Source organism: Haliotis asinina, chromosome 5 (assembly GCF_037392515.1).
Source record: "Haliotis asinina isolate JCU_RB_2024 chromosome 5, JCU_Hal_asi_v2, whole genome shotgun sequence".
NCBI lineage: Eukaryota > Metazoa > Mollusca > Gastropoda > Lepetellida > Haliotidae > Haliotis > Haliotis asinina.
In genome coordinates this window covers 36,314,432-36,885,322 of record NC_090284.1, presented here as the reverse complement: position 1 = coordinate 36,885,322, position 570,891 = coordinate 36,314,432, and the positions used below count along the sequence as shown (strand labels likewise).

Below are 570,891 nucleotides of genomic sequence, written 5' to 3'. Positions count from 1 at the left end.
ATCATATGCGTCGTCTCTATTGCCTCTCACCATCTTCATCCTCCATCATCGTCCTCCAGCTTCTTTGTACCACCGACTGTCCAAGTTAGTACGTGACCCACAAAGATGGTTTACTTTGTTCAGTCTGCAGTATCATGACATTCTGAGTGGCTAGAGCGCCGCTCTAACACTAAGTTATTACGTCATCAAAAATGACGTCACGAGTTACAGTTTTGATTGGTTATCGTCCGGTCATAAAGGCAACGTGTGGTGAGGTTAACATGTGGAAATAGGAGATTTCATTAGTTATTCTGTTATCCGAATGGGAACAAAACTCAACTGCCAACAACGCGTCCATGAAAAACCGCTATGGGAAAACAGCACCTGATACATGACACATATTGCCTGCATCGTGTCTGCAGGTCTGGGAAGTGGGCATTAAGTTTCATCTGTCGCAGCGGCTGTAGTGGTCAGTCTCGTCTAACGAAGATTGAACAGCTGGATGAATAACACGACCCTATTTCACAAAGCGAACCCAGCACAATATTCTGTTGATGTGATTTGCCGTATGTTGTATTGTTGTGTGCAACTGGGCCGTTTCGACATCATCAGCACACTGTCGGTTCGTTCTTTGATGGATAATCTACGATCTACTGGCTGTGTCTTCTATTCTCCCAGGCCCTCCTGATTTGTGATAATTTTGCTGTATGTCTGCTGAAACGGATTTTCAAATGTGTGTATTAACGACCCTGTATGATGTCATTGGATATGTTGCAATCATGTTATCATCATTCGTTGTTTACCTACCACGATCCCGGTAGATATGAATCCCTTGAAGTTTATTTGTAATGACGTTGTTCCACTGATTACTTTTACCACTTTTACTCGATGGCTACGTTTTGACAACTACACACTGTAATCAGCTATATGTAAGAACGACGTCCAGCTTCTAATTATTACAGTAGTCTGTATTCAGTGGTATATATTGACCATGTTTTAAGTCTATTATGGATCCGCCTATGTATGATGAAAGGATGCGCCTGTGTGCACAATGTAACACCATCAATGTAACCCGAGACACTGTAGTCAGGTATCTGTATAAAAGAGGTTTCACCATAATCCAGTGCCCACTTGGGCACAATTATTGTCAATCTTTAAAATCGCAATTTCAGGCTTCGGCTACAATCGCCATGCATTTTCACAAAGCGATTGTAGGCTAAGATCATCGTGACGGCAGATGTCCAGGCCCCGATGTCTCGAAACAAACTTAAGTCTCAGTTTTGACTTAGGTTTGATATTTTACTCAAGTTTGAGTAAACACAGGAAATTTCATTTCCCAGAACGAACTGAAATCGATATTAAACTCAAACACAGTAGACAGTTTGACTTTGGTGGATAGATTAATTGAGTTTGTATGGGTTTTCTTATTTTAAAAATACAGTTGAGTTAAAATTCAGCTGTTTCATTTTGACAAACTCAGTTTTAAATTTGAGTAAAAACTGAAGTTTGTTTCGAGAAATCGGGGCCTGGTTTTAAGCCTGATTGCTGAGCCAGGTTTGTGGACACATTCCTCTGTATATGTTATCTGCAACCGTAAAATCATTGACTTTGATATATGAATATTACCAATAATTATCTGATGTGCATCATGTAGAGGTTGAGCTGTGTGGCCCCTTTAGTCTTCTGCGATGAAAGTATTGCATGCACGCCATTCCGTAGTTGCTTCAGTGCATCCTTCAGTGTGTATTATCAAATAAGATGGGAACGGATTTTTATCTATTTGAATAAATCCCCCATGTCTTGCTTTCAGTCACATTGCATCGTTCTGCTGCTTTCGTTATTTCCCGCGAGACATACAACCAGAATTGTCTGATACGATCTCGCGTGTTTATGTAACCTCATTGAGAATCTTTCGACCTCTCAGCCTCAGCAGCGTATGTTATATTTTTTAAGGATTCCCACATCTTTTTCTCACGATCAATACTGTATAAAACTCGTCCATTCTAAAACGTGAAAGCGGTCGATTTTTTTAATGAACGCTTTGTGTGTGCACGGATTCTAACGGATTGACAGGAAAAGCGCGCCGAATATTGAAATGACGTATACGAGCAAAGTTTAAAGCTTCTGTTGGCAATGTTTCAGTCTACTGATTGAACCCATATGGTAATTGAACCCGGAGATTCAAGCCAACACATTAACAACTAGACTATCACAAGGTGACTCCCTTGACGTCCTTCCGTCTTGCAAAGACTTGTGTGTGCTTGGCGTGAATTTTTATGTGCAGAAGCGAAAAGCTAAATTCACCTGGATAGTAAATGTCACATATAGACGTTTTATTTCGAATGTGCAAAAGAAAGATTAACAAATTTTGACTTGATACGTTATCTTAAAAGTAACTTTAGAATTGTTGGAATGTGTTTATGATACTTAATATTAAAACATTTAAACTTCGCATGTTTTGAAACAGGCAATCCGCTTTCGAATTACAGCTTTTGGCCGAACCTTGATCCGCTGGTCTTAGGTTCGAATCTGTCTTATATTGATACTCGTGTTATTCAACACAGTGCGGATTGTCTGTTCCATTGTAGTTGTTCCAGCCTGCACGGCACGGCACGGCACGAAATTAAGGATAAACTGTCAAAGCGGCTTTAAACCCCCAAATCACAATTCAACAACTAATTGCCATTCGTTATTATTCCTATATTGACGCTCAGTGTGACTACTAAGGCTTACAAAATCAATTACCAGCATTGATTTCCCTTTGACCAGTCTGAATGTGTCCATCATGGCCAGCTGATAACACCTATATTTGACAGCCATCAGGAAGGATCCGGATTCAACAGTAATAATGACGCGGGGTCCTGTATTTCCTGTCCTTCCCCCTTGGTTTCCGGCGGTGCTCCGTGGCAAAATACTGGACCAGGTAGCTTGTAATTCAGTGCTGCATCAAGGGTAGCCATTTCATATTAGGTACATTAATTGCTACTTTACTGACTATTATTACCAGGGTTCTGATCCACATAGCTTACGTAACGTTACGACCTGTCGTAACTCAATGGTTTACCATAGGCCTACGAATGTCGTCGTGCTACGAATACTATGTGGATCGAGACCCAGGGCCTAGTTTTTCGAAGCTCTCTTAGCGCCAAGATAGTTGTATGTGACATACATTAACTTACAACTATCTTAGCCCTTAGGGAGCTTCGAAAATCTAAGCCCAGGGCAAAGATTTTCGAAGCTCACTTAGCTCTAAGATTACATTAACACTGACTTACGACTGTCTTAACGCTAAGAACGCAACGAAAATCTAGGCCCAGGACTGTTGAGTCGCTATCCATGCGCAAGGCCCGCGTTCTATTCCGCGCATGTGCAGCCAGTTTCTGGTGCCCGCTGTCCCGATTATGCTTGAATACCTTTCGTTTAATGAATAAAATACCGAAATATCTTTAAAATATACAATTTCTTTATATCTATTTTCTGTGTAGTATTTCCATTGCTGTCTCTGTATATGATTATTTTTTACTTAACATCAGAGGAATAATGAGCGTTCTAATACTGCTTGACAACTATTAGATGAGCCAGCCAGTCCCTCCTGGGTTCCGCGACAAATTTTTTAGAATTCCGCGGCAAATGTAAGCACATTCTGCACCCCAGTTTTCAATATTCTGCAAAACATTCTGCGGTTAAAACAATTAGAACAACAAAAACATTATACAGACCTTCATCGTTTAAATCTTAAACACAGATATAACGTTAAGTCGACAGTACCCATCACATCTTGAGTACGTTTGATGGCAAATCATTCACACCTATTCTGTGTTTCAGAATTAAACACTCGCTGAAAGTTATGTCTCTCCTCTTATCCGTAATTTTGATGCAGACGAACAACTCCCGGTTTCATGCAAACAACAACTGTATACCAAAAAAAACCTCAAGTAATTTCAGTTTTCAAGATACTCTCACTCATAAGCCCGGTCTCGTGTTACAGGTCTGGAGGGGTCACACTTCATTCTAATAAAGAGGTAAAATACAATAAAATAATTCATCCTGTGGCATACCTTAAGTGCGTTAGTGGCTAATTAGTTTGCTATTATTTCAACTCCTGTAGAGCACACCAGGATTCCAGGTTCTAATCCGGTTTGCCTAACTACGTATCTAGGTTTGTCAGCACCTTCTCTGTGCTCGTGGATTTGGCCAGCCTGGTAAACGTCTGAGGCCTACATCGATGAATCGAATGCCGGCGTTGGTTTGTTACGATGGGCTGTTGGTTTGTTACCATTTAGCATTGCTGTCTGAGTCTCTCGCCAATGTTAGTATTTGTCTCACCGCTCCGTGCCCGAGTTGTGCATACGCCGCGTCTTCCATTCAATTTAAAACACGTGGCTATTAGAAAAGCAACTGACAGCTTTTAAGAAACCGAGTTTTTGTGGTATATATATTGAAAACCTACTCATTTCCATATTTGCTCGCTCTAAAGGCATGTGAGGTTACTTTTTGAAGACTGCCTTGATTTGCCAGTAGACAGTGTACGGTAAGAAAAAAGAAGTTAAAAGATGCAGAAGATGGCCTTTCTATAAGCCCTGAAAGATTCCTTGTACCGGCCTTTTTTTTTAAAAAAATTTTAAAAAACTTCTCTCAGCTTTGGACAAGATCTAAGGAACACACTTCTACAAAGGATCAACGGACAAAGAATAAATGTCATTTATACCGACACCGCATTAATCGTAGACGAGTTAATTTAGCTAAGGCAATTGCCAAGTTCTCCAAATATTCGCCTTGGGTTAGGAAATGACCAGAATTTGAATTTGGTAGTTATCGACTTGCGTTCCATTGAGCGCAGGTTATTGCCTCTGTGTGTGACATTTGGGGTAAGTAGCCCTTGTCAAAGGATGAAGTGATTTCTCTGGACACTTTACACTGATACCGCCTGTTTCCGCTCTCACCACACGGAAAGATTACTTTCCCCATGGGAGGTTGCGATTCGCGGTCCCATCGGCATCCTTGACTGTCTCACGGACGTCGGCAAAAACTGGGCCACTGATTCTCCCATCGGCATGTCGTCATACTGGCATCCTTCACGGTTACACCGACACGACTATAACAGTCGCGTGGGCATCATGGGCCACTGATAATCACATCGGCAACTTTGACTGTCACCTTCGCATCCTTTACGGTTACATCGCCTCCAACGACAGTCGAATAGGCAGCATGGACGGTGCAATGAACGCCACTGTCCTTCGCGTCAGTCTGTTCGTTGGTTAAACTGAAGTCGTCGACGGTCACGTCATTAGCGCTGATCGTTTTATGGCCTCCGCTGACCGTCACGTCACCCTTACGTCGTCATCAGGACGTTGCACCAAGACGTCCGTGCCCAGGTCGGCGTCTGGGATAGAGGGGCTCTTAGTAGATACATCGATGTCTTAATGGAAATCTGCACAATAATACCAGGACCATCAGATGGAGAGAAACGCAAGTTTAGCTCTTGATCGGTATACAGTTATGGCTATCTTACACAATGTGTATGTTAAGTCAGATTTATGCTTGTATAAATTTGCTGGGTGGAAATAATGGCCAAAACGTAGAGGGGTTGCACAAACAGCCAACGTCGTTTCGTTGTTTGGATGATCAATTTATATGTAAAGAACACACGTTCAATAACAGCTGCTTCTTTCAGTTTTAAGAGGAAGCTGTCACATGAATATTTGCCTAAACTATCGGCATACCATGACCATATGCGTCTCGTGCATCACACTTCACGAGTTCTGAACTATATTTTCGAGTAATTGTTGACGTATATTTGACAGTGTATTCAGTACTTTTAATCAAACATGTACGTCACTGAATGTAACCTGTACGACAACGCCTACATGCAAGACATTGAAATCATTGACACAGTAATATGGAGCTGTATGATTTGCTTGGATATACAATTTTCCGAGCAGTGTGGGAGTGGAGATTGTCTAATTGGGTAAGGAACGTCAGCAACGAACCGGCCAAATAGCATAATTGGTCTATAACAGTTGCTATTTGAGACGGAGGATAAAGTGGCGAGAGCTGCCCCGATTACCCAGCGTATTGCACGTCAGTGATAATGACAAACAGTGGACCCGTTTATAACCATAGATTCGTTCGGAGTCACGGTTTTGCAATCAAGACAATAACATACAATCAAAATTATTCTGTTTGTGAGAAACAGTCATTGAGAAAATAGGAGAGTTAGGTTTGCACCGCTTTTAGCGATATGGGAGGAAACCCCATGTGTTGCAGTCATTTTAAGAGAAAGGTCTCTGCTATGGACGCAGGGTACTTATAGTGCAGTAAATAGAAGTACAATGCATGGGATAACCGAGGGTGCTGGTGGTGGGCCACTGTAGTGTTTAACTGTATCGACTTTTGGAGCGAGTGAGTTACGTTTTAGCAGTATTCCAGCAATATCAGGGCAGGGGACACCAGAAATGTGCTTCATACATTGTACCCATGTGATGAATAGAACCCGTGTCCTCGCGAGGCAAGCGATCCCTCCTCCCAACAATTTAATGTAGGAGAAAAGTGTGGAAGTCATTTCCATAAATTGTATGAATGTGTCTTATGGCACAGATATCCCAGTCCCACACATTACACAGGGGCCCAGGTGACCAGTACCTTTTTCACCCCATCAATGTTTAGACCACGTATAAAACCTATCCTACAGTAACCTGGACCAACCCTGCACACCCCAAAAGAATAAAAACTTTATACATCAGAACACACATGCGTCACACTGAGAAGCAACATTGGTGAAATGGAATCATCTATGCTACTAAACATTCTATAAAGCATTATTTTCCAGGTTTATTTTCTTTTCATCCACACTTCAGTCCAGGGTGCAAAATGACTGTTCAATATTTACAGCAGAAAAGATAACTTTAACATCTCTTAAAAACATTAAATTAACTTCGTAAATCCACGTGAAGGTGAGCTTCAAGATCACATATACTCTAGGGGGTGCAAATGCATTAATCACTCATTGACATCGTTATAAATGAAACCAGCCATTAAAACTGCTCATTTCGGTCTTTAATTACCTTAAATCGACCTTTTTGACAAGATCAGAGCGGCGCGCCTCCGTGACGTAATAGTAGGTATAGATATGAGGTTCTATGCAGAATTCATCTACATTTCAGGGGGTAAACTATTTCGTTCACAGGTTTGTACAAACCTGAAATCGCGACAGCTGTTGTGTAAAGTGAAAGCTATATGTTGTCACCATCTACTATCATTTAGTTTTTCTCCTGCTGTGCCTAGTTACCGCGTTACATCCCGTGTTTTCATAGACGGTTCTGTCAAAATCACTTGGTGTCGCTAGGTTGTAATCCGTGTTAGGTAGTATAAACCTACACGTTATTTGTCATCATTCACTTGATGCTCAGTTAATGAATTTATAACAGGTATAATTAGTGGTAACGCCACTTAGATTACCCGACAAAGGCATTTCTTGTGTCTTGATCGATCAAAGGATTAACCGCTGATTGATTAATTACTTTTATGCGGATTTAAATGGGGATTTGTCAAAATGTAGTGTTTATGTATGTACATTTACTAATTTATGCTGAATACACTCTGTCGTGTCTGTGTCTATCTAAAAACAACACCCCTTCTTTCAAAGGATTAACAGCCAACACATTGATTGATTGCTCATCATTGGCTAACAAAATTACTTTTTGGAAAGAATGACGCACATTATGCAATTAGTTGCCAGGTGTGCTATCTTGGGTAACCAATGAAACTATACAGCAATGTGAAAAACCTGAAACGATACATCACGTTTTCGTATATTAGACTGTTAAAAGACACATCATTTGAGAAATCTGCAGATGAATTATAAATCAGTCGTTTTGTGGATATTGATGGAACAAGGTAATAGCCTGACATTGCTCCTATAACTTTCATTTGTTTTAATTTTAATATTTGCATTTTGTTTTCATTAAGGTGTCGTAGCTTTCAATAGAATCATTGTTCTCGTCGTATAGACAAACTATAAAATGTCTAGATATTACATTCTTGTTATGCATTCGCAGATCGCTTCTTTATATTACGTTTAAAAATGCATACAAGTATGATTATAAAGTAATTAGGATTATGAAACCAAATATAAAGACGTACATTGACAAGTGCCTACATACCGGTGAGTGAACGTTACAAACCAAGTAAATTTAGCAAGTGAAGAAATTTATCGCACAGTATTTTCACTTCGACCCCGACCTCGCTTAGGTTATGTTCCAGGTTGTGTCATGCAGACTCCTTATGGTCATGATTCAAATACATATTTAACTACTAGTAGAAAGTAGTTTTGATTTTCTAACTTGATGAGAACAAACCATAATCTCGATAATTTTAACAGCCCGTGACTTCACGATTTTCAAAATTGGCTGCTTCCCGTCTGAGGATAAATTCTATTTAAGTTTGTTTTCACCGACTTACAAAATCAAAATTTCTTTTCACTGGTAGTGAAATATGCATTTTATTGATGGACATTAGGATTTACATGACATTGCTTATAACATAACAATTTCACTCTTGGAAGCGAGATTGGGGTCAATATAAAATTACTTACGATAATAATGTCACTTCGACCACAACCTCGCTTCCGAGGAAGAAAGCGTTATATTCATGCAAAATCCTTTTGGTCAGCAATGTGTAGTAAGTACGGAAGGGACCTCGTGAAATAAAATTTATCTTGAGCGCGCGAGTTAAATATGTCGAGAGCACAAGTAAGTATCTTGTGCGCACGAGTTAATATATGGAGCGCACAAGCTAGTTATGTTGAGCGCACAAGTTAAAAATATTATGTTGAACGCTAAACCTGATATACACTGCTCAGTAAGCAGTTCGTGGTGAAGCAATGGAGGAGTTGATTCATGCTTATTTCAGTGTTGGGTTACAATACAAAGATATAAAACATATTCTTGCCAGAAACCGTGGTATAGTATTGTCTGTGCGCCGCTTGAAGCGTATTCTGCGGTGTATGTCCCCCTTTCGCCGAACTAATTACACCAGAATCGCTGGTGTTATAGACTTTTTTGCGGACTAACTTCAACGATCTGGACAAAGTCACGGTTATCGTTGGATGCATCAGAAATGCATTCAGTGCGGTTTAATCGTGAAACAGGACAGGTCGTTGCGAGTGTTGGATCCAGAAAGTGTTGATTTTCACTAAAGACACCGTCTTCATCGACGTGTTTATTCTTCAAAGGGGCCAAACTTCCTCTGGCATATGGACTCAAATGACAAACTGTCCCTTTGTGGAATTGTGTATCAGTGGAGATATTGACGGATTTTCGCGCAAACGGCTAGAAGCTGCGAAGACCAACAGTGACCCACGTATCATAGCCGGATATTATGTCAGAGCATGTTGCAAATTACAAGGAAGGCCCATGTGTATACGTACCGACATGGGTCCCTAAAATACCAAAGTAGTGAATATGCAAGAGTTCATAAGCGAAACTCATCCCCAGAGATTTCCGTGTAACCTACGGGGAACTAGTCAACACAACCAGAGAATAGAGTGCTGGTAGGGGATGCTTGGACGTCAATCCGTTCAGTTTCGGATGTCATTATTTCATGACATGAAAGCAGATGGTTACTTTTCAGATTTGTTGGACAAGAGTCTGATACAATTTTGCTTCCTGCATCTTATTAAGGTAATACATCAGGAATCCGCGGATATGTTTCAAGAAATTGTTTACTTACGATTTTACGTTTAAAGCTATATCAAAGACCCCAGTACATATCATGGTTGTAGATCAGAACTTATAGAAATATACTTATATTTTACTTTGTTCTGTGAAGTGAGTGTGCCATTGCATGGATATTTAATGTATGCATTCATGCATGTATAATTGTGTTCATCATTTGTGTGAATGAAACTATCGTCCTTACAGATGTGGCGAAAATTATACAGAGAAGTCTCAATTCCAAAGCGATAAAGATATGTTGCCTTTCAGATTAATATATTTTCTGCCCATATGATAGTACGATCTACCTATTTACTGCTTTGTTAATTAAGTGTACTAGTATCATCACATATATGATATTTTCATCTTCATGGGTTCATCTACGCACATGATACAAATATGTTTCAACGTGTCTGTAATTTGTCATTGGGTATATTATACAGGAAGATCTAGTGGACACACAGAAGGTTTGGAATGCCCATCGCATACGACCAACAATGAATTCTGCCGGCGGTCGACCTTCACTGATGTTTTCTCTTCCAGATGATACAAGGGATTACCGATATCAGACAGACCCTGAGCGACTTGATGTCTGCGCCACCGAATGCACATTGATGTATGATGTACCACCTTGTGACGAAGATGTTAACATGCTTTGCAAAATGTACATGGAGGACAACGACCCGGAGCTCCCCCATGACGCATTCACTGGTTCCAACCTGTACTTGGAGCTGAGGGAACACATCCTTAGAGAACTGTGGTGTGATGAAACTCCCGCCGTCTGTGTCACTTCAGGACTCCAGACATTGAGTCACAGCATTAACTGTAATAATGTAGGCACTTCAAGAACATGTTCAATGAATAAGAAACAAAACGTGGATTGAGCATCCGTTCAGTTTTGAGCAATAGCGATTTGTGTCGGATCTGGACATGTGTTACATTTACATGCAGTATGCAGTACACGAAGCCCTTTCTTGTTAACTGTTTAATTATAAGCAATCTGCTATCACTATTAATGATTAAATCAAGCCACAAACTCTTTAAATCACCAGTAATCCTAATCATTGGTTCGTTTTTTGCCAAGAAAGAAAATTATTTTTAACAAAATAATCCTTTCACGGCAACAAAAGAACAGATAAACAATCTTTGAAAGCAGGTGAACATAGCACTTGAAAAAAAGGAAAATGGCTCAAGTAAGTTAAATATGAAACTGTTGAAACCGAGAAGTAGCAGATGAACATGCAGCCAAAAAAAAAACAAAAAACAAAACAAACAAATACACACACACCAATGTTCAAATGATATATTACTTAGTAAACAGAAAACATTTCAGCATTTTCTCGAACTCTTTTCAAGGTAGCTGGCATAGGTATAATGTGCTGGGGAATGCTGCTATCAGAAAACATGAGCAATCTATACAATGTCCATAATCCACACCCCACTTGACAGCAGATTGTTGAACATCTGATGGAAGTTTCAAACTAAGGCCGCGGGTGTGTGTCTTAGGAGATCTCTGAAGGCCAGAGGCCTTGAAGAAGATCACCTCGATTACTTTGGGTGCTTGCAACAACAGATCTGAACCTGTGGTGAACTTCAGAAAATGCTTCAGTGTAGTTGCACTAGTTTCACGTACAAACCGTCGCAAACAGTTCATGGTTACCCTTTCAGATTCCGACATGTTCTCAGGTGGTTTCAAGAAATTACACACCTTCCGATTTGTGGGCTCCAAATCGTCATACAACTTCTGCAAGTCTTCGGGGCTCAGAACCTTTGCAAGGTCTCTTAATACCTGTGACCAACTCTCTATAATGTAAGCAGGTGTCTGTACCAACTCCTTGTGGGCTACCTCATGTACGAGTTTTATAAGATTTTTGTGGGATACACTCTGCAGTTGTGATCATCAATATGTCAACAAGATCCTCCAAATCACCCAGAAAATTGTCCATGGCCTGCTGCAGAGTTGTTTTGCCATCTGTCAATAGTGTGTTAAGAAAGGAGTTGATAAGATCAGATGCATAATTGCCCAACATTGCTAATTCAACAACAATGGGTGCTAAGACAATTGGAAAGTAGCTTCCTTGGATCCATCCTTTGTAGATGATACGTCCAACGGACATCCGCTCTTCCTGTTGGAAGTCATTGCGAATAGTCGGGATCTTCTTTTCATTTTCTTTGCAGGAAGACACGTAAAATTCATTCCAGAACTGTATGAGACAATCCCTGAACACTCAATCGCCATGACCACGTTCCCCTGTTCCATTAGGAAGTACCATCGTGCAGGCAATTTCTGTTGAGACAAGTGTTGGATCCTTCATATTTCTTGTAGACAATGTCCTATGTGTATCGTAAGAGTAACATATGGCAGAGTGGCATCCAAGTCAATATCTGATTCTCCTGAAACTGGTTGAACTTGCGTCTCGGGATCAGTAACACTGTTAGAAAGAACATTTGCATCTACTGCAAGATCCAGAATTTCATAATCCAGTGATCATGCTATTCACACCGATACTGACCTCAGTATTAACGATCATCTTAGTAGCAGCAATATTCTGGTATTGTTCTGTAGATACATGCTGTTGTGAGGTAGCAATGTTTGAAATAACTGGAAACCCGTGAAGGTCCCGGGGTAGAATAGGCCTTCAGCAACCCATGCTTGCCATAAAAGGCGACTCAGCTTGTCGTAAGGGGTGACTAACGGGATCGGGTGGTCAGGCTCGCTGACTTGGTTGACACATGTCATCGGTTCCCAATTGCGCAGATCGATGCTCATGCTGTTGACCACTGGATTGTCTGGTCCAGACTCGATTATTTACAGACCGCCGCCATATAGCTGTAATATTGCTGAGTGCGGCGTAAAACTAAACTCACTCACTCACTGAAAGAACTGGAAGCTCTCCATCATCTTGGTCTGGTGCTGTATATGTCATGGGTTGGGAAATGGTTATCGCGGGTACATCTGACACCTTTTAGCCATCTTGAAGCTTTTCAGTGGGAGTAAATGGGTTTGGCGTTGACATAACAATGCTGGAAGCATCCTGTAACTCTACATCATCAAACATTTTATCAGGCGATTCCTTGACCTTAGTGCTCATGTAGCATCTAAGCATTCTCATTTTCGTTTGTTCGTACACAGTAGCCACTGTGGTGTTGGGATCAGTCAGTTCCTGTTTGAAATCTCTCATTTCATAGAAAACGTCGTCAATATGACCTCTACATGATCTACTGTCTGGGAAAAATACAGCTGTTTTCCTTGGGAAAGAATTTCTCCTATGGTAATAGTTTTGTCAACTTTCTGATGCCTGATGCCACCTCCTGTTTTGGCCAGTACCTGTTTGTATTGTTGTGTTGTTGCGTCAAAGTTTAACCATCCTAGTTCTACGTCGGCTACTTTTGCTTGCATTCTTATTTCCGGACAACTTTGTTGATGTCGACGGTCCATCTTCGTCACTGTGTGGCGGTGAAGGTCTGTGCATTTGGGCCCTAAGGTCCCTAGGGTGTTCTTTCCTTTTTGTTTTCTCCGATGATCGTTCTCCAAATCTACGAGAGAAGTTCCTCGCAGAATGTCTATCTCCCAAAAGTGGCCAATATTCAGATAATTCCTGGTCGTCAAGCAGAAGAAGCACATCGCAGTCAATCTGAAAACACACGCACAAACACACCTATCAAGACGAAAAAAACACTATTGTGTTTATCAACATGTGTGCTCTTGTGAGTGTTACGCCGCAACAATGGCGAAGTACGGTGGTCGGCAATTGATAATGCGATCGTATTTTGGGGAAAAGGGGAGATCACAATTCAGTTCAATTTCATCGGGAATTCGCAGGAGGAGGAGGTTGTAACATTGCAAAACTAATAAAAGCAGTACTAAATATACTTGGAACTACTTGAGCAAATGTGAAATAAAAAGCTATAAGCTAGAGCTACATGAATGCTACTGGACATCTACGGGGAATTGAATTCATCCCAATGTTTGTCATTTGCATATTTACTCAATATTCAACGAGAAATAACGCCTACTTGCAAAACGTCGTAGCGGTAAATGAGTGAGTTTTGTATTACGTCGCACTCAGCAATATCCCATAATCATTATTATGACATTACACATACCTGGGTCTGCTTTATGCAATGAAGCAAAACGTAGCAAAATCAGTTACAAAGAATAGTATTGAGGAGCACAAACACGATGAACAGTAACCTTCTCAATAATACAATGTAATTTCGCATACTTTCACATAGTATCATCATAACTACGTAGTCAACTCCGACTTTGCATCGTTTAAAATGTTAGGAACAAGTTTTACATACCTTATTGCTCTTTATTCGTTCGGTGTCTTCGTTTGGTATACCACGGTCCTCAAGAAAGGATATGAGTTTGTCCATTTTAACCAGCACTCAAGCAAATGCACGTTCCTGTAATGGCATCTGACGCTAAACAAGAATTTGAGCGCTCACGATAACTAACTTTTGAGCTCAAGATATGAACTCGTGCTCAAGATGCTAATTCATGCACTCATGATAATAACTTGTGCGCTCAATATACTAACTTGAGCGCTCGAGATAGTAACTTGTCTGCTCAAGATGCTAACTTGTGCGCTCAAGATACTAACTTAGTCGCTCAAGATAATAACTTGTGCTCTCAATATATTACCGCATGCGTTCAAGATACTAACTTGTGCTCTCAACACACTAACTTGTGTTCTCAACACATTAACACGTGCGCTCAATATATTAACTTGTGCTCGCAACATATTAACACGTGCGCTCAAGATAAATTTTATTCCATGAGGTCATTTCACCGCTTCCGTAAGTAAGCAGTCTTGATTTTATAAACTCGATGAAACTTGAACTCCATTTTCTATCCGTGGTAGGTTGCGAACCATCCGATTTAGTATATACCACACGCTTCCACAACGCTCGCTTCGCACACAAAAATAACCAATTTAAGCACAAACTACGGTGGTAAGTGGAAATCTGTGCATAGTGACACCATCACCCGACCCCATGGAGCAATTGACGGCAACAACATAATTCGGCATGTCTTTGGTGACGTCGAGAAATCAAAATGACGAGGGTCCTACACATTTTCTATACAACTAACTGAAAATCGTTCCTTCTATGACGTCACTGCAGGGCTCTGGCGACAGAGTTACGTAACTTGTCTGTGTTTCGTTGGGGAGAGAGAGCGAAGCAGGCAGTTTTTTAGCAACTTTTGAGCGCTTGGTATTAATTAACCACAAGTTTATTTTTTAAAAATGGTGTACCATTTATGACTAACCAGAAGTCTTTCAGATGCAGTGGGAAAAACGAGTACCAAAAAATTGAGTTTATTCGTTCTCTAAAGGAGTTGCCTAAATTTCACTCTGGTTTGGTTGTACATGAATCACAAGTACAACCAAACCTGACATCCAACAGTTCATAACACAATTACAGAACAGGAAATGAGTGATGATGTTTATTAACATGGATGGCTTTGCCCCTTGACAAAGGCATGATATACACACAAGAAAATAAATTATGCTTTTAATTAACAAATAAATGTACTTGGTTTAGCAAACCGAATTTACTGTTTAATAGAACATTTAGCCTAAACTTGGCACATCTGGCCCCAAAATACTTCCTGGTTTGACTTAAAAATACATTTGAAATCATCAAACAAGGAAATAAATGTACAAGAAATTGAACCTGCCAATGATTCTTCACTTTATCTCAACAACTGGTGTACAGTTTGTCAAACAATGACACATTTTGTTTACTTCCATGTGAACTGACTGTAAAAAGATGAAGTAATAAGAAATTTTCAAACTATGGACTGTAAAATATGGTGTTCACCGAAAGACAGAGGCATTTGATGATACCAGACACTGTTGTTACAATCACTTCCAATCAGTTTCTGTGAATGGCAAACAGTCAGCAAAAACTGCAGGCACTGTAGAATTTCCTAAATGAAAGTGCAGAAACAGAGGGCCAAATGTTACATAAGGTCCTCACAGGGCATGCAGTCTAGCGTGATGGATAAGACATCTACCTGACTCTCAGCAGCTCATAATAATGTCTTAAAACTAATTTGGCATTAAGCTTAAATGAACTTACTGATAGTATTTTGACAGAAAACACAAAGCTGAGACACCTCCAGCTGAAACGTTTATCCCTCAAAAGGTTATCGGTTATCTTTGTTTCATTTGAATATTTCAACAACAAAAAATTAAATGACTTTGAATGAATGAACTCAATGCTCATTGCACCAAAACACTGTTTACTCCTTAAGCCCTTTTTAGGACTAATGATCACAGCTACCAATATCCTTGTTGATTTCCACTATCAGTGTATAATGTACGGTATATAGTTTACAAACTCAATCCAACCATTCACCCAAATCATTTAATCTTAAGCTGACATGGGCCAGTGCTGAGGCCAAATATATGTCCATCTATGATCTTGTATGTGTAGATTACTACAATCCACCAATGTGGACATTCTTCACAAACTTTGATATATAACAAAGCGAATTTAGCACTACTGTAAGTCTATATGAAGTTTTCAGAGTACCAATGTAATCATTACTATGGCATTTTAATTGTTTTACAGAATGGATCGCCTGTCACAGATCCTAAGATACACAGATTCCTGTTTTAGATAATGAATACAGCTCTCCTAGTTCCTAAATTCTACTTCCATAGGAAGCAGCAAGGATATATATATATCAGCATCTGGTTCTCCCATTTGGAGTTTTCAGAATTCCAATAAATTAATAAGTACATTAGCCAGTCTTGATACATGTTTGTCTACTTACACCACATGAAACCAGTCTTACTGATTCTAAATACAAAGGTAAGCCTAATACCAGTAACCCAACTGTTAGACACATAATGTAATCAATCCAAGTCATTGTAGCAGTAAATGGAACTCCTATAGTTTCACCAGCATGAGGCAATACAGCTTAACCACTATTCTGAGTAAAAACATTTTCTTTTTGACATTATTTCTTTCTAATCAAGACTGACATCCATTCAAAGATCTTCTCCTTTAACAGTTGAAAACATTTTGAAGATGAATGTAAGACAGGGCATTTACAGATATGTTTGGAACACATCCAAACATTTTTTAACAAGATCACAGGGGTAATGCTGGGGCCAACATACCCCAACCAAGTGTGCCATAGCATATCCTTTTGTTTTAACATTCTATACATATAAACAGCACATCCAAACAGCCACAATGAGCCAGACCTATTTCTTTACATAAACTCACATAACTGATAGCACTTACAATGTCATCACAAATTCTTCAGTTACATCTTACATCTGTGACAGTATTCATCAATGGCTCATAAGCCCAAGTCAGAAACATTCCTTTCAAGTCTTGTCAGTTGGGGGCTTTGGGTCTTAGGAGGCCCTAGTCAGTCGTCAACCATGACCACAGCAAAGGACTCAGAAAATGGACTTCAAATGTTCCAACTCTAGAATCACACCCACGTCTTTGATGAGGAGGAAACACAGTACCACTGACCCATTCTGTTCTTGCTGAACTTGCTGTACTTGTTCACATGCTTAAATGTGATACACATGAACATGAGATTATACATGAACATTAGACATGTATTAACAAGGAGAACTGTATTCTCGTGTTATTCCCACAACCGTAAGACATGAGCAAAGTGTGTGTTGACTTGGGTTCATGATCTCAACAATCGTTCTTCCTGCATATAGACCAAGACAGAGCTAGCCAGGCGTTCATCGTGGTAGAGAGCAGATATCACAGGCTGTATGTTCAGGCTTGTTGATGTATGTACAGTGATCACAAGTCCATGAACTGGCAGTGCTGCCAATAGGTGGCAGAGGGGCTGCACCAGGACCAACATAGGATGCCTGGCGGGACATCGGTGGGGACGGTGCTGAAACAGACAATCAGTCACTGCATACAAAGTCAACAGAGTTAAATCTTAAAACAAAGTCTTATACAACTAAATGTTCATGATTTCAAGATCTGGTATGAGAAGAAAAGAATGAATGGATGGAGAAAGACAGACCAGGGCAAAAATGGATGGACATAGTGATTACCCCACACTGAATGTTGTTTTTGGCCACAGGTTAAAACATTCCAGCCATCAAGTATGGAAAAAGGAAACCATTGTTTGGTCAGCAATTGAAACCATCACTACACAGTACACTGAGACATACTGGTGTCAGGCCGGGAAAGCCACATTTTAAAAATTACTATTACCAGGAAAGCCACATTTCCAATTACATGTAGCCGGGGAAGCCAACAGGTTACTTTATCAATGGATTACCGTAACAGGTAAAAAAGTGTCCCTATGTATGAGAAACAAATAATCTTAACTACTTAAAAGCCCTGTGTTTAGCAATACCCTTGAGAAGACTGTCCCTATTTAGGATTCAAAGCCACATTATATAATATTGTGTTCATAGGAAACTAGTAATCTTTACTTCTCACAAGCACGGTGTATAGCAATAATTAGAGTAATCTAACCAATTTTTCTTCCCCCAAGTGTGAGATCAAAGGCGTACTTCTTTAAAACTTATTGACACTGAGTCAATCTTGTTTGTCCCTATCATATATAAATGACTTCTTGTTCACTCCATGTCAGAACCATGGCAAATGCACAAGTTCAAATACACTTCATTGAGAGTGTGAAGGGAAGCAGGCATTTGTACTATGATGGCTTTAAGTTTCGGTGTAAGAGCACTCGCTGTGAAAGGAAATACTGGTCTTGTGTTGTTTCTGAGTGCACTGCACGGATCACAACTCAGGGTGAAATGCTCCATGCCATTGAGATTATGGATCACTCTCACAATGCCTTTCCTTTTGAGTTTGAAGCTGACACCTTCAAAGCGAGACTGACGGAGAGAGCAAGGACTGAAACAACCCCCATACCCACCATCTATGGCGAGGAGATCTCCAGACCACGCCAGCATCATGACATCGTCCCAGATGACCTTCTGAAGCAGATACCAGCTCTGAAGTCCCTCACTACCATGCTCTACCACCAGAGAAACAAGACCTTGCCCCGCCTTCATTGCCAGCAGACCCCAGATCGAGTTGGAGGAGAAGTATTCAAGAACGGAAGGTGGCGACCAGTTCCTGCACCGTGTTAGTGATGATGTCCTTATTTTCACAATGGACAAAAACACTCAACACTTGAGTAATGCAGATGTTGTGTTTTGTAACAGTACATTTTATGCCTGCCCAAAATTGTTTGATCAGATTTATTGTATTCATGCAGAGGTATTGGACCATATGTTTCCATTGGTGTATTGCTGTCGAACAGAACAAAGGAGTGCTATGTTAGCACGTTTCAGTACTTGTGTGATGCTTCCCATAGGCAAATGTTACAGTTTGCTTCACGTACAATCCAGCTGGACTTTGAACAGGCAGCACACAATGCCGTGAGCGATGTGTTTCCTGAGACATCTGTTAGGGGGTGTTTTTTTCCATTTCACCCAGTGTATCTGGAGGAGGGTGCAGAGAGAAGGTCTCGTGATGGAGTATACGGAAGATGAGGTAGATAGTTAGGAGCATGCAACAACCAGCTGGGTTCAGGGCCAGGCTTTCATGTCAGATGTGTGGAATCACTTTGACAACCAGAACCATCGTACAAGCAATAATCTCAAAGGGTGGCACAACAAGGTAAAAAGACTTGCTCTGTAGAGCCATCCTAACATTTACGAGATAGTGGCGATATTTCTGCACGAGTAGTCTCTCACAGAGGTTGCTGTCCTGAGACTTTCTAACCAGTGGACAGCACCGCCACAAAGAAAGGAATATAGAACTGACGCTTGCATTGCATCACTGAAGACTGAACCTCTGAGCCAACAACTGAATGAGATGCAGTATGTGGACCATGTGGGCGATCTCCTTCACCTACAGTAGTGGGATAAACAAGAATGTTGTCTGAATGTAAACAAGAATGGGCTTCTCTGTCAATAAGGATTGTCACCAAGTGTAGTTCTTATTTCATTATCATTATTATTATTTATGTTTTACAAATGAATATTAATTATTATCTAGATATTATTGTGTGTTACTTATAGAAACACAACTTTGTTGTAATCTGAAGATAATTATGAGGAAACATGTCTTATTTTGTTAAATACTGTAACAGGTTTGAATCATTAAGCATGTTTTGATAGCATAGCCGGGAGAGCCACATTCCATGTTCGTGCAACCATAACTATTACCGGGAGAGCTATTTGTTTTGGAAATGTGGCTTTCCCAGCCTGTATCCAACATACTTATGCGGCCATTCAGGGTAACCATCGAACACTTTGCAATTAGTCGACACTTACAAATATCACGTTGGGGACCTTGACTCTGAAATTTCCACAAGGATGCATGATTGATATTTATTGAGCATGATAAGTATCAATGATAAATAAATCGGTAAATTCATTTTGATCCCTGACTTATGACTAATGATATACGTACCATGTGCTGACATCATTTCTTCCACAGTTGCCCATTCCTCACTTCTCTTGAACTCTAAAGCCTTATCTTTGCTCCTTGTCCTAACTGCTTCTAGCACCACACTCATCCTGTCCTGAGGCACATAAAGACACAAGTATGTTACTGATGAGGCATATCTTGACAGAGTGAAAGTTTTTAAACATATTAAATACTACACCAAATCATTCTTAAAGCCATAGTAAGATACATATAGCTTCTTTTTGGAAAATAAGGGTACAATGTCACATAATCTGAGTGAGTGAGTGAATGGGTGGGTCGGAGTGAGTGACTAATGTTTTGATTTGACATTGAACAGTATTCCAGTTTTGGTAAACACCACAATCAAAGTGGTGTTATTGGCAAACGTAGAAACCTACTCAGGACAAACAAGGTGTCTGACAACAGTGTTCACTTGTGGTATAGTGTTGAATCAACATTGTAACTACTCAGTACTCAGATGATGGGTTGTCCTCATGACAAAGTTGTCTAATATAAATTAGTGCAATGTTTCACAGCTGTTCACATAAATAATCAAGATAATGAAAATTTCTTCAGCACTTCTGAAAAGCCATAATATGGGGATACACAACAGACACTTTACATTGCCATCCGTAATGAATTTGGCTAGTTAATTCTTACAACATGACTAACTTAAGCATAACAGTGGATTTGTTAATTTGTTGACATACTATTTGTGATGACATGAACATATATAGTTGTTGGGGAGCTCCCTTAAATGGAGCAATTGAGTACGCCATAGTATTGATTTACTGCAAAAGATCACTGTATTATTGTACCACAACTAACATATCCGATATTTTGAATCATTTTATTACAATGATAATAAGCTAAATATTGGGTGATTTACCTCTGGGTCAGGGTAGAACACACCACTAGAAAGAGTAGTTCACCCTTACCTTGAGAGGCAGCAGATCTGATGTTGCCAAGAACAGCAGAAGGTGAAAGTCTGACATGGCATCCAGGAAACGGTTTGGTGGAAACTGTTCCATGTACTGCACTAAGCTTGTGAAGTCCTAAAGGTAATACTAGAAAGTCAGTACATATGTACCCTGAAGGTGATGATTCTGCAAACTAATGTGGGTAATCAATGGCTTTGGCTGTCAGATATCTGTTGACAAACTTTGCATGATGGTCACTGGACATCTTGGTTATATATATTGGTTTAATTAAGCTAGTAATTATAATAATTATAATTAAAATCAAAACTGTATTAAACACCTTAAGTATTAACTAAAATCATTATTATCAGCCAGAAAATCAATCTTGCCCAAAGCAAACACAATGACATTACTTTATTAAGTTATCACTTAAAATGGTGGTATGACAGGAGATCTTGTGAATATGCACAGTATGCATCATGGCTGACAGCTAACTTCCAAAGAGACCTATACCTGACATTCCCCAATGTTGGCACGGTTTTCTACAGGGAAGGGTTTGAGGCCATTGTTTGTCTGGAAAGTGTACTGTGGCTCGACCGGGAAGGCTGCTGGGAGATCTACCAGGAGATACTCTACAGGGAGGGGGCGAGCCAGCTGAGTCACTTCATTCCCATAGTTATCTTTGTTCTGTAAAACAATCATCAAAAATTCATAATAATCAACGAGTAACAACTTTCTGGTAAACAGAAATCACTGAAATAGACAGAACACATTGTATATTGAAATCCCTTTAGCTCAGAGAAAATCACATCAAAACATCAAAACATCAAAAATACTTTCTGCTACTTCTACAATGCAGGAGGCCATGTTGCACATAAGGCAAAGTTTGTTTTGAACACTAACTGCATCCAAAGGGAAAACAAGCTGATAATCACTGGTTCTTGCCCCAGTCATATGAAATATATCTTTCTCAGTGATGCAGGGGAAGTGACAGAAATTTAGTTCAAGATAATAGAAGTAAATGTTCTAATCATACTTTATAAAAGACATCTGGGACATATTGTTCATTCGTTGACTCTTTGACATAGCCCAACTCTGGAACATCTTTAGTGGGAATAAGGCAGTCATCTCTCACTAATGCCATGCACTGATTGGAAACCTGGTAGCCGTCAAAGTGAATCTGGTTGTTGTTGTCACCTGGAAAAAACAACATCTATAGCGTACACATACTTAATCTTGACAACATGCCAAATGTCATATCATAATAACAATCTAAAAAGTGTCATCACATCTCCATTTCTATCTAAAAAGTGTCAGAAAATCTTCATTTCTATCTCCAATGTGTCATGACATCTCCATGGCAATCTATAAAGCGTCATGACATCTCCATTTCTACCTATAAAGCGTCATGACATCTCCATTTCTACCTATAAAGCGTCATGACATCTCCATTTCTACCTATAAAGCGTCATGATATCTCCATTTCTTTCTACAATGTGTCATGACATCTCCATGTTAACCTACAAAGTGTCATGATATCTCCATTTCTTTCTACAATGTGTCATGACATCTCCATGTTAACCTACAAAGTGTCATGACATCTCCATGTTAACCTACAAAGTGTCATGACATCTCCATGTTAACCTACAAAGTGTCATGATATCTCCATTTCTTTCTACAATGTGTCATGACATCTCCATGTTAACCTACAAAGTGTCATGACATCTCCATGTTAACCTACAAAGTGTCATGATATCTCCATGTTAACCTACAAAGTGTCATGACATCTCCATGTTAACCTACAAAGTGTCATGATATCTCCATGGCTATCTGTGTCAAGACATCTCCATTTCTATCAACAAAGTGTCATAACATCTCCCTTTCTATTTACAAAGTGTCGTTACATCTCCATGGCTATCAGCAAAATGTCATGACAACACCAAGCAATCTACCAAGAGTTATGACATCTACCAAAGCAATATCAATCTCTGAGCCTCGCAGTACTGTGTTGTTTATGCACTGTGCGATGCTGTATGGAGTTCGCATTTGGATGTTGTGTTCTGCAACATTATCATGCCTCCAAAAAGGGATACTTATATTCTTAAAGACTACACATGAAAGTGCATTTGTCATATATTCCTTTTCTTGTGAACGATCATGAACAGTTAAATCTCATAAGATTTGAAAAAATCTCATTTTTCGGTCCCATGTGAGATTTTTTCTCGTATCATTCCTGACCCAGGTTAAGACATCTCCATGGCAATCTACGAAGTGTCATGTCATGTCCATGGCAATCTACAAAGCATCATGACATCACCATGACAATCTACAACGTGTCATGACATCACCATGGCAATCTACAAAGTGTGATGACATCACCATAGCAATCTACTAAGTGTCATGGCATCTGCCAATTTTGTTTTGCCTTGTATTCTCTCTGAACAAAATAATAACAGTATACTAGAAATGATGCCAAGGGAGAATTTCTGGTCACTCTTTACCACTGTCTACAAAGTAGCTTGATTCAGGCCTCTGTTGTTACAAGGCTGTACCTAACTAAAACATATGCTTTCAATATTGACACAATTAATTTGAGCTTGTAAATTGTATAGTTGGGTGAGTGAGTGAGCAATATCACGAAAGTGTACACCAGATATGGGTTTCATAAACTGGACCCATGTGGGGAATAGAACCTGGGCTTTTAACCATTACACTATCCCTTCGCCTATAAATTACATAGGATATTATATTAATGAATATTATGTGAGGTAGTACTGAAGTGACAACATGGCAAGCTGGTTCAGAAGGGTGATAGCATGGGCTTACCTGTGACTACTACGGTGACAAACTTTGACCCAAAGTGTCCATTAGAGGACAGTTTACATGGGTTTGGATACTTATTTTGGAAGTCTGCTGCCATAATACATTCCTCTGAACTCAGAAAGTGGGCATCCTTGGAAAGAACAACAAAAAAGTTGATCATTATATTTATGATTTTGTTGACTAGAAAATCAAAGGTTACGTTATTAAAATTAGCAGCAAACACGCATGACCAAGAAATATCAATTCAGTAATGAAATATGTCCATGTTCTGATAAGAAAAATGAATTTAATGAAAATATTGACACAACACAGTATTGTAAGAGCAACTACTTTGAATACTTTTGAACAAATACAATTGGTGCACAAACCATGTTTCCTCTGAAGTTCTTAACAGTGCCCTTGGTGAGATCTTCAGCTACAAGATCAGAGAATATCCATCCCACAGGCTTCACTCCAAGTTTTTCTGCTACCTCGTTTATAATCGCTTCATTTTCATCTGGCAGTAGCTCAATCTTGTTCTTGGAACTTTGCTGAAATGGTTGGTAACAGAAAAACTTATGAACATAAACAAGATAAAAGTAGGCAAAAATGTTCAAACATTTCCACACTTAACATTTCAGCAGCAACTAATATCAGCCACAATAATACCCGGCTCATTGACACTTTAGATTTCTGTATTATCCTTATGACCACTCACAGAGAAATAGCTGAATTACTGGAACACACCGCCTAAATATTCTGCTGACTAAAAAACATGGACAGGGAGTGTGACCTAGCTGATTTTCTGGCATATGAATATGGGACTTCAGTGAGAAGCAAGCTGAATGTGTGGGCCAACACACTGACAACACAGGTACTCCTCAAGGACCAAACTGAATATGTGAACCAATACACTGACAACACAGGAGCTCCTCAAGGATGAAGCTGAATGTGTGGCCCAATATATCACTATAGCCTTGTGAAGCGGTTAACGAGAAGACAAAGTCATCAATATACCCTGCAACGTCAAAATATCCTTCATGAATATGTCTACAAGTTATGATTATGCCACATATTTTGGTATGTCCATAGCAAAAGGAAGTGGAAGGAAGGCTATGAAAGGTTTTAAAAGTCCTGCTCCTAAAAGGAGCACAACCCGCAATTACTGTCAAACTTGTTGGTGTGAAAACACCAAACATATTTTATTCAGAATTCCAAAACAACCATAAGGCACCAGTATACCACTAGACCAATCTCTGTGTCAAGTTTGGTGAAGAAATACTGCACAGTTTTAGATTTCTGCTTGGTAAATTTCAATCAAAGTCAAACTTGTTGCCATGGAAATGCCAAAAATATTTTATTCAAAATTCCAAAACTACCAAAAGGCACCAGTACACCAGCAAAGATACCTATGTGCCATTATATACACTGCCAAGTTTGGTGAAGAAATAGTGAATGGTTTTAATGTTATGCTCCAGAAAAGATAAATGTGCACGGACGGATGGAGCGCATTTTAATACCCCGTGCAAAATGTGTTGCGGGGCATAAAAAAAAAGTCCTATAGTATGAATGGGCCATTGTGAACTTGTTCTCCATCAGAATGCAGACAAACTTCAAGTGGGATACACATAAATTTACCTGAGGAGGTTCATATATAGCCGCAACTGTTGCTTTGATGCCCAGTGGGACGTCTTTGTGAGGTTCATATCTGCCATACAGGATACCTAGTCTCTGGTTACCTGTGCTTCTCCAGTAGTTTAGGAAGCGGTCAGCAACAACAGGGTTCTCAAACATGATATTATCAACATGGCGATATTTCTGAAAGGCATGACAAAACAATACTGATGAGATTATTCAGGCATACTGTTTGTGAAATAACATGCACAATAGACTGGTGGAAGCAACCGGCATCCACGCACGCAATATAACTATTTATTAACAACTGGGCCATTTGTAACCAAGCAGATACTATGCAATTTATTGTCTGCCACATTTCACTACACAACACAGAGGCAAGAAAAGGAATGAAAATGCATGAATATATATGAAAATATTTACCTGTCTGTTCAGGGTAACAGCATTTGGCTGGCATTTTGTACATATACCTCCAGGCCACGGAGGATGCTCCTTGCACCCTGGTTTTATCTTACAACTTATGTTTTCCAAATTAACAAACTTCCCCCTGAAACAAAATATAAAGAATAACACTACTTCAAATACTACTAGGTTTACTGTCAGGACACTGAGGTCTCTGGAACTCACTACATGCTCTGTGCATTCAAAGACAACTTTTCCACACACTGAATCACTGAATTTCAGAGTGCAACTGCCCAACTGCCCAGAGTGCAACCGCCCACCACAAATTATGAAACAGTGTTAGTATAAATCTGTGATTACACCAACAATTTTTACATGCTGATGCACTTCCTTTAAAATTGATTGGGTAAGAGTAGTTTTACGCCACACTCAGCAATATTCCAGCTATATGGTGGCAGTCCATAAATAACTGAGGCTGGACCAAACAAATCAAGTGATCAATAGCATGAGCAATGATCTACACAAATGACAACATGTCAACCAAGCCAGCAAGCCGGACAACCCATTCCCTTTTGTTGCCCCATACAACCAGCATGGATTACTGAAGATTAATCTTAACCCAGATCTTCATGGGTATCTTTCTAAAAAACCTACATCCCATCATGGTCTTGTTGATATAGTAACCCAAATGACTGTACATCCAGAGTGTTATTTGATGACAATACGGGGAAAATCTCATTAATCTTTCAGAACCACTTGTGTGGGCTACTTGGTCCCAAGTAACCCCTGCCAGAGCTGAATACAGTAGCTCTCTGTTTTGCTATGTGGTGACATCAGTCACACGAATGCAGAACAAATCACATTCATTTGGTTAGACGCAATATGTGAATTAAGTCACTTTGTGCTTTGTTTAGTCTAATTCTTGGCTTCAACATTTCATATTCAAAGTTCTAAAAGTAATAAATATTCCAGCTTGAGGACTTGTGGACAACAGACATTCTGGCAAACAAATGGCCAACATTACCAAACCAAATATGACTGTACTATTTATAAGACTTACCGGTCAACGCCTCCTGTCAGCTTCCTGATGTAAGAATGGAAAGACAAAAACTTGATAGGTGGTTCACAGCTTTTTAGAAATTCCTCATCATAAGGCTGCAAGAGAAATGTAAGGGAAAGTCAAAACATGATGGGATAAATGAAACTGCTTCAAAATCCTTTTTCAAACATTCACTAGTATGCACCTGACCAATGCCTCAAATGTTAATATTACAAATAATATAATCATAATAAGTTAAGTTATACCTACACTACGGTTAATGGTACATCTTCAATCCTTCTGGTGTTTATCAACTCATCATCACTCATAAATACATATAACAGCTGTGTGATAACTATTTGTGAACATCATAGCAAAGGCCTGACTCCAGCCAGGGATTGGGAAAGGCAGGGACCATGTGCCATTTTGCACATTAAAATAAAAAATGGCCTAATACAATTTTGAAATTTGCTATTGATACAAGGGCAGTGACCGATTTTAAATTCAGAAACTAGCTAATAATCCTGAAAATGGCCCACTGTCAACGTTCTCTTTCCCAACCCCTGTCCAGCATGAGGGAAGCCTGTGAGCCATCAGCTTAAGTTCCACAAACAGCACATTTTTCGTGAATGTCATGATGCTCTGATATCATCTTTGGATGGCATGGACCAGACTCTAGTATTCAAAGTCTACAGTCATATGGATAAAATATTGTTAGAATTTTGTGTTAAACAAAAAACAAACATGGATAGGAATATGTTGACACAACAAAGGGAGATAACTCCATGCAGTGACTGAAAAAATCATGTTAGGGTAGCTTGGTATCGATATACACTTATGTTAATATTGAAATTAGTCACAACAATCCACATACTTCAAGAGGAACACAGTGAAGACACTTCCCTTTAGGACCATGATGACACCTGCAAGAAAAAATACCTTTTGATGTGCAATATACAATCACTCCACCATGCTACATGAAAGTAGAATGATGTAATGGTCTTTAACAAATTTGTTGCCAGCTGACAAGGACAGTATGAAATACTCAACACATGTCCAGTGATTTACACTTCTAATGAAACCATTCACTATCTGTCCTAAAATGAATAAATTAATACACACAGATGTTGTTCATTTCTGTAATTAATAATTCACAAACTTCCAGACCAAAAGATACTACAAGAAATCGGCTGCCAAACAGAAACATCCATCCATTTGGCACAACACCTAGATATTCTAACAGAAAATCACCCTGACCCTGACACTCAGGACAGATACAGAGCAAAGACTAATAGACTGAAATAAGCTGGATTTGATTCTTACAGTTGTTCATTTCTACTCCTGTATATTTTGCCATCTTCTTTGCTTAGGATGACATCAACCTCATCCTCACGGACAGAGTTGGAGGAGGATGGTTTCCCAGTTTCCATTGGCTCGGCCTGGTCTCCAGCCGATAATGACTTCTCATCAGATAGCAAGTACAGCATGTCACCATGTCTGAAATATAGACAGCTCTAACATAAACAGTTCAAATATCAGTAAACAAATGATGATAGTCTTTGTTCGTGTCATACGTTTTATGGATAGCAACATGTTTCTCTCCAAAGGTTTTGGTATGGTTCTTAACACAGTTGTTATACTGACCACTCAAAATCAGAAGAATTGATCTTTCATCAACCTATGCTTGCTGACTTGGTTGACACATCATCATGTCTGACATGGTTGACACATGTCATGTCCCAAATGTATAGACCGATGCTTATGATGTCCTACACTTTCTGAACAAATACGCTCATAAAAATAAGTCAACCATAATATGTAGTAAGCACTGACAGAGAAACAAACTCACTTTATCTTGTATGAATCAACTGTCTTTGCTCGTGAATTGCGAAGAATGCCAGTTTTGTTTCGATTCTGAAAAACATTCCATCCTGTATCCCCAAGACTAAATTCCTTTTGAATCTGAAAGAAAAGATTGAATAATTAGAGCATGGTCAATTAAACATTCATCACATTAGAAACAGTAAAACCATAACAATAACAATAACAGGTTTGCCAAAACAAATTTTAAAATGTCACCTATAAATTAGAACATATCTCAGAAAATGCAAACTTTAATAATGATGATAAATATCAAAGAAATCAATAAAACCCCTTTACCCAGTAAGATTCTATGTTTGGTTTGCTTTACTAATCAACAAATCACAAGGAAGTTGTTTAAGAAACTATGGTTCATAATAAGGAACTTGTCACTGTACATCATGTTCAAAGATGCTTCGGCTAAAATACGTCAACAGCACTTTATCAGGCAAAAAAATATACTGTTCATAATTACATCACAATGTATTGACGTCACTACACTATTATCATCTGCCCCCTCATAATTACATAGTAAATGTACTCTTGTACATGCCACAATGCATGTCAGTTGTCATCCCATCATAAAATCTATAATAAACTATTGTGTAGTACACTGTTTCCTTCTTTACAGTTTCTTTCCTCAGCTAACATCACTTGTGGAAGCATTACATTTAACTTTTCAACAGATAAATCTCTCAGCTCAATTTAACAGCAAATGTTTGTTGACTAAGCCTATGCCCACAATAACATGACTAGTCAATTTCATCTGGATTTACAGTTCAAACAAGTGATCTTGTTTGTGGGGGTCATCTCAAAACTTTGGACAGAATGAAATTCAACATCACCTCTCAATATCTAAATAAACAGATACTATGTCTTGCACCATTACGGCCATTGGAGACCGTCTCAAGAACATAAGGCTGCTTCTTACTCAAACCCTATAAAGTACCTCTTCTATCAGAATCCAAGCTAGCTGCATGTGCATGATGAAAAACTTGTTTCACTATTAATGAATACAAGCTCTAAACCTTCCTACAGTACAACTGTATGAGAGGCTAAAGAGATTAATAAAATGGGATGTTCTTCGATCTTTTCAGTTTATGTTTGCTTTCCATATATGTCTGTAAATTCTCAACAATATATTGTCTTATGATAATATAGATTTCCAGTTGTTTGCCTGACTTCTTCTTTTCACAAAGTAATTGTTTATACATTCTTTTATCTTTTGAGGAGAATCTCTTACCAGTTCAATACCTGACAAGTTTGATATCTGATTCAAACATCTTTCATCAAATTGCAACAGACTAGTTTTCACCAAAAATGCCAGACATTTCTCATATTTTCTTTGATGCATTTAATCAATGTCCTTAAAACTGGACCGAGTGATTTCAATGTGACCGCTAATAAAACATTGCTGATAATGGCTAAATCAAACTGAAATTTCAGCTGTTCATCATAAAGGCTTTGAAGAACATGGTTAGATTGGTCTTCAGTCACCCAAGCTTGTTAAGACTAAAAGAGGTGACTAACGTGATTGGGTGGTCAGGCTGGCTGACTTAGTTGACACATCATTGTATCACAATTGCATATGTTGATGCTCATGATGTTGATCACTGGAATGTCTGGTCCAGACTCGATTATCTACAAACACCATATAGCTAGAATATTGCAGAGTGTAGCATTAAACAACAAACCAAATCATGAATGTTTTACACAACATTTCAGACAAAATCAATACCTTGTCAAGCAGGACTGCAATAGATTCTGATGACTTTGTATCTACTCGTTTGGTGCCATGGAGGGCAGATTGCACACGCACAATCTGAAAACAGATAAACAGGAGAAATACTTGACATACAAAATGAATGAGATGTTGTCACTGAAAGTGAAAAATTAGTACTCAAAGTGACAGTCCAATCCGTGAAAATCATGCTGAGGTTTTTTTCATAGAGGTGCTACCAAAACAGACCCATGGAAAAAGAGGCCACACTTGGTCCTGAAAAATATAAGATATGACTATGATAGGAATTGAACTTACGTTAACCATGTCACAGTGAGTGATTAAATATTCTTCTGTAACATTTACATTGATCGAACTGTGTATTTTTCACAATCTTTGGAACATTTAAGCCACTTTGAAATGGTGACAAGTTAAGTCCCCAAAATATTTTCTTCCCCGTGTCAGGGTGTTTCATTTTCTTTTTTTAACCAAGAGCAGGTAACACTAACCTTCTTACCTTAAGACAAACATATAAACTGCACAAGGCATATGAGGCTACCTCACTGCCAGTCCTACTGGCCAGTTTGTGGAGATTCCAGATCAGAATAGATTATCAGTAACCAATAGTGCATGTAAGATGTGATCAAGTTCAGTCTATTGCATGTTATCAGATCTCAGGTTAAAGGATCAAAGCTTATAATGTCAGTCACTGGATAGTCAAAAGATGGAGTACTACTATTTGTAAGTAAACAATTATTAAAAAACATGACTAAGTGTGTGAGGTTACTTTTACATTGCTTTTTACATTTAGCAGTATTCAAGCAATATCACAGTGGTTATCTCCCAAAACTTCTACATGCCAAAACTTCTATAAGGCAGAATTATGCACGTACCTATAGGTATAATGGAACAGCTCAGGGGCAGGATTAGAGGGAGAAGTTGGGATAAGGATTAAAAGGATTAAAACAGGTTGAGTAAAAACTTATTTCTTACTGAGTAAGATGGAAGAACTTTATGTGTATACAGTAACAATATGATCCAAGCTCACCAAATCAGTGGAGACATGCAGCAGTTATTTTAAACATTTAATATGAATTAACTAGCCAATAAAAACTTCAGTCAAAAATATAGCTGATATTACAAAATGAGTCTTCTCACTTTATAAGATCTTGCAATATATAACCTATGTCAACTTGTGACAGACCACAGACATACTCCAGTAGACAGCACAAACTTAACATGCTTAGGAACTAGAGCCAGAGAGGAAACTGTCTAGATATCATCCCTATACAATGACGAGGTTGCCAAACAAGAAGACATATGATTCCTGCCATCTTTCCCCTCCATGAGCTCAGAATATTCATCTCTTGCCCAGCATTTTGGAGCCAAGTGTTTATCACTACTACACTGTCTGCATGTGGGTCGAGGATGATGTCATATTTCCCATTCTACTCTGGAATCATCAATTTGGTCTTAAGCCTCATTAAGCCTAACTTGTTGGACTGGTCCATCAAGTGCACTTGAGGTAACAGATAGGGGATTATCTGTGCATCTGTTGAGGTTTTGGCATGTAGACACAGCAGGGACACCAGAAAGTTTTTTCTAAAAACAAATATTTATTTTTCAAATACTTCGACCTGATAACTAAGGTGGAAACGACTTTATGTCTGGGGTACTCCAAGCGTGGTGTTAAATTCAAATGTGGTTTCAATGAAAGGAATCAACCATACATCGTGGAGTATATGTATTGCATATTCGTGATGATACTCGATAGATTACCGTGACATGTGGACTCGGAAATGTTACCATTAAATATACTTGCTTGAAGGTTTGAAAGAAATGAAACGTTGAAACATCAAGGGATTGTCTTGTCATTAAATGACTGTCAAATCACGTTTTCATCACCATGTATATAAAATTAGCAACTGACGGCTTGAAAAGAAACCCTGAAAATGACTAGTCATATCCAAATATTTAGCCAACTTTTGTGTATTCAGTGTCGACACTGTTTCTGCTACGAACAATCAACTCACAGATCGGTTGTAACACACTGACCAATTTCGTTTGTACTTACAATTGATTTCGACATGACGATACGTTTACTTTGCCAGCTGTGAAGCGTTAAAGTGTGATAGTGCAGCAATCACAAAGCAGCCATGACAGGTGCTCTCGTGCCTTTCGTTCACCCCGAGATTTGCTCTTTATCAGTTAAAATAAATATTTCAAATATAATATCAATTATTTTGAAAAATACATTGTATGTTAACCCACAGCTTACAAAATACATCAATTTAACAAAAATCTGAAGTCTGTTGACAGGCAGCAACATGTGTAAACAACATGGCGACCAAAATAGATCTTGGGCACGATATGCCGGAAGCTAAAGGTGGAGAACAGTGACAATTCTTTCTTATGACAGCTGCCTTTGTTGAATACTTGCTTCCAAAAGGTCTTGCAATATGAGCTGTCTGATAATTTGAGTTGTCTGATAAAACTAACGTGGAAATAATACATTTGTAAACATGCGCTGTCTTGTGAAGTATAGCCGATATACCTAGGGAATATTGGAAATGTTGTTTTGTTTTTAACACTGGGTCTCAAAGCTGCGACAGTGCCATCCAAAAATAAAGTTGTATGATCAAGCTTAGATATACATTTATCTAACTGTAAAACTTGCTAAAAATGTGTACCATATTCAGAGAAACTGAGGCATTTTTTACACATCGTGAGATACAGGGTGTCCAAACGTATTCTCTGATAAAGTGATTTTATTACAAACAAATGGAAACAATACGAAAATGTGAGCTTAAAGGTCACATGCAACGTAAAACACAACTTTGCAGATTTTGATACCTTTCAGTATGTACTGACAGAAACAAATCATTAAAAATGCCTATTCAACCTGAGTTAAAAAGATGCAATGAAAAAAAGCCTGGAAAATCAGAGTTCAAATGATTCACTAATTTTCACTCAGTGTTGGGGGGAAAAGTGGTTTCAATAGCCATGCGCTCATAACGCATGCTGTATTGACACCTATCTGCCTGCGTGTTTGTTAATGACGATATGCAATGCACAACTTCAATCACTGACCACATCCAATTTGATATTAACTCCTTTTCTGGCTTATACACCATAAATAAAGAGAGCAAACAAAACTCTTCCTCTGAGATTTTGTTGTCTGTGAGTGCAATGGAAATACATATGCTTATTGTGTCCAACTTTACATCTGCTTGGATCCTGATCTCATCATGTTTCAATGCCGTACGAAGCAATCTGCAGGATGCAAACTTAAACATCAACCCTGCCAACCCTGATACATAGGCTGTTATCTCAATACCCAACTGCTACGATGGTGGTCAACAACCCCACACCTACTGCTCCTAATGCCATACTGGTAGTCATAAGGGCAGTGTCAACCCCATCCACGAAGCTGAAAGCTCTATGGTACTTCTTATACAGTGACACTCGTATGTCGTGATCTTGTTCTAGTTTATGTTTTATGTCACAAAACTGTTTCAACCGGAATCCGTCTACGGTTTCCAGTGTCTTCGCTACGTCGTCTACAACTGGGTACAGCCCCATCTTGTGTGTAAAATATACTTTAAGAGATAAAATTTAATTGTGTTTTTGTTAAAATCTTTTCATGTATTTGATGTTTATAAGGTTTAAATTGTCATACAGGTAGGTTTGTGTGAAATCAGAAAAATCATAAAATGAAATAGTGCAAACGAAAAGTGGTCGGTGAAAGGGAGGTAAGGAGAAAGGGGGCTACAAGGGCTTCATTTGATAGATAGCAGCTTATATCAGACGTGGTTCAGTGCTCCTATTCTACATAAGCATATTGGCAAATGAACCAGTGGCCAATGAAAAGGCTTTGTTACACTTGAGTGCACACCCATCATCTCTGACTGGGTTCAGTATTGCAGCTGCTTCGTTTCCAGGGAGGTAAACCCATGTACAAAATATTGCACTTCTGATTTGTGATTATACGTAATATGATTGTAATTCTGTTTATTTGGTTTTTCTTAATCAGCAATGCATTTTATATATCATGAACAAGTGATAACTGTGTTTTAATTATGTTATATTCTGTGGAGGACAGTGTGTGAAGCCCTTTTCTTGTGTCCCCCTGCCAGGATATTGCTGGGATATTGCTAAAAGCTATGTAAAACCATACTCATGTTTTCAGACAGCTATATTTATAATGATTTGGTGTCACATAGACATTGTAAATACACGGAGGATGGAGGTTTCTAAAGATAAAGTTGAGTTTATAAGTGGGTGAGATGATTTGCAGTGGTTAATGTGATTTGTAAGAAGAATATGAATGTTTCTTAAACCTCAAAAACCTCACAAGACAAAGATATGCTTTGTTTCCTTGTAAACATGCCCACTTCAACTGCTTGATTCAGGTTCATTTTACAGGAGTCAGACTGATATGAATGCATAGTCACTGATCAGATTTTATATGCCTCAGCATTTTTATTTGTATATCATTATCTGAAAATGCAATTGTTTTTCCAGTTGATCATTTGCCACCATCAGGCCCAAAGTATAACAATGAATATCAAAAGGAGTTTCATTACCGAGGGAAGCTATTCTGTTCAACAGCCAATCGACTCAGAAATCTGTGTCAACAACCAAGAAGGGATGCATTTACTGAATCTTTTGTGAGAGATGAAGACATATTATCAGAAGAACTGTCCAGTAGATTGGTTTATGAACCACAAACCTATCACAAACCTAACAAGCCACGCAGAATACAGAGTGCCAAGGGTCGACTAGAGAAGCGTCAAGACTGTGATGAGACAGATTCACAATGTTTAGAAAAGTCTGGGAGTCAAGTATCAGTAGTTGACATGAACCTAAATGTACATATCCCGAAAAAGACTAAACCAAAACGGCCACAAAGTGCAACAGTTATAAATCCCTCCAAAAGTGACAGATCTGGGAGGTCTTCAACAGGTACAAGTAGACCATCATCAGCTAAATCAACCCTTGCCCAACACACATCAGTAGAGACATCTGACAATGACGGAGTGAAGCCGTCAGTATTTGGGCTGAAGCTGAAGAGACAGGTGTTTGGTAGTGAGCCAGGTATTTTCTCAAGCACTGAAGACCTGACAAGCAAAGGGTTTCCTTATGTGCTGTCCAGTGACGGGGGCAAGACAAACAAGGATCCCAACGAAAGTATCAGGTGTGTTTGAATGAATTTGTTCAGATTATCATAGTAAAGTAGTAGTATTTATTCATTCACAGTGAATAATTGTGCAGAGGATTATGGTGAGATTGTTTCTTGGGAAAAGTAAGATGCTGCAAACTGTTCTTGGTCTCCGGTTTAGGGGTCGTACATCATGATGGGAGGTGTAGGGGTTGTTTATTCTCAAATGTGAAAAAATTGGAAAAAGGATTTTGAGAACAGATTGATTTTCTTCTTTCTTATTTAGAAACTTTCAATGTTATAAAGGATTAGAATTTCACTGAAATTTGAGCCAATCAAGTTATACCATGTTTTTGCAGTTCTTTTGGTAGAACGTGAAAAATGTTAATTCCTGTGCCAGGTCGATGCCTGCCTGTTTAGAGCCACTGAGACCATGGCTGAGTACAGATATATCAAAGGATGTGATTGGTGCTGACCCATCAAACTGTCTAGTATTTCTTGCTGGATGTTATGACGACCTCCCAGAAGTACCACCACCTCAAGGTGCCGAGGATGCACTAGCTTGTCAGGGGGTACTTCCACCAGAAAAAACAGTAGTGAGTTCCTTCAGATTATTTTATTCCTCACTGTTACTCTAAGAAATGCAGGGAAGGGGATTGTGAGATTTTCAGCTGATGAGAGGGAGGAGGTGTTTGTTTTAGAATAGTCCATCACAATTGCTTAAATAACAAGATATAGTTTGGTTGTAATTCCTAGCCAGCTCAAAATGTGCAAACCAATATTCATTATCTGAGATTATTATCATGAATAATCATTTGTAGTTATATGTATCATTTTTCTGTGAATCCGTGGAAATTTGTGGATTTTAATGGAAATTAATTGATCCTGGATCAGCTGATTTTCAGCTGAAATCACTTTCACTTTCTGCCATCATTGACGAAATATTCAATATTCATGTTTCCACCGTGTGATGTATTCACTGTAAATAGTTTTGAAAAGCCTGTTATTTGCTACTTCTGTATTACCAATGTCAATGCTAGCTGAACATAAATAAAGAATGTGTTACACCAGATTAATTTCATACCATCTTACCTGTGAAAAATGTTGATTACAAACAAACGGTGCCAGTGACACAACTGGATCAAACTACATCAAAACATTCTATCCCACTCTTCATCGTTTTTCTAAATCATACAAGGTTAATAATGAGTTGTGTTTTTATGCAATATGGCCAAGAAAGTGTTAGAAAAACAGTTTGAAATTGAAAATATTTGGTTTTTGTGGTATGTTTAATAACAATTATGAAGTTTTCAGATGCAGTAGTATCTTAGCAGAACATATTTTCACTGAAACAACATTTTAAGATAATAGTTTCCACTTTAAATGCAATGTTTGGTATTGGCCTGGTGCAGCCAGATTAAACAGTCCTTTATTTGTCCTTGTGTATTTCAGCCCCATAAGAAATACAGCCATCCTTTTGTGAGTATATCATCCTTATCAGTGACTTGTCTTCTGCTGACCTGATTTATATGCTTAAGATTTGAACTATCTCAAATCTCAAATAAGTCATCGATGCCAATACAGCAGATCACTCTAAAACATGGACTATCTCAAATTTACTGCTTATTTGAAATATGTCTTCTTCACTTGTTTTTTGTTGTTGTTATGTTCATGATATGGAACATATCTAGCAAAGACAAAGCTAGATTAGTGTCACAAGGTCAATGTTTTGTTTCAGTACAACAGGAAACTGTCCTCAGGGTGGGAGTGTAACCACAGATCGCGTCTGCTCAACAAGATCTGTGCTGAAGATGGAACTGTTCTACATGTGTAAGATTTGTTTTTCGTTTTTAAAGAAAGTTTCAGTTCCCATTGCTAGTCTACAAATTGTTATTTGGGTAGTGTGTGGAATAAATGTCTCAGTGTTGTTGCTAAGTATGGTTATGTACACAGTTTTTGGAGAAAATGGTCAAGCAGTAATTGTGCTTATTTTTTTGTCAGACTGCTCATTCCTTTTCCTGAAATCAGAAGTAGGAAAAAACAAAAATAATTAGCTTCACCCTTATGTACTTATGACCCATAAGTATGTGAAACAGATGTTCTCTTCAGGCAAACATAAGGAGGTCTCAAAGAGAAAAGGAACAGAACTCAGTATTTTTGACAAAGATAAATGTCCTGTCATGGTAATATTAGTGATATTGATGGGTTTTTGTTCTCACAAAATTGGGTTCTGCTGAAAAATGGTACTACACTCTGATGTCAGTTACAGTTATATTTGATGAAAATAAGGTTGGTTAACTGTTCAGAAATCCAAGAAATAAGTAATATCATTACTAGTTGTTATTTTTTCATCAAACATGTGTGTTATAACTTGTTACTTCTACAGGAGGTATGAAGGCAGGAGAACAACTGATGTTGTCAGAAAGGAAATTCAAGAACTGGAAAATCTCCTGCTTGGTATGTTGTCCTTTATCTCTTGAGTAAGTCAGTGATTTTAGTTGTCACGCCACATTTAGCAGTATTCCAGCAGAATCACATGGAGGACACCAGAAATAGGCTTTATACATCTGAGGGGAAATGAACCCAGGCTCTAACTGATGAAGTGAACACTTTAACCACTAGGCAAACCCACTCACCAGAGACATGAGAGGGATGGAACATAGGTAAAGTAAGGAAAGTTACAGACATTGTTGATGTTTTGTTATTTGGCTACATTTGGAGATTATTTTGGTAGCTAATACAGGAATAACATAAAGCTGCAGGCCTTGGTAGTTTTGACAGGTGTTACATTTGTGGAATCTGTTGGTGTGTGTACAGCGTGTGTGTGTAACAATGTGTTTATATGTAACAATGTGTCTATTGTCTAACAGTGTCTGTGTGTTCAGGTATCGGCAGCTACGACAGTGAGTGCATGATGGTACAGTATCAGGCGGACATCACCCGACTGCGGGAAATGGTGGACACCACACTTGCCAAGGTCCCAGACAGGTAAGACATGATCTGTGCATGCTCACACTTGCCACATTACACAACTGTAATGTGTTCTTAGTGCACGTTTGAACTCAGATTGTTCATGAATATTGTCTGTTTGAGGAAGTATCCCTTATATGACCCACTAATGGAATATTCACTCAGTAGTATACATAGTCATGGTTCTTAAGCCTTAGAGAAGGGACATAATAGAACCATCACAGCGTAATATATTCACTCTCTTGTTTGACATTGGACAGTACCTATACCCATGGGTTTCATCTTTTCTCTGTGTGTTTTTTAATTCAATTTTTTTTTCTCTAATTTCCAAAAATACTATTTTCATGTCAAAATGTGCTCTCAAAATATAAAATATTTTAATGCGTTCCATTCCAGTTCATGCTGTGACACAACTAGTATAAGCCGATAATGAATGCAAATAAAGAGTGCAAAGGAAACACTAGTCTTTGTCATCATCACTACTCTAATTAGGAATAATCTGTTATTCAGTGGACCAGTGATAGTTTTCACTTTGCCTTTGACCTTGACATAATTATGATAATGGCATCACATTTCAACTATATGAGGTGCCTGTTGGGAACCTCAAAAACACCACTATCTATTCATGGTGAAGCCTGTGGGAATTTTTTATGAATCTAATTCAAGCAGTGATATTTGTTCCAGTGATAGAATGTGGTCTCTCCTGCGGCAAGTATTGCATTCCCAGAACAATTACTGCTTTAAGATTAGAGCAATCTACTGTTCTGTTACATGTGAATGGTTGATGGAACATGGTTGGTTGGTGATGTATTGATGGTTGATAGAATGTGGATGGTTGCTGATACGTGGATGGTTGCTGATACATGGATAGATGACGGAACATGGATGTTGCAGATACAAGGATAGTTGATGGAACATGGATGGTTGATGATACATGGATGGTTGATGATACATGGATGGTTGATGGAACATGGATGGTTGCTGATACATGGATGGTTGCTGATAAATGGATGGTTGCTGATACATGGATGGTTGATGGAACATGGATGGTTGCTGATACATGGATGGTTGATGATACATGGATTGTTGATGGAACATAGATGGTTGATGATACATGGATGGTTGATGGAACATGGATGGTTGCTGATACATGGATGGTTGATGATACATGGATTGTTGATGGAACATGGATGGTTGATGATACATGGATGGTTGATGGAACATGGATGGTTGCTGATACATGGATGGTTGCTGATACATGGATGGTTGATGGAACATGGATGGTTGCTGATACATGGATGGTTGATGATACATGGATGGTTGATGGAACATGGATGGTTGCTGATACATGGATGGTTGATGGAACATGGATGGTATACATGGATGGTTGATGATACATGGATGGTTGCTGATACATGGATGGTTGCTGATACATGGATGGTTGATGGAACATGGATGGTTGCTGATACATGGATGGTTGATGATACATGGATGGTCGATGGAACATGGATGGTTGCTGATACATGGATGGTTGATGGAACATGGATGGTTGATGATACATGGATGGTTGCTGATACATAGATGGTTGATGGAACATGGATGGTTGATGATACGTGGATGGTTGATGATACATGGATGGTTGCTGATACATGGATGGTTGCTGATACATGGATGGTTGATGGAACATGGATGGTTGCTGATACATGGATGGTTGCTGATACATGGGTGGTTGATGGAACATGGATGGTTGATGATACATGGATGGTTGATGATACATGGATGGTTGATGATACATGGATGGTTGATGGAACATGGATGGTTGCTGATACATGGATGGTTGATGGAACATGGATGGTTGCTGATACATGGATGGTTGATGGAACATGGATGGTTGCTGATACATGGATGGTTGATGGAACATGAATGGTTGCTGATACATGGATGGTTGATGATACATGGATGGTTGATGATACATGGATGGTTGATGGAACATGGATGTTGCTGATACATGGATGGTTGATGGAACATGGATGGTTGATGGAACATAGATGTTGCTGATACATTGATAGTTGGCTGAACATGGATGGTTGATGGTGCATCAATGTTTGGTGGTGCATGAATGGTTGAGCTAGATGTATGGTTGATGGTGCATGGATGGCTTGTAGCAGTTAAAGGTGATCTGATATACCTAGGATTGTTCCATGAGTTATATGTCAACACACAGTTGCAAAAAGAGTGTTTACTGATAGCTGCCCCAAGGTGCATTATCAAATTGGTTTTAGATTGATTGCATTTGTGTATAGGAAAACAGGTTTCCAAATCTTTTCCCATGATGTGTGAAGGTCTTGCACATCAATAATAGAAACAGAATACCCTAAAACACTAGCTTTACAAAACAAGCTGATATTGCACCTTGAATATAAAAAATACTTGATTTGCTTACTGACTCATTTGTCCAACATTAGAATTAGGCGCCAGTACTTATGAGGTCTCTGGTCTAGATCGTAGTTTTCTTGACAATATAAACCTTACCATTAGGATGTAGAAATATTAGTAATAGATATGTAGTTAGGCATACCCAGTTATAATAGATGTGATCTTTGTTTCAGTTATAGAGACTGAGTTATTGATGAGAAAGGTCGCTATTGGTTTGCCATCACCAGACCTGGTGTCAGGTTCTTTGGCAGAAGTTCTGTGTTTATTCTCAGTTGAAATCCGTTTTTATCTACATCCTACAACTGCTTGTTTGATGTACTGATTATTAGCACCTCACAGTCCAGCTCAGTGATTAAAGTGTTTGCCAAAGACCCTGGTTCTATTCCCCACATGGGTTCAATGTCTGAAGCCCATTGCTGGTGTCCCTTGCTGGTGTCCCTTGTTGTGATATTGCTGGAATATTGCTAAAAGCCATACTCGCTCACTCCATTATTTTTACAGTCGAAAAGGGGAAGCAATTCTGATTGTTGCTTCTGTCTGCTTTTTTGTCCATCTTGCCAAAGTGGTATTGCGTACAGACAAAAGTATATAATCTTGTCTCGTGATGTTTAATTTCAAACTTGATGTCTTCAGTGACAAAGTAGTTGTCTCTTGCTTGTTCATGCAAAACGATTTCTTGTTGGTCACCAGAAATACAGTTTTACAAAAGTGATACCCGTAAACAAGCTGACCCCATTCTACAGGCTTCTTTATTTGGTCGTCAAAATTCTGCTTATATATGGTAATATAGAGTACAGAGGAGGTATGTTTATCTATTTAAAGAATTCATTTTGTCTTGCAGGATCAAGAATCCACCCGAACCCCCTGACACAGTGAGTGTACACATGGTGATTCAAGCTACTGAACATGCAATGCTGTGCTTACTTCAGTTTAACTGATCATGTATGTGGGCAACAGTTGTAGGGTACACAAGATTCATCGCTGTAAGACAAACATGAAGCAACAGAACATTGACATTGTCATGTGCAAGTTTATTGTTGTCCTGCTATGGTTTGATATGCCCTCCTGAAGTTAGATTGGATATTTGATAGTCACCTCAACATCAAAAGGCAGAATGCACTATACCTAGTCAATATTCTAGAGGTCTGTGGTTGTGTTTTTCAATGAGCATCTTGGTGTGTTTCAGTTTGGGTTGCGGAAGTTCTGTAAGGAGCATGACAAGATTGTACAGCAGATACAAGACCAGCACAGACTGTGTATCCAGGAGTTAGCCATGCTTGAAAGCGGCATGGATCTAGATGAGACTAAGAAATATTTCTCCAACTATGGTCTCCATGTCGAAATTCCCTCCTGATCTTTAAGAGCATGCTGACCTTTTTCCTTCATCACTGTTGTAAAGTTGAGATATTTCATACCACAACACAAAATTCTGACCTCAGCATTCTACTTTGTGTACCAACATTCTGTCCATGCTGCAACTTAAATGAGTTTTCCACCATCCACAGAGGCTAGTCTGAGCACTGTACAAGTTGTTGCCTGTCAGCCTGGTTGTCAGAATGGAACTTGTGGAGTGGTATGTCACAGAGTGGAGTGGTATGTCATAGAGATGACTGATATGTCACAGTGTGGAGTGGTATGTCACAGAAATGAGTTGTATGTCACAGAGAGTCATGGTATACCACACAGAGGAGTGATGTGCCAGAGAGGTGTGTGGTATACCACAGAGGCATGGTATACCAGCCTGGTTGTCAGAATGGAACTTGTGGAGTGGCATGTCACAGAGTTGAGTAGTATGCCACAGAGTAGAGTGGTATGTCACAGAGCTGATGCGATATATGCCACAGAGCAGAGTGGTATGTCACTATACAGGTGCTGATTACATGATCTCACACATCTGATACTACATCAGTCCCTAGTAATGTAGAATTTGTCCATCTGATACTACATCAGTCCCTAGTAATGTAGAATTTGTCCATCTGATACTACATCAGTCCCTAGTAATGTAGAATTTGTCCATCTGATACTACATCAGTCCCTAGTAATGTAGAATTTGCCCTCTGCTGATAGTCATCATGCACACAGTATGTTACCTTAAGGACCGCACTTGTCCAGGGGACTTGCATCACAAGAATAAGGCATTCACTCGTCATGCTGAAGAGGCAGGTTCGAGTCACTACATGATCACAATGTGTGAAGCACATTTCTGGTGATATTGATGGAATATTGCTAAATCCAAAAACAAAATAATTGTTGAAGGGCAAAAGAGGCATGACTTATAGTGACTATAATGGCAGGATGAGATAGCTTTTGCATTTTGGTATAGTCCCATACTTTCTAGTTTCAGAGACCAAGTCTCTGGTAGTCGTTTAATAATGTTAACTTATTGATTTTATGGTGCTTGAATAGTAAGCAGTGCTAATTGCTTTTAACTCATGTTATATGTGATATTTTATACAATTTTTCTACATGATTTTTAGTATTTGAATACTCAGTGCAAATAGAAATATTTTGTAATTTGATTTTATTTGTGACCTATTTTGACATGAATATGTTAAACTGAATTATAGTTATAATCATAATGTACACCCATTCAAAATGGATTTAACATGCTGTGTATGTTTTCATATTTTTAATACATAAATGTGGATACTCTGCAAATTGGGGATTAAATTGGGTCACAATGACAACTGGATATATAACTGAATATAGTTCATTCACATGGTTGAGAAATCACCAGCTGTGTTTCCAAGGCAGAAAGTAATTATGCAGACAATAACAGTGTTTGTTCTTGTCCAGGCTTTGAGTTGATGTGATTCAGCTATAATGATAGAGGTGTAAAACCCAGTTTAAACACTGATTGAGGTTATATATATAGAGATACCAACCCATACAATTTTATTGCACTCATTATGGAAAAAAACCCAACACACTCACTAAATGTGTGACTATAACACCAATACAAATATACATTTTTAAAAAAAAAAAAATATACCTTAAATTAAATTTCCAAATAGCATATATGCCATACACATTACATTACATTTTATTCGGTATCTAGCTATATATGGATACTTACTACTGATTTAGGTACTGAGTACAATGTTAATGACAAGTTCTCTTTTTTTCTTGTTTGCATGACTCGGCATTTCAACATACAAATGTATGAAATACATGGGACTTAATTTAATTTTAGTTTTAATTGTATAGGTACTCCACCTACTAGACTATTTCATGTAGTTAGTAGAAATGTTACAAATTTGTTCAAGTGACAAATAGAAGATCTAAGTTAATGGTTTCAATCATTATTGCAAAGTCAAATCAAAGACGTGACAGTTTGACATGCGCAATCATTAATTAGTTGATTTTTTTATACTTTACAAATATTTCCAACTTTTTTTATATATATTTTTATGCTAATGTTAATAGGTTGTTGGCACAAAAATCAGTGTAAATAGTATACATAATGCAAAATAACAAATAGAAAATAAAATGGCAAAACAAAATGACTTCTCCCAGTAATTATGATGTGGTCAATGATTATTGCCATCAGAAGTGGAACATTCTAGGAAATGTCACGAAAATTCCTCATGTAATACAGGATCAGGAAATGTTGGAGCTGATGAGAATTTAGACTAACAAGTCACTGAAATTAACATTTCACAGAAAAAAAAAAGTTCATATTTGTTTCAGGGTCTGTATGACAGACGAATGATGGTTTTGATCCCATAGATGAGAGTAGAATGGATTGTTTATACTCATCATCAGCTTGTACAGTTCTTGCCACTGCCATAGGCGCAGATCCCCAATCTAGTCATGAGACACTTCGTAGTTGCATAACCGCCATACCAGGAATTGTTAGGTTGAATGTTATATACCACATATATGTTCTTGATGGCCCTATATATCAGATCATCAGAAATTAAAATTGTTAGATTTTGGTCCTCAACTCTCCTCACATATTTATGTTATCCCAAAGTACATGTAAACATATACCTCTAAACTAAAATGTGTATATAGATTAAATATTCAGTAAACAAAGTGTAGCTCTAGTAGACTAACAACTAGTCTCTGGAATCAACACATTTTAGGGTTAAAAATCAGTTCCTACATTATATACTACATTGGGTATTTTTGTTTTTGTGTTGGTGTAAGGGACTCGAAGCCATACCAAACCTTTCTGCTTAGTGTGAATCACAAGTGTTGGCAGTTCATAAATATGTGTAAACCTTGAGTAATGTGGTTTATTTTCCAAATATGGATGAAATCAAGTAAGAGATGGCTTTAGGGTTGGTTGCCTATCCTAGTTGGGCTGAAATTAAAGCCATATTTCAAACTTAACCTCCTCTGACTAGTAACAGCCAGTATTCCTGGAATTCATGTTATTTTTATCACTGTTGAAGTTTTACCAAATGAAAGGAAATAGAAATCAGTTTGTTGTTTAGTTTTTATCCATCCCCTTGAGAAATAAACTTTACGAAAAACATCTTTTGTTGTGTTTTTAGATATATGTATTGTGTATTGCGCTAAAGCCTTAGCAGATTGTGTCAGATACAAACAAATCTGGAGACATGGCTGAATGTTTGTGCACATGGTGTGTGCGATTAGTTTAATGCTGCATGCGAAAAAGAAATAATGTACTGGTTCCCCAGAACCAAAGAGTGTGGGTGGCCGTCAAGATCCATCTTTTCAAAGGTAGGGAAGTGGTTCCCCAGAACCGAAGAGTGTGGGTGACCGTCAAGATCCATCTTTTCAAAGGTACGCAAGTGGTTCCCCAGAACCTAAGAGTGTGGGTGACCGTCAAGATCCATCTTTTCAAAGGTACGCAAGTCCAGTTGCTAAGCTCCAGGGCCCTGTTTCACAAAACTCTCGTTAGCCTAAGACCTTGTAACTTTTCTCGTAGCATTTGCACCTCCCATGTTACAGTATACCAGGTACAATTGTTATGAGAAAAGTTACGAAATCTTTGGCTTACGAGAGTTTCCTGAAACGGGCCCCAGGTGACTCTCCCACCACTACTCCCTTGTCTTTTATTAACTGCTGTTACTTATTTCAGGGTGGGACAAAGTGGAAAATTGAATAATTATATTTCATAAGTAGGCAATGTCATGCACAAGTTGTATGACAAAATGATCACTGATTGGTACACATGGTTTCTTTAAAGATCTTGTGAGAATTTGTGGGAGATCAATAACACAAATAATGAACACAAAGTGATGTGACAATTATTTTAATGAATACCATTCAGTATCCTTGCATTATTCGACACTGAAATCTTAATGCTTTTAACAGTATGAAAGGTATGATGTATTATAAAAAGAGAATACCGTTGGATCTTGGAATTGTAAAATAAAGATTAGCCCCATATACAGCCTTATCGATTATGGTGTTTTCCCTTGTAGAATCTTTATGAGAACGTCAGTGTCAATGTTCCCCCCCGATATGATGCACACAATATTCCCCTCCCCAACCTTCCCTTTTAACGCAGCCGCCACTGCAGCGGCACCGGCCCCTTCTGCGATCACGTGATTCCTCTCAGCCAATAGCCTCACTGCGTTTGCGACGTCTTCAAGGGAGACAACTATTGAACCGTCAAGTACAGTACTGACCAACGGCCACATCTCATCCAGGACAGACTTGGATCCCATTCCGTCTACAAAACTAGCAGTGTATGAACATGGTACTGGTTTTCCTGCCGCAAGGGCAGCGGACAATGGCGCTGCTGTTTCGACTTCCACAGCATACACTTTAGTGTCAGGACGTAGCCCTTTCACGGCTAAGGCTATTCCACTTGACAACCCACCACCCCCATAGGGGACAATAATGGAATCAACCTCTTGAAGGTCTTCCAAAATCTCCAACCCAATGGTGCCATTACCTGAAACGGTAATTGTAAACATGACACTGGTACTCAAACTCAGATTTTGGGAAGGGTTTTACAGTGACATTCGCATCAAGTGTTGACTAGTTTCTCTCAGTTCTCAGTTTACACTCGTTTAGCATGCAAATATAGTTGATCATGTGTCTCTCTTGATACAGAACGGTTTCGAGCATAACCTTTTAGGTATAATGTGTCATATACGCATTCGAAAATAAAGAGAAGAAACTTTACGATTGCCTCAATATAACCTCACTCATACTAGTAATTAAAACACATTCTACACACCAGCGATGACGGCGCTGTCACACACGGGGTGTATGAAGGTACCACAGGCATCATCGTACTTGTGTTCCATGATCACTTTCCACCATGTATCGTACGGTACCCGTGTCACTTTGCCTCCAAGCCTTTCCGTTGGCTCCAGTTTGGCTTTAGGGGCGTGTTCAGGAACAACGACTTCACACGGAATGCCATGCCTTTGCGCGTTCCATGCCAGTCCTTGTGAGAAGTTCCCAGCACTGGCAGTGTAGACTCCTCTATTAAGCTTAGCCTTTGGTAACAATTCGACAGCATTGCAGGCGCCACGTAGCTTGAAGCTTCCTATCGGATGAAGATTCTCTAACTTCAGATAGATCTGTAAACAATATTGCCATGTCTCTTGTCTTCAATCCACACAACTACTTCACTAAAACCAAACATTTAGCAAAAGCATTTCAACAAGCATGGGAAGGATTGCACGATACTTTGCTTGCTGTTTAATAAACATTGCAATGTTAGCAACACCCAACTCTATGAGGGTACGATGCACCTCACTAAGTCATCAGTCCTGTCTGCCTACCCGTTTACACGCCTCTAACATCATGCTTAAGTCGCCAGAAACACATTTAAACAGCGGGATTCTATCAGGAATGAATTATATCTCATGTGCTTACAAAATGTGACCTTTTACATAATTACCATGTAATAATTATCACAAAATGAAACTCTCCTATGAACACAAGTCCACCTTGTTTAAAGTTCCCTAAATACTTGCATTGTTTATTTGTTTCGTAAGGAAACACTCGGCAACATTCCAGCCATATGACGGTGGCTGTAATTGTGTCTCTAACAGACAGTCACATGATTAACATTATGAGCACCGACCTACGTGACACGACGAAAGGGCAGCGACGCAACCTACTCGATCCCGTTTGTCGCCTCTTACCACAAGCATAGGGTACTAAATATCAACTCCAGCCCTTCGTGGATCCCAAATACGTGCGCTAGTGTTACCGTATAATTAATTACCAGTTTATATTTTTAATTAACCAGCGACTCACCTTTGTCTCTGAATCCGTTTTGTGAATGTTCAACGGAACCAGAGGAGTCCTTTTTATACTGTGTCGTATTCTGGATCTCGCCTTCTCCACGTCCTGCAGACACACCTTGTCGAACGACATCCTAGAAGCTAGGTGCGCACGCACATGTCACACGCAAACGTTACGGCGTCCCTGGGGACAATGAATTGAATAACTGATATATGCAAGGTTCCGCACTGCAGCCGGCCGTACCTCTTGAACTTTGGCCTTCAGCTGTATATAATAGATCCCATTCGTTTTTAGGATTGACGACATTACGTCATGTTCAAGGTCATGCTGAACCCTGGTTCTACTAGACGTACATGTTTGTACTCGTTGCATTTGAAACTAGGACGGTGCAAGTCCAGTAGTCCGAGGGATACAGATACAGACCGAGTCAATGTAATGTTGCCCGCCTGGCAAAGAGACAAACGGGACTATGTAGTGATTCGAATGAAATAACCCAAACCATAACAATTGACACTTCTATTAATGTTCAAAATCAGTTGTGCTTCGTGACAATAAACTCTATATAGCGTCCACACCAACGATAACCGCCTCGATTATCTATTGAAACATATACAGTTGGGTCTGAACGGCTAAGGGACCGTGCGTAATTTGTGGCTAGAGGGTTGATGATCTTTTTATGGAGTTGCATGTACAATGTGAATGCATGACACCCCCACCCCACCAAAAAATAATGTATAATGTAAGTGACTTCATAAATATGAAGTAAAATTGTACCAGACCGGGTAACAACAAATATTTAAGTTTTGTATTGAGGTTGGTTTTCATCGTAAATGGCAAAACAAACCCTGAGCAACAGGACACATATTTTCTCTTACGAAATGGATATATGTTATCTTTGACAAGGACAACTCAAGAAATGTGTTTGATGGCGAACTGTGTCTTAACACACATATTTTGTCATATCCAAAATGGTACGCGACATATTCATAATATCTTTAGGCATTTTAATTTACTGCCTGTATACAGTAAGTTTTGTTTGTTTTTTTAGTTAACGGTAGTTACTTTTGCACGTTCTGTATTTTATTTACCCTACGCAGAACATACGGCCTTGTCCGGTGAAAAAACTCGGTGAGTTTTATTGCATTAAAAACTCAACCAAGGCCCTATAACCTTCCATATGGGCACAATTTACTCAAACTGTGTCCAACTCAATTTTCAGAACTATGTCACGTCATTAACAGCGAGACAAGGGTGGTGGTTCGGCGAAACGTTCTGAGTGAGTTAGTGAGTTTAGTTTTACGCCGCACTCAGCAATATTACAGCTATATGGCGACGGTCTGTAAATAATCGAGTCTGGACCAGACAATCCAGTGATCAACAACATGAGCATCGATCTGCACAATTGGGAACCGATGACATGTGTCAACCAAGTCAGCGAGTCTGACCACCCGATCCCGTTAGTCGCCTCTTACGACAAGCTGAGTCGCCTTTTATGGCAAGTATGGGTTGCTGAAGGCCTTTTCTACCCCGGGACCTTCACGGGTCGAAACGTTCTGAAATAGACCTCAACGTTGGATTTTTGAAAACGTTACAATTTACTCGACAGTTACAGTGAAATCATCATTACGGATATGTCATGAAATATGTGAAATAATGCTTGTGAAATAGTCATGTGAAATAGTCCAGCAAATGCGTTCTGAGCCGTTCGCGATATCGAACAAGAACAAATGTTCTCGACGCAATACAAAAACAATCGCCCAACAACTACCAGTTCCGTATTGTTACCCGTGTGGATGTCAATTTTGTGGTTATACTGGACGTTTTCGGGGTGACAGAGATTCTTCTTAGCCCTTATATCATGTTCAACATACTATATATACTTGTTCCAGACCATGAAAACTGCGTTCATGAATCCGCCCGACACGTTGGACGATACGCTTGCGCATTCCAAGACATACACCAGTCAAGTTGTTATAAGCTCCCTGCACTGATATCTTGGTTACGGCATCGAATTAACCGTTGCACGCATTGAAGCAGAGCTTTTGCTGTTAAATTTTTTTCCTTTCGATTTGCAAGGATGATGGCCGAATAGAAGTTCTAACTGTCAATCTCCCATCACGGTATTCATTTTTCTACTCTCACATGTTCAGACATTCTATATTGACTTAAAAAGCACGATGAACACTGATCAAATCAAGGTGTTGCATCCATTAACTAGGAGCGTGTAGTCTCCTCTTCGAATGTCTGATTTTAGGATCGGCCCATCGATCACAGATGCCAGGCCCAAGGTTTTTACTGAGTCGGTATTAGAGTGCATAGTTAAACTTTTAAATGTCCAGTTATCATCTTTGGTTGATTAATGTATATGAAAGTTTTCAAACAGTCACATGTAACCCCTCACGAGGACACAGAAAATACTATTGTCTTGGTTATAACCCAGATGGCAATTCAGGGTTACACTTCCAAGGTTAAGTCCCTGATAAGCCAGTCTTTTGACTTGGGGTTTTACACCAATGAGGATAACATTCCAGACATATACTGGAAGCCGAAAATTATTGCCATATAAACGGTATTTACAAAATTCAACTGCTGTTTCTTAAAGTTAAAATAACTGGATTGTCAACTTAAGTGTGGGAGAAAAACTCAAAGTGTAGCTGATGGAAAACATGGGTAAGATGCTAGCAGACAAACCAGGATTGAAACCTAGGATTGCAGGCTCATGGAATGCCACTTGCCCTACTGGATCATTTGGTTTTGATCAGTGACTTGTGTCTGTTGACTGTAGTCAACATACCAACTCAAAAAGGATCGTTGCTTAGTTTATGAATCAATGCATGCATTTCTCAAACTGTCAGGCAGTTGAATAGCCAAGTGGTTAAAGCGTTCACTTATTACACCGAAGACCCAGGTTCTATTTCATACAATGTGTGACACCCATTTCTGGTGTCCCCGGTGACCATGATATTGCTGGAATTTTGCTAAAATTTTGCTAAAAGCTGCATAGAACTAAACTCACTCACTCACTGTCAGTCAGTGCATAGATTATCTGGTTGTTATTTCAATGCTGATGTCATGATGATGAAACTGAAATATTGCTGACTGATGCTGAACAATAAACACAACACTTTCAACAAAAAGTAAATGTTTGACAAATAGTCATCAAACTTTTAGATGATGATTGATGAAACAATTACTGACAAATTAAACATACCTGCATATCTAGGTAACAATTATATATGAAGAGATTTTTGTCCATGCCTGTACTGATACAGTGAAACTTTTCCATTTCAGCTAAACAGCTTACCACAAGTGACATGTATCTTGGTACTGTGAGATGTTTGTGTAGAGGTTCAAAACCATACCTCAGGATTATCCAGAAAATGTCCATAACAAGAAACAGTTGTTTCAATAAGACTTGGACACAAAATTTTTGTATACCGTTTACATACAGTGGTGTAAACAGGTCTACAAGAGCCATTTCAACTGAAACAAAACCTGTTGAAGGATATACAGGTGCTACCTGCTTCACTACAGTGTACAGGTTCAACTATATTGTCCATCTGAAAGTTCTAGCTCGGCTGAAGATATACCAGACATTGTTTACATTAGTGGCAGTACCACAGGCATTCAGTCTTCACAGCAGTGGAGATTTGTCGACACATACGTTGTATGCCAGTGTTGCCTTAGCAAGTCTAGCATGCACTATGTTGTATGTCATGAGTTTTAGTATTCGAAAAGTTGTTGGGATACTAGCTGTGAGTGATGACAATAAGAAGGTGAAGATATCTCACCTGAGCTTCTGGGGAAAGCGTAAGGATATTCTGTGTGATGTGGCTGATGTAGTTCCTTTAGCTGATATGTCAGAGAGTCCGACTCATATATATGTTAAATTCAAGAGATACTCCACCAACACGGAGCTGAATTTGTTCCTCCGCCATGGCCATATAACAGACATTAGCAAGTTACAAGGTATATTAGGATCCTTGAAATAAAGTTTGTTTTAGCCCTAAACAATGTTGTGTAGCTTCCTTGTGGTAAGGCTGAAAACTTGATGAAATGCACAGAGCACTTTTATATTGAGCTCAATTATATGCTTTGTCCTGTAGGGATATGTATGAGTCAGCATACTCTTGTCATCCAAACAGATGGTCAACAAACTGTTACTGATTGACACTTTCACTTTATCAGGAGTTGAAGTCGCAGGAAAATATTTGTTGTAAGAACTGATTTCGGAAAGAAAAGACTATTACTGTTTTCAATAGATGGATCAGAATTCACATAATTTTTCTGTTTAATGTTATTTTGAGATTTGTATTGCTCAGAGACATCCCACAACATAGATTCAGGTCAACATAGAGAGGGTTATCCCCCGCAACGCGTTTTGCATTTACTAATAAAATGCACTCTTATTGTCCATCCGTCCATGCACATTTATCTTTTCAGGAGCAGAACTTTTGAAACCGTTCAATATTTCTTCACCAAACGTGGCACATAGTAGATGTATCTGGTGGTGTACTGGTGCCCTATGGTTGTTTTACAATTCTGTATCAAATATTTTTTTTTGTATTTCTATGGCAACAATTTCGACTTTCAATATTTCTTCACCAAACTTAGCACATGGATAGTTCTAGTGGTGTGCTGATGCCTTGTGATAGTTTATGAATTCTGAATGAAATATTATTTTGTGTTTCAGTGGTAACAAGTTTGAATTCGATAGCATTCGGTGGTAGTACTCTTTTTCCGGTGGTGGTCCTTTCTGGAGCAGAACTTCAAAAACTGTTAATGATCTCCTTCCACTTTGCCATACACACACCAAAACATTTGACATAATTATAACTAGTGGACATATTCATGAAGAGTATTTTGCCATTGCGGGGGATATTGATGACTTTTGTCAAACTTGCCCTTAAGACCACTGATGACAGTTTGCTTAAGGCTGGGTTTTAGTGAATATACATGCATCAAAAATTATGGTGAAAAGGTTGTGTACAGACCCATTTTTTGTGGTCACCTTTTCACATGAAGTTTTTATGAGTGTTTCCTTTGACTTAATATTATTTCGGGGCGACATTAGTTATACAGTAGTATTTGATCCATCTATGAACTTTGACCTTTATGTACCAGCATTTCAAGTGTTGAAACTATGAGGCAAATGGTGAGACACTTTGTGCATACTCTGACTTATATATCTTACATCATCTTCATTTGAGTTAACTAAATACATGTTACCTTTACACTAGTTATGTCCTGACCAAGCCCCCACAAAAACCCAAGCAAGGCTTTTGAGCAGGATCTGGTTGAAAGCAATTAACATGTGCTGGCTCACTGAGGGGTACCCGTAGCTCAAAGTGTTACTGGGTATGACCATATAATCAGTCTCTTTGAATTTGATTGATGCCTTTCAAAAACTATGTCTAAATCTATATAAAAAATGACAATTATTCAGTGACATTAGATCCTTTCATTTTGAATCATTAAAATAGTCCAAATAGGTATCAGTTATTCTTGAGGAATACATTATATATAATTCATAGACATTATTTATGCATATCACTAATACTATAAACGTTCCACAAGTCCATCTAGTACAGAGAGAACAGTCTCTTGATGAAACTGAATACACTGGAGCAGCATGCTGTCTCAAATGACTGTGGCTGACTTGGTTCTTTCAGGTGACTCATGTCAATCACGAGAGAGGATTCTGTTTTTACAGGCTGAACTGTAAATGGTGATATGGTATCTCCCAAGTCTATCTCCGGGATGTCCTGCTTCAAGTTCATTGAGGAATGTACTGCACATGGTTTTGTTGGATCTCCCAAGTCTATCTCAAGGATGTTCTGCTCAAAATTCTTGGAGGAACCACATAGTGATGGGAGGGCAGGGTCAGGGAGAGGGTTATGGGTGATGGGTCGGGAATCAACTTCAGCAGTTGAAAGCTTAAAGAAAGAAGAGTTTAGATATTTCTTTCAGTGTGGGTAAAGCAGACAGAGGTAAAATACATTCAGGAATGAACTGGTTCCTACCATATGAAATGACTTCTTTAATCAGTAAATATCCAGAAAATCAGTAAATGTCCAGAAAAAAGGCTGGATATTAAAATTACCTACATCTGCAGCTCAGCCCGATAATTTTAATACATGTACCTCCGTTTGGTGGCTCTACACTCTCACATTAGTCAATCAGCTAAGCTGTCATTACAAATGAGCTTGCAAGTGTCAACAAAGGTTGTGGTTGCAACGCTTTGTTCGCAGTGCGTCATAGATGGGGGAAATCACACAGACAAATTGACATTTCCAAAACTTTAACAAAATATGCAAGAATTCCTCATACCTCTTTCAGAGTACTCTGCATCTTTTGTTTTGCCAAGTTTAATCAGTTAGATCACATAAAAAGTGAAAATGACTTATGACTGGCATGCCTCATCGGGTCGAGCTATGGATGCATCCAGGGTATAGTGGAGATTTATCAGAATATATAAACTGGAGATACCAAGGAGGGTCATGATAATGATTTTTAGATCTTTTGAATGAAATGTCCAAATGAAAATGGTTCCCTACCAAACTGCACAACAAATTCATTGGAAAGAAATACAGAATATATACATTTAAAAACCTGCCGGTGTTATAGAGTGTATAGGGTATAATCCAAGTGATTACACCAACAAACAAGGAAAGCTCCTTTCATGACCTACTGGGTGCGGGACAGGATGGTGGGAGACGGAGGCAGCAATGTTAGGTCGCTGAGACTTTGTCAGCTCTTCCCGAGCTGCCAAGGAAAAGAGTACATGGAGAAGTGGTAGTAAACATTATGGCTAGCTTATTAAATTATTATTGATATTTATTCCCGGGTTCTTCTCGTGCCAGACACAAAACAAACGGAAATACAGATCAAATAAATTATATAAGAATCAAACAGATTATTCCATGAAACTGGAAAACAACTGAAAACAGAGATTTATTTTCAAAGTATGAATGTAGTTTCTGACACGATTTGTAAGGGAAGATACCAAGAATTTGCCCATGTAAAATCACAATACCCACAGGTACGTCTGATTAACGGGCATAAGCCCGATAAATTTCAAAACATACCCCCCAAAAAACATAAGAACACTTAGATATGGTACCCTGGTGAAAAACGCTTGCCACACTTGTGAACATGGTCCTGCACTTGCGAGAAGTGTACAACAAATCGAAAAATCTACACTTGAAGTTTGCAACAGTGATGCTAAACAACAATGGCGTCGTTTACAGACGGATCACCATGGTGACGGTCTCGCGAGACCCCCAACGTTGTCTCGAACTGGTAGTCTGTGTTTGATTAACCGGTTCTTGTGCGTTGAACGTTGTCCAGTCTTCCTTACATCACACCAGATGCATTCTCTTCCCACAGAGGTCACTCCTGTCTTATCTTCCTATGTTACTTAGGAAGATATGACAGGAGATACCTCTGTGGGAAGAGAATGACTCCGCTGGTTCCCGGCACCTTTTGTCGAAGTTTTGAGCGTGCTTACATTTGGGGCCCCATCTTACACATCGCAGTAACTCGATCTCGGTCTTCTTGGGTCAGTATAGTCAAGTACGGAGTGTGGAGTGCTGATAACGATTGTCTTTGACATAACCAAGTGTCATAATTCTGGAATACAACCTTCAACAAATCACATTAGCCTGAAAAAAAACCTACAAACATTCGTGACTAACTTCCTTTATTAACTGAAGTTGAATGTGACGCTTGAGTATTGTGTTCCATGGGGCGTGATGCTGGAAGCTTTAGTTACAGTTTTTGGCCAACCAGAAATTCTGATCTGAAACAGATCATCAGGAAGAGCTCATGGTGATGCCTACTTCTTATCGAAATGTTTTACCGCCAAGTTTCACAAATACGTTATCAATGAGAAAGTCCAGCATTTTACATGTATTTTTTCTCGGTAAACTCCAAATGACCTTTGCTTTAGTTGGAGAAAAAGATATCTAGGTATGGCTTTCTTCACGTTTCTTTACAAAAGCTCAATGAATCAAGGAATGTTTTTTCCCCCGAGTTTGTTATGTGGGCTAGAGGAACACATTGTTAAAAAATCAAATGTGTTGGCAGAACAGAACTCGGTCCGTGTCTGAGGTTCTAAAATGTAAGCAAACCCTTTGAGGTTTTGAGAATCATGCACGTGGTACTATTAATTCCGCTTGTCTCGAAAATACTCTATGAATATCCAAAAAGCCCTTACTTGATGGTATCAATAATATAATGGTTAATCTGAGACAGGGATTTGGTGGTACATTGTCAGGAACAAGCAAACACTGTCTTTGTGTAGATTTTATGTAGTTTAGGAATGAAATGCATGGGTATCTCCGGATGCATTAGGACACCTGGACCGAGGTGCAACGAATGCACATCTCACGTGATTTTGTTTCATGACCAGCATGTCATTGTTATCAAATTAGTCATTTATATGGCGCATGTTTCCAGTCTTTGAAGGTCTGCTCTATATGGCGCTTACAGGAGCTCTGACAAAGTTTTCATTTCGAACAAGCGAGTCTTCAAATTGGGATTAAAGTTGCTGAATGTCTGAAAATCGCTGGGGTTGTTTGGGATTAAATTCCATAGGCCGGAACCAGTCGTGGAAAAGTTACTGTCCCACAAAGAGCTGGTGCGCGTTTTCTCATGGTCAAACGCCTTTCTGAACACTGCTTCACTGTTCCTGAACTTCAACATTCTATTTCATCAATGCAGCACACTCTGCACGAATGTATCACTGGTACATGTTTTTGATTTGTAAGTCTATTGTTGTTCAAAAACATTTTATTTCATTGTTAATCGTTTGTACATGTTTCACATTTCAATTGCATCATTCGATAATTTCAAATTTCAATAAATGTAATGAGACTACTAATTTGTTTTGTGAGAATACAATCGTATGCAAATTGTTACCAAGTTCCGAACGTTAACTGAGCATCAAAACAGAACCGGCTAACAAGGAAGACCGACAACAGTTTATTAATGGTTCACTTCTGTGCAGACATGGAAGTAACATCACATATATATTTAATATTCGCACAGTACCATTCTTAAGAATGACTGACAAGTTGTCAGAAAATACAACAGTAGAATACAAAACAATTACACATCCACTTAAAAACTACTTTCTACAATATATTAAATAGATTTCCAGTTTATAACAGTCATTCGTACACACATTTTATACAGTGTCTCGCACAAAGATTTATCAAGATTATTTGGAACTTTTAACAAATAACCTAAACCAATGTCAGGAAATCTCTTTCTTGTCCTTCCTTTCCAACTTCTGCCGATTCCTAAAATGGACAATCACAGATTTCTCTTTATCGATCTCTTATTTGAACACCATTAAAGAGACCCACTACACACTGCTGACTGAGCGAAGTCATCTGCGGGTATGGTCAGCTCCCTTAAATACTTTCACCAATGCTTTTAAGAATATATGACAAATCATTGCTAAGCAAGTTAAACAAGAAAGGGAATAACAAACATCCCCGTTTTAAACATCGGTTAACGTCGAAACAGGAAGCCAGAAAGCCATCCATCCGCACACTAGGTGTGAAAACTGCCCGGTGAGGGTGTGGTTTGAGGTTATGGAAATGGTGAGCATGATCAGTGTATGCATTTTGTAGACTGGTATACGTCTATTTCTCCGTGTTCCTTGTTAAACTGGTCACCATGCATTAATGTACTCGGCATTAAATATAGCAATATCTAGGTGCGGGATTGTGGCTCTGTCTATGTGTAAGCGTCTCTTACTGACTCTGACTGACCCGGTCTGACTAGCTCAATGTTCTGCCCGACTTCTGTCCAGATGGTTCTTCAGCATAACGACGTGCGTGCAAATATAAATTGACGGCCCCCGCGTCAGTTCTGGTTTAAGTATAACAGTGTCAAAATTAGTGAATTATACTTCTAGTTTTCAAATAAATTCGAAAATACTCTACAATGAATATTTGACTCTATATTACTTATGACTTTATATAACTATTAGCGCTGTGGCAGTTTGCATCATATCACTTATCGTCTCAGGATGTAAGCTGCAACAACTGGTCAAACAATGCCATAAGCAAATTTAAATGTTAGGTCACTTTGTTTCCTAATCAAAAGAAAGGTTTTTGTCAATGTAGATGGTTCTAATTGACCAAGTCAAATTTAATCTATCAAAGCAACCAGGAACCATCACAAACTGACATTCCAAAGGCATTCATAACGTTTGATTGTTAAACTTCCATTACTTTGGCATTCAGCGTTAGCATAAGATATCCAACACTTGCGTAACAAAACCAGCTTGTGATATATCCCATGATCGAAATTGCTAAGTGAACATGCGCGTAGGGATGTGAAAGAAAAAGGCCTTGCGACGACAGTGTCGACTCTCACGCGCGGTGGTCGGGATAATTGTGTAGCAATACGTTAATGCGATAATAGAGGCGATTTTTCACCTTCAACCAGATGGTATGGAGCGTACGACTGACTACGAGGTCACGCCCAATTAACCTTCGAGGTCGATGAGCAAATGAGAGCACGCACTTGACCACAACCAGACCTTTCTGTCTACAGCTCCCTGTGCAGTAAGACGTATTCATCACTAGTTTCTTGTCATGACAACCGTCTACTAGAGAACCATGGCTTCAAGCAAGATGTGCGATGCTGCTGCAGTTTTGTACTGCTGGAAATGTCCCCAGAAGTCGGACCAGGTATTCGAGAACTGCCCGAAGGCTGAGTGCGGGAATAGATGTGGGGAGACGGGACACTGGGGAAAATACTTTCCCATGCCCTGCCCCGTATGTAACAAGAGAGGACATTACAGGAGGACATGCCCTTCCCTGACATCTTCCATGTCGTCACCACCACCTCCCACTACGCCGACTGCTCCTACTTATGGGAGCTGTAAATGCGGGGATTCCAGTCACTGGTCCCAAAACTGTCCATCGGTACAAAAGTCTCAAAAACAGAATGCAGGAACAATGAAGCGAGCTAAATGTATGTACTGTGCAGACAGCCCACTCAAAAGTCTTTGAACATGACAGAAGGATCTAAAACGTGATAACGACCATCATGAACCATAAGGATGTAGGCAGCAAAAGGTTGATTGAACATTTTATGTAGTTTACGGGCGGTAAAGGAGATTCGCAGAGTGTGGGGAAGAGCGAGTGTGGTTTTTGTCAGAAGATTAGTGACTGTGAAGGCAGGCCAGTCAACAGTAAGAGTAGGAAAGAAGTACCCTGTGATGCGGAAATGTTCTACAGTGAAAGGAGGCTGAACATTCCAATATGAAGGGCAGAGGCTGAGAGACAGAATGGGAGCTGTAACACAATGCGGGCCAGTGGTGAGTTCGAGAACTAAGCCATTGTGATGCCGAGGACTGCGTTGATAGATGAGAAGGAGAAGAACGGATACAACAGCAAGTGTGATTATCCCAAGAAGAATTGAGACATGATAATCAGCAAGATCAGAAATCATAAAGCTAGGACTATTAGTTGTTGGTGAATTATGTTAGTGCTGGAGGCTGTATTGCTTTAGCAGGAGCAACACGAGTAACAAGTAATAGGGCAGCCGAAAGGGCAGGCACTTTGAAAAACATCCAAATAAATAAAATAATGGACAAAACTGAAGTAACTGAAGCAGTGATGGCGATAATAGCATTAATATCAGGCCAAGAGCTTGGTAAGGTGATTTGACCATCAAGCAAAGGTTCTGCAAGGGACTGAAATATAGTTTCCGTCTTTCGTGCACTTTCAGCAACACGCTTAAGGCTGAGGTGAGATTTTTCATCATTGGCCATAACATCAGAAATTTCACGGGAATAAATATTAAACTTTGGAATAGTGAAATAAACTGCCTTTTTGAAAGTCGTGTCACCTGCTATACTGGAGAGGGTAGAATCATCAAAGAAGTGCTGATGCAGAGCCAGATTGACAGGGTGAAGATGCGTGATTTGATTGTGTGAATCACGGCATGAACCAAAGGGTGCAGGATAAAATAGATCTTCTGTAGATAAAGAACAGTAACAGGGGGTGACAATGAGACAGAACGTACATCCCGCAATCACACGATAAGTAGAAGGACAGTGGAGGGTTAGGAAAGGTATTCTATACACAAGAGCCTTTGAGGTATCAACAGAGATAAGCTGAGGTGGCTGAGGTTTGGTGATATAACGAAAATTGCAAAGGGATTTGATCAAACTTTTACTATTTTGAAAGAGTGCCAGGCTACATGATGGTTTGGTAGATGACACCAAAGCAGTTCGAAATGGACAATGCATGACAAATTCGTCACCTGAACAAGACGCTACTATAGAACTGTCGAGGCTGAGGAAATGTCTCGAATCAGATGATATAGCGAAATAAGGTAGTATATCAAGGAGTTGAGTTGAGTGGGATGATGTCTTGTTCACAGGCACTGGGAGAGAAATGATGCTATACATTTGGAAAGGTTGAGTCAACGATGACAGAGGGAATTTAACAGAAATGTACACATGGGACCTAGTACGGGCAAAGATGAATTTAGCTAGGGAATAGTAATATGTAGGGTTGGTTTGGAGCAATCGAAAATTGGGATATTTATTCGATAAAATTGAGGACAGATGATGGATAGTCTGTTCCAAAATATGTGGGGAAATGAGAAGTGGAGACAGCTTATTTTTCACTATGTCTAAAATGCCTAATTTGAGCTCTTCAAGTTGATGCTCTACCGTATTGGCTTTTTGAATTTGGTCTATCAACAGAGAGGTAAGGGAAGTAAAGGTAGACTGAATATTTCTCGCATTATTCTGTGGCTGTGAACGTTAAGGCATCATATTTAGCCTTAACACCTTTCAGTGCATTTTTAAACCGAGAATCTACAAGTTTCATAAAAGAGGAGAGGTGGGCGGAGTGTTGTTGTAGTACATTTGAGAGGTTAATGTCATGTTTAGTAAGAGCATTGATATGTTTGGCCACCAGATTGACGTCATCAGTTGTGGCTGTGCCAAATAGTGTTTTTGAGAGTGATCCTACAAAACTAAGGACTGCCCGCTTGGAACGACTGGATGATGGAATTTTGGATTCTGTTATCAATTTAATAATTTGATACCTAGTATCATTCATTTTGGCAACACATTGAGTGTTGATAACATTACGATGCATTTGTATTTGATGTAGGAAAGCGCGTGTGCCATTGCCATGATGGCATCCGCTCATAGTAGGTATGCTGGGAATGTAGGGAAGCTTAACCTCATTGGTGTGTATCCAATATTCTGTTGAGAAGTGGGCTTGGACTGTGGGCTGAAAAACTACTCCATAGTACGATATATCTACTAGTATACCCAACGCTTCTTAGTCTTTTTCCTACGCTTTTTCCTGTTCAGGGTGGATCTGACAACCGAGCGAGCGAGCGAGCGAGTTTAGTTTTACTTCACACTTAGCAATATTCCAGCTATATGGCGGCGGTCTGTAAATAATCGAGTCTGGACCAGACAATCCAGTGATCAACAACATGAGCATCAATCTGCGCAATTGGGAACCGATGACATGTGTCAACCAAGTCAGCTAGTCCGACCACCCAATCCCGTTAGTCGCCTCTTACGACAAGCATAGTCACCTTTTATGGCAAGCATGGGTTGCTGAAGGCCTATTCTACCCCGTGACCTTCACGGGTGGCATTCTCTGCTTTAGCCGACGTCTTTGCTTACGCGTTGTGAGAATGAACCACTCAGACAACGCGTAAGCAAAGACGTCGGCTAAAGCAGAGAATGGGTTCATTCTCACTTATCCACCACCCTTTAGTTTTGACAAGGGATTAGATGGGATTAGTTGACACGGGTTAGTGATTACACTGCTCACTCTGAAATTTGGTCCTGGTGGGTGACACTAATTAGCTGATTTGCCCTGTTACAGTGAACAGTGTTCATGAACTTTAATTAAATTGTGTCGATTATGCTATTTGTGTTTTTTTAATTCAGTGAACACTTTTCACTATTACACGATTATAAAATGGTACATGAGGTTCTTTAAGGTCAGTCACGATGGCTAACCAACAGGTTAATGTCCAGTTTATTCCTAATGGTAGAGGTGGTCAGTACTTAGTGTTCCAAAATCACAAGTTTGTAGTTAAAAGAAGACGAGGAACATCTGTCCATTGGAACTGCGCCCAGAAGAACTGCCATGCCACGGTTAACACCAAAAGATAATATTCTCACGTCCTACAGAGACCAGCATAACCATGCATCTGTGGAGAATAGAATCGCTGTAGATTTTTTCTTGTCCAATCTTAAGGACCTTGTCCGAAAAGATTCCAAACCAATTCCATCTCTTTATCAGGAGGAGTTATCAGGTAAATATACTGAACATCATGGAAAACGCACCACCTGTAAATTTTGAAATAAGGCAATAGAATCTTTTGGAAATGGAAAATTAATGGTGGGAATTTTGATAATAACACACTAGATCGTATATAACGCTCTACAGTAAAAAACGGATCGTTCGAACACATCATCGAACACATCACATGAAAACAACAAAATTCATGCACATCACACACGAAGGGCACAAATTGCATGCAGAAAGCATGCTGTTCAGGGGTATAAATGACCTTCGGCACAAAACCGTTCTCATTTTCGCAGTACTTTCGTAAGTAAAGTTTTTTCGCCATGCCAAGATTGTCACCAGAGGAACGAGAACAGGCCTTGGGTATGTTGCAGGTCGGCGCTTCAAGCAGAAACATTGCACGACGATTTGGGTGTCATCATTCGACCATTCTGAGGCTTGCTAACAGATACCAACAAACAGGAACCAGCAGGGACCGGCAACGCCCAGGTCAGGCACGTGTTACCACCCCTCGTCAAGATCGAGACATTGTACGGCGCCATATTCGGGATCGAACCTTGCCCGCTGCCAGAACCGCCAACGCTGTCCAGGGTCGACGTGGTTTGATCAGCGCTTCCACCGTCCGACGCCGTCTCCGTGCGGCAGGGTTACGTTGTCGACGCCCTTACGTTGGACCCATCCTGACTGACAGGCATCGCCGTGAACGCCGACAATGGGCTGAACAGCATCGTGTGTGGTTGTTACGACGTTGGCATTCGCGACTGACGAGAACCTGCGACTTCTCTCCGAAGCAGATGTGTACTACTGTGACGGAACATTTGACAAGTGCCCTGGTGTGTTCACCCAGCTTTACACCATTCATGCATTTGTGCAAAATAAGATGTGCCCTTTGGTGTATGGTCTGCTCCCAGATAAAAAGCAGTCGACATTTGAACGTTTCTTTGAAAATGTGAAGAATGTAGCGGCCTCTAAGAACATTGTATTGGATCCAGTGAGTGTGTTCACTGATTTTGAGTCAGCTGCTCAAAACGCCATCAAGATGACTTTTCAAAATGCCATATTAAAGGGTTGCTACTTTCACTTTAGCCAGAGTGTTTGGAGAAAAGTTCAGAGGCTTGGAATGGTAACTGAATATAAGGACAACCCGGACATAGGTCGTCTTGCAAGACGAGCGATTGCTTTGCCCCAAGTACCAGTGGACTGTGTGAGTGTGTGGTGGCAGGCCCTGGAAGATGCACCTCCTGGGGTGAGATTTTTCATCATTGGCCATAACATCAGAAATTTCACGGGAATAAATATTTAACTTTGGAATAGTGAAATAAACTGCCTTTTTGAAAGTCGTGTCACCTGCTATACTGGAGAGGGTAGAATCATCAAAGAAGTGCTGATGCAGAGCCAGATTGACAGGGTGAAGATGCGTGATTTGATTGTGTGAATCACGGCATGAACCAAAGGGTGCAGGATAAAATAGATCTTCTGTAGATAAAGAACAGTAACAGGGGGTGACAATGAGACAGAACGTACATCCCGCAATCACACGATAAGTAGAAGGACAGTGGAGGGTTAGGAAAGGTATTCTATACACAAGAGCCTTTGAGGTATCAACAGAGATAAGCTGAGGTGGCTGAGGTTTGGTGATATAACGAAAATTGCAAAGGGATTTGATCAAACTTTTACTATTTTGAAAGAGTGCCAGGCTACATGATGGTTTGGTAGATGACACCAAAGCAGTTCGAAATGGACAATGCATGACAAATTCGTCACCTGAACAAGACGCTACTATAGAACTGTCGAGGCTGAGGAAATGTCTCGAATCAGATGATATAGCGAAATAAGGTAGTATATCAAGGAGTTGAGTTGAGTGGGATGATGTCTTGTTCACAGGCACTGGGAGAGAAATGATGCTATACATTTGGAAAGGTTGAGTCAACGATGACAGAGGGAATTTAACAGAAATGTACACATGGGACCTAGTACGGGCAAAGATGAATTTAGCTAGGGAATAGTAATATGTAGGGTTGGTTTGGAGCAATCGAAAATTGGGATATTTATTCGATAAAATTGAGGACAGATGATGGATAGTCTGTTCCAAAATATGTGGGGAAATGAGAAGTGGAGACAGCTTATTTTTCACTATGTCTAAAATGCCTAATTTGAGCTCTTCAAGTTGATGCTCTACCGTATTGGCTTTTTGAATTTGGTCTATCAACAGAGAGGTAAGGGAAGTAAAGGTAGACTGAATATTTCTCGCATTATTCTGTGGCTGTGAACGTTAAGGCATCATATTTAGCCTTAACACCTTTCAGTGCATTTTTAAACCGAGAATCTACAAGTTTCATAAAAGAGGAGAGGTGGGCGGAGTGTTGTTGTAGTACATTTGAGAGGTTAATGTCATGTTTAGTAAGAGCATTGATATGTTTGGCCACCAGATTGACGTCATCAGTTGTGGCTGTGCCAAATAGTGTTTTTGAGAGTGATCCTACAAAACTAAGGACTGCCCGCTTGGAACGACTGGATGATGGAATTTTGGATTCTGTTATCAATTTAATAATTTGATACCTAGTATCATTCATTTTGGCAACACATTGAGTGTTGATAACATTACGATGCATTTGTATTTGATGTAGGAAAGCGCGTGTGCCATTATTTTTCACTATGTCTAAAATGCCTAATTTGAGCTCTTCAAGTTGATGCTCTACCGTATTGGCTTTTTGAATTTGGTCTATCAACAGAGAGGTAAGGGAAGTAAAGGTAGACTGAATATTTCTCGCATTATTCTGTGGCTGTGAACGTTAGTTATTGATTACACTGCTCACTCTGAAATTTGGTCCTGATGGGTGACACTAATTAGCTGATTTGCCCTGTTACAGTGAACAGTGTTCATGAACTTTAATTAAATTGTGTCGATTATGCTATTTGTGTTTTTTTAATTCAGTGAACACTTTTCACTATTACACGATTATAAAATGGTACATGAGGTTCTTTAAGGTCAGTCACGATGGCTAACCAACAGGTTAATGTCCAGTTTATTCCTAATGGTAGAGGTGGTCAGTACTTAGTGTTCCAAAATCACAAGTTTGTAGTTAAAAGAAGACGAGGAACATCTGTCCATTGGAACTGCGCCCAGAAGAACTGCCATGCCACGGTTAACACCAAAAGATAATATTCTCACGTCCTACAGAGACCAGCATAACCATGCATCTGTGGAGAATAGAATCGCTGTAGATTTTTTCTTGTCCAATCTTAAGGACCTTGTCCGAAAAGATTCCAAACCAATTCCACCCGCAGCAGCTTTGGCTCCCTCACTCAGTAGTCGACAGAGGCATCGCTTTTCTACCTATAGCGCCTAAAACATTACCGAGACCAGCACCACCCTGACCATAATGTCTGCCCACGTACACTGGTATGTGACTGCTGCTATGGCTACCATACATTCCTTACAATCGTGGTTATCCCTCGCTTTTAAAATGGAGTATCACCACTGACCGACCGCTGGCAAATGACATGGGTCGCCCTAGATCGTCTCTTATAAGAATAGTCACAGAACGTATCTCGTCAAATTTTAAAGACAGGTAATGAATAGGATTCTTTTCACTCACGTATACTACGTCTTTCAACATTTTCCTCTTGACGGGTATCAATGTCAACAGAGGCGCCAAGGCGTGACCGACTATCTGGTCGTCTATAATGTCGGTATACACGTATATATTGTGGAAAAGCTGTTCTTGGGAGAAATTGGAACAAGTGTCGGCTACGGGAGTCGTTCTGGGGTCGAGTACGCATACACGTGTATCGTCTACTGTTTGGGGCACTACGGTCGTGAAACTCAACATTGAAGTCATGTAAGGTGACACGTCAAATCGGGGTCCGCATTTACCTATAACACGTCTCACCTCTTCATCGACACCCTCGAAATCGCCATCCACAAACCCCGAGGACTTGTACACAAAATCGTCTCGGGAGTTCATATATTCACAAGTCTCTTCAGGCGTTATCAATTCTACATCTATTTCTACACCACCCCCTGCATTACTATGTTCATGATATTCTTCGCGCCATGCGTGCAGCCGCGTGTTGATGGAACTATTTATGGTATCTAACAGTCTCAGCACCGTATAATTCCTTTGCGGTAGCAGTATCTATCTCAGGAATTTGGTTTCTAAGCCCAATCTCTCCTTTCTCACTACACCCTTCTTATACACTCTCTCACGCACGGGGACAGTCATAAACGCGCTGAAAGTATTGTGAGGAGCGGGTAAATTGTGCCATGTCACAGGTATCTGTACGGTGCTAACGCCCACCCTCCAGGTATTCTTGCTGTTTACTTTCAGGGGGTATGGTAAATCTACGGTATACATGTGCTGTACATTGTCGGGTAGACTTTCGGGACTGGCATCGCTAGGTAGGGTAAGGTGAAAATCTGTCGCTTTCGTTGTACCATTATTCATCATGCGCGGTGCTGTTCTTCCACACGCTGACGTTCAGTGACAGGAACAGCCGGGGGTAGTGGCGGCTTTTTAAAAGACTGGGAGGGGTGTGGACCGCTCGCGTAGACAAAGATATTTTCAGTAACTCAAACAATGGTTCTTCTACTTTTTTTATATCCTCGGCCAGATCGGTCGGTGTGGTACCTTTCAGCGACAGGTAGCATACGATCAACACGCATAGAAGGACGGTATGCACTGGTAGCTTCCTCACGCACGTCAACCCCTTTTCGAGGAATTCCCTACCACGTGACTTTCTGGTAGCCATTGATCGAATTCTTTGCTCGGGTATCCCTTCCATCGAACTAGTATTTCTCTTTTACCCGTAGCCTTATTGACCCTTCTCTTCAATACTTTATCTGCCTCATACGCCTCCGGCTCTGACACGACTTGTAACTTGTCCCGGTAAATTGTTCCTTTTATAGCATTTCTATTGCAGTCGTGTATTTTATAGGCTGCCCGAGTCCTATGCTTAATTTTGCTGACCACGTAAAATATTTCCCTGGTCCAGTTGGCCTCGTAACCTTTATCGAAATTCCCCTTACTCGTCGAAATTCTGACTGGTGTATCCGGTAATAAGTATTTCTTGCGTTTTAAGGAATTTAGCGTTTTGTAAGGGGGTTGCTTTGACAGTATTTGCTGCCTGCGTGTGGTTCCATACTGCTATCTCGTCAAAAATATTTATCACGTCGCTAGGCTTATGTCCAATGGAAGTGCGGTATGCGTTATTGTAGGCTTTCAATATTTTAGGCAATACCCCGACATACCGAGGTATTCTTTTCAAACCCTCGGTCACAGTTTTAGCTCTTTTATCCTTGAGCGGTTCGGTATAAGCGTATCTACTAAACGCATCTATGACGCATAATATAAATTTGTAACCATCGTTGACTTTACTAATACGCACGTCCGACAAATCAGCCTGCCACAACTGGTCCTTTCTACATATGGTAGCCGAATAGGGTGTTCTAGGAAATCGCTTGGTGGGGCGGGGTCTATGTAGACTGTAAGCGGATTGTCGCTTTAACCAGACATTTACCTGGGCAGGGGTAGGCTTGATTGAACCCTTTCGTTCCCTTGCCTCTGATAATTTTCTTAAGAGACCGACCCGTGAATCAAAGCCCCTCGACACGTCATAATACGTACGTTTTAACCATTTTAGCCAGTAAGGCTTAATAGCTTTTCCAACTTTTGTCGATAACTGCCGACCCTGAGTGTCGCCCTTTCTTTTCTTCTCTCCGACATTGTCCGAGCTCCAGCCTTCCTCATTACCTCGCTTCTTCTGTCGCGACCTCCTCGGAGTGTCACCCCCTCCATGTATAACCTGTTTTTTAATAGCGACGGTGTCCGCCCCAGAGTCCGCCATTCTCGACGACAGGAAAGCGGCTACTTCGTTGTATTTACTTCCACTACCCTTCTTCTTTCTCGTCAGCTCGTGTAATACGTCGCGCAAGCTCCCCGATCCCAGGGACAAACCCCTATAGCTCAAAGTTCCTTCGACCGACACCCCCAAGTCTGGATCGTTTTTAATAAAGTCGGCAATATCTTTAGCATCTCGCCTGTACGTTTTAGGTAAATCGGCCAAAACCTTAGAAAGCGTGACATCTAAACTTGGTGTTTTTAACTCTGACATAGCCACAGCTTTTGTCACACTAACACCGTTGTCGTCTACACTTCTGTTTAGCCCTTCCACACGTCGTGCCCTCGACTGTAAATCTAAAGCGTCCTCCAACAGAACATTATAGCGCAACATTTTCTCGTCGATTTTAACCGAAGACGTCCTATTCGGAACCACTCGTCGCCATTCGCAACACGTCTCATTTCGTCTAAATTGTCTCGCCTCTCTTTCGATAAAAGGGCGTTTCTTCTGAGAGGAGAGTATGTTGACCCCGACCATTCGTCGTCACAAGAATGTACGAGTCGGGAATAAGCTGCCTGAGGTAGTACGACCATCTTAGTAAAGGAAGACATCGTTTGGTTATTTGTAGCCAGTAATAGACCCTACCACGTTCGATATGGGGTTTGTAACGACTGAAGCTAAAAGGGGTAACAACAAGGGTAATATACCACCCCTTTGAGCCAATAGTTTCCTCTTACCAGTGTGCGATACTCTGTGTCTCTGGCATAAAGTATGAAGCGCCCTTATCTTACGATTTAACATGCGTCTTTGATCATCGGCCATGGGTAAATTGCCTGAATACACATTGACGGCTGTCTCGCTAAAAGCGTCTATGACCTCTTTTATGTAAGAATTAACGAGTCGGCATCGGGTCCCTACATACATATAATGTCTGCGTTGGCTTTAACCCTGTTGACCGGCTTGCCTTTGGCGGCACCTTTCCTCTTACAAGTCGGTGTTCTCTTCTGCACCAGAGCTGCCTAATTTACCATTAGAACGACGCATATTTCCCGATGAGTCTATACCTGTGTCAGAGAGGGAGTGTCGCTCTAACCGAGGGTATACATTAAAATGACGACTAAAACAAGCGATCTTCGTATTTATTACCTTTTATTTCCTTTTCAGAACAATCTTGGGTATTGGTATAGGAGGTATTATCTGACCTCTACAGTTGTTGTTGCGGTGCCGGGAGAGCTCCGCGGTACACATCGTTCTCGGCATCGTCGCTGTTACTACTGCTGGCGTCGTACATAGCGTCATCATCCATGCAACGCAGCGACGAGTCGCTGTCCCCAAACGAGGAACTCGTGGTGGTAGACGACGCTGTATCGTCTATGCTAGTACTAGAGCCGTCGCTGTAGTCATCGTGTGACATGGAAGAATAGTCGTCGTCATAACTGCTGCTACTACTATCCTGGTCCGAGTCGGTCGTGGTCCGAAACGCAGCTTCCCGCTGCCTGCTCAGCATTTCTTTCCCCGATACGCAACTCTGAGCGTTGTGGCAATCCATGGTACTCACTTTTGATTAGGACGGTACACGTCTATTTCACCGTATTCTCGGTGTGCTTCGGTGGGGGAGTAGGTGACGAGTAGAGTGTCGGGACTAATCAACACGACGTCTTTCAGTTCTACAGTCTTGTTGTGAAAGAGGTCGTAAAAATCTCGCTCGTTTGTGATGTACTGGCACTGGGTCTTGTCATTAGACTGACCAAACTTGCCCCAGTGACTGTTCATCATAAACTTGGCTATGGCGCGCATGCCCTTGTTTTTTTTAACATTAGCCGGGTTCGGGCGAACACCTTCCTTTTGGAAAACTCTCTCGACGAAACGCGCCTTTGTATCATCCGTTTTGCACTCCTCAGGATAACCGCTGGCTTCCTGTTTCAGCTTGTAGAAGTTGTCGACATATTCAGCAAACAACCCCGAGGTGCCGACTTCTCTGTCGTAAACCTCGAACCGAGAAAAGTTCCATGCGGAGTAAATACGTATGACCACATAGCCCAGTTCTCGAACCGCTTTCTGTACTTCAACGGTGGTGTACGTACCCACCCCCGATATCGTCGGTATGCTGACACTCGTTAATGGCATGCGTTTCGGCACATGTTCGACAGAGTGGGAAGTAAAGGAAAAACATGTCGTACAACCATGCCAGAAGCATCCCAGGAATTCGCACACTACCTTGCCAAGCGGATCGTACGCGTCTACCTTGAAGGTATGTCGCCTCTGCTCGATCGACGAAGTAGAATCGTTGACGATGCAGGTTAAGGAAAATTAGCGGTCTAGCCGTAAACCCGGTTTCGTTCAAGAGACGCTAGCCATTCGGCACATATTTTAGACTGTCGTGGCTGATTGTCCTCGTACCCCCCGGGGGGTATTATGGCTATTGTGTCAGGTATTTGCGTGTGAAGGTCAACATGCAGGCGTGAGGTAATGTGATGCATTCGTAAAAGGGGTTAACGTCGTTAAGTGAGTGATTGAGTTTAGTTTTACGCCGCACTCGGCAATATTACAGCTATATGGTGGTGGTCTGTAAATAATCGAGTCTGGACCAGACAATCCAGTGATCAGCAACATGAGCATCTATCTGCGCAATTGGGAACCGATGACATGTGCCAACCAAGTCAGCGAGCCTGACCACCCGATCCCATTAGTCGCCTCTTACGACAAGCTGAGTCGCCTCTTACGACAAGCTGAGTCGCCTTTTATGGCAAGCATGGGTTGCTGAAGGCCTATTCTATCCCGGGACCTTCACGGGGCTAACGTCGTTAAGGGACAAGAAGGCTTCTATGAATTTGGCGCAACCCCGTCTTAAGATGGACACATCTTGCTGACAATACTTTAAAAGCTCGACCTGCATGTTGAAAGGTGTCCTACGGTTTTCCTACTAATTTCGCGCGATCGTCCTTTGGCAGGCTACCCTGGACAGCTGTCTGATACGGGCCAGTCTTATTAAAAAGGTGTGGAAAATACCCCTTTTCACCGTCTTCCAAAGCGAAAGTATCAGAGAACTTCTTCAGAGTGGTAGGGATATAGTTGTGGGAGTCATGGAAAAGTTGGGAGTCTACCAATGGTCATATTCAAAATTTTACCTCCGGTCAAAGTAACTTGAGGTTTCTGAGTCAGATGTTGTAACAACGATTTCAAAATGAAATGGTTGTCGTAACCTTTATCATAGTGTGCCACGACCACTATGCTGTCGTTACAATCTTTCTCGTTCGTGGTAGAATCCTGACTGGTCGTGTCAACAGACTCACTCTCGGGCGGGGTGGGGGTATTCTCATCAGTATCTCGCATGTTTTTTTTTTCTGCGCGGGTTGAACGAGTCGCGAGAAAAACTGCCCTACGAGTGTTTCGGTATGGAGACCGTCTATGATTATTTCCCGCTTAAAATCATCAGGTAAGCATCAGGTACTGTGTAATTAGGTCCGGTTACATCAGCCCGCAATCCAAACATAGTATTCATATGCATACGAGACAATAGACAAGTGTTTGGGAAAGAAAAAGGCCTCGAGGCGACAGTGCCGACTCCCACGCGCGGTGGTGGGGATAATTGTGTAATTAGGTCCTATTACCAATACGTTAATGAGATAATAAAAGCGATTTTCACCTTCCACCTGACGGAATGGACCGCAGACGACGGTGACTACAATGAGGGCATGCCCAATTAACCTTCGAGGTCGATGAGTAAATAAGAGCAAACACTTGACCACAACCAGACCATTCTGTTTACAGCTCTCTGTGCAGTAAGATGTACTAGTTTCTTGCCACCACGACCACTTACCATAGAACCACCATGGCTTCAAGAAATATAAGTGATACAGTTTTGTACTGCTGGAAATGTCCCCAGAAGACTGACCAGTGTTTGAGAACTGCCTGCAAGCTGTGTGCGGGAACAGGTGTGGGGGGACGGGACACTGGGGCAAATACTGTCCCATGCCATGCACTGTGTGTAACAAAACAGGACATTGTAGGAGGACATGTCCTTCCCTGACATGTTCTATATCGACACCACCACCACCACCACCTCCCACTACCGTACGGGAGCTGTTATAAGTGCGGGGAGTCCAGTCACTGGTCCCCAAACTGCCCGTCGGTGGGCTGTTTCTAGTGTGGAGGGCCCGATCATTATGCCCGCGCCTGTACAATGACCACACCATCCACGAAGAAAAGGATGAAAACGGCGACTACTTCAGTAGATGTCTGGGAGGGTGAAGAAGATATAATACCCGTAGAGGTGTGTGCCACCTGCGTGGGTAGTAAGGAGAAGACCATCGACGCGAGCACACAGACACAACCTGCAGCGAAACAGATGACAGACGCCACCACCCAGACAGGATGTGGATCAAACTACGCGGACGCGGGCTGTCAGACCACGGGGCTAACAATGTGTAGCCTACGTTACAGGGATATAAGTGGACTGTCCCACGGCGGGCGTGGGCATCTGCAGCTCAGCTGCGAAGCTAGAAGGACCTCGGAGGAAAGCAGAAGGAAAGCACCAAGAAGGCAAGTCGCTGTGAGGTTCTCACAGGGACTGTTCCCGACCAGACATGGAAGGGAACACCTTCTTAGTGACCGCCCAGGTCCACAGCAGAAACCATGATGAAGCGAAGGAGAGGAAGGGAGTGGCCGTGTCCACTCCCAAAGAGAGGAAAAAGGGGATGGCCGTGTCCGTCCCCCATGGCGAGGCTAAGGGAGAGGCCGTGTCCGCTCCCTACGGGGTAACGAAGGGAGTGGCCGTGTCCACTCCCAAAGAGAGGAAGAGGGGGACGGCCGTGTCCGTCGCCCATGGTGAAGGATAGGTACCTTCTTTGCCAGCCATGGCATAAAACTCACCACCATTAAACCATTCGGGCGAGGATACCTAATTAAATTTCTAAACCAAACCGCCGCCACACTCGCCCGAACCAAATTTCCAAAAATCCACGGTGTCCAAATTTCATACCAAACCCCCCTCTGGGAAACTCAATCCCGTGGGACTATACTGTTCTCCCCTAAGGAGGACGATCTTCAATACTACCTTACCGAAGCAAACAAAATTTCTAACCAACCCAAAATCCTATCGGCATCACGCATCACGCGCACCGCTTCGCAGGGTAGTAAAATAAATACCAGGGTAGTTATTTTAACTTTCGGCACCCCAAACTTACCGTCCCACATTCACTTCGGCGCATACACCAGGTCAGTACAACAATGCGCAAAACGTTTAACACAATGCCTTAACTGCCTAAAATACAACCACACAACCTCTGAATGCACCGCTCCCAAACGCTGTACCACATGTGGAAGCGGACAGTGTAGTGGCGAGGACAGTCCCAACTGCACCTCCTACTGCATCTTCTGTCAATCCCATGGGCACACTTCAGCAAGCAGCCAGTGTCCATTCAAAATACATAAAAAAAAGGTCTTAAACCCTAAAATATACCCTAACTATAACCCCAAAACTAGGCAAAATAACCCTCCCCCACCCTCACCCTCTCCCTCCTCGCCACCCCAATCCCCCATTTCCCCCATCCCTTCCACACCCCCCTCCAGTCCCATCTACTCCTCCCCCCCACCCACCCCGCTCCAAGCTGGTCGTACCAACCCCCCTCCCAAGGTTCAACCAACTCACCGCCAAAAACCCAACCCTCTCACCACCACCCACCCCAAAACCCATCCCATCCCCAAGCCCAACCCCCCCTCCACCCTCCCCTCCACAACGTCTAAGCCTTCCTGCTCCCAACCCCCGGCTAAACGTTCCCTATCCTACCCCCAACAACCCCCCAACCAACCACCAAATAACCAACAACCAAAAACAACCAAATCTAAGCCAACCTTTAAAACTACCAAACTACTAAGCTCAAAAATTAACTACTCCCCCTTTGCCAAACACACCACCTCTAACAAATTAGTCATATTCATAGCTACAGTAGCTACAACCCCCAATTTATCAACTCGCAAAATATTTAAATTAGCAAAAAAACTTAACCTAACTACCCTGGTCCTCCACCAACTCACCACCCAAGTAAATAACCTTAAAGCCCAAATTCAATAAAACCATGGGTAGGGCCTACCTCTATCAAATAATCCTTGCAATAAACCTAATATTAACATTCATGCAAATAATACAATGGAACGCGGGTGGGCTCCCGTCCCACGGCAACGAATTAAAAGCCCTTACCAAGCTAAAACAAATAACCCCCCAAGTCATCCTAATTCAGGAAACCCACTTCGGGCCCAAAAGTAATTATAAGCTCCCAGGATACACAACAATCAGGAAAGATAGGCCTAAAATCCGCCCAGGCCGCAGCTCAGGTGGCTTAGCCTTCTTTATACAAAATGAGTTAAACCATAACACCTTCGAAGTAAATACTCCTAACCTAGAGGCTCAGGGTGTAACTATAACGTACGAAAACAAAAAACTAAACCTAATTAACATATACCATAAAGTAACACAAAAACTTCAAATAGAGGACCTAAACTACCTACAAAATCTAACCTCCGGCCCCACAATATTCCTAGGCGATTTTAACGCCCACCACCCCAACTGGGGAATAAACGATAAAACCGACCCCAGTGGTGAACTACTCGCCAACTGGATCACAAATAACGATTATGTACTTCATAATACAAATATCCCAACTAGGTTTGACGCACACCATAACACCTTCTCAGCAATAGACTTAACAATCACCACCCAGGAAATAGCAAGTGATACTGAGTGGTCAGTATTCGATGACTCCTGGGGTAGTGACCATTTCCCCATATCCATAAACATAAATAACTTTATACCATCCCCCCAACTTACTGAAAATCAACCCCCTAACCCAAAATTCTTCTTTAACAAGGCGGACTGGGATAAATTCACAAATAACTGTAAACAAATCAATCCAGAAAGCCTTGAAAATAAAGACCCCCAAATCTTCTCGGATAATCTAACCAACACAATAATTAAAATAGCTAAGGACTCTATTCCCTTCGCCATTCCCAAAATAAACAAACCCACAGTCCCGTGGTGGACCGAGGAAATCAAATTAGCCCGCAAAAAACGTAAATCAGCCCTAAACAAAGCCAAACGTAACAAAAACCTACTACCCCAAGCCAGGCAAATCAAAAACCAGGTCCATACATTAATTAAGGACACTAAACAAAAACACTGGGAAAACTTCTGTCAGGGCTTCAATAACAAAACAAACTCTAAACAATTATGGGATCAACTTAAACTAATCCGGGGGGGCAAGCGTCGTAGCAAAATACCCCCAATTAACAATAAAAAACACCCCAAACAAAAAGCCAATATGTTAGCCGCTCACTTCTCCCAAGCCAGTAGCAATAATAACAATAGTGACACCTTTAAAACAAACAAAAATAAAATCCCCCTAATTCCTAAACAAACAATAGACAATAAACCCATTAACCAACCCTTCACTATGGAGGAACTCCAATTTGTTCTAAACAACAAAAAAAAGGGCACCGCCCCAGGTCTGGATCTTACATCCTACCAAATCATTAATAGACTACCCACTAATCTAAAAAACACTCTCCTTAAACTCTACAACCTCATATGGCAGGCAGGTAAACTACCTCATAACTGGAAACAGGCTTTAGTTATACCGGTCCCAAAACCAAATAAACCACCAACCGACCCAAACTCCTATAGACCCATCTCCCTAACCTCCAACTTATGCAAAATAATGGAAGCTATGGTCAAAAACCGTTTGGAACACCACCTAAAACAAAATCCATTAAAACAAGACCAAAGTGGCTTCACTTCTGGTAAGTCAACCCTAAATAACCTAGCTCGGTTAGAACAGGAAATAAAAACAGGACAATTAAATAAACACTACACCATAGGTATATTCTTAGATTTCTCAAAAGCCTTCGATATGGTATGGCATAACGGGCTAATCTCAAAACTACTTAATAAAGGTCTCACAGGCAACATAATAAATTACATCCAAGATTTCCTAAAAGATAGACAAATAACTGTCGGGGTGGAAAACTTCCATTCGGATAACTTTAACCTCGAAAATGGCACCCCACAAGGCAGCATCCTAAGCCCCACCCTCTTCAATATAATGGTAGACGACCTATTCGAGGGCGTCTCCCCAAAAGTAAATACATCAAAATTCGCAGACGACAGCTCACTATGGGTCCGCTGCAATAACCTAACAACAGCATACAAATTACTCCAAAAAGCACTAAATAAAGTCGACCAATGGGCCGACAAATGGGGATTTAAACTTAATGCAGATAAAACTACAGGCGTAGTCTTTAAACATAAATCTATGGCACCAATCTACCCCAACCTATACCTCAAAAAACAAAAAATAAACTTCGAAAAACAAACAAAATTCCTAGGGCTAATCTTCGACCAACATCTAACGTGGGAACCCCACATAAATTATCTAACAAATAGGTGCTCCAAAGACCTTAATGTCATGCGAGCAATCTCCGGCACCAGCTGGGGAGCAAACAAACAAACTTTAATGCAAATATATACAGCCCTAATCAGATCCAAACTAGATTACGGCTCCCCTATCTATAACTCCCTCAAACCTTCCCTAAACGCAAAACTTAACCAAATTCAACTACAAGCCCTAAAAGTAGCCACCCGCACCCAAACAGGCACCTCAATAGAAGCCCTTCTGGCGCTAACGGGAGAAATCCCATTAAACCTAAGAAGGGACCAACTAACATTAAATTTCTGGGCCGCGTCCACGCAGGACCCATTAATACAACAAATACTCAAACAAAAATACCCCCCAAAAAAACTAGCATTAATAAAAAAACACCCTATAACGGCCCCCATTTCAATCCGCATAAACAACCTCATACAAAATACAAACCTACAAAACACTACTCTACCCAACAAACCCACAAACATCCCCTACATCCCACAACTCCCAACACCCCACATCAACACCCACCTCCACCTCATCACAACCAAACAAAATCCAAACCAAACAAAAACAACCGCACTACACTACATTCACCACAATTGGCCCGACTGGTGCCACATATACACAGACGGGTCCAAGGATCCATCTGCATGCACCACAGGAATAGGCATCCACCTCTCACAACCCACCCAAGCATCACAATCACATCGCCTTCCCAATAATCAATCGGTCTTTACGGCCGAACTAATGGCAATACTGGTAGCCCTTAAACAACCAATAGTAAACCAACAAAACAAAATATTAATATTATCTATTCCCTCAGCGCCCTTCAGGCACTAAAAAACAAAGCTACCAAAAACCGCAGTGACATTATCTCCCAAATACTTAACACTATCCAAAACCTAAACCAAAAAGGTAAAACAATCAAACTACTCTGGGTCCCCGCCCACGTAGGTATATTCGGTAACCAAAAGGCGGACTCAGCAGCTAAACAGGGACTAACATTAAACAACGTAACTCTTCCATTATTCCACTCAAAACAGGAAATTAAAAGCCTTATTAAAAGACACTTTAGACTACAATGGCAAAAACAATATGCTAATTCTACTACCGCCAAACACACCAAAAATATTTTACCCATTCCCTTATCCAAATACAAAAAATACCATAAAAACCAAAATATAGATAGGGCCATTACTAAATTACAATCAGGCCATACTAAGCTAAATTCCCTCCTTAACAAAATCAAAATTAAATCCAACCCAAACTGCCCACACTGCAAACACCCAGAAACAATCACCCACATACTCACACAATGCCCCCACTACAACCAACAACGCAGCATCCTACAAACAACACTCATCAATAACAAAATCAATCCAAATGAAATAAATCAAATACTAAACCCTCTAAACCAAACCCAAATATTCACAGCCTTAGGCACCTACCTAAAAGATTCAGGCCTCCTGGCCCGTATCTAAAATCATATACAAAAATTAAACATACCACAAATCCCCCCCCCCCCCCCCCCCACCAAAAAAAAAACACTACCAATAAATTAAGTACCAATCCTCCTTACCTCGCCCTCTCTCCCTACCATATTATTCCAAATTTCAAAATTTCAAAATTCTCAACTTTTAGGCTATAAATTCAAAAATCACCCTTTCTTATATTTTCGGCCCTTCAGTAAAACCCCAAGTGCGAAATCAGCTCCGCTGGAAGCGCTTGTAAAATCTCCTAAGCAACCAACCAACCAACCAGCGGGCGTGGGCATCTGCAGCTCAGCTGCGAAGCTAGAAGGACCTCGGAGGAAAGCAGAAGGAAAGCACCAAGAAGGCAAGTCGCTGTGAGGCTCTCACAGGGACTGTTCCCGACCAGACATGGAAGGGAACACCTTCTTAGTGACCGCCCAGGTCCACAGCAGAAACCATGATGAAGCGAAGGAGAGGAAGGGAGTGGCCGTGTCCACTCCCAAAGAGAGGAAAAAGGGGATGGCCGTGTCCGTCCCCCATGGCGAGGCTAAGGGAGCGGCCGTGTCCGCTCCCTACGGGGTAACGAAGGGAGTGGCCGTGTCCACTCCCAAAGAGAGGAAGAGGGGGACGGCCGTGTCCGTCGCCCATGGTGAAGGAAAGGAAGTGGCCGTGTCCGCTCCCTATGGTGACAAGGAGGGAGTGGCCGTGTCCACTCCCAGAGAGAGGAACAAGGGGACGGCCGTGTCCGTCGCCCATGGTGAGGGAAAGGGAGTGGCCGTGTCCACTTCCAATGGTGAGGGAGAAGGGGTTGCCGTGACCACCCGAAATCAGAGGCGGAAAGGTACGGCCGTGTCCGTGACCCATGCTAAGAAAACGGGAGTGGCCGTGACCACACCCGCTCTGGAGAGGAAGGGAATGGCCGTGACCATTCCCCAAGGCGAGGAAAAGGGAGTGGCCGTGTCCACTCCCTGCAAGGAGAGGAAGGGGATGGCCGTGTCCACCCCAAATATGAAGGGAGTGGCCGTGACCACCCCAAAAGGCAGGGGAGCGGCCGTGTCTGCTCCCCCAAAGAGAGAAAAGAAGGGAGGGGAAGCGAGGGGGAGCTCGCTGTTACAAAAAGGGAATAGCCGTGACTATTCCCAACAAAGCGGGGGAAGCAGCCGTGTCTGCTCCCGGAGAGGCAACTGGCCTAAATGGGGATATGCCGCCCCTAGCCAGGACTCGACTCCCACGGGGATCGAGCCCGAGAGCCCGCCCAGCTCTCGGGGCCAACATACACACATAGGGGTAGCCGTGACTACCCCACCAAATATAGAAATGGACTCCGAAACCGAGGGAATGCCCAACCCCATAAGAGACAGCTCTATTCTGAAAAACGGAGAACTTGCCCAGCTCCGTCCCGGGAAGACAAAGCTGCACTTCAGCCCAGAAGCTGAGAACCCTAAAAAGAGAAAGTTTGCCACGGCAAACTTCTCATACGCGCAAGCCGCGATGAAATTGCCTGAAGGGGGAATCAGCTTCAGCGGGCTCAGCTTGTCGGAAAGCGAGCAGATAAATGAGCTTTGGATCAGGAACTCTAAGAGATCCAAGGACACTACTAAACAAACCAAAGCTCCGGCTAAGGTTAACCCTCCAAAACAGCTGGCGTGGGAGAGGCTAGTCTACTGTAAAGACTACAACCTCACCCTCACCCTCACCAGCAGGGTCTCTGCCCAAGCCCTTAAGGAGGAGCTTAGTAAGTCCATCTCCATCCACAAAATAAACAAAGCAAACAGGGGATACGTTGTTAGCGGCAACAACGTAAATGAATCCTTACGCCTCCAAAACAAAATCCTTGGCAAAACTGTAATATGGAAAGTGCCAGGGTGGGTCTCTCACACCAGATGCGCGGTGCATCTAGATAAGATTAGCGACCAGCAGCTAATCGACCCAACCCAGCGCGATCCTATTATCAGCGACATGTATAGGATTAAAAGCCAAGGGAAAAACACCAGAGTAGTAATACTCACCATAATAGGCACACAGGTGCCAGACACGATTAGGGTGGCAGGTAAGGTAGTGGCAACACTACCCTACCTCAAGCGACCCAAGCAGTGCGTGAAGTGCTTCTGCTATGGACATGTGAAAGCAAATTGTCGCAGCGAGGCAAAATGCAGGACATGCTCCAAGCCAGAGAGTGTCTGCAAGGGCAACTGCTCACCCTATTGCAGGAACTGCAAAGTTCAAGGGCACTCAGCCCTCTCGAACTTCTGCAGGAGCAGGCAGACTAAAAGAAAAAGTCTAAACACGGAGACTTTACAAAAAAAGCACACACAAGCGGCTAAGGGAAGCGGTAAGGCGGGAAATGTGGATAAGTCAACCGCCAAGCCACAGAATCGTAACGACACTGCGGCAACCAGTGTCAAGGGTGAGGGTAAAACCAAACCCAAGCGGAGAAGGCCAAGAGGCAAAAGGGGCAGAAAAGGCCAAACAAAAGTGGCTCCCAACACCGTTGAGACCACACAAAACGGCGTTAAGCATGCTGTACCAGATACAGACAGCACCCAAGCAGCCCACAACCAGACAATCCCAGACACACTGGTTGAGTTCGTTTGTGCCGCCTTACTCAAACTAGGCACACGACAGGACAGCAATGCGGGGTCAAATCTCATTATTCTAGGGAGCTGGCTAATAAACTGCTGTCCTACGGGCAATCTGCAACCTATCTCAAACAGCAGATTAACAATCTCAATTAAAAAGCTTGGGCAAATACTGTCATGTACCTAAAAATACTGCAATGGAATGCCAACGGCCTGAGGTCAAACGGCCACGAACTCAAAGCCCTAGTCCAGCAAAAGGCACTGACACCCCACGTTATTCTAATTCAAGAAGTGAAACTGGGGAAGAGATCAAACTTTAACGTACCTGGCTTCATACAATACCGCAAAGATAGAACGGGGCGGACAGGTGGTGCACTGGTTACTTTTGTCGCCGACAATTGTACATCCAGTATGGTCGTATCAGAGGTGGGAAGCCTTGAAACCCAAGTCATCTCAGTCACGTTGGCAAATAGCAAAGAAATTAAAATCGCAAATGTCTATCACAGGACTGCCGAACCCACCAACATCCATGAGCTTAACAAACTCATGGACCTGGTCGGGCATTCAGGCCTAATCCTCGGCGACTTCAACGCCCACAGCCCGCTGTGGGACGAAGGAGCCAAACACTCAGACTGCTTCGGCAGGATGGTGGAGGACTGGGTGGACTCACGAGGACTCATAATTCTGAATGACGGCTCTCAAACTAGACATTGTCCCATCAGGGGCGGATGGACAGGCCTAGATCTTGCTATTGCCACAAACGACCTAGCCCACGATTGCCAATGGCAGGTCCATGATGACAGTATGGGAAGTGATCACTATCCGTGCATCACACCTCGGCACACCCCCTCTATGCGACCACCACATAAATCCTAGAGAGCGGTGGAACTTCTCCAAAGCAGATTGGTCCCTATTCAGTACGGAATGCAATAAAATCGACCCGTCTGAAATCATCTCTGATGATATCGAAACCTTCACCAGTAGCCGTGTCTACTCCCCTGCGGAAAAAAAACCAAAAAAAAAACCATTACACAGGCCACTGTGTACCCCACTCCCCCATCAATCACAAGGTGGACACCCCCAGCCCTTGGCAGTCACAACCACGTCCACAACCATGCGTCCCAAAGAGGGACACCCCACGCATCCCAAGGAGGGATAGGTCTGCCGACATGCCAACCGGCGAAGGCGACTTCAAAAGCACCAAACGAACGAACGAAGCGGGCGTGGGAACTTGGGGGTGGCTATCCCCATAAGCAGGACCATACCAGCAGGAGAAGAGGAGGAGGACGAGGGAGATAGTCCCCACGCACCAAGACTGCTGGATGGTTCTCATGAGGACAGCGACTCCCCGTTTAATGGACGAACGGAAAACTCGCCGCTGTACATAGATGAGGATGATGAAGAAGAAGAACATGGGCAGTGGGTGCCGTGGAATGACGGGGAGGATGTGTCCTTAACACATTTCCAGGCCTCGCCTGCCACCAACACCATATCCGTGACTGCCGAGGAGCATAGGGATGACGGGAGACTAACCCGACGTCCCCGGACTCGTGGTGGTAGGAGAGGTCGCCTAACATTTTGAAACGTAGATATTTCATGCTATATTGTGTTTTATGTTTTATAGAATGTTGTATTATTTTGTGTTATATGTTGTATATAATGTAACATATGCTGTGTTTTATGCTTGTATTAAAATGTTTTTGATATCGTCCACATATAGTTAGTGTTCATTCGCGAATTATTAGCGTGCGGAATAGGCGAAAAAGGATTGTTGTCAAGAGGACATTATTTGACATACACGCGCATGCACGCATTCACACAATACAACCATATCCCCATTGTGACATGCGATCACGTGACACTATGCTGTGACGTCAATGGTTGGGTAGGCGAGTCTTGTCGTTCTGACGTCATACCCGTATGACGTCATTGGTGGCAGCATATTTGAGGTTGCATCACGTTACGTCAACTCGGAAATATGCTGTCACCATACTACTGTGTTTTAGAATGTTAATATGTTGTATTTTAGTCTGTGCGATATATTACATATGTTGTATTGTATTCTATGCTGCGTATGCTTGTATTAAAATGGGCTTTTTTATATCGTACACATGATTAGTGTTCATTAGAATTAGCGTGCGGAATAGGCAAACGGGATTGTCAAGAGGACACGTTACATCACCTCGGAAATGTGCTGTCACCACACTACTATGTTGTATTATTTTGTATTTTATGTTGTGTAAAATCTTGCATATGTTGTATTATATTGTATTTTACGTTGCGTATACTTAATATTATTTTATTTTATTTTTTCATATCGTACACATATAGTTAGTGTTCATTCGCGAATTACTGGAGAGCGGAATAGGCAACGCGCACGCATTACAACCATATCCCCATAGACTACTTGTGACGTCATACGCTTATTTCTGTGCGAAGACCACCACGTCGCACCATCCTGTGACGTCAATCGTTGGGTAGGTGGTAGCGACGTTACACGTGTATAAAGTCATTGGTGCCTATCCGATATGGCTCCCACACACCCTGGCTGGAATGTATAATTGACAGAGCCCAATTCCCTATTAAAGGTACTGAACTTCATTCCATCGAAAAGATCACATTCCAATAGGACAGTTTAAATTGTACGCACATCATGGCGTACAAGAACCCACGGTACAGAAGTTGAAATGATCATCTAGCTAGTCAAATATTTCCAGGTCAGTGGGGGTTTATATGAGACGCTGCGCCACAACCTTATACCTATATACATTGTACTGATATATTTAACGCGGAGTATATCCCACGAGTTTGAGAGCGTGGTAACCAGTTCACAAACACGGAGAAACAGACGTATACCAGCCTTTAAAGTGATTCATGAGAATTGTCACTACAATACGGATTGTGAATAGAAAGAAATGCTTGGTGGTAGTAGCAGCTGCGACGACTATTCTACAACGTCTTCAAACCAACTCGACATCAGGTGACATCAGACAATGCGACAACGACTGCCAGCACTACTGTTTCCACATAGTCGTCATTTTCTAGGGCAGCGATCGCTAGACCTTATGGTATTACTGGAATGATGCAGCAGCTTCCAGGGACGACAGTAGCAGCAGCAGCCACGTTACTCGGGATGACGTACCCGTCACGAGACACCGAGGAGGAGTCCCTTGTCATGTACGTCTCTGAAGACGGTGGACGGACGACGATGTAGCAGTGGGGGTGGGTAAACCTTGACGTTGTAGCAGTGGGGGTGGGTAAACCTTGACGTTGTAGCAGTGGGGGTGGGTAAACCTTGACGTTGTAGCAGTGGGGGTGGGTTATCCTGTTACCCAAGAACATTCTGAAAATGAAATGCTTAAATATAACAGCCGAGTTTATTAGTTGTCATTTCATGGATAACCGCGGTGAAGTACAACATCCCAGAGGACTATTCAGTTCCCAAAAAGTATGTCTTGTTCAAACAAGAGTGAGTTTAGTTTTACGCTGCACTTGGCAATATTCCAGCTATATAGCGGCACTCTGTAAACAATCCAGTGAACAACAACATGAGCATCGATCTGCGCAATTGGAAACCGATGACGTGTCAACCAAGCCTGACCATCCCGTTAGTAGCCTCTTACGACAAGCAGTCGCCTTTTATGGCAAGCATTGTTCAAACAAGAGTCATCAGAAGATGACATATGCCCCTGGCCTCATACATTTAAAGGAAGAAATCCTCTGACAGTTACAGCCCCGCTTAATGATTTGTAGACTAAATGGCACTCGTTTCCATTGAACCCGTGAAAAATACAAATTTCCCAAATTTGTAAATAGCAAAAGGCACCATCTTGTTTGTTGTATCTACCAAATTTGTGTTCAAAGATGTTGAACGGTTTTTGAGTTATGCTCCGGAAACAAAATGGTTACGGACGGACATGGCGTCTACTATTGGCCCTCCTGTTAAGCCCTGTCCTTTCTCCCTGCTGCCATCACGTCGTGTGGTCCAGTCTAGTTACCCTACTGCATGACAGTTTACAATTTGGAAACTTGCAGTCAACAATGTCACTTGAAGACTGGGTGGTCAAGGATCGGACCACCAACAATATTATTTAGGAATTTAAACTTTCCTCAAACTTCAAAAGTTTCCATTTGTATAATATGAAAATAGATATATATCGGATTGACCATGTGACCTGAGTTTTACAATTGAGCAGTTAGATAAACTGATACATCCAACCACAACAGAGTTTCACACAATAAGTCTATACAAAAACTCAAAATACAATCCTGGTTTTACCTACAGTCAAACCCTTAACCACGTAAACAGTTGGGCTGCCATGTGTGGACCCAAGATCCAAACAATACGTCTTACAACTTTCAGAAGGACCCTTTCCCCAACATTTTGCTTGATTTGTCTCTTCAAGACCAGAAACGGTGCACAGCCTCCACTATAGCTTGTTTCACCTCGTGTGCTTGTAAAGAGATGACAGATGAAGACTGTGACAAGATTCCAGATCACTGGTGAGGATGCTGGTCCGTCCAGCCATGGGAGTTAGATATGCTTATTTTGTAGTGCGACCCCGCAAAGTGAGTTAGTATTCTTGCAGATGTTAACATTTAAGGCTTTCGCGCTGCCGAGGCTTGGCAGTAGGCAAAATAATGTAGTTCAGGGACTGCGATAGTCTGTAGTACAGACCCTGAAGCAAATATATCCAAGAAAGTCCATGCAAGTCTGCAGAATGTTACAAGTCTAGATTCCTTTAGCTTCAGAAAATTAAAGTCTCAGGGCTCCAGTTCAGAATATTATCATTTTTTAACTATTAACTTTTTTTCAGTAAAATGTTCCTTTCAGAGACTAGTTGTTAGTCTAGGACTGCAAGACAGACTAGAACATTACACACTATGGTTCCAGCTACTTTCAGATTCCGGTTAATCAAGTGTTTGCCCAATGATGTCATTAACGCTTTCAGCGATTCTGCCGTCAATTTGAATGTCATGTAGAGTTCCTCACGCCGACAAGAGGGAAATGTTGACGCAAAAGGTGGAAAATAATATATCTGCCATTACCTCTTCTAGCATTAGTCATAACAAACCTTGCATAGAGCGTGGTAGAGTCTTTTCCGGCTCTTAATAACCGACCGTGTCTTCAAACTTTACCAATATGGTCTTGTTATCTCGGGCAGCCCATTCCAGATTCTTAGATTCCTCTCGAGATGCATTGGTGGGTTCTTGGATAGGACACTCCTCTCCGAGAAAATGAGACTAACTAAAAGAAAGACAGGACAATATATTATATAGATGCAACAAGACAAAGTCATCAACATTCCCCGCAATGGCAAAACTTTCTCCGTGAATATGTCAACCAGATATGATTATGTAAAATGTTTTGGCGTGTACATGGCAAAGTGGAAGAGCAGTACTGAAAGCAGCACTACCAAATTCATTTGAAGCCACACTTGTCTTGGAAACGCAAAGAAATATATTTTATTCAGGCATCCAAAACCACTAAAAGGCACCAGTTCACCCCTATATCTATCTATGTGCCAAGACTTAATGAATCAGTGAACGGTTCTGCTCTGGAAAAGACGAATGTGCACGAACTGAGTCCTTAATACCTCCACAAACACATTGCGAATCATATATTGGGATGAGCACCATCTATGATCTGTAGGGTATACGTTCCGATTAATCTCCACAAGGCGTTGTAATTGATCAGCTGATTGTTAATCTCTATGTATTGTATTTGTTCTTACACTTTTCAGATAAGAAAACAGCCATGGAAAATCTGCATGAGTCTGGACGCTCCACTGGCCGACGATTGTATAAGCGACAACCCAGTACAAAAGTGCATGTACATAAATGACCGACTTATATATCATCAACTGAAAAAACAAGATTTTGAAAAATGGGTTATTTCTATCATACTAAAGTTGGTGTTATCTTGTGACAAATGCTCAGAAAATTCCGATTTCAATGTTTGGAGTCCACTAGGTTTAGGTGACATAGGAGAATACTCTTGTTTTCGGGGCGACAATACGTCTTGTTGCCTGATATAACTTTGGTAATGTTTACACCCTGATATCAAATAATACAACTTGGGAATTTGTTACGAGTATTTAACAAAATCAAATGAATAATGTACAGGCATTTTGGCCGTTTTGACTAGGACCCAGTCTAGATGCCCTAAAATTCAATCCATAGGTTAGGGTGGCGCGTCACCATGACAATGCAGGCAGAAAGAGCCATTGCACAGATACGATAATGACGAAATTTATCTATAACCTAAGTGACACACAGGATGTGATAACACTTTTTAAAGGAAACAATATTATTAAAGACTATACGAACACATTGTTGCTTCTAAACACCATAGGAAGGAAGGAAAAGCTTTATTCGGTATTTATGGCCACATGACCAAGAGTACAATTAAGTGAGCATAATATAGGACATGGACAGGTTAACAAGTTTATACAGGTAAACAGTTTCAGGTAAATTGCAATATTTTAAAGTAGTTTTACGTTCTTTCTTGCAAGCAACTGAGTAAACTTTGATCTGGTTGGGGATATAATATAAAAATCAGGAATGTACATAGAACGTTGTTGTGAGTAAAATGGACATACGAGCAAGAAATGATAGTCATCTTGTATTAAATTACAGTTACATTTATCACATTTAATGGAATCAGAGTTTATCCTATTATAGTGACGGTGTTGAATTTTAAGTTTATGACTCATGCATCTGAATTTAAATAAAACACGTAAAAGATTTTTTCGTAACAAAACTGATATATATTTTTCAGGTTCAAGTACAGATTTATATGATGAGTAATGATTTAAGAATGACGAAGAAGTGATTTTTGCATACCAATTCTGGAAATCTATATCTTTACATCTGTTTAAAAACATTTATAAAACTTGTTACCTCGCCACAGTCTTGCGATAACCACACAAAAGAAAATCCAGAATGAAATAAAAGTAAACGTACACGGGATACCCAATTGTGGCCATCACTGTCGTCATATCTTTTTAGCAGTTCATAGCATGCCTTTGGGATGCGATAACTTTCCATATTCAGGAGTCTACACCAGTATTTTATACAACGGGTGAAATACTGCACACAAAGGTGGCTTCTACCCGTTTCACCGAGTACAATATTTGACGATTCATTTTTGCTAACACGAAGGTATCTTTTGAAATAATAGCTGTGCATTTTTTCAATGTTTGCACGATAAGTAAAACCCCATATTTCTGTACTATAAAGTAAAATTGGTGCAATTGTGCTATCGAATATAGTGGATGCCACAGACAAAGATATACTTTGATATGTCTTGAATAGAGAAAAAATAGGAAATGAAGCCTTCCTAGCTTGTAAAGCTAATGTTTCACATGCTTTAGACCAGTACAATTTCGATGTAAAGACAATGCCAAGATATTTATGAGGTAAAACATTCATGCTTGTACCGTCATAAAACCATTTTTCGTTATTACGAAGGTAACCACCATTCCTGAAAACAATAATGCTGTATTTATCCAAGTTAACCTCTAGACCCCATTTGATACAGAATGAATTTAACGTATCCAGTTTTCTTTGTAGACCTATTACTGTGTCATCGATAAGAGTGACGTCGTCTGCAAATAACAGTAAAAGTATATCATTCATTCCATTTTTCACGAATATTCCTCGTACGCCACATGTATTCATTTCATCAACTAATTCATTAATAAAGAAAATGAATAGAACAGGACTTAGAATGCATCCTTGCCGTAGTCCCGATGATGTCGAAAATACGTCTGAGCGCACACTACCTATTTTCACACAAGCAGATATCTTATCATACATACCAGGGAAAATGCCGCAATCTAGAACAGCATTAAACAATATTTCTAGGTAGGGAAGTAAACATTGGGCATGTTTAAAGAATTCGGGTGGTGCACCATCAATACCTTGGGATTTACCAGATTTTAACGCTTTGATCGCGTTATCTATTTCTGCTCTTGTAATTGGTTCAGACAGAAAGTCAGTATTGTTACATTCAGTACAGTAATCATGCTGTGTCAAAAATTCTTCAACATTCTCATTGAACTCAACATTTGTTTCCCGACATGCCGGGTTTAACAGACTCTTAAAATATGTCACCCACTTGCCTGTTGTAATTGTGTTACTTTCATTACAAGTATTCAGTAGAGATTTTATCTTATGCCAGAACTTCTTAGTCACCACTTACAGCTGCACTCTGAATCTCATCAGCAATACCACTGTTAAACATTCTACTTTTATTTCTGCATAGGAGGCGAAAGTGTCTCTTTGCTTCAATGTATATGTTTAAATTTTCTTTTGATCTGTATTTGCGGAACATATTAAGCCAGTGAAAGTTACATTTTTTAGAACCTTCGCATTCTTCATCGAACCATTTTGGTTGCATATTCTTTGCTTTCGGGATTTGATCATCACGACATTTAAAGTGACTACCTACACAGTGTAGAAACTTAAGTTTCTCGGTGGCGCCATTGATATCAGAATGGACTAGATCAAGGAACTCATCTAATATAGAACGTGCTGTATTAGACACTACAGACTCATTGAAGGTGTAAACCACCATTATTCCACCTGAACTTTTTGAGTTTTACACACTCTACATGACGATCACTGACCACTTGCGGATTTTCGCTACAATACTCGACGCATACCTGTATAATGCACGATATAGGAAGGTGGTCAGAGTCTGACCGCGAGTGGACAAACATATCCTGAATTAAGTAGAAACAATTGGTGGACGCCAATATGAAATCAACAAGGCTTGAGAAATTGTGTGTAATACATGTAATAGACCCAGCTTCGTCGCCTTTTTTTCCTACCGTTAACTACATGTATACCCCATACCTTGCATACTTCTAGAAGAGCCAGACCATACATATTTACCGTAGAGTCTTGTGTTGCTCTAGTCTCCCTGAAGCTGTCGGCACGATACAAATCTGATAACGGTAAGAAGTTCAAATCACTATTATGTTCCAACAAATAATCATCGCTTGTGCCCACCCTCGAATTGAAATCGCCTAGAAGTATTGTAGGAATATCATCACCATAATCTGCTCTAATAGCAGCTAATTTCTTATCAAGCTCATCAATGCCATTAGAATCTGGGTCAACATAAAGCGGGGATCCTTCTGGATGTACATAAAGGAATCCTACAATGAAATTGGAAAAAGTGGAAAAAGACGCTATTTTCCCAGCTGGGATATATCCTTTGGAGAACCTTCGCAAACACCTTTCGAACATAAACAGCCACAAATCCAGAGTAACGACCATACTTCCGTAACCGTTTTGCCGGTGCTACATGACACACATTCTGTGAATAGACTATAAAGCGTAGTGGAATCGCTTTGCATCGTTTCTAAAAGACCAAATATATCAAACTGTGCACAAAAGTCCATAAATGAATTATATTGTATGTGCGACTGCAGACCACGGATGTTCCAAGCACTTATGTTCAAGTTGATTAAGGAATCAGTTCCCGAACCTTGGGGTGTAGATCTTGTGTCCAGCTCAGTATGTAGGTCACGGCCGAGTTAAGGTTAAGGTGGCGCGTCACCATGACAATGCAGGCAGAAAGACCCATTGTACAGATACGATAATGACGAAATGTAACTATAAACTAAGTGAGTGAGTGTGTGAGTTTAGTTTTACGTCGCACTTAGCAATATTCCAGCTATATGGCGACGGTCTGTAAATAATCGAGTCTGGACCAGACAATCCAGTGATCAACAACATGAGCATCGACCTGCGCAATGGGGAACCGATGACATGTGTCAACCAAGTCAGCAAGTCTGACCACCCGATCCCGTTAGTCGCCTCTTACGACAAGCATAGTCACGTTTTATGGCAAGCATGGGTTGCTGAAGGCCTATTCTACCCCGGGACCTTCACGGGTCCTATAAACTAAGTGACACACAAGATGTGATAACACTTTTTAAAGGAAACAATATTATTAAAGACCATACGAACACATAGTTGCTTCTAAACACCATAGGCGCATATGTAACAAGTGACAGATGGCGTTTCTTCCTGTTCGGTAAAGAAAGAATTATTAGACAGTTACCAAACACCAGGTTTGAATCTCAGTTTGCCTAATCATCCAATACAATTAAAGACGTACACAATTATATTTCATATAAACGAAATAACTAAGCATTGAACGTTTATTCCAAAGAATTAGTTGCAAACTTGACAAACTGGTGCCCTTACCTAAAACACGGTCCACAAATGGTAACGGCTTGTTGTCACCTTGACGGTTCAGGCAGAAAGAGGAAGATTACAGTTTTGGGTGGGGTGTGTGTCCCATGTTCCCACTTGCCCCCGTCATGTGACAACAGAGTCCCTTGGGATTGGTTGCCGTGCACAGCATCAAAGCTTTATTATATATAATTAGTCAACTGCAGACAAATTACCCAGCCCCTGGACATATGAGGTAATCTAGTGTCAAAACAACCGGTCGACAATGCAGCACCATGCTGTTACGCGCTGACCGGTATTCTGGTTAGGGATTACTGAATTTGAGAAGATCTGTTGTTTCACGAACAATAGAGTAAAATCAATTAGAGAAGCATTATATAATTAAGTGCTGGTCTATTGAACGAAACATCTGCCACTTTTGTTTTTAATGTTTCAAAATCTCGTCGCTATAAATGCCGCGAGAAAACAACCGAGATGAAGACAATGGTGTCAGCAACATATACCCACAAAAGACTCGGTACGCCGCTACACGGTGCCAAATACCAACACTAAACAAGCTCCAATCAGTCTACGAAATTGCTTCCAAATTTTGCTAACCAGTCGGGCTAGCTATTCCTGAATGTTACTTCACTTGCCCGAAATTTGAATTTAGAACTATACAAAAGATTACAAAAATAGATCATAAAATATTGTCGGCATGATACGGATTTCATCAATACGCTACTAATATGGCAAACATTTTGATCAGCCCATAATCGTGCATGATTTAAAGTGCGTTATAACGTAACAAGCCTGAGAGGCCGATGTATTTTCAGAACGACCCCATCCAAATTCACTGGCCAGTCGCCTGAGATTTACAGGCCCAACAGGAACTTTGAACACGGCATAGCGCACCAGTAACCACTTCTTACACTTTCTGACAGTCAAACGTATCTCACACCTCAAAGTATTTAAACAAATGTTGAATGTACAATTATCTCCCGAGTTATATTAAACATTTAAAGCACATATCTTTCATCATTTTATGCTTTTATTAAATTCATATTGTATTTCGTTATATATTCCGTGTATTCATGTCAAGCCTCTCATCAAAAACGAATTGCTTTTATGTTAAAAAAATTATTGTTCATGCCCCTTGTAGAAATATTGTAAACGACCATATAACAAATCGTGAACTTTGGGCCAAATTCGGGTGTAATCTATATGTATCGTACCAGTCCTGCAAGTGTAACGTATCAAGTGCATCTATACTGAACAGAAACCAACGACTGCAGACTCACTTTATGACCGACGGGCAAATGAACAGAGGATATTTCACCCCACTAAGCATCATACTGTATTCTATTTTACACACTTCTCCAGGAATATCCCTGCTATTGATACCTCCGTAGATTTTCTTTTCCCAGACCACTGCAAATCTCGTCCGTACAGTATTTTAGGAGAGGTAACGTTTCCATCATCTGCATCAGTGTATAATAGCATTTCTAAAGTGGTCAAGTACTATGTCCAGGGTCCCGTTTCACAAACCTATCGTAGCGATACGACTGTATCTGTCTGTTGGTGTAAGTCTGTTACAATATGTAGTCGTAGCGCTGTCACATGTCCCAGCTCTAGCGTCTGTGCTCGTGGCGTTGGCTGCAAAGCTTTCAGCTCTATGCAGACATTACCGGAGACATTACCGGAAAGAGGGGGTGGGTGAGAAGAGTTCAGCCGGTACCCCCATCTTCGTACTTGGTGAAAAGGAGTCATTTCCTGTAGTAATATTCCAACACTGAAATAAGTTCACTGATTGCTTTTTTTCACCTCTCCTGGTTTAATGAATGTGTATTTGAGGTGAAGAGTGCACTTTAGTTTGCTATTTTGGTTTTTGATAGGGTAAGGGAGTACGAGCGGAACTCTTACCAGGGGCTGAAGCTAGAACTCGTGTTCGCTTCCAGTACACAGCCATTATGCATAGTTTTATTTTCTCACACTCTTTGAAAAATAGGGATACCACAAGTTTTCATTTGGACAAGCAGTATAAATGTAGTCATTTCAACGCACAGCCATTTCTCTTGATGGCCATCCCAAGACAACGCATGGCGTGCACGTGCACAACGCAGTAGTCACATATACGTGCATGGGGTGTCTTTCATGATGTTGACGGTTTCAAGAAGGTCGATAAATCACTATTTCAGCAAGATTAACAATCATCTTGCATCACTATTTTTAGTGTTTGTCTCTAGACGTTTTACTTTCTTTTTGAATCTGAAAATGCTACACGTACATACACAGCTTTCTCTCTCTCAACGGACATTACTGTACAAACATCCATGTTCATAAGGAAGTGCAAGTGGTGCTGCACTCAAATATTGTAATATTATTGTATTGTATACGTTTGGGTTAGATATCAGTCCGTAATCCCCGCTTGAAATGTGTTATGTACGGTTAGGTTTCGGGGTAGGGGAGACAAACCATGCTCGAAAAAACCCCGATCTATTCTTAGCATAGAATGAGAAAACTACTGGATGTTACAGGCAGAATCTTTCCCCTCCTATGGCAAACGAATTTCATTGTTAATTTGGAATGGTCAGACTCACCTGCTTTCTGGGAGTTGAGTTCACAATTTGATGCTGCAGGCGGTGGTCCAAGATAGTTGACAAGATGCTCAGTACTGCATCCTCAATGAGGTTCCAAATTGTGACGGTGGTCTACTTAAAGTACACACAAATCTGAAATGATATATGTATATATATATATGTAGTGCACAATCAAAATATCTATTTCATTAAATGTAGTCATATGGCAAATTCGTGAGATAAATAACAATTGCACTATTGCCGCTAAACATGAAACACTCAGAATGAAAGGGCGGAAGTCTTACCGGACCTAATATATATATCTTAATTAACGTAGAAATACAAATTCCAACGAGTAAAGTTAATGTACAATATGTTCGGACTCAAATACCCATAGGTGAATCAAGTGTAATTGACACCAAGAACTTCTACAGTAGCTGTAAGTCAAAATATACTTCTACAAAATGCATAAATCACGAATACTGAATTACTTTCAACAACTGAAATATATTTTTATGATTTACTCCTATGATATACAACCACGTTTAACTAACCTGTAAATCACCAATTCAAAATCCTCTTGCCATGACCTTTTTAACCACCTTGCCAGGTTGGGAGAAAGACTTCAAGTGAACGATCTTCACATTTTCCCCGTGCATCTGTCACTCCAACATCCAATCAAAATGATGTACATTTTGAGTCAATGAATGCTGGGACGTGTTCAGAGCCGCATGCGCCTGCGCGACTGCCTCCCGCGAGCCCTCGCACGGGTCCTGAACGGAGGTGAGCGCTTGGTTACTATAAACCATTCGTGACCAACTCGTGTTATTCCGGGAAAAGCCGAATAGCTTTTCGTCTTCTTGTTGGAGGTTACGGAAAGGGACGAGTGGTGACGAATGACATTAAACATGTATAAGACAAAATGTTATGGTTGTCTACTTCTTCTTTATTCTTTACGCAACATTTCTTGGCTCTTCCTTGCCCCTTCGTCAGGTGGATGCTAACTAATGATGATGATTTGGATGGGTTTGTTTTCCATTAAACATGGGCGCCATCTTTGTTCGCATGGCGAGGTAGCTGTGAGGATGGTTCGCGGACGCTCGGGGGCGCTCGTCGGGGCACAGGCGTTCAGGATCGAGCGCGATTCTGAACACGGCCCTGACCTCATTAAGATTCGGCTACACAGGAACTGCTTTTGATGCATGATCCAATGTTGGCTATAAATAGATCATGGACTTGTGAAAATATAAAGCGTTTCACTGACAAATTGTATTAATGTGTTATGAATTAACATAACGTTCTTTTAACCACTGACAAAATTGAACGCATAACCATTAGAACGACAACACTACAGGCAACACTTTGATACCCAAAAAAACCCCACAAACTTTCGTGACATCACAGACCGATGTACATGTCACCAGACAATCCTAGAAATCAGGCGTCTTAACATCCTTACAATCCATTGTGGCCGCCATTAACCACTAGGCTACCCCACCGCCCCAATGTAACTCGAAAACGAATAAGCATAACATACTCAATAAAACGCTGGTCATAATCAAAACATCGTACCAACACTGTGAGATTTTTTTTTCTTACACACCTGAGACCAGTGAAGGTCCCGGGGTAGAATAGGCCTTCAGCAACCCATGCTTGCCATAAAAGGTGACTATACTTGTCGTAAGAGGCGACTAACGGGATCGGGTGGTCAGCCTCGCTGACTTGGTTGACACATGTCATCGGTTCCCAAGTGCGCAGATCGATGCTCATGTTGTTGGTCACTGGCTTGTCTGGTCCAGACTCGATTATTTACAGACCGCCGCCATTTTGCTGGAATATTGCTGAGTGCGGTGTAAAACTAAGCTCACTCACTCACTCTTACACACCTGACTGTCCCTTTCTCTGCTCTCCTCCCTCGTAGCAAATAATGAACTGCGTCAATATTTTAATGACAGTTAGTTAAACAACTTTGTTTATTTGAAAGAAAAACATTCTGCAAAAACCTCACAGAGTTGGTATGATGTTCTGATTATTATCAGCCTTCCATTGAGTATGTTATGTTTATTAGTTTTCAAGCTAGACTGCAATTCATCCGTCCGCTTTTGAGTCAAACGGACTATATTGTTCAGTGAGACGTATAATGTACTGATTGCTTTCATGACATAATTATCTGTACATAATGGAATGTGTATGTGGTAATAGTTCAAGCGTTTGAACATTTGTGATGTGCTTTCTAGGAACACAAAATGTCTGATGAATCATGATAGTTAAAATTTCAGGTGTAATGAGTTTAGTTCAGTTTCTGTACTTCTCATCCAAAGTTTAGATTGACTAATTTAAATACATCCACTTACTTCCGGCGACTGTTTAAAACCAACTTTTGCAAAATATTCCATACTGTTTAAAGGTACTGTTTACACATTAACTGATGTATTGTTTATAAAACAAATTAGTAACGTTCTTAAGATTATTGTCATGAGTCCAATAAATGCTTAAAAAAACAGTGAAAATTGGGATATTGTGAACAAACTCTGCACAAAAACGCAGTTGTTCACTATCACGACAATTACACACGTTTTACAGCAATTTGATTTATGATTCTCGTGGAATTCATCTGCATAAGGTTTGCAGTTGATTCCCCCAAAACAGTGGAGAAATGAATCTTCGATGGTAATATATATCTATTGTGTGCGTGCGTGCGTGCGTGCGTGCGTGCGTGTGCGTGTTTGTGAGTCTGTCCAAGAGCGGTGGTCGTGGTGGTTGCTCTCGGGTGGTAGTTTAGGATGGTGGACAAGAGTAATGGAAGACAAGAGTCGGTGAAGACAGCAGCAGCCATGGTTTGTTATTGTTAGGCTGAGTGATGGTCGAAATGGTATACACAGTGGTAAACATGTGACCGAGCGCACATCGGGACTGAGTGGCCAATGATCCCGATGTGGAGACCCGCTCTGTCACCTCCACACATTCAGAAGTCCGACGGCGATTCTTCATCGTCGATGTAGGTGGGGCGACGGTCTTGGTCGACACACCGACTAGCCGCACAATCCGTCCACTTCTTTCGATGATCTGGTTTCCCTGGTTGGTCTCACTGGATGGTCTCGCTGGATGGTCTCACGACTGACCATATCAGTCAGGTTTTTATACACAGGGCCATTACGCCACATTGTGCAAGGTCACTGGCCCATGCACATGTACGTATACGTAAGATTCGCCGACGTAGGGAGGTGTTAATTGACATGTAATGGTAGCGTTTGAGAATTAAGGGCCCTGCCCGGAGGGGGGTTTTGATAAGAGGACCGAATGTTTGCTGAATACATTACATAGACAAAGGGGATAGAATTTCGGTGCACTTTGGACTTATATTGAAACAAATAGAACGTTTGAATAAATGAAGTTTTAAGGAAACTTATTGAAATGATTTAGTCTATGACAAGTCTAAACTTTGGATGAGGATTATATTTGCATCAGTTAATATGACATTGCTACTTTCCGAGATGCACTCAGACAAAACAAGAAGGATACTTCCACCAAAATTTTAGTTTTTGATCCCTTTTAAGTGTGTTGCACTTATGGAATGTTCCACCCGTTGTCTCCCAGATAAAAAAGATAGACATGTAATTATGATTTGAAAATAACACTAAGTGGTGCTATCTCACACCAAACAAAGGTACCAGAATGGTTCTATTTGGCAACGCTTGAGGTTATAAACATGAAAGAAACCATGATATGGCTTCAGACTTTCTATAGTCGTGAACAATTTGTGCATGCAGAACAACAGTGAATTTGGATGTTAGGCAAACGTAGAATCCTTCTAATCACGTGATCTACAAAGTATGATGGTGGTATTTGTAGGTAATTCAGAAAATGAGCCTTCAGCTTCACTGATTCACTTTTCACGTTTTGAGAATAGTGATGACAACTGCTTGAGAGGCAAATGTGTGGACTTTACGTTTGTAAAAATAATTACAAGTTACAAGCAATTCTGTTTTGGACACCTTGTACCTGGACGTGGACACTTTTCATTGGAGTGAATTTAGTCTTACGCAGCACTCAGCAATATTCCAGCTACATGGCTTTTCGTTGGAACCGACCAGTATACACTTGTAAAGTGGAATATCAAACATCCTGTCCAATGGGGTAAACTCAAGTGTAAACACTTAGGTAGTTTGAAAAAACAAACAGACACTGCCCAGCGTTGTCCGAAATATTGTTATTCGTTTCAAAAAAGTAAATTTCTGAGATTTTTATCGTTCTTGCTGAAAGCACTTTAAGCTACGCTTTTTTGTTTTCATTTGCCATCTTTACGGAAAGTGTGAGCGAACAGTCGACTGTCTGATATATCTTAATTAGGCCTAGATCTATGTAAATTATCGGATAAAGAACATTTGCTATTTGAATGAAAGTGAATGGGAATTCCAGTGATATATTGATTAGTGCGATTTTAGAGTGATTTTGTAAACACCATCCATTATGGCGGAAACAACTCTTCAGCGTTCGTGTTTGTAGTATTTTCAAAAGCATCCCAACCGATTCTAGGTTATCGGCAACGTTTCATTGGTGATTTGATGATACCAGTGATCGCTAATTTTGAAAATCCAGTACGTAGAGTAGTTACGTTATTTTTTATTTTCAAAACAAACGCCAAATAACGCCGTTATTCCCGATTTCGTAATGTTGGAAAATGGCCACATTTGCGATATCTACAGCGTATTTTGATAGGTCATTTTCACTACTTTCAGCTCGTTTGTTTTTGTCACTGATGATAGTGGGTGGTTGTCTAGAATCAGTTTTCCGCAGAATTCAAAACTATAAAAGCTATTTGTGTGCGTGATGTATGTTGAATTTCATACGTAGAGGTTGTTAAGGACATATAAGAAGAAGAAGCAGACGGATAACGTCCCTAACGCAACACATCCTCGTTGCCAGTTCACCTGAGAACAACCTTTGTGGTCTCGCGAGAACATCTCCATGGTGACGGTACTCTTCAAACGACGCCATTGTTGTTTAGTATCAGTGTTGCCAAATCCAAGTCTTCGCTGTCATTATACGATTTGATTCATACTGGTGACCTACTTTGCACCATGTTCACGAGCGTTGCAAGTGTTTACCACCAAGGTACATTATTTATGTCTCTTAAGTCCAATTTGGTGTTGGTACTCGGCAACAGTAAACTTACTATCAGTAAGTTTGACCTAGGCCATATGGCGCTCGAACAACAATCCTCAGTAGTTTGCAAACAAGATATTTATGAAGCCCCCATAAATATTACATGTTTAAGGATAATGTGGGCTCATTTCCTAATAAGTCGAAAATATCGTTACGGTCAATTCATGTTGAACGTGTTTGTTCCAAGCAAAACCAAATTGCTCAAAATTCTTAATACTGCATCAAAAATAATTGGCCTACCCTTGGACAGTATCGGCTATTTTTATGAGCAGCAAATTATCAAAAAGACAGACCAAATTCTATGAGACCCGACTCATGTTCTAGTTTAGGAATATCCCATTTTCCCTTCGGGCCGTAGACTGCGTGTGCCGACATTACGAACAATCAGGGTCCGCCGTTCCTTTATACCTTCAAGTATACGTGAAATAAATATGGAAAAGGGATAGCATGTAATTTTGGAGATTGCTGTTGTTGCTGTTGTTGTGTATAGATGTTTTTATGTTTATTTTCATGTGACTGAGACCTGGAACTGTGCAATGAACTTCCACTATATGAACAATAAAGAATTATCTTATCTTATCTTATCTTATCTTATCTTATCTTATCTTATATTTCAAAGATCCCAATTCACCATCTGTCATCAATTTTGAATACGTTTTACATAGATTTTTTTCATCATTTCCCTCGGCAGCTTGGGAAGAGTTGAGAAAGTCTCAGCGTCCTACCGTTGCTGCCTCCCCCTCTAACCATCCTGTCCCTCTCCCAGTAGGTCATCCAGGGAGTTGACTAGACTTTTCCACATGATATAAAACGGAGAGTTGCGATTTAGAGTGGTTTTGTTACCATATTAGACTTTAAACTATTTACTAGATTTATATGCTTATGAAAATAAGCAAACATTAAGTCAATATGACTGAATGGAAGCAACAGAAAGCATGTACTTTTAGGATAAAATCAGACAATGTTTTTGTAATAGGGCAGAAAGAATCACACTGTGTTAACTATTTTCCCTACATCTTATGTCTTATGAAACTGCCTTTTCTTTCTCTCTAAGCTGCCAACTGTTGAAGTTGATTATACACCCATCACCCAGAACCCTCTCCCTAACCCTGCCCACCCACCACTATGTGGTTCCTCCAAGAACTTTGAGCAGAACATCCTTCAGATAGACTTGGGAGGTCCAACAAAACCATGTGCAGTACATTCCCCAATGAACTTGAAGCAGGACATCCTGGAGATAGACTTGGGAGATCCCACATCACCTTTTACAGTACAGCCTGTAAAAACAGAATCCTGCATCCTGATTGATGTCAGCCACCTGAAAGAACCAAGTCAGCCACAGTCGTTTGAGACAGAATGCTGCTCCAGTGTCTTCAGCTTCATCAAAAGACTGTTCACTCTGTACTAGATGGACATTTGGTGTGGCTAGGACAGTTTGAACTATTACATAATTGTGAAAATCTAAAGAAAACTTTGTGCCTATTTGGACTATTTGAAGGCTTGGTCTCCCTTGAAACATGCAAAATGAAATGATCTGTTGTCAGTAAATATTTCCATAAATCTGATTTTGTATTGAATGTTTTGTTATTACATTCATAAAAGTTAGTTTATTTTCAGTATGTGTTTCAGTTGTAATTTGCAAGTTTCTCAGGACATACGAATGGGACAGGGAAAACAGGTTATACAATTATCAGAGTACGGTGTTCTTAGTTTTGCTGCCATTAAAATGTAAATTTGCATAAGGTGGACTGATAGTGATGGAAGTAATGCATTTGACTCTTGTACTGATTGATGTCCTGATCTCCTAATTAATTTGAGACAGCATGCTGCTGTAGTGTATTCACTTTCTTGACTCATACATTCACGAATATATGTCTTTGGTGTCAATAAACCAGACATTGAGATTTCTCTGTGACAGAGTCTGCTTATCACAATCAACATGTTTTTTATGTAATGAGTAGATTATTTACTTGTTTAACTGTGTGTACACAACCAAGATTGGACGACTGCTCACATCGTACACTGGGCAAGCATACTGTTTCAAGCTTTGTGAACCTATTCACTGCACATGCGTTGTGAGTACAGAACAGCATAGCTGTTGAAATCCCTTTTTACCCCCAGCACTGGGGGAAAATTAGTGAATCATTTGAACTCCGATTTCACAGGCTTTTTCTTCATCAAATTTTTTCTCAACTTTATGGGTTGAACTGGCATTTGTGATGATTTGTTTTGTTAAATGTATGCCGAAAGGTATCAGAATCTGCAGAGTTGTGTTTTACTTTGTGACCTTTAAAATATGTAATAATTAGAAATATCCAATAATTACATCTGAAAATCCCATTGTTCAGATTAAGGTAGAAATTTGCACCCATTGACAGTGTTTAAAAGTCCTGCCTACCCGACCGTCCAGAATGGTCTATTTTCATCTTGGACAGTCTCATTTTAAAAGTTGCAAGTCCGGTAGTCTGGTAGATATTTTTATCCCTAAGTTGCCTAACTGGCTAAGAGTATACTTGTCATAGTATCAGCAGACAGGTTCAGATGGAATTAAAATCATCACAGAGGACCTGACTTCATACCCAGGTTCAAAAAAGCTTTGAAGAGTGTTGTGGTGTTTCAACAGCACTTTACTGCAGATGATGATGAGGTTCCTGCTGCTGAAAAAAACTGCACTGCCAGCCCAGACTATGTCTTAGATTTGTCCGATCTTGATTGTGACTGTGAGGCAGAAAATGAGACAGATTCATAAACCAGGCCATGTAGCTTACATGCAGTAAAGACAGTATTGAGAAACCTGATTATCTTTGTTTTTTTTATTGTTGAAAACCGAACAGGCAAGTTTGTATTCGGACTGGTAATATTTTCAAGTTACCAACCAGTCCGGCTGTCTGGCTTGAAATTTTGGGAGTTTAAACACTGCCATTGACAATTTGCTCCAGAGTGGTTCCTGAAATATTTCCATGAATCTGAAGTTGTGTTCAATGTGTCACAGAAGTGCCATCTTTCCATGTCTTTTGGTGAGACATGAAACTGGAGCATCAAACTGCTGACTGACCTACCACCACTGATGATCTATCCACTAGAACAAGGAGGTGGTTCACAACACAAAGGCGCAAAACAACCTTAAAATTACAAATGACCATTCCAATGCTCAACAGCTTGAAGAAAAGTTTGACATCAATACCTTACCTTTACCATGCACAAAACCTTAAGTTACAGACCTTCACTGCTGCCTTGACATATTACATAGATCATTTCCAACCTCTGCTTAATAGGCCCCTCTCTTAGGAGTGCACCAAATTTCATTAACCTACTGCAAATCCTTGATTTCAGTGGTAAGCGATTCTAAATAGGCAGGCTAAATAGGATGTCATGTCAGAAAACCTGCTACACAGGTAACATAAAAACAAAAGAAGTTTACTGCACATAAAAGTTTAATGTCCATATCATAGTTACAGATGTTGTCATGTTAAAATCTGGAGAATTTGCCTGGCTCTCTGGTACCTCAATGAAGACGTTACATCTGAAAATCACAACATTTAATTGTAATTTGAACAAATTCAAGAATAGATAATGTACAAGTATCTGTATTTCACTGAGAAGGTATGATGGCAAAAATCTGTCTGAATATATTTTAAGAGCTATAAACATCAACTGCTAAAGGCAAACTGGCTGGAAGATCTGGATTTTAGTCTGCTCTGATATATTAGTCACTTGCACTTATCCTCACCAAGAATCTCTACAAGGTATTAGGAACCAACTGAGCAATGTTAATGAAACTCTTAAGGATAACAGTACAATAAATGGATGGTGAGGAACAGCTTACAGGCAGTTTGAAAATTTACAGATAAGAAAATTTCCATCCCATGCAAACTGACTTTCAAGGTCATTTAAATTTCTTGTTTACAAATATCACTCTGAAAACAGCACTGAAGGAAGATAATATACAATTCCATAAATATATGGAGTAAAAGAAATAATCAAAGTTAATGAGTGAGACAGAAATGGACTTCACAAATTGTACCCATTTGGGGAATTGAACCCCATCCTTCACTGTGATGAGCAAGTGCTTTAACCAGTAGACTACCCCACTACCCCTAAATATTGGAAGTGATAATTGTAAAAAATCAGGTGTAGAGGAGACATCATCTCAAAATAACTTTGGAGATAAAATAAGCAATACTTCAAATGGAACAGAAATCTACTCCACTGCCAATCCAAATTCATACGGGTAATGAACAAATGGCTTAAAGCAAAAGTTGTAATTAAAGTTGAATGTTCATAATACTTTTCTTATCTAATGGATTGCACTCTCTCAGATAATCAACAGCTGAAGGCAAACGAACTGTAATAAAAGCTTTTGGCCTCTTGTACTGCTCACCCAACATGCCCCTATACTCTGGATCCATGACATCCTTAGCCTCAGTGAATCATGCAGCTTGACATCTTGACTTCAGTCTCATCGATTGTACTTATCCCACAGTCAGGTGCAGATTACCAAACATATCTCTTAATGTATACAGAGTGGTGATTGTGATGTGGTGATGGTTCTGATTGACTACATAACTCCTATACTTGTGATGGGTTGCTTACCCCAAAGCCATTCCTTCTGTACAACTTCATTCGCTAATTACAAGCTAACACAAACTTTGCGGTCGGAGGACAGCTCTTGACAATGACTACTGCAGCACCAGGACAAAAGGACCACACTGATGAGGTCACTGTACATCCATGACTGATACATCACAAAGATAGTGGAAGCCAAAGACTGTTTGGGACTGCCAAAAGCAATTTTCCATAATGAAAGTCAAGGAGCCATTGCTGTAGAGCATCACGTTCGATGCAGCAGAAGGTGGAAGAACGGCAAAAGTGTACGCCAGTAGCATGGGCGATGGGAGACTTCTGCTGATAAGGTTGGAGACAGTGAGATGAACAGTTGTTTATGCAGTCTATGTCAGTCGTGTGAAGTCGCAACATAGATTTTGACAGCTCTGACTGAGCAAAGCCAAAGTTCCTCGCTTTTCACCTCACCCCAGTATGATACAATAGTGAGATGGCGAGTAGGCAATCCGATTGACTAGGCAATTGATTCTTTGCTATGAAGACCTTGGAAATCTCACCTATATGCTCCCAGCGCATAAAACTCAGACATCTGAGTCGCCTTAGCCAATGCCTGGGGAGCCAAAGGTTTGTAATCATCAGAAACCAGATGTAAGACGACCGCTAAATCCAAAGCCAGAGGACAGAATTTCCTAGACTGATCTGCCAGTTTGGAGGAACGCAATACAGACTGTAGCTCAGAAACTTTAGAGATATTGGTACCAGTATTGTAGCTATTACTGAGTTAACAGCAGCTGCACCAGGACGAAAGGACAAAACTGATGAGGCCCATGTACGTCCATGACTCAGACATCACATAGATATTGGAAAGCGAAGACCGTTTTGGTCTGGCAAAAAAGCAGCTTTCCATGATTAAAGTCAAGGAGCCTACCATCACAAATCAACAGTGCAATATTTTGTACTTGGGTCTACTTCCCTCTAAACAAAGCAGTCTGGACACCAAACCAGTCAAAGCGAGTGGGTGTGTAACAAAGACTTCCATTGGCTGGTTCATCTGACGATAAGCTCCGGTGTGTGTATGGAATGTTGGGTTTTGTTGCTCAATCAACAAATACTGAGATGATAAGTACTGCATGTCTGGAAACTATTGTTTGTCTAAAAAAAGACTTACAATGACAATCTAAGTTTGCACTGGTTTCTGTTCGATCTATCATACAAAAAAAATGGATGCAGCTTGTTTGCAATCAACAGACATCATAAGTACAACATATGCCTGTCTGTAATTACAGACTGACCTCAAGTGCATGAACACATTTATTGTGTATAGCCTGGTATTTTAAGTTCAAGTTGTGGTCAATGATTGAAGTTGTGTATTGCATATTGTCATTAGGAGACAGGCATGGAGACACCTACGTGTCAATACAACAGACACTGGGTGTTGTCTGTGACAGTGGCTGCTTTTTTCTGTTTCCATAGACATTTCAGTTTTCATGCTGAGCATTTTTTAACAATGATACTACCATTTCTACTGCTACACCTTCCTGAAAACTTGGTTTACAAATCTGCCAACCCCTAAGAAGCCAGATGTGAAAAAAAGAGAACGTATGGAACCAGTGTATTTATTTACCGCAGACCCAAGCGGCTTGTAATCACAAGTAAAATCTTTTGTTCTCCAACTTCCACCACAGCGATGATCTTTGCATGCATCACTTGCGTTTTTTCTACGAATTCCCTTCTTGGGAATAAACCGTCCAGGCATCCTGGCACGGAATGATTACACAGCACAGCATAGCTGTTGAAACCACTTTTCATCCCAGGTGGGGTGAAACTAGTGACTTGTTTGAACTCGTTTGATTTCAAGGGTATTTTTTTTATCACATTGTTTTTCAACTTTTTAAGTTGAATTTGCCTATTTATAATTTGTTACTATAAGTCCATACCAAAAGGTATCAGAATCTGCAAGTAATAACACTTGGCCACTACAGATTTTTGAGTTGCTTTAGGCTTCCTAGACAGTCACAAGTGATGCAGGTACAGGCATCTAAAGACAGCATTGAAGCTTTAGTGGGAGACAGAATATCATGCACCTTGCAATAAGTTTAACATTTCTTCCACTTGTTATAAGAAGTATGATGGGCAGAAGTAATGGCTAAAGCAACCCTTCTGTAATAACACTTGGCCATTAGAGATTTCTGTACATGAGCCATACAAGAAGAATGAACGTTTGTAGACATTCATGAAACTGGTCTGAGTGTGGATGGATGAGTACATTGTTTTGAGTGGGTAAAGCTTTTGGCTGTGGCGTGGTGAGACGTAACAGGTTGACGAACCAACTGTGAGCCAGTAAGCAGAGCTCGATCAAAAGCAGTGTCATTTGCTTGGTGGCTATAACTTTTGTAGTACTCGAGGTAGAAGGGCCAGTAGTGGAAATGTGTAAGCATTTAGTTTTTCCCAGTATATGGCCAGATTGTCTGGTAGACAAGAAGTCAACTGGAGAATAACTGATTGGAAGACAAACCGACCAGAAAGTCCGACAGAGACAGAGCTTTTCTGAGATGACATTCTTTATTCCTGTAACGTGTTTGCCTCTTGCTGATGTTCCCATGGAGTCCATCAGCTGGAAGAAGAGCATGGCCCACCTTTGTTGACCGCAGATGGTTGATGTACAAAACAATGGTGGAGTTGTCGGATTGAATGAACAGACTGGTTGATCGCTGCTCCTGGTCCCAATGGCATATGGCTAAGATGACTGCTTTGAACACAGGTTTGCTATTGTGCTCATCAAGAGACAACAGCCTTGCCATGGAACTTGAAAAAGTGGGTTCCCCATCCTGGAGTGACATATCCACGAGGAGGTGATGAGTTGGACAGACTGGCACGAAATACACTCTTCCACTGACATTCCACACTTTGAGCCACCTGCACAGGAATGGGTGGAGTGACAGAGGTGGGTGGATCAACATATATTGGACTTGAGCGGATGTAAGCAGACCAAGAAGCTCTTGACTTTGATGCAAGATCCTCTATTGGGACAGTGCTAGAAAGACAAGGCATTGAATCTTTGCCCACCTGTACAGTGGAACAAACATCTTGCTGAGGCACTGAGTTGAGGTCAGCTCTGATTTGACGTTGATAACCCAGCCTAGCTGGTGGAGTAGGCTTGTAGTGCCCTGAAGATGTAGACACAAAATCTGCGGATCCATCTCAGCTTGAAGGCGTTCATTGATGTACAATCTTGAGGGCAGTTGCCCTGACAAGGGAGTCATAGGCTTTGCAATCTGGGTAAACACTCACAGTGCCAAAGAAATGCCAAATCCTCCACTGAACATGGATCCCTTGGGCCATGAAGCTTAGATTCTACCAGTGGTAGGGGAATATCAGGACATGCAGATAAGCATCTTGCAAGTCTTGGCTGATCAGGCCATTTGTGCCACCTATACTGTAACATAGGAAGTAGGAATGTTACAAGAAAAGTTACGAGACCTTAGACTTACGAGAGTTTGTGAAAAGGGCCCCAGGGTTCTTGGCTTAAGATCAAAGAGACTCAATGGCTAGCCTGTCCAGCAATGTACCCAGCGTAGTCTAAAGAGCTGTTATCTGTGCAGCAGGGAAGGTACAATGCACTGGGTCTAGAGTCAGTGGCGAGATGCCCACAAGTGGAAGCCGATAACCTTGACTGACAGTTGATATGACGAAGGAGTCTCACAACAATGTCCATCGATTTCAAGCTTTCTGCCCACAAACTAGCCCAATATCTGGGGTGGGGGGTCACTGCTTTCCTGCACCAGCCCTGTAACGCCTCTTATGGAAGGAGATTGGAACTGTTACTGCCCCTCCTGCAGGATCCACTGCCACAAAAAGAGTTCCATAGTTCTACGTTAGTGGGCACATACTGAGCTGGTCTTCTCCGCCTCAAAGGGTCCTTTTGTAATTTCAGGACTTCCACAGAGACTTGATATTGGCTATCACTCTTAACTTCAGACCGGTAATGGTTGATGGCCTCATTGAATAAACACTGCATAAACCCAAGCTGTCTAAAGAGCTCAGTTCTGCAGCAATTGTCCCAGAAGATTGATGCTGGGGAACGTGTTGTCAAATTGCCGTAAAATAGTCAAAGAAGTGGGTAACCTGATCAAGGACCGTGCAGAGGTCATTGTGGATTTTTTTACTGGCCTGTCCATTTTTCATTTCTTTGATCAGAAGGACCATGCTCCAGAGGCTCCAGAGAGTCTAGACAACTGGTCCTGTCCTTTCTGTAGAAGACAATGTCATCTTCATTCAAATTCTGACAATAATTACACCTTGCCAAGCACATAAACCAAGGCAGTCTATGCAGGATGGACAAGGGTCAGATTTCTAGAAAGCCTTCTTGTATTGAGAGCAGCTCTTCCTTTTTCTCGATGAGGAATGATTCTTTCAGTTCTAAAGTAATCTAGAATGTTTCACATCAAATTTATAGCATGTCTGTTCATGAGGCCAACAAAAAAAGAATATTCAGAGAGGGGTGTCATGTGGCCAGCCAAAAGTCATGCTGCAGGTATGAGTACAATCTGTGAGATAGGATAAGTTTAAAAATGTGTAATTTCAGTGTGTTACATTTCAGCTCACATGAGATAATGCTTTGGTTATCTAAAGCTGGTAAGAATGTACCATGCTTACCTTTGTTAACATCTTTCCCTTTGTTCTTTTTCTTAGCCTTTGTCTCACCAGCAGTACTATCTTCATCCTCACTCTCATTTTCAGGATCCTCCTCTACTTCTTGCCCAGATTCAGCACACTCCTCTTCTTCCTCCTCAACATCTTTCTCTTCATCATCCTTATCCTTTGCTTCTCCATCATTCTCATATTCCTTTTCAGCTTCTTCCAGTATTGTCTCTGCTTGTTTTGTGGTTTCAGCTCTGCTATGACCCTTTAAATCTTCCAGATACTTCAGCAAGCGCACAAAACCTTCATCGGACACCTACAGAATATTAACAATCATGACACAATGTCAATCATAAAGAAGGCAATAGATGACTGATGGTAAAACATCAAAGTTACAAATTAACCTTTTTAACTGTATTAAGTGTTCATCAACATTACATGTTGTACTAAATGATACAAAAATCATTCACCTCAACACTCAATGTTAAAACATTCCTTCAATAACTGTTAACTATGTGCACAAGAATATTACATTTCCAACCTCCCCACACTGACATCCTGTTCCTAAAAGATTTTTAGCAAAACCAAACCTGGGTCTGTGGCATAATGACGAAACACTTTAACCATTGGCAGAGTTCCCTTTGACGTGGAAACTTGTGTACGAGACCCAGTGTAAAGTGAAACTATGCATAAAAATAAACACTTCATTGCTCTTAACACAATAAAATCTTTAATGAAAATCGTGCAATTCAGTGCTGTCAGCAAAAAATTTAACTTGATTCATTAATGATTTAAATTGATTTGAAAGTACACACGTCACATAATCAAAGTTGACATCCATTTAAACAGATAAATTTTCATCACTTAGTTGGGTCATTCATTTACAAAAATTTACATAAAGCTCAGCCTTATTTGCATAGAACCAGGCTAAATTTAGATGATGCTTTTCTGGTATAATTTTTAAATAACGCAGACGAAAGTAGCATGAAATAACTGAATTTTAATTACTTGATGCTGAGTGGTGCAGATACAAGTTAGTTAACTCAAAGTCCATTTGAGTCCAAATATTCCCAATGAATTGTACTCTGACTCAAAAACAAATAATAATCGTAAATGACTCAAACTAACACCAATGTAAATTGGAAAAACACACCAACCCTGCAGAATTTCGTTTTAACTTCTGTCAACAAAACATAAAAGTTGTTTCACAAACCATCATTATTTTCATTTGATAAAATTATTGTCATTCCCTATCAATGGGAGATAATTCTTTAGAATTCACAGATTTAGAGACATATACCTGAAGAAAAGTAAATATTTGTAGAAAATGGATTATCTTTGTAAATTGTTTGACCTCCAAATTTTTGGCTTCCTAAAAAAACTTTGGAGAGTCACCCTGACCTCCAAATATAAATGTCTAGAGGATTAAGTAACATTTCTGGCAGTGAGACTATCACATCTTTTAATTGGTCCAGTGAGCTGTCCAATTCATGGTAATGTGATTTCCGTGAGTCATATTTCTGACAGTGTGTTGTTCACACCGCTTAACTGATAGGTAATAAATTTCTAAATGGACCTGAGTAGGCTAATTAAATAGATTAACTTAACCATTCAATGAAACCTTACCATGGGAGACACAAGCAAATGAAAGAAACATGGTTGGCAAGTCATATGATTTTATCATATACAAGCATAGCGAAAATCATGATATTTCACTGCTTAAATCACCATAGAGTTCAGATCAAAGGGTATGCCACTGATCACAGAGTTCAACCCAAGAATTTCACCTTTCTTGGCCATCATATTGCTTATGTGTGACCAATGTACAAAAGAAATGCAAATAGAATAAAAAAACAGAACATTTCCTGTCTCCATTTGTACAAGGCAAAGTGTGTTCACACCATTGCCTGTCTCCAAGTGCACAAAACAAACTATGTTCATAACCATATACACCCTATCCTGTCCAAAATTTTTAAAAAAATCCTAAAGACAATTGTGTTCTTTATCAGTTGATGAGCAAAATCAGGTTAGGATTAACCTGATCAAGCAGCAATGATCAGGTAGGTAGCAATGGATTAATTAAGGCTTAGCTAAACTTATTTCATTTTCGCAGAGTATTAATTAACACAATCTCATTTCCACACAGACCATATAGGCCCTATTAGTGATGGTAGTTGTCCTGATTCTGGCAGTGGGATTTTCATAGGTCCCATTTCTGGCTGTGGATTATAACACCTCCCTAAATACGTCATCTGTAGACTGTCAGTTTTGGGATCATACTGTCTAGGGGGAGGAAACCTGCATTGGGCTACCCCACCTCTCCCTTTGTATATGTGTCACTTTTATTATGTTTTCACTTTCAAAAAGTTACAGGGTCTCAACATTTATTTTCAATAATCTTGAAAAACCTATACAATTTGCCATACTTTGCGACATGACTACACACATGATTGGAAATGTTATGTGAGCATGTTATTGAATTTTTTCAGCATCCAAATTATCTTTTACAACACATGCTGTCCAGTATTAACAGGACATGAATACTGTATTCTATTTTCATAATTATTTAAACGATTTTCATAATTATTTAAATGAATGGGAAGTAGCAAAGTCTACAAACACTAACACACAAAAAAATTGTGGATGCTTACGAATTAATTCTGCTATTTCATAATTTAATACCACCTAAAATGTCTCCTCTCTCAGTAATCCTACTAAAACACAACACACAGTTGAATCTTTCTTGATCTAGCATTCAAACTATCAATACAAACTGAAAAGGACAGCTGATTTCAATTTGTTATAATTGTAGTTCAATGCATGCATTTTGATTAAAATATACAACACATGGCCTACACCAAAAACACAAGTTTGAAATATCCATCAGTTAGTCCATATCACCATGTAGGTTATAAATGTAGTCTCCTGAGTACCTACTTTTAAGGAACATTCATTGTAAATGTCCAGTCTTATGTCAGTTGTTGTTGAGTAATGGTATGTATTCAGTTTTTTACATTTCTCTAGGACCACCATTTTGCAGCATGACATCCCTACAGTTGAAGGATTCAAGTCCCTTTGACTCTCAAAATTATAACCTGAGAAGATCCAGATTAGAATTGTCTCCAGCAACCCATACTTGGAGTCAAACAACCAACCAACATATATAACCCACAAAAGCCTGACATGTTTAAGTTTCTTCATGTCACAATATGACATATATTTTTTTTCCAGTTTAGCCAATGAGTTGATATAACAAGGGTTTCAATTCATATTTTATGTTTCTGCAACTCACCATGTTGATATCATACATGTGTGATAGCAACCAGACCTGACGAACCTTCTGGAAGCGCCATACATCATGGTGATAGTACCACTGATTCAAGTATGCCAAGGCAGCATCTTTTGCGACAGTACTTTCTATTTTCTTCCCCTTGTTAGCTTTCTTTAGTTGCCTCTTCTTTTTCATTCTTTCCCTTTTCTCTTCTTTCATTTTCTCCAGTGCAATTTCTTCCGGTGTTTTGGGAACACTTTCTGGTAGCACTTCCTCTTTCAGATTTTTAGATTTCATAAGTTTGAGAAATTCAGGAACTTTGTCTTTAAATTTGTCCTTCCGTTCTCTTCTCTTTCTCTCCTTTTTAATACTACTCTGATCCTGGTGTTTCTTCACACACTGATCTCCATCTTGACCTTCAGACTGGGATTTTCTTTTCTTTGCTTTACTATATTTACCATCTGTAACCACAATATCTTCATTCCTCTCTTCAACAGGCAGTTTTTCAGAATGCCTTTTTCTGTTATGCTTCTTTGTTTTAGAATGACTCACACTAACAGCAACATTTTCATCATTCCCTGGTGAAAATTCCTCTTTACTTTTCTTTACTTTTCTTTCTTTTACAACATCATCAGATTCCTGGATTTTTTGCTTTTGCTTCTTTTTGGTCCTGTGTTGGCTTTCTTTCACAGTATTTTCTAGGGACATGTTTACTCAGCTGATGTCATGCAACTTTGTTGTGTCATATATTACAAATCTGAAACGAAATGTTTACATGAGTAACAATTAAACACAAAAGACCTGTGAATTTGTTGTGTTAAGCACAGTTACACTCAGCTGTCAGGAGCTGATCTTAAATATACTTACATACATTGATCCTAAACTGTCACAACAATATGACCAACGTACTTACATTCAACATTAAATGTGTGACGTGTATAATTTGTCTGGAAACAACTTACTCCTCTGTGATAACGTATCACTTTCAATGTTCAGGGGTAACCCAATCACCAGCGTGAACACGTGTTTTAAAGCGGAAGTAAACATTACTTGAACGATAAATCATAGAGTTGTCTCCCCTACGTAGACGTACAGTCTCGGACAAAAACAAGTTTTCAGCCACATTTTCTTGCAGCTGTTACCGACAAGTATACAATTATCATATGCAGCACTGTTACCAGACAGCAGAAGCAGGTCTAATAACGCAACGTGATAGTTCCTTTTGACGATGCTCAAGATGTCGTGATTGATGTCATGGAGACAAGTAATCTCTTATTTCCGGCAAGTTAGTGTTATACATAGTGTTGGGAACTGGTTTAAATCTCACAACTGATGAGTGATTCAGTAGCAACGAGCATAATTTGGTTAGCATCATTAATCGGAATGACATGGAGAAAGATAATTGTAACCCCAGTCTCAATTTGCCGTGAAGAAAGGGGTAGCTGCGACTTGAGTTGATTTTTGCTTTGACAGATACACATCCACAGAATATGTTGTTGGCCGAGTCGAAGGTGTTTGGTTGCATGAATATAGAATATCGATATGGCCAGGGTTACCAGCTGGGTGTACATCTTAACGTGTTTCGTAACCCTGGGGATTCCGATTTGTGGTGTACTCCAATGCATCGAAAACAGAAAGAAAATAAAGACACGCCCAAGCAGCATAGTCCATGACTATATACATGTCTACTGATGGGCTACGTAATATTTGCAAGTCGCCCAGTCGTGACGTGGCCATCTTTCACGTATTGCAATGCAATCACTCTTGTACTAAGAACATGACTTGCACTGACTGAACCAAGTCGCACCTCTCCCAACTAATTTATTTATTGATTGCTTAGTAGACGTACTGTGCGACCCTCAGTCTCATAACCGAGATCTGTATAGTGATCTGACACCCTCGCTTTTCCAGAGAGTTACACATTTACGTTCTATTCTCATAAAAAATCCCGTAACCATTCCCCACCAAAGCATAGGTTTAAGCCCGTATCTGACGAATGGCACGAAGCCGCATACGATCGTCTGCCTGACGTAATGGAACTAGTGTTATATATAACTTCCAGACAAAGCTGTCATGGGTCTGTTTTGTAGTGGAATATAAATACAAAATCTTGGGTAGCTGAGGATCCGGTACGGTGCTCAATTCCAGTATTGGAAAATATACGTGTATGTTTGAAACAAGTGCAGTATGTTTGTGTGAATATGGGATCCATTAAGTGATCTATATGCAGATGTTAGTCATAGCTACAAATAACATTTTGGGTCACTGAGTTGTGTAATTAATTGTGTTTATCTCAATGAGGCATCCTAGTTTACCTTTGAGTAACCAAATATACTGTGCCCTCCCCACTCAGGCTCAATTGGATATTGTGACACTTTCCAGTAATTGCAAAACATGTAATAAAGTTCAAATGTTGTTTAAGTGTTTGTTATTCGAATTTGATCTGTAGTGTGATGAGAAAGACTGTAAGTTGCCGAGTCCATGTATTGAAAATACAAATCTCTCTCATCACACAGCAGTTATATCTATCCACCATTATGAAGCTAAGATTTCACATTTTTGTGTGTACGCCTGTAAGATCAAATTTATTGAGCATTTACAAAAGTTCAAGCGTCCATGTACGCAATAGACTCGACCAGAAATCGGCCATCTCTGAACACATTCTCAAGAACCCTGGACACTCAGTTCGATGGGAGGACACTAGGATACTATCTACCAATAACAACTGGCGCCAAAGGAAACTACAAGAGGCCATCGAGATCCGGAGACAGAAACCAGCAATCAACCGTGACCAAGGAGTGTACCTACCAAGTGCCTGGGACTTATTGATAAATTAATCTCATCTATCTGTGTACATTCTATTTACGTAATTCATCCTTATCAACTTGTGTTTTGTACATCATCAACCCTCATGTAATCATGCTCATTAACCCTCATGTAAATCATGTACATCATCCTTAATCCCCAAGCATGTGTTATGTAAACATCATCCAATCATGCGTAATGTATCACCATTGGCTTCCATCCTTATCCCCAGTCATGTACATCGTCCTTATTCCCTATCTGTGTTATGTAAACATATCCTATCATCTGTAACGTATTACCATTGGCTTCCATCATTGTTATCATAACTGTCGGCTTCCTATCAGTGCTTGTTTATACTGGCTTCCAGCTTTCGTTAATTCATTCCACTTGTTACTTTGTTATTGTTTTACCTGTACATCATCACCTGATGAGGGAGTAAGCATTAACTCCGAAACGTTGTGTTCTCATATAAAGAAGTTGATATCCATAAAAATCTCCATTCCTAATAACATTCTCTGCTCCCGTATGTAAAGAAATTAAGTTGACCAGCCATTTGTGCCATTTGACCTCCCGGGTCATGCATATGTAGAGTAGCTCAGGTCAAGCTGAACAACCAGTATTTATCTAAAATACATAAAGACCCAGACTTGCGTCTTTGTTGGGTCGAGAATTATGCGGGGCGGTGGTGTAGCATAGTGGTTAAAGCGTCCGCTCGTCACGTTGAAGACCCGGGTTCGATTCCCCACGTGCACATTGGTACCATGTGAAGCCCATTTCTGGTGCCAGTCTTAATGTTGCGGAATATTGCTAAAAGCTGCGTAACTCTATACTCGCCGTCTCACTGTTTCATGTGGCATGAACCCTTCTCGCTCGACGAGACCGATAGCATTTTTAGCGCAGCACGACCCCAGTGCCAGTTCACTAAACCAGACGATGTGATCTCGCGAGACCATCTCCGTGGTGACGGTTCTCTTCAAACGACGCCATTGTTGTTTAGCATCAGATTTGCAAAGTCCACAACACTGCTATCCTTTTACGATTTCATCCACACTTGTGACCACCTTTGCACCATGTTCACGAGCGTTGCAAGTGTTTATCATCAAGGTATATCATTTAGGTCTTTCAAGTCGAATCTAGTTTTCATACTCATAAGAAAGAACGTAAAAATATTTGATTGCCAATGGCGTTCCTTGGTAGTTAGCGAACAAGAACTTCATAAGCTACGACTCTGGAGGCGAGCCTTATAACTTACGAAAGGGTCTTATATTGTCTTTTTCACAAAGACTATTTATCAACATAATTATGTGAGAGGTATAGATGATAGAGGGTCCAATGATTCCCGATATTCACCCAAGTTCATTTTGAAGTCCTTTCACAAAGATTCATGCACCATTTCCCTCGGCAGCTCTGGAAGAGTTGAAAAAGTCTCAGCGACCTACCATTGCTGCCTCCCCATCCGACCATCCAGTCCCTCTCCCAGTAGGTCATCTTGGGCGTTTTCCCCATGATATAACACAGACGGTTGTGATTTGGAGTTGATAGTCACCATTTACTGGATCTAATCTCATGAATAAATGCAAACAGTGGCTGATTAAAAGCACTAGACACTTTGACATGTTCACCTGGGATAAAAGTTTTTTTTTTGTAATGGGGCAGAAAGAATCACATCATATTAACCATTTTACACACATCATCTGTCTGATTACACTGCCTTTTCTTCCTCTCTAAGCTGCCAGCTGCTGAAGCTGATTCCCCACCCATCACCCATCACCCTGTCCCTCACCCTACGCTTCGGTCACTGTGTGGTACTTCCATAAACTTGCAACAGGACATCTTTGCGATAGACTTAGGAGATCCAATAAAGTCATGTGCAGTACATTCCTCAATGAACTTGAAGCAGGATATCCCGGAGATAGACTTGGGAGATCCCACACAGCCATTTATAGTACAGCCTGTAAAAACAGAATCCTATGTCCTGATTGATGTGAGCCACCTGGAAGAACCAAGTCAGCCACAGTTGTTTGAGACAGAATGCTGCTGCAGTGTCTTCAGCTTCATCAAGAGACTGTTCACTCTGTAATAGATGGATATTTGGTGTGGCTAGGACAGTTTGAACTTTTACATAATTATGAAAATCTAAAGAAAACTCTGTGCCTATTTGAAGACTTGTTCTTCCTTGAAACAAGCAAAATAATCTGAATCTGATTTTGTACTGAATGTATTGTTTTTACATTCATAAAAGTTTTTTTTACGTTAATGTGTTTCAGTTGTTATTTGTAAGTTCCTCGGGACATACAAATGGAATAGGGAAAATGGGTTAAACAGTTACACTGCCATAAAAATATATTGCATAAGGTCATCTGATAGTGATTAAAGTAATGCCATTGACTCTTTCACTGATTTTGTTCCTATATTTCAAAAACAGAACAGAATGCTTAATATAACGTTTATAATTCTATTAACTGGTTGTGACTTGCCATCAAATGATATTGGTGATACTGTTCCTTACCTGAAGGCATGTCCAAAATTGATAATATGAAGGGAGCTAATGAACAATGTTCCCACTCACTTATTGTACTCAAGAAGGACCAAGGACAGCTACAAAATATCATAAACAAGAAACCTAAAAGTGAATAAACCCTGCCAGTGCCATTTCAGTGCTAACAGTAAGGGGAGTTTTAAATGCGTGTTCCTGTGACTATTCAAAGTGTGTATATATTCTATCATTTAGCTGCTCTCTGCTGGCTTTCCTTGGTAGGTCTGTTCTGATTATACAAATATTTCCCCTCAAAGGCGATACTGACACAGCTGACCAATATGTCAAAAAGATTTCCCTTGGTAATACACAAATACGCAAACTACACATATGAAAACTTCCAAACGTACAAGCAGTGACCTGGTTTCAGAATCAGGTGGTCTCCACAGCTGTCTAATTACGAAAAAATTACCAGTAAGCATCAACACTTATGTTTGGACGTTTGGACTTATTATTACCTAAATATATTCAGGTAAAAATTAATGAAAATAATTATCAAGTGTTCTGGTTAGTTTCATACAACAGTATTGGAGTTGTATTTGACCCTTTCGTCGGTGAGCAAGATACCATGTTATTGAAATGTTTCAGGAGTGCACTTACCCATTTACCAAAACCCATTAGCAATGGTATATAAGAGTTCTGACAAACCCAGAAACTGAATCAGGCACACTTGATTTGAGCCCACAACGTGGCCTACCCTGGGGACAGAACTCTGCATTGTGAATTGTGGCACCCATGTCCACCTGTGCTCTCAAACAGTATGTGACCTGGCTTGGGAAATGGCTCACTTCCATTATCAGCCTCTTGTTCATGCTGTCCAGGATTGTCGTTATGACAGTTTGATTTAATAGAACCAACCTTCCTTCCGTTACTTAAGTCATTAAGAGTTCTTATAACATTCCAGTCAAACAATGTTCAAGAGGAAGACCCTCATGCATTTGTATGACTATCAAAAATATTGATCAGATTGGCTTCCATCTGCATCTAAATTGTTTCATCTGAAGAGATGATTCCCACAGATTTCAGAATCTTATGAGCTGACAAAGGTCATGTAAATGAGTTTGGTTTAATGCCACTTTGAACAATACATTAGTGTCCTATTGATGTATCTGCTCCATGTAGGGGGAAATCCTGAAGTAATCAGGTTGTCATGATGTGAACTGGCGGGTTCTGTCAGTGGACGTGGATTGGTTTGCTTGATCCATAATTGATTACTACATCCGGGCAAACCTTGCACAAGAGTCGAAAGAATTGTTTCTGATCTCCACTGTGTCAATCACAATGTCAAACTTGTCCAGAAAGAATAACCCACTCTGTCATAATTCAGCAATTTTATTTTATGGACAGCAAACAATATATCCTTTATTCAGTAGCCTGATCCAGAACCTGCAATGGTGGGCTTTAAATTTAAAAACTTACAAAATGTACAAGAAATGAATCTCTACAGTGGAAAAAATGGCAATAAAATGAATTATGGAGACGAGGACAAACTATTTATCGACAAAAAAGATCTAACCTTTCAAATCCCAATTACATATAATCCAAATTTAAGTTGTAAACAGATGTAACCAGTACAATCTTTCTGTTTTCAGTTGTTCCGCAATCCTGCAAAACTTTGTCCTCCGCAGGCACCTTGGAGCAAGCTGCAAAGACAACCAGACATAACAACAAAATGAAAAGCGGTTCAACACGATTTGTGGGTTTGCTACTGCCTAAATAACAGCTTGTGATATAGTACAATCAGTGTAGATACGACCCACCTCTCTGAACGTAATAAGACGAGAGATGAAAGCGCAGCTCCGATGTCCCATGGCTATTCTCATGGAGGATGAGCGCAGACTCTCCTCATTTCTCCCATCTCGGCTTGAGTGCAACAGAAACCTTATATTTAAACCAGTCACACATTACTTGGTATTTTAGGCTCCCTTATGTCGGCCTAGCCACATATTGCTGTAGAATTTTGAATTCCTAAATTTGAAATGGATCAAGGGTGTTATTGATAGATAATAATTTTAAGACAATTTCTCATGGGCCAAATACGTAATATTCTTACAACAGAGATCTGTGAATCTCATGTGAAGGAAAAACATGTTCAGAGTCCTAAAGTAAGAAATGTATGGCTAATGGGTGCCTTTAATTACTTCACTGCCAAAAGGTTGGTTAGGTTGTTAGTCGCACTCAGCAATATTCCAGCTATATGGCGATACTGCCAAAATGGAACAATACTGTAAAATAAAACACTGAATTTCCTTTTCATTGGAAACTATATTCTGTAGCTTAGCACGATTGTGCTTTATTACAAAAAATACAAACACTGCACTGCACAGAAACTGTTTGCTTGCTTTCTTAACCTATGAAATGACCCCTTCTCGGAGTGAAAAATTGATAGCAGTGACCACTGAATGTGGAATGCATTATCCGTTACTTCAACTCAAAACAGGAACATGCATTGACATAAGTTTGCCTATGATAACAACTTTGCATTTTTTTCAAATTTAGCTCTGAGAACCATCACAAAGTGTCACAAGTTGTTATCAAAGGCAAATTGCTCTAAATATTGATCTGTCACCACATGAAATACCTGGTGAGATATAACTTTGTTATTCCGTAATTGTGAAATGAACAGCGGTGATGTGGTTCCTTCATCTGACAGGCTCTCGCTACATCGTCTTATGCTAGTGGCATCACTTGGGGCGAGAGAGGCATTAACGCTACATAGTTGATGCTACAAGAGTAGCAGGTGCTCCATCTTAGGTGTTCCATTAAAGCAAACTTTGTCTACTTCATGCGCAATTACATTTCAAAATACTTCAACAACTGACATTATTAGAAACAAAATTTACTTGACAAAAAAGGCTTTCCAATTTAGAATATTTTAAAATAACTGAAGAGATCGGTAGTTATTGTCATAAAAAGAATATTTGATTTCTAAGAAATCAACATCAAATATTTTCTGGATGATAGGAATGGTTGGAAGATGATAAAAATGGTTGGAAGAAAAGCAGGATATGTATGTACACTTGTGTCCTACAAGCAAGGCCAAAATATGTTAAATAATAGAGATACCTGCTTTATGCCCTCCAACCACTCCCATTACTAGAAGGAAATATGAGATATTTTATACAAACCAGAAAATATTTTTGTGTTTTACTTTCACAAGCTCTCCGTCCTATTCTTGAGGTTATATCTTATATCAGCAGCCTCACACATTCAATATGCACATTTAAAGTAGATAGTGTAAGAATGAAATAATACAGTTTCTGAAGTGAAGGCATATGCACACAAGATATCACCCCAAATGAAACCTGCTAAAATAACATCTTCTGTATTTTCCCAAATGACAGAAAATGAAACAGTTTCATGCTAATGAATCAAAAGATCCACTCAGTACAAATCCACAGTACAAATTTCAGCAGGCTCCATAGACGAAGAGATTATGTTAAATGTTCACTCACCTGTTGAGCTGGAAAGTGAAAGTTGTTTACACTAACAGCAGCAAGGTGTGCCATCATTGTTTTCACTTACCTGTAATGTCTTCAAGGTACCTCAAGCATCTTATTTTGAGTCACCTTCTGATTCAGTGGCTGCTGGTGCTTTTGTCTCCTGCTCCATTGGCATCTCCTCTGTCTTGTCGTTATCACTCGGTGTTTTGGTTTCACTGATCTTGGTGTAAGTGTCTTTTTCGGCTACCTTCTCCCTTACTTCCTCCTTGTCTTTCTCTGTGGACTGCCTCCCGTTGTAATCCTTCTCTTCACTCTTCTTCCCTGTTTGAACGAGATGAGGGTAATCTGTCAGCCAACTCACGAGGATGGGATAAATGAGTAAATGTTCATTAACGCCATAGTCAAAAAATATCACTGCAGGGTGTAATGAAGACTGGTCCACACAAGGCAGTGACAAAACGTATGAACAACAATCAGGTGTACCATTTGGTTATGCTCACTGGGACTTAAAACTGGCACTGTGCCTTATCACTGTCGGCATTGAAAGCTTGTGGTTAGATCATTTAAAGTGATATTGATGTGTTAGAGCCATCAGTGGTGTAAAAATGCTTTCAAAACATATTGTTAAGCGTGTGGGTTTTCATTCCCACATTTTCTTTGAAACGGAAAATGTTGGAAAAGGTCAGAAATAACATTCATGTATGTGCAATCCGTTCCATCTGAAAGCACACACAATGATAAACCATACAGACAACTTGAGTCATAAGCGATCACACACTTTAAATTACTGAGTAACAGGCACTGTTAACATTAAGTGGACCGAAGGCACTGGCTTTCACAATCTTGCTGTAATGTTTTAAGGATTATAATTTGTGGAACAACAGTGTGGAATAATCTTACGCCTGCTGCAAATACATTATCACTTAGGTCACAACAACTTGATCCCTTGTGAATTTTACCTTGAATCTCCACAGGAAGATCAAAATGTGATATTTCAAATTCCAGTTGAAAGGAGATTTTGAGAAGGATGAAAATTTTGCAAAGGAGTCAACATATACAAATATTTTAACTAATTAAACATGTTAAATGAATCTGTTCTGAAGTTCAGTAGCATAGTACAGGAGGTAGTAATCGTACCTTTTTCTCTGCTCTTACGATTTTTGTCTCGGCTTCTTGAGCGTTTCCTTGAGCTCTTGTCTCTACTGCGAGAACGTCTATCTCTACTTCGTGACCGTCGACTTTTTCCTCTGCTGCGTGACCTTCGATCCCTGCTACGTGACCTGCGTCCTCTACTCCTTGATCTACGATCTCTGCTTCTTGACCTGCGACCTCTACTTCTTGATCTTGATCGGTGCCGGCTAGACTTATGACGGTCTCGACTTCGAGACCTGTGACGATGTCGGCTACGACTGCGAGATCTTCTTTTTCTGAAAGAGTAAAGAATATTTGATCTCTGAATTTAATGAGCATTGCGAATTATCAAGATTAAATACGCAATCAAAGAGAATTACAAATTCATCAACTTCCCATGTTATGTTTACCAACATTTAGCAGACCTTACCTGTCTCGACTTGAGCTTCTCCTTCGGTCACGGCTACGTGATCTTCTGTCTCTACTTCGTGATCGTCTACTGCGAGATCTGCTACGTTTCCTCCTTTTTTCACGCTCCTTTTCCCTCTCCCTCTTCTTTTCATCTTCTTTCTCTTTTTCTTTCCTACGTCTATCTTCTCTTTCTTTTTCCCTCTCTTTTTCTCTTTCTTCACGTTCCTGAGCCAGTTTGGCCTCTTTGGCTTCTCTTTCATCCATGTCTGCTTGTATTTTTTTCTGAAAGTGGAATATCTCCATATTGAATATCCAACATGCTACAAATGTACAAAGCTCAAAACTACAAAGGGCATTATTTATAATATGGGGATGCCAGGTACAGAAGCATTATATTAACATTACATTTATCCTGATTTCATTTACACCAGACAGAAAACTTCTCAGAACAAGTCTTTGAAATTTCGTGAGGAAAAAAAAAGAAGAAGAAAGAACCGAAAGACAATGTTTGCCAAAGCATACCTGTTTGTGTTCTTCTAAAAAGGCACGGATTCTGGCATACCCCATATGTTGTTTCCCCATTAAGTGTTCATCGATGCGCTGCTGGGCATCCCCAACAACTAACAAAGCAGAGCAACATCCACACACTTCCAGGGTCTTCTCAGGATCAGTGTAATACGCACCCGTCTCGTTCTACAAGATGAAAGGACACACAATTAGGCCCTGTCTGGTTCTTCCCTTACCTTAATCTTGTCAACCGTGGCTCGGACCTGTGCATATCCTGCGTGCTGCTTCCCAAGCAGATGTTCATCCAAACGCTGTGGCATGTCGCCCACAATGAGGAATGCCCCACATGTGTCACACACCTCCATCTGTTTGAGCTGAGGCAGCTCTGCATTAGGATTCTGTGAAAATACAACACCCTTGTCTCAAGAAGCTCTTTTGAAAGGATCGAACATTTGTTCTGTAGAGCCATCATCAGTGCTGTTTGGGTGAAAAACACCTCTTTTCTCTGAATTCAATTTCCTTCAAATTCTACCGTTTTGTTTTTAGAAATCATGCAACCTACTGTAGGGCAAAAAAGAAACAAAAACACAAAACTCTCTCATAACCAAGAATATCCACAAAGTCAAAGACGTTACACTGCATTACCACTGTCAAAGATCTTATCCTTTTCAATATATTTGTGCGAGTCCTACACTTGTGGGGAACTGCTTTAAGTATGGACCTACAGTCAAATGCACCATTCATACATTGTGGTTTTGTTTTCACAACATCATCTATCATGATATATATGCAAAATACCAAGGCAAAAGGAACGACTGTATTAGAGAGACCAATATTATCTACACTTATTTCTGAAGACTTTAGAAATGAAACAAAACATAATTACTACAACTGAAAGCAGTGTTTGCAATACTTTAATTTGCCAGTTGGCCACCTGGGCCTGTTTTGGCCTGAAGGCTTCAAACATCTACAGGTACAGACTTTTGTTACAGTCAAACCAACAAACACAAAATACAATACACTGTACACAGTTTCACCCTACATCTACAAAAATCAATCACCAAGGCTATGGCACAGAGGCTATGGCACGTCTGGCTGTTGATGAATCATGGATGGTTCTCTAATGCTCATGACAAAATATGGGAAAGATTCTGATTGACAGAAAAAAATGAGAGATTAATCACTGAAGGCCATAGGGGCCTGCAAATATTTGAAACTGCCAGCCTGATGCAATAATAACCAACACTGGGCCACTGGGACTGCAATCATTTCAAACACTGGCTACAAAGGATTCAACTGGTTGCTTTCCATGTCCTACAAGTAATGTGGGCAAGACCACATAAAACATTGGATGATGAGGAATAACAATCCTCTGACAGCAGCAAAGAATGAAACTATCATCTAAACAGGTGTATGCATTATTTTCAATATATGTTTAGAAATTCTTCTGACAAAAGTCACTGTCCTACTGTGCATACGAAACCACTAAATCCAAATCTTAATCAAGACTCTCAGTAAGCAAAGGATTTAGAGATCAACTTTCTATCAAAACAAGGTACAGATTTCACCGGTTGATACTGGATATATACACTGAAGTCAGTTTTGCATGTTAGTATCAAAGTCAATTCTCCAACAACCCAAGTGTTAAAAATTTTGCACATTATAACCTGAGGGAAATACTATATAATAAAAGAAGTCAAAGTCATCAATATCTCAAACAAAGGTAAAATACTCTTCATGAATACATTTTTTCCACGTCCATTAGGTACTTAAATATCTATAAAGTGGAAGAAGAGTATTAAAGTTCAGTAGGAGAATCGAGTACTATTAACAATTTCAGTCGAAGTCAAACATGTTGCCATGGAAATGCAAAAACTACTTTATTAAAACATGCTCAACAATAAAAAAAAACCCCCAAAAAACCCAGTTCATCACCAGACTTATCTAGGTGCCAAATTTGGGGAAGAAACACTGAACACCTATAAAGTTCTGCCCCTGGAAAGAGCACTACCACAGATTTCAGTCAAACTTTTTACCATGGACAAGCAAACATTATTATATTATATAGAGTACCGAAAGGCATCAGTTCACAACCACATACATCTAGGTGCTGATTTTGGTACATTATAAGTGGTTTCAACTTTAAATGTTCTGCTCTGGAAAAGAGCACCAAGACCCCCTTGTTTCCACTGAAACACACAAAATATTTTGTTCAGAAATCCTGACTTACCAAATAGCAACATTTCATCATGACCGATCTATTGCCTAGTTTGGTGAAGACAAAGTGATTCTATGTTCTGCCCCGGAAAAGGCAAATTTACATGGACAGATGTACAGATTAAAAATATGTTAGGGAACCTCATGGCTTGAAGGGGTGTCATTTTGATGAATCAAAAGCAAACTGACTCTATATGTTTGTCACAGAACATAAAGATATGTTACTGTTTGCTGTTTATTGCCATACTAAAAAATATTCCTTCAACATCAGTTGTCTTCAACTAAACAAGACTGGTTCAGACAATCCACTGATTAGCATGATAACTAATTATCAACATCATCAGGTCAAAATGACACAATCAACCAAGTGTCCAGACCTATTTAACTGATCCATTAAGTCATAACATCTGGCCAGTATTGTTTTAACCTTGAATTCTTACATATCAAGTATTCTCATCAAGTATGTCATTGAAAGAAATCCATTAAATTCATATACTCAATATTAAGTTAGGTCAAAGACATGTTGACTTTCCTGCTAAATTTCTCATGTTCAAAATAATCATAAAGGTACTAAATTGCTAAATATATGCGAACAAATTGAATCCCTAGAAAATGAACTAAGGTTTGGATTTTTTATCAAACATGCACAATGTGGATCTAAAAACCTGAAATTATATGAAAAGCATGTTGAGAAATTCAAATGAAAAATGAGACTTTTATACTGATATCAAAACCATGTTTCACTAGACTGATACGACTCACTAAACATGCTGGATTGACGACATATCCTGTTTGTGATATCACACATATTAAGATAATTATGTTACATAACATTCTACTTTTCATACAAAGGGAAAACGTACTTAGCTCTAAACATGCTGTAACATCTACTGCTAAGCATTTATTCTGTTAAAATTGACAATACATCAGAATCAATAGCACAGACAATAGAATATACACAAATTGCTGTCAACTACCAATCATAAGACTATCCTATGACTATACCATGTACATAACTAACATTTGTAAAATTAAATGAATCAATGCAGAATCTAATATTTGTGCATGTCTGAAGAATATTAGACTTCCATTGTGCATTATACTCAAAATATGTGTTGCATGTAACGCAGATAAAGGAAATAATTAATTGGCTAGTAGTAGGGCTAAAACAAAAAAACTCACATTTTCTAACTGTCTTCTTTCTTCTCTGAGCTGATCACAGAGTTTCATCACCCCTTGTGCCTCTTCCACCTTCCCCTCACAACCGAGTTGTTCAGCCTGGAATACCACACACTTTGTTACTTTCACACAACAAGTGAGTGATTGACTTGGGTTTCACACAGCTTCTATCAATATCACACCAATATCACTGTAGGGGGACACCAGAAATGGGCTTCACACATTGTTGTTGACAACTGAACTCAAGCCTTTGGCACAACAAGAGAACGGTCTAACCACAAGACTACCTCACCTCAAAAAGAAACTGACTTCATCTATTCATTTTCATCCAACAAATTGATCTTTCATTCCAATCTGGGATGTTGCTTCAACGGGAGATATTGGCTGATGAGGTGTTACAATCAAATGACAATCCCCCTGCCACTGATGTTGTAAGCGGTTCTTTTCTCTCTCTCTCACTCACTCTCTCACACAGAGAGAGAGAGCACTGCTTATTACTTTGGCAACAGTTTAAAAACTTACAATGTTGGAAATATGACTTTGACGACAAACAGAATATTACCCTTGAGTCTTTTAGAAACTTTTGATGACAGATATAATATCAATATGTTCTCAGTGGAGATTCTGAGCATCTCTTTTGTTTATTTTAGCACAGTCATGGGACCCAAGACAAGTATGTCATATGTCATATAAACTACAATAATGCAAGGGTACTTTACTATATAACATTACAGAATGGAGACACACATAAAACACACAGGGAAGGTAAAATATTTCACAGTACCTAGGTTAAATCTATCACATTAACCTCTTTTGTGATAGGGTAAATCTTCAGGCCTACCTAAGGAAACTTTCCCACAGGGCAGAAAAAAAAAAGCCCACATTAATCGTGGAAACAGCAATATAAATATAACACCTCATTACTGCAACAGTTAAATCAGCAACTTTAAAATTGCTAAAACGGCATCATAAAATGAAAAACCTGCAACTTTGATTTTGCTTGCATCTTTTGACTGCAAATTGCCATTTTCCAACAAAAATTACATTCCCTTTTCAAAGTATTTCTGTTGTTTTATTTGGCATTTATCATCATCATCATCTTAATACTTTTCTGCATACTCATTACATTTTCTTTCAATTCATATGCAATGATAGGCAGTAATTATTTCCTCATATTCAATACTTTTTCTACGAGAGGTGATTCATAGTTGCCAAGACATTTCAAAGACATGTGGATCGTAATGCACATGTGCAGTAGTTTGCTGATATGAAAATGTTGCTTCTTCATCGTCTTTCCTTGCTGTTTTTAGTTTCAATATGTTTATATTGTTACTTCCACAATTAATGTGGGCTTTTCTGCTTTTTTCTTTGGTAGGTCTGATCTTAGGACTTGATGAATTTGATCTCAGTATCTTGATGAAAAGATCACCATATCATTCAGTTTTATACAAAAGAGGTATGGCAAATGGCCATGATTTTCCTTCCTGGATTTCAATGGTTACTTCAGATCACACAGCTACCTAAAACACAGCATCTTAGAGTGTGTCAGTTGGACATATATAAATAACAAAGGTCACACGCAGAGTTGCACTGTTGATGGGGCATCATAAATAATTGGAGTTGTACATCACTTTCACCACAGAAATTACATACTTACCTGATTGACAAGTTCATTAATTTTCTCTGTAAGCATGGTTATTTTTTCTTCTTTCTGAGTTGGCAAATTACCATTAAGCTGAAAAATACAATATAAACATTAACTTCTTATTCTTAGAAATTACATCAAGACCAACATGTTTCCCCACCTCAAGCTGACAATACCAATAAAGGCCATGCAAACTTTATGTAAGTATATCTACTTAATAATCTTAACTGATCAAATATGAGACATGGATACAGAGCGAGTCAATATTGTTTAGTGACATGGGTTACTGATTTGATCACAATGGCTTTTCTGTCCGGCCTCAAACAAGTGGTTCAAAGTGTGATCAACATACATGCAATCATAAGTAACTCTTAGTCTTATCACACTAATCAATACTTACAGATCCCTGTGTGCTGTTCAATGCAAGCCGCATATGTCCTCTGCGTATTCGCTTCTCCACATCAGATATAAGACCTTGTAAGAACCGCATGAAATCATCCTCATAACCCATCCTCTCAAACCGTGAACTCTTCACGTATCTGGAAGAATTAATAACACATATGGTAAACCTAACATCACAACCTAATCATACATCTATTTAAAGTTAGTAAGTTTTTTTTTCACCTGATAATGAGTTTTAACTGGGCACTATACACGAAATTAGCAGTTCTGCTCTCTTTCTATTTCTATGTTTGTAAATTGTATGAACAACAGAGTGAAAAAATAAATAGAACAACAAAGGTAGACTCCTGAGAGGTTGTGACATTTTCCTGTATTCAGCATGGCCCGCATTTGTAAAATGATACTAAAGACAAGAAAAGTGTCTGCATGAGACTCTAAATGCATTTGTTTCATCAGCACTTATCCACCTTACACTGTATACTTGATACAGAACCCTGTGTTTGGAAAGATATTGATGTATCACATATAACCGTAGATAACTATATATAACAGAGAACGTTAAAAGTTCTATTTGTTATTGCAGGACAATCACATGTCAACAAACTGTTTACAAATTAGAAATAGTAAACCCATAGAAAACCACAGCAGTGACAGGTCATAAAAACATAAAAACTGTCCAACAATACAGCAAAGAGCTGCTGCTTAACCTTAGTTATGATTATCATTACCTGACTTTCATAGAGCAAAACCTAGAATTAAAATATAACAATGCTGGAAAATACTGTTTTTCTAAAACAAGTCTACTATTGTGACACCTTCACTGATTAAGGCATTTTCGTTTGTTTGCTCACATGAGAAATGATGGCACTTTTTCACCACAAGAAAAAAAGTTTGAAGAAGATTATGAAAGTGTAACCTTTAGAGAAGTCAAACACTTTCCACAGAATTACTTTTAGGTTATTCTGGCTTATCTGTGGTCATAATCAGTAACTTGAAGCTCTCAAGTACTGATCACTGTGTTTTACACATGCTAGTTTTCTGAACAAGTATGTATAATTATACACATTTAGCTTGGTTGCCTTTTACACAACTTACTCTTTGCGCAAAACGTCATCATGAATCTTATCACAGGGACCTGAAAAACAGATATCAAAAATTACAATAGACTCACACCCATACCCCAACTTTTTAAGAACTTCATCTCTTCATGACTTCTTTGAAAGGCATTTGGAAGTTAAAGCAGTAAGGAAGGATAACAATATATAGAGGAACATCTCCTTTATTGCTGTGAGAATGACGTTTCACTTTCAGTGTATGTTCTAATACACTAATATCAAGGAAATGACCAGAAATGTTACAAAAACAACATATTTTACATAATATACATACCCAAATCTGCTCGTGTGTTGACAAACAGCTCATGTGGGCAAAATCCACACAAAAAATACTTGCATACCTGTGAAAGAGAACATGTCATATGATGGAAAAGGTCAGGTTTTTATAACAACAATATTCAACTTATTGTGCATAATTCTTGAACACCCCAAAAAGCAAGAGTTCCAGTAACATGGTTCATTACAATACAATTATCTTCTGCATTTCCTTTTAGGTTGGTTCAGTATGACTCATCATGGGATAAGCAATGTCGCAAACAGAGGGACATCATTTTCTCTGGCCAGGATCTGTCATCCTATCCAATTTTGAAAAAAAAAAGGTAAAAGTGGTTAACATCACATATAGGTGAACAATGAAAAGTATGAGGTCACAAAACAAAGAATGTGGTTTATTCTCATTCAACATGTTCAAATAAAAACAGGCCACAAAACAACCCAATGACTCCCACATAACTACTTACTAGGTGTACTTAACATACAGACAAAACAAAAGGACATTACATACCATGATTTATGTCATCACAGTAACTTTTGTTACTGGTCACAAGTTCTTATCTGCTTTGAACTCAACACGGCTCAATTACAATCCATAATTGTCATATTTATGTCCATGATCCTACCTAGAGGTACTGTTTATTAATGTTACTTAAAATGATAACTTACTGCTACATTTGTTTTTATGTGGGTATTGGGAAGACGTGCAGAAATTGGGGGTACTGACAAAAGATATTCATTCAATGCTTGAGACAAACTATGACTCGTTTTTCTGTAAAATGAAAACATTGCACTATTTGATCGCCACACGTACACAAGCACGTGTTCTCTCGAGTTTCGATCACCAAAACTCGTTCGCCATGACGACCCTTCCAGTTGATCGCCGCTTGAAACATATAAACATTACTTCTTAGAAAACACGATACATATGTGACTTATTTATCATCACCATCATAATAACAAATGCACCTTATTTGACACATCCTTATTTCTGTTGCAGTAGTCAAGTCATGTGATTGCGGTTGTTACGACTCCGTCGCTTATTTTCGACGTGCAACAACGCACCAGACAGATTACGAAATGATTTCACACATATCTAAAAGTTTTATAATATACCTCAGGATCACTCCAATGTGTCTCACTTCTCTGCTCTGAAGGGGCGAGATTCCGATCTCGTCCCATCAATTCATCTAACAAGGCCGCAGCCGCGCCAGCCGCCATCGTTGAATATTTTCTACAGGATGAGGACAACCTGCAAAATACCCGAGCATATCAACACAGACACTCAGTTGCAAATACTTATCCAAGGGAAGTAACCGCTCAAATTGCTGAAAGTAACTAATAATATTAATTTATTTCAAACACTTTAAAAAATGTTAGTACTAATTAGAACTAAAAATAGATGTTTAAATGTTACAACTTAGTTTTTTTTATTAGAAATATGATTAAATAAGGTGTCGGGAAAGTGCGAGATTTCAACCAGCGCATGCGAACAGGGTGTGACGTCACGATTGGTGTTCCACGCGGTGGTGTAAGATAAGTAAAGAAAACAGATAATTTCGTCTCGTTAAATCCACATGGCCTCTCAAAACGGTCAGGACGGCATCCCAGACGCTTGGGATGAAAACGTGGCTTCTGGGGACTCCGGGAACGATGCCGTCAATGACTTAACGAAACCATTATCAAGTCTCAATGTTAACGCACCTGCATTCGTGCCAGGCCAAAATGTGTTTGCACAAACATTTGTACCAAGTGGGTCTGGTTCAGAGAGTCAAGGTATATAATATAAAAGTAGTTTCAAACCATTTTTTTCTCATGCGTGTTTTATTTCAGGTGAATATATCTAAAGTTCTCTTCAAGTTTTCGTCAAGGGAATATGAAATTTTGATTTCATATGGTTGGCCATTCAACGGCAAATAAGAAATTGTAAAAATGAAGAATTAATGAATCTATCGTTATTGAAAAAATCGTGTCAGTTGTTACTAACTCAAAAACTAAAAACGTTGACGGCACAATGAGATTATACGTTTTAGAGTGCAGCCAGTTTACATGTCTCTTCATTTCGGGAATCACATGACTGATTTGGCTCAATGCTAAAAATAACTAGTACTTGATATTTTTGGTCTTTTTATGTATAATTGGAAGATACTGGGTTAATTCAGATTAATTTCTGAACGTTATGTTTGTGGAAAAATGTCTTTTCACATATTTTGACATATGTTGGGTCATTTTAAAGAGTAAATTGTAATATTTTGTGGTAAAAAATGTCTAACCCATACCCCCCTCTTTTTACACATTGAAAGGGAGTCCTTCCCTGTAGTAATATTCTAACACTGAAATAAGTTCACTGGTTGGTTTTTATACCTGTTCTATTTTATTTAATGTACATTTAGTGTGGGGCATGAAATTTTGTTTTTGTGATAGGGTGGAACACTTAACATTTTGAGTATGTATAAACGTATTACGTACTGAATGTGCTTGCATTGAAATGGATCATTTCTGATTACACAGGCAGGTACCTGGGCTCTTCAGCAATAAGATTTTGTCTATTTTTAAAGAGTTCTTGAATATACTGAGAGAGATCACAGCAAACTGATGCAGATGTTGTTGACAGTCAGAGACCACAGGTTACGGTATCAGTATACTAAATGTGTATACTACATGTGGTCTTTATCACCTGTTATTCATGAGACCCGTGAAGGTCCCAGGGTAGAATAGGCCTTCAGCAACCCATGCTTTCCATAAAAGACTACTATGCTTGTCGTAAGAGGTGACAAATGGAATCGGATGGTCAGGCTCGCTGACTTGGTTGACACGTCATCAGTTCCCAGTTGCTCATGTTGTTGGTCATTGGATTGTCTGGTCCAGACTCAGTTATTTACAGACCGCCGCCATTTTGCTGGAATAGCTGAGTGCAGAGTAAAACTAAACTCACTCACTCACTGTTATTCATGAACTGGAGCAGCTATGGCCCAATTCATATGTTTAGGCCAATTAAAGAAAATGTAGTTCCAATTACACCTCTTTAAAGATTATGGTAGGTAGATAGGGTAGAAATAAAGACCAAACCAGGAACACATTTATCCAGTATGTAATTGTCTATTCAGTCAAGTTAGGTTTTATCCCCAGACGGATGCATTACAAAGGGATATATCCCTTTGTCAGGCGTGACTGACATATGGGCAAGACACTGTTTTACATTTTGTTTTTTTCAAATCAACAACCTTTCTGGTGTCACCTGCCGTGATATTGCAACACTGCAAAAAGCGGCATATGATGAAACTGAGTCAAATCAACATCAACTGGTACATGGACATATACACCATCTTTCAACCAAGTCATCCAGAAGTCTATTAAATATTTCATCTTTCCTTGAAATGCCAGCTTTCAATCCACAACTGAAATAAATCAATGTCAAAAGCTTAAAACTTCAACAGATAATGCGCGAAATAAGAGACCCTTATCAACTTGTCAACTGCTTTCATTGAGCGATTATGGATGCTGTGTTCATATGAAAAGTGCAATAAACTGGATTACAGAACATTTACTGGTCATGTTTTTGGGCCCATTTGATCGTAGGTCATCCGGGTACTGTATCATCTCAGCGTGAATATCCTTTTTTGAAAAGTAAGTCATTACATATAGCTTTTAGTCGGTGTAGCACTCAGCTATCGTAGTATTGTTTGAACTGTTTAGGCAAATTGTCTCCCCACTTGTTTGGTATTTTTTAAGAAACATATATATTTTGATGTTTATGAGTAATCACCCAGAGCTGCTTCTAACCATGTTGAAGCTGTCTGACAAGTAATTGATGTGAAGCAGCCAGGTTGATTCACACAAATGTCAAACTTGGAGCATAAGCTTGAGTGTACTGTGGTTGCAACAGATACTGTAGAGTAATGGAATGTCCCTTTGATGATCAATATTTGGTTTACTGTCTACATGACTTAATCAGAAAAATTGTTATGAGAAAAAACAACCTTAATTCATAGTTTTCACACATTCACTGACTGATCTTGTCATGCCACAGCTTCCATGGCTTTAACAAATTTGACCAATCTCGAATAAGGATACATCTTTTTTATTTGTAAACTGCATTCTTATTGGTTGTCATATGTAAACGTTCAACGTTCCATTATCGATTAATGTCATGTGCGAAGAGTGGTCAGTAGAGAACTCTTGATTATGTTTTTCAAGATTTGTACCAACCTTGATTTTTTTTTTCTTCACTGGCAGACCAACACCCATTGACATAAGAACCTCAAAAGCATTCACCGCTTTACTTGTGACTTTGATGATGATTTTTTCTGTCTGTTAACTTGGGATCCTTTTTGCATGTAAACTTAATAGACTTCACTCCAAGATTACACAAATCGTCAGCAGTGACAGTTCCAGTCACCGAAAACGCAGCACGAAACCAAACGTCCAGGGACGTATCAGCTGTAATTTCTAAGGAATATCCTTTCTGTAAAGAGCCATGGTGTTCCTCAAATACTTGCAGCATTGTATAACTGGACATAGTCGGTGATGGCAGTCGTTTTTCGGCTGTGATCACATTTGGTGAAGATAAGGGTAAGCACTTTTGCGTCCATCTTGTCAACTTTATCTATCAAAATGACTGATGTCCGTCGGTGCTGGGAAAAGACGATGGTATCTGACAGCTTTTCATACCGCCAGAAAAAAAAAAAAGTAGGATTGGCACCAGAATTCAAGGGTCGATCAGGTAATCGGAACCACATCATATATATTTTTTAGGATCGCTGTCACATACCCAGTCTAAGTAAACTTAGTCTCAGTATTATTCGTTACACTCCTCTACTGTGTCTAACAAACCCAAGTAGGTGTGTCAGGTAACCTTTGAGATTGACCAATCAGGACACAGCTTACCAAATCGCGAAAGTGTACATTCTTTGTACCTTTTGAACTTTTACCTCAAGTTTTGTACCCAAAGGATTCCTAAGGTCTTTTCTGCATGATTGCTCCTGATTGACGCACATGGAACACGCTTCAGCACTGTCAACAGTCGCTGAAAATAGCATTTTTGTCAGTGTTCAAGGATATTAGCTAAGTGAAACACTGGCTGATGGTAATCATGTCATCACAAAGCCCTAAGCGTGTATACTGCAGGTCAAGTATCTGGGTTATATGCAGATTTTCTTTTCTTGAGGGACCAGTGTCCATAACTGAGGAATTTCGTAAATCCCACCAAACCCTAAACAGTACCCATAGTCCGATTGGTTAAATGCGTTGGGCGGCTTGCGTTTGATTGGACAGTCGTAGGTTACTCAAAAGTTGCATGATGCAACCTCCTACTAGGGTTTGCTAGACTCAGAGTGAGTTAAAATCTAAGCCACACTCAGCAATATTCCAGCTATATGGTGGCAGTCTGTAAATAATCAAGTCTGGACCAGACAATACAGTGATCAACAGTGAGCCTTACAGTCCGACCCTGTTTAGTCGCCTCTTACGACAAGCATGGGTTGCTGAAGGCCTATTCTACCCCAGACCTTCATGGGCTGCTGGACTCAGTAGAGGAGTCTAATAAATAATGCTGAGACTAAGTTACTTAGACAGGTCACATACCTCAAGACGCTCATTCTGAAATTGTTATGGCACATTTATACAAAATTGACATATCATAGTATTTTGTTTCTGAGTTTGGCTGCAACAGTGAGTAGTCAAAAGTGGTTCGTTGAACATTTGTATCTTTTGTGGTTTTTAATTTTAAAGTGTCTTCCAGGTTTGGAATGCAAGCCAGATGCAATGTTGATTATCTGTATATTGTGGTTATTTGATTGCAAAATTGTATTTGCATCATTGAAAAAGAGTTCGGGTTTGCATGAGAAAGAGAAATTCACAATTGTATTCATTTACTCGGAAGTAAGGAACACCTGACTCTTTCATATTTATGAAGTTGATCAGTCATTGCAGGAGTATGAAACTAATACTATGCCTGACATTGCCTGACTGTTGGAACCATGAAAAAAAAACTTGAGGTGGAGGTGTTCCAAGTTGATCCATGGGGCACATTCCATGCGTTATTGTCATTTTGAAAAACATGTCGAGTATTGAAAGATAGAAACAGGAAGATTCCTGCCCTGAATTCCCATAGTGTTTTTTTTTTTTAATAATTCTGTGCCTAAAAGGAAATGTTGGTGTTTTTTTATGGATAAAGGGGGTGTTTATGTATACCCCTAAACTCACCTTTTAATTTTTGTTTTCACTACAACATCAGTATACATTTCAAGCAGGAATTACTGGCAGAAATGTTACCACATGCAGCATTGTTAAAGACTTCTTATGTCAGTGCCGTTATATAGCTGGAATATTGCTGAGTGCGGCGTAAAACTAAACTCACTCTTATGTCAGTATTTTGTAAAGTTCTCAGTGTGAGACTGCTCAGTGACAAGATATTAGGCAATAGGCACATACGTGCCTCCCCATTCGTGTGTATGGGTAATGGTGATCATGGTTTGCCTCTTCTGGCAGATATAAGGCTGTAACATAATATCAGGGATTTTCCCCGAATCAAGTATTTGAGGGTCCATGGGACTCTTAATTATCAGGGGTCCTGGACTACAAAATGTGTGTGCCAGACACTTTCAGTATTATTTTTAATACTATGTTGTAATGTTATTGCATTTCAATTACTGTTATCGTATTGTGTGTGATGGTCATCACAGCAAATGATATCAATAACCTGGCTAGTAGCAGACTCGGTGAAAACTCATTGTTACTTGATCAAAATTTTAAAAATGTATTCAGACTTTTTCTACATCCCAGTGGATGCGCTAATCTGTTTTGCTGCGTTCATTGTCATTTTTTTTGCGTATTGTACGCTGGAATTTGTGTCCTGTAAATCCCTGTAATATATGTCATAATGGCAGGGCATGTGCGTAATATATTCACAGTCAAGAGGGTCAAAGGGAGCCATAAAGTGCCATGGTTAATTAGTTAATGATGAAGAAACAAAGTCATTAATATGTCTTTCTGTTTTTAGATGTTTAAACCAGTTCGTCAAACACTGACAGCCCGATGTGTGACAGTTTTCAGTGTGTGAAGCAATCATTTACATTCTATATGTTTCCAATGTGCAAAATAGTCACTGGCCCGCTAGCCCATGTCTAGTAACAATCCACACAGGCCAGTAAACATCTGTAGTCGCTAGCCTAACTGGCTGGAGAATTTTTAATGACTCATTTTGTAAATATATAACTCTCTCTGACTTGTTTGTGATAACACATTTTTAAATTATTCAACATTATGACGTGATGTAAATGTTCATCATATTAGCAGCTTCATGATGAAACCAGTGTCTACATGTAAATTTTGGGCTACTTCATTATTTTATGGGCTGGTGACTTTAACTAGCTCGACTGGCAATCAAAATTTGGAAACAGATTCACACACTGCATATGACAAGTATTATCTGTTTGGAAGCCGTTCGTCTCAAAGTTTCAATAATCGAACCCAGGCAAGTCGTAAGGGATAACAAGTCTTATTCTGTCAATACAGGGGTTGGGAAAGAGAACTTTGACAATGGGCCAATTTCAGGATTATTAGCTATTTTCTGAATTTAAAATGGGCCACTGCCCTTATATCAATAGTAAATTTCAAAATGGCACATGGCCCCTACCTTTCCCAATCACTGTAACAGTACCAAGCTCTAGTCAGTACATATGCCCCAGTATACATTAAAAGACAAAAAATATTGTCGAAAAATAAAACTTGACATTGTCCCGTAAGTTCTGAAGTAAGTTTGACTCAGAGAATTTCATGCAAGGTAATCACCAATCAACCAGGTTTTTACAGTATGGTTCAAAATTATTGAGAATAGCTAAAGCATTTCATATTATTAAACGAGAACAAATCAGATAAAATTGAATGTATTGTGAAAGTGAACTGACCTTTTCATGTTGTGTAGGTAACAACTTAATATTTTATCAAGTCTCCTTGACCTTCACGGCACAGTCTAAGACGGGTAGGCATACTTCCTATCAGAGAGGTTAGTGTCTCGTGAGTTATGCTGTCCCAGTATCGGACCACTTCTCTCTTCATGTCTTCAATTTTTGTCAACCCCTTTTGATTCACACATTCCTTCATCATCCCCAAATGTTCTCAATGGGATTTAAGTCAGGACTATATGCAGGAAATGGTAATGCAGTCACATTTTTCTCCTGAAACCACTGCTTGGCATGTTTTGCCGTGTGTTTAGGATCATTATCTTGCTGCAAAATCCAGTCATTTCCATAAAACACATGTGCACTTGGAAGGAGAAAATTATGTAATATGTTAGTGTAGCGTTGACTTGTCAGATTTCCCTCAAACACACACAGCGGGGTCGTTCCTAATAAGGATATGCCTCCCCATACATGAAACTTTGGGCTGTATTTAGGTCGTCGATACAACGGTGCTGACGCAGACTTTGTCCATATTTTCACATTATTGGGATATACCCATATTGAGCTTTCATCAGTAAAAATCACATTTTCCCAGTCAAAGTTTTCATGTGCCAAACACCACTCAACACGCCTGTCTTTCTGTTCTTGTTTCATGAGAGGAGAAGGAATTCCAGTCTTTTTCTCCCATCCAAGATCAATCAAATTTCTTCTAACTGTAGATTTTGATACAACTGTTGATCCCCTTTCTATCATTTCATACCTGATGTTGGAGATGCTTGCCCTTTGCTTTTTAGACGCTAAAATTCCCAGCCGGACGCGATCTGAGAAGTCCAATTTTCTGGGTCTCCCTGCTCCTTTCTGGTGCTCCAAATCCTTTCCCTCTTTAAAATCCTTCCTAATCCTATACACAGTAGAAAGAGGAGTTTCTGTTCTCTCTGCCAATGTATTTACATCATCAATTCCTTGATTACACAACTCAAAAATCAACCTTCTTTTATCTTCAGCAGACATTGTTGACAGTGCTGAGGAAAATGACGTCTGCTACAAATTCAGGGGAGGTAACTCTAATTGTACTATACTTAGTAGGCCAAGATGAGTTACCTCCCTTATACCAATACTTAGTTTTAAGTATCAGTGAATCAGTTGAGGTGTTAGGATAGCTCAAAGTAAGAAGAAAAATTCTCAATAATTATGAACCAGACTATATTTACTAGGCTTAGGTTTGTGTAACTATGAGGATGTATATTCAACTGATCCTTGCAAAACATGGAAAAAATATGAATAGCTGCTGAAAAGAAGAGACCAGACTATAGATGGGTATTAGATCATTCAGCCAGAAGGTTGACTGGCTTGAAATGCATGCGCTGCCTACTGGCGCAAGGGGTCATCTCGTAGATATTATCGCTTTTTCATGTGTGCTTAATATGTGTCGTCTTTTGATTAACAGACCTGTGAAGATCCGATGTAGAATAGGTATTCAGTAATACTTGCTTGTCCCCCGAAAAGGGGACTATGCTTTTCCAAACAGGCAGCCTGTTGAATACATTGCCCCAAATAACCAGCAACAGGGTTAGAAGTAGTTCATGCTCAAAGTACTGTTCAGTTGTTTTGTAAACATGAGTTAAACAAGGCCTCAATATTTTGCTTATAAACAGTAGATATGCATTACTTTACCAACTTGTACTCACCATATGAAATGATGGTTGTGTGTTTTTCTCAGGCTTGTGCAATACCTGGCTCAAGATTAGTGCTTAGTTGTGGGAGAAACTTTGGTTTATTTCATATTATTGTGCAATTTCTGACATATAATGTACCCAGAAACGGAGCAGATTCAAAATACAGTCATCCTGAACTTGGACATGTATTTTACTGCTGGATATGACTTTGTTGATAGAGGTAGTTGTGTCATAAGCTTATATTTATGAATGTTACTTCTACAGAAGTTTGACCTAGTCCTTTGTGGATGTTATAGATCCAGCTCCATGGTTGTTTGGAATAAATGTAAATTGTAAGGTGATTTGTTTCCTTTAATTACATTATCACAATCTTTGATTTTCTTTTATAACAAATTTCTTCCAGATAATGTTGCGGACACCCAGGCCCCAGTTCTGAATGAGATGCAACCAGAAGGGGGTACAGAGAAGATGGAGACAGATGCACAAGGTAAGTGTCTGGTCACTCTTGTGGGCACAAGTAGCATCAGTGTAAACTGTCTTTATTGTTCATTTGTATTTAGGTTGTTAGTGTCTGAGCTGACTCTGTCTTTGGTGACATGGATCTGCTTAGCCTTGAATCATTATTAATTTATTTACATTCCACTGTAAAGTATCTGAAAATGGATGACTGGTGTAAATCAATTGTTACATCTCCATGTGGATCAGTGATATATTTCCAGTTATGCATTCATTCAAAGTCATTTGTATTATATACAACACATTAACAGTGATATTACTTATTCAGGTTACGAAATATTGTAAACCAAAAGTGACTGTGTCCTTTAATCTGATTGGTTGAAAAATGTGATCAAATGGTATTCAGTTCCTGGACATTTCAAGACTCAGAGTAAATGACTGCAGACAGTAAAACCAGTGGGGACCTTTCAGTTTACTTTTGTGTTGACACATCATGTGTTGGCCAATTTCTGGGTGTTACATTGTATTTGAAACATTATTTCATTTAAAACGTCCTGCTGATGCCATTGGTTCAAAATGAATTATTTTCGTGCTTGAAATACTCAGTATCACCTCGAAATTGGCCAACACAAGATGTTTGTTGAACATGTTGGTAGTAACTAGTATTCATCTGTAACTCCATGCAGAAACATGCATGTTCACATTCATATTTTTCAGACAAAGGAGCAGATGGTGATGGCAATATAGGTATGGTTTCATCGTTCTTTGAATTTGATAATCAGACATCCAATTCTCTCTTGTCATGGTTGATGTTTGCTGTAAGTGGCAAACCTGACAGCACAGAAATCAGGTAACCATCCTGTCTACCATTTCTCTTCAGAATGTCTTTTCGTGCATACACCTCGTTTGATGGAGAGCTTCACAGAAATTTATGTACAATATAAGCCTTATTTGAGTGGGTTGAGGTGGAAACACCCAATTTATTTTCAAATGTTTAGAGGATTCTCTTGGTGATGTTCTGGCAGTAAAGCTCAAGCGGCATAAAATCTAATGGAATGAGGATATTTGTTGTTTTCTGCAGTGAATGCCTTTGTGTTTAGCTGATGAGTGGGAGAATAGTGAAGAAGACTCTGAACAGACTACAGACAAAGACATGGAAACTGAAGTACCAGTTGCACCCAAACCAAAGAAGAAACCGCCTTCTGTATCCTCCCTGGAACCCAAGAAGGAGCATGTCAATGTTGTCTTCATAGGACATGTTGGTGAGTGGTGACATTTGATATGATGCATAATGTGTAATCCTGATAGATGTGTCTTCAGTTACATAGCTTGAGATTGTCACAAGTGATGGGTCTGTGGTGTGTGAGATTCAGTAATTAATATATATTTAATGCTGTGTTCTGACCAGTCTTTAAGTAACCTGATTGAACTTCCTTCATATGGACAGGGAATAACTTGATGGCCCAGATACATTCTAGCTGTATCCTACAAATTTATTCATAAAATAGTGTTGGTTTAACAGATGTTTGAACAAAGTTTATAATCTGTCACTCATTAGATTTAACAATCTCTCCCTTTGTACATTGTCTATATTCCCAGCATGCATATTGTGATGGAAGCATCAGGGGGATTTTATTCATGTCCGCGGTAACATTTAATAATCTAAATTTGGTGTATGTAGCTCAGAATGTTTGAGTGAGAGAGAGCAAATGCTTTGGTAAGTGTTTGTTTTTACCAAAATTGCCTCACCTTATCAGAGCCACAGCTAATGTTGTTTCATGCTATAGTCAATGTCTGTGTGTAATTTTAAACGTCTGTCTGTGTGTGATGTTCAATATCCATATTAAATCCATGTACTCTTCAGACGCTGGCAAGTCAACAATTGGAGGCCATCTGCTGTATCTCACAGGTATGGTGGACAAAAGAACACTAGAGAAGTATGAGAGAGAGGCCAAGGAGAAGAACAGAGAAACATGGTAGGAATTCATTGTGACTTATTTGACATTAAACCACAATTTACATACATCTTATTAGAATGCAACTTTTGCAACATCCGTGACTTGTATGGGATGTTTGACAAGCAAAGTTTCAATATTTGCAAGAACAGATTTAAATAACTACTGTAAACTGTCTTATTTCTGCGCCTTTCAATTTTCGCGAGTGATGGTCACTTAACCTTTTTGCACCCTCCTATTTTTGCGAGGTGATCTTGTTACAGGGCCGTCCCTGAATGTTTTTACACGACACGCAGGTGTGTGACCATTGAGCAGTTACAAAATAAACAGATTTGCGAAGTGATCTAGCAACAAATTAATGTAATTGATGCCAGAATTAATCCTTTTTAATTAGGTGTTAGAGAAATGAAAATAGAACGTGATTGACCCACGTTAATCCAGATTAGCCCAGCAGTGACACGTGATTGAGTAATGACACCTGTAGTGTTTTTGTGTTGTTGCCTTACCTGAGTAGAGTGTATGATATATCTATATTATCACGTGTTTTTATTCTCGCGTCATGAAGTCTGACACGAAGTTCGCGAAAATTTGGTTGTTTACAGTATTCTGCATTATTGATGACTACTGTTGTAATCTGTGCATATTTTGATCACCTTTCATTTAAACAAGAATTTCTTTGTATCGTTCTACAGGTATCTATCATGGGCATTAGACACTAACCTTGAGGAGAGGGAGAAAGGGAAAACAGTAGAAGTTGGACGTGCTTTCTTTGAAACAGAGAAGAAGCACTTCACTGTTCTGGATGCCCCAGGTCACAAGAGCTTTGTACCCAACATGATAGGAGGGGCATCGCAGGCAGACTTGGCAATATTGGTGAGTTCATACCATGCTGGGGATAAGTTTCATAGCCAGTCTTTATTCTTAGTCAGCATCACATCAGTACTCAATTCCTGTTCAATACTCTGCTGATTCAACTTACTTCATGCTGTTGTGGCAACTAGCTTTATTGCTGGTGCTCATCAAAACTCACCCTCACTGATTATGTCATGGACTTTTAAGTGTTTGCCCTGACGCACAAAACGCATAATTTGATGCACAAGTTAATTCGAGTACACAGTGCTACTGGGCCCTTAGTTCAGATACTCCATGCTTCTGAAACTAAATGTTTGCCAGTTAACTGCCCATTTCTGATTAAATACCTGACCTGAGTTACCTTCTTTTTGTCATTGTTAAACAATTATAGTTAATGTCTCAATGAAGGTTCCAGACTGAACTCAACAACCAAAAGCATGTCCATGACACCAGGGAGCCATGATGACTCCTACATCTTTATGTCTAGGCCAACACTGACTTTTTAATACAACTAAGCACACTTTCACCAAAGATTAAATTGGTTTAATGCTGACATTTAAATTAAAAGTGTGTCACTTGGAACACCCTCGTGATCATGCAAATATATGTATATTGATGAGCACAGCTCGAAATAAGGAGTCTCTTTGTACATTATATGGCAGATGTGAGTAGTGGAATTTTGTGTAATTCTCAGGTAATATCCGCCAGAAAGGGAGAGTTTGAAACTGGGTTTGAACGTGGAGGACAGACACGAGAACATGCTATGTTGGTGAAGACAGCTGGTGTGAAGCATTTAGTGGTTCTCATAAATAAAATGGATGACCCTACAGTGGAATGGTCAGAAACAAGGTAAGAACACTGTAGTGTTGTAGGTCATGTGGTTTCGGTAGTGTTTCCATTTATGTATGTACCATGAAGATCCGTATAAGATTGGTTTTCAAAAGCCCATGATTGTTGTGAGAGGCAACTGATTGGATTGAGTGTCCGGGCTTGCAGGCTTGGTCGACACGTCATCTCTCTGTTGTGTTGATTGATAATCTTGCTGTTGATAAATGGATTATCTGGTCTGGACTGGCTTGTTTTATAGACTACCACCATTTAGCTGGAATATCGATGAGTGCCGCATTAAGCATCACACTGAGAAAAAAAACAAAACAAATCAAATATTCATCAGCTGGTATTAAGTATTTACCTAATCTCTGTTCTTAGAGATAGGAATGTTTGTCTTAATTTGTGCTTTATCACCCAAATCAGGAATACGATCTGTTGTAATCACATGAGATGAATATTTATGTGGTTTAATGTTTTAAACACTGTCACCAGGTTTCTTTTGTGAAAATAAACTTTCCGTTTGTGTCAGTCTTGAATGTACTTCAACTGGTACTAAATACAAGCAATCTCAAATACTGCCATCATTGTGTCACAAAGATGAACTTGAGTTCATGACATCACATGATCTGTATTCTTTCTGATATTGTACTTTTATTTTTTTCAGATACAATGAATGTAAAGAAAAGTTACTGCCCTATTTAAAAAAGTGTGGCTTTAACCCAAAGACTGATATTTATTTTATGCCCTGTTCAGGCTTAACGGGGGCTTTTCTCAGACATGTTGTGGATGACAGTTTGTGTCCATGGTTCAGGTAAGCACTGAAAATAGCAGTCCTTATTTGATGAGTAATGTCAGCTAGCATATATGTAGGTGAAAATGAGGCTTTAATATTGGATGGTGGACACTTTTGCTTTGGAAGATGAGACCTTAATTGACACAAAATGTTCTACGATTTTCAGCATTGCCAATGAGGACTGTTATCCCTGTCAGACAACACAGTGTTGAAAACGCACGTCAGACTGAGGCAGATGCACTGCAGATTATGATATATTGTCACATTGAAATTCACTATAAAAATATTGTTAGGAATGGTACAGCTAGTAGTGTGAGGTATGAACAAGAAAAATATAAAAGACAGGCAGGGCTTCCAGACATTCTTGCAGTCTCCGTTTAGAAGTCCACATGCATGTATTGTAATATGTTTTATATTATTAGCTATTGAATTCAGAATTTAAGACATGTAATTGAATATGTTACAGGAATAATACCTGTATCAACCAGATTGAGTTTGAATCTTGGTATATATATATATATACATATGCTGTTTAAGGATTTTCTTCCATGGACATGAAGTATATGTTCATATGTGTATGATTTCAGTGGGCCATCATTATTGGACTATCTAGATGCTATGCCATCACTGGACAGGTCGAAGGATGCCCCATTGCGGCTTCCAGTAGTAGACAGATACAGGGACATGGGAACCATCGTCTTGGGCAAAATTGAATCTGGATCAATAACAAAGAATATGACATTAGCCATGATGCCAAATAAGGTATTGCAGTAGTACTTTAATTGTTTTTGTGCATGTCCTTTAGGTACAAGATCAGAAGTCTAAATAATCTCAACATTAAATCCAGTTTCACATTGGTGATAAAATACATAGCCATTCTTAGATATGTGATTATATTCCTAGTAATGGCATTGATGTTAGTGATATATTTTGTTGGGTCATCTCAAGCATGCCAATGAGGACTGTTATCCCTGTCAGACAACAGTGTTGAAAATGCATGTCAGACTGAGGCAGACGCACTGCAGATTATGATAAATTGTCACATTGAAATCACATGATAAACTGTTAAGTTAGTGGAAACAGCCACCGAGAGTAATGGCTTGAACTTACATTCACATGTTAGACACGTTTATTAACTGCAGTGGAAGCCGTCAAAACTGGCAGTGGTCTAGTATGGCAAGTTGTCAACACCAGCATAAAATCTCATTCATGTCTGTGACTTGTACTTTTATCATCATTTAAAAGCTCTGCAATCCCATAAATGGCGACTATGCTTGTCGTAAGAGGCGACTCATGGGATTGGGTGGTCAGATTCGCTGACTTGGTTGACACATGTCATTGGTTCCCAGTTCTGCAGATCAATACTCATGTTGTTGATCACTGGATTGTCACTCCAGACTTGATTATTTACAAACCGCCACATATAGCTGGAATATTGCTGAGTGCGGCATAAAACTAAACTCGCTCACTCTGCAATCCAGTAACTGTTATTACAGATAATTGCATGAAATGAGGCACCTGAATATGTGTTTTTAGAGTAATTAGCTCTGTCTAATCCGGCACATGGTGAGGGGTTGGCTGGATGGGTATTGTCTCCAATTAATCCTGTGTTCAATTTACATGGTTACCGACAAAATTAATGTTGGTTCAGAATGGGTATTCTTGTATGTGTAAGTAGTGAGTTGAGTCCAAGTCTGCAGTAATTGAGATATCGATGTGGTACAACGATGTATATGAGAGTGACAAAACTGGTTGAGTTCTTGTTGTAGATTACCATGTCAGCTCTACAATCCTGCATGCTGTCTAAACTGGATTATTTCTTCAGTCCTGACGAGTGCTTACACATCTACTGTATCAGTTTTCGAAGACTTCATGTTATTTTTTTTTAATTGTTAAATCAAAAACCAAAAATGTTTCATGCTTCTTTTTACAGTCGGTTACTAGCCTCTTACTTTGTCAGCAAGCCTTGTTGTTGGAAGAGTACAAAGTTAGCTACAAAGTCTACATTATGCTGTCAATATTCCATCCTTGAAAAAATACAGATTGATTTCGAAAAAAATACAGATTGATTTCTGAAATATGTGATTGTATTGCTTGTCCTATAAACATCGAAGACGTTGCGTATGGACCTGTAGTGATATATTTTGTGGGGTAGTTTTATCTCAAGCATTGCCAGTGAGGACTGTTATCCCTGTCAGATAACACAGTGTTGAAAACGCACGTCAGACTGAGGCAGATGCACTTCAGATTATGATAATTGTTACAGTGATTGAATTTCTGTTAACTGCTTAGTGAATTTCTGATGAATGCTAAGTCATAGTCGAAAGTGGACATGTAATTTTAACCCTTTTTTAATTTTCATAGTTACTATTAGATGTAATTTGTAAAAAGATGATGAAACTTCTTTGGAAAAAGTGTATGTTGCGGCTTCGGCTTGCATAACTTTGTTATGTTTCTTTAAATAAGTAACACTTTTTGAATGTTTTACATTTTCGAAATACGATGTATCTATCAACAGTTACTGGAATAGTATGATAAAGGAAAGTGTGTACTATAACTTACAGTTGAACGGCATTGTATTAACCCTTAAATAGTTACATTTGCTCCATTGGTGATAAGAAAGTAAAAATGCTTTGATAAATGTGATAAATAACCTAAAATATTTGTTTTTCAGCAAACTGTAAAGGTAATGCAGATCTGGTCAGATGAGTATGATGTTGACGATGCACTGCCTGGTGAAAATGTCAAACTGAAGTTGTCTGGTGTGGAAGAAGAGGTATGGTATTTTGCCAGAAGCAAGTTATTCTCTTATCCCATGACAGAAACAAGGTGTAGAGTGTCTTAGTACATGTAGTTTTGCACCATTTTTATGGTATTACCCTTGACCTGTGCAGAGCAACTTTACTAACAGTCAACATTCAGAATTTGCCTATGATGATGTAAGTTATCCCTGTCAGATTATAGACTGTTGATATTCTAAATCTGAGGCAAATGATAACATTGTCATGTCACTTGCCACTAGGCCTTACTTTGAACTTAACACTAGTCGATGTGATATTTTCATAATTATTCTTGAAAATATGTTGCAAGCAACAGAAATTGCTTTGAATTTTTGGAAATGTTTCCTGTTTGTGTCCTTTCAGAGTTAGGTGTACAAAATACAAGTCTTATTATTAGGAGTCGGGTGGAATGATTAACAGGAAATGCCCTTAGATAATCATAACCACATTGACCACAATCCACAGTGCAAAGTTCCATTCCTTGAACACTTAGACGCATAAGATGGTTCAAGTTTGTTATGATAATGTTTCTAACAGTCATATCCCTGCTTATCGTTTCACACTTAAGTCATGCAAAATGGTGACAATTATCAAGCAAAACCTTATCAACTTTTTAAAAGGAATAGATCAGTCAGTGAAGTTGAAACTATCTAGAAATATTGTGAAATTTGAAACTAGCTAGAAATATTGTGAAACTTAGATATTGAAACCTGAAGACACCGCTCATGTGTCATGAGCACTACTTGCTTGGATTTTGCTGTTTTAATTCATGAAACAATTTGGTTGTTTATAGTATGAAGGAGGTTAGTTCGTGATGCTGAGATTCTTGTTTGTGAATTTTGACTAAGCCCTGGTGGTGTACTATCCAGCGCCCTTCCCCCCTAGAACCATGTTTTCACAACATTCTACATTCATGAAACTTTAATCAATGCATGACAAACACACACACCACAACCCCCTAAAAAACAAACAAAAAAACCCAACTCGGTTGCACTTCTTTTGCAGAATAGCATATTGTTTCACCTGAAAAAAGGAACTTGTATTTTTTCACCACAGTGATTGAATGCAATGTTAGTGCTTAAATTTAATTTTTTGCAAATATCAAGCCAACTTTGCCAGCTTTTTGCTGTGGATTCATTTTGTCCAAGGTGTCACTTTGCCAATGATGATGAAAGTTATCCCTGTCAGATTAAGGCTGGTGACATATAGGTTTACTGAGGCAAAATGTTGACATCTAGTTTCATATCATACGCATGCTAAAACTGTTAAAGAATACTGTTTGTTTCTCAGACCATGTCTTACATTTTAAAAGGGAAAGTGGAATTTATCAGACCTGAGGTATTAACTGTTGCACACACTTTGCTGCTCTTGATAGCTTCAACTTCTTGATAACAGGTTTTGTTGACACAGTGAATTAATTGCAACAACATGAGTGTAAGTTCACTTCAGTCACATACCACTTAATTGATATATCAATGTAGCGTGTCTACAAGGGACATTTTCAAGCACTTCTTTAAATGTGTTGTTAATATTGCAGGATGTGTCACCTGGCTTTGTTTTATGCCCACCTGACAGTCCATGTCACACGGGACGGATATTTGATGCTCAGGTAACTTCACTTATCTCCCAGGTCTTGGTAGATTATATGAATGCAGTCATAGAATTAATCTTTTTTCAGACATAAAGACTTGCTGGCCCAAGCTGTTTTCCACTGATCCAGTTAAAAAATAATAATGCAGTAAAAACTCTTTTTATATTAACCAACTGTTGTGAAGCAGACACATTTAAATGATTATGGTGAAACTTTTTATGAGTTATCAGAAGAGGTGATACAGACAGAACTGTTTCCATCTTTGATGAGTGACCCATGAAGGTCTGGGGTAGAATAGGCCTTCAGCAACCCATGCTTGCCATAAATGGCAACTATGCATGTCGTAAGAGTCAACTAACGTTACAGGGTCATCAGACTTGCTGTCTTGGTTGACACATGTCATTGGTTTCCAATTACACAGATTGATGCTTATGTTCTCGATCACTGAATTGTCTGGTCCAGACTAAATTATTTACAGGCCGCCACAATATAGCTGGAATATTGCTGAGTGCAGCGTAAAACTAAACTCACTCATTCACTTAGTAATCAGGAATGACACATACCCTTGTCGCTCAGTAGGCGACCAGTAGCATGGTTCTAATTCGCCCAGAGAAACTTCTACTCACGGTGAGTGCTAGTTTCTATCACTGTGAATGTCACTACCTTTGCCAGTGAGGATTGTTATCCCTGTCAGACAACACTTGGTGTTGAAAACGCACGTCAGACTGAGGCAAAGGTTAATTGATGTACATGGTATTAAATGATTTTCACTTACATTTGGCCCAGACTTTGTTTTGTTTTGTTGTGGAAATGATTTTACAAGCTGCATTTGTGCTGGAGGCATATTTACTTATAATGTCATCTGATAGAGCTGTGACAATAACCATGATACTTTATCTGACAGTAAATAGGTCAACACTTTTTTTTATTGTTATATGTATCAGTCATCTTAAAATAGTTAATTTTCACTCAAAAGTAACTTATGTCAAAATCAACACTGTTACTTGCCATGAAACAATCCTGTTTTGAAGAAAATAACTGAAGATAGCAATTTTTAACTTACCTTACCATAGGTCTTATGCATATTACCTCAAGCTTCACTAGAAGAGATCAGACAGTCGTTGATTCGCCATTCCCTAGATGGCTACCTCATGTAATCTACGAATGTAGTCACGGAAGTGACGTGATCTCCCCACTCGCGCAAGCGCGAACAATCCAAAAATCACTTTTACTTCTAGCGTTCGTCTGTTCGGACGTTTTTGGTTCGCTTAGTTTACCTACTTTGTGGTTCAATAAATTTGTTTTCTCACGGGTAGGTATGGTTTGTATCCCTTAGGTGTGCGTGTTAAGGTAAGTAATCTTTTAACTGCACTTACTTTGCTACCTCGTGTTGTTTTTTCTCTCACTTTGGGGTGGGTTCGCCCGCGTCGTGTGTGAGTGCGGCATGGCGTCCGTGGGGGTATTATATCTTGCTGGTTTTCTCCCTCCATGTGGTTTTCCATGTCGATTAGTATTTTTGCCAGGTTTCACTGCATTTATATGTTTTTTCGTGCCACGTTGCGAGGTACGCAGGCAACCTTTTTGGTTGTTTGCCCTTCGCTGTCACGAGCTTACGGGCGTGCCTACTTTATAGTGGGGGTGCGTTGGTGCTGCATTTCTGGTATAGGGGTGTTTTTTCTACCGCCTAGCGTTGGTTTCAACGCATTGTTATGTTTTGTATGTTGCACTTAACTGTGTATGTCTCGCCAGTTTAGCACCATCTGCTAGGGGCAGGAATCGGCGAATTTCCCCACCCTTGGTGCCCGGATTGTGCGTCTCTGGCCTGCTCTTTTGAGCTGCCAGTACTGCGAGGCGTTGTTGGTTGCTGGTTTCAAGGCTTCTTTTGCGGCTAAGAGGAAGCATTTTTCACAGCGGAAGAGAAGGTTGTCGTCTCCAGCGTCGTCGTTGGGATCTCTGCCGGACGACCCTGACTTACAACCGCCTTCAGCGCCTGTGCCGACGCCTGGGATGGGGCGTTCGTCCATGACGCCTGTACGTTTGTCCCCTGGACCACCTCGCTCGGATTCCATCGTGGATCTGTTTTCGTCCGGAGGCTTGTCTCATCCGGAGGTCCAGAAGTTCCTGCGCTCCCTCCTCACACCCGGTGCTGCTGCGATGCCAGCGTCTGTCTCGACACCAGCGCCTATGCCGACACCAGCGCCTATGCCGACACCAGCGCCTGTGCTTACGCCAGCACCTATGTCTGCGCCAGCGCCTATGCCTACGCCAGCGCCTAAGCCTACGCCGGCGCATACGCCTGTGCCTGCGCCAGCGCTTACGCCAGTGCCTATGCCTGCGCCAGTACCTATGCCTACGCCAGCGCCTATGTCTACGTCAGCGCCTGTCCCGACACCAGAGCCGACACCGGACCCTGTGCCAGCGCCAGCACCTGCGTCTTACCGTATACCCAGGGTGTTGCATACGTTGTCCAGGGAAGAGGTTTTGTAAGACAGTTTGATGAAGGGCGCGCTCGGCGCTTGGAGGCAGAGAGCTCTCGGCGCAGATCGCGCTCCAGGTTCCCTGGGAGTCGGCGATCCTGTACCCTCCACAGTAGTCTTTGTCGGAGTTCTCGGTCCCCGCGACGCCCTTTGAATGTGGACTCTCGCTTTACTACCAGGTGAAGATGTTACTTGCTCTCCCAGTCCATATCACCTCGACGTTCCTCTAGAACTCGGCGTTTGCGGTCACCGGAACCACCTTGGATCCCGTCCCAGGAATCTGCTGCTCATGCATCGACTCCGTCTCTTACACTGCGGCGTGATTCGAATTCCATGTCCTGGGAGGACCTGGAGGTACAAGGTTTTTGCCCGGACTTCGACGAGGAAGTAGGAGGCGACGGCGATGGTGATGGCACTTGACTACCCTTATCAGTCGTCTTCGAGTGGATTGCTGACAGGTTACCGGACTGCCCTTCGCCTTCGGCTGATTCCAGCAACCCTGCAGCAATTCATTTATCACCGGAACTACTCATCCCGCCTCATCCTATGGTGGCGGACGCCATGGTTGTATTACATGCGGTCTATGCGAAATTGTCAACTAATCCGAATTTCTAAGCGTGTAAGTCGAGGAAGTCAGATTACAAGATAGACAGCCTGGTTTTCGCGGACAGCGTGGCTGTCTTGGTTGTATCTCTGTAGCGGTTATTGGGCTCCTCGCGGCTCTCTCATAGAGTGCAGGATTCTAAGCAGGTGGCCATTGAGACTGAACTCAAGCGGATGCTTAAGCCATTGTCTGCGCTGGCGTCAGCTACCTCGGCGGCGGCGATGGACTTGTCTAAAGACAACGCCTCGAGGATCGATCACCGTACCAGATATTCCTACCCCGGTAGGTGGGAGGGACTGGTCGCATCCCCGTAGATCCTTACGTTACAATTTGTCTACATATACTTCAAGCGGAGAAAGTTTTCTTTCACGTGCTTTACTCATTTCGTCACGAAGATTTTTCGAGACAACAACAAAGTGACACGCCTAACTACACCTCTTATTACAAGAGAGGACGGCATTTATCTTCGGGGGAAATTCCAACACATCTATCTGAAAAACAATTTGTCTACGTCAGTTTCAAGCGGCGGAAGGGTTTTCGCGCGCTTTACTCATTTGGACACATGCTCGCAAACAGCATGGTTACGGTCAAGCCTATAGGCTAGCAGGGTATCACCGTTTACAAGATTTCATGATGATCAGTTACCTGCTACACCGGTGACGTCATTATGGACCTGCAGGCGTGGGCGATCGACACGATCCTGCGACTGCTTTTGGTCGCACCTTGGTGGCCAGCCAGGTCATGGTTCCCCGACCTGCGTCATCTCGCCAGCGGAGAGTCGTACCAGCTCCCAGATTAGTTACGTCTGCTTCGACATCCGCACAGTCGGCAGCTGCATCCGGACCCACTGAGATTTCATCTTTACAGTTGGGTCATCTGCAGAAGGCAATAAGAGTTAAGGGCTACTCCTCGTGCGCGGCAAGCGTCCTAGCTTGTACGCATCGAATGTCCACTAGGTCCTTATATGACAAGTGGCGCTCATTTGAGAGTTTTTGCGCTCAAAGATCGCAAGACCCTATGACAGCTTCTCCACAATATTTAGCGAACTTCCTCCTGTTCCTGCATAACTGCAAGCATCTTAGAGGCAGTACCTTGGGGACTTATCTGTCGGCTTTGAACTCTATTCGATTAAAGCAGATAAACAGATTTCCAAGGTACCAGATCTTATTGCGCTACTCAAGGCCTGCAAATTGGAGGACCGGAAAGTTAAGCTTCGTCCTCCAGTTTGGGACCTCAACATCGTCCTACAACATCTTAGAGGACCTCCGTATAAGCCTTTAGAGGAAGCCTCCTTCGTGTATTTGTCTCAAAAAAAAAAAAAAAAAAAAAAAAAAAAAAAGGACGGTCTTCATTCTAGCGTTAGCTACCGCAGATAGAGCTAGTGAAATTCATGCCCTGGACGTCACGCAGGTTCGTTTGGATCAGTCGAGGCATGGACCAGGCCACTTGGGTCTCCTGTGAGGTTTTGTGGCCAAGAATCAGCTCCCTGGACAGCCAGACAGGCTGTTCTCCATTCCTCTGTCATCTGCAGTCTTGGGACAACATGACTTGGAGGAGGAGCTGCTGTGTCTCGTTAGAGCCCTCAGATGTTACATCCGGAACTTGGCTTCTAAGAGACGTTCCCCTAAAAGACTGTTCATCCCGCTTTCGACTACCTGCAAGGGGAGGTGAACAGGAACACAGTCGCCTTATGGCTTCGATCTACGACCTGGCGGCTTTTGATGCCAAGCGTCTACCTCATCCGGTGGCGGACAACCCACACGAGATCAGAGCGTTGGCATCTACCATGGCCCTCCATAGAAATTGCACAGTGCCACAAACTATGGAAGGCTGCTTTTGGAAGTCGTCGTCTACTGCCTTCGCTTCCCACTACCTGAGGGACTTGGCAGTTGAGGACATGGAGGGACTACAGTCTTTCAGTCCGTTGGTGGTTGCCCAGCAACTTACCCGGACGTCCGCCCATTAGGTAATAACACTGTTACTTACAGTTGGTCTTAAGATTAACCTCACCCTCAGGGTGCGTCGGTTTTTCTTTGGAGTTCCCTTGGGTTACTCTTTGTCCTGCTTCCAGGTTTGTCCTGTGACTGTTGGCATTGGTCTCCCAGGTTCTCCTAATGCATGTGCACTGGTTGCTGAGGGATGGTCCTCCGGAGTCCACACCACCATCCATCTGTCGAAGCCATATGCATAAGACCTATGGTAAGGTAAGTTAAAAATTTATTAAAATCTAAATATTTTAGATATTTAAATACTTACCTTACCATAGGGCGGTGACTCCCTCCCAACGCTGGATGCTCCTCCCCACTCTGGACTCTTCGGACCTTCCTGTTGCCAGTAAAAGTGATTTTTGGATTGTTCGCGCTTGCGCGAGTGGGGAGATCACGTCACTTCCGTGACTACATTCGTAGATTACATGAGGTAGCCATCTAGGGAATGGCGAATCAACGACTGTCTGATCTCTTCTAGCGAAGCTTGAGGTAATATGCATAAGACCTATGGTAAGGTAAGTATTTAAATATCTAAAATATTTAGATTTTAATAATATGGTTATATGCATTGAATGGAATCATATTGTTCCAAGATATTGCAATTCACATATTGTGAAATTACATTGTTGTCACACCTGTATCATCTACATTGGGAAATTGTCCTTCATTGTGATTACTTGCCACCATGCTACAGGTATACCATTCAAAACCCAGCTCACTCTCCAACCACTACAATTTGTCAATGTGCTGTTTCAGATTGTGATGCTGGAACTCAAGTCAATTGTGTGTGCAGGCTACAGCTGTGTTCTGCACATCCATTCAGCATCAGAGGAGGTCACCATTAAAGTAAGATTACATTTTGTTATTGTTTTTGTTGATTAAATTCCCTGTTGTGTGGGTTATGAACAACAAGCAAACCTTTAAGTGTCTGAAATAGTGAAGGTCAGCATACTCAGTTTCCTTGAGGTCTCAGTATTAAGCAGAAAACTGTTGTTACATAATGTGTCTTGGGAGTTACTCCCAGAATATTCTACTGTAGATCAACTGGCGTGTTTTCTTTTAAGGACATGTTTTAAATGTTTATGTTGATGTCATTTCAGTCACTGATCTGTCTTTTGGACAAGAAGTCTGGAGAAAAGACTCAAGTCAAACCACGCTACATCAAGCAAGATCAAGTTGGTATTGCTCGATTTGAGGTTAATGGTGGAATGATTTGCTTAGAGTCTTTCAAAGATTTTCCACAAATGGGAAGATTTACACTAAGGGATGAAGGTATGTGATGATTCTTGGCACATCTTTGTAAACCTTTAGTTATCAAAAATATGAATGGCTGAAGTTATGGCAAGCAGACACAGGTGTTCCTTGAAAAATAGCTGTATAAATACACATTCTGTTGATATCATACACCAACAGTGCTGCTCACAGTACCAGTTGGACAACTGTTTAGTACAGACAGGATTATTTGCTCACTGTGTGAGTTGGGTTAAGGGCAACAGACCTTCGTTAACATATTATATTTTCCTGAGACATGTTTATTCATCATTATAATCTTTACTTTGCTTTTGTTTCAGGGAAAACAATTGCTATTGGAAAGGTGCTCAAAATTAGAGAATAAGTTTCCATGGACACCAGACGTATTCCATGAGATTGGTGACCAAAACAAAGACTGACACTCCACTGCATTATGCAACATGTTTCATTGAAATGTCAAGCGTGTCTTTCTCTATCCGAGCCTGCTCCTAGGCCTGCCATTGTGACTTCTTGAGCTAATTTGTGCTATAATTGGATTGCTTCCTCATCACTTTGGTTCCCCGACTGGCTCAGCTTAGCATTTGCAGTATACTCCAAAGTTTATGTCACATGGATGATCAAGGTTATTTGTTGTCTGTGAAATACATGAGTTTTTACGTCTGCTGTACAGAGGCACGTCCATAAACTGCAGCTTGATAAAACAGTGACATCTTCAACATCTCGATGTTGATTAATTGACAGTTTCAACTTACATCTTTCTGAAGCAGATGAGCAAGCTTGGTCGACCATCTCTAAAGGAACCAGGGACAGTTTGATGCAGATGTGTTTTGAGATCTGTCTGTATGATGTTATACAGTTCTTCACTACAGCAAAAGACTGAATACTGAAGGATACACACAAAGTGTACAATCAAAATATATTTTTGCAATCTGTTTTAAGAAGTCCTACTTGTACATAATGATTCTGTTGATGCTGTTTTCTTTGTGCCCTGTAAAATATGTACACTAAAAGCATACTAGATTGTCTATGATAGTGCACAGTTGTTACAATTTTTGTTTATTATTCTAACTAGTAGATATGAGGATTTGGTGGTCACATGCCTCAGTTTGTTCAAGGACATTCCTGTGCTGGTTTTTTCTGTTGATTTGAACTAGGTGGAATGTAAGTTACCTGAAACAGATCTGGACAGCCAAAATGTGCCATAACAGAATGATAACTGTTGTGTTGAAATCAGTGATTGATCTTATATTTATGGTGATGGTTTGAGATATTTTACAGTAATCTGTGATTGCGTCAGCAGCAGACAAAATGACATGTTGACATTTGGTTTTCACATCCTGTCAGTCCTTTCGAACAGCAGAATTTACACTAGCATGGTGATACATGGCCATTTTAAGGTGTTTGAGTTTCACAGTGGGAAGCAAGTGTAGGATAAAATGTACATAACAGACGCAACACGCCCCATTTGAGTTTACAAGCTCCATGAGTTTTCTCGATTTACATTCATAGGGTTTGGTGTTAAACTTCTTCCTGAGACGAAAAAAAAAGAAATTCCATATTGCTTAAAAATGCAAGTGTAAATAGAAAACATTGCAAATTAAAAGAATTTCCATGAACAAACGTGGCTTTGAGTTTTTCTTAAACCATGTGCTGTAGATTTGCCGCCTCCAGATGTAGACCAGATATATATATATATATCTTCTAAAACAACTGTCCAGTTTTGAAGTGGCTAACTGTTTGTTAATCATTTATTCATGCTTATTCTGGTGCCATGTTGTAAAATCTTTGAGATTTTTTTTTTTTTTTTTACAAAACCTGGTACAAAGTGCCACCAGTATTACAATTTTTTTACTGCTTTGTTAAAATAGGTAATTCTTCATGTAAAAAGAATACATACAAAGCTGGAATTGGCCAGAATGTTAGTAAGATTTGTTGCATGAAACTTCATAAAAACCATATTCATTGTGCATAAAATATAAATGTTTGTCTGGTGGCTTTATGCCGTCCTGAATTTTTGTAATAACCTTTTATGGAGATTTATCTCTAGCACATAGTCAAAGTACGTTATGAAGTAAACTTCAGCATTATGTCTTGTAGTACTCCAAAATATTTCAAGTGCGCAGTTGCCTTCATAAAACCAAGAACTGGTTCAGACTAAATTCTCTGTTGATGCCTCAAGGTTCATTTCAGCTGCTTCAAGACCTAAAGACCAGCTGTCACACAGTTACCATCACTGAGATATATTTGTTGACCAAATTTGCTGTTACACAACATTAAATGTGATCATAAAGTGTTTACTGGTTTTGCTGAAGCGTGGTACATTCATGTGAAATGATATTGAATAGTTCCGTCATATAACAAGCATTCTACTAATGTTTATAAAAGTAAAGGCAAATGGTGGCACCTAACAAATAACATTCTAACAATAGATATCAATTAGCTCTCAGGGATGTTAGGAAGTGCTTATTATTCAATGATATTTGAAAATGGTTGTGCATGGAAGCAAAAATTGTAAGTTACATTTGGAGTTGAAAGACATGTTCACCATTCTTAGAGTTTTCATCTAACACAATGTTTAAACTTGCAATGCATTAATTTCCTCTAGTCAGCCCTTTTTTTTACTGGCACCAGTACCAGGCAGTGTTGGGTAATAAGACACAAATGCCAAAATTGAAGTGGCTATTACTTTATATGTACTCCTCCACCACTTAACTCTTTCTTTGCAAGAAAAACCCAAAAGGTTGCTTACTGAATGCCACGTTCAAACGGTGTTGGTTGTTTTGTTTTGAAGCTTTGTACATTCTGCATAGTAAATATGGCAATAGCTCACATTGAGTGAATTCCATCATTCAAGAAGGGAGAAAGTGTAAAAGTTGCATCATTCATTTTATAAGTATTACTATGTATATGAGGCTCTGAGCCCAGATTGTGAATTAATCGTCACTTTCTGCATGTTCACTTCAGTGTCCACCCAAGAATGGCTATCTGTAGTTCATGTTCACCTGAAACTTTATCTGTTTAAAGGAAAAAGAATAGGTTAACTTATTGTGGAACCACTGGACAGCTTACAAGAACAATATTTATTTCCTTGTTTGAAATTACTGGTATTACTGGTGTTCAGCTGTAGTATATTTGCAAAACTTGTTTCTGGAGTGGACACTGAGACGATCGTCAAATCTATTATTTTTTATTTAACATTGGGTGTATGATTCTGTGTGCGACATGTGAAACAAAACATTTACAAACTGTTGTCTTTCCATTATGCTGTAATAGACTAATTTTGGGCAAAATGTTGCTTACTGTTGCTGACTTTGACCTAATGGAGTTCCTGGTTAGCTGTTATTCCTTGGCCAGTACACTCCACTACTGGGAACTTGCTGATGTCCCCATTGTTTAACTACAGAGCGATATTACCGAAATGTGGCCCTTGGGACACAAGCTGGAATCAGTTTTCAATGGTCAGGTCATGGCTTTCCAATGGTGCCAACCAAGGCCATGTTTTGCCATGAAACATGGAGCCAGTTCGATTCTTTGACACTGGTGTTTATGTAATGGAATGCTTCTCAATCTACTGAAAGAGTGTTATAAGCATTTTTAATTAATCATGAATAAAGAATGTCCACACGCGTTTGTGTGTAGTTTTGTTTTTAAGATAGTTGTTGGAACACAATGATTATGTACAGCTGTCCTAGGTTGCGCAGAAACCTTGTCTTGGAATCACAGATTGAATGAGTGTGGAAGTTAGTTTTACGCTGATGTTCCAGCAATATCACGTCATGGGTGACACCAGTAATGAGCTTCGCATTGTACCCATGTGGGAATTCTAATTGAATCCTAGATTCCTTGCTTATTTTGAGGTGCTAGTACCACACCTGAGGTTGTGGGTTTGATTAAAATTCATCGTCCTTTGTCACTTGAGGCTTGAGCTGACACGATATAAATTCAGTCACTGCAATACATTGTGTCAAGAATCTTTGGAAGGCTGACTTCAACATTATTGCCTCTGCAGAGTTGGGTAAATTGTCCCAATAATCACACATGCTTCCAAACTGAACTAAGAACAATGTGAAAGCTCTGATTTTAAAGTAAGGTTTTGATCATTTTCTTTGGAAGACCTTTCCGAATGACAGAATTCTGATTTTAAATGCCCATATTTTATGTTTTGCTCCTAGCTCTGCATGTATCATGAAAATTGTATTTGAAAAATGGGTTTTAAATGAAAATATTGCCTATTAATCCTAAGTGTTTCTTCATTCTCAAGCCTTGCTACCTACGCAGATCCTTCCTCAAACCATGACCAGGCTTTTCTTGTGTCCACATGTAGCTAAACAATGGTCTGTCAGTCTTGGCATAGGGACTACAGGACATAACTCCTAACAACAGCTTCGTCATCTTGGAAATGAAAATGTGACTGCACCCATGACATTCATCATGATGATACTCCTTTAACACATAAGGGGTGGAAGAAGCATCTCTTTCAGGCTATTATTGGGAGTCGTTAAAGACATGAAAACAAGGTCTAGCATGAGCAAGTTGTATTTGTTTCACTCACCAGTATTTTCAAAGTGTTCTAGCTCCATAAAGAAGCATGTAGTGTACAATGCTAACAGTATTTCAGTTTAATCATCTTTCGGCCAAATTGGGAAATGAGTAAATGAGTATGGTTTTAAACTGCTTTGAGCCATATTGCAGCAATATCACAGCAGGGGACACCAGAAACAGGGCTTCTCACATTGAACCCATGATTGGAATTGAACCCGGGTCTTTGGTGTAACATGACAACACTTAACCACTAGGCTACTCCTCCGCTCTGGGACAGTCTGAAGTGGCACAGGAATAATGCTGACTATTCCAGAAACCAGAGTGGTTCTGGTGCATGCCAGCTGAATGTAGGGAGTTGTGAAACAAACCTTCTATGACATTCAACTTTCAAACAGGACACATAGAAAGACAATATGTACAGTTGTTATATGTTTATTCGGATCATTCGTCACACATCACCCTACAACTAAAATGATAGCAACATGAATTTCATACAGCACTAAACATTGAACATAAACCCTTGGCAGCCATCATTGCCCCACAATTACCAATGGAACAATTTCTTTGCATAAATACTCTAGGAAATATACAGCCGATACAAAATTAGGTATGAGCAAAAATGTTTGAAGAAGGAAGACTGACAAATGTATGATCTACGTAAAATGGTGTCTAAAACGGACACTTTGTTATTTTGAATCTTAAACAGATCAGCAACAAAGGCAAACCTCTTCTGCGTGAATTGAGTCTCCCAGTGAAATAAATGTTGCTTAATTTATTGCTGCAAATATGGCTTTAGAAGACCTGATGAAAATGTGATGGCACACATAACGCAACACTAGTGTCAGTCAAGGCCAGACCTAGACCTACATTTTGTAACATGATTATCTGACTCCATGTAATCCTATGATTGTATAAGTCACCACTGAAATTGTTTGTTTTTTTTGTTTATATTTTTACAAAGCCATGAGATTTTGACAGTGATCGATGATACTTGTCTCACACAAGGTATCAAATTGGTCTTGCCTCAACTGACAGTTAACTTCAGTCTTTTCCTCATCAGCAATACTTCAAGATACCATTTTACACTGAATATGAGAACTGATACTGAGAACTGCCATCAATATTTCAAAATTTGAAACCTTGAGACAAACCTGTTTCAGATTCAATAGAAAAATAAATATGGATTTCATCATCAAAGACATTTCCGACAAACCTAAAAAGCATGATTGCAGGAGTGAACTGTGGGCATGCGGCTTTATGCAGTCTAATGACAGACGGACATAACATGGGAAATCAGATGGTAAACACGATGAAGTCAAGGAACAACACACAGAACACCATGGTAACAGTGAATCTTGGGATTCATCGGACCATTGTTTGATAGCAGTTAAGGGACACAACTATGCAGTAAGTATTGTGGAGCAACGTCATGGTAAAGAAACTGGGACTTTGTGCCTAGGATGGCTCAGCACGTTGTATACAGTCCACACTTGCTCTTTCAGATACAGTACATGACCAATTAAACAGGAAAGAAATTAATCCATAAAAGTAGCATATTTAAAACATAAGGGTTGCACGATTGATACTATTTTTCTCCTCTTGTCATAATTTGTTTTTATCTCCGCTTGTCATAATTTGTTTATGTGTCATGACCTATTTAAAAGCACTTTATCACACCACACTTCCCTAAAAATAAATAATGCTTTCATCTCAAGAACACTATCAGCCCTCAGGAAAGTAATCACATAATCTACTAGTCTATTCCCAAAAGAAATGATGTACTCAGATTACAATATTAAATTAAAAGATCAAATGAAATAATGCAACGTTGCATAAAAACTCCCATGCCTCAACCTAGCGAACATTATTTCAAGCAAACTCATAGAATTATGTCCCTTGGTGTGCGTCTCATAAAAATCGTAGACACCAGTTTGGCAAACACTGACAACACCGCATGTGACAGTTGTTGATGTACAGAGCAATTGATTACATCCATTTATGTCAAGTCTTCTCTGATTGGCAGCTGTTCTCATCAAACTCTAAGTTTCAATTATCAAGTTCAGGCAAGTCATAAGGGATAGTAAGTCTTTTATTGCATCGATAGGAGTGCCTATGCCCCAATATATATCCGTGTAATACAGACCAAAATATTGTTGAAAATGTGTGACATTATGGCTTTAAAGAAGGTTCATTCTTGATGAGCATGACTGAATCATTTCACTTGAACAATTCCCATGGCATGCATACACATACCTTTTAAGTAAAGGACCCGTGATGACAATGTATTAGTGGACAATATGTATGAGACTTAAAACTTCATATGATGAATAAATCCAAGATAATATATAAAATGGTTTCCAAGGCTACAATTTTGTAACAATATACAGGAGATAAGTAAATATGATTTAAGCTTTTATAGATAAGCATCTCTTGTTCAAGGTCAGCCTTGTCAAACACGATGTGGACCATGTGGTTCTCACCGTCACACTATAAAGAGTTAACAGATCATTGACTGAAAACTATTAAAAAATCAGTTGTAAGCTTTAAACAGTAAACACTGGTTAAAACAAACTCAAAACTCATTTTGGTTTGTTCTAACTGTAGTTTCTTGAATGCATTTTAACCTAAATATACTGCAAGTGTCAGGAACTTAAAAACCAGGGCCAAGATTTTCAAAGCTCTCTTAGCCCTAAGATAATGTTAATTTATGACACTTACAACTATCTTGCCTCTAAGAGACCTTCAAAAATCTAGGTCCTGTTTATTATAAATGTGTAGTTCACTGTATAGAAAAATACATCATTCAAACATAAAAACTACCAACCTTTTGTCAACTGACACTTTGTGGCCCTCAACAGAGACTATGATCTTACAAACGCACAATGCTGACACAGTGATCAGTAAGACATCCCATGATTCACTGATGAATATATCCTGGTAATACTGGCTCTGCAAATGTCCCCAGTCCCAAAGCCTTCAACCCTTGGCCTTTACTCTCAAAGCATTCATAGCCCGAAGAATTCTTAACTTTGGTTGTACCCTAGGTGTTCAGAATGGGCTTAAAATGTTTGTATGGCTACAAACGTTTTGAGAATAGATTGCCTGGTTAGTAGTTAAGGTATTACACGTAAGAAGAGGTCATCCCATGCTCAAGTAACGCAAGTCAGTGGGATGGGTTTAACAGTGCATGCGTGTCCATTTTGGGGGGTTCAGTGTCCAGACATTCATTAACACAGGTGCTGAGGGTTTCAGTTTCCAGACATTCAGAAACACAGGTGCTGATAACAAAGGTCAGAATGAAGGGACATCTGGGGAACATCTACATGTTACACTTAGGAAATATATAGAGTTCATGGGAAAATGAACATGGAGTAACACACACCATAAACCTTGTCAAGTGATTCTTCTTTCAACTAAACAAAACTGTCGAACATTCATTTAACACCGGAAAACTGTGTATTTCAGTACTGAATGAAGATGATGCATAGCAATCTTAAAGGTCATCATGGTAAAACATAATTACTTGTTACTGGTGTAGGTCCGTGCGTCTGGTGACCCTGACCCTTGCACGTTATTTGTTATCTTTTGACTGTTTCATTTTAATTCAGACTATATATATTAATTCTTTTTTCAGAGTCACAAGGATTAGTTTTTCTGTACAAGGCTGAAAGAACGTAGCAACATTTGGAAACTAAGATTGAGGACTAAGATTTTCTATAAAACAATCATTTCTTACCATTACTGTACATTTCTAAGCTGAGATATGAAAACATCACATTAGAGTTTCATATTGCCTTTCTCATCCTGTTAAACACTGTTGTGACAAACGGATGTATGGAGGTTTTGGTTGTGTGTATGTCCCATATTATATTGGGATTACACTTTATCAGTACTGATTCTAGTGGACTACTGACGAGAATCTGGTTGAGTCCCCTCCTGCATTTGAACCCACACTCTCAAGAGTCAGGCACCTTTCCAACAGTACAGTGCCAACAGGAGTGCCTGACAACTGATAGTCTAAATCTCATACTTTGTGTACACCTCTGACAAGATTTGGAGTGTACATTGGCAGCACGTAACTGCGAAATTGTAACGCCAAATGTATCATATGTTATGACCACTTTGTGAATGGCTCATATGTGAATGTCCTTTATCAACAGATTTTTCAACTGCTCCCACACTGAAGAGTCAAACAATTTGTCACCTTCAACTAAAATATGAAGATGTTTCATACAAGCAACATTAGTTTCACAAATAGAAGCTGGCAAACATTTCCCTGACTTAACACTGAACTTATACCAACAAACTGTTACCAAACTTGCCATTTCTGAATAAACATTAACAGTTGTGATTTCTGGTTCTATGCGTACATACATGTTTCCAAATCTCTTTGATTAAAAATGAAACGTATAAACATTTTTTTAAAATATCGAAGCAAATAATTAAAGAGAAAAACATTAGGTTTGGTCTAGGGTTAACTTCCTGTACAGATTCTTGCTAACAAATAAAACTGGGATGAAAAGTTTCTGTATTATTACTTAAGGTATACATGTTAACATCATCCACGTTTAAACTGGATTTTCTTGTTAAGTGAAAATTTTAACAAAAAACAATACTGCAGCTGTTACCACACAATTAAAAAAAGACTGAGCAATTCACATAAATCTGCAAGCAAGGCTGTAAAGTTCAGGAGAGACAAGTGATATTTTGTGGACTACTAAATGAAACATGGCAACTCTAGCTGATCAACCTCTTGATAAACCTATGTACATTTGCCCAACTATAAAAGAAACTCTAATGTTTCTAATATCTAAGAACCCAACTGTGCATAATTATGAAAGACATTCACATTCACACTCACACACAGCATGAAGTAATCAATATGATTCAACAAAATACAAGCATGTTCATGAAGTCATGACAAAGAAACAAAAAACAAAGCGCAATATATACCTTGGACATGCACACCAGTCAAACTCATTATCTCAGGGAATTCCAGATCAAGGATCATGTAGACCTGGCTAAAACACTGATAACTGAAAACCATACTGTTGATGGGAACTGAGTCAGCGATAATACCTGAATATCTGACATAAACTATAGTGATGAAATGGTTTCAGTTTACTCAAACAATACACAAAATCACCTTTCCTATTTTTGGATCTCTTCTAAATTATTTTCACAATGCTGTTTGGGGAAGCAATCACTTCACAAATGAACCTCCATCCACAAGTGATGTGAAATAGGTTAATTCCTTTGAACATTTTCTTTTTGTCATTTTTGCTGAAATTTGCCATTCTGGTACATGTACTTCTCAGTATTTTGTTACTTCTTGATCTCCCATGACCCACATTGATAGCCAGGCCTCTCATCACATAAGCATGAATGCTTTTATCATCTGAGGTTTGACACAATAAACCCACCTTATGCATCAATACATTTCACAATTCTTACATCATAATACATTATGTACAGCTATACCTAATTTTGGTGGAAATTTCAACTCAATGTGAATGACATCCAGTCGACCATGTCATGTTCCACTTGCATGGCTGCTAAATCTTTGCCTGCCCGTATACTATGGTATTATGCCAGCAGATTTTGAATTTGATTGCAGTCAGTATGCAACTGAAAACAAACTGAGTACTTAGTACATGTGTTAACATTTTACAAATATGTTCTGAAGTATTATTACAAATTCATTCATCCTAGAACTCAAGTGTTTCTGTCAGTTGTTAAGAGGCTGAGTACTCTCCAACAGGCAACAAGGTTTGTTGTCTTACCTCACTCATGAATATCGCTTTCTGATTGGCTAAACACTATCATTTTCAATGTACCCCGCTTACAGGCGATGTATTATTTTCAATGTACACCGCTGGGAATTCCGAACTGTTCTGATGCTTCATGGTAGTACTTTTTGTACCTCGAATAACATTGAACCACTCGTCAAGCGCAGAAATTACCAATGTTTTGTGATTGAAATTTGATGTAAGGGAGATAACTCTAAATCTGTTTACCTTGTGTCGTCTGCAAAATGGTGATTCACCTTGCATTCAACAGAAGTGCTTCAAACAGTTCAAAATTAAAATTCAGGTGTTCGGTAAGATAAATATGTTGTTCACTGGTCCCTCGGGGTCCATGGGCTCCGAGCGGGCTAGGGGAACATAACCAAACCTCGAAGATACATGAGCCCATGGCCCCCTCGCGACCAGTGAACAACTCATAATGTCCCTTGCCTCGAACAGAAGGGCACTACAGTGTGATTGGAAAATTTCCACTTTAGTTAAAACATATTCTTAATAGTGTAATTCAAAACAGATTCTATCAGTATCATAATCAGTTTTTTGTCAAAGTTAATGTCACATACTGAACAACCTAGTGCCTCCTTTCACAAAGCACTAAGGTTACTATAGTCATTTAAGTTACCTTAGTGCAGTCTTAAAGGATGGGAGTTAAGGTTAACTTTAGTAAAGGTTATTTCATGAAAGGAGCCCCAAGATGGGTTTACAAACCCTCTTAGTCTGCCTGTGAAAGAGACACACTACTCTCCAACGACCCCATACAGCAGTGTGTGACTTTCAACAACTGATAAATTACTGATTTATTTTACTACAACTTGTAGGATCAAGTAGCACATATTGAAAAACATTTCATTCACAAATGTTAAATAACGAAGTCATGACAAAAACATCCTAACAAAAGATACTTCAATATTTCTCTGTCCAAGGGCTTGTTTGCTAGATACCTGATGTATAGTCTGGTTCATAATTATTGAGAATTTTTCTTCTTACTTTGAGCTATCCTAACACCTCAACTGATTCACTGATACTTAAAACTAGGTAATGGTATAAGGGAGGTAACTCATCTTGGCCTACTGAGTATAGTACAATTAGAGTTACCTCCCCTGAATTTGTACCAGACGTCATTTTCCTCAGCACTGTCAACAATGTCTGCTGAAGATAAAAGAAGGTTGATTTTTGAGTTGTGTAATCAAGGAATTGATGATGTAAATACATTGGCAGAGAGAACAGGAACCCCTCTTTCTACTGTGTATAGGATTAGGAAGAATTTTAAAGAGGGAAAGGATTTTGGGCACCAGAAAGGAGCAGGGAGACCCTGAAAACTGGACTTCTCAGATCGCGTCCGGCTGGGAATTTTAGCATCTAAAAAGCAAAGGGCAAGCATCTCCAACATCAGGTATGAATTGATAGAAAGGGGATCAACAGTTGTATCAAAATCTACAGTTAGAAGAAATTTGATTGATCTTGGATGGGAGAAAAAGACTGGAATTCCTTCTCCTCTCATGAAACAAGAACATAAAGACAGGCGTGTTGAGTGGTGTTTGGCACATGAAAACTTTGACTGGGAAAATGTGATTTTTACTGATGAAAGCTCAATATGGGTATATCCCAATAATGTGAAAATATGGACAAAGTCTGCGTCAGCACCGTTGTATCGACGACCTAAATACAGCCCAAAGTTTCATGTATGGGGAGGGATATCCTTATTAGGAACGACCCCGCTGGGTGTGTTTGAGGGAAATCTGACAAGTCAACGCTACACTAACATATTACATAATTTTCTCCTTCCAAGTGCACATGTGTTTTATGGAAATGACTGGATTTTGCAGCAAGATAATGATCCTAAACACACCGCAAAACATGCCAAGCAGTGGTTTCAGGAGAAAAATGTGACTGAAGTACCATTTCCTGCATATAGTCCTGACTTAAATCCCATTGAGAACATTTGGGGGATGATGAAGGAATGTGTGAATCAAAAGGGGTTGACAAAAATTGAAGACATGAAGAGAGAAGTGGTCCGATACTGGGACAGCATAACTCACGAGACACTAACCTCTCTGATAGGAAGTATGCCTACCCGTCTTAGACTGTGCCGTGAAGCTCAAGGAGACTTGATAAAATATTAAATTGTTACCTACACAACATGAAAAGGTCAGTTCACTTTCACAATACATTCAATTTTATCTGATTTGTTCTCGTTTAATAATATGAAATGCTTTAGCTATTCTCAATAATTTTGAACCATACTGTATTAATAACTATTAAACCGATGTCACTGTTATATAAACACAGGAATTTGTGTACAATTGATGGCAACCTTTATGTGTGTTGCAAGTAACCAGTGTGAGTGATCTCCCTTTATCTAGCTCCTACGGATGAGTAACTCCATCCACTACTACTTGTTCAGTGAGATCATCACAAAGTAATCATGTGTTGCCCTTTTCCTGGTGTTGAGAGGAAGCCATGCCCAGGTTTCTGTAAACAGCCTATGTTGGTGTAGAGAGGTGGAAATGGCCACCTTAACCAAAACAATGATCACATGACAAAGTAGAGAGTACAGTTACTGAAGGCCACAAAGACATTGATTCATTGCAAACATTACCAACATTGCACCTTATATATACATATGTATGCCAAAGACAACATAAATGAATCAAATGTTTGAAAGAATTATGGTGCCGGAACTAAATGACAAATAAAATTTCAGTACATAAATTACAGCCATTCACCTGTTCACCTGTTTCAACCTCTTCCATACACAACAACTGTACACTATAATACAAAGTCTATCACAGCTTGGCAACAATACAATATGTGGAATGTTTTAACATGATTAAATGAACTCGATGCCTTCATATTTTACATTACCAATAATCTGTTCTGGTAGTAAGATCTTACCATAGATATTAAATACTAAAATATATGATGCTACTTTTCCTCTATCTTCTTCAGATTTCAGAGCTACAATAACCAAGTCATCAGTACCAGGAACAAATTTGAAAGATGAAAAACCATGTGTTGGACTCTCTTGTCCAATCCGTGTCACTTTAATTTCCTGAAAGCTTTCATCAGCTGAGATCAGCATGTTAGTGGCTCGTCTCTCATCAGACACTTCATCATATTTTTCCTTACTCGCTCTGCGGGGCAGGAAAAACCAGCGGTTGTGGATGTCACTCCAAACTCCTGATTCATGGATCATGTACCCTAAAACAATAAATTATGACATTTGAAAGTACTTTGAATAGTACTTCACTCATACCATTTAAAGAAATATCAAACTTTTAACAATTTCATACCAGTACACAAATGCTTATCAAGGGAGTATCACACTAAGTAGGAGATGCTGCTGACATTACCTGGTTAACAAGTAAGAGAATAATGCCACACACAAATCATCACAATAATGATCAGCCTGAAATGAGTACCCTCACATCCCTCGTAATAGGCTCAGACCTCTAAATTATTAACTCTGAACTAATTATCCTCTAAACAGGCATTCATAGTAATATATCAGGTGATATTTCATAAATGAAAATTAGCAATAACATGAGCCCAATAGCCTAACTAATTCTGTCAATGTTACAGTTATACTATGACCTGGTAGTACATTTTGCAGAACAGTGCTGCACATTAAAACTATTGATTCTTTCTTAGTTAATACTGGAATCTCACTAGTTTACAGGAGGAATATACATTGTATAAGGGATACTCTTCATAACAACCATCGGCTGCACCAAGAAATAATAGCCTAGCTTGGCAAGGCTACACCCTCTGGTACTTCTGTTGGGTTGAATCCCATCTGGGATTCAAGCCCAATAAAGACTGTACATTAAGAAAGTGTAATCCCAAATAGATATTTGTTGCACATGATGACTTTCTAAACAGCATTGTGTTTTCATAGTCAGTTAACAGTGGTTAACTCCCTTGACTTGAGAAGATGAACTGTACATCCATTCATCAACATTTATCAAGATACCATAATGAACTTTTTCAATTTATATGGGTTCTTATATCATCTAGATGTTTGTTGCACATAAATGTGTTCTGGTGTTGCAATGTGTACCTGGTAAGAGCGTTCCAGTAGCAGCTCTGAGAGCATTGTATTTTTCATGCCAGTCATGATGCTGTACGTCTCCCAGAACACCAACAGACTTGACCCACTGTGGATCTAGGCTCTTGACTTCTCCAGTAGTGGTGGTCCATTCTTTTCCCAGGCCACCTACATACAGCCTCTTATTCTTTACAGCAGCCCATTCACACTTGAAGCCTGTTAAAATACCAAGCACATAATCAGCCAAATTCAGCCAACAGTTTGACAAATACTTTTAGTTCCACTTGCACAAAACATTTCATGCTCACTTATTCTACTTATTTTACACATACTCACTGTGTGAGCTCAATGTCTGGACTGAGGTCAAATATTCGACTTCACCAACAGAAATATTATCCACTGGCAAATAACAGCTTGCTCATTGTGTTTTAGTGATTCGTGACACAGCTTTGAATTACTATTTTGTATATCAGGAAGAAAGACATAGGATTCTCTTAGAAGACCAGATATGCTGTGTATATGGGTAAATTATGCATAAAAAATATTTAATTGTGCATAAAAAAATAATTGTCCATACCAATTAAGCATGTAAAATGTTAAGGTATGTAAAAGGTTTTTAAAATATGCATACGGAATATACTTATAAAAATTGCTTGCATGATTAAAAAAAAGACATCTGTTGGTATCAAGTTGTACTGTCAGTTCAGGATAAGTGATTTTTTATGAAATCATTTTCATTATATTTTAGTTGGTTTTGGTTTGTTATGACATGAGGCAATACATACTGGCTTAGTTAACTTACTCAATGACATACTTAAGTGAAATACAGTGGGTACAGTACCCACATGAGCTAAATCTTATCTGGAGCTCTGTCTCTAAATGAGGGTAGGATTTTGATTATAATCATGTGAGCATGGTGACACTGTCATGGTGACAATACATTTATCAAAAGAGAGTTCAAAATTAACTTACAGGCTAAACTGATGTAACATCCTAGTGCATATATCATGTAGTTGCCTTTTTGATGACTATTTAGGTTCACTTTCATCACCAGATATCTCTGCTACATCCTTATTTTGCTGTCTGATACACAAAGAGTAACACCTTAAATTGAGTTAAACTAAAACATGTCAAAACTGGCCAGATAATAAGGTGATAGTGTACCTTGGTACCCTGTATATAATCAAGTCTCTGACAGACAATCCAGTGAAAGATATTATATGACATGCTGTTGGGCTGACAAGGACATAATCAACCAAGCCTGATATCATGATCCCTGCTATTAGACTCTCATATACAATAGTGCTTGGAACTTGTTATAGAATTTGAAAGCCAAGTCTCAATGTTCTGGATAATGTGTAAGAGATAAAGTAAAACGTTCAGAGCACCTTTATTATGTTTTCCATTTCCATCTGAAAGTACAACCCAAGGCACAACTTCATGTCTGTCGGTCACATCATAGATGACTCCAGTTCTGTCATCAACAGAATACAACTTCTGATTGAATGTCACTAATTCTGATAACTCCATACCACGTCCGCCTTGAGACAATGTAGAAGTTATGACCACAGGTTGGTTTAGTTTCACACTGACATGTCGGTTATCATGGCTTATGGTAAAGTTGCCAGTTCTGAAATAACTGAACCATGTGTCTTTCTTATCTTTACTTTTGGAGTCTGTATCAAGATCTGTTATAAGACCAATAGAATATGTCATTCCATGTTCTGTCCTTGTTGCTGCTGTCAATGGATATTTTGAAAAATAAAATTTATCTGAATAAACCTCGTCACATTTCGCAGCCACAGGAGCAGGTCGGGGAATAAACACTATAAACAACACAAAAATAGCTGTTGAAAAAAGCGCAGCATATATGACAGTTCGTGTTTTCAGGTGCAATCGAGCATTGCCCACCCTGTAAGGTGTGGGTCTTCGAATAGCTTTCATCCACTCGTGCACAGTGGACGGGTAACCTGAAGAAATCATATCTTCTTCGTAGTCATCAACTGGCAGACTCATCGATACTGTTGATAACCATGACAGTATTACAACGTTGTATGCCGACGTGGCCGCACGTTTTCACACACAGTCGATGGCCAGTCCTCCATTTTAAAACGTCTCAGCTCCGCAGAAAACATTGTTTAGGATATGTTTATTCATTAAATCTATATTGATTGGTGAATAAAAGGCAGGGAGATAAGTTTCAAGAATACCTCATATAAAGTTTCATATCATATTTTATAAATAAGTCGGGCATTCGACCTTCACCTTAATACATTCAGTGCTGAGCTCCTGAATGCAGGACCCACGTGGGGGAAAATGGACTTAAAGAAAGCTAAGGTAGGGACTCTAACTTGGTAATATGTTTGATCGCCTGTTACAATCTGCATAGGGACAGTAGCTCGTGAGAAGTCTAGGGTATGTGGATAGAATATCTGGTCGAATCATATGGACCATATACGAATTTCGACCAGTTCAAAATCTGCTGAAATAATGGATGTCAATATATTGTCATTTGGAAAGAAAGGTTTCGAATGCACACCACTTTCAGCGAGTAACAGTTTGATCATACCTGCCCTAAAACTCCATAAATGTCATTTTAAACAGAGGGCTAGAGTGCAGTTTACCGGGCGCGCGACCCGGGACTGCTGAGCGCTCGCTAATGAGCGCGCTGTAGAGCTACTGAACTGTCTCACTTTACCGCGCTGATGTATCCTTAGGGTTAGGGACCCCCCTTCTAGATCCTTAGGGTTAGGGACCCCACTTCTAGATCCTTAGGGTTAGGGACCCCCGCTTCTAGATCCTTAGGGTTAGGGACCACCCCTTCTAGATCCTTAGGGTTAGGGACACCCCCCTTCTAGATCCTTAGGGTTAGGGATCCCCCCTTCTAGATCCTTAGGGTTAGGGACCCCCCTTCTAGATCTTTAGGGTTAGGGACCCCCCCTTCTAGATCCTTAGGGTTAGTGAGTAAAGGTTAGGGTTGGCAAACCTTAGATGCGATCATATCCATATATCCATCCACGAAACGAAAGTCAAACGATAAACGTCATCGTATATCATAGCTTCGCTGGATTGGCTGCACAACATCTTGAAAACAATGCCTAGGTGTGGCTTCTCGCTTTGATGAATGGGTAGGCGGGGCCTAGCTCTGCGCATGCGCAGAGCTAGTGGGGTAATGACCCGTTAAATGAGCACTAACTAACTGTGATCGCACCGGTGGTCCCGAGGTAGCGTGTCCGCTAATTAGTCTAATTAGAATCCCACGACCCCTGCTGAGAGCGTTCGAGCCCCGCCAGCCCACAGCGAAAAAAATCGGAAAAAGCGCGCCCGGTAAAGTGCACTACTCCCAAACAGAGAATCAACCCAAATGACAGCCACTTGCCAAAATTTAAAAAAGTTGTAGCCGAACGTTCACAAAATGAGTACCAGAAAGAAGTGAAAACTACCCAAGAAGTAGAAATTAGAATAATTTCTCATAAACACATAAGAACCTGGGTTCGATTCCCCCGATTCCCCACGTAGCTACTTAACTACAAGCTGATAGTAGCATTAGTTATCATGCACTCTAGTTATAGTTCCTCCAAAAGTACCATCCGAACTTAACCAGAGTTACACTGGACAACCTTGGAAGACATTGACATTTATTGAGAATCATATTATGGTGTAACAGCACTACTGTAATATGTATTGGTTTACCTGGCAACTGAGCTGTTTTATTGGTCTGCTCTCCTAACATAAGACTTGAACATGGCCTTCATTTTCACGTTAAATCTTAATGCACAGATAAGTAAACACGTACTTGCAATGCAGAGTTTTAGTTTCAACTACCTGAATATTTAGCATTGTTCATTACTTTCATTTATTATCATTATGTAATGTGTGTGTGCTTTGTTTTTCAGGTGCGGAAAGCAGTGGCTGCACTGTTTAGTTTACTCAAGAAGAATAAGAAGTCAATGTTTATTGATGAAGCAGAGAAAATACATTTGCAGTTTACTTTCAAGAAAGTCCCAAATGTCAAGAACAAAACACTACATTTGTAAGTGTAGGATCTCTTCTCGTGGGTTTAAATCCATACCTTAGAACATTAGTGTCTCACCCAATATAACTGTTTCTGAAGGATTTAACTACTGTGGCAAAGAATCTTCCTCAAATTTGTTGGAATATAGTGGTAACCATGGTAACAGGGATTCATGCGTAAATTAAGCAATATTTTATCAAATGATGCAAATATTTTAATTTGCATGTGTACCTGGATGCACAACAAGAAATTTGCTCAAGTAAAAACAGAAAATGACTTTGTCAGTGAAGATATAAAAATTGTAATTAGACAAGATTATTTACGTTTCAAGTTCAAAATTTACTTTAGCTAGGCATTGCATTATATGCAAGGATTAAAGGGGTACTGATGCAGAGCGATTAATGTTTCTCGCCAGCAGTCTAATCACAAAACCAAGCTGCAAGTTGGTCAGTACCCGCTCCCTAGACCGTAATGGACACAGGGACTGATCTACTATCCATGTTAGCAGAATTTCTTCACCCTATACAATGAGAAGGGTAGTTGTCCATCACAGGCCATTATTTGAAGGCATCCCAGGTATTCCTTGTCTGATTGTAGTAAAGTAGCCTAGCAGTGTAGTTTTTTCCTACTACCTGGATGGTAAAGTGATGGTATTGATCATATCCCTGTGTTTTTTACCACAATATTTAACCATGCCATGTACGAAATATGTCTTCAGGCACATAGCAACCCATTCGTTTCATATAAGTCCGGTAGATTGCCAAGCTTTATGGTTTGATAGTATTGAGAGCTGGTTCACCTTTCATAGCAAAAATTATCTGTAAGTTTAGGTAGCAATGCCCCTGGTCTATTATCTATGATAATAAAAACATACATTTGATATATTTGAATCTGTAAACTGATAACAACAACTTTAACCTTGGTAGAAACATCTGAAAAAACTGATAATACCTACTTACCTGAGTGCACAGTAAATGCTTATTGTTATATGTATTTCTTTATGCAACAACAAAGTTCCTTTGGTATTCTCAAAACAATTTCAGCTCATAAGTGTTTTCAGGATTACAGCGATTACTTGTCCCTTGCTGTAACATTGGTGGTATAAACCTACATGTTATGTGTCATTTTTCACTTGATGGTCCGTTAATGAATTTATAACAGGTATAATTAGTGATAACACCACTCTACAAAGGTTCCTTTTTTGGCATTTCTGCTGTCTGGAGTAAATACAGACCCCCTAAGTAACTGAAGGAGTTATGGCAAATTTGGAGGAATTGCATCTCAAATGTAAACAGACGCATCCCCTCGTGAAACAATTGCAGCGATATCGGTAGTTTAACAGTAATAACATAAACACAAAGACCCTGTTGGAAACAATGTCGGTAATACTTGAAACACGCTTGGGCATCTTTGGAGATTTCCTGGCTTCGTTCCATAATTTGTCGGTTGCGTCCTTAAACTCATACATCAAAACATGGCGTTACTGGAAGGAGCACCTGTCTCAGTGAGTTTTGTTTTTAATTTCTACTGTTTTCATTTTTATAATTATCCATCTTTGACCACCTGTGTTGAATGCGGTTAGGTATGAGGTGTTGTTGCAGCTATAGAATATTTTTTAAGGAAAGGATCGTCACTACAGAAGAGCGTCATAAGTCATGCCCCCGGAGGTTGTTTACGTCTGAACATTGGAAGTATCCGGGGGCATGACTTATGACGCTCTTTTGCAGTGTCGACCTTTTCCTAAAATAATAATCTATAGCTGCGACAACACCTCAAACCTAAACGCATTCAACACTGGTGGTCAAAGATGGATAATTATAAAAATGGAAACAGTAGAAACTAAAACAAAACTCACTGACACCACTGTGAGTAGACACAATATGATTGTGATTTCTGTGAATAATTCAGATAGAAGTTATGATTATCAATATCTGCCAGTTGTCTTATCGTCTGACTTGGGCATTCACTATTCATTACTGTTTATGGTTTTTGTAAGAATAATTACAGACAATTGATTATGAAATTTTGCAATTGATTGTTGCAGTGGGAAAGAGTAACGAATGAATTTTCAGTTATAATCTTGTGTTCAAACTACTGACTAGTTTATTTCACTGTATGAGTTAGCTCGAAATACATCTTCATGATACATGTAAAACTTCAAACTGTTTCGGGTTTTTTCCAAAAGTTCAAAGCAAACTCTAGTGACTCACTTTGATCAAACTGACTCAGTGTTTTAAGTTGTGACAAGTCATTTTGAGTCATGGTCATTGAGAGCAAAGTGAATCACTGTCAGGTAACTGTAAAACACCAATAGTAATGGTCTCACTCAGTTTACCTGTGAGTTTTACGTTATCACCCCACTTTTTAAAATATTTTACATAAGGCAGTCTAGATAATAATATGTGTTTGTGTTTACATTGTAGGAATTTGCCACACTCCTTAAAGAGAGATACTGTGGATGTATGTTTGTTTGTGAAAGACTTGAACAAGAAGAAGCGAGACTTTGATCCTTCTATCCACCATTACAAGGAACTGCTTGACAAACATGACATCAGCTTTGTTACAGAGGTATTTGACACGTTTTGGATTTCCAGGTTTCTGTAGTTACAAGGGCGATGGGAGGGATAGCTTGGAATCACACATTGCTTTATTACATTGCTTTTGTTAGTGTTTGTCTACCTTATTGTATGGAATCCTATTCACAAGTCCATTTTCACAATAGTTCTGTCACTCATATTTCGTACAATAGAACTAATCAGAGCTTGTGCCTGTTATGTATGGATAGCTTTAATGTTATTGTTTTTGCCCATGTTGGATGCATGATGTTGCTGCCTTGCTGGAACACTGCTATAAGCAGTGTAAACTATTCTCAGATCTCAGTATAGTTTATGTTGGCATAGTTACATGAATATTTGCCAATATTACTTATGTTGTGCAATGTTAAAATTAACATTAAATCTCACTGCAGATGGTACTCTATTCATGCAGTTGACTTCAACATATTTAACAGCATGTTCTTCTGTACAGGTTATTCCATTGAAGTGTTTGAAAACAGACTACAAACCATATGAAGCAAAGAGGATACTCTCTGACCGGTTTGATGTCTATTTAGCAGACAAATGCATCATTCGGCTATTACCAGACTATCTTGGCAAGGCCTTCTATGGGAGGAAGAGGTAAGAACTCGAAGCCCTCTGTAATGGGGACAAATGTAAGGGATGAGAGGTAGCTGACCCAAATGGGTCCACATGTCACAAATGAAGTGAGCAGTGCAACACTTAAGTGTCAGATCCTATGCTTTGGAGTTACTATGGCTGTATAGTGTATGCTTAACTCTACAACAAATATCTTTACTGGAGGATGACTGCTATCATTGATGGCCAGTGATATTGTTTTGTCATGCTCTGTATTCATGAATGTTTATAGTAATCACAAATAGCATAGTTTCTGATGCACATTAATTCATCTATCTTCAGCATTGGGGAGAGGTTTATTCCATGTGCAAGATAAACTGGGAGTTAATTAGCAGCTCAGTCAGAAAATGATTGCAGTTGTCAGTCACTCTCAGACAAAGGATAGACATAGTTAATCATCAATGTGTCGTGCCAAATTTGTTCTTCTCTAAGGTCTGTTCATCACCTTCATTAGAAATTAATTGCCATTAGTTATATACACTAGACAATGTTTCAAAGTGCATGCTGTGAGGATGTTTGTGCTTGTCTTGTATAGACTGATAACTGGATCATGTAACCACAGTGCAAACTAAATATTTATATCTCTTGGATAGGTAACCTGATTGTGTGGCAGTCGTTTGAAGGTTACACTGTTGAACACCATTTGAAGTATAGTTCCTGTGTGACATTTTTTTACATTACTATCCATTAGTGGTGTTCCAGTTAATTGAAATAATCAATTATTGGGTGCAGCGACGAAGCAATCAATCACACTTTCTTATAGGACACATGCGATTTTAAACTGTTGTTTTAGTGTTTGAAATGCTTGATAAAGGAGCATATCTTAGAAGTTGTCGGGGCCTGAAAACATGTTTCAGTTTTCTTGATGAAAAGGCGTGACTAACTATTTCTTGAAGACACCGGAACTTTATATTCTGAATTTCATATGACAGTCATCACTTGAAAGTAGCAAGATGTATCATTTTACACTGGATGTGATTTTTGCAAATGCAATTTGTACAGTTTCTAATTAAAACAAAAAACAATAACAGAGATTTTTTTTTTCTTACACTTGTCTTCAATAACAACCTGAATAGGAAAATCTGAAAAATGATGCTAAACCAATTTCTTTCGATGATGTTCGTTGGCAATGACCGAATAATCAATGTGAAATGTCAACCAATTCCCAACTTTACTATCCATGGTGATAAGTGTGCAATTGGATGAAAACCTTCTATTTTGGTCTTTTATACTGAAACATATGCAGTATCTTGTATGGGATGGAACTTACAATTCATTAAATGAATATTTTCATCATTGTTCAAAAGGAAGGTTTCTTTCAGTCAAATATTTACAAGTTCAGTATGCTGCAACTTCTCCAAGAATTCCTTTCGACAGAGTTACTGACATGGTATATTATAAATCCCTTTTTGGCTGTGTTGAGAGTGAGTGTTTTTCAGATGCACATTAATTCACCTTTTTCCAGCATTGGGGACAGGTTTATTCCATGTGCAAGACAAAATGGGAGTTAATTAGCAGCTCAGTCAGAAAATGGCTGCAGTTGTCAGTCACTCTCACACAAAACTTCATGCATCACGAGTGTCAGCCTGTGTTATCAGATTTAATCATGTGTTATAATGACTGTTGAACCATACTGCATCATATGATTATAATATCTGAGCCTTATTCCTACTATTGCAATGCAGGGTGTGATACAAGACAGTCTGCAAGTGAAGTTATTAGTCCCTCCTGGATTGTTTGCCTTTGTTAGTGGTATTTTCATATACTAACAGTTATGGGACAGAGAATTGCTTCTTACCTAGTCTTTATTCACATGTATAAACAGGGAAATTAAACGTAATTTAAGATTGTCTTGATACAGATTTGTTTCATTTGTCTTAAGTTCCTTTCAGATGTAGGTGTTCCTTTAGAATATTAATGTATTCAGTATTTAAAATGCACATTCATTCATCTCATTGTTTTATTGTAGGACTGAGATTTATTCTATGTGCAAGATTAATTGAGAGTTAGCAGCTCAGTTTTCAGTCACTCTTCAACAGGCTCTCCTCCAAACCAAATGCTTCTTTATGATAATGCCTCATTCTCGCGAGCACTTCTTATGTTCTGGGATACAGTCTTTGTGAAGTCAGTTAGCAGGCTCAGAGGTAACACTTTTGTGGTAACGTGCAAATGTGTCATGAATGAATATTTATCATTTCTTCTCTCTTTCTTTTGCAAGTTTTTTCTGTGTGCCAAATTAATTGAAGATTGTGGGTGGAAAATGGTTGCATTTGGCAGGACATCCTATTTTTCAGTTGGTTGTGTCTAAACCTTTTGAAAGCAGTTATAAATCAAATTGCACTGATTCGCTGTCACATTGATTCTTAGGTTTAGAGCTAAACACTAGCCCACTAGCCCACAAGCCCAGGGCTAGTGCACATTTCCCAAATTCCCCATAACAAGGCATTTTGTATGTGCTGTGGTTAGTAAACATTTGGAGTTAAACTCTGATGATCTTGTCCTGTTCCTGAATAGTGTCCTGTTTCTTAATGAGTAATCCAGTGTCTACCTATCCGACACATGCCCTTGTAAACATTGTCATGAAAGCACATTAATTCATCTCTCTTCTGGTATAGGACTGAGGTTTATTCCATGTGCAAGATAAACAGAGAGTTAATTAGCAGCTTGGCTAGAAAATGGCTCTGGTTGTCAGTCACTCTTTGACAGAATAGGCATAGTGGTATCTCTGGCAAAAGTCCAGCATACTTTGTACTAGTGAAGCCCCATCTGGATATGTTTGATTGGATGTGCAATGTAGTAAAACCGAGCTTACTCACTGACTGATACTTTTATCAACACAAATGTTTTACTAGGTTATTGAAAGCAATAGTTATGGAACTTTTCTGAAATGAAATGCCAGCCAAGCCATACTACACAGGGTCAGTGTTTCTGATCAGTTGGCCATCAGTGCCTGCTGCAGCGTGCAGGCTTTAACATCTACAGGCCCTGAATGAAATAAGCAAGTCCATTTTGTTAAAGGCAAACCAATAAAAACATAATAGACTGCATTGTACACAGTTTCACCCTGTTTCTACAAAATCAGTATGCGAACCCAATGGCATTTTCATTTGTTATGAGTGGTGTTTACAAACATATATGCAAAGCGCTGAAATACCAGGAAGTGAAACTCTAGTTATTGTAACATGAGGGATCATGCATGATTCCTGGGCCTTTATAAAGGGAAACCTCAAGGGGAAAGATACCAGTTGTGAATAACAACTTGATTATTTCAAACGCTTCACAGGGTGTTCTTTTCTCTGTTAGTATCCGACTGCTTGTTCCAAACATGGTGGCTGTCCAACATGTGAAGATAACATTGTTGACTGAAGCTGACTAGTTGTTTGACCCTCTATTCCAGGCTGCCGATTGGTGTGAACATGAGTGCCAGTGATCTGAAGAAGGAGCTGCTGCAAGCCCTGGACAATTCTCACTGCTACATCAGTGGACGAGGGCCGTGCAGGTGAGTGTAACAGTTTAAGGAACAGTGTGTCTCAACCTGATAGCCGGGCGGGTGGCCCATAAATGTTGCCTGCCCATCTTGAAAGTTGCCTGCCTGCCCACCTATAAGTAACCCTCTCTTTGATTGGTTCTTATTGAACCATGTTTCTACAGATGTCCAATCATAGCGTAGCTTACTAAGCCAGTCAGTTCTGCTATCTTCACTGGCTGAAGAGGTGTTCATGTGTAATTATGGAATATGCTCGTAGGTTTCATTCATCTTTCTTAAATCAAAATATGACATGACAATTAAAATGGAATGATCATCCTCAGAGCAAACTGAAAGTAGGTCAACCTTAAAAATTTCAGCCAGACAATCGGGCTGGTGGAGAAAATTTCCAGGCAGCCCGACTCAAAACTTACAGGCCACGGGCAGTCAGGCAGGCCATTATTTCGATCACTGCTTGTCAGTTTTAGAAGAGACAGAAACTACTTCAGCTTGTTTTTATTTCTTATTAACTATACATTCGTTAGGAAAATGACGTGAAATAAGACAATTCAAGGAGAAAAAAAACAATTGCAAAAGTATAGCAAGAGTTGGGGACAATAGGCTATCACTGTTGCAGTAGTATGTTGCATCACAGTAGTCTCCCCCTCAGTAGTTGCCCCTAATTGTAATGCACCAGTATTTATCAGGGTTTTTTCTGCTGTTCACTCATACATTTTCACAATGTGTGACATGTGATAAAAATATTTTTTGTCCTCTTCTTATAATTTGCCAGGACTTGTTGAGAATTGATGAGAACCTTGGCTGGAATTAGTCTGCTGTAGCTGGTTCTATAGTGAGATGAAACAACACACAATGATCAGCTGATGATGACAACCAAATTTGTTCAAGATATTACATTGCTTTTTATGCCCATTTCTCTTCAAACCATGTTCTTAATTTCTCTCAGAAGGCCTGTTTGGCTTTGTAAACATTTTCTCCCGCTAATACATTTGGCATGTATCATCATAGCGTGTTATTTTTTTTTTGTTATTTCTGTGTATTTAGTGTAAGTTTTTAATAAGAAGTATTTCTGCAGATGTTTTGATGTTTCTGTCAGTATTGTTGATTACATATATCACCATTATGAGCTATAGTGCAATGACAATCGTAACTTCCTAACCAAGGTCAAGCTCCCTTTTTACCCTCTCTGAAATTCATCGTGGAAATAAGGTCCCGGGGTAGAATAGGCCTTCAGCAACCTATGCTTGCTATAAAAGGTGACTGTGCTTGTCGTAAGAGGCGACTAACGGGATCGGGTGGTCAGGCTCACTGACTCGGTTGACAAATGTCAATGGTTCCCAATTGCGCAGATCAGTGCTCTTGTTTTTGATCACTGGATTGTCTGGTCCAGACTCCATTATTTACAGAGCGCCGCCATATAGCTGGAATATTGCTGAGTGCGGCATAAAACTAAACCCACTCACTCACACTAAATTCATAACATACAATATTAATTCCTGTTACGATTGTTTTTATCATCTACCAGTTTTGAAAAGTAATACCTACCCTGACAATCATTTTTAAGACTGTGATTTACAATTACTATCTTATCTTACAGCATGTGCACAGTTGCTCATTCTGAGATGAAGGCAGAACATGTAGTAGACAATGTTATTGCAGCAGCCAATCAGATTGCTACAGGTATTCCAGGAGGACCTGTCAACATTAAGAACATTTACATCAAGACTGAAGGTTCAATGTCAATTCCCCTGTTTTTCAGCACAGGTAATGTTTATTATTTTTACATGTTTGTTAAAGTCATCATTCATCAATATGCTCTAGTATGTGTGTTAAATGTTTCTGTGTCCGGTGATCAACTAGCAACCATGATTGTCCTTATCCTGTCTTTCATTCTTGTATCAGGTTTGTTATTTTTTTATCACACTGTACCATGTCACTAGCTTGATGTCTTAAAAAGTACAGATAAAATAACTTCTGTCATGAATACACAATATTTATGATTGGCATGCTTTGTATGCCCCTCTGACAAGTGTATATTGCCATGGCTCCAATGCCATGAATACACAATGCTTTTTAGAAACTGGTCAGATGCAACATGTTATATTTGGGATTACATTTTCTCTGTACTTTGCTGAGAAAATGTAATCCCAAATATACAAAAATGGAACTTTAACAGTCATCATCTTGCAAATGATAGAAAAAGGACAAGTGAGCAGGATACTTGACTGTTGTCTGACGAAAAGTAAATATATTCAATGTAGTGACGTATACACTGTAAATTGGCATTTTATTTTCAGATGATGGTGATGTTGTTTTGCCACGCCAGGAGAGAAAGGTGGAAGACAATGATTCAGAGGAAATTACAACTATTCTTGGGGCCAAGGTCAAGGTCTCTCGATTTGGGGATGTCAAGATCATTCAAGAGAAGCGAGTAGCAGAAGATGAAGATCTTGATCTTGACAGTCTTACTGCTAAGAAAAAGTTCAAATCAGCTCAAGCAAAAACTTCAAAAAAATCTAGTATGGCTCCATCAAAATCAAAGAGTGTAGCACTGAAGCAAAAGACTTTGAAATCTGGCATCAAGCAACCAAAGAAGTCGAAGAAACAGAAAACCAAATCTTGAACTGATTCTCTTAAAAAAAAAATGGGATTAAATTTCTGTACATAGCTTTTATCTTTGGAATTGTCTCTTAAATTGATCAATGGGGAAGTCAAGTGGTTAAGGCATTTGCTCATAATGCTGAAGACCCAGGATCGATTTCCCATACAGAGCTCCAGATAATCTATTTACCACTCTATCATACCCATACATTTGAAACTAAGTGGGTATTTCTACTTTCAAGTGGCTATCTATACTTTTAAATACCCACCATGTTTTTTAATCTGGGTATTCATTTCAAATAAGAATAACAGGTGCAACCTTTTTTATTCAATTATCAAATAAAACAAAATCCTCCCAACAATGCTAAATGATAGTTGATAGTCAATACAGCATTATCCACTTGTGCTGTGAGAAATAATATGTGCCTTAGTCTACATCTGTTTTGGTGTAAAGCAAGACCCCAAAGATGGATATTAAATGATGTAACAGTCATGTTTTCTCACTAACAGTTATTTGTTTTCTGGGGGTTGTTTTTAAAAAACTTCCCATTGTGTTGTTTCACTTTCAAACCCTGAATGGCTAATGTTACAAGTTCATTAAAAATATCACCGGCAATAGGATGGATTGTGAAACACAACACTTACCTGTTAATACATCTAGTAGTCCTCTAATGAAGTATTTTTCTGTTGCAAGCGTAAAAAATATATTTTACTTTGAGCATGTTGAAACTTTTTGCTATGCTTGCTCACCATTATCGATTAGTTTACTAAAGGAGAACAACTACTTGATTGGTCGCTTTTAATAGATAGGCCTCAACTGGGATGTTATATATGTTGCACATCAGGATTAATAAGCTTTTTAATCGTGAATATGTAGAGATGGAAAAATTTTACGTTCAGTAGGCTTGAACTGATACGATTCGCAATGTGATTTTGATGTCTTGGGTAAATATGCATTATTATTTTGACAAAGCATAAATGTAAATATTTAGTGTTTTTTCATACGCTGGCATTTATTTTTCTCACATGTTTCAACTTTTCTATTGCGTAATTTACTTAAATATGCAGCTTATCTGGAGCTCTGCCATATTTGTACACTGGGTGAGGCCGATGTGTCAGCCATCATACAGCTGACTATTGCTAAAAGCAGCAAAAAGTCTTGACTACCTCACTGTATCTTAAACACTGTACAGTACACTGCTGTGTACTGACATAATTGCAATAGTTTAGACACAGGGTTGGTTTAGGACTGACATAGAAGATGATATTGCTAGGTTATTACTTGCTGAAACTGGTAGGTAACTGGTCTAGGCATCTGGAGGGATTAAAAGACTTGCAGAAATAATGTTAGAGAATGGAGAAAAGGCAATCTTTGTTAATTCAAGCAACCTTTATGGATTGATTTGCATTTGAATCCGCAGATTTGCAGAAAATTGCCATCCTTGTATCTATGGCCAAAGTCAAACATTCTGATTGTTGTTTTGAATTCCTGAGCAGGTCATGTGCCTTTCCCTGGAGTGTTCAGATAAAGGGGCATAATCTTGTCAAAATCATAAAAGATGTTGGTCCATTTTATAACCTGTAACATGTTTCTAGGGGGTGCAAATTTGTCTTTTTGGGGCCAGATCATATAAAAAGTTCAGTGTCTCTTCAACAAACTTTGCACACAGGTCGATATGTTACCATTGCAGGATGATATTGATGACTGTGTCTTCTTGTTGAGATAGGTTCTGGAATTGGTGTGCAAAGTGGCCTAGGTTTGTGTAAAGCTTGAAATACTTGACCAGTGCCTCAACAGCCTTCATTTTCATACTTAAAAACTATATGGACTGAAATGCAAGCATCCAGTCTTTTCACTCTTGCAACAAAAATGGTGGTGTGATCTTGGCCACCCCCTTCAGGAAAATTAATGACAATATCATTGAGACTATGATGTTTTTGTCATGGCAATATAATGAGATATAAACAATCACATTTGTTTAGATCAGTGCTTCATGACTGCTTGAAGGAATTCACCTTGTTCCAACTTTGAGATTTTTTACTACAAGATGCGAGTGCTCAACATTCCTGTGGCTGATGGGTAGCGCAGTGGTTAAAGCATTCACTCATCATGCTGAAGGCCTGGGTTCAAGTCTCCATTGAGTACAATGTGTGAAGCCCATTTCTGGTTTACCGACCGTGTTTGTTTGATGTTGGGAAAGATGTTAGGTTTCAAGGCCTGTGCATGATCAGTGCAGTTATGAGTAGATGACAATTATTCACAAATTATGAACAACTGATGGCAAAGAGGACATCTGTATCACATCATTACACAAAGCAAGACCTTATTTAGGTGGAAAACCGAAGTAGTATCCCTTATTACATGTCATGGATCCTTTTCTGGAAAATAACAAACATGGACTTTTACAAATGTTTATTTGCAAAGTTGACATTTCAACAGCAAATTCATCTCCTGGAAAACCAACTTGTAAAGTCCTCTTTGTCTACAAAGTGCACCATGCATTGCAAAAATATGCAGAATTTATCACTTGTGATTAAAGAAAACTGAAACTGCACGACATACCAATTAACAGGAAGCAGTATCTTGTACCTGCCATATGTATATCATGCTAACAGATACAATGCTTTTATCAGCTGTCAGTTTCAAAGTTTTGATTGTGCAATCAACGTCATAAAATAAACTAAACTAACAATTTTTGTCTACAAATATGTCATACTTATTTACATCACATACAAAATGTGCACGTTAAATTTTTCTATCAGTTTCCATTACGGGAATTTATGAATATAAATAATGAACAGGAACACAGATTCACAGGGATGCATTTCAATAGACTTTATAGCCATATCTAACCTTATGATAACTGTACACTTTTAGACTTAGTGACAACACTGAATGTGACAACTTTTCACTGTTTGTGTTTTGTTTCTGCAGTCTTGGCACTATATGTATATATTCCTTATTTTGTGCCCTGACAGCTGGGTATATGGGTCACGCATCTTTATAACTCCAGATCCCAGATAGGATTAATGTACACAATGTACTTTACACAAACAAGTTCCACGATGATGTCATCAAGTGTCTGCACAACCATATATATGCTTGTTCCTGTCACACACTATGTTGTTTAAATTATTTGGGCAGATATCCAGTATTTCACAATTGTAGAACAATACAAAATCGTAAGAGGATCCATAAGCAAAATACTAAAAGAAAGAGTCTTAGAACAATCTTATTGACTTTTAATCCACACTATTAACATTACCACAGACACTGCAGTTCGAACTAATATCTTGAAAACCAAAACTGCACCATGTAATAACAGTGTATGAAATAAGCCAAACAAATAGCAGATATTCAACTATTTAACCAGACCAGACACCAAGAATTTATTCAGATGTTTGGAGCATCTAAAATTTGCACCAGACAGTTGGGCTTGCTGGTTGTAAATGTAGACTGTCAGAAATCTACCCCATCTCTGGTGGTCGGATGAGGCCTTATTTCATACACTGGTAATAAGTCCTTAGTTTTCTTCACATGCACACATAAAAATATATGCATTAGGAAAAATAAAAGCCAGACAATAACATGCAACATTTATGACATCTAACTACAGTACCATATTTACATAAACAGAATTTTAGCGTTACTGAAACCATGTTCTACACATTTGTGTGAAAAAAACATTTACATTTGATTTAAAATGGAATGAGTCTATCAGTTCCTCAATTTAAGATGATATTTGTATTATTTCTTGCACATATGACAAATAGAACAACTCATCCTTCATATAGACTGGGCTGACACATTTTGCTCAGGGTCCATCAGGTTCTACGAACAGGTTATCAGAACATCCCACAGTGAGGCTTCACATGACTGACTGGAATGAGATTGTTGGGTTTCAAAACAACTGTAGCTCACCCAACTCTCCTAAAGGAAAACAGTTAAATAAACTTTGATTTGTTTCTTTATATCAAAGTGGAAGCAATTGGGATTCCACACATCTTTCTATCATGATGATAAATACCTACAGATATATTCCTGATATGACAATGCAATATATTTTGCAAGGTAAAAAAAGTTAAAATTGCAAAATGTGAAAGAAATGGTGGGAAAATATCTGTCATACAGCCTGGGTGGTTTGGAGAGAGAAATGGCAAAGACTGGTACAACTGAGTCACAAGAATAATAACAATAGTATAGAAACATGACATTTTGCAAAAGCTGATAAATGAAATGGTATACTGTGCTCAGGATAATGACTAGTATGACATACTAAAACAAAGGCTTGGTAAAAACACAAAGCTGGTGGTGAAAAGAATGAAGTGTTATATTGCCACAGCAGTTTTCATCATTTCCTTTGCAGCACTGGAAGTGGGTAAATTTCTTCTTACACTGAGTAAGATATTGAAGAAACTGCTTGGGTGAGAACTGATGTCTCTACAAAAATAAAACATCAAGATCTGGAAACTTGAGCAATAGGCTCAATTGTTCATCAGACTCCTGAAGAGAAAAGCCAGAAAGGAAATCTCTGAACACATTCTAGAGGCCCCTTGCTATAATCATTCCAAACTTTCTGTACCATAAGCCATGTAGTATCAGAGATGTGAAGGTCAACCATGGATGGAAAATGTAAACAGACAACCAGATAAAGAAAGACACTCAAAGACATAAGCTTGGTTCGGGTTCAGCCATGTGAACAAAACAAAACATGTGGAAGGACTGCTACAGGTTAACAGGTTAGCATCTGACATGCAATAGTATCCTACTCTTGATTCACCAGTGATGCCAATTTGCAGTGTGTGTTATTTGTGCAGGCAAATCCATCACAATAGGCAATGACAGCTACGTGAGACTTGTCTTCTTGGTGTCCAGCCTACCCTAAACAGTATGTTTCCCTGGCATCATATACTTCCAACATGTAACAAATGTGGGACTTGGATACAATTCTCTTCCAGTATCACAACACTGGTCTTGAAACGGGATTACTGAAATATTCCTTTGTTCTATAGATGGCACTTTTAAAAAAAATATACATGTATCTATTGTGACATGTGACCAGTGGGAAAGTTGGGTTGAAAGCTGTTATGCAGTTGCATGTAGCTGAATGGAGACAGACATTACTGATTATGGGCATAAGAGATTTGGCTGTTATTTATTTATTTATTTATTTATTTACTTATTTTTTTACTTATTTATTTGTAATGTAATTCATCTGAACATTACTGAGGGAAGAAAGATGGTAAAAGAGTGGTGTATGACTACAAAATCTGTAACTTAAAATGACCATAGTGTCATGTCCTGGCTGGAAGATTTCATGTGATTTAGCAGATGGGTTATATGTAACAGACATTTTTTGTAATTACCATTTGTCCACACAATCAGTTTAGTTTGGCAGTACAAAAGATTACCTTGCCTCTGATATTTCAAACTACATTCTTCCTGGGGCTTTACTGTCATGACCAACACCAATTTCATGACTATCAATATAGATGACAATGAATGTTGTGATGGTCTGTTGACATGTCAGGTTTTTAATTATATTCTGAACCTTGACAGTGTCATAATGCTTACAGCACCATAATTTGTTCACAAATCCTGCAACAGATCACAGGCAAATGTGAAAACAGTAATATGAATAAAATATGTCGACAGTACAGTTTTGAGATCCAGTTTGTGGAAAATAGCAGCTATGTAAAACTTATCTGCCTACAACTGATGTTGCTCAGTACAGCTGCCTCTTTATGAGTGAGTAATAAGACACTCCGATTCAGCTGATCCTGTCATGACAAGGAGACAATAATTCTGCCTACATCCTCAAACAAAAAAGCCATCCCTATGAAAATGACAGGGTTCCAGTTATTCAAACACAAACAAGACAAAATTGTATCCTGGGACATGGGTGCCCCCGTTGCTGTAGGAAGTGTTCCCTACATTGAGTGTGCTCTGGTTATTAATTTCTAGTAAACAAGTTCAATAAACATTTATGCAACTGTGAGATGCACACCTTTCTAGTCCTAATGAAACACATGTATAACCTTAATCAATTCTGTTGAGCAGTTTTTGAGAAGTAGATAGACTTAATCCCCTACTTCATCAAAATTAGAAATTCCACAAAATTTATCTCGGTTCAAATCTCTAAACATATAAAAACTATAAAATACAAAAACAACATAGGAGGTGAGCTTTGTGCAGTTGTTTAGGAGAGGTGGATAAAGCACACCCCCTCTTGTATGGGATAAATAGATTCAAGTTTCACTCAGGTAAAACATCTGTAGAAGTGACAAAATTAAGAAATATGATGAACACGGGATGAGATGCACACGTTTAGAGTCCCATGAAAGCCCATGTAAAAGTTCACTGAATTCCACAGAGCGTTCTTTTTTGTGGAGAAGTGGATAGAGTACATTCCATGTTTTGTACGGATGGACGGACATACAGACACAGATGGTAATCCTGTATGGTTGAAACAAAAAATGTAGTGCTTTGATCCATACCATAAATTTTCAAGTTTTCTGAAGAGAAAAACAATCCAACCCAAACAAACAGTCTGCAGATTGTTGTTCAGATTAAGTGTAATCATACCCACAAAATTACTCATGATCAGACTCGATGACATCACTGAGTTTATCAAAGTTTGTGGTAGCATAAGATGTGGGAGGAAAGACCTGTACACACTCAGCACAAATATATAGTAGAGAACAAAAAAAAAAAGTTATTGCGCAAAACCTGTCACCAATACTGCAAAATATGTGGTGATATTTTACGTATGCATCTGTAAGTAGACGGAGTTATATTTCTTCACTGACTGTTTGGCCATGTGACCTGTTGCTTAGCAGACGACAACAAAGCAGGCTTGATGTCAAACTCAGCAGAGACATACAACAGAACACACAGAATGAAAAATACTTTGCATGACAAAATACGAGACATCTCACATGAACTTCAAATGTCGTAGGCACACAGCACATATGCCTGACGTAAAAACATAAAACACATCTCAGTTGACCATTATGGTGCATGCAATACTGTGTAACAAGTTTATAATAATGTTAGATATTTTTTGAAAAAAAAAAAAAAAATATGTACCAACTTCATCTGATACCACTATGTGACATGACACATGAACAAGATTCTAGACAACTATGCTAAAACTGTAAATTAAGTAGAAATTTGATTATTTTGATCATTGCAGACATCATATGACTAATGATAGTACGTAAGACAAACGAAACATTGAGAAATATGCACCATTAACTGAATTGTGTGGCAAAATTCCACAGATCACAAAGTGCAATTTGGAGTATTCCATAGGTCCAAGTACACAGTGGTGCCAGAATTGTAGCACTATTATCTAATTAACATGGAAACATTTTTATAACCATGCATTGTTTTAAGAGCAGAATATGGTCCAAACAGTTGGGAATGAGACCCACATACAAAATAATCGTGACTTTGAAGACTATACCCTACTTAAAACACATTGAAAATATGTTCTAAACTAATGTCCATCCAATATGCAAATACACACAATTGTATAAGAAATGAAGGAAAAGTAGTTTATGTTAAGATGATGTCTAATGAATGTTAGCTGATGAATGGTCACATCACAAATAATGAAACCCTCCAATAGTCTGAATTGAAGCTCTCCAATAGTTTACAACTAAATGTACCCTCTAATAGTTTGCAACTCAGTTCCCTCTCCAATAGTCCCACAACAGATGATCATGTTTGTCATTATTATGATTACTGGTAGCTGACAAGCATCTCTTTAGAAAAGAGCCAACGTGATGTAGACTTTCTATTTGAGGGAGGAATTTTCAATGCTCATGTCATATAAGAAAGCTTTGGTGACTTCTTTTAAGAAACTATATAAAAAATTATTGTTCGTATGTGATTGTTGATACAAAAATGAAACACAAATAGTGTCTTTCATATGTGATTCCACTTGTTTGTCTGGTTGACATGTACTTTTACAAACGAATCATGGCTTAAAAGGTAGGTACACACAAAGCCCTAAAAATAATAGTTTTAGATCTATATTCTGCAATCAGACAACATCAGAAATTAGGATGGAATTGATACTTCTGTTGTTGGAGAGAGGTGTATCAACCAGGAGTAAAACAACAGATCAGGTTTAACTTTGAACCTTGGGAAAATACAGATCAATCACAAACTTTCTGGTCACTTTTTACTACATCTATGCTGGTGAGCTGGTGATATAAATGTAAATGTAATACAAAACTGGCATAGACAGCAAAAGTGTCTTTTCAGGCTTCTTCTTGTATCACACTGTTCAAAAATGCTGAAACAAACATGAACTGAACACATTCAAAATCAGCAAGATACATAAAATACACTTCAACAGTTTTCATCGTGTAAAAAGGTATAAAATCAGCAACAGACCTCTTCGAGGTACTTTTGAAAGACATTTACAAACATTATTTCTAACATGATCTTTCCAAAATTAGTGACATACATTGATCTTTTGTGTAAAATCTCATACCAGAAATATTTTTGCATTTTGATTACAGTATCAATCAACATAATTTTAACATAAATCTGTGGAGGAGATTTCCTTTATCTCAATTATTTCAGCAATGTAAAAATAGGTGAGGTGTATGAACAAGACTGGGTAAAACTTCTATTTTCATGTAACAAAATGGGTGAATTATATAAACTCCAGACTCCAGGTATGTTCCATGTGAACAATCAAAGTTCCGATAAGGACAAAATTTTATGGATGAGCAACTTCTTTAATGAGGTGGAATGACGTTTCAATACAGTTTCTTGTATCGTTGTCAAGCAACAACACATGACAACGATACAAGAAGCTCCACCTAATTAAAGAAGTTGCTTATCCATAAAGTTTTATCCTTATCTGATTCACCAACATCTAAACATGCCTCTCAAAGAAGATAGTCAAAGTCCCTTTCTCTTAGTCTACATATGCATGTATTACTACATATCTACCATAGTTGGTCTTCAACTTTTCCTCGTAGTCCAAAGAGAGACTGAATGAAAAATTTCTTCCGTCCAGTAGGCTCAACACATGGTGGCCTATATGGAAACATTTAAAGCATCTACAAAGAATACCAAAAGATAGGTTCAGGCAGGTAGAATCTGTTTAGTTCCAACTACAAAAGAGGAACAATGGCTATACTTACTGCAAAAAACTAAAATGTGCATAACTGAAAAATCACTGATCCACATCTATGACAATGGTTGATAATGGAAAAACCCTTCACAGGCCCCCCTAAGTAATTGAAGGAATTACAGCAAATTTGAAGGAATTGCATCTCAAATGTAAACAAACGCAGCCCACTCGCGGAACAATTGCAGCGATATCGGTAGTTTAGCGGTAATAACAGAAACACATCGGCCCTATCGGAAGCAATGTCGGTAATACTGGAAACACGATCGGCCATCTTCGGAGATTTTTCGGTCGCGAGCGGAAACTCACGCAGCAAAACATGGCGTCGTTGGAAGAAGCACCCGTCTCGGTGAGATTTGTTTTTAGTTCCTACTATTACATTTTCATACTTATCCATCTTTGACCACCCGCGTTGAATGCGTTTAGGTATGAGGTGTTGTCGGGGCAATAGCTTATGTTTTTAGGAAAAGATTGTCACTGCAGAAGAGTGTCACAAGTCATGCCCCTGGAGATTGTTTACATCTGAACATCGAAGTCGTGCCGATGATTACGAACATCATGAATGTGCGCCATGAAGAAGTTTATGAGCCATAATTTTTCTTGCTACGAAGTGCAATTGACAAATTTAAACACATTTTACAAAAAAATGATGTTATATCTGGCGCACGTTCGTAATCATCGGCACGACTTCGATGTTCAGATGTAAACAAACTACAGGGGCATGACTTGTGACACTCTCCTAGAGTGACTATCTTTTCCTAAAAACATAAGCTTTTGCCCCGACAACACCTCATACCTAAACGCATTCAACACGGGTGGTCAAAGATGGATAAGTATGAAAATGTAATAGTAGAAACTAAAAACAAATCTCACCGAGACGGGCGCTTCTTCCAACGACGCCATGTTTTGCTGCGTGAGTTTCCGCTCGCGACCGAAAAATCTCCGAAGATGGCCGATCGTGTTTCCAGTATTACCGACATTGCTTCCGATATGGCCGATGTGTTTCTGTTATTACCGCTAAACTACCGATATCGCTGCAATTGTTTCGCGAGTGGGCTGCGTTTGTTTACATTTGAGATGCAATTCCTTCAAATTTGCTGTAATTCCTTCAATTACTTAGGGGGGCCTGCTTCAACACCTCTAAAGTGCTCTTAACAGAGCAAGTGCTCTTTTGTGATCAGTATTTCGGTACATCTTAAAAAATCTTTGTAGAGATCTAAATACAAATTAATACAAAATTTGTTCGGATCTGATGCCTGGACTCCCTGAATATCCATAGTTTCGGGATGATGCGCTTACAGCCTTGTTAGTGAGGACAAGTTCCAAGGCTTGGAAATCAACAAGACGACGGACATCTTTATCTTTTCGAACAACGGTGTCTGGCAACTTGCGAATCTTGTGTACAAGTCTCCTTTCCACACCAAGCTCAGCACACAACAAATTCAGTAGTGCCTCATATGTCAACATATTTTTGTCCAGCTCCACTTCTATAAAATCTCTGTCATCAGAATTTGCTAACCGAGCTTTCAGGACCAGCTCTGAAAAGACATACCAAGTTATTGCTAGGAGTTTTACTTGTTTAACCATGAATTTTTTGCTAGTCTGACTTCATGTATATTCCAGAAAAAAAAAGAAAACATGCAGAATTCTTGTACTTGGACAGGATTTTAGATGAAACTTCAGCAAGACAAGCAAAATAAACTAAACCTGGTAATAAATGGTCCGAATCTAGTAATGAAATGTAATAATGACATGTATGCCTGCATTTGGTAATTTAATCATGCAACCAGCTGGAAAAAGGTTGCATTAGGCAAAGTTAAGGCATTATGGTGTTAAGGCAACCATACCGTTGTCTCCCTGCTGTCCTGCATGGTTAGCAACAACTGGAGCGCTGGTCATCAGGGTATGGTTTGAATCCAAGCTCCTGCTCTTGCTGTGTGGAAAAAGTGGGTTTTGTAGATAGTTGGGTGTGATGGGCAGGTTAGGCTGACTCTGTGGGATATCCCCTGAAGCTGGAATTGAGCATCATTGCAAATAAAATGACATTTGTATGTCAACATCATTGATAAAGATTTTTCAATATCTGTATCAAATTCAATTATAGTACTCAAAACATAGGTGTCTTACTTTGTTGAGTTATTATCCTATGTTCTCAACCATTTAAATTCATGGATGAAAGATCAGGGGGTGTTCTATTTTGGCCTGTGGGTATTTTGTAAGGATAATGTCAGTGGCTCGTACTAATCCTATGAACACTGAGTAAAATAGGTGTTGAGTGAACTCCATTTACTCGAAGAGACCATGATTGTGCAAGAACTTGACAGTTAATTATAATCTACTTTTAGCCAATTAAAGTGCAGGCCAACAGAATACACCAAGAGAATACACCAACAGAAACAGCTGACATACATATTAGAATACAGATCAAAAGTAATTTTTCAGGTGCTTCTCTAAATGACAAAATTCTGATTTTTCTCACAGCTTTGTCTAATGACAATGTATAATTTATATCTAAACTATAATTTCCATTGTTACACTATGTTTACCTCCAAGTAACAATCTAATGTCCTGGTTGTTGGTAAGATTTTCTGCCATTTGTCCTTCATTTGTTCGAATTGTGTGGTCTGCACCATGATCCATCAGATATTTCACAACACTTATGTGATTCCTCTTGGCTCCCCAATGCAGGGCAGTCCTGCAGAGATAAAAAAACATGCTGTTAATGTCTGAACACTGTTTGGATATATCAACATGCTATCAACCACGTCTTGGAAGCCAACACTCCATCCAAGTTATTTGTCATTGAGACTGAGGTATGGACAATAATCTCCAGCATTCCAAACTTGGCCATGAGGTTTCCAAAGAATGCAAATGTGGAAAGCAATTTATTTCTGTGAATGTAATAAGCATTATTATAGCAATGCAGGGTCATCCTTTTATCTTCATAAGCCTCCTGAAAATTATGCATTTCATTTTCTTTGTTGTGACAATTCTTGCAAAGATGGGCTTGTATGAGTACATGTAGTTCAAAAAAAGTCAAAACACACTTCTCCTACATTTACTTTGCCAGGTACTTGCCAGTGACCAGTTATTGTCATTTCTTAGGTTTTTTTTAACGATTTACTCCATTGTTTCTTGACAAAATGAACACATTTATCTTGATGACAGATTAGCTAATCACCAATGTTTCCTGCTTGTTTACAGCTGCCAATCGTGTTTCTCAGGAAGCATGGTAGTGTATATTGTGTTTTCCCAACAACTAACAGGACCAGTTATCACAGTTTCTGAATTTTTCATGTTATTCACCAAATGTAACAAAAATTTGGTAACAAAACTTTTGTGTGTCAAACCTTGACATACTGAAGAAATTTCAAATTGGAATTTGTTTTTAAAAAAAAAGATATTTATAAGAACAAAACTCGCTTTCATTGTGAATGCTGGCAGATGCTGATATAAGCTGATAGGAATATGGAGATGTCTATGCACAGTTGAACTTAGCAAAGTTGACTTTCTGTGCACTTGTTTGCAAATTTGGTAATGTTTGTTTTCTCCGGGAAAGAAATAAAGAAAACAGGTGAAAACTAATTTGTGGCTTGCAAGACTGAAATTTAAAAGAACAAAACTCACCCTCCATAGCATACAGACGTTGGCCCAATGTCTGCCAATGTTGGCCCAATTCTGAATGCTTTCTGGGTATTTTGTGTATGTTGTCGTGATGCTGATATAAACTGATGGGAATATGGAGATGTCTGATAATATCAGACAAGATGTCAGCCAGCTGCTGGCAATAACTGGTCGCCAGCCAGTATACATTCACATTTTATGAACAACCACCAATTCTCTAAATTAGTCTTATACACATCATTCATTCAATATAAATATGAATATATATGAAGAGCTGGTTGTTGTTAAGATCTTTCTTACTGCAATAGCTGCAGTAAAAGTCAGAAAAGTACACAAATTCAGTATTTAAGCGGTATCCAAACAATTATTGTAGGCACTACACCAGAAATCATGCTTCAGCACTTACCAACCATTCATGCTATTAGCATTGTTGATATCAATTCTTTGAGATTCGATTAAATTTTGTATAGTTTCGATATCACCGATACATGCTGCCTCACGCAGTCTTTCTCCAAGTTCTTTAATTGGGTCCATATTAATAGCGAAAAAATTGTACACGTTTCAGCAAGTGCGCGTCTGCTAGCAATGCAGGAAACGGAAGCACTCTAGACACATACTCTTAATCCAGTGCAATATAAGGTAAATTCAAAACTTTCTTATGTAAAACAACAAAAATACCAAAGTCTGTTGTGCAGTCTATGTGAATTGTATTTCTATTAATCACAGTCACCCATATGGGATCACGGGCAATATTTGAAACAAGGATATGCTAACGCCTCTACATTTTTCACACGAGATTAGAAGCTTCGCACACGCCATTTTCTTTACCAGAACGAGTGGAAAGCGTAAAGTCCTTCATGTTCAAATTTTAGCCATGGCTGATCAAGAGTACTTTCAAGATGGACAGTTTCCCGGAGAACCTAGATCTGGTAGATAGAATAAGCTGTTGTACAATTGTCGAGACTATCTTCCAACGTCTTTTTAACTATTCGAGTATTGTGTCCTCAAACTGGCCGCATTGTTGCAGTGAATTCAGTATCTTTCTATCCATGCGAAAATTTAAAATGCTTGTTCACATAGCACTGCCACTACAATAAATACACTTATGGTTTTACGAGAGCGTTATTTCACCCTTTAATCTGAGACAGGTCTTGTAAACTTGTTTGATATTTTTGTCATTCCCTGCTGATTCACAGTTGATATTAAACAATGATGATGTGTTCCTGTGATTTCGCGGGTCAACAGGAGTAACAGATTGAATGAATGAAGAGCGGGGTTTTCATTCCTGACATATGCGAGTGATTGTTACAGTCCAAAAGCACTGCCAGAAATAGAACAAAAAAAATTCTCATTTGTCCTCAGTTACTGTAGTGAAAGATCACATGTATCCTCGTATACACCTTTTTCGGACAGGTAAGAATACAGTGGGTAAGGGTATTCCGGATCACGGCTATTCTGGATCACTGCCACGTACATTAACCCCTAGAAACTCGAAATCTCGATGGATTTCTTCACTCAATCTCTCATTTTAAAGCCGAGACATTGCTCTTTATGGTGATGTATTTTGTTTTACTTGATCTGAACCAGAAGTTTATGTGCGCGTCCTGTAACGAGGATACCTATCATCGCGTAAGTTGTCGTTGGCACATCAGGAAAAGGTAACTCATTCGGAATGGCCCGTCTCAAATAAGACTAGAATCAAGTTGCTTCATGTTAACACTCCATTGCATGCATATACTTTTCACCTGTAAAAAAGCAACAAAAATCTTCTCTACGTCTGCCATATTTTTGGAGAAATGAGCAATTTATCGAACCACATGTTTAGGTCAGTTCCGGATCACCAGAAAATAGGGATCGCCTCAAGACTGCCAACTGCCGAAAAATGGTAATTACTGTTGAAATAAAGTAATTAGTTTCACGATCTTACTTTGGTTGACTTTATCTAAAATATATACTCACTCAAGGGTCTGTCTTAGATGTTCTTTGCACAGAGTAGATACATAAAACGTTTTGGTCTTCATTTCGCCAAATTGTAATATGAGGTACAGAACTGTCTGTCAGGTAAAAGGTTATGGATATTGGAAATAACCAACTTGACAATGCTTTGGGGTTGAAATTGTTTTGTTTTCAAGTCATATCATTCTTTTTTTTCAATAACTTGATGTATTTTAGTAAGGTACGACTCACTACAAGTGCCAAGCAGTCTTGCAGGGTCATTCAGGCAAATTCTTTATGTAGGTGAAAGTGTGTTTGCTGAACCAGCTGGAGAACTTGTTCCACGTTTTCTCCATTGGTCTGCTGCACTGGCAGAGAAAGGGGTAGGCATGGTCATACTGTGTCATTACGTTATTAACCACAGAAACAGAAAGTGACCTTTTATGACAAACAAAAATACCCTGATACTTATGCCAGAGGCGGAGTCAATGAGGCTGGAGTAGACTCGAGCTATAGTTTGTTTCATTTTTAAACACAAGAAGATACACGAACACCCATAAAGAGTTCAAATAGGCTGGTATTAATAGATTATGCTCGTTTGCTTCACAATCAGTAACTGATGATGTGATGTTAAAAAGCTGACTGAATAGAGCGTTAAAGGTTCTGAAAAAAGGGTTATTTTGCCTCGATGCATTTCAAGTTAAAGTCACATGTAAAAGTCACAACCAAATATTGTATATCAATACTGAAGAGATCAGTACCATAAACCACTTATGTATTAACCCCAAGAAAATATTTTCAGCCCACACTGGTACCTGGAATCATGATTCTGGAGTATATTGTTATGAGCAGCAAGTGTTAAAACTATCAACCAAGTGGATGTTGTTATCAACTGCAATGTTTGTTAATTATTCGTTTATCAAACATTATGAATATTGTTAACGCATCTATTTAATAAATGCGTGTTACTGTTTGACACAGACCCCTGTTGCCCCAAACGAGCACCAATAACCGAACACTGCCTCGTTATGTCACGCAATCCGGAATACCCTGAAATGATCCGGAACTGCCGTAACAGTGGAGCGTTTCTTTTGCGATATTTCTTTAGTCAGTCAGGACCGAATTAATTTCATATTTTGGTGTAAGTAACATGAAACATTGCTCAGTCAGAAATTGCCATTAGGTGCTTCCGATATATTTTTGCGGAGGCGCATGCAGTTGGTTTTTCGTTAGTGATCCGGAACTGCCCTACGCACTGTACTATGCAGCATGCTATTTCGTGAATGAATAAATAAAAACAGAACTACAAACCAGTTTCTTACCCTTAGATCAAATCAACACAATTCCCAATCTCGATTAAGTCCTCGATAAACAGCCTGGCCGCCATTGTACAACTGGGAGACTCCCGATCGATGAGAGTGACGTCGCCTATTTTCGGACACTTGATTGGGATCCCCGGAATGTACAACTGCATATGGGACACTGTTCACGAAACAAATAGGCAAAGCCAACGTTAACAAACAAAACATGTCCATATTCTAAGTTCTGTTATGAACATCATAGCACTTTAGAAACAACAACGTATTCAAACTGGCTGACAATCTTTCTTTCACTCCTCTTTCTCATTGTGACATGGACACCAGAACTGAATTTTGACAAACTGTTTGACCCACTTTTTACAGCTAGGGTGTGTGCATTCTGCCCATTTCACCAAAATAAGTGAGACACAGTATTTCACCTCTAAGGGCTGAAATAAATTACACTGGCAGCAAACTTCGTCATCGTCATCACTGATCTCAGAGTCGCGTTTGTCAACTACCCGTGTTCGACGTCTGTTCTGCACGGCAATTCTTGAAGTGTTGGGTTCGGGATTACAGTTCTCACATGTTTTTGAGGATGATCTTGAATATTTGGATGAAGACACCTGAACTTTCTTGGCAGATGGCTGATTTTGTTGGTGATCTTTCATCTTCTGCGAAATGTTGTCATCAGTTATTGCCTGTCCTCCGACTATGGCACTCATAACTTTCCGCTTTTTGGTATGTTTTGGATTGTAGAAAATGGTTCCATCAATTCTTGCAAAGAAGTTGGAAACTGTTGATGTTGTAGGTGCTACTGTTGATGAACCTGTGATGTCAGTCACAACGGGTGATGAAGAATTTGTCTGACTGGTCCCTTTGTCTTTAAGTCGATGGTCAGAAGTAGTCAAGCCCTTGAATACCGTTGACGGTATAAAAGGAGACATGCTGACAGCGTTCTTATTGAAAGGCCAGATTCCACATTTTCTTAATGAGGCTTGTAAATGTGCTAGTGTAAGAGCCGCTGAATACGCCTTGCAATCCAAGTGACAAATGGCATGCTTCTCAACTCCTTTCATGGCATGTTCTCTCATGTATTTATGTTTGATATTACAATAAATCCTCTCGAATGGACTGAAGCAACCAACATCCATCGTTTGAAGTATGTGACAAGTATGTGCCGGGAGGACAAATAATAGCAAGTGCCGATCCTTTTCCCCACTCAACAAAACAGACAAGTGCGACTTGTGACTGTCATACAGGATCAAAAGTGGCTTTTCGGCAGTGGGTTGAATGCTGAATCGCAGGAAATGTTCAGAGAGATGTTGTCTGATGACTTTGCTGTTGGACCATCCAGAATTGCTGACAATTCCTGCTGTACCAGGAGAACAAACTTCTAAAAGTTCATCTCGCATTTGCTGACCTTTGAAGATGAAGTATGGAAGAATGACATTCCCAATTGCATTGCTGCACCCTATTACCGTAGTGGTACTGGACCTTGGCAGACACTAGAACATCCTGACTGGACGATACAACTTGAGGTGTATGGTTTTACATCAGTCCCTTTTCATCTAAGTTGCATATTCTCTCTGGATTATTCTTGAAATTATACTTGTCCATTATGGCTTCCTGTCGACTGTAGTAATTCTCAACAGTTTCTTCAGATGTTGCTTTGGCTCTTTGGAGTTCGAGTGATCTGGGCTTCTGCACTGTTGCTTTAGGTCACCTTTTCAAAAATCCATAAAACCAGTGAAGTGACAGTGGTTTGTTGTCATCTTTCTTACCCAAGCTGACCGCAAGATCTGATGGAATAGTTGCAACATCCTGTCTTGTATAGCCGTATCCAAAAGATGACATGCCCAGTACATGTTGTACCAACATCTCTTCCTCGTCTCTAGACAACAGAGGCTCTGGGCCCGATGAGTTGCAAGACATCTCAATCCTTCCTCTAACCCTGTCATGTAAGTGCTAGAAGGTATGTTAAGAGTTCTAGCAGCTTTTCTGATGCTCATACCACCCTCAGTCACAGCATTTTATGCCTTGGATATTGTATCATTGGAATAATTCCTGTAATTAGACGTGTCTGGCCGAGGACACACCTGAAAGTGGATTGGAAAATCATATTTTGTTGAATTCCAAATGTAAAACATCAGAATAGGGATAAGGTAAGTTTTCACAGCTTCCTCCCTTTAGTGTCACATGACTTTAAGTATAGCTTGTCAACGTAGCAGACGACGCACCTCTCAGATGTTCACACGTGTTGTTAATCAAATACAGATGTTTTAAATTGATCATGCCTTTACAGAGAGAATCTAGGGATCAAGTAAGGTACATTCTCAATAATTTTGATATTGTACTTATGTTAGGAAGTTTTACTTGAAACATTTTGCAGGAGTGACAGACGAAGTGATACCTCTGCTGTCGGCACCTTTGGTGGTGTCACATCTCTCGTAGCGCGAGAAATCGCGAGTAAAAATGGCTGTCCGAAAATAGCCAGCGTTGAATTTTGTTAATCACCAGTCACCGCATATCGCGCTATAGCAAGTCTGAGCTGCTGCATGATCCTTAGCCCTTGTGCACCCCCCTTTACGATCCTTAGGGTTAGGTTATAGGGCTAGGGTTAGTGCGCCCAGCAAAGTGCAAGACTCCCCAAACTAGTCATTTTGACATTTAATTACCTGACATCAACCGTTTTGACAGCTGTCCACAATTCTCTCTTGTGAAGAGAATCAGAGGGGTGGGCCTCCATGACTTACTATGAGGTATCTAGGGGTAGATTATGTTGAATAGGTTTGTCTAAACCTGCTATCGTGACATTTGTTGCGAAAAATGAAAGGTCTATGTTTTCACAATTTACTGCCATTTAATCTTGTCACCTACTTGGCTTACAACTTGATCAGAGGGTCGTGCCTCTGCAACTCAAGGTATAATGTGTGAGGTGTACCCATATGTGGGTTGCTGTAGTATTCATGTATATTACTGGGGGTAGATTATCTTGTTTATAGGTTTATCTAAACTTAGATATGAAGGCTCCCCGGCACTGCAACCTTCTGCATTACCCAGACTGTCAGAAGGGCTGTGCTCCCGGTGGAGAACTCGGGCACTCTCCTGATCTGCACCAAGAATTCAGGAGATACCAAACCAAGGGCACAGAGAACAATGGGGAGCCTGACGACATTGTACTTGGGATGCAATTGTGACATTTCAAAGGTGAGGTCCGCATATTTTCATGGTTTTCCTGAATCTTGCTGTCAAAAGGGACAGAAAGTTCAATGATATAAATAAATTCATTGGCTTTATGAAGAAGGATCAGGTTTGTTGGCAGGAATTTTTCTGAGGCTGTTAATAGGCCCTATTCCAGAGAAGTTATGAAGGCTTATGTTCAGAGTCATACCATGGATGGACCTCAGGGTCAAAGCCACAGGCATGGCAGAGACAATATTAAAAGCAGGGAGCCATGCCATCATGTCTTTTAAGATATGCTGTTTGTGCCAAGGAAGGGCATCCACTGACAAGGTGTTGGACACTATGAATTCATTGCATAATCGGCATATTATGTTTATATTTTCATTAAGAATCAAATTCTAATGATTGCGAGTGGGAAACCCTCAGTTTCACACTAGAGACCAGCTGACTTCATCCAGGTGAAAGAGTTGGTTGGATTGCTGTTCTGTTCCACATACTGTATGCACACATGATGCAATGGCTACTTAGACAGCATCTCCACAAAGGACCTACTCTGGGCAGACTTGGTGAAGGAAATGGAAAAACCTCCTTTACTCCCATCGCTGTACCATCCAGCCGTACATCGACATCAACAAAATCAACCTCAAATTTCAGATTGTGGGAATTCCTTGCTTTCATTTCAAGGCTTGACTTGCATCACCCGAAGGTCATCCGATAAGGAAATATGTGCTTAAGTACACAATAGAATTCTGTTATGAACAGCCTCCACATTAATGAAACCCTGACCTACTGAACTGATTGGCACATATAAATGATTAAGAGAGGATTGAGGGGGTGGGCTCTGTTATCAGACATGATCCTTCTGGTCAGGTGGTCAAGATTCAGGATGTCTTGTTTTGTCCAATCAACTACTCCAAAGGAATGCGAGAGGACTGGCACAGCAAAAGGATTGGTAGCTTTGACCTTGTTTTAAGTATTTAGCTCTTAGCTCCAGATTTTCTTTAAACGAGATATATACTTGGTCCGAAGTTTATCTTGAATCTGGGCATTTTGGAGCTTGTCTAATGTCTTGAACTTGCATTCCAAGATAGGTGTAGACTGATCTTCCACAAGATGCTCTATAGCTCCTCCCCGTTATAACTTGACCGATCAATCATTAGTTAGGTTGCCACGTTTCAGATGAACAGTATTTGTCGAGTCCAAATGTCATACCAATACATTAGAAAATGATTCAGCAAGGAGGATCTGTTCTTTCAAATAGGCATCTCCTTTCGGAAGGAGATCTATGTCATCCATGTAGAGGAGATGAGTAAGTGGTGTTGGGGATCTGTGTTGGGGTGGTCCCCTCCCTATTGAGCAGAAAGCTCAAAAGTCAAAGGATTCAAAGATAGACAAAGAAGCAAAGGACTGAAGTACTCCCTGAATATTCCCCTTCTGACTGGACTAGATTCCGAAGTCTACACGTGCCCTTGCGAGTACATCACAAGTTGAGTGAACTGGCAACTCATTAAAGACTTGAGTAAAGTAATCGCTACAGGAGGTCAGTACACTTGAGAGATTTCATTCGCGAGGAACAGAATCATATGCCTTTTTGTAGTCAGTCCTGCACATGGAGAGGTTGCAGTGATATGTTTTACCCTCTTCCAAAATCATTTTCTGTACAATAAGTTGATCCTTGCATCCCCAACAGCCCTTCTGCTCTCTGTAAATTACTTCATTAGAGAAACAGTAGGATGACACGAGGTTTGTCAAATACCCAGTGAATATTTTATATCGTGTATTTAAGCATGTGATAGGACAGAAGTTCTTGGGATCAGTCGTCTCCTTTTTTGGGAAACTTTGTGCGACCTTTGCAGAACCATAGAGGAACATCACCTTTGTCCACAAGAGAATTGAAACAGTGAAGTAATAATGTTTGGACACACAGGAACAGTTTCCAATACTGGTTTCGAATGCCATCTCTGGCCCTTGAGCTGTGTTAGATTTGGACTTGTTGATAACTTCCTTCAGGCAATCTGGTGAGATGTAGCAGACAAACGAACCTAGTTAATTTCACAATTGTTGCATGGTCATAATCACTGACTCTCAGTGCCTCCAGGTTAAATTTACTGGGTACAGACCACAACTGTTTCCAGACTATTTCCTTGGCATCTATGGGAGACCATTTATCATGCTCACCATCACCATTTGTTTTCAGTTGCCTGTAGAAGTGTTTTTCATTGTTTATAAAGAGTTTGTTTTGTTTGATGAATTTATTTTCCTTTTCCTTTTTTTTTCTTGCTTTCAGTCCAAACCTTTATCTTTACTTTAAGGGAATCGACTATTATTATAGGCTGATAATAATAGGCCAATTAGTAGGTTTCCCCAACCTTAATACGATGACTCACTCAAGCTTTTCTGTGGGTATTATGCTCTTTTACATACCTCAACATAAACTTTATGAAAAAAACCCGGCACAGTAGATATTAATCAATAGATAGGCACATTGAACACACATGATAAAGCATAAAATATCATGGAGACGACCCCTTGTGCCTGTAGGCAGCACATGCATTTCAGGCCAGGTGAGTCAACAATCCGTTTTCATACCTGACTGAGCAACTTCATTGCCATCTATAGCCTGATCTATTGTTTTCCGGAGCTATTGTTCCTGATTTTACGAGTGAACATGCTTTTGTGAATATCCTATTACGCATTTCACTGACACCCAATTAGGCCGATGTGGGCTATTTTGACATATGCTATTTGCAATTGTGTACATTTTTAGGGATACAGAATAACAGCCTGAAAACATTTTTTTTTTCTTCCTATTTCCGACAGTATGTTTGTACCATAGGTTGTATTTTGGGCAATCTTGTGGTCATTTATGATCAGTAAACAGTATTTTGCATGAGATCTCTGAAATGTTATCCTTTTGGAGGTGAATCATTACCTGTTTCAGTTTTGATTACTGATTTTCTTCTCTTATCTTCTTTGAAGCAAACCATGAAAAAGAAAGACCACGTGAGAAAGAGAGGAGGAGGTCTAGGTCACCGAGACGCAGACGCTCTGGAAGCAAAGAGAAAAAAGATCGAAAAGATAAAGATCGTCGTCGCAAATCTAGGAGGTTAGTGTTCAGTCGACATTGCTTTTTCAGGATGTCATGGAAACGGAGAATCAGAAAAAACTATTCAATATTATTTCTTTAAACTTGGGGCATATTTTTTTAGTCTTACAATTTACCCATTGCTGTTTAGTTGATGTTTAAGATGTTTAACATTTTTATGGCAATAATATGTTAAAATAGGAATTATTATGGCTCTGTTTGTTGTGTTTATTTTAGATTGAATTTATGAAGGATGTATGCGTCTGTATTTAGTTTTTATCTCTCCCCCCCCCTCCCCACTGCATGTAAACGTTTTGGACTTAGTCTTAAAATGGAGGGATGGGCTGCGTTTCTGGATCACAACTCGAAAACCATTTGATATCTTTCAACAGATCTTGGCAGATATTTGAGACAGATCTTGAAGTGGTGCCTTTTGCTGTTTACAGATATATGGCATTTATATTTTTCATGACTTCCATGGAAACGATTCAAACTTAATTCAGGAAAACGTCAACTGTCGGATGATTTGTCCTTTCAAATATGTAGGGGATTAAAATCATGGTGCTATATGCCTGAAGTAGTTACTTTAAAGGTCAAGGTTATATTTCATTATAATGTTTGAATGCGTCTTTGTAGTCGTTCCCCAAAGGATAAGAGTCGGAAGAGAAAGAAGCCCTACAAGTACTGGGATATTCCACCACCTGGGTTTGAGCACATCACACCAATGCAGTACAAAGCCATGCAAGGTAAAACGTGTGGATTTCATTTTATACAGTAATGTGAAATAGGTCATTGACAAGAACAAGTTTCCAAAATACGTGCATAATAATACTGAGGTTATGCAATCTACTGTTTAATCTGTCCAGTCCTTAAAGTTTTTATTCTCACCCAATTATACCTCATGTTTTACAACTTTCAAAGAAAGGGTTGGTACTCAGACTCTAGGGGTTATCAGTTTCTCAGTATGATTCTCTTTGGATAAGTTGGAGGACTTTTACACATTTTTTACACATTGTGCTAAATAATTTTTTTTTTCTTTACAGGAAATGTACCAGGAGTTCCAGGTATGTGAATTAATGTTGTCTCAGCAGATATGTATACAGGCTGATGTTTCAAGTATGAGTAATAACTATGGCTTCTTTTGGGGAACATAGTCAAATGAAAAATATTCTTAAAATGTCAGACCTGTCAGCAGTGTTTGCAATACTTTAGTTTTACCAGCTGGCCATGAGGGCCTGCTGCTGCCTGCAAGCATTAAAATCTACAGGCCCTGAATGAAATCTGCAGACCCATTTGGTTAATGTCAAATCAATGAAACAAAATAGACTACATTGTACACAGTTTCCCACTGTTTCTACAAAATTAACTGAAGCCTATGGCACACAGAGATAACCGGCACTACAATAACAACCGGCGCTTGGCCACTGGGCCGGCGGTTATTTCAAATACTCCCATCAGTGCTCTTTCAAACATTGCATTATCTCTTTAGTTATGACAAGGTTTATTGGCACACTAGTAGTGGCTCGAAAACAAAGTCAGGAATATAATGTATATGACTGACATGGAATCATGAGATTATTATTTGATAGTCATAGTCATGAATACTGTTTATGGTAGTTGAATCTTAGCATTCTCTGATTTATTTGCAGTTGCTGCTCTTCCCAAGCTGGAGCCCTCCCAGTTCCCAAATCCCATTGGAGATCCTTTCCAACCAGGTAACTCAACCAGAACACAAACCAGAACTTGATACAGTAAGCCTGTATAACTTATGTAAACTGACAATGAAAGATTGAAAGTACAGATCCTCTTTATCGACTAGATTACTGTTGGAATTCCAAAGACAAATAGGCTACAGTGTCAGAAGCTGTACATATGATTAGAGGACCCATGATGATCCAGAGAAGAATAGGTCTTCAGGGACTCATGCTTGTTGAAATAGGTGAGCAACGGGATCAGAAGGTCAGACTTGCTGACTTGGTTGACACGTCATCAGTAACCCAATTGCACAGACCAATGCACAGGCTGTTGATTGTCTGGTCCAGACTCAATTGTTTATAGACAGCAGCCATATGGCTGGAGTATTGCTGAATGTGGCATAAACTTGCTCGCTCGCTCATGTAATTAGAGGAATGGATCGCGATGGCTGTTAAAAGTACTAATTATTACCTAAGTAGTGAATTATGATGGAAAGAAAGGAATTTTGTACAACACATAAAAAATTTACCAGTGTTGTACTGTGAATAACCCTTGATCGAGTAGCCATGTTCACACCACAGCAATCACAAGTTTACATATTTATCATAATCAAAGCATGACATCATGACTTCTGTACCTGAACTTAACCTCGTGCACTAATTGTGTTCATCGCAAGACAGCGACAACCTTTATGATAAAAAGTAAGCTCAGAATGATCTGAATGGCTGTACGTTTGGCTTAGAATTGATCTTCAGAACCATTTTACAGTAACTTCTGCAACAGTCACGACACAATCCCTGAATCTTGATGGATAAACGTTTGAGCCCTTTCGCGTAAAAGTATTGTTCTTTGTCCTCACTTATATTCTATCCATTGTAGTGCCACAACTGCAGCTGAGTAGAACACTGTCTTGCTAAATGTTGGATTTGTCTTTCATCTAGCTGCAGTTCCTGTCATGCCTCCAGCTCCAATACCCGTGGCACCTGGAGGTACAACATTAACAAACACAACTGTACCCTTTGCTGGCAGTGCTATCAGTCGGCAGGCCAGACGTCTCTATGTGGGCAACATACCATTTGGTGTCACTGAGGTTTGTAGTGATTTCTCCATTTGGTTCATAGCTATTAAAACTTGATAAGAGAATACCATTAAGACACATTATTTTTATGGTATATTTTTAGGTTTGGTTGTATTTTTATTAGGAGCAAATTACATTTGATTTTACACATGGTGAATGATAGTTACACTGTTGTCCCTGTTAGAAGTTTTCCTACTATTTGCTCAAGGAGTAATAAAGAATAATGAAAACTCTCTGTTCATTTCAGGAAGCCATGATGGATTTCTTCAATCATCAGATGAAACTTACTGGTCTTGCACAGGCTGATGGAAATCCAGTTATTGCTGTACAGATTAACTTGGACAAAAACTTTGCATTTTTAGAGGTTAGATACTGCTTATTTTTCTTTATCCTGATTCATGCTTATTTGCTTATATCCTCCCTCTATGCGAAGATAGTGTAACGCTTGAAATCCCTTGAAGTTCCCGTCTTTTGAAACTGATGTATAATCACTCACCATAGGATACCTCTACATTTTCACCACATTATTCACATGATCAGCCCTGTTTGTCACTCTCTCCTCCATCACCTAGCGAGATGGTTGGTGTCAGCTTGAGTCCCTATACAGCATTTAATGTCCTTTTATATTTTGGTCTTTTACACAAAATTTTGTAGTGTATGGCTTTGTATTAATTATCATTATGATATGAAATTGAGGATATATTTACATATTTTTATGTTGGCTCTCTCAAGTCATGTGTGGCTGTTCAATTCTGATTGCATCTGGTAGCCATGTGCTAACTACTGGTGATAATCAGATTTATGGTAATCGCCAGACGTACCCCAGGGGTGCTGTTGGGATAGCGAAGGAGTCTAGGTCCTAGTCCCAGAAGAGGTTGTTGTGAGTATCGATGTCATCTCAGCCAAAGAAGTTGAAGCCATCTATGTCCTCCAAGACTAGTCCTCAACTACTACATCATGGCTGTAACAATGGACCAGCTCTTCAACGAAGTCCTTCAGCAATGATATCGTCCCTCCCAACGAACGAGACATCTACGTCAAATCTTGACTCCTACTACCTGAGGTACAGAGCTTCAGAAAGTCAGCACAACATGCAGCATCTACAACGATACAGCAACCTTCAGCAGGGATTAGAATTTTCCCTGAATCCACGGAATTCCATGTATTTGATGTCCCTGGTGTCATTCATGATATATGTTCTATTGTTTCAGTTAACATGACTCCAAAGAGGCCCAGCTCATTTTCCTCTTTTTTTCACTCACACTCATTCTGATACCTGCTTCAGAGAGTCTACTTTTAATGCAGACATTGACAAAGTCTACACTCAACACGTCGGATGCTTCTGTCAATCTGCTGCCACTGCAACATTTGGACATTGTCAGTCATCAACAACTGCTACATCAAAAGTTTCCAACTTCGAAGAATGATCAACAATTCATCTCTGAGCGTCTGACTCTAATTTCAGGTTGTCGTGTACCAGCAGCGAGGAACTCAACAAGATTATTTTGACGCTTCGTGGAACCTGATTACTCCAGTCGACCTGCACCAATGTGGGGAAGAATGGGCATTGCTTCGCGACATCAGTACATGATAATAACTGCATAATCTTCTGTTGAAGAACACTGACACAGCAACTAGGAGGACAGTCTACTTCCATCATCTGCACACATGCTCAATCGTGTATCTCCAAGACAAGCCCAAATGTAAGTGAGGGAATCTGATCGGTCTTCGAAGGACAGCGCTGACAACTTACAGCTTTGATGATCTGAAGAAGAAGCGTGTACCTGTTCGTACTATCTCACCGATTATCTTCATGTATATTCAGCTGATAAAAATGTTGCTGCAGCAACGACCATGGCGTACACAGAAGGGTATCGCATTACCGGAAGACTATTGATTAAGATTTCGAAGACTTGGATCTGACGAAAGGTCTACATTCAGAGGAAGAAGAATTGTCACAGCACGAGTGTTGAGACAAGATTTAAGCCATTATACCATAAGTTCTACTTTTCCGTTACCACTCCACTATTGAATCTAACAAAACTGTCTGAGGTCGCATCAGGTAACCTTTGAGATTGACCAGTCAGAACAAAGCTTACTAAATCACAAAAATGGACACTCGCACATACCCTATTGTCTTAAAAAGGTTCATACCCGAATGATTCCAAATGCTATTTATTGTACAATCTCTTTCATATGATGCACACAGCACACGCCACAACCATGACAAAGGTGAGTAAACAGTCGCTCAAAATAGTGCTTTGGGCAGTATTCAAGGATGTCATCTTGCATAAATATGAGCTAATGGTAACCATGTCAACAGAAACATCAAAGCATATATACTGCAGGTCAAATAACTGTGTTGTATGCGGATTTTTGTTTGTGGAAAGATCTGTGTCAGTGACCTGAATAATTTGGAAGTCCCTCCGATCCCTAAGTAGTAGCCGTTGTCTGATTGGTTAAATCTATTTCGCTGCTATTGATTGGACAGTCACAGGTCGCTCAAAGGTTACCTGACATGACCTTCTACTAGGGTTTGTTAGACTCGTTGGTGGAGTTTTAACGAATAACACTGAGACTAAGTTTACTTAGATGGTCTCGGTCTGCTCACCTCAGTGCAGTCTTTGACCTCAAGGGGGAGATGACAACTACGCCGACTTATTTGACAGAGCTGAACTGCAACAGTCATCTCTACATAGTTGCATCGCTACAAGGTTGGGGTCCACTCCTGGACAACATGGGCAGCAGGAAATAGGGTGAGCAACGAACACACTCTGCCTATCAACCATTGTAATCAACGCAGTGAGTCTATGACAAACTACTGATGGTCCAGACAGAATTGGCAGTAGTGTTCTACATAAACAAGCAAGGTTAAAAATGATCTCACATGCTGATAGAACTTGCTCTTCAACTCTTCTACATCATCAACACGTCTAATCTCTACATAAAGGCATGCCACATCCCAGGTGCAGATACCAACATTTAAATCTCCAGTACCAGATCCGTTGGCGTGGACAAAAGTTGTTCTCGGCATCTTGTGGGAAGGAATGAACACGTATGCATTCCCACCCCCAGTCTTACTACCAGAAGTCATCGAAAAGATGATGCAACTGACTTTGGTTGTGCCTACTGGCCAGTAAGATAATGGTTTCTAGTACTCATCAAGGAACTAGGACAACCATCACCGAGACTCCCGGAGTGGATGCCCCAACTTGGTCATCCGCACACCAACCAAGCGCCCGGCAATCAAATACCATTCCAACTTCACATATGGATCATATCCATGCCTGCTTCAGACATCAAGGATATTCCGCTAGATCGGCTAAGGCAGTCACCTTAGCAATTGTACATCTCCTTGCACCTTATATGACGATAAATGGATGTGATTTGAGACATACATCAAACGGAAGGGCTTTAATGCAATGAAAACCACACATCTTCAAGTGGCAGAATACTTATGTCAACTACGGCATACCAGGACTAACAGTTTCTACACTATCAATCTTCTTGGTGGCACTGAGCTTCTTCATCTCCATGAGATTAGGTATCAAACTGACAAAAGTGCCGAAATTACTCGCCCTACTACACCCTTTCCAGCTGGAAGACCAACAACTCAGAATTGGGAAGGCTCCAGCTTGGGAAGTGAATGTTGTACTCCATCATCTCGCCAGTGACACATAAGAGTCTCTAGATCAAACATCCTTTGAACTGTTGACACAGAAAATGCTATAACGGCAGCATGGATGTCAGAGTACTCTGTACTTCAGTTGTACATGATTTGACACCAATCATCGTGAGATTGCATACTGTGATGGGATTTTATCGCCAAATATGAACTGCCTGGACAACTGGTACAATTCCACATACCAGTATTATCGACAGTTCTTGGCATTTCATTATGCCCAGTCAGAGCAAAAATACATCCTCAGCGAACTAAGTCAAAAAGACAAAATTCAAGTGCCTATTCATCCTGCTATCTACTGATGCATCTACTGAGTATCCCGCAACACTGATCTCAGTATGGATGAGAGCTGTTATACCTGAGGGCCTACAAGGCAGCAGGACTTGAACCTCATGAGCCTCCAATCCACATGAAGCAAGAGCCTTGGTGTCGACACCAGCTCTACATGGAAATACAGGATGCCCCCTGCGTTATTAGACATCCGTGTTATAGTACTTATTACATAATGTGGAACAAAGGCCGAGTTAGATCATATATTTCAAGGACATAACATGGTCTCGGAGTCCATGGATTATGAGACTGTAATCTGTTGGTGACTGCTAAGAATAATGTGAAATTGGTGCTATCGGAGTAGGCGCGAAAAATGGACCCTCACGAATGAGGTGAGCGGAAGTTGTACACGTATGGAATGAGGTAATGCTCTCACGATGTTTCCGTTGTTTCTGTCAACAGTTTTTATAAATAATATTGGGATTGAATTTAATCAAATAAAATGTGGTTTCTGACACCATACATCCTGGGATGACTGTGTCTTACCGCGCTAAAGCGCGATGTGTTGCATCACAGCAAACATTGTAAGTACTCGTCGTAACTCGACTGATAGCATGTCTTTCATAAGTTACTGCTACGATGTTGGTACGATTATTACTGAGAAAACACTACATGTTTTAAGCATGTGAAACAATGGATAAGTGCGATAAACACTGTCAGTTGCCATCTGCACTGAATTTAACTAGTTTAGGTAAATTATAAGAGTGCAGCAGCGGATTTGTTGATGAGCTATTTTTGATTTCGTGAAGGGGTGTGATTGCAGTACAACCTTTTTATGGGAGCCACGGATTACCCCACGGTTTAACCGAGTCCGCGGTATCGCGAAGCGCGTTATTGCGAGGGATGACTGTAACTCACAGCTTTCTGTAAGGCTGCTTTCTGGAGATCCAGTGTTTGCCAACCACTACCCAAGAGACATCACTTCTGATGATAACACTGACATTCACCAATTTTCTGGCCGCTTGTCGCACAACTACTAATGCTTCCACAAAGTTAGTTTCACTCTCCCCTTATTATCAAGAGTGATGACGACATTGTACTTGTAAAGAACGGTTGCAACACTATGTGGAGGACATCATGAAGAAAGAGTTGCCATAGATAACTAGATGGAGGAAGAAACTAGTGTATCTAAATTCTCACGTGGCTTGTTGAGACCAGACACACTGTGGAGTAAAAGACTAGCATGAGTGATTATAATCGGCACTTGTAATGAAGATACCTGTGCATGTGAAGGGTTGCAGCTTATCTTGATAGGAATCAGGACATACAGTTGCATTAGCCACTAGCAGGATGCTAGCTGATCTATGTATCATCAGCTTCCAGGCAGTGATCGCTTCACAAGAAGAGAGGTTCGACTTTATGTGATCAAACCCACCCCCACCCCCGTTTCACGGATAATTATTTGAAGAACAGGACCGAAACACTGCCAGAATACTACCAGTTCCCGATGGGAGTGAGGAAGTGGAATACTGGATGTACTTACATGACAGCCAACAGAATTCATCATGGTCTGACCCACAGCCGATTCTGCCGGGTTCTATAAGCAAATGGAAAATATGTAATTTAATGAATAGAAGAGTTATGTTATACTTATCCTTGACTCATGACGTCAAGCCCTCCCTACTGCCCCGGACACATTGGATTCTCAGTTGTTCTTGTGTCAGGCTTATGGAATTACAAAGAGTGACAAACAGGGCTTGTCAAGTGACCGATGTGGCAGGAAATGGGGAGGCTTCCAGTGGGTGGGTGATGGTACATCCACTTCAAAAGAAGGAACATAAAGGGATTTCTTTGCATAGAGGGAGGAGATAAGCAAATAAGCATAAGTCAGGATAAGTGTGAAATATCAATTTTGTTCAAAATTACATTTTTGTGGCAACCAGAAAATGTGTAAATGCCATGATATGAATTCACATACTTAATCAATAGGACCAGTGGATCATATAGATTGGATTATTTCTAAGACAGTGAGTGACTGACATTCGATATGTTATGAACAGGTTTTCACTTTGGTGATGTAGAATCGAATGAATGGTGATAAAAAAATATCCTATTGCTATTGGGCAGTGGCAAAGTTCACTGTTTTGTAATGCTGTACTGATATTTACATGCTGTATTTTATCATGCAGAGTCTGTATTTTCACATGTGAAGGATGATATCTAGTGTTGCCTCTAAGGTTCAGAAATGGCAATGTAAGTTCATAAAAAATGGCACTTCAAAGGGTTATTGAAAAAATAACAAAATGTATGAATTCAAACTGTCTTAAAATTTCAATTTTTAAGTTCATCTTTTACTCTTCTCTCTTCTCATTTTGTAATTTAAGATTAGAATTTGAAAAAGCATTTCAAGACATTAATCTGTTATCACATTTTTTCACAATTTCACAAAACGCACAACTATTTACAGTTTTCTTTTCTTCCTTGTCAAGTATCTGTTCACTTCCATGTGAAGTGCAAAAGTCAAAGGGCAGGACACAGTGCCCTCCTAAATGTGCTTAAAAGAAAAACACTAACATCAGAATAACATATTTGACCTTTTTACTTATAAGCAACTATTAAACCTAAAATACTTATTCAAAAGATGTAAGAGGGTAATATTAAAGAAATACACACTCTGACTCATCTTTGATACCAGGCTAGGCTGTAGAATATATTGCCATTTCTTGCAGATTTGTTTGTAGAAATTAACTTCATGTTAAGGGTAGGGTAGGGTAATAGATGGTGGGTTACCCAGGTAGAAAATGTGGACCTATCCCAGCCTTAGATAATATTACAAGCGATTTTACCTTGGACATCTTACTTTGTGATGCATGCACTGAAAAACTAGTGTCTGTAAAGCATCTATCTTCCACTAAATCTGCACATGTAATATAACATTTTACAACAGTTCCGATCAGTGGATGAAACAACTCAGGCAATGGCTTTTGATGGCATCAACTTCCAAGGGCAGTCATTGAAGATTCGGCGTCCGAGAGACTACCAGCCCCTCCCAGGGATGGCTGAAACTCCGTCAGTGGCTGTGCCAGGTAAGTTTCTGGGTGTGTTTAAACTCTCCAGAGATCAGTTACTGCTTATTGATCAAACAGTTATTCCTAAACTATCTGCTGTCAGTTGTTTTTAAATCCTGTAATCTAGAGACACCTTGTTTTTACATGATGCATGGAAGATTCGGGTCCATCTTCTGGTCCATTTTGAATACTAAAAGTGATGTTTTGGTTTGATAACAAGTAGCTAATTGCTGTCTAAATTTCCCCAATTACAGGTGTTGTTTCAACTGTAGTCCAGGACTCGGCTCACAAAGTATTCATTGGTGGATTGCCAAATTACCTCAATGAGGACCAGGTATGTTTTGCTGGAGCTGAAACGAGAGGGGGCGTTGGTTGAGGTAAATGTAGACTGCTGATCAGTCTGTGTGCTGCCCCCTCTCCAGTGCCATGTTGGTGTTGGTTACAGGCGTCCACTGTTCTGCCCTTCTTCATCCACCATGCCGAGTGGGGGCAAGTGTTGATGATGTGTCTTGGTTGCTGCATAGGGAAGAAGCTCTCAGGGTCACATGGTCAAGTTTGTTTCAGGGCAGGTATCTTACACAAGTAAGATGGCTCCTGGTTTTTCTTTTCAGATCAACATGTCATGATTTTGATAAATAGACTAAATAGGAAATTGAGCAGGTTATGACCCCAAATAAATTTACATCTATAACCCTAAGTTTGAAATGTCATAGCAGTTAGATTCACAGGTCTGCCAACACAATGTGTTTGTAACAGTTCTTCTTTCAAGCTTCCCATAGGGTTGACAGGTTCTCTTGATGATATTATGGCAAGACAAATGATTGGTTTGGCTTGTGTCTAATTTTGGCTGGTAAAAACAGATTGTTCCAAATTTCAAAATTACGAGCACCTTAGCCTAGGCTCTTTGTTTCAGTGATTCTTTTTCAGCTGCAGCTGCAGTCTTCTTTTCAGGCTGTCTCTTTCAGCTCAAAATCTTTTGCAGGTTATTTTTATGTTTCGGTTATGTTCAAATTATTTGCAAATTTATGTAAGTAGATTGTTACAACATTGAAGTGCAATATTTCCTTGTTCATTGTAAGTCACTAGAATAATATCAGCGATTTTCATCAAGAACTGTTTTGCCTTGTATGAGAAAATAAGTAAATGACATGAGGTGCCATTTCCACTCTTGATCATGACTTGTTCCAGATCTGTAGTTTTTGTGATTGATATATGCAAATGACACAAGTACTGATCTGTTCTTCTGTTTTCTTCCCCCTTTCATTCCCTAGCTTAGGGGAAGAGCTTGAAAACCCCACCGTTTACAATTCTTCCTAACATGAGCAAACTGTTGTTATATGTGCCCAACCAAGACACAGGCAAGTTACATTTTTGTTTGAAAGTGCTTTCACTATGGGGGACCCTCAGTGCTTTTGCACTATCATGTGTAAGTTTGCATCCCATTTGTCGATCAATATTGACCGGTTCTCTTCATTAACTTCCATGGCTATGAAGTATATGAACATGTTGGTGTGAATGGTTAGGGTTTCTTGCGTGTATTACACACTTACATGGTGTAATGTCATGTCAGGCAGTTTTCTGTTAATTTCAAACTGATTGTTTTCTGGAACATGCAAGTTGCTGTAAAATTTAATGGAACTGAAAAACTTTTTGGAAAGGCTCTCCTCTTTTGTTTGTGTGTGAAATTAATGATTTAGAGTGTTCAAATTTTAAGATACAGATTTTGACCATTTGCATGTTGCTGGACACAAATCACATTTTGTTTGTTTAGTATAAAATGTGTTTGTGCGTTGTAGATAGTTCAACAAAATTGGTAATGCATGCATAATTGATTTATAAGTATATTGTAGTGTAGCTCTGATTTAGAAATGAGTAGGATGTATTTGGTATGAAGTTGAGCTATTGTGGGAAGCGATGAGAATATCAGATAACTGGTTACAGGGGTGGGTTTATTGAATGAAGGCATGCACATGTTGATTAGTTAAAATTTGACAGGTACAAACAGACCACTAGGTAAGCTAGTTACCAGGTTCAATGTAAGTATAGCCCACATGATCATTGGATATATGATCTATGTAGCTATGATCCCTTACAACATTGTTTATCATTTCTATTATAGAACCATGTTTTGAATAAATGTCATATGATTTGAGTTTGATTTGATAAGGGATATTGTGGAAGCATCTGAAATTTAAAAACTTTACAACCATGTAGGCAAATAGTTATCTTGTTTTGTTAACTAATGACTACTTTCCAAAGATTTTTTTGTTAGATATTGCTCAACACTGTGGTATATTATTGCTCTGTGCTTTGTAGGTAAAGGAATTGCTGACCTCCTTTGGACCTCTGAAGGCTTTCAACCTGGTGAAGGACAGTGCAACTGGCTTGTCAAAAGGATATGCATTCTGTGAATATGTGGATGTCAACATCACTGATCAGGTAGCAACTTCATTTGATTTACCTTGGCTTTTGAACTTGTGTATTTCATTTACATAGCTAAGGAAGAAGCTGAAGGGAGGTAGGAGCCACTGGGCATTTCATTGGGACTTTTCTCACTCATTTCTTTTCGTTTTTCTTTTCGGCAGGCATGTGCAGGACTGAACGGCATGCAGCTCGGAGACAAAAAACTCATTGTTCAGCGGGCAAGTGTTGGGGCCAAGAATGCACAGAATGTGAGTACATAGATTACAGGAACTGCCAAGTTCTGTTTGTTCTGTGCTGTTTTACGTTACATTGTCATGGCATTTGTTATTGAATTCCTGGGGTCATTCACGTGTTCAGCAAAAGTATTTCATCTTGTAAATGTGGAAGCCCAGTGTTTGCCTAGACTAGGACCTTCTAAGATGCAAGTGCTAATACTGTCTCCAAAAATAATTGAGTAAGATTAATGATGAATACACATATGTGAAGTTTCAATTTTCATTTGACATATTAGCCTTAGACTTCCGACATACATGTAGGGTTAACATATGGTTTTTAATGTTCCAGGCTCCAGTACAGTTGCAGGTACCGGGGTTGAACCTGAACCAAGGTGCCGGTCCTGCCACCGAGGTGCTTTGCCTCATGAACATGATTCTGGCAGAGGAGCTTGAGGATGAGGAGGAGTATGAAGGTGAGTACTCATATCTGGGATTATTAAGCAGAGAGTCTTTAGTACACAGTTTGTAGGAGATTTTGTTCATACTAGTTGGTATCCTGTCAGGTTTGAACATTGCATGCAATCTCATACTAAATTCTTAACCCTGACAGATGTAGCTGAAGAAAGGAAGTTCATTTTGTCTTTAGGCTGATCAAATTGTGGACAACATGTGGCTTCTTTGCTGTCTCATCATAGATTAGATCTGTTTGATTTTGTCTAAGATTCTAAATGTTGGTCATGTTTGATGATGCCAAGTTTAGAATAAATGCATACAGCATACCCAAGTCCATCTTCATCTGGGCCTCATACTGAGTACATTTTGTTGCGTTCAAGAAGTGCATGCACTTTCTTACTCTTCTTTGAATGTGTTGTATGTAGCCATTCATGTTTAATGTCATGTTTCCTATCTTGTTTGTGTCTTGTTTACAGATATTGTTGAGGATGTGAGAGAGGAGTGTGGCAAGTATGGTGTAGTCCGCAGTATCGAGATTCCACGACCAATTAAAGGGGTAGAAATCCCAGGACTTGGAAAGGTATGTTCACATATTCATTATTTACAGAGTTTTTGTCAACAGACAAACGTAAGCTATTATAGAACACATTTCAAATGAAGACCATCAATTCCAAAATTTTCTTTCATAATTTTCTGAATGTAAAATTGAGATATATGTACGTTATTAGTTGCGATGACAAATGTGTCGCTTTTGTTTCAGATATTTGTTGAGTTCAACTCTGTGATTGATTGTCAGAAGGCCCAACAAGCTCTGACAGGAAGAAAGTTCTCAAATCGTGTTGTTGTCACCTCCTACTATGACCCAGACAAGTACCATAGGAGAGAGTTCTAAAACACATTCTACCCATGTGCTGGTTTTCATCCACACCTCATCATCCGAATAAATTGTGTCCAGCAACTTACCGTTGAAGCCAAACAGTTACTGTGTCTGACCAATGAATAGTCAACTGATTGTGGTGTTGCCACGCGAGACATAATTACCATGCTGCTGTTCTTCAATATAAATTGTTGCACTCCCAGAATAATGTACTGAATATAGTTATGAAACATCAGATTTACAAGTTATGAAAGATCCATGATATTAAAAGTTCAGTATTTATATGATATGAAATTAAATATTACTAAATACAGAGCAGAAGAATTTGAACTTTGTTATATGTAAAAATAAATGTGTTGCAACTTTGGGACCTTTGATCATCAGTTTGTAAGTGTTGGTTTCATCTTGCTTCAGAAGGAGTATTGTTTGGTATTTGTTTCAATCAATTAATGATCATAATGAATAAATCCACATATTTTGTACAAGTACTTTTGATTGCATCATATTTGTTAGTTTTTCATGGCTTGAAAGTTGATCATTTTTATGCTTTTATGCAGTACCATATGACTTGGAGTTTACTCTAGTAAGCTTCTTACATAAGTTTCCTTTATCATTGATAGATGGTGCTTTTGTGGACTTTTGAAATTGTAAAAAGCAATGTAAAATCATCCAATTTGTTTTTAAGGTTCATATTTTGCCAAGTACATCATAATAAAAGCAGTCTTACCATTCGTGATGAGTGTCTTTTTTGTTTATGCATTGTAGTTGATGCTATTACAGTATTTTGCCAGTTAAAACATTCAGAGAGCATGCACAAAAACACATACTCCCACATTAAGCTGATATGAAGTGTTTTCGGTCTCAACATTCTCATAAGAGATTGTAGGTATGAATAGATCTGTTATATTATCGGGGTGTTTTTATGCCCAATAAGTGGATCAAGTAACCGCTTACTGACCATGTTTTTGCTATTATTAGAAACCCTATTATGAAAATCCTACTTCAGTTGCATGTGTCTACACATTCCTTGCTGTGATCTTGCTTGATATTCCTAGTTTGTAGCGCCCTTCAACAGCCTTTGGAAACATCTTCTGCTCCGGTGCCACTTTAGTGAGTTATGACATCGAAATGTTTACAAACTATGCAATTTAAAGCCTAAAGTCACACAAAGAAAGACCTTAAACCAGCCTCAGGATACTTCAGAAACATCAAACTGACATGGGCCAGTGCTACTTTTCAATTTAAAACAATTATTTGTTTCTATAAAATATATACATAAAAAGCGAACTTAAATAAGGATCCCTTTTTTTTTTTTGCAATGATGGTATTTCAACACATGCGTAAAACTTCAGATCATTGATGAGGGCTTCAGCAACCCATGCTTACCATAAAAGGCAACTATGCATGTTGTGAGAGGCGAACTAACTCGGTTGACGTGTGTCATTTGCGCAGAACGATGCTCATTCTGTTGATCACTGGGTTGTCTGGTCTAGATTCAATTATTTACAGACTGCTGCCATATAGCTGGAATATTGCGGAGTGTGGTGTAAAACTCCCATGAAACTATATGATCCTTTGACAGAATTCTTTGGAATCCTTGTTGGTTTTATGATATCTGCTCATTTTAAGAACCAGTATTCACGGAAAACATCTCTGTACAAGTATTGCCTTGGAGTGTTTAATGTGTAATTTATTGACGAATGTGAACATTCAAAATGTCAATTTGCATGTCTTATGCGATTTAAGGTCAATACTGAGCATGACCAAATGGTCACATAAATACGTGTAAACACCTACCTGCGGGTACAGAAGCGTGCAGCAAACTTGGTCAAAATGCTGTGGGTGCCCCAGTCCGCCCAGCTGTGAGGGATACCTCGTAAGGACCTGTCCTAGCTGGTGCGCCTAGTGGATGCAAGAGTTTATGTCCCCAGGGAGTTGAGATTGATAATACGATTGAGATTGACACCTAATAATCGAGAGTCGAAAATACCTGTGCCTTGATCATGCACTAGTTTGCTGGTTATATATATGTGCACCTGAATCCATGCAAGTGTGATTTATATTTCTTCGGGATGCGACTAAAGGAAGCAAAAGAGTGATCTCAAGTTCACTTTTGCCGTGATTGTCAGATTGGATGGAATATTCACTTTGGAGACCAAGTCTGTAGTATACCTTTCTCAAATGACTATCTCAATAAAGGGAAGCTTTTTATATCATGACTGAAAATAAATTCATTTTGTTCCGTGGATTCGGTTAGGCCCAAGATATTTCCTTAGTGTCGTGCTACCTACGTCAAGCCTTCTCATTAATAACCCAATGCCCTAACCCCACTGTCTGACTTTACGGTTCAGTTAGCTGTATGTCATCCTTGATATCTCCAGGGTATACGTTACGGTAACTCTCCACTATACCCTGGATGCATCTACGGCTCAGCCCGATAATTTTATTACATCGCTTTGCTCACTCCGCATTCTCACAGTAGCCAATCAGCTAAATAGTCGGTACAACCAAGCTTGCCAGTGTCAACAAAGATAGCGGTTGCAGCTGTGATGATTTGTTTGCAGTTCGACTTAGACTTAGGGGAAAACATGCAACAACTCCTTCTGCCCCTTTCATAGTACCTCTGCACCATATGTGTTGCAGACCCCAAAGTGGTGCCTTTTGGTTTTTAAAGGTTTTTGTGATGTATTATTTTCTTGGTTTCCATTGAAACATTTCGGACTCAGTCTCAAAATGGAGGGGTGGGCTTCGTTCCCAGAGCACAACTCGAAAACCATATCTTTCAACAGATCTTGGCAGATACATGAGACACATCTTGAAATTGTGATTTTGCTGGTTACAGATATATGGATTTATATTTATATTTATAATTTTCATGACTTCCATCGAAACAATTCAAACTTAGTCTAAAAAAAACAATGAGTAACTCTCAGATTATTTGTCCTTTCAAACATGTGGGGGCCGGGGGATATGTCATCTTCTGATGACTCTTGTTATTCCACGTTCGTGGTGATGAAAACTTAGTCAAAGAAAACAACATAGCATGGATATTTCTCAGTAACCACCGCCTTTAATACTTCAGTTGTGAAGGTTCGGGTTAGAATTGATCTTAAGTAACTCATGCTTGTAAGATGCGACTAAGGAGATCAGGTGGTCAGGTTAGCTGACGTGGTTGACTCATGTCATCGTATCCCAACAGATCTATACTCCTGCTGTTGATCACTGGATTTTCTGGTATAGAGCGACGCCATGTGGACCTTAGATACTGGGCAGAGCGTATTGCCGTAACTGCGTCCAGGCGTCAGCAGACCCTACAACAGTTACCTTCTCCTATTGCTGTTCCAAGTTGCCGTGGGGATATCAGCAGATCTCTACTCTCACATAGAGAGTCGAGGGTCGCTTGGTCAAGGAGTGAGGAGTTGGACGAACGTGACTTCTAGTTGTCCACATCGCATTCATACATTGGCGCACACCCATACAGTGATCAACGCAACACCAGGTTCTATGCTCACGTAGGTTTACTCATTTCCTCTCTTCATTACAAGCGTTGTTGAACAGGACAGGGCAAGCTCCTTGACAAATGTGACAACGCAACGACCATGATACGAACACCTTCTGACTCTGAAACCCGCACCACTTGGCTGGTGTTGACGGTATCGAGCCGAAGTCTTGTGTTTACGATGTTCGAGCCTGCCTCACCCTTGTCACGTGTCCCGATACAACATTTCTAATTAGTTCAAAGTTACAACATTCCATTTTTTTCATGTCATACCTCGTGATTGGAGAATTACTGTAACTACCCATCGGCGATTCGCTGTTATAACTACATGTAATATGTTTGTATTCTGTAACTTCCGGTTATAATGTTCTGCATGTTTTGATTTATTACAAAGCAGCCGTAGCCTCCATTATTCACGATATAGCCACAATCCTCGATAATGGATTTGTCATATTTTCTTCAGAAAGTGCATTTTTAATATTACCTTGTAACAGTAATCAATCAACTACTTCCTGAACTCTGAACCACAAAACGTTTGTAGAACTGTGCCATTGGTAACCCTATGATAATGTATTGAGGTACGATAAGCCGTAACATTAAGAATGCTTTGCGGATCGGGACCAATGAAAATAATCATGTACAGTTGGATTTCAGGATAATGATAGCCTAACCTTCGTTCTGCACAATGTAATAAGTACCAAACGTAATGTGGTATGCCAACGCCGTGTTTCCGACTTACGCATGCGCACAAAGGGTATTTAATTTTATCAGTTTCACCCTTCTGATCGTTCCAGCAACTACAAGTACATTCTGTTTTAAGTGTTTGATACATGGTAGGCCCAGTAACATCAGTTGGGTCCTACGATGCATTGTCAGGTGTATTCGGAACCTCTGATGCTTCAGGATTTGAATTAGATGTGGTGTAGGCCTACTGACCTGATTTCTTTTGTCATGATTCCCTGAACATCCACAATGACCTATCCCTTTGTTGTATACATCGATCCCGTCTGTAGCTACTTGACGGCGTTCTGTAAATAATCGAGCCTGGGCCTGACAATCTTGTGATGGACATCATGAGCACCAGGTGATATACAGTGGCATATTTTAACCAAGTCTGTGAGATGAATCTTTTGGCAAACATGGATTGTTGAAGATTTTCACAGGTGTGTACGTTTGCATGTACGCATTAGATGGATGCCCATCAGTGTCGTATTTAGGCTGAAATGCCAAGGAACTAGAAATTCAGTGCAGTCATTGTTGATTGCGATTCATTGTTGCTTTATGCCCTGTGGAATGAATGGAACACGGAGTAGGCATATTTCAAAAATAGGCGGGACTGTTCTGAGCGTATAAACTGTTTCCATCATAGTAGATTCCGGCCACTCCCTGCCGAACACTTTCAGACCCATAAGTCGGTTCCCACACCCCTTTCTTGGGTTCGCGTTTTCACTGGATTCAGCTTTCTCACCTTGAGTCACACATATGGCTCCTCTCATTAGAGGCGAAAGGGCGCTGCAGACTTATGCTTTCTAGACACCTTCTTCAGTGGAGACCAGTTACTTAAGGGACCGTTCATGATTTATGGGCGGGGAGTGATGATGATTTTTATGGAGTTGCATGAACAATATGAATGTGTACAAAACCGATGACCGCCCCACTAAAATCATCACCACCACCCCTAGCCTTAAATTATGAACGGTTCTTAAATCAAGATAAACTTATCTTCTCTGTTCAACTTTGAGACTTAACTGAAGTTATCTTCAACCACCCTGGCAGTATTGAGCAAAGTAAAATCATTAATCAGAACAGTACGACCTTTTGTGTGTGAGGTGGCAACATGTGCCCACTTCTGATACTACCATGAACCAAATGGTCATGTTATAGATTGTAACTTTATCTGTGGAGTATTGCTGATATGGGCTGCTTCAGATAACAGATGCCTCACTAACATGTTTGTCACTTTATCGATGTCTGTTAATGCAAATAAAATGCGAAAATGCCTTTTCTAGGACTAGGTTCTGCCTTGAAAACGTTAAAAATAAAACTACTTAAAGGTCAGCATCAGTTAGAAAATGAGTTTCTCAGGCATGTCAGCCCATAAACCGATGATTCAGATTAGAATGCTCGTCAGAGGCAACTAATGGGATCAGGTGGTCAGGCCCGATGACTTGGTTGATGCATATCATTATATCCAAACTTTGTAGATTAATGCTCTTGAAGTACATCAATGTCTTGTCTTGTTCAGACTTTATATTTACAGACCACTGCCATATAGCACTAGTATTGCTAACTGACATATAAGCATCAGTATTGCTGACTGCCATATAGCAGTAGCATTGCTGACTGCCATATAAACATCAGTATTGCTGACTGCCATATAACACTAGTATTGCTGACTGCCATATAACACTAGTATTGCTGACTGCCATATAACGCTAGTATTGCTGACTGCCATATAAGCATCAGTATTGCTGACATCCATATAGCACTAGTATTGCTGACTGCCATATAACACTAGCATTGCTGACTTCCATATAGCACTAGTATTGGTGACGGCCATATAAGCATCAGTATTGCAGACTTCCATATAGCACTAGTATTGGTGACTGCCATATAGCACTAGTATTGCTGACTGCCATATAGCATGAATATATAACTGAGGCACAGGTACCCTTACTTGTATGAAATGTGTATCATGCATTGGAGCGCCATTATACTGTAAGATCACATCAGAACATTCCTAGTGGGTCAGGATCCATGACCTTGAGGAAGGTCGTAGATAATACCAAATTCACATCTGATGAAGTCCTCTCACAGTGCAAGCTAATAACAAAGAGTTGTTACTGTAGATATATAGGTTTTTTTATTTTCAGAAATGTCTGTACATATTCATGGAAATGAATAATCAATTGAATCTGTACAGATAAAAGTTTAAAACAAAGTAACATTTTTGCTATTGCCTGAATACTAACATTTCTTCCAGCTGCGCTCTGCACCAGTGACCCATGGCCCATGACAACAGAAATAATTTCATGAACTTGACCCAATGTTAGATTCTTTAGATCATAGGATGTTCAATGTTCAATAACCTATAGATACAATAAAATCTTTGCTATGGAGCACTAAAACAGTTAAAATCTTTTGAGGTATATTTATTTACACTTGTTCTGTTTTCATAAATTATGGCATAGATAACAGTTAATGTGTGACCGTCCCTTTCTCTCATCCATGCATACTCCATCTCTCTCAGTCTGAATATATACCACAACTTTTGGCAGCAGCTAACATTTCTGAGTCTACACACACTTTATGTACAACCAACAGCATACAAGGACCAGCGTACACTGCTACAGACCATCTGTCATCACTTCAATAATATGTACATAGTTTCAAAATCGCAGTCAGCGTTTCAGTGTAATCTACACATCTTTGGCACATTTTGAAGGGAGACAACTCATACACAGTAACATCCTCAGAGTGTTTGCTGGGACCACTGATCCTCTTTTTGTTGAGATGGTTGTTAGCATCGAGTCTCCATCACCTGTCCAACTTCTATAACATGAGATTGGGATACCCTTATTGTTGGACATCCCTATATTTCTGAGTCAAATCAACCAGGCATCTGCAGCAATGTCAATGGGTGCCAAGAACGAAATGGCTGCTTTTCTCAGCACTTGGTACGCAGACTTTAGAAAAGCAAAAATTATAACTTATCACAAAGCAGTTTGCTGTAGGTAATTTTGCTCAAGCCTAATGCTCCCTTGGGTCTTGAATGTTCACAGTGAAAGATTATAATCATGATGCTGAATGGACACCAGGTCCTAAAATATGAATGAACAGGGTATGAGGCCCCTCTATTATATACCCTGGAAGTCCAGGACAATGAATTCAAGGTTGACAAATGCTTCATTGTGCTTCTAGGGCCTGCCCTGAAATGTCAGACCCCCTTAATAAAGTAGTTGAAATTCATTAGTCAATTCATGAAGACATTCCATCTAGTGCATTTGTACAACAAATACACAAAATTACATTGCCCATAACGTCACCACAACCCATCTGATATATACTAATACATGACCTAATATGAAGTGTTGTAAAGTAGATCGGTCCTGCCGATACCAGAGATAAACCTACAACACTTGGGGCCATGGCTAATACTGCCTGCTTAGAGACCAGACTCTCCTTATGCAGCTAAATTCAACTCAAGACCAGATATTGTATAGAAGGCCCAGACTGGAAATATCAGTGCTAACAACCACCCCAACTGCTCAACAAAGTCAACTATCCGGGAAAGACATGAATCTGTAAGTGTTTGTTACATATAGTTATATATTCCACCACCATATGAAGTAAGCCAGTGACATGTATATTTCATATCAACCAATCAACTGAGAGGTAATCAATTTATAACCTTGACAACTGAATGAAAAGGACTGCTACTAATGTACCTATTCTCTGATCCATGAAACACAGTACCTCTTCTGAAAATGTCAACTTTGTACAAACTGTGCCCCTTCTATCATGAGCAAAAGAAATCATCTAAAATACATGTCAGGAGATTTAAGTAATGCCATGCTTATGTTTCTTGGTTTACAGTTAAATCACTTGTAGCAGGAACAGAATCAGCTAAAAAAAACAAACAATAAAACTTAGATGCAATTCATTTCATGAGCTAACATTCCTGACATAATACAACAAAACAAGATACCTCGTCTCCTCCACTGATATAAATCATGTTCCTGTAAACCAAGATACACAAATACACAAATCTGTCTTAAAAAGTCAGTGTTTACACTTTGCATATGACCTAACACTATGGCTTCAATGTTCATTGTTTCCTACAACATAACTGAGCCTTTCAAAACAGTTTGCCTAACTTTTGATTTAGTAGAGATGTACATTATGAAAACTTTGTGAATGTGTTTTCATTTTAATTAAGTGCTTTCTATTACTTGGTTTAAAGCGATATCCTTTCAGTGTGCTCAGGAACCTGAAAGAATGTCAAAAATCCCAAATGTTAAAAAACCCCAAAACCACCAAGCACCTAATGGAATGTTTGAATGATAAAGAGATTAATCCCTATACTCAGGTAACCTGTCATATCATGTTTAATAATGAAATTTATAAAGAAAAACAAATTATTGTGAATTCCACAAATGTGAATTGTTTTTGTGGATATCCATAAACCAAGTAATACAAAATATATTACACCTATGTCAAAGAGGTTCCCACTGAATTGAATAGTCTACCTACAACAGCATGTAAGGTAACACTCCATACCACCATGAAAGACAGTTTAACATCACATACAATAATGCTGGATGCTGCATCTTACTGTAACCATAAATTCAAGAAACACCATTCAGGTATGTGGTACTGGCAAATGAAGTTAAGAACATTATGGCTCTTGGCTAATTCTGTCATCCAAACCAGAAAACCATCACTGAGTCACAAAGCTATGAAACTGTGAACCATGACCATTACAATGTATTTGGATAAAATAAATATCCATCTGACAAGTTCACAAGCACATGTGACAATAATAACTTGTAGTAAATTCTGGACATCCCAGTACCATGCAGCTGATTATCAAATAGCATTGTCATTCACAACTATCATGGTATATCATACTCTAGAACACTCACTAACTGAAGTCTTGTGTTCATCTACTGAATTTTTCCAAGCTTTCAAATTGATAGACATAAATTTTTCCTAACATATTTTTAATCGTTGAAAATGTCTCCCAAGTTTATTGCTGTGTTATATTCACGTGTAGAAGTCAACATCATTAAATAGGTTAAGAAAGGCTCTAAATTGTATCTCCCTTTAATTGTGTGCATGTATGTATATCGCAGTTTTGAGGCGCTGATGCAACAATTGAGTGTGACTTCTGTTATAATGAAACACATCCAAACCTCATTTCAACAATATCACACACGATAATGCAGGGAGTACAGAGAACACATATCTCCCATGACCCTACCTGATTATTTTGTCACATAACCCTCACCATAAAAGTTAAACTTAGGTATGCCCTATGGTCAAAAACATTAATTTCAGCCCTATTGTAATGAAAGAAATGTTTGTGTCTGTCCCTTAAACGTCAAGACAGCTAAATATTTTTGGGATACTGTCACTGCATAATATCACCATGTTGTGTGTACAGTTTTGTCTGCTATTTAAAAAACTTTCTCTTTCAATAAAATAATTTAATGGTTAGTGGAGTCTGGTCAAAACCCAGCATGCTACCCCGCTACCACTCTAACATGACAGAGAACATCTTACAACAATAATAGTTCAACCAGCTCCCTCAAATACTGGCCTAATTCAACTGTACAAATTTTGCATATGTGAAACTAAATCATTGCTGATGTTGAAACTATTAAGGTTAATCGTGATTCTCGTCTTCTCCCCGACTTCCATATAGGTCCTTGCTCCAATCATGTGACAAAGGTGACTGCACTTGACGCCATCACTGACTTTGTCAAAGGAAGGAGAGTATCTTACAAATAAATAGATATGTGGTCTTTTTACCACCACAATTGGCATGGAATGGCTCCGGATGTTGATAATGTGAGCTACAATTTATTTTACACTTTCATTTAAATCTCCAAAGCGTTCTATAACTGAGCCAACAAAGGCAGCCATGTCCACTTCATTCTTTTCAGCTTGGATGCAGAATGGGTGTTCCAAAAGCATCACATAGTTTGGCCGTTCCCTGTAGTCCTTTTTCAGGCTGGAAAGAAAGTCACCCGTCAAATCACATTTTACACGAAAATAGTTAATTCCTTTATGGCAGATAACTTCAGGTGGGATGGGATTTGAAGTGATGTAGATTGCTGACTAGAACAGTGACGATATATTGTAGTATCGATAATCATGATACTGTATCAGATGATAAATATATTGATACTTTTTTTTGTATCGTGATATATATAGTTGACTTTAAAATTGTTAATTTTCACTACAAACCGATGGTTATATGAAAATTTACACTGTTACTTGATATAAAAATGTACATGTTAAAAGAAAATAGTCAAAAATAGCATATTGTGAAGTGCATCGAATCAAATCATATCGTTCCAAGATATTGCTGTACATATCACACTGCAAATTTTCTGTCTCGTCACACCTCTATAGCTCACACACCACTTTCCTAAAAGTCATGAGTACAGTGCTGAGAGTCATAATTAGAGTGAATGTTGGATACATTTTACAAACCACGTTACATTGAAACTGCCTTATGTAAGGAAAGGAAAATTATACAAATTGTGTCTAAAAAAAACAAACCCAAAAAACCCAAAACCCATCACATGAAATATTAAAATATTCTTTCTAACAAATCACCTTATCATTGTTCAAAATTATGTAAAGAATCATAATGGTCCAGCCAAACTAATATCAAAATACCTTTTTCAAAAAGTAATTGTGTTGGCATAATCTTAAATGTTCATGGTCAGAGCTGCAGGATAAAACAATGAACCATGTTTGGACCCCTTGAAAGCCTGGCATTTCCCAGTATGTGTCTGTCAATTATTAGGTCGTGTATCCATCGTGGCATTGGTGAGTTGTATATCTTTGTATCTGAGGAGACTTACCACTTGACAACAAAGTCGTCAAAGTCAGGGGTGAACTGTCCAGGAGGGAGTTTGGGGGGATCCTCCATCACTACCTGTTTGATCTGCTCAAATGGAGTCTTCCACTTGCTATAGGGGAACACACCGGTTGCAATCTCAATCTAGAAGAGTTAAACACACCAGTCAGTAATATTTCAGCAATATCCCCTACAAAGCGACCATCCCATCCCTATTCAGCTCAACTATGCAGTCATTTATATTCAGCTATATCCCCCACAAAAGTGGCCACCCAATCCTATTCTGGTCAACTCTGCAGTCATTTATATTCAGCTATATCCCCTCTGAAAGTGACCATCCAATCCTTATTCAGCAACAACCCTGCATTCACTTATATTCATCTATATCACATCACAAAGTGACCACCCAATCCTTTACCATTACAAACTATGGGCTCAATTTCTGCAGCTGGGACTGTAAGATGTGAGTGGCCCATTCCCAAATCATTTCACAAATTTTCATATACAGTGAAGCCTCGTTAATCCAGACGGTTGTGTTTTTCAGCAAATTCGTCCGGAATGCGAATCATCCGGAATACAGAATCAAAACCCACGTCTCAGCAAGAGTTTCTTCCCTTTACCATTTCAAAAAAGACACGACTCTGAATTAAACAAATAATGTGAATGTACAGCATCTTCAGTCGGGAACTTTTAATGTCTAATTAAAACAACATCCTTTAACTGACATTTCTCAAAAGTTAACAAGAGTTCATCATGTCAGCTCAATGTTTATTGTTCCCAATGACTGAGGGCAGTTATGTAAACATCGCCCGAGAGGCAAGGGAGGCGCTGTTACGGTTCGTGAACATGATTTACAGTGTCCGGACAATGAAGCAATTTACTGTTTGTTTTACTGATTGGTTACAGCTATTCAGCGTCCGGTTCCGGAAACCGAATTTCCGGATTACCGAGACAAATTATATAGGCATTAATTGGTAACAGGCTAAAATCGTCCGGGAGACGAGACATTCGGATTATCGGCGTCCAGACTAACGAGGCTTCACTGTAAAGACTTTACACCAATGTGTCACAAGGCCTACCTTAGGAACAGACTATGCTTTTCATTACTATCTATATATTATCATGTCAACAAGACCCCACTTGTTTTCTCAGGTGAACAGTCCAACTCACCATTGTAATTCCAAGACTCCAAACATCGGACCTGATGCCATAGTCAGGACTTGTGGGTTCAGGGTTTATTCTTTCCGGCTGAAGAGAAGAGAGAATGATCAGAGACGGGCACAATGTTTTACACGAAGACAGAGTTGACCTAGGCTTGTACTGAAACTGAAGTGAAGTCTAAGATGACATCTTAGTCGACCTCATTTTGTGTTGTGGGACTATGCAAGCTAGCCTATGCCCATCAAAGGGCACCTAGCAATCATCTAAACATCTAAACCCGTCCCTCCAAAGTAATGTAGTTGCCTCTGACAACTAGCAGTTGGTACTGATCACTAATTGATCTTGTGTCACATAGTTTGAAGTTAATATAAAGTTGTGGCTAACCTTATCAAAATACTTTCACTTTCAGCTTATAAGGTATTGTTTTAGTCAGGCAAGTGCAGAATAAAATTGGGAAACATGACAATCAACCGCCAGGCACAGCAAAACATGCTTACCCCCATATAAGGTCGGCATCCAGCATCCTTAGTCCGTGCTATAGAATCCACCAAATAGCCACTGATGCCAAAGTCACATATTTTCACCATCCCTTTGATGTTTATGAGGATGTTTGATGGCTTGACATCCCGATGTATCACTTTCAGTTCTGTGTGTAGGTAGTGAAGCGCCTGCACAACCTGGTGTGATACACAACAGTTACACTCTCACTTCACCTCAAGCCATTTAGCACTTTAACACATCCCTTCACTGTTCTCAATATCAGCTCTATACGTAAATCTGATGCATACCGTATCACAAAGGATAAAAATATTCAACATAATAAATATCTGCTTCTTGTAAATGACACTTAAAGGTCACATGCAACAAAAAAATCAAACATAATTAAAACACAGTTATAGCTTATACATGACATATAATTTATGTTGCTGCTTGTGAAAAAACAAATAAACAAAATTATAAGCGTACAATCGTGGTTCAAAAGTGCAATATTTTATACTTGGGCTTACTTCCCTCGAAACGAAGCCCTCAGGAGACTGACCCCAGTTGTAGTGGGTGGGGGGGCACTTAAGTGTAACAATGGTTTCCGATTGGCTGGTTCATTTGCTGATACGCTGAGAGCTCATTGTGTGTACAGAAAGATCATCTATTTGATGGGCATTTTAGAAGTATGGCGAGTCACAAGAAAGTAAGATTCTTTATGGATAACACCTTCTTTGATTGTACTTGATGCGTCGTTTCAGAATGGATTCATTTACTGTTGTCAAACAAAATCAAATACACTAGAAGTTGTTATCCATAAAGAATACATATATAGAGAGAGAAGTTGGGTTTTGTAAATATATCTTTTCTGAATCTGCGTTTGATCCAATCAAAAATCATCTCAGTAGAGATGGCGAATTACTGCATGGCTGGAAACTGTCACTCGTCCAAGTACAAAGCAGGATTTGAAACTGACAAGAGTTTGCACCAGTTTCCGTCAGGCTGAATTGGCAATATCATGATTTGTTTCAGTAACTGCATACCAAAAGGTATCAGAATCTGCAAAGTTGTGTTTTATGTTGCATGTGACCTTTAAGGAATAATTATTCATTTATGACACACCCGCAAATTTACAAAAATCTATGAAACGAAAAAAATATATTGAGCATATGCATATCTTGAAAGCGAAGTGATCATCATTCTACTTACTGAGTAGGCTATCTTGCCTAATACTTCTTCTGGTATTCTGTCACCATTAGAATATATTTTCTTGTAGAATTTGTCCAGTGATGTCTCCATCACTTCCATGCAGATCCATACATCCCCCTGAAACAATGTACATACCCTACAATCCCCCTGAAACAATGTACATACCCTACAATCCCCCTGAAACAATGTACATACCCTACAATCCCCCTGAAACAATGTATCGAGATTATACAATCACCCTAAAACTAAGTACAAGTACCCTTAAACAATGTTCAGACACTACAATCACAAAAAACAACATACAGAGATACAATAACCCTGAAACCATAAACAGATACTACAATCACTGTGGAATGATGTACACAGACACTACAATCATTCTGAAGCAATGTACACAGCTACTACAATCACTTTGAAACAATGTTCAGCTACTACTTCACTCTAAAACAATGAGATTATTTTTACAATAGTACATACATCTCTGAACAATGCTCCGTAGAAGTGTACAGTGTATGGACAGGAGCCACTCCGCATGTTGACATCCAAGTCCATCAACAGTCTCTTTGTTTCTTGGTTATTTACAGTTGCCATGATACGCTGAAATATAACATCAATGCATTCAGTTAACTAACTGTATCAGTTCACCAATCAGCTTGGTAGCAGGACACAAATGTTATCCGTATATATTACAGGCATAATGAACTGAGTGAGTGATTGAGTTCAGTTTTTCGCCACAGTAAGAAATATTCCAACGATATGGCAGCGGTCTGTTAATAATCGAGTCTGGACCAGACAATCCAGTGATCTTTCAATCGATCTGCTCAGTTGAGAACTGATGACATGTGTCAACCAAGTCAGCAAGCCTGACCACCTGATCCTGTTAGTCACCTTGTGCGACAAGCATAGTTGCATTTTATGGCATGCATGGGTTGCTGAAGGCCTATTCTAACCTGGACCTTCACAGGTCACAGGCATTATGAAACTGAAAGACCAACATATTTTTTTTTTCACTTTTGCACAAAGGTTACACTAGCTGGGAGCTCAATGTGGAAACATAAGCTTTTAGTTTAAATTGTTTGCGTTTTTTCTCAGCAGTTAGTTAAGCTGTATCACTGTGGCCCAGTTGTGTCAGACAAATCGATTATTTACAGGTTGCCAACATGCAGATGGAATATTGCTAAGTGTGGCGTTAAACTAAAGAAACTTATCCAATACTCTGAAGACATATAATATGAGCACATTCTGAATCCCCCAGAGTCCTTATTAGTACCAATAATGTGGAGGTTCAGTGTCCCTTCACAAAGGTCAACGTGGCCAACAAATCCCCGCAACAGTAAACAATGACTACATATTTACGGCAGCCTCACCTTAACTGCTAGGATGGTATTGCTTGGTCTATGGCGCATCTCCTCCACCACGCCATATGCACCACGGCCCAACAATTTGATTGGTTCAAGATCTGTAGCATCGCACTCAACTGTTTTATCTCCAATTGTCAAAGTTGCTGTTGAATTCAAATCAGGACGTGGAGGCCTAGAGAGAAATAAACAACAAGGCAAGGGCTAAAACATGAATACACAAAGCTATTTACCGAGAATAAGGAATCCAAAACATAAGAAACGTTAGAAAAGACTAAGCTATTTCATGTTTCTAACACTAAGCCATGATAAAGTTTTAACATTTTTATTCTATTGTTCATATTACTTTCATTTAACATACATTATTATTGGCCATAACCTCAATAAGCCACAAAACAAGAATTCAGACTAAATTTGAACCATGAATTGTGGCAGAGGTATTCTAAAATGAACTTACACAGGTTAGAACTTCTGAAGGGTTGAATGAAAAGGGATTTTTTTGATACTCTACATGTCCCTTCCATCAAACAATGTACTTAAGTCAACTGTTATACACAGTCCCATACTGTCACATCAGAAATCATACCTCAGTCTGTTATAAACAGTCCCAAACTGTCAAATCATAAACACACAACTCAAAAGAGGTAAAAGCAGTCCAATTTCTGAGCTATTATGTTGGTAGTTTGGCAGAGTGTCGACAGTTTAAAAATAATGCAAGGAATAATTTATAATGTGGAAAGACATCATTTGTTTATGCTCAATTCAATTCTCAAACAACAGCGTTCTGCACAGGGTAACTGACAATGCAGGCCCTTTGAAGAGTAAACTAGTTTCAGTTCTTTTTAATAAGTGGCAAAATGAATATGTTTCTCTGACAAACTACAAACCACTACCAACTTGTTTAGGTTAGAAACCACTGTTTATCACAAACTCATTCGTCTGAAGCTGATGATCCTCCATTTCTGTGGAGGTGTATAAGTACGTCCACCTACATCATAGTATCTTTGTCAGTCTTTTACGTGTGTTTTAACTGTTTTATTTTTGCAGAGCCTACACATTCACATAAACTTGTGCTCATTGTGAAAATATATTATATTGTGAAAAACTACTTGTTTGCATATTTATTGCCCCCTTGCTCACTGAAGCCCTAGAGAGAGTTTGTGGAATGTCTATTTGATGTGATAATGTCATACACCTCACTATAGCACTTGTCCTAGCATATCTGTAAAATTATGCCAATCAATATGTCAAACACATGGAAAGGCTTGCATTGTCCAAAAGAGTCTACAAGCAAGGGTAAACTCTATTCACCAGATAAGCCTACAGGTTAGACTAGAAGAAGTTTCATTTGCACAATAGGGTAAGTACAGCCTTGGAGGTTGTTGTTCTTGTTTTCAAACACTGCTTCACAGCAGTTGAAACTACTGGACATATCATGCCATGACAAAAAAATTCTTGTGTAGTACACTTACTCTGTGTGTAGTATGTGGATTTGTGCTCATATTAGTTCATTTGTCAAATTCGGACATCTCATATTTGGTATTTCCAATAGCATAATGATACATATGTTTGAACTTGTTATGACATGGTGTTATGCAGTGATTTGTAATTTATTCATGTTATGAAAATACTGCAGAAAAACATTTCCTAGCCATCTGGAAGAGCAAGTTTCTCTACCATTTCTAGCCCAAAGACCCTGCAACAACTGTAGAGACCACGTACAGTGAAGTGAGATATACATCGTCTGTCACAATGACAGCCACAGAGGTAAGATTTGGTTTGATAATTCAGCAAATTTTCCTCCGATATTTTAGAATCATGTACATATAATCTTGTTATTTTTATTGTGAATGTATTAAGCAGAGATGATACATTTTAGGCACAGGCTACTATCTTTTTCTGATATCTGATATCACACATTATAACCAAAAACTACTATGCAAAATATTTTTGAAAATCCCTTAACAGCTTTCTGTGCATGAGATATTTGAGTGCTTGGCCATTCTTATACGAATAAGTTAAAGCCAGAAAGATATGAAGGTCATTACTAAAAGGTTGTCTGCAAAGTAAATAACTAGATAAGAATGGAAGCATTCTATATTAAAGTCCAACTGCAAATTTTCAAACTTCTGTGACATCCATGTATTCACTTACCCATGCTTCAAAAAAGAGAACTAATATGTTGTTGCACATTGCAGAGATTAAAAGCCAGTATAAGTTTCTTAAAGCAGGGATGGTAAATACGTATAAACACATGTGCTTTGATGGAATCGGCACACAAAATAACACCTTACTATGATCAAAAGATACCCATGCTGTTATTAGCTAGTAAATCTGTTCGGCATGAAGCCAACAGCTTTGCAAAGTTTCCAAATAACCTTTCTAGACTGACATAATTTTGAGGGTAACTAAGCAACCAAAAAGAATATATTGGCTATATGTCTTCCCCAAAAGATCTCTTTTCCTCATATTTGAAACTGGAATTGTTGATAATCATCTTCACGGATTGATTAACACATTTATGAATCGATTTCAGCTAATGCAATGTATTACAGAAAAATATCAGCTATCCTGGGTTTGCTGCAAATGGATCTGCATTCCAGGATTTGTACAAAGACACTTGTCATCCACCTCCACTGTTCCATGTAACACAAAGTATCATACAGTTTTGTCTTACTGATGATTATTTTGTCTGCACATTTTAACCCAAAAATTGAATCAAACATACACGATTAGCTAGTACGTCAGGCAAACCTCACAATACATGAATGACTTACTGTGGACTTGCAGGTGGGTTTTCGGGCAGGGTGATCTTAGGAAGCCGTGCCCTCCCTAGAACAAAAGAAACAGAATGAGACAAACATCTTCAAACAGTAAGTTTTAATAGTAGTTTAAACACTTCAAACAGCATTCAATTCACATGGTCTGTTTGCTAGTGGGAGGCTGAACTGGTCATGTACACTTGTCATATCTGTTAAACCTATAGCACAGCCATGCTGATGACAAACCAAGAACATACACACAGCAAATCTGGGATTTGAACCCAATCACTGGAACCTGACTGCGCATGGACAACTCTGAAAAGTACTGGGCTCAGTATGCACTTGCACAATGTGACATGAGTGATAGAACCAACTACCGAACTATAGTACAAAGATTGCTTTGTTTTGAACATGCAAAGCTCATGATAACTAGCAGTCATGACAGATACTGACAGTTGCTCTGAAATGCACTGTATCTACTGGATCCTATGAAACTAAGATTGAATTTGGCATTTGTCACCAGTTCTGCTACTTTGGAGGTATCTAATGGCTTGAGGAATTTGAAACATTCATGGTTAATATCCATCCTTGCAGAAATACCCATGTTTTAAAGGAAAATATGTACATGCGTTATCTGTATTTACTAATTTATTAAAAATAAAAAACAAGATTCATAATGGAGACTTATCAGTCTTCAAACAAGACTGGAAAAATATCTCTGCAATAAGCTCAATATTTTCACATTTACTTATGTAGTTTACATTGAGCAGTGGCAGGACCTAGAGCATGCACTAGCCTGAATATAAATACACACAGGAACATATAACAAAATGCCAGAAAGGCTACTATCCTTTAGGTTATACTTGACATTAGGAAGAAAATAGCTACTGGCAACTAAAATTGGTGGCTAGGCTCTATTTCACCTCAGGTAATATACCAGGTATTGTAAATCTAAAGTCTCCACCTCTAAACCATACTTTTAGCACCACCTCAGATCTTAGATATATGAACATGATCATATATTTTGGCTCTGATACTTCAGATTCACTTGGTAGCTTTTATTTACAAACTTTGAACATGATGACACGGTGTGAACTGACTTTATAGTTTTTCTGTTCTTTTTTTCAACTGTCCTACAGACTTGATGATGAACTTTCAAGGGTTACCAGGCCATATGGATAAAATACAAGGACTGACATGAAAATCACATCATAATGCTCACAACTGCTACAGAAAGATGGGAAGACAACCCATCACTGGTCATGTCAGAGGTACCTTTAAATGGACGAATTAAACAACAAACAAGGAGTCAACTTTAGTTGATTGGAAAGTAGACTTTATGGCACTAATCTTGAGAAGGACACTTCCATTCCTGGATCTGTCAGTACTTTTTAGTACTTCCCAGGGATTATGATAAGTGTCTTCCATTTCAAATGTTTATATATCCCACTGAGGTGGAACAAAGACAATGTTTGGTGTGTTGTGGTTATGTCAGAAGTAAGTTGTACAAACTGGAGTATGCCATGTTCACCTCGTGAAGGTTTATGGTTATATAACATATTCTGCTAGTTAGACTAGTGCTGAGCAATGCCTAGATGAAAGGTTTCATTGACATGACACATAGTGGGAGGTCTTTAGATATTTGTGTTAGCAACAACTAAATCAGATTTTAATAGGAATGAGCAGAAAGCAGACCGATCTGTGATCCCAACAATAACAAACAGATTGTCTAGGAACATGATAATAGTCAGAGGATGTCAATGTGACGTTGTAAATATTCCACCTTCATCACAGAAGCCTGTGTCTGATCCATTATGGCTCAGTCAAACCAAGGACTGAAACTGAAGGCAAGTATCAGTTTCATCAGTTTGATGGTCTGTGAAATAAGCTGTTAACACAAGAATCTGGGGACTATTCAACTAGCATGCCCATGTGTCAGGAGTTACGTAAATCTACAGTTGGAGGGAAATGTAACTGCATGCAGGAAATCTCGGGTAAGTCAGTCGTTCATGTTTTTGTACATGACTGAATCATTTCCTTATGAACACAAAAAGCCTAAATGCAAAATGAGGTGATATTTAAGACAAATGAGCAACCGGTACTTTCAATATCCGTAAAATATAAAACCACTTGAAATCAGGTCATTCTGAGGAATTCTGTGAATGGGATATTCACAACCACAGATCTACCAATGATTCACACCATAAAAGGTTTTACACAAAATATGTTTGCTAGATAAAACTGCCTGCTCAAAAGAGCTCTATTGACCATCTCGACCAATCAGTAATAGGTGATCTTTACAGACATGATGAAAAATTTACATAACATATGATGGCTAATGTTTTCTTATGTACAGACTTGACACAAAACCATCATGAGTGGCGAGAGATAATGTGTAACTGCCTTGCATTTATTAGTTGCAAAGATTCAGGATAGTCAGCTTCAGTGCAGATCTGTGGAAAATGAATGTATCTTTTGCATGGCTTTAAAACAAATGTTAAGACAGCCAGAGCACTTATTACAGCAGCGAACTACAGAAGAACAATCGTTTTAAAGTTCTGGCGTGGCTAGAAGAAATGCAATACCTTACAACCTCATCACAGCACTTGTGTTATAAAATACTCCTGTTTCTTGATCTAATTATGAAGAACAGATAATCAAATTGGACATCTAGTATGAAGCCAGACATTTCCAAAATCTCCCTAACAGATGTAATATTCATCACACAACCGTGAAATGGTATCTTGTAAGAGATTCTTGGTTCACATAAAATTTTCGAAAAATGGCAACATTCAATCATGAAAGAATTAATTAGCTACTCTATTTATGGTGCATGTCAGCATGGCTCCAGTAAGATAATGCGCATAGATTCAATTTCAAGAATGACTGGTATTTTAGGACAGATATAAGTGCAATTTCAAGGATGATGAGAAGCTAACAGATCAGGAAGTATGAAACAGACTGATATAGATTTTATAAACATAACCATTTATGTAATACAATCCAGGACAGATTTGAATTCCTTCAAGCACTAAGAACCATGATTTTTATGATCAATCCTTCCCCAATCAAATATCCCTCACCATCTTTGTCTAAATTCAACTTCCACAGATCCGTAGAAAAAGAACCAGGAGATTCTAAAGCAGCTGATCAGGTGCCAGATGAACATACATTTCTGTTAAGTCTGGTCACAATTTCTGCACAAAGTTATATCTGGGAAGATTGTTAACATAGCCACATGACAAACAGATTAAATTATCCATTCTTCACTTTGCAGTGCAGATATAATTGTGTTATCAGTCTGCTATTAATACGTTGCCCCCAGACCTAAGTCCCTGAGCTGCTATTTCTAACCATTACCCAGGTTGATAGTATTCTTGGCTATATTAGGCAGTGGAGTGTATGCAGGCCTTATATGAGCATATCTCAAGTCTCATGGCTTCCAACAAGTCAGCTTGCTGTTACACGCCCACATCAGAGTTATAAACTGAATGAATTGACAGATAACCAACCTACAGGCATATTCCATGTGTTGCTGCTTGGACAACTGATACTGTCATGAAATACTCATGAATAAGTTGCTACTTTTTTAGTGTTCTTTTTTATTTTTTTGAGTGAATAATGCCTCATGACTTATTTCTTATTTTACATTATGAAAAGAAAAGCTTGTAACTTCACGAACATGTTAGTATTGATATTCTTTTTCAGTTATCCAGACTAACAGCTGATAATAATATGCAAAAATTGACAGCATTTCCTAAATTCTGACTCAGCAATGCAGCTTACTCACTGAACAGTCCCGACTCACAAGCCTCACTTGTGAGATATGCAATTGTTAGCACAAACTCAAAAATTTCTGAGTGAGTGAGTGACTTTAGTTTTACGATGAATTCAGCAATATTCCAGCCATATGGCGGCGATCTGTAAATAACTGAGTCTGGACCAGACAATCCAGTGATCAACAGCATGAGCATTGATCATTACAATTGGGAACCGATGACATGTCAACCAAGTCAGCGAGTCTGACCACCTGATCCCGTTAGAGGCCTATTATGACAAGCATAGTCACCTTTTATGGCAACCATGGGTTGCTGAAGGCCTATTCTACCCCGGGACCTTCACGGGTCAAAATTTCTATTGTATTTCAGCATAATGAAATATTCGTGAAACATTAACTTTATCATCCACAAGCTTCTAGACACAAATTTGTTTCGCTAGTTACTGACAATACCAAAATATGGGCCCCACAATACTCCACAATCATAATCGGTTCATGAAAATCAATGCAAGTTGTGTCTGTTCAGCTGTGTGCGTGCGTGCATGCATGCGCTTAGAGTGGAAAGGAGATAATCAAACTTTTAAGTGTTCTCAACAGAACAAAATGGGCATCATAACAAAGACAAATATGCTTTTCTTCCTGAATATGAAGATAGTTCCATTCTGGTCAGTGTTTATGAATCACATGCTCAAATATTTTGAAAAGTATAACAACAAATAAAAAGTGCATGAATAAAGTTGAGAAATGTGCTAAATCCCCAGCTTGCCAAAAGTTCAGTTATCAACTGCTGTGAATACTGGTTCTTGTGTGGTGGCCTAGATTGACAAGTAGGTCAGTAGGCCACACTGACACACAATAAGCCAGGTCACTGCTGAGTGGTGATCTCCCCAGCTGTGATGGGCCTCTAGCCAGGTACATTTTCACCACATTGAACCACAGAACAGTCCTTGCAGGGCTAGATGCAGCCACTTTGTGTTTCCTGTGATGATTATGATGTACTCTGCTCAAGACACCCAAGGGACTGTCTGCCTAGTTGATAATCTGCATCCCCCTGGGTGAAGCAAGGATGTACAAAACAAGCCCACAACCACTCATACCAGAATCTAATAGAACAAACAGCAACCTCCCTATGACCCTTCAGTAACATGTGAATGTTTAACAAACAGCAACCTCCCTATGACCCTTCAGTAACATGTGAATGTTTAACAAACAGCAACTTCCCTATGACCCTTCAGTAACATGTGAATGTTTAACAAACTGCAACTTCCCTATGACCCTTCAGTAACATGTGAATGTTTAACAAACAGCAACCTCCCTATGGCCCTTCAGTAACATGTGAATGTTTAGCAAACTGCAACTTCCCTATGACCCTTCAGTAACATGTGAATGTTTTGCAAACAGCAACCTCCCTATGACCCTTCAGTAACATGTGAATGTTTAGCAAACTGCAACTTCCCTATGGCCCTTCAGTAACATGTGAATGTTTTGCAAACAGCAACCTCCCTATGACCCTTCAGTAACATGTGAATGTTTAGCAAACAGCAAATTCCCTATGACCCTTCAGTAACATGTGAATGTTTAACAAACAGCAACTTCCCTATGATCCTTCAGTAATATGTGAATGTTTAGCAAACTGCAAATTCCCTATGACCCTTCAGTAACATGTGAATGTTTAACAAACAGCAACCTCCCTATGACCCTTCAGTAACATGTGAATGTTTAACAAACAGCAACCTCCCTATGACCCTTCAGTAACATGTGAATGTTTAACAAACAGCAACCTCCCTATGACCCTTCAGTAACATGTGAATGTTTAACAAACAGCAACTTCCCTATGACCCTTCAGTAACATGTGAATGTTTAACAAACTGCAACTTCCCTATGACCCTTCAGTAGTGAGTGAGTGAGTGAGTGAGTTTAGTTTTACGTCGCACTTAGCAATATTCCAGCTATATGGCGACGGTCTGTAAATAATCGAGTCTGGACCAGACAATCCAGTGATTAACAACATGAGCATCGATCTGCGCAATTGGGAACCGATGACATGTGTCAACCAAGTCAGCTAGTCTGACCACCCGATCCCGTTAGTCGCCTCTTACGACAAGCATAGTCACCTTTTATGGCAAGCATGGGTTGCTGAAGGCCTATTCTACCCCGGGACCTTCACGGGTCGACCCTTCAGTAACATGTGAATGTTTAACAAACAGCAACCTCCCTATGACCCTTCAGTAACATGTGAATGTTTAACAAACAGCAACTTCCCTATGACCCTTCAGTAACATGTGAATGTTTAACAAACAGCAACCTCCCTATGACCCTTCAGTAACATGTGAATGTTTAACAAACAGCAAACTCCCTATGACCTTTCAGTAACATGTGAATGTTTAACAAACAGCAACCTCCCTATGACCCTTCAGTAACATGTGAATGTTTAACAAACAGCAACTTCCCTATGACCCTTCAGTAACATGTGAATGTTTAACAAACTGCAACTTTCCTATGACCCTTCAGTAACATGTGAATGTTTAACAAACAGCAACCTCCCTATGACCCTTCAGTAACATGTGAATGTTTAACAAACAGCAACCTCCCTATGACCCTTCAGTAACATGTGAATGTTTAACAAATAGCAACTCTGACCCTTGAGATGAAGAGGGACAATAAGTCATATGTGTAAAGTTAAATGAACCAGAATACACTACAGCAATAAGACATTTGGACCAGTTCATAGTAGAACCCAGAGTAATGTCTCCTTTTGGGTACTTTTGATTCTACAGTTTGAGTACAAAACAAAGTTGCTTAAACTGCTTAGATTGTTTTTGACTAGCGGACACTGAAAATTTAAAAAAGGGCTACCTGATAATTATCCAGTAAAACCTTTTCACAGACATAATATCATGTAATCTGACTTGAATTTTAAAGTGAACTAAAAACTTGACTGCACCTTGTTTGGAGCAGTGTGAGGAATCAGCTATCATGTGATATATGAAGACTGAACCACTTGGTGCAACTATGAAGGTAATGATGGGACCAGACCAATCACCATCTGTGACATGCTCTTGCACAAAACTCACAAGAGGGAAAATGCAGTTGAGGTGACTCCTTGCTTATACTACGTGCTGTAGTTATTTGTCAATCAATATGTCACTGCCACATGACTACTCCCATACACTTATGTACATCCCAGCTGAGCTGCCGACTTGCCCCAACAGTCAATGAGTACAACTGCACTGAAAACAAGTGCATGGTAACAAAAGTCCGAGAATCAAAGACTGCAGTAACCATGCATTGCCACAGGTGCTCGTGTCATTACGAGGATTAAAGATTTTTTAAAAAAATATGAACATTTGAGATGACCCTGATTTGAAAGGCTTCACAGTAAAATATATTTAGACAAGGCCGGACACTTTGGTGTACTTTGCCGATTGCTACTATCGCATGCAATCAATTAAAACTTCATCTAAACATAATCATGGGTGATTGGCCTATCAACCACCACTCATAACACCTACCAAATCTTTATTGTTATTTCTATAAGTTCACTGAAACCCGATTTTGACCCTCAACTGAACGATCTTGGCACAAATTATGGACAACAGCAAGCGCCAACCAATGAGAATGCTTGGTTTGACCACACCGCCTTTATGCAGCCATACGTCCTCCTAATATGGTGGGACATGCTTTTGGAAGGACCTGTGCCTAGACCTTACACAATATGGTAGGACCTGTATCTGGGCCTTAGACAATATGGTAGGAGCTATGTCAGGACCTAATACAATATGGTAGGACCTGTGTTTGGGCCTTAGACAACATGGAAGGACCTATGTCTGAGCCTTAGACAACATGGTAGGACCTGTGTCTGGACCTTAAAACAGTGGTCAATAGTATCAGTACCAACTACAGCTATGGGAAAGCAATATGGTACGGGATGTGTCTGGGCATCAATAACAGGCATTTGTCTGGATCTTAGCAGACCAGTTGTCAACATTATGACTACAACACTGGGCCTACACATTTAGTCCTGCAGGTGGCAACGGGTATTTTTCCATGAAGACCTTTATACAGTTGATAACACAAACTCATATCTGGTATTCACAACACATGGAGGTTACTAGACACTGTCTCTATCCAATAATCCCAATGGGTGCAGGTTTAAGTGAATGTGATGATGCTAGTCTGAATTATTGATGGCATAACACTGCACTTCACTGTGACACAATAGAGTTTCCAGCAGAAGCTATTTACTTGGGCAAGCAGATATCAATGGATGGAACATGTAAATCAGAGCAGTTGATTGATCTGTTATTTCAAGCAAATGGTATATGCATCAAGACAAATCTATACAGGATATACCATGAGATGTACAGATTCTGTGCAATACTAAAGCATGTATCATGTACGGAGTAGGTCTTCAGCAACACAGGTTTGCCACAAAAAGCGACTAACAGCATCGGGTGGTTTACACATGTCATCAGTTCCCAATTGTGCAGATCGATGCTCATGCTGTTGTTCACTGGATTGCCTTGTGGAGACTTGATTATTTAGACCGCTACAATAGCTGGAATATTGGTGAGTGATGCTTAAAACTAGACTCATTTGCTGCCAGGCTGAGTAATCACCGGGTAATTCATGCATGAAGCGGAGACATTGATTGGTTATGCATACTGCATACAGTAGGGGTTCACACGGTAACACTAAAGCAATGCATGTTTTGTAGGAGCTACATACTTTCATGTACAGTAAATAATCAGAGGTCTGTAGAAAATGCCATGACAAATATGTTTGGCTGAAATTTCAAGGAAAAGAAAGTGCTTTCCCAGAATCATAAAACTCTTTCTTTCTTTTAGTTTTCATCATGAACCTAACTGTCTAAAACTAGAGTAAATCAAACATGTTTCATTAAATGTCGTAAGAAAGTGAATTTGAAAATATATACAACAAAAGCAAACCTAATGAAGTTTAAAGCCAAATGTTGCTGATTTATAGATCGATGCAAATGCTGCTGATCACTGGATTGTCTGGGTTCAGACTTGATTATTTACAGACCACTGCCATAGAGCTGGAAGTTTGCTGATTGGGACTGAAAACTAAACTCATTCATTGATTACTGCCAAAATAATTAGTTTCAAACAATTTTTGATTTTTACATATCTTTCTTCAATAATTCATTTAAATAATAGCATATACTATACTTCAAGACACAAAACAAAATTTATTCGTAGGTCTGCATCCCATTTAATGTACTGAAAATCCCAAATAACCAAACATGTATGTGCTTAACATCTTCACCACACAGAGATCAGAGAAACAGACATGAAGAAAAAAACTTGTACCAGTAAGTCTGCTACATCCTGGTGCACTTGTCAAGGAACAAAGCTGTTGTTAGTCAATATCTTTAGTTCCTGTCAATGATAGGGATACAAACAACTACTAAGCGATGAAAAGACTCATCAAAACATGTTGTTGTCGAACAAAAAAGACCTCTCAATTCATAATTACATCTTTCTAATCCTGCATGTAAATCAAACCACGTATTATAAAGAATCCACCAACATTGGATGCAGAGTGACAAGTAATGACTCCCAAAATACTTCTGTGTGCGTCAGTCCGACACATCTAGATTCAGCTGGAAACATAAATTTGGCATCAATACATCTATAAATAGCTTCCAGTGGGTGTTTCTGTGTGATAATTGGCATGACCTGAAGATACATCATAGGTACATATCTTACCATGGGGAGTACCATGGTTATACAATGACTACAAAATCCAGATACTACAACTTGATTCAACAACTGGTCATAAAAACAACCATGATGAAAAGACAGGACCTGACCTATAAATATTTATGTTTTCAGTTTTACTTAAGCTAATCTGCAACATCTTCATGGTGTTGAAACATTTATTACAAGAGTATTAAAACATAAGTTTTCAGTTGCTCCCATATTGGGGAAGAGAATTCCCCATGAATCCGCCATACTGTTATATTTTAACTCCATAAAAAAAACGATTTTCTTTTCACAATGTTGCAATGTTCTTCAACTTCAATTTTCCCAGGAAATTACTTGTGCTTTAAAGGTCACATGCAACGTAAAACACAACTTTGCAGATTCTGGTACCTTTCGGTATGCACTTACCGAAACAAATCATAAAAAATGCCAATTCAACCTATAAAGTTGAAAAAAAAACGCGATGAAAAAAAAGCCCGCGAAATCGGAGTTCAAACGTTTCACTAAATTCCCCCCAGCGCTGGGGGGAAAACTGGTTTCAACAGCTGTGCTGCGCTGCGTCCATAACGCATGCGCAGTGAATAGGTTCGCGGAGCTTAAAACAGTATGCATGACCAGTGTCTGAGGTCGTGAGCAGTAGTCTAATCTTGGTTGTGTACACAAACATGTAAATAATCTACTCGTTACGTAAAACAACTTGTTGATTGTGGTAAGCAGTCTCTGTCACAGAGAAAGCTCAATGTCTGGTTTATTCACACCTATATGTCTGTCTGCCTGTCTGCTAAAGACAACATGCAATACACAGCTTCAATCATTGACCACATGCAATTTGAACTTAACACCTATCAGACTATTCGACATAAAGAAAATATGTCGATTTATGACTCGTGCACCCGAGTCCCGTGTCTGCCACATTATGTAATTAGGCACGTGTGATACACATCACATGTTTTTATGTCTGTGGGTTGCAAACAAACTACATTCATTTTTTTCGGATGACTGGATCTGACGGAAACTGGTGAAAACTCTTGTCATTTTCAAGTCCTGCTTTGTACTTGGGCGAATGACAGATTCCAGCCACGCAGTAGTTTACCATCTCTACTGACATGATTTTTTATTGGATCGAGCGCAAATTCAGAGAAAATGTATTTTCCAAACCCAACATCTCCATATACATTCTTCATGGATAACGACTTTTTTTCGTGTATATGATTTTGTTTGACAACAGTATATGAATCCATACTGCAACGACACATCAAGTACACAAAAAGAAGTTGTTATCCATAAAGAATCTTACTTTCTTGTGACTGGCTATACTTTTAAAATGCCCATCAAACAGATCATCTTTCTGTACACACAATGAACCCTCAGCATATCAGCAAATGAAACAGCCAATCGGAAGCCGTCGTTACACTTGAGTGCATATCCACCAGCTATGACTGGGTTCGGTTTCCCGAGGGCTTCGTTTCGGGGGACGTAAGCCCAAGTACAAAATATTGCACTTTTGAATCGCGATTGTACGCTTATAATTGTGTTTATTTGATTTTTTTAAAAGCAGCAATGTATATTATATGTCATGAATAAGTGATAAATGTGTTTTAATTATGTTTGATTTTTTGGTTGCATGTGACCTTTAACTCTTTTGTATTGGAGCAATAACACACTTGAGATACTATAAACATGAAACAAATTATTTGGGCCTAAACGTAACTCCAATGGGCACTACAGTTACAGTCATGACACGGCTAAAGTAATGCAGACGTGACTTCAAATTTAAACTCATTCACTTGAGATAACAACGAAACTGTGACCAATCAGACAGACTTCCATAACAAAATATGCAACACAACACCTGCAAGGTACTTTGCATTCCTTTCAAGGAGACAAACTGCAAGTCACATGACCCAGGTCAAGTGTCAATGAGTACCAACACTGGGGGTCCTGTTATATCCCTACACCAGATAGATATCTGTACTTGTTAACATACACAAACAGGTCATTGGGGAGTGGGCCTCTACAAAACAAGTGTTATTGGTTACTGCTCAGTAAATAGTTACACTTTGATGTGGAGACACCAACAAAACACATTATAATGTTAATGCATTGTACAAATTTGACTTTTCTTTTGTGGTTCAATCTTATCAGTACACATACTTGTACAGATATGATATGGTGTAATACACACAAAATGCAGTTTTCACAACCAACACCAATGCAATTTTTACCCCATTTGATTTCCAAAGAATGAAAATTTGTTGTAGCATTTATTTTTTGTCCATTCAAATGAGGGACAAGCATGTAGATCATGCAAAATGAGATTTAAATAGCTAGGCATTTCAGAACATATCTTTGCACTAGATTTTCACAGAAAAACTTATTCCAAGGAAGCGCGGTCAAAGTTTTCAAATTTCCCTGCCTTCCTGTACTAAGAATCAGGTTGATATTCTGACTTAATAACAAGCTACCATATACATTGGAATACAGTATTACACTGCAATCAAAGGTGACCCGATTTCTGATTTCATCAATGCTTCCAATGAGGGTTTTACCCTGTTGGTCAAGGCAAACGTGTATAATACTGACACATTAAAGAGAAAACAACTTCAGTGAGATCACAGAGTACAGGTCATTAACAGTTAGCAATACAAATCTTTACTGAAGGCAGCGCTCCAGATAATTTTCCAACATCATTAGTGTATACTCCCTATGTTTACAATACATGAGTACTGGAAAACCTCAAGAGTACATTTTGAGCACTGAATGGAATCTAACGGCATATCAATTATTTTATATATGCACAATATTGCTACTCTTGTGTAAACAGGCTAATAAACAATAAAACAATACTTTTTCAGAAAAATGCATCTGTAGATGATTCTAAGGCTGTACATTAGTGCCGTAGGACATTTACTACAGTCCCTATTTTTTTTCATATTGCCTCGTCCTTATTTTTAATCCGTATATATACCGATGCGGCCATTATCTGGAGCCCTGCTGAAGGGTCGCAACATTCATAAGAAACAATCATCATTTCAAGTTCCAGTAGTTCATTCTGTGTATTTACATTTTTGTTTCATGAATGAAAAGCATGTGTCTGAAAATTAAGATTGATCTGAGAAAGACCAACAGTTTGTAATCAGGTGCTTATCAGGTAGCAGATTCCTACTAACAATCTAGATTACCCCACCCTGCCTGGGTTATACAATGATTAAGTACTGAACATGACAACAACAAAAAATAGAGACAGTTTTAATGACAAATCCACTAGCCTCAACCAGTAATCATCTACTGAAATAATTGCCGAAAGGAAGAGTTCTGCAAATAGTCAATTCTCCTAGATGATATGTACTCAGCTGTGAAAACGTTCCCTACTTGAAGCATAGAGATTTCAACTTTCAAAGGTAAATTTTATCTGCTTCGTCAACCTCGAAGAAACCTTATGAACCTGCATTGTATATGGCCTGGCCCACATCTGCCTGTAAGGGGTCATTAGAATTAATCAGCTTCAACACAACCATCAACACAAGACAGATTTGGGAATAGCCCTCTCATCCCACAAAGTTGAGGAACCCCATGAGTGACTCAACACCTAACAGGAGCAATTGATAGTAGCCTCCATTATCACCTGCTTTGGCAATGTAAAAGTCTCCACCCTCTACTGTTCAGGAAGAATATCCACAGCCACAAACACCTTGTCAGCTGACTATCAGCAGAAGGATCTGATAGCAAAAACCCAGAAACATTGAAATCCGTTCAATGGCCCTGTGCTGTGATAGCCCTCATTGAGTAATAAGACATAACCACATATTCAGTATTGCAAAATGTAACACTTGCGGTTTCACTTGCGGTAAGAATTCATTGGAGCTGCATTTAGCAACAACAATAACGTTTTCATTGAGCCAAATAGCAAGCTTCTTCAGTTATCAATTTGTTTTATCATCACAGCTCACTGTAACCCTGTCACTGGCCTGTCACTTGGTGGTTAGAGGAGAGTACAGTGTATCACTAAACAAGGTGTTGAAATACAGAAAACAAACTGTCAACCAAATCTGGCAAACAAGATTTGGGCAATATTTGTTTGTATGAAACTACAAAGACCATGTCCTCAATATGTCAATGCTAAAAATAGCCGCTGAAGGCATCATGGCATGTACACACACATCTGAAAGGGAAAGATGGTGAGAATAAAAACAAAACTGCATAAATATCCACTGGGAACCCCAAACATTGTAATATTTTCTGTTCCAGGTGTATTTTCATGCTTTCTACCCTTGGCTGGTATGTGCAATAAACATGTACTATAATCATCTATATCCTTTCCACAACTATAATTTACAAAAAAGTTCACGGGTCGCTGATATCACCAAATATCAAATAATCAAAGACTTCGAGCCTCTACAATGTAACCTTTAGGATCCTACATCCCTGCAAATAATGAAAATAACATATTATTTATGCATATTTACCAAGTCCCATCACTGACCAAGGACAAAATGCAAATGATTATGTGTCATTTTCTCCCAATAAAATCAAGGTTATCAGAGCAGTTCTGCAGCAATGCCTCAGATATATTCTCATGAAGATAAGATCTCAGACTCCATGGAGAATGTTAAACAAACAAGTTGTCAAATACAAAAGTATATGCTCAGGTATGCTGATACTACCGGTCCCTCCATTGTCAGCAGAACAAATATGACCACCCCACTGTAATTACTATCACAAATCCTCACATCCCATGTTTCAATGCCTGATCAAAAACCAGAATCTTTTGTGCATGGTGAGTCAGGATTTGGCAGTGGTCACCTCTGGCTAGACATGGCTAATAACTGACCCCGGTCAGCTTCTCATGTACACTCAGGTCCTGCTTGACCGCACCACAGCAACCCTGTGACCCAGATACCTTGCCCTATTGCCATGTGGGCAAGATAACTTTCCCATCCACGTGTGTGGACCAGCCACATGCGTTTGGGAAGACAAGGAGTGCCCCACCTTAACCAGATAAACAGATCACTTACGACTTTTCATCCCGCCTCCTGCCTTCTTTGGATCAATCGTCAAACTCCCCAGCGAAGTTTCTAAATGCTGCATCTATATGGATCCAGCTAGAATGACCTCCAAAGTGACAGAGAGATGTACAACAATGCCTAGCTACAAAACAACCTGTCAGTTGTGTGTGAATTCCCAGTGCTATTTCCTAGAAGCATGCCTTGTTTACTCAGGACATAGCTACAACACATGACCACTGGTTCATATCCTATGAAAGCTGCCTTCTCATTGGCTGAGTAAGTCAGTCAACTCAAACCAGTCATTCAGGCCTGGGGATGACTAAGCAGCATATGGTTAACTTCTGCAATTTGATTGGCTGATACTTAGCAAGGGCATACTGCTGAGGGAATTCCCTTGAATAATATGACATATAGATTTATTCATATTTCCAAAGAACGAGAAAACAATCCTGGAAACAAATACCATCCATTCATTTCTAAAAGATTTATTCCCATACAAGCTATTAGAACACAACCTTTATTATGACTTAACAGCCATGTAGGAGTTCCTTAGGAATTTCATTCATGAGCTTTAACCAAGTGTATTGACCTACTGCTTATTTTTTCACATACATACAATGAACATGAAGTGATCTGGGACAGAGGGTATTGGAAATCTATTGGTTTTTGATGGTGTCAATAGCAACACAAAAAGACAAAAGATTCATCACTCACAACTCAGCATCATATGACTAGCAGCAGATGAAATCTACACCAGACAGCTGCAACTAATCTCATGATTAAGGTTTTATATTACTTTTACTCATACCAAAATGCAACAATTAAAATGAAAATAGCTCTCACTATGATGAGGCAGATCTAGTAAACAGAATTGATGGTTCCAAATATTTTCAAATTCAAGATCAGGAATGAATTTTGTGAACACTTTTTCAGAAACACCACGGCTGGGATCTTGCAAACAAGCTTTGCCAGCTCTACTGATCTCACATTTGCATGTTAATTGGAGTGAGTGAGTGAGTGAGTGAGTGAGTTGGGTACACTGCTCAAGGGACACAGCTCGTAAAACTCTGGATACATGTGCCAAAATTGAGTTTGATGTTGAATGGACCATTTCCCACACCCATCACAAATAATGAGCAAATTCAAGCTGAGATTATATGTATTGTATATACTGCATTAGCATAGGTAAGACGTTAGATGTGTAAAATTATATTATCACTTCACTCAGTTTAACAAGTTTATTGTCATCTTTCTGCACTCACAGTGGCTCTCTTACTGACTGGGGCATCGGGGTAGCCTAGTGATTAAAGTGTTTGCTTGTCATGCTGACTACTCAGGTTTGATTCCCCACATGTGTTCATCCATGAAGCCCATTTCTGGTGTCCCCCACTGTAACATTAATGGAATATTGCTAAAAGCAGTGTAAAGCACTTCTCTCTTTCTCTTGCTGACCTTTTTCACCAACATACCCATAACATAGTTACATTCCCCTAATGCACAGATTACTTAATCCCATCACATCTATTGTACTACAATTCTATGTTGAGTGAGGATATGTCCTAATAGTTAAAAAAAAAGCTGTGGGGAAATGGGAAAATGTTATGTGGGGAATTGTCCTAAAATAAAATATTTAACCTAAAATATTTGTTCATACATCATACATTTTCAGTACTCAGTGTGCAAAAAAGTTTCCAAATTTTGCTAGCCAGTTGAGCTGGCTGTGCCTGAGAATCATAACATAAATACACAGTACACTTTGACTTGGTCAGTCTGCTAAAAAATTATTCCCGAAGGGGATTTGGGGCAACTGGTCTTGAAATTAGTATTTCAATAGAGGCAAACTTATCTTTCATATTTTTGGCTGTAAGCGAATCCTTACTGCTGCTCAAAGGTGAAAAAGGAAGTGAGTCAATGTCTGAAGAAAGCTTGCTAAGATTTTTATCAGGGATGGTTGGCTTGATTTTTTTATAACCAAGTAGAATAAGGGATTTTTTTAAAAAACAAACAAAACAAACCCCAAAACAAATGCAAAATAACATGTTTAGTGCAGGAGGCATGGTGCAGCAAGTCTGCATTAATATGATTAATGGGCTGAGGTAAAAGTATATGGTAGTGACTTTGAATTACTCTACTGTCTGACGGAAATGTCCTCAACTCAATGGTTAATTACAGAAAATGGTAACAATTATAGAGATAACCTAACTTTGATCAATTTAGAGGTCAAATGAAAATATTGCAGGATGAGTACAACATACTACTTGTCCAAGTGACATATTGAAATAGCGGTAACTAGCTCAAGCAATGCAAATTATCAATAAGCTGAAAAAAAAGAGTCTTCATCATCTGTAGATAGGCTGTACTAAAGTAATGCCAGAAATACTTGGAAAGTGCTTTCTGGCAATTATTTGATAATGGTTGATGTTTCATATATAACAGGGTTCATACAGATTTTAAAAAAAATAAAATTTAAGGCTTTTCCAAGGCTTTTCTGGGAAAAATAAAGGCCAATAAGACAAGTAAACTTAATGAAAATAATAACAAACAAGGCTTCTGAGCACTGTTACATTGTTTGGTTTAAAAAGAAATTCTGATTTCAGGTAGCGTCGGCTTATCTTTGGTAGTACACAAAGATTTCTGAATGTAATACCAAGGTAAGTAACTCTATACTTGCATTACATCAGACATGCAAAGAGAATAAATAACTACTACAAGGGCAGCAAAATTCAAGGCTTTTCCCAGGCTTTTTTAAGGAGAAATAGATTTCCAGGCTTTTGAAGGCTGAATTCTCACATTCAACAGTTTTTCAAGATTGTACGAACCCTGTATAATCATTCACACCACCTGAACCTAATATGGCATATGAACAATCATGACATACCATTCCCTTATCATAACGATTACTAGTAAAATACTGAAAAACTTCCATGGTTAGAACTTAGAAACAAACTTTACTGCGACCCACCTGGCAGACAGACAGAATGACAGAGTTCACGTGATGCATAGGCAGTGCATTTCAGGTACTGTCTCATAATATCAAGTGTCAGTATGACTGCTAGTGGAGGACTGTAGTGAAACAGATGCAACTCAGATGATGTTAATACAGTCCCACAGAAGACATTTTTGAGAACACAGCCTTCAGCGGTCTACCAGACATGTGTACATGTAAGTCCCTTGCTACGTTCAGCAGCATACAAGATGATCAGGCATCTACCTTTGCCTTATGGTAAAACTGCAGTCTAAGTATATTCAGTCTTAGTGTATTTTGTTCTACTCCATCACTGAGTCTAACAAAACCTAGTAGAAGCCGAGTCAGGTAACCTTTGAGGGACCTATGACCGTCCAATGAAACATGAGACGGCTACTATTTAGGGATTGGAGGAACTTTCAAAATCACTGACACAGATCTCTATATAAACAAAAAATCTGCATATAACACAGTTATTTGACCTGCAGTATATACGCTTTGGGGTTTCTGTTGACATGGTTACCATTCGCTAATATTGCCACAAGATGACATCCTTGAATATTGTCAAAAACACTATTTTCAGCCACTGTTTACTCACCGTTGTCATGGTTGTATCGTACACCATGTGCATCACCCGGAAGTGAGCGTATGCTTAGTAGCATTCGGAATCGTTCTGGTACAAACCTTTTCAAGATAAAAAATTCAAAAGGTATGTGCAAATGTCCACTTTCGCGATTTGGTAAGCCGTGTTCTGATTGGTCAGTTTCAAAGGTTACCAAACGTGACCTCCCATAAGGTTTTGTTAGACTCAGTAGTGGAGTGTAACGAAAAGTACTGAGGATAAGTTTACTTACACTGGGTAAAACTGGTGCGATAGAACAATCTGGAGGAAGCGACATCCGATGGGTTGAGTGAGTTTTATCAAACCAGGTTTCATCAAGGAATTTTGCTTCAAACCCAAAATTACCATATTCTTAAACTGTTCTCAGATAAGCTGATGGCAAAGATAGGATTGAGTACTTTTCTTTAAACAAAGCTCTGTCATCTCCATGTTTGGTGTACTTGAACCCCATTTCAACCAGAGCTACAAGTGTTCATTTTGAGACATTTATTTTATCTTTGACTAAATCTTGTATTTTAGCATATGTCCATGGGATTTTGCATTCATATAGCTTATGAACTGCATGGCACCACTATCAAAGCTATCCAGTTTGTGTTTCCTTCCTGGTTTTGATTTTGACACAATCTCTAAGGTAACTGATTTGTTTACAACCTTGTAAACCTGACTACCTGTCAAATGAACTGCTTTACACATTCTGTTGTAAACCTTCTCATAGCTGACAAGAACAGGATTCGTACAGAATTTCAACCTTACCTTGGGTGTGTTGCAAGCCGAAAATCGCTTCGAGTAAGCGAATGAATCGCTTATTCTGGGCTTGCAACAACTTGAAGCATTTATCGCTTCTCAAGTGATTGCGGTTTGCTCATCTGGTGCTAATAAAGAACATGTTAGGAGAGTCTTGATGACGAGTGATGAATTTATGATTGTTGATGACTACACTGAACAAACCGAGGATTATGGGAAGAAAGCATTTTTTTTGCCAATTTGGCAGCAGAACAACTTTGTTCAGCTGTCAAATTCAAATTTTCCTTCGCTGCCATATTGGTTTGACAATGAAGTGACTTCATCCAGCGATTGATGCGATTGCAAGTGGCTGAAAGTTAGCACTCTGTTGTGAGGCGAATCGCTGAACATCGCTTGCAAGCGACTGGTAGTTTGTAACGCATCCCTAGACTGACATCAAGGATTAAGACCAGTACACCTCAACAAGTCTGTAGATGTTACATAGCAGACATAATCGCCACTTCATCAAGCTTTAACTTAAAATTCAAGGCTTTTATTAGTTTTAAGTCTTTTTCTAGGCTTTGTAAGGCAAAAATAGATTTTGCAGGCCTTTTAAGGTTAAATGCCCTAATTCTAGGCTTTCCAAGATTGTACGAACCCTGGAGAATTTCCGCTTTGTTTGTCCAATACGAAATACTGGTAAAAATTTGAATTTAATCGTTCTGCAGATATATCAAGTTTCATGTTGCTGGTTCAGTATTCATACACGAAGTGAAATGTCTATGGCTGTAGAAGATTATCTATGTGATTGAATATAACATCTGTAATATTTCACATACTGATGTTCAGAAAAACATAACATTTTACAATCATTTATGCTATTTCATTATTTGAGGTCTGTATGAATGATTATAGTCTGTATTTCAAAACTACAGTTTGTACTTGTACTGAATATTTACGAATGTTGTCAAAACATCAAAACGTCCTCCTGTGAAGTCACGCGTCAAGTGCATTTTTTTCATATGAGCTTTAATATTCAACTAGGTAGAGTTGTACATGTATCATGCGTGCCAAATTCATCATATTGCTATTGAAACCCAAAAAAAAACATTTTACAAGCATTTCCTGCATTATTTTATTACTGTATGCATTAATTACTGGACAGAAGGAATGCTCAACATCTATCAAACTGACCTGCAGTCAACGTTCAAAATCACCAAGTTGTGATTTTACTGGGAATCAAATCTGGGTCTTCAGCAAACACTTTAACCACTAGGCTACCTCACCATCACAGTCACAGTGGTACATTATATGGAAGGTAACTTCAAACATGTTCCCATTTGGTTTACTGGTATGTTTATTTCTGTCAGTGTATATGGTGATACCAATACTAAATATAAGTCTCTCAGAAATTTATTGTGCACTGTTTTAGTTTTTGAAAACAATTAGTGTTACATGCAATAGATTTTCACACACATGGTAATTCAAAGTTTGGCCTTGATGTCAAGGATGATGATATGTGCAATTTCACAGCTCATAATAACTTATTATTTTGATCCACATCCTTAACAGTTAAATTCACCTACAACAAAAATATATTTATTTTAACAGTTTAAAAGATTAAGTTTCTTGAAGCAATCAAAACCCCTAGCATAAGAATATATCCTTTTCACATGACTGACAAGGAAGTTATTTCCCCTATCAATAACTTGAGTAGCTGGCTGTACAATTTTTAAAAGTGTAAAAGGGGTAACAATGGATATGGTTGAAGATGATATAATCAAAACACTGGAGAGAAAACCTAACCGCCAGGAAGCCCAAAGAAATGTGCCAGAAAGTTCATAAAATTCTTGTAGTTAAAGAAAACATTGCAACATAATAAGGTCATATGCTCAGTGAAATACCTAAATGTTAACAATCTTAACTTTCTCTAATCTTCAGTATTGAAGTGTTTACCACAACTCTAACATAACAGTGTGGTAATTGTACTTGAGGCAATAATGTGTATGACAAGATGATATCATAAAATGCAACAGGGAAACAGCCATTTCAAAGGTGTACTTTGTTTCAAAAGTTTTCACTGATTCTCTGTGAACTAAAACTAATTGGAATTTGGGCTGTTGGTATGGAAGTCTCAAACAGAGAACTAACTGTAAGAGAGCGATTTTAGTTTTACAATACACTCAGCAATATTACAGCTGTATGGTAGTGATCTGTAAATAATTCAGCATGGACCAGACAATCATGTGATCAACAGCATGACCATTGATTTGCATGAGAAGTGTCAACCAAGTCAGCAAGTCTGACCACCCAATCCCATCGTTCACACGAAGCAAGGATTACTGAAGACTAATTCTTACGGACTGCCTTAGGAAGTTAACTGTGCCAATCACAACTCACTTTCACTTTTTAAATTATGTAACTGATTAAACGTGGCAACACAAATCATTCAGAGCTACTCTGAGTTAGCTTTAGCAGTGATGAACATACTAATTATCTCCATCACGTCAAGAAAATCTGGACTAAAAAATCCTTGCATTGAAGTGCTTGTTACTTACCCATGGCACGTAATTATCAATAAGCCATATGCATGGATATTTAATTCAAGACTCAAGTTAGTGAGTTAAAATTTAATGTCACATCAGCATTACTGCAGCCAGAAAGAGACCTGTGAAGGTCCCTGGGAGAATAGGCCTTTAGCAACCCATGCTTGCCATACAAGGCGACTATGCTTGTCCAAAGAGGTGACTAACAGGATTAGGATCGCTGATTTGGTTACAAAAGTCCTCAGTTCCCAACTGCGCAGATCGATGCTCATGCTGTTGCTCACTGGATTGTGTGGTCCAGACTCAATTATTTACAGACCATCGCAATATAGCTGGATTATTCCTGAGTGCAGCATAAAACTCACTCACTCAGTCAAATAGATACATCAAAGATATCAAACTGCAAAGACTTTACACATAAATTGGGAATACCTCTCAAAATATTTTTTATTTCAGAGGCACTCTTACTCTTTCCCATGTTTGTTGTAGTCTGCATTTCATACAATGTTGTTTAATTATAGTCACAACAACATGTTAGATATCACATTTAATCTTAATTATGTGAAACAATTGGGAATGTACTTTGCACAAAGACTGCACAAATACATGGAAAATAATGGCCGTGCACAACTTTATTAGTTTACTTTTTCCTGCAATAAAAGAAATAACTATCACACAAGATATTTAGTGGCACATCAAAAGAAGGAAGAAGAAAAACATACGTTTTGTAAACACAGCATGTTTTGGGTAATTTCAGGACCATGAGCTCATGTTAACCTTTGAAGACACTTCTGGCCATCATCGCCTTGAGAAATTGTACTCCAGGCCTTCTTTAATACGACATATCATCCAATATAAAAGCTGTATGTAACCCATGGATAAAATCTTTGTTTCCCCCCTCCCCCCCCCCACCCACCCATTTAAAGAAAATGGCAGATGAAAAACACTGGTTTTATTTTTTTTCCTTTGTAAAAATTGCAATGATACACTCTTTCCCAAATCTTGTAAACTACTCATGCCTTGTTGATTTTTAATGATTTATTTCACAGCACAATTTTACAGATATATGGTCAGAGTTCTCTCGTATTTATTCCTATCAGAGTGCTATGGTTTCATTATATGGAGCTCTTGAGAACTTTTTGCTTCACTCAAGAAAAGAGTGATAACAGATTTCACCAAGACAACAGGAATTCAAAAGAATATAAAACTCTCTCCAAATGAATACTCAATTTGATGCAGTCTAATGAACTTTCGCAGCATTTGTTTCTAACATTTTAACAGGTCTGCTGACATCAGACTGACATGAAAATATTGACAAAATTCTTTGATTAACTTATCAATATTGAGATCAACCTATTGATAAAGATCAACTAATTACTTCACATCAATTGATCACTCGAGTAGGGATATTCTGGCATGTGATCAAAGTTCAATTTAACATTTCATGAATTGATTTTCAGAGCAATGAATGGCAGCATGCAAAATAAAAGCAATTGGGTGGGGAAGGGGCGATATCGGGCCAGAATCAGCTGTATTTAAACGGAGCTCAATATTTTTAACTTTTACCTGCAGACAAACGTCAATGCACCGAGACAGTGAGATAGGTATTTGCTCTTTCGCGCTGTGGTCCGCCTGTCGGCGAGGCTGTGATGCAGCAAGTTTGTTGTACAAAGTAATAAACAGTCTATTATATTGTTTACATTATCGGGTCAGGGCGATGTAGGTCATCCCGTTTTGAGGGTTATGCATGCATACTCCGGCAAAATGCATGCATGATGATGCACGAGCGCTATGCACCCGATATGTTGGTTTGACCTCTTACCTGGTAGTGGCATATTTGTGCCTGGTTGCTGACGATTCGAGGACAGACACCTGTTTCAAAAAGGGAGTTTCACTCGCTCCAAAATGCAAAGGTTCTGGATCTAATGCAATAGATGAAGCTTGCAGTTTCTTCTTGGAACTATTCTGCACGTGCAAAACTTTGCAATTTTCGACGAGATTGGTTGCTAATCCTGCAGATATGCACCCCCAACCGAGACCCGTCACGGGAAGTCGCGCTCCGTACAGCGACCGATACTGTTGGCCTACAGCTTACGGCAGGGAAAGCCCGCGTGACGTCACACTCTGACTCAGGCTCCAGAGTGACGCCCACGTTACAATCGCTTCATTTATTCGGAATATATAAATTCAATAAATTTGATCTTAACTAACTATGTATTTGTAGAGTTCTTACACATGTTTAAAATCTGAAATCGTTGAAGCAATATTTAATGAGTAATAGTCAGCCATATTTAATGCGGAGCTCACGTGATGAATATGGCGGAGAGGGCACCTGACAGCATCTGTTTATATCATTTGTAATCAGCTCTTTGCAAGCATTGCAAGCTTCATTGTAACCACCAGGCCCCGTGTCATAACCACGGCTTAGAGGTTATTCAACATGTCAACAGTTCAGTATCATCAGACGTGGCTAGTGGACTTTTTTCACTCGTTCCCACACATAGATTTGACATTTCAATATACAAACTCGACTTTCGACCCTGAAAGACCAACATATAGAGAGGTAAGGACTGCGATCTTCGATTAAGTGTGGATTTTGTGTAGTTGTATAGTTACAGGAAGATACGTACAATTTGTTATTTTGTTTGAGAAACGCTAGCTGGTATTCCTGATCACCTGATTTGTGAACAAATAGAAAATGTCTTTCGGCTTCGTAAATATCTAAATGAATGACACCCGATCAGTATTAACATACCTGCCAGCGAAAACCAGCAGTGTAACCAAACTATAGAAAATGTACACATTTTCAGTAGAAGTACCTACACTGATTACAAACAACTCATGAAGATCTGGGTTAGAATTGGTTTTCAGTAAAACATGCTCGTTGTAAGAGGCGATCATCATGGGACTGAGACTGAGACATAGAAGAAACCAAACGAAAAGATCGGAAACAAAACACAATTCCCACAATCGATGCAGCATGAATGTTATGACCCAACACATTTTCAGTGGTAAATTATCCCAGAATCATAATCATAATCATCAGTTTACTAAACGGTTCTGTGTATGAACATGATAAATAGAACTATTTAGTCAAGCATAAATGCTCAACCTCTGTTTTTAGCCTGTGCTTATCTGGTGCAATTACAGTTACTTATCCAAAGCTCTTTAGTGTTCACTGGCACACTAGTTTAAAGTGCTTCCTAAGTCTTTGGTAATTGGGTGATGTTACTGAGCAGATTAAGTGTTACAAAGTGTCAGTTATTGTCTGTAGACATTACTGGTTGTCATAAAATGTATGCAGAAGTGAATGCTTTTTAGGTATATTATTCATGGATTATATAGTTAGGAAAAATGTTTCATATAATAATTTCATGAATAGTGGTAGCATAAGAGGTCATGGTGATATATGCTCATTTGACTGGACTAGCTTGAACTTTACTACAACCATAATTGTTTGTGGATTTAAATATTATTCAAAGACTAACACTAGTTTGGTTTGCTAAATGTTAGTCTTCAGAGAAGATTAGCTAATGTTCTCTAATTAGTTTATGTTCTTTAATTAGTTCTAAGTGCTTTAATTTTATTGTGACTTAGTTTCCAATTTATGATCAGTGTGTGTGTGAACTAAGCTTGTACATATTTATGCTTCATGTTTAGAGCTCATAACAACCAAATTATGATAGCATGAAAATATACTCTTATACAAAGGCTAAATGAAAAGGGTGAAATGTTTTTCAGGCATTTGCACGTCACTTGCATTTTGTGTGTAACAATATATTATTGCCGTTTAAGAAATGTTTTTTGATTGGCAGCGTCTTGATCATCCATTTGTCCACTATAAGAATGAGTGTCAGTAAGAATGAGTGTGACATAATCAACAACTCATTGAGTCATTACCATGTGCTAAATGTCACAAGCTGAATTTCTGAGAGAAAAAGAATTATTCCTCACTCGTCACATGTTTTTCTATCAAACAATTTTAAAAAGTCCTATCTCCCTTGTCACTTTTGAAAAATATATATGCCTGAGAAACATTTGATATGTGTTGTGCAGCCTTATCTATCAGTTTGAAGGATCCACGTGATAAGTGACACACCAATAAATATAGCATATAAATTAAACACGATTAAAGCAAGAGGACACATTTCTTGTACTCACCTTGACTGGTCTGCACACTGTCTTGGATAAAAGCACAAGGCACTCCCTCCCCATTTCTAAACACACTTTCAAGCTGTTGGTTGTTTAATAACATGATGAATTGTTTCAAGGATTCTGTCGTATCTGAAATTTTTAAATGTAGACATTGGTAAAGTTGCGTTTGGAAGATTTCTTCAGTTCTATGCTTGTGAATAATAAAACAAACAGTCATGGTCATTTACTATGATTTAGCTTCTGTAGCCATGGTGGTGAATGGATGTTTACTCTAATACATGTATAATGAAGATTTAATTCATTGGATAATCAAGGATTACATTGATCTAGATTTCACATTTTTTTCTGTTTCAGGCGCTGATATTTTTTGCAGCCCTACCAGTGTTGTGGTGTTTGATCTCCTTGCTCTTGTTCTCTTGTTACTATGTAGTCCAGTGCTGCAAAGACAAACCTAAGAAGCGACGTAAGACAGGCTGTCTGAAGGTCTTCATTGGTGTTATGGTCACCCTCGGATGGTATGTTGACATAACATCAGAATAAAGAAGAACTTCAGAGGCAAAGTTAGAAGAAAAGAAAATATGATAGAATTTTTATCAACTGAAGAAAATATTCACTTGTATATCAACATTTGAATTAATACTTTGAAACTGAACAAATTCTGTGAAACTGCTTACATGCAATTAGTCAATAGTGAATGTAATTTTTCTTTGGAACTGGAATTTTTTTGGTACCAGAGAAAATCTAAAAGTGTCCAAATGAAGATACTAAGCTAACATAGTGGAGTTATGTCATATGCTTTATGGACTTATGAATCCTTATAATCTGCTTACAGTGCTGCGCTAGCATTTGGTTTCTATGGTAACGAGGAGACACATGATGGTGTAGATGACCTTGCTGATTCACTGGCAGATACTAACCAGACGCTGCAGAATGCTAAACACACAGTGAGTCACAATCTCCTCAAGTATGTGTATGCCTTGTATACCAGAAGCCAGAAATACCAATCACACTTTTCTCTGCAATCTACGAGTGGTTTAGTTAACATATACCCAATGCTATAACAAGATGAACTCTTATACAGTGAGCATGGAAAATATAGAATCTAAAACTTACTTTACCAAAAGATATACATTCCGGCATTAGGTCATTTTAAATGCAGGTTCTATGAATGTACAATGTTTGGGTACTGATGGATAGATTTTATGCACGGAACAATTTGACACTTAACCTATGTGGGTCATGCAATCTTGCTATTTCCACAGCAAAAAAAGTTTGTTGACATGTCATCATCCAGCTGCAACAAACAATTTCAGCGAGACAAAATATTTTGTGTATCTATGTATCCATTTTCTGTCAGCTACACTAAATTTTTCCTTATCCTGACCCATGCTTGAGCGAATGAAGAGAATATAAAAGCTCATTTACCCACGAGTAACCTCAATTGAACCCTTTCCCACCCAAACAGTCGCGTCATGCCATACTTGTCACTCTCCTCTTCATTGTCCGAGACAGATGGAGGTAACTTGGGGTCCCGATATGTTGTTTATTTCTGTTTATATTATTTATGAAATCACGTCAGCAAACCCGCAGTGTTCAAGAAGGTTGTGGGAATCCTCTTTGATTCTCTTTCTCCTGGCTCAACATCAAAATCCTGCATCTCCCACAGACATTAGGAGAAGGAGGAACATTTGTGAAGGGAAGGTTTACGAAGGGAAGGTTCACAAGAGGAAGGTTTGCAGAGACACAGTTCGGTGGACATGGAACTGAGGGAATTTACACGGACTGTAGGCGACTATGCTTGTCGTAAGAGGTGACTAACGGGATTGGGTGTTCAGGCTTGCTGACTTGGTTGACACATGTCATCCGTTCCCAATTGCGCAGATCGATGCACATGTTGTTGACCACTGGATTGTCTGGTCCAGACTGGATTATTTACAGACCGCCACCATATAACTGGAATATTGCTGAGTGTGTCGTAAAACTAAACTCACTCACTACATGGATGTAGAGGGCGACTATGTCTTCTCAGAAGCAGAGGTCACATCTTGGATCACTAACTGCTTAGACTTGGCAAACCTCCGTTCAGTGTTCAAGAAAGTGACCCGGTAGCAGAATCAACGTGTATCATCGTTCAAAACTAAGAACTTCTCTCTCTGCATCACTTGGACCCCTTCATGAGAGTGCCTGACCTGGATGGTGATTTGAAGGTTATCAGCAATTCCTGTATCAAGTGTAAATAGTTTTATTTACATCGTTAAAGTCTACACAGTGCCTTTTACCTGGATGACAGGATAAAAGTTCTTCAAGAAGCCAGTCAATTCAGACAGCAGCTAGACTTCACCATCAAACTGCTCACACAACTGGGCATGGCTTGTAAACTTGATGGCATCAGAGTTGGAACCAAAGCAAGATCTTCAGTTTCTTGGAATAAGCTTCATCATGACACAGAATTGTATTGTGGTCCCAGAAGATCGTTGGGTCATGATTCAAGCCATGATTCCAGAAGCAGTGATCTCTCCGTTACTACTGCGAAGATGGCAATGTTTCCTTGGTCTACTCACCTCAGTGCAAGACTTGACTCACAGAGGAAGACTACAATTACGTCTGCTGCAGCGTTCCCTGGCAAGACACCTGGACAGCATGCATCCGATCTCTACCAGACAGTCTCAAGATGTACCTTTTATGGTGGACCACAGACAAGCCGTAGCGCAAATGGGTTGCGCAGCATAGAGAAAATGACAAGTCTTATTACATGAGAGCGAAGCGAGCAAAGGTTGGCAAACCTACTTTCCTCGCTTCGGTCAGAAAATATTTTTCATTTCAAAATAAGTTTTTTATATGTAGAATATGTGTTACATAGAATAAGTGTTACAACAATTCTAACAATAGCAACGACAGATAAGACAAATTAACTCCAACAGGTTCATGATAAAAATAGGAAATATGGTATTTCATTTTTATTTCTGCTTATTCTTGTTCTGTCACTCCATTCAGCCGGAAGCTGGCAGGGGTAATGGAGGCGAAGAACGATCGGAATACCTGGAGAGGCGCTTAGAAAGTTGAATAAAACATATTTCATATGAATAATTATTAAATATGGGGTTGGAATTCTGAAAAATATTTATTGACCCGAAGCGAGGAAAGTATGTTGCCAACCTTTGCTTTCTTCGCTCACACATATAAGAAGACTTGTGATATTCTCCATTTTGTGCAACCCCATTTGCGCTACAATTTGCCTGTGGGCTGACTCACAAGTTGAATGTCTGGGGATTGACCTATTCAGATGAGCTGGTTTTCGACATGCACCTCCATGTAGATGCATCACTACAAGGATGGGGAACACATCTCGACAATTAAGTGGTAGAAACAGAAGTAACATTTGCACATCAGCCAAATGGAAATAAATTCTGTGATCAATGCCATAAAACACTGGTCCAGCTCACTGATCAACCGAATACTAACAGTTCTCACAGACAACTCAACAGTGGAATTCTACATAAATCACCAAGTCTACTTCAGCTCACCCTCTAGTTTGTTCAACATTGTAGACTAGTTAAACTTCTGCTTAAAAGCTTTTCAAATCCTGTGAGCTTAGAACATGGAGTGGACGCTCTATCTCACCCACTAAATCCATCACCACGGAACGGATGCTCCATCCAGAGGCATTCCAGCTCATCATCATGAAAATAGGATCAACCTTCAAACACCTGTTTACCACAAGGTTCAACAAACTTCAACACACATTTGTCTCACCAATACCAGATCCTCAAGCCTGGGCAACTGACAGTGAAAGCAACTCAAGTTGCAGAATATTATATCACCTTAGATGTTGTCAGGTAACGTTTGAGGGACCAATGGCCGTCCAATCAAACACGAGACGGTTAAATAGATTTAACCAATCAGACAATGGCTACTATTTAGGGATCGGAGGGACTTTCAAAATATTCAGGTCACTGACACAGATCTCTCCACAAACAAATATCCTCACACAACACAGTTATTTGACCTGCAGTATATATGCTTTGGAGTTTCTGTTGACATGGTTACCATTCGCTAATATTTCTACAAGATGACATCCTTGAATATTGCCAAAAATACTATTTTCAGCGACTGTTTACTCACCGTTGTCATGGTTGTGCACATGCCGTGTGCATCACCGGGAAGCGATCGGACGTTAAATAGCATTCGGAATCATTCGGGTACGAACCGTTTCGAGATAAAAAGTTCAAAAGCTATGTGCGAATGTCGACTTTCGCGATTTGGTAAGCTGTGTTCTGATTGGTCAATCTCAAAGGTTACCTGACATAACCTCCCATAAGGTTTTGTTAGACTCAGTAGTGAAGTGTAACGAAAAGTACTGAGGATAAGTTTACTTAGACTGGGGTCAATTAAAAGGTTCTGAAACTATCTACATACCTGGCAGCTATCAGTTCAGTCATCACAATGAACACAGGCATCAAGCTTACGAAATGCTAGAACTACTTGCTCTACCATGCTGCTACAAGCTGAGGACTAGCAGAAGCAATTCAGAGCGCCAGCCTGGGACCTGAACATAGTTCTAAAGCATCTCACAAGTTATGCCTATGAACCAATAGAGCAGACAACCTTCGAAATACTCGCACTCTCCTCTCCCTGGCCCTAGCTACGGCGGCAAGGATGTCTGAGATATATGTGCAGGACTCTGGACGAACTAGGTTCAACATGGGAGATTGTGGTACTTCACTGCAAGGAATCAATTACTTGGAAACTGTACCAACAGTTCCACATCCCAGCGCTGTCTTTGACCCTTGGGCCAGAGGACACCCGAGACTTATCTTTGTGTCCTGTCAGAGCCCTGAAGATATGTCTTCAAAAGACTAAAACAAGGAGAAAAAAAATTGAAGCGTCTGTTCATCCCCTTGTCAACAGAGAGGACTGTAAAGGTCTCAAGAATGTCAATATCATTTTGGATGAGAGCCCAGACTAAGGGGAGTGAAGGGGAGATACAGGACGTATCAATTGACAGCTGATGATTTCTTGTGGCCTGACCCACCACTGTTTCCATCGAGTTCTGGAAGCATAATAGGCATCAGTTAGGACAAGGACAAATATCTAATTTTTTAAGTAACCCAGGTGCAAGGGCTTAATCAGGAGAGAGTGACAAGCATGGCAAGTCTTTGTTCAAGGGAGGCAATTCATGGGTGAGTGAACTTTACGTCCTCTTCAAGGGATTCAAGTGTTACTCTGTCATTCACAAAGAAGGACATATAGCCTGTTTGCAGTGAAAACGTACCAGTGAATTTTAACAAAAAAGTAAATCAAGTAGAGTGAAATTAAGATTACTAATCCTCATAATTTTACCATGTTAATTGATCTTATGAATCCCAGACTTTTGGGGACTAAGGATAAAAAGTTATATAACAAAAGATCATAGTTTCGAATCGATTTATTTGTTTGTATTATAAGGCGGTATGCACATTAAATAAAACACCGAGAACAAGTAGGGTTGGTCTAAGTTAACACTTCTCATATACCTCACGTGCATTTGTGTCACTGTTCCAACTACTGCGCTTAATCATCTAATCCACCGTTACAATCAAGGTTGCCACTGTCAACAAATATAATCCACAAAGGTGTGTTTGCAGTGCAGAAATCTACCACTCCTACCACTCCTACCACTTTCATAGTACCTCTGCATCATTTGTGTCGCCAAGTTTGATCGGTTAGATAAGAAGCAAAAGTGATTGGTATGCTCAACTTCCCAGCATAGACACCTGATTGGATAAAACGCCATCCAAGGGGGTAATAAAATCATTGAGCTCTAGAATCAAGGGAGATACAACAGCACAGTAATTGGAGATTTATCTTAATGTATCCCCAGGAGATCATCAAGTATGCTTAAACCAGGAAACAGTATGTAGTAAAGATACTTGAGAGTAGGGTTGCACACTATTACCGGTATACTGGTATATCACAATACACTTCTGAAACAATATATATTGTAATATTTTTTCTGAGAACCGGTATATTAGGTAAAGAACATATATGCATTTTTTGTGATTATCGTTACGGTTTAAGTAAAAATCTACTCATACTTTCATTCACATCAGATGTTTTCCTTCATTATTCAGTGACACAACTGCATATCGTAATGCTATAAAAAGAATCCATGACTGCAACCAAATTTTACCATTTCTGTTATCAGAACCATAACTTATATGCTTAGAGATTTATAATATAGAAAAAAGGATTGGCATGCACAATTAGTGTCACTCACTGTCAAACACGCAAGGTCCCTATGTATCGCAACACATATTGCAATATGGGAACTTGAATAGCAATATATTGCAATACAATAAGTATGCCAATACTCAGCCCTATGTGAGAGGCTATGGTGTGAGGCACTCTTGTACTCATCTGTTGACTTGTGTTTCAGCTGACTGTGCTGGACAGGCTGGCTGACCAGATCTCCAAGCGAGGTGTGCAGGCTTTAGAGAATGTCACTGACACTATCGGAAACCAGACAGTTTCACATTCCATTCACAACCTCATTCAAAGCATTATTGACAAATCAGCTGAATTCCGCACAGACATAAAGGTTTTACAAAATGACACAGGTGGCTTTGATCTTCATGTCATCAAACAGGAGATTGACCTCATAGAATTTTACAGGTGGGTAGTAAGTTTACTAGTGATTATGATATTTTCACATGGAAGAAACATTCTGAATTCAGAGGGGCTTCTTTCATTGAGTATCCTTTCTTGGGGATACAGAACAGATTTCTTATGGAAAGGAAAATCAGATCCTTCAAGGTCCCTTACCTATACATTCAAACTGGTTATTTATTTCTTTCTTCTTTTAAAATAACTCCACATGGTAATATGTGATCGAAAGATAGAAAAAAACCCAAGACACACATGGATATGATTGAGGGTAGGGACAGTGCGATGTTGTTGTAAGAACGATTGATACACCAAAAAACCGTGTGTGCAGGCCATTGCTAATATGGCTGGGATGTTCCCTAGACTTCTCGTAAAGTTCTGATACTGTTTGACTCTTGGGTTTGTGTAACCTGTTTTGTGTAAGGAATGTTGGTTGGGTTTGACACTTTTACTTGAAGGACCTTGGAAGGGAGGCTCTGTTACTCTAGGAGGGTTAGTTTGGATCTGAATTAATGAGTTTGAATAAAATCACTACCAAGATCAGATGAAAAGTGATAACAACTGTTCAGAATATTTGATTTGTTGACATTTTGTTGTTTTCAGTATTGCATTGTCACAGTACTCTATCTATATTTCAATTTCAGATGGCTTGCAACATTGATTCTCAATACAGTATTTGTATTCCTGAATCTGTTGTTCCTTATTGGCATTGCAAAGTCATCCAAGTGTGTTCTTGTGACGTATGTATGATTATGCTTTTCATTTTATTGTTTCATTACTTTGAAGATTGTCAGATTAAAATAATGCGAAATATTTCAGATGTGAGATTGAAATATGCAATAATATCTACAATAATTCCATGATGCATTATGTCATGATGCTGAACAGTTTTTTATAGCAATACCAATTATCAGTAGAGTTTTTAAATGGCTGTTGGAAGACTTGTAGAAGGGGAGAACTATTTATGGATCAGCTTTGTTATAACCATGGCAACATTTTGGTATAGATTCTTATGCTGTATGTACTTGAAAATGGTATAAGAATCTACAACCATTGTTCAAATAAAGAAATTGATCATCCATGTGGTTTTGTCATCTCAAGGGTGAGACTCATATTCTGTGGTCACAGGACCTCACGTTATTGGTGATTCTTTTACAGAGCAGCTGTAGGCAGTCTTTGTTGCCTTATTTTCATGTGGGGAGCTTCTGGATTCTACATAGGTGTTTCAATGGTAAGGAGGGTTTCATGGAACTTATAGCAACGCCTGTGTTTCACTGAGTTTTCTTTTGTTTATTATCCCTGTGGTAGTTTACGGGGTCAATGACTCATAACTTCAGAAACATTATCACAAAAGAAATTAAAAGGTCACTTTCTGTATACTTTGTACATATTTTCCTGTAGTTATTCTTGATCAAAACAAAGCTATTTTGCTGTATGTTTTGTGCTCAGTTTCATTAGATTTGTATGAACATGCTTAGTTCGTCCTGTTGATAATTCCAAGGCTAACAGTTGCTGGCAGTCTAAATATTAAGGTACTCACTCATTCACTCAGGGCTAACACTAACAGGAGGTTGTGCTAGCAAACACTTCCTTGACTGGTTAATTCAGCATTTTGTTAAATGACTGAAAGTAAGGTTGTGCTAGTCTGGGCTGTTACTGGGTTATGACACACCTGAGTATCTGTTGCATTTGAAAATCAGTGCATAGTAAAACATATCGGTATGATTTATGTTTGATGTGTCAATATATAGGTGAATCATAACATTTTTCTAGTACCCTGTAAGCTGTTATCTGTTTCAGGCCACTGGAGATCTATGCTCTGATCCTGACTTATTTGTGCGAAGGACAGTATCTGGTACTGTCAAGAAAGGTAAATACAAGCTGAGTGTGAAGAGGGTAATATGTAGAGAAGTTAATTTATTCTAGGCAAGGGATCTGGATCAGACCATTGCTGCATTTATATTCATGATTAAATCATTCTTGAGCTGTAAAACTCCTGTGGTCATAGCCCAAGTGACAATCTGTCTTTTCATAATTTCAAGTCTTTCAACTGTTGTTTCTGTAGTTCTTTATCCCTGCAAATGCTGAATCTGTTTGACATCCAAGGCATGGCATTTTGCTGTGCAGAGTTGGACCCCCTTATATGTGTACCGCAATTGATGTAAGGGGTTTGATGCCAGATTTGCTATGATAATAATCCAACATTCCTATGACAAAAAATAAACAATATACAGTTCATTCCAGCAGTTTGGTAATGCTTGTTTTATCTTCCATTTTAGATGTGCTTCAAGCATACTTGACTTGTACAGATAACACCAAGCCATTCACTGAGGTAAGGAATGGTTAAAGTCTGTGTTATTCAGCTAAAGAGTTCATAATAGTAGTGTTGATAGTTCATATACATCAATCTATAAATCTGTTTTGTCACTTTAGAGCATTGTCAAAGCCAATGAAGCTGTTGCCCAGGCCACATCAGCGCTCAACAAGACTGTTGCCCTTGCCAAGCCGTACAACATTTCGAATAAGGTAATGTCATAAGTAATTATTTTTTGTGTCAGTCTGGTTTATTATTTTCAAGTCTGTCTCAGTGCTCAGGAGCTCAGTGTGGCATGTTCAGCAAATTAGATGGGCTAGGATCTGCTGATCATAACGTTTAATTCAGTGACAATGTCCTTGTGATAATATTGTTTCTACAACCTCAGGTTCTTGAAACTTTTCATTATGTTGACCAGTTGACAAGGCGGAAGTACACTTCAATTGGTTGAAAGTGGCATTCATTCACACACTCACCTACCAAAATCACACCTACCACTCAGTCACTGACTTATTTCTCCCCTGTATATCTTTTGCTAGATTCGCAAGCCGGTTGCCTACCTGCGTCAGGAGCTGAAGTATGTTGTGAGTAACCTGACGGCACTGAATGACGTTGTTAACTGCGAGCATATCCACAACAACTACGTGAAATCTGTCAATGGCATCTGTGACAAAGCAATGTGAGTACAGACTGCCTCCAACTCTCTATCTTTCAACCACTGTACATCCTGGTGCAGACTGTTTCTCAGACAGTTTAAAGTCTTGAGTTGTCTTACTAGTGTGTCAAATAAAATGGTTTTCTAATTGATACACTATTAAGTGAATCTGATTGTTAGTTATTACTGTCAACAAATTGAGCATTATATCTTTATGCTCATGATGCTACTGTGTTTACATATATTTGTAAGATTTTTGTGGTATTGTTGCAGAATTTGGAGTTGGTGTGTTATTGATTGATTGATTGATGCATTCATTCATTGACTGTCTGATTGAATTTAGTTTTATGACACGCTCAGCAATATTCCAGCTATATGGTGGTGGTCTCGACATAATCATGTCAGGACCAGACTTTCCAGTGATCAACAGCATGATCATTCATCTTCGAATATGGGATATGATGACGTGCCAACCAACTCAGTGAGTCTGACCAGGCGATCCTATGAGTTGGCTCTTACTACAAGCATGGATTACTGAAGATCAGTCCCTATGAATTGCTTCTTACTACGAGCATGGGTTACTGAAGATCAGTCCCTATGAATTGCTTCTTACTACGAGCATGGGTTACTGAAGATCAGATCCTATGAGTTGCCTCTTACTACGAGCATGGGTTACTGAAGATCAGTTCCTATGAATTGCTTCTTACGACGAGCATGGGTTACTGAAGATCAGTTACTGTGAGTTGCCTCTTACAACGTGCATGGATTACTGAAGATCAGTTCCTATGAGTTGCCTTTTACTACGAGCATGGGTTTTCAGTATGAAGATCAGGTCCTATGCGTTGCCTCTTACTACAAGCATGGGTTAAGGAAGATCAGTTCCATCCCGGATCTTCACGGATTGTTGTGTTATTACATTTAGCTTTCAATGTAATTTTTGCCTGATGACATTCTTGTTTGCCATGGAAGGTCATAGAAGGAAATCTTTGTTCAAGATCTATTGACATAGGCATTGTGTTTAAATTTGATCTCTTTAAAGAAAGAGGCCACATGCCATCATGTCCCAATCATGCAGATTGATGCTCAACATATCTATCACTTTGTCATATAGCAAGAATATTGATGTGTTGCGTTAAACAGCGATGAAAGCAACCACATGTGTTTATGTGTGATGCACTGTAGTCTCATACTTGTGGTTTAAGTGTATGTTTTGTTTTCAGGATTGGTTTGGCATTCATGTGCTTGATGTCTCTGATTGTGGGGCTCACTGTCACGTTTGCCATAGCATTTGCATCGCGCACATGGCCACACTTTGGTAAAAGGTTAGTAGGTGGTTTCCTCCATATCATCTTGAGGATATACATTGCACTGATTTTCTGAGAATTAATGGAGCAACTTTTGATAGATGTGTCTCCAATACGTTTGATACATCTGTTGATCTGGGCCCACATTCTGCAATGCACTTTTACCGTCAATAATCTGAGACCCGAGTGTAAACAATCCTGTTTTATCTAAGAATTTCAAGGAGCAAAAGTGTAAATAATTCATAAATATGATGTATCTGATTTTCAGTCTAAGCAAACTTATCCTCAGCACTTTTCGTTAGACTCCACTGCTGAGTCTTAACGAAACCTTATGGAAGGTCACCTCAGGTAACCTTTGAGATTGACCAGTCAGAACAGAGCTTACCAAATCGTGTAAGTGCACATTCCTTTTGAACTTTTCATCTCGAAAAAGTTCGTAAACGAATGATTCCGAATGCTATTTAGTGTACACTCACTTCCGGGTGATACACACGGCGTACGTACAACCATGCCAACGGTGACTAAACAGTGGCTGAAAATAGTGTTTTTGGCAATATTCAAGGATGTTATCTTGTGGAAATATTAGCAAATGGTAACCATGTCAACAGAAAACTCAAAATGTATTTACTGCAGGTCAAATAACTGTGTTATGTGCAGATTTTTGTATGTAGAGAGATCTGTGTCAGTGACCTGAATATTTTGAAAGTCCTTCCGATCCCTAAACAGTAGCTGTTTTCTGATTGGTTAAACCTATTTAACTGTCTCGCGTTTGATTGGACTGTCATTGGTCACTCAAAGGTTACCTGACGCGACCTTCTACTAGGTTTATTTAGACTCTGTGGTGGAATGTAACGAAATACAATGAGACTTAAGTTTACTTAGACTGATCTGATTTGTACACTCAGATGTCTTGTCACAAGCCACAGTTAGTTGGGTGAGTGTAGTGTTAACAGAAGTTGCTCTGAACAGTAGTGGTTCTAAGATTGCTGTGTACAAGTGGACCAGGAATAAATCCAAAGTCATGGACATGAAGCATAATTACCTAAAATATTTGTACAGTTTTCTTGTGTTTGTAAATGCTGATTTTGTAGTGTAAATGTTCATTTCATAGTCAAAGTGTTCATCATTGAACCTTTAGTTAAAGTGATATAATTATGGGTTTAACATTTCTATCTTCGATTTCTTTAGTGTGATAACATGACATTCAAGTGATCAGGGCTATATTGTGTGTAGGCGTGGCTACTATCCGGTGGATGATACTGATCCATTCCTGCCACGCCCCCCACCATATGAGAGCTACGGCACGATGCGGAGTTATGAGAGGGAGGGAGGAAACAGTGTCCCCAGCCTCAGCCGGCGAAGCGTGTGAGTAGGAATAAACACTGTACATATTGGCTAGTATCATAATTCAGCAGCCGCTCTATACAGCTTGTTGAATCCATTGTATAGTTACATCAAATTTTCTAAAGGGCAACTGTTTGGTTACAGGGGTGGAAATAACCCATTGTCTGACGTCCAGTCCATTGTCTTCTTTATGGAAGGCAAGCAGATTTGTACATGATGCTGCACTGGTGTCCAGTTGACTTTCCGTTGTTAATCATGTTGCTTATTTAAAAATCAAGAAGAAAATCAGCCAGTATAGTAGACAGAAGCAATTCTAAAGTTATTTCCACTCCTGGATTAACTTGCCTGAAGATTTGGGTTATTTGTATCTTTTTCAGGACATGTGCTGTGAAAGCCCACATTATTTCTTACATTTACTGTCTAGCATGGTGCCCCTGACTGAGAAGCAGTTTCAAGCATATTAGTGGCATTTGAATGTACAAATTATTATTGGCAAGTTATGGGACTGTTTCTTTGACCTTGTAGTCTGCAGTTTCTGTTTTAGGCATTTGAGGTGACTTTGTGTTAAACAGTACAGCTGAGCATCAAGAGCTTATCCAGTGAGCCTTCTAGTAGTTAATCTGCTTGATTGATAGTCCGTAGCATTGTTTGCATTCTGCCAAACTGTTTATTTTAGGATTCTTTGGCATTATAACTGTGTCATACATCATGATATTTATAACAATCATTGTTGGAGCTTACACTGAGGATAAGAGCCCTTATTTTCGAAACATTGGCTTAAGAAGTTTGTAGGGCTACAAATGTTGTAAAAAAAGTTAGCTAGGTGGCTAAAATGACCTCAGAAAATTAGTAACAGTTGTTTTAGCTGTGGCTAAAGGTCTGAAAATGGCAGTAACATTTATTGAAAAGTTGCTGGAAGTGTAATGAGAAAAGTATTCTAAAAGAAAATTACACAAAAGAAATAATTATTTCTGTTAGTTCACAGCTTTGTTTACATTCCTGTTCCTTACTGTGAGCGAAAGTTTCAGGTTTGGGAGTGAACAAAGACAGTCTTGAAGAACTTGAATTATGAAGTTTGACTATAAACATAAGATAAAGCTAAGAAATCTGCATGAAGTCTGCTACCCTTGAATGTGCATGGTCGAAGCACTGAGTCCTTGGATTAAATGCATAATATGAGACAGGACTGCTTCTTTATTGGATAATTGAAGTTGAATGTTTTTCTTATTTGACCATTTCAGGATAAGTTTAGTTTAATTTCAAAATTTGACAGTCATGCAAATCTGTTAAACTTTGATTTAGAGGTAGCGAGCAAGGATCTCGACCATTTTGGATAGAGGATACCACTGCAAAGTGAGTGAAGATGTTTGCATGCCTTGTTTGGTTACAAAGGGTGAATCAACTGTTGCTTGATGTGTAGATGGACATCATTGGAAATATATTCTGTTGGCTGCAATCCTTCTGTCTTTTTTGTATGTTTTTGTTGAACACTTTCTCTTCTTTCCTTTTGTTTCAATATGCCCTATGTATGCTGTAACATTATACCATGATGTGACTAGCTTTTTATGGCTTACAAGCAGGGACAATTTTCTGTAGTTGTATAACATGCAGTTGTGTATGAATATGTGCCTCTTTCTATGCCATGTGCATCCCAGTGTGGTTGTAAAATTAAAAAGTTGACTGATACCTTGAAGATATTGTCAATCTCTCATACTCAACATTCATTAAGCATGACATATACTAGTCTTACTAACATAACACTTGAAATACCAAAAATTGTTATTGTCTCATGATATCAGTCTAAGTAGGTGATCTGCGTCTGTGTGTTCATCACAGACAACCCTTGTAATAATGGTACTGTCAAGTCTCTTCCATGTGTGCACTTGTCAGAAAAATGTCCTCTGTGTGTAACGTTGTTGTACAAATAGTACTACACATACCACTTGCATGTTCCAGTTGTATGTGTAGGGATGGGAGTATAGTGTGTTAGTGTGTAAATGTTGGGTCCAGTTGGGGGATTGGATGTAGATACTGGGTACAGTCATATGTATGTGGATCCAGTTTGGGTCCAGTTTGGGTGCTTTGAAACAGATATTGAGCCCTGTTGGGTGATATGATCTAGATATTATGTCTGGTTTAGAGTTTGGATCTGAATGTTGGATCCAGGAGTGTGATCTGATGTAGATAAGGGTCCAATTGTCAGATCTGATGTAAGATATTGGGTCCACAATCTTCAGTGAGTATGAAAACTCTGGCCATAGTGTGTGTTTGTGTGAAGCTAATATGTAAGAGGGAAACCTAAATTAAGAGTGTGGAGCTAACGATGTGTGTAGCGTGTGATGAATTCATATGTCTATGAGCCTTCATGTTTTCGACATGCAACTCAAGTGCACATGCTTTATAACCACATACTGCATAAGCACAACTGTGGTAATGGTTTGTTTACATTAAAATAAAAAGAATTTTTCTAATCTTGACACAGTACATTGCATTTTCTTCTGCTCCGATCTCTGGCACAGCACTGATCAGGATTACCTGTCAGAATTATATGCCCTTGATCTCTCACATTCATTTTTGGTGCACACACATATAGTTTGCTAATGCTGTGAGGGTTACATCAAAGGTATGGATAAACCTACTGAGAGATACTGTTATCTCCTGTCTGTGATGTTGATATTAGGAAGATCATTATGTCCTCCAAGATTTTCTTGTCCCTTAGATCCTGTACCCACCAAGTTCTTCGTGAAAATTCTTGACACCCTTCTACCCACAATCACCAGTATTATCAACAAAAGTCTGTAAACTGGCATCTTTCCATCCAGCTTCAAAACCGCTGTGATAAAGCCTCTTATCAAGAAGCCTTCATTAGATTCTGAACAGTATTCAAACTATAGACCAGTTTCAAACTTATCTCTTTTGTCTAAAGTGCTAGAGAAAGTTGTGAAACACCAGTTAATTCATCACCTGAACAAATTTCAGTTAATGGATAAGCACCAATCTGCGTACAGAGCATCACACAGTACAGAAACAGCTTTGAATTGCGTATTGGACAAAGTCATTACTGCTGTCGACTACAACAACATTGCCTTGCTTGTTATGCTGGACCTTTCGTCTGCTTTTGATACAATTGACCATGACAGGTTGATGAATCGACGACATACTGAGTTTGGTATCTCTGGAAAAGTTCAAAACTGGTGCCTATCCTACCTGTCCTACAGGTCTCAGTATGTGCAAATTGGTGATCTCCAATCATCTCCCTCAGTGCTAAAAAGCAGGGTACCCCAGGGTTCTGTGTTGGGGCCAGCCCTCTTCACGATGTATACCAAATCCTTGGGTCACCTTATTGCACAGCACCAGGTCATTAGCCATTTCTATGCTGATGATTCACAACTGGTTGACAAAATGGATTTGTCTGAGGATAATCAAGCCTCCACCATACACAACATGGAGTTGTGCCTCAGTAATGTCAAGTCATGGATGACATCAAATATGCTGAAAATGAATGACAGTAAAACAGAGGTTATACTGTTCGGTTGCTTTGATCATCTTCAGACTGGGAACATTTCCATCCCTTTTTCCACTGCTGTGAGAAATCTGGGAGTCTACTTAGACAACAGTTTCTCCATGGAAATTCACATAAATCAGCTGTGCAAAACTATTCATTATCATCTCCGTAATATATCCAGCATTCGCCACCAACTCACCCAAGATACCACGGCTCTGCTTGTTTGCTCCCTCATACTATCAAGATTGGACTATATATTGCAACAGTCTGCTCACACGTGCCTCCAAAACCCAGATAAAGTGCCTGCAATCTCTCCAAATAAAGCTGCCCATCTTGTTACCCGCTCTAAGCCCTCCTGTGACATACATTGTATTCTGGATTCCTTGCACTGGTTACGGATCCATGGAAGAATCGATATCAAGATACTTACTTTCACTTACCAGTATGTTAACTCCATGGCGCCCTCTTACCTCTTACACTCCTGCTCGTATCCTCAGATCCAGTAACAAACACCTGCTGGATCCTCCACCATTCAACCTCAAGACGTTTGGTGCTTGCTCTTTTGCTTCTGTTGCAACTGCACTATGGAACTCACTTCCACTTAAACTACGTGCAGCTCCATCTCTTCAAGCTTTTAAGCGTAACCTCAAAACACACCTTTTCAGCCGATACAAACCGTCACTTTCTCAAAGATTGTATTTACGACCCTTTTTCTCATGTGTCTTTTGATATGTTATTTTTAACTGTTTTGTGTGCGCTTTGAGCATGCCCCTAAGTGGCATGGAGCATTGCGCAGTATAAGTACCCTCATTATTATTATTATTATTATCTAGTCTTTTAGAAGAACTGTGAATTGACAGTAGGAAGTAGGAATGGTTGTACCTTCTACTTGAAAACCCAGACATTCAAACTTAGGGTGACAATCCATCTGACTTACTCACATGGGCAAGTATGTGTTGACAAATGTAATGGCTTACATTTCGTCAACACTGGTCAGTTTCATAGCCTTCATGTAGCATCATGAGAAGTTATCACTCTTTGTGTAATCCCTAGTGTCATTCTCAGGACGTTTGTCCCTAGGTCATATTTACTTCATCTGGAAGACCGGTTCTTGGCCTTGAAGCACTACGTCTTGTAATGTGATACAGTATTACTGAAGAATGTTTTTGCCGACCTAAGTTTAATCCACATGTAACCCAGCATTGATGTGTTTCTTGCCCACATATCCCCAGGTATAATATCAAGCTGTCTGGTCAAGATTATGAGAGATCAGGGACAGAAAACTGTGAAATCTTCATTGACACCAGATTTATCTTCGTCATGTCAAGAGAACAATGCATAATTTCAAAAATGAATCAGCTGAGGACAATTCCATCAAATATATTTTTTATGTCTTTTGCTTTAGCTTGTCATGAGGTATTTGTCTGCTTGTCTTGTTCTTAATGCTTATGTACAGCAGCCTAATTGTTGACCTCTGCTTGGTGGATATGATAACAGTCTCTACTCTGGAACACTCTACTGTTGTCATTATGACCACTGCAGTAGATGATATTCCAGGGTAGAGTTGGTTCCTTGTATCATGTGCTGGAGAGTGTTGACCAGTGAACAACAGGTGATCAGGCATTGTGACTTGCCTGAGAGACTGAGATGTTAGCATTTTCTTCATATACAGTCGAACCAGGTTTACTCGGACCCTGTATGTCTGGAAACCCTGCCTTCCAGACGATTTTTGTGTGAAAAGAAACTTACATTCAGAACTTGTACTCGCAGATGTGAGATGTGAGAACATCTTATCAGTAACGAAAACACATGTTATGTAGGATTATTTTTAACTACACTGTAGTTGTACTGTACATAACACTTATAAATTGACCCCAACTATCTGTCGCAATGCATGTTAAAAATAGCCTGTCACATGATCCAAGTCATGTGATCCTGTCCAGAATATTACTTTCTGCGACAGCATAACTTGGACATGATGTCATATGTTTTCAGGGCAAGAAGTGCATCTTTAGAATTAAGAAACGAATATTCAATTGGCAAAATAGTGACTTACTGTCACAGATTTACGTTTTTTATCTAACTTACCACCTGAAGCTTCACATGTGTCATGATTACGTCTTGAGATAACCTGACAACCTGCGTTCTGTCTTTCATGTATTATTGGTACGCTTATATGTTATGATGATTCACTGTTATTACTATTGACTTATTGATATACATACATGCTTGTTTGATCCAGTTAACTGGATGTCTCGCTATCCAGCTGATTTTCGAGTAAAACAAAAACGTCCAGATAAATGAGGTTTCGACTGTACACATACAGACGATAAACATGCAGATGGGTATTTAAAATCATTGTTTTACAGCACTAAATAACATGACAACTTGTTTTATTACAGTAAATAAGGTAACAGCTTGTTTTATTACACTCAGTCACATGACAACTTATTCTTTTTACACTGAATTACTTGACAGCTTATTTTATTACTCACCCGTTGCAGATATCACTGTTTAATAATTCTACAAAGTTATTACACACTGTGTAATAATATCATGTGATGCCGTACGTATGATGTCAAAGTGGTGTACAGCACAGTACAGTGCAAATACCTCTGTCACAATAGTATTAGACCTTGGTTTGTCACCTCTGATTCACTCAGTAGATTCCTGTAAATTCCCAAATCCCAGTGAAATGTTTATCACGAACTGTTTGTTTCAGAAGTGTTAATGAAGAATCTGGTGCAACATTGAACTTGCCAATGGGTGAATCGCCTCCTCCCGCAGTAAGTATCTCTATATTGGTGACATCCATGTTTGATGTATGTATGGCAATGACTATCATTCAGTAAACATTGTTTCATGTTCTGCCTGTGCAGACAGAAGTACTCATTGATGCTTATCAACGTGGCATGGGTTTGGGGTCGATATTTGAAACTTTGGTTGAAAATGACGATGGCTTTTAAAAACAATGTATTGAAATACAAAAAACAAGCCTATCTTATATATCACCAATGAAACAACATTGATTCAGTTTGCCACACATAGCCTGTTGATTTATCTCTTGTATTGCTGGCAAGCTACTTATCTGCTCTCTCTATCTCTCTTTTAACACCATGTTGATAACCTCTGCCTCAACCAGTAGATTTTCACACTACCAACTCGGCTTGTAGCTGCATTTGCCTATAAACCCCAATACATTATTCACTGACTGATATACATGTGGAGAGGTCATCACATGCATGTACTTCATTTAGTCAAGAGCTTTTTAAGTTGGGACATGTTCAAGTTGTAGGTGAGCATATATGGTGGTAATGGATCTGGTTCCTGGATAGGCTATGTTAATCACTTACTTATTGTGGTCAGCCTAGAGAGCACTTTTCATCTGTCTCATCCTATCCAGTGGTGTTGGTTGTCACTCTTGATAACAATGTGTAACAATGTTAAGCACATTAAAGATGGAAATATCAAAGTGTTTAAGAATTTGGAACAACCAAGTAGTTAAGGAGTTACCTTCTCTTTTACAACATCCTCATGGTAGAACAGAGCACAGATATGTTTATGTAACCGGCAGGTGCTTGAAACTGTGTGATTGGACACTGTGTATTGAAGTAAGTGAATGGATCAGGTATTAAGTATATGAATTGTTAAGGTTGACAGAACCAATTTTGGTGCCCTAGACTAAGCACATTTTCAGTATAACACAATTAATTCCCGAAGGGTTGTTATGAATCTTTAACTACCTTATCATATTGTTGATTACCTTTTCCAATGTGACAACATTAGTTTCCATTTTGGCATCACACCTAAAAGACTATTCTGGTAATGTCATGTCATCTGTGACGTCATACTCTGTTGTTGCGTTGTGGTAAGACCAGTCTGTGGAACAGTCGGTACTTGGATTGTTTATGGTGAGCATCATTTTCTATCATTACCCTACCTGTTACAAAAGGCTTTGTTTTCTTCATTGTGTATGATCATGATAACCATGCTGTCCTTCCTCACCTGTCCCTTCTGTGGCCTTCCTTGACCAGCTGACCAGAGCATAGCTGCTGTATGCATTCTAACATGCATGGCTTGGATAGTGGCGAGTTATATATGCTGTACTTCTGTTTACATGACTTTCAGTACCATCCTGGGAGGTATAGCAGTATGCAGCAGTACAACAACCTGGCACCCCACCCAGGGGCCATGCAGGGATCCAGTGAAACATGAGGCAGCCAAAGAAGAAGGGATCACATGACCACCAGCAGAAATTAGCGCCGACTCATTTGATTGGATAATATTACTGTCAAATATATTTTTAGTTCAGAACTATAGTCATTACATTTCCTATGTTGATGTACATCCTTTTACACTTTTAGTTCAGTAGATGAAGTTTACACAGACGTTTTAGTTAATGTGATGACATATTTGATGAGGTTATATTTTTTCCTTAGCACCTTTTGTTTAGACATGTTTCTTGTTTGCCCAACATTATGAAATGGAGATGTAGTTTATGATGGAAGATGGGCGTGAAAGCTCATCAGTAGCTGAGAGTATCTGGCTCTGCCCAGATTCATGAAATTGTTTGTTACCTACTGCTGACCTGAAACACCAAATACTGAATTCTGCTCATACCTTGCTCATGTAGAAGTGCCGGGACCAGTGATTGTGTCACATATGTCTAACTGAGGCTGAAGCGATTCACCAATATCTCTAGTTCACTTCACAACTTCACTATCTCTACTTCACATTACTCACCTGAACTTCATATGTAATGGTGCTGAAATATCATGAATATATGGTATCAAAAGGGATTTTGGAAATAGTGTAATATCATATAGTATTTTTATTGATGTCAAATTGTGACCTTGGTGAATTGTTTCAATCAAAATTATATCACTGTAACCATGAGAAGTTGGATTTGGTTCCTGTAGCTAACTGAAATTTAGTATTGACAATAGGTGCTTACAATGCTGACAAATTGTTACATGTGAAACAAGTGAATACCTGTTCTTAAGACAATGGACTATCTGACTCCATCACTTCTGTGGAGAGAGAGTGCACAAGCATGAAATATAGTACCCTATATTTAATAGCTCAATCTAAGAATGTGTCTTCAAGAAGAGCTGTATCTACCAGCAACTGCTGTACATATAGTACTTAGCACCACCAGGTAGGTAGTAAAGAAGAGTTGTATCTACCTACTTCTGATGTACTTGCAGTACTTGGCGCCAACCTGGTATATGATAAGGAGGAACCGTATCTACCTACATCTGATGTACCTGCAGTACTTAACACGCTCATTATCTGTAATTGTCTTCATTTCTTCATGAAGTTCACATAACTGACAATCACCCAAACCAGTCATCCCATCAATAAGTTAATCTTTGTTTCCTCTAACAACTATCCCCTACCATCACCACCAGTTTGTAAGTTAAATAATGAAAAATGAGGGTAAAGTAGTGATGGGTTGCCTGGGTCATAGAAGGAACTACCAGGTTAATGTAAGATGCATCCTGATTAGGGTGACCCTTTTTCATGAATGTACGTTTGATTCTTCAGCAAAGAAGATATTTGATACAGGATTTGACCTGGACACTAGTCTTCAGACAAGTGAAAAACAGGAAGGAGGCACTTCTTGATGCCCATGATATATTTACAAGATATATATCTTGAGTCTGGGTTATGTGGTTGGCTCCACATTGACTCCTAGTGATAAATGGTTATCAGAGTATCTGCCGAGATATTTCAGATTATAAACAGGAGATAAATATGTATATATCCTCCATCAGCATTGCAGTAAAGTGGAATCTTCCATCTTATTTCATCTTGAAAAGGTTCGAGACAATCCTTGCAAATCCACAACCCTGCTTCAGCATTGATGGAATCACCTCAAGGTGTACTCTTCCATTTTTACCATTGTCAGTGTCCATAGATTTTTTCCCTTTATTCTTTGTCCTCAGAACACGATGCTTGTTCTATTGCTTGTACTTACATTGATGATATCCAAAGATGACTGTTGTCCAGGTTATTGTTGAAATGGTATGTCTTATGTTGTGTATATAAAAATTGCTCACTTTGTATATAGGGTGTTGAGTTGTGGGACACATGATTTGCTATTAGCATTGAACAATGTTGCATTAGCGTGATGATTTGACAACATAAAACACATGATTACTCCCGGATCTGAAGTAATTTGCCTCTGTTCAAATTGGAGTCACTGATTTATTTGCAAATGAGTTTTGTAAGCATCTTCTTTGAAGACCAAAAATTTACTTAACAGTACAGATTTTATATTGGTAACTGGTACTTAGAAGAGATATCTTGTATCTATATCAAAAGTTTGTTTAGTTCCTTTGGTATTTGAATAACATTTGTTGATAACCAATTGTACATGTTGATAAGTGTCGTCCTTTGAGTTGCTATGTGATGAGAACATGGGATTTGTGCCCAAGGCTGTGATTGTGAAGTGAAAGCAGAAGTCATCACATCATGGAGGGATGATTGTTGCAACATTGTGTGTTTCTGCCTCTGTCTGTTGCACAAGTACATGAAGTTACATGGGTTGTTCATGTCAGTCAAAATTGTTGTCTCATCTTCCATACTTGTGTTACGGTATTCTACCCGTGCTTGTGGGTTTCACCAAGGGCTTGACTGTTGGCATGACATTTGGTTGTCCTGCTTCAAAGCAGACATGTCATATTATAACTGAGGTAATCATGCTAGAGGTCCCAAACCTAAGTCAGCCTGTACTTCTTTCACAGCAGGTTGTAGGAAAGCAGCTCAAGTTACAAATATACTCCACTTTTCTTTAGTTTGGTTCACCAGAGAGGTGAGTGTTTTCAGACCAGTGCCATTTGAAGTTCATCTCCAACATTATTGTGCAATGGTAAACTGAGATACTGATCAACTGAAACCAAACAATGTTTTGAAGTACCCAGATTGTGAACAAGGATATATCTGTTTCAAGGATATATCTGATTTAATATTTAACATCGTGCTCAAGTAATGGCACTTGTAGCTGCAATAGAATGGCAGTCTGATTGTTTACCATGTTCCTTCAACTATACAGATATGCACATGAAATATGCCAGACTAACAGATCTTGTACAGTCATTGAAAGTCTACAGTGCATACTTCTTCTTGTTCATGGAAAGTTTTTCTCGATCCTTTTATTTACATACATTGGCTCAGTGATAACTGTATTTCTAATTGTAGGTGAAATATTCAGTTTCTTTAGAATAAAATGGCAATGGAACATCACTCCTTTCACATCAGTTTCTCAGAGATTGTAACTGTTGACTTCAAATTTCAGATGGAGCCAAGGCAGTATTCATCAGATTCATGCTTTGGTTCCCTTGGGCCTTTATGAACTTGATTAATTCTCTCTGTTATTATGTGTTCTGTTGTATTGATCTGCAGAAGTCTCAGTGTTGGCAATAATGATCAGATGGACATTTGTTGATATTGTAACAGAGATGTCCCAGTCGGATAGTTGGATGTGATTTGTAAAATATGAGGTTATGGTGTTGCAGAAAAGTATTCAATGTCCAGAGATATCCTTATTCATATTAGCCAAGCAACCTTCAGCAACCCTCTGGCGTTATGGTTACAATATGTTTGTTCTGATATGCCTCGATTTTGTGTTGATTGTTTTGTGTTAGCAAATTCCAGATCACCAAATTACATAAAACGGTACTTAACATAATAACATGCATGTTTTCAATACGTTTGATAAAGTCAGAAATGTCTCTTTTCAAATGATTGTATATTCTTGTGTCTTAATTAAACACACAAGGTTGGAAATGCAGGTGCAACCCCAGAAAACAATCCTGGAAGAAAACACTTTTATAAAAATTCAGAAGCATGAATGAATTTATGAAAGGCAATTAATGTTGACCTTTCTGTTGTATAGTGCAAAGTGATTTGAAGTTTCTGATGCTTCAAGTACATCACGGACATAATCTCAAGTGTGTATTTTGTATAGATTATAGTTTGATTTTGTTATTTTCACAATCTATGCTATGTATCCTCCTGTATAATACTCTTGTTGTCCTAGTGCTGCCTGCTATATGGTTACTGTGATGTATATAGAGACTTACGTACCGGGCTTTCATTGTTGAGCTATACTTGGTGGCCAGTTGTAACACTGAGCTAGCTACATGTACTGATGGGACAGGCACTTACAGCCACAATCTGGTTTTAATAGAACATTTTAGTTAACAAAGTAATGAAGCTGACTCTTAACAGTATTTCAAAAATGAAAGAAAAGCTCAGTCGGTTTGCCTTGACATTTAAGCTCTTTTTTTCTTTTCTTTTCTTTCTTTTTTTTTTTTTGTGTCAAAATGTAGCAACACATTATATGAAAAAATATGAGAAACTTTTGTACATTTCTTGTGAAAGTATTCATTTAGTTGAATGTTCATTGTCCTTTTGGATTGGCCCAATAAGATATTATACTGGTCATAAATGAACTCTTTTCATGAAACAGACTAACTGTTTTGTTTTGTTGTTGTCTCCAAAACAACTGATTGGCTTCATTTTTAGGTTGTGTGTTATTTGAGCATGTTGCAAAGCGATTCAGGGTGTAACCAGGATTAGGCCATGTTAGATATAACAATCTTTCTCACCACTTAAAATTGTTAGGTGTCGAGTGTAAGTGGTCACAACAGGGCAGAAATATTGCTGATGTGACATAAAATTTTCACTGTCACTCAAGTGTAGATTCATTATTGCATTAAATGTAGACTATCTTATCTAAAGGATAAGATGTGGAATTTATATGGAAATAATTGAAGATTGCATAAATTGGGATTGGACCAGATTGCATGACAGGTGAGTACAGTGAGACCCCGGATATCTGGACACATTTGTTTTTGCATAAATCATACAGATAACTGAATATCCAGATATTTGGATTTCTGTCATCAAGGCTTTTGTGTTGAAACAGTTGCGAACTTACACTTCCGAGTTAAAATCATTTCTGAAACAGCATGGTTACCTTGATTTGCCAGTTACAATTCACATACAGGTAAACACATATAAGATGATCCACGACCTGACAAAGAACGATCCACTTGAAACAAGAGGGAGACAGGTTGTCTGATAAATATTGAGAAGTTCATTTTCCCCGTGCGTTTCACGCATGAATTGTTATAGCACACTCGATTTGGGAACAGGTACAATCCCAACAAATTGCCATACCATACATCGTATCCAGAGTGGGTAGTTGTTTTTTTACGCCATATAAACTTTGTACAAATTGACGGACTGCACATTGGTTGAAATCATCAAGTTTGTAACTGCAAGTTTTGGGTTTGCGCAACTTGGTGGGACTGATATATGTAGGTCCACTCGCACTCCTACCACCTTCTGCCTTAATGCGCTTTAAAGTTGCTGTTGAGAGTCCAGTAGCAAGGCTACTTTGTAGAAGAGAATCAGCTTTGGTTGCACAATTTTTGTCCATATACATGATAACATTGTATGCTATCTCCCTTGCCTGAGAATGAACTATTTGCCTTAGTTTTCGTAACTTGGTAATATTTTACTACAACTGAAATCTGTTTAACAGTATTGAGACAGGTGTAAAACAGTAGCAAGACAGGTGTTACACAGTAGCGAGACAGGTGTTAATCAGTAGCGGTGTTGATTTCATGTCACGGTTAGCATGTATTGCACGTGCATAATCGTCAAGCTACCTGTAGCAGCCAAGTGTACTCTCCCAATTCATTGTACCGCCTCTCTTGTCACAAATGCATTTAGTGCGCAGGATCATCTAATATGTGTCTAGCAGTAGTGTCAGGCCTACTAGTCACCACCAACACCCTGCTGAGTGGTCATTATTCCAGATTAGCAGACCTTGTCTCATGTCAGAACATGTGGGACACTCCTGTTTCATTCACACGGTCAGTGGATGATCAATGTAAGTCAATTTTGTGTTATTTTACCTGGTTGGTTTGTAAACAGCAAAGTCACTTTTATAGCGTAAGAAATTGGTTTTTTTCATGAGAACTGACTTGAAGGCAAGGAATCCGGATACAGAGATGCCAACTTCTACGGTTTTATCGTAGTCGCTACTTCAAAACTACACCAATACAATTCCACTAGAAATCCTACAAAATTTGAATAAAATGCATTAAAGTTCTGATATTTTGAGAAAAACATAAATTTTGAACGATGAAATACATTTTTGGACTCATCTTCCATTCATCATATTTAATGACATATTTGAAGTAACAAGTAACAAACATAATTTTAGCGAAGCTGATTTCAATGCCTTTGCGATTGACACATTTAGTTCAAGTGGAAATAATTTCACCAAGTGACCGTAATATCATTCATTATTTTCTCAGAATCCATCATGATTTTGTTTATTTAGTTGACTACGAATTTTATGGTCAAACTACTAATTTTGAATGTTGAAACTACTATTTGAAACACTTTGGGGTTGGCATCTCCATGGATATATGGGGTCACCATATCTGGGGTCTCATTGTACACTAAAAATCAGAAATCAGGATCAAGTTTAGCTTAAAAATGTTATACCTCAAGCAAAGGTTAGTCATAAGAAACAAAATTTGGAATAAACAATCATGGAATCACTTGGAAGGAATGCTGACATGTACTTCAGGTAAATTGTCACTCCATCATATCTGTATGCAATAGTTTCCTGGACATATTTCACATTTCAGTTACAATGATTGCCCATTCTTGTGATTGTGTAGTTGATATTGTAACCAGATACCAATGTGTGTTGCAAGACTATCCCAGCTGTACATGGAGACTGGCCAGCTTCTAATTGTTATTTTTACCATAGTGGCAGTCTTGCAAATTGTGCTACAGTTTCAGCTCATTTACAGTCATTATCAAAATGCAATATCCAGTAGTCACATCAGTGTTTGCCACCAGCTTTTCCTCATCATCCACAATACTCTTGCTAATGCAGTTTGCAAGCCATTTGTTTCAGTGTTTGTGTGAGACGCCCTACAAATATACTGGATGGTAGGTATTGATTTTGTACCTGGCTATACCAACACTGATCCTTTAGCATACATACTTGAGTATTTAACCACATTAACCCTGAATACCATTAACACCAGGGTATTCAATACTAGATATCAATATTAACCAGTGCATGAAACGCCTTTAAAGTGCCCGGAAGTCCACAGGTCTGATAGTTAAAAAATGTTGCCGGCCCTGTTAACATCTAACCAGCCCTGTATTAAAAATAGGAAATTGAGATGTGGTGTTAAAATAAAGTAGTTAATGAATTACTTTTAGTGAGGTAAACTTAAACATGTGCAAAAGCAAATTTAATAAAATTATAACCTGGTGGTCACTGTTGATTCGTTTAGTGTCACTGCCATCTGAATCAGAAAAGAATGACATTATTCATTGGCTGAAAGCATTCTCTAGACCGGTCACATTTAGTGTTAGATAAATGGGTAGACTGATCTGTGGAAGTTACAGTTTGATTGATCATGAACTATACATACAGATGTCATCTGGCTACCACAATTGTAAACTATTTCCCATAGTAAGTGACATGGTCACATGGACATATACTACTGGAAAATGTATTGGTGCACAGAGCCAGCTACAAAATTCAGGTGTAAGCCTGCCATGAAAATTGTAAGCAGCGGGCCGCCGGGCAGACGCTATTTCATATACTGTATTAACACAAGCTTGATGTGTTTCCAAGATTCTTGTATGCCAAGGCAGTAGTTATGTACAGATAGCTGTCTTGCTAATTTTTATCCTGTAAATGTTGATATCAGTGTTGATGAATGTATTTGTCAAGGTCCTATGACCAGTGCAAACTACACCCAGTTATATTGGCGGTTATATTGAGCACACACTTTAAATGTGACTGTCATGTTGTCATACCATTAATTGATCTTTACTTCCATATACGTTGTCTAGTCAATCACCAGGATGCAATAGATTAGTTTATTTTTGCAACAGTACTTCAAGTGTGTTAAGCCAGTCAATCACTATTTTCTTAAGTATTTTGTCCATTCTAAACAGATTTTATTGAAAGAACAAATAATTTTGTATGGTATATATAGATGACATAATACACAATACAAATTGAAAATCAAGAAAACCATTTTTATTGTATATATCAGTAAACTACATTGAAATATACACTTACGTCATGACATTTTAGCTCTTTTTCTAAGGTCTGTGAAGTATGGACAGTTTGAATGTTTCAAGATGTGTATTTTGCTATGCATATTTTGCTAGTGCCAATATGTGTTCCTAGCTAAAGGTGTAGATAGAATTTTTTTGTTTACGGTACTATTTTTGTATGTCATCTAGCTTTGCTTTGTTGTGTACATTCCATTGTTTTTAATTTTTATACTTTTCTATCAGTAATAGTAGCAGTCAAGCCAATGATTGTTTGCATGTGATAGATGAAATCTGTGTATTGGATGGTATGTCTTTAGACTTTTAATAGCATGTTTTCTCTCTGTAGGTGTTTTTTTTACACAAAAGTGTATCTTAGCAACTTGTTTAACTCTAGTTATCAAGTTTACAATGTGATAACTAAACATTTGTCAATCCAAACCAGTTCAATGTCTTACAGATATCCATGGTAAAATGTAATGAGAACAGGCAAAATAATGGGTTTTTTTGTGTGTCATGGTTCATTGCAGTTGTCACTGTGAAAAATAGGTTTTAAGATAAATGTCAAAAAATATTTCAGTCAAGTACGTTTTTTTTTTATAATTTTGTGTAAGATGAGATAGGCTTATCTCTAATGCAAACAACAATTTGGTTGGGCTGTTTTAATATTTGGCCTTTTAATATTTATCCTTTTACCATTTTACTGTACAGAAAACCGGAAACTATGGAATTGATTCTCAGGAAGACTATGGAAATGAGAGTATTTAGTTTGAAGATTAATTCAATGACCTAAAAGTGATGATTAGAGTTGTCAGGTATAGAGTTTTTAAGTGGAAATTTGTAAGGGTGTCTTGATGCTGATGTTTAAATAATATTCACTTTGAACTTTGACTGATTTTGTTATTCATCACACTGAATGTCTGCAATATGTCACATAACGTGCTAAAACTTGTAGACTGGTTTTATAATCTGTGATCATAGGCTGAAGTAGTGATGATTGTTAGCCGTGTGATATAGCAGTTATCACCAGAATTTTGCTGTAGCACGTGATGCTGGTTCTTTCACCCTGGTGATCTCTGACTTTGTGTACACTGCTTCCTACAACTCGACCTTTATTTTCATCCGTGTGCACATCTGAGCCTAAGTTTTGTTAAATCCACAATTATTTAGATTTTATCTAAATATTTGAAAATTAGCAAGAAGAGGAGGTTCTGCTTGTGTTCTAAATTTTATAACAAACTGATCCAGGAATCAGTGTGTCCATTACTGTCCACAGATACAAAAGAAGTATTGTTATTATCACACTGTGTATTTCATTAAGCAAGACATAAGAGAATGAACAGTGATTTTCTGCATCTATAGCCGATTGTGAAGGATAAAATGACATATGGCAGACATAAATGAAAATAAAATGATGATTTATTATGGCATGATGATCAAAGTTATTGTTTGCCAGAAACACTGAACCCTTTGCAATCTTGTCTTACTGGAAACAATACCATATTTTTAACGGTGATTGGTCCTGCTTCAGCCAACTGTTTTGTCATGTAAAACATGACCATTTTAAGATGTTGTGTTTTAAATATTCAGAGGATATTTCCAATTTTCATAAACATTCTTGTTTAAGATACTTATGATCTATGTGTTTTTTAACCTCACAGGATGGAATTAATTTTTCACTCCTTTTATAATTGGCTATTGATGTTTACATGCTATGTCCTAATCCTTTTTTGTGCAGTTCACATCTTTTCACATTCACAAAGAAATAATGTGTCACATTCAAATATATATCATTTCTATTGAATACTGGTTGTTGTTTAGCCAGGCTGCAGCTTTATGTCCACTGTGATGCAGGTGCACACACAGCGTGGTCCTCCTGCCAGATGTATGTAAACAGAGCGTGGTCCTCCTGCCAGATGTATGTAAACAGAGCATGGTCCTCCTGCCAGATATATGTAAACAGAGCATGGTCTTCCTGCCAGACGTATGTAAACAGATCATGGTCCTCCTGGACAAGGATCTGTACACAGACAAGGATCACCAGCTGTTGTGTGCTGATGAGGTGGTCACAATGGGTGCCTAGCTTTGTCAGTAGGTGGAAGGGGTTCCTTAGTTAACTGATAGTGTCTGGCAACTTGCTATACAGCCATGGACCACTGTTACTTCTCAAAACGAAACTCAGTTACTCCATGGAAGGGCTAGAGGCTGTGATGGTTTGTTTGAATCACAGAGTTGCCTTGATTACTTTTCTAGGTTTGTCCAAACAATAACATGTTCACTTGGTGATCATATCTCCTGCATCACTTTGGATTGTGTGCAACAGGCTGACATACCTTCAAACTGATATATTGTTCAATCTGTACAAAGCACAACTGACTGACTGGTCTAAACAAGCTTCTTCATTCACGTAAAAATCCTCGAGGCTATATGTGCCAAAATACAGGTTCTAGATGATACCTCATAATATGCCTGCCATGTGGCAAACAGCTATATTTGTGATAGGGATGTTTGTGATAATAGAGGTCCCTGTCCCGGTAAGTCACCATATGTAAAAGTGATGTCATACTGGTTGTTTCTTCAATACAGTCTCCACCTCTAATCGGTTTATTGTGATGTCACAATAGCAATGTGTTTATTTCTGTGATGTTTCTATGATATGATTCAAAGGAATGTGTTGGACGAAGAGGTACTTATCTCAGTTTGCTATGTGTTTTGATTATACAATCAGTTTTACTAACACTCAATATTAATTGTAATAACTGAATTTTCTCTGGCATATGTGCATTACGTTTCTGTGGATTAGTGTTCAGTATTACTTTTTGGGATTCTTGAAATATACTGCCCATTCATTCAGTAAAATAACAGAAGTGAAAGAGAGAAGTTATTTTTGGACAGTTTTTGAAATGGTTCCAATTCATGGATAAAATTTCACATTTATACCAAAAACTGAAAACATGCATTAACTTTCATTTGATACTTATGAAAATAGTCATTTTTGTGTTAGAGAGAACTATTTTTTTACACATTGATAAAATTGGCAAACCAACAGTTGTCTCCCTTTTTATGTAATAAGTGACCCAGGAAACCAGCACTGAACCTGCTGTGTCATCTCAGTCCTGGTTCCTGCAAGCTGGTGAATACCTTGTCATTAAGACATATGTGCTTTTGCTGTTTTTTCACTTTAGAAGATCACATAGTTGTACATGTAAGTTTTATTCTGACCTTGTTCTACATTTGCTGTTATGTATAGCTATCTCTGACCATTGAAGTTTGATGTTTTAATAATTTTCTTGTTCTTTACAGCATGATCTTTTTATTTTTTAATGAGAATGTTCTTTGTACACATTGAAAGTCAATGCCTAACATCATTAATAAAGTTTTGTATGACTATACCAGAGTTGAGGATACATTATTGACTACAGAGGGCTGCAGTTATACTGGTCTATGTTCTGGTTTAGAGGACATTGGAAACACTGCTTGTGATATCACTCATATAGAAAGATAATGAAAGCGACCTTGGATTAACATATTTATAGAAAGGAGTGGTGGGGAAGCCTAGTGTATAAAGAGTTTGCTGGACACACAGGAGACCTAGGTTCCATGTGAACAACATGTCAAGCATGTATCAGCGGTTTCTAGTGAAGACCTAGGTTCCATGTGAACAACATGTCAAGTCTGTATCGGGGGTTTCTAGTGAAGACCTAGGTTCCATGTGAACAACATGTCAAGCCTGTATCAGGGGTTTCTAGTGAAGACCTAGGTTCCATGTGAACAACATGTCAAGCCTGTATCAGTGGTATCTAGTGAAGACTTAGGTTCCATGTGAACAACACGTCAAGCCTGTATCAGGGGTTTCTAGTGAAGACCTAGGTTCCATGTGAACAACATGTCAAGCCTGTATCAGGGGTTTCTAGTGAAGACCTAGGTTCCATGTGAACAACATGTCAAGCCTGTATCAGTGGTATCTAGTGAAGACTTAGGTTCCATGTGAACAACATGTCAAGTCTGTATCAGTGGTATCTAGTGAAGACCTAGGTTCCATGTGAACAACATGTCAAGCATGTATCAGGGGTTTCTAGTGAAGACCTAGGTTCCATGTGAACAACACGTCAAGCCTGTATCAGGGGTTTCTAGTGATGACCTAGGTTCCATGTGAACAACATGTCAAGCCTGTATCAGTGGTATCTAGTGAGGACTTAGGTTCCATGTGAACAACATGTCAAGCCTGTATCAGTGGTATCTAGTGAAGACTTAGGTTCCATGTGAACAACATGTCAAGCCTGTATCAGGGGTTTCTAGTGAAGACCTAGGTTCCATGTGAACAACATGTCAAGCCTGTATCAGTGGTATCTAGTGAAGACCTAGGTTCCATGTGAACAACATGTCAAGCCTGTATCAGTGGTATCTAGTGAAGACTTAGGTTCCATGTGAACAACACGTCAAGCCTTTTTCTGGGGTTCCCTGATATAGTGCTGGAATATGCTTGAAGGTGCATGGAACCATGCTTACTTTCAGTCATTCACATGCTGCAGTAGCAGAGTCTCATTGGCACTTGGGGGGGTTTTGACAAAGTGACTGTTGCACTAATGTCATATGTCTATAATAATAATACAGAGTATTTTGTAGAGCACTAGACTAGTTCATGCTCAAAGTGCTACAATATGTTACAATCTGATTATTTTTGAATATTACCCCAGATAACCAAAGCTGCGCAAGAACATTATAGTCTCATGACTTATCCTGGTGGGTACCCATTTTTCTGCTTGGTGAACAGAGGCAATTTGGAGAACCTCTTGTGAAGGTGAGACCATATGCATCTCATGTGGTACATTGTGGGACAGGACTGAAGTCGTGGGAACTCTCAGGAGCCAAGATGTCACACTCGGTCACCCATCCAAGAATTTTCCGCTTTTGACAATGCTTAACATTAACTGATTTGTAACCTAAGCTCTATGCACAGGACCACACACCACCACTTTTGTCTATAAATGTAAATGAGTTGTGATTGTTTAATGCTGTGATTGCATTGCACAACTGGGCCTGAGACTTCCTGTCAAACACTGGAAAGGAAGAGTTCTTGTGGCATACTTTGTTTTTCAAACTATATTGTATTGGAATTGTTCTGTCTATAATAGCTACAGACCATAGACATGAAATTAAGTTAACCATCTATACCATCAACTTGTCCCGAATGGCAAGCATGTATCAGTGGGTATGTTGAACTGAACTATGATCCCCAGATGTTCAAGGCTTGGTTGAAATGACTGAAGTACATTGTACATGTACTGTAAAACCGACTTCACATAACAAATGAAAGTTTGACAACATATGTTGTCAAACTCGAGTTTCAGAGTGTGAACATTCCCAAAACTCGCCAACACCAACTTCCAAGTTGTCACACTGTTGTCATGAATTAGGATCTGCCTCTATTCTCACCAACTTTTCCATCAAACTTTTGGTGTTGTTAAATTTGAGGTTGATGTGCTAAGTGTTGCTCAGAAAGAAACAAGCTCAGGCAAGGAAATCAGCACATGACCACGCTGACAGAGACCATGACGCGAAAGTTGGACAACATGTGTTTGAAGTGTGAAAGCATGAGGGTTAAAACTTCTAAAATTTCAACAATTTCAAATTTACGAGAGTGTATTTTCTGTAATTTGTATTGTTGTTGATTAAGTGATAGTATTGAGTCGCAATGTTTAGAGTTTTGAGTGATAGTTATTATGGGTCACATTTATTATATCATCTTTTGTAGTATTTAAGCGGCACACCTTTCAAGGTAGTGCCTTGGAGTTTCCTGCCTTTAGGAACTCTTCTATAGATGAATTTGTGTTTTGACTGTTGGTAAGCACGAGGCTGAACGCAAAGGTTCCATACTTCACTGGAATGCTAAATAATCAGTGACTGTATGTAAAGGCTGGTTGTTGTGTTGACTCAGAGTTATACTGGAGTTGTGTCGTCATTCAACCTACCTACATCTGTCTGAATCTTAGAGACCACTTACTGTGAAACATTCAGCATAACTGTTTCTCACTGAAAACCAAGACTTTGGTGAAGTGATATTATATCTGTGACCCATTACTTTAGATTTGAACGAGTTGCATTGTACTAGAAACCTCTATTATGAATCATTGTTAACTTGCTAAACATTTGCTCTGTATGTTATAGAATATTTTAGACTTGTCTGTGTTATATTTTGCTGGTTCAGAGGGGATTTCTCATATATTTTTGTCATGGCTGACAAAAACATGGCTAATTGCTGTAACAATGAGTTGTCAAACTTAAGTTTCCCATGTGAAGGCTACAGAAGAAATGTTGGAGAAATGGGTTTTGGGTTATATCTTTCTACACCAAATACTGTTGTTTATAAAATAACTCCTTGTGGACCTGTTTGGAACTATTTCATAGTTGACATCTTCTGTTGTAAATTTAGGGAGAGACATTTGCACAAGTAAATCATGTTGGATGTCCAGTGAATGAGAAGTAATACATACATCAGAAATATGCACATGCAGCCTGTTCAAAAATGAATTTCACACCAGGTATCAACAAGTGTGTGTAGTGAAATTTCAGTTTCACAGGTGCAACTTGCACACCTGGCTCTTCTTACAGCAAGTGATCCTCCCCTCATAAAAAGTTAAAAGTTAAAACACAACACAAAACAATGTTAGTTAAACAAATTTTTTCTTGAGGTGTCCAAAATTATGAGACAAATCACGTCACTGCAAAATTTGGTTTTGTAGCAATTATTAGATTATGTATTAGTGAGAAATGCATCAGTCTCAAATGAAACAAATTGCACTGGACTTGTGACTGGTGTCTTATGCCGTATTGTGTTTAAATCTCTGATCATTTTACAAGGAAACAAGGGTTTTGAGGACAAATCAAAGCTTCAGTATGACAGACTGTATTAGGTAGTAAGAGTTATTTTGATATGGTATCTTGTGTGATGTTTGGTTATATCCATGGGATATCAAATAAAGCTGGAAACATTCTCCTGATGGCCGCATCCTTGAGAGAGATATAAAGTGTACGGCCAGTTACTAAGTCTTGTCAGGCAATTTCCTGAAAGGCCATATGGGCCTTCAACGGGTACTGCAGGGCATAACGTTATCACACCTCAAGCATATATATGCATAATATCATTGCCTTCATCATCAGTTTCATCTGACCCATAAAGATCAAAGTTTGAATTGGTCTTCAGTAACTCGTGCTTGTCATAAGAGGCAACTAACAGGTGGTCAGGCTTGCTGACAGGGTTGACATGTAATTATATCCCAGTTGTGTAAATTGATGCTCATACTGTTAATCACTGGATTGTCTCGATTATTTAGAAACCATGTGACTGGACTATAGCTGAGTGTGGCATAACATGACACTGTAAGCTATGACAATGGGTTCTTCGATCACCACATTCATCAATGCGGATGACTCAGAACAAAAACAAATCTACTAGTTGATTTTTTTTTTAATTCATCATATCCATTTGTCAAAAAATTGACAGTCGTCACATATAAAATATAGTTAAAGGAATTGAGATTTGTATTGGAAAACAAACGTAAATAGCATTCAAAAATATATGTATGTACATTACCATCCTGCTGAAGGAACTCACTGTATGACGAGGACACTGGGATCTAAACCAAAACCAAGTATTGCTTGATAGAAAGGACCTCTACACAGACCTCCATGTTTTACTGAGGTTGAAGGGGGCTCAGAGGTGGGGAGGATAGAATGGACTTGAAATAATGGCCATTAAAATGTAAACCTTCCACTGCAAAAATATTGTATTCTGACAAAAAATACAAAGCTTGAATATGGAAGTTTTCCTGGGTGTTTTTATGTGTAAATGACAGCAGTGGAAGAAAAATCTGGGGACTATATCTTTTGTATTAATCATCTCTGGGGTACATTTTCCAAATGAAATAAAATATATAAAAGTCTGTCAAATTTAACTCTCTCCTACAGCCGATGTTAGCCATTCTGGTGTTTAACCTCCTGAGTGTTCCTCCCCAACTGTTCAGCAGTACGCCAAGAGGTGGTCATGTGAGACAAAGGTGTGTTTACTTCTGACATAAACAAACAGGATTTGATCATTTGAAGCATCCTATAAAGCTCAAAATGAGGTTGACCAATCACCGGCACCGTGTAAAGTAAAGGGACGGCATATTGTTATATCACAGATCATGTAGCACTAAACACTCAGTAGCTAAATGTGGACAACAGATCTACATGCCTAGACACGTATCGTCAGTATACATAAATCATTCATGTCACAGTACAATCTTCATTTGTCAGGCATTACTGCAGGATGGAAACAGAGACAAAAATGGATGGATTGTTCTGACACATCAGTTTGAAGAGCATGTGATTATAGTGACAAATTTGTTGATCTGGCTAGCTATTCTCGAAACGTTTGTAGCCCTACGAAGTTCTTAAGCCCATTCTTAACACATTGGCTACGACCAAAGTTAAGAATTCTTAGGGCTGCTAATGTTTCGAGAATAAAGGCCCTGGACACCCGAGTTTTGGGTGATTACACTTATGAAATCTTACACATGCACACAGAGTGAATGAGTTGAGGTTTACGCCCCTTTTTCTTTTTGCAATATTCCAGCAATATGATGTCTTGGGGCTTCACACATTGTGCCCATTTGAAACTGCATGACATGCAAATACTTTAAGCAATAGGCTACACCACCCTACTTATATTAAGTAATTATCCACAGTGACCTTACATCACAACTGAGACTGTTTCACAGGAATTTATATTTTTTCTCTTCTCTGTTCCCGTATTCTTTTCAGGATCTGTTACACATATCTTCAGACAGTGACATGGCACATACAGTCAGGTGATGGGTTGATAATCATACTGATCAATGAAACATTTTTTCAATGGATAGTATACTGCCAGCTATGAAACAGGATAGGTAAGCTTAATGCCTGAAAAACGAAGATTGTGCCTTCTTTCAATAAACATTAAGATCACATGGGTAATACAAACAAGATCACCAGTATCACATTCAATGGAACATTCTGTTCAGAGCATTGACGAGCATAAATTATAACATTATAAAACTCAGGTATATACTCCACTATCAAGTCAATCATTGTAAAAGTATTACGTGTCTACAGTCGAACCCCATTTACTCGGACCCCACATATCCGGAAACCCCGCCTTCCGGACGATTTTTATGTGAAACGAAACATATGTTCATTAATTGTACTTGGTTAACCGGACCCCATGCTTCTGGACCCGGAAGGCGAATTTTCAAACCATTCCCACAGATTTCCATTGACAAAATGATCCAGTTATCCGGACAGAGAGATGTGTGCAACGTGCATGTGTATGTGTCATGTCAATACCGTTTACCGCACCACTATGTGATTTCATTCTTAATCTATCGGAAGGCATTTGATATACGTATGTGAATGTTTTTTACTTTCACTTAATTTTCACATTTTGCTTGTTTGATCCAGTTAACTGGACGTCTTGCTATCCGGACGATTTTCGACTGGAACCAAATCGTCCGGATCAACGGGGTTCGACTGTATTTTTTAATGGTTTATTCCTGTAAATCCAATCCATGCTGCAACAAACAGATTCATGCTTTTAGAGTTTGGCCATCTATTTACCATTGTAAACAGAATATATATTGTGTATATGAGTACAATATCTTTGGCACAGAGTGTTTGTGGTGGTTTTATAACAACAACTTACTGTGTTTGTATTTTCATCCTATAATGGGTGGTTTGGAAAATGAAAATACATGTAATCTATATATATTATCAATCAATATTATGATTGTGGCTTTTGACATAGTCAAATCTGTAAGCCAGATAATGTGGAAAACCTGGTTTAAATTGTTTCAAAAACATTGTCCTTACTGTCAATTGGTGTAGACATGTGGAATTATGTCTGACACAGTTTTGATTTTATATAATCCATTCATGTTTTCTCTGTATGCTAGCCTGTACCACATTTCTTCAACGATAAAGCATTATTGTAACATAACATAGTATCTACACAAAAATAAATGAATAGATTAAGCAGGTAATATACTCAAGACTAGAAATAATGCTACCTCTACATCAAGCACACATTTAGATATCTCAGAGATAATATCTTTTCATTCATGTTAAATCATCATCATACTGTTTTTATATTTCTTGAAAGGCTATGTACAGAGAAAATTACACAAACAATAAGAATGGTATAAATCTATAAAAAACATACTGCTTGCCAAATGACTCCAGAAAACAATATATTTTGGATGATTCTGACAGATTACTACGCCAGTGCTACATAAGAAGAACAATAATTTGTTGTTTCACTTGATAAGTACAATGAGGTAGGAATGAAGTGTAATGTCACAGTGGGCTATGTACAGAAACAGCAGATCCACACAAAGACTGTACATAGATACATTTCAGAGTACCACCAGTTTCAGAAAACATGTATAGAGTACCTTTATCCTAAAATCCCAGCTGTATATGTCCTGCAAGTAGCTTCTCACAGAAGACATGTCCATATTTCATATTTAATCTTTGATCACATAGAAAGAGAATTATTTGGCTCTTGCTGTCAACAATCATTGTGGAGCTGTCTGACAGATGAGGAAGGGAAGTAACTCCTGCATCCACCAGTGAATATTTTTAGACATAGTTGAATGTGAAAGCATATTTGCTCAGATTTGGTTCCAGATGTTCATATTTGGACACAAGAAAATACGAAACCACTATTCCCTAGTTTGAAACTTTTGAGATGTGTGAATTTTGTTTCCAAAATATTACCGAGTATAATCATACATTTTCAATGACAGTTTATAACAGGTCAACCAGAAGCAAGAAGCTGAGATACATCCTCATATAGATAATGTGATAAACACAGGTAGACATTGTGCTTCAAATATTAGAACCTGAATACTGAAATAAGTGGAGGCATTTGTTCAAATTATCAAGTTAATTACTGGTCAAAGCAGGTATTACACTGGCATGTCATGAAAACTGACACAACCAATATTTAAAATCTGATTTTAATCTTTACCAATATTTACCCATTGCCAGTTTATAGAGACTCTTTAACATTTAAAAACAATGTTTTTAAGAAACAGAAGACATTTACATACCTGGATAAATGTTGGTCAGATCATTATGCATAAGTATAGTATTTCAAATCATTTCAGGTTGTAAACTCCAAAATGTCAGCACATTGACAAATTAAGAATTTCTTCACACAAAACTTTGATATCAACAAGCTCAGCTGTCATATTCATTAGATAAATAAACATTAATTACTGTTTCGTATTAATTTTCTTTGGTAATAAGATACACCATATACTACTGACTGTCACTCTCTCAATCGCTGCTGTAAATAATTTGGCCAGACCAATTCAGTTCTATATTTGGGTGGCCCACAGGCATCATCATAAGGAGGCAGAAAATAAAAAATACATTATCAGAACTGATCTGAAATGACAATTATCTCATCACAAAAATACATTAAAATGAAACAGTTCCAACAATCTTACATTTTCATCATAATATCTGCATTATACAGTGAATTTTCATAGTAAAAACATCAGTAAAATATATTGGTCTGGCCTTAACAAAAATGCATAACATTATTAAGATTATTTTATGTCATAAAATGTCTCGTTTGAAATAATCTAATAACCTGATGAAATATGAACACAACACTATCACATAACGTTACTGGTGAAACTACCAAATTGATAACACCATTCCACAATGTACAAAGAACATTTTATATCGGCTGAAATGGGACGGTATGAATTTGGCAACCATTGGTATAAAAATGTAAAGGCACATGTACAAGAAAAGAGAATTATTTGTTTCATAATTCAATACTCACATTCAAAACAAACTGTACAACTAGACACTGGAGACATTCATATGACCATTTACTGTTGTAGTTTTCACTGGTTTGGCACATGGTGTTGCTAATATCTACACATAACAAACATGCAGTCAATTGAAATCCAGGATTGATCATTCAGCAGCACTAGGAACCCTGGGATAGATTGTGTCTTTATCACAGTTTCTAACTGGCTGAACCTTCAACAACTGACCTCACGCATGGACGGATAACATTATGAAAGGTGGACATGAGCCCACCCCAGCTGTGTGGCTAGATACACCTCTTGCCAGGGAATCACAAGGCAACATGAAGGCAGCGGTGTGAAATCTGCATTAGTTCAGTCTTCAAGAACAGATGTCATGACACCATTATCAGCAGTTCATAGATGAGCATCACAGAAGACATATGGACCTGTAGACATTTGTGGAAACATCTCAGAAGACTTGTGAATCTGCAGACATTCCTAGGAACATCAATTACCACTTGTGGAACCAAAGACAATGCTTGGAAAATCTTTGAAGTCTTGTTGATCTGTAGACATTCCTAGGAACATCACTTAAGACTTGTGGATCCATAAACATTACTTGGAACATCACAGAAACGTGATAATCTGTAGAGATTCCTGGGAACATCACTTCAGACTTGCGTCCTTACCCGTTATACAGAATTCCACTGAACAACACTAAAGTCTTGAGGACCTTGTGTTGAGCAGAACATCACAGAAACTGTTAGACCTGGCCTGTAGACTGTTGAAGGTGGTGGAAGCTTTTGGCATTTGGTTTTGTTAACAGTTAAGTCATGGCACATTGTTTAGTCATCACTTTATGAACACTATACACAAATAGTTAAAGACCTTTGGTGTGATTGAGGTACTATGTAGAGTCCAATCCTTATATGCGTATGCACAGCAAATAATTCTTATCTTAGGTTATCACCTTTTTTCACCACGCAGGTTTGGAAAACCTCACATTTTTGGTTGTGTCACGTTTTTTCTCCTGCATATTTTTCATGGCCACAGCTTCTGAACGTTCCCCTTCATAGCTGTGAGGACGCAGTTCCTGTGGCTTTGTAACTGGTTTCCTTGCAGATATTGTTGGAGGTGTAACAGAATCTCGACCTACGAGATGTTTGTCTTTTCCTGCAAACTGACTCCTGCCCTTGAAGTTGTGCTGAAATTTCTCAAAGGTGCTCTTTGGTTTGACTGGTGGCTTTCGTTGAGGGCTATTTTGCTTAGTTTCCCAACCTTTGAATTCTTTTTCAATCTTCCTCATTTGATGATCTTCTTCTACCTCAAGCTTTTCAATCTACAATGTGACCAACACATAGAGTTATTTAACCAATGTGTAATCATACATTGGGCCTACAATCACTGTATGTGGTAAAGACTCAATATGATTTCAATACTGGTTGCTGTAGTGTCGCAACAGAAAGATTGAACAGATACATTATTTTCTAGAATACTACGGACAGTTACTGCTGTGAATGAGTGTTTAGTTTTTACAACAGAAAGGATAAACTTGGTTGTGAATAATGTCTGCTTTATCATGCTTGACCCTGACAAAACTGACCCTGTCGAAGCGGTTGAGCAGATGCTCCCAGCGAGGTACAGCATTGTCAAGCTGGTGCTCTAGGTACAGGGCTTGTTCCTCAGAGAGTACTGGATCACTGCCACTGCTGAGAGATGATGAGATGCTGGAACGCCGGGACGTGCTACTTGCTCGACTTGGCAGTGAAGGATGACCCTTGAACCGGACAGATCGGAATGCCTGCAAGAACATTATTAAACATGTGATAGGAATGTTACAATTTTGTGCACCTTTCATATTAAAAACATGCACTCACTGTTTACTGGTAAGACTATGAAAAGTATTGGAAGAGACAAAAACAGGTCCCATACCCATCGACTCAGTTGTGCAGGGAGACAACCTGGGACTTTGTGAGGAAGAAATGTGATTATTAGACTGGAATTTTACTTCATCCAGCAATTTCCTTGGCCCTGTTCCTCAAAGTGACCATAGCACTACTACATTCGTACGTCTAAGTTAAAGTATGGGAGATGCGATTACCTTAGCGATATGATTGCTTTCAGGAATGGGGCCCTGGTTTTTGGGGCAGTACTGAGTTAACAAAATGCCATATGTAAGCTAGACATACAGGTTTCTGTTTGGTGATGCCTGCCCACAGCTTGAACCTCTTCATCATGAACTCAATCATCTCATGGTCCTGTGTGTCCAGGGAAGACTTGAAGAACAGGGTCTGGTGAGTGATCTTGTATGTGTCCAGCATCACGGCAATCACCAGTCCAATGAACAGCCCGTAGGCGAAGGCGTAGAAGGAGTAGAAGTAGAAATGGGTCATGACGGGCCAGTGGCGGAGGAAGTATAGGAAATTAAATGACCCACGTATGACTCCCATCAGAGAAAGTAGGGCTGACTGAAAGCTTGCAAAGCCCCTGGTGGTCATTCCAAAATACTGAAAAGGATATTATTTGTATATGATATCAAAATAAGACATAAATGTAGTTTTAATGTGAAATATATGTGTAATCATGACTGGAAAAGGAGAAACAGTGGTTGATACCATCTTCAGTGATCGATCTAGGGTAGAGGACACTATCAGTCATGTGTTTCCAGGTAAGGGCTACATTGATACTAAATTGTTACCAAATATATCCTTAGTGACTGCAGCCCCTGCACATCTTATAGCAAAGGCAGACCTAGCCATTTGATGTACACAGGCCTCGTTTCAGAAAGCTATTGTAATACTACGACTGTCGTACCTCCTATACTGTAACAAGAGTGGTAACAACACAACTGCTTGTGCAATGGGACCCAGGTATAATCCAAGCTATGCTACATACCAGGTATCCTAGTTGAGCGTAGGAAATCAGAAGCAGCAGGAATATTAATGTACAGCCAGCCAGCTTCCCCAACGCATTTGAGATTGTCTTCCCATATGCATGGAACATAGGGAAGAAGCGTAACTGTCGCACGACCTGTAAAATATACACACCTTGAGATTTTCATTCTTCCTTCAAATCAGCGAATGACTGTGGCCACTAACTTTAGTCACGTTCATGTTAATAATGTTTATGATTGAAGATTAATAGATTTTGGTATGTTGATAGTTATAAACTTAGTAACTCCACACACCTTTCTATGCTGTTTAAAGTATGATTTAGTCCTGATCTAGTGACAACTTTGTTGACCACTGAGCAGACAAAGTATTGCACACATGCATTAATTAGTACATCTGATCACTTAGAAAACTAGCAGCGAATTACTGCAAGTTATTTATCATAACAAATGGTGGTGATAGGGAAAAAGTACATGACTACACCCTCTTCTAAATCCATAGAGCAAGTCAGGGCACAATATTTATCTTGCCGTTATCCTATGATAACGGTATCCTATGGTATCCTACCATACACTAGCTACAACCATGACAAGGAGTTGCACTGCATCATCATGGAAATATACAAGCACATATTCTGGAAATGTGAGTCAACATACCAACATTCCTTTGAAGTGGTATTTTCAGAAAGTATTAATGAGATCATGAGATGACACCAGCATATCTACAAGACTTCACAGTACAATGATATCATGGCACAGTTTATCATGATCAACATGCCACTTTCACTATCACTGACTGATACACTTGCACATGTATACCCTTCTTAATATTGTCATATTCAGGTTGACTATCCACAGAACTTGGTTTTCCTTGGTTGTTTATTGCCAACTATATGGCGGTGGTCTGTAAAAATTTGAGTCTGGACAAAACAATCCAATGCCCAATAGCATGAGCAAAATTCTATACAATTGGATACGAGGTTGTGTGTCAACCAAGTCAGCGATCCTGACCACCTGGTCCCATTTGTTTCCTTTTGTGACAAGCATGGGTGTGCTGAAGGCCAATTCTTAACTGGATCTTCATGGGTAAACTTAAGAGGAATAATCTGGTTATACATTCCTATATCAGCAAATTCAACAACAGTGTTCAGGAAAGTGTTGTATTAGTCTATAACATTAAACAGTTTAAGGTGTAACTCTTGTGTGCTAAATGATTAGTGAATTACTAAAGCTGTATATTAGTGGCTATGTTTGAGGCTGAGCCCCAGTGTGATTAACAGGTGACTAAATGTTACCTTCAGGAATATTAGGAACAACAGCCATGCATGCAGCATACGCATAACTTCATGCAAGTGTGCGGGCATCTCAAAGTTTGTGAAATCATTCTTGTGAGCAGTGTAGTAACCAAATGTGTCTGTTGCCATGACAACACAAGCGATGTAGAGGCCAATACACACAACTGTCAACATCGCGATGACTAGATCTAACCAGTTCCAGAACTGCTTCACAAACTGGGCTCGTTCTTCTCGTATTGTGAGCCCAAGATGGACAAACAGGTAGACGGCACACAGCAGGAACAGAACCTGGAGAGCAAGCAGCAGACTCAGTTTATGTCAGGGATCAGTCATTGGTTTCTAGGGATAAAGTGTAAAGGTCATGTCAGACAAACTGTACAGCAATTTGATACAATCTTTGCTTTCGTCGCAAGGTTACCATAGAACTGACAAAAGCACTTTCCATTTATATTCCAACAATTTGATAATTTTGAGATGGTTGATGGTAAGTGGGAATGTCTTACCTCACAGACCATGAGGGGATCAACTCTGCCTGGGATGAAGCGCAGAAGTTTGATGGTTGATACATACTGACTAGAGAGGGCTCCTCCTGCAGCAGGCATTCAAAAAAACCCAAAACAGTCAGGTGCATGAAGATACACAAGGCCATGACACACACATATAGTTGGTGCTTCTCCTGACATTGCCATTTCTTACCATGGGTATATTTTATTCATGATCCAGTGAGTGAGTGAGTGAGTTTGGTTTTACGCCACTTTTAGCAATATTCCAGCGATATCACGGCGGGGGACACCAGAAAATGGGCCTCACACGTTGTACCCATGTGGGGAATCGAACCCCGGTCTTCGGTGTGACGAGCGAACGCTTTAACCACTAGGCTACCCCACCGCCCCTATTCATGATCCAAAAGGCAAAACTTAATGTAAATTAAAGTCAAGTTGGAAATTCTGTAACGAAAAATATATAAAGTTTGATGACCAGATGCCTGAAACAAACGATGAGTGGCACATGGTCTTGATTCTTAGACGATTTTTCTTTTACATTCCAGCACTCTGGTAGGGAGATCACTGAGCAAAAAATAATTAAGAGATGTTTAAGTAAAATACAGATTTTGTTCAATAACAACAAACAGGAATTAATTCTCAAGAAGGCTGACAACACCTGAGTTCCTTTCGAGGAGGCCTCAGAATTACACCCAAGGCTGGAAAACACAGCCTGAACACATCTCCAAAATACACCATCATTATGAACACCAGACTAAACTGATCGCAGTAGATCATGGATTCAGATCAACACTTGCTGACACTGACAGACATGTTTGGAAATACTTATTAAAGGTTGTATGGCCAGAAAATCTGTGTTTGTAAATCCTAGTGGAAAACCCATGTGATGCAAATACAAAATGATAAAGAAAATCTCAGTTGGGGATGACTTTTAAATGAGCACACAACTCTACCTTAGGAGACGTCTTAGAAAAAACATATCTGTTCAATCCAATGATTCTAAAAGCTGTACCTGTCAAGGGGAACTCCAGGAGGATGGTGACTGTTGTTGTAAGGTCAACTGCAGCACTGTATAGAGAGAACTCAATGAACACAGCCCTTGTCCTGTAAGAGACAGCTGATATGCAATTCACTGCATTACAACAATTAAATCTTCTTTGTAATGCACCATCACACAATGCTAGTATTGTTACAAAGAAACAGGTTATTTTGAAATAGACATTAATTGACTACAGCTTGTGTATCATGAGAGAGAATATACTGTTAACACATTCGTGTTTGCTCAGATTCTGACGTACACACAAATTTCAAGAACACTTTCTTCCTTTAAACAAATTCAGTTTGACACCTATCTTGTGAATGCTCTTATTTCCATACCCACACAAAATGCAGGGTGAAAAAGATAAAAACATTTCAAATTTCATAGTTCATATGAAACTGAACACAGCCACCAGAATATGAACCAGTCATAATCCTCTGTTGTCTGACTCAATACCAAAAGTTTCCTCCAGTCAAAATCTACTTCACATCACTTTTGGGGCAATAAACTTCTTTCAGGGTGAGTTCAGGATATGACTTGAGTTTAGATTCTCCAGTAACTCTTACCGCAGATTGATCCAGTCCTTATCAAATACATCGCTGAGAATGCTGAGTGTCTCGTTGTAGGTGTTTCCAAGAGTCATCACGTAGCCCCCACCGGAGTAGTGAAGGTCTTGCCCATATTTTTCACGCCTAGCAGGGAAACAACATTGAGTGTTTGTAATAAAGACATTTTTAGAGATTTTGACTTCCTGTTGTTTACTATGATAATCCAAATCTAATCCTCTTTTCTTATCCAAAGTTCTTTTCTTTGTAACACTGAATGACGAAGACCACAAAACCTTATACTCCCTACAAAATACAGTGTAAGTGTACACCTCTTCCTCTACATAATGAAATACACTGTAAGATTGTCCTCCTAAACACTAAATTTTCATCAATACTTGATTTACATATATTTCCTGATACAGTCTCTACACCTTAAAAATTAAATGCCTCATATCTTTTGTTAAATTGGATCTGAAATCTTATCATTAATTTACTGTAATCTTAAGAAGTAGTATAAGTAATAGCGGTTCTAAATCAATTCTACTTATACTACTGTTAGACTATACAGCAATGTTGTACTTGTAGTGAGAAACAACACAATGGAGCATGAGTGAATGACCGGTCAAAGAGAGTGACGTACATGTGAAGCTGCGGCGCTGTAAAGTATCTCCAGGTAACGTTGCTGCCTGAGCTGTCGCTCCAGGCTTCGCCATATGTGGCAGTGTCCTCGATGAAGTGAAGGTTTCCCTCACATGGTAATACTGTCAGTGCTGGCAAGTGGAACTTGGCAAGGGGAGAGCTAATAGGGCAATCATCTGAAAGTAGTAAGTAATCTCCCTTTACAGATGTGCAGTAACAAGAAAGACAGTTTGAGAACATCTACCCAACATAAACCTGATTTACCAAGGAGGCAAGAAGTATATGATCCTATGATGATAGCCAGTATTTGTATTAAAAACATGAGAATCTGTGTTCTTGCTGTCAACCACCAGATTACCCAGTCCATAGTTTTACTATCAATGACCAAATATGATTCACACGATAAGTTTAAATACTGACAAACTTGGCAATGGTACAAGAATCTGTATCCAAGCGTGATGCTCAAGAGGTTGTTTTCCATAAATTGTGTCAACATTGTACTTCTCAACTTCTAAAGTTAAACTTTAATTACAGAATTACTTTTTTCAAGGTAGTTTCAACAAAGGATTCAATACTTCATTTAATAAAAAATTTGACTAGATCTTTCGCTTGTAACTGATAATGGCCTTTAATCATGTTATGCAACATACCAAGTGTGCTCCTAATCTGACGGAGCCGCGCTGGCCCCAGCAGGATGCCAAACTGCTCCTGGGGATTCATTTCTCGATGGTGCAGAGTATTGGCCAGCACCGTCTCAGTCCATATCCTGAAATCTGGGATGCTGAAACAAAACCAGCCTTCAGCACTTTGGCGAAGTTAGTCACGTGGAAGAAGTGAAAGACCTAGGATATTGATGACAGTATCCAATTCATTTGTCTGCCATAATTGTGATCTGACAAATGATGAAAAGTTGAACATAATTTGGGTGAAATCCAGTAAGAAATATGGCAGCTGACCATGCTGATGTATGTCTAATATTTCAATATCTGTCCACAGATGTTCATAATCTTTATGAATTCTAGATATTGTGTCTGTCTGTCTGTCTGTGTGTCTGTCTGTCATTTCAATATTAAGAGAGAGAAGAGTCCAAGAAGAACATGTCAGATATGTCATCAATAGAAGTCTTCACTAAAATATAAAGCTTCCCAGATAAGGCATGCCCTGAAGCTGAAATACCATTGAGAATGCAAATACATTCAGTGCAAAATTGTGCTTCCACAAGCAAAAAAAAGGGCTAAATGTTTGAGGGTTTTTGTTGTAAACATCTCACCAGGTTGTTAATAATAACATGACAAGCTTTTAGGATTTGCACCTTTATGTGATAAAGTTTCAATTGTGATCTTCAGCTACCCTTGAGACAAGTTTTACATTCTATACTCCAGAAAAAATAAATTTTATTTATTTATTTTTAGAAGAAAATAATTTAATGAATTATGTTTTCCATCATTAAAGGTTTCAAGTGACCAGTGTTGTTTTATTGATGAAGATGGACTGGCTACTGATAATGACTTCCTTCCAAACTAACAGAAACAGTCTGTAGAGGATATGAAGTGTATCATCATAATTTATCAACTTTCACTGAATAATATATTCAAGAGAACACAGGTCTTCTACACCAGTATTCAGTATACAGACATGTCAGTATTCTAACCTCCTGACATGACTGAGGTTGAGTCCTGCAGTTCCATTCTGCTGTAGGAGATGCTGTACATGTTGTGACAACATGCAGTTGGTGGTGCCGTTGTAGACGAAGCAGATAGCCAGCAGGAGGGACAGCAGGAACATGTGGGAGACGAACTGCCGCAATATCACGTGCATGCGCTGGATCTTCACGCCTTCTTCCTTGGCGTGCATCAAGGCGAACCCACCCAGGGGACGGAACTTGACATCCTGGGTTAATGAACATGGACCAAGGTGAAGACAACACAGAAAGTTGGTAATGTCATGAGACTACAGAATTCAGATCCATCAACCCAACTAACATCACTGCAACCCCTGTGTCAAATGTTCAACATAACTTAACTCACAACCTCTAATACCAATTAACACAATGAATTCATAAAACAGTACATGTGTCGTTAAACACCATTACATAATTCAGTAATGTAGTCAGATGGACCTCCCTCAAACCCTAACTGTTGTGATGTATGCCTCTCTAAACCCACTGCATTCATAAAACACAAATTATGTTGTTAAACAACCATGTCACGTGGTCAGATGGGCCTACCTCAAACCCTAACTGTTGCAATGTATGCCCTCTTAAACCACTACATTCAGAAAACACAAATTATGTTGTCAAACAACCAACATGTCATGTAGTCAGATGGACCTACCTCTGACTTGCTGAGTGAAGGATGAGGACTATTCTATGGATATGCCTTTGTCAAGCAAGTATCACATGCTTGACATTAAAGCATATGTCAAAACGTCACTAATACAAAATAAAGAAGTTGTATATGTATAAAATACTAGTAGTCCTCATCCTTCATCTACCCAACTTCTTGAATGCCACTCAGAGAAGTCATATTGCTGAGTGTATTGCTAAACAACAAACAAACTCTCATTAAGTGCAGTGATAATCACATGTTCAGAACTGATGTTTTTTCTTATCATAGTGACATACAGCAAGCAAACATTGGCTGGAATTAAGCATGTGATGTTCGCTACCTTGAATGTTTCAAAGACATTGTCAACAACAGGAGGTATGGTGATGGACTCTTTCTCGATCTCCTCCTGGACGTCCCGGCTGCGTGCTGCCAGATACAGCGCAACCAGTAACACCTACAACAGACCAACACATGTCTGCAACCATCACCGTGAAGGCTTCCTGTGGGTGAATGTGATTGTACATTGGCTTCAAAGAAGGTAACTTCAAGGGATTTCAATATTCCACTATCTTTGCATAGAGTGAGGAGATAAGCAAATAAGTCAGGATAAGGAAAAATTAGATATCTGGAGCAGTTCACTTAGTGCATACTGAACAAGGCCTTCGCTGGCAAAGAACTCACAACATGGTTGTCTGGGCAGGGAGATAAAATATGTAATGTCTAGAATGAATAAAACAATAACAAGTAGAAAACTATCTGTGCCTCCTTTCACAAAGTTATAAGGTGATCGTAAGTCACTCAGGTAACCTCAGTGCAATGTTAAAGAATGGAGAGCTCATGTTAAGCTCAGTAAAGGCTTCGTGAAAGGAGTCCCTGGTTCACAAGTGAGCTTTGCATGTAACAACTGAATCAAAATGACAAGTAGGTTTAAGCAAGTATTAACTGTACTGTTTATATGATGAATACTTTACAGACCTTGGTAGGCTCTATGATGAGGGCTGAGCAACAGAATGCAATAAAGAGTGATAACAGCCACTTGAGTGACACTTCCGACCCAAACTGGTAGCCATACAGCAGGACGATGATGATAGAGACGCCACTGATAAGTAGACTCAGGACGTATGCCATGTACACGCACCATGACGGCAACATACACGTAGCCTCAGACTCCACGGTGTGGTTGGTGGAGGAGTAGTAGTTCCCTTCATAGAAACATTGTCATAGATAAGGATACAAGTCGTAGATGGAGACACAAGCCTAATAAGAATTGAAAATACTTAGGCTGAACTTTGTTTAGTAGGTTTTGAATGTAGGCAGTTAAATTACCATAGACTAGACAAGTGACAGTTACAGACACAAGTCCACAAACAAGTCAGTTACAAACTCAATGCATAAACACTAATCGCTGTTGCAGACTAAGAAACACACCATATAGTTACAGACACAGCCATAGCTACAGGCTCAATTCATGAGCACTAATCACTGTCACAGACTATGAAACATGTTATAGTTACACATGTCTTAGAGACACTGACATAGTTACAGACTAAAGCCTTATATACATTGTTACCAACTCAAATCATAGACACAAGTTCCAAAAGCCACAATTATCAATATCATTCAGAAATATTGTTAAAACATTTCCTTAAGGAAGTTTACACAGTACTACAAATACAACTTACTCTTCCAGATGGCAGACATATTGCTTTTGGACTTCTCCGACATGATGCTCGGCTGCTTCATAAACGAGATCTCCTTCAAGCTGCTTCCAGCACTGTATGCTCGGCCATATGAGTCTCGCTTCTTGAGGATACTGGATGTGGTGCTGGCCTTCCTGGAATGGAGAACCAGACATATTTATACCACTGATGTTAACAACTTTTACATGACTAGGCAATAAACCTTTAACTAATGTGTTTTTAGTCAAAACTAAACGGACACTTGGCTGCCAGCATCTCGTGTGTAAACGAAACATCCTACATATGGTATAATGTTTCCAGACATAGACATTAATCTCAAACTGAGGCAGGAATACATTTTCATTTATCATCCTGACCTTTCAGGGAGATCCTTCTTTGGATCATCTCTAGTGTTGGTCTGTTTCCCAGATGCCAGTGGTTGACCCTTGACCTGTACGGTTTGCTTGGTGGCCTTTGTCTCCTTCCCTCCCTCATCATCTGTGGATATGTCGTCCAGATTGAAGGATGTTTTCCTGAAGACAAACATCATATGTCAGTAAACTCTCATAAGACCTGCACCAATGAATCTGCTAACCATCATAAATGTCAGTTCCACTGAGATCGTGGGTGTTTCAGTCAAATCTACAGTACCAATACTACCTGGCCTCCATCAGTTGATGCAACGTCATGATCTCAACAAAATCCATGGTAGTTTAATATCAGTATTCATCTAGTATAAAAATATGGATAACATGATCTCTTTCAATGGTCAAGGTCACAAAAATTCAACACTACTGACCTACAGCAGTAACAGAAACAACACCTACTCCAAAATTGCAATGATATTTCATCTTCCATGCATCCTGATTCACGCTGGCTAGATGATACTCACCTTGCCCTCCTGAGTTTGGGATCTTCTCTGGGGTTGAACCTGGGTTGTGCAGTAGCCCCAGCAGCGCGGGCTGGGGTCTTTGTGAAGGTCTTCTTCCCGGCTGACTTCCCTCCCTTAGCATCCTCCAGACCCTCAGCAGCCCACTCTTCGTCAGAACAGAACAGGTCATCTGCCTCCTTGTTCGTTGACTTGCCATTGCTGTCAGAGTACATCACAGGCTAAACTGTCATTTCTTATTCTTATTAATACATGCTTCTTCACTGGAGGTGTGAAAACAAGGGACTGAATTTCTAAGTGAAATGTATATATGGTAATTACAAATGGATATTATTTCTAACAATTCTGTATGTATTTTCATTACTTTATAATTTTTAAGTTCTTGATTAGTTTAAACCATAATTGTCAAATTCATATTACATATTTCAGACAATGGAAATTAATGGGTAAGGATGTTAGTTTTCTGACCCTTTCTTTGCAGTGGCCATCTTGGCTCTCTTCTTCTTCTTTTCTTCCTCCTCCTGCGTGAGATCCTGGTGCAGCTGGTCCAGCTTCTTGTCCCACTCCTCATCACTGTCCAGGGCTGCTGACTGTAACATGAACAGTAGAGGAGGCTGTGGGATTTCAGATGTTATACAGCAGATGGCAGCCACAGCAGCAATGGGCATGTAAAAAGATGCCCATTGCCAGCATGCTGGTATGGTTTTGTTTTGTATAGGGAGTTCTTTTAGAAAATACTTTGAGAAAGATTCACCACCAAAATTCACAGACTAAATGCCAATAATAGGACACAAACACAGAGTGTACATGTGAGTATTGTTGGTATGGTAAATTGGGAACTTGCAATAGAATGTACTCTGTAACTGAATGTACACTGACCCACTATTTCATTTATTTGGACAGTCAGATTGAATTTTCAGAGATCTTAGAAAAAGCTTATCCAATAGAAATTTAACCATTCTGAACAAAATCCCCCAACATCCTTCGAAGCTGATGTGGCTTCACATGTTGGGTACCTTCACAATACAAGGATCTTTCGAAAAAACCACTGAGTAAGACATTACATACTAAAAGTATAAAATTCATATCCAGGATTTATTTAAAAGATATTTTAACTTTATTTTAAGCTCAACAGCACCAGTGTCATTACTGAAGTCCAACCTTGGCTGACTTTGGTTTTCCCTTGCTTGTAGGTGTGGATGCAGAAGCTGAGGTAGCTGTTTTCTTGACTTCTCCCCGAGTCGTCCCTGCCGTTGATGCCCGGTCCTCCTTCCAGGATGGATTCTTTTCATCAGCCCAGTTGAGGATGTTGAGGGGGTCCCACATCCGCGAGATGGACATGTTGGACTGGAGGGGAACACCACATATGAGCCCAGGATGATACAGAACACTATCCTCCCCGGGCAAGGGAGGAAACAGACCATAAACGTCAAATTCCAACCCTGACAAACAAGACTTGAACTATGGAGACATGTTTTGACTTTATAAACAAGTCTCAGGCTAATCCAAACAAATTAGCATAACCAAATTGACATTTTACTTTCATAAGCAACATAGTGTCTACAGTTATTGTCAACTTTTCTCAATTGCATGATTTGCAGAGTGCCTGAACTGGACATCAACCAATATTTGTCAAATCTGTCCATGATTTTAATCAAGGTGTTCAAATGATCTGATGCACTCTGTGGAATATGAGTCATCTTACTGCAATAAATATCTTGATTATCTATCAGATAGTCTTGACCAGTTGCCAAGAAGCAAATGCTAAGCGGAATCTAACGTAACAGGAATGACATATTGATTCATGAGATAACACATATAAGCCATTGGTGGTGCTAGAAAAGTCCAGTCTAGTTTGGCTGGGGTGGAAACAGAACTTTCACAGTCAGTTAACTCCCTTGACTAAAAAAGATGACAAATTACACCAGGAAATGTCAGTCTGCCTTTAAAGACTCCAAACTCCGAAGATGGAAGCAAGTTTTAATTAACAAGTAAAGTTCAAATTATTGCTGCTTCAACATATCTAGACACACAACACATCATGTCTGCAGTTTCTACACTACTGTCAGCATTCATGCTTAGTGAGTACCACAGATACTAGTTTGTTGTCATTACTTAAGCAAAAACTTCATGAATAGTAACACATCATTGGAACCTTGGAAACTTGGGAAGCAAAAATATGGAGGTTCATTATCAATGGAAATTTAAGACTGCATGAAAAAGACAGAAATTCTGCCAGTTGTTTTAAAAAGTCAGTTGAAACAATCCTACAGTAAAGAGTGGAGGTACATTCCTTACCTTCCCAGTGCCGGGCGGCTTGCTTGGCTCATGGCCACTGAGAATGCTCCCCTCCTCACTGAGAGCCACATGCATGTTGAATTCTGTCTGTGTCCGCTTCAAGCTGGTAGTCTGGAATCAGTTATATCGTTCATAAGGTAATCTGGTTATCATATGTAACTTGTAGTCTAGTACATCCATCCCTACTATGGTAATATGGTTGTCATATGTAACTTATAGTCTAGTATGTCCATCCCTACTTGCGATAAACAATTTATTCACCACCCTCCTAATACACACCAAGCTCCTTTCAGAATACTCACCTGTGAGTACACATTATTAGTTTTAAACAAAACAAGCCAAAACATGTGAGCAGGGATCACAAATACCCCATGTTGACTTGACTTCTGGAGAAGGTTTCTCTAAACTATACTTAGTATAGGTTTCTAAATTATTTTACAAGTGATCATTTTCAAGAAACAATATCTCTAGTGCCAGCCTCAACATGTAATGGTGATTTTGTGTTGTTTCCAGGAGGAATGTCACATTCCTGGATTCAGTGTGGATTGTCTTATGTGCAAGATCTACAGGTAAAGGACTTTGTCCATTTATGTGTTCAAAAAACATTTAGGTCAGGTTTGCCCTGTAGACAAAGTAGATCAGTGAAAGACAGTGGCGATTACCGGTATTGGTCCAGTTGTACTTTCTCCACAGTAGTAGGAGTCAAAGTCATTGAAGTCCATCTCCTCCTCATCCGGGATCTCAATCTCAGTATCCTCAATGTTCACGTGTGAGATTTTCTGAAGAAACATTTTAACATTAATTACAGTGACAGGTAGATGTTTCCTTATCACTTTCTTTCTCAGAATCAATTGTTTCAAAGCAATGTAACAGAAAGCATCATCATGGATGACACCATCTGTAAAAGTAAGAAAGTTTTAAGGACTGGTCATGTATACTACCCACAGAAAATAAGGGAACCAAGAAATCGAATGTAGATGACTTTGACTGGGACAGGGTCTGTTATCGTGAAGTATCTCCCAAACGCAACATCCAATGACAATGGAATTTCGCATAATGCATGCCCAGCACATGCTACACGTGCATACAGAAGTTAACTCCTGTAAATGTACTGGAGAAGTCGCAATCACTAATGCAATAGAGATTGACACTTACTGACAGAAATGCCTCCAAGGCAGTGATCTCGGTGAAGCAACAAAATGGAGAATTGTGGGGATGATAGAGGGGGGGGACATCATTATGTGAAGTTGCCCGGCAGATGGGTAAATTAAAAAGTGTAATTTCACGCCTGTGGGATAAGTACCATCAAACGGGTGGGGTTGCAACGAGACCTGGGCGTGGTAGACCAAAATCAACGACACCACGACAGGATCGTCTCATGACGTTAATTGCTCTACACGATAGGTTTAAATCGGCTCCTGCCATCAATAGAGAATTCCGCACACTCACTGGAAGACGCATTTCAACCTCAACCGTTAAAAACCGACTCTATCAAGCTCGTCTGAAAGCAAGACGGTCTTTTAAGGGTGTCACCCTTTCAGCTCACCATAAGCGCCAAAGATTGGCATGGGCTAGGCAGCATCAGGGATGGGCTATGTGCCACTGGCGTTACACCATGTTCTCTGATGAGTTAAGGTTTTGCCTATGATTCACCGATGGCAGAAAACGTTGTTGGCGTCAGAGCGGGGAGCGATATGCCAGAGCAGCAATTCTTGACCATGATCGATATGGAGGTGGTATTGTCATGGTGTGGGGTGGGATTACACATGACAGACGATCAGATTTGGTCATCATTAACGGAGCCATGACTGGTCAGCGATACGTTGACCAAATATTGCGTCCTGTTGTGGCTCCATTGGCTAGAGTTATCGGCCGAAATTTTGTATTCCAAGATGATAATGCCAGACCACACTGGGCCTGAATTGTCTCCACTTATCTCCGACAAGAAGGTATCCAGACATTGGACTGGCCCTCTAAGTCCCCAGACCTGTCCCCAATTGAACATCTCTGGGACGTTCTTGGTCGAAGGGTGTACGCCAGGGACCCAGGACCCGCGAACCTGGCCCAGCTTGGTGCAGCTCTCCAAGAGGAATGGCGGGCAATACCACGGGCAACCATCCGGAAATTGATTAACAGCATGCCATCAAGGTGCCGTGATTGTGTTGCCCAACATGGTGGACACACCAGATATTGAACTTGACGCCTAAAATTGATTTAGTGGATATTTAAAGCAGTTTCAAATTCGCTATTATTTCAATAGTTCCCTTATTTCTTGTCGGTAGTATATTAGATTGGTCTTGCATGAGAGGGGCTGTGAAGCTAGTGCGATAGGTCTTATGACTGCACCATATGGTGCATTTAAATCTCATTTTAGTTCATGTTTATGACAAACATTGGTAATGGTGACAGAAGTCCCACATGGAAACCCAAACCAGTGACTTACATTTGATCTGCTTGATTTAAACAGGAACACCAACAGTATGGCCACCGGGAGCACTACAACATTGGACACCAGCCCAATGACCACTTCCTCCCAGGAGAAGGAATAGTCTGCTTTGGCATCACTGCTTGTCTTAATGATTCCGTACCAAATAGCATTGACCATCATGAAGAACAAGATGACTGTCACACCGCATGAAGCTCGCTGGACGCGGGTGAAGCGGCTGTGGTCATGGCGATCCATCAGAGACATCCAAAGATGTTTGTCAGCGAAACCGTGTGAAGCCGCCATTTTGAAGGTGTTGGAGAATGTTTGAATTGCCAGCTCATTGGCTGCTGGAATCTCCTTCTTCAGAAGGCCTGGTTCCATCTCAACTGACAGCCATGAGTTTGCCACAAAGTAATACGTCCTGCCATGACTGAGAGTGCCATCACTGAGGTCCCTGATAACAACATGGCTGAGGTACCAGGAGGGGGACAGTCCTGTGTTGTCATGCCAGATGAGGATTTTCTTCAGTTCTCCCAGCCTTGTATCATAGGCTATGAGGAACTTGTCGGTACAGTTGCGCTGGAAGGCAGCCACCTTGGTCAGATGCCTCATCTCCCCTTTCCCATCTTCACCATACAGCTTGATGCCGATGTGTGCAGTTGTGCCTGTAAACACCAAACAATTCAAAGTCATACTGCATTTTTATAAACAACCAATGGAAAATCTAGCACTGGAATTTTGGCCACAAGGATACATCTGTACTTTCCACCCAGCATTGACCTCACTTGAGTCTGAAACAAACTACAATTACATCACAGCCACACATGTATGTCATGATCAAGTCTGGACAACATATATCAGCTTTACATTGTATACGCATGTACAATTATTCTGGGAATCAGTTGGAGGGTCACATCTTGCTACCCATACACCTTCAGTCAGGGAACCCATTCCATGAATCCCACCCAGGTCTGTGGCATCAGGGTTAGATGGCAATAGTACCAAATGTTCATATTGGTCAGTAGGGTACCTCATATATTGTCCCCACAGAATTATATAATGGACTGATGAGCATATGAGTTGTATAGCCTTCAAGCAAAGGGTCAGGGTCCCAATGGCCTGATAGCATGGAGAATGGAGACCCATCCTCAAAAGAGAGACATGAAAGGGTACTGGGGACCTGTCTTCAGTCGTGAGACAAGCATGTGTACACCAGACCTGTCCTCAATGGTGAGACAGGCATGTGTACATCAGACCTATCCTCAAATGTAAAACATGCATGTGTACATCAGACCTGTCCTCAATGGTCAGACAAGCATATGTAAGTAAGACCTGTCCTCCAAGTACAAACAGAATGGGTTTCTGCAGAACTGTATGTGGGCTGTGGGCTGTGGGCTGTGGGCTGTGGGCTGTGGGCTGTGGGCTGTGGAGCCATTCCAAACGAGTGTACTCAAGACCTATCATAAACGAAGAGACAAGCAAAGGCATTGGGCTTCCTTTTGACAAGCACATGTATGTGTAATACGTTATACCAGTGTCCTAAGGTGAGAAACATCAGTATATGACGCTCTACAACATTCCCTGTTTTGAGACAAGCATGGATATTGTGGACAGAGTCTACCAACAAGCTCTGGAAAGCAACTGGAAACTTGTTCAGTCATAGAACTATAATTAATATAATTAACACAAATAACAAATCACCTGCTCCCATCTTGCGTCCTGTTACCACAGTAACCTCATATTTATAGTGGCCCATTTTGCCACACAGGGGGATTTGGGTCACTCGGTGCAAATCCATTCGATCTAACTTTCGGCAGATTAATACAACGATGATGTAGACGAACAGGATGATACCGACAGCTATCATCACTACTGGATTTGCTGACAGGTCTAAATTCTGAAAATAGTTTAATTAAAGATATCATTATTTCCTCAAGCCCCAGCAAACTAGGAGCTTTAGATTAACCACTGTCAATATCTCTGAGCCTTATCATCTGGATGTTGTAATGTCTGCATCATGATCTGAAGTCTAATCCTTGTAATAATCGATACAAATGTACGTAATAATCTGAAAACAAAATATTGCTCATCACTGGTGTGTTCAAATCCCATTCAAAATATCTAACCTACAACATATAAAAAATGTAATTTTTATGATAAAATTGATATTTCATACTTATCCTGACTTATGCTTATGTTATTTTGACAACAATCAACAAGTGAAGGTTTCGACCAGGGTTACATCATTACACAATGCCATACAGAAAGTGGTGAAATGTAACATATGTTATATACACAAGTCACAGCGGCTGAGTGGGTTAGGCGGCTGACTTTGTGTGCTGGTGATTAGGTACCTAACTCTGAGGGTGTGGGTTCGAATCCCAGATGGAACTCAACTTAAAAAGTACAAGAATTTTTAATTTACTAAGAAAGTGTAATCCCAAATATAACACATGTTGCAGAGTTACAGCTACGAGAAGTGAACGTACCGCCAAGTCTACGATGTTTATAGCGTCAGGTGGGACAAGCATACTACTGCCGAATGATGTAAGGTGGTTGCATCGACACACAGTACGGGTGGTGATTGATTCATCCATCGCCTGGCAGCCACTGCTGTCCCAGTCCATGCTCTGTGTGTTGAAAAACTGGCAGCTAGATAGATATATGGCAATGGAGATGTTGACATCATGGTAGGTATCGTTGTTGTACACGCTGAGTGTGTAATGGTTGCTCCTCTTGAAGGAACTGGAAGAGAGGAAAGAGGTTCATAAACATCACCATATAAAACTTGGCAGGCTTCTTATGTAACCTTACTGCATTAATCCTACAACAGTCAAGGATTAATAAATACTGCAGCAACTCCTTCTGAACTCACCAGTACTTCTCCACGGGTACTGTCACAAGTCAACCACACCATACTTCCACAAGGGTACTGTCACAAGTCAACCACACCTTACTTCTACAAGGGTACTGTCACAAGTCAACCACACCTTACTTCTACAAGGGAACTGTCACAAGTCAACCACACATTACTCCTACAATGGACTTGTTACCATAAGTAAACAAACTAATACTTATACAGTCATAGAACAAGTAAACCATTTTAATACACAATGTATATGGAGTAGAACTGTAAAAATGCCAACATCTTCAGTGTTTCAAAAGAATGGGTCACCGTACTAAAAATCTGACACAAGCTTTACTTCAGACTGGAGTATTTTAGTTTGCCACTAATGTGTGCAAGGCATGACAAATAAAGGAGCACGGCCCTTACAAGCAGTCATTTTTACTTTGGACTCCAAACCTCATTCCACATAAAACACTAAAAAATACTTAAACACTTCATAACAAGAACAGACACAACATAACAAGAACACACATGACATGAAAAGAACAGACATGACTTAACAAAAACTGAAAACACATAACAAGAACAGACATGACATGACATGACATGAAAAGAACAGACACTACATGGGAAGCACAGACATGATATAACAAGAGCAGACATGACATAACAGGAACAGACACAACATAACAAGAACAGATGTAACATAGCAAGAACAGACACCACATAACAAGAACAGACATGAAAAAACAAGAACAGGAGCACGATAGGTATTTAGACTTACTCTGATGTAATGAAGAATGTGTATTTGCGATGATCAACCTTGTCAACCATATCTGACGTAGAGATCAGCTTGTAGTCAGTATACATGTTCTTGGTTGGGAGGTAGTTGTCCCCGAGATACACCTTCAGTGACCCCTGTGGCACCACCCCTTCCTCCTCCTCAGTGGCATTGGCCACAACTTCCATCCTCACCTGGATGTGGAGCCCTGAGGCTCCATCAGCTCCAGTAGAGACATCAAAGGTGACACGTTTAGCTTTCGAACGTTTGACAGTGCCCTTGGTGTAGTCAAGGTTAGCTAATGGTTTGTAATGGATGCTGTCGGCCAGACTGCTGTTTTCAGCTGACTGTGTCTTGTTGCTCTGGACAATGTTTTCAAACATGACCATGTTAATGTGCTTGGACTCTGCTAGTCCCTGCAGTGGAATGGGCTTACCATTGCTGAACCTGAAGCTAAGGGAGGGAACTCTGGAGTTCACTGTCATGTTGTTGATGTAACCCCAAGTGAAGGGGTTCTTTGACAACACAAACATAATCTGGAAGATTTCTTCTTCTTCCCCAATGATTCCATTAAACAGATTTGCTGGTAAATGAAATTCACATCCTTCTAGCTCAAGTGTGGACCAAATTTCCTTGACCTTTGATCTCTGGCCATGAACTTCGATCCCACCAAGGTTGATCTTCATTGAATGTTGCCTCCACATGGTTGTCATGAGAATGGTGGTCATGATCTGCTCTGCAATGTCAAAGGCACTTGGGATGACAGTTCTCCGATGTTTAACATCAGTGGCTGTGAAGGTTGGACTGTGGGAAGACATGACTTGTTCCAAGGTGGAGCTGATCTCGGGTCGCAGGTGAATGAAATTTCTGTAGAAGTCCTGGACAGGATATGTCTCCCATCCAGATACAGCATCAGGGTTGTACACACCGAGATTGACAGCCTCAATCAAGTTAGAGATGGTTGCTAGGAGATGATGTGGCACAAAGTCCTCCTGGTTTCGTCCCTGGAAGGCGTTGGCTTGTAGTACATTTGTAATGTTCTTCAGAGATTCAACAATCACAAGGTGACAAGATTCTGTCTGGTATTCATCAAAGTATTTCTGAAAAATAAACCAGGTCATTTCCTTCGTTACAATTGTCTACATTATCAAAGAATAATATTACACCTCCAAGCATCTGATTCATATCTGAAACACAGGAATTGTACTGGTACCTACAGTCAATAATGGAAGTCACTCACTGTCAGCAGTTGGAGCAGGTAGGCCACTTGTTGCACGTCCTCCAGGTTGGTGACAGGAATTGCCATCAACGTCATGGTGATGGCATCTCGGATGGTGGCTCTCTTCTCCTTGGACAAAAGGCTTGGCATAACATCGGATTCATGGTTGAGCTCCTGACTCAGGGCTATGACATACGGCAGCAGAAGTGATGGCTTGTTCTGTCTGATGAGGGCTGGCAGCATAGATGATGCTTGCTCAAATATGTAGTCTGTCATATTGGCCGGGGTCTTTACAGTGAGAATGCTGCAGAAAGATATCGACATGGAGAATGGGGAGTTAAGACAAGAGTCATCAGAAGATGACATATCTCCCCAGCCCACACATATTTGAAAGGACAAATCATCTGACAGTTATTTGATGTTTTCTTAGATTAAGGTTGAATCATTTCCTTGGAAGTCATGAAAAATATAAATGCCATATATCTGTAAACAGCAAAAGGCACCACTTCAAGATCTGTCTCATATATCTGCCAAGATTTGTTGAAAGATATCAAATGGTTTTTGAAGCCTATCCCTCCATTCTGAGACTAAGTCAGAAGTGTTTCCATGGAAACCAGGAAAAATGAAAATGCCAAAACATTGTAAACAGCAAAAGGCACCACTTTGTGGTCTGTCTCAAATATGTGTCAAGTTTTGCTCCAAAAACGAAGCCCATCCCTCCATTTGGGCTGAAACGTTTCCATGGAAACCCAGAAAATTATAAATCACAAAAACCTGTAAATAGCAAAAGGCACCACGTTGGGGTCTGCCATACGTTGGGGTCTGTTGACAGATATTACAAAGTTTTTGACATGTGCTCTGGAAACGAACCACACCTCTCAAAATGTTTCCATGGAAACTGAGAAAATGATAAATCACAAAAACCTGCAAGTACCAAAGGGCACCACTTCAGGTTCTGACTAATACATATACCAAGTGTTGCAGAAAGAGAAATATTGAATGGTTTCTTAGTTCTGCTCCGGAAATAAAGCCCACCCCACCATTAGACTAGCACCAAAATGTTCCATGGAAAAACAAAAAAATAGAAATGCCAAAACTAAAAATAGCTAAATGCATCTTTTCAAGAACACTGACACTGCCCAGGCTGATCCAGGTAAGGTTCAAAGAAGGATACAAGCTCTCCTGTAATGACCACTTAGATGTTGAAACTAACATGTAGATGGACTACCTTTACATTTAACTGTACTAAATTGAATTAGGAAATTATGAACTTGCAGTGTGTACATCTTCCATCCAACACATTAACAAAACCTCTTCTGTAAGAGTAAATATAAAGTTGAATCTAATGAATGCAGTTGGTGGTTATACTGGAACTAGTATACCTAAAAACTGACATCATCCTTTCAACAAAACATGATGACGTACATTCTCAAGCAGGTCAGCTGTACATTGCTGTACTTCTGACAGGCATTGAAGTCATGTACCTTAGCAGCCATATGGAAAATTGGTATTTCTGTAACAGAGTCCTACAGCACTAACATCTACACTTCCCATCCTGTAGGTCTAACTGCTGAGCAGAAATAGATTATCTGTCCATTTTACTACAACTTCCAGTTTCCTCATATTTGTCTTTTATATAAAAGACATGGGGATAAAAAAACATTTCTGAATTACATGTCTTGCAGTAAGCTCATTAATCTGAACAAGACATGAAGACCTCATGTCAAAAACACTCATCATCATCATCATCATCATCATCATCATCATCATCATCCGTCAACCATATAGCAGGTAGCTATGAGCTGCCTCATGTCATCCGTCAGCTATATGGCAGGTCGTTATGAGCTGCCTCATTTCATCTGTCAGCTACATGGCAGGTCGTTATGAGCTGCTTCACATTATGAACTGCACAATCAACATGGAGGCAAAAACATAATACCCAATATGAACCACTTAAAACAATTACACAAATATCCTTGCCCCAATCAGCTATAGAGAGATAGTTACCCTGCTGAAGTTGATGTATAAGCCCCAGCATTGTCCATGACCTGCACCTCCAAGGTCACCTTGTCTGATCCAGGGAAGGAGGCCAGGTGAAAGGTCGGCTCACTGTTGATGCCATAGTACACCTGAAATGATTCCTCTGTGCCCGTGCTGCTGGTCCCACTGGCTATCACCTTGTAAAAGAGCTGGGCTGTGTTGTCACTGTCTGACCACCCTGAACAACTGACTTTCACCTTCTGAAGGGTCTGCACAGTTGTTGGCATGACTGTGCAGTTCCCTTCAGAGGGAGGCTGGTTACCAAGGAGCTCTAAACTGCTGGATCCTGCCCTAGTGATTGATGGAAAGGCTTTGCTGACAATAGCTGTATAATTAGAGCCCACTGGAATTACTCCTTGTTTGATCACAAGGTTGGGCCCATGGAGTGACGTCAATATGACTGAATCATTCAGTGGATGAGGTTTTCCATCCACCTTGAGAGTCCAATTGAAGTTGTCGTCTGTAATGCAGTTTGAACACTGTGAGGACAGTACCAACTGTTGATTGGCATTAATGGAACCAGTCTCAGAACAACTAAGACATTTAATGGTCAAGGAAGGCACTGTCTCTGGGACTACAGTGATCTGGAACAGGAAGAAACATTCATAACTTGCCCAAACTTTACAAAACATCAGCAAAAAAAACTAATGTCATCAAGTTGTGAAAAAATGTCTCTTGGTTGAACCCTACCATACTATGCTGGCTATAGAAAGATGAAACAGTCCACAGGATGGTACTTTGAACAGACTGAACTTGAAACATAATTCAAACATTTCTAAAAAAAACTTATACAGTGCAGTCAGTGTAGTCAAACATGCTCCCTTCCTTACCATCCAAACCATCACCCCTACAACAAACCATCACCCCTACAACAAACCATTACCCCTACAACAAACCATCACCCCTACAACAAACCATCACCCCTACATCAAACCATTACTCCTACAACAAACCATCACCCCTACAACAAACCATCACCCCTACAACAAACCATCACCCCTACAACAAACCATTACCCCTACAACAAACCATCACCCCTACAACAAACCATCACCCCTACAACAAACCATTACCCCTACAACAAACCATCACCCCTACAACAAACCATTACCCCTACAACAAACCATCACCCCTACAACAAACCATCACCCCTACAACAAACCATTACTCCTACAACAAACCATTACTCCTACAACAAACCATCACCCCTACAACAAACCATCACCCCAACAACAAACCATCACCCCTACAACAAACCATTACCCCTACAACAAACCATCACCCCTACAACAAACCATCACCCCTACAACAAACCATTACTCCTACAACAAACCATTACCCCTACAACAAACCATCACCCCTACAACAAACCATCACCCCTACAACAAACCATTACTCCTACAACAAACCATCACCCCTACAACAAACCATCACCCCTACAACAAACCATTACTCCTACAACAAACCATCACCCCTACAACAAACCATCACCCCTACAACAAACCATCACCCCTACAACAAACCATTACTCCTACAACAAACCATCACCCCTACAACAAACCATCACCCCTACAACAAACCATCACCCCTACAACAAACCATTACCCCTACAACAAACCATTACTCCTACAAGAGTTTATAAGATGAGAAATAGGTATACCATCTGTGAGGTAGTTGCTGTTCTCCCAGATGTAGCATCTGTCACTGTCAGTTCCAGAGTGTACTCTCCAGAAGAGAAGTTGGTCAGAAAGTTGGAGTCCTCTCTTGTGTTCCAGGGGCATGGTTCTGATGTAGTCTGGAATGAAATAGTTGTCTGGAATACAGCTTCCCCTAAATCCCCACAGAGTACACAGATTCTGACATTCATCTTGAGTGTATTCATTCACAGACACTATGACCAGTGTAGCAAGCCAAACCATAAAGAACCTCTCCTGAGGTGAAACTTTAACCTGTGAAATCTTCCACAATGAAAGTCCAACCCTGACGAACATTTTCACAGAGAAACTCAGGCCTAGATGAAAGTTTTCAAAACTGAACTTTTACTTGCAACCTTTCACAGCTAAAACTGTGACCAAAAGAGCATCTTGAAACCTTTAGCAGGGAAAGGTTGACCTTGCTTTCAGACTTTTCTAAACATTAACCTATATGAAACCTTAAACTTTACCCGAGTGCAACCTTCCAGAAGAAAACACTGGGTGAGCTTAACCCTTTTCAAACTTAAACACTAGCATAGCTCCAACCCTCTTGGGTATATATATGTTGCCTGTTTTCATGGGGAATGTTCAGGTGAGTTCAAACTGTAGCAACCCAAACCAGCCTCTCTCGATACTAATAAATATCAATACCCTGTCATGCTGTAATCTCCATCTTCAAGATGTGAGATTGTTATCTGATTCATTTTGTCAAGGAGTGAGTTGGGCCTGCCACAGAATGAATTGACATACAGTATTTCATGAAATAAGTAAAACATTTACTATATGGACCTAAGCATTATACTGTCAGCTGGCTGTCTCATGTGATAAGAAAGAGTATTGTTACTCACACTGATGCAGGTCCAGCTACAACTGAGTGCTGTAGCATCCATGTCCGGGTCCAGGGAGTCCTGGCAGTTGATGTTCAAGTCTGTATCCTGTGACACCACACGGACACTTCCTCCAGCAATCACACCGATCAGTTCAGATGACTCTACCGTAAAGTTCACATTCACTGTCTCATACACAAATGTGTCCAAATATGAGGTATTGAAAACTACACAGTAAGATCCCACAGGTAATGTATTGGCTTGTAAATGGAGAGTGGGGCTGTTTGTGCTGCCAAGTTCTATCTTTCCAGTAAATTCAGAGCAGCTGGAAGCTCTGAACACCTGCCACTCATGTCTAGACTGGTACTCTGTACAGTTACTGGAGTTTATGGCTACAGCCAGGTCCAGGCTTTGTGACCGAAGGATCTTGTCCGGCAGTGTACTGATAACTGTTACTTTGGGCAGCTCACAGTCCAAGACATGGATGTAGAACTGCTTTGTCTTTTCATCTTGGCTGACGTCATTGTTGACAGTGACAGTAAGAACATAGAGTCCCGCTGATGGAAAGGTCCTCTGGAGCTTCTTGTCCACAGTTTTGTTCACATAACTGTCATTGAACACCCAGGTAATATTTACATCAAGAACGTTAGCACCCTTTACCTCAAAGTAAATAGTCTGGTTGACAAAATTATACTTGCTGTCTGATGTCACCACCAAGTCTGTGATGTTGACTTTACCTTGGGATTTGACTGTACAGTTTATTTGTTTTGAGCTGACATTATTTTCAGCAAATAACTCGATATGATAGTATCCCTCATGTTCAAAGTCTAGAGTTAGGTCTTTACCTGTAGCTGTTGATTTACTTCCATCAGGTGACAAATACACCCAGGAATATGTAACATCTGTTCCATGAGTCATCAATGCTGTGATTGTTGTCTCTTCACCTGTCACCTTGGATTCACATGAGTCAAATCTGAGTCCTGAGATTGGTTCTTGAACAGTTATCTCCTTAGAATCCACAGCAAAGCTTACGTTGTTGTACACATAAACCTTTACAACATAAATACCAGAACTGTTGAAAAATTTGTCAAACGTATCTGCATTTGTGTGGCACTGTTCTTCATTGATGGTCCAGTTGTACCTGTAGATTCCAGCTGGAGTTGTACCTGCACTGAACCAGATAGCTGTGGCTGTCTTGATGACACTCTTGTTGACAGTGATAGTGACAGATAACACTCTCTCTTCGACATAGATCACCATCGTGTCTGTGTCACTGTTGAGTCGGTTGGATGCATTGACGGACAGAGTATACTCTCCTGTATGAGCAAACCTGTGAGACAGGCTGACGTTATGACTGACAACAGATGTGGATGGACCACTGATGTTCCAGGATAAGTTCAGGCTGCTTCCAGACTTTTGGGTAATATTAAACACTGCCTCTGAATCACGAGCTACATATTGTGTAGCACTCTGGATTTGAATATCAGAAACCATCTCTTCCACATAGATTATGCTTCCGCTGTTTCTACCCTCGGGCTCTAGTCTAGAAGTGGCATTGACGCTGACTTCATATTGCCCTACTTTATCAAAGAGGTAAGACATTGTGGCTGTCCTGCTGTCTTGTAACTCAGCTGAGGATCCAAATTTGACCGTCCAGTGGTAGACAAGATTTTCACCCATAGTCACCTGAGCAGTGAAAACAGTGCTAGTGTTCACATTTATAGCGTTTGAATCAAATTTGATGTGCAGGCCCTCTATTCTTTCCATTACTTCAATTTCTGTATAGGTTGCTAAATAATTCAGTGAGTTGTTGGCATATAGGCTGATATTGTAGACTCCAGCGTCAGTGAAGTTTTTGTCATTGCAATGTCCTTCCATTGATTTCCCAGTAGCTCTACAAGTATCAGCTGACGACTTCACCATCCAGTGGTACACCACATTCAGGTCGGTGTTGCTCTCTGCTCTGAAGCTGACAACTTCATCAGTGGCAGCATATCGTCCTTGAAACAGGTTTTGCGAGATGTTCAGACTAGTAATTTTCTGAAGTACATAAATGTTTAAAGATTTATTTTTTCTTGACACTGCATTCACTGCTGTGACAGAGAATGAATGTTTCTTTGACTGTTGAAAATGGCAGACAAACACTGGCCCTTCGTTTTTCATGGCATGACCATTGCCACAAGACCATGTGAAGGTCACATTGGTACCCTTGGTGTAATTGGCTGTGAACTGTACATGTGTACCGACCTCTACTTCAAAGTCACTTTCCCCTGTGGTTGTATTCCATGTCAGAGTCAAAGATTCAATTTCATCCTGAGTAACAATATCCATACACACTGTTTTATCACTGACCAGGTTGGAAGCATTGACACAGACGTTATATGTACTGACATTATGGAACCTGTGGGAGGTATCAGACGTCCAGTCTCCTTCGTAGCTATAACTGTATGATACTGCAGTTGCATTGGGAGCAACAGCACTCATGGTAATGTCTTTGGACGTACTTTGGTATTTCAGTGTCTGACAAGATGAGCATGTCACTGTCAGGTTGACGACTCTATACTGAGCTTGCAGAACTATGCTATCTGTGGTGGAACTGACATTGTTGGAGGCATTGACTTTGATGCGATACGACCCTGCATGTTCTAGCTCCACAACACATGACCACTGATTACACATTGCTGTTTCATTTAAGTTAACAGTCCACACGTAACTTATATCTGATCCTGTGCTGACTGATGTCGTGATATTGTCCTTTGTCTTCTCACCAGGTGTTACCCCTATAGTTGCTTGAGGAGTTATCAACAGGTTGGTTATCTCTTCCTGTATGCACACATTCCTGACAAACTTTTCTCCCTTTGAGGAAATTGATACTTCATAGGAGCCATTTACCTCATAGAGAATGGTGACATTCAGCAAACCTTTGCCACTTATTTCCGTACCATTACCAAAGCGCCATGTATAGTTTAGTCCTGCTGGGTTGATGTTAATTGCTACTGCAGCAAGAACATCAGGTCTTTTTGAAGGTAGGCATCTGTTTGGCAGGATGTCCAGTAGGAACAATGTTTCATCATCGATAACATATGCTGTAAGTTCCTCTCTTGACAAGTCACAGCTGCTGAGATCATTATATGCTATCACAGAGGTGTTGTAAATCCCCGGTCTGCTGAAGTTGATCAGAAATGTTGAATTGGTTTGGTTTATTCTTCCCGAGCCATTGTCTGGATCCATGCTGTAGCGAACGTTTGTTCCACCCTCTGTCGATGCAGTGAAGTTGACAGTATTGTTGATGTGACCTGGCCCATTGTACTGAAACTTGAGACCAGTGACACACTGCTGAATGTATACCATGGCATAAGTGTAAAATGAACTGGCTAAGTTGCTAGCACTCACACTGATGTTGTAAGTACCAGGATTCCTGATCCTGTGGCTATACGTGCTGTTAAGCACCGAGGACTCAATACGTCTCACGCCTTCAGGAAAACTCCAGTTGTAATACATTTTGCTGTCAAGCCTAACATGATGTCCATTGACTGGTACAGCCCATAACTTGAACTGTATTTCCTGTCCAACCTTGGCATATTGTGGCACTGCCCTTGCTGTTGCCGACACGTTTGCTAAGGCATATAGTGAAGCAGAACTGGAAACATTCTTGAACACATCCTGAACAATGACACGTACTGTGTAGTGTTTTTCTGTGGGGTATGTGTACTCAATGATTTGATTCAGCTTACTGTCAGAAGTAACAAGGTTTACATGCTTCTCTTCCTTGCCATCATCAAAATCAACCATGATCTGAATGTCTGCGTTGTCATTTACATGACTTGTTACTCTCAGTGTAAACTTTTCACCAATAACTACCCCTGCTGGCACCAATATTTTCAGATCTGTAACGTCGGCAGGCTGTTTGACATTGACACCAAGCCCAGCAGTGTCAGAATGGGTCCCACATGTCATGTTTACAGTAACTCTATGGAATCCAGTAGATACAATTGTTAATGACCGGTTGCTGTTACTAGTCCCGGCCTCCTCTGTGCCATTCACCAAGAAAGTGTAGGTGCTATCTGCACTGCCCTGTGTGTACATCACCTGGAAGAAGGTAGGGATGCCAGGCCGAATGAACGGTTGACATGGATTGGCACATCCACTTGGTGTCTGGCAGCTCTCGTGACAAAGCTGCAGTCCCTGGATGGGCATGCATGGACCCAGGGAGATGGAATACGTCTTCACCACAGTACTCACTTTGTTTGATACCTTCAGTCTTAGTACCGCTGGGGCGGTAAATGTGTGCTGTATGAAAGTGAATGGTTTGACAAGGGATGTGTCATTGGTCAGACACTTTACTGATGAGTTGTCCACACTAGGAGGGCATTTTTCAGTCAGGGTCATATTATTGGTGACATTCACGCCCCCAATCGTCCACTCATATAGCAGATGGGACCCACTGGTTACTTTGGCAGCCAGAGTGGCTATGTCATTGAGCTCGACTTGTATGTTACCGGAGACAAGAGGTGGATTCACCCACACAATCTGGCCGACCTCTTCTACTGCTGTAACATTGCATGTCTGAACAGTGCCACTACTATGAACCTCGTACTTGAAGGTGTACAGACCAATTTCAGGGAGTGAAGCCAGTTGGGCTGGGAGTGTGACTGTCTCTGTTTTAGAGTAGAAGGCATTGATCATGCACAGCTGATTTTCATCGGGGCTGATGGATGTGGGGATATCACTATTCTCACCCTTCACAGTTGGTACTGTGTACAGAAGGTGACTCCATTGTGATTCCGTGTCCATGATGCACTTGATGGGATGTTCATTTCCCTGATACAACACACCCATGAAATCCCCAGGTTGGACTCTAATGTTGGCCTTCACTCTGTAAAGAAGAGGGCTGTCTTTGGGAATTTGTGTTGATGTGTGGCCAACACTTGTATAGATTGGAGTGCGACCAGTGATGATAGGGTTCCTGCCACACGTGATGCTCCCAGAGTGGGCACCGCTGCAGCTGCAGGCTTGACTTTGAGCAATACATTCATCAAATAAGTAGCACTTATTGCCGCTGGGACAGTCAGATGGTTGTCGGATGCAGCTGTTGGTTTTGTTATCGCAGGAAAAGAACTGGTTCCCTCCACAACCTGAAAAGATAAACAGTCTTGTGACATTTTGTCCAACAATTCCACAAGAGTGTGTATAACATTTTATGTTACAATGTATGAAACATTCCGACAACACCACATGTATCTTAATTTGCAACATAAAGAACTGCTCATGAAACTGTGCATATGACAGTCCATGTAACAATGTATCATATCATCCTGCAACAGAGTATAGAATAGTTTCCTAGAACAGTTTATGTAACATTCCTACAACAGCATATGAGATGATGTAAGCATCCTATGGCTGTGTATATAATAGTGCATTTAACAGTCCTATGATATAGTATGAATGAATGTGACAGTGTAAACACTGCGTGACAGTGTAAGAGTTTTGTGTCAGCATATGTTACCAGATGTCTTGACATCCTGGTGATATACCACATATCATCAATCGGTATTAGCGCCAAAAAGGATCTTGACCCGGTGACATAACACTGCCACTAAGGCACAGGTTTAAAACTTACCTGGCTTGTTTGCAATGTCTGTTGTGCAGTTGGGGCGGTAGATGACCAGCTTGATGAGAGTGTCAGCTGGCAGTGAAGCAGCCCTGAAGGTGAACCAGAGAACCCTGCCACTGACTGTAAACCAGTGACCTGAAATAATATTGAGATACACTACACAGACCATTCCAGTGGGTCATGATCTTAAAGGGGCACTGATGCCGAGCAAATAATGTTTCTCGTAAATGGTCTAATTATGAAACCAAGCAGCAAATTGGTCAGCACCCGCTCCCTCGACCGTGACGGACAAAGGGACTCACCCTAAAAAGTGAGGAGGCCGGATGCCCATCACATGCCGTTACATAAAAATATCCATGGTATTCCTTATCTGATTGTAACAAAATATCCCAGCAGTGTAGTTTTTTTTCTGATGCCTGGATGATATAGTGACTGACCCAATTTGATCCTATTTCTGTGTTTTTACCACGATATTTAATCATGTCATGTGAAAATATGATGTCTACGTACACGTAGTAAGTCATTTGTTTCATATAAGTCCAAAAGATTGCAAAGTTTTATATTTAGATAGTTTTGAGGGTTGGCCCAACTGTCATAGCAAACATCATACGTAAATTTGGTAGCTACGACCCTGGTTTATTATCTATGATCATATAATAACACACAGTTGATTTATATGAATTCGTAAACTAATAACAACGATTTTGCCATTGGTTAAGAAATCTGAAAATTTTCTTATGTAAAAAAACCCCCAGATTATACCCATTTACCCAAGTATACAGCAAATACCTATGTGCATTTCTTGTGTAACAACGAAGTTCCGTTGGTGTCCTCAAAACAGTTTCAGCCCAAAAGTATGTTTTCAGGCTGCATGTGACACAGAGATTACATCTTCCTTGCTGTAACTCGCGTTTGATGGTATAAACCTACACGTGTTATTTGTCATCATTCTCTTGATGGTCAGTTAATGAATTTATAACGGGTATAAATAGTGGTAACACCACTAAAATTACTCGACATAGGTTTCCATTTGGCATTTATCCCGTCTGGAGTAAATACTCAACATTACAAATTAAGGTCTGCGGTGGCAAATGTATTGCATGTTATGTAATATGTGCACGTAAGTGATGCATGAGGGTGTATCAGCCGAGTTAAAAAAACAAACATCAATCAAAGGATTAACCGATAGCACACTGATTGATTAAATACTTCCACAGCAGATTTGTCAAAAAGGCAGTGTTTATGAGTGAATATTTACGTAATCTATACTGAATACACCCTGTCGTAAAGTATGAGTGTCAAAAAGACATCCTTCCTACAAAGAATTAACCACCATTGCCTTGATTGATTGATTGTTGCTCATTATTGGCTAAATTCTCAAACAATGTGTCACTTTTTTGCATATTAGACTGTTGAAAGACACAAGACATAGAGCAGGATTATTTACCAGCTGCAAATGAATGGAATATCGTTCTTTAATGTGGATATTGATGGATACATTCCCGAATGAGGTAATAGCCTGACATTGTTGCTATAACTTTCGTCTGTCTTAAATTTAATATTTGCATTTTGTTTTAATTGATATCTTGGAGCATTCAGCAGAATCTGTATTACAGAAAACATGCACTAGGTCACGATTATGGTGTGCCTTAAATATGATTCATGTTGGCAATCTATTTAATGTTTAGATATTAAAATCATGTTAGAAATTCACTGTAACTTTAAGCAGACCATGTGGGTTTTTTTTTATAAACTTTCAAAATGCATACAAATGTGACAAGGAACTAATGAGGTTTATAAGACAAAATACAAAGACTTACACTGACTTCATTATTTTTCAGTCCTAACGTGTTTTTTTATATCTGGGATATCATCTGGGTACTCCCGGGAGAAAAACAATAACAAATGAAACCACCAGTTCACGGAAATTGCTCCGCATCAGTGCCCCTTTAAGACTGAAGTTTATTCATAATGATGATGTGTCATACTGATTCAAATTATAACCTGGGTGATGCAGGTCCAGAAAGTTTCAGTGACACAGAGATATTGTTCTGATATACCAAGGACCCAACTCACTGACTGCCACATCTATAAACACACAGTCTGACCTGGCATGTACATGAGGCTGTATGAGGAGACGGCAGCATCGTTAGATGAGGCTAGCTCCGTTGTTGGTTGACCATCATCCTCCATCTCCAGACTACCAGCAATGTGTATCTCCGAGTTCACCACATCTGGAACACAGATGCATGAGCAGTTAAACTAGGTCTTCAGCTTGATGAGCTTAGGTATATCAACAAAAGTCTTTCCTTTTCTACAGAAGTTAAAGTATACAAAACTGCAATCTGTCCTGAATTCATAACTTCAAAAACAAACTGAAGACAGTTCTTGTTAATAACTAAGCCAGCAATAGTAGCATCAGAGACTGCTTATACAATCAAAATACACCATAAACTGTGAAATCAGTGATATCATTTAACGCAGTAGTGAAACAGAGGCATTGTCAGTTCTGTTATCAATCATTCTGAAAAACAACAGTCTGTGAGCACGCCTAATTTCTTTTTGTTTCAAGAAAAACATAAAAGAACTCAAAACCTATCACTTAATCGCTAATAAAAGACCATGCAACAAATTAAGATACAAAAACCTTGTGTACACAAACATGAGCAATATCAATCATGGTATCACATAATTCATGAGTACTATATATCATGATTAACGGAGTTGCAGCACTACAGGTGGCAAGGGCCACTAATGCGATAACATGTGTGGACTGATGGAGATCAGTTAATGGCAGGTCGCATTGTAATTAGACCACAGGTTCCTCTGCTCACCATTTGGAGTGTATTCACATATGAAGCTATGTTTATCTGAACAGCCGTAAGTGTCAATGATGTCGTCATCAGACAGGTAGCCACAGTCCATCCTCAGTCCGTCAGTAGAGCCACGGAACAGGTTACCAGTAGTCCAGACATAGTTAGCCACTGATGCCGATTTGTTTAGGCCAATCCAAGCCACGCTGACAGACCTGAAACAAACATCCATATCAAATAAATATGTCCCCTTTAACAAAGCGATCCTAGTGTCAGTACTGTCGTAAGTGTAGGTTCAAGCATACAAGTTCAAGCAATCCTAGTGCCAGTACTGTCAAAGGTGCAAGTACACGTACATGAGTTTCAATCCTTGTGCCAGTACTGTCATAGGTGCAAGTACACGTACATGAGTTTCAATCCTAGTGCCAGTACTGTCATAGGTGCAAGTACACGTACATGAGTTTCAATCCTAGTGCCAGTACTGTCATAGGTGCAAGTACACGTACATGAGTTTCAATCCTAGTACCAGTACTGTCATAGGTGCAAGTACACATACATGAGTTTAAATCCTAGTGCCAGTACTGTCATAGGTGCAAGTACACGTACATGAGTTTCAATCCTTGTGCCAGTACTGTCATAAGTGTAAGCTCAAGCATACAAGTTAAAGTGATCCTAGTGCCAGTACTGTCATTAAGTGTAAGTTCAAACACACAAGTTAAAGTGGTCCTTATGCCAGTACTGTCATAAAAGTACAATAATTACTGTACAGTGCTGTACACCATGTTGATTGTGGAACAGTACACTGTGACACTTTTACTAGGGGTGACTATTGAGGGATAAACAACCAACGAGATCGCGAGAGTCTATTTCGATCAACTATTGCAACAATATTGCAATAGGTTTTTCTCTCCTTGATTAATTTGTCTCATTTGTCTCAAGTTATTTGCCAAATGAAAGTATGGTTTCTATGAAATAAAAACAAGTTGAAGTAGTTTCGGTCTCCTCTAAGAACTGACAAGAAACCCAGGTCAAGTAAACAACTGAAACAACAAGTGCTCCCTAACATCCTGTATTTTGCACTGTGCATTTATCAACAAAAGTCACTACCTAAACTGTCGACAGTCATATACATTATGAATGCATTGATAGTTTTTGTTTCAATCATTGATTAATTGCTATCAGAGACTCAACAACAGCAATCTATCAATAGTTCAGTTTGTGATGACATCCATAGAAGTTTTATTTACTGGTTCCTCATGATCTGTCCAAGAAACAGCAACAGTTGATCATCCTCGATGGTGGCCAGTGAGCCCCCATGGGTGTCGCTACAGTTAGTCTTGGCGGACTCCCAGTCCTTCATGTCAGAGTAGAGGATGTAGCAGTGGTCATTGCCGCTGTATTTGTCCCCAAGCAGGCAAGGTGGTGAAACTGACAAGAAAATGTTCATGTTATACTTACAACTCATTTCCACCTTGACTACATGTACATGTTGAATTGATCATATTCAGGATTGTCAAAAAAAGCGCAAAGGTTAGTCAACAAAATTCATCCACAACTTTTTTGTGAAACCAGTTTCATTTTGAAACCATAAAAATAACAAAAATATGCTATTTTGCATGTAAGATGTAGGTAATAATAAAATACCACACTCAGTCTCATTACATATGAATTATAAAAAATTTGTGACCTACTTGTTATTACCCACATCGTGCCTGCATAAAACTGTCAATATAGCATATTGTTGCTATTTTTATGTTTGTATAGTTCTTATCTGTTTTGATTAATAAGAATGACAAAATATGTGGAAACACTTTAAAATTTTAACACAAGCTTCAAAAGAAGCAAATATTACTCTGTATAGAACATTCTAAGAGGCTTTGCTAAAAGATTGAAGGCGCGGACGGTACATATTTATGCATGCCATCTCACTGTATGTTATTTGTATTGTTTGTTGCATAACATTGTAGTGTTTTACACCATGTAGCCGCTATATCACAGATAATTAAGTTTGGGACTAGGGTGGTTGACATTACAAGGATACTATCAGGGTTGATGTGGAAATATGTGAGTCCTTTTCACTCATACATATTGATTGGAAGCACAAGAAAATTGGATACATATTTCTCCCTGACGGAAGCACCAAATTAACTGCACCAACTTCTTGACAAGAAATATATGGTTTCTTTAACAAAAATAATTACTAAATCATGAGGCTTAGTACACTCTAGCATGTCATGTTTTTACAGCATGCTCAGATGTTCTTGACACATGAAATTACTGATGATTCATAACTGAACAATTTTGCCTTAAGGGTTAATTAGGGTTCAATACAAAAAAATTCATACAGGCAATAAATCATTTTAATCAAAGAAGACTTAGTGTTACAGAGCACATTTGATAAGGCTAAATGTTTAAAATCGACAAACATTATTGATAAAACTTCCTTACTTTGAGAGTGTGACAGATTTTTGTACCATCATTTCTTCTCTAAAAGTGGTACAAGAATCTGTCATGAAACATATCATTCTCATAACAAAAAAGTTGTTATTCATAACATTTTGTACTTCTCACCCTCTAAAATGCCACTCAAAGAGGCTAAATGTTTTACATTACCTGTAACAGAGCCCTCCTGTGCAGTTCTGCTCCAGACAATTTCTGAGTTGTAGCCATAGGTAAACCTGGCATTCACCGATGCCAGTTCCGACAGTTTCACATATTCGTTACATGACAACTTCCCATCATCATCCAAACTGGAGACCTTCATGGAAGTCTCCACCTCCCCACAGCTACCACAGTCAGAGCAGCAGAGTTTTATCTTCAGTTGGAAGTTGCCTGGATACAGAAATGTATGTGTCACTGACGTCAGAGATGTTGTCACAACATGGCTGCCATCTCTAAAGTCCACCTCCATGGTGTCATACGTGACATCCCACTGAAGAGCCAAGGTGACTGGAGTTCCTATGACGACAGGAGATGTATAGTTAACCTTGATTCCCGACATTATACCCTTGGCCCCTGCGATGATTGTGTAGTATTTTTCACAAGCACAGGTGCAGTTGACATTGACATCACCACAGAAACAGTCATTGTCCGTGGTCTTTACAAAGTAGGTGTAGTTTTTGTTGAAGCAGAACTGGTGACACTCTGTCCAGTTGCTGACTTCCCGCTGCGTGTTGTAGACGACGAACCTGGACTGCGAGGCCTCTTGGACACATGTGGCATTTGCAAGGCTGCCTGTGTAGCACAGAGAAAATACATCAGTCAGTTCCCTACACGACAGGCATCACGCACAGAGCAAATAAAACATGCATAAAACAAATACATATGAATTCAGTAATGCCTGAATCTAACACTAATGATGCTACTGTGCTGTACATTTAAGTTCATGAACTTTAACAACAGCAAATAAAACTGTTAAAAAAAGTCTGATTTAACAAATTGAATACAGAAATATACCAAAATTGCATGTCTTAAAATGCATTTATTCATGTAAATTAATTTTAACCACAAATCAATTTATCAATATTGAAATTCACACAGGAAAATAAACCAAGGATGTCTACTGGTTGGTCACAGAAGCAGATCATATTTATCTTAAACAGAACACAAAATATGGACTGTTGATTTGATAACAAACTCCATCCAACACACTCAGGACCTAACCCCTCATTAATGATAAACAAAAGCACTTGCATTTTATCTATCTATAGCATGATGGGAAAATGATTACAAACCAATCTGATGATGAGGATGGTTACAGTCTGCTTACAGTAAGATAAAGGCATGCTCAATGATGGTGTTATATGAAGTGCACCTATTCATTAGATGACACATGGCACTGATTCACAATGACCATCTCACTGAATATTGGTGTAATGGACAGGAATATCTTATTTTGTCATCTGGAGAAAGTCCAGGAGTTTGGACCAGTAGGTCAAGGGTCTGTGAGCTTATTACCATTTTTGACTAGTTTGCTTTTAGAATAAAATGTGAAGGTTATGGGTTTTTTTTCATGTACTGTTTTACCAGGGTTCAGCAGATCCTGTACAAAATATCCTCCGGATTTAAGTTTTGATAGCCTACAAGGGATCTTAAGAACTGAAAGGAATATGTAGGGATGATCAGCTGATTCCTTAAAACTACAGTATTTACTCTCTCTTCAACACAACATGCGCAAGTCACCAAGTTAGTATACTTCTCACAAATTCTCAAGTTTCCATGACAATGATAAAATGACATGGTTTCAACCAAACTGTTTCAGCTGAGAAAGAACCTATCGGATACACGAGGACCTCTCCAGTGATGATGAGTTAATCGATATCATGAAAGTATCACAGCCTAACAGAATTCAACACTGGAGTGAAATAGTAGAAAAATAAATTTAGTGACTGAGTGAGTGAGTGAGTGAGTTGGGTTTAACATCCCTGTAAGCAGCACTCCACTTACATGAGAATGTCAGTGTAAAGTGGGAAGAATGAATGATGGGATGTCAGTTTCAGGTTTGAGAACACCATGAGCTAGCACCCAGGTATATCCAGAACAGTGACTGCAGCTAACCCAGGCATTCTCACAATCAAAGGTTTCTGGGATACTGAAACGTATTCTTTAAGCTGAATTCAGGAACATAATTCTGGAACATCAGATATGTATTTTTGGCAATAAACAAACAAGCAAACTTTGGAAGTGCTGTCCTGACTGCTGTCAAGAAAGTGATGAGATAGTGATTTTCCACTACATGTAAATAAATGTTAGATAACTTCAATGACATGCCTAGAAACAAGGCACTAGACATACAAGCATGCAAATGCACATGGTAACATACGCAGATACATGGGTGATATCATAACAGGAGGGATATCAGGGTTAAAGATGAAACAGATGCAAGTAAAGGAACAGATATGGCCTATGGGCAGATAATAACATCTAACTCTACCACTTGGAATATTGCATCCAAAATCTAAGGTGAAGGCACAGTTGTATTTCTACACAACAAATCTTTTATCGACAATAAAATATTTTCATAATCAAAATTATTATTTGGTAGATTTCACAAATGAACTGGTATATGAAAATAAAAAATGAAACTGTAAATACTAATTTTACATACAACTAACTGTTTCACTACACCTATGCACGGCAAGACTCACCACTGATGTCAGTTTTGCTTGTAGCTGTGAGTTTAGGGTCATACACAGGATCGCCTGGAGCTTCTCGTTTGACAAGTTTATGGCAGCCTGACACTACAGAGTTAGCATTGAGATTAGTTGTATGCCTGCTGGCATCACCTATCCCACATAGCAAGCATATAAGACAAGTTCGGGGACTAACAAGGACCAGTGCAATGTATGCAAGTTTTTACATGCTTCTTCTGTTAGGGGTATCACCACTGAGTCAACCTAAACACACGTGTTGACCTCCATCACATTGTTTTATTCCCCTACCTACACTCATTTCTAGGTGCAAAAAATGGAGATATTTTTGTGGTTGATACAAAGGACTGTTTATCTTTTACAAGTTTTAGATATCTATCAAACTGTCTAAACATATTAACTGATATAGGAAAGTCAGTGTCCACGAAATCATGTAACACTGATTATCATAAAGAAATTGGACAAAATCTGTTGAGGAATGCAGATTCTTAGATTTCACATACAGCTGTTAGAATAAGATTATGGAACAGTTGTAGCTTGGTGAAATGATAAGTCAAATGAATAATAACATAAGAGAACAGCATGAATTATGAATACTCCAGCTTTACCTTTTTTTACAAAAACAATACATACCAATACATCAATCAAAATCATGTAACCTTCTTTCAAGGGCCACAGCGATGTTTCATGCCCTTTTGTTAAGTGACTGATATAATCCCATTTTCCAATTCCAAAGAGTTACAAAGCCAGACTCAACATTGAGTCAGACCTAGATCTCTTCATTTTGGTGGTTGCTTTGATCAACAGAGTTGAAGGTCAACCACATTTAAGCGAGATGATGAGCATACAGAGCATAGTCCTTGTTATGTCCCCTTGCTTAGTCTCAGCAGAAGAATGATACCGTCTCCCTGACAACTGGCTAAATGACAACTATAACGGGAAGAACTGGGAAAGCTTCAAAGGGTTTGTTGGGGTGACACTAACTGGCTTATACAGAGATATCTGTAGCAGGGAACAGGAGGGCAGGAGTTCCAAAACTGACGTATGCTACTCATTGACGCCATAATACATAAAGGGTGGATGCACTGACTTGGAATTATTGGTGAACTGTACATTCAACTTACTCCTCATGTCCATACAAACATGTACAATATCCACATAACAAAAACCCTTAGCGGTATAGGTGGAATTCGGCTTACCAAAAAATGAGATAGCGTCATATAACGAGCATTCAAACTCAACGGTTGAATTAGGATATTAAGGTAGTGAATTTGAGATTTGTATGCAGTTAATACATTGTTTAGGTGCTTTTCAAACTACATTTCAATTGGAGTCATGGAACATGGGTAGCAGAAAGAAAGCCAAACAAAGGTCGAGGACAAATCAAAACAACGGGACAAGGGGTGCACTAATAAACACATGATGTACATGTACAAATGGGTCAACAGAGGGTCGAAGTCAGTGAAGACATGAAGCATTTTTCTACTTTAGCAGAAAATTAACTTGTGTTCTTGTGTGCAAGACCTCTATTTTTCAAATTTAATGGTGTAGAATTCTTGCAGTTGAACAAATATTTTCAACTTGGTCTCTGGACACATGACACAAGAAAAACAACAGGTGAACATAACATGTCTACATTTGTGGTCACTCTATGTATTGAGACAATCATGGTTCGTTCTTTCTCTTGCAAACTGATATGTGTAGAATACCAACCGTTTACCTTTTGTATGCATAAATCGGTTTTATAATGTTTTTCCTTCAAATGTTCACATTTTGTTATGTCTTGGTTGAGGTGGTAAAAAGTTATAATTTCCAAAATATTATTTGAGTGACCCAATACACAGATATGCAACAAATGTATACAAACGCAGGCAAATGAACAAATAAACATGCATATATGCAAAACATTAGATGCCTATAACATTTAACACTTGCAGATAAGGAGAAAGATATACTACAAAACTGATCTGAAGATATTTTAGTACCAAACTGCCCAATTGATAATACAGACTTTTGTTAAACTCATAATACACCATACACCTTAATAAACATTTCCCGTACGAAATGTTAAAACATACCATGAAGGACAAGTTTGTCTTTCTCATTCAGTCAAATCATATCATGTAATTCACTTTAATCATGTTAATCTCATTGAGTTCAGGACAAATAAGGCAGCATAAAAAAATTAAATGCTTCTCAGGCACATTTTTTTCAAAAGTGATGAGGGCGGTAGGAATTTATTTTTAATTTTTGATTGAAGAAACAGTGACGAGGGAGGAACACATTTTCATTTTTTTCCCTCAGAATTACAGTTTGGGAAGCTTAGCACATGTGAAAAAGTTGTAGATTCAGTCAAAACTCGTTTTTGCAGACACTCATTCTTATGGTGGACAAATGGATGAACGGGACGTGGCAAAGTCAAAATTATTTTTTTAAATGGCAACAAAAAATTGTTATGTGAATAAATAAAAGTGACGTGCTGATGCCCAAGAAATATTTTGCTTTTTTCATTTAGCCAAAAGTTTAATCCACACTCATTCGGCAGGAATGTTTGCTATTATTGCCATCATTATGTATTGATTTCAGATTGGTGTTTTGCACCTGATGACCGATTCTGGTCATGTGGTTTGAGAAAGAGAAAGAATCAGAATCCACCAAAAGCTGATAATCATGAATGGTGTGGTGTGAGTAAAAAGGCCTTGGAACTGAAAACCAAACTTCAGTTTATATGTTACTTAAAAACTCTTGACTGAGGGAGTGAGTGATTTCAATTTTACACCAGAAATGGGCTTCACACATAACAACCCTTGAAATATACAAACAAATATTAGTGACAAGGTAATTTTATCTTTAGGGGAAATTTACACAGTTTAACAAGACAAAAAAGACAATTAATTTGGATTTCTTTTCATGATCACTGTCCTTCATGTTATACTGAGAAAAATAATTATCCCATTAAATATACCCAGGCTCCAAGCGCAACTGATTCTCTGACAGTATTGCATTCTTCAAAGTGTTATTTACATGTAATGAAGGTATTGTTTGATCCTTAACACTTGCAGAGAATAAGTTACCTTGTCTGATCACACCTGTTGTACAGCCAGTCCCATGATATAGTATTGTACCGTGTAACCATGGTAAATATTTCTGAACCTCCACCAAACAAGTTGGTATATTATCATGTTCACAGATTCTTGTTGTCATATTAGGCAACTAATGTGTACAGCATTTAAGTGTGCAACATTTGGTTGTACTTGATACACACAGTGATAGGGGACATTCTTACTCTGACACAGTGATTTAGTACAGTTATGTGTGAAAGTCATGAAGAAGTTCAGAGGTTTCAGATTATTTTCATTGCTATTTTGATTCATTGTTTTTTCCAAATTCAGAATTTAGATAATATTTTGACTGAGTTGATCCACCATTTTTAGAAAATTCTATGAAAAAGTAAACAACATTTTGGTTCCAGAGAGACTACTCTCAAATATTCCTAAATTTCTGTTTGGATTACTAAATTTCTGTTTCATATGAAGATTACTACCCACCTAGAACACATTATTTCATCACAACTGAACATATACATAATGAAAATACAACCCTGTAGTCAACAGGAATCTGCCAACATAACAAGTAAAGTCCTCTACTTCATAATAATCATCAAACTGCTATTGTTTCTATGTTTCAGAGAAGTATAAATACAAATGAATAAAGTTCCCCTTTGAAAACAAACATTGGCATAAATGGCAGACTTACAAGAAAATTTGGACCTGGATACATCCATAAGGGCTGTATCTGAGTGTTTGGAGCACCGGACTTGGTCGCGGTCCTGGAAAGTAGTCTGCTCTTTCTTCTCATTCATCCGATCATGCAGCCATTGAAGAGAGCAGTCACAGTTCCATGGGTTGTCAGCCAGCCAGCTGCAGCAAGTCAATCAAACCCTTAACATGTGAATTAGCAAAGAACTCATCTTTCAGCTTGATTTACAATGACGCCTCTCCATAAAATCATCATCATCATCACTCCTAGCTATAAAGTATGAACACTGATGTCAACAGTGATGATATGAACTCATTAAGTCTTTCCAGCTGCAGGGGGGCTAAATATGACGAGTATGATACAAATTAATACTTACATTTTGTTTAAGTGTTTAAGTTTATCAAATTCACTCTCTAATAAAGTTGTGAGCTTGTTGTTGTTCAAATGGCTGAAAGATAAAAATAGGAAAATAAATAAAAAACAAAATCTAGTTTAATATTTCCACAGTGTTTGCTTATAATGACTAAAATGTGACAGGCAAATCTGGAGAACTCTTATCAGTACATCACAGAGTGGCCTGTGTATCTATGTATGTAGGAGAGAGATCTGTTGTAGCAACAAGGAGGAATTGCTTACAGTTCCTTAAGGTCTGTCCTATGAAAAAGGGTTTCTTTCTCGATGTGTGATATGTCATTCCCAGAGATGTCCCTGAAATACACAAGTAACACCATCAAAATCTGTTTATGTAAAATAATTTTGCTCATAAATAAAATAAGAGTTGAAACTCAATACCTTTCCATACTTTAAACTGTGCTTCAGTGGCCTGTTGGCATGCCATGATAAGATATATGTTTGGTATTGCATAAGGACACACATTCACCAAAACATATGACCTTGTATGTGTCTAATGACTACCATCCCAACTTCCAATATGTTTCTCAGTCAAATATCACAAAGTGTTTTGTAATTAAAGATTAAAATAGAATAAATAAACAGCAATCTTTCCTTTGGAACAAGAGGTATCCACACTACTGGATGTAAATCTGTATATCCCAATACAAACTGCATCACAACCAATGCACTGTGCTACATATCATGTTATAATCTATATATTCCAATACAAACTGCATCACAACCAATGCACAGTGCTACATATCATGTTATAATCTGTATGGTTCTAACTTCACAAACTTTGCAGTACTGATTACACCATATGATGGATCTTCCACTATCTTTTCAGTTTAGCTCTTCACTGACACTAAATGCTTTTTACATGGTGTACTTACAATGTTTCCAATCTCGTGAATACTTTGAGGGCTTCAAAAGGGAAGTCAGCAAAGTGTGAATCGGCTAAGCGGCTGTAAGAACAAGAAATATAACCCCTTCACATACATGATCATAAAATGACCAAGTTCAATTATAACATATGAAAAGATGTTAACTTTCAAACTCACTACTCATACGAATACTTGCAGTAGCATTCTGTACGACGAGACATATATGTACGCTGAAGTAATGGCAAACTATGGCAAACTATTGTGCACTAATGCCAGGCAATTGTGCACTGGACTGAGACTGTTGTGCACTGTTTTCAGGCTATTGTGTACTGCTGTCAGACTATTGTGCACTGTTGACAGAATATGAAGGTCCAAAGGCAAACTTCATGTAAACTAGGTGTTAACCAGTAGCACTGAAAACTTACAATTCCTCAACAGAAATGTCATGGTCATCATCAAAACTGAACCTTTCCAATGGATTGCTTGACAAATCCCTGAAAAAAGAACATTTGCCAGTGATATTTATAATAATGGATCAAAACCCAGACCACTAACTGATATACACTGTAGTCAGTCGACACAGCCCATCAAACCTTTGGAGTAAAAGAACCATGAACATGCCATTTTATGAAATCAGTTTACGTTCTCCTAGAAATGGAGCTGTTTTAACCAAAACAGGTATTATGTGAGCGCGTGAAAATGCCTTGAACAGCATTCCTGTTATATATAACAGCAAGTCAGCTGACTGACAAGGGAGGTAGTCCTGGGGTAGCACATGTTGCAGGTGGTATATACATCAATGAAATTAACACAGACCATAACGAATCATCAAGATAAACATAGGAGCTGAATCAGAAATGGATCTTGAAAGGTTAACAAGAGCGAATTGCACTAGAACACTGCACTAAACCACATATCCTTACATCCTAAATGAAATTCAAAGTTCACAAAAACACTTTTCATGATATTCAGTCTATTGTAAGTCTCATAACGAATTTATAATATCAGAATCATTGAAGTGAAGGACACACACTGAAAGAGGAATTACAAAATGGAACAGCCTTTACACTGATGTCACCAAGGATATTACATTTTCACATGAGATGTTTGGTGTCTGAGATCTCCAAGCAACACAAACCGTACAGAATCAAATATTGAAATGTACTCACAAAATTTTAAGTTTGGTACCATGCAGATAGGAAGTATCAATTTTCTTTATGTTATTGTGTTGTAGATACCTGAAAGATTCAAAAGAAGATATGGGGTATAAAAGGGTTGGGGTAGGTGGAGAAATTCAACTATTTTCGGCACAAAAACATTAAAATCTAAACTTACAAGTCTGTCAAAGCACAAGCAAACAGGAAATCTGAGAGCACAACCCAGTGAAGAAATGGGTGTATACCTTTGATGGTGGTGATGTTTTATTTTGACATGAAAAATATTTTTTCGAACCAAAGCAAGGGAAGTATGTTGCAAACCTTTACTTGCTTCACTTGCATATGAGAAGACTGGTCATATTCTCTATGCTGTGCAAGCCTATTTGTGCCACAGTTTACCTGTGGTGTAAGGAGACACACATAGGACAGTTCAGCTCCTTCAGCCTACCAAATCTGTAGGCTCAAATATATGTTCTGAGAAAACTTTCCTAAACAAAAAACATTTGGGGAAGGTCCCAGGGCAGAGGAATGTAAGGGACAAGAGGGTAGGAGAGTGAGTGAATGAGTTTGGTTTCATGCCACTTTTAGCAATATTCCAGCAACATCACAGCAGGGGACACCAGAGATGGGCTTCACACATTGTACCCATGTGGGGAATCGAACCCAGGTCTTCGGCATGCACTATACTGTTAGAGAGAAATCAAGGTAGAAATGTACAATAGTGCTAAAAATCAGGATCTGTACCAAGTTTTAAGACATTTTGAATGAGTCTTCTATAGATGTTTACATGGTCAGTGACAGTCAGATGTCAGACATCAGAAAACACAAGTCATAACACAGGCCCACCTGATCTTTCAGTCAGTCAGATGGCAGACATCAGAAAACACAAGTCATAACACAGGCCCACCTGATCTTTCAGTCAGTCAGATGGCAGACATCAGAAAACACAAGTCATAACATAGGCCCACCTGATCTTTCAGTCAGTCAGATGGCAGACGTCAGAAAATACAAGTCATAACATAGGCCCACCTGATCTTTCAGTCAGTCAGATGGCAGACATCAGAAAACACAAGTCAACATAGGCCCACCTGATCTTTCAGTCAGTCAGATGCTTTTAGGAAGAACATATGAGCTTTGCATTATTTTTCCATAAATAACCAATATCTTTTAAGTTGTATTGAACAACTCACAGTTCTTCTAGATGTTGTAGAGCAAGTAGAGTCTTGGCAATTCCCGAGTCACTCTCTAATTTGTTGGAGGAGAAATCACTACAATGAAATAGAATCATAAATAAGATACTATCTATTTCTTGCTAGACACTTGCTACTTGTGTCAAGCTTCTAAACATGATGTGAGAACTACAGCTATATGTTCAAAACTGTAACTTCGGCTTTGTTTAAATCAGAAACACATTGTCCATAATATTTGGCTGTTATGGGAGAATAGAAAAGAGGAATATTTCCACTAGATTTTAGTACATCCCTAAGAACAATGGGCTACTGAGTGAAAACAAGCTGCACTGACAAAGAATATTTTCAATCATATCTTAAGGAAATGCCAATGTGGCCTTCTACAAATGGCCTTAGTATCACCAAGATGATCTTTACTCATATCAAAATTCACTTGTGGTACTATCATTGTCAAGGTTTGTTTTAGTTAAGAATTAATGCAGACATGGACTAACAACTTAATAAACAATCATAAAATCTTATGGACCGTAGTATATGCTAGCTACTTATCTGTGAAGCTAATCAAATGTGTTAAGTATTTGAACCAAAGTACTTTTGTGCTACCTCACAGTGTCTTCAGTGAAAGAAGGGTATATCAATGAGATATTCTGCCAGTCAAATTCAAATCACACCATGGCTGCCACTAAACAAACATCTGTGGTCAGAATGACCTGTCATCCAACTAAGCAGAGTCATGCTTACCAGACAGGGAAGGGATAGTTGGAAAATCCTTCTCAACCATGCTAATTGGAAAGAGTTAACACAAGGTCATGGACACCTGTGGGCTATATACCTGATTCCTTCAGAATCATCCAATGGCACAAACATTTCAAACAGGAGACATTTTCCATTGACCGTACAAAGCACGGCCATCCAGTGTTAGTCGTCTAACAGACAGACCTGATTTTCTTAACCAAAAACTTCACCAAATATTCCTCAAAGCTGAGTCTATAATGGAAGTTGCCAGTTTGGAACAACTGCCTTAAAGCTGACGGAAGCTGTTTGTGACTGGCTAATGTTAACTTCTTGTTCGTCATTTCAGACAAAGTGGCAGGGGTCATTGTGACATGTAGTGGGGTGTCTTCAGATCTTTGAGTAGCAGTAGCAAAGCACTGAGATCAGAATAGTGTTATGGTGTCATTGTGACCTGTAGTAGGGTGTTTTCAGATCTTTGAGTAGCAGTAGCAAGCACTGAGATCAGAATAGTGTCATGGTGTCATTGTGACCTGTAGTGGGGTGTCTTCAGGTCTTTGAGTTGCAGTAGCAAGCACTGAGATCAGAATAGTGTCATGGTGTCATTGTGACCTGTAGTGGGGTGTCTTCAGATCTTTGAGTAGCAGTAGCAAAAAACTGAGATCAGAATAGTGTCATGGTGTCATTGTGACCTGTAGTGGGGTGTCTTCAGGTCTTTGAGTAGCAGTAGCAAGCACTGAGATCAGAATAGTGTCATGGTGTCATTGTGACCTGTAGTGGGGTGTCTTCAGGTCTTTGAGTAGCAGCAGCAAAGAACTGAGATCAGAATAGTGTCATGGTGTCATTGTGACCTGTAGTGGGGTGTCTTCAGGTCTTTGAGTAGCAGTAGCAAGTGCTGAGATCAGATTTTGATGAGATTGACATATCACTTCTATTACAGCATCTAACTGTATATATTGTGAAAAGACATGAGACAATTTGGGTACACAAATATACATGAAAAGAAACAACCTAGTGAACCTGTTAAAGGTACTTGATGTTCAATGACTTATATTTAAGTATCGTTGATAGTGAGCTTACATTATTTTCAGGTTAGAAAACCTATCATCAGTGAGGTCCATCCGTGTCAAGCTGTTTGCAGTAAAATATCTGAAACACAAACTTAAATTTGACAACAACTAGAACATACTATATTTACATCTGTATAGCAGGAATTTGACTACTGTAAACAGCCAAATTTTCACGACTGTTTAATTTTCGCGAACTTTGCATCAGACTTCATGACGCGAGAATAAAAACATGCGATAATATACATATATCATTCACTTTATTCAGAGAAGTCAACAACTTGAAAACAATACAAGTGTACACTGCTCATTCATTTAATAAGTAACTGGTTTCCGTTTCCTTTGATGTTTGAAAAAGACAAACAAGATTTACTGGTTTTGGAGATTCATGTTTTCACAGTCTACATAAGCAGTCACAACACATGAGAAGAGATTATTATATATTCATTGCTCTAACAACCGGTTAAAGAGAACTAGGTTTGACAACAATTACATTTGTTTTTAAATCACTACGCAAATCTGTTTATCTTATCACAGCTCAATGATCACGCAACTGGGTGTTGTGTTAAAACATTCAGAGACGCCCTCTGTTACAAGATCACACGTTTGTCACGTGACCGGTCTTTTTCATGGCTGAATGAAAGATTTATCGATCAATATTCTGCTTGCAAACCGTAGTCATATAAAGTACCCTCTAGACCTATATCTCAGGTATTTATACTGTATTGCATTTGTCAATATATTTGTCAACTAGCGCCTCGCTTTCAGCTCAACTTTCAGGGTAAACTGCTGTTTTGGGGGGTGTATACAGTCAAATCTATAAAGCTATGTTGATAAGAATGAACTGGTAATCATACATGTGGTCGATGAAAGGTATTGCAATTAAACATCAATAGATATGAATACTCAGTGCATTGAAGAATTTGGTCAAATGTAAGGTGTTATAAGATTGTTCTGAAAGGAACTTGACCAAATAGTACTGGAACTGACATGCTAATAAGAAAATAGATATGTTCCAACATTGGACATCTTTTGGAACTTTAAACTGTAGTTTGTTGACACTTGTGGAATCAACACGCACCAGAATGACAACACAAGGACTATACAAGGAGCACTTTTAAACTTGTGCAAAATACTTACAGGTGTGTCACATTGTTGATTACCTACAGATATGTGTCATTGTTTATACATTACAGGTATGTGATATTGTTGATAGTGTACAGGTTTGTGACTTTTATTGATTACAGGCTCATGCCTTTTTATATTAATTGCAGGTATTTCACTTTTTTTATTAAGTACAGTTATGTGAAATTGTTAATTAATTACAGGTTTACAGGTATGTGACATTGTTGATTAATGACAGGTATGTGATATTGCTGATAACTAACAGGTTTGTGACATTGTTGATTACTTACAGGTATGTGATATTGCTGATCAATTACAAGCATGTGACATTGTTACTCACAGGCACCTGACACTGTAGATTACTTACAGGTATGTGACATTGCTGATTAATTAAAGGCATGTGACATTGTTGATTACTTACAGGTATGTGACATTGTTGATTACTTACAAGCATGTGACATTGTTAATTACTTACAAGTACATCATACTGTTGATTACTTACAGGTGTATGACACTGTTGATTCCTTACACATACAATGTTGTTGAGTACATCAAGGTGAATTGTAAAGGTCACCTTGTTAAGAACTTACATGTATATGATTCTGTTGATAACCAACAGGTATTTACCACAGATGTACGACATTATTCATTGCTTTCTAATATCTGACATTGTTGATTATTTTAGTGAGTGAGTGAGTTTAGTTCTGTGCCTAACTCAGCAATATTCGAGCTATATGAGAGCAGTCTGTAAATAATCGAGTCTGGACCAGACAATCCAGTGATCAACAGCATGAGTATCGATCTATGCAATTAGAATATGGTGACATGTGTCAACCAAGTCAATGAGACCATCCTATCAACCCTATATCCTACACCTCTCACAGCAAGCATCTTCCTGATAATCATGTCTAACCCAGATCTTCATAGGTGATTAATTACAGGTATATCATATTGCTGAAAGGCCAGGGAAACAGTCCACATGTGTGTTGAATTATGCTACATGTATCTAAAACTGTAAATATACTACAGGTAAGTGACAATTTCCATACTTACAGGTATTGTACACCACTTGGGAAGTACTTGGCATGGGGGAATGTTCCGATCTTCTTGTTCTCACAATGCACTGTTGTTGATGAGCAGCTACATCCATGTGTCGACTGGAGATAGGGACACTCCCCCCTGACTGCCCCCACCAACAGGCAACCCCTTCCCCCCAGCACCAACAGTAGCCACAGCAGTGTGCTAAAGCCATGGCTGCCGTAGATGAGCGCAGTGGACCGTGTCACCATACTCGACTGCTGGCCTGTGCCCAGTCCTGGTCCAGGTGAGACAGGTACGCAGCCGGACGCAGGTGTTCCCTCATACTCGCTCTCCTGGGGCAGGTGTGTCAAACTCCCTCTCTAGCACCTGCAAAGGAAACATTGTTTCAGCTTGGTCACATCATTAACAGGTGCATTTCAAGGTTCAAATTCGTCACAGGTGGTTGGTTGACACAGAGGTTGGGGCAAGGGAGGATCGGCGTGCACAGTGGTAATTGAATGTTGCATACAGTATAACCAACTGTAGGGCTGCATGAAAATAGACTTCATCCAGAACTTATCCATTCCATCAACACAAACACACACTTTACAGTCATACACACAACTCAATACTCCAATGAAACATAGAACTAAATACCTTTGCCTTGCAATCATCACTGTTATATACATGACCTGTCAACCATGTCTGCTTGTCTGTATAAAAAAATCCCTACCCTCAACAGCGTAAAATAGCCGTTAGACCACTAGCACATGACTAGATGGCTAGTAAAAATCCAGTTGGACCAGTAAATCTCCACACTCCCTGGCTTAGGACTGGAGGGTGAATTTTCATGGTGTCATTTTTTGAAACATATATCACTCTCCAACTTGTTAAGTCATAATACATATCAAGCAAAATTGTGGCCTGATAAATTGTGGTATTTTACCTTCTTGTAATCTTTTGCTAAGTTTGTACATTCAGATTTCGGGCTGGTGAATTATCTTGTGGGCTAGTAACTTTCAGGCATACCTAGCCTGACTGTCAAGCAAAATTTGGAAACTGTTCTCATTGTGTCCCCTCCAGTGACATAAGTTATATATCCAAGAGTAGGACAAAATCCCAGCCGGACATAAATCCATAGAACAAAATCCCACTGGACAAAATGTCTGCACACACCGGACAAAATCCCAACAGTGTGTAAAATGATATATGCCTTTTTTTAAAAATAGACTATATTTTACTTTTCCTTATAAATAAGCATTATTGACCATATGCACATAAGCACTAGTAACATGATTCAGCTCATTATACCTCTCATTAAACTCATAGTATAAATCAACACAATATAATTTTTCGTCATATTGATGATATGCACATAAACACTAAAACATGATTAAACTCATAAGAACTCTCATTTAACTCATTCATGAAAACATGATAATCAAACATTGCTACTAATTAAACTTGCTCACTGGTCTCTGTCATGTAAACATGATTAAATTAAAAATGGGATTTGGTCCTATGTTGGTTATTCTGGTGTAGGATTTGTCCAAAGACATTTTGTCCAATGAGATTTTGTCCGATTGGGATTTTGTCTGTCCCCATATAAAATACATCCACTCTCGCTGATAAAACATGCAACCTGTAAATGCCTCTGCTGTTTGTTTTGCTTTGAATCTTGCATTACATTTCAAAGAAAAATGTTCATAAACACACATTACCACTCATACAAACTAGGATTTGACCATGACTTTTATCCAAAATGCAAGGCAAAATCCATGTAATTCCAAACCTATTTCTTCAAAACTTCAATCACACATGACATGATTTTGCCCAAGCAATGTTGTTTAGGTACCTGATGACAATTTCAATATCTAAAAATCACTTTGATTATAATCAAAACCACAAACCTTACACATTCTTTGACATAATTGTTCTTAATCATACCATTTACAACTTTAATAAATTGTTTCAAGAATGATCCGGTGTTTTCAAACTGCATCTGATATCAGCAATAATGACATACTTATAATGCCTCTTGGTGTATACACTGCGTTGGTATTTAAGTTAATGACAAATCAATAATGCTAAGTATGGTATATAACACCCTGATGTATGGGAAAATATAGTTGAACTGGTTAACATTCCCTTTCAAATCAGTGATCTCCCTTAGTTTCAATCGTTCTCTGAAAATGTTATGCATTTTGTAACAGGGCAGCGGAGAAATAGTAACAATAATAAACATCTTTCTAAAACATAGTCAAATCAGATCAACTGATAATGTACAATTTGTTTTTGTAAATTTACGTGTCATGTAATGGCTAAATAAATAATTCAAAGATGTGTAAAAAGACAATGGTAAAACACTAGACTGGTAAATATTACTGCAGTACAGGTCAGTAGTGCAATGCTGGATTGACCAGTGTGTTACTGACCACAGTACATGAAGGTCCTGGAGTGCTCATACCTGACAGGTGTGACGCACAATCTACCTAAGCTAAACGGATTAAGGGATTAAGAAAACACCAACTGCTTGTGAACAAGACAATCGAGATACTCACGTAAATACCATCAAGACCATACTGATTGTTTAGATGGGACCATTTCCATAAACCTTCTCGAATATTTTGACAGATTTCCAATCGCTTTACCTGACATACTGTTCGATAGCAAGCTATTCACCCACGTGACATGCCGCCATTGTTGGTCGGGTCGTTCAATGAAAACAACCTTGCCCTTCTCGTTGCCTAGTTACCGATGACGCTAGAGCCATAAGTCAATAAAGGTTTTCTGCATGCACTGAACAGATACAGAGCAAATTATGCACCGTATAGAATGGACTTTTATTTGAAAGCAGTTGATCAGCACAGTCGATAGTGAAAGTAATTCAGGCTGATATAATGTAACGAGTGTATATTGTCGGGTGCTATGTAGGTTAAACCACCTCATAACGCCCGAGCGGAGATTGCATTGTCACATTGTGACAACTTGAGATGTGATAAGTTCTTGGATTTTACATTGTTAATCATCTCATAAATAGTTAAGAGGCATGTGTTTACTTTGTCTGCCTGTAAAATACAGGTGTCCTGTCTGATGTGTTGTTGCAAAAGTTCAGTTCAATCATGCTAAACTTAGAAGTGAGAAGACAATATGCTATTTATAGACGTCTAATCTATACTAAACAGCGAGAACGGAACAACTCCCTACACATTCCACACTGGCGTTTTCCCTCGGAATGATTCCACGACCGAACTGTACCCAGCACTGACATTTCCCCACGTTAACTGTGAAATTACATGTCTACAAAAGCGTACGATTTAGTTCACAATTATAGTCTAGTATACTTTACAAACGATTATGATATAAATATTGAGTGAGTTTAGTTCACCACCACACTCATTCATATTCCAGCGGCTGTCTGTAAATAATCGGTTCTGGAGCAGACAATCCAGTGATCAACAACATGAACATCCGAACCACCCGAACCCGTTAGTCGCGTCATACAACACATATGGGTTACTGAAGATCAGTTCTAACCCGGATCTTCACCCGTGTGATATGAATGTGAAAATATACAATCACTTGCCAACTTCAATATAATGTCTTCAGCTAATGTATGGGGGTGATGTTCTCTTTAACGTGACTTGACAGGATTAGCGAATGAAATTAAAAACATTACGAACGTAAAGATGACATTAAGAATTCTTTTGCCAAATTGTATGATAATAAACTGTTTCATTCAGTATCTCCTGGCATAAAGACGTTTTCAGCATGTCCTTCATGCAATAACCAAAGTCACAAACTCCCAACCCCATGCTTGTTAACATCATAGCCCCCATCTAAACCAGCCAACATATTACATAGTGTCAAATGAAAGGATTGGGAATTATCTATGTGGGTAAATGCCTGGACCAACCGCAAAACCTCGTATATTTTGATTATGAGTGAGTGAGTTTAGTTCTACGCCATACTCATCAATATCCCAGCGTTAAACAGCGGCCGCCCGTAAATAATCCAGTCTGGACCAGACGATCCAGTGATCAAAAGCATGAAAATTGCTCAACGCAACCTGGGATACGATGAGCGCGCCTGATCACCCGATCCCGTTCTTGTAGGTTCTTACGACAATTATGGTTACTGAAGATCAGTTCTACCCCGGGTCTTCACGGACTTCCAATGTATCCCAGTAGTGATGTGATTTATTCTGTTAACATTTTTTGTCAGATCGCTAGATATAAAGACCTGTTATATTTTCACTTGCCGTAAACGTTAAACAAAGGTTCCAATATCTTGTATATACTGTTTGTTCAGTTATAATCAATAGAGACCTACGTTTATCATTTTACTAATCAGGCTAGTATTCATGGGTTGCTAGTTTCATGTACTCAAAAAATCTTTAGGCAGTAATTTGTGGATTTACTATTGATCTGAACCCCTTTGTAAAAACGTAACAGTCTAAGCAACCAACATGAAGTTGATGTGTGCACCAGTATACTGAACGGGTTGTAACATGGGTCATCTCCCTTGTAATTTTCACTCACTCATTCATTCATTCATTCATTCATTCATTTCACTGAACTGCGGATCCTTCTCAGATTAACTTCCGGTTTGTATGTGATCGTTTTAAAAAGTACAATATCAATTGCAATGGTTTATTTGTATGTTGTATTCACAACAATGGTTCACCGCTTTCTGTTTGTGAACTTACAACACGCAGAGAGTGTTCTCTGCTTGCATTGGGAATATATCTATTCTGACGCTCGTTTCGTGAAACAAATGTAACACACTTATTTGTCGCCATGTTCTTCTGGTCAATAACGTTCGTCCTAAATGTCGTTACCTGGAAACCTGGCATTTATATGACGATCAGAACAATCTGTGACGTTCGTTTTAATCCACTCAGGACCCTTGCAGTGTTGAAAAGGCACAAAGGCGAATTGGCATTCCTACTGAATTTGAATGTGTTTAATCTAGGACAATCCCCCTTAATCTGGGAATGACTTACAATAATCTCTTCTTTGTTTAGCCTTCGAAGTGCATGTGGCCTACATTGGTAAGGGTATATAGTATCATTAGGCATATCATGTTGGAAACTATTATATATAGCTGAATTTTCTGTACAGAAAACGTTTCATTGATGGCTATATCACGTACATTATCTTTTTCATACAGTATACAGACAAGGCTAAAAACTTACTTTTTTCACTACAATAGAACATTCACGACGGAGCATTTGACGTAAAGTAACATTTCCGGTCATTCTTTGAAGCAAAGGTGAACTTTCACTTTTATTACATGGTTTCATTGACCAAGGATATTTTCATGTACGTAGAGCTATTGATACCCTGATATCTGTAGAATCATAGACATAAGGGTGACCGTAGAGCTATTGGTATCCTGATATCTGTAGAACCACAGACATAATGGTGGCCGTAGAGCTATTGATACCCTGATATCTGTAGAAACACAGACATAATGGTGACCGTAGAGCTATTGATATCCTGATATCTGTAGAAACACAGACATAATGGTGGCCGTAGAGCTATTGATATCCTGATATGTGTAGAAACACAGACATAATGGTGGCCGTAGAGCTATTGATATCCTGATATCTGTAGAATCACAGACATAATGGTGGCCGTAGAGCTATTGATATCCTGATATCTGTAGAACCACAGACGTAATGGTGGCCGTAGAGCTATTGATATCCTGATATCTGTAGAACCACAGACATAATGGTTGCCGTAGAGCTATTGATATCCTGATATGTGTAGAAACACAGACATAATGGTGACCGTAGAGCTATTGATATCCTGACATCTGTAGAAACACAGACATAATGGTGGCCGTAGAGCTATTGATATCCTGATATGTGTAGAAACACAGACATAATGGTGACCGTAGAGCTATTGATATCCTGACATCTGTAGAAACACAGACATAATGGTTGCCGTAGAGCTATTGATATCCTGACATCTGTAGAAACACAGACATAATGGTGACCGTAGAGCTATTGATATCCTGACATCTGTAGAAACACAGACATAATGGTGGCCGTAGAGCTATTGATATCCTGATATGTGTAGAAACACAGACATAATGGTGACCGTAGAGCTATTGATATCCTGACATCTGTAGAAACACAGACATAATGGTGACCGTAGAGCTATTGATATCCTGACATCTGTAGAAACACAGACATAATGGTGGCCGTAGAGCTATTGATATCCTGATATCTGTAGAAACACAGACATAATGGTGGCCGTAGAGCTATTGATATCCTGACATCTGTAGAAACACAGACATAATGGTGGCCGTAGAGCTATTGATATCCTGATATCTGTAGAAACACAGACATAATGGTGGCCGTAGAGCTATTGATATCCTGACATCTGTAGAAACACAGACATAGTGGTGGCCGTAGAGCTATTGATATCCTGATATCTGTAGAAACACAGACATAATGGTTGCCGTAGAGCTATTGATATCCTGATATGTGTAGAAACACAGACATAATGGTGACCGTAGAGCTATTGATATCCTGACATCTGTAGAAACACAGACATAATGGTGGCCGTAGAGCTATTGATATCCTGATATGTGTAGAAACACAGACATAATGGTGACCGTAGAGCTATTGATATCCTGACATCTGTAGAAACACAGACATAATGGTTGCCGTAGAGCTATTGATATCCTGACATCTGTAGAAACACAGACATAATGGTGACCGTAGAGCTATTGATATCCTGACATCTGTAGAAACACAGACATAATGGTGGCCGTAGAGCTATTGATATCCTGATATGTGTAGAAACACAGACATAATGGTGACCGTAGAGCTATTGATATCCTGACATCTGTAGAAACACAGACATAATGGTGGCCGTAGAGCTATTGATATCCTGACATCTGTAGAAACACAGACATAATGGTGGCCGTAGAGCTATTGATATCCTGACATCTGTAGAAACACAGACATAATGGTGACCGTAGAGCTATTGATATCCTGATATGTGTAGAAACACAGACATAATGGTGACCGTAGAGCTATTGATATCCTGACATCTGTAGAAACACAGACATAATGGTGGCCGTAGAGCTATTGATATCCTGACATCTGTAGAAACACAGACATAATGGTGGCCGTAGAGCTATTGATATCCTGACATCTGTAGAAACACAGACATAATGGTGACCGTAGAGCTATTGATATCCTGACATCTGTAGAAACACAGACATAATGGTGACCGTAGAGCTATTGATATCCTGACATCTGTAGAAACACAGACATAATGGTGGCCGTAGAGCTATTGGTATCCTGACATCTGTAGAAACACAGACATAATGGTGGCCGTAGAGCTATTGATATCCTGACATCTGTAGAAACACAGACATAATGGTGGCCGTAGAGCTATTGATATCCTGACATCTGTAGAAACACAGACATAATGGTGGCCGTAGAGCTATTGATATCCTGACATCTGTAGAAACACAGACATAATGGTGACCGTAGAGCTATTGATATCCTCATATCTGTAGAAACACAGACATAATGGTGGCCGTAGAGCTATTGATATCCTGACATCTGTAGAAACACAGACATAATGGTGGCCGTAGAGCTATTGATATCCTGACATCTGTAGAAACACAGACATAATGGTGGCCGTAGAGCTATTGATATCCTGACATCTGTAGAAACACAGACATAATGGTGGCCGTAGAGCTATTGATATCCTGACATCTGTAGAAACACAGACATAATGGTGGCCGTAGAGCTATTGGTATCCTGACATCTGTAGAACATGAAATAACATAGACCTAGGACTGTCGTAACGCTAAGGTAGTCGTCCCTAGAGAAAAAAAGAAACTTATCACTTCTAAAATACCGTTTTCGCAATTACAAATACTGCCATAAAGTGAAATGGTTTCAGAAAAAAACATTCGGCAAAACACATTTTGTGGTCGAGGAGCAAGGCATAAGTCCGTGTTTAAGTTAATTTCGTGCTGGCATGAAAAAATCCAAATCAGCACAAATGGACTTTGTTGAAAATACCTGCGAACAGTTGTGGCATAAATATAGATGTGGAACAGTGCAACCATGTAATATCAAGAAGAACATCACAGAAACGCCGAGGCTTTCACAAGCCGAACGTGACAGAGCCTGGTATGGCAGAAATAGAAGTCTCACAACGTCACAATGCAAGAGTCTTCAATTGCAGCAACTTGTTGGGCCTTACCTAGCAGCAGGCCAGATACAAGACCGTCCAAGAACGGATATACCAAGGGTTACCACGCCGGCCTTGGGACACCCCATCAGCAGATCACCTAAGACGACTCCGTATGGCTGGCACCAGAGCTCACCGTCCCTTTCGTAGAATGGCCTTGATCCCTTAAAACTGTCAACTCGCGTTACAGTGGGCTTGAACTGTACGTGTGTGCCAGCGACAGTACTGGGAGTGAGTTCTGTTTACAGACGAGTAAGAGTCAACATCTACGGAATCATGGGCGAGTTTCTTGTTTCATTCTTGGTAAATGGTTAAATTTTGTAGAGTAAACAATATTTCTGCCATATATGTCTTGATGCCCTCGTTATGAGCCACAACAACAGGGGAGAACTTTCTTTTGTCCGGTAGTTTATATATGCATGACTGCTAAAGAGTCAAGCCCTTTTCAAAATACAACCATATTTGACTTTCGTATGCTATTTACTAGAAACAAGCCTCCACGGGGTTCCGCAAAGCGTACGTAACGTTATGACCTGTCGTAACTCTATAGTTTACTATAGGTCTGCGAATGTCGTTGCGTTAAGAAGGTTTTGTGGATCGGGACACTGAAACCAAAGACATGATGTGGGGTTACTGCGCCACCTTACATAGATTATCCGTCCGTGTGACAATACATGCTACGTACTGATATCTTCCAGCTACAAGTGGTTGGTTTACACCGTCAGTCGTTACTGATCACCAGATCTAAAATTTGCATATAACGTAATGATGTTTGGATGCTTTGTTCCTTGTATCCGCATTGTCAAAACAAAGCAATGCTTTCGTTGGACAATTCATCTGTTGACAGAGCGCAGTGATATGTCATGGAGGTGTTGGTTGTTTGTTTACCGCCACACTCACCAATATACCAGGTATTTGGCGGCGGTCTGTAAAATAGTCGAGCCTGGTCCAGACAATTCAGTGATCAACGGCATGAGCATCGATCTACGCTACCGGGCTACGGGGACATGTTTCAACCAAGTCAGCAAGCCTGACCACCCGAACCCGTTAGTCGCCTCTTACGACAAACATGGGTTATTGAAGATCAATTCTATCTCGTATTTGCACGGGTAGATAACATTATAGTACAGTGAGGGAACGATATATTGTAAAATGAGGTGACGTTATAGTATAACATTTCAGTATTATGAGATAACATTATAGTACTCTGAGGGAACAATATGGTAAAATGAGGTAACGTTATAGTACAACGAGGTAACGTTATAGTATAACATTATAGTGCTATGAGATAACATTATAGCACAGCGAGGTGACATTATGGTGAAATGGGGTGACGTTACAGTACAGCACTATACTATGAGATAACACTATAGTACAGCAAGGTAACGTTATAGTACAACATTATAGTACTATGAGATAACATTGTAGTATGGAAAGGAAACGTTATGGTACAATTAGGTGACGTTATAGCATAACATTATAGTACAATGAGATAACATCATAGTATGGTAAGGGAACGTTATGGTATAATGAGGTGACGTTATAGTATAACATTATAGTATTATGAGATAACATTATAGTGTGGTGAGAAAGTATATTACCTTAGCATTGACTTACAACATTTTGTACAACAGCACCCAGGTCAAGAGTGGAACGCTATACTACAACGAGCTGCCCACATGGTACATAGAGTTAAAGTTATAGTACAATGAGGGAACGTCCATGAGATATTGTCCAAGTGTAAGACAGTTCAGCAGGTATATAAAACAATAACATCCCATCTTGATAAAAATTCTATTAATCGCAGTACGAACCTCTCCCATGAAACAATTGCAGCTACCACAATAAATACACACAGACAAAATGACACATCCGATTAGACATGTCCGACAGTGGAACACTCGCAACTACAACCAACAGATCAATACATTACATAAATGTTATCATGAACCAGTGTCCCTGCAAGGCGTGATTATGTCTCCTGTAGATCTGCATGTCATGATGGTCACAGCCCAGTCTTCATCGTGCTAGTAGATACATTTGTCGATTTGACGTGCGGCCTACATTGCAGAACGCAGAAAACAGAACATCACAACAGGCAGTGTCAGGATTGCTTGTGTCGCTGAGGACACGCTTTGGTTTATAAGTGCCAAAGTCGTAAAGCATGGTTTATCACTGAAACATGTTCGGTCTGGTTTTGTTCAGTGGTCATCTTTATCCCAATGCTGAAGGTCTGTAATGCTATGTATGGCGATGATGGCCTTATATTTGGAATATGTGTGCCAAGTGTGTACACGACAAATGGCGAGATGAATAAAGCTTTATACTAATGTATCGACGGTGGTGTCGCTATAAGCTTCGTGGTACTGGGAATCGAACTCGATCATTTAGGTGGGAGTGTCTGACTCAGTTGATAGGTTGGGTCGTTGTTCAGAACACGGGATTGTCTGGAATTTGATATAAGATAGGTGAAGGCTAGCCTTTACTGTAGCCTAATGAAAAGTAGACTTGGACGTAGGCTTATTGAAGACAAGCCTTGGTGTGGGCTTATGTATCTGTATGTCTGTGTATCTCCAAGACGTGTGCGAGTATAGTCTTATGTCTCGGTGGAGACATCCGAAATTGGTTTCAACATTGAAACAATTAAATCTCGGGCTTCAGCGTGACGAGAAAAAAACCCGCTACTCTTGCTGTTTCAAACACTACAGTATCTGGCTCTCTTGTAAAAATCACAAACATAAAGCGTGTTAGTTTACTTCAGGAGAGGAAGAGATATAAAACTCTTGAAGTTTGGGGCTCAACCCAGTCGGCGATATCAAACGCCATTCAATATAGCAACCTTTCTGACCAATCACGCCATGAAGGCAGACTTCAGTTGTTCTGATAAGATTGTTTAGCAAAAGATTATCAAAGTTGTTTGTGACTGACATGAGTAATTTAAGGTTACATATTACGTGTAGGAATAGCCATACCAAGCCGGGGATAGAAACCTCACTGCGGCGGTACCATCAAATATTGTGCTTATATAAATGGATTAGTTTGGTTCTGTGTTGTATTTAACGATATTTCGGCCATGAAACCAAATTCAGTTATATCACGTCTCACGTTTACTGACATACTAAAACATAACCAGGGTAGACTGTTATTCGAACTGTCAATCACAAGGACCATTGGTGAAACTATACTCAGACTTTAATAAACAATGCTGTAATTTTTAATCTTAACACACGCAAGATTAAAATTGTTTCTGGAGAGAGTACAAACTGGCTGAAATGTAAGGTGGAATCACGTATTTCCTTCCGTACATGTACACACAGAGATTAATGTTATCAACTTACCATGTCCCGTAAATTTGATTCCGAGTCATTGTACAGAACAAAGTCTGTGTTGGTGTATCAGGCAAGTGTGTGTGTATATGATCCCGTGCAAACCAGTCAACACACAGGTTCATAAAGAAACCAGATATCTGATATCACAATCTGCACCACAACGCCATATTGAATGACATATTCCTTCTAGAATCAGTTACCAATCTACATATACTTTCCAGGACACTCTCTTTTAGAACCTGAACTGAACCATCGATTTCTTCTGAGATCTAACAGTACAGAATGACAGTTCGGCCTACCACGTGCAACCGCACTCAGTTTAAGATTGTTATAAATTCCATATTCAATCTAACAACGAGCGGTGCGGCTTTCTCCTTGCCGGCTGTGTCGTAAGCTGTACAAAACCTTTCAGCAGTAATCTTGACTCGATAGTATAGTCAGAAAATACCCCTGGGACCGAACTCTTTCACTATCAGTCGGGTCGTATGTTCACATGTACAATAGCATATATCACTGTTTGGAAGGCTGACAGAAATCTTATCTATAGCAACTCAGTCCTGAGTAGGGTTGGTATTGCCTACAGTGGGTACACCATTACTCACACGGATATGATATAGTTCCGTGTCCACATTATTAACGTGTAACAATATTCAATGCCTATAAGACCAGACCTCAGTCAGAGCGTGATTTATATGTTTAATATCACCTGGACGTTGTAATCTTCTTGGCGACACAGTTCTTTTGATGACGTTTTGTAAAACTATAGTCTAACCACTTCTTCAACTGTCGCTCTGTGAATTATATGAGGTTTGAAGCAAGAGTTGAAGCAATCAGTGGTATTGGAGTAAAGAGTTGAAGTATAATTACTATACACCACAGAGTATGCGCCTCGTTTTTTGTGTGTTTCTTGTGCACTTTTTGTGAAATGCAAACGATCCATACGACTGATAATTACAGATTGAACGAAATCTTGCTACTGTATGGTTTGCTGGGTCTCACGTGTTCAAAGTTCCACAACAATCGTAAAACTGAGGGTCAAAATAGCTAAAACCTCTCATTTAATTTTACATGTTTGTGTGTGTTTGATTTTTAATTTATATTCAAAATGTGAGCGACTTCTGAACTGAACTGTACTGAAACTAAGTAGATACCTTTAAATTTGAAAAAAAATATATTTAATTTGAGTTGAAAATTTTACATTTAAAAGAATACATCATGTAATCCACAGCATCTTTTGGGTGTCTTAGATCACCTTGTCCCTTCCACTTCGACAGAAAATGTATAACATATGGCCGTCATTTTTTTGTACATTCAATTCACGTCTTACCCTAGTCTTTATTGAACTAATCAAAGAAATATGACCAATATAACGAGAGGTGTTTTTTAATAGCATGTATGTTGTTATGTTTGCCCCTCTGTTTGTACATGAATAGTTGGGGATTGGGATTGGAGCCAATTCCTCCTCATACCCCCTCTCTCTCACTCTCTCTCTCTCTCCTAAAGTACATTGAAATGTACATTACGTGTGTTACATTCGCTCAGATCTTAATGAAAGGTGTTTCAGAACAGATCTTAATTAAAGGTGTTCCTGAATGGATTTCATTGAAATATATTCTGATCAGATCTTAATCTGTTCTTTATCGCAACTCAGTAAGAGGGTGGTTCTGCACAGATTTCAATGGGAAGTGAACCATCTTGTACCAGGAAAGGCCATAGTGAAATGTGTTCCTAAATATATGTCTATAAAAGGACAACCAGAAATGATATTAACGTCAAGATCATTTACATCAAACCAGCTAATAGCTATAGGTTGATATTTTATCAAGACTAGATTACTATCACCTAGTCTCTTTAACCAAACCACGGCACATTCAGTGGTCTACAGTGGATGCACTATAACGTATGCCGTTCATGCTTGAAGTGGCACACGTGCGATCAGTCCCCAATATCAAGTCTCTATTGAACAACCGATAGCCTGTTGGTGTCGCTGTTATAGGATTGATCACATATCAGGCGGCACATTTACACAGCTATCGCCCAATCACAATTTCTTCCCACAAACGAACTGTTGTTTCATTTGTATGCCAGACGATAAGCAGGGGTTTGAAAAGTCACGTTATATGCTCTTGCACGAGAAAGATTGAATGCACCAATCAGGATTGCATGTTGAACGTTGTTGGCAGTGCTAGCACGATACGTTACGAACAGCCGTACTGTTGAAGGCTAGATATTAGTTCTTTATCAGCACCGTGTCTGAGTCACTGGCTCAGGCATCATGTGTTCTCAAATTATTCAAAAGAAACGAAATTAGTGCATGATTACATGTCTAGCGGGTGAATGCGGGGTGAGGATTGTTTCTGGCGTGTAATGAAGACCCCTTCCCCCTCCCTCCACACACATACATACGCACTCCTCTTTTTAAGGTCTATATCTACCCTAATTTACGGCTCATATTACCAGAGAGATGGGATAGCCCAGTGTTAAATGCACTGTCCTTCACACATAAGTCCCGGATTCGATTCTCCTCATTAGTACAATATTTCAATCCCATTTCCGTTATATCTATCTATACCGTGGTAATGTTGAATTGTCGTACACAACATTCACTTTACATTAATGTCTTAAATGGGACATTACTATACTATACAACAGTTGTATACAGCTGACTGACTGAGCAAGAGAGTGATTAAGATGACAAAAACTGTTTTATGCCGTAGTCAGTCATAGCCTAGCTGCATTGGGACTTCAGACATCCGGTTGCCAGCAGGAAGTGGCCGATACCACAACACTTACAATGAAGGCCCCCTAACCGCCCCAAGTCAGCATGGTCGCTTACCTATGCTCCATCCTACGAGGGATATGGTCACTGGGATTGCGTTCAAAGTGCAACGAACGTGCCGTTATGTGTCCCTATTGTTGTACACTGACTAGATAGCAAAATTAATATCAACAACACAAAGAAAACCTTTTCACTGATAGCGGTTCTCACAAAACGCTTATGCACATTTATTTTCAAACAGTTACCTACACACTACCCATCTACTGTTTGTTTACATAAGCGTAAAGTGTCGGTAGTAGTTTACAGGACAAGTTGAAGCAGTTATAGCATCAACTGTTAAGTAATTGTCTTAAATACCTTTTATATCTGGATTCTTTACAAAACTACGCATAGAAAATATTCAAGTGAAGCAACGTAAATATATTTACCTTCCTCCAAAGCAAATGTGCTTTCCCACAGACTCGTGGTTGGGTTTTACCAGTAAAACGAGTTGACTGGTGTATAACATCGATATCTAAATGTATCTATTTGAGGGTAGGTTTCATTTGTCGCCGTGGTCGCCTGGAGCAGGTATCGACACCACTGCCTGACTGTAGTGATCAAGTCGATTAATGAATTTTTAACGACCAATGACATGATTTCCTTTCTATGGTGCACAGGGGTGAAATCAGCTTCGTGATTAACGACATAAAACTGGGAGACGTCATTTACATCGATCGCGACACCGCTTTTGTAGCAAGTGTATGCAAATGCCCTCCGCCATTTGTGAGCAGAGCAATGTATGGTAGAACTGTGTTTGTGCACATAAACGCTGTGTGGTTCCACACACTACTGTTTGCTTTCTTTCACCGTCACAATCACCCGGCACACTTTGCTTCTTAAAGTACACTGTACTTTAAATGGCAGCGTGCGACAATTCCAGACACTGTGAAAAAAAGGTTTATTGATTTGTTCCAATGTTAAAGCGAGCGAAGGATTCTGTTAGCGATTTAGATGTATCATTAAAGTTTTTTGGAAATCCCAGAGTGAGTGAGTTGGGTTTCATTCCCTTGCTTAGCACCTTCTCAGGCACTTGAAGTAATGGGGGCGGTGGGGCAGCACAATGACTAAAGAGTCCACTCGTCACATTGAAGACAAAGGTTCGATTGCCTTCATAGGTGTGTGAAGTCCGTTTCTAGTGATATTGCTGGCATATTACGAAACCGTACTCACTTGAAGTAATGAAGGACGTATATGTTTAACTTTTGCAGAATGTCTGAATCATTATCTTGGTGCTGTTGGCTTATACGCACTCGCTAAGCTTGACGACCTTGTTGCTATGTCGGCGTCATGGGGCATTGTTTCGAGAACGTGCTTTTGAACAAAATCACCTACAATTATGTAAAAGAGAATTATGAAGGGTTTTTAAAGTTTGCGGTGCTGTATTCTTACGGTAGGCCGGCATTAACACGATTGTTTAATTGATCTTAATGTCAACATGATTTGCTAGCTAGTTTGCTGGCAATGATTGGAACATGGATAACTCATTAAAAACATCACGAATAACATTGTAACATTGCCAAATTACCCGTGAGCTTTCATGACTAGAATCATAAGCATGATATGATAATTCTTACATATCTCAGCATATAGGCGATGGTAAAAATGGGGATCAGTAGGTTCCCATTTCTTAACACCAAGTCAAACCCTACAGTTTTAACAAATAGTATTGTAATGATAACTGTAATAATTAATATCTGGTATGAGAATCTTCGATAGGTTTTTGTTTGTTGTTCTATGTTGTGTGTGGATGACTGATATTTTCATTAGCAAAACCTCGTTAAAGCAGGACATCAGTTACATGTGAAGATACCAATACTGGACGTGCAAAAAGGGGCGTTTTGATGCCCCCCAATGTCTCCTGTAGCCTCTTCGTTTTATTTCAGGCTTACTGGTTTCTTCCATACAGATGCATATTAATCATTTCTGCATTCACTCACGTGACTCTCAAAGCGTGGCACTGATTGTTTTATTGGTTCTTATTTTACGCAATATTCCAGCTATAAAAGGACACCGACGGTTTGACGCAAAGAATCAGTATAACTGGACCTCATCTTGAAACATATATAAGCTAACAAAAAAAAAGCCCAAAACAACAACAACAACAAAAAACAAAACAAAACAAAAAACGTGAGTGAGTTTAGTTGTATGCCGCACTATTCCTCTTAGATGACGGCAGTCTGTAAATAATCAAGTCTGGACCAGAAAACCCAGTGATCAGACTCATGAGCATAGATTTACGCTGTTGGAATACGATGACATGACTGCGCCAACCAAGTCAGACAGTCTGATCACCCAATCCTCTTAGTCGGCTCTTGCGACAAGTATGGATCACTACAGCCTTGATGTCTCCAAGATACACGTTCCGATAAATCTCCACTATTCCCTGGATGCAGGGGCCTGATGACTCTGTTACCTCCCTTGTCTGTTTTTTCATCCAATCAGATGCCTTCGCTGGGAAGTTGAGTGTGCCAATCACAACTCAGTTTCGCCTCTTAAAATGTCCGAACGATTAGACTTGACAACACACAAATCATACAGATGTATCATAAAAGAGGTAAGAGGAGATTTTGCATACATAAATATACTTTGTTAGGTTTCGAACCTGTCAATTTGTCTGTACGATTTCCTAAAATGTATGTCGCATTGCGAACAGACCTTCGCAGCGGCACCCGCTATCTTTGCTGACACTGGTAAGCTCAGATGTTACAGCTGCTTAGCTGACTGGCTACTGTGAGAAGTAGGAGCCAGCAAAGGAATGTAACAAAAATTATCGGGTCCTACATGCATCCAGGGTATAGTGCAGATCTATCGGAACGTATACCCGGGAGAAGTCGAGGATAGGGTCACTTAAGATCAATTCTAACCCGACTATTCACGGGTCTTGAGTGTGGCAAGGTGCTCAGTAGTTCTGCTGTAAAGGACAACCATCGTTCATTGTACATGCAATACACACTTCGGTGACATTTTGAGCTGTTTCTTTTTTCCAGTAATGCACTGGCGGTTACATCACAGTACGAAAGGCACCTTGACCACTGTTTCGTAACACACTTGTTCTGATGAAATAATGTCGTGCGCTGTTGATCGACCACGCTATTTGCCTGCCGATATCATGGAACTAAACTGCTAATTACTGAACGTGAAGCGTTAAGAGCTCATGCAACAAATGCTCTGTCTTAGTTCAACTTCCAACGCGCTAAATCCACTTAGCGTCTCTGACGTGACAGACGTGGCATGTCAAATCACTTTCAGCTGACTTTAAAACAACATATATCACTCACATGTACAGAAAGACCCTGACACATTTCACTGTAAAATCAAATTTTATTCCGACCACGCTCAGGTGCACACCATGAAAAACGCTTTCACAACACGTTGTGAAATTGGTATAGTGGCATAGTGGTTAAAGTGTTCGCTCGTCAAGGGTTCGATTCCCCTCATTGGTGACACTCATTTCTGATGCCATCCACTGGATATGTCTGGAATATTGCTAAAAGTGTCACTAATCTAATCTAAAGTGTAAACTAATCTCACTCACTCATTCAGTACAAGTCGAAGAAAACCGAAGATTGGTTCACTTTTAAAGCCACAGGGGCACATAGTTTGTTTATTATTTATTATTTATTCTAAAATAATTCTCAACTATAATCAACAGTTACTCCAATATTTACCACAGATAAAAGCCTAGGACAGTAGGATAAGAAAAAAAGATTAACATAATCGTATTTGGCCCTGAATTATCCACTCTCTGCAATATCTAGCTTACACTGTTGTGCCGATATCGATCCCATTGGATGATCGATATATTGATGATCGTATATGGGTTCACGGGGACATTTCAACAATAGCGCCGACGGTAAAGAAGGCGAATGTAAGAAGACCTCGTGACCTATACAGTGTCATTCAATAAACCTCAACGAGCTCGTCAACAATCGACTGATCGGGACATACATACATCAACATCCATGGCGAAATCCCTTTCTTGAAACACCATAGAAAGGGAGACAACAGTTGTGAGGTATGTATAAAGAAACTCCAAGTGATATTGCCTGTATCGCTTGACTGTTGGATCTTGAAATATAATAGCTTTATGAATATTAATAAGGGGCGATGGCATGTTATAATGAGAAAACTCAATATGGACAGGAAAAATATATTTTTTTTTCCAAAAAAAGCAGCGCGGCAGTCACTGGTATTTGCATTGTAAGCACCTCTCAAAAGGAAAGAGCTATTTTATATACACGTTTACAAATTGAGGGACAATAACATCAATTATTGGACATTATGGTCAATTTTTCAAACAGGAAGACGTCATTGTATGTCAAAATTTATTGATATAATCTTAAAGTAATACTTATTTTCATAACTGTTATTTAAGTGTTGTGTTTACATACGTGCTGCCGGTGTAAGAGTGAAAACGTTTCGACGCGGGCAAGTTTTCAGTCTTACACCGGCACTGTTCTCACATTACCTGGTTCCTGTCTTGATAAACAGCAATGTCCTGTACATGTTCTCTCCTCCCCCCTCGGTTTTATAAGTGTGAAAGGGTTATCAATTTCAGGGGGCAGCTTTCACTGTGAAATTCAGGGTCGACCTGTACCCTGTTAACTGTTTGAGGGTAGAGCTGTACGCCATTAACTGTTTGAGGGCAGAGCTGTACCCTATTAGTAGTGTGGAGGTGCACTTTACAGTGTCAGTGTGGAGGTGTACTGTGGTAACGTTGTCAGTGTTGAAGTGTACCTTGGTAACACTGTCAGTGTCAAACTATAATTCGGTAACACTGACAGTGTCGAGCTGTACTTAGAAAACAGTGTTCAGGTGTACTTCGGTCACAGTGTCAGTGTCGAGCTGTTCTTCTGTAACAAAATCAGTGACAAAGTGCACTTTGGTAACAGTGTCCTTGTCGTGGTGCACTTCAGTAACAGTGTCATTGTCGTGGTGTACTGCGGTAACAGTGTCCTTGTCGTGGTGTACTGCGGTAACAGTGTCATTGTCGTGGTGTACTGCGGTAACAGTGTCCTCGTCGTGGTGTACTGCGGTAACAGTGTCATTGTCGTGGTGCACTTTAGTAACAGTGTCATTGCCAGACTATACTTTGGTAACACTTTCAGTGTCGAACTGTACTTCGGTAACAGTGTCAGTGTCGAACTATACTTTGGTAACACTTTCGGTGTCGAACTGTATTTTGGTAACAGTGTCACTGTCGAACTATACTTTGGTAACACTTTCGGTGTCGAACTGTATTTTGGTAACAGTGTCAGTGTCGAAATGTACTTCGGTGACACTGTCAGTGTCTAGCTGTACGTCAGTATCAGTTTCATCGTGCGTTTGTAAGTCACTACCAGTGTCAACTTTGGTTCCGGACTTTGGTTCATTAGCATCGTACTGGACCAATGGCTTTGGGCATGAGTGTAGGCTGGGAAAGCCATGGTCACTTCGGGCGACGTTACGAGCGGTATGCGCGTGTTTCATGGCAGTGTAGAGGTTGTATCATCCTATCGGAAGGGTAAACATCTGGAGTTGCATTTCAGTTTAAGAGTACCAATGGACAAGGCTTTACATCTAACAGCTTAGCTCCTGACCCTGTTCGAATCCCCGGGGGATGTTTAGATGAATCGGCCTATTCTCCTTCGATGTGTGAATGGCTGCTTATGTTATGGTCGACAGTTTGTCCTCTTATCAAGAGTATTCCCTCGGGCTATCGTCAATAGCCATTGTGGACTTTCATAACACTGACTTCAATAAGTTTCACGGAGCTTGGAACACTGGTATGAAATCAATAACCACTATGGAGTGAATGATTCTTCCACAAAAACATCTACATATTACAACTCTTACTCAGCAGGCTGTATCTACACAAAGGATTACTCAATTACTACGACTATCATTTCCACATATCTCAAGCTTATATGGGTGTGTTTCCTGATAGAACTGTCAATACATTTCAATTGTCCAAAAACAACAGAGAAATAGTTACTACAGACAGGGACCAGGTTATCGACTGCCGTGACAGGCGTGAGACAATATACAAGTTGAACTCCGTTTATCAGTTATTTTATACCTTCAGTAAATGTGTACCTTTTGTTTTCAATTTGAATGAGATTCACTCTTCTCATCACCGCTGTTAGAGTTCACTCTTCTCTTCATCACCGCTATAGCACGAGGTGACATTATATAACTCGAAATAACTCAATCAAATCGCAACATATATTAGAATGTTTTCTGTAGCTTGACAAACTATACTCATTATGCACATCAATGACTTATATGATAGTTTTTTACATGCATGTTAACACCATCATATGTTGTTTAAAGGAGCACATACCTTCTGACCATGAACTGGACTCCTAGATATAATGTTGGTCAGTATCCGTTATGAGAAGCCACAAACGCATATATATGAAGTATTACTTCACCATTTGTTCGATATCCAGCTCTAGAATTCAGTCTTGGTTATCACTCCACGAAAACAACGTTGTTAATAACCTAACCGAAATATACGCTTGGAGAACTGTGATCCCTTACAAGATCACACGGCGCTCACTTCGTTATGCCACACCAAACGCAGCGCTCAAAAAGTCTGTACCCAGTTCAGCAATATCGGCGGGTACCCTGCATTTGGGGCGTGTTGGTACACAGAGGGAAGTACTCGTAGCGCGGATACTGGTATGTGATTACAAGACTGTGAAAGCCAGGGCATATCGGTGAGTGGTGGTGAAATCAAATCAGCGTCAGTCCTTTCTATAATATGACTGACAACAACGAAGAGGAGTCGGGCTATTCTTCCTTCCTACACGGATCCAACAAAGCAGGACGCCCCGATCTAATAATGTACTACTGGTGTATAGTACATACAGCGTTTTCATTCCAATAAGTACAGTCAGGTGATTATAAACGTTAATGCTGCTGGAAACATCTAACTATTGAAAATAGTCAATTCAAAATAGATAGACACACAGACACCGGCACACATACACACACACACTCTCTCTCCTCTCTCTCTCTCCTCTCTCTCTCTCCTCTCTCTCTCCTCTCTCTCCTCTCTCTCTCTCTCACTCACTAACGCATAGTGCCATCAGCCTGCAGTACAACTGTCCATATCACACGTCAGGGATTGTGGGGTTTCGAATAATTTAGTAAATGCACCAATTAAACAATTCCGAAACTTAGAGGGGGATATGCTGCGTTTACTTTGATTGATCTTATTCAACTTCGATTAAGTCCAGGTGCTTCAAAAACATCAACAGACACCTACCCACAGCAACACCCACAGATACAGACAGACCGAAACACACAGAGATAGACACTATCTCTCTGTTTCTCTCTTTCACAGAAAAGACTATAACACATAATGTACATCAGAGATTATTCCATATTAATAAACTGAGGTACTATATGGTATGTCAAACTGTAGCGTTTTATATACCTTTTGACAGTATCGTTTATGTCAGCATCTACATCAACTCCAGAAACAGAATATATACTTAGCAATAATTGATGGAAAGAAGAGTTGAAGGTGATTTGTAGAAAAGCGATATGTGTTTCTTCCTCGTGAACTGTTCTGTTGTCGGTTTGTTGTTTCTTACCATTGATGTATACTTATTCCTAATTTGCGATGTGTTATGTATATGTCATGCTTTTGTTTTCCTTTAGAAGCATACTTTACGATTCACCCATGGTTGACACCTCAGTTATACCTACTAACTCTCAGACAGTTCATTAAGATGACAAGAAATCGGAATACATTTACTGTTAAAATCAGGATGTGCAAGTTGTCAACATGTTGTAACAGCAAGGCTTCTCATTGTCATTATGCTGTGGACAGTCTGACTCGTACTCCATGTACAGGGCTATTTTCACTTCCGTCTATTTGAACCATACTGTTTTCACCTCCGTCCATTTGAAACATACTATTTTCAGTTCCGTCTATTTGAAACATGCTATTTTCACTGAAATACAGAAGTGCTAAATTAAGCGAGTCTCGACTTTTGTCAGATTGTGATCTCATTTGGTACTTTTTATTTCATATGGAGGTATTGGCTGTTTCATGTAGATGCATGACTCACTTTTAGAGACTAGGTGGTATGGACAGATGGAAATGTTCATCATGCCCATCATTAACTGTTAGGGACACTGGAGACTGAGTATACTTTTACGCCGTCTTTACCAATATTCACGGCGGGGGACACCAGAAATGGGATTCATACTTGGGAGAGTCAAACCCGAGCCTTCGACGTGACGAGCCAAAGCTTCAACCATTTACCACTGGGCTACACTTAGAAGGTTAAATACCTGCGGAAGTTGTATTGATGGTACAGTTAAGAGGGGTCGTTTGACAAAACATTATCACTGAATTTAATGAAATTAAGGTTATTTTGTTTACGAGAAGAGAATAATTAGCGGGTAAACTCGCAATTTGGGTTTGTTCAAATTGTTATAGGGCAACCGATTAAGTAACACACGGCTTATGGTTAAAAGTGTATCACACGACCGTTGGTTTTACCTTGAGCGGGCTTACATCAAAGCAACTGGCGATATGCCAATATCGATTAAAGTAAGTTTTAATGTTGACGAGCCATAAGATAGCTCTTGGCAACAGGATGTAATCATTTCTACTTTGAACGCGGGTACTATATTATTAATGCTTAATAGTTGTGCATACGGTTGGATGTATATGTTCTATTTTTACACATATATGACAATAGTCAAGTACAAGTCAAATCAAAAAGACATACAAAACCGATTTAGCAAATAAGAAGAGGAAAATCAATAAGATTATTTTTTACAAATGCTTCAGGAGTGTTTTGTTTTGGGGATATGTTTGATACGCTTGCATGCATGTACAACGTACTTGGAGCTGAGTGCATATACCGCTGCGTTGTCCGTGTAGCTGAAAGATGAAACTTTGCATTTTTTTGTGGTAAGGTGCTGAAATTTATACACGTGGACCAAAAGCTTTGGAAAATGTTAGATTTCAAAATGGCTGTCGAATTACAAGATGGTTGCTATGGACTGTGCCTTATGATCTCCAGATTTAGGATTCAACATCAAGACCACATGTTCTTAAAGAGGCATGCATCAATATAACCTTGATGTAAGAAATAATCTTATTCTCCCCTATAAGTATTAATGAGTACAAAATGATAACATTTAAGCGCATTGACATTTGCTCTACCGAATTCATCTGCTTCAGTCACCTTTATTTACCGGCTATATTGGCAGCATCTGTGGCTGTATTGACAGCATCTGCGGCTATATTGACAGCATCTGCGGCTATATTGACAGCATCTGTACCAGTTATATCTAATGTATGACAGTGACGTTATTTTAATTTCTGATTTGTTACACGCATACTGGGGTTACAGAGCTGTTCGTTTTAATCAGGTGTTCCTAATATTCCACTGAAAGGGCTATTCGGCTACTTTGTGGGAGATATGTAGGGGGGTGTAAGAAGCAGCCGTGAACGGAGCCAGGTCATACACATTTAGACTATAGTTTTGTCGGGTGTATGTCAGCAGGGTCATGGGTTGTATATTTACCGACAGCATTGCATTTCACTTTTTAGGAAGTCCACATTTAGAAGTATTCTAGCCTCAGGAAAGCGACCTGTAAACTAGCACGTTTGGATGTGACAAAGCTGTGTTTGAAATTAGGTCCGAAGTCTCACGCCATCGGTGTACAAATCATCGAACCTGCACCTTATCCATTTAACGTTCGTGGATTTGAATCTAAGACTATCGATCCTGGTGTGTCTGCACCAATCGTGCAATACTCGCGGTATTAGGTTTGACCACGTAAGCTACATACCAAATTCAACAACAAGTCTTTGAATGTCATTTAGAAGTGTAAATACATAAGAATGAAGATTTTATGGATATCAACTTCTTTATGAGAGAACACAACGTTTCGGAGTTAATGCTTACTCCTTCATCAGGTGATTGGGAAAGGGATACAGAGGTGTATTTATATGTACAGGTAAAACAATAACAAAGTAACAAGTGGAATGAGTTAACGAAAGCTAGTATAAACAAGCACTGATAGGAAGCCGATAGTTAAGATAACAATGATGGAAGCCAATGGTAATGCATTACAGTTGATTGGATATGTTTACATAACATGATTGGGGATAAGGATGGAAGCCAATGGTGATACATTACGCATGATAGGATGATGTACATAACACACGATAGGGGGTGAGCATGTTTACATGAGGGTTGGTGATGTACAAACACAAGTATGTACTCGGGTAGATAGACTATACATGAATTACATAGATAGAATGTACACAGGTAGATGAGATTAATTTATCAATAAGTCCCAGGCACTTGGTAGGTACACTCCTTGGTCGCGGTTGATGGCTGGTTTCTGTCTCCGGATCTCCGGATCAGGAAACTGCAAGAGGCCATCGAGATCCGGAGACAGAAACCAGCCATCAACCGCGACCAAGGAGTGTACCTACCAAGTGCCTGGGACTTATTGATAAATTAATCTCATCTACCTGTGTACATTCTATCTATGTAATTCATGTATAGTCTATCTACCCGAGTACATACTTGTGTTTGTACATCACCAACCCTCATGTAAACATGCTCACCCCCTATCGTGTGTTATGTACATCATCCTATCATGCGTAATGTATCACCATTGGCTTCCATCCTTATCCCCAATCATGTTATGTAAACATATCCAATCAACTGTAATGCATTACCATTGGCTTCCATCATTGTTATCTTAACTATCGGCTTCCTATCAGTGCTTGTTTATACTAGCTTTCGTTAACTCATTCCACTTGTTACTTTGTTATTGTTTTACCTGTACATATAAATACACCTCTGTATCCCTTTCCCAATCACCTGATGAAGGAGTAAGCATTAACTCCGAAACGTTGTGTTCTCTCATAAAGAAGTTGATATCCATAAAATCTTCATTCTTACAAATTCAACAAGAGTTGACGAAAGTGACCAGGACATATAACATGGCTGGTTACATTCCATCGTGCCAGACCATATTACAGATATACATCAGTGCTTGTGTAATACAAACTGACACGATATGAATGAAACACTATCCAAAATGCAACGCACTCACGCTCACTGTAGCATTGCTTTTCACTACACACGGTAACCCTTCTGCAGCAACTATTGCAGAATCGACAGCACGGCAGAGTTAAGTGTGGCATGATCCTGTAGTCATGGTATAAAGTATTCTTCCTGTATATGTCTTCGACGTGTCTCACCATGTACTTGCTAACGGGTTTTACCAGGTTGTAAAGGTTCAAGTTCTGGAAATACCTCTGAATGCCTCCCCCCTCCACTCCCCTCTCCAAACTATAATTATATGAAGGTGCTGTAACACAATTACCAGCGAAAGCAGCGTTGAACCACACCACGCACTCACTCAGATGTACATAATGTATTAAAGCATGTGAAGCATGTCTGCATCAAACACCTTCATTTGAGTACAAGATTTAGCAAATAGAATATATTTTTTTATGTATGACCAACAACAATTCAGCATCTCCAGCTAACTGATGACCAAACAACTAAGATGGATGCACAAAACGGCGAACAGCAAACACTATTCGAACAGAAAATACACTTTTGGATAATATACTTATCAAAGGCAGTTTGTGGAGTGATTTGACTTTGCACCTTTCGATAAATAGTTTCTCAAGCACGCAATTGAAATCAATCCTGTGTTGAGAGTACCCGGATAACTCTCAATCTCTTGAAACGTGTCAGGTGTCCATTTAGACAAGTCACGTGACGACTCCTTGGCCCCCTTGATCCCAGTCTATACAGGTTTATAAAACCTGTGTATTTCGACTAGGCGTGTAACTAGCCCGCCAGTAGCTCTAGTCACTGATCTATCATGATCAGATATGACGTTCACCGATATTTACCTGTCGTTTATTACGGCGTCCCAGCGACATGGCTCTAAATAGAACAGCGGTAGTGGAATCTGCCCATATTTGAGCCCATTGAAAATCTGTCAGTGACAAAAACAAATCTGCGTATAAATACAACCGTGGGGGCACGGCTGTGGCTGTTGTTATGGACTCAAAGACGTTTTCAATACAATCATGGGGTTTCATTGTATGGCCGACGTGAATTACCCTTTGTGCAAATTGTGATCCAGCAATGCTAACACGCTGATTCATTTTCACATTCGTCTCTCCATCAGCTTGTTGTGGCAGTCATTTAATCACAGCAGTGCCAATAACCGCTTTACAACATTTTTATTAACGCTTGTGTTTTGCAATGTTCGCCATGCTAGCTGTACTGACTTAATTGTCCATCACAAAGTAAGAGATAGCTGTACTTGTGAACTTAGGCAGTCTTCAGACTCTGTCCTAGGAGTATTGAGGAGCTTAAGCTGTGTTCAGACTCTGTCCTATGAGTATTAAAGTACGTGAACAGTGTTAAGCAGTGTTGAGCCGTGTTAAGCAGTGTTCACACAGTGTCCTTCTAGCAGCATTATGTACTGCTTTAGGCCCTCACTACTGCTGCTAGAAGGACAGTGTCTGAGCACTGCTCAAGTTCCTCAATACTGCTAGGAGTCTGAACACTAATTATATAATTAACACTGCTTAAGTCCCTCAATAACTTAAGCAGTGGTCAGACTATCTTAGGAATGTTGAGAACTTAAGCAGTGTTGAGATTCTGTCCTAGCAGTATCGAGGAACTTAAGCAGTGTTCAGACTGTCCTTCTAGCAGTATTAGGGAATTTAAGCAATGTTCAGATTCTGTCCTAGCAGTATCGAGGAACTTAAGCAGTGTTCAGACTGTCCTTCTAGCAGTATTGAGGAACTTAAGCAGTGTTGAGTCTCTGTCCTAACAGTATTGAGTAACTTACACAGTGTTCAGACTCCGTCCTAGCAGTATTAAGGAACTACAGCAGTGTTCAGACTCCGTCCTAGCAGTATTAAGGAACTACAGCAGTCTTCAGACTCCGTCCAAGCAGCATTGAGGAGCTTAAGCAGTGTTCAGACCCTGTCCTAGCAGTATTGAAGAACTTAAGGAGTGTTCAAACTCTGTCCTAGCAGTATTGAGGAACTTAAGCAGTGTTGAGACTCTGTCCTAGCAGTATTGAGGAACTTAAGCAGTGTTGAGACTCTGTCCTAGCAGTATTGAGGAACTTAAACAGTTTTCAGACTTTGTCCTAGTAGTATTGAAGAACCTAAGCAGGGCTTAGATACGATCCATGAGGCAGTTTTAGAGCAGAATGTTATGAATAAGATTAAGTTTGTTGCGATTGTGGTTACTATGTAATTGAATGTTCCTTAGTTGGATTTACCTTATATCCATCGCTTATCAGATACTGAGATGTATATGTACGTTTTCTGCATTGATAGCATAAAGTAAGGATCTAATTATATATGTTATCTCATATCGTGAATCTTTAAAACCACAGCCTAATAATATACGTTTTAAAGATCGGCTCAAGCACCCATTGTGCTATTTACTCTTGAGTTAATATATATTTCGTCGTGTGTGGGCTGGCTCCGGTATTGTTTGTATCAAAGACTTTGTTTAAATCCTCTTTCTAGCCTTAAGGGAGCACATTGCCTATCAACGTTTCCACTGCAGATAACTTTCTTTATGGTCAACTACAGAACTTTGATTAGAACTGCCCCAACATATGGTGGTGTTTGTATTATGTGACAACCACTTGATACAAAATACCTGAAGTGCTGTGTCATTATGATCTTTCCTGATTGGGACGACAATTCAGAGTTCCCTCCCTTAGCTGCTAGGATTCGGTGGTCAATGTTTGCTCTGATTATTATACTCGATCTCCCTCTCACATTTTTTTATTGGATATTTATATAGCGCACATATCCATGCAGCTATTGTTTGCTCAAGGCGCTGGTATTTGTGTTCCTCGATCATTGGATGTCCGTCTCAGCGTCACATCGTATTATCAATCTCAACTCCCTGGGGACTGTACAACTCTTGCTGCCATTAGGCGCACCGAGTTTATTGTGGCTCTGTCATCCTAATGAGGTGTCCAGTTCACAGCTGGGTGGACTGGGACACGTAGTCACGGTACTTTGTCCAAGTTCACTGCACGTTGCTGTACCCACAACTAGGTGTATGCAGATATTCATGTGTCAGCCATCTGGTCACATACCAACGGATTCGTGGGTACTTTTAAGTGCACAGGGTTGTGTACTACACACTAGGGGTTGTGACAACACGGAAAGAGTCTGCACACAAAGCCGACTCCAAGGTTTTTACACCCGGTCACAAGTGGACTCGATCCCGACACCTGACCCTCGCTGGTCCCCGGCCTCGCGTTTTGGCCAACTCGCCCACCACGCCCGCATGTAACTGGAAACCATGGGATGCTGTTTAGCTAGCAGTCAGTTTGTTCTCATTCACACAGTAACCTAAACGTCAAAACGTATACACATAAAAATGCATAAAATAGATGAGAACTATTTGGACTTGTTGGGAACAATACAACTCGACTATACAAGGCCTATCTCAACTACATCTGGACTATCCCGACTGGGTGACAATGGTCTGGGATGAATGAAAACTATTTGCGGACCACCCGGTCTACATAAAACGAATTACCTAGTATAAATGGGAACTGTTTGGAAAACATGAGAAATGTCTGGACATGGTGATGACTGTCCATTGTCTGGACATGGTGATGACTGTCCATTGTGTGGAGAAGGTGATGACTGTCCATTGTCTGGACATGGTGATGACTGTCCAATGTCTGGACAAGGTGATGACTGTCTATTGTCTGGACAGTGTGATGACTGTCCATTGTAAACAGAAAACAGAAAACGTGTGAATGAAAACATGTCATGACACTGCATCAGAACGGTCTGTGTAGAATAAGGGATAGCTCGATGCAGTGTGCATATATTAGTTCACCCTACAAACTCAGACATAACAGTTTCGTCAAACAGCAGGTCTGCAGACATCCGAAGTGATGATTTATGGGATCCATATTTCCAATATTGAAATCGATAAACCCATGATGATCAGCAGGTAAGACGAACGTGGTCTCCCTACGACAAGGGGATTACCCCTGACCAAACGACCGTTGTGACCTCTGTAGGGGATATCACCGTGTGGATACCGATACTGTATACCGTTCAAAGTTGGATTAGAAATTCAACAAGTCTGCAAGAAACTTCCAAACGCTCGCCTCTGTTCTGGGGTTTTGTGATTTAAAATATAGCGTTACCTAAAAAAATATGAGGTAATCATAGCTTAAATCCCTGTTGTTTCTGTAGTACCTAGCGTGCGGAGGAAGTAACACCGGAGCATACTGAACATGTTGGATCTATAACGCCTGATATGCCTGCTCTGTAACAGTGGGTATGTTGGGTATGTAACACCGCGTAAATAGGGTCCGTAACAGGGGGTATGTTGGGTCTGTTACACTCGGCATGTTGGGTCTGTAACAACGGGTATGTTGAGTCTGTAACAGAGGGTATGTTTGGTCTGTAGCAGGGTGTGTGGTGAGTCTGTAACAGGGGGTGTGTCGAGTCTGTAACAGGGCGTGAGTTGAGTCTGTAACAGGGGGTATGTTGGATCTGTAACAGGGGGTATGTTGAATCTGTAAAAGGGGTGTGTAGTGAGTCTGTAACAGGGGGTGTGTCGAGTCTGTAACAGGGGGTATGTTGGATCTGTAACTGGGGGTATGTTGGGTATGTAATAGGGATTATGTTGAGTCTGTAACACCGGGTATGTTGAGTTTGTAACAGGGAGTATGTTGAGTCTATAATATGTTTTATGTTGGGTCTGTGACAGGGGTTTTGTAGGTCTGTAACAGGGGTTTGCTGGATCTGAAAGAGGAGGTATATTGTGTCTGTAGCAGGGGGTATGTTGGGTCTGTAACAGAGGGTTTGTTGAGTCTGTACAATAGGGAATGCTGAGTATGTAACAAGGTTGGTGGATTATTTTATGACAGGAGGGTTGTTAGACATTGTTGCGTTGTAAAGGAACGGCTTGTATGATGGGTCACAGTCATTGTTCAACAATGTGCGTAACGCCGGGGATTGCTGGGTCTCTTATCTACTTATAATTGTTTAGTTGAAAACAGCAATACGTTGAATTAAACACATAAATCTAAGCTCAGGATTTGTTTCAACATTATTTTTAAAGTCAGGCTTATGGATCGTATAGGAATATAACAACTGCAAATTACAGGTGGCACGTGTGAACCAAGTGAATGTTTAGTATCATTATTATATACCACAGACAACATATTAAGGAACAAATGACTGGAACGTAGCTAGGTTAGTATATTGATTAACATCTCGTTGTATCTGAAAGCAACGTCTTATCAAAATGAAATTTCAAATGTTTGGCAAACAACAATCAGACGTGTAATATTTGGATACTGTGGTAAGTCCAGCGAGTGGGGTGGGGTGAGAGCGGGGCGTCCTCTGCAGGGCTTGACGCCATCTTTATCATCACGCTGGCCACATAAAGAAACTGTGCATTGCTCTTAGTTTGAAAATGTAGCAAAAATGTAACACCGGGTATATAACAGTTTCACTGCCGTCTTTCAAAGGTAGCTATGGAGATCACAAGAGCATGGCAGAACAGCGACACTGACGTTATGCTCTTCAAACCCAAGAGCGCTGCAAAGTCAGTGCCGAGTATGCCCGCCGTTGAAGGAGTGCATCGTTGATGCAAGGAGACAATCTTATGGGGAAGGGATGGCTGCATGATGGCTTGCATATTCTCCGCAACTCTGCTGCCAAATCTGACCCACGATGTGCCACTGATCCTAGAATCTGAACTGTCATTTTATCCCGAGCAACTATATGGGTTCTCTGGCGAGCACCCATTTCAACTCCAGTCATCGCGGACCCACCCTTGAAGCGATTCCTCTCCATGACACAGGCTTGACCATGACGCTGATGTCTTAGACGTGTTGGCGTCCTTCAACACGGGAATTGTTAACGCTGGACTCGTCGCACAAAACAGTAGTCTTCATCACAACCGCAGTTCGCGTTCACACTCGATGACGTTACGACAGGGTCGACATGCCGTGAGCGGTTCTGGACTGTGTTGCGGTCATCGAGTTGCATTCTCCGTGTTGTTGAAGTGTCAAGGCGAATCATACAGGTTTATGCAATATAAGAGCAATCTCCAAACGTAAAACTAATTATTTGCGTGAAACTGACACCAGCTTGAACGCCATTTAGCTACTGATGTCAATGATCTTAGTTACTTAACACTGGTTCCGACCAGTTTTACAAGTTTTGATTGTAACCTACAATGATCTTAGCCTACAATCGCTCTGTGTAAGTGGATGGAGATTGTAGCCGAAGGCTACAATCGCGACCTTAAGGATTTAAAATAATTGTAGCGGTAAGATGTCTTTTGTGCAAGTGGGCCCTGGAATGGTCCAAGCAGTGCTCTCTGCGCTGACGTTTTGACACATGAACGTCCTGGCAACGTCATTATTGTTCTCACAACGTCTCAACAGTGCTCATATTGTGCTTCGATGCAATCTAAACGCGCAAACACGTGACGTTGAGACATTCCCAAAAGGATTATCCTGTAGGTCTCAAGGCTCGCTGACTTTTCTGATACTTTTTATCGTATCACACTTGCGTAGATCGATCACTGGATTGTTTGATCCAGACTTGATTATCTACAGAACGCCGCCATGTAGCTGGAATATTGCTCGGTGCGGCGTTAAACAACAATTAATCACAAGTATCATGGCATTATGTAATTGTGAGTCGTTCCAGGATGTGTAGTTCACTAGCCCTTTATTATTTCAAACGATTAATCTTTAGAAATCGACAACAGCTTTTGACACTGAAATGCTGCACGCTGTTTATCGAGATACACATGCGCATGCGCATGCCAAACATGTATATGTGGGGAGTTGTACTCGCTTGTTAATTTATTTACATTTGTATTTATTTTGTTTATTTGGCAGAGAAAATAAGGTTGCTTTTGTTGATAAATGCATATAGTGGTTTCTCTACGATCATGGCATTTGACCTTTTATAGACAAAGGGACAATATCGGGAATGGTTGTAAGACAGACTACTGGTATTTTGTCTTGTGTACGGACCGTGGTGCCGATAAACCTTCAAGAGTTATGGCCCTTCCCACATTTTAGCTTCTCATCTGCTGAAGTCGCTAATGAAGCTTTATACATATCAGGTTTAGTATGCCACGCACTTTGGATACAGGAGTACACTTCGTTATTACCTTTTCATAAACGGGTGACACTAACAACCTGAAAACTATAACTTGACTCCTATATACTAGTATACAGTGTTGCCAAACATTCCTCCTCTCCTACGAAAAGCCAATAGTTCCTCTCTTTAATTGTTTAAACCTGTACATGATAAAACATTCTTCCTTTCCAAGGTAATTTTCAATTACAGTTTCTCAAAATTCTCGAGGCGATCACTTATTTAACATGTGGTAGACTTATCACTCGTTATCAAACGCTCAAGAAAAACTCTGATCGTTTTCGTTTTGGTTTGTAATTGTTTAGCATATTATTTTGCAACCTCGCCATGTCCTTTAACAACCCTACCATGTCTCTAAACAACTTCATCATGTCCATAAACAGCCCAACCCCATGTCCTTAAACAATCTAAGAATGGACCTTGGCCTCTTTCCCTGGATGTCAATCTCAACGGCACATCGTATTAGCAGTTTCAACTCCCTGGGGACCATACAGCCACTTGCAGCTACTATAATAGGCACCCTGAGTTATTCCTTTCCCATCTTTCGAGGAACCCATTCACAGCTGGGTGGACTAGAACGCATAGTCACACTACTTTGTCCCAGTTTACTGCACGGTGCTGTACCCGAAACGAGGTGTGTGCATGTATTCATATGACCACCACTTGTTAATTTACTACCTGACTCGTGGGTTTTTTTAAGAGCAAAGGGTTGTGTACTGTACACTAAATTCATGTGTTGAAACGATTCCCTGTTGATAATATATGTCGGCGAAACTACTCTCAGTCTCATTCTTATAGGAGGCGTTTGGCGGGTAGCAACTGGCGCAACGATTCTGAGTAAAAAGAGAAGATGAGGCGATCTTCTTTCTATCAGACAAGACAAGGTTTTCTTACCTAGCTGCCAAACAATGTCAGTATGATTAAGAACGGATAATGAACACTTATTTGTTGTAATTTAACGCCATGACACAGTGGTTTTCACAGCTGGACGCAGCATGTACCTGCATGTGTGTTGCTAGAATAAAAAACATACCTATACTTATGGGGAAAAGTAACAAGAGATTAACCAGTATTTGAAAATTGATAACTCTTGATTCCATGACATTACAGCCTGAATATTCTAACTTACACACTAAACGCTCACCAAGAAACAGAGCAGCATCTTTTGAAGGTATTTCACGAGTCATTCCGATTGTATTATGAAATCCTTTCACAGGAAATAGAAACATCCAGATATTTCAGCATATTGTCATTCATGCATCTAACGTAGTTCTGGTAGTGCTGGGCCCTGTCGAACATCTTTACGATAAACCTAGATATTGTATTAACCAAATATTATCATTAACAAATTTAGAATATGTGCCCTTTGGAAGCTGTGGTTGTTGGCATTCCGAAATGGCACGCTTATACAGAATGCTTTGTGTGAAGGGTGAACTAAATAACCTACAGCGAAAACAAATTTATCAACACGTAAGCTGTCAGCAAGGTTTTGGCATGGTTGAATTATAACTATTAAGAATCCTTCTTTTTCAAATGCCATAGCTATGTGCTTTGCGTGTTTTTGTGCATATTTAATACATATTAGCTGTATGGAGCTGCGCAATCCGATTTTACGTGCATAGCTAATAAACTGAAAACCATGTTATAAACGCAAATCAGTTCTTATAAACAAATAATCAGCAAAATACCATCGCACTGCACTATTTAATCATTAACAGACAAAAAATATCGAAGAACCATAATTAGTTACATCATGCAACGTCATAACACAACACAAGCCCCGCCTGTTCTATTATCAGCAAATCTTTTTTAATACACAAATGAAAAAAAAATGCTTTGCTACTTATTCAAACGTAAAAAAATGATACTGAAAAAAAGCAAGGCAGATCATATAATAACCATCTGTCTGTAGTGTCATGCTGACTTGGGTGATGCCTTTTGTGTGACAAGTGCACAAGACACTCTGTAGCCTCTGTATGTGGAAAATATGTTTGCTTTCAAAACGACCAATTGTGTTGGAATGCTCAGCGGTGTCGATATAACATGCATAAACCAATGACAGTCTAGTTCTGAAACCGACCTGTGGCTCAGACTATGGCTGGTACGCTCTGTTAATACCTTTGTCGGTTATCATGAATCTTTACATCATGCACTCCTCCTGACGTCTGATCTTGGTATTGTATTGCTGTACATCAGTGGACATCCCCGGCACGTCAGGAGACATTCGTCAGACCAGTCACTGATCGCTTACAAAATAGAGACAGTGAAAGTCAGAATGAGTTTATAATCATGTAACCTCAGAAAGGGTCATTCGCGGCATTCTGAAAGACAGCCTTGACTTGTACGAATCATTCAGCTTTGATACGGGTGAAACTTTCCGACTGTGCTGTCATCTGTTAAACGTTCCTGAATATTTATTTGTTCAGTTTTCAGAATTTGGATTGAAAACTTTGTCAGTGTGTTGGAAGTGGCCACTGGGAAACTAGTGCCTTTAAGCTAACGAAAACTGCTAACTGTTGACTTCCCGTTAATTAGTCACCATTTTTTCATCTTTCATCGACATGTAGATATGACCGAAACACTCATGGAGAAATATGAAAATGTAGAGTAGCTGGTGCTTAACTTATACTCACTGGTAAATATGCACAAATACATGGCCTCACACTGCCATATACAGAGGCGTGTTTCTCCATGGAGCCTGTCCTATCCAGGTTTAGACGTTGTAACAAGGTGCGAAAGCCAGACAACAAACAACTTAGGATGGAGTGAATCGGCTACTACTGTCGAATAATTGAGTCTAGCCCCTCTGTAGTGAGCCGGTCGTTACCTGCTGTTGAGATACCTGGATCAACAAGCACACTTTCTGTCGTCTGCGTGTTTTGATGGTTGTACCTACATGTAAGCCACCAACAACTGGCCACCCTTTAAAAGACCCTAATGTCTTCATTTGTGTATCTCGTGAACTAACACTGTCTTCTGTAACGGCATAAAATAAAGACAATGTCCATGTTTGAAAGAAATGTGGCGGAGTTTTAAGGTTTGCGCAGCCAAAGTGCTATTGAGGCCGTGATTCCGGAACAACATTGCTCAAACAACCGGTGTATACACTGATAGGCAGTTAACGTAAAGAGTGGTTGTAACTTTCAACCTCATTCGACTTCAACGATGCGTGTTTGGCCTTTGTTAGCTGTTGCGCCATTCATGCTCCGACCTTTACTCCGTCTGGCTCCTTGTCGTCTGCTGCCGCCGTTGGCGTAGTCTTCCTCGACCGAAGCGATCCGTGCATTGGCAGCCCGTGTTGACATACTTCGGACAACAGCCGCCTTCTTCATGGCCCTGTGAGCAGCCTTCTCAGTTTCAGCCTCATTTTCGAAACAACAGAGAACGGACAACCTGTAGACCAGGAGCATGACGACGAAGATGTTCTTGCAGGTGTAGAAGATGATGCTGTAGGTGATGAGGTTGTATCGGATGAGGCCGTAAAGTCGACACGTGAGGAAAGGGCCATCCTGCATCATGAACGACAGCAGCAGACTCCAGATCTCGGTTTTCAAGCATCCACAGCAGGGGCCACATACCTTCGCTTTCTCCTCTTCGAACTCCTCTTCAGGGTGCACCAAAGCTTGGCGAGATTTTTTTGGACTTTTGGTGGCTGTGAGGACGATTGCGAACTGAAGCAGACTGACAGACCAGATGACCAGGATAACGTAGGTGTAGACTCGGTCCTTGCGAACGTCGGGTTCCTCAAACAGGACAAACAGATCCATGATGTCCGATGCCATGCCGATGTAAACGAAAAGCAGCTGTGAAAGCTTGTCGCGAGTTAGCTCCCCTCGCGGAAGTATCCATCGGCCAATGATGATAAGGAAGAGAAAAGATTGTTCAATGACTGACATCCACAGGCTTGGACTCAGCGTGATGGGTAATGACACCTGCAAGTAATCGTGAACAAATTAGTAACAAAAGTGGTTGCGAGGGTCCGATATGTCACAAATGGATAAATTTTAATAATATTTTAAGTAAAATAAATAATCGTATGTCTACTCTGTTGGTGCAATGTTTGGTATTTTATGTTTTGATATCGAAATATCTCGGCATTAAACAAAACGCTACGGTCAAAAATATTTCTAACAACAAAGCCGTAATCGAATCTAGGCAAGCCAGAATAAGTAATTGATGGTATGAGTAGCTTCCCACGTTGTCGACTTACAACGATCCAGTCAGCTGTGTCCTCGAGTCTGGACATATGTCAGTAGGTTGAGTAGACTTCCAGGGTGAAAATAATAATCCGTAGACTCCTAGATAAAGCAGTGAAATATCTAATCCCTTGAACTATTATAACGCAATAAACAGTCTAAGGTCCCCATGAAATCTGGATGTTTATAGGTTATCCTGATTTAAAGTACCTGGTGGGGAGTGAGGGACAGAATAGGTCAGCTTCATTACGGTCTAATATTCCGGCTTGGCTACTCGTACTCCGAGCGACCTCGTACTCCGTCAGGGCGTATCACTGATAATAATGCACATAACTTGTTTATCATACATTTGTAAGCTACTGTCGTATAGCTGGAACGTGGTATATTGTTGAGTGTAGCGCTCAATAACCAAGAAAGATATACGACCATTACTGTTAATAATTGCAGGAGTAGATGTACGAACCCCCTGTATTGAGGACAGTGACTCTGCGCTAGAACTATTGCTGCTCTCGTAGATCTCCGTGTACCGCGCCAGACGATCCAGCTCCAGGATCCAGATGGCCGGGACCGTGCTCAGTAGGTAGAAGAAGAAACACGGGCAGAACCTGAAACCATCCAGTAAATAAACGAAATGTAAAGTCAGGTGTTACTGCGACCCTGTTGAGATAAACGCGGCTAAGTATTGTTACGTCCACCAATGCCTCACCACAGAGTGTCAGGTACACGCTTGTTACGCAAAGGTCCAATGTTCAAATGTTTCGTCCAAAACTTAAATCATGTGAGATACATTCATATGTTCAGGACAAATATCTTGATGCAAATATATTTACTGTGCAACTGTGTGCAAGTCACATTTTGTTTTCTCGTAATGTATTGGTGATGCCTTGCACAAAGGGAATTCTGTGTCTCCTCCATTTAACGTGTTGTTTGGTCTCTATGTTGTACTAACCAAACAGTCAAAACCGAGACTTAGTTACAACTCATGATGGAGGATTTTCTGTGAGAACAGGACAACAATCTATCATTTAAACAATTAGGTGTCTTGACTGACATGTAACATACGGGATGTCGGAAATGTGCGTATATTACTAAACACACCAAATACCAATGATTTCATATTGTCTGGGAAACTCTAAAAACTTGGAACGGTACCGTTTGAAATAATGAGATTTTACCATGGGTGAAATTCTTCTCCAATTAACTTACAAACATGTGAAATAAACCTTCCATATTCTGACAGAAGCGTGACTGAGGAAACTTTAAGAATTAAAGGCAAACATCTAGGATGAGTTTAAGCTACAAGACCCTATCACCTTTCCGGGGGGAAAGACGCGGAGTAGCCTGTGGTTAATGCGTTTGCTCAGATACCAAAGTTCGATTGAAATGGGCACATTGATAAACCCAGTATAACCCTGGCTGCAAGACCAGTAACATCAATTACGTCTTAACATAGACTCTGTTAGATCTAGTCATTGTTAGGAACCGATCACAATGAATGATGATTTTTATATGATTCCCCCACTAGAACAACATTTGTGACCCTCTCCTCCCCCCCCCCCCCTCTCTCCCCTCCCTCCTCTCCTTAATTCATCAACGCTCCCCCCCCAACATTAACAGGGATACCTTCTTATGCTATTCAAGGGATACACCTAAGCAGCTTTGGCCCCCAACCGTGACAGCTGCTCAAATAGAATAAAAAAAATCAGTAGCTTTCCATCTGTTCTTCATGAGTTGTTCAGATTACCTAAACCCCCGGCATGCATAAACTGTGTGAGTTATATCATCGTCGTATTGGTGCACCTATATAGGCTATTGTGACGCTACAATACCGAGGCCGCATTTCCATATACGTGATAAAACCTCGTCGCTCAAACAAACAATTGTTCATGACACCTTCTATACACAACCGAAGGCGAAAAGACATTCATCACACCCGATCTTTTATTACTGCAAAATCTGGTATGAGCAACAATTGTTGTGTTGACATGGTGTGTGTGACTGACAGGGCTATATGACACCTACAGATGACGCAGGGCGGTATTGCATGCCTCGGTACAATGGTGCAGTAGGCATCGTACTACCTGCTGCTATCAGCATCACTTTGACATGAAACTGGCGACCTAGTATGTCCTTTGTTCTTTCAGTATTTACATATACCCATATCTCGTACTCGTCACACTCAAAGAAATGTTCAACCCGGATCCAGTTAGTTCGGAAATCCGTCACCTTATTGGACAGTCCGCCAACTCCGCTGTTACAATGTGGTAATAGTCGAAAACATAAAACAACATAACGCATACTTTCTACTTGTTTTGTACATGAAAAGAGTAGTGAATGAGTTTAGTTTTACGCCGCATTCAGCAATATTCCACCTATATGGCGGCGTTATGTAAATAATCGAATCTGGACCAGACAATTCAGTGATCAACAGCATGAGCATGGATCCTAGCAATTAGGAACCGATGACATGTGTCAGCGAGCCTAACCACCCGATCCCGTTAGTCGCCTCTTACGACAAGTCGTCTCTTATGGCAAGCATGGATTGCTGAAGGCCTATTTCTACCCTGTCCCTCAAGGGACACGACAAGCATTGTTGCTGAGAGCCTATTTTATACCCTGGACCTTCACGATTCGCGACAAACATGGGTTGCTGAAGGTCTGTTTCTACCCTGGACCTTCACGATTGGCGGATTTAGTACAATTTCATCACACAACACCTCAAATTAAACAGCTTTAACGAGAAACAAAACAACTAAGGACTTTTTCTGTCTCAACGCTAGACTAAATGGTTCGATTCCATACATTCCAAACTAAAAATAATATATTTTCCACAGATAGTATCAAGCAGGTTTAGTATGCTGATCCGCCAATGTCATTTCCTTGGAAGTAGTTGTAAACAATGACTCTTACCAATATCCTTCCACTCCTTTCCTGTACGTCATCGTTACCATAAACTCAATGAGTTGTACAGAAACGGGCGCTGCCAGAAGCCAGTAGTATTCATTATTTGTAGACGACACGGCTCTCCAACATGCTATTAGTGTATGAGTGAGAAGCATCAGCCGTACAAACAACGACGCTAGGAAAGTTCTCAGACGAAAAGAAATAGTCATTTTGAGTGTGGTGGGTACGTCGAAATACTCTTGTGTGATCCAGCAGTCCCGGTTCCACAAACTAGACGTTATCTCCGAAATAACACTTCTTCACGAGAGTGAAGGTTTGTGAAATGTCATGTCATTAGTGCCTAAGTCACACCATAGTGTTACCCCATAGACACATGAACGTCCAAGCGAACAAACGGCAGACACTAAAAGGCGAACGTGTCCACCATTGGAACTTATACCCGCTGAGCTAATGGCCCATCCAGAATAATCTGATTATTTCTTGGAATAAAGGTAATGATTTTCAAGCCTCATGACCTCGCAGGTAATCGCAGGTCCTTTATGTACTGTTCCGTTTCACTACACCTCCCAATATTTGAATCGAAGTAATGAAGGCCATGCCAACATTATATAAACAACACAGAAGTGCACAACTGTTGAATCTTTCTACAAAACGCCAACTGAGAACCACAGTCTGGACTAACATTAGTCCAGAGTACAATGCATGTCGGAAATAACGTCATTATGAAGACATGTTGACAGTTTTGTAAGACCTGTAACCTATCAGGCCAGTTCATGCGTCAATTTCCTACACTGGACAATACAGCATGAGGTCCCGCGACGTGTGCACATATATCTCTTTGTGGTTTTATGAATATAAACCGGTCAACGTGTTACCTCGACTATCCTATGTTCTGTTGTCCACCTCAAAAGGAACGACTGTAGCGCATGGCCACCTGGTTTGGGCATTCAAATGTAGCCACCAGTCAGTCTCAAAACAATCATGCGACCAAGGTCGAAAAGAGACTAACAGTTTTATACTCGGTGGAGACATCCAGTGAATATTTACCTTTGGGAGTCGAAAACGAAAGAGAACCCGGAATAAATGCGAACAATTATTTTGAAAAGACGTTACTTCCCCGAACCCAAGAATTGGCTAGTCTATTGGGATATAACTATACATGGGACCTGTTAATAGTGCGGCATGACACTGACGGTTCTGATGCTAAACTTCACCATTACACACTTTTTATTATATTTCTATAAACACTTCAGTGGTAATCATATTGTTATCATATAGACAGAAACGATCCCCTTGATTAATCCTAGGGTTAACTCATAAGTTAACTTAGATAATCATAATAAAAAAAATGCAAAAAACCCAAACAAACAAACAAACAAACAAACAAACAAACAATAAATTTATCAGTGGAATCTCTAACAGCAGATAATCGAGACTGATCATTGCCTGGAGTTTACGTTTTGTTTTCCGAAATGGACTGTGAGTGTTGACTAGCTTTCACGAGTTGCTATTATACAACAGCCATTTCCATGACAACGAAAGCTTGGATATCCAGATTGTATGCAAACATGTCCTGTCCTGATTCAGGCGAGTTTTATCCTTTCGGTAATCTGTTTTCTGACGCAAGTTTGTACAACCGTAAACCTCCTAAGGTAATGGTATGAACATAACCCGTGAATGTAATCTGCCATGCCAAGTCGGCTTAGTCCAAAGTACTGGTGAACTGCCACAACAACGACGTGTGGTCAACAACAGTTAAATGGTCAGCTGTCACATTTAGACTCAGTAATAACTGAGAAATAGGTACTTACATTATGAAGTAAAGTCATAAAATAAAAAAAATGCTGTGTCATTGTTCGTCTAATACTGACACAACGTCATCATGACACATACAGTGTAACCAGTGTGACACCCGGTATGTCGAACACGTGCACCGTGTTGTGGTTTTGAATACCTGTTCAATTCGTAATGATGTATGGTATTACCTGTTTGAATGTTATGTTCCGCCAAACGAGTATGGCTGTGTATTTTCCCTTTATATCAAACAGAGCTAGAGTATTATCACGGATTTGGAATTTTTTCGAGTGTTACTGACGTCGCAGGCTTTCAAGGATGGGGATATCCTGAAAGTTCGCCACGTTTAAATTCTGCTGCTCACCTCTCTATGGCGGGACAACAAGGAGCATACTAAACTTGAATACAGCATACTACCGTAGTCTGTTGTAATACCTGTCTGAAAGTGTCAGGATTTAGGTGTAACTGAATATTGCTGACTAATGTTGGAAACTGAGTACAAGGTAATGCAGTTTTTCATACAGCTGTTTAATATATGTCAGCTGTTTGATATATGTTGTTCAGCCATCCCTATATGTATGGGACGTCCAGGGATGGCTGAACAGCACATCTCCTACAGAAAGATGATTTATTTAATTGATCCTAAAACACCGTATCTTACATTCTGAAAGCACAGTACAAACTATTTTCAGATCATCTTCAGATCTTGTATTACAATGCTGCACCTCAATGTTATTTAGCATCGTCTCAGTGTGTACGATCTCTCACTGTGTTGATTAGACTACAATGAAGCTACAATAATGATTCTGTACCCCACGAATCGATTTGAGTTCTTCCTGACCGATTATCATTTGTACTTCTATTTTTCAGTTAGAAAATGATAGCGTTGTTTGATTTACGTGGTTCCAGATCCTTCATGACAGAATGGCATTGGCTACCTTTGCTAACAGCTATTTCTACAGTTGTATTAAAGAGTAAAAGATGCAGGATGCCGATGTGTTTTTGTTGTTGTTCTTTACTGCTGATTGTCTTGCACTGTTCGCGGAAACGTGTCTCAGAAAGCGAAATGTAACATCAGATTGGCAAAGACTCTTTAAAGGAAGATTCTCCGATAGACCATATCGCGACCCGTGTATTGAGGGGAGTGGCATCCCTGCAGAGCTCCTAGTAAAGATGTAATCAGCTGACCTCCGTACTGAAACAGGAGCCTTACGTTTTGCTGTTCGTGATGAAGCACTTCCCACAGGAAACCGTCAAGGTGTTACATCAAAATGTAAATAAGAAATGTTGATTATACAACGAATTTAATAAAATTGTCCAACATTGTGTTAGCAGATAGCAACCGTTGGTCCAAACGATATCTAAAGCCACAATATTGCGTGACGTGATCATATCACCTTCACCTTTCATGAGGCTCTGCCTCAGATGTATCCAGACCAAGAGACTCGACATTGTGTTTTTCATCACACGAAATGTCACATTCTTGCTGGTTTGATACCTCCTGATCTGCTGACAGACATCAGGAGACTGTCCCGATTCACTGCAAGGAGTACAACCTTTCACAAGGATTTGCATAAGGGTGTGGTTGTTGGTGAATCGGACACTGGGTAATACTGAATGCTGCAATGTTTGGGAGTCTTGATAGGTTCGACCTCGCTTTTTGGTCTAAGTGTGGAGAAGGGCAGATCAGTGAGCAGATGACGAACCTAGCCGACCTAAATGGGCCTGGACCCCACCCCACCCCCAAATCTCTTTGCTGTATTTGTATAACAACTTTGTTCAACACATCAAAACATTGATATCATTCATGAACAAAATACAACATTTGTGCACGCGTATCATTGTTAAAAATTGACATGTACATCAACTATGATTTTCAAATATTTAGCTTTAGACACGAAACAATCGCCTTTTCAAAATTGCTTACCACACATATTCCTTCCCATAGCGAAAACAGACGGTGTGTCCACTTTCTATCAGCAGGGGAATGTTGAGGAGCAGCAAGGACAAGTAGTTGCTGTTACCGAGTCTTGAGGATAGCAACCAGACCGCTAGTACATTGTGCATCAAGAATAGGCAACGAACAAGCGATGCACGAATATTGGATGTAACTGCTCCCAGTGTTGTCTCAGCCATTTTGGTACAATCTCGTGCGTGAGCGAGTCACAGTGTCATCTCGGCTTAATGAGTCACAGTGCCGTCCACAGTTTCATGCATTACCTTTTGGCAATATTACCCAACTGTTCACACAAAACCCCACCCGAAAACGTTTCTGTAATGTAATGCGCTAGAATGTAAGATTTAGACCAAGGTAATCTTCTTTATTTACAGGGCAAGTGCATCAAGAGTGATGGACGCCGGACCAGGCTGAGCTGGACAACAAGAACGGTAACTCTCTTCATTTATTTATTTTTTTTATCTCTTTGTACCCGGTTTCCAATATACACATCCTTCATCGCACATAGAGTTGGTAATGAAATAACGTCCACCTATAGTTCATAGTATCAATGTCAGTCGGGTGAATGACAATGGGATCTTATGGATTATAACACTGTCAGGCGCAGTAATAGAGTTTGAGTGGTAGGCGCATTAATAACGCTATAGTCAACGGTCATGAGACAGTTCGACCACAACTCATGATTGCTGACTATACAGACACATGATTTCACAATCGAATCGCTTAATGCCGCAAATATCAGTTTTTATTGCATTTCCTACCCAATAAAAAAGGAAGTGACACTGTCCTGTTGAATACGTTTTTGCACTAATCAGGACAGTACAATGACACCCAGTCTGTATTTAACCATGAAAGGTAATCTATAATCATTGCAATAGACGTCACACTGACAGAGTTCTGTATATTTGGTCGCAATGACTCTCAACCAAATGTGAAATGCAGTATTCAAGGTGAAATCTCCTTATATAAAAATACAGTTATAGAATATCTATACACGGTTACATCGAACCGAAAAATAATATTTCTACACTAAGTATACACTAAAAGCAGAGGTGAGTGTATGAGTCATATATAACCCGCGTGCCTTTATGAACTCTTTTGACTATAGCTTTTTGGTGTCCGCCTAAAAAGGGACCCACTCAACCGTTCACCTTAAATCACATGAACATATGATACAAGTGAAAACACGGGACAGCATTGGATGCACATGTATTTTGTCGGTGTTAGATGAGAGAAGAATTTGATGAGTTATAAACCATCGTATACATGGTGTAGTTGGTAATGAACAATGTGTATTGCGCCAAACTGCATCCTAGTCATGCTAATAACGCTAACAATCCCCGGATAACACAAGCTGCCTGCTGTTGCCAAGAAAGTCGCACTACGTATCCCACCGGGTACCCACTTTCTGCTGGGTGATCAGAGGCACTTTTGAACAAACTCACTCGCCTGAGGTGAGATCACATGCATCATGCTTCGCTGTGGCCAAGGACTATAGCCTGAGAAATTCTCAGGAGTCAATCTCCCAGACAAGGTCTCCCATCCAAGAGCTCTCCGCGCCAAGGGGCGGTGCTGTAACTCAGTGGTTAAAGCTTTCGCTCGTCACTCTGAAGACCCGGGTTCGATTTCCCACATGGGTAGAATGTATAAAGTCCATTTCTGGTGTCGATATAGCTGGATTATTCATTAAAGCAGCGTAAAATCATTAGAAACCAACTAAGTAACCAACCCATAGCAACTTTGAGACGTTAAAGTTTGTCTGTTGTCACCATTGTTGCCTGGACGTGTTTCTTCTGGATACACAGGATATAAGCTAATCACATGTCCAACAATGCTCGTACAGTGGCGATATCTGACAGAAAACCTCGACCTTTCTAACTCCGCCATCATGTTTCCAACAGCGTACTAACAGTTTGAGGCTACGTGTTTCAAAAACCTCCTTTATATATATGTTACTAAATCGCACACGCATGCACTTAAATTTTTACCTCTGTGTTAATATTCTTCTGTAAGCATCACTCAGTTTACCATATACATACCGTTTGTATTTCAGATCACTTACCATTTCCCTTCTTGGCCCTTCTTCTTCTTAAGTCTGAAATACGTCTCCAGGAGCACTAGTATGTTGGAAGCCAGGAGCAGCCAGTAGTATCTGAACTTGGTCACGTCGACCACCCGCCACACAGACAACAAGCTGTGTGACGTCAGCATAATCCGGACAAAGATGGCTTTGATGATGTATCTTATGACAACCATATTTACAAAATACAAGATAATACTATTCTGGCTATTGTCCTTTCCTAACAAACAACGATCTTCGGTTCTTGTCGACACAGGTGGCCATGTTGACACTTTCACAAAGATCCGATAACGTTTTCTGTGTGAACCTTACTCACAAATTACAAAAGCGAAGAAACTTAGAATATTTCATCCATGTCAAATTTACCCAATGTTGTATGAACTTCTTTGTCCAGTCAAATCATTCATGCTTGATATGCCGAATTTTAAGGAACTATGTGTGTCTGAAGTTAAGGCCAAGTTAATAAAGTCTTTGACTGACCATTGTAGTACTCCAGTTTCGCAGTGTCAAGCGTGAGAAAATTCCAGGACAAAACCACAAGGTGTATCCAAGTGGGAAACAAGTCATGAACTAATTAGCGCAGTGGTTAATTCAAGGACCTGTTATTTGCCAAGCCCACACTAACACGGTGAAATCAAAAGTATGATATCCTTCCACAGAGTCACTCACATTACATATTTACGAGTTTGGGCATATTAACTTAAATATGTGTCCACAGAAACTGCCACCAGCAGGGTTAGACCGGTGGAACCTAAGGCCCTCGGCCCATCAACGCTTATAGCCTCATAACACCCATTGTTTTATTCTCATGGCGATGACTATCGCCTATAGTCTATTGAGCTGTATTCCTGGTTTGAAAGGGGGTAGGTTGTGAAAAGGTCTATCTGGATTGATCTCACTTTCCATATCGTTTGTCCTTGAGAAAAGATTTTTAAGCTTGACAGGTAAGACTAATGATCACTGGCGGTTTGGTGCTCATATGAACGAAAACTTTGAATGCAACTGGAAATACCGTTTCGTTGTTTTAACATTGATAACATCGTTGTAAACTGCACCGGTTGACGTTCATGTTGAGTCATGCTAGTTTCAAATAAACGTGTCGATGCATCAGTATACATTTCCGGGCGCTATTTACACTGCAATGCATATGGTTGCGATGTCACGCTCATAAAACGATCACAGCAAAACGACGGTCTCAGATATTTGGGCTTTTCATACAATCACCGGAATGCAGTGACGACATAAAACAACGTATAACGTCAACAATCGATCTCTGAGAGAACAGAAAGACAAAAGGCATATTAAACTGAACAGTTTTGAATCACTGAATTCTTAATGGGTCAAATGTGTGCATATGTTCCATATTGCGTTTTATATAATACATTTGATGTTTGACGGGATTTCATTATCCTATTTATGCACAGGCATTTGAGATGAACGATGTGTACTAGTTCAGGGGTTGTGTGCATGCATTTGAGAAAGATCAACGTGTACCTCTTCACGTCTTGTGTGCATGCATTTGAGAATGCTGTCGACAGCAACAACGTTGCCTTCCTTGTTTTGCTGGACCTTTCGTCTGCTTTTGGTACAGCTGACCATGACAGGTCCATCGATCAACTACATACTGATGTTGGTATCTCTGGAACTGTTCAAAAATGGTGCCCATCATACCTGTTTGACAGAAAGCTGCTCGTCTTTTCACTCGCTTTAAGGCCTCCTGTGACATACATTTTATTCTGGATTCCTTGCGCTGGTTACGGATCGATGGACGAATTGATTTCAAGACACTTACTTTCGCTTACCAGTGTGTTGATTCCACAACCCCTTCTTACCTGTGTGATCTTCTCTTTGCTTCTGTTGCACCTGCACTATGGAACTCACTTCCACTTAAACTACTCGGAGCTCCATCTCTTCAAGCGTTCAAGCGTAACTTCAAAACACACCTTTTCTGCGGATACAAACAGTAACTTTATCCAAACTCATGTTTACGAATATATTCTACCAGTCATTCATGTGACTTTTGATGTGTTTGTTATCTTTAACTGTTTGTGCGCACTTTGGCAATACGCTTATTGGCATGGCGTATTGCGCAGTATAAGTACCCTCATTATTATTAATGAACTACGTGTATCTCTTCACGTGTGCATGCATCTGAGAATAAACGATGAGTACTTAGTCTAGTTCACGTGTCGGTGCGCATGCACTTGGGAATGAACGATGTGTATCTCTTCACTTGTTGGGTGCATGCATTTCGGAATATATACGTTTAATGTTTCATAAATAGCAGGAACATATAATTTTTGTGGAATATGTCTTCCGCCCAACATCTAATGAATGCGACGAGACAAGCCAGACAATGTACCTGTCGCACAGTTTGTGAATACCTCACAAACACGTAACGTGATTAGATTGTACGGATAACAGGAGGAAATAGTTTCCTGAGAGGTGAGTAACCCACGATAACATGCATCCTTCTACTGCCCCATGTGATATGACAGCTGTGTTACTATTTGCTGTGTACTTTAATGTATCTTTATTCTGCGTCTGGGACATAAGACTTAACGACACAAAGAAGAAATAGCATTCACATGTAAGCCAAATGTTTGTTCTTTACATCTTCATGTCACATTCAAATGATAGATTAGCAAATATCAAGGCAATCATATGACAAGCTTTTTCAACTCATTAATTTTGAAAGTATTAAAATACACAAGAAACATAATTCCATAGACATACAACTTCTCTTTACAATACACGAAGCGTTTCTGCGTGGATGCCAAAACAGTCATGTACACCATGATGTCAAGTTGTATAACCACAGAGTTAATCGCTCGTACATGACTCGATTTCTAAATATCACTGGAAGAAGAAATACCGAAATGATTTACGAAAATCTACCCACATGACTGCAATACGATTTCGAACTTGACGATAATTAAGGAGCAGATCGTTGATCCAAGAAAGCTTTCACCAAAGCAAAATTTGGAAACCTGCATGATGTTGATTGATTAAAAACTGTCTATTCGTGCCTCTATATTAAACGATCACTGTGACACTGATTTATGTTTCCGGATTTTGTACATGTTGAAATGATGCAGCGTAGTCAGATTGTGGATATCAGTACCATACCTCATCTACACACGTGCTTGTGAAATCCTGAAATAGAATCTACATCTAAATAATGGCATGTGCTTGTACGTGCAATCATCAACCTTATTCAACATGCCAATTACAGGTATCCGTTAAATGAATTAAACCAATAGATACCGTGTTCAGGACTACCACTTTTCACTGCACATTGCGAATTGTACACCAACCACGCTCAAGTAGTCATGGAAATTGGAAGTAAAAATAGATAAAATGATAAAAAATAAATAAATGAAAGAGAAGGATTGAATATTCCATACCCAATAGTACCTACAATTTAAAAAAGGGGTAGGTTTTAAGGGTAGACATTAGAGGTACAAGGGATATATATTAGGATCAGACATTAAGGGTAGATACTAGTGGTAGATACTAGTGGTAGATATCAGGGGATAGATATTTAGTGGAATCGAATAACTCCAGACATCCTTGTTACCTGGAAAATGTCATCCGGGCACCCATTATCACAGTTAAGACGATGTAAGTATAATGTGTTACTGAAACATTACGGCAAACACATTTAAATATAATACACAACTACACAACGCATTATCGGAGACGCTATATTATAAACAATGCATTTCATATCCTGGTGGAAATGTTTACAAACGGCGGACTTCATATGTCTGTGTACGTGTAAGGTGTCATCCAATGTATTTAGTGTACATGACAAGTCGACGTCTGACATCTGACGAAGCGAATGACGATGTAGTTGTGGCTGTACGTCAATACACATGGTGTCGTCGTTTAGGGATGATCCTGTTCAGATTATCTGGTTAACCTAAAGTGTGAAGCGGATGGGGCTTATCGGGCCCCAGTCTGGCCTATTTTAACAATGGCGGACATTCGAAAGAACATCAATCGTTATTTCGGTAACAGTTCTAACACAACATTCAATAATATTCTATGCTGAACCTCGTGGTTCTTACACGTAGCTGTTTGGTTACTCGTGTATTATCATGCATTTCCCGGCGCTTTATACTGAATACACATAACTGTACCTGATTAAGTATATTAATAGGCCTAGTATGTGAAACACAACGTTTATCAAAGAAGGAGTAAACTATCAAATCAAACGTGTGCTCAATATCTTGATAGAATAAAGTGTTAAATTAAATCAAACATATCCCCGTATGAACTGATAGATTGTCGTGCATATCATATACTGATTGATCACATGTATGAATATGGACCGGAGGTCTACATTCTTGTGTAATAACTTCTAAACAGTCATGATGACGTCACTCTCTTGCTCTTTTAAGCCGGGAGTTCACGATCCGAACTGGACAATGCATGTTTAAACTGGAAACAACAGATTCAAGTAATTTCCTAACGGGGCTTGTGGAATCTACTTCTGGAAACAAGAGATTGAAGTAATTTCCTATCGGGACTTGTAGATTCTACTTCTGGAGACAAGAGATTGAAGTAATTCCCTATCGGGGCTAACGGATTTTACTTCTGGAAACAAGAGATTGAAGTAATTTCTACGGGGGCACCCGAACGTTCTAGTCACCACGTAAAAAGGTGCAACAAGGTCAGAAGCCTATTCTTCCCCCTAAATTCCACCCTGAGCGGTATAATGTCCGACAAACAACTGTTTATAAAACATTTAAAATTCCCAGGCACAAAGAAGAGTAGAAATCTGTCCACCCAACCTTGATACGCACATCACCCTACTACATTACATCCCTCGGAAACGTTCAGCTTGGCATGCATGCGACTTGTCTTACATAGGACAACATGCAATTAACCCCGTGTCCGGGATGAACAAAAAACCTTGAGTACACAACAAATAAAACCTTTTTGAGGTCACAATTTTACATTAACTGTACATCTAGGGTGCTTGACAGTCGGGAAAGGAAAAACCCATCCACTTCTAGGATACAAACAGTAATAAATGAAATCTTAAAGATGACAGTGTGGTACGACAGAGGTATTGGAAACTCGTCAGATGATACAAAATGCACAGCGAAAATAGCGACATCGTTGAGTAAATAGAGAGATAAGATTATCCAAGCCGGATGCAGATACGTGGGTGAGGTGCAGCAAGATGTTACCTGTATATAAGTAGCCCGCTCACCATCACAGGGGAGACAGAGGCACCCGTCTTCTGAACATGACCACCTCAAGCTACTTCCTGGCGCTCACGTTAGCGCTTAGTCTTTTAACAGTAACAGAAAGCAAAGGTAATTCCGCTGTGATGCTCAGATATGTCGTATGTGAAATCTTTCAACTATAAATGTTTCAAAGTAATTTATGGCTATAGCGGATTAAATTGTATACTGCTCCACTTTTGATAGGAATGCATCTTTATGAATGTTTGCAATGAGCGAACACAGCAAACTATATATTATTCTGGAAGGCTACATTCGTTGTTCGTACAGTGTTGAAGACACCAACTACACAGGCCCCTGGGGATTCGCCATGCGTCAAGGGGTTTTCATCGTCAACGTACAGATCCACAATTTCTGAAAACGTGAGTCATATTTACTACTCAAATTGTCAAGGTAATAGTTACTGTATTAGTATCTCTTGCAACAATTGCTGCGTCATCTACTAGGATCCGCTGGTGAATACCAATATCGTTCCGGTTACGATTCATGGTCTGCCAGCAGCATAAACGTGTTCCTGGGTTTTATCAAAGTGACAGTTGTAAGATATGCACCTCTTCGAGATTTCTTTATACACGAAACCACAATGATAAAAGTTGAACAGTTACAGTGTTTAAACAGGCGCTTAACTAAATGTCTAATTCAGATTCTGAAACGCATTAAAAGATCACAAGCAAGAATGTAATCCTTTACATGTGCACGTTTCAAACGACGATGAGATTATTTGGTTTCAGTGATATTTGTTTTTCTGTAAAAGACAATTGGAAAATGAAAAACCTTTTTAAACTAATTGTAGGTAAATCCAAATCCCCACGCATGTGACCTTGTAACTTTACTCACCACAATAACTTTGTTGTAAACTAAACTCTTGGACACTGCATGAACATTTTGTTCCTGACCATATTATTGTAAGCTTTGAGTTAGTTACGAAATCTAAGAAGTGCGCAAATATACACATATTTATTTGTTTCGTTTTCGGGAGATTATATTACCGCTATGAAGAAACAATATAATTCCAAATTTCCAACCACTTTAAACGGTATGTGTAATTTATAAGTGTGCTTAACGTACACCACACCGAAGAAACCCACGACAACGACAGACATACCAGGAAACAGACGAAGGGACGCAACTCCTGCGGCGATCTGAATCTCGGATCAAAATGTGCGTTTACAACAGATCACATATTACGTGATTTTATGGGGAAACATAGAGAAAGATTTCAGAAATCAACTGCGTTTTCTCTAACTATGCAGAGGACTACACTGACAATGGGTCCACTTCTGTTTTCTCCTTCTTTGTTCTTCTCCTCAACTAGTACTACTGGTATGAATAAATTAATATGCTTTTTCCTTCACAAGAACCTCATGGATACCATAGCTTAGTTACAACCGATTCTGTCGGAATCCATTGCATGCCTGGTGATGTGTTTTTTTTCTACTAACCTGTCTGAACCACAGAGCACTCACATTAGGTAAAGGGCACCGAGTGAGTTATCGGTGAGTGAGTATGTTTTTACACCACGTTCAGCAATATTCAAGCAATATCACAGCGGGGGACACAAGAAATAGGGTTACACATTTCATCAATGTGGGGAATTGAACGCGGGTCTTCGGCGTGACGAACTGACGCTTTAACCACTAGGCTATCCCACCACCCGAAAGGGCACGGAATACGTGATGAATCACGTGTGTTGGTGTACAGTGGTTGTATGTGGCTGGGAACATTTCACGGAATGTTGTTACTCTTCCAGGTTCGCTACCAGTCCATCCCTGTACCAGTGAGCCCTGAAATCACCGCCTGCCGAACTGACACCAAGGTGGTGTACAACATTAGTACGTATACACCAGCTGTTTTACTTACACCAAGCACAAACAGCTCGCCTTGTGTGGATCACCACCACATCATTCCAGATGAAAAATTTCCCAGGCGCCCACAGATGTGCTGACAACATACTTTCTCCACCGTATCAGTATGAATTGTACCCATACTCGGGGTACGAATATTGGCCCCGGCAGACCATGCTTATCGTAAGAGGCGTATAAATAGATAGGCCGATTTCATAGTCATCGAACCGCGTGACCATTTGGGTTAGAATTGATCTTCAGCAACCTTGTGACGGGATCGGGTGGTCAGCTGCGATGTCCAGGTTGATGAATCTAATCGTCCTGAGTTGCATAGATCGGTGCTCGTGATGTTGGCTTCGATCGGTGCTTCGATTCTAACCGAAGCAATCGTACAATCTCCAAAGTCTTAATTTCAACTGATCTTCTATTATGAAGAGTAGGATAAAATTTGATGATATCTAGTTCTACTGATTCCTTGTGCTTTATTGACGACTGTACGCCATGTTTAACAATATTCAAGCAACCGTCAAAAGCCGGAATTACTCCCACACGAGTTTTGTACCTCGTATACTATGCCCGTGAAAATACGTAATATTGATAACATATGATATTAGATTCCGACAAGGCTGTCTTCAAGTTATTTACATTATTGCAGGTTTAGATTTGTGACCGCCTTTTAATACTGTCCGTCATATGATGTAACTGTATATACATCTCTTTTGAGTCGGTTATGTAGTTCTGGGAAGGGACAGTGAGAGGACTGCTCTTGAATCGGTTAACTCGGTGCTAGTTAAGACTGACTAGAACATTACACCACAATCAGTTAACTCAGTGCTGGTTTTGACAAATGCGAGCATGTCACCAGAATCGATTCAGTCGCTCTCTGTATATATGCATGGAAGCAGGTATGTGAATCGTCATTTGTCAGGGGTATGGTGTAGGAGTGAGTTTAGTTTTACGCCACACCCAGCAACATTCCAACCGTATGATGGCTGTCTGTAATCCAGTGATCCAGCTCAGGCAATCCAGTGATCAACATTCTGAACATCATTGTACGCAATTGGGATTCAATGGCATGTGTCAACCAAATATGCGAGTCTGACCGCATGATCCCGTTATTTTCCTTTTCCAACAAGCATGGGTTACTGAAAATAAATTATGTCCTCGCTAGGAATGTTGAAATGCTGGTTGTATTCACCATGTATGTTATGAATATGTTGTGATATTTCCCCGATGAGTCTGACGTAGGAGTGCAGTGTTGTAATGCCGGTTGTATTCACCATGTATGTTATGAATATGTTGTGATATTTCCCCGATGAGTCTGACGTAGGACTGCAGTGTTGTAATGCCGGTTGTATTCACCATGTATGTTATGAATATGTTGTGATATTTCCCCGGTGAGTCTGACGTAGGAGTGCAGTGTTGTAATGCCGGTTGTATTCACCATGTATGTTATGAATATGGTCTGTTATTTCCCCGATGAGTCTGACGTAGGAGTGCAGTGTTGTAATGCCGGTTGTATTCACCATGTATGTTATGAATATGTTGTGATATTTCCCCGGTGAGTCTGACGTAGGAGTGCAGTGTTGTAATGCCGGTTGTATTCACCATGTATGTTATGAATATGTTGTGATATTTCCCCGGTGAGTCTGACGTAGGAGTGCAGTGTTGTAATGCCGGTTGTATTCACCATGTATGTTATGAATATGTTGTGATATTTCCCCGGTGAGTCTGACGTAGGAGTGCAGTGTTGTAATGCTGGTTGTATTCACCATGTATGTTATGAATATGTTGTGATATTTCCCCGGTGAGTCTGACGTAGGAGTGCAGTGTTGTAATGCTGGTTGTATTCACCATGTATGTTATGAATATGTTGTGATATTTCCCCGATGAGTCTGACGTAGGACTGCAGTGTTGTAATGCCGGTTGTATTCACCATGTATGTTATGAATATGTTGTGATATTTCCCCGGTGAGTCTGACGTAGGAGTGCAGTGTTGTAATGCCGGTTGTATTCACCATGTATGTTATGAATATGGTCTGTTATTTCCCCGATGAGTCTGACGTAGGAGTGCAGTGTTGTAATGCCGGTTGTATTCACCATGTATGTTATGAATATGTTGTGATATTTCCCCGGTGAGTCTGACGTAGGAGTGCAGTGTTGTAATGCCGGTTGTATTCACCATGTATGTTATGAATATGTTGTGATATTTCCCCGGTGAGTATGACGTAGGAGTGCAGTGTTGTAATGCCGGTTGTATTCACCATGTATGTTATGAATATGTTGTGATATTTCCCCGGTGAGTCTGACGTAGGAGTGCAGTGTTGTAATGCTGGTTGTATTCACCATGTATGTTATGAATATGTTGTGATATTTCCCCGGTGAGTCTGACGTAGGAGTGCAGTGTTGTAATGCTGGTTGTATTCACCATGTATGTTATGAATATGTTGTGTTATTTCCCCTGAGTAATCCACTGGTGTTGTATACATTTCCTTGCAGACCCTGCTACTTCGTCGGACGTGTTTTTCATAGACAACAGAACGGGTTCTATTTACATGACCCACCCCTTAGACTACGAGAGCACATCAAGTCACCGTGTAGATCTTCTAATACAGGTAAACTGCTGACCTACCATCACATAATACACTTTCACACGACTTCCAACGATCTTCGATCGGTAGTCCCTGGCGCACTCAGTCGGGTATTACAGGGTAAGGAACTTTTACAAAGTACTAATAAGGCACGTAGACTGTGGGAGAATCATATCTCAACATTTCCATTTAAGCATCACATGTATTAGATATTTAGCGAAACAACATTCTCAATAATGTTTGGCAATACTGAGCTGATCAAACATGATAAAATCAGTTTACGAAAGACGACAGTTCAGCAAAAGACACTTGAAAGTGTGTAAGGACATAGGCTAACCAAGCGTATGGGGGCCACAACAACCATATTTGTTTGATTTTGAGCATAGAGATGTCCCTCATGGCATACAACGCCAGCTCCTCCTCAGACAAAAAGAGCTATCGTATTCAATCATACTTTAGGATAAGTCCAGTGATTATCACATTGTTCCGACAGGGTTATTTCCAGAAAAGGTGATTACTCTTTATTTTATCTGTACGCCAAACGGCTCCATTACGAACTGAATATATAAAACAGTGAAGCAAGTCAGACAATTTAGTGGGTTTATCTACTATTTGCAGTCTGGGACAAGATGCATGCACACTTCTAGAATATGCGTAGTAAAAGTGTCCCAATCTATATGTTATCGTACAGATTCTTTACAAACAATCTTCAAGTATCTTCATTTACGTCTGCATCCTCAGTCTAAGCATTATGTAATGTTCATGCAATTCCTTCAGGAGACCCACGCCACAGGAAACGACGATGGGAGTGCTCTTCTCGTCATCGACGTCTTGGACGTGAACGACAACAGACCCGTGATGACGCAACCCGTCTACACCGTTGACATCCCTGAGAACAGTGTGATTGGGCTTCGTCTACTCACGGTATCAGCAACAGACGCTGACTCGGTAAGTGCGCGATAGTGAGTGGATGTGGATGTGAGTGTGTGAGTGTGAGTGTGAGTGTGAGTGTGAGTGTGAGTGTGAGTGTGAGTGTGAGTGTGAGTGTGAGTGTGACTGTGAGTGTGACTGTGAGTGTGAGTGCGAGCGCAGGCGGATCTCGAAGGGAGTGGGGTTGATGGAGGCGCAACCCCCTTTTATCCTGAAAGTTTATTAAAAAAACACTTAAACTTCCGAGAACTGATCTTCTCCTGAACTGCACACGCACACTTTCTCAAAAAGTTGTATGCGCCCCTGGTGAGAGAATGTGAGTGTGTGTGTGTGTGTGTGTGTGTGTGTGTGTGTGTGTGTGTGTGAGTGAGAGAGAGAGAGAGACAGAGAGAGAGAGAGAGAGAGAGAGAGAGAGAGAGAGAGAGAGAGAATGTGAGAGTGTGTTCGAGGTTGAAAGGTTTGTGGTGGGTCTGAGGGATTTAACTTAACTTAACACTTAACCTGAATGATTTAAACGCACCCGAACGACGTAGAGATTTTCATTCCGTCACATTCCCACAAACAAGTAATGGTGCAGGAATACATAACGATACATTTCGATATGTTACAACCAGGTAATATGCCATTTCAGGCTTTTGCATCAGTGAAATGCCTTTTGCAACACATGAGGTTTAACATACACCTTCAATCTTTGCTTATGTGTAATCAGCTGTATGCTGTAACGAAACACTGAAATCAAACAAAGTGAATGGTCAAATGCAACATATGTCATATTTGGGATTTCACTTTCTTGGTAAAGTACAAATTCTAGTACTTTTTTTCGGTTGAGTCCCATCCGGGATTCGAACCCGCACCCTCAGAGTCAAAGTGAATGTTGACAGCCTGAGAGCAAAAATCAAATCAAATCAAAGAAAATAAAATAACAAAATAAATAAATGAAACGAAATAATATGCTATTTTACATCCAGTTTTATTTCGTCTGGAAGCTATCTCCAGACCCTTGTCATGTCAGGCAAGAAGTGTATGAAGTTACAGATGTGTAAAATAATGTTTGCAGAAGGTTTCAAACTAGTATCAGATACAAAAGGATCCGGAGAATACGTATCGAAATACTACACAAAAACCAAACGTTCAAGTTCAAGACTGTCATTTTGGTGCATATTGTATAAAACCTGAATTGCATGTGCCACTGGTGATAAATAACATTCAGTTTTCTCTTTCATTGTACATTATTATATGCCAGTCAGATGAACTTGCCGACCTCAAATTGACATATTAGTGTACACAACTGTACCTCTGGACGATTATGTTTTTCTTGCAGGGAAACAACGCTGTTGTAAAGTATGTACTTGACACACCCTCCTGTCCGATTAGGGTGAACAATATCACGGGAGAAGTCGACCTTATCAAGGAAGCCGACTATGAAGTAACGCACCAATACAGTTGTCGGGTGAGTGATATGCAGCCAGGTATAAACACCACCAATACAGTTTTCGGGTGAGTGAGATACATCCAACTATAAACACCACCGATACAGTTGTTCGGAGAGTGAGATACAGCCAGCTATAAACACCACCAATACAGTTGTCTGGTGAGTGAGATACATCCAACTATAAACACCACCAATACAGTTGTCTGGTGAGTGAGATACAGTCAGGTATAAACACCACCAATACAGTTGTCTGGTGAGTGAGATACAACCAGGTATAAACACCACCAATACAGTTGTCTGGTGAGTGAGATACATCCAACTATAAACACCACCAATACAGTTGTCTGGTGAGTGAGATACATCCAACAATAAACACCACCAATACAGTTGTCTGGTGAGTGAGATACATCCAGCTATAAACACCACCAATACAGTTGTCTGGTGAGTGAGGTACAGCCAGGTATAAACACCACCAATACAGTTGTCTGGTGAGTGAGATACATCCAACAATAAACACCACCAATACAGTTGTCTGGTGAGTGAGATACAGTCAGGTATAAACACCACCAATACAGTTGTCTGGTGAGTGAGATACAGTCAGGTATAAACACCACCAATGCAGTTGTCTGGTGAGTGAGATACATCCAACAATAAACACCACCAATACAGTTGTCTGGTGAGTGAGATACATCCAACAATAAACACCACCAATACAGTTGTCTGGTGAGTGAGATACATCCGGCTATAAACACCACCAATACAGTTGTCTGGTGAGTGAGATACAGCCAGGTATAAACACCACCAATACAGTTGTCTGGTGAGTGAGATACATCCAACAATAAACACCACCAATACAGTTGTCTGGTGAGTGAGATACATCCAACAATAAACACCACCAATACAGTTGTCTGGTGAGTGAGATACATCCAACAATAAACACCACCAATACAGTTGTCTGGTGAGTGAGGTACATCAAAGTATCAACACCTCCAATGCAATTGTCCAATAACTGTCTGATGCAACAAACTATCATGAACACCAATAGAAATGTGTGGTGAGTGAGATTATCATCACCACCAACACAATTGTCTGCTGACTGTCATGTACAATATCTGAAAACAGCAATATGGAATTCTTCGATCATAACTTGATGTTTCAAAGCATCATCTACCGTCCATTAAATGGTGGTTCTACCAGTAATCGTTGCAGTTCGGTTAGCACCAACTCGCCAGACAATGAACCGGTTTCGAGTCTCCATGTGGTTACATTTCCTGAGGCGTGTTCCGGAAGTCTTCTTGTCGTAATACGTTTTGACTTTATGCTCAAGGCAACAAAAAAAAAATACCTAACGCGCAATACTGACATATAATTATACTTTTAGATAATAATGCACGTAACGCACGTGTTTTGTTTCTGACCACGTGCATAGTCAGGTGAACGATTGCTACCACCTGTTATGTATGAATACTTGGTACCTCACAGGTATATGCAAAGGAAACGCTCACCAGGGAAGGTTTTTCAAGTGACCCATCGACAATCGTTATCAAGCTTCATGATATCAACGACAACAGCCCCGTCTTCACCTCGAACTCATACGACTTCGTCATGACATGGCCTCCATCTAACGGCATGTATGTTGGGAAGGTATGTGTCTTGAACCTGAACTAGGCGTCTAGTTAACGGCAGAATAAAATCATTTTGGAAGAAAAGTCTCAAAGGTCATGGTGAACTTTAAAACTGAAAACTGAATCGCTGATTAACCTGAAAGTTTATTCTGAATTCACACTTTCCAATTTACACTATTACACATACATACCATAATGCATATGTGCATTAGAACCACTTTATTCAAGTTTGCGATGGTTATGTGATAGACTGTGTGAAATTAGCTTTTATTTTTACCACCATCAAGAAGACGTTTAACATAGGCTTCAATGTATCGATGATGGAATATCATTCAGTTACCACCAATTAACCGATTCCTTCCCACATGAATTTGACAAAGGAAGCAATCGAGACCATTGCGTGTTTCACAGTTAGATCCATTCATAATGGCCGTATGACAAAAGAGATGAGTCAACGTTCCAACAGTCAACGCCGAGCAGTATTCCAACACCTCCAGCTTTTGGCGTTGACATTTCACAAGTAATTTAGCTAGGTACAATCGAGCATGCTCTTTTACAAGAATTGTAAACAGCGTCATGTATAATTCATAGTCCTCATTCTTCAGCGTCATGCAACTCTTTTTCAGAATGTGTTAGATCAGAGTTCTAACATTCAAGGCCTCTGTTAGCCTTTAGATATATTTAAGATGAACACAAAGAGGACATTTGATGCCTCAATAACAAACAAACATCATATGTATTCCCTTTCTTATCTGTGTTAATAGTAATGATAACATCGTCATAAATATTGATTGATGAACACATGCTCTGCCAACGTTGCCAACGTAACCGATGCTTGTCGTACGACGAGCCTAACGGGATCGGGTGGTCAGGCGCATTGACGTGGTTGACATATGTCACCGGTTCCTAGTTGCGAAGATCGATGCTCATGCTGTTGATCACTGGACTGTCTGGTCCAGACTCTATTATTTACTGACCGCCCCCATGTAGCTGGAATATTGTTGAGTGCGGCATAAAACTAAACTCACTCACTCTTGATTGTATTAATCACAAGGTTGTGTGCTCCAGTCTCGATTATGTACAGGCCGCCACCAGTACTAAATACTGTACAAGTGATCATCGGTAACGTTTTTCATAGGTCACCGCTTACGACAAGGATTCTGGTGAATTTGGAAGGGTTAGCTACACAATACAAAATCCAGACAACTCTTTCCTCTCTATTGACCAAGATGGAGCGATCAACGTCAAAGACGCCTCGGTGGGCGCTCTGCAGAAAGACAGAAACTACACTTTCCTTGTGTTGGCCAGAGACCGTAAGCGAGATTAATGCGTCTGACATCTCCATATCATTTACCTGGCTTCTCGTGTGACAAGTAATGCTGCTTGAGTTCTGTTCTTAAAAGTGGAAATGCTCTGATGTACTTTGCCCCTTTAAAGGTCACATGCAACCAAAAACATCAAACACAATTATCACTTATTCATGACATATAATATACATTGCTGTTTGTAAAAAAAACAATCGCGATTCAAAAGTACAATATTTTGTACTTGGGCTAACTTTCCTTGAAACGAAGCCCTCGGGAGACCGAACCCAGTCATAGCGGGTGGATGTGCACTCAAGTGTAATGACAGCTTCCGATTGGCTGGTTCATTTGCTGATACGCTGATGGCTCATTGTGTGTACAGAAAGATGATCTGTTTGATGGGCATTGTAGAAGTATGGCGAGTCACAAGAAGGAAGATTCTTTAGAGGTAACAACTTCTTTTATTGTACTTGATGCGTCGTTTCAGTATGGATTCATATTCCTTTGTCAAACAAAATCATATAGACTAGAAGTTTTTATCCATAAAGATGTAAATAGAGAAGTTGGGTTTTGTAAATACATATTCACTGAATTTGCGTTGGATCCAATCAAAAATCATCTCAGTAGAGATGGTGAACTACTGCGTGGCTGAAAACTGTCATTCGTCCAAGTACAAAGCAGGACTTGAAACTGACAAGAGTCTGCACCAGTTTCCGTCAGATCCAGTCATGCGAGAAATATGGATGTACTTGTAGTTTGTTTGCAACCACAGACATAAAACATGTCATGTGTACATGTGTCACACCTGCGTAATTAGATAATGCGGCAGAGACAGGACTTGGGTGCAGGAGTCAGAAATCAATATATTGTGTTTATGGCGTATGTCCTGATAAGTGTTAAGTTCAAATTGCATGTGGTGAATGATTGAAGCTGCGTATTACATATTGTCTTTAGTAGACTTTCAGGCAGACATATAGGTGTCAATAAACCAGACATTGAGCTTTCTGTGTGAGCTTTCTTATGTAACGAGTAGATTATTTGCTTGTTTCTGTACACAACCAAGTTCAGACTAATGCTCACGACCTCATACTCCGGGCAGGCATTCTGTTTCAAGCTCCGCGAACCTATTCACTGCGCATGCGTTATGGGCGCAGCGCAGCACAGCTGTTGAAACAAAACCACCACACCCCCCACCCCCCGCCGCTTGGGGAAATTCAGTCAATCGTTTTGAACTCTGATTTCGCGGGCTTTTTTTCATCGCGTTTTTTCAACTTTATAGGTTGAATAAAGTTGAATTGGCATTTTTGGATGATTTGTTTCGGTAAGTGCGCATGCATACCGAAAGGTATCAGAATCTGCAAAGTTGTATTTTACGTTGCATGTGACCTTTAAGCCTAAATCTGCCATTCTAACTGAGATTCTTTGTTTATGCGGATAATCAGCTGTAACAGAAGAATATATAGAGACATGGCGTGTGTTTACTGTTATACTTGCATGAAACAAGATGTAAGACTTAAAGAGGGAAATGTTTCCTTGCCAGCTTCAAGTTGAAGTTACGTGCGTCAGTCATTTGCATTCACAATATGAACATAGTTTCAGGTTACCCGCATCTACACTTGAACCAAGGCTATTGTATCATTAGAGGCATATGTGGTTTTCGTATAGGTATAGCCATCGTAGCATACGAAAAAATATAGTATGTAGAACGGCAGTAACTTCTCTTTTTCTTTCAGGGAACAACTCTACACTGTTCAAATGTGCAGAAATCTTGCATGTTGAACATTTTAAACAGAAAATGGGTGTAAAAATCGGAATGTATGTGTGACGGAGCAGATACCTTTATGCATGCATGCATACATACATACATACACACATACATACATACATACATACATACATACATACATATATACACACATACACACATACACACATACATACATGCATACATACATACATACATACATACATACATACATACATACATACATACATACATACATACATACATACATACATACATACATACATAATTATAATCTGTATCTTCAGATGGCAAAAACCCACGTATGGGCCAGACACTGGTGCACATGAGGATGGTCGAAGGCTACAGCCGCTGGTTCTTCTACAATTCCTCGTACAGGTTCCAAATACCAGAGAATACACCAACAAACGCGGAAGTTGGGCTGGTAGGTACTCGACACTAATGCTTTCAAAGGTTCGAATCTGGGCCACTTGATGATAGCATGACCACCAACGTACAGAGATGACATACGATCTCTCACCTGACCCTCCCCAGTGTTACATAAAATAAACATTGGGTACCCGGTATACTACCCTCAGCTGCCTCACTAACAGGAACATTTAACGCGCAAGGAGATATAAATAAACAGACACTTCTAATATTTTTTGTATATCAACATCAATAAATCTTTTATGTATTTGATCTATTTACTGGAGGCTGCATATATCTTCCATTTACAACACAAAGTGACATTTTTCTCTCCTTGCTATATCGTATCTTCCAAAACGTAATAGCGGTGGAATCCATGGTGTGTTTAAGGTGACTGTGAACTCCAGCAACGTGAAATACAGCTTCCGTCAGAAGTACACAGACAAGGATTTCCCCTTCGTCATCACCCCAGATGGTGGCTCCATCCGGCTCAATACGCCGCCGAATTCGCCGGTAGATCATGACGGACTCCATAACTCCTTCTTCTTCGAGGTGGCAGCTACAGATGATCTCACGACCTTATACACTAACGTCACTGTCACCATCACAGATATCAATGACAACAGCCCCGTCTTTGTCATACCTAACAGCGACAATTTGATTATCCCCGTAAGTAAGTTTAGGGAACCGGAAGCGACCATATACACCGTGTCAGCTACAGATAAGGATTCTGGTGACAATGGAAGAGTATCGTATGTCATACTGAACACCATCGACGCTTCCCGTTTTGGTATTAATAGGATCAGTGGGAACATTACTACTCGTCAGAGTCTGTTTAACTTAGAAGGTAATACGTTTCATATCACTGTGGAAGCAAGAGATAACGGGCACCCTCCACTGACGACTTCTAGACAAATAACGTTCCAAATCCAAGCAGAAAGCGTCCTTGAAGAGTTTATCTATAAAGTTATCGTAGAGAACGGAGCACCGGTGACGATAGATCTTCTGGAAGGTGCTTTCAGTACATTTCCTAACTCTGAAGTGAGCCTCCGTATCGATTCTGGTAACAGGTATCCAGTTGCACAAATAAATAATGGCAAGCTGATCGTGGACTCATTGGACTATGAACAAATTCAGTACTTGGACCTTACAGTCAATGTCACAGGTAGAACGACCAACAGCTTTGTAGGCTTCATCCATGTGGCAATTGCAGTCGAAGACGTTAATGACAACGCACCAAGTTTCATCGCCTCTCCAGTTTCAACGTTCAACATCCCCATCACAGCCAAATCAGGAGCTACCGTGTACCAGTTCGTGGCCAAGGACAAAGACAGCACAGAAAACCAGAATGGTGCTGTTAGTTATTCTCTCGTCGCACCAGCGTCACCCTTTCTCCTCGACCCCAACACCGGAAAGCTCACACTCAAGAGGGATATGACGACGTCGGACAACAATGCTGTTTTCACGGTGCAAGCGAATGCAACAGATGGAGGTGGGAAATTTGCCCTAAGTTCTCCAGTTAATTTTACGATATACGATCCTGATGAAGGTTTCCCCACATTCCATGAATCAGCGTATTTTGGGTCCCTTCGTGAGAACTCCCCGATTCGTACGAGTGTGATGCTGGTAAACCCAGTGCTGACAGTTTTCCCTGGGGCACACGAGCTCGCCGTGGACATGGTGGGCACGCACAAGTCGGACTTCTACGTAACGGCTCCATATGTGAGTATATTCCACTAATGTGCTTCGACAAAATAACACGATCAATAGTAAGTGAGCGGATGAGTTTAGTTTTATGCCGCACTAAGTGATGTTCCAGCCACGTAGCAGCGATTTTTAAATAATCCAGTGATCAGCATCATGAACATCGATCTTCGCAATTGAAATACAATGATGTGGGTCAGCGAGCCTGACCTTCTGATCCCGGTATCGCTTCTTGCGACAAGCATGAATTACTGTAGATCAATTCTTACCCGAATGTTCACGGGTCCACAATCAATACATTGTGATAGTGATCTTTGTTGAATAATAAATATGTGTTCTTCCTCGTTTCCGGACAAATGTACAGTCCTCGCAATATCTGATATCTGACTATGGATAGGTTTCAGTTCACACATGGCTCTTTTGTACTCTTGAATATACATAATAATCTCCCTTTAGCAAAGTGTGCTGTTGTACATGTAATAGACTGATTACGACGACGGTGACTGTGATGGTGGTGGTCGTGATGATGATGATGATGATGATTACTGTTTTCCAGGGCGATCTATACACCAACACGGAAGTGGACGCAGAGAAGACCCCTATGTATCTGCTTGCGATAATGTCCACAACGCTGCACACTCCCATCAAGTCAACAACTGTGTTCGTACGTATCAGGCGACGTAACTCGTTACGCGTTATGCGTTTCAGTAGGGTTCTTACTGTGTATGTTGGCTTGAAATGCTTTTGACAGTACACCATCTACAGTCTGCGGCCAAATATGAATTCGCATTCTGATAACGTCACGACGGCTTAGTCAATACCAAAACACGAAAAAGTGCTGATAACTTTCTAAAATTAAAAAAGAAATACTCACACAAAACTTTCAGTACTTTGTGATATGACCTCCTACTCTCAAAACCTGCAAAATGTCATTCCGATGTTTGCCGATTTGCCAAAACCTGAAGCCATAATAAATTAGATAAGTCAAAGGTTGTGACTCGATACTGCCCAACTATTTTTGCGAACACACTTTTGTCCACTGTATGTCACCGGGTGTGGCCTTAACCTTAAAAATGCCAGTATTGGGGGCAGTTACGTCTCAAACTCGGAGTGGCTGTTCGTCGAAATATTGGAAACGGTAAACGTGTGGATTTACAATGTGATTTCAAGTTTTAGCGTAAACACGTTGATATTTACTTAATAAAACTTTATGTTTGTCTTTTTTTATGTAGGTTCGAATAGACTTGCTCGACGTCAACGACAACCCCCCTCACTTCCCTTTCAGCACGAACCATACCACCATCCGCCGTAGCGATGGCCCCAACACCGTCATAGCAACCGTCACCGCTACAGACAAAGACCTCAGTCCCCAGGTAGACAATTCTGATATGTATAGTGGAGTCGCTTGAGCAGAGATGGGAGTCTTTATGATGTTCAGATTTGGGACAATGGGTGTTTATTCAGTGTCATTACTGATGGGCTATCAAGGTTAGCGGAGTATGAAACACAAATATGTCCAGACTTTTTGTTTGCTTGTAGCAGGGCGTGGAGTCATCCCACAGATGACATCCTTACCTTGTCTGCTTGCTGACGGGGTTAACCTCTTTGGTCATGTGGACAAGGCGTCCGACTTCGGATCAGAGGGTCCGTCGTTCGAATCCCAGCACGGGACTCGGAAATTTTATGGCCGCTACATTGGCGTCCAACGTGGGGCTGAGCACGTTCATATCAAATTTGAACAAAATAAGCCTCAGTACCCAACTATGCGGCCCGGGACATGCCTTCTGTTGACGGGGGAGTATGAAGCAGGGCGTGGAGTCATCCCACAGGTGACATCCTTAACCTCTTTGGTCATGTGGACAGGGCGTCCGACTTTGGATCAGAAGGTCCATCGTTCGAATCCCAGCACGGGACTCGGAAACTTTGTGGCCGCTACATGTTGACAATGCAATTAACTGCTGAATGGTGTTTCTTTATGAGTTTGTCTCATTTTGATAACGCTTGTTAGCGTTTGTAATATTATCTAGATGACACTACGCACATATTGTACTTCTGAAGAAATAAGTCTATTTCCTTTTAGTAGTAGTAGTAGTGTTTCCAGACTGTCTTTGTTGTTTCAGCTTACCTACAACGTGACAGCGGCCCCGTCAACTAGCTTCATCACGACCAGACAAAGCCACAACACGGTGGATGTAGTCGTTGTTGATCCATCCAAGCTTAATGAAAAAACATATCATATTCAGGTAAGCGTTTTCCGTCAAGATTCTTCCCAAAGTTCTCTTCTGCTGCACCCTGTTCCATTTTGAAAGCACAACGTGTCATTTCTGTCCTAGACTGGCTTCTGTTCTAATATGCCCGGTTCATGTTACAGTCCTACACACATGTTCATGTAACACGTGTTCTGTTTGGTTAGAAAGAAGGCAGATTATTCCATTTGCGATATTTTTGCTGCTAGGGGATTTTATGAGAACCGGGAAATATTGTCCGTATTAACAGAGGTTCGGAGGAAGAAAGGACAAGTAAACTCTGTGGGAAGAGAATGACAGTAACGCGGTTCGCACACGTTAGTAAAGGTTAAAGCAAATACTAAAAAAGTTAATTTCTGCGTGTAGTATATAGATATGACTGATATCAACGCTGAAGTTTAACTAGACACTGGTATCATACTGGCATGATGTCGGCTAGGTGGAACTGGGAACGTAGTGTATACAGTGCCATGAAGTATTGAACCTCCGCCCACGAATACTTGGAATGTTGCTACTGACACTCATCCCCACCCCTTACATCCACGCTTTGCTCTTGCAGATGGTTGTTGACGATGGACTCAACAGCGATACAGCAAACCTTGTCCTGACAGTAGAGATGTGACGTCCTGGCGTTTGCAGAGTCAACAGCTGAGGCTGACAACGGCTCTGTTACTTTATATTGTCAAACACGTCTATGCCAGTGGTAGAAAGAGAACTGCTGAACCAATGTCGATATGAAGTATGATGTTGATCTGTGAATATTACACAGAGTATCAGTTTTCACAGATACGTCGTACTGAGAAATATTCTACATATGCATAGACTGCTGCAATGTAATATGTACACAACTTGCGATGACAACAAACATATACTCCCCAACATAATGCCCCAAACTGCTGACATGTCTATCTATCGTAAAACAGGTATAACAAAAATTTCAATGAATGTTAAACTTATGACAATGAGCAATTATATATCTACTGATACAAAATCTATGCACAGTATTTAATGCCATGTGATACACCTTGGTTAGGTTGTGAGGCATATTCACTGAGTCTTAAGCTGTTGATACCTCAGACGAATAAAGGACGCATATATATGTACTCAAGTGTTTTGTTGTCACCTCTAACTACTACGACCACCACCACCATTACTACTACTACTACTGGTACTGCGACTACAGCTACGACTATGACTACTACTGCTACTACGACTACTACTGCTACTACTACTGCTATTGCTACTACTACTGCTACTACTACTGCTGCCTTGTCTCCTGCTGCTGCTACATACCCTGTGTAGAAAACCTGTGTGCCGGTCCGACCTGATTATAGTTTAGATTTGTCATTGGTGTCAACCAATGGTAAACATTTGGTGAACATTTAACACCCGTTCCGGTCTCTCCTCCCACATAATGGTCACTGGGGTAGTCTAGTGGTGAAAGCGTTTGCTCCTCAGGAAGACCCGGTTCGATTCCCCAAATGGGTATAATGTGTGCAGCCCAGTTTGGGTGGCTCCTGTCTTGATATTGCTGGAATACTGCTAAAAGCGGCGTAAAAACGCACTCACTCATTCCTCCTATGTTATGACTACACGTCGTGATGTGACAGGTGTACTCTCGAGCAGCATTAATCACAAGATATGCACTCAATTTCAGGGAAACAATCTCAAGTTTCCATTTTCTAAATAAGTAATCGGTGTCAGGAACTGTGAGTAGGATGTTAAAACTGAAAAAAAGCATTGATTAGTCTTGCCTCAGTTACTAGCAGGCTGCAGTGGGTTACCGGAACTATTGACAATTGAGGCGCTTTGTCTGTTATTTGTTTTATCTCATTGAGACAAGTTTGATGTAGAGTCGTCATAGTAATCTCATTGATAACACACAGAAATAACAATGGCCTGTTATCAGTCATCAACGAGAATAGGATCATGTTGTCAGGCATTCTACGATAACCAGTTGTGTATGGCCCTCATCTGTGACGTTGAGTATGAAACACCATTTCAATCGACTGAGTGAGTTTAGTTTTACGCCGCATTCAGAAATACTCCAGCTATATGGCGGCGACATGTAAATAATGACGTAATCTGAGTGTTTATGACTGATAAAATACGCTGTTTCTCCTTTAAGAAAGAAAGCGATATTAGCGCTAAGACGACCGTATCTGATATAGCACTGGCTCACGCCAGTAGTAGAGCTAACATTCTGTTGTACAGGGACTAGATTTCCAAGCTCTCTTCGCGCTATGATAGTCGTAAGTGCCATACATTAACATGAACCTACGACTATCTTAACGCTAAGAGAGCTTCGGAAATCTAAGGACTGGACTGTAACCTATTTGTGTTCTTCAACAAAACATTCAAACAAGGTAGCGCGCACAGGTTTCGGGGGAAAGAGAAATCGAATAAAAGAATTCAAGCCCACTATAAGCTGATCCTAATTCGTTTAAGGGAAGCAACTCTCAGTGGATTGCAATAATATTCCTTATTCCACACTGTCATCTTTGGTACCGAAAAAAAAACTGGAGAAAAAACCATCGGTAGATGGCTTCCGAAACCCCGAGGTAAAGAAATTAAAATGTCAGACTCTACAATTATGCTGGATGGCTGCTTTTTAATTCCATAGGACGCAGGACGTTATTGAGATGTCACAATTACTGCCTTTTAAGCTAAGTCACGAAGCCCATTCAATGAGCTACATAATACAGTAAGACCTGGCGTGTTGTGTGAAACGATCAGCTTGTCACCTGCAGCTCAGCTTTCCCCTCCGTCACATTAACAAATCGTCTCACTGCCATGACGACGAGGGTCCGCGGTGTCGCTGGTACACCTGAATTTAATTTATCGATAAAGTATATTACTCCACCTCACACGATTTCGCAATTAGGTGAAGCCTGAACAAGAACTTTCCTCCCAGTGATTATTCCGGCCATTATCGATCACAGCCCAAAACAATATTTCACGGCAAACACCGCATCGATTTGACTTGAGCGGTACGCCACTGTCACATAGCCTGGATAGGCTACTCATACTGGGTCGAAGGTTGTATTATACATTCACGTCAAGGGAGCTAACTGATGGTTGGGTTTAACGTTTCTCACCTGCATGGACCACTTTAACATCAAACCAGTAATATCAGGTAGCTCGATGGTAAACACACTTCTTGCCACCATCTTGTCAACCGATACCGTAAATTACACAGTAAGGAGCTCTTCAGAATATGAAAAGGTTGGGAGCTAAAAAGGTTGGGCAAGGACTCACTACTATCTTACTTTATAATATAAGGCTTTGCAACCAATCAGGCTTACACGAAAAAGATAACTTGCAACGCGCCCGGAATAATCTAATTTTTTGCTTAGATAAGCAGGTACAGGTACATTTCTGGTCTTGTATACATCCGCACAGCATGGTGTGATCCAGCATCAAAGAGTGTTCTTGTATACACCCGTACAGCATGTTGTGATCCAGCATCAAAGAGTGTGCCTATACCTACACCATGAGCGCCGCGTCGACTACCTTACCACGACTAACACAATGTATTCTGGACTGAGAGCTGGCAATAGTAATGTGGTAATGTTCTGCTGGAAGTACACAGTAACGATACGACCACTATTTGCTCTTGCGTTAACTTACTGCTCATCCTGAAACCCGGAGTGAGGTCAATGTCGACTATGTCGGTGATGTTGTCAGCTTGCTCAACAACATTTACACGAAAAAAAGGAAAAAACATGATCTCATAACACTCACTACTTGGGCAATCCCCAAAGATCATTCCACCCACGTCACCCTTTGTTGCCAGTGTCAAGGAAGTCCAAAGTAGACCTTGATACATCAGATAATGTTTTCAAACGACGATAGGTCAAGCGCTGATGCTCTTGGCGACAACGACGTCCGAGTAATGGTCCATCTGAATAACACGTGCACGTGCACGTGGACATGCAGGTTCCATCTGTACAGCCGATTACGAACCCTATGTTCACTCACAGCGTTCGATATTAACCTCTGTCCTTAGGCCCGAAGCTGACTCACAGTTTCTTTTTGTACAGGACCCCTTTCATCCCCACTAACTAAGACAATTGTTTCCAATTTAAGATATAGGGTCTAAACATTCTGATTAGGACCCACACCCTTTTATAGTTCCGGGTCCGTGGGTCCTGCAGCTTTTTATGGTTTGGGGCAAACACTGTTCAGCGGTGGCTCTGTGGACCTCCGGTTGGTTGGAAATAATCTTCAGGAACCCATGCGACTAAGGGGATCGCTGACTTGGTTGGCATGTCATCGAATCCCAGCTGCGTAGATCGACGTTCACGCTGTTGATCACTGTATTGTCTGGTCGACTAGATTATTTACAGACCATATAGCTGGAATATTGCTGAGTGTGGCGTGAAACTAAACTCACTCACTCACTCACTCACTGACTCCAATCTGAAAGGCACTTTGACCACCGTTTTCTAACACAGTTGTTCTGATGAAACGATTTTGTGTGAAATTTGTCTCCATTGGTTAACCATATCGACGACGACCACGTTTTTGCGTCAGTTTTGAAATTTACCGCAACCACGTTCACGTTCGCGACACTGCCAGGAGCTCGGAACACCGAACCAGGAGATGCAGAACACGTGATAGGAATAACCAGTTTCTCAGTCCATATACAACCATACAACTCAGTAATATCACGCCAACATGGAACTGAAGCTTTCTAAAGGATATTAGGGGCAGATATTAGGATATTCGGTGCATTTATCAGAGACCAGTATCCGGGGTAGATATTTTAGTCCGTTTGGCTCTACATTTGACCGATGAATTGCAATATGTAACTAGAAAACTAGTAAACACTCGAAATGATGATCATAATCAGACCAACTCTGTCTTTCTTTTGCAGAATTTATGCCCTAATAATAAAATGTAGTTGAATAAACTATCATTAAAATACTGACACAGTTCACTATTTGTTATGAGGGAGGAGTGCAAAGGGAGGAACAGCCATGTGTATGAGAAGCACGTTGACAAGCACCGACACAGTTATCATTATACTCGTGCTGTCTCCATCCTTTCTCGCACACCTCTCTGTTCCTATCTTTACACTCCTCAATCGTAACACATGGTGAACTGACTCAATATTTTAATGTTTTAATGGGTTTTCTAATTCCAGGACAGAAATTCTGCAAAATTCTTTATTTAGAGTTGGTGTGATGTTTTGATTATGATCAGCGTTTCATTGAGTGTTATATGTTGATTAGTTTTCGAGTTAGATTGCACTTCATCGGTTCGCTTTTGGGTGAGTGAGTGGGTTTCGTTTTACGCCGCTCTCAACATATTCCAGCTATATGGCGGCGGTCTGTAAATAATCGAGTCTGAACCAGACAATCCAGTGATCAACAGCACGGTCCGCTTTTGAAAGTATTATAGCAGTAGACATTAGGTGCTGATGTCAGGGGTAGGTATAAGTTCATACCACGTTGTAAATGGACCAGTCATTTTCTAAATTCAAATGTAATCATACAACCTGGCTCTCAGTTAACATCATCCCTTACTTATTGTGGCTAGTGGGAGCTATATGTAGTGTACACGTAAGCACATGCTATTCTAGGGTCTGACTGGATATCGAGTATTTAGTTACACGTGATTATGTCACTCTCAATGAGAAAAAAATGTCACTGCGTTGATAAGTATAGATAGTTCGCTCACCTGTATAGCTGATTATGAGCGCCCTGATAGCAGAACTGTCGTCAAACATTTATTTGACAATTTCATGTAAATGTCTTGAAGTAGTGACAAATAATCCATTGCCTCGAACAGAGTTCCGCAAACCATTGGCCACTTCGGGGTATTCATGTGGCAAAGTAGATAACATGTTTATCGATAAAGACTTCTGTTTCCTACTGTAATGATGATGTTTCGGTATACACCCGTACATCCTTAAAAAGTTATCAAGCAACACAGTGTTAACATCTTGGTTAGAAAGGACTATGACAATTTTTCCATGTGACAGTAGTGACAGTTGTTATACACTTCAAACAAACTAAAGTGACATTTCCAAATAATCTTCTCTCTTTCGGGATACGAGTTTTCCTTTCAGCGCGGCAAGTGTTGAATGTCATCAGCTTAATGTTGGAAGAAGACACCGGTCGACCCTAGAAATACGCCCACTCATGCCCCGTGTGTCAAGAGGTGTATTAAGAGCTTATAGTTCGTGAACGATTCGTCTCGAAATGCATACATCTCTGTTACATGAGAGAGTGTACATGAATATATGATCTAAATTACAGCATAAGTTGTTAGATGCATGAATCATTTAAGAACCGGATATATCTGGAGAGCATGTGTTGAAAGGATGATATGGATGCACACAACTGGTGTAGTTTCTGTGTAAACAATGATGTAGAAGACATTAACCTGGGTTAATAGTATTGTTAGACTAGTGACAGTAACACCATTAGTGATGGTCACCATCGCCCTTCAATAACACCCACCTCATAACCACGAGTTTCCTGTAGTTGAGCAGGGTGAAGTGGGGCCTGCCGGGGTACATTAATGATTGATGTACTTTGAGGACTTCATGAGTGTATTGTACTGAGTAAAGTGAGGGAATCGATGTGTATTAGTACTGAGCTAAGTCGCTGATTTGATGTGAATTAGTACTGCGCTAAGTGGGGGATTTGAGGTGAATTAGCACTGAGCTAAGTGGGGATTTGATGTGAATTAGTACTGAGCTAAGTGGGGACTTGATGTGAATTAGTACTGAACTAAGTGGGGGATGTGAGGTGAATTAGCACTGAGCTAAGTGGGGTGACTTTGTCTACATTAGTACTAAGCTAAATGGGGGGCTTGATGTACATTAGTACTGAGTGAAAATGAGGTCTTCTTGGGTGCATATGTGGCAGGTGCACATTGACGAATTCATTTATGTATTACTGATGAATGCTTTGTGAAGACGTTAAAGGTGCATTAAAGTGATGTACTTAGTCATGGGGATTACAAGCTGTTCAACAACTTGGATTGAAAAAATATGCAACTTTGGAAAAAATTGTGACATAATGCTAGAAGTGAAGTCCATTTATTTAAACTATGAAACGTCCACCTGCACCATACATGTGCACTCCCGGGGGAAACTGTTGAAACGATGTTGCAATCAAACTAAACACAAACAGCTCCGGAGAAACAAACACAATCAGCCGATCAAACTAACCGGAGTAGATACGCACACATTTTCACATTTACAGAGATTCCTCACACCATGTAAAGCTTTCGCGAACATAAATCAATAAAACCCTCTGAACATCTCCCTCCCTCAGTCTAGCCATTTGTGAAAATACCCACAAATTATTACTGTGTACTGGTCTCAGCTAGTGGTCGCCCACAAGCACATGTACGGTAAATGCTGCCACAGTCAACATGGGGCTTGGCACTGATTAGGGTTGCGGAACAGGTTCCTATAGAAAGAGTTCCACAATAACGTCACACAAGCTTGTGGGTTCCTGCGTGTAATGGTGTTCCATTTCGAGATCAATATTTAGAAGAATTTACCCCTGTGCGAGATGATTGTCCAGTGTCTCAGACTGATGGAGATGACTGGATTGAGACCTTTAGACAATGGTACGGTCTAAACACAGGTCCCTCTTCTCGGACGAGACTGTGAACTTGTGGTGATGGTGACGAAGGTTAAGATGGCGATCACCACCAAAGTTCGTAAAGTTCATCTCCTTCTTGAAAGGACGCCATGCTCGTTTCACAGGAGGAAATATGGATATGATTTCTGGTTTAAATCTACCAACGTGATTACAATTTCATTGGAGAAAGGAAATAAGTGTCTCTTTAACTATCAACAATGACACACTTCAATCAATATCGCGCCTACATCACGTGAAAGTGAACAGTTTTGAACTTTGTGAATGCGCTCTGACTTGATGCTTGTTCAAAAACGTATTACTCTCATGCAAGCTGGCCAGATATTTCACGAATTCCGCAAGGTGTTATCGCTCGGCCTTTGACCGGGATACCTGCTCACAGCCATCAGTAACTATCAATGACAACGCGTATACTCTGCCCATATTGTATGTCAGGTCTGTTGCTACTTCGAAAGGCGTCACACCCTGTTAAGAGGTCTCAGTTTTGTCAATGTCGTTATTTATGTACGAATAACCGTATGACGGATAGGGAAAATACACGCTAAGCTGTATTTTGTGCTCGTAACTAACGCAGGTCCTGTCATCTACTTAGATGCTGTGCTGGATTACGCCTTGACTGAAGTACTCCCCTTGGATGCTGTATGTTGTATGTGGTTATAGAGGAATTTATTTGTCTTCTATGCGTGACTGACCAGCAGGTAGTCAAAACTAAGTGAAAGGTAAGTGGACAAACCCTGAACTGAAAAGTTAGTACTCACAAACACATTAAGTGAATTTTGAGAGAGAGAGAGAGAGAGAGAGAGAGAGAGAGAGAGAGAGAGAGAGAGAGAGAGAGAGAGAGAGAGAGAGAGAGAGAGAGAGAGAGAGAGAGAGAGAGAGAGAGAGAGAGAGCATTATTGTTCACTGTCCTTTTCATTGTCATATTCAGTGTCCCAGTGTTGGCATTTGTCAATGTATATCATTGCTGATTGCAATATGTGTCAATTCTACTTAGCATTTAAGTACTGCTTAACAGAAAATTTGTAAACCTGACAATAAACATTGAATGGATTCATTGGGTAGAACAGGATATTGAAGACGTAGTACATCAGAGGTAGGCTACCTTTACTTTCCATTCCATGATGGTGTATACAACACTATATATCACAGTAACGACTATATCACAGTAAGGATCATGATTAGATGGCAAATAGTTATAATAAAGTTGACAGAAAATCGGCCCCGATATTATCATAATTATCGTCGCAGTCGCCGTTTACACTGTTCCAACTATGCCAGTATTTACTCAAAAGTAAGTCCCTGTTGAACATACGCTCCCGGACAAAAGTGAATATACTGTCTTGTTTGACGCTGGTCAGCATGCAAGAAACAAGAAATGGGTATTCGACGGTGATCTTTTTTATATTGATATCATCCGGTTTCTTTTCTGGGTGCGGCGTAAAACTAAATTCACTCACTAACTGTTTCTTTTCTACAGCTTCGTATCAAGGAGTACTAGTATCTTACAACAGATCTTGGCACTTGAGGTTTCAAAGTACATGTCTGTTACACATTCGCTGAAAAGAGTAATGATCAGAGTAAATTGTGAATTTACAAGTGTGATACTTTGTATTGCTGACACTTTAGCAGCTATAATAATCAGACTGCTGCTAACAAAAACATTGATTTATTTTAACCAATTATAATTACAAAGTACCAGTCATCACACACAGTGCTATGAAATTCGTTACGATCATAGCTCTGTACATAATGTAGCTTCACAGTCAATACCACTGTTGACAAAGATACTGTTAATCTCTACTTCTATGAAATCACGCGCGGCAACCACGTGACGCAGTATTTATGACATGTATCAATTTATCATTACTGAGATTTGTTATCGATAACAACGATGTGCAGCGTAATTAAACAAACTACTAAAAACAGATTTCATCTATGTGTAGAATTTACCATGTATTGCGAAATGAACAGACTGTACACACAGAGTTGAAACATGTATGGGTAATTGTTAGGCTGATAGGGATGATGTTTACACACTTGTCAGTGTTAATAGACCCATTTGGATTCAGTTGAATTAGTGTCTGGATACACTGGGATCTCGCGTGCTCGGGAGTATTCTTCACACCTCGACATTTCTGTTACGGACAGGTTCCTAAATGCTTTTTGCATGTGACGAAAATGGTTGGTCCCAATGTCCCCGGATAGTAGAAGTCGCTGCTGTTACTATCGCACAGTATCGTGGCTTAATACAAACCACAAGCCGATACCAACAGTAGAAATACTACTAAGACGTATATTCCCTATTAGTGATCAAACAGACTTACATACTATAGAGCCGTGTCCCTAGAAAGATTAATAGATGTAAGGAATATGTCCAGATTTGCTGTATGATTTTGTAACTCAATACGAAAGTATCACCCGTATTGTTACCGGCCGTGGTGATAGATCTATGTTTGAATTAAAAAGCCATTAATATTTTAATGCGTCATGGTGGTGTCTGTGAGAACAGGTTGAACCGGAACCCGGACTTAAGTTCCCACACTCTGCTGTTGTCACTTTACTGATCACAGAACGGACACATAATAACGCATGCCACACTTAACGGCACTAACCTTCATCTAATAGACGCACTGCGCATATAGAACGGACACCATTGAAGGATGCTTTTAGGGGAAGTAGACTGTGAAACTGATGTTTAGGCAATTTGTGGCATTGTCAAGTGTATCTTCTACAATGTAGATATAGCTGCTCCTTTACGCAGCAATGTTATATTACTGATATACCTTGCTTGGGGTTATTGTCACGTACATCGGGGTTTGTTGAAATAGTATTATTACTCAAGATCAATAAGATCCTGATATTTACGTTAGCTGCGCATGTGCCTTAGCAGCCCTTTGGTGAGACCTGTGGCTGGTGGGTGGGTACCAGCGGTTTCACGCACTGTTAATATAGCACTTCATGTGTGGCTTCAAGTCACAAATTGAAAACGTCATCAGGACTAAGGTTTGTCAACAATGACAATTCAAAATTAATAGAATCTTTCTGTAAATGACAGCTTAGAATCTGTACAATAGCCCACTGGGACCTGGAAAATCGGATTATCTATTCTTGAGTCATATTCGACCAAAATGACACTGATCTATGGTCGATGAATATTTCACAAAGTCTCCATGCTTCTTCGTTGCCATGCTCTATTAACCTGTGTTCATATCACCATTCTATTGAGATAAATACCCCAGGCTCAGTTTGCAAGCGTGCTCTGTTACAGAAATGGTCGTTTTTAACCTATTTCATATGTATCTTATGTCTGATGTTATCTCTTATCTGGATAAGAGCGTATTTGGGATGGAGATTCTCTACATGATCTCATATGGGTAGCCGTTCTGGTTTGGTGACCACCCTGGCATTATTCAATCCTTAAGACAGTTTATCATCTACGTTGAAGTGGTGTGTGACTATTTCATGGATGCATGTTTTGTCCTAATGGTTCCACTTTATCTGAATACTCTAGGTATCTAAGCAACTAAGACCTTGCAACGGGCTGCAGTATGTCACCACAAGCACTGCTTGGGATTCTCGTCTTTCTTCTGCTTCCCCATCACTATGCTGCTTCAGGTATATCAACGTCTTAGGTAGCGCAGTAAATATTATAGTCGCCGTATACTGTCTGGCAACATACAGGGTGGATAGTCTGACCGTTAAGCAATGTTAAAACGTCGTTGACTCGACTCATCAATGCGGTGTGCTTGTGTTGAAATGTGTGTTTTTAATTGTGAGTAAACAGTGGCAATACTCGCATGCATTGATATTTGTACGTGTGAATGGGGATTATATTGTAACTAACTTGGTTATCTGCCTGTTAAATGTATAATTAACATATTGCTTCATCTGTTCACATTTCATAGTTGGACTGAATTGAACGATATTCAAAAACGTCTTTCATTATAGACTGTGTACTGCTTGACTCTGAGATGAGTCCATTCTACCATGAAATCGAAGAGAGTTCAAGTAAGTTACATAGTTCTAACATGGCCTGGCTACTGCCTATTCCATACTGTAACAAGTCAAAGTCAAATAAACCCGGTACCCTCCGGGTTTCATATATATGCGGTATATATGTTATTGTATTTCGTTGCCTTTCCTAGCAATTGCCTTTCCGATTACCTTCTCATAACCCGAACAAATATTATTCCTGACTGACTTAAAATAGATCTGGCGAGGCTTTATTGGATTGCATTATTGGCCTAAAAGATATCTCTAATACCGTATTTTGTGTACAGTTCATACATTCTGCGGTGAAAGGATTAGTGATATCATTTAATTCTTATGTTAACCGATGCCGCTGCAACAGTCTGCTTTGCAATATTTCAAGGATATATCGTTGATCTCACGCCAGCTATATAGCCAGTGGAGGTCAGCTTTTGCATGAAACAATCTTTGATCAGATCCATACTAATGTGTTTGTAACGTAAGCTGTCACTTCTTTCACAGCTTTCAATAATTTTTCAGCGAATAAAGTGTATCTAAATATAACCCTTCCAAGCAATCGTCAAATGACACTCACTACAACGCCACCCAATCACATCATACTTGAGAGGAGTCCCGAAGCTGGAAACGTCAGATGGATCGTCAGAGTTAATGGCTCACTGGATGCAGAAACTGTAAGTTTTAGCAGATTGGCGATAATAGTTAATTTGTCACTGAATGCAGAAACTGTGAGTTATAACGGATTGATCACGATAAGATTTAATTGGTCATTAACTGCAGAAACTGAGTTATAGCAGATTGACGGTAAGAGGTAATTGAAATTAGTCTCAAACGAAACACCAAATTCAGTCTTTAAATAACTTGTGGTTAATTAATTCGTGGCGATTAAAAGTTGCCAAAAGTCGTTTGCTCCACTCTCGCCCGCCAATGAAACCACAAACAGGGCACGTAAGTTGCCAGAGCCTTGCAGTGACGTCATGAGAGTGTGAGGAAGTAAGTAAGTAAGTTGCAACAAAACATGCCGAATCCTCGTGTTGACGTCAAATGCTCCCAGGTGTCGGGTGATGGTGCTAGCATGAACAGATTTCCACCGGACCCCTCAGTTCGTGCTAAATATCATAGGCGGACACAGTGTGTGTGTGTGTTTGTGTGTGAGGTGTGCGCACCCCTACCCCACCCCTTTTGTCCAGAAATATTGTTATATGACCATGAAGTGTGCTCCCTACCACCCTTTCTAGATAGTGTAGACCACCCTTTTCCCAAAACCTGTATCCGCCCCTGAATATGTTGTTTGTTAGTGAGAAATGCGAAGCGAGCTTTGTGGAAGCCTGTACGTATTAAATCGGGTGGTTCGACACCTACCTCGCTTCCAAGCCAGAAATTCAAAACTACTTGCTAGCTGTAGTAAATGATTGATGACCAAAGGGATTTTGCATGACACACTTGTAACATAACGATTTCTTCCTCGGAAGCGAAGTATATTGTGGTCGAAGTGACCCACACCCACCTCGTTTCCAGGAGTTAAAGGGTGGTGGGGTAGCTTTGTGGTTATAGCGTCTGCTCGTCACGACGAAGACCTGGGTTCGAATCCCCACATGGGTACAATATATGAAGCCCATTTCTAATGTTCCCCGCCGTGATGTTGCTGGAATATTGCCAAAAGCGGCATAAAACCAAACTCAGTCAGTCAGTCAGTCAGTCAGTCCAAGAGTGAAATTGTTATGTTATAAGCAATGTCATTCAAAATCCCATTGTTCATCAATCAATTACATATTTTACTACCAGTAGAAAGTAGTTAAGATGTTCCAACTCGGTGAAAACAAAAATATTTATTCTCTCACTGGCGGATGTTCGCGACAGGGCGCTGCCATATTTTAAGTTCGTGCCGTCACGGTCTAAAGTCAGTTTGAGAATCAGATTATGGTTTGTTTTCATCAAGTTAAAAGGTCGAAACTGCTTCCTACTCTTTTTCAATTATGACCAAAAAGATTCTGCGTGACACAGCCTGTAACAGAACTACAAGAACGATTTATAACCTTTATGACAACATGCGATTTTGAGAGGATTGTCTATGAAAATAAGTTGTCTCGGAAAATAAACAAAGCAGGTGACAGGAAATGATTTATGTATTTGTACCCCTAGAGTATATGTAAACTTTAATGGGTCAGTGGATGCAGAAGGTGTGTGTTATAGAACATTGATAATTAAAGTTATGGATAACTGGGTGTAGTTGGTAGTTATAGATGACTGATAATCAGAGTCATGGGTAACTGGTTGTAGATGAGATGAGATATTAGAAATGTGTAGTGAACCTGATAAATGGATTCGTCGGACAATGTTTTCCTGTCAACCATTCATTGAAGATGAAAAATGTTACGAGTTCACCAACTAGTTGTAAGCTTAACCATTGCAGCTATTCTTGAAGTTTTCGAAATTTCATTAGAATTCAAATAACAGAGAAAGTCTTGTTTTAGGTCAGCCAAATCAGTGGAGATCTCAGATGTGTAGGACCCCTTGCACCAAGAGTAAGTGTTCTCTTTTTGGCTATGAGTTTGACATTACTTCGTTAACATTTGTTATATCTACGTGTCTTAATCACATTGTTTTACTGTCTTTAATTTAAAACCATTTTATTATTCCCAAAGTGAAGACGGGTGATTAGATACCAAATCCCTTCGTCACACGTGTGTTATGGATATACAGAAGCTCACCCAAGTGTCTATTGATATCAATCATATCAACATGAGTTGATAAAGTTATAAATATCCGAGACTTGCGGAGGATATTTCTACCTTTATCAAAGAGTGTTGATGTAACTGATATCAGTAGACACGTGGGTGAGCTTCTGTAGGGTGAACCTGTATTAACCATCCAAAATCATTCTTCATTAGTTTTAAATGAAAAATGTACATATCTGACCGCTGTAGTACCATCATACTTTCAGTGCAGCGATGTCATAGCATTCTGACGTCATCAACTTTATGACGCCATATCTTTGGCAGGGCATATGCATTGTACAAAATCTACTGTCAAAAACGACATCTCCTAGGAGTATCCTGTCATATGATCTCACACAAGCGGATTTTGGATGATAAAACACATAAATTTATTTAACGAGATCCCGCTTTCGCTTGCCAAGTAACTATTCGCTCGTTCAAATAGCAAAAAAAGTAAATAAATAAACACACATACCCCAACTCCAAAAAAAAAGAAAAAAAAAAGAAAAGAAAAACAGGTCTTATCCGGCATTTATGAAAGTTACAATGATTATGTATCGTTTCTGATCGATGTTGTTCTTTTTTATATAGGGTTTAATCAAAGATTTTACAGTGTTTGTCGAAGATGTCAATGAATTTCCTCCAGAGTTTGGACAGAACATCTATACGGTTAATGTCAGCGAGGTAATATCGAGTTACTTTCCTTGTGATGATGGCTGTTTCACGTCTTGTGATCTTGTGGTAGCGTGCTGCGAAATGAAGGTATCCCATCGTCCACGCGTATCCATGTTAAGAGGCAATCCGGGTATGACTAAAATACTGGTATATACATCACGTAATTTCTGCTTCATTTGGGCTGCAACCTTTGGTAATTTACGTAATAAAATATACTACACTGTGGATTGTGTAGCAAGAATGTGTGTCACTGTGTAATGTCTGACAAATGTTGTTTCAGATGACACTGCCAAACACAACAGTTTTCACCTTAACAGGGCTTGCTACCGACCCCGATGTGTCAGGAGAACGCATTTACTACTCGCTGTCACACAATCAAGTGAGAACATAGCAAAACCGACGAAGTTCGCTAACTAGTATTACTATCATATTGTGTTTGACCGTGTTAACACATGTTCAGCTTGAAGAACAATAAATGGAGTTATGGGCCATTGTGTAAGAAGGTATGTAAGCCGGGCCTTTGTGTAAACAGGCTGTCACTCGGATAGCAGGGTGTCCGCACTGACGGAGTTTCACTAGTTTGTCATCGAACCATTCAAAGACTTTTTACAGCTATAGTTTGCTTTTACTTCAAGGGAACTTGTTTCTGGGAATAATCAGGGCCGAGTAATAAAACTATTAATTTGTTCTCTATATAATTTCATTCAGTTTTTTGAATCGGTTCCGGGTTCCGGGCTCTACATGCAGTTGTTTATGATTCAAACTGCACTATGTACTGAGAACGAGCGTGCGACCTCGAACGTTGTGTATAATCAATGTATAATACTTTACCCGATATATCGTATGGACCTGTATAAATGATAGCCCATGTATTTTAATTTCGTTAACCTCAGTCACACAATGGCAAATGTGTTGAGAAGCTCGCACCAAGGTCTACAATTTCTGTTCTTCTGTTCGTGGTGAGACAACCCCTGAAGTATTAACATTATGGCAATACAACGATACTCTGACCACAACTGTTACATATGCTGAGATAATCAAATAAAGGATCACACTGAAATTTAAGCTTTCCTTTGATATTTTCCAGTTTTCATCCTCAACTTTGAATAGTGCTGGGGTGATGAAAACTGGAAAAATATTAAGTAACGCTTGAATTTTCCCATGATCTTTTATTTCTTTCCTTCAGTATATCTATCACCTGTGCGTAGCTCCAGATTGTGTTGTCTCCAGGAAATGCTAAATTCTGAAACAGTTAATCATGTGCTCTGTTATTTCAGTCCCATATTACGCACATAAATATTTGAATACTTCAGAACCCCGCGCTGTTTGGACTGAACACCTATGGGTCGACACTCATTACGCTACGACGACTTGACTTCGACTTTAAGGCCAAGCAATACAACGTCACGATAACAGCCAAAGTAAGAACCAACATTTATGGATAACACCCTTCTGTATCGTGTTATTAACATGAATAGGTCATTATTCCCTTATCTTGCTTCATTGCGATATGAGGATCCCTAGCGACCCGCAGTCTGATAAGGAAGTGTTAACTCTATTTTCTAGGACGCTGTTGTAGGAAAGATCCCCTGTGTCCCAGATCTCAGTTATCCTCTGAGTCAATATTTTATTATTTTGTTGAATGGTTGTCTAATTCAGCTGACCCTGCGTTATGTTTCAGGAAAATATACAAAATGGACGCAATAGTACCGCACTGCTGATAATAAATGTTCTGGATGGAGATGACCTTAACCCGAAATTCGAACACCCGCTGTATAATGCAACGATCAATGAAGGGGTAGGTCGCAACATGCTCGTATCCTCTTTATTTGGAACTTTAACACCAGAAATGATTTCAGCATGTGAGTGATATGACGGGGAAATATGAGGGTCGCATCATAGAACCTTAATGTGTTCGTGTGAAGCAATAGTTGACTGGCTCCCGAGACGTGAGGTCAGGCTGCACATGACCTTGTACTTTGTAGTATTCGTATGTTGTGTCGTGGCTGAATTGACTGTAATCACTATACCTCTGCTTAAAGTTCAAGACAAACTGGCTGGTTTGTTGTTTAACGCCGGACTCTGCCATTATCCAGCTATATGACGTAGGTCTTGACCAGACAAACCAGTGATCAACGTCATGAGCATCGGTTTACGCAACTGGTATGCGATGACATGACAAAATAACTTTCAATAGAAACACGCACGCACACACACACACACACACACACACACACACACACACACTCACCCACTACGTCAGTTTTGTACTGTTATAGAACTACAAAGACTTTGTTCTGGACGCTGGTATACGAGCAAACGACGAGGACACAGGACTGTCTGCAGCTGTAAAGTACAACATCACCGACGGTAAGTTCAGCTTCATGCTGTTGTGGATACTGCAAGGTATCCGGTTAAGGCTTGTTTCTTTGGACATTTTTAGCAACACGGGTCTGCGCCATGTTCAATCTATGTGACATCAGCTTGTGAATAATCTAATCCCGACTAAAGAAACCAGGGGTTGATAGAGGGAATAACTTTAACGTCGGCCTGGGTCTCCTTTCACGAAATACCATATACTAGGTTAAACTTAAGTCCATTCTTTAACTGTATGGTTACCTTAGTGACTTACGACCAACTTAGAGGTTTGTGAAGGGAAGCCCTGGACTAATACTATCAGCATTTTCGCACCGTACGCCAGCAGGTGCAAATTCACAGGAAATACGTATGTGATTAATTGTGTATCCAAACACGTAAATGAACTTCAGGAACAGCATGGACGATATCCCCTCAATGTCTAAGACGTAAGTGTTACAGGACTCATACAAAAGTGACCCGTCAATATACGAATGCAAAACATTCACATATATGTGTTTTACGACTTATTCTTGCCCGGGTAGGCCACTAGAAACGCTGCATACAGTTGGGACCTACTGTTGAAGTGGCGTTAAACCGAAATAACTCTATGCAGTTTTTCACAGCATCGCCAGGCAGCCCGTTTACCATACTCAACAATGGAAGCCTGGTGGTCAATGGCATCCTACAACCAGAGACCACTTACACCATCAACATCAAGGTAGGGTCACTTAGACCACCTACACCATCAACATCAAGGTAGGGTCACTTAGACCACATACACTATCAACATCAAGGTAGGGTCACTTAGACCACCTACACTATCAACATCGAGGTAGGGTCACTTAGAACACCTACACCATCAACATCAAGGTAGGGTCACTTAGACCACATACACTATCAACATCAAGGTAGGGTCACTTAGACCACCTACACCATCAACATCAAGGTAGGGTCACTTAGACCACCTACACCATCAACATCATGGTAGAGTCACTCAGATCCTAGGCCACGACATCAACATAAGGTCAACGGTACCACAATACTGTCCACAAACACCACACGTTCTACGTACAATTTCTGTTCAACCAAGGCGTTTCAAACCAATCGACCAGAAGAACGTTACGACGACGCTGTGGTGCTGGTGACTGTTGTAGACGTCAATGATCACGCCCCTGTGATGTCGGCGTCATCGTATTCAGCCATTCTGACGGAAAATTCCCTTCCCGGCACCGTCGTCATTGGCGTCAACGCCACAGATGACGATTACGTGAGTAATACGCAAACAACTCCATAACGTAGAACGATTAATGCAATGTAGTAGTTCTGTCCAGATGAAATTAAAATTATGTAATCAGTTTCATGTGTGACGGATAGGACAGGGTGATCCATAAAATGGATTAACTAAATTTGATATTAACTGCATTACTGAGAAATCTTTACAAGGAGAGCTGCTACATGTGTGTATAACGAACGGTTTTATGCCTGAAATAACGACATTACTGCAAACGTTGGCTAACAGGGTGTTACTTCTTGTTTTGGGTATAGCCTATCTGGTTGGTTCTTGTTCCAAAGTCATATTTGTGACCATTGATCACGATGGACACTCATGTAAATGAGTTTTACTACTCTTTAACCGGATCGTGGTGCATGAACCCATTATTTAAACGAAAACACTGTAAGCGCCCCTTTATCTCCCAGATATAATGTCAAATGCTTTGTATGTGTTTTTCTTATTAACGTGACACATTTTTCTGGGACTTTGTCTGGAATATATGGGCACTTGTAAGATAAACGCCCGTAGGATTACACACAAAATCAGAATCTATTTGCAAGTTTGACTGGATGAAGAACAAAGGATTTAGATTCATGAATTGGATTCAGAGTGTAGGTATACGAAATTTATATTTAACCGAGTCCAATACATTTCTTCGTTTCACGTCCATGGACGGCAAGTTTCTGGGGACCATGTCTCACCTGGAAAACAGAAATGAACAGTTCCTGTATACAAACAGCAATACATACACAGCAAAGTATGATACGAGTATTATTGTTACTGATGTCGTAGATTATACTATTACAGGGTTTCAACGCCGCCTTTGTCTACTACTTCACCAACAATTCAGTGCCTTTTGAAATAGACACAGAGGGGGACATCGGCATGGTGAGAGTCAGGACCGGGGCCACGATTGACAGGGAGAAGCAGGACCAGTACCTGCTAGGGGTCAGTTGCATTGCCATCATAATCGTTTTTTCGAATCCTATATTTGTACACTTTGTGTGAGTTTGATGTGACTGTGTGATGGCAATAGTCGAGGATTTGGAAACCAAACTTTGGCCTTGCTCCACGTTTCCCTTTGCTCTCAAGTAAGCTGGCATAACGTGAGTTGCCTGTCACAGTACTATTGTCAACAGAGTTACCCCAACAGATTTAGGCCTATTGCCAGAATACGTTAATCCCTCTGTAATCTTTTAGATCTTAAAAACATTCCGTCAGCGATTGTGCATATTTATTACAGAGAATGTCAAGAGTCAATAAGTCGGCCTTATGATATGATGTTAAAAATTTGACGTCATGGAAATTATCATATTCGATTTTCTGGTTCACTGTTTTCCTTTCCGGAATGATAAAAACATTTCACACATCCATTACACCTGTTCCCCTTTGAATGCGATTCGATTGATAATACCGATGCCATGCCAAACAGAAACACAACAACAGCACCCAATAACACTGCATCAAAATAGAAAATCTGGGGAGTCATCCAGGGTTCCAGTCATGATAGAATGATGACGTAAGTTACAACTGTCCTGTCAGCTTTCAGAACATGTCAGGCACACAGATGTACATACATAAACCACCACCACCACCGTCACCACCACCACCAACAACACCAACAACAAACAAACAAAACAACAAAACTATAGTTCAGTTCACACAATCCCCCACCCTACTCCCACACCCATGGATTGTAGGTGTAAATGATAAATGATAGTTCGATACCACCAATATCAAATTATTACCTTTAATGTACGTCATGTCATAAATATCAGTTTATCATTTTCTTCAGATATATGCTGAGGAGGTTTTCACCTCCGAAAGGTTCAGGAGCGGCAACAGCACCTTGCTCATCACCGTGGAAGACGTCAACGACAACAGCCCCACCTTTAGCAGCCCCAGTTACAGGTTCTCAATCTACAAAAACGACACCATCGGCACAACTGTGGGCTGGGTACGGCTGACATAGCTGCATTGTCATACTGGAGTAATTAACTATTTATGTTTGAGCATATACATCTAAACACAGGGTTTTGAAACATGGAATCCGGTATGAAAAGTGGAAAAGTGCAACTAACGGCCGGGTCTTTTGTTACAGGTGAATGCTTCAGATCCCGACGCGGGTAACAATGGGAGAGTTAAGTATTCCATCCAGCATATAACGTCACCCATATTCAAGCTTAACCCAGACACAGGGGAGATAACTGTCAACTATACACTAGGTGATGACTATGTCGGACAAGTGTATATAGCAATCACGGCTGAGGACCAGGGCCCTCCCTCAGATAGAAGGTATTTATATGCACATTTGTATATTTCATGGGAAGGGTTCTATGTTGTCGTAGAATCGACGCATTGAATACCAGAGTCATTATCATAGCTATCTCTGTAAACCCTGAGACACAAGACCTGTGTGGCAGGAAACAAGACGTGTATTTTAGAAGGCTCAAGGCTATTTAGTCTTCTACCTGACAGTCCATGTTCTACATGGTGTAAAAGACATGATATGGATTGAACGACGTATATCGATGTTGCTTGGTATGCCAAATATACTAAGCTAAACACCAAAACTTCAAAAGCCGTGTCCATGCCGTGTTCTGACTTCTGCTAACGTTTCATTTGACTCCGCCTCGTGTTCTGCGAATATCAACCCCTTCACAAAATTGTGTTTCAGAACGTCTGTAGCAAGCGTGGTTGTTGTCATCAACGACGTGGACCTGTACGCCCCCGTATTTGACTCTCCAACGTACAACCGCACTGTTCCTGAAGATACATCAGTAAACTCCTTGCTCATGCAGATTATTGTGAGTGTTATTGACATTCTATATTTTCTTCATTTTAGACTTTTTGTTAAGTAACAGATCTGTGAAGTGATAGAACCTGAATATATATGAATATGACAGTTTGATTACTGGGAATGTGTAATTTCAAGAAGAAGCTTACTAAAACTGATGTTTTTTGCTGTGTCCTATCGACCGTCGACCTTATTCTTCACTCTGACCTGAAATATCAATTACGTTTACTGTCCCTACTATTTTGGATATCTCTGCTCAGGTGTAATAGGAATGATACTCCTGGCACAGCACGGCCAGAAAATAGTCCATATGAGCTTGTTTTTTCTTCAGACACATTTATAATAACTTTGTGTGAACTGATATCAAAACTAAGTGTGTTAAGAACTCATAAAACAAGCCACACAATGGGTTAAACATTTCTGTTCCTTTTTTCAATTCCACTACTGTTTAGGCTGAAGATGGGAAATATGTCATAAAATAGATGTCCAAGGTGTTTTGGCTAATTTTGTACTTGGCAGGCTCGTGACGGCGACAGTGGCGACATTGTGACCTACACGGTGATCAGCGGAGACGATGACAACACCTTCAGCCTGGACTCAAATAGGTTCGTGCTCTAGCTGCTTGTTGTCATGTCTGGCAGAGACTGCAGATATAGTTTCTGGAATCACTTAAAGACATGTCTTTTTTTCATATCTAAATGTGAGGCCGAACGATTTTTGGGAATCCCCAAACACATTATTCCGACAGAAAATTATTTGTTTTCAACAAAAACAATGATCGCCCCCAAACGACCTTTGTGTTTATTCGTTTTAATGAAATAGACGGAAACCTTTTAAAATTATGTAATGTCATTGTGCGATACAATCACTCCCTTGATGCTTTGTCGTTTTAAGTGGAGTCCTGACATTGGTGAGAAGCCTGGACAGAGAATCACGTGACTTGTATAACCTCACTGTACAAGCATCAGACGGGACGAAGGTACGTTCTAATACAAGATGTGATGTTCGCTGGAGAGTCACGGACCGTTTCGGAAAATCTTGAAAGCTAACATCAGTTATAACACAAACGGTGTATATATATACATAATGCACCTTTTAGGTACACACTAGTAAGCTGGTAAGCAATATAGACAAGGTGTCTTGTCTACTAATTGTAAGGCGTTTTCATGGTTTCTGTGATACAGGATATTAATAACGTGTTCTGTGAAGCAAAACATATCGTACAAGAGAGCCTGCATATCTAGTTAATACTGATATTGAGAAAGGGGATTCGTAACAGGATTTCGGGAACAAGTACTACTGGTATTTTGAGGAAATTTCAGACAAATATTCCCCACCCGTACCCCAAGGATACCCGCCCCGAGGATCATATTGCTGATACCGAAGTGTGTTTGTTTATCAAGAGTTCAGATGCTACAGTCGTTATAACAGTGGGTGACGTGAACGACAACAGCCCAAGGTTCGACAACGTCTCCTACACATTCACCGTGTCAGAGAACATAGGATTAGGCCAAGACATTGGACTAGTGAGGGTAAGAACTGACGCAGACTTTTATATGTACTTTCGAACAGTTCTTTTGTCCATGATGCACACAATACGTTATTATATTTCTCTTTAAAGAATGTAGCTAACGGATTAGCTAACGGATTAGCTACATAAAGTAATTTTAAAAGTGAACAATTTGGCTCACCTCTTATTTCAGGCGACGGATGCGGACACAGGGGCCAACAAAGATATTACATACTCTCTCTTGCTGGAGGCGTAAGTCGTTATCCGTTGGATTCCTTCAAAGGACTCATACAAATACTGAATTAAAGTCTCACAGCATTGCTCCATATGTATTTGTTAATAACACGGTTGTGATATATGGAACATTTGAGGAATATTCGTGTTATTAGACGTAACCATTTAGATTGGTTATTACACGATGAAATTGACTGTGAACAATAAACAGTCATCTTAAAAGATGTAGCCTCTCCGAATATATTCACTGGTACTACCAAAAAGGTACAATTGTGAATTTTATACCAAATTAATCACAGGGAATAGTTAAAAAAATAGAATTAAGAAGTTTATGTAGAAATATGTTTCTAGTTATATGCAACCGTCCGGCGTGTCAGTGCCACACGTCTTTGCCTGTCTCACTGAACGTTCAATAAACCTGGTATATTTTCAACACAATGCGGCATTTTACATTCACAGGACACAAGTTCCATCATTTCAAATTAACAGTAGTTCAGGAGAGGTTACCACATCGCGAGATCTCGATTATGAGAACGATACTAACCACGTGCTGTTGGTCAGCGCTGCGGATCATGGAGACCCCTCACGCACTACCACTGTCACCGTCACCGTCGATGTGATTGACGTCAATGACAACAGCCCAAAATTCCTGTCGACCACAGACAGCATAACAGTTAATGAGGGCATCCAACCCAACCTCCTCTACACAGCTGTGGTAAGACTTGACAAGATTCGCCAATGATGTTCACACAAATTCATGGCATTACTATTTCCTTTTGTTTTTCTCGAAAAGATATTTCTGTGTCAGAAATAACTGAAAAGCACGAAAGGTTTCAAATGTTTGTTATATACTCTCTCTTACCCTTAAAAAATGTTTGATATCCCGACTGTGTCTGTGTATCCGACATGCATGGCACAGTTAAATCAACTTCTTGGAGAAGCATTTTTGAAGTTGTGAAGATGATGGAAAACCAAGTTCAATGGATAGTGTTCTTGACAACACTTTGTTCGCGGCCTTCTTCAAGTTGACCATCCACAGTACTAGGTTTTCCTTCACTTTGTATAAGTTCCGCGTTCCCTTCTAATATACTAGGGAGTCTTTTTACATTCTGTTTTATCCCATTTTGTTGTTACGTACAGTCAGTATGTTTTCCACCATCGTGTGCGTTGCTACACTATGAGCTACTGCTTGTGTGACGTCAGTATATAATGGCGGGAAAAATAAGAATGTACTTGTACACAGGTATGTTTGATGGTGACAAACTAACGTTAATTTCATAGTCATGTATTTGCTTTGTTTATGGATTGTATACGTACCTCAGTGTTCAGTGACTGAAACATAAATAACAAATGAATTAATTCAGGTGATTAGTCAACAGACTGACAAGGAAATATTACGGTATGTTTGGCTGGCACAGGCTCATGACTCCGACTCTGGTGACAACAAGGTTATTGAGTACAGGAAGACTGGCGGCTCGGATAAGTTCGAGGTGCTGGTGAATGGAAGCATCAGAGCCACGCAGTCACTTGACGTCGGCAACTACAACGTTACCGTCACAGCTTACAACATCCGCCCGTACCTCAGCTGTAGCAGCTGTAACAACGCCACCCTCACTGTTAGCATACATGTCTCCGTGAGTAACGTGACTAAAGCCTTCTGTGACATACACGCTTGGATGTAAGATATACCCTTTCAGATATAACAGAGATCAACCATCACGAAGAATATTTTGAGATCTTTAATGTCGGTAACGTTTTAGGTCCAGATATGTAACAACGACGACTGAAGTTCCCAAACTATGAGTACATTATATGTGTACAGAATATTACTAAAGGGCCAGTAGGGAGGTTTTGAATAAGTTGGATTTAATGTGGTTCTGACCTGTGTTTAAGTCAGATCAAGGCCTATTAGCATGGTGTCTGGAAGTAAAGCATTAACGTTTACCTCTTTGATAAAACACACGAACACAGGTTTTGTGTTAACAAGGCTAGAAACATAATGCAGTGGAATGGTCTGGCGATTTGTGTCGCCTCACACATGCAGGATTGGTTTGTGCTGCATACTCGCTTCAAAGCTGTCATGTATTTGCTGGAAAAGAAATTGCCTCTTTTTTCTTTCACAAGATCGTAGTTTCATCATAGTCTGTGTCACACTGGGCTCGCTCTTACATCTCGCTGGAATGTAACTGATGTGACTGAAATGCTGTCAGGGCGGTTTAAACCAACTCTAGGTGACATTTGTGTGTGTAACTGTGTGCATAAAGATGTCATATGTCCCTAGGATGTCAACAACCAGCCCCCACGGTTTAACCAGACAGCATACACAGCCATGATCAAAGAAGGACGAGTTGGCAACCCAGTACTCAGGTACGGCAGAACGTTCCAGAATCACTGCATCAATGTTGTATATATATCATAATGGCATTTATCACTCGTTTCGGTGGTGGTAGTTCTAGTTGTGTTCAATAAAACAATTTAATGAAATACGTACTTAACGGGTTCCATTTCGTGATATCCCCGTAAGTATTTATAAATACAATGTTATCTATTTTGAGACATGATCAGCACATTTCTGTTTGTCATTCATTGATATATTCATCAAGCGCCAGTTATGATTTCTTTTTGGACAAGAAGACATGTATCCCGGGTATTGTTTGATACTTGACGGGATCCTAAAACATTGTTGTGTGTCATATGTTGGTATTCTTGGACTGACTAGGTCCCAACACCCTACACTTGATCACAGGATTGTGTACTCAAGATTGGATTGTTTACAGTCCTCCGTTATATAACTGGAATTTGCGACAATTAACAAATTCATAATCCTAATTATGGCACGGGTTATTGCTAAACTGAACACAACAGGTCATCGCGTGTATTGTCATGTGAAGCGTTTGTTTTAAGTAACGCTGCGCTACGTTACAGGGTGTTTGCATCTGACGCTGACACCGACAGCAACTTCAACAGCATCACCTACAGCGTGATAGAAGACGCCATCAGGGACAGGATTTACATTTCCCCCACTACAGGGGAGGTGTATATCTTCCATGACGTCGACTACGACCCTCCAGCATCTGTCCATCTAATGAACTTTACGGTATTACAGCATTATCGTATCGTATTGCCAGGGATAGTCTAGTGGTAAAAGCATTCGCTGGTCACGTCGAAGACACGGGTTCGACTCCCCATATAGTTACGCAGTGTGAAACCAATTTCCGTCAGGCGATTGGGCTAACGTAACCTGATTTATCATTAGTCGACTGCGTAGGTCGATGCTAATGGTGTTGATCACTGCATTGTCGTGTCCAGACTCGATTATTTACAGACCGCCGACATATAGCTGAAATGGTGCTGAGTGCGGCGTAAAACTTAACTCACTGACCCACTCTATTTTGAGTTAAAGTGTTTTGATCTTTTTTTCATGGCTCGATCCATGCTTTAACCTTTCGGATTTACATTCTGACCAGGTCGAGGCCAGTAACACAGCTGACGCCAGCAGTACCGACTCTGCTCAAGTTATTATCTACGTCCAGGACACCAATGATAACAACCCTACTTTTGACAAGTGTGAGTTGCATATAAATTGAAATAACGTGTCATAGATTCTCCATTTTTAAGACGTTATTTTGCAAGTCGAGGTTAAGATTTCGATCTTGTTATGACTAAGAACAATACTGAACTACCATGTCATCAGTTACACAAGTATTGATATCTCAGAGAAGAAAACTGAGGAGTGGTCTTTCTTTAACAATTCTCTCTATAAGGTGACGGTTGTTTGTTGATAATTATGTAATTATGTGAACCGTTCACAGGTTCAGTGTCTGATTTGAATGCAAATACATGTAACATATTAATAGGTGTTGGGTTTCTGTATTTATTCAATATTAAATCCGGATATAGGCAAATGCGAGCTATCGATTTCAAAACATGAGAGAAAATGGGCAAGAGTTTGAATAAATGGAGTGACTGATTAGGAAGAAAATCTACCTTAAAACACAAAGCATCAATACCCGAATATAGTCGCTGATGTGTGGTCACACTATACTACGCTGGTCTGGGCTATTAGCCTGCTGTTGACATGGATTTAGCGCAATATGAGTGGACTCATTATTAAAAATATTATTGCTATTATTTATATATGTGTTTCAGCGGTATACACGTGCTCTGTTAACGAGAACGCGACAACAGGAACGACGTTCGCTTGTAACACGAACGCCACAGATGTTGACTCCGGTAACAATGCTGTTTTGGATTATGCTATTGTTCAGCCATCGAACGCTGTAAGTATCTCTTGAGTTCGAGCGTTATATTAGAAGATGTACAATCGTGTACTCAATCTTTTCTCACGAACATACTCTTGCAATGTTTCCTGTCAGTTTACTTTCATTACTGTAGATTCTTCAGTGTGTGAATGAACCCCACTTAACGCTGTTTCCAAAAAGCGAAAATGTTTTTTTCTCGCTTAAATAAAATGATAATTCTAGGTTTAACAGTACACTGTATTGAACTCTTTTTTAGCCCTTCCGTGTTGACCCCAGCAGTGGTCAAGTGTCAGTGTCCGGCAGTCTGGACTACGAGTCCATCACCACTTATAGGGTCGGTGTCCGCGTGACTGACCGAGGCGTGCCTCCCAGGTCAAGGTACATATACTCTTTGGTTCTGTTGTGCGAAACAAACATGTGGTCTTGTTTCTTTTCGTATTGTGTGTGGTTTCAGAACAACGCAACTGATTTTGATGCGGTGTGAATTCAAATCAAACTGCATTTCCATTCATAAAAGATTTACTGTTTTTCTCTCGCCATATATGCATATCTGGCAACTCAATAGAGAACCTGATTGGTGTTTCAAACGTTAACATATGCATGTTCAGAACAACATCTTTATTCATTTCAGTTAAAGTAAAAAGAAATGATAAGGAAAGCCTTCGGATGCAGTATGCCAAACTGTCTGTTTCAGTACATGTCAAGTTGTGGTTGATGTTCTGGACGTCAACGACAATCCGCCTGTGTTTACCTCTACGCCATACAACTTCTCTATTCCGGAGACATCACCAAAGGCGTCATATGTAGGAACGCTGTCCGCGACTGACCGTGATACCAACACTAACCTGACATTCACCTTGCTCAGCCACGCGGATCGTAAGGCCAAGTCTGTTATAACACACATTTAGGAACGCACATGTATACAGTATGGGATGTTTTAAATGTCTAATATTGATTGCCTGGGAGACCTGCTTCACTTATTGCCAAGGCACGACGACTGATGTAAGTCACTCTTTGTAATGAAAGTAGAATGACTTTTCACTCTGCGTGAAGCATCAAATTTAGGATTCGTAAATCCGATGCCGTCCCGTTGAAATAGGGGAGGCGGGTATCCTAGGTGTTGAAACGTTCACTCCTCACACCGGGTTGAAAATCCGGGTTTGATTCCCAACATGGGTGCACTTTGTGAAGCCCATTTCTCTTGTCCCCCAGCTTAGTGGTCAAAGCGTTAGAGACCCGTGTTAGAATCCCCGCATGGGTATGATGTGTGAAGCATATTTCTTGTGTCCCCCGCCATGATGTAGCCGGAATATGGCAAACTACGGCGTAAAACCCTACTCATTCACTCACTGCAACCATTGCAAACTGTTTTGCCAAACTATTAGGTGATGGATTAAGTTACTTAGAATCAGATATTACTGTTGTATTTGATTTAAATTTACACAATCATGGACAGTTTGAGTAGACCATAGAAAATGACTAAGTCTTGATGATAACTAAGTATTACATTGTGATAAAACATGAACAAAAGTCTGTTCTTGAGGAAAACTGAAGGTCGGGAGGGTTGAGTGGGTATGTTGATAACATCGACTTTGGGAATGATATAACAGTCGCACACTTTCTACAAGTATCAGGACTTAAGGAGGCGCTGCTAGATCTTTTGAGTATCGCAGGAGAGTCTAGTGATAAGATGGAATCTATGCCTTGGCAATGGAATGGCTTACCAACTATTTTTCTTCTCTCTCAGTGTTCATCCTGCAGGACAATGTCGACCTGAAAACTCTTGTCGTCTTCAACTGCAGCGACTACATCCTCGTCCGGGTTTCCGTCAGTGACGGTAGTCACACTGTGACCACCGACGTTACTGTGAACGTGCTCAGTGTTAATGAGCATACGCCGGTGTTCAAGAACGGACAGGGTCTCACCGTGCTTGAGAACGCCACAAAAGGCGAGATCATAGGAACGGTAAGTAACTACTACTTTTCGCTAAATTTGTAAAATAAAAACCTGTACAGTCTGTCTCAGTATGGACAAATGTTCTTTTGTAAGATATTCTAGCCAGGCATTGTAACGAGTAAATAGCTTGTGCATAGACAGTTACAAACATATATCTCATACTCTTTAAATACAAGTTACAGGCGATCCTCATAAAATGGTATTATTAAACGTTATAAAAACGTCAAGTAACTATTTGACAATTTAGTTGTCCAATACTTGTGAAATGTTAAGGCCCTGAAGACATGTTAACATGACCAGGAATAGAGAAAGTCACTACAGGTAATCAATATATGCAACGTGACCAGGAATAGAGAAAGTCACTACAGGTAATCAATATATGCAACGTGACCAGGAATAGAGAAAGTCACTACAGGTAATCAATATATGCAACGTGACCAGGAATAGAGAAAGTCACTACAGGTAATCAATATATACAGCGTGACCAGGAATAGAGAAAGTCACTACGGGTAATCAATATATACAACGTGACCAGGAATAGAGAAAGTCACTACGGGTAATCAATATATACAACGTGACCAGGAATAGAGAAAGTCACTACAGGTAATCAATATATACAACGTGACCAGGAATAGAGAAAGTCACTACAGGTAATCAATATATACAACGTGACCAGGAAGAGAGAAAGTCACTACAGGTAATCAATATATACAACGTGACCAGGAAGAGAGAAAGTCACTACAGGTAATCAATATATACAACGTGACCAGGAATAGAGAAAGTCAATACAGGTAATCAATATATACAACATGACCAGGAATAGAGAAAGTCATTACAGGTAATCAATATATACAACGTGACCAGGAATAGAGAAAGTCACTACAGGTAATCAATATATACAACGTGACCAGGAATAGAGAAAGTCACTACAGGTAATCAATATATACAACGTGACCAGGAATAGAGAAAGTCACTACAGGTAATCAATATATACAACGCTGTTAACGTAATATCTTCATGATGTTATTTCACGATAGGTTGTTCTTATAGAAGATACACTCTCCATCAGTCTTTGTCCTTTAACCCTGAAAAACAGCAGGACCTAAGGCCTCAGAACCATAAAACTTTGATCCTGATCCGAATGCGTAATACTGAAATGATACTCTTAGTTATGAAAAGCTGTCGTCATTAAGGACCTGCAGAAAACATAGAAGCTGTGGGTCCGAGTAGTTTCATGTCGGCCTCGGGCCTAAGGATCGACACCAATTTCAAACGCTGCTCTCAACAGGTTGTTGGTGGAAGATAAACTCTCAAGAGATTGTTGGTAGAAGATACGCTCCCAACAGGTCTGTAGGTAGAAGTTACCCACTCGACAGGTTGTTGGTAAAAGTTAAACTTTCAATAGTTTGCTGGTAGAAGTTATACTTTATGGTTTATCTGTTGGACGTACTTCACAGATCGAAGCTGATGATGCAGACTGTGGGCCCAACGGGGATGTATCGTTCAGCATCATAGGCGGGGACACCAATCAAACTTTCAAAATTGACAACTCAAATGGAGAGATAACACTTGATGGTCAACTGGACTATGAAAGCATCAAAGAGTACAGGCTGCTGGTGCGAGCTCAAGACGGTTAGTTAATTCATGAAAGTGTTTCATCAGTGCGACATCAGTTTAAGGATGTATAACTGATTAATCGGTTACCGACTGGATGGATCTGGCGACATCAGGAAACTTGAGGCTTCAGATTTAATTACTTGCCTTAGGGATTATTTTTCGAAACACGAATTCTGGTCACATGTGGGAACTTTAAAGGGTCTTTGGCCTAGAAGGGTTGATGTTTCGTCCCTGCTCCCTCAATCGACCACCCGGGGAACTGGACAACTGTCCATCTTCGCAAACTTTTCATTCTGGCTTTGTTTCTATGCGTATACATATAGAACATATACCATATACCCAAACCTGTCATGAACAATGTAGTTTTTTTCTGGAAACTGCCTGTTTAATACTTCCGAATATATCACTGATTGAATGAGTAAGACTTTATGTATTTGGGAATATTCGAGCAATATCACAACGGGGGAAGCTAGAAATGTGCTTCACAGATTGTACCCAAGTGAAGACATGAAGAAATGATTCGATCAGATTAAGAGTAATGGTCTATGGGTATACGAAGCCATTTAAAAGTTGTCACATGTAACACGTGTTACATTTAGCATTACACTTAGTAAACTACAAATTCCATCCCGGGCTGTGATGGGTTTTCTACCGTCCGACTCTGAACATGCTACTTGACATGTATTCATAGCAGACTGGTCGGTTTGACATTGATTTAGGTGGACGTCCTCCACGCCTGAGTTTCACCACCGTCAGTGTCGCCGTGGTCGACGTTGACGACAGACCTCCTGTATTTGACAAGATCGAGTTCACAAGCACCGTCTACGAGAACTCACCTAATGGAACGTCTATTCTAAAGGTAAACGTGATGTCTGATGCAGCTTTCTATTGTTATTGGTTTTCAGCAAAGGATGTTTGTGTAATGTTTTTGATTTTTTCATGTTTGTTAAATGCCGCACTCAGCTATATGACGGTGGTCAGTAATCAATCCTATCAGAGCCAGACAGTCCAGTGGTTGACATTATGAGCATTGATAACTCTGGTACGATAACATATAACATCCAAGTCAGGGAGTTCATATATAATGTTAAAGATATTCTCTCATTATTGATAATTAAATATTGTTTTCTTCATTGTACACTTTTACACGTTCGCAGTTTTCCCGATAGTATTATGAAGGTTGATCAAGCGCGAACTGTTAAGTGGTCCTTTAGTTGTGTTGACAGATGGGTTCAATTTGTACATTTCAGTTGACAGCCCATGATGTTGACACACCCAATGGCCATTTACAGTTCGGAATCATGACTTCCGCCCAAGGTATAACTGTCAGTAGAGATGGCACATTGTCTGTTGACGGCACCCTGGACGCTGATAGTGGCACTAACGTCATCGTTGCCAACGTGACAGTGACAGATGGCGCTAGAGTGGCTGAGGCTGTGGCAAGAATCACCATCTTGGATGTCAACGACAACATCCCGGTCCTGACCATAGGTCCAAGAAACATCTCTGTGCCTGAGAACGCCGTGGTCGGTCAGGTGATAGCCGACGTCAACGCCTCTGATGCTGACGTATCCAACTCCGGATTTACCTACTGGCTGACCAGGACGGACGGCAAGTTTGCTATCAACGCCTCCACCGGTGTCCTCATTGTTGATGAAGAATTTGACCGCAGCGTTCAGGATAACTATAACATAGGAATTCACGTTAGTGATCATGGAATTCCTCCCAAATTCTCTGATGATTCTTTAACCGTTGTCATCATAGACAGCAACAACGCCCCTGTGTTCAACAAGACCGAGTTTATATTCAGTGTGTTCGAGAATGCCTCCATAGATGCAATGGTCGGTAAACTGGCAGCGTACGATGTCGACAGGGGATCTTCAGGTGACATTAGGTATTCCTTCATATCTGGGAATAATGACGGGGTGTTTTCAGTGGGCTCCTCCTCTGGAGAGATATCGCTACTAAAAAGCCTTGATTATGAACATAAACACAGCTATACGCTAATGGTTCAAGCAACGGACAGCTCGTATTCTCCAAAGAGTAGTACAAGCACTGTTGTTATAACTGTGCTTGATATTCCCGAAGCCCCCCAATGGCCATTGCCACTCCCTGTTGTATACATGGTAAAGACAAACTCCTGCAACAAATCAAGGCTTACGGCATTCTCAAGAGACATCACCTCCATAACCAACAGTCCATCGGAAGTGGTGTACCGTCTTCTGAATGATACCCATGTCTTCTCGCTGGCCAACTCAACGGGAACGTTAACAGTCGCCGACCCTTCTCTAATCGAAGGGTCTTATGTGCTAGGATTAGAAGCTTGTAACGTTGACTACCCTGACCTGTGCACACAGGCAGCGTTGACCATTGTAGTGACCAGTTATCCAACGTTGTTCTTCTGCCCTGCTTTCCTCCTGAAGAATGTGAAGGAGGATGCAATGGTTGGTTACGTCGTGGCTGACCTCAACACCACCGTCAGCGACGGCGATGTCACTTACAACATCACTGATGGGAACACAGAGAAGAAATTCTCCATCAATACGCGTACAGTAAGTTAAATGGTAGTCAGTTCTCAGTCATCAGATAGTTTGTGAGGTCTTCATAATGTTATCACTGAAGAAGTTGTTATATATCTGATGCAGATTTTGCAAATTCAGTTTACATCATCAACTCTTAATGAATCCCTTTGCCACTAACAGTACGCTCATGTTGTTTCTGTCGATGCACAGCAGAATTACAGGTGCCCCTTAGAGGAGTCTAGTGAACGATCGAGCCAGGACCAGATACCCTAGTGTCGGATAGTATGAACAGACGTCTGTGTAACCAGAGCAGTTTAACACACTAGTACAGATGTGTAACCACGTGCACTCAATACCAGTGGTATTGTGACAACAGCAACGCAGTTGTACCCAGAATCTACACAGGAACCCTCGTACCGGCTTAAACTTTGTGTGTTTTGTTGAGTTACGTAAGGAATTATTCATCACTTTAATTACAAATTTATGAGTCGGATCATCTGCCTTAATGACAATTTGATATAGGAAGCTGATACTGTTTTGTGACTGTCAGGGTGTGATAACTGTGGCGGAGAGTCTGGACAGGGAGACGACAGAACGCTATGCCCTGTTGGTTGTCGCGGGGAACGGAACTGAACAGGCCCAGACGCAGGTACTTGTGTCATTGTTTCCTGGAATGGTGAAAGTACAACACTGTTAGATCTTTCATCTTAGTCGTTTGGGGCACTTGCGTGTATCTTCGGCCGATGTTCTATAACTTGAAGGGGGAAGGAGGAGTTCGAATCCCATGAACCCCCTCCCTGGATCCGCCAATGCAAAATACACCCAGAACATCGACTGAATCAGTTTTTCTACTAATCTCATTTATTCACAATGAGCATTCGTTACGTAGTTAATACATTTTGGTAAAGTGAATTCTTTAATTTTACATACATTAAAGACTCGCATTTTATTCATGCACTGCATGTCGTATAGGTCGTGGTGAAGGTGGTTGACGTACAGGACAGCGTCCCCAGGTTCCCCCTGTTCGAGTATGACGGAGAGATACTAGAGTCGGCTACCCCTGGGGACACAGTGTCGAGGAGGGGTGGAACGGGGCCCCTTGTTGTAATGGCCCAGGATGAGGATGAGAACTCGGTGGTAAGAGTTGGCGCATCTGGAAATATTTTGTACAAATGTCTTTGGTCAGTCATGACTGTGGTGATCGTCATGTACCCAGAGCAGTATTATATCAAGGCCTTGCATAGTTGAATGAAATCAGATTACAACTGGCTCGGCCATTCTAGATTTTAGACTCAGAATCGATGCATGCTCACAGCCATTTACTTAAGGCTAAACAAAGAAGGGAAATGTTTCTCGGGCATGGACGCGCCAAAATAATTTGTGCGCGTAGCAATGTTGTTTTTTTTCCTTTTAAAAATAGTTTGTCACGTCCCGATCATCCATTTGTCCGCTGTAAGAATGAGTGTCTGAAAAAACGAGTGTGACTCTAGAACTCAGTAACACATGCTAAACATTCCATGTTGTATTTCTGAGAGAAATGAAATAAAAAAAATGTTCTTCCCTCGTCACTTTTTTCTATCAAACATTTGATACTTTCGCAAACAATGTGCCCGAGAAACATTTAATTTTGTATGTAGCCTAATGTTTATTGTAATACCCACGGCGCAAGATCTTAGGAAAGCGAAGTAGAAACAAAATAATCCAGTAACTTTTCCTCACAAGTTGTACACAAACTTAATACCTGTGTCACAAACATGCGCTGTTACCTGAATCGGAAACAGTAGCACCCGCAAACTTTGTGAACAGCAACTCTCTGGTTTGGGAAAATGTTGAGCTCTTGATGTCACACAGTGTTGTTTTCAGCTTCGCTACACGATCAACACCACTACTGACACGTCTAACGGTAGTTTTACTGTTAACACTACAACTGGCTCCTTGACACTGGCAAGGGAAGTCGACAGAGAAACGATGCCGGAATCACTCAGTGACAAATATACATTCCAGGTGAGAATTTATTTACACGAAAGGTTATAAAATCACGACGAATTAAAATCTCGAAAAAGGATAGACATTATTTAATCCATGTCTTGTGGTCTTGTCACATGGTCTTGTGATTATCAGAACACACTATATTTTCCACAGATTATAGCATCTGATGAAAGCAACAATGTATCCACTACCGTTGTCGTAGAGGTTAAAGACGTCAATGACAACAGCCCTCACTTTGATATTGCTGTGCTGAACCTTACCATTCCAGAGGTAAGACCAGTTTTAAGTCTGTGACGCTGCGTGTATAGATACTCCCACAAGAAACATATCGGACCCATACATGCCACCATGGTTACCAAATCTGCGGGCCGTCGAAGTTCGAACATTCTTAAAGGTTTACTTATGTCGGGTCGGTGCAGTATGTTGAAGTAACCGTTGGAGTATTTTCGTTTGGTTTTCTTGATTTTTTGTTGCAAATACTTTTGGAAGCGAGTTTAATTCCGTATAAATTTGAAAGACTTATTGTTACTGACACAGTTTAGTGTAAAATGATTCGTCAAGAAACACATAGCAAAAACACCGAGAAAACATCCGATTGTCATTGGTTATTAAAATACATTTCTCTAGTCAAATTTCAAATTGTTTTTACCACAGGATACTGGCGTTGGTGAAGTAATCACTAAAGTTAACGCTTCCGATGAGGACAGTATCGACTACGGCCGACTGACCTACTGGCTGACCAGTGCAAACATAGGTAGTGTCTCCCTATTTGAAGACGATATGGATCTCTTTATTTGCCAAGTCACTGGTAGGGAAAGCTGATTGCAGCGAGAGTGGAATCTTTGACAATGTGATTTTTGCGACTTAAACTTTGCGATATGACAGCTAGAGTCTTTGATAAATAATCGTTTCATTGTGACAAATAGCCCCATAAAAAGTGCAAAAATACTACAGAGTGAGGGTTTATCCTCTTTCATCATAAAGCATGTGCTGCTGTGTCTGCGAAAAGAACAGCACGTATCTATTTCCACGAACTGGTCAAATGTCACAGAATTGTGAATACGAAATTGATGTAACGGAAATTTCATTCATTGTCACTGATAACTCCCAATCCCCAAATATAGCTTACGGTGTATGATTCACCCAGTTTGGTCAGTGAATCGGATTTGGATCTAATGTTAGTAAATTTTAATTCAACTCCCTTGTAATATTGATTTTCTAGGTATAGAGGTCTCTGTTTCTGTATAGAGTTTCTGTTTCAAAATTCAAATCCAGTCAAGTTCCCTACCAATGCAAGTGCTCTTTGTGTTCAGGTGACGTGAGGTAATTAAAAACATGTTTTTCCCCGTCAGATCCATTTGCGGTTAACGAATATTCAGGGGAGGTAACTGTGACTCGCCACCTGGACCGTGAGACTGTTTCCAGCTACGTTCTTGATTTGGTAGTACGGGACTCCGGAGGAAGAAATGTAAATACCTGCCTTATATTACCATGTATCTGAGGATCTTGAAATTGTTCATCCTGAATTTGAAAGTGACTGTACTTAACATTCGAGATCCTTTACCTGTGCTTGTTGTATCATATGTAACTCAGATATTTAGTGACGGTGAAAGCGTTCGCTCGTCACGCTGAAGACCCGGGTTCGATTCCCTATATGGATACAAAGTGTCAAGCCCATTTCTAGTGTCCCTCATGATGTTCTTTTAAGCGGCGTAAAACTACAGTGATTTAAAAAAAAATATGTTTTAGAACAAAAATCTAGACGTTAATCTAATAGTATCACGTGTTATGATTAACATACATTTCAAATTTGAACGAAATCGGTGAGGAACAAAATGCGTAAAGGCATTCTCACTCACTTTCAGATTAGGGATGTGACAAGTGTTTTATTGAATTTGCTTCAGAACACCATGGTCCTCAACATCATTCTCAGTGACGTCAACGACAACACGCCAAGGTTTGATAACACCAGCTACATCTTCGAGGTGGAGGAAGGTACGTAACATTAGGAAGAAAGTATCTGAAAACAGAAAAACACAAAGCCAATCATTCCACTGAAAAGAAACAATTCTTCCTCATTTCGCTTGTGTGCAGGGATCGGTGGAGTAAACACAACCACGTCAGTGTCTGCAGTTGATCTTGACCTCGGCGTCAACAGTCAGCTGACCTTCAGCATTATTGGTGGGAATTCCAACAACGCTTTCAGCATTCAGCCAAACGGGAAACAGGTACGTCCAAGAACAAACTAGATTCACGCCGTAAAATCATCAGAAAATGCGTTTTTATTGTGATTGTCCGGCAAATTCCTATATCATCGTACATGGGCTTTACCACAGAAGTAAGGGGAAGTGGGGTTTCATTGTTCCTAGGTAATGTTCAGAGTGTGTTCAGCGGAACTGTACATTATGTACAGTTATTATGTCCCTATAATTCAAAGGTCTGGTTCCTCATTATACATATATGTTTGAATTTTTCGCATACCAACTTTGCCTAGATTCCATGTCTGTAAATTTCCTTCTGCAGGGTGTGTTGGTTGTTGACCGGGCACTGGACCGAGAGGAGCCTGGGAGCACTTTGACCGGAAGTGACCGAATCATTCAACTGACGCTGCAAGTCAAGGACGATGGCCTCGAACGTCAGTTATCGGTAACAGGATGTTTAAAAATGATATTTATGAGACTTTATATGGATGTATTTATACTAATCATAAGTGTAATTGATTTTCATTGGTTTAGGTTCGGGAGCATTCTTGTGAAGTTTGGCAGTACAACATTTGAATTAGTGCGTGTATAGTTACATGGTGGCTAGTTTGTTATTGATGATAACGAAAGATGAATGGGCATTTTTCAGATTGTAGAAATAATGTTAAACCTTAACTTACTTTTGGTGTTCTTCAGAGCACCTGCATAGTATATGTGCACGTGACGGACATCAACGACAACAGTCCCACGTTTCTGAACAACGACTACACTGGCAGCGTGGTCGAGAATTCCGTTAACAACACTCTGGTTACAATGGTATGACAAAATATACACTGCTGTTTATGTGAGCATTGTCCGATTTAAGAATAATAATAATAAACGAAGTAATATGTTGTAATCTAGTTCACCTATCTGACAGGACCGGAGGAGAATTTTGTGATTTTATTGCCGCTTTGACAACAAACGAGAGTTCACCAAACACATGCCTTTTTATGAACACAGTAATTGTAAAACGGGAAACAATTTGGGTGGTATTTGAGCCAATTTATCATACACTTGGAACTTTAATATGACGGTCGGGTTATAGATTATGACTCCTTATTCTTGGTTATATACATGATATTTGTTTACTATTGTCAGTCCTTATTATTAGTTATATACATGGTATTTGTTTACTGTTGCCAGTCCCTATTATTGGTTATATACATGATATTTGTTTACTATTGTCAGTCCTTATTACAGGTTACATACATGTTATTTGTTTAATATTGTCAATGCTTACTATTGGTTATATACATGCTATTTCTTTAGTGTTGTGTCTAATCCTGTATGTCTGTTGGTTGGTACAGGTGCAGGGACTGTCAGCCACTGACCCCGACAGCGGTAGTAATGGCACAGCAGGGATCAGATATGAGTTGGAGACGACAGGCGTTCCCTTTAGAATAGATGGCGCCAATGGGACGGTGTTCGTCTACTACCGGAACGACACCGACAACATTGACAGGGAGAAAACACAAGAGTATCAACTGGAGGTAACATTGTAGAAGGCAAAGACATATCTTTGGGTTCCTCGTTTGGGGAAAGAGTCAGATTACGGGGCCTTAATGTTCATGTGATTTGTGATCTACGGTTAACATCGTGTTCAAAGATTTGATTACTTATTATAACTTATATAGGCATATGAAATACGATTTCCCTCAAAGGTAAGATATTAATGGTGTTACTTTACTTTAACTACTACTACTACTACTACTACTACTACTACTACTACTACTACTACTACTACTACTACTAGTGCCAGCCTTAGACACCATCTCCGATAATTCTATGGTATTGGAATCCCAAGGTCGCTGCAGTGGACGATGACGGCAATGGCAGACACACCGTCACAAACTTTACTGTAACAGTCACCGACGTCAACGATGTCACTCCAGTCTTTGGTCGTCCTCACTACATCTTCAGTGTGTCGGAGGCAGCACCGTTGTCGTTCAGCGTCGGCGAGGTCGTGGCTACTGATAGCGACGTTGGCACTACGCTCACATACAATATCGTTAGTGGGGCCGAGGCAAGATTTTACATAAAAGACTCCCGTAATGGTACGATAGCATTTTGTTTCGTTAGATGTTTGGTTTGGTCGAAATGGACATCTTGGCTTTACCAACTTATTATCTTCTCCGACTATTGCATAATTTTGGATACGTTTATGTGAGTGCTGTAGTACAAAACACCCTTAGCGCTTAGACTACCTTAAGCCGATGTTCAGGTATGGTAATTACGGTCACCTCACGGTCACGCTTTGTGCAACAACACCCAGACGTTGTAGATTATTGCTGGTATATATCGACGTACAAGCCAATGTGGATGTCCGGGTTTGTATGTATGTTTCTGGTTATGTCTTTGCTGGTTTAATTGTGATGGTCACAACTTCTAACATGGATACTCTTTACACTCAGACTCATGATATTGACTACAACCGTCCTATAATAGTTTCATTTCCTCAACACCGAACATCAGACAGGGCAACAACAAGTGTCATCTCTTAACGTGGTACGGACAAGGGATCGACATTTTCGTATAGAAAAGTAAACTGTAAAGTGAGGAAAACTGTCAAAAACGAAACTATTGGTGGTCTTTCATTGACATGCCCTTTAAATGGACCAGCGCCTTTCCTAGTAGGAAAGTAGTGTGGGTATTGCCTATGGAACGTCTTTGTAAAACGTGAGTATGTTATGGAAAATTTACCAATATAAAATATTAATCTTTCAAGGTACGATCAGGGTCGCTGGTGGACTGGACAGGGAGCTGACCAGCGAATACAGCTTGAATGTGTCCGTCTCTGACGGCGTACACAAAGGCTACACCACTGTCAACATCACCGTGACCGACGCCAACGACAACTGCCCGGTCTTCACGCCTCCTAACGTTAACTTTCACATCATGGAGGACCAGGGTGTGAATATCACTGTCGGCGCGCTGCAGGCGACTGATGCCGACGTTGGTGTTAACGGAGAAGTTTACTTCTTCACAAACGATACAGGTATATGAAATCAAATGTGAATAAATGTGACTTGTTTTGGGATTTCACCAGTTTATTTCTTATATTGAATTATTTCAAACTGTTAACGTTGTTCCATTACGGTCAATTTTTAGATCTGACAATTCAGTTGTTTATGACAGAGTGTCTACATTCTAGATTCAAATTTGTTAAAGTCCAAAATTAAAGCATTTCGTGCGAAATGTCATCTCATATGTTGACGTTAAAGAGTTACCCCTGAAATTACAAATTCTGAAAACCTCTCACATGGGTGAGTCAAAAATGGTACCACTAGTTTATTATTTTTTGTAATAAGTTTTAGATTTTAACAGACAAATTGAAAATTCTGCATTTGCTACGCATATTCGTGAAACATGTGAACATGAAAGCCAACCCAGTATGCTAGACGCACCAAAGATGATTGCGTGCGAGGTCTGTAGCACACAGCATTGGCTGTGGTGCTGGTTGTGTGATCCATCTGATGACGTTTTTAGAATAATATCTATCTAAATTGTGGGGTAAAACATTTAATTTACATTTTAGCATTAAATCGTTGTTTATCGTTGTTTATCAAGTGAACGACTATGTACACTGTTAGGTCTTACTTTCATAACTTTCATCATGGACAACCCTGTAACTGTAAAGGATATGACGTCACGATTCATCAGTTACAGGTATAACAAGACTTTGTGGGATTCGAACATAACCAGTAGGACTTCTACGTCGTCTTCATTGACTAACTAATATCACAGTGACTGCCATTTAAATCAGTCAGTCAAGTGTGAAGATTCTTTTAACTCGATAAAATTGTCGTTCCACAGTTGCCCTAGGGACATTTGCAGTGACAGAAAACGGAAGTCTGGTAGCCGTGGCGACTTTAGACCGAGAGACGACAGCTGACTACGAGTTCAAGGCTTTTGCATCAGACAATGGGTCCACTCCTTGTGTGTCGTCAACTACCGTCAACGTTCGCGTTCTCGATGCCAATGACAACGACCCGATGTTCTGTCATCTCAACGTCTGCAACAACAGCGCCATCTACGCCAACATCCTTGAGAAGTCTCCCGTCGGCACCGTCGTAGCTCTTCCGCAAGTCCGAGACGATGATGCTGGCCCGAACGGAGAAGTTACGTTTAGTCTGACTGGAACTGGCAGCGATATGTTCAGTATAGACTCTGAGACCGGTCTGGTCAGGATAAAACAACAAATTGAGATAAACAGGCTGTTCCAGAGGGGAATCTTGTCTGGGAATTTCTCAAATAACGCGACCTTCGACCTTACCATCGTCGCAGTGGATCATGGGACACAGCCGAGAAGCAGCAACGTGACCTTGCACTTGTCTGTTCAGGAAATCAACGATGGCGCTCCCACCTTCAGCAACAACGTCTACAACTACACAATCCCAGAAGAAGAAAATGCAGGTGAGACAAACAGCCCTGACCAGACTGGAACATTGTAACAACTGCGATACTCCCTCGGAAGCTGAGACTGCGATGTGGGGGGCATTTTTCTGTATTCACGAGGAAATAATGTGTATTTTCCCCTTCATTCGCTTTCTAGTATTTTCCTTTTCGTTTTACAACTAATTTGAACATGAATGCTATTCGTATCAGATTATCTCGTCGGTGACGTGGTGGCAAGTGCCAAAAACGCAACCGGTCTGACCTTCACCTACAGCATGATCGGAAGTGGCCAGGCAGAAGACCATTTTAAGATTAACGCTAACACGGTATGTCATCTTCTCAAAGACGCACTGCAACTAAAAGTGACATATACTCAGTACGTCGTACGTTATATTCTTTTATACCGATTCGAGGATTTACCTAGGGACCCGGTAAGATCCGCGTTAAAATAGATCTTCAGCAACCTATGCATGTTGCACAAGATGACCAAAGGTCTTCAGACTCGCTGACTGACTTGACACACGCCAACGTATCCCAGATGCGTAGATCGATGCTTATGCTGTTGATCACTAGATTGTCTGTTTCAGACTCGATTACTTACAGACTCGCCGCTATATAGCTGGAATATTGCTGAGTGCGATGTAAAACTAAACTCGCTCACCAAGGTATTTTGAACTGCCCCTATAGAAGTGCATACATCTACGTTTTTGTCCGACTCACGCCTGGTATTTCCCACACCTGGCGTGTGAATTATGTATCTAACACACTGATGTTTTGTCTGATTACCAGGGTGCTATCAAAACAACAGAGAAGCTGGACAGAGAGGCAAGGCAGCGGTACTCGTTCGCTGTGCAGGTCCGAGATGGGAGGGTGCCAGAGAGGACAGCCTATGCAGTGGTTAGTGTACCCGATTGCTTGTAGTTAAACATATATGTTACCGCTCTGCATGGTGCGCACACACAGGTTTTGTTTACGCGGACCTGGAACACAAGGTGTTACTTTACATACAGTAAGTTACTCAGTCAATCCCTTGATTTCTCTTGTCTAATGCAGCTAATTCCGTTTTGAGTGTACCCTCTTTTCATAAATATGCAACTACGCTCACGCACCGCCCCTTATCCAAAACGGAGGCATTATCGTTTAAATTACTTTTAGAAATGTGTGCAGGTGTCACAAAACGGCACACACTTGAAAGGTACGTGGTTACAGTCAGGCAAACAGACGGCTTCTTTCACAAAGCAACCTTTACTAAGGTCAACCTTATCTCCCATTCTTTAACACTGCACTAAGGTTACCTTAGTGACTTACGATCACCTTAGTGCTTCGTGACAGGAGGCTCCTGTGACACGGAGCTAGACCCAAGTTACCATATAACGATACTGACGACCCGACCTGTCACATGGCAAGGCTCATCATGAAATGGTGTTTTGCAGGTAATGGTGACGTTGAGTGACGTGAACGACAACGTCCCAGCCTTCTCTCAACCTGTGTATAGGGTTACCGTTTCCGAGAATGCCACTTCTCAGAATCTGATTCAGGTTACCGCAACCGACTCGGACGCCGGCGTGAACGGCATGGTTACATATACCCTCACAACTGCAACAGGTACAACACGGTGGAACGTCGTCATTCTAGTTAACGTCGGTTATTCGATTGTATAAGGATAACGGTTACCTCAGCTTTTGTTAGTGTATAAACTGTATGTCAGAGTGTGCATGGTGGACACCAGACATGGACTTTACACGTTGCACCCCTGTGGAGAATCGAACCCGGGTCTTCGGCGTAACGAGCGAATGCTTTAACCACTAGGCTACAAAACCGCCGAATTGAAAGAAATGTATCGTACGATATGACTTACCAAAGAGTACGAATATGGAGTTCCTTGTGTTTTTTTAATTATTGATATTTAAATTTTAATTATTTCAAATGTTTAACGCGTGTAAATCCACATTCTCAAGTTATCGGTGTTAGGAGGGTTGATTCTTGCCTAAAATACGTTTTTTCCCTCTTAGATATATTTATCCTGGATCCAGCATCTGGCCAGCTGCGGCTAAACGGGTCCCTTGACAGAGAGACGCAGGCGACCTACGTCCTGACTGTCATGGTGCGTAGATAAACATATGTTGTTGTGTTGTCATACAAACATGATTACCATGTACAAATACTGACATCGAAGAATTTGTTGTGGTATTGTTTTAACCATGTTTGAACCAGGCAAAGGACGGCGGCTCCACACCATTGAATTCCACCTCACAAATTATCGTCACTGTCTCCGACATTAACGACAACGCACCAACGTTCCTCAACGTCCCTTACATCGTGTACATCACAGAAAACAACCCCCCAGGTCAAGTGGTGAGTATGTGTGTATTGGTGGATGGATGGATGGATAGATGGACGGGTGGATGTGACATGGATTGTGTAGCTGAAAAGAGGAGTCAGTTTTAAAAACTATGTATAATTCCATTCTATTCCAAGACTGAACGGACTAAAGACTTATCCATGCTTATCTTATCTAACCGGGAAATGAAGCCACGCCTCAAATATATTTCCCTGCTTAACATTTTTTCACGAACTATTAAGAATTAATACCCATAAAGGAGTAATGGGACTACGTACAAAGCTAAAGTGGACTATCATCAACCTAATTACGTGAGAGGTAATTTATATCTTTGAAGAAAGCGGGTTTTGTGTTTAAAAATTGTTTTTGACAGTGATAGGGTCCATACTTTTCTATAGAAAACAGTTGCTTTCCAAACATTTTCAGATTTTGCTATCATTCTGGGGGTCATGTATTCAGCTGAGGGTGCGTAATGCTACTGTAAAACACTGTTTACCGTCTTCCTGTACTTCTCCAGGTGGTGGACGTCCTGGCCACAGATCCGGACGAGGGTCTGAACGGACGGGTGGTCTATTTCCTCCAACCAGACACAGGAACAGATGTCTTCCACATAGACGCGTTAGGTAATACTTATATCGAGAGAATTTTTTCATTTCTGTCTGTCCTTTAGCAAGCATTGTACACTTACATAGGTGCGATGGGGTTAATTCTGGATTATTTGTTGTCAGTAACATCCATCATTTCGGTGCAGTTACTGTAGTGCAAATAAATGAGTACATGAAGTTTCAAAGGTTGCGCTGTAGACATATACTATACTGAACAGCAAAAGAAAGTTTAAAAAATGAAATATAATAAAAGTAAACGATTATTTTTATGTCTTCTGCATGTATTTGGCAAAAAAAAGCAATTGCGTTTCTTTTGCTGCTCAGTACATTCGTATTCTACTTTACACAGATGGCAAAGTGACCTCTGTACGCTCACTGGACTTTGAACACAAAGAGGTGTATGACTTAACTGTGATGGCCGAAGATCTCGGCACTCCTTCTCTAAGCTCCAACACTACCATCACCGTCCACGTGAACGATACATACGACACCAAGCCTCAGTTCACGCCCGACTTCTACACAGTGTCTGTGTCTGTAGCAACCCCTGTAGGGACGCCGCTGAATCTTACACTCAACGCCGGCAACGGTAACTTCTACTACACGATAAGTTCCGGAAACGATGGTAACCTGTTTGATATTGTTCCTGACACCGGCGTAATGACGGTGGCTGGGAATATCGTCACACAGGGCAATATACTCCTCACTGTCACAGCCTCGGATGGACGAACTCCCCCAAGTACCGACATAGCTAATGTGAGTTACCTTATATATATAATTGTTTATCAACCACTGTGATCTGTCACACCTTATACGGAAGTGAGACTAGGGATTGGACAGACATATATCAGTGTATCACACATAATGAATATTCGGCAAAACAAGTTAAGGACCCAATATGCAGTATTAAAGTAGTATATGGAACATCATATACACTATTACATACTAACACAGTGATAACTGGGGTGATCCTTGACTTTTTTCGTTGAATATACTTACCACCTGAACATATGTGAGAATAGCATGACGCCATTATACAGTCATGACAGAAGTCTTAATGTTTCAGTTTGTCAAAACGTGCACTTATTTGTTTATAGGTGTACGGTACAGGGTATAATTGGTCAGATGTCTACGGTTATTTGTGATATATTTTGATACACCGTCTTTACTTGCAAAACGAGTTGCGTTCTGTGCGGCAGATACAGTGAAATGACTCCAGAGATATTTACAATATTGTGTTCCGGGAATGTTTATCCGACCTTGTGATATGCATTCCAGGACGGCTGTTGAACCTTGTCATACTACAAACCAGTAACATCTATAGACAGTGATTTTTTTTTCGTTTTTATTGCAGCCTTGTGGTATACAAGAGATGACAGAAATACAAATATGTCTGAATGTTCTTTTTTCCAAGCTGATTATTGTAGGGCTACAACGATTCACTCAGACATCGATTCGATTTCACTGTCCATAGTAGACCCTAGATAATTTTCGATTCGATTCTTCATACAAGTAAAAACATCAGATTTCGATTTTCGATGCATCGAACGAAATCGTTGCAGCCCTAGATTATTGCGTACTACTGTAGTGGGTGAGGGTCTGACAGGATGCCAGAGGGGCATCCTTGTCAGGATGTGAAAGTCACGATTTGTTTCCTGGTTAAATGTCATCGTGCTACAACGTCACTAGACGATGTCCATGCTGTTGACCTCGGGTTTAGCTGAGGCTGTTTACAGGAAGAGGGAATTTTACAGGAAATACTGCGGCGTATATAGGGTAGAGGAAACTCTCTTTAGAACATTAAAAGAAAGTATTAATATCCACCAGGTACTAGTCTCTGTGACGAAACCGGATGTGACATTTCCAAAACCCGAATATCACGTGAGCCTTCCCGAGAACTTGACCCCACCAGTGAAGCTGCTGGACCTCAACACTTCCGCAGAGCTGGAGGGTATCCCAGTGACCTATACCATGACGTCACAGACAGGTAAGACTATTCTTTACATGGAGTGGACAAACATTTGTGCAGTCATGGGTGTTTGATAGAGACCCACAAAGCATTGAAATTAAATCCAAAACAGATGCTTTCCCCGAAATCAGAACAAGAGGTATTTTGTACATAACGAAAATACTGAGCGAAAAACCATTCCCAAAGAACATTACGATTGCAAACTATCTGAAATTGTACTTGTGTGCAACGTTTTACTACAATAACCTCCAACTGTATTTTTGTGTTTTAAAAGAATTGCGAAAATTCTCACTCTAACTATCTTGACTTTGATCGTCGACCGTGTCTTACCAACGATGCTTTTTGCAAAGTTATCACTGCCTTAAGAGGACAAAACAAGGATCGGTCGTGTTCTGTGCTTACGTGGTAAATGCACGTCGATATTTGTGTGCAATAATCTTGTCAACGCACCTTCCCATCAGACCTTGACTTCGAGTGTGGCCATTCTCACCTGTGTGACCATCCTTTCATTTGTAGATGCCTTCGTGGTCAACAGTTCCACTGGAGAGGTAATATGCGTGAAATCTTTGGATCGGGAACAATCATCAGAATACAAGTTACAAATACAGGTCGCCATAGTGTTACCCTCCACGACAAGATCTAAACGTGCAGGTAAGAGATACAACTCGTCATCTGAAACATGTCACACTCCGTGTGGCCAGAAGTGACGGTGAAAGATCACTTGTATGCAGCTATTGTCCAATTCGTTCACTGTGATATACAGTCTTTGCTGTGTCTACACTTTTGCATGATTCGTGCCAGTTTGCTTGTGAAACGTGCATCTTTCCGTAATATTCAGATCATGCAACATATTATTACTGACTATTTACAGTTCTTGATTGTTTATGATTCAGACAGATAACGTGCTAGATGTTCCGATGTGACCATCAACTAAAGGATAAAACAAAGCAGAGTAGCTTATGACGTACAGTGTTTCATAGTAAACATGAATATACACATTCTATGTGATATCTTCTCACTGATGTACATGCAATATCGATATCAATGAACGAGAATATTTTTTTCCAGCGGAGTCCAATATAGTAGAAGTGATAGTTACAGTCGAGGACAAGAACGACAACCCACCCCGTATCCAGGCCCCCGGTGGGGGAACACTGGTGTACGGTATCCCCAGCTCAGCAGCAGCAAACTACCTTGTGGTCCAGCTCAGGGTGAGGCACTGTTATGGTTACGGTAATGGGCATCCAATGGGTGTATTGGCATGTAGTGGCTGAAGTTCGGTGGTTAAAATTTCTTTACAGCCGCTGAAATCAAGGCCATCTCATAAAAGGAAACCGTCAAAGCCTAAGATGTATTCATGCTAGTATGTGTTTCACATTCAAACCTGCTACTGAAATGGAAGCCACACATTACTAGGGTCTTACGTGTTCAACCACGTATCAATTAAAACTCACAATGGAGACACCGGATGTCTTGAGCTTTAGCAAGCATCCACCACGAACAGCGGGAAAGGACCAATTTTCTCAGATGGATCAAATGCTATACGAATCATAGCAAAATACGTTTCTGTTCCATGAAATATTTATATAGTACAACCAAATACCGTTGTGTGGAAATTGAAAGGAACTACCTAAATATTTCCAGTTGTCCATTGTTGAACGAAAAAGGAATATACAGGGACCAAGTTTTTTAGTTCGAGACAAATAGTAATTATACAGGACAGTTTTCGTTTCGCTTTTCGTGTTCCAGTGACCGTGTACTAACAACATGTCATTCTACTCTCGTTTTCCAGGCGGTTGACCCGGATGAAGGGGCTAACAGCGTTATCCTGTTCACAGCTACTTCCGGGGACACAACGCAGTTCGGAGTAAACCCTACTTCCGGCGCAGTTCGGTCTCTCGTCAAGATGTTGTCAGTAACCGCAACGGAATTCAGTCTGACAGTCAATGCAACTGACAATAACGGAAAGGGAGACTCCACGTCCTTGAAACTTAAGGTTGTTGTTTATTTTGTTTACAACTCAACCCACTTATTTACATTTAGGTCTTCCTGTCTTCATGACACCTGTGGATAAACTGACGGTTATAAATTCGCATGAATTTAGTGACAGTTGTGTTATTATTATTCTGCCTTAGTGGCAATTGTGTTTACTTGTTGGGTACAAAGATTTGGTTAGATTATTGTATTTTTAGGTTTATTGTATAGGTTTGATGTACTGAATGTAACAGAGTGTATTATTTTATCAGATTATAGTTATAAAGGAGACTGAGAGGTTTGGTCTTGTAGCTCATATGCAACCGTCGGAGTTTAACAAACTCAAGGACAACATCATTGCGTGAGTACCTACATGCTATATACTCTTATATGTTATGTTTTGTGTAACATCGACAACCGGCTAATTAAAACGTAACCAGGGTTCCAAATGAATTCAGCATAACAATGACTTTGTCAGAGGTTATCTCACACCTTGTAAAACCAACTGAAACATTAATTTTACGTCTTTCAAATCTTCATTTCCTTCCTCTTATATTTAACTCACTGTGCCATTTGGATTGACACAATCCTATTTCTTGATTTCAGTATGTTCATTTCTCTTAAACTTCCATGTAATTAAATTCCCCTTGATGATTCCCCAAATCCCATAGTTCTCTATAAATCCAACTGCGCACCTTAAATCCCCATACTTGTTATAACTGCAGAAGACGTTTCATGTTTACTGATGTCCAGTTAAATTAGGTTGCACTCAATGTGTTGTCGGTAGGAATCTAAGTCAGATCCTGGGCCTGGATGTGCAGCTGGAGATGGTGGAGCCACACATTGAGAACGGGAAGCTGGTCTTGACCAAGTGAGTCATGTCATCATTGTGAACACTCTCTGGCAGATATCAGTACTAGTCACTGTTGAGGGTGGCCCTGCATACACTGGCTGCTGTGATTGATAGTCGTTAAAGACATGGCAACAAAACTCCAGTTGGTGAATGGGTCTTTACGTTTGTGGCCTATAGCTGTCTGTAATTGGATAAGAGGTTTTTACAACAGAGATCTCACATGATATGGGGATTTACGAGAGTTCTTATATATTTGCTGATAATGGTATTGGGTAGTTCATGTGAGAGAATAAAAAAGACATTCCGTTTGAGATCGCGTTTCAATGTTTCGACTAGTCATGTAATATGAGAAGTCTCACGCTTAGTGGGACCAGCATTTAAATTTCTGAAACTGCCTAGCATGATCTCCCCATGGAGGCGGCGTAAATATATTGGCTTATTCGGCTTTGGAATCGGTTTGAGATCTGGCAGAAAAGTCCATTTCTGTTAGTTTTATTAGTGCATTAAGTTAAAACACGTGACATTTGTTTCAGGTCAGACGTGTATTTCCATGCAGTTGACCATACGACAGGGAAGGCGGTTTCTTTTGAAAAGATCAAGAGGTGAGCTGTGACTTAACCTAGCACATGACATTCACTTGACAGCTATGGTATTTATTCAATATATCATTATATACATATTCATGTAGCTGTTAAATCTAAGCACTCTTTTGAATTATGGTACCGAGGCATACCTACAATGACTGTAGCATCCATCCTTTGGTAAATGGAACAATGTCAACGATTGGTAACGGATTGTTATTGTTCATGTTCTTAAACGCCTTTCTTTAACGTTCTGCGTGTATTAAGATCAGGTTCTGCTGCATGATTTTCTGGAATATTTACTGGCTGTAACTCAGTGGAATGATCATACTATTTCGATTAAAGGGTCAAGACAAAATAAATTTGGTTGTCCAATAGTACCACTTGGGGATGTTCAAATATCACACTGTGTAGACAACGCTGCTAACGGATAGAAGCATTCTCTCTAGTCTCGTGGCGGCCAACGAGGTCGCTATCAATCAGCTGTTGGGAGTGCTGAGATTGTTGACTGTTACCCTGGCCCCGACCTTCACGCCAAGGTTCAACACTACGAGGCAACCCTACGTCATCAGTGAAGCCGAGATTGCCATGGTTGTCATCGCCGGGGTCATGTTCATAGGCAGCGTGGCTGCAGTTGTCGCCATCATCAAAATATGGAAACAGTGAGTAAATGTTCTCAGAGAAGACATTGTGCTTGACTGGTTGAATGAAAGCGGTGTTTCTGCAAGGATATGGGTTGTATGTTTTATAAAAACCTATTAGAGCGAGTGTGAGGTATCATTTCCATCGTGTCAGGACAGGATGAGTTTTGGCCGCTGCTTCAAAGCACAAACGATATTACTACTATTGAAGTTATGAAAAACATCGTATTTTCGTGACTCTGCATCTTACGAATATTTCATTATATGGATAAAACATGGCGAGAAATAGGTTCTTGCTTTACTATGTAGATTTGCGTTCATTATCTAGCCAAAACTGCTCGTTGTGGGTTTCAATACCAGATTTGCTCCTTCTATGAGGTGTGAAGCTGTAAGCGTGTCATTGTGGGTTTGTCCAAATATATGTTTGGCGTATAATATACCTTAGCAACCTTCTAATCAGGGTCAACTGACAATTCGCAAACTCCGACCAAAGCACCTGCAGGAAGTAGATAATGCCGACTGTGCTAGGTAGTAAGCTGTTAACTTGTGTGTCACTAGGTACGAGGAGTGGAACAAGAAGCAGGAGAAAGCGAAGATTGCCAGGCAACGGCAGAAGAAGATGACAGAGGAAAGGGCAGTGGACGAAGGCTTCAATGAGACCAACTTGGATTCGGACACTGCAGAGCCACTTGACCTGTGAGTACTGGCAGATGTTGCCACATGTGGATGCCACGTTAACACGAAGGCAAAGGTTTGCTGAGGGAGAGACGGGTTTGTCTCTCCTTGAAGGAAAAGACTATGTTTCAGATTCGGACAGCTATAGATTTCTCCCACCAGGCACCTCACACACTCTGGCTTTACCCAGCTACAGGGCGAACAACCTGACTGGCATGTGCATACATTCTCCGTTTACCCGTGTACCATGTCTAACGTTACACTGAAAGATGTGATGTGACTTTTAATACATTTGCCAGATCCCTTTAAAACTACTGACACGAACCGTGACTGTTCATCAACCCTTACTTTTAACGTGGTGCAACCTCAAACACCTTGACAGGTATCGAGTTCGAAGGGATGATCCACACAGCACTGTTCGTGAGTCTATGATAAACTTTGTAGTTCGATAGGTCCAACCGTGATAAACGGATGATGGTCCTTCTTATTAATTCTCACCCTTTGCATATGATTGTTGGAAAAGATACACACATATTGCTTTCATCAGACATTCCGTGTTACAGAGATGCTAGTGAAGACTCGGCGTCCAGAGACTTCACTCCCGGGATTCATCTGCGTCCCTCCAGAATGGCAGAGTAAGTTGGTCATCCTTCAGATGTCATGGCAACACTTCATAGATTGCGATCTTTAAGAAATGAAAGCAGAAGCATGAAGACAGTTCTCATTGATAAAGCTCAGATAACGTATTAGCCCATTCTATATACTCACTGCAACGAATAGGGGAACACATGATACTACAAGTGTCCCTGTATTTATTTCTTGGTTTCCATGAGTATATTTCACTAACATTGGTTGTATGTCTATAGACGTTTTTGGTCAAGATATTCAATTAACCTGATTGAACATTTTATTGACGCAACACAGGATACTGTACTGAGGTAAGTAAACGCTAAGTCAAGAAACATTAGATATAGTCACTTTCCATGGGTCTATTGTAGTGCACGTAAGTTCAATAGTATACACACTAACATACAGTTGTACATGTAATTCAAACGAAGTGTACGTCATGCATGCTTGTATCCTTGTCTTTGCAACAAGTAAAAATCATTTGAGCCATAGTGTGCATTTGCATTCAATAACTATTTAATAGTTAGACGTCCAGGGCCTCCTTTCACAAAGCGCTAAGGTGATCGTAAGTCATTCAGGTAACCTTGGTGTAATGTTAAAGTATTGGGATTAAGGTTAACTTTAGTAAACGTTGCTTCGTGAAAGGAGCCCCTTGTGTTTCTGTTTCTTTATAATCTTCTTTTGAAATTATTCATGTTAACAGAATAACATTTTATCCCGTTGTCCACAGCTTGCTATGTGAACCGACTGAACCGAGAATCTATAGCTACGTTGTCAAACTCGTGTTCCGGTTCGGTACACTGAATTAGTTACAGATGACCTGGCATGACCATAGTACCTATGCTGCTATAGACATCAGGGCGGTTGGATAGCCTCGTGGTTATAGCTTCGCTCGTCACGCCAAAGACCAGGGTTCAATTCCACCACATGCCTACAATGTGTGAATCCCATTTCAAGTGTTCCAGTTCGTGCTTTGTTAGAATATTGCTACAAGCGGCTGAAAACTAAACTCACTCACCCACACTCACTCTTATAAGTACTAAGTATATGGCACAAATACGTTTAGGGACATTTTCCAGGAATGTTTTCCTGGCCTAAAATATGACCTGATTTTGATACCGTGAACTGTAAAACCTTGTGTGAATTCTTTTGTCAGCTCTCTGAGGATGCTGGGGTCGAGACGGAGGTCGGTGACATCCATGGAGGAGCAGGAAAGAGTGATTACTTTGGGCAATGAGCACAAAAGTGCCAACATAATTGATCTGCGGAACCAACTTGCTAGTTTGGAGCTGGACAGGGTTATTGAAATGTTTGACACTGAAGATTCTTCCACTGACAGAGACGGATGTGACGTCGAAAGCGGAAATACACCCGTTCTGCTGCGTGCGCCGATACCATCAACATCTGGAATCAACCCTGGAGGAACAAATGCTCCCGACGAGCTAACGTCTCATCCGAACACCGTATCTGACGATGTTTCCCAAGGGAGGGATGATTATGTTGATGTTGATACCGACAAAACCAGTATTAAATCCAAAAATGTTAGATTTACGACTGTAGATCCCCCAGACAGTGGCAATTCTTCCGACAGTGAAAATCTTATGCAAGAAACGTTGAGGAGAGAGAAACATTATAACCCATGGCTGGATACAACAAGAGATGCGCGCACGGGAGAATTAGTTACTTCGCTGTAAGGAGTTTATTCAACAAAGGGCATGTAACTGTATAGTTGAATAGCTCGCGTGTGCCTTCAGCAGGATAAATAGCGCGTATAATGTTGACACGTGCTACCTCACAGTTGTATGTACAATATTGACTGAAGTACTGGTCAGATACACGTAAGGAAAACCCCCTTGCTGTTGCTATACGATGATCCATATGTCATCATCATCATCATTATCATCATACAATAACCTAATAATAACATGTACTATCTCATCTATGGAACCAGCTGACGGAGGCTAGTCAATACTAATCGATAACGTGTGCCTCAGCTGAGGGTCGCTGCATGGGAATGAACACCACACGACCAGCTCGTGTGTTTATGGTGTTGCCAGCTGTTTCTAATAGCACTTTTACTATTATAAAGGTCCACGCTACTGCAGGTCAGTCATCGTGCTATATTGTCAACAGAACGAAACGAGTGCAATAATCTGTATACAGTGTTGTATGCATGGCGAAGCGTGTTTATTATATTTTACTTTAAGTTATCATCAGTTTAATATTGTATGTATGTGTTGATATATATATATATCTATATACTCTATTTTTATATCCATTTATGATGCACGATGATACTCAAGTACTGTATATTTCAAGTGAACTTCTGATGTGTCAGATGAAAAGTGTCTGAAATCGGCAATACATTTTTGTTATATGTGACACACCGTACATCGATAATGTAGTTATAACGACTTACTGATAGACCTTATGTATAGCCATGTTCGGATGTCACTAAGTCACTAGCAGTGATATATCGAGTTTAACGAATCGAGGCACCATTCTATGGAAAGAGAGAATGGCGGATGTATGGGATTGTATGAATGTCTGTCGGTGTAACTGTATAGAGGAAGATGTACCTCGACATTCAACATTATTTATACCTTTAATATTTGTAAATATAAGACTTGCTACTTGGACATCTCTGACTGTCAACAACTGAGAATCTGTGACCCAGCGCTGTGTGGAGCCTGTGGCTGTCTACGCGCCACTGCATGTTACACCGTAGTTCTTGCTGAGTGCCTGGGTATTGTGATGCATATATAAATTGTTTTAGCTTGTATTTAAATGTGTCTGAAAGTTACGTGAATCGAATATGAATAAGACAACGGGCAGCTGTTGACGTCACAAATTTGTGTGCTGTCAGTGTTCGTGTTTATATAAATTATAGTCTGTGATCTTTGGGGAAACCCTTTTAGTCAGATAACATCAAAATAGCCGTGACCAACTGACAACATGACATTAACGTATATCATGACCCCCTTTGACGTGATCAGAGAAAATGTTTTAACTTTTGTTGGCTACTTGGGATAAAATATACTTAAGTAACTATAATTAAAAGCTTTGTTTGTTTTGGTGTCAAGTGACGGGCTGTTGTCGCAGTAAAGGTAACAGCTAACGGGTGAGACCAGCATGCAATTCAACGAATGAGTGTCCCAAATGTTTGGTTGACAAACTATAAGTACTTGTTGCGAAAGCGATATCATCTCTTTTAATCCCCTACATTTGGCATCTTAATAATTTCATCTGGTTATTGATCAGAGCCGTAAGTATTTTCTTCATGCATTAACATTTTTTGCGTACTCTTCTGGAAGAATGTACTAGTATTTCATCGTACAATAAACATGTTTTGCTGTATTTGTGTGCGCGCCTTTCACAATTGTGTAATGTCATCACATGGTGGAAAGTGAAAGTAGTCTGAGGTATATACTAGTAGTTGTCCAGTTTGAGCTAAACTCACTCAAACTCTGGGCAGTGCCATGCCAATCTTAATCGTGGCATGGCCGTGGGATATTCGATTCCGAATGAACTGTCTGACCCTGTTGTTTGTAAACAAATCTGTTGTCAGAATCGGACATCAGCGAACAAGAGGTGAATGGAGATGAATCGGACTTAAAATCGGAATGGTTCGTTTACGACTTACTAGATTTATAAATGTTATCAGGTTTTCCAGTCCTACAGCGAGGATTCCACGACAATATAGAAACAGCGTTACCTTTCACAAAGCGACCGTAGCGCTACGACTGTCGTAAGTCTATGTTAAAGGATGGGAGTTACGACTGCCGTAAGTCTATGTTAATGGATGGGAGTTACAATCACCGTAGCGCTACGACTGTCGTACGTCTATGTTAAAGGATGGAAGTTACGACTGTCGTAAGTCTATACTAAAGGATGGGAGTTACAATCACCGTAGCGCTACGACTGCCGTAAGTCTATGTTAAAGAATGGGAGTTACGACTGTCGTAAGTCTATGTTAAAGGATGGAGTTATGATTACGTTTGCGCTACGATCGCTTTGTGTAAAGGGCCACACAGACCGGTAGTGAAAACAAATAATAACCTGTCCCTGCTGCGACTTCAGAGGCTTACACGCTCGACCTTAAATGATATTTGCTAGTCTTAAATCACAAGATCGAAGGGCGCAGAAATGAACTCAGAAAGGCTTTATCTCCTGAACTCTACACAGGTTCCTCGATGTATCTTACGCATATCTCCAACACTAGGCGCCACTGTTCAAAGTAGGAAGTTGCCACCGGCTTATATTAGAACTAAACCATCTAGAATCGGAGCCAATGAATTCTGTAAACATAAAGAGTATAAGCTACGCACGCACGCACGCACGCACGCACGCACGCACGCACGCACGCACGCACGCACGCACGCACGCACGCACGCACGCGCACGCACTCTCCAAGATCTAACATGGAAATGAGTAATAAATGTTAACAACACGCTCACTTTTAAATACATTTAATGAAATCTCATTAACAATGACATAAATATATATAGTTCCAAAACCATTTGTTTGTCTGCTAATACCACATGACAAATCTACTATTGAACAACATCTATTTCAATTGTTTCTTTAAATAAAATGATGACTAGTGTAAACACAACGATCAGCACTAGGCTGGGGGAACATGAGAAAGTCAAATCGATTTTGAGGTTACAGTATGTTTGATTCTAAGCAACCTTTCATAAAATGTAACAACAGAAAACAATATATGATTCCATTTAGAGGTAATTACTACAAGCTGGCCATACGAATGCTTACAATTACTCCACAGTTATTTGCTGACATACACTGGATGATCCCGTAACCCAACAATTGTGACCTCCATGAAATAATCACACGCAATTTTATTCCGTGATACTCGGTTGAGCATGGCCTCACTGAACCATATGAGCCAATTATGTCCACATTACGTATATTTCTGGGTGCAACTAGATTGAAAACCGAACAGACCCAACCACCTTACAAAGTATAACATTTGTGCATTCGGATCTCCCTCCCCTAATATCCAGGTATCTCGGCCAACATTTGGTGTAATCTGTTTTGAAGTAGTAAGTGAAGGCATCTAAAGCCGTTGTTAGCAACACTCCAAAAGGTCTTTGTCGGCATAAGGATCACGACGGCCATATTGAACCAGGTCCCATGCACTAGACTGTCACAACAGAATCACCCAGCTGATGTCTATTTTAAGTTTTACTAATGTGTATTTTTAAAATTCAATACACTGCTTTCACAAACAAAGAGGTCAAACATTTGACAGGAGCTGGTGATACACTGAAAGTAGAATATATCACTACACCAGTACATAGATGCCGAAACTAGTCGAGTGGACCCGAATGCAAATCGGTGCTGAAGAAACCAGTGGCGTCCAACAATTTACAAAAATCTGATGACACCAAAACATTGATTGATAAACAAAGGGTGTTTCTAGAGAACAGTACAATATATAGTTATGTTTTGTTGTGTACCTTTGTATGGGACAGGTTTCTCACGTTAAACACACTAAACTACTGTCTAAAACAAAAACATTCAGATCTCTACATGTGGAGACATTAGAAAAGGCACTTGAATGCACGGCTCGAAAGTCGATGCTCTATTAATTTTAAGTTGTTGCTTTATCACAAATACACACAAAAATATTATTTTTAGTAAATATGAAACACCCCTAGGTCATGAAAATGTGACAATTCTAAAGGAAACAAATAGTTCCCAATTGTTTTTACTCTTTCGTTAACACGGTCAGAATTTCTTCCATGACGGATATGAACCCGTTGCTTATAACGTTAGCACCCATGTAACAAATATAATATTACAAGATAAAACCAAACCTTATTTGTCTGCGACGAAAGGTAAAATGACCCAAATAATTATGAGAATCTTCTTTAATTTGTTTATGGTTGGCGAGACATCTTGAGTGTGTTGATTCATTTTACTTTGCCCAAACATACATGTATAAGAATTGCATCAAAGCTGACAGGTTCTACTGTTTGATCTTAAGAATCGACTTTGTATTAAGTGTGATTTTACAGAACAACGCTCATTATCGATCTGGGTCCAAAGCGGACGTTGGTGTGAGGGTGTGCCACCTCGCAATAGGGGAGCGTGGCTGGGCAATCATTTCCTGCCAGTGAAGCAACTCCTGCCCCCTAGCAAAGAGGAACGGCCCTACCGTTACACGGCCGTACTCATCGTGGTGGCTTGAGCGAGCACCCACTGGTGACGTCATCAAAGTAAAGATGAAGTTGCACGAGTCCAACTGTCGTCCAGAGATTGAAAACGAGAAGGACTCGTTGATTTCAGCCTCCGAAGCCCCGGTCAGCAACACTGTACGTTTAGTCTTGTGCGTTTTTCGTCCGTGACAGAACTGGATGCGTACGTACATACCTAAAGAGGAAGATCTTTAATGAAGAAGTGACAAATGCAATAAGGGACACCTTATGGAGAAATACACGTGCTAACTATGATGATAATGACAGTGATAAATGGGAGCACACGCATCTAGACTTTGGAGTTAATTGTAACTACACAAGGAGGGCAATGTGAGTGAGTTCACATGTCCGCCGCACTCAGCAATATTCAAACTATATGGCAGCGGTCTATCGAGTCGAGACGACAATCCGGCCAGCAACAGCTTGAGCATCGATCTACGCAACTGGGAAACGATGACATGCGCGCCATGTCACTGAGTCTGACCACCCGATCCCCTGACGACCAGTTACTGGGTTGCTGAAGATCAGTTCTAAACCGGATCTTCACGGGTGTGGCCATGAGAGCCCCAAACATTCAGTTAGACCCATGGTGTTATCCCTCACATGCTAAAGATATATTGTGTATGGATATAGCGATCTTGGTTACCAACAGTAGGATATCACAGTCTTTATATAACATAAACGTAAATGTCGATCAAACAACATTCATTATTTTAACATGCAAATTTACATCAGTATATATGCTTCACCATGTGCAAGGTGGTATTTGATAAAAAATATAACGTATGTATGTATGTATGTATGTATGTATGTATGTATGTATGTATGTATGGATGGATGGATGGATGGATGGATGGATGGATGGATGGATGGATGCATGCATGCATGCATGTATATAAAGTGACAAAAGACGAGCATTCTGTGGAATACATTTAAGATAGGGTTCTACATTATTCAAAATCATTTGATGTATGAATAAATGGATCAGGTAGAAAGCATTATGTAAAGACACTGGTGCTGGGATGAGAGAAGGGTGGGTGTTAGTTCTGTAGTGTTGTGTACCTGTCTCGCCACCATAGTCCAGATGCCTGAGTTGTCTGACCCTGATGATGACCACCTTTATCCGCTCTGTCTGAGGCTGATACGTCAAACTGAAGTACAGCTCACCCAGACACGACGTTGCCTGGAGACAGACAGGGCTTTATTAGTTATTAGGGCACAGCAGTGGAGAGATTAAATGAACATTCTAAAATGGCCTCTTAAAATTTGTTGTGTAAAAAAACATACAAATAACTTCAGATTGCAGCTCTTCTCATATAAGATAAGGGTTCTGCTGTTAATTGTATGACAAATAATTCAAAGGCTGTGCCTAAAACTCCAAGCGGGAACTTATATAGAGGCATGTTTAGCGGGAAACATGTTTACATAGCATTTATGACTCAAAGGTAAACATCATGTAGCAGTATTAAGCAACATGTCCTGACTGGTATTATCCTATGCTGTTGTGCAAAACATGACAAAACATCACATGGAATCAATAACTTACGTGTGCCATTGGTTCGAGGTCGCTCCAAAGCGGCTCGCTTTTCGTCAGGTCAATGTCTTTCAGTGGAACCATCACGTGACCGAGTGAGTGACGTACACGTCTTTTGTCTACGTCATACACAGAGAAGCGTAACGTTCTTCTGTACACGTCATCAGGGGAAGCCTTAGAGAACAATCACATGGTCAGTTCTGGACTTTCCCATTTGCAGCATGTATGCACCTTATAGGGACACAGTGGTTTAGATGGGTGGGAATGTTTGAGTTTGGTTGAACTCTTTATAAAGCATTTTTATATGTTTAACTTTCTTGCAAACTATAGGGTGAAAGACAAATGTGAAGTGCTTGGTATCAAACCTGTGAGGTCAAATTAGACGGCTGTGATTGCCTTCTCCTGATGACCTAAGGTCAGATTCTGGCGGGTGACCTTTAAATGAGTCGTTCTTATGTAAATCTTACTTTGATCGAACTCATGTGCGTCTTACGTTTATGTGTTTGTGTGTTTAATGTGTTGACTCACTCCTCTTTAGACTTTTCTGTTTAGAAGCATACACATTACGAACTCCGATCAACACTGTGAAGCAGGAGATTCAGGGAAGAATCTAGACCTGTTTCATTTAGAGCATCATCACAGAAAGAGGAGCTGAGTGGAAGGGAAAAGCGTGTGGTCCAGTTGCTGTGACACAGACTAACAGGCCATCGTTCAGTAATATCTATCGACGTGTCATCCTTAAATGCGAAGACCACTCCGAGAAACGTACAAATATGATGTTGATACAAAAAACGGGTTGTAATCTGGGCCAAAATTAGTGTTCGAACCCATTACTTTCTCATCCTTGTAACCCAGGAACACCACTCTGCGCACATTGAAACACCTTTTGGACAGACCACGAGACGGTCAATGGTTGTTTGTGTTGGGTGAAGGAGATCCATCCTTGGTACGGACAGTGACAGTTAAATGACAACGAGTACGTACGTACCTGGAACTGGAATGTTTCGTTAAAGATGGGAGACAGGGTCTTTTTCCTGACTTTTGACACCTTGCATGTCTTCTCATCTGGCAACAGGAACACTTTGACAAACGGGTCTCGTGGTGCCTCGTGCTTTATTCGTCCTGTAAGAAAACGGTAACCGTTTGTTAGCAAATCACATCCACATATTCACCTTTCATTTTCTTTGGACACAAACGGAGAACGCTTTCTACTCATATGAATACTATCAAAAGTCTAGTGTATGGTTTGTTGACTGTGTCGAACCAGCTACACTCACTTTTTTACATCTGGAACTGACAATCGTGAAATAATGTTTTTTCCTTGTCCTCTGTTTAGAATTCTAAAAAATATTGCCTGTCCTCAGGTTTCAACGAAATTCATACCCAGTGCGACATCCCGTCTTCCCGATATTTACTGTTGCGCTTGGGGCATTGATTCGTAAATGTGTACACAATCTTTGGGAACACTAAAGATTTCACTGTCACCATGGGCACTGCGTAACTCCCGTGTCATGCATCGCGATACCAAGGCTGGTGGGTAATGTGCCAGGTCAAACAGATGGACTGAACAATATGTACAAACTGAACCAGTGTCGATGAATGCATGTCGACTATAAAATGTATCATTTCAGCGAAACTAAACTTAATTAATTATTGATTTATCTTTCATATTCAGCATTCAAAATGTGCGTCTCTTCTGAAAGATCAATCAATAAATACACAACGTACGGCATCCGTTCCGAATGAAATATTTGTGGCTGTCAAAAGATTGATCTCTCAGTCAGACTGACCTTTATCGGCAGTACATTACTGTAGTCATTTTATACTATAACAATATAATGCGAACTCTTTAATACGATCGGTACTGTTTAAACTGATTACTCATGGAATAATGTTGTTAATTGTGTGTATATCTAAAAGACAGATAAGCTCTCCAAGTTCTATATTCCCGACTAACCAAGTTAACTATAACGGGGCTGTGGACATCAAAGTTTCAAATATTTCAAAGTCTGGCTCTGAGTTTATTGACAAATAGTCAGGATCTACTACAGCTGATGGTGAAGAAACTTCTGGAGTTTCGAATTTTGTAGCCTTCCAGACAACCTCAACTGACATACGTTACGACATATCGTATCTGAGTGTCGAATGTCGCCCTTTTCATTCTTCACTTAATTGTTAAACGTAAAGATTTTAGGTTAACTTATTGTTTCAGGGACCCGACCTACTACACTTACAATATCACGTATGGGTGAGTGACTGAGTGAGTTTAGTTTCATGCCGCACTCAGCAATATTCCAGCAATATGACGGCGGTCTGTAAGTAATCGAGTCTGGAAAAGACAATCCAGTGATCAACAACATAAGCATCGATTTACGCAACTGGGACACGATGACATGTGTCAAGCCACTCAGCGAGTCTGACCACCTTTAGTGGCCTTTTTGAAACATGCATGGGTTGCTGAAGATGTATCTTAACGCGGGTCTTCACGGGTCCTGACAAACCAATGAACAGCAAGAGCATCGATCTGCGCGATTGGGAACCGATGACATGTGACAACCAAGTCAGCGAGCCTGACCACCCGATCCCGTTAGTCGCCTCTTACGACAAGTAAAGTCACATGGGAAGCATGGGTTGCTGAAGAGTTATTCTACCCCTGACCTTCACGGGTCATCACGTATGAGATACTAGCGACGGTCTGAAACATCTGAAACCATTTGTCTTCACACCCAAAGTATGCATAATAAGACCATTGATGCAGCTCTGTTGTGGTGTACTGAGGTTCATGCAAACCTCTTCTGTTTCTTCTTTTGTTTTTCATTAAATCATTTCGATACATACTGTCACTTGTTTGACGATCTGATGTCTGTAAAACAAGCGTGATACTGGATACTTTCTAGACTAGATCCTGAGGTGTGTTCCGTGGTGCTAACACGTCTATGTGTACCTGGTAAGTTCTTGACCTTGATGAGAGTGACCTGAAGTTGTTCAACTGCGGCGTCATAGACGGCTGAAAACCAGAGACGTCCGTGTGGGGTGGCGGGAAGGTAGGCTTCGTCATCTTCTGAGCCGCTCTGGGGTCTAGAAGTCATCATATTGAAGAGTGAGTTGACATGGTAGAGAAACATACATCGCTGAAGCCCTACTAATTATGTACCCAGCTCTAACTGTCAGGCCACTTCTGTCATACTTTACAGATTATTAGTGAAATCTGGAATTGCAAATAACTTTTTCTGAAGTTGCCTTTGCTTAAAAGATTTGTTGGTACAACGAAAACGTGTCTACAGACTTGTCGGAGGTGAAACAGAATAATCTAAAATGCGTATCCGAAATTACATATGTTCAAGATAGAATCCACTGACGAATGGGCAAGGGAACGCCCAGAAACGGTGCGTATACCAATATGAAGAAGCTGAGAGTAATAATATTGGGTTTTGCACTTGAATACAAATTTCTAATATGTCTCTCAAGAACCTAGGTAAGGTTTCGTTTAAGACGTAACGTTATGTTATATTCGTGTATTCCTTGAATGGCTATCGGGAACTCACTCAAGAACCAAGAAACGCTCACCTGTACAGTTCAGGCTGTACTGCCCCAAGGATGCTGTGTTGGCGGGGGATACTTGCCAAGCTACCCCCTCTTTCTCGGCGTCCGTTACCTCCGGGCTGAACCCTCTCAGCGGGCAGCTGAAAGGGGATGCCGTCGATGGTGACGGAGCGGATCATAGGGATGACAGGCTTCCCTGATGACCCTACCTCCGGACATGATAAGCGCTTGTTGAAGTGTGGCGAAGAGCTCCTGAAGAGCAATCGTACACATGATCAATGATTAAAAGTTACCGCATGTCCACGCTCGTCGTAAATAATACAGAAACAGAAAACTCGCTTTAACAACGAAGATTTGAAAGGGCTCTGAGGGGTAACTGGGATGAAACTATACGTGAAAATATAACTGTATTGATAATAATGTGATTTGTGTGACATTTTATAAGTCCTCATGAGATGTGCTTTTTACCTTTAACGATTCTTGCGGGTTTTCTGCAAACAACACTGACGAATTAATTTCATTTGTAGCAGAATTCACATCACAGTATGTCTTTCAAATACCCTTGTTCATCATTACCAGTGGTTTGTCCGCGAGTTCAGAATATACAGAGTCATTATGATTTGCAGCTACCAATTAGTTTGATTATAGTTAAACTTATTTGAACCTTTTTATAAATGCAATTACTCCTGAAAGAATTTAGCGGTGTAGCCTAAGATTTATAATGCAAGACACTCTTCGACCTTCATCGATAACCATCGTTTCTTACAATTTTCTAGTCACAAATTCATTTCATATGCTTCTTAGGATGTCCATTTGTCGATCCGATCATCGAAGCCACCTGCATATCTCTCTGACATAAAACGATTCGGGATTTCTTTCTTTTCCTGTCATGTCAAAAGTATATCTACTTACCGTGGAATAATAACTACAGATCTTTATTTTAAATATCGCGATATATATCGCGAAAAACATGAAGTATCAGTATCTCGTGATATAACGGTGATTGCTGATGTGTTTTGTTGTTGTATTGGAATGTCATTCACAGTCAAAGGTCAATCTACAAACTTTACAAAAAATATAATTCGTTTCTAGTTTTCAAATATGTCAGTGATTATTTGACTTGGCTTTTAAATATGGAAAAAACCCTCCTATCATACTGAAAGAAAACCTGCTGAAGGTGACAGGGAAGACTGATCGATAGTGCTGTGTGCACAGCAACATGGTGCGATGTTGAAACAGCGAGTGTGTTTTGAAATATGTGTCAGCTGTAACGTGTATGTCAGTTCAATATAAATCAACATAACGGGTTTAAATGGATCATCAAACTGCCATCCCACGTAAATCAAATCGGTATTTCGATTAGACATGTTTAGTTTGAATTGTGATAATCCCTTATACGGATTAAAGTCCTTTCAATTCAAAGTACCAAGATACACGAGTCCCCTATGAGTGACCTATTTGTTGACAATTACTTGACACTATTCTTGTTCAACATTAGAATATACTGTTATATACTATGGAAACAAGAACATATGTACATATTTTTTTCAGGTTTGTACTTCCCTAATGTGTTCCCTAATGTGTGTTCTACGAGTATATTATTTTTTACAGATTAAGATGAAAATGGAACAGTAAGGGTTCGGGTGATTCTGGCACAGTCAGGATGGTAAGGCTCATCATTAAGCTCAAAGTCCTTGCCCTCGTTACATGCATCCTAGACAGCGAATGGGACAGTAAACGCTACGTAGTCGAACCCACCGTGAACTTTTCGGAGAATATTTGACTCCCAAACACTGCAGCCTTCTGCATTACCCACAGTGTCAGAAGGGCTGTGCTCCCGGTGGCACTCTCCTGATCTGCACCAAGAGATCAGGAGGTACCAGACCAAGGGCACCGAGAACAATGGGGAGTCTTATGACAGTGTACTTGAGGCGAGGTCCGCATATTTATCATACTTTTCATACTGAATCTTGCCAATGACATTGCTGTCAAAAGGGGCAGAAAATTCAATGACATAAATGAATTCACCGGCTTTTTCAAAAACGACAAGATCAGGTTTGTTGGCTGGAATTCTTCTAAAAGATGTATAAGGACCCATTCCATAGAACTTTTCATTTTCCATGACGCCCTGGACATATTCAGGGTCTTACCATGGATGGACACAGGCATGGCGGAGACGTTAGTAAAAACAGCGTTCCATGCCATCATGTCGTTTAAGATATACTGTTTTTGCCAAGCAAGGGCATCCACTGACAAGGTGTTGGACAGTCTCTGTAAATTTATTGCAAAGACATTTCATAATGATATTTTGTTTAAGAATCACTCGCGATTGCGAGTGGGAAGTGGTTGGGCCTGAGCAGCAAAAAGGAAGTCCTCAGTTTCACATTTGAGACCAGCCGACTTCATCCAAGCGAAGGAGTCGGTTGGATTGTTGTTCTGTTTCATACACTGCATGTACACACGACAATGGATTCTCGGAAAGGTTCTCCACAAATGACCGACTCTGTGCAGACTTGGTGAATAACCTCACCTGGTTTACACCCATTGCTATACTGTCTTTATTATTATCATCGTATAGCTTATGTCGTCGCGGTCATTATAGAGTTAACATTATCAGTTTATGTGATTATACTTGTTTTTATTTTCATGTGTAAATACCGTTTACAACTGAAACCTTTCAGTCATATAGCCTAACGTTTACGATGCAAGACACCTTTAGACACCCATCGATAAATATCGTTTGTCACATTTTTCTCGTTACTAGGACAACAAATGGATTTCAAATACTCCTTGAGCACCTCAAAAGGGTTCTTGGTCTAAATAGAACATACAGTTCGGTTGCTTCTGTATTTCTCACACGCTATCGACAGAAGTGCTCAGTTTGAAAGGTTTCGGGATAATTACTTCACTGTATCCCATAGTTACTTCAGTAATTTAGATGTACATTTACAGACGTGCATTCCCCAACAGTTGATGGGAATACTGAGATGTATCAACATTCAGGAAGTATACTGGATGACCAAAGAAAGTGTACGGCAGTATGGAGTAAACAGAAATGGTTACTTGGTCGTGATGAATTTAATACCAGTGTCATAGTTATGGTTTGTCAAAAGTTGCAGTATTTTGGTCAAATCCACATTTACAAACTGTATGCCTTCCATTGTGAATAGCCGTTTCATTTTGCATGTAAGCCATTATGTACTAGTATATCATAGAATGTGAATGTTACCGGTATTCACATACCTTGATGTTGGGGCAGACTGTGATGAAAATAGGTCATCTCCATCATCAAATGATGTTTCGTATAATTTTCTTCTTCGCCTGCGCAACCGAAACAGGATCACGGCCAAGACAATGAGAAGGAAGGCGCCAGCGGAACAACCCAAAATAATGGCCAGACTTGTAGCTGGAAGAGAGGACCCTTGATTATGTAACAGTGTATGTTCAGTAAAATACAAGTAACAAGTTGGACACCAGGTCCTCGTAATAATTATAGAAAAAGACAAGTGTTACCAAACGATTTGTGAATTTTGCAAAGTGAAGCAAATTTGTTTTTAGCTTGAGTGTGGCTGCACTCAAAGATGGAAATATGTCGTCGCTCAGTGGTTGAAAGTCTGTGGTCCCATTTGTGCTGCTATGTGAGAAAATTCATGTCATATGAAATGTACATGGACAGCATCGTATATACGTGAACCATTTGAAGTGTAAATATAGCCTACTTCACATTTAACACTATTTGCGAGGTTCATTTTGTAAAGTCAGCATTCACGGGATCACTTCCAATTATAATCCTCGGTCTGTCGGTAGCGTTCATGGGATCACTTCCAATTATAATCCTCGGTCTGTCGGTAGCGTTCATGGGATCACTTCCAATTATAATCCTCGGTCTGTCGGTAGCGTTCATGGGATCACCTCCGATTATAATCCTCGGTCTGTCGGTAGCGTTCCATCCGTGATTACATTCACGCAACATCAACACTGTTTACGTAGACCACACTCTGCCTGGTAGCCTTGTAGTTCGATTCTACCAAGGCTCGATTCCCCACATGGACACAAAGCGGTCCATTTAGCGTCCCCTACTTTTATGTTGCTTGAATACTAGTATTGATAAAGACGGTGTAAAACTATACTCACCCACTCTTTTTTTGCCAGGCAGTTTATATGTTAGTAATAATCTTACTTTTGAACCCGGTGCTAGACGTGAATGTATGCGGACGCCCTAGTCGGCAGAATACCTTCGGTGTTACGATGGTTCTGGGAGGGTCGAGACTGAACTAATCAAACCACCTGAATCATCTCATATTACAAGGAGACCAGCAGATATGTGACGATCGCTCTTCACCCTGGAATAGTGGGAGCTTACCTACTGTTGCAGTGAGATGAGTTTTGCCATCACACATCTGCACTGCTATAACCCAGCTTGTATTAATGATTGTGTTTGTACTGCCATTCCATTTTCTCCTGCCATTGTAATTCCTTTGTAGTGATTTGTAAACTTACAATGATCGTTAATCATATTTCTTTGTTGTTTGATGGTTTCACGTCGTGTCCTGTAAGGACTGATTTTCAGTTGACCTATATTGTTTCAGCAATGAACACATTGCAGTAGGCGAGAAAGATTGTTTGTGAGTATATCCTTTGATTGATTCAAGGTGTGTCCATCTGTTGACACAATAACTCTGTTACTCGAAAGTCTATTTTGATAACTGCCGACAGGGAATAGTAAAAATACATGTATCTGAAACAATTATTTGACGAATAGTAACTGCATGGAGAGAAACGGATGATGCTATATAACAGTGTTTTATAACAATAATTTGTACATATTTACACCTGTTACTTCTGCTTCACTGACGTCATTATGGTATTGCACCTTTACTGTGACTACTGTATCTCCGGGGAACTCGAGTGATATAATTAGTTGTATGTATGGGGGTATGAATGAGCTCCATGTTCCCACACAAAATCGTTGTGCAAAAACCGTTATCATCAAGGAAATAATATGCAGAATCCATTCAATCAGAATGCTAAAATCAGATAAGCAAGAATACATTTGTATATCTGTGAAATGATATTGAATATCTCGGAACAGCTGTGCCTTTAACCGCGTGGGCTGTATCCATATTCATGACTACACTCTGGTCGATTTCACTAGAACGTATTTGACCAACTGATCACGTACCATGTGTAGACATGTTAGTCTAGCTGATAATACAAAGTATGTGAATCAATAACAATAATGATGATGATTAAGCAATATTCATAAGATGTTAATCTGACTAAAACGAAGACGCTCCTTCAAGAGGGTGTCTCAGTTCTTATAATTCGATTGGATCGTTGCTCTCTATATCAGTCAGTTTTCCTGCTGTAAGAATAATTACGGGACGCAACGACTTGACTACACAAAGTAGCATCACCTCCCACGTATCAATGATGTCAGTACTTGCACTTACATCGATCCGTTATTCAACTTACTTAAATGTACGTTGCCTTTTAGATTTGACATATTTGGTACTATATTCTAAGGTAAATACATTCAGTGAGCTATTGTCGCACAGTTATTGCTACAATATAACGGAACCTCCCTAACTATAGTAACACTTCTTTTTCCTTTTTTTTGCAACCTGTTTGTTTCTCCTAGTCAAAACACCACGTGATTAGGTGAACCAGAATCTACACCTCGGGATATGTCACCTGTTCGACTTGCATCACTTGTATTTGTGCCTGGGCGACAGGTGTGATTGCATTAGATATTTTATATCATGTGGCTAGATAGTTACGGCAATATGTTTACACTGGGTTTGATTTAATTCGTTATGCTTTACTCAGTGTCACACCACGTGACGTTTAGAGGACATCAACCTCTGCGTTGAGAACTATTAAGACACCATATAAAAATGCTTGTAATATTTCATTCATACAGTTCCTTCACTCCTCACATTGACGTTTCAAGTATGACCTCTCCATGTATGATCTAGGCACGACACCTTAACCATGGCCTTCACTTGATTCATGGTACACAAACATGTTCCGTCAACATCATGCTGAGATTATGGGAATGGTCATATATCTGAAAACTGGCCATACTTCATTTTTAGTTTATTCTTTGACATACTCGCTTGTATTTCGTCATTGTTATCAAACATCTGTTGTCCAATGTTACAGCTGTGTACCGGGGGCGTATTGTTCACAGAAACAAATGTATCTGGTCATGGCGCTCCATCAATAATTCAATAAAGAAATGTTATCTCACCAAAAGAATTAAACTGTTTGCTTTAGTGAACCTCAACTTGGTAGCCCTGCCATTTGTAATGTTTGTCCGGATGATACGCCATATCACAATGCAGTAAATGCTGGTCACTTTGTCAACTTCCGGTTTGGATTATTGCATGAAGCCGAGAAACAAGATGTACTTTTACTATAATGTTTAGAACAAATGAAAAATAAAATCATCCACAAATATTTTTATGCGTCGAAGCTATTTGTTTGTACACAATTTTTTACGTGTGTCACTGTTGAAAAAAGCCAAAGAATTGCAGGTTGGAGACCCAAGGATAAACGGATTTGGTGGTGAAAGATAATTACTCAGACACAATCAGCGGGTCCTGCACCAACTACGAAACACATCGAATATGTTGGTGCCAGTTTTTTTTTTATCGTTCCACAGGGCGGGATGTGTCATTTAGAATAAAACACACATAGCTGTATGACATCATCATACAGACACCAGCAAGCTGGTTTGAGTGGTTCACACTCGACCCTCCTTATACTACCGTGAAACGGAAGGTATTCTGCCGACTAGGGCGTCCACATACATTCATGTCTAGCAAGGGGTTCGAAAGATATGCAAAATGATTAATTACATGATATAATTGTCTGGCAACAAGAGTGAATTTAGTTACAATATTGTAGCGAGAGACACCAGAAATGGAGTTCACATATTGTACGAGTTTGAGAATCGAACCCGTGTCTTCAGCGTAACGAGCGAAAGCTTGAACCATTAGGTTACCACTTTAAAACATGACCAAAACATGACAAACGTTATCAAAACGGTGCAGAGCTGAAAACAGTTGAAGAAACAATGCCTTTGAAATTTAAATATGTTTTCTGCGACTTATGACAAGAACAACGCGACTTTATTATGCCCATGCTTTGGATTTGAATGATATATACTTCACAGCTTCCACACTGTATTGAAATAACGTTCAAAGGGAAATGAAACCGTGAGTAGCTACAGGCAAACAGTGCGCCCAGCGTGAAGCTGGCCCGAGGACTCACCACCTCAGCAGATGTAGATGTGCATACAGCGACACACAATAAACACTTGTAGCGTTATTGTGTAAACACGATAGTGTAAAATCATGAATTATGATAAGAGCCATATTAGCTGTTTCGCACAGTGCATTGTGCGACTAATATTCTGTAAGAATAATTTCTATGTATCTCTCTGAAACATCAATACTAATTACCAACTACGGTAGAACATTGTTGTAAGGAAGTAATGAATAAACCGGTTGTAACAGAGAATAGTAAACATAAAGTGTGGGATATAACCGGGGACCAAGCATGTTTAATACGACATACACTGACAGGGTTGTTAAGATACACGTGTTTAGTATAAAACAGGTTGTAACGAACACAGAAAGTGTGGGATATAACCGGGGACCAAGCATGTTTAATACGACATACACTGACAGGGTTGTTAAGATACACGTGTTTAGTATAAAACAGGTTGTAACGAACACAGAAAGTGTGGGATATAACCGGGGACCAAGCATGTTTATTACGACGTACACTGACAGGGTTGTTAAGATACACGTGTTTAGTATAAAACAGGTTGTAACGAACACAGAAAATGTGGGATATAACCGGGGACCAAGCATGTTTATTACGACGTACACTGACAGGGTTGTTAAGATACACGTGTTTAGTATAAAACAGGTTGTAACGAACACAGAAAATGTGGTATATAAACGGACATCAAGCATGTTTATTACGACATACACTGATACTACAGAAGAATGAGGCATTCACGTGCTACGTATACAGTCCAATATAATTGTAACAAACTATTTCAGACCAGAATATTCCACAAATAATTACTAACCAATTTCGTACTTAAGTATATACGGAAACTATTTCACATCCCCAATAGACCAGCATCGAAACACCGTTTTCGAAGACTTTTTTAATTCGAATAGGTCACATATAGGTCAGGATTCGCTCGCAATGTGTCTGAACCCCCACCTGAACCAAGTTGATGAGTTGATTTCGGGTTACTCTGCAAGAGGCCGAATATTACAATTATACGAACGTGCAATAACGCAACCACAATATATGATAGAACCTTCTGATTCAGCTTACTTGAACTCCAGAACTCTATGATCAGAATGGTAGATCCCACGTGGCAAGTGGATGACTATAACATATGACTATAAAACATACAACGACTCTCTATTTACTGTCTATTAACAGACAACTGGAAAATAGCTAGTCATGACATCAAACACATTGGCGTTCTCTAGACGGTGTCACTTTCAGATAGATACAAGATGTAATGTTTGCCTCGTATACATGTGAGTAGTAGTCAAACACATATATCTTTATCACCTGTTTACCGCTTATAAACTACCCACCCATGGCTTGGCTATAGGGCTAATCTTACGTCACGTGACCATTAACTGTCACCGTGAGATATCTTTGCCCGGGGTGGCGACACATCCACATTTGTGTGTTTTCGTCTCGGTTAATTTTAAGCGTTGACGGGGACACTGTTTAAAGCTGTATTTTCTTACAATTAAAGTTGCGACGTTTGCCTACGGCTACAATGTGACGTCATAGGATTATAAAAGTGCCGAGATTTAGGGCATGACTATTCTCAATTTCCAACATGATTCATCGTCTGTTTGAGTTAAATTTAGATACTCATTGCCGCGACATGCTTGATTTGGGTATACATCAAAGATATGAAGTTATTGTAGAATACTGAACAGAATTACATAACGATATATGGAATAAAACACGTTTGGTTTGAAGCCAACTAGTATTTTAAGTGAGAGTTTTGTAACACGCTGAAGTATCAGAATGATTAAATATTCCTTTTGCTTAGTTAGACATGTTGCATTAGTATAGTGGTTAACGGAACACCACCACAACGAAGAGTGAATATATCTTCGTAAATTTTGACAGCTATATTTCAATATGCCTGAGCCATCTGCCACTCCCGACTGTAATAACCGTTCTGAGTTACACAAAATATGTTTTATTCACAGTGAAAAAAGGAATTCAGTATTGGCACAATGCACAATACGTCTGAACATAATTTTATAGCCGCAGTTGGTCGGTTACAATTATGCACTGAACGTGAAAGATTTTTTATGAATATATATGAATGTTATTATCACATAGAATATACCTATTTATCTGACAAAAGAGGAAGAAATAACATGTCGCTCTAACTAACAGTCCAGACGTCACCATACACCAGGGCCAACAAGCAAGAGAAATACACTCACTTGCCAAAAATGAAAGATCTGTTAAAGGAGCTCCTTTGTTATGTTACAGTTATATACACAGACAATGACAGAAGCATTTTTACGTGAACACTATAAATAACATATCAACACATGAATAGTATTATGGAAACAAGGTTTTCGGGAGCACGGTTATTACTTGTTGAAGTATTCATAAAGACCTGAGGTCGACGTCCGACGTGTGTGAAACCCATTTCTGATATACATTGCCTCGATATGCATGAAAATACCCCAAACAAGCGTAAAGCCACACTCACACATTCATTGTTTCAATTACCAGTATAAACCATTAATATTTCAATTAAGGAGTCGAGGGTCTGACCTAAGTCAGAAGTAGGACGCCTTGACCTCTTTACCGATGGGACTATCGTGTTAATGAGTAGGCATGGCAAAATGTCCACTGTATGTATTGGCTGACACAATAAAAGACGCGGTTTCATTACTGGTTGTATATATAGCTATACACACTGGTTTCTCTGCTACATAGGCTGGTAGCTATATTTCATTTAATCAATATGTATTAAGTAACGAATGAATGTATGAATCTGTAAAATAACATCATCTGTTGCTGATAGTTTCATGAGTTGCCACGTGAGTGGGTGAGCTGATTAGTTTTAGGGAGTTAGTGAGTAAAAATGAAGCGAATAATTTTAAAAAATGAACTTCGATCAAAGTAATTTCAAAGTAATATTCAAGCTATATAGTGGCGGTCTGTAAATAACCAGTTCCGGACCAGACAATCCAGGGATCAACAGCATTAACATCGGTCTATGCAAATGAGATAGGTTGACATGTGACAACCAAGTGTGCGAGCATGGCCACCCGATCCTTTTTGTCGTCGCTTGAGACTGACATTGGTTACTGAAGATCCATTCTAATCCGGGACTTCACAGGTGACAGAGCCATGAACCTCGCCCTGCCATGTATCTTGTGAATTATACAATCATGCAGAAGGAACCTGGCAGGAGTTATTTACAGCTATGTAATGTGCAATCAACTGTTTACTGTTATGTCACTGTAACCTAACCTCTCAACCAACGCCCCTGGCAATCAGGAAACGTTTCTAATCTGCTGACGCAGTGTTTAAAATCAGAGGCGAACGTTTCATAATTTGATTTTGATAATTCGCATTCCACAAATCTATATACATGAAGTTAATACAACATATGACCATCACGTCAAAGAGGTCATGTGAATGAAACTACTCACTCTTGTTTTTCCCGAACTTCATGTCATACAAATCATACAAGCATCAACACTTATCTGTTATCGCCATGATGCTCGAAAACAAATGCCACAATTTGAATGAAAAAAAATCAAACATTGTTATAAATGATCACTACTAGACATACCAATCACTAATATTACTACAAATGCTATTTAAGACTAAGTATAATCGTTATATATTATTGTCAACACAATGGTTTTCCAGCAGGTTTAGCTTCTTCAACATACATGTACCTGACAATGGAAGTGCACGTATATTAACTGACTGCGAGTTAAGGTAGAAGTGTAATAATTCCATTGCGTATTCCTCACCTAGTCTCGATGGCGTATAATCCTCGTACATAAAGTCAAGGCAACCAACATAGTATCTACTTACTTACGGTTGACATGTCTTCATTGTTAAGGGCATGGCATCTCTGAATTATTGTTGAAAGAAACCCAAGCATTTGTTTGAAATAATTTTACCTAGTCACAATGTAAACTGTGACTCGGCGTGATGACACCGAGGGTGGTACGTAGTGATGAGGAACTCCAGCAGTAGGGGTCTCTTGATTCATTATCACTGAATTGTCCCGTGAGAAGATTCATAGTGTCCTTGTGGAACCGGGAATACATCACCCATGGCATACTTTCATCAGTGTGTTTACCACTGTCGTGAATATAAATACGCGCAATACGTGTATATCACATCAGACTTATCTAGTAACTTGCATATCGCTGATGTATAAACATGTCACATTATGCATATCAAAGTATAACGGCATTGGTAACGCGCATATGACACAACACGTGACTCTATGTAGAGATTTTAACGTTTATAACTGTAAAATACATCGGTTTAAATTACTACCATGTTCAAATAAGAAACGTGTGTGCTGAATCCTCGGTATAGTAGAACGTCATAAATCTGGGTGATATTGTTCAAAGTGAAAATATTGATCAGTCGATTTAAGAAAATGCAGGACCCAAAATATGCTTCTATGTTATGGTTACTGAACACGAAACAATAAACACACGAATTTTCGATGGAGATCTATATCAAACATGTGCCAAAGTTGTGTTTTGATTATAAAATTCATTGCTTGGTATTGTTAAATTCGTTGTTTGGCACCTGCTTTCAACCCACCGACGTTTTGAAAACTTTTGTAAATGTTATTACCAAATATAATTTCCAATATAATACTTTCGTCGGCCCGTTGCTGACGCTGCTGTTTTGGATTATCAAGGTTTACTGTAATTCAACTTAAACTTCAATGTATGATGAATAGAAAGTAAACAGACTTACTGTCAATGCCAATGAATATATTCCCATCGTTTACTTTTTGGGGAGAGGGTTGGCCACCGCCCTCAGATGGTACACTGTGACCTGTATCCGCCATTTCGGGGGTGCGAGGGAGACCTTACATTATGATGTACTCCCAAGTCCCGTCACACCTTACCTGGAAATTAAACACGCAGGTAGACTCGATAACAAGCACAACACGGACATTGATCGGTTACTTTAGAGAAGCATGGAGATGTTGAACATCTGGGGGCATTGCAACGACGTACCAGATGTTGTCGAAGCCGCGTGTGACGCAGGAGCAGGTATTCCACATATCACAGCGTTAGAGAAGGGACTTTCTAATCGATACCATCCAGAAGCTGTTTACGTGGCGATCAAAGTCAAACAAACTTTATCAAATATCTAAATAATTGATTTTAATATATATTGCTAAAACTGACACCAAGACATTTATCACTCTGAGTTTTATTAATACCGCCCTGTTGTCTTATCAGTTTCTTTGGTACATATATATGCACATGCTCAAACCAGGTCACACCTGGCTCGATAAAGCTGAACTCAGCATGAGGCTAACTTAAGTAAATTTGTACAATAAATAGATTGTCGATAATTTGTGAATGTATTCAGTGGAATACCACACAAACTACGTGTTGACATTTGGAAATATTAATATAACAGCTTTGAAAGAGTCGAAAGAGGGACATATGCTGACATTTACCTGTTGCTTGTCGGGCAGGTAGAGAGTGAGAGAGAGAGCAGGCGCCCCTGGCACACTACTTCACCTACAGATTAGTGCTCTGGCTAGTGACGTCACAGACAGCCTCGGGCACCCGTCGCTTCTCGTGACACTATGGTAACTGTCATCAATCTGGGCCGTCTAAGAAACCACCAGTGATCGTTATTTGGAAATGTGATATTTATCTATTGATTCAATAATTCATATTAATCCCATGACACGATTATTCGCTAATGTAAACATTGTCAGCTATCTTGAGAAGCAATTTCCATGTTATCGTAGCGAGAAGTAGATTATCACCCAAAGGATCACTGTTGTTTCACCTGGATTGAGAATCTCAGAAACAATAAAGAAACGGGTTTTCAATAATTTATTACATTTTAGTAAAGAAAACATCATTGGGTTTGTTACTGATGAGGTGGCGCCACACTGGTTCTATTTGTCAGATATTCAACACAGCTGTCCGAATATTCCAGTTATACGAAGGTGGTATGTAGATGATCGAACCCCTCGTTTGTCATGTGCAGTTGTCTTCCTGGAAATACGATCTTAATGTGCGTGGTCTCATCGCAGATACTATCGTAATATATGTAGTCTCATTGCAGATACTGTCGTGAAGTACGTGGTCTCATTGCAGATACTATTGTAATTTTCGAGGTCTCATTGGAGATGCTATCGTAATGTGATTAATTGATCTCATTGCAGATTGTATCATCGTAATGTATTTCGACCTTACTGGAGATACCTTCGTAATATTGGATGATGGTATTACCTGAGATAATACAGTAATGTAATGGATGCACACTGGAAATGACATTACTGTATACTGTTTTCGCATGGTATACACCATCATAGCGTACCGTGTTTACACTGGAATTACATTATAATGTGCTATGGTTGCATGTTACAGATACGATCATAGCATACCATGAGTACACTGGAAATGATGTTATAATGTACTGTGGTTATATACCATCATGGTGTACTGTGTTTACACCGGAAATAACGTTACAGTATAATGTGGCCGCATGATATTAAATCATAACGTATTGTCTTTACGCTGGAAATACGTTATAATGCATGGTAGCCGCATGGTATAAACCGTTACAACGTGCTGCGTTTGCACTGGAAATGACGTTATAATGCATCGTAGTCGCATGGTATATACGATTACAATGTACTGTGTTTAAGCTTAAAATGACATGATTATAATCCAATGTGGTCGCACGGTATATAAGATTATAACGTACTGGGGTTACACTGAAAATGAAGATCACTACGTTCTGTGTTTACACTGCAAATGACATATAATGTATTGTGGTCGGACGGTATATACTATCATGATGTACTGTATTTACGTTGAAAATGACATTACTGTGTATTGTGGTCGCATGGCACACCACAACGTTCTATACACTATAAATGACGTTATAATGTACTGCGGTCGCATAGAATATAATGTGTTATTTGCACAGAGTAGCGTATGTTTGTAGTATGCAGTGTACGTGTGCGGTAAATACATGCAGTGGGCGTACAAGAACCTTTAAACGCTGCACTGTGTGTATTCGTTGACTTTAGTAATGCAATGTGTATAGTATACCCTTGTATGTATACAGCGTGTGACATTTATACAATGGGTATATATAGCTGAGGTACTACACTTATATTTTTTAAAAAGGTTCAGTCATAGGACTGTATTGTGTCATGTAGATTTGCAATAAAGGTATGCACATGGGCGTATGCGCGAGTGCTCGAGTGAACCGTGTCGTGAATAATCAATCTGGGTATTGACTTGACATGACTGTCTGTCCAGTGATGTTTATAGTTGCACATGCACCTGCATGTCTGTCATCTATGTCTGGTGGAAAAAATACAGTTCTAGTACCTGACCTGTTTGTCAAAATTGACTCACTCACCCTAGTGAAGATAGCCGCAGCGACGCCAGTGTCAACGTATGCTACACTGTTTGATTGACGGGATTATGTGGAGATGGTTATGGCGTCTAACACATCGGATTTATTTCACTAACACATTACACAGGTCGGTGATCACACCACCTACGATAATCAAATTCAGGTGCAGCTGTTCAAGTGTCGGCTGAATACAACATATAATATATAGCTGTTGCTTTGTGAACAACATACAGATTCTGTTTCAAGAATCGATAGTCGCCAGAATATTCTCAAACCGGAAATAATATCACATTTTAATATTAATTAAATATCATCAAACAATGAAAAAAGATTATTGCATTTGAATAACAACGATGTTTTAATCTCAACCGGAGCACATCTAAATCTCATGTCCAGTCTATCAACTGGATGTTCTGCACTCGTATAGTTCATAAAAAGTAGATATGACGACAGGGAATTGTTTAAACGTTCCATCACTTTTCTGTAATCGTAATTAGGTTGGGAATTACTTTGAACAAGCATACCAACTTTTGTGCACTTTGAATTGACCAAAACGGTTTTGTTTTGTAACGCTGTTGTTTTGTAAATGAAAGGTTATAATGTCGGATATTTGTGAGACAGTTAATATTTAGAAGTTACCCTTATGTTGTCTACGTTATGCCAACGCCATGTTCTTCGTTATGAGGGAATTTGATAACAACTGGACCAGAACACCACCAGTTCTCCTTTACCGAAAGCTGTTAGACAAATATACAACACTGCCGCTCGAGTACATGCACCTCTACATTTATATAGAATCTAGGGCTGATTCACTGATTCACCCTGACCTTAAATCTCACAACAGTATCTTTGAAGGACTGTCTCTGTCAGTCTGCTATTAAGCAGGTAAATGTTTGACGGGTTGTTCTTTTGTATGAACTATAGGATATTTTTATATACCCTTCATGTATGTCTGAGTCCATCAATCTTCCTTGTTTTTTTAACACTGGATAAAAGTGAAGATCGAATTGAGGTTGACAAGGAGTTTAGCTGTCGCGACATCCTGGCAACGCACGCTGAGGTACTTGATTTCGATATCACACCATGCACAGCAACAGTTCCTTTCTTAAACCGTAACGTTAAGTGCATTTTCTACAGAAAACTACGAATCCATGCCAGCAACATAAAACTAACGTGTCATCTCTTTTTCAACACAATCACGATAATTATGTCCGCTGAAACAGTCGTTGTTATTTGCTAGTAAGTTCACTCATTATCGAAAACCAATATTTCAGCAATAGTTATTATTTTTTATAGGAGGAAAGTGTTTTTTGTTTCAAATATGTACAAGCAAACTGATTAACCTTATGTTCAACTTGAAACTATGCAGAGCGTTGTGTTCATCTTGAAAGTGTGCAAGAGAGTTGAGAAGAGGACCGCTAGAAGGTATAACTGCTGCCTTTTCTGGGTATGAAGTAAAGGATGTCTCACAGCAGCCACCTTTCATGGCCCTTCAGACAACCATCCACTGTGGATACCAACAGTCGTATGGGAGGAACGTTTTTCTTCTGATTAATTGTACACTTGTATCTTCAATTTTCCTTCTGTTGAAATGAAACATTCGTACCTTCAACTGATACATCATCCTGAATCAGAGTTTCCTTCCGTTCAATTGAAACATTCGTGTAGTCACTTGGTACATCATCCTGAATCAGGTTTTCCTTCTGTTCAAGTGAAACATTCGTCTCTTTACCTGATACATCATTCTGAATCAGATTTTCCTTCTGTGAAACATTCCTGTGTTTACTTGGCACATTACATTCAATCCCTTGTTTTGTTGTCTGCTCAAGTGAAACATTCGTTTGTTGAAGTAAATTTGCGTCACGTAATATTACTACGCAAATTCGGAAAATATAAACGGACACAGAATATTTCCTGTTTACAGTATGTAGACATTTCATAGTTTTCCTATATGAATCATAATTCGCACGCACGCCCTAGTGTATGTCGTCTGCATCATTACACTTAACGACGAAAACAATGATTCTGTTGAAAGCTACGACAACTTATTAAAAACAAAAATGCAAATATTACAATTATAGGAGCAATGTTAGACTATTACCTTCTTCGAGGAATGTATCCATCAATATCCACAAAAACAAGTGATATATAAATTCATTTGCAGATTTCCCAAGTGATGTGTCTTTTAACAGTCTAATATACGAAAACGTGATGTATCGTTTCAGGTTTTTCACATTGCTGCATAGTTTCATTGGTTACCCAAGATAGCACACCTGGCAACTAATTGCATAACGTGCGTCATTCTTTTTAAAAAGTTATTTAGTTAGCCAATAATGAGCAATCAATCAATGTATTGGCGGTTAATCCTTTGAAAGAAGGGTGTTGTTTTACATAGACACAGACACGACAGAGTGTATTCAGTATAGATTATTAAATGTACATACATAAACACTACCTTTTGACAAATCCCCCATTTAAATCCCCATAAAACTAATTAATCAATCAGCGTGTTATCGGTTAATCCTTTGATCGATCAAGACGAAAGAAATGCCTAATGGGGGCCTTTGTCGGGTAATCTAAGTGGCGTTACCACTAATTATACCTGTTATAAATTCATTAACTGAGCATCAAGTGAATGATGACAAATAACGTGTAGGTTTATACCACCTAACACGGATTACAACCTAGAGACACCAAGTGAATTTGACAGAATCGTCTACGAAAACAAGGGTTGTAGCTCGAAAACTAGCTAAAGCAGGAGACAAACTAAATGATAATAGATTGTAAGAACATAAAGCTTTCATTTTTCTTAACAGCTTTCGCGATTTCAGGTTTGTACAAACCTGTAAACGAAATAGTTTAACCCCTGAAATGTAGATGAATACTGCACAGACCCTCATTTCTATACCCACTATTACGTCACGGAGACGCGCCGCTCTGATTGGTTGAAATTTCGTTTGCGGCTGAGAATTGTGCACTGTTGACAAAAAGGTCGATTTAAGGTAATTAAATCGAACCAACGGGGTTTCATTTATAACGATGTCAGCAAGTGATTTTGCATTTGTACCCTATTAGAGTATATGTGACCTTTAATGCACGCATAGGCAATGTACGATTATTCAAAACAAGATTTAATCCGTAAATATACAATCTACGACCATTCTGCAATTCTGAATAAAACAGATGTACAATCTACGATTACGTAAAAGCAAATTCTGAAGAAAACAGATGTACAATCTACGATTACGTAAAACCAGATCTAAATCCACAACCTACAATGCACGATGACTGGAAGATGCATCCACACCATGACTTGTATCTAAAAAAACGCGTCAGGTGTTTGAAGTTATATTGTTGCTGTTTTTTAGAATATCGCAAAACTGGGAGTATATCATATGTACTTTGTAAATCACCTAGGTGTCAGTATTGTGGTTTCAAATGAATATTCCTTTAACTTAAAATTCATCCATATCGAGAGATTTAATTCATACAAAAGGTATGATCCTACATTGTCTTTCAAGGATGCATGTCGCATCACAACACATCTTTAGAACTAGTTTGCACAAGGAAAGGATGAACAAACAAACCCACCACTAAACACGATGGGCTAAAACACTTGTGTCCACCATAGCACCATATCTTGATGATGACATGCATACAGTGATAGATGTTGTTTGGGTGTTCCAGTGGTGTAGTGGTGGATGTAGTTGTGTCGTAATTAGTTGGGGCTGTGTTGCATCCCATATTGTGTCGGTGGCTGTGGTGTCTATATGTAGTGGTGCATGTGGTAGTGGTGTCCCATGCATTGGTGGATGTTTTGGTGTCCCATGTAATGCCGGTGGTGGTTCGCCATGTATTGGTGAATGTGATGGTGGTGTCTCATGTACATGTATGGTGGTGTAAGATGTTTAGATGATTTCTCACTTTAAACAAAAAGTAAACCAGACATAGTGAAATTAATATTTCGAATCCACGTAATTTTATCTTGCCAATTGAAAATTTATGTCTTAGAATTTTATTTAACTGAGGATAAAAGTTGTTTAACAAATGATCATGGATTCAAATAGTCATTACTGGTTTGTATTGCAAGGGGGTAAGCGCAGCAGTTAGAACAGTGAAACAAGAGCACGAGCGGTAACGAGCGTTAACTTAGACCAACCCAACCTCTTCTCGGCGTTTTATTTAATGTGCATATACCCCTTGTAATACAAACAAAGAAAGTGATTTAAAATTATGATCGTTTGTTAAACAACGTTCATCGTAAGCTGAATAAAATTCTGAGAATTGAATGTTCAATTGGCAAGGTAATATAAGAATTTGCAATCTTAATTTCACCTTATTCGATGTTTTTTTAAAGAGACATTCAACAGTACGTTTTCACGGCAAACAGACTGCAATCGCAGAATAACACGAGTGAGTCACGAATGCGATGAGCAGTGATAAGCACATCACAATTTACAACATTCCCACCCACGGACGACAGTTTGTTGTAATTCATTTGTATTGAATGACCCATACACCTATGTCACTCCGGGTTTAACTTGCAATTTTGAATTTACTATGCGTCATACCTATATTCTAGTATATGGGACAGACAGTCTTGAAATCCTGTAGAGGTAGGACGACTTCAAGGATTCTTCGGAAGGGCGACAGAGGACCAGACAGGTAGGTGTTTCCAAATCTATTTGGAAGAAAATATGCGTCTTTGTGAATGTTTGTTTAATATTCAGTGCACACTCATTCTCTCATACTACACAACCAGTTAGGTATAGATTTGAAAGGTTGATACTGGTTTCTGCATGTAAACGGAGTGGTAGTGTAGACTAGTGTTGGCACGCCATGTTCAGTGCCTGTGTTCGAGTTCCCACTTAAATACTATGCCTCGCGCCCATTTCTGAGGCCCGTCGTTTAAATATTGCCAAAGAGGCATAAAACCACACTTACCAATCTACACACGCCAGGAATGTGATTAGTGATGCTTATGCATGACTCATTTCTTTCAGGCGCAGGAACCCTGGCACATTCTGGATTTGGTGTTGTGTCCCTCTAAACCCTTCCACCTGGACTTAGTACACTGGCTTTCCGAGGGACCGATAGGATGAGCTTTTGTCTCATGGTGGCTCCACAGTACGTCTGCTCTCCGCGTAGCCCCCCGCCGAGCGTGCATGGAGTAGGTTCGGTGCTAGGGCCTGACTGTACAGTCAGGGTGGTTGTTACAGCAACCCAGCTAGTTTAGGGTTGGCACACTCTGTGGCCCCAGTCTTTTCAGCATCCCCAGTAGTCCCAATGCTGACTGCACTTGACTGGTAGATTTAGGTGGTAGTGTAGATAGGGCCCCCTTCGTGCATGCCCTGTACGATGCTATCTATAGATAGTATAACTTAGTGTTAACCCACCATTCCGTCCTTCAGTAAGTAGCTCGAGACAAAGCAAATCCCGGATGGTCACTTTGAAAGTCAGTGTGCTGGCCGACTGCTGGTAAAGTATTTCAATATTTCAGTTTAATATTTAGATTAAATTTTGTTTTTCACGCCCCGACATATTTCTTTTGCATTTATATCTATTGGGATCGTCGAATAACCGAATGGTTAAAGCGTTCGCTCACGACCCTCCAAACAACCATAATTCATTTTCCCATATGGGAATGATGTGTGAAGCATATTTGTTGTTTCTCACCGTGATATAGCTGGAATATTGGTAAAAGCGGTGTGAAAACAGCACTCATGCAGTCTTAATATGTGTGGGAAATATAATTGATGAAGAATACTATTTACCTTTATTAGCAGAACCGTCGGAAGCAACTTCTTTTTATTGCAAACGATCTTTGAAAGAAAACATAAAATGCCTCCTTGTTAACAATAACGTCTACTGCCAAGTCACAACTTGATTTTTATGTTTTGAGCTTTGTTCTCGTGCAGGCATGTGTTTTGTTTTAATACACACAGTACCATTATTATCCGGGGTAATGATATGCCTGCCTGCTTTGCAGTGGTGTCTGTACAGGAGACACGACATTAAATGAAATGTTCCCACCAACATCCAACAGTCTAGAATATCACATTGAGCAAGTAAACTACCAAATGCATGTTTGGAAACAGTATCTGCAGCCAGTCATATTCCTTCACCTGTTGGCCCTGGTTGAAGCATTTGTAATGGTCAGCTTATCCTTTTTCTGATGTCGAGAGATCCTGCTCCCCTTGGATTGGTTGAACTGACGTCGAGTAAATGCAAAAGCACAGCATGCCAGCAAACAGATCTATGTCAATGCATGAACTGATTTATTGTGCACAGAGACATGTCTTTTTGTATGACAGGTGATTGTTGCCCGAACAGCTTTAGCTTGTAGATGACTCCAATTCTGACATGATGCAATATATGATATGAAAGAAAGTTAAGAGGAGAGTTAATTGTAAGCTTCTGATTGTATCAAAAGTGATTAAGAGTTATCTGACAGACAACTTTGAATAGCTACAAGGCCGAAGTTATCATTTCTCAATTAAGGGAGCACTTTCAGCATTAAAAGAGTGTTATATCAATACATTTAGGCATATAAAGTTACCTGTAAAAAGATTATAGGAGGCAGCTGTACCCCCTGCTTCCTTGACCCTGTACAGCCAGAGCTTAGACGCAGTTATCGGCCTTGAAGCATAGATTTCTAACACTTTAGATGATGTTATTTCAACAAATATTTTAGGCAAATGACGCTTTTATAAACAATACCATTGAGGTTTGTTCTTTTCGATACTGTATAAGACATTTGACATCAAATGAAGTGTTTGTTTACATATCAGTACAAACTTAGTGCTCTGCTATGTATAAGTAGTAAAACTACAATGGCGGCCATCTTGACAGCCATTTTGAATTCTGGGTAATATGAAATAATTTCATATAACATGCTGTCACTCTAGAAGTTAACAGGAAACAAAAACAACTGATTCTAGTTACAAGAATACTGTAAACTTTCAATAAATAGATCACCACCACACATTTCCTTGAAAAGTCGGAGAATCTCTATTGTCTCAAACAATAAGCTGTAAAACATTATATTACCAGGACATGACCATACGAAATTACTTGTTGTGTGCCCAAGCCATCACTCTAGAATAGACATGTGTCAAAAAACATCAAAGGTGTCTGTTGCGCAGTGGAATTGTGAAACAAATTTTCTAAGTACTAAATATGAAAAAAAGAAATGTGCTCACTCCACCAAATGGTAACCAAACAATGATATTGCCACTCCGACCACCAAACTAAGAATTGACACCTTTTCCCACTGTCCACCAAACTAAGTAAACTAGATAAGTTATCTGAATTGACACAACTGTTTCGAACTATGAACAATGCCCGAATATGGCAACTATTTTTCTTAATTCACAACAGTGCAGACCCATACTCTATTTTTCGACCCTACAACTTGCCGTCCAAAGCGCATATATACGACCCTGCACATGCAAAAAACTTAAAATGCACGAGACGTGACATTTGGGTTTTGATGCGATGTTCATGTTTCTTGAAAAGGTGTGTTTTGGCTATTGTTTTGCACATATCAAATTTATGAACTAATGTAACCGACATTTTCTTCATTCTCTTCAGAACAGTATCAACACTGAAAACTAGGTTTTAATATAGACTAATAAGCACTATACACCTACATGTCTAAGACTCTTTCTAACGCTTTTTCTAGGCGACACCTGGTACCATTGTCCTGTGGACATTATTGCCTGGAAATGGGGCAATGAGAGGGGAAGGAAGACGTATAAACTTTAATCACCTACGTTCACTAACAATAGTGTATGGTTTCTAACTATCTTGCTTGGCGGCAGGTGAAAAAAAAACATGCAATGAGATTAAAAAATGTATTGAATAAAGCAGTTTTGATTTAATCAAGTGACTGCGCCCCCTCTTCCCTTAAATAACAAACAAAAACAAAACAACAACACAAAACAAAAACAACAAAAACAATTTATGGACACAAGCAAAAACAAACACAAAAAACAAAACAAACAAACAACAAACAAACAAAACAAAAAATACAACCCCAGACAATGCACAAACATTGAGTCTTATCCTGTACCAGAACATATTCTACTGGAACAAGGCAAAAGGCGATGAAGACTAAATGAAAATCAACAATCTGTAAATGATGCATATGGCTTCGAGTCAGCGTTTACCACCATGAGAATCAAGCACAGTTCGTGAATACATGTCTGATCTTTAAGACAGCATGTTGTATTATCACAACTGTTTTTTTCCAACAAACTATTCGTCTTCAGAGCATTACCCCACTCTCGTGGCACTGTATGTACGCGAGAGAATGCGAAAGGTCAAACAGTTTGATCACAACTACTTAGTTTGATGTACTAGGAGAAAAGCCCGAGGAGACATTTACTTCATCTCGGGGTGTGATTGGTTTTTTTTAAAAGACATGACGATGCCCGCTACACTGTTACCACGTAACGAAATAGATCCAGTGCTCGTGCCCGGTTAATAGAGAAAAAATGAATTCAATTCCAATACCTCCTCTGCATGTTAACAACATAAACTTGATAATGTGAAGTAAATGTGATTATACAGAATTACCTCCGTTCTTTAAGAACAACAAACACATAGATGCACACCCGCATGGTGCCGTGCTAGAAAAGATTATCTTAAGGGCGTTTCTTGGGCTTCCTTCCAGCCCAACACTGAAATAGTTATTCAGGATGATGTATCAGGTGAAGAGACGTCTGTTTCACTTGAACAGAAGGAGAACCTCATTCAGGATAATGTATCAGGTGAAGAGACGAATGTTTCACTTGAACTGCAGAAAGACATGATTCAGGATGATGTATCAGGTGAAGAGACGAATGTCTCACTTCAACAGACAAAAAACACTAGATTCAAGGTGATGCACCAAGTGACAAAAAGAATGTTTGACTTGAAGAGATGGAAAACCAGACAAAATAACGTGATTCAAGTCCATGTGCAAAGTGACGACGCGAATGTTTCACTTGAACGGAAGGAAAATCTGATTCAGGATGATGCATCAGGTGAAGAGACGAATGTTTCACTTGAAAAGGCAAAAACACGAGTTTGAAGGTGATGTGCGAAGTGATCACACGAATGGTTCACTTCAACAGATGGAAAACCTGATTCAGGATGATGTATCAGGTGAAAGAAGGAATGTTTCACGTGAACAGAAGGAAAACCTCATTCAGGATGAAGTGTCAGGTGACGACACGAATGTTTCACTTGAACTGAAGGAAGATGTGATTCACGATTATGTATCAGGTGAAGGTACGGATGTGTCACTTGAAAACCTGATTGAGGATAATGTATTATGTGAAGAGAGGAATGTTTCACTTGAACAGAAGGAAACACCTTATTCAGGATGATGTATCAGGTGAAGAGACGAATGTGTGATTGAACTGAAGAAAAACGTGATTCAGGAGCATGTATCAGGTGAAGAGACGAATATTTCACTTGAACACAAGGAGAACCTGATTCAAGATAATGTATCAGGTGACGAGACGAATGTTTCACTTGAACAGAAGGAAATCCTGATTCAGGATAATGTATCAGCTAAAGAGATGAATGTTTCACTTGAACTGAACAAAGACGTGATCCGGGAAGATATATCAGGTGAAGAGACGAATATTTCACTTGAAGAGAAGGAAAACCTCATTGAGGATGATGTATCAGGTGAAGAGACGAATGTTTCACTTGAACAGAAGGAAAACCTGATTGAGGATAATGTATTATGTGATGAGACGAATGTTTCACTTGAACTGAACAAAGACGTGATTAATGATGATGATGAAGAAAGACGTGATTCAGAATGATGTATCAGGTGAAGAGGCGAATATTTCACTTGAAGAGAAGGAAAACCTCATTGAGGATGATGTATGAGGTGAAGGTACGAATGTTTCATTTGCACAGAAAGAAAAAGTGATTGAAAATGATATATCATGTGAAGAGACGAATGTTTCACTTGAACTGAACAAAGACTTGATTCAGGATGATGTATCAGGTGGAGAGACGAATATTTCACCTGAACAGAATGAAATCCTGATTCAGGATAACGTATCAGGTGATGAGATTAATGTCTCACTTCATCAGAAGGAAAACCTGATTTAGGATGATGTGAAAGGTGAGAAGATGAATGTTTCACTTGAAGAGAAGGAAAACTTCATACAGGATGATGTATCAGGCAAAGGGACGAATGTTTCAGTTGAGCTGAAGAAAGACGTAATTCAGGATGATGTATCAAGCGAAGAGACGAATGATTCACTTGAACTGAAGAAAGACGTGGTTCAGGATGATGTATCAGGTGTAGAGACGAATCGTTCACTTGAAGAGAAGGAAAACTTTATTGAGGATGATCTATGAGGTGAAGAGACGAGTGTTTCACTTGAACAGAAGGAAAACCTGATTCAGGATGATGTATGAATTGAGGAGACGCATGTTTCACTTGAACAGAGGGAAAATCTGATGTATGATAACCTATAAGGCGAAGAGACGAATGTTTAACTTGAAGTGAAGAAAGACATAATTCAGGATGATGTATCAGGTGAGGAGACGAATGGTTCACTTCATCAGAAGGAAAACCTGATTGAGAATGGAATGGTAGGTGACGAGACGAATGTTGTGATGTACTCATGTATTCCGGTGGTGGTGCCCCATGCATTTGTGGATGTTGTGGTGTACTCATGTATGCCAGTGGTGGTGCGCCATGCATTGGTGGATGTTGTGGTGTGCTGATGTATACCAGTGGCGGTTCGCCATGTATTGGTGGATATGATGATACCATCTCATGTATGAGGGTGGTGGTACCCCATGAATTAGTGGATGTGATAGTGGTGTCTCATGTATGCCGGTAGCAGTGCGCCATGCATTGGAGGATGTTTTGGTGTACTCATGTATAGCAGTGGTGGTGCCCCATGCCGGTGGCGGTGTGCCATCCGTTGGTGGATGTGATGGTGGTGGCTCATGTATTCCGGTGGTGGTGTCCTATACATTGGAGGATGTTTTGGTGTATTCATGTATGCCGGTGGTGGTGCGTCATGTATGGGTGAAATTTTGGTGTACTCATGTATGCCGGTGCCGGTGCACCATGCATTGGTGGATCTTGTGGTGTACTCCTGTATATCGGTGGTGGTGCCCTATGTCGGTGGTGGTGTGCCACCCATTGGTGGATGTGATGGTTATGTCTCATGTAATTCGGTGGTGGTGCCCTATACATGGGTGGATATTGTGGTGTACTCATGTATGCCGGTGGCGGTGCGCCATACATTAGTGGATGTTGTGGCGTACTCATGTATGTCGGTGGTGGTGTCCCATGCATTGGTGGATGTTATGGTGTGCTCATGTATGCCGGTGACTGTGCACTATGCATTGGATGGATGTTGTGTTGTACTCATGTATAAGGGTGGTGGTGCCCCATTCATTGGTGAATGTTGTTGTGTACTCACGTGGTGGTGCCCTATGCATTGGTGGAAGTTTTGGTGTACTCATGTATGCCGGTGGCGATGCGCCATCCATTGGTGGATGTGATGGTTATGTCTCCTGTACGAATGTGGTGGCGCCCCATGCATTGGTGGATGTTGCGGTGTACTCATGTATGCCGGTGGAGGTGGGCCATGCATTGGTGGATATTGTGGTTTACTCATTTATGCCGGTGGCGGTGCACCATGCATTGCTGGACGTGATGGTGGTGGCTTATGTATGCCTGTAGTGGTGCCCCATAAATTGGTGGATGCGATAGTGGTGGCTCATGTGTGCCGGTGGTGGTTCAACATGCATTAGTGGAAGTTGTGGTGTACTCATGTATGCCGGTGGCGGTGCACCATGCATTTGTGGATGTTGTTATGTGCTCATGTATGTCGGTAGTGGTGGTGCCCCATGCACTGGTAGATGTGATGATGGTGTCTTATGCATGAAGGTGGCGGTGCCCCATGTATTGGTGGATGTTGTGGTGTACTCATGTATGCCTCTGGCGGTGCCCTATGCATTGGTTGATGTTGTAGTGTACTCAGGTATGCCGGTGGCGGTGCGAAATGCATTGGTGGATGTGATGGTGGTGTCTGATGCATGAGTGTGGCGGTGCCCCATGCATTGGTCGATGTTGTGGTGTAGTCATGTATACCGGTGGTGGTGTCCCATGTATTGGTGGATATTGTGGTATACTCATGTATGCCGCTGTGCAGTGCATTGGTTGATGAGATGCTGGTGTCTCATGTATACTGATAGTGGTGAACAATGCATTGCTGGATGTTGTGGTGTACTCATGTAAGTCAGTGGTGGTGCCAAATGCATTGGTGGATAGTGTGGTGTAGTCATATATGCCGGTAGCGGTGCGCCCTGCATTGGTGAATGTTGTGGTGTACTCATGTATGCCGGTGGTGGTGCCCCATGCATTGCTGGATCATGTTGTTTGCTCATGTATGCCGGTGCACGATGGATTGGTGGATGTTGTGGTGTACTCATGTATGATGGTGGTGGTGCCGCATGCATTGGTGGATGTCGTAGTGTACCCATGTATGTCGATGGCGGTGTGCCATGCTTTGGTGGATGTGATGAAGGGGTATCATATATGAGGGTGGTGCTGCCCCATGCAATTGTGGATGTTGTGGTGTGCTCATGTATGCCGGTGGCGGTGCGCCATGGATGGGTGGATGTCATGATGGCGTCTCATGTATGAGGTGGTGGTGCCCCATACATTGGTGGATGCTGTGGTGTGCTGATGTATGCCTATGGCGTGCTCCATGCATTGGTGAATGTGATGGTGGTGTCTCATATATGCCAGTGGTGGTGCACCATGCATTGGTGGATGTTTGGTGTCCCATGTAATACCGGTGGTAGTGCACCATGTATTAGTGGATATTGTGGTGGCTCATGTATGCCGGTAGTGGTGCCCCATGTGTTGGTGGATTCTGTGGTGTACTCATGTATGCCGGTAGAGGTGCACCATGCATTGGTGGATGTTGTGGTGTACTTATGTATGATGGTGGTGGTGCCCCATGCATTGGTGGATGCTGTGGTGTACTCATGTATGATGATGGTGGTGCCCCATGCATTGGTGGATGTTGTGGTGTACTCATGTATGCCGGTAGTGATGGGCCATGGATTGGTGGATGTTGTGGTGTACCCATATAGACCAGTGGTGCTGCCACATGCATCGGTGGATATTGTGGTGTAGTCATATATGCCGGTAGTGGTGCGCCCTGCATTTGTGGATGTTGTGTTGTACTCATGTATGCCGGTGGTAGTGCACCATGCATTGCTGGGTGTGATGGTGGTGGTTCATGTATGCCGGTGTTGGTGCCCCATGCATTGGTGGATGTTGTGGTTTGCCCATGTATGCTGGTCTCTGTGCCCCATGCATTGGTGGATGTTGTGGTGTACTCATGTATGCCAGTGGTGGTGCACCATTCATTGGTGGATGCTGTGGTGTACTCATGTATGTCGGTGGCGGTGCGCCATGCATGGGTGGATGTGATATTGGGGTATCATGTATGAGGCTGGCGGTGCCCCATGCATTGGAGGATGTTGTTGTGTCCCATGTAATGCCAGTGGTGGTGGACCATACATTGGTGGGTGTTGTGGTGTTCTCATGTATGCCGGTGGCGGTGCCACATGCACTGGTGGATGTTGTGGTGTACTCATGTATGCCGATGGTTTGCCCAATGAATTGGTGGATGTTGTGGTGTACTTATGTATGCCTGTGGTTTGGCATCATGCATTGGTGGATGTCGTGGTGTCTCATGTATATCGGTGGTTGTGCTGTATGCATTAGTGGAAGTTGTGGTGTACACATGTATACTGGTGGCGGTGCGCCCTGCATTGGTGGATGTTGTGGTGTACTCATGTATGGCGGTAGTGCTGGGCTATGCATTGGTGGATGTTGTGTTGTACTCATGTAAGCCGGTAGTGATGCCACATGCATTGGTGGATGTGATGGTGGTGTCTGATATATGACGGTGGTGGTGCCCCATGCATTAGTAGATGTAATGGTGGTGCCTTATGCATGAAGGTGGCGGTGCCCCATTCATTGCTTGATGTTGTTGTGTGCTCATGTATGCCGGTAGTGGTGGGCTATGCATTGGTGGATGTTGTGTTGTACTGATGTAAGCCAGTGGTAGTGAACCATGCATTGGTGAATGTGATGGTGGTGTCTGATGCATGAGGGTGGCGGTGCCCCATGGATTGGTGGATGTTGTTGTGTCCCATGTAACGCCGGTGATAGCGCGCCATGCATTGGTGAATGTGATGGTGGTGTCTGGTATATGCCGCTGGTGGTGTAACATGCATTGGTAGATGCTTTGGTGTCTCATTTAATACTGGTGGTGGTGCACCATGCATTGGTGTATGTTGTGGTGTACTCATGTATGATCGTGGTGCCCCATGGATTGGTGTATGCTGTGGTGTACTCATGTATGTCGGTGGCAGTGTCCCATGCATTGGTGGATGTGATGGTGGGGTATCATGCATGAGGGTGGTGGTGCCCCATGCATTGGTGGATGTTGTGGTGTAGTCATATATGCAGGTCTGGATGCTCCATGGATTGGTGGAGGCTGTGGTGTACTCATGTATGCCTGTGGCGGTGCGCCATGCATTGATGGATGTTGTTGTGTCTAATGTAACGCCGGTGGTAGTGCACCATGCATTGGTGGATGTGATGGTGGGCTATCATGTATGAGGGTGGTGGTGCCCCATGCATTGGTTGATGTTGTGGTGTAGTCATATATGCCGGTGGGGATGCCCCATGCATTTGTGGATATTGTGCTGTAGTCATGTATGCCGTTGGCGGTACGCCATGCATTGGTGGATGGTGTGGTGTTCCATGTAACGCCGGTGGTGGTGCCCCATGCATTGGTGTTTGTTGTGGTGAAGTCATATATGGCGGTGGGGATGGCCCATGCATTGGTGGATGTTGTGTTGTACTCATGTATGGCGGTGGCGATGTGCGATGCATTGGAGGATGTTGTGGTGTCCAATGTAATGCCAGTGGTGGTGCATCATGCATTGTTGGATGTTGTGGTGTGGTCATGTGTACCAGTGGCGGTGTACTATCCACCAGTGGATGTGATGGTGGTGTCTCATGTATACCTGTAGTGGTGCCCCATGCATTGGTGGATGTTGTGGTATGCTCATGTATGAAGCTGCTGGTGCCCCATGCATTGGTGGATGTTGTGGTGTACTCATGTATTCCGGTGGTGGTACCCTATGCATTGGTGGATAATCTGGTGTACTGATGTATGCCGGTGGTAGAGCACCATGCATTTGTGGATGTTGTTGTTTGCTCATGTATGCCGGTGGCGGTGCCCCATGCATTGGTGAATGTTGTTGTGTCCCACTTAACGACGGTGGTAGTGTGCCATGCATTTGTGGATGTTGCGGTGTACTCATGTATGACAGTGGCGGTGCCCTATGCATTGGTGAATGTTGTGGTGTACTCATGTGTTCCGGTGGTGATGTCCCATGGATTGGTGGGTGTTGTGGTGTACTGATGTATGCCGGTGGTGGTGCACCATGCATTTGTGGATGTTGTTGTGTGCTTATGTATGCTGGTGGCGGTGCACCATGCAATGGTGTATCTTGTGGTGTACTCATGTATGCTGGTGGTGGTGTGAAATGCAGTGGTGGATGTGATGGTGGTGGCTTACGTATGTCGGTCGTGGTGCGCCATGCATTGGTGGATGTTGTGGTTTACTCATGTATGCATTTGACGGTGCCCCATGCATTGGTGTATGTTGTGGTGTAGTCATGTATGCCGTTAGCGGTAACCCCATGCATTGGTGGATATTCTAGTGTACTCATGTATGCTGGTGGTGGTGTGAAATGCAGTGGTGGATGTGATGGTGGTGGCTTACGTATGCCGGTAGCGTTGCACCCATGCATTTGTGGATGTTGTGGTGTGCTCATGTATGCTGATGGTGGTAGACCATGCATTAATTAATGTTGTGGTGTACTCATGTAAGACCGGTGGTGGTGCACCATGTATTGGTGGATGTTGTGGTGTCCCATGTAATGCTGGTGGCAGTGCACCATGCAATGGTGTATCTTGTGGTGTACTCATGTATGCCGTTAGCTGTGGCCCATGCATTTGTGGATATTCCGGTGTACTCATGTATGCTGGTGGTGGTGATAAATGCATTGGTGGATGTGATGGTGGTGGCTCATGTATGCCGGTGGTCATGCACCATGCATTGGTAGTTGTGATAGTGGTGTATGATGCATGAGGTTGGTGGTATGCCATGCATTGGTGGATGTTGTGGTGTACTCATATATGCCGGTGGTCGAGGTGTGCCATACATTTGTGGATGTTGTGGTCTGCTCATGTTTGCCAGTGGTGGTGCGCCATGCGTTGGTGTATGAGATGGTGGTGACCCATGAATTCGTGGTTGTTGTGGAGTACTTATGTATGCTGGTCTTCTTGTGCCATGCATTGGTGGTTGTAATGGTGGTGGCTCATGTATGCCGGTGGTGGTGCGCCATGCAGTAGTGGTTGTGATGGTGGTGCCTCAGTTGGCCGGTGGTAGTGCGCTATGCATTGGTGGATGTTGTGGTGTACTCACGTATATCTGTGGTGGTGCACCATGCATTGGTGGATGTGATGGTGGTGTCTCATGTATGATTGTGGTGGTACTCCATGCATTGGTGGATGTTGTGGTGTACTCATGTATGCCGGTGGTGGTAAACCATGCATTGGTGGATGTGATGGTGGTGTCTCATGTATGATTGTGGTGGTACTCCATGCATTGGTGGATGTTGTGGTGTGCTCATGTATGCCGGTGGCAGTGCACTATGCATTGGTGGATGTTGTGGTGTACTCACGTATATCTGTGGTGGTGCACCATGCATTGGTGGATGTGATGGTGGTGTCTCATGTATAATTGTGGTGGTACTCCATGCATTGGTGGATGTTGTGGTGTACTCATGTATGCCGGTGGTGGTAAGCCATGCATTAGTGGATGTGATGGTGGTGGCTCATGTATACCGAAAGTGGTGCGCCATGCATTGGTGGATGGTGTGGTGTGCTCATGTATGCCGGTGGTGGTAAGCAATGCATTGGTGGATGTGATGGTGGTGTCTCATATATGATTGTGGTGGTACTCCATGCATTGGTGGGTGTTGTGGTTTTAGTTAATGTGCACCCCAAACCCCCAGTAATACAAACAAAGAAAGTGATTTGAAATTATGATCGTTTGTTTAACAACTTTCATCTTAAGTTGAATAAAATTCTGAGAATTAAATGTTCAATTGGCAAGGTATAAAATTATAAGAAATTTGCCATCGTCATTTCATTTTATTGCATTTACGTTTTTGTTTAAAGAGACGTTCATCGGTACGCTTTCACGGCAAACGGACTGTAATCGCAGAATAACACGAGTGAGTCACGAAAGCGATGAGCAGTGATAAGCACATCACAATTTACCACATTCCCACCCACGGACGACAGTTTGTTTTAATTCATTTCCATTGAATGTTCCATACACCTATGTCACTTTGGGTTTAACTTGTAATTATAAATGTACGATGGGTTATACCTGTATTGTATTAGCCGTTGATTATGTTTTAGCTGTATTGTCTTACATAAATAAATCTGTAATTAATGACAGAAAATTTTGTTTCGTTTTGTTTGAATAATGAATATTACCAGGTCTTACTTGGCTCACGCTAAATAAGAAAACATGCCTCTGTGCAAACACTTGTGATTGAGGTGCTTTCAATAGCTCTAATCCTTTGTTTCTGGTTCGGCGACTGGGATTAGGTTGCGTAAGCGAGCGACCCGAAGCGAGCGACTGAAGCCCGCTTGGAGTTTGAGCACCCACCTATAGTGATGTGAAATATTCGTCGTGGGGACAGAAAGTCTTGACATCCTGTAGAGGTAGGACGACTTCAAGGATTCTTCGGAAGGGCGACAGTGGACCAGACAGGTAGGTGTTTCCATATCTATTTGGAAGAAATTATGCATCTTCATGGATATTTGTTTAATATATTGTGCACACTCATTCTCTCATAGTACACAGCCATTTAGGTATAGATGGGAAAAGTTGATACTGGTTTCTGCATGTAAACGGAGTGGTAGTGCAGCCTAGTTGTTCAAGTGTTGGCACGTCATGTTCAGTGTCAGTGTTCAAGTCCTCACTTAAATATTATGTCCCACGCCCACTTATGAGGCCCGTCGTTGGAATATTGCCAAAGGCGGCAGAAAACCACACTTACTAGCTGTTGTTAATCCAATCTACATCCGAGAGAAATGTGATTACTGATGCTTATGCATGACTCATTTCTTTCAGACGCAGGAACCCTGTCACATTCTGGATTTGGTGTTGTGTCACTCTAAACCCTTCCACCTGGACTTTAGTACACTGACTTTCCGAGGGTCCGATGGGATGAGCTTTTGTCTCATGGTGGCTCCATTGTGCGTCTGCTCTCCGCGTAGCCCCCTGCCGAGCGTACATGGAGTAGGTTCGGTGCTAGGGCCTGACTGTACAGTCAGGGTGGTTGTTACAGCAACCCAGCTAGTTTAGGGTTGGCACACTCTGTGGCCCCAGTCTTTTCAGCATCCCCAGTAGACCCAATGCTGACTGCACTTGACTGGTAGATTAGGGGTTAGTGTAGATAGGGCCCCCTTCGTGCATGCCCTGTACGATGCTATCTATAGATAGTATAACTTAGTGTTTACCCACCATTCCGTCCTTCAATAGGTAGTTCGAGACAAAGCAAGTCCCGGATGGTCACTTTGAAAGTCAGTGTACTGGCCACCTGCTGGTAAAGCATTCACTATTTCAGTTTAAAACTTAAACTAAATTTTGTTTAAGTAGAACCGTTGCTTACACATGCAACTGTTCCTTTCAAACAATCTTTTGAATAAACCATAACATGCCATGCATCCTTGTTTATCATGACGTCTACTGCAAAATTACAACTTGAGTTTCATGTTTGAGATTTTACGTGTAGGCATATAAGTTGAATTTATGCACACAGTAAGTGCCAGCGATGTAAACTATATTCTCTGTACTGTTATGAGCAGGGATGCCATCTACCTGGGGGCGGAAATGGACCCTGAAGTCCCCCAGAGGCAGGACGACTGCCAAGAAGATATTCCGTGGACAGAAATGGATCAAGGTCTCTTCTAGCGGCAGGACAACGACCACAAAGCCGCCAGACTACCAGGAAGGTATGTTCTCCAAACTAATCTTTTGAAGACAACATACAATATATTCTTGTTGACAATGACGTCATGAGCAATTTACAACTTGTGTTTCAGGTTACAGCGTTTTCCTGACCCAAAAGCATATGCTTTTAATATTTATTATCTATGTAGTAAGTATCAGTGATATGAAACATTAACCTATTCGTTATCGTTACTATTAGGAACGTGGATGCCATCGTCCTGGGGGCGGAAATGGACCCTGAAGTCCCCCAGAGGCAGGACGACTGCCAAGAAGATATTCCATGGATAGACGGGGACCAAGAATTCTTCGGAAGGGTGACAGAGGACCAGACAGGCAGGTGTTTTCAACTCTATTTGGAAGAAAATATTTCTTTCATATATAGTGCACACTAATTCTCTCATAATATATAGCCATTTAGGAGTGAGTGAGTTTAGTTTTACGCCACACTCAGCAATATTCAGCTATAAGGTGACGGTCTGTAAATAATCGAGTCTGGACAAGACAATCCAGTGATCAACAACACGAGCATCGATCTGCGCAAATGGGAACCGATGACATGTTTCAACCAAGAAGTCAGCGAGTCTGACCACCCGATTCTGTTAGTCGACTCTTACGACAAGCATAGTCACAGCCATTTAGGTATAGATGGGGAAGGTTGATACTGGTTTCTGCATGTAAACGGAGTGGTAGTGTAGCCTAGTTGTTCAAGTGTTGGCACGTCATGTTCAGTACCATTGTTCGAGTCCTCACTTAAATACTATGCCCCACGCCTACGTATGAGGCCCGTCGTTGGAAAATTGCCAGAAGCGGCAGAAAACCACACTTACTAGCTGTTGTAAATCCAATCTACATCCGAGAGAAATGTGATTACTGATGCTTATGCATGACTCATTTCTTTCAGACGCAGGAACCCTGGCACACTCTGGATTTGGTGTTGTGTCACTCTAAACCCTTCCACCTGGACTTTAGTACACTGTCTTTCCGAGGGTCCGATGGGATGAGCTTTTGTCTCATGGTGGCTCCATTGTGCGTCTGCTCTCCGCGTAGCCCCCTGCCGAGCGTACATGGAGTAGGTTCGGTGCTAGGGCCTGACTGTACAGTCAGGATGGTTGTTACCGCAACCCAGCTAGTTTAGGGTTGGCACACTCTGTGGCCCCAGTCTTTTCAGCACCCCCAGTAGACCCAATGCTGACTGCACTTGACTGGTAGATTAGGGGTTAGTGTAGATAGGGCCCCCTTCGTGCATGCCCTGTACGATGCTATCTATAGATAGTATAACTTAGTGTTAACCCACCATTCCGTCCTTCAATAGGTAGTTCGAGACAAAGCAAGTCCCGGATGGTCACTTTGAAAGTCAGTGTACTGGCCACCTGCTGGTAAAGCATTCACTATTTCAGTTTAAAACTTAAATTAAATTTTGTTTTTCACGTCCCGACATATTTGCTTTGCATTTAAATGTAAGGGGATCGTCGAATAACCAAATGGTTAAAGCGTTCGCTCATGACGCTCCAAACAACCCTATTTCGATTTCCCATATCTGAATGATGTGTGAAGCATCTATTTGGTTTTCTCCCCGTGATATAGCTAGTGTATTGCTGAAAGCGGTGTAAAAAGTACACTCATGCAGTCATAATCTGTGTGAGAAGCATAAATTATGTAAAGTGTTCTTTGCCTTTTTAAGTTGAACTGTTGCTTACACATGCAACTGTTCCTTTCAAACAATCTTTTGAATAAACCATAACATGCCATGCATCCTTGTTTATCATGACGTCTACTGCAAAATTACAACTTGAGTTTCATGTTTGAGATTTTACGTGTAAGCATATAAGTTGAATTTATGCACACAGTAAGTGCCAGCGATGTAAACTATGTTCTCTGTACTGTTATGAGCAGGGATGCCATCTACCTGGGGGCGGAAATGGACCCTGAAGTCCCCCAGAGGCAGGACGACTGCCAAGAAGATATTCCGTGGACAGAAATGGATCAAGGTCTCTTCTAGCGGCAGGACAACGACCACAAAGCCGCCAGACTACCAGGAAGGTATGTTCTCCAAACTAATCTTTTGAAGACAACATACAATATATTCTTGTTGACAATGACGTCATGAGCAATTTACAACTTGTGTTTCAGGTTACAGCGTTTTCCTGACCCAAAAGCATATGCTTTTAATATTTATTATCTATGTAGTAAGTATCAGTGATATGAAACATTAACCTATTCGTTATCGTTACTATTAGGAACGTGGATGCCATCGTCCTGGGGGCGGAAATGGACCCTGAAGTCCCCCAGAGGCAGGACGACTGCCAAGAAGATATTCCATGGATAGACGGGGACCAAGAATTCTTCGGAAGGGTGACAGAGGACCAGACAGGCAGGTGTTTTCAACTCTATTTGGAAGAAAATATTTCTTTCATATATAGTGCACACTAATTCTCTCATAATATATAGCCATTTAGGAGTGAGTGAGTTTAGTTTTACGCCACACTCAGCAATATTCAGCTATAAGGTGACGGTCTGTAAATAATCGAGTCTGGACAAGACAATCCAGTGATCAACAACACGAGCATCGATCTGCGCAAATGGGAACCGATGACATGTTTCAACCAAGAAGTCAGCGAGTCTGACCACCCGATCCTGTTAGTCGACTCTTACGACAAGCATAGTTACAGCCATTTAGGTATAGATGGGAAAGGTTGATACTGGTTTCTGCATGTAAACGGAGTGGTAGTGTAGCCTAGTTGTTCAAGTGTTGGCACGTCATGTTCAGTACCATTGTTCGAGTCCTCACTTAAATACTATGCCCCACGCCTACGTATGAGGCCCGTCGTTGGAAAATTGCCAGAAGCGGCAGAAAACCACACTTACTAGTTGTTGTTAATCCAATCTACATCCGAGAGAAATGTGATTACTTATGCTTATGCATGACTCATTTCTTTCAGACGCAGGAACCCTGGCACACTCTGGATTTGGTGTTGTGTCACTCTAAACCCTTCCACCTGGACTTTAGTACACTGTCTTTCCGAGGGTCCGATGGGATGAGCTTTTGTCTCATGGTGGCTCCATTGTGCGTCTGCTCTCCGCGTAGCCCCCTGCCGAGCGTACATGGAGTAGGTTCGGTGCTAGGGCCTGACTGTACAGTCAGGATGGTTGTTACCGCAACCCAGCTAGTTTAGGGTTGGCACACTCTGTGGCCCCAGTCTTTTCAGCACCCCCAGTAGACCCAATGCTGACTGCACTTGACTGGTAGATTAGGGGTTAGTGTAGATAGGGCCCCCTTCGTGCATGCCCTGTACGATGCTATCTATAGATAGTATAACTTAGTGTTAACCCACCATTCCGTCCTTCAATAGGTAGTTCGAGACAAAGCAAGTCCCGGATGGTCACTTTGAAAGTCAGTGTACTGGCCACCTGCTGGTAAAGCATTCACTATTTCAGTTTAAAACTTAAATTAAATTTTGTTTTTCACGTCCCGACATATTTGCTTTGCATTTAAATGTAAGGGGATCGTCGAATAACCGAATGGTTAAAGCGTTCGCTCATGACGCTCCAAACAAAAATATTTTGATTTCCCATATCTGAATGATGTGTGGAGCCGATATTTCTTGTTTCTCCCCGTGATATAGCTGGTATGCTGGTGAAAGCAGTGTGTAAACTACTCATGCAGTCTTAATATGTGCTGGAAGTATAAATTATGATACAGAATACTGTTTACCTTTATTAGCAGAAGCCGCTGTGTTCTTCCAAACGATCTTTTAAAGAAAACATAAAGTGCCTCCTTGTGTACAATGACGTCTACTGCCATGTCACAACTTCATTTTCGTGTTTGAGATATGTTCTCGTGGAATCATATATTTTGCATTTATGCACACAGTACAAATGATGTAAAATATGTTTACCTTTATTATCAGGAGCGTGGATGCCATCGTCCTGGGGGCGGAAATGGACCCTGAAGTCCCCCAGAGGCAGGACGACTGCCAAGAAGACATTCCATGGACAGATGGACAGAAGTGGATCAAGGATTCTTCTGGAGCAGCATGTGGATGTTTTACTGTTCGGACATTTTGTGACAATGTACTCTGCGTGTCTACTACTGTAAACCCTCCAGTAGAATAGGTAGCGTTGCATACGTTGAGGGAACACGGTTCCAGAGTTTTTTTTCTCAAAAATGTTTTTTATCTCTGGTTTTACGTGTCGGGCTTCAGTTACCTTTGAGCTTGTTCAAATCTCAAATTTGATCAAGATCAATTTAGACACACATTCTGTTACAACAATGTTGGTGTTTATGTTCGAGGATTTGGTACTGTTCCATGCTGGGAATGATGACATTAATAAAACATAATCCGCACAGCTGGTCCAATTGTACTTGTTTGTTTTGCTGTTTTGGTTGTGAAACTTGTGAACTCGAGAAGAAGTGTTTTTGTCCATGGAAATCGGATGTGCACGACTTTATCGCTTCGTAGGAGTGCTTGTTTTTAGCCATACACTGCCATGCACTGCTAACCACCGCAAACACAGAAACACATCACGAAACAAGTCCAACATTCAAACAATAGATGGGGGTATTCTAATGTCTACAAACCAGAACTTACAATACAAAAGCCTATCAACATTACTAGATCACATCTCACAGACCTTTAGTTCAATGTATGTACTAAAGAATCCAGTGGTGTCTGTAGATGAGACAAGACATTAAATGAAAAGCTCCCGCCAACATCCAACAGTCCAGAATATTACATTGCGCAAGTAAACAACCAAGAGCATGTTTGCCAATCATATTCCTTAACCAGTTGACCATGGTTGGAGCATTTGTGATGGTCAGCGTATCCCTATTCCGTTCTGATGTCGAGAGATGCTGCTCCCCATGGATTGGTTGAACCGACACAGAGTAAATACAATAAAGTCAGTATGCCATCAAAAAGAGATCTATATCAAAGCAGATAAACGGAACAAATTGTAAGCTTCTGAATGTATCAAAAGTGATTAACAGTTATCTGACAGACCATTTGAATAGCTACTACGAGAGCTTAGAGGCAGTTATCGATCATGAAGCATAGTTTTCTAATACTTTGGATACTGCTATTTCATCAAATAGCTTAGGAATGTATAGCTTTTATCAACCATAACATTGAAGTTGTTTTTTTTTCTAAACTGTGTTAAACATGTGACACCAAATGAATTGTTTGTTAGTTCTCTGCTCTGTATAGGCACTAAAACTGGAATGGTGGCCATCTTGGCAGCCATTTTTGAATTCTGGATAATATCAAGGTATTCCATGTAACATGTTGTCACTCTAGAAGTAAACAGGAAACAAAATCTCGTCTCAAAGAGTAAGCTGTAAAACATTATATTATCACGACCTGACCATACAAAATCACCTGTTTTGCGCCCGAGTCACCACTCTAGAAGATACAAGTGTCAAAAAACATAAAAAGTATCAACATTGGACGTAAATGGACACATTCAGTTTTAATTTTTATGTAAATGTAACTGCCGAGAAGACAATTCAAAATGGCGGTCAGTTTCATTATTTTCAAAAGCAAATATATGTCCACAAAATATACACCCTTTAGCAATACACAAAAGTCAAAATGACAGTGATCAGATTGATGTTAGTAAAACTATCCATGATTAACTTTGAGATGTTGTCGGCCAGCAAACCAAATGTCATGTAAATGCTCACAGACCTCCGCCAAATAAAATGGCCTGTGAAAACCTGGGTATTAAAGGCCTTTTCATGAGCCAAAGACATCATACTAACTGAAGATAGTGTCAAACAAACTCAGTACTGGGGAGGCTACGACATCAGATTTTTCAGCTGCCTCCTCCTGTACTACTTCAATACCCTTGGATACAGCAAAGGGGTTCACCTTTTACGGTGTCTTGTCAGGAGTCTCGATCACAAGGAAAAGCGGCCAATACTCAATCGATGCAGAAGGTCTGTGATCGGTATCAATAAGGTCAATTTCAAGTGGACATTTTGGGCTTTTGGGCGGAATTTCATAGGTGTAAGTCATGGTTAGTGTAAGGTGGTTCATCATCCGAGCCACCCACCCACCACGGAGTATCACAAGGACAATGCTAAAAGCAAGTGGGTCTCCAACTTACAGCACCAAGGATACCCAGATGATCTACTCCAGCAGAAGAATTAATATTAATATTTCTACCAGATTGGCCCATGAGCCATACTAACTACGAGGCCGAAAATATCGGTGTTCATATTTTTCATACGATGACCTAGGGGAAAATATTACTTTGTCATGGTGAGGTGATGTCGTGAGCAATGCAAGGACGCCACGTCTCCTCTATAACGTTGCGTTCTAAATGAGGCCATTGTGGGTAACCAGCCCATGTTTGAAAGTTGAGTTTGGTAATAGATGGGCACACTCGTGCCTAAATATCTGAATATCCCTCGCTTCCGTTCGGGGAATACCAACATTCCAACTTCTGTCGTAAACATAGTTTCACATTAATTAGCAACAGCCTTAACAATAATAAACGTATTTCATCGTGCTTACGTCAACTTTCAGGGTGTATTGCACTCTGTAGACAGGTGTAAGTTGTGGTAAGTTGTCAAAGTAAGATGTAAATGGAAAATTAATGTCAGTTATATATTCTTTGTATCGTTTGTTACCGTTGGCGGCTATTTTAGTGAATCCTTTAAGAATAATTCGGATTTAATGCAAGGCGATGTTTTGTCTCCAATTCTATTTTCATTTTATCTCAGTGATTTTGAGACCCCCGTTTTTTGAAGATAACTGAATTTCTTATAAATGTAAATCCCAAAGTATTTTTCTGTTACTGTATGCAGACGACGTGTCCTAATTTCTGAATCAGTTGATGGTTCACAAAAGCAGTTAGATTCGTTACTGAATTACTCCACTGAAGTTAAAAACTATACATGTAATTTTATGGCTTATGCAGAATTGGGTCGTCTCACTCGCATATATCAGAGACAATTTAACATGATAAAGTATTGGTGCAAGTTGCTTCACACAAATGATCTTATCCTTCGAAATTATTATGAATGTCTTTTGTGAGAAGTAAAGACCCGTCGTGTTAATAGCTGGGCGTATCAGGGGAACAATATTTAATCTAACATTGGTGTCAATGAATTATGACATAGAGATGAAGTATGTCCTGCATACCTACCTTCTTACATACGAAGTTTCCATCAAGCATCTCAAGAGACTGTTGTTATTTATCCAATTGATCAGAATGTGTAATTTATATAAATATTATTGATATTTGCACTCTGCTGTATTACCTATGTAAAGCTATCCCGCACATCTTCGGGAAATATCTATCTAAATTCCGACGTAACTCTCGTAATTCAACTATACAAACAGCATGTTGAAATAACAGAAAGAAACTGTGTTTTTTGTGAAGACGACATTGAAGACGAGTTGCATTTTATATTAGTATGTCGCTATTTTATTAATTCCAGAAAACTGTACATAAAACCTTATTACTACGGATGCCATATTACTAAGATATAAAACCATATTAGTACAATGCATAAACGCATTCAACTTGTAAGTGTTAGAAATGTAAAACAGTTGTCTAATTTAGGTGAATATTTGTATAAAGCTTCTTGTCTCAGAGATGAAATGATGCTAAATAATGAGGTACTTTCTGTACATTCTAGATTATAATCAATGTTTTCTCATCCACCTGTGCCAACTTTCGTCTTTGTAGGCACCACTGATTGTCTGTAAAGGTAAAGTATGAATCTCAGTCTGACATGGGCACTCATACAATGGTATAATACATCACTTCATATACTGGTATAATACATCACTTCATATAATGGTATAATACATCACCTGAATCATCTAAACGTTCATCGATAGGTAGGGGTGGCCATTTTTCACTGAGTCGTGTTCGCATTATCCCAAGATTGATACGAAATGTGATTTCAGACACGTGTAAGGAGGAACCATTGTTATACCATTCAGTAAGTTAGACTGGCTTAACGGAATGGAATCGATGACGAAAAAAAACAGATTGGAATAGGCAAGGCAGGATGAATGACGTCTTTAACACGAGGCGAAACTAAGCATGGGAAATGGACGGGGGCTGTTTTGGAAATAACACTATGCAATTTGTGTCAGCGGTTTCTGGAAAGCAAATTAAGAGTTACTGGAGAAGCGAGAGATTTAATGCCTTTCAAATACACGACAAGTTGTACCACGGGGCGTCCAGATCAGATGTGATTTCAATCCGACTTTAAACACGTTTTCTTTCAACATAACGGTTCCGGTGACTTTTATTTCCTATGCAGTCATTCTTGTGAATGATTCCTTGAGGAGAAGTGATGGTCTGGACAAGCTGCTACTATGGTTGCAGAGGCAGCACGTACTACGCATAAATGGCTGTAGTTGTGTCAATGGACCTCTATAATCTAGCAATCATCTGCCTTTTTGTAGAGTCCATCCTGTCAACGACGGTCGTTCGTGTTGATAGTGATACAGTGTAAGCTGTAATTATCCCTGCCCACTTCATACTACCTCCGAACAAGTTAGATTGTTTTGACGGAGAGGCGTTGAATGTAGACTGTGTGGTCATTGCCTTGAGTGAGATTGCCCATAAAGACCTCATGCCCTTGGACTAAGTATTTCCGGGGCGCCTGAACCATAGTTTTGTGCCACCGTTTGTATAAGTACTTCCATTATATTATTTTCTGCTATTGAAAGTAAGGATACTTGTCACAGCCAGTTGACTGCATGTGACAACTGACGAGGCATTGTTCGACATGGTGGCCATTTAACATGAAACTTGTTGTGAATGATTGTCGGGAAATGGGAAGGTACATTATAGTGAATGTTCCAGATGCATCATCCCGAGAATCACCAATCCTTCGGCAAGTTAATCCCTAATGGGAAGAGATGTGCTAAAGACCGCCTTTATCGGCATCGGTTGTTTAAACAATCATTGTTATAACCTCTTTGTGAATAAATGGTACTGCTCATCAATATCTACATTGTACAAAGTGAGTGGGTGAGTTAATATTTAACGTCACATCGGCAGTATTGCAGCCATATCGTGACGAGAACATACTTGCAAAAAGGAATCTATGTCTATGATAAAAAAAAAAAACAACTGTCGACGAAGGACAGTAAAACAACTAGAATATCACGATAAGAAATAAAACTAGCGTGAAAACTTAAAACTAATATCCCTATTCAGACTATACAATATAAAAACAGGCTAAAAAAATGGAAGATCGTCAAAAACAGAAGGTAGATCATCATACTAGGAACCATTGGCACTTACAGTACCTCTGCTACCTACATGGTCCCTAGCTGGATTTACATCATCCCCTCAGCTGCTGGCGACTATATGCAAAATTAGCCACAATTTAAAATGACACACATTCTACGACTAAAAATGTGGAAGATTAAATCTGACTGAAACTATTTTGGGACTTCCGTACCCTCTCAGGAGGACAATAATTTTACGGTACTTCAACCCCCCTCGAGGATACACTAACAATCTTAGTTACTAATTCAACTTCCACTCATAAAATACTTATTTATTTACAAGTCAGACATCAAATCTACACTTTACAAAGATATCTACAAGGAGAGTGATGTACATAATAGACACATCATCAAATACCGTACTCGAAAGGTACAAAATGAGCTGCAGACAATCTATCTTCAGATTATTTCTTTGTTTCACAACTGTTGGGACACGTAGGGCACGCTTCATTTTGCCATTCGGTTGCTGCAACACCATTAACAACGTCTGCTACCCAAACCCTCTCATAGTAATCACTTTAAAAATAGAAGCACCATATTTTGGAACAGTTAATTTAGCTTTCATTCAGAAACATGAACCTATTTGACGATGTGCACGTGCATCTAAAGAAATAGTGTGCTTATAAGAAATGTGACCAATGTCTACATTTTGAGATGTATACAAAAACTGTTTAGATTATGTTATATGCGCTATTCATATCTGTATTTTCTCAGCAGTAGCAGATGTTGAGGGTATCAGAGTAAATGTTTTCTTAATGGGGCCCCTGTTCCTGGAGATTTATGGGAAGCTAATCTGATATGTTAATAAACTATGATACGTGTGATAAACATTGTCTTTATTGGGAGGATAAGGAAACAGACTGGGACAAACAATTCTGACATAATTCAAGTTTTTCATTGATGGTGTCATTAACAAAACTGGTCTCAACAATTTTATTTACATCATTCAGGAACGGATCATACGCAGCGTCAGTGAAACTGAAATATGAATTGCATAAAGGAAGGTGATGTATTCCATATCTTTGCAGCTGCAGGTGTTCCAGAGGAAAAGTTTTAACGTGGCGACATTCATTTTACTGGCATTAACAGCACTGACAACTGGACCAGTTTTTCATAGTGTTCATTGTGTGTACTGCATGTGTAAAACGACAAGGACATAAACCCAAAAAAAGAAAAAAAACCCACACAATTAAACAACAGAAACAATTAAATGTTCAGTCGACTCAGACTTGGTTTCCCAGTGCACAGGTGTGCTTCTTCGGGAATATTAACGAGTGAAGTAAGAGAATACCACTTTTCCGTTCAAACCCATAGTTATCTCAAGTGCCTACTACAGCAATTTATCTTCACTAATACCTACACACCTACATTTCCAGAGTATGAACACATTTGGCACGGGTACCTATCTTTAGTTCTATTTCATAGACGAAACTTTCAGTTTTTTAGTCTGACCGATTTGATCACGCTGAGGTGAAAAGGTTTAAAAGCATCAGCAAGTTGCTTCTCATCCAGATCCAGACACCCATTCAGGAATGCCTGGCACTACAGATGGTCATTTCTGATAAGGTTTGATGTGAACAACGACGTATTACATGTTCTGTTCTGTACATGCTATTATTTACGTCGTTTTATTCATAACGTATGCGTTTAGACGAGCCGTTAGAAGTGTTAGAAGTGTTAGAAGTGTTACAGCCTCATATAATATGTAAGACTGATTTTTGACTGACACCTTAACATGTATTTGGTTTGTCGTGTGTACAGTTAACGATAGTCCTGTTATATAATTTAATATAATATACATATTCATATTTTAAGTGGTTGATATTTTCCACTAATATTAGTTTCGTGGATATCACGACATGTAAACAAATGAGATCTTATCATGCGTGATTAAGCAGTAGCTTGGTACATAGCTACAGCAACACTGAAGTGATAGAAGACTCGGTATTATCTTACGGGTGATGTGCTTCTCAACATAAAAATATATTCTATTCATTAAACGTAAAGGTATCCATAATACTACCAAACAAGATTTTGACATTATTTTCTCCCCCACTCTACGTGGAAGCTACATATGGTGATTACAGTATCATAAAGTTCTTTTCAGCCACCTACACTTTCCATGACGTCTCAGGAAAATCATCCCGAAGACCGCTCAGGGCTCCATCGAGTGTGTAAGTACATGTCAATACTTTATTCTGGACAGTTTTTGTTTCAATTATTCCATTTCCGACTCTGTGGTAAAGAGACATAACTTAAAAATTATATATGTCCATATAACACAACACAGGCGTTTTCCCGCGAAATGCTTATGTTTGTCCGTGTGGAAACTGGTTGCTTTGCAATCGAAGGATCGACCCAAACAATCGTTGAATTCTTGCTTTCATGACCTCATGAACTTTTAAGAGATACTGCCAGTGGACTCATATTTTGGGTAAACATTTTATGTTCACCGCCAGAACCGGTAGCGCTAACATACTAAGCGACTAGCTCAGACCGGTTTCACAGTAATGAATGTTTCCTTATGGCTAATCAATTCATCGTGTTTCCCCACAAAGAACTGCTTTCTTCGTCAATTATCTCAAATCTATTTGAACAGAAAACAGTACACCTGAGACGCCGATTACCGAAAACCGTCCCCAGTCCTCGACTAGCAAGAATTTGTAAGGTTTTGCAGTTTCTGGAACCCATCCACAGAGCGATGACTTTATTGAAAAGTTGGTGCAGATTGTGAAAATATCTCCAGAAGTCTTAACTTTCATCTTGCTCCCTTGCAGTACAGAACTACATCTGTTAACAATATCTATGAGCTACCTGTTCCAGCCAGGCTCAAGAAGAGCTGGGAATATGGTACACTTCTCATCTTCAGTCCAGACAGGAAAGGTTGGGAAGACAAGTAGACAGGAAAGCTTTACCAATAGACAGCCAGACAGGAAAGTTTCACCATTAGAACTGCAGGGTCTGTGTAAGAAACCAAGTTTCTCGAATACAGAGACTCAACCAGTACTTTTGAACCAGTACAGCTGAAAATGATTATACATTCACCAAAGTCATATATCTTATCTATGCAAAACATATTGCATCTGAACCGAATACACCTAAAAGCAAGGTTACCATTACCAATTAGTACCATTCATCACTGGCTTCCCTCGTTAAGTGGCACCACTAACGTCTCATCATTCATGCCTGGGTTAATCCTTGGTTTTTAATTGTCCATTGTCGTTATTAATCAGCACAAATTAACTACTGGCTTCCTTGTTGCGATCTTTTTACTGTTGCTGTTTCACGCGTACTGACGTGATAGCACTCAGTCTTCAAGTAAATGGATTAGACTTGTGAAATATATCCGCAGAACGCTGGCAGGAAACAAACGGAATATACCAAATCTAAAATCTTTTTATTAATAACAGCAATCTTTTAAGTATTGCATTTTCAAAAGAATTAGATTTGTTAACTGATTTGTAAATAGATCTATATTTTATGATTGGAAGTTTGGATTAGTAACTAAGATTGCTAGTAGCTGTATCCTCGAGGGAGTTTCAGTACTGCAAAATTATTGTCCTCCTGTACTGTAAGTTCCCATGGTCTTTGGTATGGTGATCTGCCTTCAGTTGTTGGTGATCTAAAGCCCATTTTAATACTGTATTGTCCGCATTTAAACTCTTGTTTCAGAGATAGACGCTAGTTTTACTTATAACTTACTGTGATATACTAGTTGATTTTAATGTCCTTCGTTGACAGATATTTATAATTTACATGTATTTCTGGTGGATTTACAACTTGTTTTTTTTTGGCACCCATGAAGAACAACATCGGTTTGCAAATGTCAATTTTTCTGTCTCAGCTCATCGTACTCTTCACCCCAAGCAGAGTTGTTACGGATAGAGACCATTGTTTGGGGGACATGTGTGAGGACATAATAGTCTCTGAACTCAAGGATCAGAATGTAACTTCAGTGAAACAATTCCACCACGATGCTTCCTGCCAACATTCACCAATGCATGGGGCACCACCACCCTCATACATGAGACACCACAACATCCACCAATGCATGGCACACCGCCACAGACATACATGAGTACACCACAACATCCACCAATGCATAGAGCACAACTACAGGCAAACAGGAGTACTCCACCATCACATCCACCAATGGATGGCACACCGCACCTGCATACATGAGTATACCACAAAGTCAACCAATGCATAGCGCACCGCCACTGGCATACGTGAGTACAACACAACATCCACCAATGCATGATGTACAGCCACCGGCATACATGACACACCACCATCACATACACCAATCCATGGTGCATCGGCACTGGCATATATGACACACCACAAAATCTACCAATGCATGGTGCAAAGCCACTGGCATACATGAGCACACCAAAACATAAACCAATGCATGGTGCACCGCCAAAGGCATACATGAGTACACCACAACATTCACCAAAGTATGGCGTACTGCCACTGGCATACGTGAGTACATCACAACATCCCCCAATGCATGGCGCATCGCCACCGGCATACATGAGTACATCACAACATCCACCAATGTAGGGCGCACCGTCACCAGCATACATGAGTACACCACAAGATCCACCAATGCATGGGGCACGACCACCGGCATACATAAGTACATAACAACATCCACTAGTGCATGGTGTACCACCACAGGTATACATGAGGCATAACCATCACATCCACCAATGCATGGTACACTGCCACAGGCATACATGAGTACACAACAACGTTCACCAATCCATAGGGGCAGCACCACTGACATACATGAGTACACCGCAACATCCACCAATGCATGGTGCACTGCCACAGGCATACATGAGTACACAACAACATTCACCAATCCATGGGGCAGCACCACCGGAATACATGAGTACACAACAACATTCACCAATGCATGGGGCACCACTAACGGCATACATGAGTACAAAAAAACATCCACCAATGCATGGTGCGCCACCACAGGCATACATGAGACATAGCCATCACATCCACCAATGCATGACACACCGTTACTAACAAACATGAGTACGTCAAAACATCCACTAATTCATGGGGCACCACCACCCTCATACATAAGACACCACCATTACATCCACCAATGCATGATGCACAGCCAAAGGCATACTTGAATACACCACAACATGTACCAATACATCGTTTTCCGCCAAAGGCATATCTGAGTACACTACAGCATCTACCAATCCATGGTGCAAAGCCAAAGGCATACATGAGTACATCTCAAAATCCACCAATGCATTGTGCAACGCCACGAGCACACATGAGCATACCACAAGATCCACCAATCCATGGGGCACTGCCACCGGAATACATGAGTACACAGCAACATCCAAAAATGCACAGGGCAGCACCAAAGGATACATGAGCCACCAAAATCACATCCACCAACGCCGCGAGCATGCATGAGTACACCACAAGGTCCACTAATGCATGGCACACCGCCACCGACATATAGGAGTACACCACAACATCCACCAGTCTATGGCGCACCGACACTAACATACATGAGTACATCACAATGATACATGACACACCACCATCACATACACCAATGCTTGGTGCACCGCCACCGGCATACATGAGTACACCACAAAATCTACAAAAGCATGGTGCACCGTCACCGGCATACATAAGCACACCAAAACACCCACCAATGCATGGTACACCGCCAAAGGCATACATGACTACATTTCAACATCCACCAAAGTATGGCACACCGCCACCGGCATACGTGAGTAGACCACAAAATTCACGAATGCATGGGGCACCCCCACCCTCATACATGAGACACCACCATCACATTCACCAATGCATGACGCATGACCACTGACACACACATGAGTACACCACAACATTCACCAATGCATGGGGCACCGCCACTGGCATACATGAGTACATCTAGACATCCACCAAAGTATGGCGCACCGTCACCGGATACATGACACACCACAATCACATAAACCAATGTATGGCGCACCGCCAAAGGCATACATCAGTACACCACAAAATCTACGAAAGCATGGAGCACCGTCACCTTATACATGACACACCACCATCACATGCACCAATGCATGGCACCACCAAGGGCATACATGAGTACACCAGAACATCCACCAATGCATAGGGCACCACCACCCTCATACATCAGACACCACCATCACATCCACAAATCAATGGCGCATTGCCACTGGCATATATGAGTACACCACAACATCCACCAATACATAGCACATCACCACCTTCATGCATGACTGGTGTCTCATGTATATGTATGAGGGTGGTAGTGACCATTGCATTGGTGGATGTGGTGGTGTACTCCTGTATGTCGGTGGTGGTGTGCCATGCATTGGTGGAGGTGATGGTGGTGTCTCATGTCTGAGGGTGGTGGAGCCCCATCCATTGGTGGATGTTGTGGTGCACTCATGTATACCGTTGCTGGTGCTCTATGCATTGGTGGATGTGATGGTGGTGACTTATGGATGCCTGTGGTGGTGCCCCATGCATTGGTGGATGTTGTGGTGTATTAATGTATGTCGGTGGCGGTGGACGATCCATTGGTGGATGTTGTGGTGTACTCATGTATACCGTTGGCGGTGCACCATGCATTGGTGAATGTGATGGTGGTGACTCATGTATGATGGTGGTTTTCCCCCATGCATTGGTAAATGTTGTGATGCACTCATGTACTTCGATGGTGGTTCTCAAAGCATTGGTGGATGTGATGGTGGTGTCTCTTGTATGAGGGTGGTGGTGCAACATGCATTGATGGATGTTGTGGTGTATTCATGTATGCCGGTGGCGGTTGTTGATCCATTGGTTGATGTTGTGGTCTACACATGTATGCCGGTGGTGGTGTGCCATTCATTGGTCGATGTTGCTGTGTACTCCTGTATGTGTTGGTGCCGGTGTGCCATGCATTGGTGGATGTGATGGTGTGCTCACGTATATACCAGTGGGTGTGCGCCATGCATTGGTGAAGCTGATGGTGGTTTCTCATGTATGAGGATGGTGGTGCCAAATGCATTGGTGGATGTTGTGGTGTACTCATCTATGTCGGTGGCGGTGTGCCATGCATTGGTGGATGTGATGGTGGTGTCTCATATATATGTATGAGGGTGGTGGTGGCCCATACATATGTGGATGTTGTGGTGTGGCCATGTATCCAAGTGTCGGTGCGCCATGCATTGGTGGATGTGATGGTGGTGTCTCTTGTATATGTATCACGGTGGTGGTTACCATTACATTGGTAAATGTTGTGGTGTACTTACGTATGCGGGTGGTATTACCTCATGCATTGTTGGATGTTGTGGTGCACTCATGTATACCGGTAGTGGTGTGCCATGCATTGGTGTATGTTGTTATGTACTTATGTATGCCAGTGGCGGTGCGAAATGCTTTGGTGGATGTGATGGTGGTGGCTTATGTATGCCTGTGGTGGTGCCCCATGCATTGGTGGATGTTGTGGTGTAGTCATGTATGCCGGTGGTCATGGTGAATGTTGTTATGTACTTATGCATGGCAGCGGCGATGCGCCATGAATTGGCGGATGTGATGGTGGTTGCTTATGGATGCCTCTGGTGCCCCATGCACTGGTGGATGTTGTGGTGTACTCATGCATGTTGGTGTCGATGCCCCATCCATTGGTGGATGTTGTGGTGTACTGACGTATGTCGGTGGTAGTGCCCGATGCATTGGTGGATGTTGTGGTGTACTCACGTATGCAGGTGGTGGTGTACCATGCATTGGTGGATGTTGTTTCGTACTTATGTATGCCAGCGGCGGTACGCCATGCATTAGTTGATGTGAAGGCGGTGGCTTATGTGTGCCAGTGGGGGTGTGCCATTCATTGGTGGATGTGATGGTTATGTTTCTTGTATGAGGCTGGCGGTGCCCCATGAATTAGTGGATGTGACGGTGGTGTGTCATGTATGCCTGTGGCGGTGGACGATGCATTGGTGGATGTTGTGGTGTACTCATGTATGCCTGTGACGGTGCCCCATCCAATGGTGGATGTTCTGGTGTCCTGATGTATGCTTGTGGCAGTGCGCTATGCATTGGTGGATGTGGTGGTGAGCTCTTGTATGCTGGTGGCACTGTACAATTCATTGGTGGATGTTGTGGTATACTCGTGTATGCTGGTGGCGGTGTGAAATGCATCGTTGGATGTGATGCTTGTGGGTTATGTTTAGCTGTGGTGGTGCCCCATGCATTGGTGAATGTTGTGGTGTACTCATGTATGCCGGTGGTGGTACACGATGCAATGGTAGATGTTGTGGTGTACTCATGTATGTCGGTGGCGGTTTGCCATGCATTGATGGGTGTGATGGTGGTGTCTGTTGTATATGTATGAGGGTGGTGGTGGAAGATGGATTGGTGGATGTTGTTGTGTACTCATGTATACCGCAGGCTTTGCGCTATAAATTGGTGGATGTTGTGGTGTAGTCATGTATGTCGGTGGTGGTGGCCCATGTATTAGTGAATGTGATGGTGGTGTCTCATGTATATGTATGAGGGTGGTCGTGGCCCATGCATTGGTGGATGTTGTGGTGTACTCATGTATACCGGTGGTCATGGTGCGCCAAACATTGCTGAATGTTGTTATGTACTTATGTGTGGCAGCGGCGATGCGCCATGCATTGGCGGATGTGATGGTGGTGGCTTATGGATGCCTGTGGTGGTGCCCCATGCACTGGTGGATGTTGTGGTGTACTCATGCATGTTGATGTCTGTTCCCCATCTATTCGTAAATGTTGTGGTGTACTAACGTATATCGGTGGCGGTGTGCTATGCAATTGTGGATGTGATGGTGGTGTCTCATTATATGAGGGTGGTGGTGCCCCATGCATTGGTGGATGCTGTGGTGTAGTCATGTAGACCGTTGGCGGTGCCCCATGCATTGGTGGATGTTGTGGTGGTGGTTTGTGGATGCCTGTGTTCTTGCCCCATGCATTGGTGAATGTTGTGGTGTACTTATGCATGCCGGTGGTGGTGTGCCATGCATTGGTGGATGTGAAGGTGGTGTCTCTTGCAGGAGGTTGGTGGTGCCCCATGCATTGGTGTATGTTGTAGTGAATTCATGTATGTCCGTCGGGATGGACGATCCACTGGTTGCTGTTGTTATGTACTCATGTATACTGGTGGTCGTGGTGCGCCATACATTTGTTATTGTTGTGGTGTACTCCTGTATACCGTTGGCGGTGCGCCATGCGTTGGTGGATGTGATGGTGGTGGCTTATGGATAAATGTAGTGGTGCCCCATGCATTGGTGGATGTTGTAGTGTACTCATGTATGCCGGTGGAGGTGTGCCATGGATTGGTGGAAGTTGTGGTGTACTCACGTATGCAGGTGGTGATGCACTATGCATTGGTGGATGTTGTGGTGTACTCACGTATGGCGGTGGTCGTGGTGCGCCATACATTTGTTGATCTTGTGGTGTGCTCATGTATGCCAGTGTCATTGCGACATGCATTGGTGGATGTGATGGTTGTGGCTTATGTATGCCTGTAGTGGTGCCCCATGCATTGGTGGATGTTGTAGTATACTCATGTATTCCGGTGGTTGTACACGACGCAATGGTTGATGTTGTTGTGTATTCATGTATGCTGGTGGCGGTGGACGATACATTGGTTGATGTTGTGGTGTATTCATGTATGCCGGTGGCGGTGGACGATCCATTGGTTGATGTTGTTGAGTACTCCTGTATGTCGGTGGTGGACGTACCATGCAATGGTGGATGTGATGGTGTTGTCTCATGTATGAGGGTGGTGGTGCCCCATGCATTGGTGGATGTTGTGGTGTACACATATACACCGTTGGCGGTGAACCATGCATTGGTGGATGTAATGGTGGTTGCTTGTGGACGCCAGTGTTATTGTAACATGTATTGGTGGTTGTTGTGGTGTACTCATATATGCCTTTGGCGGGGCCCCATCCATTGGTGAATGTTGTGGTGTACTCATTTATGCCGGTGGCGGTGTGTCATGCATTGGTGTATGTGATGGTGGTCCCTCATGTATGAGGGTGGTGGTGCCATTTGAAGTGGTGGATGTTGTGGTGTAAATGTTGTTATGTACTTATGTATGAAAGCAGCAGTGGGCCATGCATTGGTGGATGTTGTGGTGTAGTCATGTATATCGGTGGTGGTGTCCCATGCACTGATGAATGTGATGATGGTGTCTCATGTATATGTATGAGGGTGGTGGTGGCCCATGCATTAATGGTTCACTCACTGGTGAATGTTGCTATGTATTCATGTATGTGATGGTAGTGGCTTATGGATACCTGTGGTGGTGCCGCATGCACTGGTAGATGTTGTGGTGTACTCATGCATGTTAGTGTCGATGCCCCATCCATTGGTGAATGTTGTGGTATACTCACGTATGCAGGTGGTGGTGTACCATGCATTGGTGGATGTTGTTACGTACTTATGTATGGCAGCGGCGGTGCCCCATGCAATGGTGGATGTTTTGGTGTCCACATGTATGCTGGTGGCAGTGCGCCATGCATTGGTGGATGTTGTGGTGAGCTCTTGTATACTGGTGGCACTGCACAATGCATTAGTGGATGTTGTGGTGTACTCGTGCATGCTGGTGGCGGTGCGAAATGCATCGGTGGATGTGATGGTTGTGGCTTATGTATAGCTGTGGTGGTGCAACATGCATTGATGGATGTTGTGGTGTAATCATGTATGCCGATGGCGCTGGGCGATCCATTGGTGGATGTTGTTGTGTACTGATGTATGCCGGTTTTGGTGTGCGATGCATTGGTGGAAACTGTGGTGTACTCCTGTATGTCAGTGGCGGTGTGCCATGCATTGTTGAATGTTATGGTGTCCCCACGTATGCCAGTGGCTGTGCCCGATGGATTGGTGGATGTAGTGGTGTGCTCTTGTATGCTGGTGGCAGTGCACGATGCATTGGTGGATGTTGTGGTGTATTCATGCATGCTGGTGGCGGTGCGCAATGCATCGGTGGATGTGATGGTTGTGGCTTATGTATACCTGTGGTGGGGCAACATGCATTGATAGATGTTGTTGTGTATTCATGTATGCCTGTGGCGGAGGACGATCCATTGGTGGATGTTGTGGTGTATTCATGTATGCCGGTGGCGGTGGACGATCCATTGGTTGATGTTGTGGTGTATTGATGTATGCCGGTGGCGGTGGACGATCCATTGGTTGATGTTCTGGTGTACTCCTATATGTCGGTGCCGGTGTGACATGCAATGGTGGATGTGATGGTGTGCTCATGTATATGGCAGTCCCTGTGCTCCATGCATTGGTGGAGGTAATCGTGTTGTCTCATGTATGAGGGTGGTGGTGATCTATGCAATGGTGCATGGTGGACACTAGAAGATCCACCAATGCATGGTGCGCCGCCACAAGCATATAGGAGTGCACCACAACATCCACCAATGCATGTGGCACCACCACCGGCACTACACGTTGCACTATAAGATCCACCAATGCATGGCGCACCGCCACCAGCATACATGAGTACACCACAACATCCACCAATGCATGGGGAACCACCACCCTCATACACGAGCCATCACCATCAGATCCGTCAATGCATGGGGCACAACCACAGGCATACATGAGTACACCACAACATCCACCAATGCAGGAAACACCACCACCGGCATACATGAGTACACCACAACATCCACCAATGCATGGGGCACTACCACACATATACATGAGACATAACCATCACATTCACCACTGAATGGCACCCTGCCACTGACATACATGAGTACACAACACTATCCACGAACGCATTGGGCACCACCACCCTCATACATGAGCCACAGACATCACATCCAGCAATGCATGGCGCACCGCCAACGGCTTACATGAGTACAGCACAACATCCACCAATGCATAGCACAGCCACCACTGGCATACATGAGTACACCATCACATGCACCAATGCATGGGGCACCACCACTGGCATACATGACCCACCACCATCACATCCAGCAATGCATGGCGCACCGCCAACGGCATACATGAGTACAGCACAACATCCACCAATGCATAGCACAGCCACCACTGGCATACATGAGTACACCATCACATGCACCAATGCATAGGGCACCACCATAGGCATACATGACCCACCACCATCACATCCAGCAATGCATAGCGCAAAGCCAATGGCATACATGAGTACACCACAACATCCAGCAATGCATTCTTCACCACCACTGGCATACATGAGGACACCATAACATCCACCAATGCATGGAGCACCGCTGCCGGCACTACACTTGACACCATAAGATCTACAAATGCATGGCACACCACCACCGGCATACATGAGTACACCACAACATCCACCAACGCATTGGGCACCACTACCCTCATACATGAGCCACCACCATCACATCCAGCAATGCATGGCGCACCGGCAACGGCATACATGAGTACACCACAACATTCACCAATGCATGGGGCACCAGCACCGGGATACATGAGTACACCACAACATCCATCAATGCATGGTGCACCACGACAGGCATATATGAGACATAAGCATCACATTTACCAATGTATGACGCACCACCACCGGCATACATGAGTACGCCACAACATCCACCAATGCATGCTTTACCACTACTGGCATACGTGAGTTCACCACAACATTCACCAATGCATTCAGCACCTCCTCCGGCACTACACGGGACACCACAAGATCCACAAATGCATGGAGCAGCACCACCGGCATACATGAGTACACCACAATATCCACGAATGCATTGGGTACCACCACCCTCATACATGAGCCACCACCATCACATCCAGCAATGCATGGCGCACCGCCAACGGCATACATGAGTACACCACAACATCCACCAATGCATGGTTCACAAGCACCGGGATACATGAGTACACCATAACATCCATCAATGCATGGTGCACCACGACAGGCATATATGAGACATACCCATCACATCCACCACAGGATGGCACACCGCTAGTGACATACATGAGTACACCACAACATCCACCAATACATCGCGCACTGCCACCGGTATACATGAGGACAAGACAACATGCACCAATGCATGGGGCACCAGCACTCTCATACATGTGACACCACCATCACATCCATCAATGCATCGGACAGCGCCACTGGTATACAAGAGTACACCACGACTTCCACCAATGGATTGTGCACCGCCACCGGCTTACATCAATACATTACAACATCCACCAATGGATGGGGCACCACAGCAGGCATACAAAAGCCACCACCATCACATCCACTAATGCGTAGCGCACCGCCAACTTCAAACATGAGTAGAAAGAATGCATCCAAGAATGCATCGTGCACCGCCACCGGCATACGTGAGTACACCGCAACATCCACTAATGCATGGTGTAAAACCACCGGCATAGATGAGTACATCACAAGAACAACCAATGGAAGGGGCATCGACACCCTCATACATGAGACACCACCACAACATCCACCAATGCATGGGACACCACCACTGGCATACATGAGTACACCACAACATCCACAAATGCATGGGGCACCACCACTGGTATACATGAATACACTACAACATCCACCAATGCATGGCGTACCGCCAGGTGCATACATGAGTACAGCACAACATCCAACAATGCATGGCGCATTGAAACTGGCATACGTGAGTACACCACAACATCTACCAATGCATGGAGCACCACCAATGGTACTACACGGGACACTACAAGATCCACCAATGCAAGGTGCACCGCCACCAGCATACAAGAGTACACCACAATATCCACCAATGCATCGGGAACCACCACCCTCATACATGAGCCATCACCATGACATCCACCAATGCTTGGGGCACCACCACAGGCATACATGAGTACACCACAACATCCACCAATGCATGGTGCACCACCACAGGTACACATGAGACATAACCATCACATCCACCAATCAATGGCACACCGCCACTGACATACATGAGTACACCACAACATCCAAGAATGCATGGCGCACTGAAACTGGCATACGTGAGTACACCACAACATCCACCAATGCATGGTGCAGCACCACCGGCACTACACATGACACTACAAGATCCATCAATGCTTGGCGCACCGCCAACATACATGAGTACACCACAACATCCACCAGTGCATCGTGCAACGCAACCGGTATACATGAGTACACAACAACATCCACCAGTGCATGGGGCACCACCACCTGAATACATGAGTACATAACACCATTCACCAATGCATGGCACACCGTTACTGATATGCATGGGTAGACCACAACATCCACCAATGCATGGGACACCACCATCCTCATACATGAGACAATACCATCACATCCACCAATGCATATCGGAAAGCCAAAGGCTTACATGAGTACACCACAACATCCACCAATGCATGGGTCACCACCACAGGCATACATGAGACATAACCATCACCTCCACCAGTGCATGGCACACCGCTACTGACATACATGGACACAAGAACCATCAATGTATGGGGCACCACCGACCTCATACAAGAGACACCACCATCACATCCACCAATGCATTGCTCACCGCCAAAGGCATACATGAGTACACCACAAGATCCTTCAATTCATGGGGCACCACCACTGGGATACATGAGTACTCCACAACATCCACCAGTGCATAGGGCACCACTAACGGCATACATGAGTACAAAAAAACATCCACCAATGCATGGGACACCAAACCAGGCATACATGAGACATAGCCATCACATCCACCAATGCATGACACACCGCTACTATCAAACATGAGTACGTCAAAACATCCACCAATTCATGGGGCACCACCATGCTCATACATAAGACACCACCATTACATCCACCAATGCATGGTGCACAGCGAAAGGCATACATGAGTACACCACAACATCCACCAATGCATAGCGTACCGCCACCGACATACATGAGTACACGACAACATGTACACCAATACATGGGGCACCACCACCCTCATAGATGAGACACTACCATCTCATCCACCAACGCATGTCGCACCGCCAAAGGCATACACGAGTACATCACAACATCCAACAATGCATGGCGCAACGTCACCGGTATACATAACACACTACAAACACATCCACCAATGCATGGCGCACCGCCACCGGCACAGTAAAACATCCACCAATGCATGGCAAGTATGACAAACCACCACCGGGTTACGTCAGTACACCACAACATCCACCAATGCATGGGGTACCACCACCGGCATACATAACTGCCAAAGAACATCCACCAATGCATGGGACACCAAAACAGGTATACAAGAGACATAACTATCACATCCACCAATGCATGGCACACCACCACTGACATACATGAGTGTACCATAACATCCACCAATGCATGGTGCACTGCCGCAGGCATACATGAGTACACAACAACATCCACCAATGCATGGAGCAGTAACACTGCCATACATGAGTACACCACAACATACACCAATGCATAGGGCACCACCACTGGTATATATATGAGTATAGCACAACATCCACCAGTGCCTAGGGCACCACCACCGGCATACATGAGCCATCACCATCACATCCATCAATGCATGGGGCACCAGCACCAGGATATATAAGTACACCATAACATCCACCAATGCATAGTGCACCACCACAGGGATATATGAGACATAAGCATCACATTCACAAATGCATGACACACCACCACCGGCATACATGAGTACACCACAACTTCCACCAATGCATGGTTCACTACCACACATATACATGAGACATAACCATCACATTCACCAATGAATGCCACCCTGCCACTGACATACATGAGTACACCACAATATCCACGAACGCATTGGGCACCACCACACTCATACATGAGCCACAGACATCACATCCAGCAATGCATGGCGGACCGCCAACGGCATACATGAGTACACCACAACATCCACCAGTGCATAGCACAGCCACCACTGGCATACATGAGTACACCAGAACATCCACCAATGCATGGGGCACCAGCACCAGGATACATGAGTACACCAGAACATCCACCAATGCATGGCGCACCACCACAGGCATATATGAGACATACCCATCACATCCACCAATGCATGGTGCACCACCACGGGCATACATGAGACATAGCCATCACATCCACCAATGCATTGCAGGTATACATGACACATAACGATCACCTCTACAGTGCATGGCACACCGCTAATGACTTATGTGGACACAAGAACCATTAATGCATGGGGCACCACCATCACATCCAATGCATTGCGCATCGCCAAAGTCATACATGAGTACACCACAACATCCACCAATGCATCGTGCAACACCACCGGCATACATGAGTACACAACAACATCCACCAATGCATGGTTCACCAAAACAGGCAAAAAAGAGACATAGCCATCACATCCACCAATGCATGACACACGGGTACTAACAAACATGAGTACGTCAAAACATCCACTAATTCATGGGGCACCACCACCCTCATGCATAAGACACCACCATTACATCCACTAATGCATGGTGCACAGCCAAAGGCATACATGAGTACACCACAACATCCACCAATGCATAGCATACCGCTACCGGCATGCTTGAAAACACCACAACATGTACCAATACATCGTTTTCCACCAAAGGCATATCTCAGTACACCACAACATCCAGCAATCCATGGTGCACCGCCAAATTCATACATGAGTACATCTCAAGATCCACCAAAGTATGGCGCACTGATACCGGTACACCACAACATCAACCAATGCATCGTGCAATACCACCTACATAAACAAGCACAAAACAATATCTATGGCACACCGCAATCGGTATACATGAGCTACCACCATCTGATCCACCAATTCATGGCGCACCGCCACCGGAATACATGAGTACAGAGCAACATCCAGCAATGCATGGGGCAGCACTAAAGGATAAATGAACCACCAAAGTCACATCCACCAATGCATGGCACAACGCCACGAGCATACATGAGTACACCACAACATCCACCAATGCAGAGTGCACCACCACCGCCATACATGACTACACCACAAGATCCACTAATGCATGGCACAAACGCCACCGACATACAGAAGTACAGTACAACATCCACCAATGTATGGTGCACCGTCACCAGCATACATGAGCACTTCACAACGTCCACCAATGTAGGGCGCACCGTCACCAGCATACATGAGTACATTACAAGATGCACCAATGCATGGGGCACGACCACCGGCATACACGAGTACATAACAACATGCACTAGTGCATGGTGCACCACCACAGGGATACATGATGCATAACCATCACATCCACCAATGCATGGTATACTGCCACAGGCATACATGAGTACACAACAGCATTCACCAATCCATGGGGCAGCACCACTGACATACATGAGTACACCACAACATCCACCAATGCATGGGGCACCACCACCGGAATACATGAGTACACAACAATATTCACCAATGCATGGTACACCGCCACTAACATACATGAGCACACTACAACATTCATCAATCCATGAGGCACCACTAACGGCATACATGAGTACAAAACAGCATCCACCAATGCGTGGTGCACCACCACAGGCATAAATGAGACATAGCCATCACATCCACCAATGCATGACACACGGGTACTAACAAACATGAGTACGTCAAAACATCCACCAATCCATGGGGCACCACCACCCTCATGCATAAGACACCACCATTACATCCACTAATGCATGGTACACCGCCACTGACATACATGAGTACACCAGAACATCCACCAATGCATGGGGCACCACCACTGGCATAAATGAGTACATTTCATCATCCACCAAAGTATGGCCCACCGCAACCGGCATACTTGAGTAACCGCAACAACTAGCACTCTGTTGGACCCAGTTATAGTAAGTGATGATGTAATTGTCAGTAATTGTGGTGTGATTGACTTTGGTAGAAACATATCTGACCACAAGGGAACCTATATATCAATCAGTGAAAGGTTAAATACAAAACAGTCTTACAAAAGAGAGGTATGGTGTTACAATCAGGCAGATTTCGCCAAGTTGAACAGTCTTATCGATGGTTTAGTTTGGGATGAATTATTTACCTGTTGTGATAATGTAAATGACATGTGTACTGTTTTCTATGAACGATTAGATGAGATGATTAGAAAGTGCATTCCCACAAAAGTAGTTACCATAAGACCAAATGACAAACCATGGTTTAATTCAGAACTTAGACGTGAATGTAGACGCAGGGATAGATTAAGAAAGCAAACAAAAAGAACAGGAATTCGAAAGGAGAAGGATATCCTAGCATACAAGAAACAGAGAAACCGAGTAAACAATATGAAGTATCATGCCAAGGAAACTTTTTATGGTAATTTGGATGAACTACTCACTGAGTTATACATCATTAACAAATCATCGTATTGGGAAATTCTACGTCATGTAGTTAGAAATCATGAAACGTCACATATATCACCTCTCAAAAACAAGGACGATGATGAAGGCCCATCCTTATTCACTGTTTTTGAAAAAGCTACCAGGCTAAATGAATATTTTAAGTCTGTATCCACGTAAGAAGATGACAATAAAAATTTACCATACTTTGAGAAACGCACTGATGAGGAGTTATGTGATATCGTTATAACTCATAAGGATGTTTCTGATAATATTAAATGTCTACCTGAGAAAAAGGCGTGTGGACCAGATAGAATAAGCCACAAGTTACTTAAAAAAACAGTTAATACAATAAGTAAAGTTTTATGTCTCTTGTTCAAATACTCATTGCAAACGTCTACTTATCCCACTTATTGGAAAGCAGCACATGTTATGCCACTATTTAAAAAAGGTGATCGTTCCATTGTTTCAAATTATAGACCGATATATCTCATAAGTTGTGTGGTGAAAGTATTTGAAAGGGTAGTCTATAAACATCTGTATAATTATTTTCATTGTAATAGTTTGCTGTATAAGTATCAAGCCGGTTTTCAAAAAGGCCACTCAACTGTACACCAATTACTTGAATTGTATAATCAAATCTGTGTATCCCTGGATAACAAGGAAACATTTTGTATGGTGTTTTGTGATGTCTCCAAAGCCTTCGATCGTGTCTGGCACAAGGGGCTTTTGTGTAAATTGGAGAATTATGGTTTAAAAGGAAGCATACTCCAGTGGTTATCAAGTTATGTAACCACAACATCCACCAATGCATGGGGCAGCACCACCCTCATACATCAGACACCACCATCACATCCACAAATCAATGGCGCACTGCCACCGGCATTTAAGAGTACACCACAACATCCACCAATACATAGCACATCACCACCAACATGCATGACTGGTATCTTATGTATATGTATGAGGGTGGTGGTGACCATTGCATTGGTGGTTGTTGTGGTGTACTCCTGTATGTCGGTGGTGGTGTGCCATGCATTGGTGGGGGTTATGGTGGTGTCTCATGTCTGAGGGTGGTGGTGTCCCATCCATTGGTGGATGTTGTGGTGCATTCATGTATACCGTTGCCGGTGCTCTACGCATTGGTGGATGTGATGGTGGTGGCTTATGGATGCCTGTGGAGGTGCCCCATGCATTGGTGGATGTTGTGGTGTATTAATGTATGTCGGTGGCGGTGCACCATGCATTGGTGAATGTGATGGTGTGCTCACGTATATACCAGTGGCTGTGCACCATGCATTGCTGAAGGTGATGGTGGTTTCTCATGTATGAGGGTGGAGGTGCCAAAAGCATTGGTGGATGTTGTGGTACACTCTTGTATACAGTTGTCGGTGTTCCATGCACTGGTGGATGTGATCTTGGTTGCCTGTGGTGGTGTGACATGTATTGGTGGATGTTGTGGTGTACTCATCTATGTCGGTGGCGGTGTGCCATGCATTGGTGGATGTGATGGTGGTGTCTCATATATATGTATGAGGGTGGTGGTGGCCCATACATATGTGGATGTTGTGGTGTGGTCATGTATGCAAGTGTCGGTGCGCCATGCATTGGTGGATGTGATGGTGGTGTCTCTTGTATATGTATCACGGTGGTGGTTACCATTACATTGGTGGATGATGCGGTGTACTCATGTATGCGGGTGGTAGTGCCTCATGCATTGTTGGATGTTGTTGTCTACTCACATATGCCGGTGGGGGTTCCCCATGCATTGGTGGATGTTGTGATGTACTCATGTATACCGGTGGTGGTTCTCAATGCATTGGTGGATGTGAAGGTGGTGTCTCATGTATCAAGGTGGTGGTGGCCCATGCATTGGTGGATGTTGTGGTGTACTCATGTATGTCGGTGGCGGTGTGCCGTGCATTCGTGTATGTGATGGTGGTGTCTCATGCATGATAGTGGTTTAACACATGCATTGGTGGATGTTGTGGTGTACTCATGTATGCTGGTGGCGGTGCGCCATGCATCGGTGGATGTGATGGTTTTGGCTTATGTATACCGGTGGTGGTGCAACATGCATTGATGGATGTTGTGGTGTATTCATGTATGCCTTTTGCGGTGGACGATCCATTGGTTGATGTTGTGGTCTACACATGTATGCCGGGGGTGGTGTGCCATTCATTGGTGGATGTTGTTGTGTACTCCTGTATGTGGGTGGCGGTGTGCCATGCATTGGTGGATGTGATGGTGTGCTCACGTATATACCAGTGGCTGTGCACCATGCATTGCTGAAGGTGATGGTGGTTTCTCATGTATGAGGGTGGAGGTGCCAAAAGCATTGGTGGATGTTGTGGTACACTCTTGTATACAGTTGTCGGTGTTCCATGCACTGGTGTATGTGATCTTGGTTGCTTATGGATGCCTGTGGTGGTGTGACATGTATTGGTGGATGTTGTGGTGTACTCATCTATGTCGGTGGCGGTGTGCCATGCAATGGTGGATGTGATGGTGTGTTTACGTATATGCCAGTGTCTGTGCGCCTTGGATTGGTGGAGGTAATGGTGTTGTCTAATGTATGAGGGTGGTGGTGCCTCATGCATTGGTGGATGTTGTGGTGTACACATGTAGACCGTTGGCGGTGCCCCATGCATTGGTGGATGTTATGGTGGTGTCTTGTGGATCCTTGTGTTCTTGGAACATGTATTTGTGGTTGTTGTAATGTACTCATGTATGCCGGTGGTGGTGTGTCATGCATTGGTGTATGTGATGGTGGTCCCTCATGTATGAGGGTGGTGGTGCCATTTGAATTGGTGGAGGTTATGGTGTACTCATATATTCTGGTGGTTGTGGAGCGCTGTACATTTGTGGATTTTGTGGTGTGCTCATGTATGCCAGTGGCAATGCGACATGCATTTGTTCATGTGATGGTGGTGTAGTCATATATGTCAGTGGTGGTGTGCTATGCATCGATGTATGTGATGGTGGTGTCTCATGTATGAGGGTATTGGTGTCCCATGCATTGGTGGATGCTGTGGTGTACTCACGTATGCCGGTGGTGGTACACCATGCATTGGTGGATGTTGTTATGTACTTATGTATGCCAGCGGCTGTGCATTGGTGGATGTGATGGTGGTGGCTTATGTATGAATGTGGTTTTGCCCCATGCATTGCTGGATGTTGTGGTGTACTTACGTGTGCCGTTGGTGGTACACAAAGCGTTGGTTGATCTTGTTATGTACTTATGTTTGCGACCGGAGTGCACCATGCATTGGTGGATGTGATGGTGGTGGCTTATGTATGCCTGTTATCGTGACCCATGCATTGGTGGATGTTGTGGTGTACCCATGCATGCCGGTGGTGGTGCACCATGCATTGTTGGATGTTGTGGTGTACTGACGTATGCCGGTGGTGGTGCCCAATCTGTTGGTGGATGTTGTGGTGTGCTCATGTATGCCTGTGGTGGTGCCCCGTGCATTGGTGGATGTTGTGGTGTACTCACGTATGGAAGTTGTCGTGGTGTCCCATACATTTGTGGATGTTGTGGTGTGCTCATGTATGCCATTGGTGGTGTGCCATTCATTGGTGGATGTGATGGTTATGTCTCTTGTATGAGGCTGGCGGTGCCTAATGAATTAGTGGATGTGATGGTGGTGTGTCATGTTTGCCGGTGGCGGTGGACGATGCATTGGTGGACGTTGTGGTGTACTCATGTATGGCTGTGGCGGTGCCCCATGCAATGGTGGATGTTCTGGTGTCCTCATGTATGCTGGTGCCAGTGCTCTATGTATTGGTGGATGTGGTGGTGAGCTCTTGTATGCTGGTGACACTGCAAAATGCATTCGTGGATGTTGTGGTGTACTCGTGCATGCTGGTGGCGGTGCGAAATGCATCGGTGGATATGATGGTTTTGGCTTATGTATAGCTGTGGTGGTGCAACATGCATTGATGGATGTTGTGGTGTATTCATGTATGCCGGTGGCGGTGGGGATCCATTGGTGGATGTTGTTGTGTTCTGATGTCTGCCGGTTTTGGTGTGTGATGCATTGGTGGATATTGTGGTGTACTCCTGTATTTCAGTGGCGGTGTGCCATGCATTGTTGGATGTAGTGGTGTGCTCTTGTATCCTGGTGGCAGTGCAAGATGTATTGGTGGATGTTGTGGTGTACTCATGTATGCTGGTGGCAGTAGGCCATGTATCTTTGGATGTGATGGTTTTGGCTTATGGATACCTGTGGTTGTGCAACATGCATTGATGGATGTTGTGGTGTATTCATGTATGCCGTTGGTGGTGGACGATCCATTGGTTGATGTTGTGTTGTACTCCTGTATGTCGGTGGCGGTGTGCCATGGATGGTGGATGTGATGGTGTGTTTGCGTATATGCCAGTGTGTGTGCGCCATGGATTGGTGGAGGGAATGGTGTTGTCTAATGCATGAGGGTGGTGGTGCCCCATGCATTTGTGGATTTTGTGGTGTACTCATGTATGCCAGTGGAAATGCGACATGCATTTGTTCATGTGATGGTGGTGTAGTCATATATGTCAGTGGTGGTGTGCCGTGCATTGGTGTATGTGATGGTGGTGTCTCATGTATGAGGGTATTGGTGTCCCATGCAATGGTGGATGTTGTGGGGTACTCACTTATGCCTAAGGTGGTGCACCATGCATTCGTGGATGTTGTTATGTATTTATGTATGTCAGCGGCTGTGCACCATGCATTGCTGGATGTGATGGCGGTGGCTTATGTATCCCTGTGGTTTTGCCCTATCCATTGGTGGATGTTGTGGTGTACCCATGCATGCCGGTGGTGGTGCCCCATGCATTGGTGGATGTTGTGATGTACTCATGCATCTTAGTGTCGATACCCGACCATTGGTGAATGTTGTGGTGTACTCAAGTATGTCGGTGGTGGTGCGGAATGCATTGGTGGATGTTGTGGTGTACTCACGTATGCCGGTGGTGGTGCCCAATGCATTGGTGGATGTTGTGGTGAGCTCACGTATGCCCGTGGTGGTGCCCCATGCATTGGTGGATGTTGTGGTGTACTCACGTATGGAGGTGGTCGTGCACCATGCATTAGTGGATGTTGTTATGTACTGATGTATGCCAGCGGCGGTACGCCATGCATTGGTTGATGTGATGGTTGTGGCTTATGTATGCCTGTGGTGGTGCCCTCTGCATTGTTGGATGTTATGGTGTACGCATGTATATCTCATGTATGAGTGTTGTGGTGCCCAATGCATTAGTGGATGTTGTGGTGTGCTTATTTATCCCGGTGGTGACGCCCCATGCATTGGTGGATGTTGTGGTGTACTCACGTATGCAGGTTGTCATGGTGCGCCATACATTTGTGGATATGATGGTTATGTCTCTTGTATGAGGCTGATGGTGCCAAATGAATTAGTGGATGTGATGGTGGTGAGTCATGTATGTCGGTGGCGATGGATGATGCATTGGTGGACGTTGTGGTGTACTCATGAATGCCTGTGGCGGTGCCCCATGCAATGGTGGATGTTCTGGTGTCCTCAAGTTTCCTGGTGGCAGTGCGCAAAGCAGTGGTGGATGTAGTGGTGAGCTCTTGTATGCTGGTGGCACTGCAAAATGCATTGGTGGATGTTGTGGTGTACTCTTGCATGCTGGTGGTAGTGCGCAATGCATCGGTGGATGTGATGGTTGTGGCTTATGTATACCTGTGGTGGTGCAGCATCCATTGATGAATGTTGTGGTGTATTCATGTATGCCGGTGGCGGTGGACGATCCATTGGTTGATGTTGTGGTGTATTCATGTGTGCCTTTGGCGGTGGACGATCCATTGGTTGATGTTGTGGTGTACTCCTGTATGTCGGTGGCGGTGTGCAATGGTGGATGTGATGGTGTGTTCACGTATATGCCAGTGTCTGTGCGCCATGCATTGGTGGAGGTAATGGTGTTGTCTAATGTATGAGGGTTGTGGTGCCCCATGCATTGGTGGATGTTGTGGTGTACACATGTACACCGTTGGAGGTGCCCCATGCATTGGTGGATGTTATGGGGGTGGCTTGTGGATCCCTGTGTTCTTGCAACATGTATTGGTGGTTGTTGTGGTGTACTCATGTATGCCGGTGGCGGTGTGCCATGCATTGGTTTATGTTCTGGAGTACCCATTATATGGCGGTGGTTGTGGAGCGCCATACATTTTTGGATGTTGTGGTGTACTCATGTATGCCAGTGTGTGTGCAACATGCATTTGTGGATGTGATGGTGGTGTAATCATGTATGTCAGTGGTGGTGTGCCATTCATTGGTGGATGTGATGGTTATGTCTCTTGTATGATCCTGGCAATGCCCCATGAATTAGTGGATGTGATGGTATTGCCTCATGTATGCCGGTGTCGGTGGACGATGCACTGGTGGATGTTGTGGTGTACTCATGTATGCAGATGGCGGTGCCCCATGCAATGGTGGATGTTCTGGTGTCCTCATGTCTTCTCGAGGCAGTGCGCCATGCATTGGTGGATGTTGTGCTGTATTCATGTATGCCTGTAATGGTGCACCATGGATTAGTGGATGTTGTGGTGTACTCATATATGGCAATGGCAATACGACATGCATTTGTTGATGTGATCGTGGTGTAGTCATGTATGTCAGTGGTTGTGTGGCATTCATTTGTGGATGTGATGGTGTGCTCACGTATGGTAGTGGCTGTTCGCGATGCACTGGTGGATGTGATGGTTGTGTCTCTTGTATGAGGCTGGCGGTGCCAAATGAATTAGTCGATGTGATGGTAGTGTCTCATGTATGCCGGTGGTGGTGGACGATGCATTGGTGGATGTTGTGGTGTACTCATATATACTGGTGGCAGTGCGCCATGCATTGGTGGATGTTGTGGTGTACTCATGTATGAAGCTGGTGGTGCACCATGGATTGGTTGATGTTGTGGTGTGCTCATGTATGTCAGTGGCGGTACACAATGCATTGGTGGATGTTGTGTTGTACTCATGTATGCCTGTGGCGGTGTGCAATGCTTTGATAGAAGTGATGGTGGTGTCTCATGTATGACGGTGGTGGTGCAAGATGCATTGGTCGATGTTGTGGTGCACTCCTGTATGTCGGTGGTGGTGTGCCATGGATTGGTGGATGTGAAGGTGTGCTCACGTATGCCAGTGACGGTGCTCGATGGATTGGAGAATGTGATGCTGGTGTCTCATGTATCATGGTGGTGGTGCCCCAAGCATTGTGTGGATGTTGTGGTGTGCTCATGTATGCTGGTGGCAGTGCACGATGCATTGGTCTATTTTGTGGTGTACTCATGCATGCTGGTGGCGGTGCGCCATGCATTGGTGGAGTTGAGGGTGGTGGTGTATGTATACCTGTGGTGGTGCCACATGGATTGGTGGATGTTTTGGTGTATTCATGTATGCCGCTGGCGGTGGACGATCCTTTGGTTGATGTTGTGGTGTACTCATGTATACCGGTGGTGGTATTCTATGCATTGGTGGATGTTTTGGTGTACTCATATATATGCCAGTGGCTGTGCGCCATGCATTGGTGGATGTGATGGTGGTGTACCATGTATAAGGGTGATGGTGCGACTTGCATTGGTGGATGTGATGGTTATGTCTCTTGTATGAGGCTGGCGGTGCCTCTTTAATTAGTGGATGTGATGGTTGTGTCTCATGTATGGTGGTGGCGGTGGACGATGCAATGGTGGATGTTGTGATGCACTCATGTATACCGGTGGTGGTGCCCCATGCCGGTGGCGGTGTGCCATCCATTGGTTGATGTGATTGTGGTGTCTCATGTATGCCTGTGGTGGTGCCCCATGGATTGGTGACGTGCCGTCCTTGCATTGCTCACGACATCACCTCATCATGACAAAGTAATATTTTCCTCTTGGTCATCGTATGAAAAATATGAACCCCGATATTTTCGACCTCGTAGCTCACGGGCCAATCTGGTAGAAATATCAATATTAATTCTTCTGCTGGAGTAGATCATCCAGGTATCCTTGGTGCTGTAAGTTGGAGACCCACTTGCTTTTAGCACTGTCCTTGTGTTACTCCGTGGTGGGTGGGTGGCTCGGATGATGAACCATATTACACTAACCATGGCTTACACCTATGAAATTCCGCCCAAAAGCCCAAAATGTCCACTTGAAATTGACCCTATTCATACCGACCACAGACCTTCTGCATCGATTGAGTATTGGCCACTTTTCCTTGTGATCGAGACTCCTGACAAGACACCGTAAAAGGTGAACCTCTTTGCTGTATCCAAGGGTATTGAAGTAGTACAGGAGGAGGCAGCTGAGAAATCTGATGTCGTAGCCTCCCCAGCACTGAGTTCGTTTCACACTATCTTCAGTTAGTATGATGTCTTTGGCTCATGAAAAGGCCTTTAATACTCAGGTTTTCACAGGCCATTTTATGTGGTGGAGGTCTGTGAGCATTTTCATGACATTTGGTTTGCTGGCCGACAACATCTCAAAGTTAATCATGGATAGTTTTATTAATATCAATCTGATCACTGTCATTTTGACTTTTGTGTATTGCTAAAGGGTGTATAAGTTTTTTGACATATATTTGCTTTTGAAAATAATGAAAATGACCACCATTTTGAATTGTTTTCTCGGCACTTACATTTACATAAAAATTAACACCGAATGTGTCCATTTACGTCCAATGTTGATACTTTTTATGTTTTTTGACACTTGTATCTTCTAGAGTGGTGACTCGGGCACAAAACAGGTGATTTTGTATGGTCAGGTCGTGATAATATAATGTTTTACAGCTTACTCTTTGAGACGAGATTTTGTTTCCTGTTTACTTCTAGAGTGACAACATGTTACATGAAATACCTTGATATTATCCAGAATTCAAAAATGGCTGCCAAGATGGCCACCATTCCAGTTTTAGTGCCTATACAGAGCAGAGAACTAACAAACAATTCATTTGGTGTCACATGTTTAACACAGTTTAGAAAAAAACAACAACTTCAATGTTATGGTTGATAAAAGCTATACATTCCTAAACTATTTGATGAAATAGCAGTATCCAAAGTATTAGAAAACTATGCTTCATGATCGATAACTGCCTCTAAGCTCTCGTAGTAGCTATTCAAATGGTCTGTCAGATAACTGTTAATCACTTTTCATACATTCAGAAGCTTACAATTTGTTCAGTTTATCTGCTTTGATATAGATCTCTCTCTGATGGCATACTGACTTTATTGTATTTACTCTTTGTCAGTTCAACCAAACCAGGGGGAGCAGCATCTCTCGACATCAGAACACCAGAATAGGGGTACGCTGACCATCACAAATGCTCCAACCATGGTCAACTGGTTAAGGAATATGATTTAATGTCTTGTCTCATCTACAGACACCACTGGATTGTTTAGTACATACATTTAACTAAAGGTCTGTGCGATGTGATCTAGTAATGTTGATAGGCTTTTATATTGTAAGTTCTGGTTTGTAGACATTAGAATACCCCCGTGTATTGTTCTATTGTTTGAATGGTGGACTTGTTTCGTGATGTGTTTCTGTGTTGGCGGTGTTTAGCAGTGCGTGGCAGCGCATGGCTAAAAACAAGCACTCCTACAAGGCGATAAAGTCGTGCACATCCGATTTCCATGGAGAAAAACAATTCTTCTCGAGTTCACAAGTTTCACAACCAAAACAGCAAAACAAACAAGTACAATTGGACCAGCTGTGCGGATTATGTTTTATTAATGTCATCATTCCCAACATGGTACAGTACCAAATCCTCGAACATAAACACCAACATTGTTGTCACAGAATGTGTGTCTAAATTGATCTTGATCAAATTTGAGATTTGAACAAGGTCAATGGTAACTGAAGCCCGACACGTAAAACCAGAGACAAAAAACATTTTTGAGAAAAAAACCTCTGGAACCGTGTTCCCTCAACGTATGCAACGCTACCTATTCTACTGGAGGGTTTACAGTAGTAGACACGCAGAGTACATTGTCACAAAATGTCCGAACAGTAAAACATCCACATGCTGCTCCAGAAGAATCCTTGATCCACTTCTGTCCATGGAATGTCTTCTTGGCAGTCGTCCTGCCTCTGGGGGACTTCAGAGTCCATTTCCGCCCCCAGGACGATGGCATCCACGCTCCTGATAATAAAGGTAAACATATTTTACATCATTTGTTCTGTGTGCATAAATGCAAAATATATGATTCCACGAGAACATATTTCAAACACGAAAATCAAGTTGTGACTTGGCAGCAGACGTCATCGTACAGAAGGAGGCACTTTATGTTTTCTTTAAAAGATCGTTTCGAAAAACACAGTGGCTTCTGCTAATAAAGGTAAACAGTATTCTGTATCATAATTTATACTTCCAGTACATATTAAGACTGCATGAGTGTCGTTTTCACACTGCTTTTACCAGCATACCAGCTATTTCACGTGGAGAAACAATAAATATCGGCTCCACACATCATTCAGATATGGGAAATCGAAATAGGGTTGTTTGGAGCGTCATGAGCGAACGCTTTAACCATTCGGTTATTCGACGATCCCCTTACATTTATATACAAAGCAAATATATCGGGACGTGAAAAACATAATTTCATCTAAGTTTTAAACTGAAATAGTGAATGCTTTACCAGCAGGTGGCCAGTACACTGACTTTCAAAGTGACCATCCGGGACTTGCTTTGCCTCGAACTACCTATTGAAGGACGGAATGGTGGGTTAACACTAAGTTATACTATCTATAGATAGCATCGTACAGGGCATGCACGAAGGGGGCCCTATCTACACTAACCCCTAATCTACCAGTCAAGTGCAGTCAGCATTGGGTCTACTGGGGGTGCTGAAAAGACTGGGGCCACAGAGTGTGCCAACCCTAAACTAGCTGGGTTGCTGTAACAACCATCCTGACTGTACAGTCAGGCCCTAGCACCGAACCTACTCCATGTACGCTCGGCAGGGGGCTACGCGGAGAGCAGACGCACAATGGAGCCACCATGAGACAAAAGCTCATCCCATCGGACCCTCGGAAAGTCAGTGTACTAAAGTCCAGGTGGAAGGGTTTAGAGTGACACAACACCAAATCCAGAGTGTGCCAGGGTTCCTGCGTCTGAAAGAAATGAATCATGCATAAACATCAGTAATCACATTTCTCTCGGATGTAGATTGGATTAACAACAGAGAGTAAGTGTGGTTTTCTGCCGCTTTCCAACGACGGGCCTCATACGTAGGCGTGGGACATAATATTGAAGAGAGGACTCGAACAATGGTACTGAACATGACGTGCCAACACTTGAACAACTAGGCTACACTACCACTCCGTTTACATGCAGAAACCAGTATCAACCTTTCCCATCTATACCTAAATGGCTGTGACTATGCTTGTCGTAAGAGGCGACTAACGGGATCGGGTGGTCAGACTCGCTGACTTCTTGGTTGAAACATGTCATCGGTTCCCATTTGCGCAGATCGATGCTCGTGTTGTTGATCACTGGATTGTCTTGTCCAGACTCGATTATTTACAGACCGTCACCTTAAAGCTGAATATTGCTGAGTGTGGCGTAAATCTAAACTCACTCACTCCTATATGGCTGTGTACTATGAGAGTTAGTGTGCACTATCTATGAAACAAATATTTTCTTCCAAATAGAGTTGAAAACACCTGCCTGTCTGGTCCTCTGTCACCCTTCCGAAGAATCCATGGTCCACGTCTATCCATGGAATATCTTCTTGGCAGTCGTCCTGCCTCTGGGGGACTTCAGGGTCCATTTCCGCCCCCAGGACGATGGCATCCACGTTCCTAATAGTAACGATAACGAATAGGTTAATGTTTCATATCACTGATACTTACTACATAGATAATAAATATTAAAAGCATATGCTTTTTGGTCAGGAAAACGCTGTAACCTGAAGCACAAGTTGTAAATTGCTCATGACGTCATTGTCAACAAGAATGTATTGTATGTTGTTTTCAAAAGATAGTTTGGAGAACTTGCCTTCCTGGTAGTCTGGTGGCTTTGTGTTCGTTGTCCTGCCGCCAGAAGAGACCTTGATCCACTTCTGTCCACGGAATATCTTCTTGGCAGTCGTCCTGCCTCTGGGGGACTTCAGGGTCCGTTTCCGCCCCCAGGAAGATGGCATCCCTGCTCATAACAGTGCAGAGAATATAGTTTACATCGCTGGCACTTACTGTGTGCATAAATGCAACTTATATGCCTACACGTAAAATCTCAAACATGAAACTCAAGTTGTAATTTTGCAGTAGACGTCATGATAAACAAGGATGCATTGCATGTTATGGTTTATTCAAAAGATTGTTTGAAAGGAGCAGTTGCATGCGTAAGCAACGGTTCTACTTTAAAAGGCAAAGAACACTTTACATAATTTATGCTTCTCACACAGATTATGACTGCATGAGTGTCGTTTTACACCACTTTCAGCAATATACTAGCTATATCACGGGGAGAAACAACAAATAGATGCTTCACACATCATTCAGATATGGGAAATCGAAATAGGGTTGTTTGGAGCGTCATGAGCGAACGCTTTAACCATTCGGTTATTCGACGATCCCCTTACATTTACATACAAAGCAAATATGTCGGGACGTGAAAAACATAATTTAATTTAAGTTTTAAACTGAAATAGTGAATGCTTTACCAGCAGGTGGCCAGTACACTGACTTTCAAAGTGACCATCCGGGACTTGCTTTGCCTCGAACTACCTATTGAAGGACGGAATGGTGGGTAAACACTAAGTTATACTATCTATAGATAGCATCGTACAGGGCATGCACGAAGGGGGCCCTATCTACACTAACCCCTAATCTACCAGTCAAGTGCAGTCAGCATTGGGTCTACTGGGGGTGCTGAAAAGACTGGGGCCACAGTGTGCCAACCCTAAACTAGCTGGGTTGCTGTAACAACCATCCTGACTGTACAGTCAGGCCCTAGCACCGAACCTACTCCATGTACGCTCGGCAGGGGGCTACGCGGAGAGCAGACGCACAATAGAGCCACCATGAGACAAAAGCTCATCCCATCGGACCCTCGGAAAGTCAGTGTACTAAAGTCCAGGTGGAAGGGTTTAGAGTGACACAACACCAAATCCAGAGTGTGCCAGGGTTCCTGCGTCTGAAAGAAATGAGTCATGCATAAACATCAGTAATCACATTTCTCTCGGATGTAGATTGGATTAACAACAGCGAGTAAGTGTGGTTTTCTGCCGCTTTGGGCAATATTCAAACGACGGGCATCATACGTAGGCGTGGGACATAATATTGAAGAGAGGACTCGAACAATGGTACTGAACATGACGTGCCAACACTTGAACAACTAGGCTACACTACCCCTCCGTTTACATGCAGAAACCAGTATCAACCTTTCCAATCTATACCTAAATGGCTGTGACTATGCTTGTCGTAGGAGGCGACTAACGGGATCGGGTGGTCAGACTCGCTGACTTCTTGGTTGAAACATGTCATCGGAAAACAAATATTTTCTTCCAAAATGAGTTGAAAACACCTGCCTGTCTGGTCCTCTGTCACCCTTCCGAAGGATCCATGGTCCACGTCTATCCATGGAATATCTTCTTGGCAGTCGTCCTGCCTCTGGGGGACTTCAGGGTCCATTTCCGCCCCCAGGACGATGGCATCCACGTTCCTAATAGTAACGATAACGAATAGGTTAATGTTTCATATCACTGATACTTACTACATAGATAATAAATATTAAAAGCATATGCTTTTTGGTCAGGAAAACGCTGTAACCTGAAACACAAGTTGTAACTTGCTCATGACGTCATTGTCAATAAGAATGTATTGTATGTTGTTTTCAAAAGATAGTTTGGAGAACTTGCCTTCCTGGTAGTCTGGTGGCTTTGTGTTCGTTGTCCTGCCGCCAGAAGAGACCTTGATCCACTTCTGTCCACGGAATATCTTCTTGGCAGTCGTCCTGCCTCTGGGGGACTTCAGGGTCCGTTTCCGCCCCCAGGAAGATGGCATCCCTGCTCATAACAGTACAAAGAATATAGTTTACATCGCTGGCACTTACTGTGTGCATAAATGCAACTTATATGCCTACACGTAAAATCTCAAACATGAAACTCAAGTTGTAATTTTGCAGTAGACGTCATGATAAACAAGGATGCATGGCATGTTATGGTTTATTCAAAAGATTGTTTGAAAGGAGCAGTTGCATGCGTAAGCAGCGGTTCTACTTAAAAAGGCAAAGAACACTTTACATAATTTATGCTTCTCACACAGATTATGACTGCATGAGTGTCGTTTTACACCACTTTCAGCAATATACTAGCTATATCACGGGGAGAAACAACAAATAGATGCTTCACACATCATTCAGATATGGGAAATCGAAATAGGGTTGTTTGGAGCGTCATGAGCGAACGCTTTAACCATTCGGTTATTCGACGATCCCCTTACATTTATATACAAAGCAAATATGTCGGGACGTGAAAAACAAAATTTAATTTAAGTTTTAAACTGAAATAGTGAATGCTTTACCAGCAGGTGGCCAGTACACTGACTTTCAAAGTGACCATCCGGGACTTGCTTTGCCTCGAACTACCTATTGAAGGACGGAATGGTGGGTTAACACTAAGTTATACTATCTATAGATAGCATCGTACAGGGCATGCACGAAGGGGGCCCTATCTACACTAACCCCTAATCTACCAGTCAAGTGCAGTCAGCATTGGGTCTACTGGGGGTGCTGAAAAGACTGGGGCCACAGAGTGTGCCAACCCTAAACTAGCTGGGTTGCTGTAACAACCATCCTGACTGTACAGTCAGGCCCTAGCACCGAACCTACTCCATGTACGCTCGGCAGGGGGCTACGCGGAGAGCAGACGCACAATGGAGCCACCATGAGACAAAAGCTCATCCCATCGGACCCTCGGAAAGTCAGTGTACTAAAGTCCAGGTGGAAGGGTTTAGAGTGACACAACACCAAATCCAGAGTGTGCCAGGGTTCCTGCGTCTGAAAGAAATGAGTCATGCATAAACATCAGTAATCACATTTCTCTCGGATGTAGATTGGATTAACAACAGCGAGTAAGTGTGGTTTTCTGCCGCTTTGGGCAATATTCCAACGACGGGCTTCATAAGTAGGCGTGGAACATAATATTTAAGTGATGACTTGAACACTGACACTGAACATGACGTGCCAACACTTGAACAACTAGTCTACACTACCACTCCGTTTACATGCAGAAACCAGTATCAACCTTTCCCATCTATACCTAAATGGCTGTGTACTATGAGAGAATGAGTGTGCACTGTATATTAAACAAATATCCATGAAGATGCATATTTTCTTCCAAATAGATATGGAAACACCTACCTGTCTGGTCCTCTGTCGCCCTTCCGAAGAATCCTTGAAGTCGTCCTACCTCTACAGGATTTCAAGACTTTCTGTACCCACGACGAATATTTCACGTCACTATAGGTGGGTGCTCAAACTCCAAGGGGGCTTCAGTCGCTCGCTTCGGGTCGCTCGCTTACGCAACCTAATCCCAGTCGCCGAACCCGAAACAAAGGATTAGAGCTATTGAAAGCACCTCAATCAATCACAAGTGTTTGCACAGAGGCATGTTTTCTTATTTAGCGTGAGCCAAGTAAGACCTGGTAATATTCATTATTGAAACAAAACGAAAGAAAATTTTCTGTCATTAATTACAGATTTATTTATGTAAGACAATATAGCTAAAACATAATCAACGGCTAATACAATACAGGTATAACCCATTGTAAATTTAAAATTACAAGTTAAACCCAAAGTGACATAGGTGTATGGAACATTCAATGGAAATGAATTAAAACAAACTGTCGTCCGTGGGTGGGAATGTTGTAAATTGTGATGTGCTTATCACTGCTCATCGCTTTCGTGACTCACTCGTGTTATTCTGCGATTACAGTCCGTTTGCCGTGAAAGCGTACCGATGAATGTCTCTTGAAACAAAAACGTAAATGCAATAAAATGAAATGACTATGGCAAATGTCTTATAATTTTATACCTTGTCAATTGAACATTTAATTCTGAGAATTTTATTCAACTTAAGATGAAAGTTGTTAAACAAACGATCATAATTTCAAATCACTTTCTTTGTTTGTATTACAGGGGGTTTGGGGTGCACATTAAATATAACGTGGAGAAGTTGGGTTGGTCTAAGTTAACGCTCATCACGTACCGCGCGTGCACGTGTTTCACTGTTCTAACTGCTGCGCTTACCTCCTTGCAATACAAACAAGTAATAACGATTTGAATCTACAATCGTTTGTTAAACAACTTTTATCCTAAGTTGAATAAAATTCTAAGACTTAAATTTTCAGTTGCAAGATAAAATGACGTGGATTCGAAATATTAATTTCACTATGTCTGGTTTACGTTTTGTTTGAAGTAAAACAATAATCTCAACATCGTACACCACAATACATGTAAATGAGACACCACTATCACATTCACCAATGCCTATCGCACCACCACAGGCATTACATGGGACACCAAAAACATCGACCAATGCATGGCGCACCATAACCGGCATACATGAGCACACCACAACATCAACCAATGCATGGTTCACCACCCCCGGCATACATGAGCTACCACCATTACATCCACCAATGCATGGTGAACCGTCACCAGCATACATGAGTACACCGCAACATCCATCAAACCATAGGGCATCACGACCGGCATACATGAGTATACCGCAACATCCACCAATGCATAGGGCAAAACCACCGGCATAAATAAGCCACCACCATCACATCCACCAATACATAGCGCACCGCCACCGGCTTACATAAGTACACCACAACATCCATCAATGCATAGGGCACCAAAACCGGCATACGTGAGTACACCACATCATTCACCAATGCATGGGGAACAACCACCGTTATACATGAGACACTACCATCAGATCCACCAATGCATAGCGCACCGCCACCGCCATACATGAGTACACCACAACATTCACCAATGCATGGGGCACTACCACAGGCATCCACAAGCCACGGCCATCACATCCACCAACGGATGGTGCACCGTCAGTGGTATACATAAGTACACCATAACATATACCAATGCATGGGGCACCACCACCCTCATACATGAGACACCACCATCACCTCCACCAATACATGGCGCACAGCCTCTGGCATATACGAGAGCACACCATCACATTAACCAATGCATGGCACACCGCCACTGACATACATGAGTACACCACGACATCAACCAATGGCTCGTCCACCGCCACCGGCATACATGAATACACCACAACATCCATCAATGCCTGGGGCACCACCACAGGCCTACGTGAGTACACCACAACATCCACCAATGTATGGCGCACCGCCACCAGCATGCATGAGTACACCACAACATCCACCAGTGCATGGGGCACCACCACCATCACATGCGCCAATGAATAGCACACCACCACTCACATAAATGAGTACAAGACCATCACATCCACCAATGCATGTCGCACCGCCACTGTCATACATGAGCACACCACAGCATCAACAACGGTATGGAGCAAAACCAAAGGCATACATGAGTACACCACAACATCCACCAATGCATGGGGCACCGACAACGGGATACATGAGTACACCACAACATCCACCAATACATGGGGCACCACCAACGACATACAAGAGTACACAACAACATCCACCAATGCATGAGGCACCACCACAGGCATCCATAAGCCACCACCATCACATACACCAATGCAAGTCGCACCGGAACCGGTATACGTGAGTACACCACAACATCCACCAATACATGGGGCACCACCACCGGCATACGTGAGCACACCACAACATCTGCCAATGCATGATTCACCAACGCCTTCATACATGAGCCACCACCATCACATCCACCAATGCATAGCACATTGCCATTGGCATACATGAGTACACGGCAACATCAAACAATTCAAGGGGCATCACCACCGGCATACAGGAGAACACCAAAACATTCACCAATGAGTCGTCCCCCGCCACCGAATACATGAATACACCTAACCATTAACCAATGCATGGGGCACCACCACTGGTATACATAAGCCACAACCATCACATCCATCAATGCATGGCGCACCGAAACCAGCATGAATAACTACACCACAACATCCACCAATGTATGGGGCACCACCACCCTCATACATCGGACACCACCATCAACTCCACCAATATATATAGAACAGCCACTGTCATATACGTGAGCACACCATTACAAACACCAATGCATGGCACACCACAACCAACATACAGGAGTACATCATAACATCCACCAATGCATGGCGCAAAACCACTGACATACATGAGTACATCAAAACATCAACCAATGGCTCGTCCACCGCCACCGGCATACATGAGTACACAACAACATCCATCAATGCCTGGGGCACAACCACAGGCCTACGTGAGTACACCACAACATCCACCAATGCATGGGGCACCGTCACCAGCATGCATGAGTACACCACAACATCCACCAGTGCAACTGGCACCACCACCATCACATGCGCCAATGAATAGCACACCACCACTCACATAAATGAGTACAAGACCATCACATCCACCAATGCATGTCGCACCGCCACTGTCATACATGAGCACACCGCAGCATCCACAACGGTATGGAGCAAAACCAAAGGCATACATGAGTACACCACAACATCCACCAATGCATGGGGCACCGACAACGGGATACATGAGTACACCACAACATCCACCAATACATGGGGCACCGACAACGGGATACATGAGTACACCACAACATCCACCAATACATGGGGCACCACCAACGACATACAAGAGTACACAACAACATCCACCAATGCATGAGGCACCACCACAGACATCCATAAGCCACCAACGTCACATCCACCAATGCATGAAGCATCGCCGCTGGCATACATAACAACATCCAACAATGCATTGTGCAGCACCACCGGGATACGTGAGTACACCACAACATCTACCAATGCATCGTTCACCACCACCGGTATACATGAGACACCACCATCACATCCACCAATGCATAGCGGAAAGCCACCGGCATTCATGAATACACCACCACATCCACCAATGCATCGCGTTAAGCCACTGGCATACGTGAGGACACCATTACATCCACCAATGCATCGCACACCAAAGCCGGCATACATCAGTACACAAAAACATCAACCAATGGATCGTCCACCGCCACTGGCATACGTGAGTACACCAGAACAAAAGCCAATGCATGGTGCATCACCACCTTCATACATGAGTACACCACAACAGTCACCAATGCATGGAGCAGCACCACAGACATACATAAGCCACTACCATTACATGTATTTGCCTCCACCCTCCACCACCACCCTCATACATATACATGACACACCACCATCACATCCACCAATGCATGGGACACCACCACCAGCATAAATGACTACACCAAAACATCCACCAATGCATGGCGTACAGCCACCGGCATAACTCATTACAGCACAACATCCACCAATGCATGGGGCACCACTACAGGCATACATAAGCCACCACCATCACATCCAACAATGCATGGCTCACCGCCTTTGGCATACATGAGCAGATAACAACATCCACCAATGCATGGGGCACCACCACCGCATACGTGAGTATACCACAATATCCACCAATGCATGGTTCACCACCACCTTCATACATGAGCCAACACCATCACATCTGAGTCACCAGCATCTTGCCACCACCATACATGAGTACACCATAACATCCACCATTGCATCGTGTACCACCACTGGCATACATGAGTACACCACAACAGCCACCAATTTGTCGTGTACCACCACCGAAATACATGACTACACCACAACATCCACAAATCCATGGCGAACCACCACCGGCATACATGAGCACACCACAACATAAACCAATCCATAAGACACCACCACGTTCATACCTGAACCACAACCATCACATCCACCAATGCATGGCACACCGCCACCTGCATACATGAGTACACCACAACATCCACCAATGCATAACGCACAACAACCGGTATACATGAGTACACCATCACATCCACCAATGCGTGGGGTACCACCACCCTCATACATGAGACACCACCATCACACATACCAATGCATGGCACACCGCCACAGGCATACATGAGTACACCACACCATTCACCAATGGATCGGACACCGCAAACAGCATACATGAGTACACCACAAGATCCACGAATGCATGGGGCACCACCACCTTCATACATGAGCCACCACCATCACATACACCAATGCATGGCGCACAGCCACCGACGTACATGAGTACACTACAACATCCACCAAAGCATGGGGCACCACCACTCTCACACAATAGACGCTACCATCAAATCCATCAATGCATGGGGCAAAACCACTCTTATACATCAGAAACCACCATCACATCCACAAATGCATAGGACACCGCCACTGCCACACATGAGTACACAGCAACATCCACCACTGGATCGTCCCCTGTCACTGGCATACATGAATACACCACAACATCCATCAATGCACGGGGCACGACCACCCTCATACATGAAACACCAGAATCGCCTCCATCAATGCATGGCGCACAGCCACTGGCATATACGTGAGCACACCATCACATCCACCAATACATCTCACACCAATGCATGGCACAGCGCCACCGCCATGGGGCAGAGCCATCGGTATACATGAGTGCATCACAATATCCACAAATGCATGGTTCACCACTAAAGGCATGCATGAGAAACCACCATCACAACCACCAGTGCATGGCGCTCTGCCACTGGCACGGGGCACCACCACCGGTACACATGAGTACACCACAACATCCACCAATAATTGGGGCACCACCACAGACAACCATAAGCCACCACCATCACATTCACCAGTGCATGGCACAACACCAACAGTATAGATGAGTACACCACAATATCCACACATGGATGGTGTAAAACAATCTTTATACATGAGTACACCACAACATTCACCAATGCATGGGCCACCACCACACTGATACATATATATGAGACACCACCATCACATTCACGAATGCATGGGACAATGCCACCGACATACATGAGTACACCACAACATCCACCAATGCATGGCACACCACCTCCGGGATACATGAGCATACCACAACATCCACCAATGCATTGTGTACCGCCACCGGCATACATGAGGACACCACAACATCCACCAATGCATGGTTCACCACCACCGGCATACATAAGCAACCACCATCACATCCAACAATGTATACACCGCCACGAGGATGGGACACAACCACCGGAATACATAAGTACACCACAACCACCACCAATGCAATGGTCAAAACCACATTCATACATATACAAGAGACACCACCATCACATCCACCAATATATGGCGCACCGACACGGTCATACATGAGCACACCACAACATATCCACAAATGTATGGGCCACCACCAACCTCATGCATATACATCAGACACCACCATCCCATCCACAAATGCATGGAACACAGCCACCGACAAACATGAGTACACCACAACGTCCACCATTGTATGGCGCATCGCCACCGGTATACATGAGTGCATCACAAAATCCATCAATGCACCGGGTAAAACCACATTCATACATGAGCCACCACCATCACATCCACCAATGCATGCCACACCGCCACTGGCATGGGGCACCACTACCGGTATACATGAGTGCATCACAAGATCCAATAAATGCATGGGGCACCACCACAGGCATACATGAGCCACCACCATCACATCCACGAATGCATGCCACACAGCCACTGGCATGGGGCTCCACTACCGGTATACATGAGTGTATCACAACATCCACCAATGCATGGAGAAGAACCACCGGGATATATCAGCCACAACCATCACATTCACCAACACGTGGCGCACCGCCACTGGCATGGTTCACCACTACCGGTATACATGAGTGCATCACAACATCCACCAATGCATGGGGCACCACCGCCGGCATGCATGAGCCACCACCATTACATGAACCAATGCATGGCGCACAGCCACTGGCATACATGAGACACCACCATAACATTCACCAATGCATGGCACACCGCCACTTACATGGGGCACCACCACCGGTATACATATGTGCATAACAAGATCAACCAATGCATGGGACACCAAAAGCGGTATACATCAGTGCATCACAACATACACCAATGCATGGTGCAGCACCACTGGCATACATGAGCCACAACCATTACATCCACCAATGCATGGCACACTGCCACTGGCATGGGGCACCACCACCGGTATACATGAGTGCATCACAACATCCACCAATGCATGGGGCACCAACACCGGCCTACACGAACCGCAACCATCACATCCACCAATGCATGGCACACCATCACGGGGCACAACCACCGGTATACATGAGTGCATCACAACATCAACCAATGCATGGTTCACGAACACCGGCATACATGAGCCTCAACCATCACGCCCACATATGCATGCCATACCTTCACCGGCATAGGGCAGAACCATCGGTATACATGAGTGCATCACAATATCCACAGATCCATGGTTCACCACCATTACATCCACCAATGCATGGCGCACGGCCACCGGGACACATGAGCAACCACCATCACATCCACCAATGCATGACACACCGTCACCGGCAAAGGGCACAACCACCGGTATACATGAGTGCATCACAACATCAACCAATGCATGGGGCACTGCCATCGGCAGACATGGGAAACAACCATCACATCCACCAATGCATGGCACAGGGCCACCGCCATGGGCCAGAACCATCGGTATACCTGAGTGCATCACAAGATCCACAAATGCATGGTGTAAAACCATCTTCATACATGAGTACACCACAACATTCACCAATGCATGGGCCACCACCACACTGACACATATATATGAGACACCACCATCACATCCACGAATGCATGGGACAATGCCACTGACATACATGAGTACACCACAACATCCACCAATGCATGATGCACCACCGCCGGCATACATGAGCATACCACAACATCCACGAATGCATTGTGTACCGCCACCGGCATACATGAGGACACCACAACATCCACCAATGCATGGTTCACCACCAACGGCATATATGAGCAACCACCATCACATCCAACAATGTATACCACACCGCCACGAGGATGGGACACCACCACCGGTATACATAAGTACACCACAACCACCACCAATGCAATGGTCAAAACCACATTCATACATATACAAGAGACATCACCATCACATCCACCAATATATGGCGCACCGACACTGTCATACATGAGTACACCACAACATCCACAAATGTATGGGCCACCACCAACCTCATGCATATACATCAGACACCACCATCCCATCCACCAATGCATGGAACACCGCCACCGGCATACATGAGTACACCACAACATCCACCAATGCATTGTGTACTGACACCGGCATACATGAGGACACCACAACATTCACCAATGCATGGCACAGCGCCACCGCCATGGGGTAGAACCATCGGTATACATGAGTGCATCACAATATCCACAAATGCATGGTTCACCACTAAAGGCATGCATGAGAAACCACCATCACAACCACCAATGCATGGCGCTCTGCCACTGGTACGGGGCACCACCACCGGTATACATGAGTACACCACAACATCCACCAATGCTTGGGGCACCACCACAGACAACCATAAGCCACCACCATCACACTCACCAGTGCATGGCACAACACCAACAGTATAGATGAGTACACCACAATATCCACAAATGCATGGTGTAAAACCATCTTCATACATGAGCACACCACAACATTCACCAATGCATGGGCCACCACCACACTAATACATATATATGAGACACCACCATCACATCCACAAATGCATGGGACAATGCCACCGACATACATGAGTACACCACAACATCCACCAATGCATGATGCACCACCGCCGGCATACATGAGCATACCACAACATCCACGAATGCATTGTGTACCACCACCGGCATACATAAGCAACCACCATCACATCCAACAATGTATACACCGGCACGAGGATGGGACACAACCACCGGTATACATAAGTACACCACAATAACCACCAATGCAATGGTCAAAACCACATTCATACATATACAAGAGACACCACCATCACATCCACCAATATATGGCGCACCGACACGGTCATACATAAGCACACCACAACATCCACCAATGCATTGTGTACCGCCACCGGCATACATGAGGACACCACAACATCCACCAATGCATGGTTCACCACCACCGGCATACATAAGCAACCACCATCACATCCAACAATGTATACACCGGCACGAGGATGGGACACAACCACCGGTATACATAAGTACACCACAATAACCACCAATGCAATGGTCAAAACCACATTCATACATATACAAGAGACACCACCATCACATCCACCAATATATGGCGCACCGACACGGTCATACATAAGCACACCACAACATCCACCAATGCATTGTGTACCGCCACCGGCATACATGAGGACACCACAACATCCACCAATGCATGGTTCACCACCACCGGCATACATAAGCAACCACCATCACATCCAACAATGTATACACCGGCACGAGGATGGGACACAACCACCGGTATACATAAGTACACCACAATAACCACCAATGCAATGGTCAAAACCACATTCATACATATACAGGAGACACCACCATCACATCCACCAATATATGGCGCACCGACACGGTCATACATAAGCACACCACAACATCCACAAATGTATGGGCCACCACCAACCTCATGCATATACATCAGACACCACCATTCCATCCACAAATGCATGGAACACAGCCACCGACAAACATGAGTCCATCACAACATCCACCAATGTATGGGGCACAGCCACCGGCATACATGAGCCAACACCACTACATCCACCAATGCATGGCGCACAGCCACCGGCATACATGAGACACCACCATCGCATTCATCATTGCATGGCACACCGCCACTTCCATGGGGCACCACCACCGGTATACATAAGTGCATTGTAACATCCACCAATGCATGGGGGACCAAAACCGGTATACATCAGTGCATCACAACATCCACCAATGCATGGTGCAGCGACACCGGCATACATGAGACACCACCACTACATCCACAGTGCATGGAGCACCGCCACCGGGACACATGAGCAACCACCATCAGATCCACCAATGCATGGCACACCGCCACTGGCATGGGGCACCACCACCGGTATACATGAGTGCATCACAACATCCACCAATGCATGGTTCACCAACACCGGCATACATGAACCGCAAGCATCACATCCATCAATGCATGCCACACCGTCACCGGCATAGGGCACAACCATCGGAATACATGAGTGTATCACAACATCAACCAATGCCATCGGCATATATGAGAAACCACCATCACATCCACCAATGCATGGCACAGCGCCACCGCCATGGGGTAGAACCATCGGTATACATGAGTGCATCACAATATCCACAAATGCATGGTTCACCACTAAAGGCATGCATGAGAAACCACCATTACATCCATCAATGCATGGCGCACCGCCACCGGGACACATGAGCCACCACCATCATGTCCACCAATGCATGGCACACCGCCACTGGCGTGGGGCACCCCCATCTGTATACATGAGTGTATCACAACATCCACCAATGCATGGTTCACCAACACCGGCATACATGAGCCACAACCACTACATCCACCAATGCATGGCACACTGCCACTGGCATGGGGCACCACCACCGGTATACATGAGTGCATCACAACATCCACCAATGCATGGCGCACCGCCACCGGGACACATGAGCCACCACCATCACATCCACCAATGCATGCCACACCGTCACCGGCATAGGGCACAACCACCGGTATACATGAGTGCATCACAACATCAACCAATGCATGGGGCACCGCCATCGGCATCCATGAGAAACCACCATCACATCCACCAATGCATGGCACAGCGCCACCGCCATGGGGCAGAACCATCGGTATACCTGAGTGCATCACAAGATCCACAAATGCATGGTTCACCACCAAAAGCATACATGAGAAACCACCATCACAACCACCAATGCATGGCGCTCTGCCACTGGTACGGGGCACCACCACCGGTATACATGAGTACACCACAACATCCCCCAATGCTTGGGGCACCACCACAGACAACCATAAGCCACCACCATCACACTCACCAGTGCATGGCACAACACCAACAGTATAGATGAGTACACCACAATATCCACAAATGCATGGTGTAAAACCATCTTCATACATGTGCACACCACAACATCCACCAATGCATGGGCCACCACCACACTAATACGTATATATGAGACACCACCATCACATCCACAAATGCATGGGACAATGCCACCGACATACATGAGTACACCACAACATCCACCAATGCATGGTTCACCACCACCGGCATACATAAGCAACCACCATCACATCCAACAATGTATACACCGCCACGAGGATGGGACACAACCACCGGTATACATAAGTACACCACAACCACCACCAATGCAATGGTCAAAACCACATTCATACATATACAAGAGACACCACCATCACATCCACCAATATATGGCGCACCGACACGGTCATACATAAGCACACCACAACATCCACAAATGTATGGGCCACCACCAACCTCATGCATATACATCAGACACCACCATCCCATCCACAAATGCATGGAACACAGCCACCGACAAACATGAGTACACCACAACATCCACCATTGTATGGCTCATCGCCACCGGTATACATGAGTGCATCACAAAATCCATCAATGCACCGGGTAAAACCACATTCATACATGAGCCACCACCATCACATCCACCAATGCATGCCACACCGCCA

General features: G+C 40.4%; 19 protein-coding genes, 3 long non-coding RNA genes, 2 other non-coding genes and 1 pseudogene across 38 annotated transcripts; 12 read left to right on the top strand and 13 right to left on the bottom strand.

Moving 5' to 3' along the window:
- Positions 1–15,131: 15,131 nt before the first annotated feature.
- Positions 15,132–32,690, bottom strand: LOC137284260 (nuclear protein localization protein 4 homolog). The gene is made up of 15 exons (XM_067816006.1): positions 32,585–32,690; positions 30,529–30,612; positions 28,780–28,892; positions 28,254–28,427; positions 27,805–27,853; positions 26,952–27,046; positions 25,913–26,036; positions 25,493–25,672; positions 24,244–24,405; positions 23,879–24,005; positions 22,089–22,249; positions 21,566–21,739; positions 21,071–21,187; positions 20,136–20,247; positions 15,132–17,583 (listed from the first exon to the last, which is right to left on the bottom strand). The coding sequence occupies exons 1-15, from the start codon at positions 32,597–32,599 to the stop codon at positions 17,423–17,425; spliced, it is 1,848 nt and encodes a 615-aa protein (XP_067672107.1). The 5' UTR covers positions 32,600–32,690; the 3' UTR covers positions 15,132–17,422.
- Positions 32,691–32,843: 153 nt separating this feature from the next.
- LOC137284459 (uncharacterized) lies at positions 32,844–44,064 on the top strand. The gene is made up of 9 exons (XM_067816271.1): positions 32,844–32,896; positions 35,035–35,707; positions 36,072–36,267; positions 37,124–37,150; positions 37,410–37,501; positions 38,058–38,128; positions 38,557–38,659; positions 41,919–41,949; positions 42,264–44,064. The coding sequence occupies exons 1-9, from the start codon at positions 32,851–32,853 to the stop codon at positions 42,429–42,431; spliced, it is 1,407 nt and encodes a 468-aa protein (XP_067672372.1). The 5' UTR covers positions 32,844–32,850; the 3' UTR covers positions 42,432–44,064.
- A 2,224-nt stretch (positions 44,065–46,288) lies between these two features.
- Positions 46,289–50,226, bottom strand: LOC137284456 (L-threonine ammonia-lyase-like). Of its 3 annotated transcripts, none has more exons than XM_067816267.1 (4): positions 50,134–50,226; positions 48,275–48,445; positions 47,241–47,589; positions 46,289–46,952 (listed from the first exon to the last, which is right to left on the bottom strand). In XM_067816267.1, the coding sequence occupies exons 2-4, from the start codon at positions 48,392–48,394 to the stop codon at positions 46,456–46,458; spliced, it is 966 nt and encodes a 321-aa protein (XP_067672368.1). In that variant the 5' UTR covers positions 48,395–48,445; positions 50,134–50,226; the 3' UTR covers positions 46,289–46,455. The 3 variants fall into 3 exon arrangements, with proteins under 3 accessions (XP_067672368.1, XP_067672371.1, XP_067672370.1); XM_067816270.1 differs by having other exon boundaries at positions 50,154–50,219; XM_067816269.1 differs by having other exon boundaries at positions 50,048–50,208.
- A 3,618-nt stretch (positions 50,227–53,844) lies between these two features.
- On the bottom strand, positions 53,845–55,419 carry LOC137283379 (uncharacterized). Its single transcript, XM_067814839.1, has 3 exons — positions 55,386–55,419; positions 54,954–55,027; positions 53,845–54,198 (listed from the first exon to the last, which is right to left on the bottom strand). Exons 1-3 carry the CDS (start codon positions 55,417–55,419, stop codon positions 53,845–53,847), a joined length of 462 nt encoding a protein of 153 aa, XP_067670940.1.
- Positions 55,420–59,281: 3,862 nt separating this feature from the next.
- Positions 59,282–61,455, bottom strand: LOC137283844 (uncharacterized; annotated as a pseudogene).
- A 22,280-nt stretch (positions 61,456–83,735) lies between these two features.
- LOC137284423 (uncharacterized) lies at positions 83,736–94,447 on the bottom strand. Its single transcript, XR_010956902.1, has 4 exons — positions 94,217–94,447; positions 93,684–93,815; positions 85,968–86,140; positions 83,736–84,235 (listed from the first exon to the last, which is right to left on the bottom strand). It is a non-coding gene; the product is annotated as an uncharacterized lncRNA (long non-coding RNA).
- Positions 94,448–102,244: 7,797 nt separating this feature from the next.
- LOC137284249 (cilia- and flagella-associated protein 251-like) lies at positions 102,245–112,358 on the bottom strand. Its single transcript, XM_067815990.1, has 4 exons — positions 112,266–112,358; positions 111,325–112,060; positions 108,048–108,348; positions 102,245–102,351 (listed from the first exon to the last, which is right to left on the bottom strand). The coding sequence occupies exons 2-4, from the start codon at positions 112,009–112,011 to the stop codon at positions 102,293–102,295; spliced, it is 1,047 nt and encodes a 348-aa protein (XP_067672091.1). The 5' UTR covers positions 112,012–112,060; positions 112,266–112,358; the 3' UTR covers positions 102,245–102,292.
- A 2,598-nt stretch (positions 112,359–114,956) lies between these two features.
- LOC137283234 (uncharacterized) lies at positions 114,957–116,255 on the top strand. Its single transcript, XM_067814665.1, has 3 exons — positions 114,957–115,096; positions 115,476–115,587; positions 115,838–116,255. The coding sequence occupies exons 1-3, from the start codon at positions 114,957–114,959 to the stop codon at positions 116,186–116,188; spliced, it is 603 nt and encodes a 200-aa protein (XP_067670766.1). The 3' UTR covers positions 116,189–116,255.
- Positions 116,256–118,027: 1,772 nt separating this feature from the next.
- On the bottom strand, positions 118,028–130,264 carry LOC137284247 (luc7-like protein 3). 8 transcript variants are annotated; one of them, XM_067815982.1, is made up of 11 exons: positions 130,084–130,264; positions 128,969–129,035; positions 128,675–128,714; positions 127,578–127,716; positions 127,190–127,267; positions 125,536–125,631; positions 122,152–122,322; positions 121,649–121,911; positions 121,225–121,514; positions 120,170–120,408; positions 118,028–118,287 (listed from the first exon to the last, which is right to left on the bottom strand). In XM_067815982.1, exons 1-10 carry the CDS (start codon positions 130,186–130,188, stop codon positions 120,200–120,202), a joined length of 1,458 nt encoding a protein of 485 aa, XP_067672083.1. In that variant the 5' UTR covers positions 130,189–130,264; the 3' UTR covers positions 118,028–118,287; positions 120,170–120,199. The 8 variants fall into 8 exon arrangements, with proteins under 8 accessions (XP_067672083.1, XP_067672086.1, XP_067672090.1 ...); XM_067815985.1 differs by lacking the exon at positions 122,152–122,322 and adding an exon at positions 122,373–122,534 and having other exon boundaries at positions 130,084–130,210; XM_067815989.1 differs by having other exon boundaries at positions 118,131–118,287; positions 121,243–121,514.
- A 170-nt stretch (positions 130,265–130,434) lies between these two features.
- Positions 130,435–157,752, top strand: LOC137284250 (eukaryotic peptide chain release factor GTP-binding subunit ERF3A-like). 2 transcript variants are annotated; one of them, XM_067815991.1, is made up of 14 exons: positions 130,435–130,743; positions 138,948–139,031; positions 139,718–139,747; positions 140,101–140,262; positions 140,865–140,976; positions 141,648–141,828; positions 142,502–142,656; positions 143,303–143,449; positions 144,019–144,193; positions 146,106–146,207; positions 147,749–147,820; positions 153,628–153,717; positions 153,972–154,143; positions 154,443–157,752. In XM_067815991.1, the coding sequence occupies exons 1-14, from the start codon at positions 130,545–130,547 to the stop codon at positions 154,484–154,486; spliced, it is 1,725 nt and encodes a 574-aa protein (XP_067672092.1). In that variant the 5' UTR covers positions 130,435–130,544; the 3' UTR covers positions 154,487–157,752. The 2 variants fall into 2 exon arrangements, with proteins under 2 accessions (XP_067672092.1, XP_067672093.1); XM_067815992.1 differs by lacking the exon at positions 139,718–139,747 and having other exon boundaries at positions 130,458–130,743.
- LOC137285360 (small nucleolar RNA R38) lies at positions 146,355–146,424 on the top strand. Its single transcript, XR_010956972.1, has one exon. It is a non-coding gene; the product is annotated as a small nucleolar RNA R38 (small nucleolar RNA).
- On the top strand, positions 147,366–147,436 carry LOC137285354 (small nucleolar RNA R38). Its single transcript, XR_010956968.1, has one exon. It is a non-coding gene; the product is annotated as a small nucleolar RNA R38 (small nucleolar RNA).
- Positions 157,753–166,653: 8,901 nt separating the features above from the next.
- LOC137284078 (soluble calcium-activated nucleotidase 1-like) lies at positions 166,654–170,629 on the bottom strand. Its single transcript, XM_067815750.1, has 3 exons — positions 169,905–170,629; positions 168,529–168,732; positions 166,654–167,669 (listed from the first exon to the last, which is right to left on the bottom strand). Exons 1-3 carry the CDS (start codon positions 170,530–170,532, stop codon positions 167,299–167,301), a joined length of 1,203 nt encoding a protein of 400 aa, XP_067671851.1. The 5' UTR covers positions 170,533–170,629; the 3' UTR covers positions 166,654–167,298.
- A 161-nt stretch (positions 170,630–170,790) lies between these two features.
- LOC137284239 (ribosomal L1 domain-containing protein 1-like) lies at positions 170,791–184,389 on the top strand. Its single transcript, XM_067815972.1, has 7 exons — positions 170,791–170,853; positions 172,413–172,549; positions 174,955–175,099; positions 175,559–175,707; positions 179,123–179,224; positions 180,810–180,976; positions 181,510–184,389. The coding sequence occupies exons 1-7, from the start codon at positions 170,833–170,835 to the stop codon at positions 181,833–181,835; spliced, it is 1,047 nt and encodes a 348-aa protein (XP_067672073.1). The 5' UTR covers positions 170,791–170,832; the 3' UTR covers positions 181,836–184,389.
- Positions 184,390–192,106: 7,717 nt separating this feature from the next.
- On the bottom strand, positions 192,107–195,179 carry LOC137284245 (ankyrin repeat domain-containing protein 40-like). The gene is made up of 4 exons (XM_067815979.1): positions 194,999–195,179; positions 193,515–193,663; positions 192,816–192,980; positions 192,107–192,506 (listed from the first exon to the last, which is right to left on the bottom strand). Exons 1-4 carry the CDS (start codon positions 195,124–195,126, stop codon positions 192,196–192,198), a joined length of 753 nt encoding a protein of 250 aa, XP_067672080.1. The 5' UTR covers positions 195,127–195,179; the 3' UTR covers positions 192,107–192,195.
- A 193-nt stretch (positions 195,180–195,372) lies between these two features.
- On the top strand, positions 195,373–218,589 carry LOC137284232 (splicing factor U2AF 50 kDa subunit-like). Of its 2 annotated transcripts, none has more exons than XM_067815963.1 (14): positions 195,373–195,521; positions 203,991–204,117; positions 204,733–204,842; positions 205,140–205,160; positions 205,746–205,811; positions 206,733–206,881; positions 207,117–207,233; positions 213,769–213,907; positions 214,144–214,223; positions 216,206–216,328; positions 216,475–216,561; positions 216,878–217,001; positions 217,458–217,561; positions 217,742–218,589. In XM_067815963.1, the coding sequence occupies exons 1-14, from the start codon at positions 195,467–195,469 to the stop codon at positions 217,871–217,873; spliced, it is 1,434 nt and encodes a 477-aa protein (XP_067672064.1). In that variant the 5' UTR covers positions 195,373–195,466; the 3' UTR covers positions 217,874–218,589. The 2 variants fall into 2 exon arrangements, with proteins under 2 accessions (XP_067672064.1, XP_067672065.1); XM_067815964.1 differs by having other exon boundaries at positions 195,381–195,521; positions 206,739–206,881.
- A 5,608-nt stretch (positions 218,590–224,197) lies between these two features.
- Positions 224,198–259,388, bottom strand: LOC137284227 (dual specificity mitogen-activated protein kinase kinase 6-like). Of its 2 annotated transcripts, none has more exons than XM_067815959.1 (9): positions 259,113–259,388; positions 235,937–235,991; positions 233,169–233,334; positions 232,279–232,398; positions 231,802–231,918; positions 230,610–230,789; positions 230,122–230,199; positions 228,956–229,095; positions 224,198–228,093 (listed from the first exon to the last, which is right to left on the bottom strand). In XM_067815959.1, the coding sequence occupies exons 1-9, from the start codon at positions 259,123–259,125 to the stop codon at positions 227,943–227,945; spliced, it is 1,020 nt and encodes a 339-aa protein (XP_067672060.1). In that variant the 5' UTR covers positions 259,126–259,388; the 3' UTR covers positions 224,198–227,942. The 2 variants fall into 2 exon arrangements, with proteins under 2 accessions (XP_067672060.1, XP_067672059.1); XM_067815958.1 differs by lacking the exon at positions 259,113–259,388 and adding an exon at positions 250,444–250,610.
- Positions 259,389–259,583: 195 nt separating this feature from the next.
- On the top strand, positions 259,584–283,376 carry LOC137284903 (protein tweety homolog 1-B-like). 3 transcript variants are annotated; one of them, XM_067816941.1, is made up of 15 exons: positions 259,694–259,853; positions 261,800–261,960; positions 262,278–262,389; positions 267,861–268,096; positions 268,732–268,827; positions 269,246–269,318; positions 269,888–269,957; positions 270,367–270,419; positions 270,521–270,613; positions 270,941–271,080; positions 272,277–272,378; positions 273,594–273,725; positions 275,007–275,057; positions 279,932–279,995; positions 281,338–281,513. In XM_067816941.1, the coding sequence occupies exons 1-15, from the start codon at positions 259,731–259,733 to the stop codon at positions 281,422–281,424; spliced, it is 1,593 nt and encodes a 530-aa protein (XP_067673042.1). In that variant the 5' UTR covers positions 259,694–259,730; the 3' UTR covers positions 281,425–281,513. The 3 variants fall into 3 exon arrangements, with proteins under 3 accessions (XP_067673043.1, XP_067673042.1, XP_067673044.1); XM_067816942.1 differs by lacking the exon at positions 275,007–275,057 and having other exon boundaries at positions 259,584–259,853; positions 281,338–283,376; XM_067816943.1 differs by lacking the exon at positions 275,007–275,057 and having other exon boundaries at positions 279,935–279,995.
- Positions 283,377–296,776: 13,400 nt separating this feature from the next.
- LOC137284237 (polycystin-1-like) lies at positions 296,777–372,960 on the bottom strand. Its single transcript, XM_067815970.1, has 43 exons — positions 372,718–372,960; positions 352,051–352,404; positions 349,886–349,954; positions 348,074–348,151; positions 346,896–346,964; positions 346,152–346,220; positions 345,736–345,807; positions 345,086–345,157; positions 344,826–344,897; positions 344,447–344,610; positions 338,154–338,774; positions 336,788–336,968; positions 335,562–335,755; positions 334,836–334,961; positions 332,734–332,862; positions 327,135–332,248; positions 326,253–326,387; positions 324,560–325,176; positions 322,574–322,856; positions 321,337–322,433; positions 320,194–320,449; positions 319,406–319,601; positions 317,720–318,369; positions 315,939–316,055; positions 315,277–315,387; positions 314,140–314,325; positions 313,447–313,568; positions 312,982–313,179; positions 312,467–312,622; positions 312,093–312,244; positions 311,386–311,612; positions 310,751–310,864; positions 309,735–309,973; positions 308,734–308,864; positions 308,085–308,259; positions 307,463–307,588; positions 306,870–306,961; positions 305,858–305,943; positions 305,355–305,642; positions 304,065–304,199; positions 303,359–303,676; positions 302,773–302,970; positions 296,777–302,508 (listed from the first exon to the last, which is right to left on the bottom strand). The coding sequence occupies exons 2-43, from the start codon at positions 352,284–352,286 to the stop codon at positions 302,146–302,148; spliced, it is 14,034 nt and encodes a 4,677-aa protein (XP_067672071.1). The 5' UTR covers positions 352,287–352,404; positions 372,718–372,960; the 3' UTR covers positions 296,777–302,145.
- A 13,315-nt stretch (positions 372,961–386,275) lies between these two features.
- LOC137284632 (transmembrane protein 26-like) lies at positions 386,276–391,894 on the bottom strand. The gene is made up of 3 exons (XM_067816523.1): positions 391,692–391,894; positions 389,245–389,386; positions 386,276–388,517 (listed from the first exon to the last, which is right to left on the bottom strand). Exons 1-3 carry the CDS (start codon positions 391,892–391,894, stop codon positions 387,735–387,737), a joined length of 1,128 nt encoding a protein of 375 aa, XP_067672624.1. The 3' UTR covers positions 386,276–387,734.
- A 10,692-nt stretch (positions 391,895–402,586) lies between these two features.
- LOC137284238 (protein dachsous-like) lies at positions 402,587–419,777 on the top strand. The gene is made up of 14 exons (XM_067815971.1): positions 402,587–402,846; positions 403,045–403,136; positions 404,525–404,606; positions 407,118–407,233; positions 407,987–408,157; positions 409,461–409,589; positions 411,054–411,215; positions 412,335–412,509; positions 414,553–414,689; positions 415,064–416,395; positions 416,934–417,041; positions 417,610–417,750; positions 418,498–418,620; positions 419,183–419,777. The coding sequence occupies exons 1-14, from the start codon at positions 402,777–402,779 to the stop codon at positions 419,243–419,245; spliced, it is 2,901 nt and encodes a 966-aa protein (XP_067672072.1). The 5' UTR covers positions 402,587–402,776; the 3' UTR covers positions 419,246–419,777.
- Positions 419,778–429,796: 10,019 nt separating this feature from the next.
- LOC137284228 (protocadherin Fat 4-like) lies at positions 429,797–474,100 on the top strand. The gene is made up of 63 exons (XM_067815960.1): positions 429,797–429,863; positions 430,197–430,256; positions 430,758–430,909; positions 432,710–432,760; positions 433,544–433,636; positions 433,908–434,006; positions 434,941–435,048; positions 435,309–435,425; positions 435,907–435,997; positions 436,609–436,703; positions 437,076–437,252; positions 438,066–438,206; positions 439,054–439,215; positions 439,360–439,553; positions 439,936–440,065; positions 440,575–440,660; positions 440,950–441,034; positions 441,459–441,587; positions 441,759–441,817; positions 442,259–442,514; positions 443,218–443,433; positions 444,081–444,166; positions 444,725–444,896; positions 445,267–445,366; positions 445,949–446,079; positions 446,318–446,439; positions 446,756–446,937; positions 447,809–448,026; positions 449,475–449,649; positions 450,354–450,493; positions 450,885–452,186; positions 452,707–452,805; positions 453,129–453,293; positions 454,020–454,160; positions 454,299–454,415; positions 454,800–454,899; positions 455,498–455,613; positions 456,050–456,140; positions 456,240–456,373; positions 456,669–456,791; positions 457,043–457,162; positions 457,696–457,878; positions 458,193–458,442; positions 459,114–459,383; positions 460,202–460,801; positions 460,994–461,109; positions 461,573–461,680; positions 462,217–462,388; positions 462,796–462,887; positions 462,998–463,138; positions 463,642–463,747; positions 464,079–464,482; positions 465,554–465,713; positions 466,212–466,346; positions 466,764–466,906; positions 467,488–467,691; positions 467,942–468,030; positions 468,457–468,540; positions 469,056–469,124; positions 469,553–469,765; positions 470,303–470,440; positions 470,983–471,054; positions 472,203–474,100. Exons 1-63 carry the CDS (start codon positions 429,797–429,799, stop codon positions 472,738–472,740), a joined length of 10,689 nt encoding a protein of 3,562 aa, XP_067672061.1. The 3' UTR covers positions 472,741–474,100.
- A 1,399-nt stretch (positions 474,101–475,499) lies between these two features.
- Positions 475,500–495,201, bottom strand: LOC137284473 (synaptotagmin-15-like). Its single transcript, XM_067816292.1, has 9 exons — positions 495,108–495,201; positions 494,390–494,543; positions 485,588–485,750; positions 482,369–482,596; positions 481,746–481,879; positions 479,790–479,923; positions 478,814–478,975; positions 478,330–478,450; positions 475,500–477,442 (listed from the first exon to the last, which is right to left on the bottom strand). Exons 2-9 carry the CDS (start codon positions 494,481–494,483, stop codon positions 477,099–477,101), a joined length of 1,380 nt encoding a protein of 459 aa, XP_067672393.1. The 5' UTR covers positions 494,484–494,543; positions 495,108–495,201; the 3' UTR covers positions 475,500–477,098.
- Positions 495,202–505,760: 10,559 nt separating this feature from the next.
- On the top strand, positions 505,761–514,930 carry LOC137284330 (uncharacterized). Its single transcript, XR_010956892.1, has 3 exons — positions 505,761–507,643; positions 514,353–514,408; positions 514,791–514,930. It is a non-coding gene; the product is annotated as an uncharacterized lncRNA (long non-coding RNA).
- A 709-nt stretch (positions 514,931–515,639) lies between these two features.
- Positions 515,640–519,606, top strand: LOC137284373 (uncharacterized). Its single transcript, XR_010956895.1, has 7 exons — positions 515,640–515,794; positions 516,057–516,203; positions 516,401–516,534; positions 517,103–517,577; positions 518,095–518,241; positions 518,439–518,572; positions 519,141–519,606. It is a non-coding gene; the product is annotated as an uncharacterized lncRNA (long non-coding RNA).
- The last annotated feature ends 51,285 nt before the right edge of the window (positions 519,607–570,891 follow it).

Bases quoted from the DNA above. Each gene is read 5' to 3' on its own strand.
- LOC137284250 (XM_067815991.1), top strand. From the start codon at position 130,545: ATGGCCTCTCAAAACGGTCAGGACGGCATCCCAGACGCTTGGGATGAA. The intron at 143,450-144,018 runs GTAAGCACTGAA...GTATGATTTCAG, and splicing joins AGTTTGTGTCCATGGTTCAG to TGGGCCATCATTATTGGACT. The intron at 146,208-147,748 runs GTATGGTATTTT...TTAATATTGCAG, and splicing joins TGTCTGGTGTGGAAGAAGAG to GATGTGTCACCTGGCTTTGT.
- LOC137284249 (XM_067815990.1), bottom strand. From the start codon at position 112,011: ATGTCCCTAGAAAATACTGTGAAAGAAAGCCAACACAGGACCAAAAAG. The intron at 108,349-111,324 runs GTGAGTTGCAGA...AATATTCTGTAG, and splicing joins ACATGTATGATATCAACATG to GTGTCCGATGAAGGTTTTGT. The intron at 102,352-108,047 runs GTAAGCATGGTA...TGTGATTTTCAG, and splicing joins AGGGAAAGATGTTAACAAAG to ATGTAACGTCTTCATTGAGG.
- LOC137284903 (XM_067816941.1), top strand. From the start codon at position 259,731: ATGTCAACAGTTCAGTATCATCAGACGTGGCTAGTGGACTTTTTTCAC. The intron at 259,854-261,799 runs GTAAGGACTGCG...TTTCTGTTTCAG, and splicing joins AAAGACCAACATATAGAGAG to GCGCTGATATTTTTTGCAGC. The intron at 271,081-272,276 runs GTGAGTACAGAC...TTTTGTTTTCAG, and splicing joins GGCATCTGTGACAAAGCAAT to GATTGGTTTGGCATTCATGT.
- LOC137284228 (XM_067815960.1), top strand. From the start codon at position 429,797: ATGTCACCACAAGCACTGCTTGGGATTCTCGTCTTTCTTCTGCTTCCC. The intron at 456,374-456,668 runs GTACGTCCAAGA...TTCCTTCTGCAG, and splicing joins TTCAGCCAAACGGGAAACAG to GGTGTGTTGGTTGTTGACCG. The intron at 458,443-459,113 runs GTACGATAGCAT...TAATCTTTCAAG, and splicing joins CATAAAAGACTCCCGTAATG to GTACGATCAGGGTCGCTGGT.
- LOC137284227 (XM_067815958.1), bottom strand. From the start codon at position 250,516: ATGCAGCATTTAGAAACTTCGCTGGGGAGTTTGACGATTGATCCAAAG. The intron at 230,790-231,801 runs GTAAGTAGAATG...GTATCACACCAG, and splicing joins TAGGCAAGATAGCCTACTCA to GTTGTGCAGGCGCTTCACTA. The intron at 230,200-230,609 runs GTAAGCATGTTT...TCTTCTCTTCAG, and splicing joins GATGCCGACCTTATATGGGG to CCGGAAAGAATAAACCCTGA.
- LOC137284247 (XM_067815982.1), bottom strand. From the start codon at position 130,188: ATGGCGGCTGGCGCGGCTGCGGCCTTGTTAGATGAATTGATGGGACGA. The intron at 128,715-128,968 runs GTATGTATATTA...TCTGTTTTTCAG, and splicing joins CAACACACGAGCAGATTTGG to GTCCCTGTGATAAGATTCAT. The intron at 127,717-128,674 runs GTAAGTTGTGTA...TAATTCTTCCAG, and splicing joins GATGACGTTTTGCGCAAAGA to ATACGTGAAGAGTTCACGGT.
- LOC137284456 (XM_067816267.1), bottom strand. From the start codon at position 48,394: ATGTCGTTCGACAAGGTGTGTCTGCAGGACGTGGAGAAGGCGAGATCC. The intron at 47,590-48,274 runs GTGAGTCGCTGG...TATTGTTTACAG, and splicing joins AAACGGATTCAGAGACAAAG to ATCTATCTGAAGTTAGAGAA. The intron at 46,953-47,240 runs GTGTGTAGAATG...TTACCGTTTCAG, and splicing joins TGACAGCGCCGTCATCGCTG to GTAATGGCACCATTGGGTTG.
- LOC137284245 (XM_067815979.1), bottom strand. From the start codon at position 195,126: ATGGACCCAATTAAAGAACTTGGAGAAAGACTGCGTGAGGCAGCATGT. The intron at 193,664-194,998 runs GTAAGTGCTGAA...TTATCTCTGCAG, and splicing joins GCTAATAGCATGAATGGTTG to GACTGCCCTGCATTGGGGAG. The intron at 192,981-193,514 runs GTAAACATAGTG...GCTCAATTCCAG, and splicing joins CATTAGATTGTTACTTGGAG to CTTCAGGGGATATCCCACAG.
- LOC137284078 (XM_067815750.1), bottom strand. From the start codon at position 170,532: ATGAGTCTGCCAGTTGATGACTACGAAGAAGATATGATTTCTTCAGGT. The intron at 168,733-169,904 runs GTGCTCTGAACG...GTATTTTAACAG, and splicing joins AAATGGAAAACATAATAAAG to GCTTCAAGTGTGAATGGGCT. The intron at 167,670-168,528 runs GTACACATTGCA...TTATTGTTTTAG, and splicing joins TACTGGAACGCTCTTACCAG to GGTACATGATCCATGAATCA.
- LOC137284237 (XM_067815970.1), bottom strand. From the start codon at position 352,286: ATGGTGACACGGTCCACTGCGCTCATCTACGGCAGCCATGGCTTTAGC. The intron at 313,569-314,139 runs GTTGGACTTCAG...TTCATGTTACAG, and splicing joins GAAAACCAAAGTCAGCCAAG to TCAGCAGCCCTGGACAGTGA. The intron at 305,944-306,869 runs GTACAGCTTTTA...TGCCTGCTGCAG, and splicing joins CCTGGAGTTCCCCTTGACAG to GAGGAGCCCTCTCTAGTCAG.
- LOC137284239 (XM_067815972.1), top strand. From the start codon at position 170,833: ATGGACTTAAAGAAAGCTAAG. The intron at 175,100-175,558 runs GTATTTGACACG...TCTTCTGTACAG, and splicing joins ACATCAGCTTTGTTACAGAG to GTTATTCCATTGAAGTGTTT. The intron at 179,225-180,809 runs GTGAGTGTAACA...CTTATCTTACAG, and splicing joins AGTGGACGAGGGCCGTGCAG to CATGTGCACAGTTGCTCATT.
- LOC137284459 (XM_067816271.1), top strand. From the start codon at position 32,851: ATGGCGACCAAAATAGATCTTGGGCACGATATGCCGGAAGCTAAAG. The intron at 37,151-37,409 runs GTGAGTATATCA...GTTTTGTTTCAG, and splicing joins AGAAATACAGCCATCCTTTT to TACAACAGGAAACTGTCCTC. The intron at 38,660-41,918 runs GTAAGACATGAT...TTTGTCTTGCAG, and splicing joins CTTGCCAAGGTCCCAGACAG to GATCAAGAATCCACCCGAAC.
- LOC137284238 (XM_067815971.1), top strand. From the start codon at position 402,777: ATGACCACCTCAAGCTACTTCCTGGCGCTCACGTTAGCGCTTAGTCTT. The intron at 402,847-403,044 runs GTAATTCCGCTG...TTGTTCGTACAG, and splicing joins AACAGTAACAGAAAGCAAAG to TGTTGAAGACACCAACTACA. The intron at 403,137-404,524 runs GTGAGTCATATT...TTACTCTTCCAG, and splicing joins GATCCACAATTTCTGAAAAC to GTTCGCTACCAGTCCATCCC.
- LOC137284232 (XM_067815963.1), top strand. From the start codon at position 195,467: ATGGCTGATCAAGAGTACTTTCAAGATGGACAGTTTCCCGGAGAACCT. The intron at 204,118-204,732 runs GTTAGTGTTCAG...GCGTCTTTGTAG, and splicing joins CGTCGTCGCAAATCTAGGAG to TCGTTCCCCAAAGGATAAGA. The intron at 207,234-213,768 runs GTTAGATACTGC...ATTTTACAACAG, and splicing joins AAAACTTTGCATTTTTAGAG to TTCCGATCAGTGGATGAAAC.
- LOC137284260 (XM_067816006.1), bottom strand. The intron at 26,037-26,951 runs GTAAGTCTTATA...ATTTTGTTTCAG, and splicing joins CTGACAGGAGGCGTTGACCG to GGGGAAGTTTGTTAATTTGG. The intron at 21,740-22,088 runs GTATGATTAGAA...ATTGTTTTACAG, and splicing joins TCCCAGATGTCTTTTATAAA to AACAAAGATAACTATGGGAA.
- LOC137283234 (XM_067814665.1), top strand. From the start codon at position 114,957: ATGTGGCATGAACCCTTCTCGCTCGACGAGACCGATAGCATTTTTAGC. The intron at 115,097-115,475 runs GTTGTTTAGCAT...TTCATTTTGAAG, and splicing joins TCTCTTCAAACGACGCCATT to TCCTTTCACAAAGATTCATG. The intron at 115,588-115,837 runs GTAGGTCATCTT...TTCCTCTCTAAG, and splicing joins ACCATCCAGTCCCTCTCCCA to CTGCCAGCTGCTGAAGCTGA.
- LOC137284473 (XM_067816292.1), bottom strand. From the start codon at position 494,483: ATGGCGGATACAGGTCACAGTGTACCATCTGAGGGCGGTGGCCAACCC. The intron at 481,880-482,368 runs GTGAGCGTTTCT...GATGACTTCTAG, and splicing joins GTACAGCCTGAACTGTACAG to ACCCCAGAGCGGCTCAGAAG. The intron at 478,451-478,813 runs GTAAGTTATTGA...GTCTGTCTCCAG, and splicing joins ACCTCGAACCAATGGCACAC to GCAACGTCGTGTCTGGGTGA.
- LOC137284632 (XM_067816523.1), bottom strand. From the start codon at position 391,894: ATGACTATTTCTTTTCGTCTGAGAACTTTCCTAGCGTCGTTGTTTGTA. The intron at 389,387-391,691 runs GTAAGAGTCATT...GGATGGTTTCAG, and splicing joins AAAGGAGTGGAAGGATATTG to GTTCTGCCCGTGTTTCTTCT. The intron at 388,518-389,244 runs GTTCGTACATCT...GATTACTTGCAG, and splicing joins CACTGTCCTCAATACAGGGG to GTGTCATTACCCATCACGCT.
- LOC137283379 (XM_067814839.1), bottom strand. From the start codon at position 55,419: ATGTTCACAAGTGTGGCAAGCGTTTTTCACCAGG. The intron at 55,028-55,385 runs GTACCATATCTA...TTTCCTTGGCAG, and splicing joins GGCAAGCGTTTTTCACCAGG to CTCGGGAAGAGCTGACAAAG. The intron at 54,199-54,953 runs GTAGGTCATGAA...TCTTTCTTTAAG, and splicing joins ACCATCCTGTCCCGCACCCA to CTTTCAACTGCTGAAGTTGA.